The sequence below is a fragment of the Stegostoma tigrinum genome, chromosome 33 (genome assembly GCF_030684315.1).
Source record: "Stegostoma tigrinum isolate sSteTig4 chromosome 33, sSteTig4.hap1, whole genome shotgun sequence".
NCBI lineage: Eukaryota > Metazoa > Chordata > Chondrichthyes > Orectolobiformes > Stegostomatidae > Stegostoma > Stegostoma tigrinum.
Window position 1 is genome coordinate 17,359,276 of NC_081386.1, and position 533,905 is coordinate 17,893,180.

Genomic DNA, 533,905 nt, shown 5'->3' on the forward strand with positions numbered 1-533,905 from the left:
CTCAGGTTGTCACGAAGGGCTTTGCTTCTCAACTCCTTCCTCTCCCATTCACAGTCTGGGAAACATGGATGAGTTTCTGTTTCTGTGCTGTATGACTCACTAACCCGAAGTGTGGTGGCCCTCGGGTTAACAAGAGAGCAGCTCTATCATTTGGCCGATTTTAACTTTACCGTCATCCCAGGAATATCTCTTTAATCTGATTAAATACATTTTAGAGTCACAGAGCACAGAAATAGGCCCTTTAAGCAGTCCACATCAAACAGGTTTCGTAATCTGGACGAGAACCTGCACTTGGCCCATATCCATCCAAACCTTTCCTATCCATGTACCTGTCCATATGTCTTTTAAATATTGTAAGTGTACCTCTGCCACTTCTTCTGGCAGCTCATTCCATACACATAACACGCTCTGTATGAAAATGTTGCCCCTCAGGTCCCTTTTAAATCTTTCCCTTCTCACCTTAAACAATTTAGACTTTCGTTCCCTGGAGAAAAGACTATTGGCTATTCACCTTATCTATGCCAGTCATGCTTTTATAGACATCTGTAAGGTTACCTCTTAACCTCCCATGCTCTAGTGGAATAAAAGTCCCAGCCTATCCAGCCTCTCAGTATAACTCAAACCTTTCAAACGTAGTCACATGCTTGTAAATCTTTTTTGTACCATTTCCAGTTTAATAACATCTTCCCTATGCAGACTGACCAGAATTGTATACAGTACTCCAAATATGGCCTTATCAATGTCTTGCACAGCTGTAACATGACGTCCCAACTCCTGTACTCAATGCTCTAACCAATAAAGGCAAGCCAAACACCTCCTTCTATCTGCGAAACCAACTTGAATTCGATGAGTACAGATACCTGTTGCCACTTGGCATTCTTCTCTCTTGTGATCTGTGCAAAATAAAAAAATTCAGCAATATTTCCTTCAAAAGTTTTCTTTAAATGGCAGCAGATTAGTGCCATCACTTTTGCAAACTTCCTGACTGAAACAAGAGGTGTATTTAAAAGCATGCTGAAACTGCACTTGTTGGGCATGAGGTCTCTGATTGCTATGTGTATTTCTGCAAAAAGGTGCTTAACAAGTTGTAAGAGAAACACTTGCTCAATTTTACTGTATGCAGTATGATTGTGATACCTTCCAAAAACTGTTAATTTCTCATTGTTTCTCGATGGTTGTTAAGAAGGTGCTGAATAAAGCACAATGACTGATGGGAAAAGTCAAAAATAAAGCTAGAGAATGTTGAAAATACATGACAGGTTTGGCAGTATCTCTGCTTCACAAATGATAGATGGTCCCAGCTGTGCTGATTTTTTCCAGAATTTTCTAAATTTATTCAACACAAAAGAGAAGTGTTTTGGTAAAGACTTTAATAAAAACTCGTTGGATTCATTGTTGTTACTTTAATCACCTGTAATTGGGTTGCATTAGTAATTTTCCCAAATGTTCTTGGTACAAGTGACAATGATTGTGTTCTTCAATCGTATTGTCTTCTTTTGGGAGATTGAGTTGAATTTTTGTGAATGCCAACTAAGTTCAGTGTTGCAAAGCTGCTTCTTGTGCCTCCTTTTATGTGTTCTTTTCCATCACAGTTTGCAGTTCTGTGGCACAGAGCACAAATGTGAAACAGCATACAAAAGTGTATGTAATTAACCCTTACTGAGTCCACACTAATGCACACTCACTGCCAATGCAGTGAGCAAAACTCATTCAGAAATGTTTATTAGACCAAGGCTGGGAGACAAACTAGACTTTAATGTTTCACTAGAGCCTTTGTGAGTCTTGTAATATCAAGCTACAGGTAATATTGGTGATCTTAAATTACTCAAGGTAACCAAATTGCATACTCAAATCGTAAAAAGTCATTGTGAGAAAAAAAAGGGCAGTATTCATACATTTTCTGTTAATGAGAGAAAGTCAGTATGCCAGAGCTCTCTTAATTTAACCACAACATTACCATTGCACCTCCAAAAGGCTCTTCTGGAAGCTGCCGTTTGTCAGCTCTCTAAAGAGCCACTGCATTGGTTTTATGCCTCACTCAAATTTTCAACTTCATTTGGAAATTATTGAAATATATTTACATATACTGCTTCCAATCTTCAAATTTCATTGGATTTCAGTTGTGCTAGGGGATTCCATTATTAATTTCAATAGTCACAGTTTATACAGCACAGAAGCAGACCCTTCAGTCTACTTGTCCATGCCAACCAGATATCCCAAACTGAACTGGTCCCATTTGCTAGCATTTGGCCTACATACATGTCAACCATTCCTCCATCTATTAATCCTTCTAAATGTTTAAATTGTACCACCTCCACCACTTTCTTTAGCAGCTTGTTACTTTCACACACTACCCACTGTGAGAAAAAAAGGGCCCTTGGGACCCTTTTAAATCCTTCCCTCTCATCTTAAACCTATGCTGTCTGGTTGTGCACTTGCAGAACCGTGGAATTGCTTCCTGGTCAACATGCAAGTTAGCCTTGGCTCCATTGATAGTACCTGGACCTTCCTGAAAAATGTCCCTAGACCTTCCTGAAAAATTACGACTTCCCTGAGGCAGCCATTTTCTAATTGAAAATTGTCGACCCAATCTCAGTGATTCTTTCTCAACCAATTTTTCCCCATCAAGCTTGGGCTCAATCAGTGGTGACTGAACCAACCGCTTCCCACAAGAGACCGGAACTGAAGTTGTACCCTTAATCTGTAAAGGATCTGCTGAGGTCTTGTGCAAATTTGATGGCTAAATTTCAGAGTGACTTTTGTTAAAGACTGGTTCTGCAATTACTGAAATGGCTGTATCAGTATCGAACTCCATGAGAACTGGGTGACCATTTAACCAGATGTTTATTTTGATTGGTTCTGATTTGAATATTACTAAGCAATATAACTGTTCCAAATCAGATGTAAATTAACTTTCCAGGGTCTGCACTCTCCTGGACACCAGCCTATAAGTTCTCTTACTCAATTTAGGTCCAGTGGTAATGGGAATTGCAGATGATAGAGAATCCGAGATAACAAAGTGTGGAGCTGGATGAACACAGCAAGCCAAGCAGCTCCTAAGATGCTGCTTGGCCTGCTGTGTTCATCTAGTTCCACACTTTGTTATCTAGGTCCAGTGGGACTGTTTTGCTTTTTTGAGTCTACATACCAACAGCAACTACACTGGTTTGCCGGTCCGGATCCTAACAAAAATCTTAACCTTTTGAACTTTGACAGGTATGAACAGGTTCTGTTCAGTATGAGAGCTGGCTCTTCGGAAGCTGGATCAGTGACAAGGACTATCCACATGTAAATAAAAGGTGAATTGGTGATGGGATATTGGTACTGTGGACTTATTTCATTGGCGATGACAGAAAAGAACCTTTGTCTTGCAACTGACCTAGAGCCACTCTGTTCAAGATATGTCCTAAGTGAGGCTATGCAATTGCCTCACCCAAGTGGCATTCCCCAAGCACAGTCAAACTGGTGGGGGTGTCCACTTCAATCAGAATACCCGATACCACATATGCTCTACTTGCAACAGTTGCTAATGACAAAGCCAGTGGTAGTGCCTGTTTGAAGTCCAATTGGGCTTCAGCTATTAGGTGCTTTTGCATGGTTACATCATTAATCCCACGTACCAAATGGTCTCTCAAGCCCTCATTAAGGGTTAAAACAAAGTCACATGCCCCTGCCAGTTGTCTTAACCCAACAAAAATCCCGATACTGTTTCTCCTGGTTCATGAATTACCGAATAAAACCTATAGTGTCTCAGAATTACAGGAGGCTTGGGGTCATCATATTCCTTAATTAAATCCATCAACTCTTCAAAGGTTTTAGTATCCAGTCCCTCAGGGAAAGTTAGGCTCCTAATAATCAAAAAAGTACAGGTCCACGAGCTGTCACGGGAATTACTCATTTCTTTTCATCTGCCCCAATGTCATTTGTCCAGGGAAGAATAACACATTCTTTCCAATTACGTAGCCTAGTCTTGCCAGCAGGATTGAATGAGTCAAGCTTCCCAAATAATGGCGTAATACCAGAAGTGCTTACCCCAGATCAAAGATGATGTTGTGAACAAATTTCTTCAGGAGCATACTTTTCTCTTGTCGTCACCGAAATAAGTCCACAATGGCCAATATCCCATCACCAATTCACCCTTTGTTTACATGTGGAAAGTCCCTGACACTGATCCAGCTTCCTCAGAGCCAGCTCTCATACTGAATTGACTGTGTTTATATCTGTCAGCCAGAGCCTTCTAATTGGACCAGATTAACAGCCCCAGGCAGGGAACTCATATTCTATGAAGTCCAGCTGGCCCTCCTTGTTACAATCGATACACAAACCTGCTATATTCACATCCAAAACATTTATATACGTAGGAGTGTTACCCCACCCTGACCGGAGACAAAGACTCAGGAGGCAGACAGGATTCAGGCAGTGGCAGACTTTTCTTCAAGCCAAAACCAGTTAACACAAGGAGAGGGCCAAAGAATCTTCCTCATATCTGGCTTCTTTTTTCCTTTATCTGCAACTCAGATCAGAAGAGAGTTCAATGACACACTCTGATTTTTAAGGTGAAATACTGCATTCTTACACTTTTTGCATTACAATAATCACACACAGCATGGTCACTGTGTCCTCCCTCCTTATTCCTTACACCCAATCCTGTGAAACACATAATCAACGATCGGCATTCCTCATGACAGCACCACGTTCCTATGATTTCATGATGTTTAAAAGACATTGTAATCCCCAGGCCTTGTGATCTTCTTTGCATCCTATTAATTCACATTCCAACGTTACTGGTCTGTCCCATACTCACTTGCCTCTAAGGACCGCTTAAATTCTATTATTCATTATATTCCATGTGCTATCTGGCTATCTCTATCAAATTCAGTTATTCCTCTTATGTTTTCCACTGTTCCAGTTATGTATATAAAAAATACAAAAGACAGTTGGTTTTAACTAACTACTATTAAATTTATATTGTTAATTTCTGTTATAGAGTTAGTTATAAAGTGGAAAGTTATACAGCTACTTCTATTGTTAGCACTTTGTAACTAATAAGTTGCAAACAATCTATTTCGTTCAGGGTGTACCAAGCATGCTTTTCTAGATAAGGAAACCATTTCCTGAGACTAATTAACTTTCACATCTGGTTTTAAATGATTTTCCCTAATGCTTCTGTGAAACGTTGTTTATACATGCACCTATACTTAGGTTGAAATCTATCTCTGTGATTATCTGAAGAAACTTTAACTCGAACTTATTTTTAATTTTGTGAATAACTTCAAAGAAATAACTAATAACTACAAAACAGCTTTAGCTGTTGTTTTCACAGCTGCTTCATAAGTTAGGCAGACTGGTTCATGGACTGAGATTTACACCCCCTGTTCAAACTAGTCCTGTTCACCTAATGGGACAACATCTCTTCATTAATGAGGATGGAATCAATTACTTGTCTGTCCTTAGCATCCTCTTATTAAACCATCTCGGGTGTTGCTTGTAGGGTCTCCTGTTCACCTTGGAGTCGGTTCACGTAAATGCTGGAGCACTTACTTTAATTATATCATCTCGACCATTTTGTGTTTTAATGATGGAGCACAGTTTTATAATGTTTAATTGTTGTTTGCCATCTTGTGTCTTTCAAATATGTGCTACCCTTGCAACATAAATGACGAAAAGCAGTGGACCCAACACCGACCCTTGCGCCACACCATAGGTCTTCCAGCCCAAAAATACACCCTCTACTAACACCCTCTGACTCCTATATTCAAGCCAATTTTATATCCAGTTGGTTAGCTCCCCCTGTATTCCATGTGATCTAACCTTGCTAACCAGTCTACCATGTGGAGCCTTGTTGAAAGCCTCGCTGAAGCCACTACAGACAACGTCCACTGCTCTGCCGTCAGCATTCTTATCACTTCTTCAAAAAACTCAATAAAGTTAGTTAGACATGATTTTCCATGCACAAAACCAGTCTTTGCCTTTCCAAATGCATGTAAATCTTAGCCCTCAGAATTCTCTCCAATAACTTACCCAAGAGTGACATCATGCTCACCAATCTTTAGATCCCTGGCTTTTCCTTACCACCTTTGTGAAATGAAGGTGCCACAATAGCTAACCACCAGTCTTCTGGTACCTCACCTGTGGCTATCAATGAAACTAATATCTCAGCAAGGGCCTACCAATCTCTTCCCAGGCTTCCCACAAAGTTCTGGATACACTTGATCAGGTCCTGGGTATTTATCCACCTTTTCACATTTTAAAACATCCAGCACCTCCTCTTCTTTCATATGGATAATTTTCAACATATCACTGTTTATTTCTCAAGGTTTTCTAGCTTCCATATCCTTCTGCACAGTAACTATTTACGCAAAATACTTACTTAGTAACTAACTCATCTCCTGCGGTTCGACACATAGATGGTAACGTTGATTGTTAAGGAGCCCTACCCTCTCTCTAGTTACACTTTTGCACATAAACGATTTGTTGAATCTCTTTGGATTGTCCCTAACCCTATTTGCCAAAAGTATTTCACGTGCCCCTTTTGCCCTCTTAAATATACTCTTACTGCCCTTATACTCCTCTGGGGATACATTCAATCCCAGCTGTCCATGCCTGACATATGCCTGCTTCTTTTTCTTGATGAGAGCTTCAATTTCTGTAGTCATCCAACATTCCCTACATCTACCAGCCTTACCCCTCAGACTAATAGGAACATAGATCTCTGAATTTTCATTGTCTCATTTTTGAAGGCCTCCCATTCCATTACCTGTGAATAAGCTCTCCCAATCAACTTTTGAAAGTTTGTTCCTAATATCATCAAAATTGGATCTTACTTCAATTTAGAACATTAACTTTTAGATTAGGTCTATCCTATTTTAAAACGAATACAATTATGATCACTGGCCACAGAAGTGCATCCCTACTGAAACCTCAGTCACTTGCCCTGTCTTATTTGCCAACAGAATGTCAAGTTTTGCTCCTTCTCCGGAGTTACATTCACATACAGAATCATAATATTTTCTTGTACACACTTAACAAATTCATCTTGATCTAAGTCTGCAACACTATGGCAGTCCTGGTCTATGTTTGGAAAGTTAGAATCCCCTACCATTACAACCCTATTATTTGTACAGATATCTGAGATCTCCTTACATATTTGCTTGTCAATTTCTCACTGGCTATTGGGGGGCCTGTAGTACAATCCTAATAAGATGATCATCCCTTTCTTATTTCTCAGTTTTACCCATATAACTTTACTGGATGTTCTCCCAGAAATATCCTCCCTAAGTACAGGCATAATGTTATCCTTATCCAAAAATGCCACACCCCTCCTCTCTTGATCTGCATTCTATCCTTGCTATAGCATTTATACTCTGGAACATTAAGCTGCCAGTCCTGCCCCTCCTTGAACCATGTTTCTGTGATAACTTTATACACTGGTTCCATGGTCCCAACCATGCCCTTAGTTCATCTGCCTTACCTGTCAAACCTCTTGAATTAAAATTAATGTGGTTTAATCTATCAGTCTTACCCCATTTGCCACCTTGCTCTCGCCTGCCTTGACCATTTAACTTGCTCCTCTTCTCTACCGTACCAGCCTCAAGGTAATCTCTTTTCTTAGTATCTTTTTAGGCATCCACCCCCCACCCCATCACTCCACTAGTTGAAACTCTCCCAAGTAGTGCACTAACAACTCTTGCTGCAAGGATATTGGTTCCCTTTCAATTCAGGTGTAATCCGTCCTTCTTATACAGGTCATTTCTAAGCCAGAAGATCCTAATGATTCAAAAATATGAATCCCTGCTCCTGCAGCAGCTCCTCAGCCATGTATTCATCTGCCATATCCTCCTATTCCTACTCTGACAACCACATGGCACTGGGAGTAACCCGGATATTACTACCCGCAAGGAGCTACTTTTTAACCTCCTGCCTAACTTCCTATATTCTCCCTGCAGAATCTTGCTCCTTTCTGTTCCTGTGTCTTCGGTACCAATGTGTACAATGACCTTCTGTTGGTCACACTCCCCTTTGAGAATATCCTGCACCACCTCCAAGACTCCTTGACCCTAGCACCAAGAGGCCACACATCAATGACCCAGACAATTCTTAATTGATGATAATTGGCAGAAGTTACGATGAAACATGTTGTCATTTTTGAGTATTGTTGCACGTTTTGTTGGAGCTTTCAGGACATTCACAAGAATAACAATGTAATAGGGAACAATATTTTGTACCGCATAAGAAGAAAGTGCTGTCTGTTTGGCAAATGAATTGTTATTGGTAGCAGTGTTGTCATAGAGATAAGTACAAAATGAAAGGATTCACCAAAATGTGTCTTTATTTCAGCGATACTCAAGTTCTGTACCACCAAATGTCTACGTTCATAGCTATAATGAAATTAACTGCTTAGAATTCAAAACCTGTTAGGAAACGGTCAACATTCAACCTTACACAAATAAGGAAGTGCGACTGTCTGAAAAGATAAAAATGGGCACAGTACCTGAAATATTACATTTCTAGACTCCAAGCTGCATTAGTAATGATTATTCTGTATTTGTAAAAAAGGATGCAAATCATCTGAGCTAATGCAGTATACTGGTTCAGGGAGCCAATACTCTGATTATATGCTTCAATAGGTAAGATAATTTTTTTCTGAAACATGTTACACATTTAAGAGTACACAGGATTGCAATATTCGTGCGGGAAATTATAATTTTCATTGTGTTGAATAACTTTGCAGTTGTATCGAGATATATTAATTTGAAAGAATGAACTGGTGTAGCATTTGACTTATCTGGTACATTTACTACAATATTCAAGGATGAATACATTTCAAAAATAACTTTGATTGCATGTTTATTCGTACATACAATTAATACGACATTTGACACCAGAAAAGCTATGTTATTTACTCATAAAACCTATATAGGGAATAAAACTTCAGAATTTATTCTCCAGTAAGATACCGGACTTCTTTTAAAACTGTGTCAAAAACTAAATTCATCACACTACAAACATGAGATTTCAAAAAATATGTAGATAACTCACTGGTTAAACATTTGTTCATGACAAAATCTTAGGTCTACTGGAAAACTACAAAAATCAGCTATTTTCTGTACTATCATTCAGTTTGTGAGGCTTAGAGGACAATTTATGATACTCATCATTCAAAAATCAGATATTGCAAGTCAGACTAATGTTTTTGATATTGTTTTATGTTTGCAGTCATAGCAACATGGCACCAATGTTCCTTTGAACTTTGAATAAATTAGACTTGTATCTATTCTACCACACAAAACCAATCAGATCAAAAGAAAGAAAAGCAAAATGCAGTACAGTGGCTCAGTGATTATCACTGTTACCTCACAAAATCAGAGCTCTGGGTTCAATTCCACCTTGGGCAATTGTCTGTGTGGAATTTGCTCATTCTTCCTGCGCCTGTGTGAGTTTCTGCTGGTTTCTTTGCTCTGGCTTCTTTCCACAATCCATGGAAGTTAGGTGGAAAGGCCATGCTAAATTACAATGTAGTGTCCAGGGTTGTGGAAGCTAGGTGGATTTGTCACAGTAAATGCAGGGTTATGAGCATGAGCTGTGATGCTTTTTGTTGGGTTGGTGCAGACTCGATGGGCCACATGGCCTCTATCGAACTGCAAGGATTCTGTGAAATTTGTATCGATGCTAGAAATCTAAAACAAAACCAGAAATACTAGATAGATCGAGCATGTCTGAAAGTATCTGTGAAGTGGTAAAGAGAGAAACAGATTACTTTTGCCAAAATAATGGCCATTTTTAATTTCATTAAAAGACTAAAATGATTTAATGATTCATCAAGATTACACTCAAGGTTTATTATGCCCGCAAATGCATACAAGCAATTCACTGCCTTATATTGGTGTCAAATATTTAAAACAGATGAATTTACACTCCTGCTATCATAATAAAGGAAGGAATTCCGTAAAAATTTATTGAACATTTATCTTCAGCTACTGTATGCATGGCATAATTCTGCAGGATACTGTAACCAATAAATATTTTCACTCTAATTTACCAATCAGTATTTCAACTTTTCTATCAGCTGCTGCGAATGCAACGTTTGCCAGTTTCTGTTGATGACTTCATTTGCAGATAATCATTTGGTGTGGGACTGAATCATCTTGATCAAATCATTTCAGTTCCAACCACATTTTTTTTAGACCTATCTGTGCTGTTGGTTGATTGCAACTGAGTGAGGATATGTAGACTGGCCTCCATATCCCCAGGGAAGTTGCTTGAGAAAGAAACATAAATACAAAAAATTGGAGCAGGAGAAGGCCTTTGGCTCCTCAAAATTGTGTCATCATTCAACAAAATCATAACTAATCCACATGGGCCTCAACTCCTCTTTCGTACCATTATTTCCCTCAAGTACCTGGTAGTTCCAAAATCCACCTACTTACTCTTTAAATACTTTCAGTGATCTAGCCTCCTCAAATCACTAGGGTAGAGATATTGGCTACTCTCTGGAAGAATCTCCTTGTATCTTATATTTAAATGATCGTGCCCTAATTCTCTAACTCTTCTCTGAATTTGAGATTACCCCCCATAGTGGAAATATCTTCTCAACATCTACCCTGTTAAGCCCACTCAGAATCCTGTATATTTCAACAAGATCAATACGAAGAGAAAGTGAAGCTCATCATTGCCAAGCATACTTAAAACAATTTAATATTCCATAATTTTTCTGAATTTTTTATAAAAATCCATATTAAATGCTGCAATGTCATCAATGAGCCCTTCTGATAGTTAAAATGTGCATTTCTCATAATCTTAAGATCTGTGGGTAAATGAAAATGAAAACAGAAATAATTATATAAGATGATAAAATACCTCTGACTAAGAAAGCAATGCTGATGGGAATGAACAAGAGGTTAGAATACTTAGACCAGATGAATTTCAGCATTGTAGACAAAGTAAATTAACAAGTATAACAATCTTTGTTCATCAATGTTATATGCTTACCAACATTATTCAGTGTTGACTGCAATGTTTTATTACCTTGTGTTACTTTTCTCAGTTTCAAAGCTTTCTTCACTGTGTTATTGTAAACATTGTAAAATTTTGTTACTGGTATTTTAAAATGTTTGCAGTAAAATGTTAAACATTCTACTACACTGAGAAATAGAATCAGTTTTGTACAGTTACTTTTCATCCCATGCACAATTTCCCTGGCAGGAAGCTGTACAAGTGATCTGTTATTCGGTCACCATCAATGCCATTCTTGAATCAAACAGTAGGAGATGCATGACTGCAGTTTAGAATAACATTCTTGATGTTTGCATTTCCTTGTAGGAAAGCATCAATCCTTTTATCAGCTCTCCAGATGGAAGTGCTGCAAATGGAAAATGCATCATTTGGGACACTGTGTAAAAATTCTTATCCAGGTGCTGCAAACCATATCCGAGCAAGTACTGTGAGCAAATTATTTCAATGTGTAATGAAGGCACAAATCAAATTGCCTTGTTGCATATGTCCATTGATGTTAGTTTTTTGATGGAATAAAGAAGAATATCTTTTGAAAAATATGATAATTATGGAATGCTCTTTTAGGAACATTTTGAAATTGAGTATTGCTTGTTTTGCACCTAAGGTGTAGAAAAGTTAAATTTCAACATTAATTGCTGTGACATTAGTATACAAGGAGAAGCATTTCTATGCATATTTAAAATTATTTTAAAGATGTTAAATACAATAAATTTTGTTCACAAATATAGAAGGTAATGTTGGCAGTGAAATTGCTAATTGTTATAGCTTTTATTTCACTGACTACAAGAAATACAATGGTAGAGTTTTTCACATAACAGTGAATGAATGGGACACATTTACCACCCTATATCATTGTCAAGAAAAATGGTTAATTATTGGTCACAGAAATAGCGAAGCTCAATTTTCTTGTTTAAAGAACAGGTTTTAACCATATTCCCAAAAAAAACACCTGGCTGCACTGGTTAGTTACGTGTACTAACCACTGTAATCTGAATAACAATGTAATTTGGTGCTAACTCTTGCAGAAATGGTTTACAAATAATTTTGTTGAATATTTATACAAACATCTGAAAGAAGAAAATTTCAATCCCCTTGAATTAAGCTGAATTTAAATCTATAAAAGCGAAAGAGTTGAAAAAAAACTTCCATTTACACGATAGATAACACAGTGTGGAGCTAGAGGAATACAGCAGGCCAGGCAGCATCAGAGGAGCCGGGAGGCTGATATTTTGGGTCAGGACCCTTCTTCAGAAAGTTCAGACTCCAGCATTGGCAGTTCTTACAATCTCTTCCATTTACACTAAATTTAACAACATTCCAAAGTGCTTAACAATCACTGACAAACTTTTGAAGTGCAGTCACCGTTCTCAAAGAAAGATTTGCATTAATGTAGCGTTTTTCGTGACTACTGGATGTTCCAAAGTGTTTTACAGCCGGTGAAGTAATTTTGATGGGTAGACTTTTGCAATATAGGGAACATAATATTCAATTTGCCCACTGCAGGCTTCCAAAACAGCAACGACCAGGTGACCTCTTTTCCCATTGTTCATTGAGGGTTAATTGTTGGCCAGGAGAACCGAGACCATTCTCCTACTCTTCTGTGCAATAGTGTTTTTTAATCTCTTACATTCGGTTGAGAGAGCAGATGGTGCGTCAGTTTAACATTTCACAAAAAGTCAGCACCCCTGACAGATAGTACTTACCCTGTACTGAACTCAAGTAGCAGCAGTATTTTACATACATAATTCCAGAGTAAAACTTGTGACTCATAGGCAAGAACAATAAAATTCCAAATGTACAAATTGTCATCATGAATTTGGAGTCGGCGAAGTTTTCACAAGCTGCAATGTAAGTAACGACCAGAATTTGGTTGAAGGATACGTTTTGCCAAGTATTACGCTTAAGTATCAGCTCAGACCGTGCTCTGGAGTGAGTCAAATCAATATGAATTTTTAAAATGATGTTTACAATTGTTCTACTGCGTGGATGTCATCTAAAGCAGCGAAACTCAGTCTCACATCTTTTTGTAGATGTACGAAGGTCAGTATAGTTTCTTGTCAATGTTCCTTTAAGAAAGCTACAGGGTTACGAGGGCGCATGCCTACAACCACCAATCATAATTTCCTGCCAGATACTGGGCCTTTGTTTTCCTTTTTACATTAATTAGAGACACTGTTGTCCGATGCAACGCTGCGAAGAATAATTCGTGGCATTCTTCAGGGAAGCATATAATTTTGCGCAAATTAGTGAAAAAGTGTAAATTTAACTGACGAAAACATACTGTCTCTGCTGTTTATTTCTGTAATCTGCGGAGACTTCTTCTAGGAGCGACTGAACTCTAGTTCGAATGGAACCTCTACCGGCATGATATTCGTTTAAATGCATCCTTTATAATTTTCCAGGCAGCACTTTTTTTTTCCCCGGGGTCGCAGCAAACAGGTAAGTCATTCTGGAGAGCTGGTAGGGTGAGGGTGGAGACGCGCAGGCGTGGGTGCAGGCTGTGACGTCACGGGGAGGCTGGCGGTGTCATGGCGGCTGCCGGTCAGCGGCTCGGAGTGTTTTCCATGTAAACAGCTCGACGGCTCGTCCTCTCCTCTCCCTCCCTCCCTCCACCCCCCTTTTCCCTCCACCATCCCTCCCTCCTTCCCTCCCCCCCCCCCGCCGCCCCGACCACCCACCCCCTCCCCCAACCTACAGCGCGCGCGCGCGCGCGCATACACACATACTCGCACACCCCGCCTCATGGAATGTCATGACGGTGCCGAGCGGGGCGGCTTGGCCGTGGAGTTCGCCGGAACCGCGCCGAGCATTCGGGGCGATGGCGGCAACGGGCGGCTGAAAGGCTCCTGCCGGCCCGGGGAGGCCGCCGCCCCCGCCCCCGCCCCTAACCCCACCCCCGGCCCTGGTGCTGCTCCGAGTACCGGGACACACCTGGGCTGGGAGGAGAGTGACAAGGTGCAGGACGCCGCTGTTACGGAGAAAGTGAGGGACGAGGGAGACCAGAAAAACTTGGTAAACAAGATGGGCGAGCTGTGCGCTGACGCTGAGAGTGACTTAGCTAAAGGAGCCCTGCCTGGCCTGCCACAGCCACAGCAACCGCCCGCGCCGCAGACGGACGCTCAGATCCAGGAGAAAAGCAGCCCTAGTAAAATCCCTGAGGGTGACCAAAATCATAGTGCCAGTGACCAAAGCCTGCCTGGAGAATCGCAAAGCATTGACTCATTAGAGTCCTTTTCGAATCTGAACTCCTGCCCGAGCTCTGACTTGAACAGTGAAGGAGCTGAAGACCGGGCTCTGGCTCTTGCTTTACAAACTGAAGAGTATAATAGCAAGGATGGTGTAGCCAAACCATCTAGTTCGAAGGAGAGATTCCCCGGACAGTCAGTCTATCACATTAAGTGGATCAAGTGGAAAACCGAAAACACGCCCATTATTACACAGAATGAAAATGGCCCTTGTCCATTGCTGGCAATTATGAACGTTCTTCTTTTAGAATGGAAGGTATATTTAGAAATATTAATAGCACCTAAATGCTAGCACTAAATACTTTAGTATGGTACTTTAATACATGGTGATACGTATTCACTTGTAGCTTGTAGCATACATCACAACTTAGTGGCATGCATTGGCTCTAGTCCACCTACACTTGGATTTTTTTTCAAAAAGATTTTTGCATTCACACTTCTGGACCATGCCTTTCACTATCTCTGTAAACACCATGCTACAGTGCTCCGAGGAAAGCAATCCTGGAGCTTGGGACCTACGTGACTGAGGGTAATAATGGGTGAACAATATGGGTGATGCACAAATAGCCAGAGTTGGAGGCACACTTCCTGAACCTGGCTAGTTCTCCTCCTCTAAGATACTACTTAACATCTATGCTTTGTCTCATGCCCTAACATCGTCCTTTGGTTCAAAGTCAATTTTTGCCTGATTATACCTGTTAAGTTAGTGAGATTTACAATGTTGAAGGGGTGTTCAATCTAAGTTTTCATTGCTTAAATCTTTTCATAAAATCTGATTTTTCAATACACATTTTTATTATAGATTAAACTTCCACCTATGATGGAAATTATAACAGCAGAACAGTTAATGGAATACTTGGGTAAGATGGCTTTTTTTTATTGATAAGGGGATATTTTCATTTAAAATGAAATCTTTGTGTATATTTTGTTTAGATACTGACCATGAAACAACTTGTGATAGTCATTTGTATCCTTGTTGATTTTCCTGTTAATCACTTGAAAGATTGCATCCTGCTTGGTTTTTTGTAGCTATTTTATTGCAGAGTTATAATTGCCTTTATTGAATGCTAAATGGCCCTTTTATAATATTTTTGAGATCATCAGGTTTGTGTCTTTGGCCAACTAATGTTCTGTTTCATCAATAGTATGCTCTCCATTATAGGAACAGAAGTAGTGCTGGCTCAAAATTGCGTACTTTTAAGCTCTGGTTCATGTACCATTCATGATCGGGTAATGGCTATCTTCATGATAGCCCAGTCATTTTTAAATGATCAGTAATACTGCCTTCATAGCATCCCCTCCATCAATATTTTGAGTCACCTATGACTGGAAAATCAACAGCAACAATCTCAAATATAGTGGCTGCATGAGCAGGTATTTGATTAAGATTCACTTGTTTAAATACGCCAAAGTTCCTCTTGTCAACAGTGCATAAGTCAATTTGTTGGAATAGGTGCTGCTTCAACGACGATCAAGCACCTTGATACTGTCCAGTAGAAAGCAGTTTAATTAGTATCCAATCGATTTTCTTAAAAGGCTCATTCCTTGCATCATTGTTGTACTATGATCTAGAGTGCACTGCCAGAAAGGACAATATAAGCAGATTCTGAAGGAAATTAGATGGATACTTGAAAAGGAAAACATTTTCGGAACAATAGAACAAGATCAGGCCAGCCGATATCAGCATGGTGTATCAGTTAGTTTCCTATGCTGAGATTTAATGTACTGCTGGAATTCCCAAACATCTGACCATTGCCTGGAAGAACAAGGCAATAGGTGCATGGCAGCACCAGAATCTCCATAGTTCTGTCTGTTTTTAACCATTCTGATTTCAGCCTGGACTACTTTAATTCTGCATCTCTGATCGAAGTCCTGGAATTCACAATTTGAACATCTATTTTTGTTAGGTTGTGTAGATTTCTCTGAAAAGAAATCTCTTAAGCCAGTGCAGCAGTTGATGGACTTTTAGGTGCAAGTTTTGTTGACTGCAGTTTGATTTTTACCTGTGCTCGTTTGAATTCTGTTGTCTAGAATCAGACCCTGCCCAAAGCCTCCCCAGGATGATAAATCTCTTCTGGATGTTTTCAAGATTCCTGCTCACTTGCATGCTGTTGAGGAGGCTCCAATATTTAGACTGGTTCTTTTCATTGCAAGGATACTCGTGCTAAAAGCTTTTTAGTGTAATTATTGAAATTTGCTAAGGAACTGACTCTCTTGTGTCTCAGTATAACTGGGAAATGGTTCTGCACATTTTTGAAATAAGTGTCAGCAATTTTAAAATTGGCTTACTCTTCAGTGATAGATTAACTTTGTAATTAAAAGCCCATTTTCTGTCCTGAATCCACTTTTATTTTTATAAAGCACACTGCACTGAATTACCACTCTTAAGTAAACCAAGAATTAGTTTTGATGAAAAATTTACAAGATCTAAAATGGAGACCAATTGCCCACGACAGTTTTTTTTTTGTGCACTAATGTGCATATGAATTTGAGTGGAAACTTGAAGAAAGGGTAATGCTTTCCAACCAGCTGTACCATGTGCCCATTTTGCTGACTTCAATCAGCAGAACTTCCACTTTGAAACAGTGGTAAATTAATAAAACTGTAACCAAGCGTGGCATGAAAAAATTCAATTCAATAGATCCGTTGAGCCCAATCCTGCACAGACAGTTGAAGAATTTTTGAGAGTGAACAATGACATCAAAGGCACATTTGAAGTTTAATGTGACGTAAAGATGTCAGGAGTTAGAGAAGGCTAAATAAATTGGGAAATCATGGTTAATTAATATTGATCTTACAGCAAGGAGGAATGATGAACAAAACTAGTTCCAAATTCATTCCTGCAAGAGTGAATTAAGTACAAAATTGATATGAATTTTGATTTTAACAAAGCAACAATGCAGTTTGTTGCAAGTGTATTAGAAGTAAATTATAGCTTGAATTGGATAGAAATATGGAATTTAAAGAAAGCATAGTACCGATACTGTGATTTTTTTGAAACAATTAATGTATTGAATTATTATTTAATTGTGAGGGAAGAGTAAGTTCATTTATTGGATTGCAATTGTTTTTTTGACTTTTATCTTGTCCCCAGAGTGAGAGAAACTCCAGATAGGGGCAATGTTGAAGGCATGGAGGTATTGGAATTCTTGTGGGTAAAGCAATTTGTTAAAACAAAACAGGAAACATGATGGATTTATGGATTAGTAAGTTCAGTTACCGACAAAAGAGATCGACGTAGAAGGCCTGAACATGGAATCTGTGACTGGACTTCGAAGCCAGTAGCTTCCTAGTTATAACAGCACTTGTAATCTTCTAAAATGAGTTTCTGTTGATGTTATCATTGGTAACCTTAAGCTGAACAAAATGTCTTTCAAAGATTTAAAAACTTGATTTTTATTGCTGCATTTGGAGTGAAGAGCAGATTATGCTTCTGTTATTGCAATATGGGGACTGGTGTTTATGATGCTTAGATAGTCGCCCTGAAGGAAGCCAAAAGTGTCATACGAATTGCTAACAAATTAGAGTGAGTTTGTAGGATGAGTGAAAAGATCATTGATATGATCTGATGTTCTAATGTATGAGCTCTTGGCTATAACGGAACGCTTAATAGGAAAGTAGATAGTCAGAAACCAGGTAGCAAGCTATATGGTTAAAATTAGTTGTATGTACAAGCTGCCAAACACTGTCAGAAGCTTGGAAACATGTGAAATAGTAACTTGATTGACCTGTGTTGATGAGGAAAGTTCCTAGAATATGTGATGGAGGCTGTAAAATCATTAACGTGGACTTTCCAGCAGCCACCCTTGTCAGAATATATCAGACAAAACTTTAAATTTGCTACATGGAGCATGGATCTCAATTTATTATTACCTGAAAAATATGTACCTTGCATCATTTCTGAGGTGGGAAATTTTAAATCTGCTGGTGCCCACTAATATAAAACAAAATGAATTTTGGAGATCGTTTTAAATTTGAATTTTGACTTTTGCATTTTGACATATTTTCTTGGTCCTGAATACAAAATCTTTAATATTTGTAATGAAGCATTTTTGTGTGCTTCTCGTTGCAACATCATTTCAGTACTTATCCTATTGGACATTTCACGTCCCTGTTCTTTATTTTGTTTTTCCATCTGATGCCCCCGTTATGTTTGACAGAACATTTGGAAACTGAAATAGCACTCACCTGTCTTTGAAATAAAGGGAATTTGTTTTGGAAAATGAAACTTTAATTTAAAAAAGACTGCATGTCATTGACTTTTTATGCCAGTGTTTTGTCATCTTGTGTGCCAAGAAATCCAGAACTGTTAATTGTAGGATCTTGTAGCAATATTAGATTACTGAACAAACTAAATAACAACTTGACTCTGGTACACATTCCCTAAGAAAATATGGAGACTTTAAACTGAATATTGAGGACAGGGTTGCTATGGTTGTAAACAACTGTCATTTTAAAGTAACTGAGTCACAGCTATTGATAGCTCTTTCAGAAAAGCCTATTTACCTACTATTAAGGGGTTAAACTCTAGAGAGTTTTGATCAGAAGTTTTAAGTTGCTAGAATATCTGTAGTATTTCTCTGTAGCAAGCGGCAGATTGCATTGGGTGTTTTGGACCGCTGCAGATTCCTTGGATGCAGCCACTAGTGCCGTTTAGATTATTTGACAGAAACCGTGTGGGTTGATATTACTCTGCCAGTTTTGATGACATGATTGGGCATTTTATATTGTTGTTTCTCATTTTATTATTTCATCTGATGCTACTGTTGGTCTAGCAGTTGTTGCAGAACACTGAAAAAGGTGTTTTGTTTCTCAGCCCCTGATATCACTTGCATTGAATTTAAAAGCCTGAATTTTTTTTGTCGTGCTGAAATGATGGTGTATGTCTCTGACCTTTTGAAAATGTTGCCCACCAAGATCTCATTATCTTTAAGGACAGCTCTCTTTGACGTCATTTGCAAACACCATTGCTTTCCCAGTCATCCAAGGATCTTGAGGTTGGTTGGCATGCTGGGCTGGTTTGTTGTTTTGCAGACGTTTCGTTACCATGCTTGGTAACACCCTCAGTGCAGCCTCCGATGAAGCTTCATCGTAATGTTAAAGGAAGTAACACATAAAGAGCAAAGGTGAAAGCGATGACGAATAGAGCACCTATGGCTAGAAACAAATGGGTATTGATAATATTTTTAATGAGTATTGAAATTATTTCTGAGAAAGCAATATTTTAATACTGTTTGTAATTTTACTTTATTTTAATAGGTGACTACATTCTCGATGCAAAGCCAAAAGAAATCAATGATGTTCAGAGATTAAACTATGAGCAGGTACAAATTTAATGGTTTGTTGGTTATATGTCTGTAGTCGATGAGGTCTTTGTGAAAGGAAAGAGACAGTTGAAAATCCGCATAGAACTGATGCTGTAAATGTTGTCGATGTATGTTGAAAACAAACTGAAGGCTATGGAATCAGGAAGCTTACACTTAAAGAACTCTTTGATCAAGAGAAACTTTGGATTTTGCTCTTTTGCAGTGAAGTGCTGGAAAAGTTTTGATATGAACATTGCATTTTAATATTTTATCGACAGGCACATTTATGGAACACCCAGACATAGGAAGGCTATAAACATATTTTACCCCCAGGATCCAAGTATTTGAAGTTGCTCATTTCTGCAATACACTTTTTTGTTTTCTACTCTACACTTGGATCAATATATCATCCCATAGAAATGTCTATCATGTCACTTTGACGAATTTCTTTCATGTGTAGCTATTTTCTAGTTTAAAAATAGCAATGCTAAGTTAAACCGCAATGAAAGTAAGATGAACCTGCAGCATACTGCTGAGCTGAATACTTTGGAAAGTTTTCTTTTGGTGAGACTTAGTTTTCTAATGCAAAATACTTTACTGTCAGAATAGCTTGAATTGTTCATTTAGTCAGACAAAAATGTTTATTTGAGCACTTTCTAATTTGTCGGTAAGTTAGGCAGAAAACAATTTTTAATGTTCATTTTCTAGCATACACTACCATTTATTTCCAAAAAAATTTAACTAGATCAGTAGGCTCATGGGACTGCTTGTTTCACATGGAGTTGCTGCAGGTCTTCATGTGGGAACCAGAGTGTGGACTGCCTATTGAAACTACACAACATTATGGCTTTCACAAGTTAAGCTTTGGAGAAATGTGCGCATCCTAATTTTAAGTTGAAGACATGATTAATTTCACGTACGAAGAATTACCAGCACAAAAGAAAATGTTCCAGTGCTACAAAAGGCGTAAACTGGGGAAAAAGGCTGACTCTGTTCCGAAGATTTCCTCTCTAAAATGCATCCGAGTAAATGGGTGATGGTTTGGCTTGGTTTTGGCTGCAATGATGCCCACAGAGATGCAGAGCCAAAACTCTTCCAAGTAATTTTCAAAAGTTTAGATTTCCTACCTCAGCTACCCACTCAGGCAGTGCATTCCAGTATCCACCATCCTCTGGGTGAAAAAAGGTTTTCCTCAAGTCCCCTCTAAACCTCCTGCCTTTACTTTTAAAATTATGTCGCCATGCATTGACCCATCAACTAAGGGGAACAGTTGCTTTGTATTTACCTTTTCCATGCTCATCATCTTGTACATCTCACAGGTCCTCTGTTAACTTGCAATACTCCCAGAAGCCAGCCTCTGTCTTAGGGCTGAAATGCTCCATTCCAGGCAATGTGCTTTTGAATCCCTTGGCACTCCTTCCAGTGTTAGATTCTCCTAATAGGACTATCAGAAATGTTGTCCATGTTTCCTGTCTCCCACAGTCAGGTTTGTTCACCTGGATGGCCTTCGACTCAACTCATCATACTGTCTTTGGACTCAGTTGACTCGTCGACTGCGGATCCTGGGATACTTAATTACAGAAATTGTTTATGGATCTTCCTATTCTGACACTGTCCCACTCTTAAAAACCACATCACCTGCCTACTCCACTAAAATCCATTTTTTACTTCGAGATAAGAAATTGAAGCAAGAATGAGCCATTAAGCCCTTCACACCTGTCCCACCACTCAACAAGATGATGACAGATCTTCCCTCGGCTTCAACTCATTTTTTTTTGGGCCACCTTATAATATCCCTCAACTCCCCAATATTTCAAAAAGAAATGATCTACCACCTCTTTAAATACTTTGTGATCTAACCTCCTCAATTCATTGGGATGGAGAATGCCAGACATTGACTATCCTTTGAGAGAAGAAATGCCTTTACATCTTACATGCTTGTTGGCTAATTTCCGCTCCACAATGGCAGTGGAGGGCTCCTGTGTCAGAGCTTGTCTATTTTGACTGCCTTACTTTCTCTTTTACTGTTTCTTCTTGTCTGTTTTCTGTTTTTTTCTTAACTTGTCCTGAGCTTGGATGGCATTGGTGGCGGCAAGAGGCCAGCACATGGGAGTGCCCTGGGCCCGCTGACTTGGGGTGAGCGTACCACGGATATTGAACGAGCTCACCGCAGGCAGGCGAGTGAACCACTACGTGGTTTTCAGGATCAAGCGTGGGATCCGCAGGGCATCAAAATGCCTACTACATCAGCAGAGGCAAGATAGTCCCAGTGGTAAAAGATGGCGCCTGAGGTTTGGCGACATTGTTGGTTGGATCTGGTGCTTGCAAAGCAGTGGCATAAGGGCATCATGGCAACATTGAGGTGGGCTCAGTGGCGTGAGGTGCAACATATGATTTTGTTCTTTTTAAACTCCAGGCTCCTTGGGTAAAAACCAAAATTCCACTTACCACCTTATCTATTTGCTCTACCAGCAATTTTTTGTTTGTTGTTTCATGCACAAGAACCTGACATCCTTCTGCACTCCACTTTCTTGGTTTTCTCTCCATTTAAATAATTGTCTGCCACTTGATTGTTCTACCAATTGTTTGACTTCACACCTGCCCACATTAATTTCCATTTGCTAAGTTTGTGCCCACTTACTCTATCTACCCATATGCCTTTGAGATTCATTGTGCATTCAGTGCAACATGCCCCACCACGTATTTTTGTATTTTCAGTAAATTTGGACATGTTGTATATGCCCCCTTCTCCAAGTCATTAACATAGATAGTGAATGACTGAGACATGAGGACTGATCGTTGTGGCACACCAGTAGTTATGTCTTTCCAACCTGAAGAAGATCCCAATAATCCTGGTTCTTTGTATTTTGTGTTAACTAATCCTGAGTGGATGCTGCTACCTTGTGCAAATCTTGTTTGTTATCAACTGTTTTCATGACCTTGAGTCACCCTTTGCAATTTGCTGGCAACTTATTTGACTGAGTTAAGTTTCATACGTGGCATCTGACTAGTCATCACGCCAACTTCTTTCACCTCTAATGTCCCTTGCCCATACTACTGTTACTTCTCAACTCATGTCAAAATTAATTCTGCATTCTACTGAAATGTTTTCCATCTTCCCAAACTCGGTCATTCTATATAATGTCTGCATTAATTTTTGTTCCTCCATTACCTTCATCTTCATCACTGTTTATTTGAAAGCATGTAGCATTAGAAGGAGGTTTCTATATCCATTTAGTTGGTGTTGCTGGCTTGGCCAACATTTATTGACGATCTGTGGATTCCCTGGAGGTGGTGATGATGAGTCTCGTTCTTGATTTTCTGACGTCTGTCTCGAAGTGCACCCATAGTGCTATAAGGACAGGAATTCCAGGATTTTGACACATGAACAATGAAGGAACACAACATAGTTCTAAGCTTAAAAAGGAACCTGTTGGTGGTGATCCCATGCACCTGCCGCCGTTGTCATTTTTCAACGTTTGAAATCATTTGGAAGGTGCAGTCGTGCACTTTTTTGCAGTATACTGTGATTTCAGCCGTTTCATGATATCGCATTGAGTGAGTCAAATTGGCTGAAGATTGGCATCTGTGATGGTTAACATCTGTTCAGTATCTGATTCCACCTCTACCTTAGCACCCTCTTTCAGTTTGTGTCATATTGTACACACTTCAATAGTTTGAAACTGGCCTGTCATAATGCTGTCTTTGGTTGTTCCTTTGAAGGAAACTGCTGCTCCCTGCAAGTCCCTCCCTAAATATTTACGTCTCTAGTTCTCTTTTCTAGTTGCTCAATGAAACTTAAAAGCCTGCAATTTTCATCTGGAGTTGAGCCACATCTCCTAATTTTTCTCCAATGGCTTCATTCTACATCAAAATGCAACGAAATCTTTAGTGCCTGGAGAGGTTGATTATTGAACACACAAGATTGGAACAGGAATGAGTTAGTGTGGTTTGGTTTACTATAAATTTCCATTAGTGTTTCACATTGATAGATTTGGATTTCATTTATTTTGCTTTAATCTTCATAAATTTTGGTAATAAAATGAAAGACACTTTTTTACATCAATTAGAACTGATCTTTTATATTGCTGGGGAGAAACAAATTGGATTTTATTTCTTAAAGGAAGAGAAGAAAGAACATTAACTTTATAAAAACATGGTACCCTTTATTGTCATGGGTATTTCACACTTTGACACATCCTTCCTGAAAAGACTGACTTCCACATAGGTAAGATCTATTGTTTGAGGTCAACTTGTTACTGTAAATGTACATTGTGTGCAGATTTGTATTTGTGAACAAATCATGTTAGTCTTGGGAGAAGGAACAGCATCAGGGAAATTTGAAGTTCGTTATGTGGTTTTAAAGGTCTTAGTGAAATTTTGTAGCTCAGGTTGTGGATTTGGTTCTCGAGTTCTGGGGTGTTGCAGTGTAATATGGCTCACTTAAATAGTGTCTTAATGAAGCTCTGTTTATGTAGCCATATCACAATGCAACACCCAAGAACTCCAGAGAATGGAAGAGGAACACCTGCATGAAGTATTTACTGACAACGGATACCCAACAAGTTTTCTCCATTGATGCCTACAAAACAAGTGAAAGAGGACACGTTACAGGAGAAGACAATAGTGACTCTACCCTACCTCAAAAATATATCAGAAATGACATCCAGACTCCGATCGCACAGGATCCTGATGGCACACAAACCTACATCAACAGTGTTATCAAGTATTAAAGACCATGTACCAACAGTAAACAGGACTAACGTGATATACAGAATCCCATGCAGTGAGTGCAACAGACATTAGATTGGACAAACTGGGAGGAAACTGACGACCAGGATACACCAGCTGGCAGTCAAAAGACACAACCAATATTCACTTACCTCAGTACATACACACAATGAAGGCCATCCATTCAACTGGGACAAGCAAACAACAGACATGCAAGAGAATTTCTGGAGGCCTGGTTCTCAACATGGGACTCCATTAACAAGTGCATAGAAATAGACCCTGTACACCATCAGTGCTGGAAAACAGAATCAAAATGACAGGATACACCACACCAGAGGATCATATAAATGCAGAGTGGAGCGCACCAACGCTTCACTTAGAAGTCACACTGAAGATGCCTAGAATGGTAATGAAACGTCTGTGTGCCGTGGAACAACTGGCTCGGTGGGCAAACAAAGAATCCTGATATGGATAAAGGAGAAAATATATAGTGTAGAGTTCCATACGGCATCTACCTTGTCAAGTTTGCTGTTGCAGCATGACAAGGGATTGTAATGTAGCAAGTAAAATGAGAGGAGTTCCAAGAAGTGGATAATTGTTAGAGCAAGCAGTCGTACATGCATTCATTTAAGTCTGGTGTAAAGTACTTGGGAATTGTTTTGTTCTTCCTAGTTAGAGATGAATACCTCAATGTATCTTCTTTCACAGTCTGTTGACTTTTTTGAGTGTGCATCTAATTTGGTTGTAAAATTTCAAACAATGACACTGTCCAAAGTTTTATGTACCAATTTGCACATCACTGCATTGAGGAAGGTTTCAAGTGGCTTACTTTATTGCTTTTTATTTCAATCTTTTAACTGTTTGATATGCTTTTCGACCTTTGTATTTTCTTTTTTGTTTTCTGAAACAGAACATGAGTGATGCAATGGCCATTCTACACAAGCTGCAGACAGGACTCGATGTAAACGTGAAGTTTACTGGTGTACGAGTGTTTGAATACACACCCGAGTGCATCGTGTTTGATCTTCTTGATATTGCACTTTACCATGGCTGGTTGGTGGACCCACAAGTGAGTTGAAATGTACTTTGACCGCAATCTTAAACTAGGCTTCTGTTAATTTTGTTGCACATATAGCCCCTTTTTCCCTGTCACAGTTAGTACTTTTATTCAGTTGGGTGACAATGCATGCATTAGTGACATTTTCCAGTTTGTCTTCAGTACCTGGAATTAGACACCAGAAAATGATGTAACATGAGTTAAACATTCTACCTCATGCCCTTTTTGAATCCATAAAGACTAGCATCCTCACTGACAACGGAGCTAATCTTTGTTGCTTTTGTAAACTGTTGAGCTGGGACAGCACATTTAACTGTCACATTACTTTTAACCGCAACTGCCTTCAACTTCTTGATTGGCAACCAATTTGCCTATTCTCAAGCAGTTTTACAGCCTTCCTGGCATCTGTTTCTCAATATTATTGGGAGATGCATATTGTTACGTTTAATCAAGAACCTTTGCTTTTGGCATCGCTTGTCACCTGGAACCTTGTGATGCCAGCTCAAATAGTGTTTGAGAGAATTAACAAACTACATTTCCAGGCTGTTGCTTTTTGAATCCTTTTAAATAACAACTACATGATGGTTCTTAAAAAAAAAAACACTCCTGTTTTGATATGTCAGGTCCGTTGAGTGGCCAGTGACTCAGATGTCAATGAAGCAGAAAACTTAGCAATAGCATTTCAAGATGAACTGGGTGGTAATTGAAGATGAAAGATTTTGCATTCACACAAAAAGTGATTTTGGTGCTGTTGATGGCATGGAAAAATTGAAGTGTTAGAAAATAAGCACAAGCATTTTAATCATTGTATCACAGGACAAGGTATTAGCCTATCTTGCCTGCCCCACCACTTAGTAAGTAAGACCTGATCATGGCCTTAACTCCACTTTCCTGCTTGACCCCCTGAACCGTGACTGCTTCATCAGTCACAAATCTGACTAATTCAGTTTTGAATATATTCAATGACCCAGCCTCCAGTGGTCACTGGAAGAGAATTTCAAAGACAAAATAACTCTCTTAGAAACAAAAATTCTCCTGATCTCTGACTTAAAGGAGAAATCCTTTATTTATATCTACCCTGGTTCTAGATTTCCTCCAGAAATTGCAATGTCAAGGCCCCTCAAAATCTTAGGTTTTAATAACAGAATTTATCATTCTTCTAAACTCCATGGACTGTAGATACAACCTGCTCAGCCTTTGATCATGAGACAGTGTGTTTTCCCAGGAATCAGCTTAGTGAGTCTTTGGGTCCTTTGAGTATCTGAGGAATCTTAGAATATTATAACCAGTGCATCAAGTATCCCTGTGCAGCTATTTCTTTTTAGACCGTAGAATGCAAGGTCAATCAAGGGAACATGTCAGCTTTTAGTTCCATTAATTTTCCTTGGCCTTAAGCTAATGATCTTGGTTGTCCCAGCCTGCCTTTTGTGTCTGGGCTTTCGTGTTTCTCATGCCTTCTGATGTGAAGAAAGGTACAAAATACTTGTTCCAAGTCTCTGCCATTTACTTGTTTTCCGTTCTTAATTCTTCAGTGTCACTAAGAAATGGATGCTTACTATAGCTACTCTTTGCTTTTTTATATTTGTAAGTATTCTAGTATCTTCTCATTCTTTCTTTCAAGTTTTCTCTCGCACTCCAATTTCTCCCCTGTTTTGGGGTTTGTGAAACTTTCTTAACTCTGGCATATCATTAATCATCACATTGTGTTCTTTCTTTCATTTGACTCTTCTTTAACATAGTGAACCGTGAATGGTACACCATTCTCAGATTCTTTCCTTTTCAGTGGTGTACATCTTTAGTGAAACAATGTTGTCTTAACTGTCTGACATTGACATTGCTACTTTACTATCTTAGCCTTTAACCTATTTTTCTGTTCCACTTTAACAACTGTGTTCATACCTTTGTAATTGCCTTTATTTAAGTTCAAGACTCGAGCTTCAGACCTACATTTCTCATCCTGAAATAGAGTATAAAATTCAATGATGTAACTTTACATTACATCTTGAACACAGAAGTGTCCAAAGTTTGGAAGCCAACTTTTCAACTTGGATCCAAAACACTCTGAGCTACAGACGGTGCTCATGCTGTTCACAAATTACCACTCTCTGCAACTGCAACACATCACCAGTCCTGCTATCTTAAATTCATTTAACTAGTTTGGCGTCAAATTTTAAAAAATTGCTCTGTGTTTATCCATAGTTATGTTATCGAGTGTAACTTGTGTGATAAAATTAGTGTATAGCTACACTTTCCTCTTATGTTGCAATTAGATTTTGTTTCTCTTTTGCAAATGTGAGCGTACTCGGGTCCACTGCTGTTTTCTCCAATCAGGTTTGTGTTTCTCTCCACCACCCCTGCCCCACCCCACTTGCAGTACTGTGAAATTATACATGAATATGTTGAAAGTATCTTTTGAGGTTTGCTAATCGAGGGTCGCATGGTGGCTGAACGGTTAGCATGCTGCCTCACAATGTCAGGGACCTGGGTTCGATTCCAGACCCAAGTGACTGTCTGTGTGGAATTTGCACATTCTTCCCTTATCAGCATGGGTTTCCTCTGGGTGTTCTGATTTTCCTCCCACAGTCCAAATAAGGACAAGTTAGGTGGATTGACCATGCTGAATTGCCTATCGTGTTCTGGAGTGTGTATATCCATAGTATGATAAAGATCACTGAAGAAATGCTTTAATTGTGCATAAATGTTGAATTACAAAGAAAAGATCACATCAGTGTATTTTGTAATGCTGTTGGTGAGGGGTGGGGGCAAGTTGTTTTTTGTAAAGAATTTCACGAAGCAGAAATAAAATTCAGGTATTAGATGGGCATATTTAGTTACGTCTCATGGCATCTGAATAGCTCCTTTTGTTTGTTCCCTATTACGTTAAATATTTTACCACTTGGACTTATGTTTTTGTGAAAATGCATGAAGAACATCTTTGCAGTATGTACAGTAGTCTCAACATTCTCAACAGTTTTTAATTTTCATTATACTTGCAGATCTTTTCCCATAATGTAAAATGGGGTGTGTAGTGCTAGAATTCTAGGTGCAAGTCTCAAAGTTAATTTTCTGCCGATAATCCTGTTTCAGACCGCTGATGTAGCGAAGGCAGTGGGAATGTGCAGCTATAACCAGCTGGTAGAGAAGATTATCTTCTGTAAACAATCAGAGAACAGTGAACTAGTCAGTGAAGGTAAGAAAGAATGACATTTTTCGGGTTTCTGCAATTGTAATAGATACTGAGGAAAGAAATGGCAATTTTTAAAAAATCCATTCTTGAGATATGGGTACTGCTGTTCCAGGCCAGTATTTATCAACTTTTTATAATGGCCCAGAGGGCAGTTAAGGCTTAATCACATTGCTGAAGGTCTGGAGTGACATGTGGACCATAGTTCCTCCTCTGAAGACCATGTTTCCTTTTCTGACTATTACCAGTATTAGTTAGTTAGTTGAGCTTTTTTATTCCAGATTTTCATTGACTCTAAATTTCTATCTGCGGTGAGAATCAAACCAGCACCCCCACAACGTTAGCTGAGGTTGTAAAATACTTGTCTACTGACATTACCATTAAGTCACCATCTCCCTTTAGCATTTCTTATTGCAGGAATTATGGTCATGCAATTTATTCATGGTCTGCAGTTCAAAATGCTGTTAATCCTATTATTGATTTTTGACCGTGGTTACTTATGTTGTTAAGATTCCCAAATGTCTAAGACTGATAGCAGCACATCATCAGTTTTGTGCAGTTGACTCATTCTGAAAGAGAAAAACAAACAGATACATGTATTTTGAAGAACTCCCTCTCTATTTCATTTATAATTGGTAGTGTAAATGAGAAATGGGTTGTGAATGCCATTAAATATATTGAAATTTTTTACTCTAATTCAACACCAAGCAAGTACTCCATCACTTCAAAAATTACTAGAAAATGTATAATCATCATGGCTTCAATCATAAACAGTAGGGTGAATTGCATGCACTCTGCTGCTGTCCTAGTTTGAGGTCTGAGTATGTGGATTTGAGGCTAAATAACCAGTAATGTTAAATGTTGTTTCTTTCAATTAACAGTGGACTCTGCTTGTAAATGTTGAGACTTAATTAACCCCAAATGAAGCACAAATGCAAATTGGCACTTTTAAAAAAATGAACGTTTACAAGGCACCCCTTCAGTTTTGATGATTTAGGTTTATCCAAAGTTGCTCATGCGATTTCTTTCAAGTTGCTGATGTGCGTTGGGTCAAATGGACCAACTGCTGAGGTTAGCTGCATACCACATTTCTTGATGAGCTGTTTCAAACAGTGCATTTTGTATTCGTTTAGAAATTGTGTACTTTTAGAAAAGAACGTTCTCAAGCTCCGAGAAGGGCATGTTTAACAGAAGATAAATTTCTTGAGCAGGAAAAGAAGATTGTTTTGGTATTTGATTCGGCAGATGAATTTTTAACTTATTAATTTCTTTCCCTCTGGGGTTTTGCTGTTAGTTATCTGAAATCAAAGTTATTTCATGCATTTTTCAGGGTTGAATGTGATTTTGACCTGCTTTGAACTTGTGGCTAATACTTTGGTAAAGGGCACCATGCCAATACAAGAAATTTACATAAGAGCCAGGAGCAGGAGTAGGCCATCTGGCTCCTCGAGCCTGCCCTGTCATTTAATACGATCATGACTGATCTTTGGGACTCGGCTCCACTTACCTGCCCACTCACCAGAACCCTTAATTCCTTTACTGTTCAAAAATTTATCTAGCCTTGCCTTAAACACATTCAGTAAGGTAGCTTCAACCACTTCACTGGGTAGAGAATTCCACAGATTCACAACCCTTTGGGTGAAGAAGTACCTCATGACTTCAGTTCTTCATCTGCTTCCCTTTGGGGTGATGCCCTCTAGACCTAGTTTCACTTGCTAGCAGAAATAACTCTTCTCTTCTCCTCCCCCCCACCCCCCCCACCACCACCACCACTTTCTTCCTTTCATAATTTTATACGTTTCTATAAGATCTCCCCTCATTCTTCTGCATTCCAATGAGGATAAGCCCAGTCTACTCAGTCTCTCCTCATAATCCAACCCTCTCAAATTTGATTTAGTTTTGTCTGTTTTATGCTTTTGCTTGAGGCTACATTGATGATACACATGTATTGTGTTAGGTTGTAGAAGCAGGTTGGTTTTTTTGTTATAAATTAAATGACCTGTGCTTACCACAGACTGTGTTGCAGAAAAACATGTTAAGTTGTTATTCGATTGCGTGGCATAAATTTAGAGATTCTCGTGTGTTTAATGTGGGGGGTGATGGAGCTATTTTACTTTAATGTCTGTGTTGTGAAGGTGCTTCATGTACATTTATTTTGAGAAGACCAACTCGTTTATTTTAAACTACCTTTTCCATTGTTTTCCAATCTTCCGGGCTAAAGAGTTTGTTTTGATGAGAATATGATAGGCAGATGATATATTCCAAGCTAGATGATATATAGTCCAAGGTTGTTTTTTTTTGTTTAAACCAGTGTACTAGAGGCAATGTGCACCTTTTGGGGTAATCTGTTTTGGATCTTTTCTACTTATTCTATCTCAAGTGTTTGTTTTCTTGCAGATTTCTGCACGTTTTTGATAACAATTTGAAATTTGAGATCCACTGAATGATTCATAGGCAATTGTTCGCAAATTTGAGATACTGGGCACTGAGGGTTCAGCATGCTATATTTCCCACTGCGTATGCAGAATTGGCTAGGCAGCCAGAGAAGTTTTACTGGTTAGATTTTGCCATTTAATTTTATTTGCGGTTGCAGAGTTGTGACCAAACTTGTCGCTAAGAAGCTTCATTGTTTTGGCAATATTTTTGCCATCAAAGCTGTATAAGTTTTTTAAATCTCTACAGGAATGATCTAGCATAAGCATTAATAATTGTGTACTTTGCATGTTTTTAAGGGTTTTAGTCTATAGTTATCGTGGAAACTTAACGCAATATCAACCAAAATTTGTTGCATGCGTCTGAGCATATTGATTAACAATGTATTTTATATGTATGTTTTGGCCTGCATATTCTTAAACAATTGTAATTCTTTCAAAGCACAAGAATCCTAATTGTTTCTTTGTAAACTGAAAAATACTTTTCATTTGAAGTCTTTTATGTCTCTTCAGCTGGAAACATGAATTATGCCATTGTCCTGTCACTTGTGAAAAACTTGCATTTTTTCATCAGTGAAAATAATTTTGAGATTAAAGAAGTAATGTGTTTTAGGTTATTCTAAATAACCTATTTCAGCTTGATGTCTGGAGGTGGTTTTGTTGATCACTTTCGTTATATCCCCCCTCTCATATTCTTAGTATGAGTTAACAAGAAGTCAGTTTGGACGTGAGAAATTGTAATTACCATATTTCATTATTTCCATATGTTTTTCTGGATAGTTGTAAATGTTTGAGATCCCTCAGCAAAGTGTATAGGTTAGAACATAGGTAATGATTTTTGTGTTTTGTTGGAAGTGTCAGTACTACTAGCAGTTTATTTGCTGTTGAAGTAAAATGGGATCACGTATTCGATATGGCCAGAGGTGATTTTCTTTCTTTATCAGTATGTGATTTTCTTTTTCTTTCCGACAAGTGGCCACCAATATTGTATTCAAGTAGCCATTCTTCACTTATGAACCTTAATTATAGATGCTGGCAGATAATTCAGTTGGTAAAGCTTTGCAACTGAATCAGATCCTGTTCAAACATCAGTTTCCAGGAGGAAGTCACTGAATAAAGACCACAGTAGATTTGTTCTCCCTCAGGTAACATAAGGCCAGTTTTGAATCTACGATTGGTTGATATCAACAAACTGAAAATTGAACCTTGAATTTTGTGCTTTGTATGGGCTTCAAATGAGCCACTGAGGAACATGTGATTTTTAAAAAATTATTCAGTTTCTTCTTTTTTTGAAGACAACAAGTTACAGAAAGCAGAATTTGATCGTTTCGATAGATGTAACAATTTTTCAACCTACAAAGCTTGGAGTAATCCAGCAAAAATTAAAATGTTCAATACGGGGTGTGAACAGGGCAATATTTGGGGGATAAATCTATTCGTTAACTCTATCTATTTTTAGAGTTAGAGTTAAGGATAGGTGCAGACATTTGGTCCGTGATCCATGAATTTCTTCTTGTATTATGCCTTTGAGTTCAGAGTAATGGTTTTCATTCAGCTGAGTAATCTGAATGTGTTTTTTTTTTCTATATGTTCTTAGGGTTTGTTGCAGAACAATTTTTAAACAGCACTGCAACCCAACTAACATTCCATGGGTTATGTGAACTGATTTCCACAGTTGAAGAAGGAGAGATGTGTGTGTTCTTCAGAAATAACCATTTTAGTACAATGACAAAACACAAGGTATTTCTTCAAGTTTTAAAGACTTATTTTAAGACTTAGTGTACTGTATTTGTAATTGTTGCACATTGAAAAAATGTACTAATATAGGCTGCCTTACAATTAGTGAGCTCAGGATAAAGTGAACTGTTTGTTGACCCTTGTTGAAAAGCATATTCAAAATAAAAAATATCATATTTCTTTTGCCAAAGTGCTAAATTACATGGCGAATTCAATATATTTTGTTCAAGTGGACTCTGAAATTGAACCAGCACTTAATAGGGCCATATTGAACAAAATAAAATTTAATTAAGCATGCATTGTTGTAAACGTTAGTGAGCTAGCCTCCAATTTTTATCATTGTTAAATTCTCACAAAAACCTTTGCAGATGGGTCATGTTCTCAATTTGCGACTAAGTTGATGTTTAGCCCACCACTGAAAACCATGAGGAGATGTGGGGGGAGCGGGGAGCATTACTTCCTCCTTAACTTTCAGTTCAGCCTGAAACAGAGATGTTTTCCTGTTGATGATATGTCATGCTATAACGTTCATGAACAACAAATTCTTGACTGATCATCATATCCTGCTCTTGAAATTCTGACAGTGGCACTGATTCAGCAGGGTTAGTGGAAAGGATATGAGCTGAGCTGTGGGAATTTTTATTTACTTCAGAGAGCATCCACTGGATACAGATAGTGGAGCGTGTAGCCAGCCAATCCTGCTCTCAGGTCTTGACTTTTACAAGTGAAGTCAGCATTTCGAAGAGCCCCCAAATTAGAGTTTTTGATAATCAAAGCAAAATACTGCAAATGGTGAAAATCTGAAATTACCAAGGGAAATGGTGGAGAAACTAGACAGGTCTGGCAGCATCTGTGGAGAGACAAGTTAATTTTTGAGTCCACTTTGACTCTGAAATCTGAAGCAGAGTCACAGTGGACTCAGTGGTAACTCTTTGTGTTTGTACACATGGTTGTCAATGCTTCCAGTTATTCAGAATTTTCTTCTTTTAATTAAAATTTTGGTGAGATCATTAATTTGACTGAGTGCTTGATGCCTTCAACCTCACCTGCTCCTTCCCATCTCTACGTTATTGTTTAAATTTGCCCCATTTAATATTGTTTCCTCTTCATGCTGGTAACTCAATGGTGCCTGTAATCTCATTGAATATTGCACAATTTGTTTCAACTTCATTTCCCACACAATGTGCACCATTTTTCGAATAACCTCTCCTGCTCTCTACGTCCAGCTATGTGGCCTTTCCTTGTGATAGACCCTTTGCAGTCCTGCTTCCAACAGTACAGTGGAACCTTTATACACCAGATTCCAAATCGCTTGTTTTAAACACCACTTGGCCTGAATCAGTACTGTAGCTGTTGTCTGACAGCATGCAAGTCCCTTTAAATAGCAAGGCTTTGCTGTGTCACAAGATTTTAAAAAATGTCTACTTTTCAAAAATTTCCTATTAAAGTTAATTATTTCACATATCCCTATATTATCTTCTATCTAATGTGCCTTTGTGCACTTGTGTAACCAGGCTCTGATCTTTTTGAAATCTTTACGGATCTTCCTCAAAGTTGACTTTTTCACCTCATCTAAGTCAATGGACCAAATTTTGCAGTTGTGATAATGGCAAATCGGTGTTTGTCATCATTACCCTGGAAAACTGACATCATAGAGTCAGTGTTATACTGCATGGAAACAGACCCTTCAGTCTAATACATCCATGCTGACCAGATAGCCGAAACTGATTTAGTTCTCTTGGCCAGCATTTGGCCCCTATCACTCATAAAACATTCCTATTCATCCACCCATCCAGACACCTTTAAAATAATGTAATTGTATCCACCTGCTCCACTTCCTCAGGCAGTTCATTGCATGCATGCACCCCTCTCTGTCCTAAAATGTTGCCCCTCCATTCCCTTCTAAATCTTGCCCCTCTCACTTAAACTTATGATGTCTAATTTTAAACTTACCTCCCCTGGGGAAAAAAGATCTTGGCTATTCACCCCATCCATGCCCCTCATGATTTTATAAACCTCTCAGCCCACCTCTCAGCCTTCCACTCTCCAGATTTAAAAAAAACCAGGCTATCCAGCATCTCCTATAGCTCAAGATCTCCAATGCCAGCAATGTCCTTGTAAATCTACTCAAAACCCTTTCAAGTCTCCCGAATTCTTTGCTATAGTAGGGAGGTATTGAATTGCATGCAGTATTCTAAAAGTGGCCGAACCAATGCCCTGTACAGCCACAACATGACATCCCAACTCCTGTTCTTGGTGTTCTGATCAATGACAGCAAGTTTGTTGAATGCCACCTTCACCACCCTGTCTACCTTGACTGCACTTTGAAGGAACTGTGCACCAGCACTCCCAGGTCACTATGTTTGGTAATACTCCCCAGGGCTTTACGATTAACTGTATAGCTCCTGCCTGGTCTACCTTACCAAAATGCAATACCTCATGTGTTTCTAAATAACTCCATTTGCTATTCCTCAGCCCATTGATCCATCCGAGCAAGATCTTGTTGTACTCTGAGATAACCTTCTTCACTGCCCACAACACCACGAATTTTGGGGTGTCATCTGCAGACTTACTAACCATGCCTCCTATGTTCAAATCCAAATCATTTATATGAATAACAAAAAGCAGTGGGTCCAACACTGAGCCTTGGGACAGTCTACTAGTCACAGGCCTCCAGTCTGAAAAACAACCCTCCACCACTACCCTCTGTTTCCTATCTTCAACCAATTTTGTATCCAATTGGCTAGCGGCCCGTATTCCATGAACCTTGCTAAACAGTCCACCATGTGGAACCTTGTTGAATGCTTTGCTGAAGTCCAACTGGACAACATATACTGTTCTGCCTTCATCAATCTTGCTTATCACTTCAAAAAACTCGAAGTTATGAGACATTATTTCCCACGCACAAAGTCATGTTGACCGTCTGTAATCAGTCCTTGCCTTTTCAAATGCATGTAAATACTGTCCCTCTGAATTCCCTCCATCAACTTATCCATCACTGACATCAAGCTCACTGGTCAAGTTCCCTGGCTTATCCTTCCATTCTGAAATAATGGCACCATATTTGCCAACGTCGAGTCTTTTGGCACCTCACCAGTGGCTATTGATACAAATATCTTGGCAAATGGCCCAGAAATCCTGAGCTTCCCACCAAGTTCTGGCATACACCTGGTCAGGTCCTGAGGGCTTATCCACCTTGCATTTTAAGACATTCAGCACCTCTTCTCCTCTAATAAGGACACTTTTCAAGATATCACCATTTATTTCCACAAGCTCTCTTGCTTCCATGTCCTTCTCCACAGTAAATTCTGACATGAAATAATTGTTTCGTACCTCACCCATCTCGTGGTTCCATACAGATGTGCGGGTGAACATTTGCTTAATATGGAAAGTCATCTTGGGGCCTGGCATAGGGGTGAGGGAGGTGGTGTGGGGGCAAGTGTAGCACTTCCTGCGGTTGCAGGAGAAGGTGCCGGGTGTGGTGGGGTTGGAGGGGAGTGTGGAGCATTCAAGGGAGTCACGGAGAGCGTGGTCTCTCTGGAAGGCAGACAAGGGTGGGGATGGAAAAATGTCTTGGGTGGTGGGGTTGAATTGTAGATGGCGGAAGCATCGAAGGATGGTGCGTTGTATCCGGAGGTTGGTGGGGTGGTGTGTGAGAACGAGGGGGATCCTCCTGGGGCAGTTGTGGCGGGGGCAGGGTGTGAGGGATGTGTTGCGGGAGACGTGGTCAAGGGCGTTCTTGACCATTGCTGGGGGAAAGTTGCGGTCCTTGAAGAACATGGACATCTGGGATGTGCGGGAGTGGAATGCCTCCTCCTGGGAGCAGATGCGGCGGAGGCGGAGGAATTGGCAATAGGGAATGGAATTTTTGCAGCAGGGTGGGTGGGAGGAGGTATATTCTAGGTAGCTGTGGGAGTCGGTGGGCTTGAAATAGACATCAATTTCTAGCTGGGTACCTGAGATGGAGACTGAGGTCCAGGAAGGTGAGGGATGTGTTGGAGATGGGCCAGGTGAACTTGAGGTTGGGTTGGAAGGTGTAGGTCCAGTCCCTATACACCTGTATTCCTCATGCAGATGGCCTCAAGTCCCTCCGTTTCTTCCTGTCCCGCAGGCCCGACCAGTCCCCCTCCTCCGACACCCTCATGGGCCTAGCCTAACTCGTCCTCACCCTCAACAACTTCTCTTTGGATTCCTCCCACTTCCTACAGACAAAGCGGGTTGCCATGGGCCCAAGCTATGCCTGCCTCTTTGTAGGTTACGTGGAACAGTCCCTCTTCCGCACCTACACAGGGCCCAAACCCCACCTCTTCCTCTGTTACATTGATGACTGTATCGGCACCACCTCTTGCTCCCAAGAGGAGTTCGAACAGTTCATCCACTTCACCAACACCTTCCACCCCAACCCTGCAGCCCAATGGCATCAATGTGGACTTCACAAGCTGCAAAATCTCCCCTTCCCCCACTGCATCCCAAAACCAGCCCAGTTAGTCCCCTCCCCCCACTGCATCCCAAAATCAGCCCAGTCTGTCTCTATCTCCCTCACCTGTTCTTCCTCTCACCCATCCCTTCCTCCCACCTCAAGCCGCACCTCCATTTCCTACCTACTAACCTCATCCCGCCTCCTTGACCTGTCCGTCTTCCCTGGACTGACCTATCCCCTACCTACCTCCTCACCTATACTCTACTCTCCTCTCTACCTACCTTCTTTTCTCTTCATCTTTGGTCCGCCTCTCCCTTTCTCCCTATTTATTCTAGAGCCCTCTCCCCATCCCCCCTCTCTGATGAAGGGTCTAGGCCTGAAATGTCAGCGTTTGTGCTTCTGAGATGCTGCTTGGCCTGCTGTGTTCATCCAGCTTCACACTTTGTTGTCAGAGAATAAGGTATTTCTTTTGCTAGTGTCTTGGCCAATATTCTCTTCTTCATGCAACAGAATGAAAGCACATCACTGGAGTTAACATCACTTAAGACGTCAGCCTTTGATACCTTTAAATCCTACTCTTTAAATCCTACTGAAACAATGTTGATTTTTATGTTAAATATAATAATTAGAATAACATTTGGTTGGCTAATTTGCTGGTGGTATAAGACCATGAGACATAGGAGTGGAAGTAAGGCCATTCGACACATCGAGTCCACTCCGCCATTTAATCATGGCTGGGCATTTCACCTCCACTTCCTTGCACTCTCCCCGTAGCCCTTGATTCCTTGTGAGATCAAGAATTTATCGATCTCTGCCTTGAAGACATTTAATGTCCCGGCCTCCACTGCACTCCGTGGCAATGAATTCCACAGACCCACCACTCTTGGGCTGAAGAAATGTCTCCTCATTTCCGTTCTAAATTGACCCCCTCTAATTCTAAGGCTGTGCCCATGGGTCCTAATCTTCCTGCCTAACGGAAACAACTTCCCAGCGTCCACCCTTTCTAAGCCATACATTATCTTGTAAATTTCTATTAGATCTCCCCTCAACCTTCTAAACTCCAATGAATACAATCCCAGGATCCTTAGCCATTCATTGTACGTTAAACCTACCATTCCAGGGATCATCCGTGCGAATCTCCGCTGGACACGCTCCAGGGCCAGTATGTCCTTCCTGAGGTATGCTGTGTGCAAATTGGCTACTGTATTTAACTAATATTAGTAACTGCTGTCAAGTAATTAAGTGGACGGAGATCACTCTGGCACATTTTGAAATGCTTTTTGTTTATTTATTCATGGGATGAGGACGTTGCTGACTAGGCCAGTGTTTATTCCCCATTCCTAATGGCCGAGAGAGTCAACCATATCACTGTGGGTCCGGAGTCACATGTAGGCCAGAGTACATAAGGATGGCAGTTTTCCTTCCTTAAAGAACATAAATGAACCAGGTTGGTTTTTCTGACAGTTGACAATGGATTTGTGGTCGTCATTTAAACTCTTAATTCCAGATATTTATTGAGTTTAAATTCTACCATCTGCCGTGCTGGGGTTCATAACACAGATCCCCAGATATGACCTGGATATTTGGATTAATAGATCAGCGATAATGCCACTAGCCCTTATTACATGCAATTTTGATAAACCGCTTTTCTCTTCATTGCTGCTATTTTTGCCCCCCTTTTCAGAAAAGTAATCGTCACTGTATATCATTTTGACCATTTTGACCTCCACCTTCTGTCCCTGGCTGGGAGGAGAAATGGAAGTCTGTTGCGTAGATTTGATTGTTTCCAAATATGGATTTGATTTTATGTAGGTAATGCCACAAACATTGCAGCAAAAACTGAAAATCTAAGTTTATCCTGGTATATACTCCTCCAAAGAATACTGAACCCAACTAGGAACCACATTCTTTCAGAGCAAAGCTATGTTGCTTGCATACTCATACACTTCCGACTTTGCAATGGCTGTGAAACATCATCTTTTTAAACTGTAATTCATCTTTCCCATAAATAAAGTGTTAGTTCCTAAAATGGCCTAATACATGACAATAAAATATGAGGCCGGATGAACACAGCAGGCCAAGCAGCATCCCAGGGCCTAATACATCTCCATTCCTTTATCAAGAAATGTTGCTCTTGTTTTCTTCCAAACTGAAATCTTCTGATTATTGCACAAAAGGAGGAAACTGATTAAGAGATTAATATTGATGTGTATGCGTGTGTGTGTGTGTACACTCTTATTAACCAAGTTCATTGACATTACCCGTTCATTGTGTAAAAATACCTATCATGCAGCTTCTATAGTGTTTTCTCAAGTGCATATATAAAAGTATGCTAAACAAAACTGGTGAAAAGTTAACAAGTTTAATAGAGTGAAAATAATGTGTGAATTTCTTTTCAAAGACTCCTGTTTTATGCCTGAGAGTTGACGTAATGGCTCGCTTTCAGTTGTCAAATTACATGGTCAAAATGTCAGCAATGACATTTCATTTTATGTGCAGTTAGGGAATAATCATTGACTACTTAGTGCAGAGGATTTGATGTGTCATAGAGTTGGGCAATAAACGTTAGCCTAGCCAAATGTTCCCCACAGAAACCGGTTGTCATCTTGAAATGTTGCAGTCCATGTGGTGTAGGTACAGCTATTATGCTGTTAGGGAGGTTCATGATTTGACCCAGTGACACTGAAGAAATGGCAATATAATTCCAAGTCAGGATGGTGTCTGTCTTTGAGGGGAACTTGTGTTGGAACACCAACTGCATCTGCTGCCCTTGTACTTTTGGGTGGTACAGGTTGAGAGTTTGGCAGATAGTACTGGCATTTGTCGCTATGTTCTGCTCTAACCTTGAAAGAATACCCGGTGCACCAGAGCATTTTGTAACTCTGCCTCATTGTAATCTTTGAATTCTGAGAGGTTTATGGATTTCATCTACAAAATGCCTGGGATTGTTATGACTCTAATGTTTTTCTTGGCAGTTGTAAGGAGAGACTGTATGGAATGATTTGAGTTTCCTGGATGAAAACATGGCACTGACCTACTGCATTGTACAATTTCTCATTCTTGAACTTTAGAAAGGACATTGGGATATTTAGATTTATGATTCACACCTCAGCTTAGTGTCCCACAACAGCAATATTACTATACAAGGCTAGATTTATTTTCAAAAGTAGTTTCCTTAACACAGGCAACAATTTTTGATTTTATTCAGAATGTTGGTTATGTCCCAGGACTTAGACATTTTTTAACATTTGAAAATCCTTACGGACTATTATTAATGAATGAATTTAACTTGCCGAACTAAACATTTCAGATTTTTGTTGTTTGTTCAGAAAGAAGTCTGACTAAAATGAAGTTTAATTTGTGTTTCATATTTGTCCTGTGATAGGGCCAGCTGTATCTACTGGTGACGGACCAGGGTTTTCTTACAGAAGAGAAAGTGGTCTGGGAGAGTTTACACAATGTGGACGGAGATGGCAATTTCTGTGACTCTGAATTTCACCTGAGACCTCCATCTGACCCAGAAACTGTGTACAAAGGACAGCAGGATCAAATAGATCAGGTAAACCTGTAAAGAACAAGAATGTCCATTACTAGCTAATTTGACTACACATGAGCTTAAATGTCTTATCCATAGATTTGTAGATTGCCTCCAGTGTGGCAACAAGTCCACACTGACCCTCAGAGCATCCCACCCAGACCCATTCCCCAAATCCACCTAATCTACACATTCCTGAACACTCTGGGCAATTTAGCATGGCCAGACAACCTAGCTTGCACATATTTTGGACTGTGGGAGGAAACCCATGCAGACATGGGGAGAACATGCAATCTCCGCACAGACAGTGGCCCAAGGGTGAATCGAACCCAGGCCCCTGGCACGATGAGGCAGCAGTGCTTACCACTGAGCCACCCTGACACCCCTAAAATTTTAAGGCATGGAACACAACCATGTGCTCAAGGTATTTTTAATCATTTTGCTAAGCTGTTTTACAGCACCTTCTTGGGGCAGGTGGGATGTGAAGCTGTGTTTGTTGGCTCCAAGGAAGGGACAATCATTGATTTAATGATGCAGCATTTTGACTCCAGCACTTAGCATTGAAGAACAAAACAGATATGGTTGCAAAATAGAAGGAAAATCTTAGACTTGGGAGCCGAGGATATGCTGGTAAAAATTGTCTTGAAATTAAACAGATAGCAGGATAACAGGAATGCAGCAAAAGTTTCAAACTGCGTTCTGGTTATTCTGGCTGAATGGCCAGCGGTACAATTGAAGTAAAAGAGAAACCTATTGGAAAAGGCATGTGCAAGATGTGAAACTGAAGGAGATAACAACTGGTTTTACTGCAACTTCTAGCTTCTGTCTTCTGCTTCATGGGGCAGAGGAATTTTCCTCTAATCATTAGCGTCACTTGGCTCTCTTAAATTGGAACTCTGGTTTATCTCTTGAAATGCGTGAAAAGCTAATGAGTTGATCTGTTTAATCTTTCAGGGGCAAAGTTTCAGGAGGGGGATTAGAAAGGGCAAATGGTAGCTTCAGTTTTTGCACTTAATGATCAAAATTCCAGCCTGTTCATTTTATGGTTTCATAAGTAACCATCTGAATATTTCTGCAAATCCCAAAACTATTGTGAACATTTAGATACCTGATCAAAGAAATTCCAAAGCTTAAATTTATAAAGGATTCTGATTCAAGTATAAAATCTCAAGGAGAAAGGTGTACAAATAAGGGCATTCAGGAATTCTTTGTGCTATTCCATTTTAACGTTAAAGTAATGACTTTGAAATCATGTATAATATCCCATGCACAATAATTCTTTTAAGTTTTCAAAACTTTAAGGCATGTTTTATCTTTTCAGTATGTATGTACATTTCAAGGTTAATGACTGATCCCTAATCTAGGGATTTCCTGATTGGACGTTATTTCTTCTCTCAGGACTATTTGATGGCCTTGTCCTTACAGCAGGAGCAGCAAAGCCAGGACTTATCCTGGGAGCAGATTCCAGAAGGAATAAGTGATCTTGAACTCGCAAAAAAACTGCAGGAAGAAGAAGACAGACGAGCATCCCAGTTCTATCATGAACAGGAACAGGCAGCTGCAGCTCAAAGCCAGGTAATGAAATGTGACCTGAAATCACTTTGTGCAGTTCTGGTCACCTAATTTGAGGAAGGATATTGTTGACCCTGCGTGGTGAGCAGCAAACTTGATTCCTTAAAATCTACCAACATTTTGTGAAAGATTAAGGAAATTCAGGTTCGTTTCTTAGGAAAAAGGTTTTGTTTGAATTTGAAAATGAGGAAGTTAATTAAATATTGATGTGGACAATTATTCACATCTTCCGAAAGGCTTGTCTCACTCTGGGAATTCTATGTAGATCCATTTTAATTAGCTTATATTACGTAACAGCTCCCAGCGAGGTTGGGAACAGATCAGATGTTGAAAGAATATCATTATTTTAAGAATCATTTTTAACTTTTCCCTTACTGTTGGAAAGTCATTTTGACCACTGTGTTCTCCATAACTACCATCAACAACAAGGTCATCTGCCAAAACAGCAGTATTCTTTCAATAAAACAAACACAATGTTGGACAAACTCAGGTCTTGTAGCATCTGTGGAGATAGAAACAGTTAATGTTTTGAGTGTATGACTTCTTCAGAATGCTTTCATGGGCTGGAAGGTCTCTTTTCCAAGAACGGCAAAACCTATGATGTAGCAGTTTGAAAACTTGGTTACAGTAGCAGTTAAAACCCTGTCTGTAGATGCAGGTGCAGTGTCATCCTAAAATTACTGTTCCTTTTTATCATTCAGTTATTATGATTTAAGATTCAGTATATTTTCCCCTCAAATTCCAGGAAGGTCAACAATCGCAGGCAGCAGCTGCTGGCAAACAGCTTGGGGGCACTGAACGGAAACAGCGCAAGGAAACAAAGGAAAAAGAAAAGGACAAGTGCATTCTCTTATGATGGGGGGTTGGAGTTTACCAGAAACTAAGTGCATAACCCTTAAAAGATGATATGCCGCCTGTGCCTGATCCTGAATTGTTGACACTTTGAGAAGCGAAGGGATGACTTCTTTAATACAGTCGGCCAAACTTAGTTCAATGTTGCACAATGCACTATATTCTCAACGGAGTTTCTATGGCATTGATTGATGCAGTTACATTTCATTTAACGTAAATCATTGTTGAAAACATAAAAGAAGCACCTTTACGTGTTAACAGTGAAATCACAATGCTTGTTTTCTACATCACTTGCATTAATTAATACAATCAGCTAATAAGCTATCTTGGCTAATACTGCCTCATTTTTATTACAGGTCAAGGGCAGTTCACGGTATGTTTAGTTTTAATGCTCACAGTAAGTGACAATAGCTAGATTTTTATTTTAGCTTTCATTAAGTGCTACTCGAACTGATCACCCCAGTGAATTGCACAAAACAAAGACAAAACAAATAAAAATGGTCTTTCATGCAATGGCTTAAAGATATGAAGACACAAATTTTGAGATACACATGTAGAAGTTAGACAACATTTTGTCCAATTGACACTTTTTCATGAGCTGGTTTTATTTTGAGCTGTACTAATCTGAAGGAATGCACGGAGACAGGTTAACATTTAATAATGGTATCTCTTGCTTCAAGTTTTCTTTAACTGAATGTGCTTTTTTTTGAAGGAATTTAAAATTTTTCTGACAATAATCAATTTTGTGGAAATGTGTGAAAGCAGAGATTAGGAATGTAAGGTATCAGCAAGTTAGGTAAACAAAATTACAAGTGAATACACTATTTTGAGAAAGGTAGTGCTTTAACAATAAAGTCGTCAGTTTTTTAAAAATAAGATATGGAAGGCCCAACTCCTGTTGTTGAAACCTTGTGCTCTGCTCAATACATTAACAGCAACATTCTTTCTGATAACTGATTTACCTTGTCATTACAGGCTATTTTTTTTTAATGTCTTCAAAATTACTCAGTCAAGCAGTTACTAGGTTGTGTTTCTAAATGGGACCAGTATCCCCAAATGGTGAAATTATAACATGATAGAAACGTAACTTTGCTCCTTGTGGTTTATGCGATACATTTTGATATGGTGGTAAGATGCTGTGCATGTGTTGTTCGTTGAGATGTGGCTGCTGAAACATGTAAGCAAACACTAAATTGGTGATGTTGAAGTTTGAAGGAATACTGTCTGAAGGTTCATTTTTATACTGTTTAGGTCCACTTTAGATTATGATCATCTTTCTAATAATGTAGCTGTTTTTGTGGATTTTAATACATTGACCAGTTTATTTATTTGAATACCTCTAAAAGAGCACCCTCAGTTAAGAGTGCTTGAAGCAGTTATACATATAGGGAAGCAGAGAGGACATGTTGCAACCTTTTGGTAACTGAGATGGTGGGAGGGGAAATAAAAACATTAAACCTGTTTACTTAGGCATATTTATTCATTATGAAATCATTTTAAATTATTTCAAGATCGGCAACCCAAACAATTTTTTAATGGTTTTTGAAGGAATCGTATTGCACTTAGAAATTTCCTTTTATTAGGAAGTTCTTTAACCAGAGCAGGTATAGTGAACAAGATTGTTTGAGGGACTTGCTTTGAATGACCTGGCTGTGTTGTGGATTAGCTGACATCTGTAATGCATGATAATTTTACTAGGTCCTGCAGTAACTGTTCACCCATTCTATTGTAAAGTTGTATTTGTCTCATTAAAATATATTGATATTAAAGGCACCAGAAAATATGTATAGATCTAATTATTTGCAATCCTAGACTAGCATTTCTACACAAGATTTTGTTGTAAATTTTCAAGAACATATATTAAATACCTAAACCAGACTGGTACTGAAAGTGTTGTACAATTGCCTACCAATAAAAAACATCTTAGGAGTCCATTGCAAAATTGGGCAACTGTGTTCAAATCTGTAACAGACTCAAAGTGGAGACTGAGATGAGAGTCTTGTGTAGCAAGTGCAACTCTGCTTATGGGTATATCCAGTACCTTAGTAATCCAGTATGTGCAATTGACTATTTTTCATGCTCTGTATAAGGACAGCTAAGAAGGATGCCAGAAGTCACGTTCTGGACCAAATATGCTTTAAATATCATTTTGTTCTGTGTTTGCCCATTTATAAGGAATGGTTACAATTAAGCTATTCTGCAAAGCAGATTTCGTGAATTATATTCAGAATACAGGTTCTGAATGCTTTGTTGAAATTTGGTGCATGAAAGCTCAAAATTGACCAAATCTTTTCATTTCCGAAGAAGCTATATGTTGCCATTTGACGTGGTACATTAAAACACTGACCAGATATTTTAACCACATCAACCTCATTTTCTCAGAGATTTAATCTCTTGCAGCACCTTTTGGGTCGAGGGTTATCACAAATATCTCTATCATAATGCATAATAAAGTTAGCAACATAATGCTTGTGTATTTGACTATCAATAGCAATGGAAAAGCAACGTGCAGAACAGTATTTGTTACTTTCAATTATTTTAGTTTTACTTTTCAGTTTATTTCAGGGTCTTTGAGACTTGTCATTTACCAAAATACTTGTGATTTTTAAAAAAAATATGCATTGTGAAATATGATGTACATGTTTCAAGTCTGCTCTATGTACCTTGTTTTAAGTATTTTCTGGATTACAGCAACCATAATATTTGTTGCTTGTTTTGTTGCAAGTCCTGCACTTTTAGAAGTTATTGCCTTTTGGAAGTTTTGGATTCAAAACATTTAAATTCCTTTTTATTTTTTGTGACCAAACATGTATGTAGCATACTGCCTTGAGGTGTGTTATGTACTTGTTGGAGTGGATCATGTGAGTTTCGACAATCTCCTGTCCGACTTTCTTAGGTGGCACAAAAATTGGGACAGACACAATAAGAAGTAATTGCAAAGAAAAGCTTTCTGTGGAACAGAGACTTTGAGTTCATGTTTTTGATGTTAATTAAAGGTTGAGAGCGTAGTGAATTGTTGGTATCTGCATTTTGTTACACACATCCACTTTGGGAAAAAATTGAAGATAGCAGCATATTGTGCCATAACAATTCCCACGTTCCACTTTTGCAAGTAAACCCACAATGTTAGATTTAATGCTTTGTATGTATTTTATTTTATTTTATTTTATTCATTTGCAATATATTGAGAGTTATCTGAACTTCAAGGAGGAGCAATTGAAAAATATTTGGCTAACAGAATTTCTAGGTTTTTGAAATCTTAAAATAGGAAGCAGCAACATGTTTGCAAACAGGGGGAAAACAATGAACAAAAATGTTTAACATGGAACCAGGTGTACAAATGAGAGAATATCAGTTTAGGGATTTGGGTGTCAGAGTTGTTCAAAACCACTGTCCATTTTACAATTGTAGAATTATTGATGTTTACACCTTAAAACTGACAAATCTATTAGCCCATGTCGCATTGCAGAGCTTTTGCTGTGTTTGGCATAGATTGAGCACGAAATGCTAAGCAGTGAGTGGTATCGGAATAGTCTCTTGTAAATTTGTGCAAGAAATTTTAGGAAATGGTATACTGTGACCAAATCAGCTTTACCAGCTGAACTGTACACCCATTAGTGCCTAGAAAACCATCAAAAAGAGTAAAATGTGGCTTTATTTGCAGTTTGACAAGTGAAACATTACTGGAATCATGTTACATTGGAACATTCAACTTTGGTCAAATGTCTTTAATTTATTTGGTACCAATTAGTGCAAAGACTTCTGTTGTAGCAGAAGGCTGTGAAAATTGTAAAACATTAAACTAAAATAAAAACACATTTCTTGCAATGATACTTGTGTTTGGAATTATTTCAATATAACTACTTTTTTGAACAATTCCAACTTTTTAATGCAAAAAGTGTCTTGAAGTACTTGAAATAAGCATGAGATAAGATTAATAAGAATCTAAATTGCATATTTAATGGCTTAGTACTTTGAGGCCTGTGGGGTATAAGGCTGTTACTATAGGTTTAAAACAAAAACACATCAGTTTGGGTATTTTAACTTACAAGTTTTCTATCTTAGTTTCCTGTGGTGATTTTTTATTTTGTTGCAGCTATTTTTCAGTGTCCTCCACTTTCATATATGTAGCTTTCTGGACAGATTTAGTTAAACTATTGTCATTGACCAAATATCCATGTATGTTAATTAAGCATAGACAGTAATACTTGGCAATCCTGTCTGATTTTTCTCCTCTGCTTCAGACCATAAAACATGATGTAGGGGTATTTTAATAGATCAAGACCAGCAACAGACTGATCTTAACAGGAACACCGATGACAATGAATTAATTTAAAAGTTTACGGCAGTATGGAAAGCTGAAAATTATGTCTTGATCCTACTAAAATAATCAGTTCCCAATAACTACAACATTATCAACTCACTCAGGTCTAAAAACCTTTTTATCATCCAATGATGCCCTGTATATTGAATTGGCAGCACGTCATTCTGAATTTGTGGCTATCGACACTCTTGTCAATTTTCCAATCATTGTCTTTTGCTCTCAATTTCATCACCCCTTACCCATCTGAATGTTCTGCTACTCCAGGCTCCCAAATTTCCTTAAAACACTTAAAGCAATCCTCATGTTACAGACTGGAGACATTGTCAGATTTTAACCATAAAACTGCTTTTCTCCTGGCTATACCTCCACCATAGAAAGTCAGCAAAAGAAAGAAATTGGTAAATTAGAAAAATGTGAACCATTAAGAATCAGAGATAATGGGAACTGCAGATGCTGGAGATTCCAAGATAATAAAATGTGAGGCTGGATGAACACAGCAGGCCAAGCAGCATCTCAGGAGCACAAAAGCTGACGTTTCGGGCCTAGACCCTTCATCAGAGAGGGGGATGGGGGGAGGGAACTGGAATAAATAGGGAGAGAGGGGGAGGCGGACCGAAGATGGAGAGTAAAGAAGATAGGTGGAGAGAGTGTAGGTGGGGAGGTAGGGAGGGGATAGGTCAGTCCAGGGAAGACGGACAGGTCAAGGAGGTGGGATGAGGTTAGTAGGTAGTGGGGGGTGCGGCTAGGGGTGGGAGGAAGGGATGGGTGAGAGGAAGAACCGATTAGGGAGGCAGAGACAGGTTGGACTGGTTTTGGGATGCAGTGGGTGGGGGGGGAAGAGCTGGGCTGGTTGTGTGGTGCAGTGGGGGGAGGGGACGAACTGGGCTGGTTGAGGGATGCAGTAGGGGAAGGGGAGATTTTGAAACTGGTGAAGTCCACATTGATACCATATGGCTGCAGGGTTCCATTAAGCATCTTTGTGTTTAAAATAACTTAATTCTGCTTTTTTAAGGGACTACAGCAAATGGGATCAATGAGTACCGTGGGAATGTTGTGTTTTGCTTGCCATCTCTTGTCTTTTTTGGCATTAGTGGCAAGGCTCAAATTTGATGGTCAGTAAAATGATTGCCTTGCTAGAGCACTTTACAGTCAACCACAATGGTGTGAACCTGGAGTGGCAGGTAGGAACAGTGCAAACAGTGATAGCAGATTTTCTTTCAAGGTCACCAGTGAACTAAGTGATATTTAATGTCTGAGTTGCAGTCCTTGTTAGCAAACAAACTTTCATTTTCCATGGTGGATTGGAATCAGGTCCCAGAGCTTGTGTCTGGACTACTAATATCTTCTCCATCAGACACTGGAGCAGTACTATAATTTAATTTGGGTGTGATACTGGCCTCCTTGAATCATCCCCACTAAATATCATGATATACTTACCTGCTTTCAAAAGAATTTCTGAAAAATGGAGTAACTGGTTAACTCTACAGCAGCAGCAGGTTATTGGGCAAGTTTATCTATTCTGAACCAACCTCCTTTGGTTGAGCCTATGTCCTCAATTGTTTTCTTTGCTGACTAGGGGAGTTCCTTTTTAAATCTGGTTGAACTGATGTTGGTTTCTTTTTGAAGGAATGTGCCCTAATTAAATACAAGGTAAGTAGTATGTGATTACATTGTCATTTATTACGTTTGTACTAAACACAATTGTTGCTTTTAGACTATCCAATAAAAGTCAAACGTATTTAAGCCTGAATATGAACAAGTGTTGCCAGCCACTTTTACTTAGTAGGAAAAAGGTATTTTGAACTAGATGATGTGATTTATTAGTCAAATAGAATGTTTAAATTTGCATGCTCTTGGTACAATAATGTAGCTTCAAATATACAGTATACTCAGTTGGATTAAAATAACCCAAACACAGTTGGAAGAATTTTTAAAGCTATTTATTACTAGTACAATCCATCTACTTGAGTGATCTGCAGACATTTTAAACTGTCCTAAAATGAAAAATTTGGTCAAAGTATTAGTAGTTGATGGCACAGGCAGTTAACTTTGTATGCTAGTTTTTGATGCACGGCTCATCTTTCAGTAAATTTGCTTTCATTCCATTTAAATCTGAAAATTTTTTCCCCATTTGGACCCAATTTTCAAGATAAGATTGTCAGACTGATGCAAAATTGTCAACGCCCCAATCACTTACTGCCCTGCCCCACCTCACCCCATAAAAACAAAGTGAGAGACAGGATAGTCAGTGCTACCTAACAGCATTTACTTAGCAATAAGTAGTAACAAGGTGTAGAGCTGAATGTACACAACAGGCCAGGCAGCAGCAGAAGAGCAGGAAAGCTGTTTCGGGTCTGGACCCTTCTTGGACTGCCGTGTTCATCAGCTCTGCACCCTGTTATGTCAGACACCAGCATTGGCAGTTCTTACTGTCTCTCTTGCTTAACAAGATGTTCAAAGTCTTTTGGGCACTGTCAAGGCCAGTCAATCCGAAACTTGCTTAAGGTCTTAGTCCAAATATGGACAAAAATGCTGAACTGAGTGGGTGCTGAAAATGAGGCCATTATATTCCTACCCACTTTGACCACTCATATATAACCTGTTTAAATTTCTTCTCAGCTTGTGCCCTCCATGTCATATGTTACTATCTACATTAATAACTTAAATGATGAGGCATTGAGTAAACAGTTGAGACCCCTGCACTAAACTTGGCTGTAAGTTTTTCAGATTCTTGTGATTGGACAGTCATTTTCAAACTTTAAAGTTTGATTTTGTTATCATTTCAAGTATTTGCTATTTTCCAGATCACATTTGCCCCTTTCGTTGGCCCAGACTCTACAGAGGTAAAATCCTCTGCAACTGTTGTTGTGTTTAATGTTGTGCCCAACCACGCCCCTCCTCTTCCCCCCTGCCCCGCCCCAAAAAAACTTTCAGGGGGCATCTAAATACTCTCCAGTACTCTGACCTTTGATCTTGCCAATCTCCACCCCTAATGATTCCACTTCCTAAGTATGCACCAAGATCACTTCTTATTTCTGTCCTTATGTCACTTTTTACCACACTCAGGCAGAAAGAGATGAGGTAGCCCTGGTAATAAGAGTTTGTTTCTCTAGTTGCGATATAAATATTTATTTCATAGATTAGGGAAATTTCTCCCACACAAGAATGCTACTTTTCCACAAACCAGCAATTATGACTTCTGGCTTACTTTTGTACTTAACCCCCAATTACCAAAAGGACAAAGAATAACCTTACTGGAACAAGCTCATACCATTCAGCCTGGGACATAACACTGAATCAAAATTCTGGGAGCTCATCAGGGTGGTTCACCACTGCCAACACTCCTCTGATCATTGAACAAAGTGAAATGCATTAACTCTATCCCTCAATGCAACAAGGCTAGTTGTTTTTGAAGACTGTATATCACCACACTTTTATAAATTAAGATGCTGTGTCACATTGATCTGGGATAACTCTTTCAGGTAATCACCTGACTGCTAATGGAACTCGATTTCAACATGTGAACACATGCCAATAGTTCTATCAACAATTTTATCAAATACTTCAGGTGTTAAAAACGTAACCGGAGAAATTCTGGAACTCCGCTCCTAATATTCTTCTTTATGTACCTAGAGCAGAGGGATTATATCAGTTCAAGGCAGCCACTCATCTCCTACAGCTGAGGGATCGGTAACAAAATGTTGGCCTTGTTGGCAATGCTCAAATCCCGTAAAATCCAATAAGAACTGTAACTCAAATCAGCATGTCAACGGCTCAATGAGATCAAAATTAGAATGCAAATCAAGCTATATCTAGAAACAAAATCAGGAAAAGTGACGTGACTCCAAAAAAACTCAACTTCTTTATAGATTTATTCCAAAAATGCAAGAATACATTTTCCCAGCATCAGTACCACATTTATACATGTGAACTTTTAAAGAACAATCTTCCTTTGGAAAAGAAAAATCAAATTTCTGCTGGTAAATGTAGAAAAGAATTGTCAATAAATACAAGTACTATTTTGCAAAAAGGTGAACCCCCCATCCCCGCGCAGTGTTCAACATTTGAATGATTACTGTAGAAAAGTATAACTACAGATAGGTGACATTTGTGCAATTCACTGCTATAAAACATTGTGAATAATCTATTTGAGAATATACAGTGGAGCCTCAGTTATGTGCTTCCATTACGTGCATTCTCAATTATAGCTTATGTACGATTTTCAAACAGTTCCTGACTCAGCTGGATAAGTAGACAATTAGACATCCAGTGTTTGGTTGAATTTACTATCTGTGCAGCTGATGCTCAGGGGACAGGAGACTATAACAGCCAAGGTTGTCAAGCATTCATTAAAAATGTTCAACTTTTAATATAGAAAAGATTGGATGTTATCTACATGCACTACGAGTTTGATTAGGCCATCCAAAAAGATACAACTGAATCAAAAATAACCACTGTTCGACTAAGTTTAAGGGATTGCAACCCATTGAATTTTCATTACTTATACAGAGGGTTCCCTCACTGCGCCAGCAGCAGGTAACTGGGATTCCACTGCCATGTTCTCCCCAATACAAGACATTTACACAAATCAGATTGAAAAGTATAACTGTTTAGTTTACTCCATCTTCAACAGTAGTGGTGGTAAAGAAAAAAAATACATTAGTTAGTTAGTCACAAAACCATTTTCTAAAAAAAAACAAGGTTTAATAACGTGTCTGTTGAACAGGAAAAACATTTGTGAAGAGATAGTTGGTGTACACATTGAATAAGACTACCAAGTACAGACAAATCTCAAAAACAGAGACTAACTGCTACAAACATTGGTACATCAGAATCTTCGTGGAGCACCCCCTTTGAATGGTTTAAAACGAGCATCTCCTGATCCATGTATTCCTTTGGAGCCTGAGACACTGCCTCCTTGCATTGTGTTGTTGGTGATCTGCACAATTCTGTTTGCTACAGAAGGACTACAGTGGGCAATGAAAAAACATAAGATACTAGTGAAGAATTCTGATCAGTGGCTACAAATAACTTGCATTTAAACCTTAAGACAAAAAATATTAAAACTGTAGCAAAACATGCTAAATGAAGCAAAACTAAGTAATTGAGCAACATAACTGTTGCAACTTTTTTCTAAAGGTAGTTTTTGAATTAACCTAACACCAACCATCAAGAGATAATAAAGTCACTTTGGACTGTCAATAATCTGTAGAAGACTTTCCTCATGAATTAAGTCATCTTTTAATTTGTTGTATCAAAAGCTTTCAATAGAAAGCAAAAGGAAGCATTAAAGAGCCACTAATCAGCATCTTCATGAGTTCAAATTTGTTCTGTGCAGCCGGAACATTTTAGACGTACTAACAGGAGTCAGTTCTACATTTTGAGAAGTGAATACTCAGAATTGAAGAGCGCCCATGTCAACAAGTGCAAAGTTACTGCTTGAAGCTTCAAATGTAGTTACGTGTGGTCAGTGTAAAGAAGAATGTAACTATTTAGTGGGTGGGCCATTTTTTTGTCTGATCAAAATACTTTAAGCGCACGCTTAACCATTCTTTTATCTCGGTTGCAAAGATTCCCACACAGTTTGAGGCAAAGTCTTCCTTCAAGTTGTAACTGTTGAGTATGGGTAATTAATTCAGGTTGAGGTAGCACAACACCAAATCAAATTTATCACCAACGAAATGCCAACTTATAGGCAGGGGCAACAGAAGATTTATTAAAGAAAAATAAGGAAACCTTTTTGATGTTGGAGCACTGTACAGTGAACCAATGCAAAACTGACATGTTGCCCAAGTTTTGCAAGTGAACCAGAATTTTTATGACAATGCTAGTTTCATGATGATTGTGGAATTAAAGAATTTATGTTCCATATTGGCAGATGTCTCGACCATGCTCAAACTTATCACAACCTACTGAACTTGTGGTAGAGATTTTAAATTGCAGACAAGGTTTAACCTGGCTACAACCTGAGCAAAGTAGTCAATATCTAAATAACCTACAAGGGAAAGTTGAGGCAAAAATCAAAAATGTTTTTCAAGAAAGATTAAGAATTAATAGAAAAAAAAGCTTTTCTGACTGGATACTGAAGCACAATGCAGGAAAGAAAGATCAAAAAGGAGAAAAATCACTAAAAGTGACTCACTGAGCATTGCTGGATACATTTGGAACTGTGAAGAGAGCCAATCACATCAGTCTATTTCTGTCTTTCTTAAAAAGGTTTTCTAAACAGCCTAAAAGGGCATCATCTGGCTTAGATGGCTGGTCTACCATGCAGAGTTTTTGCAACAGCATGGTTTCAGTTTCTGCACTGGTTTGGGTTACCATGAAGGACTCTACTCCTCAATCTGTCACCAGAGATGTGGCAACCCTTTGGTTAAACCACTACCAGTCATCTCTTTCCAATGATGTAGGACTGGCAAACTGTCCATTAATTTTGATTTTGGCTAAGTTACTCACTGCTGCAAAACATGTATTTGGAGTGAAACATGGCTTCTTTAGCAATGAAATCGAAGACCCTAACAGAATCTACAATTGTAAAACTGGATGAATTTCTACTTTCTTTTGGAAAAGAATTCAAAATTTACAGTGGACCTCCCAAAAAAAACTTGAACTCATTAAGCCTTGGGTTTTTCAAATTTTAAAATCCTATATGAAATATTCCATGCTGTTGGAAAAACTCTGCATTGTAGACCAGCCATCTGAGCTAAACAATGCTCTTTTAGGCAGTTTAGAAAACTTTTTTTTAAGGAAGGCAGAAATAGACTGATGTGATTGCTGGATAAATTTGGAACTGCGAAGAGAGCCGATGTTCAGTGAGTCACTTGTAGTAATTTTTCTCCTTTTTGATCTTTTTTCCTGCATTGTACTTCAATATCCAATCAGAAAAGCATTTTTTTTCTTTCTATTAATTTGAAATCTTTCTTGAAAAACATTTTTGATTTTTGCCTCAACTTTCCATTGTAGGTTATTTAGATAGTGACTACTTTGCTCAGGTTGTAGCCAGGTTAAACCTTGTCTGTAGTTTAACATCTCTACCACAAGTTCAGCATCTGCATTTGCAGGGCGAGAACTGATCAGATCATCTAGAGTTCCTTAACACCATAGGATTTTCTGAGGTGCCTTACGTTTAATGTAATTTACAGTGAACCATCTAGCTGAAACGCGAACCAATTATATAATGAATTGTAATGTTAATACGATTTGAGCTTATGTTGACAAATGGCCAAAAGAATTCATAGGCTGACCACAGGAAATTGTAGGGGCATATAATCTGCATGCTGTGAACTTGAAAATAAAAAAATTAAGCATGAAAGCTACAGAAAAATAAAATGCAAAAAGACAGATATTTCCAGTACTTTGAGAACCACCGGCCCAAGTTGCTGCGCAAGTTGACAGGCAATGATTGAACCAATCATGGCACACAATCAAGTCTAAACATCACAACTGAGGTGATGTCCTGAATAAAGCATTAGTTTTCTTATAAATTTCATTCTTGTACTTAATGGGCTCAGGAATCAAAATAGTACTTGAATAAGGGAAGGCCCAACTTTATTTAAACAATTTTCAAAGCTTGATTTTTGTTTTAGGGATGGTATTAGACATTTGACATTGGGGCATCCACAGGCAGAAGGCCCAAATTCTGGCACACGTAAGGGAAAGAATTGTGGACAATTGCTCTTGTTTATGACAATCTTAGGATCTTGGCAGGAAATGTCGGTAGACCTACTGCTGTGGGCAAGAATTAGCTTCTACGCACATTCAGCAAATTGCTATACTTGCAGGAAATATTCAAGAAAAACAGTAACCCACTGAATAAATCAAAACACCATGTGGTGTTCCAATTTAAGCAAGCCAGCCTTGCCTTTGGAGGTCATATGTTGGCATGGATAGAGGTGGGGTTCACTAGAATATAATAGTTAGGATGGGGGCATGTTTTCAGGATGGCAATCTGTAACTTAGTAGTGTGCTGCAAGGATCAGTGGGCCACAACTGTTTACAACAAATAATGATGATTGTGGAAGAAGAAACTGAATGTACTATTGCCAAATTTACAGGTGAGATAAAAACATGTGGGAAGGCAAGTAGTGAGGATGTCACAAAGAACATGCAGAGGGATACAGACAGACTACAAGAGTGGGTAAAATTGTGCCAGATGGAATATGTGGGGAAATGAGGGCTTGTGCACTTTAGCAGGAATAGAGGAGCTGAATATTAACTAGATGGAGAAAAACTGCAGAAATATGAGGGGGGGGGGGAAAAGAGGGGAGGGAGGAGAGAAGATTTAGGATTCTTCATTCACGAATCAAAAACACCAAAAGGTCAGCAAGCAACAGAGAAGTGAAAAAGAATGTTGGCCTTTATTTTAAATCAAATGGAGTACAAGTAGAGAGGTTTTGCTAAAACGATACAAGTCACTTGTTTGACCACAGCTGGAAAACCATGAACAGTTTAGGCCCCTTAAAAGATCGAAAGATACACTGGCATTGGAGGTAGTCCAAATATCGGCGCTGTGCTAACAGGTATGGAGAAACTGTTTTATGAAGAGAATTAAGTAGATTGGGCCTGTACTTGTTGGAATATAGTAAAGCGACAGGTGCCTTCATTATGAGATTCTTACACAAACTAACAAATGAGGTGCAGAAAGGCTGTTTCCTATCATGAGCAAGTGTAAGGCGAGAGGACATAATCTCAGAGGATTGAGATTCCGTGGAACTCTTTACCAAAGACAGCTATTGAGGCTGAGTTATTATCTCAGGGCTGTAATGGGCAGAATTTTAATCACTAAGGGAATCAAGTTTTGTGGGGAACAGCCAGAAGAGTGAAACTGAGGAACATCAGATTAGCTGTGACATCTCAATGAATGGCACAACAACTCAATGGGCTGAATGGCCTACTTCTACTTCAATGTCAAATAAAGTCAAATCCTCAGATCAACATGTTCTGATGTCAACAATGCTGCTGTTCAAAAACTCCAGGGTATATGCTATTTTAAACTGTTTTGGTTATAAACAAGTCTTCCAAGATCAACATCAAGATTGATGTTAGCATTTTCAACAATACTTGAGGTGGTTTACAGCATACTGTTGTTATGGAAGCTGAAATCTCAAATAAACAATACAAATGGAATGATTCATGCTATCAAATGAAAGACACCAATAAAATTGCTGCCATCTGTACAAATTCACCAAATAATTTCAAGAAATAAAACCATAGTTTCCAGCCTACTTTAGATCCTCGCCATTAAAACTTGTAATAATAATTCTGCAAGAAGATATGAAGGAGCATAGTGTAAAAGCCTTTTCCTCATCCTTCTCTTCAGAGATGTGTTGCATCAAACAATGCTCACTGGTTATTAAATGCAGAGATGATCAAATTTGGAACACTAGGGCAAGACAAACGTAGCACTGCTGCCTCACAGCACTAGGGATTGCTGGCTCAATTCCGGCCTCGGGTGGCTATCTGTGTGGAGTTTGCATGTTGTCCCATGTTTGTGTGGGTTTCAACCGGGTGCTCCGGTTTCTTTCCACAATTCAAAGATGTGTTGGTTAGGTGGATTGATCATGCCAAATTGCCCACAGTATCTAGGAATTTGTAGGCTCATTGGATTAGCCATGGTAAATACAGAGTTATAGGAATAAGATAAGGGTTTGGGTCTGGTTGGGATGCTCTTTGGCGGGTTGGTGCAGATTCAAAGGGCAAAAATGATCTCTTCCTACACTGTAGGGTATCTATGCTAATTTCACAAGCATCCAAAATAGTACCAATTATTTATTTAAATTTTGGTAAGAGATGCATAAGTTACTTTTGTACAACTATCTAAATGGAAACACTCAGAACACATCATGTTTATGAGGTGAGAATGCTTTTAATGCATTAGAAATTTTTTCTTTTTACACAGATAAAACAAAGTTTGCTTTTCCCAACATAGATACAGCAATGAACCTTTAACATTTGACTACACAAGTAAGCAAACTATTTTGATGGGCTGGTATTCCTCAATGTTTAATTGCGAATAAACCTTTCACAGTGAACATCCAATAGGCTTCACCAAGCTAACCATCCAAAAACATCTAGAAGCAATACACTTATCCTAAGTAGATTTTCAGAAAAAAGTAAGCCCCTTTAATATAAAAACCAGTCAAAAATGTAATACCATACAGAAAGAGTTTACAATACATATATTCAAAGTTACAGGCAATCAAAACAGCTAACAAAATGCAACTTCAATACCTGGATAGTGGAATCATGCCAGGACCACGACTGTCGCTCATTCGTCTCATGTCTTGATAGCCAGTGCCTTGAGAACCAGGTCCAGGATGCCAACTGTTCCGTGGTCCTCCTGAATCACGACCATGACGTTCTACCACTACATGTCTGTTATCATGGTAGTGAGATTGCTGGGAAGAGATTAAAATTAACTATGGACACAATAATAACACTTCCATTTTGCAAATTAGTATTATGCTGCACTTCTGAATGAAATCTTTAAAATAACCTACTTGTGGAAACACAACTGATTTCATGTTTTCTCCAAATATTGAAGTAAATACAATAAATACAGCTAACTATGCTAAGTAGGTCTGCATCAGCCAACACTTATACATGTAACATCAGGTATATAAAATGCATGGTCACCCCAAGTTGAAAGCAAGCAGCTGTGTTTCGTTTGTGTCAATCAAAATTAAAGCATAGTTCTTTACAAAACAATTCATCCTTAAACAGAACAAAGCTGCTAGCACCTGTTATCTCATAACTCTAATTAATTTTGTTCAACTTTTCCGTACCTGAGAATTACCACCTCTGTCTCCAATTGCAGGTCTTCCACCATCTCTGCTGTTATACCCAGCCATACCACTTGGTGGTCCACTTCGTATATTTTGTCCAGACCTCTCTGGGCGCATCCGATCTCTCTCTCTCGAAGTTCTAAATTACCACAAATTAATTTAAGGTCACTGACTGCTAGCTACTTACAAGCTAACTTGCTGACTCACCCATGGAATTTTTCATTAATAACAAAAGCAACATTTCATAAGACTTTTTTTGATTCCAAACACTAGCTTGAAAAATCAAAGGCAGTTCACAGCTAAGCAATAAAGAATCGGAATACATAATCCAGCCATTTAGTTTGCACTAGCATGGTACATGGTTCAGACTTGTAAATGTAACCCTCCTCAGACGGCTTTCCAAGCAGTTGTATTTCAATAATTCACTAGCACAAGGAGGAATGAATGCTGTCTTCTGGAACACCAACTTGACGGTTTTCAAAATCAAAATCCAAATGCATTCTCTTAAGATCAGCAGGTTTAAAATTGATCCTTACATAATGCATTGCCATCTTTTTGGTTTCTCCTCCTCCAGTGATGGTGATTCCACATAGCAAGGCATTCACAACTAAACACGAATCCCGGTGAAGGTAAAAACGTGAAGATTAAAAATTAAGCCCCCTTCCCGGAAACACCACTGAACCATTAGAAGTCACCTGAAACACAGTTGCAATTTCTCATAGCTACATATTATAATCTCTAACACCATGCAAGTATCACTAAATCTGGCTATGATCTTGTACATAAAATGTAATGAGAATTTTCTGTAATTTCTGAAAGGATAACTAGGACAAAGTTACAGAAACATGTGCAATACAGACTTGTAAAATTCAGACAAAATTTCCACGTTACCTTAATTCATGTTTTGTCGAGCCCAAGCTACCACTAGGCTTCCAATCATCGGGTCGAGAAGAATTATGACTTGGCCGACTGTGATGGACTCCGTGGTCCTCCATCCTATTACGGTCAGTAAAGTTTCTTGATGGGGACATCTTTTGCAGATGCTCATGTCCCCTGCTAGCAGCTGAGCGGTCCTGAATTGTTACAGTTCGCCGATCATCTCTCTCCCTAATCTCTCTCCGATCAGTATTTGCGTGAAGTTCACTTCTTTGTTGGGAAGATGGTCTTCTAGAATCATTGTATGGCTTTGGATAGCGGTTGTAACCAGTGTCCTCTCTGCGACTGCCAGAACGATTCTTTTTTCCTTCTCCTTGATGGTTGTAGCGATCCCCACGTCTGCAAATTTGTGGAATAACATCAAGTATTAGCTTCATGTAGTAGCCATTATGGTTCAGCCAAACTCAGATTGTGGTGTAAAATGTCATCATAGTCATTCAAGGGTTCATTGCACCATTCGAAGAAACAGTTGGGTTGATTTTGACTCAGATGCACATCCATTACCAAAAACAGATCAGGAATACACTATGCAAATAGCAGCTATTAACCCATATCCAGAGCTCTGGTGCAATGTACAATCTCAGCACGCTGCCTTTGACATTATTTTCAACAGCTGCAGTTTAAAAAGAATCAGATTTCACTTGAGGAAATCATAATCCAGATGCACTCACCTATCAAATGATGGTACTCTGTGGTCAAAGTCATTGTAGCGATTTGGTTCTTGGCGACTGTAATCAGAACCATGACCAAATCGAGCATCGTGGTCCATAGCTCTCCTTTTATGTTCGTTCCAATAGGGATCATCACGTCTAGGTATTATAACATTTACATAGTTTAATTTTGGAACAGTTTTTAAAAAAAGTTCACCTAAAATTTTAGGTTCAGATAGAAAAAAAACAAACATGGTAGCCAATGCGAAAATTTTCTTTCAATGGCTCTGTAATTCTAACAGTTTTTGAAACCCACTTTATTTGCTATTTTTGTATGGAAGGGGAAACAAAAGGCAATCAAGAAAACCTAGCCTTACAAGAATGGAGTAGCGAGTTGTGATGTAGTGCTGCTTTAGAGGTAAAACACCTTCATTCAAAATATAAGATCAATCACCCTCTGCTGCTGCGTGGAGACAATAAAGCAGCTACCACTCAGCATTCAGTGAAGTGTTGCTTTTCTGCGGTCATTTCTGGGGATAGGCTGTCCACCAATTTCCATTACAAGCGCACAAACTCCCATAGCTACTTCAACTACGCTTCCTCACACTCTACTTCCTTCAAGTATTCCTTTCTTCCAGTATCTCAGTCTGTTACACTGGTTCCGACTGATACCACCATCCACCACGATTCCTCAACCATGATGAGTGCTCCCACTATTTTTTGCCTTCAGCACAGACTTCCAAAGTTCACGTGCAGTGGTGGCTTCTGTAATTTCAAGTCAATGCTCGAAGTGGCAGTGGCACATCAAGCACCACATCTGAATGCTCAGTGAAATTACACACATGCGCAGCCTAGCACAGTGGTTGGGCAAATCCCCCCTTTTACCTTAAATGAGAATTCCCTCCATTACTGTGGTCACAGTCCTCAGCCACATCCAACCCACTTCCTACACTCTGCTCTCACCCCTTCCATCCATTTGCAAAACAACGAAAGTGTTATGTATGTCCTGATTTTCTACCTCACTAGCTTCTGCATTCAAAGGATCCTACCACCGAACACCTCTTCCCCGCAAATTGCAACATTCACAGGGACCATACCTTCCATGGCACCCTGGTCTACTCCTCCACAACACTTCACATTTCCTCATTTCTCCATGGCACTATCTCATGCATTTGCTACAGGCGCTCATTTACCTTCACTTTCATCACTGTCCAAGGTCAGAAACACATCTTCCAGCAAAACAGCCTTTTACTTGAGCTTGCTTCAGTCCGGTCAATTGTATTCACTTCTCACAATGCAGTCGCCTTTACATTAGCAAGATCAAACTCAGACTGGGTGACTGCTTTGTGGAATACTGTCACTCTTCACAGGAATGACCCCAACCTTCCAGTCGCATGCCATTTCAAAAACCATCTAACAAACGTGCAAATAGTCGTTAGCGTCTGCTGCAACGTTCCAACAAAACACAACGCAAACTCAAGGAACACCACCTAATTTTTCATTTTGCACTTTCCAATCTACAAGATGTAACACTGAACTCCACAACCTCTGACTTAATGATATTTGATGGACTTGTCTTGGTTGTGGCTCTTCCTCCTGCTTTGTCTGTCAAAAGCAAGAAAACATTTTCCAACCCCTTTCGGTTCTGAAGAGTCATAGTGGGACTGAAAACATTAACTCTCTCTCCACACAGATGCTCAAAGACATGTTAAGTTTATCTAATATTTTGTGTTTGTTACAGAAACGGCCTGATACTTAACTCAGAGTACAATACATTAAGGATAAACTGGGAAAAAATGATAAACTATAATCAGCAAAAGCTTAATCTCCATTTAGAAATGGAGGATTAAATTTTATTGGGAGCAGTCATTATGTGCATTAATCCAAAGAGCTTACTAAAGTTTATTCATTGAAAAGTTGGCAATCACAAACATACCTGTTATCTACATCAGGTGGGCGTTTTAAAGAATTTCTTCTTTCTTGTTCATAGCGGAGCTGTTCTTGTTGCCGACGAAGCTCTTCACGTTCACGGGCAATGCGCTCTATTTCTTTACGGCGTTCCTAAAGCATTAAATCAATACAAGTGTCAGAGTTTTTGAAGTATGGCTTGTTTTTAATAAATCACTACCCTCTTCCAGCCCTGATCCCTCGGACAGGCAGAAACAGGAAAGATCACTTACAGGAGACATATTGCAAGACACAGGAACTACCCCTTTCTCCAACAAGGAACATTTACTCTAGTGCAGTTACAACTCTCAAATGAATTTAGGACTAAGGAAACATAATTCTGAAATATGAAGTGTTTCTCTTTCCAGGGATGACTGAGCTGAAGTGTACTTTCAGCATTTTGTTTTCAATTTTTCGGCATCTGCCATATTTCATTTTATAACTACCTAACTGTTGCCGAAATAATCACCCATCAGTTTAGTTACCATTTCAAAGTTATAATGATCAGTTTCAATACATTAAATCATACTCCAACGAAGAGTCTCAGGAATCAATAGAAAACAAAACTTTACCTGAAAAACAGCACCATGAAAATTGCGAAAATCAGTTTCCACTACGAAAAAAAATCACTATTTACAAATAACCCAAGTTCTGGCTGATTTATTTATTCAAATGATGGGACCTCTGACAATCACTTTTACTCTCCACTTAGGATAAATAAAATTAAGATCCTTCTAGTACTGATTCAGTAAAGAACATAGAATCCCTACAGTGCAGAATCAGGCTATATGGCCCATCATGTTTACACCAACCCTGTCCTCGTAACCTTGCATTCCTATAGCTAATCCAGCTAGCCTCAAGGTCCCTTGACACTACAAGCAATTTAGCATGACCAATCCACCTAACTTGCACATCTTTGGACTGTGGGGGGAAAACTGGAGCACATGGCTGAATCGCATGCAAACATGGGGAGAACATGCAAACTCCACACAGACAGTCACCCAAGAGTGGAATCAAACCTGAATCCCTGGAACTATGAGGCAGCAATGGAAACCACTGATTCACCATGCCGTTTTGTCAAGACTGGCATGCTGTATTTGAGATCAGCATGACCAACATATCTCCAGCAGACATCACTTAAAAACTTTTATATCTTAATTTTGCCATTATAAGGAAGTGCCAACTCAAAACCAAGCATTATTGGCCGTGTTAGTAAGCAAACAGATTTCTTACAGAAGTGCATAAAGCTGTCACACTCAGAAGCAGGTGTCATGGTCCCAGAGCAGACAGCCAAAATTATATTATTATCTGGCTCGGGACCAAGAACCTTTTTTCCCTTTGAGTAGACGAAGTGAAAAATCCAGCAAATTTACAAAGAAAAGCGTAAACCTCCACGGTTTTGAACATACATTCTCCGACTTTACATCAGAACAGTAATCCTTATGGCTATCAGGCTGCAAACATGCCACAGCATACATCAAAAAACAAATACACTCAAAACATATTTCACAGCAACTCCCCTCCAAGACATAGTGAGTCATTAAATCTCATTAAACTTCACAAGGGATCACAATTCTTCCCTTTCGCCAATCAGGCCTTGAAACTCAAATTGATCCATTATGCCTTAACACTGGCTCCTGTTCAGGTCGATCCCCAATAACGCCTGCTACCAACTCCAGAAAGTATGCTCCAGTCATTACTCGCTGCACAACTCCACCTTTTCACTGAGAGCTACCTTGACCAAGTCAGCACAGTTCCTGGATATTCACCAAGCTCTCATCTTGGTCAGCTGCATCCAACAAATATTGCTTGTGAGCATTTCGACATCCCCTCTCAACTATACTAAACGCTCATGGCACATGGGTTCCTTTGAGCCCCAACTTCCCTAAAGTTTGACTATACGGCTTTTAAATTGCTCGAGGACTTCTAAGCTATCACTACACAAAGCCCACATTGTTCAGCTGCTGCTGGCAATACCAAACATGGAATGGTCTTTTGTTCTAGTCTCCTTCTCCAGCAACCTGCAGCCTATGAATTCCTCTTCCCTAAGTCCCAAACTGTTTTGAATGACCTGTCGCAAAGCGTGCAATGAGACCCTGCCCGTTCGCTGAGCAGAATTAAAAATAGTGCCACTTAGTAGTTCTTGATTCCATATATATTACCAGTCGAACTGCTAGCTTTTTCAGGATATAAGAGGATTTCTTCAGACGAAGTTTAGTATCGCCAACTTCTCTTTGGAAGAATAATTTTGGTCATGGAAGAACTTAGTCCATGATGCTGGAGAACCATCTTTTCATACCCTACAAGAACCAACACCGTTCATATCCACTGGCCGTGGTACTTTGTCTTTATGAAAATACACTCTTAGTTGGAATTAACAAAGTGTGATTAAGAGGTAATGTGTATAGAACAAAATGTTTTGAAATGCTGAATCTGCACTGAGAAGCTTAACTGGAGTACCTGTTCAATACGTATGCGTTCCCTTTCCAGTCGTTCCCGTTCCATTCTCTCTCTCTCAAGTTTTTGTTTTTCAATCTCCAACCGTTCTCTTTCTCTTTGCAAGCGATCACGTTCTTCACGTTCACGTATCATGCGAATGCGTTCCCGCTCGCGACGCTGCCTCTCAGCTATTTCACGACGCCTAGTTAAAGAGAGTTTTAAAAATGCATAGTGTGTACAGCAGGAATGCTAAGCGGAGTCAAATGGTGAGTTCTGAAGGGTACAGCGTCCAAAGTACTCTGCTAACATCCTATAGTCTGGTAACTGTTGGTTTATGTACCATTGGTGAGAATTTCTCATTTTGAGTTAAATGAGAAAAGGAAAAGTACAAATAAATCTGTGCAGCTAACTCTCAAATTCAATCACAAATACAGAACTAGGTGACACTGTTTAACCATTTAGGGTTGTGCTTTTAGGCCAGAGGCTAACACAAATATTCTCAGACCTAGAGAGACTTTGGACATCTGCAAGGTGTCAGAATATTTTTAAGGTGAAGGTAGATAAGATCCTTGTTAAGCAAGAGAATCAAAAAGGTTATTGGAGTAGATAGAAATGTGGAATTGTAGACAAACAGTTCAACCATGATATGGTAAATGGTGAGCAGGCTTGCACAGTAAATGGCCTAGTCTAGGTTCTAATACACAAACTCTCAACCAAAATTAGGAGACAGAAATGCCCTATAATCTTAGTGTCGGATTAGAGGTTTAAGAGATTTGCATTTACATTACACATTTCATGACAGGCAGATCCAAAAAAGTTTTGGGAAAAAATAGCCCAAGTTTCTTTTGTCATGAAGTCAACACGAAAGTTCCATAAGCACGGCAGCTGATTTGTGCATAGCAAGCTTCACCAACAATACTATGATAATTAACAGATTAACCGATTGAGTGCTCTTCGCTAAGGAATCACATCTTGGCTGGAATACCCACATCTGTTAGAAGTAGTTTTCCAGAAGGTTCACTGAACCCAAAACATTAACTGTTTTCTCCTTCACAGCTGCTGGTAGATCTGCTGAGCTTTTCCAGCAACTTGTTTTTGTTCCTGATTTACAGCACCCACAATTCTTTTGCTTTTTATTAAGACGTGAATTCACATTTTCCAGTAAAATCAATGTAAATACTGCAGTCAGGATCTGCAGAGTCAACCACATTACTGTGGGTCTGGAGTCACATATACACCAACGAGGTAAGGATGGTAGTTTCCTTCCTTAAAAGGACAATCATGAACCAAATAAGTTTTTCCCAACAATTGGCAACGGATTCACAGTCATCGTTAAGATTCTTAATTCCAGATTATTTTATTGAATTAAAATTCTACCACCTGCCACAGTGGGTTTGAACTTGGGTGTCTAGATTAACATGCCAGCAATAATATAACCTCGCCTCCACTTACAACAAAATAAGTTAAAACAAAGTTAGATATAAAAACATACGGCGACTTTCTTGTCAATTGCACTTTGCTGCTGATCCTGTTTTGCAAACTTCACACTTGTCACACATCTTGTTTTCTAATCATCCTGGTTATGACAGACCATTCCTTCTGCTAACTCTCTAACTTGCAGCTTCTTCCAGAACCATCTCTTCAATGATTACTTCTGCACCTATTTATTGGGAATAATACCTCAGGTGTGGGTCGGGGGGGGGGGGGGGGGGGAATGCTATGGAAATAATTTAAACATGAAACTATAAATACCCCCACACAGGATTTATGTATTCATGGCAGCCACGTTTTACCAATCGTGCAGCTCAAGTTTTGGGTCTGGAGCTTGAACAGGAACACTGGTCCAGGTGAGCAAAGCAGTGAGATACAAGTTTCAGGGACTGGAAGTTAGCCAAGAGATAAATTGTGGGAATGAGGAGTCAGGGAGCAGCCACTTGAAAATAGTGCCCATCAGATCACATGGTCCAAGTCAAACCAATGGGAAAACTAAAGCTTTTGAGAAGATTTGTAGCTCAGATGTTGACGAGGTTGTAAACTTGCTCACTGAGCTGGTATGTTTGATTGCAGATGTTTTGTCACCCTGCTAGGCAACAAAGTAGAAAACTACTTTGAAATGAAGCTTGCAGGGCTAAATCAGAGTGCAGGCCCTATTCTCAGACTAATATTCAAGTTAACACAAAATGGAGTAACACTAAAACAGGACTTTGAAATTCAGGATCAAAACAAGTTGCTGGAAAAGCTCAGCAGGTCTGGCAGCATCCGAGAAGGAAATTAAAAATCAGAGGAGTTAATGTTTTGGGTCCAGTGACCCTTCCTCAGAACCAACGGTAGCTGGGAAACTGCTGGTTTATATGCAGAAAATACAGAGAGAATGGGGTAGGGAGTAAACTATGGAATAAAGGATAGAGCCCAAAGAGAGAGAAGAGCAGTTGGACAGACAAAGCAGTCAATAATGATCTGGCTAGGAGGTTTAAATGCTGCTTTGTTACCAATTCCTTTGTCTATTCAGCTGCTCTTCTCTCTCTTTGGGCTCTGTCCTTCATCCCATCATTTACTCCCTAACCCAGCCCCCCTCCCTATTTTCTGGAAGTAAGCCAATATTTTTCCAGCTATCATCAGTTCTGGGAAAGGGTCACCAGAACCAAAACACTAATTGATTTTTTTTCTTTACAGATCTGCATCTGCAGTTCTTTGGGTTTTTACTTTGAAATTCAGCTTAGACAGTTGTACACACTCGAGTCCCAAAGGGAGATGATGCAACTGCAAGTTTGAGAGTCTTTTAAACAAAATAATGTTAAAGGCAAAAATGCCAAAGTTTCAGAAGACCAGAAGGCTGATCTCTCAGAGGACAAGCTTAACTTGAAGGTCATTGCTCAGGCAAGGAAAGAGGTTTAGAAGGTAGGACCTTCACCAGAGACCTCAGCTAGTCCAGGAATTGAATCTTTGGTTTTGGTGTCACTCTGTACTGAAAATCAGCCATCCAGCCAACTGAGTTAACCAACTCCCCTCAAACTTAATTGTAATCTATTTCAAACATAACAATTTCCACATATACAATGACAAAAGCCCCATCACCTCAAACTCAGTCCCTCAATATCAAACTAGCAGTCGGAGAGTCAAGTATTGAAGGTGCAGATATTTTCTTCAAAATAAATACTGGGAAAACTGAAGCCACGGTCTACTTTCAAATCCCTTTATGCCACGCCAGTTCCAAGGTTTTCATGCTCTTCAAATTCTGGCCTCGAGCATCTTTGATTTTAACTGTTCAAGGACTGGTGGCCACACTTTCAGATGTTAAGGGTGAAGCTCTGGAGTTCCTGCTTCTTCCCTACCTTGCTCTTGTTCTTCATTGTGTAGCTTAAAACGTACCTCCTTGCCCGGAGATTTGGTCATCAGGCCCCATATCTGGTATCAAAATTGTTTAATAGTGCAGCAAAGCATCTTGCTGCATTATTATCTTCATGGTATTTCATAAATATCAAGTTGATTTCTCCTAATTTATTTTATTATTCATTCACCCGATGAGGGTACTGCTGGCTAAGCAGCATTTATTGTCCTCCCCTAGAGGGCAATTAAGAGTCAACCACATTGCTGTGGGTCTGGAGTGACATATAGGCAGGCCACCTAAGTATGGCAGTTTCCTTCCCAAAAGGACATCTGTGAACAAGGGGCGTTTTTCTGACAATCAACATTGGGTTCATGATCATCATTACATTGTTAATTCAATATTTATTGAATTCAAATTCCACCAAATGCCGTGGCAGGATTCAAAGTGAGTTCCCAGAACATTATCTGGGTCTCTGGATTAACAGTCCAACGATAATACCATGAGGCCATCGCCTCACCCGAATACACAGTGGCAGCTTCAATTTCCACATTAATTTATGCTCAGTTTCTAAAGCTCTTATTATGGCTTCTTTTGGAAAGTTTGTTGAAGTAACATTATAAATGAAATGGTCTCAGCCAGTCAACACAATTCTTTCTGTTAATTTCCAATGATTAAGTTGTGCTCAACATCCCTGCTGGTGAATAAAGCTTAGCAGTTTTAGAGAACACAGAAGTGAGGGGACATACAGAGAACAGGTCTACTAACTGATGCTTTGAAGCCAGTAAAGGTCTGAGCACAAAATCGCAACAAAAACTTGGCCCTCCCTTCTAAACTCTGACATACTGATCCAAAAAGACAAGCTTTCACATCAAGTACGAAAAGGACATTTTCACCAGTTATTACATAGACAGTCTGAAGTTATCAAGAAAACTGAAAAGTTTGCTCTGACCAGGCCTGACGTGAAATTTGACAGCAATAATGATCAAGAATGTGAACTCTGCTCATTGAAGCTGGGGGCACATCCAACAGTTCATAGGTTAGAAATGGGTGTCCCTCCGACTACCACAATTTGGTCAAGGAAATACTAAGCCATTAAAGGTTTTATTTGACCTGTGCTTCAAGGAGTCGGATTATCTTGTGAAACCTAATTTAAAGACAGACCTCGGGTCTTCCAATTAATACCACTCAAAAGCCACTATCGCTGGAAATAGAACAAAACTGCAGCTGCCAATAGCAAGGTAAATAAAAGCTGCACAGTCATGATTATGCAAGGTGCTTGTAAACTGCATTCCATAGAAGGTGGCTATCGGCTGTCTGATTTCTTTTCAGTCAGCGTCATGTTCAGGGACACCTATCTTACCACAAAGAATCCTGGAACTATCCCAAGACCAAAATTCCACAAATAGCTGAAATTTCCCACCCCGAGCAAGGTTTGCATTTACATACAACATAGAAAAATACAGCACAGTACAGGCCCTTCAGCCCACGATGTTGAGCCGTGGAATAATCCTCATCCAAAATTAAAATAACCTAATCTACATTTCCCACAATTCAGTGCTGTCCACGTGCATGTCCAGCAGTCGCTTAAATGTCACTAATGACTCTGCTTCCACGACTACCATTGGTAAACTATTCCACGCGCTCACAACTCTCTGGGTGAAGAACTTCCCTCTGACGTCTCCTCTGTACCTTCCTCCTAAACCTTAAAACTATGACCCCTCGCGGCAGTCAATCCTGCCCTGGGGAGAAGTCTCTAGCTATCGACTCTTTCCATGCCTCTCATTACCTTGTACACCTCGATCAGGTCACCTCTCTTCCTCCTTTTCTCCAGAGAGAAAAGTCCGAGCTCAGTCAACCTCTCCTGTAAGACAAGCTCTCCAGTCCAGGCAGCATCCTGGTAAACCTCCTTTGCACCCTCTCCAATTTGTTGCTATTTCTAGAGGAGGGTGATGGTGAGCGACCCTAGTAAGTTGATATCCATTTGACCTTTGTCAACATTTAAAATACAAAGTGGCAACAGGTGAATCTAACCTCAAAATCCACAAGGAAAATAAACTCTCAGGGCAACAAGAAAAAGTGCCCCTGTGTTAGCAAAGGAAGTTTTATAAATTGCTACAGTGCATCCTTCAGATGGTAGACACTTCCGTCAGTATGTAATGGTGAAAAAGCAAGTTGACATTTAAAGTGATGATCGAGCAGACATCCCTGGTCCTTCACTGTACTCAGCTGAGTCTTCACAGAGCACTTCTGTACTCATCCAGGCAACTGCAAAGTATTACAACATTGATATGTGTTAGCAGAAAGACTACGGGCAGAATTTCAATGGAGATTTAGTCCCATATTTTCCTCAGCAAGGTTCAAACTCCAACTCTCCGTTCTATCACACAACTATGATTAGATTCAGATTGCTCAGGTTATCTGATAATATTAATTACCATATTTTCCATGAATTGGAAGCTCCACATACCTCCTTAATTCTATTGCACGTCGTATGCGTTCCAATCTGATCAAACGCTCACGAATCTTTTGCTGTTTTATTTTTTCAAATGGTAAAATATCCTTTCTGTCTCTGGAGCTTGGTTTGCATGGGATGTGTCTCTCTTTACTTCTTGAAATGGAAGTCTACGTTTTGTTTAAAGAAAAAAATCTAAATCAGTATCAGTTTAAGATATTTTGTCACAGTTTTCTTTATGTCCTCCCATTTGATATCAAGTCTACATAGACACGTGCGTCATTTAGCTAATGTTGCTGTTTTGGTAGCATATCCCAGGGAAATGACTATATCTCATGTTCTTATCCTGACACATCGGACAAATTAGCCAAGGTACAAAATACAGCTAAACTATGGATTGAAGTGCCTTCCAACCTGCTCAATACTAAATTGAACAGTTTTCGAAAAATCGCATCTTCACACTTGTAGCTAAAAATTCAGAATAACCTTGCTCAGAAAGCCAAGCAAAAGTGAATTGTTGGATCAGTAGTTAAACACCATGTGTGCTAAGAGATGTCTTGGTATTATATTTTCCTCCACCTGTTTTTCTTCATATCTTTGACGCAGTGCAGGCCAAGTGCCTGCTAAAATAGTGAACAACATAAAACTCCTTTGCCAATGAAAGGCTGCCTCATTTCTATTCAACTTTTCTTCCTTCATCCAAAATAGTCTGGCAAAGATACAGAATTAAACATATCCAAAATTACAAGCTTTCAGCTTGGCTGTCATGATCAAACTCCAGAGAAAAACTATAGCTTAATGGAACTAGACATCCAAACTGACTTAGATCCACACAAAAATTGAAACCAGTCCAATATTTATAGAAATAAGAGTTTCATTCCAAGATTGGAGTCTGGTCATTCTACATGATCAGATACAATTTTACAGGTCATAAAAGCAGAAACAAAATTTTCACTTGAAGTTTCAGCATTTCCACAGTTAACTTCTAACCAAAATTAATAACTTGCTTAGAATTCTTATGGGGAAGAAATCTTTCCCATTAATCTTAAAATATGGCATTCCTTTAAATTTAACATTTTAATGTTTGATATTCATAGATTGGCTCGCACCTGAAATTAACCTCAAGAGGTTTGTGTTATCACTTAAAATAAAAAGGACAGATGCAAGAGGTGGACAGAGGCAACAAACCCTTCAAGAGTGCAGGCAGTCTGTAACAAATGGAACTCAGATGATTAACATTATATACTGGTTATCCTTTTTCAACAATTCTTCACCTGCTCACTCTTGCCTTTCTTTGCAGTTTTCACACTAACGACAGGTTCACCTTTAGTTTTGTCAATAACCACCATCCGATGAGAACTCTTCACACCTATCAAGTCAATCATAGAAGGTTAATGGTGTTAGGCATGTAATTACTTCTGGGAACATAACTTCTTTTTGAAGTACCTTGCGAATGAACAAGTTCACATTAAAATCTGTGTACATCTTGATTTTCACCCGAATTTAACAATCTCCGTCTCAAATCCTTTTTTAAAAAATGGCACGTCACAGGGAAATACATACTTCTTCGCCTCTTCTCCTCTACTTTTTTCGAATGGTCATGACTAGCGCTTGCTGCGCTTTCCTTGTCATCCTTTTTATTCTCTGATTTCTTTGAAGAACTTGACCCATCTTTGCTTTCTTTTCTCTCTCCAGGTTTTTCTGTTTTCTTATCCTCTTTTTTGGAAGATACTTGGGTCCTTTATATTCAGAATGAGAAAATTGAAACATCTGGCATTAATGAGTTGATTAACGTTAGTGTCCCCAGCAGGGCGTATGTCCTCTTGTGGAACAGTGGTAGTATCCAGATAGAAGTTTATAAAATCATGAGGGGGGCATGGATAGGGTGAATAGACAACATCTTTTCCCCAGGGGTAGGGGACTCCAATACTAGAGGGCAGAGGTTGAAAATGATGGAGAAAGATTTAAAAGGGGCCGAAAGGGCAACATGTTCATGCAGAAGGTGGTGCGTGTATGGAATGAACTGAGGAAGTGGAAGAGGCTCGTACAATTACAACATTTAAAAAGGCACCTGAATGGGTACATGAATAGGAAGGGTTAAAAGAAATATGGGCCAAATGCTGGCAAATAAGCCTAGATTAATTTAGGATATATGCTCAGCATGATTGTGTTGAACCAAAAGAGTCTGTTTCTGAGCTGTATTTCTCTATGACTCTATCCCTACCCCTGGACTAGGAGGCCCAGGTTTAAGTGCTGCCTGTTCCAGAGGTGATTAATAATATTTCTGAACAGACTCATTAGAAAGTATCCTGTTACAATTGGATCTTTCTAAAGTTGTGCCAAAGTGTTATCTGCAAATAAGATTATGCCCATGGAGTTCCCATGGTGCTACATATGGCAAGTTAAAACTTAGTGTCAAATAAATCTGAGTTAATTGTTTTACCAAATCATCTAACAGATGAAATGTTTCAACTGGTTTTGTATTCAAAAATGGTGCTTCGCACAGTGAATTGATGAGTCTGTTATAAGGCACCAATGGAGTTGGGAGACAGTGCCCACCAAGGGGCTGTAATTTCATGGTTGCCAACAGAATTTAACTAGAATAGTCATTTAGCAAAGATATAACTTGACTTTGACACTGACTGTAATTGTGACAGGAGTAAGGTTTGTCAGCTGGAAAGTATAAAACAAAACCTTTTTCATTCATGTGAAGACTTCATCACTACAACTCTAAACTGAACTCAAACCACTATGTGTTTATTGGCCATCAGATTCCAGTACAAATATAGACTGTTTCAAATAGTTTCTTAAAACAGCACATCCTGGAGCTAACCAGAGAGTTAAGATATATTGGAACTATTATTATAAAACAAGACAGGGTTCCTTCATCTCAGTGAAGGTGCCCCTAGGTAGCAACTACAAGTTGACTGCATTTCACATTGCTTGGAGAGTAGTAGGCCAGCACTGAAAAAAAAGGGTAATTTGATTCCATTTTATCTCCACAGGTTCAGCTAGACCTTCTGAGATTTTCCAAAAATTTCCATTTTGGGTCAGAGACTTGTTTAAAATTATGAGGGCATGAAAGCAAAACTAAAAGTGAATTGGCAAATTAAGAGAATTAATAGATCATTAGAGATGAAGCTGCAGACATTCGAAGAGATATTTTGGCATTCAAAGAGTACACGCATTCCACAGGGATTAAGAAAAAAATTCAAGGGATAGATTCCCATTCAATTTAATTAGAAATGTTAAAGTTAATAGCAAACCTAAAAGCAGCGGCACATAATTGTGCAAAGACAGATGGTAGGTCAGAAAATTATGACTGAAGAAAAAGCAAAGAAGCACACCAGAAAGCTACCCAGAAAATATAAGAGCAGTCATACAGCACGGACAAAGACCCTTCAGTCCAACTCGTCCATGTTGACAAAAGTTTTCCAAACTGAACTAGTCCCACCTGCATTTGGCCCATATCCCTTTAAAGCTCTCATACCCATGTACCTGTCCAAATGAGTTTTAAATGTTGTAACTGTACATACATCTACCACTTCCTCTGGTAGTCTGTATGAGACCACCCGCTGTTTGACAGACTTTCCCCTTAGGTCCCTTTACAATCTTTCTCCACTCACCTTAAAAATATGCCCTCCGGTTTTGGACTTCCCCACTAGGTAAAAGACCTTTGTTATTCACTTTACTTTTGCCCCTCATGATTTTATGAAACTCTAAAGGTCACCCTTTCCATGTCTGACATTCCAGTGAACATGTCCCAGCTTCTTCTTGTAACTCAAACCCTCTGGTTCGGTAACATCTTTGTTAATCTTTTCTGCATCCTCCCCAATTTAATAACATCCTTCCAATAGCAGGACGATCAGATCTGTACACAGTACTCCAAAACTAGCCTTGCCAACATCCTATACAACCACACCTGATGACCCAGCTGCTGTACTCAAACAGTCTGAGCAATGGAGGGCAAATGGGGAGGAGCACTTCACTCGTGCCTTGTTGATGGTGGATAGTCTCTGAAGAGTCAGGCGGCAAGTTACTTTTCAGAGAATTCACAGTCTCTGAACTGCTTTTGCAGCAGAGTATTTACACAGTTGTATCATTTTGGTTTCTGGTCAATGGTCAACCCCAGAGTAGAGGATTTTTGCAATGGCAATGCGAATGTCATTCAATGTCAAGGTACAATGGTTGGAATCTCCTGTTGCATACTGTTTCTTGCCATTTATCAGTCCAAGCCTGGATGTCGTCCAGGTACTATCGCATTTGAACACAGACTGCCTCAGTATCTGAGAAGTTGCAAGGGTGCTGAACATAATGCAAACATCAGTGAGCATTTTTTTTTTTTTTTTTTTTTTTTTTTAGATTCCCTACAGTGTGGAAACAAGCCCTTTGGCCCAACAAGTCCACACTGCCCCTTGAAGTATCCCACCCAGACCCATCTCCCTATAACCTACACATCCCTGAACACTACAAGCAATTTAGCATGGCCAATCCACCCAGTCTGCACATTTTTGAATTGTGGGAGGAAACCGGAGCACCCGGAGGAAACCCACGCAGACACGGGGAGAATGTGCAAACTCCACACAGACAGTTGCCCGAGGCTGGAATCGAACCCGGGTCCCTGGCGCTGTGAGGCTGCAGTGCTAACCACTCTACTTCTAAGCTCATGACAGATGGAAGGTCATTGACGAAGCAGCTGAAGATGACTGGACCCAAGGTATTAACCCTGGCAACTCTTACTGGAATGCCCTGAACTGAGATAATAAGAGCTCCAGCAACTACAACATCTTTTGTGCCAAGTATGACTCCAAGAAACTCCTTTTCCCACTACTGTCATTAACTCTAGTTTTGTTAAGAGTTCCTTCATGCCATACATGGTCAATTATTGCCATGATAGAGGGCAGTCACTCTTCACATCTTCAATTTCAGTTCTGGGCCCACACGTGAACTAAGGCTACATAATGAGGTCAGGCACAACCCAAACTGAGTAAGTGAGCAGGCCACTGTAGATAAAGCGCTGTTGATGACACCCTCCATCATTTTGCTGATGAGTATAGTCTGATGGGGCAGTGATCGGTTAGGTTGGATTTAGCTTATCATTTGTGTACAGGAGAAAACCTTGGCAATTTTATCAGTGCCAGTATTGTAGCTGTGCTGGAACAGTTTGACTAAGGGCAGAACTGTTTTCCATTTTAAAGTATTGCAATAAGGTAAATGTAGTTACTAAAATTCATTCATGGGATGAGGGTGTCGCTGGTTAGGCAGCACTTATTACCCATCCCTAATTGCCCAGAGGGTAGTTAAGTGTCAACCAAATTTTGTGTGGTCTGGAGTCACACGTAGGACATACCAGGTAAAGACAGCAGTTTCCTTCCCTAAAGATGCTTCCAAATAGTAAACATTTCTGTAAACAGTTAAGAGTTAACCATGTGTGCTGGCCATATAGAAAGTCAGGTTGAAAATTAATAACGGAAAAAAATTTAAAAATGGCAGGAATCAATAGATAGTGAAGACTGGAGTCAACTACGAATGATGCAAATAACATCCCAGAAGCAGTGAAAAATCAAAACAGACGAGAGGGAAGAGCTCAAGAAAACCAATTGATAGAGAGGTGGCACAGAAGTAAGCTCTCTTGGTGAGTTGCTCTTCCATAGCCAACATAGAAACAATTGTGTGAACTCTAATATATCTGCAACTCACAAAATAAAAGAACTGTTTTATAATTCATAGCAAGAAAAAACTACCACAGTTCTCTGAACAAAACAAAGTCTAAACTTTAAAAACAAGTAGAATTAATCACTAATGGTTATCTATCATTTACAAATTTTACTTATCCTCATCACCTCAAGTATCAAGCTAGCTGATCTCAGCTGACAAAACAAGAGCTGTAAAGGTAGGCAATACATGTTGGCTTAGCCAGCAATGCCCACATTCCTTGAAGAAAAAAAATGGCCTCAGAATCATTGCTCTTCTCTCCCTTCTTGACAATAGGGAATAATTTTCTTGTCTGCTAACCAGAAACTCTGACTGATGCATGCATGTTTTAGCAAGATCACACTCAATTTTGATACCCTGTTCTTGTGACAGTGCCCATTGAAGGGCATTCAACTGAAGCTTCAAAACCAAGAGCAGAAACAGGAGAGAAACACCGGGAAGTACAAAGAAAAAAAAACTTGACATATACATACTTGCTAGCTGTTTTTCCACCTGTCGAACTCTTTTTATCACTACTACTTCTGCTTGAACCAGTTTTCCCAGTTCCGTCTTTTGTTATGGATTCTTTTTTAAAAGGATCATTTTTAACCTAGATAGATAAAGAAGAGTTGGACCTTTTTTTTTCAAAAATAAAAGACAGAAGAAACAATTTGTACAAGTAATGGATGCCGGCTGTTTGCCATTATAAAATCAAGACCTAATCCTCAAATATGACATTTTTCTTCTCAGGAAATTAAAAATCACAATCACAGGATAACACCATTTTGGATTAGTATTTTGGCGCATTCTATTTGAGTTTCAGTATCCCTGAAATTGGGAATATGCTTTTACTAAGTTATAAGACAGCATAAAAATTTTTTGCATGCATTTCCTATATCTTGTTATAAATTCCCACCACCATAGCTACTGTATAATAGAAACTGGCCATCTGATTTGGTAATGTTACATGAAAGTACACATGCCACACAGTTGTGCACAGCCACTACCACAGCAGAGGGTACAAATATAGCATGACAAGTTTACGTGCGTAGTTTCCATTCAAATAGGAACTATAAAGACAAGGACATGGTTCACAATTTCAACTCAACACTGAATTACCTACATTTATCCTGCATTGGAATCCCTAAACCTTTTTCAACTAAATATTGTACATGGGCCTTATTGGAGACTACATTATATAAAATTATGAGACAATCCCTGATGCAGGAATTGTGCAAAGCACGTTTCAATACATAGCATTTTAGAAGCCATTGTACCCAACATATTAAAGTCAGAAAATAGCCATGGTTAAGCCTGCATCACAGATAATTAAAATAACTTAAAAGCAGAACAATCAGTGCTTGGCAACCCTATGTAGTTATGCGATTAAATCCAACATATGTTCATAAAAATCTGAAGAATTAATAATCACAGAAATTGCTGGATAAACTCAGAAATGGCTGTCTTTGTGGGATGAAAGCAGAGTTAATGTTTTGAGTCTGGTGACTTCTTCAGAGTTCAGCTGAGTTTCTCTGACAATTTTTGTTTTTGTTTCTGTTTCATTTCTCCAGCTTTCGCAGTTCTTTGTCTTATTTTTATTATTCAAGAATTAATAATCACACAAAGATGCTCTTGTTCGTTGCCCAAACAGGACCATCATCCTTATGAATTTGGTGCCCCCGATTTCTTGCATGCTCAGAAAACACCTGAAAGGGTGCAAATGTTTACATAGAAAGATCATTTCCTCAACTCCAGTCTTGCTCAGCTTTGACAGCGGGCAAGCAAACCAATCCAATGTGGGTGATATCACAGATGTGCTGTCTCTTAATCATATGATTTTCCTCAGTGGCATCAAGTCCAGTTTTCTGAAGAAGGGTCCCGACCCGAAACATCAAGCTTTCCTGCTCCTCTGATGCTGCTTCATCCTGCTGTGTTCATCCTGCTTCACACCATGTTATCTCAGTTTATACTATGTGACTGTTTTTGCAAAAAAAGGTTCAGCACCAGGAGGTACAGAACACAAAAATTTTAAATTTCGACATTTGTCACCAAGAATATCTTGCTGAGATAATGAGCTGTGAGTTTTTTTTAACAACTGTAGAAGGGTAGGACTATTTAACAACAGTAAACTGAACATTAGTATCCTTCACAATCACGACATCTCTGAAGCATAACTCATTTAAAACATGTCAGCAGTCCTGTGAATCAAATGAATAAGTATTTCTAACTCCAGACACTTGTGGCATCAATAGACTTACGAGCATCACTTGAATCAGGATAGAATGAGACTTGTTCAGAGATCAATGTATGCTCAAGTAAATGGAATATTCTGTGTTTTTGAATTATAATATATATTGTGTTACAATAGTCGATTTGTGGTGAAGCACAGATGCAGTTTAAAAAGATTAAAAACTCTCAGATTCTACACTTAGCTGTGTCAGGCTGATTCTAACAGATTAAAATGTACTTCTCTATTGAGTAGAGACAAATTTTCCAATTAATGGCTTTTTTGATTTATTACAAAACATTACTAAAATCTTTACCCCTCTGCAAGTGTTGGACTAATGCTCAATATTACTTTGATTTTTTTGTTAGTTCCTTTCTACTAGTATTCTATCCTGACACACTCCACTGATGCCAATTTGATTGCGCATTCAAGTCAAATCTTTGAATAATAACTGTGCTTTTTGGAGCAATGCAAGATAGAGGGTGGCAAATATCACAAAGACAGTGATCAAATATATATTATCAGAGTATTCTGGAAGCCACTGGGAAACTTGTCACCGAGTCTATGCATTTGAACTTCCAAGTCTATTGACATTTCAGAAAGACATGCCCAAGCCATCTCTTCTATTCTGCTTACAAAATGTTGCATTACTACCTGCACATTTAAATCAACAGACAACAGTAACATTAAAAATAGTTACCCTTTCAACAAATATCTGCTGCCCATGTAGCTCAGTGCGATGAAGGTGGGAAATACACCTAGACATTTCTGCACTTGATGACATTGTCACAAATCCATAACATCGAGCACCGGGACTTCGTGCATTGGTTACTACTTTTGCGCTCAGAACCTAAGCCAAAATGTATACAATTTACAAGATGAATCTTTATTAATGCAACTTAATATCTTTCTTAATGTACAGTAATTCAAAATTCTTACAAGATTATACAAAAGTAACACATACCTTGCCATATTTGCTAAACAGGTTCTTTAGATCAGCTGCTTTAGTGTTTGAAGACAGTCCACTAATCCAGAGGTTCTTGGTTGAACTACTAGTGCCTCCACTGCTCGTTCCAACAGTGCTATTCACACCTAAGGCACAAATGAAAAATAAAATCACCTCTACCAACGACTGTATTAAATTATTTGAATACATTCAGAGTGTCGGAGCCTACAGTGTATTTTTCAACACTGTCAACTGCAGATCTCATTCTCACAATACCAATCCTTAATAATCTAAGTATGTTCCCAGGCAATCAAACACTTGATTTTACATTCTCCCTTTGTTTTCCAATTCATCAGTTCATCATGCTCTCATTCTCTGTTAGCTTCTACAATCCTCTTACATATCTAGTCTCTTTGATTCTGGCCTCAAATATCAATTTCTTTTGCTCCAGCATTGGCAGCCTGGAATAACATAGGCCCTATGCTCTCGAAGTAATCCCCCACCCATCCAAACCACTTTGATCAATTTTCTAATTTTGGTTACATTCCATAATTTAGATGTTGCACTGTTAGTTATGTTTGATAACTTTACCTTGTTATGTTACACTTTGTTAAAACGTACTACATAAATGTAAATTTTATACAAAAGGCTGAGCAATTTCCATCATGTAAAGCAAACCGTACAGATACATTTACAACTAAGTTTCAAAAGTTCAAGACGAAATCTAGCCTTACCTTTCTCGTCTTTAGTAGCTGTCTTATCTTTCGAATCCTTACTTGAACTATGAACACAAAACAATGTCAGAAAAAAAGCAAAGAAATATTCAGGAAAAGTAGAGATGAGTGATCAAAGTATTATTGGATACAAGATTATAAACATAAAACAATGCATTTTTGCCCTAGATTCACAGAAACTGAATGGTTACAGATCACCAAGTTAGAAAAGCGCTAATGGATTTCTGGCCATAAAAAAAGTACCAAAGCCACCATGCCCCATATTAGAACAGAGTAGTTCAAAAACCAACTCTTGCATCATCGTTCCAAAGTTGAATAAAGATCTAGATTTCTGCCAATTCTAGTCAGTGAGCAAATCACAATATTCTCCATTAATGAGGACTAGTAGTTTTGATTCCGTACATTAGTGTTCTCCTTATTTGAATGAATTTTTCACACAGGTGTTTTGATTCAGAATACCAGGCTTTTTAAAAATCTTGCAAATATTCAATATTGTAGATAAAAAATGAGTAACTAAATGGCTAAAAAACTAGCAAAAATGCAAGAAATCAGTCTTGCATGCATGCCTTTTCTTAAAAAAAACACAAACTCTTAAAAAGAGTAACATAATCTGAGACCTAAGAAGCCAGTGGAAGAACCATGATTACTCACAAATGAAGACCAACCTTACTGTTGGTATTCAGTATCATAAATTGACATAGAAAAACAAACCTCTTTGCTTGATTGGATGCCCCAGAAGATGAGGGGCCTTTCTTCGAAGAATCTTTCTCTTTATCTCCAGCTTCAGCTTTTCTGGACCCTTCTCTGGTTTCCTTCTTTGCTGAGTCTGATTTTATTCCCTCCTCCTTTCTTCCTTCCTTATGGTTTTTCTCTTTCTTTCCCTCAATTTTGACTTCTCCCTTCACATCATCTTGGGATGGGGACTCCTTTTCAGCTTTGGACTTATTCTCACCTTCGGGAGTTTTCACAGTTTTACCTGTTTCCAAAAGATCATCTCCATCGAAGTCCAGTGTGATGGCATCTTCTGCTTGGATTGTGACTGAAATATTATCGTCATCCACTTCCTTCAAAGATGCACTGGGTTCAGTTTCAACTTGAACTGTTTGTTGAGCTTCAGCAAGGCCTTGCTCTGAAGGTAGAGATTTAGACACTTCACGAGAACCGTCATCTATATCATCTACATCTGAGGGATTTAACAGGAATAAACATGGCAAAATACAGGTTTAAATGTCAAAACTTTTACCTAAAAGGTGACCTTATCATTGATATTAAAATGAAACACAATTTACCTAAGTTAAGAAGGTTAGAAAACTATAAAAGGTGCATTTGAATCTGAATTCTTCAGTGACAAAGTTGTTATATGCAATACCTTTAGTACAAAGTCTTCTGTGGCAATACAAACATCCTTATGAGGCATTATTCTTTGGTGTGAATCCCAATTGCAATCTGTCCACATAACGGAATCTGTGTTTTTCCAGTCAAGATTTATTTTCATTTGCATCCATCACTTCAACAAAGTGCAACTGTTCACCAAGGTCCTCTGTTTTGTGCATCTCTCATTTATGGTAAAATTCATCTGATGAAATGGTCCATGCAAGCCATTTTCTGCCATGTATTCATCCAGATTGTGAAAGACATTAAACATCTTCAAAAGAATTCCATACTCCATACCACATCTCAGAATTAATCCATTCATCCATCTTCTTTTCATGCATCATGCAGAATAGGTACCAAACTGCTCAGGATGAAAGTCTTCGGGGAAAAATCAACACCTCTTTTCATGTATTGTCTCAATCTCACAGCAAGAGTCTTCAACAGTAATTTTTTTTCCCAAGTGTTCTGTGTACATTGTGCTGAGTCCTCCACAGTTCCAAAGCAAAGCAGAGTAGAACAATGTTCTGTCAGTTTTGCCTCTATTTATGCCGTTTGATTATACCAGTTATGTTCACTGCAAAAATCAGAATCTCCACCCTTCAGATTACAGCCTGCCAATTCTAGTAGTGCAAGTAAAAGAAATGCATATCACAACCAGTATTAAGAGCCATGCATTTCTGCAAGTGAGAACAGATCAGAATTTATCGACTTGGAAGGTCAATTTGATGCAAGAAAAAAAAACAACTTTGTGCTCCAGAAAAAAGCAGCTCAAATACCAGGCAAAAAAAGTTGCCTGAATAAATAACCCCATGTTTCAAGAAATTTGAATGAAAGGACTTCAATCAACCATGATCTTACTGAATGGCAGAGCAGGCTCAAGGGGCCAAATGGCCTGTTCCAAATCCTCACTAACATTATGAATATGGAAAACTAACATGTGTTTCACATGGTGCATGAAATTACTCAGTTAAATAAATATTTGTAGCTTGGGAAAAGAAAAGTCAGTTTGTGTTGTGCATATTCATACATGCACTATAGTAACTGGCAAGTTGACTCATTGCACCTTTTTACAAGTCACATTTGAAGTTGTAAAAAAAAACTTCCCTAGTAAATAAACTTCCTCCAAAACAGGAGAGTCTTTTAGTTCCATCTTATGTTACATCTAGTGCCTTGTAATGGCTTTCCAACCTTCATCTATGTCTACAAAGATCAAAATATACTGCAAGTCATAAAAGTAAACTGATGGGAAGATACAAACTTCACAAAGTGGCAACCTTTACATACCTTTGTAATTCTCATCCTCTTCTGGCTCCTGAAATATCTGTGAGACATTTTGAAAAAAATGCAACTCTTGAATCCATGGTTTTACATTTAGATAACTACTCCACTTTCATGCTGTATATAGTTGGATTAGATTCAAAATGAAATATTGTTGCAACTAGAAATCAAATCTTCTGATTCTTTCTTTCCAATAGCAATAAATCAGGAACCTCATCTCAAGATGGTACATGAGAAAACTTAGTTGTTGCATAAATCTGGAGCTTCAAAGTTAAAACTAGAGTGCAACAACACGCTTCTAACCAAATTCTAAAATGTTGTTGAATGACTTGGAACAGAAAGCAAAGCTGGAAATAACAGACAACTTGGAAAGGCTAAAAGAGCCTCTGTTATGCTTTAAGCAATATTTTTGATGCAATGATCCAGAGTTCAAAATCAAAACGGATAATATGATTAATAATAAATCTGACTACTGCCACATAGTTCAACTGGAAAATACAAAGCCTGAAATCTGGATTTCAGTATCACAGGTCAGAAATACCCCAGATTTTGACACGCAGTTTGTGTTGAGTTGTATGAACTTTTGTGTGAGCAACAGGCCATGAAGAGTGTGGTAAGGAGAAGCAAAAGCTTGCCAACACTGCCTAAATGTTGACTTTGGGACTAATCAGGCAATGGGTTACAATACATTCATTTCTTGAATATGCACATTCCAAGCATGATAAACATTGCTTATTGGGGCAAGGAGAAAATAATGAAAACATTAAATTTCTGATAAAACAGATGTAAAGTTTGTTGCCGTCTAAGATACCACTTATCAACTAGATTTACTTGATTAGGATTTTAGATCAGTCTCTTTAAATATAATTGATTGCAACATTTAAATGACGAATTTAAAATTCATATTATATGAATATTTCACAATGATTAGAATTGGTTCACAGAAAAACATTTTTAAAACAAAAAAGTTACATTAAACCCTATGTGAAATGTTAGGGTCCATAGTAAAAGAATTAGAATTTCAGAACAAAACTGCATAAGTGATCCCAAAACAAATATTAACATTAATTGCCCATTGTAAATACTTTTCTACATTTCCATCGAGAGAAAACAACAGATAATCAGTGCAATTTCATACACAGATAATTCTTTTAAAGCACTGTTCACCATTAACTAAACAAATACGTGCCCCTTCCCCAGTTGTTCAACAAGAGTATCCATCAGATATGAAGGTATATGACAGGTTAGTTGACAGAAGAAACTGCAATGCTTCCCAATCTTACTAATAGCCAATAAACCTTGCTGGGATTAAGCCTGACTTCTCAGACAAAATCTACATGCAGAAACCAGATTGCTGTTATGACTCAAAGACAGAAAGCCAAATTAATTCATACTTCTCATCCCTGTATTTGCAACACAGTAAAATTAAAACAGTGAATCTCAAATTTGACCCCGATGGTTTCCATCTTGATCTTTTGAATGAACAGTACCAGACTTTGATAATAATTGATACCAGCCACCAAGTTTACAGTTTAAACAAAAGAATACTTAAGGGTTGGAGAATTTGAGCTATAGCGAGATCACAATTCTGTTATGTTTACTTTAGTGATGGAAAGGGATAGGTGTATACCACTGGGCAAGAGTTATAGCTGGGGGAAAGGCAATTACGATGAGGTTAGGCAAGATTTAGGGAGCATAGGATGGGGAAGGAAACAGCAGGGGATGGGCACATTAGAAATGTGGAGCTTATTCAAGGAAAAGCTCCTAGATAAGTATGTCCTAGATAAGTATGTACCTGTCAGGCAGGGAGGAAGCTGTAGAGTGTGGGAGCCGTGGTTTACGAAGGAGGTGGAATCTCTGGTCAACAGGAAGAAGGCGGCTTATGTTAGGATGAGATATGAAGGCTCAGTTAGGGTGCTTGAGGGCTATGGGGTAGCCAGGAAAGACGTAAAGAGAGAGGTCAGAACAGCCAGGAGGAGACATGAGAAGTTGTTGGCGGATAGGATCAGGGTAAACCCTAAGGCTTTCTATAGGTATTTAAGGAATCAAAGAATGACGAAAGTAAGAAAGATTAGGGCCAATCAAGGACAGTAGTGGTAAGTTGTGTGTGGAGTCAGAGGAGATAGGGGAAGAACTAAATGAATGTTTTTCAACAGTATTCACTCTAGAAAACGACAATGTTGTCAAGGAGAATACTGAGATACAGGCTACTAGACTAGGTGGGATTGAGGTTCACAAGGAAGAGGTATTAGAAATCCTACAGAGGGTGAAGACAGCTAAGTCCCCTGGGGCGGATGGGATTTATCCTAGGATCCTCTGGGAAGCCAGGGAGGAGAGTGCCGAGCCTTTGGCATTGATCTTTAACTCGTCATTGTCTACAGGAATAGTGCCAGACGACTGGAGGATAGCAAATGTGGTTCCCCTGTTCAAGAAGGGGAGTAGAGACAACCCTGGTAATTATAGAGCAGTGAGCCTTACCTCAGTTGTTGGTAAAGTGCTGGAAAAGGTTATAACGGATAGGATTTATAATCATCTAGAAAAGAATAAATTGATTAGGGATAGTCAGCACGGTTTTGTGAAGGGAAGGTCGTGCCTCACAAACCTTATTGAGTTCTTTGAGAAGGTGACCAAACAGGTAGATGAGAGTAAACCGGTTGATGTGGTGTATATGGATTTCAGCAAGGCGTTCGATAAGGTTCCCCACAATAGGCTATTGTACAAAATGCGGAGGAATGGAATTGTGGGAGATATAGCAGTTTGGATCGGAAATTGGCTTGCTGAAAGAAGACAGAGGGTGGTAGTTGATGGGAAATGCTCATCCTGGAGACCAGTTACAAGTGGTGTACCGCAAGGATCGGTGTTGGGTCCATTGCTGTTTGTCATTTTTATAAATGACCTGGATGAGGGCGTAGAAGGATAGGTTAGTAAATTTGCAGACGACACTTAAGGTTGTTGGAGTTGTGGATAGCGACGACGGATGCTGTAGGTTGCAGAGAGACATAGATAAGCTGTAGAGCTGGGCTGAGAGGTAGCAAATGGAGTTTAATGCAGACAAGTGTGAGGTGATGCACTTTGGTTGGAGTAACCGGAAGGCAAAGTACTGGTCTAATGGTAAGATTCTTGGGTAGTGTAGGTGAGCAGAGAGATCTCGGTGTCCATGTACACAGATACTTGAAAGTTGCCACCCAGGTTGACAGGGCTGTTAAAAAGGCATAGTGTTTTAGCTTTTATTAATAGAGGGATCGAGTTCTGGAACCAAGAGGTTATGCTGCAGCTGTACAAAACTCTGGTGTGGCTGCACTTGGAGTATTGTGTACAGTTCTGGTCACCGCATTATAAGAAGGATGTGGAAGCTTTGGAAAGGGTGCAGAGGAGATTTACTAGGGTGTTGCCTGGTATGGAGGGAAGGCCTTATGAGGAAAGGCTGAGGGACTTGGGCTGTTTTCGTTAGAGAGAAGAAGGTTGAGAGGTGACTTAATTGAAACATATAAAATAATCATGGATAATGGATAGGGAGAGCCTTTTTCCTAGGATGGTGACGGTGAGCACGAGGAGGCATAGCTTTAAATTGAGGGGTGAAAGATAGAGGACAGATGTCAGAGGTAGTTTGTTTACTCAGAGAGTAGTAAGGGAATGGAACGCTTTGCCTGCAATAGTAGTAGATTCGCCAACTTCAGGTACATTTAAGTCGTTATTGGATAAGCATATGGACGTACGCGGAATAGTGTAGGTTAGATGGGCTTGAGATCGGTCTGACAGGTCGGCACAACATCGAGAGCCGAAGGGTCTGTACTGTGCTGTAATGTTCTATGAGTAAGCTGAAGTTATTTTCCCTGGAGCACTGGAGGCTGAGATGTTTGGGGGGTGGTGGGGGGGGCAGTAGAGAGCGAGCGGGAGAGAAGAATCTTATAGAGATTCATCAAATCATGAGAGGCATGGGTAGGATAAATAGCCACGGTCTTTTCTCTAGGGTACAGGACTCCAAAACTGGAGGGCATAGGTTTAAGATTAGAGGGGAAAAGGTTTAAAAGGGACCAAAGAGGCAACTTTTCCACACAGAGGGTGATGTAAGTATGGAATGAACAGCCACAAATGGTGGTGGAAGCAGGTCCAATCACAACATTTAAAAGGCACCTGGATGCCAGTGTATTGGAAGGGCTGACGGGGATATGGGCCAAATGCTGGCAAATAGGACTAGATTAATTTGGGATATCTGGTCGGCCTGGATGAGTTAGATCAAAGGGTCTGTTTTGTGCTGTTCATCTCTGCGACGAAATTTATTTATACTCGAGTAGGTTTAGCAAAATCAAGTAAAACCACAAGGTAATCTGATTAATGTCTATGATTCTAGCCCCTCATTTACATAAGGGCAGACGTAGTTAAGGGATATATTGTTCAAAAAAATAAATTAGCTATGATGGCCAGTTCACTTAAGAGACGCCAGGATCCATAATTGGAGAAGTACACAGAATTGCATCTTGCTTGGTCTCAGAATACGTCAATGCATGCAAGTAGCTTCCAGCAGGCTCCAAGGAAAATTCAATATTTATGACTTCAAACTTTCAATAAATTGAAAAGATGACAGCAACCAGGGAGCAATTCTGTCCTGTAGCTTTCACAGCCACAATCCTTTTGACTTGAACAGTTCAAACTTTGGTTTCTCTTTGAACAGGATTCGGCTATTTGGTTGCACGAGCCTGCTCCACCATTCAACAGGATCCTGACTGATCTGACATTCCTCACATCCACTCTTCTGTCCTTTCCACATAACACCCAACTCCCTCACTGATCAAGAATCTATCTCACTCTTAAATGTGAGGACTTTGCCTCCACACCTCTCTGTTGCAAGGTGCTGCAAAATCACACTACCTTCAGAGAGAAGAAATTTCTCATCTGCCTTTTTGCAGCGGAGAGCGGCACAAGCCGGGTGGACGTGAGGTCAGGGCAGAGAGGCAGTTGGGAAGTTAAGTGAGTGCTATTTAAGTACTTACCTCAAAGCCAGCGGGTCCTTTTTGCAGCGGAGAGCTATTTAAGTAGGTGTGTTCTTAGCCCCAGGTCCTACACGGTAGGGCCTCCCTCCCACCCTCCTCCTCTAACCTAATTAAGAGTCCACAGACTCACAGCAAACACACAAGGGCTGAGGGAAGTGCCTGGTGAGTAAAGTGCGAGTTTTCGGTGAAGAGGCTCAGTGAGATTATGCCACTGTTGAAGAGGGTGAAGACATGACTGCCAAGCTGATTCAGTGTGCTGCATGCATGATGTGGGAGGTCAGGGACACTGATGATGTTTCTGGCTCCTATATCTGTGGTTAAGTGTGTACACATTCAGCTTCTGAAGGAGGTTGTTGCAGCACTGAAGAAAGAACTAGAAGGCCTCAGGCTCATCCGAGAGAATGAGAACTTTCTGGACAGGACCTTCAGCAAGGTCACTACACCGAGGATACCTGAAGAGAGAAGGGGGATGTCGATGACAAAGGAAATCATGAATGAAGTACAAGTGACCCCAGAGGAAGCACCTATTGTAAACAGGATGACTGTCTTGGAAACTGCCGAGACAGACAACACTGCCAGTCCGAGAGGTGGGCAGGTCTGCGAGTCAAAAATTGCTGTAAAGGCAGAGCCAAGAAGTCAGACATCACGGAGAACAGTGGTAATAGGGGACTCCATTGTTAGAGGGACTGACAGGGGTTTCTGCGGCAAAAGGCGAGATTTGAGGATGGTGTGTTGCCTTCCTGGTGCCAGGATCCAGGACGACACTGATAGAGTGCAGAGAATCCTCGAGGGTGAAGGTGAAGACCCAGAGGTGGTGGTGGATGTCGGCACTAATGACGTCGGGAAGAAAAGGAGGAGCATTCTACAGTGGGACTTCAGAGAACTCGGGAGAAGGCTGAAAAGCAGGATTTCCAGGGTGGTTATCTCTGGTTTGCTTCCAGTTCCTCGGGCTGGAGAGGGCAGGAACAGAGAGATAATGGACCCGAGCGTGTGGCTGAGGGACTGGTGTCGGAAGCAAGGATTTAAATTCTTGGATCACTGGGGTATGTTTTGGGGTAAGAATAAATTGTACAGGAGGGACGGTTTGCATCTTAATAATCGGGGGAACAGCTTTCTGGCAGGCAGGTTTGCCACTGCGACACAGGTGTGTTTAAACTAAGTAATGGGGGGGAGGGGCTAAACTGGAAATTTAAGAATGAAGTTAAAGGGAAAGTGAGAATAAGAGAGGTTAAGAAGGGCAACAGAATCAACAGAGCAGAAAACTCAAGAAGGGATCGTACAGTATGGCCAAGTGAAATAAGGACTGATAGGAAGGGTGAGGGGAGAAACAAATTAAAAATATTATATATGAATGCACGAAGCATAAGAAATAAGGTGGATGAGCTTGAGGCTCAGTTGGAAATTGGCATGTATGATGTTGTGGGGATAACTGAGACGTGGCTTCAAGTGGACAGGGCGTGGGAAATGAATATTCAAGGATATACGGGCTATCGAAAGGACAGATTGGTGGGCAGAGGGGGTGGGGTAGCCCTGTTGGTGAGGAATGATATTCGGTCCCTTGCAAGGGGGGACAGAGAGTCAGGAGATGTAGAGTCAGTATGGATAGAACTGAGAAATTCTAAGGGTAGAAAGACCCTAATGGGAGTTATCTACAGGCCCCCAATCAGTAGTCAGGAGGTTGGGTGCAGGTTGAATCAAGAGTTGAAATTGGCCTGTCACAAAGGTATCACTACAGTTGTATGGGAGATTTCAACATGCGGGTAGGCTGGGAGAATCAGGATGGTACTGGACCCCAAGAAAGGGAGTTTGTCAAGTGCCTCCGAGATGGATTCTTAGAACAGCTTGTACGGGAGCCTACCAGGGAGGAGGCAATTCTGGATCTGCAGTTGTGCAATGAACCGGATTTGATCAGGGACTTCAAAGTAAAGGAGCCATTAGGAGGTAGTGACCATAATATGATAAGTTTTAATCTGCAGTTTGAGAGGGAGAAGGGACAATCGGAAGCGTCAGTATTGCAGTTGAATAAAGGGAACTATGGAGCTATGAGGGAGGAGCTAGCCAAAGTTCAGTGGTACAATACCCTCGCAGGGATGGCAGTGGAACAACAATGGCAGGTATTTCTGGATGTAATGCAGAAGGTGCAGGATCAGTTCATACCAAAGAAGAAGAAGAAAGATCCTAAGGGGAGGCGGGGGCAGCCGTGACTGACGAGGGAAGTTAAGGACTGTATAAAAATAAAAGAGAAGTATAACATAGCAAAGATGAGTGGGAAGCCAGAGGACTGGGAAGCTTTTAAAGAGCAACAGCGGATAACTAAAAAGGCAATACACAGAGGAAAAAAATGAGCTATGAAGGAAAACTGGCCAAAAATATAAAGGAGGGTAGTAAAAGCTTTTTTAGGTCTGTGAAAAGGAAAAAAAAATGGTTACGACTAAAATTGGGCCGTTGAAGTCAAAAACGGGTGAATTTATTATAGGGAACAAGGAAATGGCAGATGAGTTGACTAGGTACTCTGGATCTGTCTTCACTAAGGAAGACACAAGCAATCTCCCAGATGTTATAGTGGTTGAAGGACCAAGGGTAATGGACAAACTGAAAGGTATTTATATTAGGCAGGAAATGGTGTTGGATAGACTGTTAGGTCTGAAGGCTGCTAAGTCCCCGGGACCTGATGGTCTGCATCCCAGGGTTCTTAAGGAGGTGGCTGTAGAAATTGTGGATGCGTTAGTAATTATTTTCCAAGGTTCGATAGATTCAGGATCAGTTTCTGTGGATTGGAGGGTGGCAAATGTTGTCCCACTTTTCAAGAAAGGAGGGAGAGAGGAAACAGGAAATAACAGACCAGTTAGCCTGACGTCAGTGGTGGGAAAGATGCTGGAGTCAATTTTAAAAGATGAAATTACAACTCATTTGGATGGCATTAACAGAATAGGTCAGACTCAGCATGGATTTACGAAGGGGAAATCGTGCTTGACTAATCTTCTGGAATTTTTTGAGGATGTATCTATGAAGATGGATAAGGGAGAGCCAGTGGATGAAGTGTACCTGGACTTTCAGAAAGCCTTTGATAAAGTCCCGCATAGGAGATTGGTGAACAAAATTAGGGCACATGGTATTGGGGGCAAAATACTGAGCTGGATTGAAAATTGGCTGGCTGACAGGAAGCAAAGAGTAGTGATAAACGGGTCCCTTTCGGAATGGCAGGCAGTGACTAGTGGGGTACCACAAGGTTCGGTGCTGGGACCGCAGCTGTTTACGATATATATTAATGATATAGACGAAGTCATTAGAAGTAATATTAGCAAATTTGCTGATGACACACAGTTGGGTGGCAGTGTGAAATGTGAGGAGGATGTTATGAGAATACAGGGTGACTTAGACAGGCTAGGTAAGTGGGCGGATGCATGGCAGATGCAGTTTAATGTGGATAAATGTGTGGTTAGACACTTTGGTGGCAAGAACAGGAAGGCAGATTACTGTCTAAATGGAGTCAAGTTAGGTAAAGGGGAAGCACAACGAGATCTAGGTGTTCTTGTACATCAGTCAATGAAAGCAAGCATGCAGGTACAGCAGGCAGTGAAGAAAGCTAATAGCATGCTGGCCTTCATCACAAGAGGAATTGAGTATAGGAGCAAAGAGGTCCTTCTGCAGCTGTACAGGGCCCTGGTGAGACTGCACCTGGAGTATTGTGTGCAGTTTTGGTCTCCCAATTTGAGGAAGGACATTCTTGCTATTGAGGGAGTGCAGTGTAGGTTCACAAGGTCAATTCCCGGAATGGCGGGACTATCATATGTTGAAAGATTGGAGCGACTGGGCTTGTATACTCTTGAGTTTAGAAGGATGAGAGGGGATCTGATTGAGACGTTTAAGATTATTAAGGGATTGGACACTGTGGAGGCAGGAAGCATGTTTCCGCTGATGGGTGAGTCCAGGACCAGAGGACACAGTTTAAAAATAAGGGGTAGGCCATTTAGAACAGAGTTGAGGAAAAACTTCTTCACCCAGAGAGTGGTGGACATATGGAATGCTCTGCCCCAGAAGGCAGTGTAGGCCAACTCTCTGGATGCTTTCAAGAAAGAGATAGACAGAGCTCTTAAAGACAGTGGAATCAAGGGTTATGGGAATAAGGCAGGAACAGGATACTGATTGTGGATGATCAGCCGAGATCATAATGAATGGTGGTGCTGGTTCGAAGGGCCGAATGGCCTACTCCTGCACCTATTGTCTATCTCAGTCTTAAATTGGCACCTACTAATCCTGAGACAATCACATCCTTCCTGTAACGTGATGATCAAAATTGCAACAGTACTCTAGTTATAATTTCACCAAAGTTCGATACAACATGACTTCCTTGCTTTTGTAATCTATGCCTCGACTGATAAGGCTAAGTGTCTCATATGCATTTTTCACCACCTTAACGCCTTTTGCCTTCAAGATCCCTTTGTTCCACAAAATATTCTTGTGTCGTGCTGCTCATTGAATACTTTCTTTTCAATTTACCCCTTCCGCAGTGTATTTCTTCTCACTTTTCAGAGTTGAATTCCATCTACTACTTATCTGCCTATTTGACCATTCTGTTTATATCTTCTTGTTGACCAAGACACTCAACAATCTTTGTCAACCACACATGTAATAATCCAACTACCCCACACAGTCATCTGTGTCATTTATATAATTACAATTAATAGCATAGACCCCTGCTGCACACTACCAGCACTGGCTTCCAGTTATTAAAACAACATTATGTCTCCTACAATTATGCAAATTTTGAATCAATTTTATCAAACTATCCTTGGACCCCTATGTGCATTTGCCCTCTTGATAAAAATTTTCCCACATGCTACTCCATTCGTCGACTTTTTGCCCACTTCCTCTCTGTGAACTTTGTGTTCCTTTTGTAACCTGCTTTTCCATTTATTTTTGTACCATCTTCAAAGCTGGCTATAGAACATTTTCTGCTTTTCTACAAATAATGAATAAATATTATGAACAGATGCATCCCAGCACTGATCCCTGTGAAACAAAACTGGTCACACTGAAAAGAACCCAAGCCCCACATTTCTAAAGAAGGGTCTAGGCCCGAAAAGTCAGCTTTCCTGCTCCCCTGGTGCTGCTTGGCCTGCTGTCTTCATCCAGCTCTACACCTTGTTATCTCAGAACCCCAAATCTCCTGTTTTGTGCCCATTACCTAATTCTCTATCCATGCCAGTTGGGCTGTTAGGACTTCATTTTTGACAATTTGACTTCCAAAAGGCATTTGACAAGAATCTATCATATCTACTGGCACCTTTTATCTACGCTGGTTAACAATTTCTCAAGCTCTAACAGTTAGATGTGATTTCCCTTTCATTAAGGCATGCTGACTCAGCTTGATTCAATTATGATTTTCCAAGAATTCTACTATTTCCTTAATAATCGATTCCAATACTTTTCCAACAGCAAACCTGCACAAAGTTCCCATGCCCCAAGATACAGCATCAAAAACCTGAACAATTGTTTACAAGTATGTCCAGTAGTTTATTCTAACCTACTTCTTTTCTGTTTCATTGTAAGGGCTAGCCCACACCATTCGGTGTTTTAATATTGGCACCCCTGGAGTGTTCCCATACCCACTTGAAGTAGTGTAACCCTTGTCAGCAAGATATGAAAAAGGTAATTATTATTACAAGGCTGTGCAACTAGTCGTAGAACAGTGATGAAATGATCATTAAAGATCAATACCAAATAGAAGTGTATACCTCTTCAGGCAAAAGGACATCCACTTCTTCAAGAACAAGCTCTTCATTTTCTTCCTCTGCCTGAGTAAATAAGGTGAACCACAATTCAATCATATTTTGAAGAGCTCAAAGCATTCCACACTCAGGCAAGATTTGTTTCAAATCTTCAATCACTACAGACCAAGAGCAATGAGCACTATTATTTAACAGAATATTGCTACAGATTGCCATAATCCTCCCAAGTTCAGACCATTTTTGAAAACTGGTCTGCCATTCAAAAAAAATAAGGTAAGGGGAGGATGCAAGCCCCGAGTCACTTAAATTTAACCCATGAGGACAAATCCAACAATCTACCTCAAATTACTTCACGGCAGTTGGACTTTATTAATAATTTCTTTATCTTTGCAGCCATTCTGCCAAATTTGTTCAAACAATTAACATTCTAAATAAAATGCTGTAGAATAGTTCAAATTTCAAAACACCATTTCCCAGAAAACAGCATTACTCCAAGGAGAAATAATTTTAGTAATTAACACAACATTCAATAATTACAAAATTCAACTGGTCATAAATTGAGTAATTATCATAAATGCAATTTTAAAAATTTGAGATTCGATCAATCCACTCAAAATTAAAGTTTTTAAATGGATATCTGTCAAGTTCATCATTGCATAATGGTGATCTTACAATATAATAGGTGCGCTTATTGTAAGGTGCATGAAACTTTCAATACATGTAAGAATTGGAACATAGTTAGGCTGTTCAGTCTGTTCTGTACCATTAGATCCTGGCTAGTCTGTACGTAATCTCCATCTAACCTTGCTTCACCAATTCTTCTTTTACCTAACAAAAACCCACCAGTCTCAGCCTAAAACATCACAATTTAATGCAGTATCCACTATTTCCATTATCCACCAGGCACAAAAGTGAGATTCACGATTTTACTCTAATGGCTTATCTAGCATTTAAAATGCTCCTTGCCCTGAATGCAAGAAGAAAAAAAGCTTCAGTTTTTATTCTACTGAAGCCTTTTATATAGTTCACCTGAACTGAACTACCCCCTCCCTACCCCTATGACTCTTCTACTATCAAGGAAACAAACTAAATTGGTCCAAGATAATAAAATGTGAGGCTGGATGAACACAGCAGGCCAAGCAGCATCTCAGGAGCACAAAAGGTGACGTTTCGGGCCTAGACCCATCAGAGAGGGGGATGGGGTGAGGGTTCTGGAATAAATAGGGAGAGAGGGGGAGGGGGACCGAAGATGGAGAGAAAAGAAGATAGGCGGAGAGGAGAGTATAGGTGGAGAGGTAGGGAGGGGATAGGTCAGTCCAGGGAAGACGGACAGGTCAAGGAGGTGGGATGAGGTTAGTAGGTAGGAGATGGAGGTGCGGCTTGGGGTGGGAGGAAGGGATGGGTGAGAGGAAGAACAGGTTAGGGAGGCAGAGACAGGTTGGACTGGTTTTGGGATGCAGTGGGTGGAGGGGAAGAGCTGGGCTGGTTGTGTGGTGCAGTGGGGGGAGGGAACGAACTGGGCTGGTTTTGGGATGCAGTGGGGGAAGGGGAGATTTTGAAACTGGTGAAGTCCACATTGATACCATTGGGCTGCAGGGTTCCCGAGCGGAATATGAGTTGCTGTTCCTGCAACCTTCGGGTGGCATCATTGTGGCACTGCAGGAGGCCCATGATGGACATGTCATCTAAAGAATGGGAGGGGGAGTGGAAATGGTTTGCGACTGGGACGTGCAGTTGTTTATCGCGAACCGAGCGGAGGTGTTCTGCAAAGCGGTCCCCAAGCCTCCGCTTGGTTTCCCCAATGTAGAGGAAGCCACACCGGGTACAGTGGATGCAGTATACCACATTGGCAGATGTGCAAGTGAACCTCTGCTTAATGTGGAAAGTCATCTTGGGGCCTGGGATAAGGGTGAGGGAGGAGGTGTGGGGGCAAGTGTAGCATTTCCTGCGGTTGCAGGGGAAGGTGCCGGGTGTGGTGGGGTTGGAGGGCAGTGTGGAGCGAACAAGGAAGTCACGGAGAGTGGTCTCTCCGGAAAGCAGACAGGGGTGGGGATGGAAAAATGTCTTGGGTGGTGTGGTCGGATTGTAGATGGCGGAAGTGTCGGAGGATGATGCGTTGTATCCGGAGGTTGGTGGGGTGGTGTGTGAGAACGAGGGGGATCCTCTTTGGGCGGTTGTGGCGGGGGCGGGGTGTGAGGGATGTGTTGCGGGAAATGCGGGAGATTGATTTAACCACTTAAGCAGTGGTGTGAAGTAATTCTACTGTCACCACATTCTAGCATCTCCAAAAATTACAGTTCATTGAGGATCAGCGCCGAAAACTGATGCACTAAGTGAGAAGCTGCCCGAGGGTCTGAACTACTGAGGTATCATTTCATTCCAACTCCTTCCAATAGGATCCTCACTCCATCAGCCTGAATATTAAAAGCTAACACATAGGTATGAAAAGCAATGTGTGCACAGAATCTAAATCCTTTTGTACAGTTCAACTGTCACCATGAAGTGAGCATTCCAACATATTTTACTTGAACGTAATGTGGATAACATCACTTGTCTATTTATTTATCTATTTATACATTTCTTATTTCTTTCTCCACCGATATAACTTAATTTGCCTCCTATCTTGATGGCATCTTCAAATTACATTTAACTGTATCCCCATGTTTGCAAATATGCAGCCAATATTTATTGCCCATGTCAAGGCAGTTAGAGACTTATCTTCCAAACTGCTGCAGTGTTTTTGGGTCAAGGTACACCCGCAATCCTTAAATATATAGAGTTCAATCATTTTGACCCAGAGATGCTTGTGACAGGTAGAAAAATTGCAGAATAGCGTGTATGAGGTTGAGTTTTCTGTTTGTTTTTGTTAACTATATCTAGACTGGAAGCTATTGTACTTCATGGTTTGCTGCAGTGCATCTTGCAGATGCTGAAAACTACAAGCATGGTGTACTTGAAATTGTTATAATTGCTGCTTGCTAGTCTCCATCTGTAACCATATGTTCCCATTTAATTCACAAGGATTAATCCTCTCAAGTTCTTTTGAAACTTAGAAAAGACAGGCATTCCTTCTGATATTGTTTCAAGATGTCATCATTGACAACCATAGAATGAAAAGGAAGAACATTTTGTTTAGTCAACATTCTAAAGAAGAATTCCATGCACTAATTGTTTAGTATTTGCTCATGAGTATGTCAAACTCATACACTGGAACTAAGCCCTCAACACAAGAAATTATTTTTTACAATTTTCAATAAAAATTCTGTTCCTCTAAGAAATGTTTATGATTATGAATTGCAGAAATATTTTTGCTATCTTTCCCCAAATGCCAGCACCTTATGTACCTGGTCTTCTTGCTCTTCATCATCTGGTGTTTTAGCATCCAGTTCATCATCTCCACTTGTAGGCAACTCTCCCATGACTGAATCATCGTTCTTCTCCATTTCCTCAGCTTCAACACCCTTTTGCTCCTCTAATCCATCTTGATCACTTGTGTCCTGTGAATCACTCTGAGTTGCATCTACATCTGCTTCCATCTGGTGAGAAATTTATACTTCACAAAAATCATGGAAAATTTATAGTTATCGTTATCTGTGCAATTGCTATATAACATTCATGTATCAGTCACAGCCTGCACAAAGCTTTAGCTTCCTAGCTTTTAATGTGTCATTTAGCTGCTCAAGTCTAGGCAATTTAATTAGACCACGACTGATTTGCACCTGAAATCCATCTCGCCGATTTGGTTTGACATCCCTTGATAACACTACCTAATAAAAAGCCATTGATCAAGCCTCAAAACAATTGTGTTGACCAAATATTTACTGCTTTTTGGGGGAAACAAGGTGATTTCCCACGTTTGAAAACATACTTCAGATTTCTGCTTCCAAATAGCTTACATCCAATTTTACCATATCTCCTTTGTCAGGATTCAAAGAAAACAGATTTGTTGTTTTCAGTCTATCAAATTATTGTCACATTTTAAATACCTCAGCCAAATCAGCATTTCAATATTCTGTACTCAAGAAAACCAATGTTCCTCTGTGTATTCTAACCTCTGAGCTAAAGGCCAAACTGTCCATTAAGCTATTTTGATGTTATGTACAAGCTTTACATGTTGTGTGCACTTAGACCCCCAAACCATTTTTGTGTCATTTGGATTACACTTGGATTTATGTTTCCTCGTTTCAAAAATTGAATCTTGCACTTGGCAAATCAAACTCTATTTGCCATACTTTTGCACAAGTCAGTTTCTGCCCTTCTGCAAACTCCTACATTAGTTCCTCACCCAACTAACTTGCATTATACATAAGCATCTACTATTAGAACTAATTTATTCATCGAAGTAATTTCTAAATCTAACACTGAGGCCCAGGTCATACACATGGAGCAGTCTGTCAAATATTATCCCCAGTGTCTAGCTCCCAACAAACTTCTAACCCAGGTCACAAGGCCATCTCCTACTCTGTACATAATTATTATCCAGAAAGATTTTAAGTAGAACTAACTAAATGCATTCATGAAGACCGCATGGATAATATGTATTAAACTGACATCAATAACCCTAAAACTGAAATTGGCTGTCTCTGTTGAGCTCACCTATGACAAATGCTCAAATTACTAACTCAATAAGAATAAGCTCCAATCATTTCTTCCCAATTCATACCAAACTAATCGGTTTGCGATTCTCCAATTTATTTCTCCCACCATTCTCAAACTGTAACATGGCAAATTTCCAATCAACTGATTGGCCTTGGTGAAACAATCAGGTTTTACTGCATTATTTCTCTTAAAAACTGCAAAGTTTTTGCTGAATAGTTTAGCAACACAACACCAAATATAAAATTTGAACTTTCTTTATTAAGCTATACAAAAACTGGCACTACAACTCTAAACAGCCAAGAAACATTTAAAATGTTTTAAAATATAATTTAGCAAGAAACAGAGTGTATTTCAAAGAGCTGAGAAACTAAGTCATGATGTCAATGCTGAACTGAGTGCTCTTTGTATAAGAAACAAACTTTACATGTAGTAACAGTGGCATACAATTTTGGTCCCCTTACTTGAGGAGAGATGTGCTTGCATTGGAGGCAGTTCAGAGGAGATTCACAAAATTGATTCCAGAGATAAAGGGTTTAACTTCTGAAGAGAGATTGAGCAGTTTAGGCCTACAATCTTTAGAGTACAAATGAATGAAAAGGAGATCTTTTTAATATATCTGAGACACTATAGGGGATTGATGAAGGAAGACATTTTCTCTTGTGGGGCAATCCACAATGAGAGGCCATAGTTTTAGGCTAAAGGGCAGCAGATTTTAACCACACTTACCTTGCTATTACCATCATCTTCTGTGCTGACATCACCACCAGCTTCATCATTATCTTGCCTTCTCCCTTAAAAATAAAACGGCACACTTTATCCATGCAGTTCGCTGAACAGATCACTGTACATCCAGCTTGAGTAATCCCTTAATACCATGAACTACCCACTTGTGGAATTTTTTTTAAAAGATTAGATTAGATTCCCTACAGTGTGGAAACAGGCCCTTCAGCCCAACAAGTCCACACAGCCCCTGGGACATCCCACCCAGACCCATCCCCCTATAACCCACACACCCCTGAACACTATGGGCAATTCAGCATGGCCAATCCACCTAGCCTGCACATCTTTGGACCGTGGGAGGAAACCGGAGCACTCGGAGGAAACCCAGGCAGACGTGGGAAGAATGTGCAAACTCCACACAGCCAGTTACGCAAGGCTGGAATCGAACTTGGGTCCCTGGCACTGTGAGGCTGCAGTGCTAACCACAGAGCCACCGTGCTGCCCTATTGTTACTGAAGTATTTTTGGAGAAAATTTACTTCTGCATTGTATTTTTTTTAATACAAAAAAAATCACAATGATTCATTTATATAAATGAGAACATTTGCAATGAAACATTATTCTGGAGCATGCCAAGATTAAGTAGGCCGGAATTCTCAATGCTAGTATTTGCTCATATGACCCAAAATCTACTAGTACTGCATTTTATTTTGTTTCCTAATGCCCCTGAAGCGATAAGACATGTCATTATATTAAGGTCACTTCATCAATACCAACAGTTGCTGTGAGGAAGAACTACTTGAATAGCTCAAAACATTTTGAAGAGCTCACTCTTTCACCGCCAAACAAGTAAATAAAAACTATTTGTCAGAGCTTAACCTCTGATAATTACACAGACATGGAAGTACTCCAAGCAATTTACCAAGAAATATTCAGGTCAGTCATTGCTGACTACCAGAACAGTGAGCAGTTCCCAACCAGTGGGTATTCCATATCAAATGGCCACGTTGCAAAACACTTAGTTCATTTTCATCGCTAAAGATACAGTAAAAAGGGAAAGTAATATTGATGAGAAGTCACCAAATAAGATACTACTTCCTAGAATTGAAGACAAGAGCATCTATCAAATTCACCAAGTGCAACCAATCTGTGAACAAGTAGTTGTTTGTTCACTTATTCCAATATCTTAGACTTAAACTTATCCAGTAACATTCGATTAGTCTCTTCACTGCTTCAACTGGGCATGGTCTCTGTTCAAAGAGAAAATTACTATCCTTTAAAAGATGCAGTTGTATTTGTGATGAGTTGAATAGACAATTTGTTGCCCCCCACCCCCAAAAAATGTTTTCAAAGGATGACATTATCACTGTCCACGTCAGCATTCATTGCCCACACAGAATTGCTTGAGGTGATGCAAAGCCGTATGTAGTGCAAATGGTGAAAGCACACACACACAGTATTGTCAGAGAGGGAGTTCCAAGATTTCTGTCAAGTGAGTGAAGGAACTTACAGCCGGTTGTCCTCCCACGTGTCTGTTGTCAGATTGTCAAAAGGAAGCTTGGCAATTTGCTATAACTGTAGATGATATACATAGCTGCCAAATATGCCAATGCAGGAGAGAATAAATTTTAAGATAATAACAAATACACTCAAGTAGCCTCCTTTGCCCTTCATAGTGCAAGCTTCTTGTCTATTCAAACTGCATTCATACAGCAAGTGGGGCATATTCTATCACACTTGTGATTGTCCGTCGCAAATGGTAGACACGCTTTGCGGAATCAGATGAGTTATTTAGTGCAGAAACCCCTATCTCTAGTCTACTCTAGCAATTACACCATTTATGACCAATCCTGCTAAGTTTTTGGTCAATGGTAACCTTCAAGGTGTTAACGGTAGAGCTTTATTAATAATGTCAAGATAATTAAGATTCTCCCTTGTTAAAGTCATTACTTGGCACTAATGTACTTGGCATTTATCAACCCCAGCCTGAATTTGTCCAGATCTTGTCAACAGTGTTGAGCTGGATGACCACAGGAGGTCAGGCAACGGAGGAACACGAAGCTCAATGTTTCGGGTCGGGACCCTTCGTCAGAACTGACGTGTGGTTCCGAGCCGAAACATTGACTTTCCTGTTTCTTTGATGCTGCTTGACCTGCTGTTATCCTCCAGCTCCACACTGTGTTGACTCTGACTCCAGCATCTGCAAGTCTTGCTACCTCTTTATCCAAATCTCACTGTATATTGAATGTAGCCCTGTGCACATTTGGACCAAGCATGTAATGCAGCCGAGAGCAGAGTATCCCTGGCAGAAGTCAAATTGTGAAACAGTTAGCAGGTGTTGCTATGCAACTTCTGCGTGATAATCATATCAATGACACGTGCCTGTTGATTTACTTTGCTGACGAATGAGTGTAGGCTGATGGGGCAATAATTGGCAAGATTGGATTTGGCCCACTTTTCAGAGTGATTTTACATATTGCCAGGCAAATGCTAGTGTTAAAGCAGTAAAGTTTGTGTTATGGCAAAGCTTGCTCTGGAGCAGCAATTTTACACAACGAAATCACAAGAAAATCTTACTATGCATCTATATTTTAGTGCAATATCTTTGGCCTCATGGTTGCGAGCAATTGCGTGAGTGGTGGCTGTAGGACACTCACTCTCATACTTCAAGCACTTTATCCGCACTCTGTGATCCCTGAATTTTTACAATTATCTTTAGTAGGAAAAGTAGCATATGGTCCTTCTTGGAGGCTACCCCGCCCCCAACTGGTTACTCATTCATTTACTGGTAAAATGATGCTTGGCACAATCAAGAATGTCAATTAAGTACCATCTCACAAATCCTCCTTTCTGCCAGCAACACAGTTCACACCTCACCATAAGCTCACTCTGAACATGAAACACAAGCTGAATTGCAGGGGTGAGCTGACAGTAATAGCTCTTAAAATCAACGCAGCATTCAAGAGTGGTTCCTGGGATTAAGGTGGTTAAGAGAAAAGTTTGAACAGGCTGTACCTGTACTTGATGGAGTTGATTAAATTGAGAGTCTGTCTTACTGAAACACAGGCCAAAGGGCCTTTTCCTGTGCTCTACTGTATTGGATAACATAATATTCTCAGGAGGTTGACACGATAGATGAGGAGATATGTCCCTGTGCATAGGAATCTAGAACTCAGGAACATGAATTCAAAAATGAGGGATTGCCCATTTAAAAAAGAAAACAAACCATTGTTTCTGAGAGTCTTGGAATTATGAAAAGTCAGGCTAGGTCAAAGTACATTCAAGATTGAATTGAGTTGATTGAGTTAGATAATAGTTTTTGTCACCCCGAGAGTCAAGAGTTATGGGAACAGTGGGTTGGCAGACAGAAACAGAATGAATCTTACTGAATGGCAGGGCTGACAGATATTGCCTAATTAAGCAAAACATCAAGAAATCTGAATTAAACTAAAATTCCAAAGGGATCAGCGGAGAAAGATTTCAACAACTTGAGTCACATCAAGCACAAGTGTAAGTGTGGTTGTCGGAAGGGACATCACGTCAGCTCAAGAACCTTGCTGTAAGCAATCAGTAGCCTCGTGCCTCAGTTCCAAGTGTCCTCACCTGCTTCAATGTTTATTTATTGGTGTTCAGTTCCGTTCAAACCTTCATAATTAAGCAGTGCACTGACAAACTGCAGAACATGCAGACTTAAGCTAAGTACACAAGCCAACAAGAGTATGCATTGAGTGGCCATATCATGAAGACTCGAGAACACAGAACACTAAAGCACAGTACAGGCCCTTCAGCCCTCAATGTTGCACTGACCTATATATGGAATGCTCTGCCCCAGAAGGTAGTGGAGGCCAAGTCTCTGGGTAGTTTCAAGAAAGAGATAGATAGAGATCTTAAAGATATTGGAATCAAGGGTTATGGGGATAAGGCAGGAACAGGATACTGATTGTGGATGATCAGCCATGATCATAATGAATGGTGGTGCTGGTTTGAAGGGCCGAATGGCCTACTATTGTTTAAACCAAACTGAAGCCCATCTAACCGACACTATTCCATTATCCTCCATATGTTTATCCAATGACCATTTAAACGTCCTTGGCGAGTCTACTACTGTTGCAGGCAGGGCATTCCACACCCTTACTTCTGTCTGAGTAAAGAACCTACCTCTGACATCTGTCCGAAATCTATCACCCCTCAATTTAAAGCTATGCCCCCTCATACTAGCCATCCAGGGAAAAAGGCTCTCACCATCCATCCTATCTAATCCTCTGATCATCTTGTATGTCTCTATTTGGTCACCTCTTAAACTTCTTCTCTGTATCGAAAACATCAAGTCCCAAACATCAAGTCCCTCAGCCGTTCCTCATAAGACCTTCCCTCCGTACCAGGCAACATCCTGGTAAATCTTCCCTGCATCCTTTCCAATGCTTCCACATCCTTCCTATAATACAGCGACCAGAATTGTACGCAATACTCCAAGTGCGGCCACACCAGAGTTTTGTACAGCTGCAACATGACCTCATGGCTCCAAAATTCAATCCCTCTACCAATAAAGCCTAATCTTCTAATGCAATCCCCTCCCTAGCTTCCCAGAGAATCCTAGGATACATCCCATCCGGCCCAGGGGACTTATCAATTTTTAAACCTTCCAGAATTACTAACACCATCTCCTTGTGAACCTCAATCCCATCTAGTCTAATAGCCTGTATCTCCCTAATCTCCTCGATAACATTGTCTTCGACTCTGACCATTAACATCTCTAGAAAAGACAATCACCGTTAATAAGCCGCAAGGCAGATCAGAATTTCAATAGTCCAGGCAGAATAGCTCACCTAATGAATTGTTAAAGTCTTTGCGCTCCCTAAAATCAAATGATTAGAGCACAATGCAACACTCCCAACTTGACAGAAATGTCACAGATGCCACTCAACACCATCTAAGGTTAAGTAGCCTACAAAATTTGCATTTCACCCAACAACCTAAATATCTAACTCCTTTGTCAGGTCATTCAAGTTTTCAGCAGCACCTCTCAAATCCATAATTGACATCAACTAAAAAGGGCAGATGTTTGGGACCTTCAGGTTGTTTCATTATTTCTCCATCACCAAGTTCAGTATTTACATTTTGGTTAAAAACAGAAAGTATATTAATAAAGTTAACCCTTTGTTACAAAATCATACACAACAAATTAAGAAAGGTGGGATACCTTTGCTTTTAGGTGTTTTCTTTGAAGGCGTATCCGAAAAGAGCTGCACGTTATCAGGATCGCCTCCCTCCTCTTCTATTACCTGTTTTGGTAGCAACAAATGCAAGTTTTCTTTTCCCAAAAACTCAATCAACTCGTTGAAAAATAATATTAAGAATTGAAACTAAATGAGGAAAAGTTGCATATTTCTGAAAATGGACATGACATGTTATAAATGCTTATACTTTACAATCAAATAGCGTCAACTAAAAGGTTTTCACTGCAACTGGTTAGTCTTAAAGGTAAATATTGGGCTTCAACCCTGTGATTTTCTTAAAACACCCAAAATAAAATTCTGCGCGTTAACTATGTAACAAATCCAGTGCAAATGTCCGACTTGGAAACCAACCAACGTGAATTTTATTTATCTTTGCTTACCCAATAAAAAGCACCCCAATGAATGAACAAAATACTATTTGGTAGTCAAAGAAGAAGATTAATTTATTTAACGGCTCCAGGTTATAAATTTTCAACAAAAGTTATGAAATAAAGCATACCACTTCAAGTGTTTATTCATTCAACTTCACAGATCATGAGAATCAGAAAGTGGGTAGCTTTTGGTTGTGTTTCTTTAAAAAAGTAAAAGCTATCAACAACTAAAAGGCGTCAATTAAACGTTCATTGGATTAAAAAGCAGTCTTTTCGCACGTTTAATCATACTGAAAACCAACAAAAGGCAAAGGATCTTTTAATCAAGATCTCAAGCACTTTTACCATGCAGTGAATATTTAATTCGCAAAGATTTATTTGTCACCGGTCAGCAAGACATTTAACCCAGTGAGCGCCGAAGCAGCCATTAAAATTTGCGCAGAGCAAAGTGGGTTAGGCTTCATCCGAGGCCTAAAGGTGACGGCGGTAAACCCCAGCGCCGACTTCCTTCCCTCTCCTTGACTTTGGTGATTTCTCACACCTGTTTTAACCTGGCGATCAGAACGGTTTTAACGCCACTAATGTCGAGATTCCGCCGCTTGAGTTCGGATTTAAGATCTACGACACGCAAGTCTGTGATGCGCCGAGCTTCATTCGGACTAGGAGCGGCAGCCATTTCAGGCGTCTTCACGGAGCAAGCAGCAGCTCGAGCGGCGTAGCTCCACCCCCAACAGGAGCCCGGATGACCAAGCTCCACCACCCCCCCGGGAAGGAGACTCAGCCGAAGTCCGCCCCGGATACCTAGCCCAGCCCTCATCCGTCAGGGATTCCAACCGTGACGGGAGCACGGATGGCATTGTCCCACCCCCACCCCACATGCCCGGATGGCCAAGGACCCGGATGGCTGCTGGAGCGCGGTGGTAGCCTGCTTTGCGGCGGGAATAGCGTGTTGTGGAGTTAGAGCGGGAACGCAGATTATCACTAAATGAAAGCACGAAAGGCACTTTGAGCACCAGGCTTCTTAACTATAAATGTTTCACAAACCATTTTCAATTAAACGATTCTGAAGATAATTTGAGAAACACGATGCGTCAAATTTCTCTGTGTTGCCTCCTTGCTTGCCCTCTTAAAAATGTTGAGTATTTCCAACATTTAGTGGTGTCGTGGATGGTCACGAATGAGGGAAAAAAACACTTCAATGACTTAATCGAAACGTTGAAACGATTTAAAAATGACTTCCTCAACCTTTCTTTAATTGTAATCAATGCTCAACAACCAAAAAACATAAGTTGAAAAAACTCAACAGGTCTGGTAGCATCTGCGGAGCGAAAGGAAACGTTACGTTTCGTGTCCAGTGATCTTTCTTCGGAATCAACAACCAAAATCTCCTTGGGCCGCTTAATCTTTATAATCGAGGTCCCGAACGTCAAACTTTCCTGCTGCTTTGACCTCCTGTGTTCATCCAGCTTTACACCGTGTTATCTCAGACTCTCCAGCATCGGCGGTCCCTATTATCTTTGTAATCTTTATATCGTTTATGTTCGCACCAAACACCCAGGATTTTTAAGAGCATTATTAGTAGGCGCTATACAAAGGCAGGGCATTTGTTATGGTAGAAACTGGAAAAATTACGCATGCGCCGGAATTTCCCTATTTTCCTAAAATCGTGTTGTGGGAAGTCGGAAGACCCCTGGCGATAAACCAGCGGTGCAGGCGGGTCCGATTTCACCATCCCACAGGCGACAAACTTAGAGGCAAACGTGCTCCTTTTCGTACCATTGACGTTTTGGGAACGGCAAACAAAGCCGGTGCCGTAAAGCGTGCGCGATGCAGCCGTCAAGCGCCGGAAAGTAAAGGGCGGTCTGTGTCGTGGAAAGGAAAGGAAGCCGCAAAGCAGATGCGGGCTGTGTCGTGGAAAGGAAGGGAGGCCGCAAAGCAGATGCGGGCCGTGTCGTGAAGGTGGAGCTGCCCCGTCCGATGCATTGAGCAACCCCGGGCTGAGCAGCGAAGCTTCGTCGTTTGGGGGTTTCTGTAAACAAGAGGCTTAAAATCCTCCCAGAAATATCTGAATAAGGCCTTGTGGAAATAATGCGAGGCGGCCAGCACCTTACAGAAAAGCTTCGGTAAGCTCTTTTCCGAAATTATTCGCCAATATTTGGAAGTGTAAAAAATGTCTATCCTCTTTAATTTTAATTCACTCCCCCCGACTCCTCCCCGCAATCTTCTCTCCATTCGCGACCGTTTTCTTTTAAAAAAAGTCGTGATGAAGACCTGGCCTGGTGAGCGCCTTTCGAGCTGCTGACGTTTAGATGTTTGAGAGTGATCCCCCCGCCTTCCCAACAACATCAACAACTCCTCAACAGAATTTACAGAATAGGAAAGGGGGGGGGGGGGTGTTGCAGAAGTTTGAATCGTAACTGATCATTAGATAAATCTTACAATATTTTTTGCATTTTTCAAGGCGTAGTAAAATTTAGGTATCCAGCTGGTGGTTGCCGGGGAGCGATGTCGGATTCTCAACAGCAATTGAATGTCTGTTGATTGATTGAGAACCCTGCAGTGTACCGTATAGAGGAGGAGAAAGGTGTTTGGAGGGTGATTTCTGTCTGCATTTGCCTTATATACTAATTTTAACACCACAGCCAAGGTTTGACGATGGAAGGTATCAGTTTTAGTTTGGTGTTGCCCGTGATTATTCTAGTGCATACTTCAAATTAGTCTGTCAAAGCTTGACATTCAACATGTTCTTGTGTTTTTTTAAAAATTTTTTTTGCTTTGAACATTTTTCTCATTTTATACTTTGAAGTGTCTACCCTATGAAAAAAAACTTTTTAAAATACTTTACAAAGAACAGTTTGGGTTTTAGAGTCAGAGTTGAACCTCAAAGAAAGTACAGAAGTGCTTCTCAGGTCCAGTTTAAATTTTTGATTGTACTGTCAATAACAGGATTGTTTCTAAGTTTAATTTGTCATCACTAATATTTATTGTGACTGTAAGGTAGGTTTATGTCCTTTATGAGATGAAGAACAAAATATTTATAATTAGCAATCAGTTAATTTTGTGTGTGATGTAGTTCTGTGTATGAACAGTAATATTTATACTATTTTCAGAGGAGGAAGCAGGTCACAACCCAGGGGAATTGTGACATGGTTTGATGTTGAAGTACTATATGTACAGCTTTTTAGTAGGATATAATGGGTAACAGAAAATTAAGTTTGTTTGCATTAAAATCTGAAATTTGTTTGGCCTGTGTGCCACACAGCACCATGTGATATCAAAGATAATGAGAACTGCAGATGCTGGAGAATCTGAGATAACAAAAGTGTAGAGCTGGATGAACACAGCAGACCAAGCAGCATCTTAGGAGCACAAAAGCTGACATTTTGGGCCTAGACCCTTCATCAGAAAAGCTATGTCATATGTTTATTTGTGGCCTTCGGTAAACCAATCTGTTGTTTAAAAAAAAAACTGCTGAAGCAAATGTTTCACACACGGTTTTGTGTTTGTTTCAATGATTTTTTTTGTCAGGTAGAATTTGGTTTTGGCATGGATGTTGCAACTGTGTGGTATTTTGAATACTTAAGTGGTTACTTGAAGAGATCCAATTTTTATTTTCAGTTGTTTAACTGTCTTGTTTCAATATGGACTTTGAATCATAGAGTTTGAATCTATAAATTTTGAAGCTCTTTACAGAAGTGGAATAAAATAAAGCTTTCAAAGTTGCACTTAAGTTTTGATCTAAATCTGCCTTCAAGCTTTTTTTATTATTGTTGACTTTTTGTGAAGTCCCTGATCAGACAATACTAGAATGACTTTTTATTACCTTCAGTATCTTCAAAAGAAAAGTTAGCTTAGTACTTTTGGTGAGATATTTCATCAGAGCTGCTTTCTGCCTTGTGTCCAAGTTTTGGGAAATGTGTATTTTTCCACTTGTTGACTGACATGTTGTTTGTAACACTCCTGCTTTAATTTGATATCCAGTAGTTTTGTTTAATGTTTGTTTAATCAAATGCTCCCGAGCTCTGTTTTGTTAAGCTAGCCCAACAACAATTATTTTGAGCCAAGTTGTCTAATCCCTGTCTTGACACTTATAATTGGCAAGGATTTTTGGTTAATATTGTAGATGCCTTTAGCTGAGTGTATGAAGGACAAAGGAATAGAAGAACAGGCAGTTGAGGTTAAATGAGGCTAATGTGAAGCACAAACACCCGTATGGAAATGTTGACAATGACCTGTTTCGGTGCTGTAACTTCTCAGTGAATCATAGGATCTTGCTTGACTGGCTTGATTGTAGATTCCAGTTAGGGCAAGCGGTTGGTCTATCATTGTTTTCACCAGCCCGGTCTGCCAAGACAAAGGTTGGAGTTGTTCTTTATTTTCACGCTGGATTATTTGCATACTTGTGAATGTGTATTTTTGTTAGAGTCGTTACATATGAGGGATTCTGAATGTACATCTAATGATGCAGTAAAAATTGCTCCCAAAGTACAGGGTGCAGTGAAGCAGAGCAATAGCCACTGCCAGATTGCAAGCACCAGTTGTCCATTCGTGCAATCGCATCAACTTCCTTTATCAGTCTGCATTTTATCACTGGTTTGAGCAATCTGAGGAGAGATTGAATAATCAACTTTCTAAATTAACATTTGTGTCAGAATAATGACTGCAATAATTCAGATGTTGAATAATGTCTTGTTCTTCCACTAAGAGCAGGCCTGTTAGGATTTTCTACCAAAATATAATGTAATTGGGAGCCATCAGTCTTTAAAAGCCACAGCCTTTAATATGGAGAACAGTGGCTGGGTGCCTACAAGTTATTGCACACAGTTTGGGACTGCCCTGTGTATGCTGCACATCTGATTGCATCCTGTTCTCACTTGGATGGGGAGAGGAGACGGAGGGACAAACACTCATTTTAACAGGCACCAAATGGTTTTATTTGAGTAAATTAATTAAAAGTAATACTTAAATGACCCACTGTGTCCTTCAGTTCTTGCAGTGCTCACTGATTATGGAACACCTCAAGCTCACCATGTTTCTGCAGTTTAAAGGCACAGATCTGCAATTTTATTTTCCTGTCAGCATACAGTTTTGGGGCGAGACAAGAATTAAAAAAGCACTATGGCAATCTTAATGATTCTCCATGTAACAAATTATGCTTATCTATTTTTCAATTCTTTTATTTGTGAATCTTTTGAGCGTTTCCATTCAATGACAGTTAATCAATTTATTTCCTCATTAGGCATCTATTTTATTTTCCTCCATGCTTACTCTACTCTAATTTGTGTCTCAATGTGAAAATCCTTTCTTCCAAGTCTGAAACTACCAAAATAACTTCACCCAATTCAACCTCAGCCAAAGTGTTTTGGTAATGACAGCATCCCCATTGTATGTAATCCTCGCATGCATTAGAATCGTACCTTTCTGAAATAGACAAGTACATCATGAAATATTACGGGCAGATACAAAGCCTAGCCGAGAATGAATATTCAGAATCAAACAACGCAAATCAGTCAAGTTACAATGCACCTTTCCTGCCATGTTGAATGGCATCGTACAATGGGACTTTGCTGATCCATTTTCATTCTTCCATGCAGGATGGACTTTACACATTCTTATAAGCTTTATTCTTGGTCTCATGCTGTTCTTGCCCCTCTCAGTTTGAGGTTTCATGAAGCTTTAAGTTTCTGCGAACAGCATCCGCAAAATAACTTTGTTTACTTCCAAACATCACCTTCCATTGAAATTAGCAGTACTAGTCAAAAAAATTGTGCAATTTATTCCAGATTAATGCTGTTCAAGACCAAATACATAACTGAAAAATCTGAACTCAACAAACCTACATGTAATTTTTACAAGCAGAGCTATTATATAGTAGCAGAAGGAATTGCAATTTTGAGTTGAAGGACAATACAAAAAAAATCTATTAGCCACAAATTCATTCAGAAAATTCAATTTTATCTGTAAATAATTGAATACAACTCAAACCTGTTGAGCATTTCTGCTCAAAGTGCTGCTAAAATAGTTTGTATTGAAGGTATTTCCTTTTTAATAATTAATATTTACCTTGGAACTTATTGGGTTTCTTTTATCCTTTTTCCTGGGAGGTGAACATTGCTGGCAAGGCCGTCACTTATTGCCATCCCTCTTCATCCTTGCAGACATGATGAGCTGTTGTCTTAAGCTACAGCCCATGTGGTGTGGGTACATTTACACTACTTTGAGAATGGTTCAAGTCACATCCAAATCAAAAATAAATGGGTGTATGAAACACAGTTTGACAACAATAATCATCTGCGTTGTCCAGCCCAACAGCAAATTCCAGTGAAATATCTAAATTGAGCCCATGATAAGTAGACCCTGCAGCCCAATGGTATCAATGTGGACTTCACCAGCTTCATAATCTCCCCTTCCCCCACCGCATCCCAAAACCAGCCCAGTTCGTCCCCTCCCCCTACCGCACCACACAACCAGCCCAGCTCTTCCCCTCCACCCACTGCATCCCAAAACCAGTCCAACCTGTCTCTGCCTCCCTAACCTGTTCTTCCTCTCACCCATCCCTTCCTCCCACCTCAAGCCGCACCTCCATCTCCTACCTACTAACCTCATCCCACCTCCTTGACCTGCCTGTCTTCCCTGGACTGACCTATCCCCTCCCTACCTCCCCACCTATACTCTCCTCTCCACCTATCTTCTTTTCTCTCCATCTTCGGTCCGCCTCCCCCTCTCTCCTTATTTATTCCAGAACCCTCACCCCATCCCCCTCTCTGAAGGGTCTAGGCCCGAAACGTCAGCTTTTGTGCTCCTGAGACGCTGCTGGGCCTGCTGTGTTCATCCAGCCTCACATTTTATTACCCATGATAAGTAACCGTTTTTATGTTCAAATTGTTTTCTGTATATGAAGCTTGGTTTGCCCACGTGTGTGTGAACAAAATGGTGTGATTGAGAGACAGAAGTTGTGTTTTCCTTGGAACCAAATCAAGTTATGAAAAATGTAGTGATGATCCTTTTTAGATGTTTTAATGTACGCTAGAACATTACCCCTGCTCTCCTGATTCTTGTGTCAGGAGACTTGAAGAATAGTGTGATCAGTGTAGACTATCCTCCTTTGGTTAAAAGAATAAAAGTTATTTGGTTTTAGTTTGTGTGTGACAGATTCGCAGGTTTAATGTTCATATTTGCAGAGAAGTTTGCATGTTTAGATAACGTATGTTTTGATAAGGCAGCCAATTTAAGGCAAAGTGACAGTGTCGCTGGATACTCAGTATAAATCATGATATCATAAAAACTAACATGAGTGCGAATTATTTTGGATCAAACATGTGCTGAATCATGATGGCATCAGGAGACCTTAGTGCTCCTGTACTTGGTAATCTGCAGATAATTGTAATTATTTAAATGGCTACCAACCATCTTAAACACATTTTGCCATTTTACAAGAGCATTTGGAAGCTCATTTTTCAATTCTGTATTGATATGCAGCGGAAGTTAATAGGCACTCAAACAGGAAGGCCTGAATGTTATTATTTGACTAAAGTGAACCAAAGTGCCTGAAGCATACAATAGTGCCCTTTGTTCCAAACTTGATGAATTTCTGAAAACAAAATGTTTATAAGTTAAGGCTAATATGCCGAAACAATTGCTGATCGACACTGTCCAAACAAGATCTACAGGCTTTGTATTGTCCAGGAGCCTGAACAATCTAGCTCAATGAGGGCAGTATATTTATTTGAGTTTGTGTTTCTTCTGGCTGTTTCTCATTGTTGGTAAATTCTAAATAAGCAGAAGGACTAACTAACAGCTTTGCACTGTATCCTGAGATTATGTGATCTTTAATTTCATCAGACACCATGCACTGCAGTAATTGGCTCACAAATACAAAAGGCCTGGACGTAGGCTTGTGAATTACATAAAAGACAAGTAATTTCTATACAATGGGGGAAAAATTAAACTTGTAGAGAACAGAAATTGTTCTGTTTTGAATGAGTAATTAGTGTACCATTATCAGCAGATTATGTAATGTTCATGCTCATCCGAAGTTGTGAAATGGGATTAAATAGTAAATGTCACAGACAGCAAGTTACAACTGCCTTCACATTAAAGCTCGAAATATGTCAGTAAACTTTTTTTTCACTTAACAGGAGTGTGGGTGGCTCAGCTGCCACTGCGTTCTGAAAAGGAAGTTCCAGACTAGTTCAGAGAGATGACTCATGACTGAGCTCAGATATTTCAAAGTAATCTTTTTATCAAGGCCAAATTTGTCCATGACTTCTCCATTGTTCCCAAATTTAGGGATGCTATATTTTAGCATCTCATAGACACCTTCAGGCAGTTCCTTTCGTATGCTATACCATTTTGTAGCCAATTGTCTTGTCTTGATATCCCAGTAGGACGATCAGCAGTCCTCTGAGCATTTCTGATATTGCAGCTTTTTCACTCCCAATATGCTAATTTAAATTTCAAATCAGCAACCTTGTGTAATTTTCCAGCACCTCAGCTCAATGGAGTTCTACTTCTTTATCCAATCGTTTTCTCCGTAATCTATAGACAATTGTCATGTGGTTTGGTTGAAACCCATAAAACAGATTACTTTAAGCTTATCTGTGAATAGATAATAAATAGTTTGGCGCATAATACTTTAGATCTAAATGGGATAGCAAGCTGTAGAGCTGGATGAACACAGCATGCCGAGCAGCATCAGAGGAGCAGGAAAGCTGATGTTTTGGGTTGTCGTCAGAAATTTTTGCGCCCTTCTTCAGAGATTTGGTAAGTCAGTAAATTGTTCCACTGAAGGTGGAGTGGATTTTGATGTGAACCTATTTCTTGTCAGTTGGAAAGTGGCAGCATAACTACAGAGTTGGAAATTATCAGATTACTGAAGATTGAAGCATTATGATCTCTCTCTCAAGTATTTCACATGACTTCTCCTTGATATTATGTAGCTTGCAGCTTTACCTTGGGTCAAACTGTGTTTGATCTCATACTTGATGGCATTACACAGTCTTTTCTAATGTTTTAATACAGTGGATACTCCTTGTGGTCTGGAAAGAGTTTTAAAATGTCTGCTGTTGCTTGTGTGCACAGAATGCTCGAGATAGCGAGTCGCAGGCTGTTTAACAACTTGGCTGCTGCTACCTGCACTTTGTATTTAGTGGTCTCTGTCTCCTCGTCCTATATAACCGCAGCCTGCATTTGAAATTCAAACGGTTTTTCAGAAGTGTGTACCACGAGTGAAAATGCTGAAATCAACAACAGTAAATGAGGTGGTTCAAACTCATCGTTGTTTTACAGATGAAACTAGCAGTTGAACTGGATTTTGTAACTTGAAACATAAAGTAATAGTTATAATAAAGTATTGGATTCTATAGGTTAAAGACCTTGTCAAGGGTCTGAACTGCAAGTTATTGAAAATAATATTCCATCAAAAGCAAAGGATTACTGAAGTCCTGACAAATCATCTTCATTTAAAATGCAAGTCTTGTTCATTGAACAAGAATCACAAAAAAAGTTCACGTTTAGAGCCAAAGCTCTAAGGAGCGAGAAGCTCATCTGGTAAATTGTGCTTTTTCCTCCACGATGTAATACAAATTGCATCCAAGAATTTTTTTTAACACTGAAAATTATGGTGGCATGTAGTCAGGAAAAAAGGAAGGAGCATTTAAGCCTTTGTGAGAATTCTGATGGTTGTGAGGTTGAGATGTAGGTAGATGGAAACATGTTGTGGCTAGGTTCTGGAATTTGAAGATTGACTTCAAGTCCAGCAGGACACTATGGTTCATAAGAAATAGGGGCAGAATTATCCCTTTGGCCCATCAACTGTGCTCTGCCATTCCATCAAGACTGATATGACCGTCACCCTCATTTTCCTGTCTTTTCCCCATAACCCTTTAATCCATTACCAATCAAAAATCTGTCCAACTCCTCTTCAAATGTACTCACTGTCCCAGCATCCATCACAGCCCTTTTGAGAGAAGTAGTTTCTCCTCAATTCTGCTATCAATTTGCTACCACTTATCCTAAGACTATGATCTCTTATTCTAGAATGCCCCCAACAGGGAATATCCGCTTCACGTCTATTTTATTTAAACTTTTAACATCTTGAACACCGCAATTTGATTTCCCATCATTCTTCTAAATTCCAGACAGTATAGGCCTAAACTGTTCAATCCCATGTCAAATGACAAGCCCTTCATCTCTGGGATCAATCCAGTGAACATCCTTCTTCAAACTCGGGAACCAAAACTGTACACACTGCTCCAGGCATGGACTCATCAATGCCTCGTATATTTGCAACAATAATTCCTTACCTTAATATTCCACGCGTATGGCTATAAAAACCAACATTCCATTTGCTTTCATTGATCTGCTGTACTTGCTAGTTTTCTGTGACTCAATGTTGGCACCAACTAGCAACAAAAAGACACAAGCAAGACTCACTCGTCTCCATGCCCATAGACAAGGCGACCCACTAGTTTGATTGGGACAGCATCAGGATCCTAGGATAACCTGAATAGAGACAAGCGTTGGAATTTTAAGAGGCCTGGTTCTCCTCCAAGAAAGCCATAAGTAAACATGTATAATTAGACTCCAAATACACAACACTGGAGAGAAAAACCGGAAATGAGGTAATCGACTCCAACGGACCCCAGAATTTTAAAAAGGCGGGAAACCACAACAGTGATTTATTGGAGGCTGCACTGTTGTTACCCAGCAGAGTAATGAAATTTCTGCAAACTAATGAACCAGCTTGACAAATGAACCACAACACCCAGATCCCTTTGCACCAGAGTAGCCCGAAGTCTGCCCCTATTTAGATAGTAGGTCGCCTCCACATTTTTCTGACCCAAATGCATCACCTCACACTTAGCTACATTAAACTCTACCTGATGTATTTTGGCCCACTCTCTTAACCAAAGTACATCCAATTGTAAGGTTCTTATTCCCTCATTGCTGTTTACTGTCCACCTATTTTTGTATCATCTGCAAATTTGCCTGTAGAGCTTTCTGTCTCTGTGTACAAGTTGCTAATCTAGATTGTAAAAAGCTGAGGTCCAAGGACCGAACCCTGTGGCTCCCCACTTGTTACTTCTTGCCATCTAGAAAAGAAATCCATTTTTCCCAACTCTGTCTTCTGTCCATCAGCCAGTGATTTACCTGAGCTAATAAATTAACACAATCCCATATGATTCAACCTTGTGAATTAACCTTTTGTGTTCATTGTGAATGAGAGAGAGAGAGAGAGAGAAAAAACCAGGGGCAATGGGATAAAGATTTTGACAGGAGCTGGATAGGATATCTTTATTCTTGCAAAAACGCACCAGTCTTCAATCACACCATAACCCTGAACGCTTAAAAGGACAGGGATAACAGATGCATGGGAACACTGCCACCTACTAGATACTGTCCAAGTCACGCACCACCCTGACTTGGAACTCTATTGCATTATCGCTGGCCAAATTCCCTTCCTAACAGTACTCTGAATGTACTTAGACCAGATAAGTGCAATTGTTCAGACCATCGAAGACCACCATTATCTCAATCATAACTAAGGCTGAAGAACAAATGCCGGCTAGCCAAAGATACACTCATACCATGAAAAAGATACATACAGAACACAGTTATCCCATAAATTTGAAGTCGTAATGTGCCTTGGTCTCGTGCTAAATTAAGTTCTGGCATAATGAAATATTTCAAAAGTTGAACATGACACAAAGAATTACAGTGCTTATCAAAAGGGCAGAGTAGAGGATAAGATTAGAAAAGTATAATTCTTGAAAGGTGTAAGTAAGTGGTACATCACAGAGATTTGTAATTTGAGTGGAATGGAAAAGCTTAATCCTGTGCACAGTTTCAAATTCAAACCACTAGTACAACTCAAAAGCATTTTGACACAAGCCGATAAAACAGAGGTTTAGGCACCAATATTAGGTAATACTTCATGAGTAGAGTGGTTGATATGTGGCCTTTGGAGATGGCACTGGAGGCAAAAGCAAAAAAAAATTACCTCTCCTGCACCTATTTAGACAAATAACACACAATTATTTTGATTTTATATTTCCATTTTGAAACTTGGATCCATCCACAAGCTGTCTGATTGGAGGCTAAGGCTGTCTAGTTATGCTGGAACCTGGCTTCTGAATGTGGTAGCTTTTTAATTTCTGAAGAAATAAATTTAACTATTATCATTGCTCAAACTAGATCAAATGCTCAGTTTTGATACTGGGTTCTCTACTGTGACTCAGTAACTTTCAGACTTCTGTACATGAGCCCTGTTGCACATATTAAATGCCCATGAGGAAAGGGTGCTCCTTGTACTGAATATAATTAGGCAATCAAAAGGAAGCAGTGCTGTCATAACAGGAAACAGATTTTATTAATATACAGCAGCATAAATAATGTTAATAAGTGATTTGTGTAAGATAATGAGAGAATGACTACAAATCTCAGCCAAAGTATGACTCATTGACTAATCTTAAGTGAATTTTTAGTGTTCTGAAGTTACAACTTGGACCAAGTTTGAAAATCTACGCTGTGTTGTTGTTTTATCAATCCAAAGAGAACCCCCCACCCCTTGCTGCATCTACGTAAGATATTTCCATTTCCATCTCTATGTATGTTTGAACCCTCTGAGTGAGATTGTCTTTGAATCGAATTGTTAAATTTGTTTTCCACATTGATACCCATGCACAGGTGATTTAAGATAAGCAAATTGATTTTGTATGGAATGCTTGCAGACAGAGGAATTTGCATTCCACCTGTCCTTGGTTGATTGAACCAGAATTCTATTTTTAAGTGTTTTGTTGATTGACCAAAGACCTATATTCAAACAGCTAAAGAATACCTGATACAGTTGATTTTAAAAAAGAGCATTTTCCAAACTTAAGATTATAGTAATGAAGTAACTATTGTCACTGTTATTTGATGCATGCTTTTAACTCTGCTTTTTGTAGCTGAATGTTTCTTCTTCTATTCTAATCAGATCTGTATTTTTTTCTGGTTTCTAACTAATCATTACAAATAAACAATGGCAAAATATTTCTGTAAACACATTTTTGCAAATTGTCCAGTATGCAGAGAGAATGAAGATCTTTCTCTAAATATAAAACTTGCCATATCCTCAATGCCTCCAATAACTTGACAGGCTTTATAGTGTTGTAAAATGTCTTATGCTTTTGTGCATAGCATTGTTCCACAGAGAGCTTTTGGGAAAATGTGTTAATTTGTTCTGGTAATGCTGCTTGTAAGAATAACATACTGTTGGCTAGACGACTGCAAGAATGTGATATTGTATTTGTTCAATATACGAACCTAAGCAAGCAGAAAACTGGTGTTGGTTTCATGTTTGAGCAGAAAGAGGGTTTCTGCAACGATGGTGCACACTAACTGGAATTGAATTTTATGACTTGAGATAAAGACTATGATATGTACATGTTTATGGAATGTATTGTCCTCCTGGAAGATGATATCATGAGCAAATGATTGTGGCTTGGTTATCTCTGCCTCAGAGTTGCTGACCTGGAGTCAGAATAGCCAATGTTAAAGAGTATTAATGGCAATATTGTTTGAGGAAACAGTCACACTGTTGAGGCTCAGTAGACATTTGAAGTTCATGAATGGTCAGAGCCAGCATAGTGTGATTGCAAGTCAGACACATATTGAGATTGAGCAGTTATTTCTGACCAACAATAGTAAGGTGCTTACCACATGTATGAGTGTGGAGGAAGACTGCAGGGGATAAAACCACTACTCTCTGCAAACATGAATGAGTGCTCCAAAGGTTATATTGTATCTTGATGCCAGGATTAAGAATATGTCCTGGGAGGAGGTGTTTATTTCAGGGAGAGGATTTAGTAGTTGTTCACATGGAACTCAGAATTATAATCTGTGAACAAAGTTTGAAGCCTTGCGGTCCAGTTTAAAATGTAAAACATCAAAGGAGATCACTTCCGGATTGTTACCTTGGTCACATGTCAGTTGACATAGGGTTAAACACTGGCTCAAAAGTGGTTAAGGAAGAAGAGTTTTGAATTACGGAGTATTTGTACTGGTACGAAGGAAAGAGTGAACCTTTCATTGTGATGGACTCCATTTAATTTGGCAACGATCACTGTCTTGGTAAGTCCTATTAAGTCAAGCTGTGGATTTTGAAGTTTAGGAAAAATTTGGTGAAGGTTGGCAAAATGATTGAAGAGTTTGAAACAGAGTAATTCAGTCATTTTTGGCTGAGTCTGAGAGTCATTAAGACGTTTTCATTCTTATTTAGCTCTTCTACTGTTCGAAGGCCAAATAAGTCAGAGTTTTTTGACTTGTGCAGTTTCACCATCATGCTTAACTGTACAAGAGTTCTTGTAACACTAGGAAAACTTGGAAGTAGCAGATACTGATGGCACTGTCAAAACTGCAAGCAGAAAACAAAGGGAGAAGCTGCAGTAGCCAAGATGGAAGGAATGCATTGTCTTTCACCAGTTTCATTATATTCTGCGGGTCATGACATAAATTTCAATGTTTTACCTAGCTCCCAAGATGGTGGATTGTATGCTTTCTCTATATTAGATGGCAAAGTAAAAAGATATCAGCCAGTTTTCTTTCAATGAATGCAAAATTATTGATTTTATTGTAAAACCAAGCTTCTTTAATGATGAAGCAAGCTGGTCAGCATACTTAATTTGCAATATGAAATGTTTACTCCTCTGAATAACCCAAAAGACAAACGGAAATTCCACACAAGTTAACAATGGAAAAACACATGGCCAAAAGTCCTCCTTGAAGACAAAAGGGATAAGGATTGAGATCGTATCAGAGATAATGGGAACTGCAGATGCTGGAGAATCCAAGATAACAACCAGCCCAGCTCTTCCCCCCCACCCACTGCATCCCAAAACCAGTCCAACCTGTCTCTGCCTCCCTAACCGGTTCTTCCTCTCACCCATCCCTTCCTCCCACCCCAAGCCGCACCCCCAACTACCTACTAACCTCATCCCACCTCCTTGACCTGTCCGTCTTCCCTGGACTGACCTATCCCCTCCCTACCTCCCCACCTACACCCTCTCCACCTATCTTCTTTACTCTCCATCTTCGGTCCGCCTCCCCCTCTCTCCCTATTTATTCCAGTTCCCTCCCCCCATCCCCCTCTCTGATGAAGGGTCTAGGCCCGAAACGTCAGCTTTTGTGCTCCTGAGATGCTGCTTGGCCTGCTGTGTTCATCCAGCCTCACATTTTATTATCTTGGAATCTCCAGCATCTGCAGTTCCCATTATCTCTAACAAAGTGTGAGGCTGGATGAACACAGCAGGCCAAGCAGCATCTCAGGCTCACAAAAGCTGACGTTTCGGGCCTAGACCCTTCATCAGAGAGGGGGATGGGGAGAGGGTTCTGGAATAAATAGGGAGAGGGGGGAGCCGCGCCGAAGGTGGGGAGGGGATAGGTCAGTCCGGGGAAAGATGGACAAGTCAAGGAGGTGGGATGAGGTTAGTAGGTAGGAAATGGAGGTGTGGCTTGAGGTGGGAGGAAGGGATGGGTGAGAGGAAGAACAGGTTAGGGAGGCAGAGACAGGCTGGGCTGGTTTTGGGATGCAGTGGGTGGAGGGGATGAGCTGGGCTGGTTTTGTGATGCAGTGGGGGGGAGGGGAAATTTTGAAGCTTGTGAAGTCCACATTGATACCATTGGGCTGCAGGGTTCCCAAGCAGAATGAGTTGCTGTTCCTGCAACGTTCGGGTGGCATCATTGTGGCACTGCAGGAGGCCCATGATGGACATGTCATCTAAAGAATGGGAGGGGGAGTTGAAATGGTTCGCGACTGGGACGTGCAGTTGTTTGTTGCGAACCGAGCAGAGGTGTTCTGCAAAGCGGTCCCCAAGCCTCCGCTTGGTTTCCCTAATGTAGAGGAAGCCACACCGGGTACAATGGATACAGTATACCACATTGGCAGATATGCAGGTGAACCTCTGCTTAATATGGAAAGTCATCTTGGGGCCTGGGATAAGGGTGAGGGAGGAGGTGTGGGGACAAGTGTAGCACTTCTTGCGGTTGCGGGGGAAGGTGCCGGGTGTGGTGGGGTTGAAGGGGAGTGTGGAGCGAACAAGGGAGTCACAGAGTGGTCTCTCTGGAATGCAGACAAGGGTGGGGATGGAAAAATATCTTGGGTGGTGGGGCTGGATTGTAGATGGCAGAAGTGTCGGAGGATGATGCGTTGTATCCAGAGGTTGGTGGGGTGGTATGTGAGAACGAGGGGGATCCTCTGGGGGCGGTTGTGGCAGGGGCATGGTGTGAGGGATGTGTTGCGGGAGACGTGGTCAAGGGCGTTCTTGTCCATTGTGGGGGCGAATGTTGCGGTCCTGGAAGAATGTGAACATCTGGGATGTGCAGGAGTGGAATGCCTCATCGTGGGAGCAGATGCGGCGGAGGCGGAGGAATTGGCAATAGGGGATGGAATTGTTGCAGGAGGGTGGATGGGAGGAGGTGTATTCTAGGTAGCTGTGGGAGTCAGTGGGCTTGAAATGGACATTTTCTCAAAACTCGGTACCATGGACATCAGTTTCTAGCTGGTTACCTGAGATGGAGACTGAGAGGTCCAGGAAGGTGGGGGATGTTTTCGAGATGGCCCAGGTGAACTTGAGGTTGGGGTAGAAGGTGTTGAAGTGGATGAACTGTTCGAGCTCCTCTGGGGAGCAAGAGGCGGCGCCGATACAGTCATCAATGTAACGGAGGAAGAGGTGGGGTTTGGGGCCTGTGTAGGTGTGGAACAGGGACTGTTCCACATAACCTACAAAGAGGCAGGCATAGCTTGGCCCCATGCGGGTACCCATGCCCACCCCTTCTGTCTGTAGGAAGTGGGAGGAATCGAAAGAGAAGTTGTTGAGGGTGAGGACGAGTTTGGCTAGGCAGATGAGGGTGTCGGCGTAGGGGGATTGGTCGGGCCTGCGGGACAGGAAGAAGTGGTGGGCCTTGAGGCTATCTGCATGAGGAATAGTGATGGGTCAGAAGATGTACCATACATATTCCTCGAAGTTGATTTATGCCTGGGATTTTCTAGACAGTCTAGCTCCATGTTAATGGCTTTGAACTTTGTACGGTACAGCAATGTAGATGTTCAGCCACTTTGGTGGGAAGTTGAGGGCATATCCATTGGTTGATTCTGAAGTAAGTGAGAAAGTGTGCAAGATTGTTTGTCTTGTGATCATGCTTCAAATGTGGTGAGAATCTGATATTTCCCCCAAGTTGAAAACATCATTGCATGCAATCTAGATCCAGTTCCAACACTTATTCAAATGAATTTAATTGGCAGATTCCTTGAAGTTAGACTGTCACACTATGAATTGAAGGAATTCTACTACAGACGGTTCTTTTTTATTCACTATTATAGGATGTGGATGTCGCTGGCTGGGATTTAATATCCCATCTGCAGTTGTCTTTGAGAAGTTAGTGGTGCCACTTTGCATGGCTACAGTCTCTACTGGATACGCCTTCAAACTTAAATTTCCATTCTCTCTATGGAGATGCCTTCTAGCTCCTGGCCTTTTGTTGCTGAAATTGTGAAAGTGGCAGAGCAGAGTTTGATCTTATAAACAGCTATCATCTGGACAAATAATCAAGTTATGTTGCATGATGCAACCAAAAATTAAGAGGAGAAAAGCAGTGTACATAATCAGAACACTCAGCAGCACCTGAAAAACATGAGGTTAATATTTTCAACATGTTTATTATCACAACTAGAAGATTTCCAGTTTACAATTAAACTGAAGAAAGCACTATTTTTAGGGTGGGGGAGTGCGTGGTGAGGCTTCAGTGTAACAGAAAAAATATGGAGAGCTAGAAGTCAAGACTTTTGCTTGGTGATTTCCAGAGAAATTAATTGCTATTGGCATATCCACAATTGGGGAGGATTTTGATGCACCAACAGTGAAGGAATGACATTATATTTCCAAGTCAGGATGTTGAATGGCTTGGAGAGAAAATTGCAGATGGTGGTATTCTCATGTATCTGATGCTCTTGTCCTTCCAGATGGAATTCAGTAATGTTGGAGTGACTGGAGCTGCATCCACAAATGAAAATTAAGTCAAGCGTAACGTGTTGTCTCGGATGGTATCAAATGTCTACAGTGTTTGTTTGAGCTGCATTTACCCAGGCAAGCAGGGAATATTCCATCACACTCCTGACTTGTGTAGAATGTGGTGAATCAGCAGTGCTATTGCCATTGAATGTCAAGGGGCAATGGTTAGATTGTGTGCGGTTTTTTTACTGGATGTGGGTGTTACCCTGCATTTGTACGGCAAAAATGCTACTTGTCATTTGTCGGCCCAAGCCTACATATTGTGCAGGTCTTGCTGTATTTGCATGTTGACTGCTTCAGTATTTGAGGAATCACATTCACAGTTATCTTCCTCTATGCCATGTATGACTCGAGCGAAAGTACACTAGAGGTGAGGTTTATATTTGAGGAGTTGCCTGAGGTTTATCTGCTGAACGCACAGAAATAATCAGCTGCTGGTGATGCACTGCTCAACTGAGGAGCCAGATTATATGGGTTTGTGTGTTTTTTTTCCAGAAACCTCAATTAATTCTTTACCTTGATTTAAAATATGGATAACAGTTTGGGCTTTTGTTGTTTGATGTTTCTGTACTTGGGTATGAAACAGGTAACCTTAAGTAATATACAGTAAATCTAAAAAGGAAAAGACACATTAACATTTTCAATGTAGACCCTGAGTCAACACCCGTGATTGACAGATTTTATTTTTATACTTGTTATTTGTGATACAACCTGTAAAGGAAAAGCCATTTTTAAATGACCTTCCCAAGTGACACGTGTTACTAGAGAGGTAATTTAAAAATGGCTTTTTGTTTTCCACTGTCAGAAGTTTGGAGTATCTGTTCCAAGCCAAAAAGATGTGTTAGCTTTCTAGTTGTACACATTTTTAGATTCTGGAAACCTTGTGTTGCATGTCTTGTGGAATGCTTCAGTTTAAGTCGGATTTTTTTTATGGCCAACAGAGGCAGTGATTCTCGAATACCTTCACTGCCTGTGAAATTGACGTTCCCATAAAAAAAAATGAAAAAAATCAAAAGGTATTGGTGAATTATGTGGGTTTTGCAACGGTCTGATTGTTTTATGAATATCTCACTGATACTGGCTTTTTTTGTCAATTTTTACTATCTTTAAAATGCCAAAGTGGGATTTGAATTGGCATTTCTTGGGTCACACTTCCAATAACATAACCCAGTACTATCATGTTCTGATACCTGATTCAAAAAAATGGTCTTCGAAATTTTAGGTCAACTTGTTGTTTAAGGTCACTGTGCAAGAAGGTTGGTGTAGTAGAAGCAGTACTTTCTTTCCGATACAGCTCTTCAGCCTATGCAGAAGAATATGCATACGGTACCCAGGTGCTGAAATGTCTGTTGTAAAGTTTATTTGTCATAGGTAGAATGAGGTGCTTGTTAATCATCAAGGTAAAATATGAATCATGTTCCACTTTTGCCATGACTCGGGCGCATATAGGATGTACTTGCATTTGTCACTTCAAAATCACTGTTGGAACATCTAAGTGTGATTAGAGATACAAACATTGTCTTGAATGCATAAACTTGTATGAGAGCTTCTGTCATTTTGCAGTACAATTTTTAATTTGCTCATCGAGAAGTGATACCCGGTGACTTGCAATAGTTATAGGTGTCGGCTTTTGCTGTGAAAGTTGGCTCTTGATGGTTAACATTCACTTAGTTTAGTTTGAGATTTTCCTTCTTGGAATGCAGAAGGAGCACTTGATGGTTTAATTTTGGCCATGGCAATAGATCTGTCAATAATAAAGTTGATCTTTCTTACCACAGATCTTGAGTTTTAAACCTAATCTATCCATTTCCTGATCGTTGCCGTAATAATGATTGGAGACTGCTGCCTCCACTTGGCGTAGACATTAACCTTGGTAGAAACAGTAATCTGTGGGTCCACTCATAAAATTTACATTTTACGGCAATGGTAAAATGTATTGCTCTATGGTTGTACAACACCTAGGAGGCACTTTGGCCCATCAGGTCCACACCATCTATTTATGCTAGTCCCATTTAGCCCCACTTCACCTGCAGCCTTAATTGTTTTGACATTTCAAGTGCTCATCCAAATTCTTCTCGAAGATTGTGAGGTTTTCGGCTTTGACTGTCCTCCCAGGCATTACATTCCAGATTCTGACAATACTCTGTGTGAACAGAAAATCTTTCCACAAATCCCTTTTATAAAATTATGCATTCTCATATGAATTGGTAAACATGATGCCTAAAGTGTCATAATATTCAAGGCTTTGCAAGACTTGTATGGGTAGTACTTTATTTTTAGTGGTGCAGACTTGATGGGCTCTATTCTATATCCTATGTTCCATGATCAGTATGATACTCTAATGGTGAGAGTTGAATGCAGAGTTGATCTTGCATGACTTTGAAGACTTGAGAAAAGTCAATTAATAATCTTGAAGTAACGGTTGCAATGTAGTAAATGTAAATGTATCAGACAACAAGAATGCAGCAATGTCCTGTTATAACATTGCCCAAATATATAGTTTAATGATGTTGGTTGAAAACGAAAAATTAAGTATCGGTGCACAAATATAGCATGAGTTGACCATTTGTCCCTTTTAACCTACTTCACCATTCAGCAAGATCATAGCTGATCTCACTGAGGTCATAAAATAGAAACATTAAATTGTTAGAGCACAGGGGAGGTCCTTTTACTGTATGTATCCTGACCCACTTTCGGCAAGAGCAGCTTTGCTCCTTCCTCTTGTGCATCTATTCTCCTTAGTTATGTGAATTTTTTTTCTCTTAATTGTCCAATATCCTTTTGGAAAGTCATGCAGAAGTCTGTTTTCACCATGCTGTTGAGCAGTGCATTACACATCTTAATCCAACAATCCCTATACATGGTTGCTACAGCACAGAAGGAGGCCATTCAACCCATTCAGAACGCCCCAGTACTGATTCCTATTGGCAATGTCTTGCTTTTTTTAACATATTCCTGCACAGCATTTCTACCCAAATAAACATCCAATGTTCTCTTGAATAAGTATCCAATCCCTCAGTGAACATGTCTCCTCATTCCCAGGCAGTACATACCATAGCCTAACTGCACACTAAATGGAAAAAGAAATTGCTTCTTTTAAAGTGATAATGGGAACTGCAGACCTCTCTGAAGGGTCTAGGCCCGAAACGTCAGCTTTTGTGCTCCTGAGATCCTGCTTGGCCCGCTGTGTTCATCCAGCTCCACACTTTGTTATCTTGCTTCATTTAAACCTCACTTTACATCTATGTCCTGTCATTCTTTTTTACTTTATCAAGTAGGAATAGCTTCTCCCTATCTATTCCATCCAGGTCTTTTATGATTTGAAACCTCTTTCAAATCTCTTCATGGCCTCCTCCTGGCCAAGGAGTACAGCCCCAACTACTTCAATCTATCCTCATACCTGAAATTTTCCTTCCTTGAAACCTATTTTTGTAAACCTCTTTTGCACTTTCTCCAATGCATTCATGGAGTGAGGAAATATTGGAATTATAGGTAGGCTTAAAAGTGGACAATCCCTAGGTCTGGATGAATTTTAAGCAAAGCTGTTGTGGAAACAAGGGAGAAAATTACAAGAGCTCTGACACTTTTGTAAAATCCACTCTAGCCACAGGGGAGGTGCCAGAGGACTCAATATAATTCCAATTTTTCAATAAGTATGATAGAGATAAACCAGGGAATGACAAAGAAGTGAATCTCTCCTTAGTAATGGGGAAACTATTGGAGAAAATTCTGAGGTGGAGTATTGATCTCCACTTAGAGGCAAAATTTGATCAGGGATAGTCAGCCTGGCTTTGTTAAATGAAAGTCATGCATAAGAAATTCCAATTTCTTTGAGGAGGTGACAAGATATCTAGATGAGGATAGTGCAGTTGATGTTGTTTTTCTGGATTTCAGCAATGCCTGTCAAAGGTCCCACATTGGAAACTGATTAAAGAAGGTAAAAGTAGGTGGGATCCAGGGTACCTTAGCAACTTGGATCCGAAATTATCTGATAGGAGACAGACGGCTGTTTGAAGTGATTCGAGTGTGACTGGAGGCTGGTGTTCGGTGTACTATAGGGATCAGTGCTCGGTTGTTATTAATTGTGGTATATAAAAATGATATAGATGAGAACATGGGAGTAATGATTTGCAGATGTTACAAAGTTTGGCTAGGTGGCAAGGAAGAACGTCCTTTGTAGTAGGAAGAAATGCACAGATTGGTCAGATGGGCAAATCTGAGTTGGCAGATGGAATTTAACACTGGAAAGTGTGAGGTGATGCACCTTGGAAGAAGTAACAAGACAAGGGAGTGCAGATAACCTTTAGCTAGTGTTCTCTGGCTCTGAACAATCGACAGATGGGAATGGATTACTCTGTCTACTAGTCTGGATTCCTCATGATTTGGTAGTGATATTTGTTAAAGACTGGAGGAGGCATGCCTGAAACAGCAATAGGAAAACCTGAAAATGCTGTCAACCTATTCAAGCTACAAAACAGAACCAAGATTGTGGCAAACAGCAAGTGGTAGACCAAGACAAATAACTCCATAACCAATGGATCAAAGTTAACTTCTAGGTAGCCCTGCTACCTGCCACATGTATGGTGGTGGATAATAAAACAACTGAGTGAAGGAGAAGGCTGCACAAATATCCCCATCTTCAGTAATGGGTTAGCCAAGCATATCAGTGCAAAAGACCTGAAGCATTTGCAACAACAGTTCATTAAGAACGCTTGCGTCTATGAATACAAGAGCGTTCAAAAGTTGATTGGAGGGTGGCTGTTCACAGGTTAAAAATAGGAAGGCTGGATAGTGGGAGGCCTTCACAAAAGACATGATGAGCCCAGAGGCAGTATGTTTCCCTTACAGTACAGGGAAAGGCTGGTAGGTGTAGGGGATGCTGGATGATGAAAAAAATTGAGGCTGTGATCAAGACCAAGGAGGAAGCATAGGTAAGCTGGGATAGAGTGAATCCCTAGAAGAGGGTAAGAGCAGGAGGCTCTAGTTTTTTTCAGGAAAATCAGGAGGGCAAAAAGAGGCATGAGATAGCTTTGGCAAATAGGGTTAAAGAGAATCCAAAGAGATTCTATAAATACATTAAGAACAAAGAGTAACTAGGGAGACAATAGGGCTCCTTAAAGATCAATGTAGCCATGTATATACGGAACCACAGGAGATTGGTCTGAGTTAGTAAATGAATATTTTGCATTAGTATTTACTTTGGAGAAGGATGTAAGAAGCTAGAGACCTTGGGGAAGTAGATGTCTTGGAAAATTGCCCAAATTATCGAGGAGGAGGTGCTGAACATCTTAAAACGTTTCAAGGTGGATAAATCCTTGGGACATGATCAGGTGTGCCCGGGAACTCTTGGGGAATCTAGGGAAATGATTGCTGGTCCCCTTGCTGAGATATTTGTAAAACCGGTAGACATAGGTAAAGTGCTAGAAGACTGCGAGGGAAAAAATGGCCTAACCAGTGTCCTGTACAGCCACAACGTAACCACCCAACTCCTATACTCAATGCACTGACCAATAAAAGCAAACATTATCAAATGCCTCCTTCACCATGCTGTCTACCTGCAACTCCACTTCCAAGCAACTATGAACCTGTACCCAAGATCTCTGTTGAACAATGTTCCCCAGGGCCTCACCACTAAGTGTAGAAGTCCTGTCCAGATTTGCTGACCAAAATGCAACTCCTCACATTTAACTAAATTAAATTCCATCTGCCACTCCTTTGCCCTTTTGGCTAATGTGGTGCCATTATTTAAGAAAGGTGGTAAGGAAAAACCAGGGCACTATAGACCAGTGAGCATGATGTCCCTGGTGGGTAAGTTGTTGCAGGGATTTTAAGGGACAGGATTTACATGTATTTGGAAAGGCCATGCCTGATTAGGGATAATCAAGATTGCTTTGTGTGTGTGAAATTGTCTTGCTAACTTGATTGAGTTTTTTTTGCAGAAGTGACAGAAAAGACTGATGGCAAAACAGTGGATGTTGTCTTGTACGGCCTTCAGCAAGGCATTGGACAAGGTTCCTCATTGGTAAACTGATTAGCAAGGTTAGATCACAGGGAATACAGAGAGAGCTAGCTATTGGATACTAAGTTGGCTTGAAGGTAGCAGACAAAGGGTGGTGGTGGTGGACGGTTGTTTTCCAGATTAGAGGCCTCGGACCAACGGTGTGCTGCAAGAATTGCTGATAGGTCTTTTGCTTTTTGTCATTTGTCTAAATGATTTGATGTGAACATAGGCGGGAGGTTAGACAATTCGTAGATGACATCAAAATTGGTGGTATTGTGGACAGTGAAGGAGGTTGTCTCAGTACAATGGGACCTTGATCAGATGGGCCAATGGGCGAAGGAGTGGCAGATGAAGTTTAATTTAGTTAAATGTGAGGTGTTGCATTTTGGTAAGACAAATCTGGTCAGGACTTCTACACTTAATGGTGAGGCCCTGGGGAATTTTGTCGAACAGAGATCTTGGGGTACAGGTTCATAGTTGCTTGAAAGTGGAGTTGCAGCTAGACACCATGGTGAAGAAGGCGTTTGATACGTTTGCTTTTATTGGTTAGTGCATTGAGTATAGGAGTTGGGTGGTTATGTTGTGGCTGTACAGGACATTGGTTAGGCCACTTTTAGAATGCTGTGTTCAGTTCTGGTCTCCCTCCTACAGGAAAGGTGTGAAACTTGGAAGAGTTCAGAAAAGACTTAAAAGGATGTTGCTAGGGTTGGAGGGTTTGAGCTATACAGAGAGGCCAAATAGGCTGGAGCTACTTTCTCTGGGCGAACTTGAGGTGTTTATAAATTCATGAGGGGCATGAATAGGGTAAATAATTCAGCTGATTTTCCTAAGGTAAGGAAGTTCAAAACTAGAGGGTATGGGTTTAAGGTGAGAGGGCAAGATTTAAGAGAATTAAGAGACAACTTTTTAAACAGAGCGTGGTGCATGTATGGAATGAGCTGCCAGAGGAGGAGTTGGAGGCTGGTGTAATTACAACATTTAAAAGACATCTGGATGCGTATGTGTATTGGAAGAGTTTAGATGGATATGGGTCTAGATTAATTTAGGATATCTGATCAGTATGGATGATTTAGACTGAAGGGCCCTAATCTAATTAGGGCATCTCTGAATCTGAGTGAATGGTTGTGGCTTCAGCTGACAATTTAATTTTGAAAGGCACTGTCTTCGTCAGTGCAGCAGTTTTTCAGCCCAGCATAGAAGTTTTGATTTAAATGTGGTGCTATTTTGAAAAAATGAATATTTTTGCATCAAAATGCAATTTCTGAGATGAAGTATTAACATAAGAGCAATAATGCACCACAGAAAAGGTGTACTTAAACGAGCGTTTGTACCAGCTTTGGAATTTGTCAGTGTGCTCCCATCATTGCCACTGGTGCAACGTATTTCTGTCACAAAGCCTTGGCAAACAACAGAAGCTTTTCATTTTTTCGCAGCACATTGTTCATTTCATGATTATTACCAAAGAATGTTTTATTATGTTTATGCCTTATGTTTTGTTTCTTCAGATCACAGGTATCAATAAATTAGGATTTCTGTCTAGAATATTTAAACCGCATTACATTCTGTACCTACAGTACCATGGTTGCTCTTGGCTGCTGAGAACCAAGCTGAGACAAATGGATGAGAATCGGATGATTTTGAAACAACTGAGTTAAACTATGATGCCAGAAAAGCTAAAATAGTGTTTCAGGTTAGAGAGAATAACATAGTTTGGCCCGTGTTTGATATCCAGCATGGAAGCTGGCAGGCTTGGAAAAAATATCAAGGTGAATGTGTATTTTAATCAATAGTGTTGGTACAGTCAAAATGTTTTGTTTCCTGCAGTTGAAGAGTCGGACTTAAAACAATCTTTTATGTCCAAAGTTTTTATTTTGGAATTTTAAGTAAAAATGGTGAATCTAAAGAGGAAACAAAGTACAGATTATAAGTAATTATAGAATTCAGAAAGAGCCAACCAATCATCGGTCTGTATTGGTAATCTAATTGGATTGGACACAACTATGCACAAGCTTCAGTTCCAAAATCAAGATGAGATAAAGAATGATGTGTAGAGCTAGATGAACACAGCAGGCTAAGCAACATCATAGGAGCCAGAAAACTGACATTTCGGGCCTAGACACAACGTCAGCTTTCCTGCTCCTTTGATGCTGCTTGGCCTGCTGTGTTCTTCCAGCTCTACACTGTGTTATCTCAGATTCTCCAGCATCTGCAGTTCCTACTATCTCCAAATTGTTCAGTGCTGTTGGTTGAGTTATAAATCTTGACCAGAGGAATTCCTCTATTGTTCTTAATAATGCTGTAGATTTTTATGTTTCCCCTTTCTTGTCTCATGCAACACACAGCTGCTCCAAACAATGGAAAACTACTTCAGTACTACACTGTCCTGGTATGGGGCTTCACCTTGACCTTCTGGCTCAAACATGTTATTACCTTTTTAAACAATCTTGCTAATTTGACATTTTCCACGGAGACATATATAGGCACAAAAATTTTATAGAATAAAGCTGTAGACTATTTCGTTTGGGCTGATATCTTCCAAAAGAATTTCATCTCACTTTGACTTGCCAAACCTTATCAGCATATTCTTCTATTTCTTCTTCCCTCATACTTCTCTCACTTCTTAAATGCGTTTATGCTCTTGTTCAAAATTACTTGAATGTGATGGTAAGTTCCACATCCTAGCCATTTTCTGGGTGAAAGTGTTTCTCCTATATTCCTTGTTGGATTTCATGATAAGCACTTTTCAATATTTGTGACACTCTAATTTTGAATTATGTACAAGTGGAGGTATTAGGTTATCCTCTCAGCCATTCTGATTGTTTGATTCTTTCAGTTCTTGTGTTGTCCTTGTCGATTTTTATTCTCCCCCCCCCCCCCCCCCCCCCCACTTTTTTCTGCTTTTTTTTTGGTAATGTAAAAATCGTCACCTCTCAACAAAAACAGCAACCTGTTTTGACACAAAGTCAATAACATAAAATATCTCAAGGAATCAAAATGTGTTAATGAAATAGAGAATTGTCAGTGAAGTGTGTTTGGAGATATTTGGTTAGACGGCCAAAATCTTGGCCCAAGAGCTTAATTTTAAGGTTTGCCTGAAAGGGAGAAAGTGAAATACAGAGACTGGGAGAAATGGGGTGAATTGCCAGAGAGTAAGGCCTACACGTCTAGAGACATCGTTATCACAGCTGAAGTATTAAAACTGTATATGGTCAATAGGCCAGATTAGATGACCTCTCAGATGTTTTGTCAAGTTGGAGATGATTACAAAGATAGGGAGAAACCAGTCTGTGGAAGGATTTGAAAATCCTGTGAGAATTTTCAGATGACAGTGTTGTTTAATTGGGTACCCATGTTTGTTAGGGCCCAAAGAGGTGATGAGTGAATGACATTTGGTGTAAACTAGGATATGACAAGTAGGGTTGTGGCTCACTCCAAGCTTATGGAAGATAGCACGTGGAGCAGTTCAGCCTGAAGTGGATGTGAATAGTTAAGCCTGGTAGTTAGAAAGGGATGCATGAAGGCTTCAGCAGCAAAAGAACTGAAGCAGGGTTGGAGAAAGTGAAATACTGGGCTCGAAGTAGACATTTTTGGTAGCTACACATTTATGTGCTGTGTGACCAAATATGACCCCAGAGGTGCAAACAATCTGGTTCAACCTTAGGCAGTTGCTGTAGAAAGAAGGAAGACTGATGAGGTGATGGTGTTTAAGGTGTGGTCCAGTAATTGTGGTAAAGTAGTGCTGAGTATTGTCATAGTATAAGTGCAAAGCACTGTTGCATTTTCAGCTGTTGCTGAAATGCACACTGTCAAGTGGGATCTATAAATTGATGTTTAGAAGGAACCTTAACTGTTCTTAACTCTCCTCTGAAATCACCTTGCAGACTGCTCCATTAAAAAGCAATTGAGGATGAACACAACAAAATGTTGGTCTTGTTGGCAATGTGTATGTTCCATGAAGAAAATAAATTTGGGAAGTAATAATGTATTGAAGGATCTTAGAGTAAAACAGGCCCTCCCTGGGGGAGGGCTGAGGGTTTACTTTTCAAAAAGATGATGGACTTCAGGAGTAAGCGACAGAATCTGAGACTGCGTTATCTGCCATTGGTAGTAATTCCATGCAACTTGTATGATAAGTAAATCTTCTAAGCATAATATCATATGCATATCTGACCTAAGAGCATGACTAACTTTTGTTTAATGTCCTATATTTTTCAGAGCTTAGTACGAGTTCAGTTCCACCCAGTCCCTTAACGGACCTCTGGATGTAATTCTTCTCAACAAGACATTCAACCTGGATATGAAGACTGAGATAACACCTGATGCACCTAAAAGACAGGAGAGTTCAAAGGTGGCATTGATAAACCCTGAGCCAATTTTGGCCACGAAAAGTTTTAGTACAGACGTTGAAATGATTGCAAGGAAGGTTGAAAATGAATACTCTCATATTTGTGATTCTGGAAAGCGGATAAAGGACATGAACAGAAACAGACTAGAACAAGAGAAAATGATTGTTGTTAGAAAAAAACGTAAGAGCCAGCAGGCTGGTCCCTCAGAAACTCAAAACTCTGATTTCAAAGATCGTGAGGGTAATGTTGATCTGAGGCCCCGTGTACAGCCCCCGGACCATGTAGATGACTCTTCGTTTAGTGACTGTGTTTCATCACCTTCTTCAAGTCTACATTTTGGTGACTCTGACACGGTGACTTCAGAAGAAGAGGAGATTCCAGGCAGACATTCCCAGGCAGTATTAAGTAGCACAAGTAGAACAATTCATTCAAAAATGCACAAGTGGCCTCGGTCTGAGCAGGAATCTATATCAGGGATCTTAATCAAGCGACCTTGTCTCCCGAACAGCAATCTACGAAGGCCTCAACAGAGAAAGAAATTTACAAAACCTAATCCTTCTCAACGGACTCAAAAGCAGAAGGAACGGATTTTATTGCAGAGGAAGAAAAGGGAAGTGATTGCTCGCAGGAAATATGCCTTGTTGCAAAGTTCTAGCAGTTCAGGTGATAATGACCTTAGCAGTGAATCCTCCTCCAGCTCTTCAAGTGAAGATGAGGATTTGTATGTGTCGAGGAATGAAAGCCACCAAAATAGTACAACAGTTGCCTCAGGTAATACTTTTCCTCTAATTTTTTTTTCACACTTGAAGAGTAATGGGCACGTGGCTGCACATTGTTTAACAACTGAAGAAGAACTTTTATATATAAAAGGTTGCAGACTGCTCTAATTACTTAATGTCAGCTGTACAGCCATACGCCCAAAATAGGTGATAATGGGACTGCAGATGCTGGAGTAGCTATGCTTTGTTTATTTAAATGTTTTCTTCAATTAGCTGCTCATAATCTCTACAACCTTTTATCTCTGTGTTTTAGCCACTATGTTGTCACATTACTGTTGATACTCGTCAGCCTTAATGGAGTTAAACAATTGTTATGTTAAGACACTGACAGGAGGAGCATTCTCGTACTGAAGCCTCACCACTCCACAAGCCACTCCAAAAGCTGTAAATGGCCAATTGAATTACCAAGATGGCTAAATTTCCTTTTGATTGCTATCTTGGAGTCTCAGCGGGTTTTTTTTTCGATAAAGATGTTTATACTCTTTCATGGATGTGTGCATCAGTAGCATGGCCAGGATTTATAAATCAGAACCTTCGCCTTGCCCTGCAGTGATTTGACACAGAGATGAGCTTCTGACTTCCTAAAGTCACCATCAATAAAATATTTCCATCTCTGTAACAGCACCCAGTTTCATGCCATCTCAGTTCATCTACGCTGAATTGTTACCTTGAGACTTGACTATTCCACTTCTCTCTTGGATTTCCACATTGTATCCTTCATAAATCTTAGCTTGTGGAATATTCTGCCTGTTCTTATCAAATCCTGTTTGTCCAGTTGCCTCTGCTTACTGACTTACCCTGGTTTTTAGGCAAGCCATATCCTGATTTCAGATCCTTGTTTTCAAATGCCTTTGTGATGTTTGTAAATTTTAGAGATATTGCATTTATTTCCCTCAGCTAAATCATTGATGTATGAATTGACCCCTGCAGTCCCCACTAGTCACTGGCTGCCACTCTGCAAAAGATCCAGTTATCCCGACTATTTGTTTCTGTCTACTAGCCAGTTCTTTTATCCGTGTCAGTACAATTTTTTAGACAGGCAAATTAGGGGAGGGCTTGTGCACTTAATGGTAAGGTCCTGGACAGTGTTGCTGAAAAAAGACCCCTTGGAGTGCAGATTCATAGTTTCTTGGAAATGGAGTCGTAGGTAGATTGAATAGTGAAGGTGGTGTTCGGTATGCTTGCCTTTCTCGGTCAGTGCGTTGAATATAGGAGTTAGGTCATGTTGCAGTTGTATAGGACTTTGGTTAGGCCACCTTTTGGAGTACTGGGTGCAATTCTGGTCCCCGTCTTGTAAGAAGGATTTCGTGAAACTTGAAAGGGTTCAGGAAAGATGTTGCCAGGGTTGGAGGATTTGAGCTATAGCTAGAGGCTGGGACTATTTTCCCTGGAGTATCAAGGGCTGAGGAGTAACCATATAGAGGTTTGTACAATCATGGGGGGATGGACACAGTAAATAGGCAAAGTCTTTTCCCTGAGTGGGGCATTCCACAACTAGAGGGCATGGGTTTAAGGGGCAAGATTTAAAAGGGACCTAGGGGCAACTTTTTGATATAGTGTTGTGCATATGTGGAATGAGCTGCCAAAGGAAGTGGTGGAGTTTGGTACAATTACAACATCTAAAAAGACATCTTGACATGTATATGAAAAGGAAGAGTTCAAAAGGATATGGGTGAAATGCTGGCAAATGGGACGTGATTTTTATAGGATGTCTGGTCAGCATGGACGAATTGGGCTGAAGAGTCTGCTTGCATGCTGTATATCTCTACGACTCTCAGAATTCCAGTAGTTTTGTCAAGCATAGGTTTTTTTTTGTCATAAATCAATTTTGATTCCACCTGATCCTGTGACTGTTTTCTAAGTTCTCTGCCGTTAAATGTTTTTATAATGGACATGAGCATTTTCACCACTGCCAATGTCAGGCTAACTGATCTGACCCTGTTTTCTCCCAAGCTCCTTTTCTAAATAGCGCAGTTACATCAGCAACCTTCTCATCCATGAGAACTGTCCCGTAAATCTTGAAGGATGCCCACCGATGCTTGCACTATTTCTCGAGCCAATTCCTTAAATACTCTGAGATGTGGATTATCGGATGCTGGGGATTTGTCAATCACTTAATTCCACCAATTTCATCAACACAATTTCACTATGACAACGAAGTTCCTTCAGTTCTTCCTGGCCACTAAACCCAGTGTTCCCCAACATTTTTGTGATGTTATTTGTGTCCTTCTCTTGTGAGGACAGAATCAAAGTATGTGTTTAATTGATCTGTTATCTTTTTATTCTCCATTATGACTCCTTTATTTCTGATTATAAGGGATTTGCATTTCTTTTCACGTACCTGTGGAAGCTCTTGTAATCAGTTCGTACATTATCTGAAAGCTTATTCACCCTGTATTTCCCCCCTCTTAATCAATCCCCTTCATCTCCTTTGCTGAAATCTAAACCACTCTCAATCCTCTTGCATTTTTTAGCTCTGTTGTATACTTATTCCTTGAAACTCATACTATCTAATTTCCCTTGATATCCACGTTTTGTTTTTGTGTCAGACAGGAATGAACAATTATTGTGGTTTGCCATTGGCTATCAATTATCAGCCCTTTACGTGACATTCTCCAATTTGTCTTAGCCAACTCAGCCCTCATTCTATCGTAGTTTTCTTTATTTAGATTCAGATACGGATTTGCCTCTGACTAGCATGTGACATGGGTAACAGCCCTGAGATCACTACGTTTTTAAGGTCCTACTTTTTAAACTTATTTCCTAAGGCCATATTGAAAAATAAAGACATACAGCATGAAAACAGATCTTTCGACCCAAATCATCCATGCTGACAGGGTTACTTAAATTGAACTAGTCCCATTTGCCTACATTTGGCCCATATTTCCTCTGAACCCTTCCTATTCAAATATCAGATGCCTTCTAAATGTTGTAATTGTACTTGCCTCCACCACTTCCTCAGGAGGCTCATTGCATACATGCTCCACTCTGTGTGAAAATGTTGCCTCTTGGGTCTTTTAATTCTTTCCCCTTTCATCTTAAACCTATGGCGTCTAATTTTAGACTCCCCTACCCTGGAGAACAGATTTTAGGTTGAGATTTTATGATAGTCTGTACTCTGATACAGTAATACAGTGAAAAGTGTGCAAAGTTGACATTCTCGGGTGCCGTTCTAGTATATCAAAGACAGAATTAAAAGCATGAGCATAAGTAGAAGGAAACATCCAGATCATTTCCCCACCTGCAGACTTAACTGCCAGAAAAACAATGCCATAAAGTCCATCCCTCAATCTGTGAGCACTTAGGTGCCCTGAGTCCCCGCAATAACGTGATGTCCCAACTCCTGTACATGGTGCTGTCACTGATGAAGGCAATCATGCTTTCACCGCCCTGTCTACCCATGACATCATTTTAAAGGAACTACCTATCTGCACTCCTAGATCTCTGCTTGACAACACTCCTCAGGGCCTAGCACTAACTATGTAAGTCCTGCCCTGGTTTGTCTTGCCAAAATGCAACACCTGACATTTATCTAAATTAAACTCCATGTGCCATTCTTTGCCACGCTGGCCCAGTTAATCAATATCCCATCATGCATTTGGATAATCTTTTCACTGTCCACCAAACCATCAATTTTGGTGTTAGTCGCAAACTTACTAACGATGCTTCCTATATTCTCAACCAAATTGTTGATAAATGACAAACAACACTGGACTTGGCATGCATCCTTGTGGCAACCACTAGTCACAGGCCTACAATCTGAAAAGCAACCTTGTACCATCACAATGTCTCCTACTATCAAGCCAACTCTTTGTATCCACGTGACTAGCTCTCCCTGGATCGCATATGATCTAACCTTGCTAACCAGTCCATTATGGGAACTTTGTCAAAGGCCTTGCTAAAGGCGTAATGTGTCTGCTACTCTTGTCCTTCTATGTGGTAATGATCATGGGTTTAGAGGCAGTTTCTAATGTGACTTTGTGACTTTTCATAGTGTATCTTTAAGATGGTACACACTGCTGCTCCTGAGCTTTGCTGGTGTAGGGAGTGGATGATTGTGGACGTGGTGTCAATCAGGTGGGCTCCTTTGTCCTCAATGGTATAGAGCTGCCTAACTGTTTTCGAACTGTACTCATCTAAGCTGTTGCATCTCTAGATTGTGGGATGATTCTTTAATACTTTTCCAATCCCATACATTAGCAAGAAGGCCTTTGCAGGGTTGCCAATTTTGTATTCTTCAATGTTGATTTACATGTGACTCAAGATGCCAGATGGTGAGTCAAGTTTTATTGCTTTACGCCTGTTCTTTAGTTGCCTGATAAGCTATTTCAGTGGGCTTTTACATGTTATACACATGTGTTTTTGCACTTGCTGCTAGACCAAAGCTGCAAAGTGCTGTTTTCCTACTGTAAGGAATATTGGTGAATTAAGTGGTTTCCAGAGACAACTCACAATAACATCATAGCCATGGACATTGTGTGGATTGTAATTTCTGATGTTGATTAGGAAATTAATTTCCTCCATGCACTGTTGTGGCGTTTGATCCAGTTTAACCTGCACATCAGCTTTGGCATCTGGAACGCGCATCCAGCTTGACTACCACTGTGACATTACCTTCCTTTCCACTTCACTCCAGAAATTGTAATATCCATTGGATCATATTACACACCTTTACCCAGGTTACTCTCTCTTCCATCAGGCAGAAGATACAGCTTCTTCCCCACAGTTATCAGACTTATGAACAGACCTCTTATACATGAGAATTGATCTTTCTGTGCACGTTCTTTGTAATATATTCTGCTGTTTGGTTAAAAGAAGGGACAAAGTCCTATGCATTTGCTACAGATGTGTATTACTGATGTTCGCCCTGTCATTCCAAAAGCCCTGTAACTGCTGTTTGATATCTTTGACCCAAGCATCTGGGACACAGTGTACCATCCTAGACCAAAACCAGAAATTACTGGAGAAATGCAGTAGATCTGGCAGCATCTGTGAAGAGACGTAGAATTAAAGTTTCAAGTCCAATGACTCTTTTTTTTTCGACACTCCTACCATCCTAGAGTCTAATTTATGGCATAGAAACGTTTTTCTGTTCCCCTGCGAATTGAATTTCCTACTACTATAGTATTCCCACACTTATTCCTGGCTTAGAGATAATGGGAACTGCAGATGCTATAGAATCCAAGATAACAAAGTGTGGAGTTGGATGAACATAGCAGGCCAAGCAGCATCTTAGGAGCACAAAAGCTGTTGTTTCAGGCCTAGACCCTTCATCAGAAAAAGGGCCTCAGCCCGAAACATCAGCTTTTGTGCTCCTAAGATGCTGCTTGGCCTGCTGTGTTCACCCAGCTCCACACTTTGTTATCCTGCACTTATTCCTCCTGTCCTGTCAAACAGAACCAACCATGGGACAACCAATTTGGATGTTGCTGCCTTGCCCTGACGGTCTGTCTCTTCCAATACACCACCCTCCCAGTGGTTTCTAAAATGGTGAATCTCTTTGGCAGGGGAATGGCCAAACAGTCCCGCACTGCCTGCTTAGTCCTTTTCTGAATAATGGCCATCCATTCCCTTCCTGTTTGTGCACCGTTAGCTGGTGGAGTGATCACCTTTTGTATGTGCTACACACAATGTTCTCAGCCTGTTGGGTGCTGAGCAGTGTCCTCAGCTGCCACTGCAGCTCTGAAACTCGGACTACCAGGTGCTGCAGCTGGAAACACTTTTTACACGTTGTGGTCCTTAGTAATGGAACTGTACCTGACTTCAGACACAGCATTGTGAGGAGCACACCAAGGTCATGTGCTGTCCTTTCATGACTTACTCCTCTAAATTAAACCCTTAGATTGCCTTTGAAATCAAATAATAACTACTTGAAGGTTGTTCTTCCCTGGATATGTGTCCTGTTCCTTTTACAAACAATAAACCAAAAATAAATCCCTTTATATTGATAAAATAGGATACATACTTGCGCAACCATACTCAGCCAATCATCATCTTTTTGCTCCACGTCAATTTCAGAATCTTGACATCACCTCAGGAGCCCTGCCTCTGAATTCAGTGAAGGTTCACTTATCTCCAACTGCTGCTCTGACTGAGCTGAATCTAAGCCTCACCACTCATGATTTTATGGGGAAGCTTTCCTGCTGTAGTTCACTCCCACGTTCTCTCCATTTTGCTCAGACTGGCTTCATTGTGATGCTGACCACAAGGGACACTTGAGAGACATCTGTGCTCCTCAACTTATGGCCTCTTAAACATACCTAATTGCTTCACCTTGGGTGGCTAAACCTTCATTTGCTTCAGCCCTGGTCTCTGGTATTTCCTCCCTTTGCCTCTCTACCATGCCTTCCTCCGAAGATACTCGTTAAAATCTCCCTCTGATCGAGCTTTTGATCATATGATCTATTGTCACATGAGACAACATAATGTCCTATTCTGTTTTATACTGTTCCTGTGAAGTACTGTGGACGTTTTTATTCATTAAAGGTACTGTACAAACACAAGGAATTGTTAAACCTAAATAGCCCTTGAGAAGGTGATGATTAGTCGCTGTCTTGAAGCTATAACCTTGCATGTAAATTCTTTTGTGGGGCTGTTTGGGCAACTATTCGAGGATGCCGATAATGAAAGAGCAGCTCTATATTTGCAAGTTGAAATAGTATTGCTTGCAAGAGCTTGTGACAGATGGAGTTTCCATTTGCTTGCTTCTCCATATCCTTCTCAATGGTAGTGGACTTACACAATGCTGTCTTAGAAATAATTTGCCCTCCAGTGCTAACTTTGTTGTGAATTATTGTTGTTGAAGTGTAAACCCAGTCCTGACCTAACCTGAAGCAGAATACCAAAATTTCTATACTTTTTATTATAAATTGTGCCAGTTGAACCCTGAGACAAATTTTGAAAATGTTTCATTTTGTCTGCCATATGATTTAGACAGCGTGGTGCAGGACCATTGCCCACTGGTTGCACGAACAGATGAGAATGTTGCAAGTACATGAATCACATTTTACAATCAGCAATCCTGATAGGTTGAATCTGAGAGGAATGGGGTCATATGTGAACATCTGTCCCTCCTTTTGTTTATGGAATTGCAAAGACCTTTATGTCAGTAGGAGTATGCGGAGGCTAAAAATGATAGGAGCTAAAAATGAATAGTAACTATAAAAACAAATATGTGCAATTGCATTGTTGAAGGTGCTCCAATATCCTTTACAAAGGGGAGACATGACTTGAATCAATTGTAGAATAAAGGATGCATGAGTTTTGATGGGGTAAATGTGAAAGATAAGCTTAAAGCTTTGGAGAGAAATTGAAAGGCTAGGAGGGAGATCCTTTGGTAAAATGGGTGAAGCCTCCGCCACCTAGCATGAGAAAAGGGGAGTAAGGATAGGTAAAATGATCTAAGAGGTAATGTGAAGCTGAAGGAATTGACAAGGATTTTGAGGCCTCGCTGGTTAGGGAACGGCAATTTTAATTTGTGTGGCTCGCAGGACATTTATATGCCAGTGAGAGTGCTGGGATGATTGGCCATCCTCTCTCAGACAGGATGTGGACAGGTGAGATTTTGACAAGTCAGAATTTTAAATAGTGTGTTACGATCAGAGTCAGGGAAAAATGATGTTTCAAAATCAGATCTAAAAGTCTCAAGTGTGAATGAATGTTTGAGCAGCAGAGAGGTTGAGGTAGATGTGAAGACTGGTATTGGCATGGGAATAATAATCAGTGTTGGTAATGGAAAAAATGTGGTCTAAGTCACGTGGCAGTGTCTTTCCGATGGTACTGAGTGACAAAGTTCCATTTTAATTACCTTTATGATATAAAAAGAAACAGTACCTTTTAATTTTATATGTTCAGAACCAATCAGGTGGTTGCACAAGATCATGCACTTGTTCCTGTCAGGAACAGATTGACATTGAAATTTACATTTATTGTGTAATTAATTATAATACCAGAATAATTTCTACTCTCTCCAGCAGTCACTTAAATGTAGATGCAGAACTGGCTTAAATCCAGGATGATTACTGCACAATTGAAATCAATACCCAGTAAAAGGCCTGAATGTGTTAAGTTTTCAGACCTTGACCAGATTCTGCACTGTTGCATTCTCCTGCTGTGGCAGAATTTGTGTATAACTGCCTTTCCTCTTGAGACACCCTCTCACTGCTCTGCCTCTGTTCACCATCTGAATATCATGATGTGAACTGTGACTGACAATGCTACTTGAATCCTACAAGTACAAACTAGGAAATGGTTAAACAGGGTCTGTTCTTGAAACTAAAGGTTTGAACTTGATCTTGTTTCTCTCACCTTTCAGTTCTTTCCTGTCCTAAATGTAACAAGTCATGGTAAATCACATGAATGTTGCCAGCTCCCTGGTGCCTGACCTGAGTGATCATGGTTCTGTGAGCCTTAAATGTGGCTGTCGGCTTAATAACTAAGTATAAACTTGCCCTCTGTGAACACATTTCCACGGAGTCTTGTAGTAACTAGCAGACTTTGGCAGAATTGTTTACTTCCCCTAAGCCCACATCACTGAATCAATTATAAGATGTACTGCAGAAACTCACCAAGGACCACACCTTCCAAACTAATGTGCACACCAAGCCATGCACCGTCCTGGCATGGAAATATATCATCACTGCTTCACAATAACTAGGTCAAAATCCTGGAATTCCCTCCCTAAGGATGTTGTAGGTCTACCTACAGCAGGTAGAGTGCAGTGGTTTAAGGAGGCAGCTCACCACCTTCTCAAGGGCAATTAAGGACAGGCAGTAAAATGCTAGCCAGCCAGCATTTTCCATGTCAAACGAGCGAATAAAGTAAAAACCAAAAGCTTATCTAAGAGGGAGGCTTTAAGTAGTATTTTTACAAAGGATTTAAAAAGGGACAGACTTAGAAATGGAGCTTTAGGGCTTGGACAGCTGAGGATGCACGGCCAGCGTTAGTTTGTTAAAGCAATTGAGAAGCACAACACACCATAACTGAAGCAATACAAAGTTTGTGGGGATTGTAAGACTAACAGAAATTAATATGTGATAGGAAGGAGCAACATGTATATGAAATTGCCAAAGGTCCAGAAAGCACAAGAATGGTCTTTATGGCGACTGGAGGGAAATGTATGGTGTGTTCAGCAAGGATTGATTTTAAGGTGATTGAACTTTTGAATACAAGTTCATGAGTTGAACTTTGCTGTGCTGAACAGAACTGAAGTTTGTAGATGATACAGAAACTCATAACAGTCTAAATGTGGGCATGAAGCTGATTAAAATAGATGACTGATGACATTTAAGACAGATCTGTAAAGTGATGTATTTTAAGGGAAGCATGAGAAGGAAATAATAAATTAATGGTACAGTTTTAAGAAAGAGTTTCTTGAGTGTAGCCACAGAAATCATTGAAGGTGGCAGGAGAAGAAACAGCAGCTTTTTCAAAAAGCACATTGGATCAGTCGCTTAATGAATAAATGCATGGGTTACAAGAAGGTTATGCTTTGCATTTATGAGGACAAGGCCTCAGCTGGAGTATTATGATCAATTCTGGACAACACATTCTAGAAAGGCTGTCGAAATCTCAAAGGGTGTAAAAGAGATTTGCAAGCACTAGAGATAAGGCGTTGCAATTGTGTAGCAACAATGGATAAATTAGGTTTGTTATCTTGAATGCAGAGAAGTTATAAGACGAATTTTATTGATGTTCCAAGTTTTGAAGAGTGTTGATAGAATTAATAGAAAAATTGTTTCCAGTGGCAGCAGTTGGCTGATTTGAAGTAATTATCAAAATACCTACAGGAAACATTTTTTGGAACACAGACCAATTGTCATTTCAAAGTTACTGTCTGAAAGATCACAAAGGGCATCCACAAGCATACATTTTGAAGGGGAATTGGATAAATACCTGAAAGAAAACAAATTGCCGGGTTACAGAGAGAGAACAAGGGAGTAAAACAAATGGAAAAGTTTGTTAAAATGGGACAAAGTTCTGTTCATTAAACAAGTTTACTGCAACAACTTCTGTACATTTGGAGTTTGTAATGACATAATCATGGAAAGATGTAATCAAGCTAAGTAAAAGTTTTGATTGATCAATGAGAGTCACGCAGTGAGTCCCATGTTGGTCCTGCATTTATCCACTCGGTCAGCTATGCACAACATGTTTTCTCGACAGATACAAAGCTAGAGAGAACAGGAAGTTGCATAGTCAGTCTTGGCCTATTCTGAGCTAAGTAATCTAAAGTAAGAAGAAAAGAATCAACTGGATACTGTCTGCCAATTCCTAAAATGGAGGTATGGAAGACAAAATAGGGCTTGGCCTTAATGCCAAGTGTGATGAAATAGCCTGATTACTATGATGTCTGTTCTATAATTTTGAAAAATGGGCATTAGATGAGGTACCAGAAGACAGCTGGTTCCCATGGATTTATTCCCCAACAGTTTGACACTTTTGATGTGTATTGAAATGCAACAAAGAATATTACTTTGTATCTTTTTGTTTTGAAGTTAATACATGGCTGACCAACCATTTGGCTGATTGACAGTCGTTAGTTTTGTTTAACTGCAATCAGCCAAACCTAGAAGTGTACTTTTCCTAAAACATGATGGAGGTCCCAGTTAGACCAAGTTGAAATTATTTTGATGCAATCTTTACAAATCTAGTATCTAATCCTTTGGTTTGACAGTCAGATAAACCAATCTTAATTTTTAACCTAAAAGAAATGTAGTAAATGAAAAGTAATTTTTTTTAAGAACATTGCAGTAATGCATTCCTTTTGTGCATTTTATATCATCACCTTAATGCTAATTGTCAGTGGTGAATAATTAGGTATAAAAGGTTGTTTTTCATATTAACCTGTGAAATGACTAACTGATGGGTTGTGATTTTAGCATAAATTAATGGGTTAGTAAGCATACAGTGTAATCTTTTATCACCTCTGACATTAAATTTCTGAAATCAATTCATTTAAATGTGCCATGAAAATGAAAGTATTTGATTCACCTCTTACCATCCCCTCCCAAGAAAACTAGTTCATTGTTCAATTGACATTGTAGTGTAATATTGTACAATATTATTTCAGTACAAATGAATCTAATTTGTGACATTGGCCTTTTATCAAAATGATTTGAAGAGTCTGATCACTTAAGTCATTTTTAAAGTTTGTTTATGAGAAACTTCATTGCTGTAGCTTTGTTTTCTGCCTTTGATCATGCTGAAGAATAGAATACAGTTTAAATGAAGCTCCAGGTTTTGAGTTGCTGCGATAGATGCAAGGATGAACCATATTGTAGTAATTCTTTTGTCACCTTGAAATTTTCAGCTTCGACTCAATAATGACTGATTTTTAACTTTGGTTTTATCCTATCACAGAATTCCAGTATATATTTCCTTTTTCTGTCATACTGGTAGGATGAACATGTTTCTTTTTTTGCCATAATCTGCAAAGTACACTGTGTCAAGTCAGAGCCAAGGCTCAGTTTTGGATACAGTTTCAGGTACTCTGTGAAGTTGACATTTGTGCGAAAGAGCCAAAAGGCATAATAAACAATTTGACTACAAATTACAGAAGACCAGCAATTTCTACACATGCTGCAGCTGTTACGAGCTTCAAAGAAAATTCTCTTGATGCTTCTGAATCTGTTGTTGTGGTCTGTCCACATTTTAACAGATGGGTTATGTGACTCATTACTGAGTAAAATGGGTACCGTACCGACTGTGCGAATAACAGCTGGGAGCCCTGTAGAATTACTAGTTTGCACATAATGTTTCACAGTTGTTGGCAGTTCACGTAGCTTGTAATAATTTAGATGAAACAACAAAAAAAATTAATCTAATTGCTATTTGGGCATCCGAATTGAAGTAGGTTGCTTAACAGTAGATAAAAGATAGCAAATAAACCGTGGCTTCTCAGTAATTTTCCTTGAGAAATTAATGGCTTTTCTTACTAGAACATTATAACTTCATTTTGTAACCCCAACACCTCTTGTCCCAGGTATTTCATTATTTCAGCTCTTTGAAATCAGTTTAACCATACAAATAGAGTTGATACTGCAAATCAAATGTGGAATTCCCTTAACTTTGCTCACGTTGCCTTCAGCTCATTTCAGCTCCAGTCCCAGTGCTTAGCTTGCTCAGTCTGTCAGAACTTTATCGCTGCGGGTTCTATAGTGCATCAGGGATTTGGTGCATGGAACAGAAAAATAGTTGAGTTCAGGCATGGACTTGTTTTACTTTGGAGAATGTTGTTGAGTGGTGGGTGGGAGACAAAATTGGTTGGTGAGATTTAATGAGCATGTGTGAGGCCATTTGTTTTGAAACAGTAAAAGTCAGTGCGTTTTCGAAATGCTAGCAAGCTTAGAATGATTTAATATCTAGCAGATTTTAGGATCTGTGAACAGAAATCATGAAAAGCTAATGCAGAGGTACAAAAACTTGAAAGGGCTAATGAAATGTTGGTTTTCATCTTCAGGGACTGGAGTACAAAAGGATAAAAATTGCATTACTCTTAAATAAAGCCAGGCAGTTCAACCGTCATATGAGAACACACTTCTTCATGAAAAAGGAAGTGGAATTCTGGAATTCTTGCTTTGTGATGGTTCAGTAACCTCTTTAAATAAAGTAACTTTTCAGAAGACTCTGCTGACGTGCTACTAATTCTGTCATGTAAAGGGCAGATATTCGTTAACTAAAAGAGAGCCTATGTCATTATTTGTAGTGTTTAAACCCTGAAGTACAACACCATATTATTCAATTTGGCCGATAAATTGTTTCGAAACTTAAAAACAAAAAGGCATATTCATGACCAGGAAACATTTGAGATCCTGCTGGATTTGAGACTTGATGACCAATCCATATTCTTTAGTTTAGAAGGACAATCCAGTTGCTAACTAATTGTAATAACTTGTCTAGAATTGTAATATTAGCTATTTTAAAACAAAACTGCTGTGATCACATTGAGAGATAGCAAGAACTGCAGATTCTGGAGTCAGACAACACACTGTGGAGCTGGAGGAACACAGCAGGCCAGGCAGCATTAGAGGAGCAGGCAAGTTTGTTTCAGGCTGGGACCCTTCTTCCGAAATTGTCAGCCAGAGGGTGCAGAAGGGAGCTCAGAAATAAACATAGAGGAGGGGTGGAGCTGGGGAGGATTGGTGGGATGGTGATTAGGTGAGTGCAGGTAGGGAATGGTGAAGGGAACTGCAGATGCTGGAGAATTCCTCTCTGAAGGGTCTAGGCCCGAAACGTCAGCTTTTGTGCTCCTGAGATGCTGCTTGGCCTGCTGTGTTCATCCAGCCTCACATTTTATTATCAGGGAATGGTGAAGATTGGTCAGTGAGGTGGGAGGGGCAGATTGTGTCTGGTCAAGGAGGCAGGGATGAGAGGGAGGATTGGTTGTGGCATGAGGCCAGGAGTGGGGAGATTTTGAAACTGGTAAAATCCACATTGTGACACTGGAGGATCAGTGCCTCATATTCCGCTACTTGAGCCCAATGGCCTAAGTGTGGATTTTACCAGTTTCAAAATCTCCCCACCCTCGGCCTCAACCCATGACCAACCCTCCCCCTCATCCCTGCCTCCTTGATCTGTCTATCTTGTCTCCCACCTATCTGCCCCTCCCGCTTCACTGACCAATCCCCACCACTCACTACCTACACTGACCTATCACCATCCCACCTACCTTCCCCAGCCCCACCCCCACCCCTCCTGTCTGCTTATTTCAGTGCTGGCTTCCCCCTCCTCCATTTCTGATGAAGGGTCCCCACCCAGAACATGAACTGTCCTGCACTTCCGATGCTGCCTGGCCTGCAGTGTTCCTCCAGCTTCGCACTGTTATCTGTGACTCCAGCATCTGCAGTTTTTACTATTTCTAAGTCATTTGGTTTCTCTGTTTTGTTTTCAACATTCCCTGTGGTTGGCTGGCCATGGCAGATTTTCCCTTGCTTGACCAATTCAACATCCAAACAGTTTGCCGTCCTTGAGCATAATAATATCTCGATGCCAGTTTGTCTTAGAGCAGTAATTTACCTGCTTTGTTGCTTCAAGTCAGTTCCCAAACAGCAAACATCGGATTTTTTAAGAGATAGTAGGAACTGCAGATGCTGGAGAATCCGATATAAAGAGGTGTAGAGCTGGATGAACGCAGGCCAAGCAGCATCACAAGAGCAGGAAAGCTGACGTTTCGGGCCTAGAAGGGTCGAGGCCTGAAATGTCAGCTTTCCTGCTCCTGTGATGCGGCTTGGTCTGCTGTGTTCATCCAGCTCTACACCTTGTTATATCAGTTTTTATTTTGTCCCTTTTCTTAAAAAATACAATTCTCAACTGCGATGCTCGATTCCAAATTAAAAATGCAGGAAATAAAAGAAAAATAATGATAGTCTTAACACTGAAGAACTGGCCCTTTCCTTTTGAAAGGAGTCAAAGGTTAAATAATAGTCTGAACCAAGACAAAGGCAAGTGGTTATTTGTGAGTCTTAATTAGACTAAATTACCTCAACTCGTCTTAAGAATTTTAAAACAGTTGGAATGCAGAATAATTGTTTGTCATTAGGATACCAAGCCAGCATTGGGGCAACTCTGTGGCCTGGAAAATGCTGGAAGGGAAGTAAATAGTTATTTTGGTATATACCATTCATTGCTGCTTCAGAACACCTTTTGATATAATTGAATTGTTGATCAGAAAGAAATACTTTCATGATGGGAATTCTTCCAAGTTTTCTGGTTGTGTAACGACGACATTTCTGATCAAGAAGTCAACATGTCAGAATGTACTGTTTCATTTAAAAGAGTTGTAAACGATCCACATTGCCATGTTGACCTATAACAAAATGTAACCCTTTTTACTGCAGTTTTGAATCACTATTCAAAGCTAGATGTAAAGAAACATAATTGATAAGAATGCCATTACCTGTTTCTGGATATTTGAGTATTTTCCTGAGATTTTAAATTTCTAATGTATTATTACCTCTGGTGAATTTGACGTGGTAACAAGATGGTTAACAAGCTAGCTTTGATTTCTTCAGCCATATGGGGAGACTTCTCTGACTAATTCCACTGGAAAATCCTGTAATCTCTGTAGGAAGAGAGAAGATTCAGGAGACTTTTGAAATGGAACAGATGTCTTGTGCTTTTTTGAATCAAGTTTACAATTTTAACAACAACATTCACAACTTAGAAAATTCCGTAACTTGACTAACTCACTAGTAGATTATACAGTTGAGACAATAGGGGAAATTAGGATTGTTTCTGCAAAATGCAGCAAATCAATGTTGCTGATGCACTAGCAGTTGTGATGGAAACCAGTTTCTTCATTGGAGTGTTTTTCTCAAGTGCATACGTCTTGAACTTTTTTATTTGTAGATACTCTCACCTCTTGTTCTCTCTCATTTAAGGCCATAAGACGTGGGTGCAGAAATCCGGCCGTTCAGCACATCGAGTCTCTTCCGCCATTCAATCGTGGTTGAGTGTTTCTCAACCCCATTCTCCTGCTTTCTCCCCATAATCCTTGATCCCCTTGAAAATGAAGAACCTATCTATCTCAGTCTTAAACATACTTAATGACCTGCTGTTCACAGCGTTCTGTTGCAGTAAACTCCATAGATTCACCACTCTGGCTGAATAAGTTTCTCCTTATCTCCATTCTAAAAGAACTTCCCTGTACTGTAAAGCTGTGCCCTTGGACGATGGGCAAAAGATGAAGGAAAATCCTTTGTACTTGTTACAATCTTAAAAACCATGCACACAAGCAATTAACTGGACTGAGAATGTCACACCCCGAGGGATTTATCAGACTATGGTGAGAAGCACTGAGTCCTTTGGGTCTTGCTAACATGCTGAAAACGATCTTTGGAGAAAGATTCTATGATTCTTGTTACTGTGGAGGGACCAAGTGACATAATCTGCACTGATATTATTATTTTTTTCTTTGTTCTTTAAGTTTTGAATAAAGAGCACTTTACTTAATTGTGAGTGTTATTTAGTATGAGTCAATCACAATACTAGTTCTTTGAGTTGTGTATTTTAAGCTACTACCAGTTACAAATGGAAAATACTGCAGTTGCTGGAAATCTGATGCAAATGCTGAAAATACTCAGCAACTCTGGCAGTACCTATGGAATGGGAAACAGTGCCTTTCTTTTAAGTCAAGACCTTTGATCAGAACACAATTTCCTGTTTAACATGTATTGTTAATCAAAAGCTGCTTAATTCAAGTTATTTAATCATTTTTGTCCTAAATTAGCATTCTAACAATGTATGTAGCTTAATGCAAATTATTGAATTTTTCTTGTAGTAACCGTTACAAATTATAGACTATAAACAGGCGGTGAATTGCTTTGAGTAATAAGTAGTTAAAAGTCATGGTTGCGTTACTGTGTATACTAAACTGTTTCAGTCTGTATTGGTACATGGCAATTACATCAAAAGTGCGTACTTGCAGTGATCCATTGTCATCATTGTTTTCGTCTGAGAATATTCTGCCACAGCATTGTTTCAGCAATTGTCATTTTTAAGAAACAGTCCATCTGTCTTGTCTTCGTATTCTTCACATTCTGATAAACCTTGTTAATTTATTTATTTTCTTGGCCATTTTGTTTTTCCGACCCAACTTAAAATGTGTTTTTCTATTCATTCCTCCTGGTGCATTAATTAATGCAACTTGGACTTAGTGAGATAGCAGGGTGCAGAGCTGGATGAACACAGCAGGCCAAGCAGCATCAGAGGAGCAGGAAAGCTGACGTTACGGATCTGGATCCTTCTTCATTTTCTGAAGAAGGGTCCAGACCTGAAACGTCAGCTTTCCTGCTCCTCTGATGCTGCTTGGCCTGCTGTGTTCATTCAGCTCTACACCCTGTTATCTCAGATTCTCCAGCATCGGCAGTTCCCACGATCAGTGGAGATACTGCCTTCTTACAGAGCTCAGCAAACATCCTTGCTACTTGCTTAATCACATTTTGACTCTTGATTTATTGCCTGTATCTGGGATTTGCATACTTGTGTTTAATACAGAGCTGTGTAATGGTATCACAGAATGCTTTTCACCAGTGTGGATGTGGATGTTTCCAAGCACAAATGTTATTTGCATCATTTTTTCCTATGACCACTGCCATACATTTTGGTACTTCTGCTAAAATTGTTCTCTGAAGTTTACTCCGTAATAAGGAAACACTGCCGAACTAACCTGAGATTTACAGACTTAGAGATTGAGTTGATGTTGAATTGTTGTCAAGAAAAACATTATTCAATATATTTTGCAACAGTGTTGTTGAGTCTGTTGATGCATATTACTACCTTCTGTTACGAGTGTACTAGCTTTTTCAGCCAAAATGATTGTCAATAGTGAATTTTTCTAAAATGCTTCGATATGTGAACCCGCTGTAGGAACAATGTATAAAGCAGATCTTTTGGCAAATTGCATATATATTTTGTAGCTTTTCTTTGCTCCAAAGGTATATTGTCACCTAGGATCTTTCTGAAACGGTTTAAGTTATATTTAATACATCAAGATAGAAGCTCAGCTTTGCACAGTGTTGCATCAAGTTCTTACAAACTAGTCTTCAAGAAGCTAAGAATTTTTTTTAATGTTATCTCTGTTAATCACTGACTAGGGTTTGCAGAGCTAAAAATACAGCCATATCACTCAGACATCTCCTTTTTGGCTTGTGTTTTAAGATGGAAACTAGGGGATTGTATCTTGTCATATTTTTCTGCAGCTTCCTTCAAGTCATGTAAAAATTACCTGGCCCTCAAGCATGATTATTTTGAAGAGAATCTGTCCATTTCTATCTGAAATTTCAACTTCAAATGTACAAATACATGATATTTGTTTTGGAAGAGAGTTGTATGTCTTCAACATGTTTTGAATGGTTAAATAAGTAAAGCAGGTGGAGAAGTGAGGTATTGCACCTTGGGAAGACAGTTGTAGAAAGGTAGTGGTGTGACTTTGACAAGTGTAGATAAGCAGAGAGACCACGTTGTGCATTTCAACAATTCCAAAATGTGGCAGAGTAATTTGATAAGATGGTTTAACAAAACAATGAGGTGTTTAGGTTTAAAAATAGAGGCACAAGATATAAAAACAAACAGACTATAATAGAACTTTGTAAATCCTTCGTTAGACATCAACTTGAGTGTTGCAGTCAATTCCAGGTAACACACTTAAGGAAAGATGCATGTCTTAGGTGATACAGGAAGTTTTCTAGGATATTAGTGATGAGATGTTAAACAATAATGAGACGGACTTCAGTAATGAGGAAGATTGATAAACACTTTTGTTGGGGAAGGATAACAGATGACCCAATACGGGTTTCAAGTTAAAATGAGGTTTTAATTGAATGAACAGAGACCAACTGCACTCTTTCGTGAATTGGGTCAACAACTAAAGGTCATGGATTTAAGATCTTAAGCAAAAGATTGAGAGTGGACTTGAAGAGATGTGTTTTTATTACTGATATGAGAAGGTTTTGGACACCAGTTCTAGCAATGCTTTTAGAAGGAAGTTGGTGGCTGCTTCACCTGGACAGGTGGGCTAAATGCAGCTGGTCTTTTGAAGATCCAGCAAGACACAGTAGACCAATGTGCTGTAAATTTCTCCAATTTTTATTGACAGTATCAAATGGTATTAGTTCATAACTACAGATTGCTCATTTGGAAAACTGTCTGAGGACTTGTCAGTTTTTGTTGAAATCTCTTTTTTTTATCCAGGGAGGCAGTGGTATTTAAGATGGAAAGTGGTAGAAGGTAATGTTATTATTGCTGGACTATTAGTGTTGAGACCCACGTAACATTCTGGGGATCTGGGTTCGAATCCCACAACAGCAGATGGTGGAATTTGAATTCAATAAATATTTGGAATTAAGAATCTAATGATGTCCATGAATCGATTGTCGATTGCTGGAAAAAACCCATCTGGTTCACTAATGTCCTTTATAGGGAAGGAACCTGCCATCCTTTCCTGGTCTGGCCTCCATATGACTCCAGACCCACAGCAATGTGGTTGCCTGTGAACTGCCCTCTGGGCAATTGGGGCTATGCAATCAATACTGGCCTTGCCGATGATGCCCTCATCTCGTGAATGATTTTTAAAAAACATTAAATTTGTACCAACAGGATCACCTTAAATTGGTACTGGTAACTTTTTTTTGGTCACACTCACAGCTGGACTTTTATTAAGTAACTAGACATCCAGATCTTAAATTTATTGCTCGAATGAGATCTTACCACATCTATCTACACTATTAGATGTTATGTGCAAAGCTGTTGACTTATCAATCGCAGAGATGAGCTACTTCCTGGAGGTACTATTGTTTTCATAAGATTATTTTTTTGAATTCACCAGCTGAGAATTTGGATTTGGACTAAATGCAACACAACATGTAAACAATTAAGCTTAACTCCAACTCGTTGCCTCCATCTGTTACCAAACTAAACTATTTATCTCTTTCTGCTGTTCATTTTTGTGTTCATTTTAGCCAAGCCTTTGTGGTCGCAACATTTCTATGAAATGTTCTTGTGGCCAAGCCCAGCACTGACAGTGACAAATAGCCCTGAATAAATCCACAAGGATATTCAGGTGAAACGTGTTTACCAAGGGAGTGGTTAGAATGTAGAACCTGCACCACAGGGTGTAGTTGAAGCGACTAGTATCTGCCCATGTAAAGAGCAGCTTATAAAGCACAAAAGGTCTGAGTTAAAAAGAGTGAATTAGCCTTTTGGGCCTGTTTCTGTGCTTTGAGCATGTAGAATACCTCTTGAATTTCTACAGTTAGGTAAATCTTTGCCCATAACACACAAAGCCAGTAAATATTTACTTTCAAGTGTGATATCACTGACTAATTTTAAAATAGTTCATCAATACAGTATGTGAAAATAAAAATTCTGCACATTTATGATCACCGTGATTTATGCATCTTTTGTTTAACACCTCCATTACCATAAAACTGAATTTTTCATTGTCAACATTGACTATTGTTTACAAATAATGATTCAGGGATTTCTTTTTCAATTACAAGAGCCAAAATGTAATCACGGAGGAATTTTTTTTTCCATTCAATAAAATTGAATGAAAATGTAGGGAAAGGAACTTGATTGAATTTTCTTTAATGAAGTTACAAAAAAGATTGAGGAGGGCAGAGCAGTAGATGTCGTTTAATTGGTCTTTAGAAAAGCCTTTGAGCGGGTTCCGCATGGTGGACCACTTAGTAAAGTTAGATCTCATGGGATTCGGGGTGAACTTGCCAGTTGGATACAAAGTTAGCTAATTGGCAGGAGACAGTGTTGGTCATAGACCTCCAGTCCAAAAAACAACGCTGTTCCACAGGGATCAGTGCTGGGTCTGCTTTTGTTTGTCATTTATAAAACAGGTTGGATGGGAATATAGGAGACAACATTCGTAAGTTTGCAGATGACACCAAAATTGGTGGTATAGTGGGCAGTGAAGAAGGTTCTCTAAGATGATAAAGAAATCTTTATCAATTGGGTGAATGGGCTGAGGAGTGATAGATGTAGTTGAATTTGGATAAATGTGAGGTACTTCATTTTGGTAATATAAACAAGGTCAATAACCTGGGTAGTGTTGTAGATACCTAAGGATTCGGGTACATAATTCTTTAAAGTTTGCATCACAGAAAGACGAAGTGGTATAGAACGTGTTTTGCACTCTTTGCTTCATTCTTCAGACCTTTTGGGTGTAGGAATAGAGACATGATGTTTTGGTCGTATAGGACATTGGAGAGGCCTCCTCTGGAATAGTCTGTGTAATTCCTGTCACCCAGTTAAAAAAAGATATTATTAAACTTGTGAGCGTTCAGAAGGTTTCACAGGATTTACAAAGATGTTGCTGAGAATGGAGGGTTTGAGATATTAAAAAAGACTGGAAAGATTGGGACGACTTTCACTCGAGCATAAGAGGTTGGGGGTGACCTTATTGACATTGAAAAAGGCAGGAAGGGCATAGATAAGGTGAATGACAAGGGTCTTTTCTTGGGTGGGGAATTCAAAACAAGCGGGGATATAATTTTAGGGTCACAAGGAAAGATTTTAAAAAGAACATGCAAGGCAATTTTTATTTTAAACCAGAGTGGTTTGTGTGTGCAACGAATTACCAGGGAAAGTGATGGATGCAGGTGCAGTTACAATGTCTAAAAGACATTTCGATAAGTTGATAAATTGGAAAGGTTTGGAGGGATATGGACAAAGCACAGGCAGGTGGCCTAGTTTAGTTTGAGACTCTTGTGACTAAGCATAAAGTTCAGATGATGTTAATGCCGTAAGAGTTTTTTCAGCATTTGATGCAATTACGTTCTGTACAGGCCAGTGGACAGAATATTTATGTAGTGGTATTTTAAAATTTTAAAATAAAATGTGAATTGGTTGCACTGAAGGCTCTGTTTCCATGCTGTATGACTCAATAATATCATCTATGACTAGAACTGATGCAGAACTTCACAGTAGACTACTAACAAGACAGTATTTGCTGAAACAACTCGAATAGTCGAAACTTATTTGGCTCTGGCAAAGTTTTCACGTTAGATCTGGAACAACTACATAGACTACCCTTGGACCCAGTTTTTTTTTGTTTATGGGTGTTTTGTGGCAAAGCCAACATTTGTTACCCCTTGAACTGAGTGACTTGAAGCCATTTTAGATGGCAGGTACGATTTGACCACTTGGCTGTGTCTGGAGTCATGTTGTCCAGACTAGGTGAGCATGGCAGATCTCTTTCCCTGAAGGGCACTTCTGAACCATGAGGGTTTTCACAGCCATTAATAGTTTCTTGGTCACCATTTCTGAAAGTAGCTTTGAATGCCAAAGTTATGAATTTATTTTAACTCCCGTAGCTGCCATGATAGGATTTGAACGCTTGTCCCCAGAGCAGTAATCCGGGCCTCAATGACCTTGCCACTTTGACCCCAACAATTAGACTTCTTAATTCACCTTCAGAAGAAAAGAGAAAACTTCTGAACAGAATATGTGAGTTGAAGTCAACAAAAAATTTTGGTGGCCTGGCCACTCTTTTAGAATTTGTATCAGTAATTGTTGTCATTGATTTGTTTTGTATTGGTGATAATGGGTTATTTTTGCTTAAATTGAACATCATTTGTTGGACACTGTCAAGCTTCGCTTAGTCCTAGTAGCCATCTAAACTGACCTCTTGGTCCTCTGCTGAGGGAGTACTGCACTCATATTGGCTCTCTTTTTTTTAAAGAGACATCTTCAATCAAGCCTTGACTGTTTGTTCCATTTCACTGGTGTGAACAAACATGTTCTGAGTCCTTGCCTGTATTTATAATGCAATCAGTCATCGATCTGCAGTTCTTTTGCAATCTTGCTGTGCACAAACTGCTGCTTTTTCCTCTATTATAACATTGGTTACACTTAAGTGTTTATTATTTGTGGTTTTGGAGCATTTGGACAACGTAACAAACGTTATATGAATGCAATTGGATTTGTTTCAAACAAATAGCCAGGTATGAAGCAAAAATCCAACTGTCCTCAAACAAAAGCATTGAATTTTCATTGTGGATAGTGTAAACTGCTGTTTGAAGATGTTTGTTTTCAGCATTGTGAAGAAAGTTCACAGAATTAAGGATGCAAGGAGTGTGGGTTTAGCTTGCCTGATCGACTTTTTTTCAAAATGTTGTTCAAATAACAGTAATTTAGAAATTTCTGTCCCCCTTGAATAGAGCCATAAGATTTAGTTGATACTATTAACCAGTGATTAAATGGGTAATGACTCTTGAAATACAATTTGTATTTCAGTTGTATGGATGATGGTGTTCTTAAGTGGACAAGCATTTAACTAGTAGTTTCTGGGAAGCATTATAAATCATCACATTCTGCTTATGTTTGTTGTGGAAACTCTCTCACTGCAGCTGCATAGACCATTGCTTTTAATTTCGACTGAGGAGTTAAGCCTCTTTTTAGGTGATTTGCCCATAGTTGTTTTTATTCCTTGATAACAGAAAATCAGATAGGGTTAAAAAAAAAATGAGCAGCTGTTGTGATTTTATTTGTTAGGCTTTTTTTTTATTTGTAATTATTGCATTTGCATTTTCATTTTAAATAAAACTTTCAGCTATTGATCATTTTGAAGACTGCAGTAACCTTTTATCATATTTATTATGATCTAAGGTCAAAAGTTTCCAAACTCTCTCCATAATTCACTTGATAGATAAGCATGTTTAGTTGAATCATGCAGACCAGTAGCTGTCTTGTTCAAATTCAGATTTACAGTTTGAGTCAGTTGTCTAAGCCAGGTTAATCACACGAAGATGACCAGTGACTTGAAAGTGTGCACATATTCTTTCTTCCCCAAAGTACAAAATGAGAGAGAAACTGGCAAAAGTGCCAGAGATTTGGGAGATTGATAAAGCTGTCTATTTGTAATTGTAACCCTCCTTAGACAGTTTTCTTTTTATTCATGTTTAGCAAGTATCACTGGCAAAGCCAACACTTTTATATCCCCATTCTTCAGCGCTCTGACAGATGATAGCCATGACCTTCCTTAAACCATGATGTAGTGAAGTTGCTGCCTTGGTGTTGTTTAGCTTTGATTCAACTAAGTGGCCTACATGGCAGTTTGAATACAGTCTAATCACACGTAGTTGAAAGTGGGTCTCCTCCCTTTAAAGGCTATCAATGAACCGGTTTTACAACAATCATCACTTTTACCAAGTTGTTTGGATTTCTCAAACTGCTTTTGAGGGTATTGGAACTTGCCTTGTATCACTTGTAGCTGTCCTAAGATTTATTTTAATGTGCCTGACAGTTTGACTGGTTAGGAAGAAAGAAATTAAGACAGCAATGCATTTCAGAAAGATGCATAAAATTAGATTCACAGCTCAGTGAGCACTTTTGACTCCTTGTTTAGTCCTTTGCCTCCCAATAATTAAAATGTTATTTAAGTTATGAACTGAATGCCCTCATATACTTAGTGATTTTGTGAAGCCCATGCTTTAAATTGAGCACAAACAACCACGTGCCAGTTACAAATAGATATTGTACCTTACTCTCTCGACAGTACTCCTATTTCCGTTCTTGTAAAACCAAAGCAGATAGAAATGGTTTTGAAACCATTTCAGTACTGCATGTGAGATAATAAAATGTGAGGCTGGATGAACACAGCAGGCCAAGCCGCATCTCAGGAGCACAAAAGCTGACGTTTCGGGCCTAGTCTAGGCCCGAAACATCAGCTTTTGTGCTCCTGAGATGCTGCTTGGCCTGCTGTGTTCATCCAGCCTCACATTTTATTATCTTGGAATCTCCAGCATCTGCAGTTCCCATTATCTCTGATACTATTTTAACCTCACTGCGAAGCCTCTTCCAGGGATGCCTAACCTGAAGAAGTTACCCTCCTCCCTCCGGACCAACCTCAGGGAATCTCTCTCCCATTGCAAACTCTCCATCTTCGGTCCGCCTCCCCCTCTCTCCCTATTTATTCCAGTTCCCTCCCCCCATCCCCCTCTCTGATGAAGGGTCTAGGCCCGAAACGTCAGCTTTTGTGCTCCTGAGATGCTGCTTGGCCTGCTGTGTTCATCCAGCCTCACATTTTATTATCTCAGTACTGCATGTGTTGCGTTTTGTCAGAATTTGAGTTTTAGTTGTGGCCAGCAAGGACCCTAAGAAATAGCAAATATTTAGAAGTGCACTATTCACAAGTTATTGAAGCTAATGCTTGCATTTAGGCATTTAAAACTAAAAATTGCAGGGAGAAATTTATATCCTTGTGCTCACGCTTGGCCCTGGCAAAGGACATATAACTACCTTTTAACATGATGGACAGAGTGCTGAAATTATAGAGCAAGCCTGTTAATAAACAAATGGCTGAATAGCTTAAGCTGTGATTCTTGAAAAGTTTATTTTTATTTGAGGTGCTTTAGATATTGCAGAATTGGCTGCTTTTATTTCAGACTTTCAGAAATTGAGTTTTCCTGTTATTTACATTTTGGTCTTATTCCAAGCTCATTATGAAGCAGCGGTGAAATAAGTAGACATAGTTCAACTCCAGACTTTTGTATTTTGAATCTCTGCGGGCTTAGTTTACTCATTAATGTGGTCAAAATGCGGTAAATTGTGTTGATAGTTTCACAAATCAATGAAGATTTGAATTTTACACAGAAAAATGTCCAATGTATGGAAAGTGGATGAACTTCATAAAAAAAAAGGTTTGTTGATCGCTTTCAGTTTTGGTAATATATATTAGATTGATGCAGCATGTTTTTGCATTATTAACTATACAATAACCAAATAACACTGGCAATACTTTTGTCTCTGAAATGTTTGTGGTATGTAGGTCACATTGGGTGTGACTGAACCTACAACACCACATATTTTGCTGTGCATATTAAATTTTTGCTGATATTAAATTTTCTGTTGCTTGCAGGAAATATTGATGAGGATGTTGTGGTGATTGAGGCCACTTCAGCTCCCCAGGTTACTGCCAATGAAGAAATCAATGTTACCTCAACAGACAGTGAAGTGGAGATTGTCACTGTTGGGGACAATTGCAGGTAGAATTTCCATGACTTCTAGTCTGTTAAAGATGAAAATTTGCTGAACTTTGAATGTTGATTTATGAAAGATATTCCCAGATTCCTTCAAGCTTCTCTCTGTGGGTAGTTGTATTCTGTTATAGTCCTTTTTAAGTAAAGATCTACAGCTGTAATACTGTATACAGGTGCAATGTGTACTACGGTTTAACATTTTAGAAAGTTACAATCTCATGTATTATTAATAATATTGTCAAAATGACGTACAATTCAATGTTTTTAATTTGGTATTTTTTTCGCAGATTCTGAAATGGTTTCCTCTAGTAGCACTCCTGCCTTTCAATCAGATTGATATGGGTTCATATCTCATGCGTACAGAAACATATAGTGCTACTCAGCTTAAATGCCTGCTTTTCAACTCTCTGCTTAAAATGAGGCTACATAGGATGTGCGTGAGGAGTTTTTTTGATAGGAGATAAATAAGTTTTAGAACAAGATAAGATCCTGACAGTAAATAAGATTCCTGTTATGAGATTTATGAAGAGAACATTGTTGATGGGCCAGCTAGCTCAACTGAAGAGGGAGATCAGCCTTAAAATGTTGCAGAAGGTAACAGGGAATAAATGGCTGACAGTTTTTATGATGTCAGCTCAATCAGAAGGCCCCTTGCTTTCAAACATAAACAGCCCACTGGGAGAGGTGGGCACTGTTGAGGCAACTCTGGTACTTACTGTAAAATTGGATTAAGAATGCAGAACAACTCAATTAGACATAGGGTCTTTGACTCAAGAGATCCATGATCTGTCAAAGAAGGCTGCTTCTTGCAGCTTCTGGACGTGGTGGGGGTAGGACTGCTCTTGACTGACTTCAAAATATTACTGGGCCTGAAAATTCACCCTTAATTCAGGCTTAGGGTATTTAAATTGACTCTCTGCCTTGGAGAAGCGGGCAGCTGATCCAAATACTAAGGTTCCCATGGCAAAGCTTTCCAAGTTGTAGGAATGCTTCTCTTTTTGGCAGGGGGTGGGGAGTGTGGAAGAGAGACAAAAAGAAAACTAACTAATCCAATTTTTCTGTATAACCAGAACTTTCCAGGCAACATCCTTCTAAATTTTCCTGTAACCCCTCTTGTGCAATTATATTTTTCTTCCAGCACATTGATCGGAGCTGCACGCTGTACTCCAGCTATGGCTTAGCCAGTGTTTCCGCAGTTCCAGCATAACCTCCCTTTTTTTCCCCCCTGTGCCTTGGCTAATAAAACTCCACCGGATTCACTGTGGTTGTCAGCCATCTTAAAGAGATCTATGGACATGCATTTTAAAGTCCTCAGTACTCACCCATTTATTGTGCATTCCCTTGCACTGTTATCTCGAATCACTCCACACTGAATGTCACATCACTTTTCGACTTACCCAACTAGTCTATTGTTATCTTTCTACAGCCTGCACTAGTGTTCTCTGGCGGTGCTGGTGCTGGACCTGTGTGGTACACAGGTACATGCCTGCAGTAGCTAAAGGAAAGCTCTGCTGTACGACATCTTTTGTGGTTTAAATATACCACTTGGAGGTTATTCAACATCTGAGCCAGTACCACAGGATTAGAGGAATTGTTGTCCTGGAACTTTGTTTGAGTTTACATCAACCATGGGGCGAATTTGTACTTTCTGTCAACTTCTTAATTGCATTTGCTTCATTTACGTCCCCGAGACATTAGTTTCCCATGCACAAAGCTATGTTGACTATCTTTAATCAGTCCTTCCCTTTCCAAATACTTCTAAATCCTGTCCCTCAGGACCCCATCCAACAATTTGCCCACCACCGATGTCAGCCTCATTGGTCTATTGTTTCGTGGATTTTCCTTACTGCCTTTCTTAAATAGTGGCACCACATTAGCCAACCTCCAGTCTTCTGGTACCTCACTTGTGGCGATCAGTGATGCAAATATTTCAGCAACGGGCCCAGCAATCACTCCCCTCACTTCCCACGGGAGTTCAAGGGCACATCTGATAAGGTCCAGGAGATTTATCCACCTTTTATGCATTCTAAGACATTCAGCACAACCTCCTCTGCCCTCATCTTTATGTACCCTCTGATGACTCATCAGCTTTCTTTAATACAATTGGTTTCAGGTTGTCAACAGTTATTGTCAACCAATTGAATTAAATTCAGTTGGTTTTCTGTAACATGGTGCTTGCTATAAACTAATTGGCCAAATTCAAATTTGTTGTCAAAATATTAAAACAATCTGAGGTTTCCACACTTGGCCAATGTGGCATGTGGCAATTTTAGAACTGTCCATACAATTTCCCATCTCTTTACAGACGCCTTCTCTGTTTAAGCTTAAAAGAACTTTACCACACATTTTAGCTTCCTGCCTTCCAATTGAATCATAGAATCCCTTCAGTGTGGAATCAGGCACTTCGGCCCAACAAGTCCACACCGAACCTCGGAGCATCCCACCCAGACCCATCCCCCTGTAACCCACCTAATCTACACCTCCCTGAACAGTATGGGCAATTTAGCATGGCCAATCTACCTAACCTGCGCATCTTTGGATTGTGGGAGGAAACCTAGGCAGACACGGGGAGAATGTGCAAACCGCACGCAGACAGCCGCCTGAGACTGGAATCAAAGCCGGTTCCCTGCCACTGTGAGGCAGCAGTGCTAGCCACTGTGCCACCGTATTCACGAATAGAATGCCCGACTTCGTAACAGAGGTGATCCCGAGAGAGAGAATTTGCGTGTGTTTGGAAAGGCAAGGACTGATTAGGGATATACATCATGGCTCTATGCATGAGAAGTTGAGTTCCACTAACTTGTTTGAGTTATTTGAAGTAACGAAGAGTATTGATGCGGGCAGAGGGGTGTACGTGATCTTGATGTAAGGCATTGGACATGGTTTCGCGTGGTACTCTGGTTAGCAAGATTACATCACATGGAATAGAGGGACAACTAGCGAGTTGGATGCAGAGCTGTCTTGCAGGTTGAAAACAAAGGTTGGTGGCAGAGAGTTTGCTTTTCAGCCTGGAGATGTGTGACCAGCAGTGTGCCACAAAGATCAGTGCTGGGTCCACTGATATTCATCATTTATCTAAATTATCTGGATGGGAATAAAGGAGGTATGGTGAGGAAGTTTGTAGATGACACTAAAATTGGATGTCCATTGGACAGTGAAGATGGTTACCTCAGCACACAATGAGCTCTTGATCATTTGGGCCAATGGGATGAGGAGTGGCAGGTGGAATTTAATTTCAATAAATGTGAGGTGGTGCATTTTGGAAAGGCAAATCAGGGGAGGACTTGTATACTTAATGGTAAGGTCGTGCGGAGTGTTGCTGAACAAAGCGACATTGGAGTGCAGGTGTATAGTTCCTTGAAAAAGGAATCACGGGTAGACAGGATAGTGAAGAAAACGTTTGCTATGCTTGCCTTTATTGGTTAGTGCGTTGAGTATGGGAATTGGGAGGTCATATTGCAACTGTACAGGACATTGGTTAGGCCACTACTGGAATACTACATTCACTTCTCGGGTCTCTGCTACAGGAAAGATGTTGTTAAACTTGAAAGGGTTCAGAAAAGATTTACAAGGATGTTCCCAGAGTTGAAGGGTTTGAGCTATAGGAAGGGAATGAATAGCCTGGGGCTATTTTCCCTGGAGCATTGGAGGCTGAGGGGTGACCTTTATAGAGATTTATAAAATCATGAGTGCATGGATAGGGTGAATAGCCAAGGTCTTTTCCCTGGTGTGGGGGAGTCCAAAACTCGAGGGCTAGGTTCAGTGTGAAAGGGGAAAGATTTAAAAGGGACCTAAGGGACAGCGTTTTCATGACGAGGATGGTGCATGTATGGAATAAACTGCCTGAGGAACTGATGGAGGCTGGTACAGTGACAACATTTAAAAGGCATCTGGATGGATGTATGAATAGGAAGGATTTAGAGGGATATGGGCAAAATGCTGGCAAATGGGACTAGATTTATCTGTGCTATGTGGTCAGCATGGACGAGTAGGATTGAAGTGTCTGTTTCCATGCTGTATATCTCCATGACTCATTGAAATATACCTACAAAAGTCAATGGACCTACTAATGAACCCTGTGAAATCCCACCATAAGCTACTTTTCTGTTGCTTCTTATCTCAAAACAGATCTTGAACCAATAATGGACGTTTAGTTTTTTTTTTGGCCAGTCGAATTCTTGAGATGCTTTGATAAAATCCACATAGAATGCATCAAGTGCACTATTTCATTAACTGTCCTCCCTATCTCATCAAAAATGTCAGACGTGTTAGTAAGACATAACCTCTTAGCAAACCCCTTCTTTGTCTTTGTCATGTATTTCATCAATCCATCTTTATGTAAACAGAGATTTATCCTATCTCTTAGAATTTTCCCAATAATTTCCCAAGTACCTGTAATTGGTCAGTCTGTCCCTTTTTCAAATAACTATACTGTGTTTTCCGTCCTTCACTTCTCTGGCACCATGCACATACTATTATCAAGTTTTCTGTGGAATTTAAAATGTGAGAATTTTGATTGTATGGTATGGTTACAGTTGGATTTTATTTGGCTCTTGTTAACACGGTATCTATTCCTTTTCCATGTTGAGGATTAAGAAAACAGCCAACTCTCTGCATGGTCATTCAAAGTAGTCAAAGAAAGACTAAGCATTTTTCAGTGCAGTGAGAAATATATTTATGAATGCATGACTTTGGTGTGGCCGGTTAGCCTATATTTAGAGACCACATTCTGTGCTTACGGAAATGGAGAAAGCTGGCTGTAGAGTCGTAGACTGTTAGAAAGCAATAAATTGTTTGCAACATTGTGCTTCTGCTGCCTGTTTGAATGAATTGTGCACTTGATCGGTCCACTTGGAACCATCGAACAATAGAAATGATAAAGCACAGGAGAGGCAATTTGGTCCATCTGGCCTGTGTCAACCCAAAGATGGCTAGATGCCCTTTGTAATCCCATCTTCCTGCATTCGGCCCAAAGCCCTGACAGCATTTTAAGGTGCAGATCTAGGCACTTTTAAAAAGAGTTCCGGGTCTCTGCATCCACCACCAACTTGGGGAGGCACTGGCAGGACTGTTAATCCAGAGATCCGGTTAACGTTCTGGGTACCCAGGTTTGGTTCCCACGATGGCAGGTGGTGGATTTTGGATTCAATAAAATTCTGGAGATAAGAGTTTGATGACCGTGAAATTATTGTAGATTGTTTTCAAACAAAACCCATCTGATTCACTAACGTCCTTGAGGAAAGAAACTGCTGTCCTTACCTGGTCTGGCCTACGTGTGACTCCAGACCCACAGCAATGTGGATGACTCTTAACTGCCCTATGGGATGGGTAGTAAGTGCTGGCTCAGCCAGTGACGCCCTCATCCCATGAATGAATAATTTAAAAAATCTCAAGCAGCAAATTCCACACACCCCCCACCCTTTTTTTTAGTAAAAAATACTTTTCCCTCACATCCCCTCTAATCCTTCTGCCAGTTAGCTTGAATCTATGACCCCTGGTTTTGAACTTTGTGTCAAGGGAAACAAGCTCCATCTGTCGACACTGTCTCTATCCCTCACAATTTTGTCTCCCTCGGTCATGTCACCCTTCAGCTTCTTCTGTTACAAGGAAAACAACTCCAACCTCTACACATACCTATAATTCTCCAGCCTTGGCAACAGTCTAGTAAATCTTCTCTGCACTCTCTGCAGAGAAATTATGTCCTTCCTGAATATGATATCCAGAACTGCACATAGTACTCCACTTGTGGCCCCACTGGTGTCTTATACAGTTTCATCATTACTTTTCTCTTCTATATATCTGCCAGTGAAGGAGAATATTCCATATGCCTTTTATTTTACAACCTTACCTACCTGCATTGCTACCTTTAGGGACCTGTGCACTTACACACCAAGATCTCTTTCCTCATGTACGCCTGTCAGTCTGTTACTGTTTGTTGTGTATTTTCATTTACTGTTTAACCTCTCTATGCACACTTAAAATAAAACCTCACACTTAACAAAGTTGAACTCCATCTGCCACTCTCCTGCTCACTCCACCAACCCATCTGTATCATTTTGGAGCTTATGGTTATCCTCAATGCTGTCCAATACATGGCCAATTTTTGTGTCATCGGCAGATTTCCCAATTCTGCCCCTCACATTAAAGTCTAAATCGTTAATATATAAATCAAACAGCAGGAGTCCCAATTCCAAGTCATGCAGAACACCATTTGAAACAGCTTTCCATTTGCAAGGGCAGCTATTGAGCACTGAAATTTTTTTAGCTTTTAAATGTTCGTATTTTATTTGATTTGTGACTGCTTGACTCAGTGGTCAGGATTCTGGCATCTCAGCTGCCAAGGTTATTTGTTCGAGTACCATTCTAGAACATGAGAGCATTACTTGGACTGACAATATAATTCAGTATTGTAAAACTGTTGTATTGTTGACAGTCTTAACCTTTTGGTGATGACAAAGTCTCTTGGCAATTAAACAGAAACAGGAATAGACCATTTCTGCTGACACCTGCTATGTCATAAATTTAGTTTAAGGCTGATGTGCACACCAGCTCCAATAATCTATCTTTGTTCAATGGGCAATTAATTCTTTTTATCAAAAGTACCTGGTAGTCTTGGTCTTGAACATTTCAATTTCATCAGCATTCACAGCCTTTTGAGGGAATAAGGTGCGGGTTTCCATTACTCCTTGTGTGGAAAAATTGAACGTAGTACTGTGAATGGAGTCTGACTAAAGTTCTGTGCTCCTGAAGTGCAGCTTCCTCACTTTTGTATGCCCTTGAGAAAAAGGCTAACGTAGCATTAGTCTTCAAATTACTTTTTGTAATTCCTTTATCTCTCCAGAGATCCTATTTTTTCAATATTTAAACAAATATTCCAAGTTGTCAGAAGTGAATAACCTTATGCTTCTGCATGTTGAACTTCGCCTGCTATACTTTCTCTCCACTTACTTACTTGGGCTTTAGGTAACAAAATCTTGCTCAAAAGCAGGTTTTGGGAAGTGTTCCAAAGATGGTGAGAGGGAATACAGTTAATGGAGGAGTTCCAGAGCATGTGAATAATAACTTATGGTTCTGATAGGGCAAGGGGAAGAATTGCACAAAAGGCCAGATTCTGACAACTAAACCTGCAGAGTGGATGCAAGCCTGGAATATATTGCAGTGATAACAGTTAAGGCTGGACATTGAGAAATTTGAAGACAAGCAAGATTTTAAGTATGTACATTGTAGTATTCCAATCATTTGGAGGTAATGGGCAAGCAGGACTTTTAGTGGCCTAATATGAGCTGTTTCAAATGAGCCTGTTTGTGCAGAGAACAGAGGGTTGGAAGTCGGTGGGGGTTGGGGGGACACTTCGGGGAAAAATCTGGCTGAGAAGTAGTAAAAGAATCTGTGTCATGGTTCCATTTTGGACTAACAACAGTTGCGACCAATCCAGGTGGTATACGTTCTTGATTAAGAGTTATAGAGATATACAACATGGAAATAGACGCTTCAGTCCAACTCACCCATGCTAACCAGTAATGTTAAATTTATCTCAACTGCCAGAATTTGCCCATATCCCTCTAAATCCTCCTTATTCACAGAACTATCTGGATGCCTCTTAAATATTGTAACTGTATCTGTCTCCACCACTTTCTCTGGCAGCTCGTTCCATACACCATCCTCTGTGTGAAAAAGTTGCCCCTTAAGGCCCCTTTTAAATCTTTATCTCTCACGTTAAACCTATATATAACTCCCCTAGCTTGGGGAAAAGACGTTGATTATTTAGCCTATCCATGCCCCTCATGATTTTACAAACCTCTATAAGGTCACTCCTTGGCCTTCAATACTCCAGGGACAATGGCTTCAGCCTATTCACCCTCTCCCTCCTGCACAAACCCTCCAACCCCTGCAACATCTTTCTAAATCTTTTCTGAGCCCTTTGAAGTTTCACAACATCTTGTCAATAGCAGAGCGACCAGAATTGAATGCAGTGTTCCAACATGGCCTTACTCATATCCTGTACAGCTGCAACATGACCCCCAACTCCTCTACTGTATGCACTGACCATTAAAGGCAAGTATTCCAGATGCGCCTCTACTTGTGACATTTTTCCTAATGTCATATTAAACAACTTTTGTTGGCTTCCTGACCAGTTTCTCTCCCACATGGTTAAGTGTCATTGAAACAAATATTTGAGAATTATTTTTGAATTCACAAATCTTTCGAGTCATACAGCCATACAGTACCAAAACACGCTTCAGCCCAATTCGTTCGTGCAGACCAGATTTTCTGAATAGAGCTAGTCCTGTTTGCCTGTGTTTGGCCCATATCCCTTTAAACCTTTCCTCCCCCTAAACGTGTACCCAGCCAATGACTTTTAAATGTTATTATTGTACTCACCTCCACCACTTCCCCAGCAATTCATTCCATAAACACAGCACTCTCTTGTATGAAAAGTTGCCCTTCAGCCCCCCTTTTTAAATCTTTCCCCTCTCACCTTAAACCTATGCCCTCTCACTTTGAATTCCCCGACACTCGGGAAAAGATCTTGGCTTTTCGCCTTAACTATGACCCTCGTGATCTTTATAGAAATCTATAAGGTCGCCCCCAGCCTCCTTCCATCCAGGGGACAAAGTCCCAGCTTATCCAGCCTCTCTTATTAACCTCAAACTCTCCGGTCACAGCAGAGGAACCAGAATTCTACTTAGTACTCCAAATGTAGCCTCAACAATGTCTTGTATGACCATAACATGACATCCCAACTACTATACTTTGTTGAAGACTAATTTGTTTCTTAAAAGATTGTGACCATTCTTTTTTCGCAAGATGATTGTGGTTCGAGACTTAACTAGTGTAGGAGCCTTAACAATTAGCAGTTATCTCTGGACTTTTCATGGGCATCTGTTTCCACACTGAATTTAGTTTTGCTATGAATAAATGTTTTCTTCAATTAAATCTTTGGAAGCAACACAGTTTACCTGAGGAAGGGTCACTGGACTTGAAGTGATTTCTCCTTTGATTTCTCTCCACAACTGCTGCCAGACCAGCTGAGCTTTTTCCAGCAATTTCTGTTCTTGCTTCTGATATACAGCATCTGCAGTTCTTTTGAGTTTTTTTTTACAAACAATTTCTTTATTACTTTACATGTTCATGTTTTTGAGCTTCAGGCTTAAGCAAGATTGAGTAGATCAGGGTTAGGCTTTTACAGGGATGCTTAGATATTAATTATTGGGTATTATCTCTTTTTTTAAAAAAATGAACATGCTCACTTTCTTCAATTTGCCAGACTCAATTGCTATATCCTGCTGTGTATGTCCAGAATACCATTGAAGACTGTACTGGAGAAGTTTAGGGATAAGCCTGTCATTGCCTGCCAGCTGTGGAACATGTTGCAGTAATAATTTTTGCAAGGAAGAAGGAGGAAATTGTTCATGAAAATTACCAGTGGTGATGAGAATTTTTGAAATATACTGGTGTCTTTGTTTTCTGCCATAACAAATTAATGGTATTTTGAGATTCTGAAACTGTGAAGCAAGAACAGATTTGTTTCTGGCTGTAGCCAGGAGTATTTTTCTTTCTTGCGTTAGTCCAATTAGGTGATATCAAGAAGTTGATACAGAAATTGTTTAGACTTTTATATTTTTGAAATTAGATGCATGATGCTAATTGAAGGCAATTCTTCCTCTTCCTTATAACAGGAGATGATCTACCTCAATGCCCTTCACACCCACACTGACTGCAAAGGCTCCCTCCTAGAATTTTTTTTCAAAAATATACTTTATTCATAAAAGGAAATCTTTGTGTACATAGACAGTTAACCAAGTCCTTCAGATCTATACTCTCTCTACTTATAGAGAGTAAAATAAACGTTGGCATTCGCCTTTCTCTCTAGTTACAGTTAACCTCTTGGCATGAGCAGGGACCAGTTACTAAATGGATCCCTGGATACTGAAAGGAAGGACCTTACTCTGTGGTCTCTTTCACTGACTATCTTGGCGGCAGCTGCCCCAGGCTTTTGTGTGTTCTTCAATGCATCGTCCTGGACCTTGGGATGCTCTGTCAGGGTCAGCTCTTTAAGCTAGAAGACCAGCAAGTTCAGGGCGAAACAAAGAGTGTTTTCCACTACATTGATGGTCACATGGTCACCGTTGATGTATCTCTTGGGGTGGGTCCTGGGGACTGGACCAGAGAGCACAGAGTCCCGTGTCACGGAGCTGCTTGGGACAAACCTCAACAAAAACCACTGCATTTCTCTCCAGACTTCCATGGCGTAGGCACATCCCAGAAGGAGGTGTGTGATAGTTTCACCCCTCCACAGCCGCTTCGAGCACAGCGTGCAGTGGCGCAGTGTGTCCAGGCGTGCATGAAGGATCTCGCTGGCAGAGCCCTTCCCACCAACCGCATGCAATGTCCTGGTGCTTATTGGAAAGTTCCTGGTGATCATGCATTCAGCCAAATGATGACAGTCTGTACAGGGAACCACTCAATAAGAACCACCCTGTGCAGACTTTCTTTGCAAAAGCATATTTCAGGAGGCGATGTGACAGTCTCGACAGCCCCCCGCAGCTACTTCAAGGGCAACGAGCCGTGGCACAGGCCAATCGATGTCTTGGCGCTTGTTGGAAAGTTTTGGAGATGAGGTATTTTGCCAAATGATGTTGACACTCTGCACAGGGAACCATGCAACACAATCCACCCTCTCTTTCCGCAGGTGTCGAGGGCGCCATGTGCTGACCACTTCCTGATGGACTTGTGGCCAAAGGGGTCTTTCTTTGCAAATTCCTCTTTGAAGGACAGGTGATACAGAATGGTCCAACTACTGTGAACATCCCATGGCTGCAAGGCCAGTCCCATCTCTCGCAAGTCTGGGGATGGGTAGAACCTCAGTGCATAGTGATAGTTGGTGTTTGCGTACTGAGGGTCTTCGCACAGCTTGATGCAGCTGCACGCAAAGGTGACCATCCGGTTGAGGGCAGCTCTGGGTATGTTCTTGCCCCACCTTATCCAAAGTTTTGTAGATGGAGTACCTGCAGGCCCGGTTGATCCTAGACTTCGGGATGAAATGGAAGATGGCTCAGGTAACTGAAACAGCACTGTTTTGTGGGATGGGCCAGACCTATGCTATGTACTACAACAGAGAGTGCCTCACACCTGATGAGCAGGTTTTTACCCACATTGGAAAGGGAGCAACATTCCCAAAGGACTGGTTTCTGCTTTACGTTGGTGATGCCCTCCTCCCAAGATTTTGTGCATGCCCCAGCCCCTCTGAACCAGCTTCACAGCATCTTCAGGTAACCTGTCCACGAGGTGAAGGGAATGAAGGATCAGCGGCCCAGTTCCCAAAGAACATGGCCTCACTCTAGCCTATATTTACCCTGGCTCTAAGGTTTTACAGTAGATTTGTATCTCGGATTGTGGACGTTGTGGTTGGTTGGCTCGCCAAGCTGATTTGTTGTTTTACCACATAAATTTTCTGCAGAAAAACAACGAACCAGCTCATCGAGCCAACCAACCACCACATTTACCTTGGCACCTGAGACCAGTTCAAACTGTTCACGGATGCTTGAGTCTGCGCGATGGCAGCAGATCTAAGCAGGAAACAGCGACGTCATCCATGTACAAGGAGGCTTTGACCTGCCAGCCTCAGCTGTTAAGAATAGCAATCCCTCTCAGGCTCACATCCTTCCTGATGGACTCAGAAAAAGGCTGTATACAGCACACAAACAGGGCAGGAGAGAGTGGGCAGCCCTGCCTGGTGGTGATACCTTTCCACTTGGATTCACTTATGGTACCTCCCATAAGCATACTGTCATACACCTCCAGCAGGTCCTGACCAATCACAACTCGGACCCCAATACAACTCGGCCAGTAAGCTGTTGCTTCTCAGAGCTTTCTTCTTTTCTAAGGACTCAAGGGCCTTTGTCAGCTCATCCAGAGAAAGCGCTGGCCTAGCCTCTCCTGCATGCTGCTGTCTAGGCCCTCCATGATAGAGGACTGGAGCAACTCAGAAGCCACACTGCCTGTGGGCTTCATGCCATACAGTCTGGCATAAAATGATTTATGAATCCACAGGATATCAGACTGAGATGACGTTGCTGAGCCATCGTTTTCCTTCAGGCTTCTGAGCATGGAGCCTCGTGCACCTTCTGGGAGAAGAAATTTGAGCTTGTCTCAGCCTGCTATACAGTATGGACCCTGGACTGGAAGTTTATCTTGGAGGCCTCTGAGGCAAAGAGCGACACACTGGCTCTTCATCTCCTTTAGATCCTCCGTGACATTGACCCCCAATATCTGCAGCAGGAGTAGTTTCTGCAGGATTTTCTAGATTTTGGACATTTTAGCCCTCCTCTCCCTCCCCCAATGAAGACCTTTTGAGGATAAAGAACCTCTTTGGCTGTTTCCCACCCATCTGCTGGAGACTCGGAGGGGCTTCATGGTTCTCCAACCTATGTAATCCCTTTTGAGGTCCTCAGTGTTTTCTGGGGCCAACAATTCAGCTTCCACGTTCCCTTGCTAGCCCACTGGTCGTCCTATATCTGACAGTTGGCCAGCATGAGGCAGTAGTTGGAGAAGAACACTGGCTTGACGTCAGTAGATCTGACCGAGAGCGTGCGGGATGCAAACAAAAATCCATCTTTGAATGGGTAGATCCATCTGACCATGATCAGGTGTATCTATGCTGTGCTCCATCTGCAAGGGTGTTGAATATGCTGTGCAGCTTGGTGCCTTTAACTGTTTCCATCAGGAATCTGGACATGGAGTCCAGCTTGCTGTCAGGCCTTCCAGATCGTCCATCCACATCAATAATGCTATTGAAGTCTCCGGCCAGAATGACCGGCCTTGACGTTGCTAGCAGCAGTGGGAGCTGGTGAAGTTGCCTGGCAGCAGAATATCCAGACCATAGGGACGGCTATCGTTCCCCCCTGCCAAAATTGAAAGCCAATGGGCTCATAGGCTCAACCATCTCCTGTAGCTGCTGAGATGTAGTGTCCCACACTCTTGCAGATATGGGAGGCCTACTTTGACGTTGACGAGGTAAGCCAGCATGGAGACACAGGGTGGAGTAGATTTAACATTGCAAGTATAAATACTGGCAATTTTAGAAGGTTATAGAGTTAGCCAGTGTCTGTTCACCCATGGTCTTGTCACTCAGGGACTTTCTACATCCCCATGGTGTAGGCAAACTGTTGCAAAATCTCCGTCCTGTGGTAGCTACCCTGTCCCTTCCTGGAGGGATTGCCCAGCTCTGATATCATCAGCGTAGGAACAAAGCCAGCAGGGCCCAGTTCCAAGTCTGACGGGGCACCTGACAGCGTCGTGGCTCCCAGTTGCCTGAAGTTGTAATGTTGTGGATACCCCCTGGTTCTCGCCAGCTGGAGGTTGGGTATCCTCAGGGAGTCCAGCTGGTGCTGCCTTTTAGTATCAAGCATGATTCTTTGGAATGTCATCCAACCAGAGGGTGCTGTCTCGATGTGCATTTGCATTCTGGGAGTGGCCTTCACAGTCAGTATGGGCTTTAAAGGTATCACAGAAGATCATCCCTGGTTGTCCCTTAGATGGCTGGTGGTGGCAATGTGAGCCATGGGCCCCCAAAGGTCAGTAAGATGCCACCTGCCAGCAAAATAAAAAATACAAGGGGCTCCCAGAAGGAGGGACAGGCCGGAGAGGAGGAAGAGGTAGTCAGTGCGGAGGCACGGCAATCAAACCAACTTCCACCTGAAGAGACAAAGCTGGACTCCGAGGGGCCTGGTGACACCCAGCCTCCAACCTAACATGCGCAATGTTAAATCTACTAGCCATGCGTCTCCACGTTGGCTTACCTGGCCAATGTCAAAGCAGACCTTGCGTACCCGCAAGAGTGTGCGACATCAGCCATGAACATCATACAATAATGAAAAGCACAAAGTAGTGGGTTCAAGTAGTTCGCTACCTGCTTTCTCCAGCTTCAGCCATTTGATGGATGCTCTGAAGCAGGTTTCCAGTGTACGATAATTTTTCTGTCAACCATTTTTTCCTTCTTTGTTGTGTAACTGTTTTGTTTATCTTCTGCTTGCAAATTAAAACTGTGCGTGTATCTTTTATGTATGTTGTGGCATGACTGTCTTGCATTGAAAATAGCCTGCTATGCACGTTTAAGCAAGGGTAAAAAATAAGCCCTTGTACAAAAACTTAACTCCTGACAACTTGAGATTATGAGGATTAATCAGTTTGGTCCTGGATCCAATCTGATTTGAGCCAAACTGTGGTGTACATTACTGAATGGGCAGAAGCATGAGCTATTTTTGATGCATGTTTTAGCATGCCTTGCTCCATAAAAATGGAAAATCATGTTCTAAACTTGGTATGAATTTTGAGACTTTGAAAACAAAAGACCAAAAAGGAAGTACAGCACAGGAACAGGCCGTTCGGCCCTCCAAGCTTGTGCCGACCAGCATGTTTTAACTAATCTAATAAACAAAACTTCTGCCCTGATTCGGCCTGTGTTCCTCTATTCCCTTCCTATTCATGTAGCCATCCAGTTGCATCTTAAATGTCATTAGCATGCCAGCTTCCACTACCTCTTAAAGCAGCATGCTCTAGGCTCCTACCTCTTCCTTTGCACGTCTTCCTTAAACTTTCCCCCCTTACCTTGAACCTGTATCCCATTGTGATTGAAACTTCAGCCCTGAGAGAAAACCGCTGACTATTCACTCTAACTGTGCACCTCATAATTTTGTAGACCTTTTATCAGGTCTACTCTCAGCTGCCATCTTTCCAGTGAAAACAATCGTAGTCTGTTTAACCTTTCCCCATAATCGCTGCCCTTGGGACCAGGCAATATCCTGGTGAACCTTATCTGCACCGTCTCCAAAGCTTCCATGTCCTTCTGGCAGTGTGATGACGCAAACTGCACCCAATACTCCAATTCAGCCTAACAAGGGTTTTATGTAGCTGCAACATGGTTTGCTTCGATGCCCCAACTGATGAAGGCAAGCATGCCATTAGCCGCCTTAATCACCTTGGACACCTGTGTTGCTACTTCTTGGGAAGTGTGGACCAGTATGCCCAGATCCGTCTGTATGTTAATCTTCCTGAGGGTTCTGCCATTTATAGTATAATTCATACCTGAATTTGATCCAAAATGTATCACCTCACATTTTTCTGGAGTAAACGCCATCTACCATTCCTGTGACCAGGTCGCCAATCTATCTATATCCTGTTGTATCCTTTCAGAATCTCAGCACCATTGGCCACTCCACCAATCTTTGAGTCAGCTGAAAACTGACAAATCAGACTACCCACATTTTCCTCCAGATCGTTTATATATATTACAAACAACAGAGGACCTGATCCATGTGGAACACTATTAGTTACCAGTGTCCATTCTTAAAAAACACTTCCATTGCTACTCTCTGTTGTCTGTGACCTAGCCAGCCCTCCAAGAATCCCATGTGATTTTAGTTCTTGTCCCCATCTGCCATGTGGGACTTTATCAGATGCCTTACTGAAGACCACATACACTACATCCACAGCCCTTTACTCATCGATTATCTCTGTCACCTCTTGAAAAAATTCAATCAGTTTGGTGAGATATGACCTTTACTCATACAAAACCATGCTACTTGTCACTAACTTGTCCATTTTTTTCCACATGTGCGTACATCTTGTACCACATCTTCTTCAAGAGTTTCCCCGCCACTGACGTCAGGCTCACTAGTTTATAATTTTCTGGATTATATCTGCTTCCTTTCTTCAACAATGGAATTACATTAGTTAATTTCCAGTTCTCTGGAATTTTGCCTGTGATCAAAGTGGATGTGAAGATATCTGCTGATGCCCCGACTATTTCTGCCCTTGCCTCTCACAGTAACCTGGGATAGATCCCATTTGGCCCTGAAGACTTAGCTACCTTAATTCAATTTAAGGTACCTAAAACTTCATCCATCAATATATTGACTTCCTCTGGAGTCTTCGCACACTCATCCCTGCCCTCAGCATCAATCATGTCGTTCTCCTTGGTGAATACCGATACAAAGAGTTCATTAAGGATCTCTCCCACTTGCTGTGAGTCCATACGTAACTTCCCTCCTTTATCCTTGAGTGGACCTGCTCTTTCCCTTGCTACCCTCTTTCTTCGAATGTATGCATAAAGGTCTTGGGATTCTCCTTGATGCTCTCTGGCAAAGACATTTCACAACTCCTTTTATTTCTCCTCATTCTACATTTAAATTCCTTCCTAATTTCTTTATACTCCTCAAAGGCTTCATCAGTTTGTAGCTGCCTAGACCTATCATATGCATCCTTTTTCCTTTTGCCTAAGCTTACAATTCCCCTTGTCATCCATGGCTCCTGAATGTTGCCATTCTGATTCTTAAGTTCTGCAGGGACATGGATGCCCTGCACTTTAATCAACCGGCCTTTAAACGCTTCCCACATGCCAGATGTAGACTTGCCCTCCAATAACTGTCCCCAGTCTGCAGTTCCTGTCTAATTTGGATGTAATTGGCCCTTGACCAATTATGCACTTTCACCTGAGGGCCACTCTTGTCCTTGTCCGTGACTACTCAAAACCTTAAGGAGTTATGGTCACTAAGCCCAAAATACTCTCCCAGAGAAACATTGATCGCCCATCCTGGCTCATTCCCCAGTATGTAGTCTGTTGTGGCCTCCTGTTTGGGTAGTTAAGTATTTGACACTAATCCAGTTGTTGTGATTATTGTATCAGAATTCCAGTAAATAAAGTATGTACTGGAGGCATGTTAGAATCAATAGTAAGGCTTATTTTGTGTAATGTCAGCATTTTTTTAGGGCAGCTTTCAGAGTGTGTAATGGTGATTCTTGAATTTTGGCATGATAAAACCTGAAGCATTTAAACTTCAGTGTGATTTATATCAGTCTTTTGATAGAGTCTTCTTTCTTCTTCTGCACTATTCTATCAAATTACAACATCATTCTTTTGGTAACCAATTAAGTAATGACACTGCATTCACTGGAGCCATTTCTAAACGTAACTGCCAGTTTAAGTCTATGCTAAAAGTGGTTTTTAACCTATGCTAAAATCAAATGTCCAACTCCTAACAGCCAGTCTCAGAAGTGCTGAAGGAACGGTCACCTGAAACCTGAAATGCTAACTTTGCTTTCTCTCCACAGATGTTGCCAGACCTACTGAGGCTGTCTAGCAATTTTTCAGATTTTTGTTTCTGATTTCCTTTTTTTTTGTTTTTGACTGACAGTAGAAACTATTTACTTCCTCAGTAAGTTAAAATTCACAGTTCCTAATACATTATACGCTTTCCTATTCAGAAACTAGTATTAATATTATTCGATTGCTTTGTTTCCAGGTCTTACACCACACTTCTCGGCCACTCAAGGGTACACTGGGGCCAAAGTGCTAGCTCACAAAACAGACCTCAGGAACAACGGAACAGAAATAGAATATCTACAGTTATCCAGCCGTTGAGACAGAACACAGCAGAAGTAGTGGACCTTACTGTGGATGAAGATGGTAAGCGTGATTTGTTCCTTAAGTTTGGCAAAAACTCTCTTGCAGTCAGATTGGAAATGTGAGTAAAAGATTTTTGAGCATCCAGTATGTACGGACGCTTGAATTTGTGGTCCACAGAATTATTTATCATTTTTGTGAATTCAAGTAGAATTACAGGAAGTGGGACCCTCTGTAGTGAATGTCCAATTGTCCTTTCCCATGTACCTTAATTTCATTTCCTGCATTTTAACTTCACAACAGCTAAGTTTTAGGCCTCCTGTGATACAGTGGTAGTTTGCCTACTTCTGAGCCAGAACGTACATGTTAAAGTCCCACCTGCCCATGTCTGAATGGGTTGATTACAAATATCTAAAAGCAAGGATGGATGGCGCATGGTGAAGAAAAATGGGAATTTTCTGACTGGCCTGTTTTACTGAGATCCAAGCCTCCATGCTCCTTATTGTGCTCCTTTTTATCAGCACAATTTAAGTTGTACAATAAAATGTGCAAGATGAGTCTTCAATAACTTGTTGCTAAATTGGTGCTGTAAACCTCTTGATGAACTGCAATAGCTAGCACAATAACCCACCAGCCCAAAGTGCAGCTGCTTCTGAAGGCTTTCCTACATCACAAGCTACAGGTACCCCTTTTCCTCAATGATTCTCTGTTCACTTGAGATCCACTGAAATTAACATCCTCAACTTTAATGATGTTCAAAAGATTCAAATCAAAATTTAGATGCTCCAACCATCTTGGTAGTACACTGTGATCAGAATTTGGAATCCTAGCTGAAATTTTGAGTTTCTTCCGGGTTCTGGAAATCGCTTGTAACTGCCACATTGTAGCCCTGGCTAAGAGAAACAAATGTAGCACAAACCTGGGCCTTTATTGAGCCCTGTGTCTCAGTAACATGTTCCATCAGAATTGTTCTAAGATAATTAATTCTGCTTTCTTTATCCTGATAGTAAAATATGCTGACTTCCAATATAATATTAATAAGCTGTCATCTTGAAACAAAATTTCACCTTCTATTAAGCAATGTTTTTATGTTGTACATTGATGAATGCATTGATTAATGAACATTGTCAGCTTGATTGAATTGGTCACAACATTTTGTTCAAATCCGAGGTCATTGATTCAAAACTCGTGCCAGGATCTGGGCATAAAATCAGGCTGGTGTTCCAGTGCAGTACAGAGAAAATGTTGCATTGTTTGTGGATACTATATTTCAGCTAAGGTCTTAAACCTGAGCCCAAAACTGATGTTCACTTCAGCATTGTTGAGAATGTGTAAGGTGAAAGTGTTCTTTCTATGAATTTGCTAACATTTCTCCAGTGATCAATACCGCAGAAAAGAAAGTCACAGCTTCTGGTTGTGAGACTTTACTGTGCACAAATTGGCTGCTTGATTGTCATGTTTCCTGTATCATAACATGAGAATACGTAGAGTAATTCATTGCCTGGTGCTGCACATAACTAAGTTGCTTTTTTAAATACATAAGTAAGTTGCATCGTACGTGAATGAGCTTTGAAAAAGATAGAAAAGGAAAGTCTGGTTTTGTGCCCAAATCCTGGCACGAGTTTTGAATCAGTGACCTCGAATTTGAACAAAACCTCACTATCAATTCAATCAAGCTGGCAATAAGTTATGTCGTTACTAACAGACCTTCTGTTTGTTAGAAGCAGCTGATCACAAATGGCTTTGCACCGAGGGAATATTACTTTGTCTTAGTCCCTCAAGTATTTGCCTGGAGGAAGACAGAAGAGAACCCTCCTGTAAATCAACATCAGCCAAGTTTCATAATATTTCATTGATCAATGCAATGTTCAGTTAATAATAATTACAATATTTAATTTCAAGCCAGGAATCTGAACAGAATTAGGTGTTTGATTCCACTCTTGCTCTGAGTTGCTTCTTTGTCTTGAGTTTTCTTTTTGTTAATTCCATACCAATTGAGTGAAGTCCAGAAACAAACTAAGTGTCCAGATCCATGAATGGGACCTCACAATGTGAGTGGGTCTGTGGATCTGAGTTTATTTGTTAATCTATTCCTGTCTTACACATTGGTGAGCCTTTGTTAAATTACTTATGTATTCACACAGCAGAGACTGACGGGGACCTGAGAGATTCTGCCCCGTGTTTATTTGAGAAGTTATCAAATTGTACTTGACCGTGATTTTTTTTTTCCCCTTTGTGAATATGAGAATGTTGTTATAAGTCTTTACCTGATTGTTTGTTTGTGATGTGGGAACGTTCGTGTCAGTGTCTGCAAGGTGAGTATACTTATCCATCTGTGCCAGTCGTTTTCTGCTACCTGAATGTAAGAGAGCAGGCTTCAACTTTGCTTCTCAGTTTCTGCTATGTCAACACGTGTGCGGAGGAATGGAATTGTGGGAGATACAGCAGTTTGGATCGGAAATTGGCTTGCTGAAAGAAGACAGAGGGTGGTAGTTGATGGGAAATGTTCATCCTGGAGAGCAGTTACTAGTGGTGTACCGCAAGGGTCGGTGTTGGGTCCACTGCTGTTTGTCATTTTTATAACTGACCTGGATGAGGGCGTAGAAGGATGGGTTAGTACATTTGCAGACGACACTAAGGTCGGTGGAGTTGTGGATAGTGACAAAGGATGCGGTAGGTTGCAGAGAGACATACATAAGCTGCAGAGCTGGGCTGAGAGGTGGCAAATGGAGTTTAATACAGACAAGTGTGAGGTGATGCACTTTGGTAGTAGTAACCAGAAGGCAAAGTACAGGGCTAATGGTAAGATTCTTAGTAGTGTAGATGAGCAGAGAGATCTCGGTGTCCATGTACACAGATCCTTGAAAGTTGCCACCCAGGTTGACAGGGCTGTCAAGAAGGCATAGTGTTTTAGCTTTTATTAATAGAGGGATCGAGTTCCGGAACCAAGAGGTTAAGGTGAAGCTGTACAAAACACTGGTGCGGCCGCACTTGGAGTCTTGTGTTCAGTTCTGGTCACCGCATTATAAGAAGGATGTGGAAGCTATGGAAAGGGTGCAGAGGCTATTTACTAGGATGTTGCCTGGTATGGAGGGAAGGTCTTATGAGGAAAGGCTGAGGGACTTGAGGCTGTTTTCATTAGAGAGAAGAAGGTTGACAGGTGACTTAATTGAAACACATAAAATAATCAGAGGGTTAGATAGGGTGGATAGGGAGAGCCTTTTTCCTAGGATGGTGACGGCGAGCACAAGGGGGCATAGCTTTAAATTGAGGGGTGAGAGATATAGGACAGATGTCAGAGGTAGTTTCTTTACTCAGAGTAGTAAGGAATGGAACGCTTTGCCTGCAATGGTAGTAGATTTGCCAACTTTGGGTACATTTAAGGCGTCATTGGATAAGCATATGGACATACATGGAATAGTGTAGGTTAGATGGGCTTGAGATCGGTATGACAGGTCGGCACGACATCGAGGGCCGAAGGGCCTGTACTGTGCTGTAATGTTCTATGTTCTGTGTTCTAACTGAATGAGATAGCACACGCTATAAATTGGTACTTTTTATTGTCTAAAACCTGTACTTGAAATATCATTACAAGTTCATACATTTGTTTCCAAACATGACAGTTTGTTACAGTTAGAAATCAGTAATCAGTTTTCATTAACAGATGTGAGTAATTTAATTGAGATCATGAGTTCTTGCATGAAGGCTCCTACCTCCATTGGCACAACAAAATGCCCAGTGCTGGTGACAATAAGTTCTCCAAGTAGCAAAGAGAAATTTTCTTTTTGTTCATTTTTAAAAAGAAGTTGTTTTGTTAATTACTGAAGGCAGCTTTTCAATGCTGTTTGGTGTACTGCTTTAGTATTTATATTTGCTGTTCTTACTCATTTTGGTGTTATTATTTCGTCAAAGTAAACTAGATTAGAAAATCTATTGTCTTTGCAAATTAATTAGCTTGTTTTTGTCCTTTTTGTATACAAGGTAACTTGTGGTAGGTGTATGGACAAATTAAAAACTAAACTGTTGGAAGTTACACTTCTTCCTTCTTGTTTCTTTCAGTTGTAACTGATGTACTTGCAGCTATACAAAAATCTGCTTTAAAAAAAATCTTTCTATACATTTATATACATCTATCCATAAATGCTGCCAGACCTGCTGAGTTTTCCCAGCAATTTCTGTGTTTCTATCTGATTTCCAGCATCCACAGTCTTTTCTAATACAACTTCTTAAAATATCTTGGTCAGACCAAGAGACCCAAATAAGCTTTATGGTGCAGTGCAATGATTTTCCAAGTTGTCAAGTTTATTTTTATGTTTTGCTATTATAAACTAGTTTCATTGAGATTTGAGGTTATGGGCCTTCTGCCACTTGGTGCAATGTAAAATTGTTTTTGTCGAGAAGAGTTTTCATTATTTGCACCAAGACCTAAAGACTATTGCTTAAATTCTTTATGGAAGTTTATATTATTTATATAAACCTTGCATCCTCACTTGAGTAAGAGTTCTTAAAGGAAGACTTCTATTTTGGTGCTTTATGCCTGTCTTGAGTACAAACTTAATTCAATAAATTCAGCTGGTAACCAGGCTTCAATTAGCTAACACTAGGGCAGTTTGACACTTAGCACACGTGAATCTGTTCATAATCCCATTCATGATTGTGTGATGGAGTTAAACAAACTTGATTTCCTGCCCGTTCATACAGTGTGCTGAAATATAAGAAGCTTAAAGGGAAGACCCTTTTTGGAGAAGCGGTAGTGTCCTTATCCCAGACTAAGAGACCTGAGTTCAAGTCCCACCTCCTCCCGAGGTGTGTTATAACATTTCTGAATAGGTTGGTAAGAAAAATAGAAAATAACCTAAAAAGAAGTAACATCAACTTGGATGAGGATAGTTTGGTGAACATTCTGACTATTGAAGTTAATTTACTTTTGAGATCTTCTTTCTCATGTTGGATAGCTAACTGCCAAACTTTGATCTGATGAGTTTTTAACTGAATTCTTCTGGAGTAATATGGCATACCATTTTTTTGACTTCTGAGCTGAACACTTTAGCACTGCTGAAGTTGTTCCGGTATCGTACCATGGCCTCAGTCCCATTTGACAAGATGGATGGTTTTTCTACTTCAGAGCTTATACTATTTCAGAAGCTTTGAATTTGTACCATAGAGCCTGTTTGGTTTTCAGAAAATTTCCAATTTGTGCCTCTAACATGACTGTTTTGAGAATCACCAGTGCAGAATCTTTTCCTAAGAAAAATCCATGTGCATACAATTTGTTAACCTTAGTTAAAACAAGATCACATTTATAGTTAAAATTTTGAATGAGAGTCAGTCTTCCTTGTATTTTATTACAGCAGGTCATTTTGCTTTTCTTCTTTCAAAGCTTTGTAATGCATATTGCCTAATTGAGTGGATATTATTATAAACTTGATTCCATAGGGCTGCTATGTAGCAGGCTGTTGGAAGTATGCAATTTATCATGAATGATTGTTTGGCCACCAATTTCTGAATCCATGCCACTTGTCGCAGGAAAATTGATACTTGGAGTTCTGTCTAAATGAATCAGGACTAGATTTGTATAGGATATCTAGTTGGCATGGACGAGTTGGACCAAAAAGTCTGATTCTGTGCTGTATATCTCTATGACTCTAATCCAGACCAAGCCAACTACATTGTGGCTTCCCATGCAACTGACATGTATCTGATTTGTACTGTACACTTGGTATTTCATGCCACTAATTGGTTGAACTGAACAGCATCGACTTTTAAGTGAAAGAACTCTTGTATGAGAAAATTCTTAATCTCTGTAATTTTATTTAACTTGATGGTAAATTTTAGCTGCTGCAACTGTAGATAGGATTGCCTATGTAAATTAGGGGCAGATTAGCAAATCACAGTGGAGCGTTCATCCTGTGACGTGAGGGAGACTTGAAAGAAAGCTTCAGTTTTCAAGTCAGATCAAATGGGGACTCTTAATCACCACTATCCCAAGAGCAGTTAGAGATGTACAGTCAATGCTGACCTAACAAGCAAAGCTGAAATCCCCAGAATTTTTTTACGCTTTACCCTTATTTACCCTTTCTGACAACTGTTGTAAATAACAGTTCAATCACCTATATACAAGGGTGTCCTGAAGCCTTGCATGTTACATATGCACGATTGGACAGGGATAGGCATTAAAAAAAATGTCTGTCTGTGTTTGCTAGCATATTCTCAAACTCAATCTCAATGGGCTGCACAGTGGCTCACTGGTTAGCACTGCTGCCTCACAGCACCAGGGACCTGGATTCTATTCCACCTTCAGTATGTGTCCAGTTTGCACATTCTCCCCATGACTGCATAGGTTTCCTCCCACAGTCCAAAGATGTGCTGGTTAGGTGGATTGGCCATGCTAAATTGCCCTTAGTGTCCATGGATATGTAGGTTTAGGCTGATTAGTGATGGTAAATACAGGGTTACAGGAATAGGGGCAGTGGGCATGGGTGGGATGCTGTTCAGATGGTCAGTGTGGACTTAATGGACCGAATGTATTCTATGATTCAGTGATTCTATTAACTCATGTAGCACGATTTCAGTTGTCATTTCAACTTGGAATGAGGCAGAACTACTGAAACGAAAATTATATCAAAACAGTAACCAGCAGGAATAAATTTTCATGGAAGTGTTACGTTGTCCTTTGTGAGTTTTTTTTTGTTTTCTGATTAGACTCTGTTTTTGGATGGATGAAAAATATGAAGAAAACCAATTTACTAGCTTTTATGATCTGATTGTTTTTACTATGGATCATATTTTGCCTTTCTTGAGAGAGCTACTTAACATATATGTAATTAGATAAATCTGGAAACCTTTTACGGATTTATGAAGAAGAAGCTCAAATCAAAACTTCCAAATGGAAAACTCTTCTGACTATACTGATACGTTACTAAATAGGTTGTTGATTAAAATTAATTGTATTGTCTTTTGTCACTAAAATAAGGAACTTAAAAAAAAAAGCACCGTTACAATGTCTGGAATATGTTACAAAATGGTAAGAACAAGTGGCTGAAATGGTGTCAAACTGTGGAAACCAAAGTCAAATCAATCTATCATTGTTAGTTTGACTCTGAAATGTGTTTATTCCTTGGGATACGTTTCAGCATGTGCCCTTTATAGTGCCTAAGTGTTGAGTCATGTCTTGGCTTTTGTAATTTTAAGTTTCCTTTTTTTTCCTCAGTGACAAATGATGATTTCTCGTTTATGTGTTGTCATGGGGCTTAAATTGAATCGCAGAAGGACAGTTCAGGATAGACTACAAATGCTGGCATTGTCAGCAAAGCTCACATCTTGTGAGAGAACAGAAAGTTGAATCAAATGCTAGGCCACATTATACCTTCTGTATGTCAATGTAATAAGCTTTGTATAGTTATTGGAAAACATTTATTGTAGTATGAAGCTTCAAATTTTCCATACCATTGACGTTCAATATAACTATCAACATAACTATTGGCTTCAAGGCCCTATCCCAATCAGTCTCCAATTCCCCAGAAGTTTTGATTTGACATTAGCCAGATTTTTAGCACTTTTTGGCAAAACTGTTGGCCTGTAGCATCATCTGAAATCTGCACATGTGCAGCTAAATGCAGCAATTCAGAGGTTGCTGTCAGAGATTGAAAACTTCTGCAAGTTTAAGATCCCCCATGTGAAAATTGTTGTACTTAGGGGTGAGGAGAGAGTATCTTTTTGTTGTAGTATTGCTATTATAAACTCCCAAAGCATCTTATTCCATTAATAAGAAGCAACTAAGTTTTTTTTACTGCAGTTTTACAACTGCTGATGAATGCATTGATTCTGAGAGAATTGTTCACTGTGGTTTGCAATTTATTCTGCTTGATTACATCACTGTTACTGGAAGAGTTAAGGTCCCTTGACTTGGCTCAAGGTTCAAATTAATGTCAGGATAGATGAAATCCATGTACAGCGATTCTCACATACCTTGGGCAGCTTCATTTGAAGACAATGGTGAGTGTCATCACTTTTTAGCTTATAGTTTGCAGTGTGTCAGCTCCAGGATCGCTTGTAAGAGTAGAAATTTGAATGCATTACTGCCACGTGGTACTGGTTTTGAAAAATAGTATTTAATAGTGGCCAAGTGTAGTTATCAATTAAGACTGGGTTTTGTGTACCTTTTTGACATTGTCTCCATGTTTCTAATATAAAATTTCTATTTCCTGTTTGTGCTTTAATTATAGAACCCACAGTGGTGCCAACTACCTCTGCTGCTAGATCGCAACCAGTCAATAATGTACCTACCTCAGGCCAGATCTCAAGTACCACTCCAGGCCCTTCTACCGCCCAGCCTTCCTCTGTGACAGAGTCATCAGGAAACCAAGCAACCATTGATGAGGCAGGCCCTTCAGTAGTGGGTATGTGCATAATTTGACTTCAACTAACAAACGTATAAAATGGCATAATCAGAAGTAGATAGTTTTTTTTTTTGTTAGTCGAACTGAACATCGAAATCCACCCTAGACTTAAATTGTTGTATTTTTCTGAATTTATTTAGAAAGACTTTAATCAGTATTACAGGTTTTCATTCATATGCTTTGTTGACCTGTGTATCACTGACTGACTGCCATAATCTAATGCCAAAACTGGGACAGCATTACAGAAGATTCTACCAGGTGAAATGCACAAGCATCATTCCCATTGATGACCTCCACCTTGGTGAACATGCAAATTCACCCAAAACTTATTGAGACAATTAAGCAAATAGACAGGCCACCAGACCCAAAACGTTAACTCTGTTTCCACCTTCACAGATGCTGCCAGACCTGCTGGACTTTTCCAGCAACTTTGTTTTTGTTCCTGCTTTACAGCATCCACAGTTCTTTTGGATTTTATATAGCCTATTACTATATTGTTTTATTGATAGACAACCCTACTGTTGGCAATGAAGTAGATAGAACTCCTACCAATTTGAAGTAGAACACACAACCTTTGCCCAGAAAATAAGTATTGGCTGTTGAGATTCATGTCCTTAGACTTTGTCTGTTATTTCAATTATAGCTCTATTCTAATGTGTTTGAGTGATCTTCCACATATCTTTCTTTCTTTGTTCCTTTCTGACTAGCCACATGACAATTTACTGCAACTGCACCTCCTCCCTCACTACTAATTTAGTCATCTTTGAACTCCAAGGGGTAGCTTCTGCAATCGTGTGGCAACTTTCTCTTGATGCCAGTATAAGAGAGAAAAGAACATATTTATAATAATGTTGTTGCTGTAATTCATGAAGACAATCTCTTGTATCTGTAAGTTTTGGAATAAAAATCCACAGACCCTTTGCAAGGGAGTCCATGGACTAGAAGAGAAAAACGCATAATGGAAAATGTTTGAAAATGAGAGTTTTGAAGAAAATTTTAAAGGTGTGTGGCAGAGGAGTTTAAGAAAAATGAGACTGTAGCATATTGGTGGCTGTAGGATTTGCTCCTTATGATTCAGTGAAAGAGGAATGCATACAGGATTCAAAAGGTTATATAGTGTGTATAACTGGAGGAAATTACTGCTGACAATTGGACTGAATCCATTGGGGTGATTGGGATGATTGGGGTTGATGGTGGAATCTGAAGTCTAGCATATTTTGATGGGAACCTACAGTCATATCAATGAGGCAATTTGTTTCATTTTATTGTCATTAATTGACCATTTTTGTTGCCAATTCTTTTACATTGATGGCATGCAGAAGTGATGCTTTTAATGTAAATGATGCGGTAACCTGAAGACCTGAAATGTTAATGACCCTCAGAAGCTGCTAATAGTTAAGCAGATTTTCTACAGTCCTCGACTCAGCCATCTTCAGCTGCTTCATCAATAACTTGCCCTCCATCATAATTTCAGAAGTGGCAATGATCACTGATGGCAGCATAATACATAATTCCCTAGATACTGAAACAGTCCCTGCCCAATGCAGCAAGACCTGTACTCTACCCAGACTTGGACTGACAGGTGCTAAATAACATTTATGCCACACAAATGCCTGATAATGATCATCTCAATCAAGAGACAATCTAGCCATTGCCCTTTGACATTCAGTGGCGTTACTGTTGTGAGTAACTCTCCTCCTGACTTCGCCAAACCTGTCCACCATCTACAAGGCACATATCATGAGTGTGATGGAATATTTCCCACTTATCTGTAAGAGAGAGGCTCCAACAACACTCGAAGCTTGACACCATCCAGTACAAAGCAGTCCACTTGATTAGAACTGCATCAACAAATATTCACTTCCTCCACCATCAGTAGCAGCAATGTGTACTATCTGCAAAGTGCACTACCAGAATTCACCAAGGCTTTTTAGACAGATCTTTCCAGATGCATGACCACTACATTTTAGAAGGACTGAGAGAATAACTGTTGTTTTCCTTTTTTTAATTCATTCAAGGTATTGGGCATTGCTGGTATTGCCAGTGACCATCTCTAATTGCCCAGTATAATCTAGAGTCAACCACAGGGTTTAGAGTCATTGGTAGGTCAGACCATGTAAGGGTGGCAGATTTTCTTATCTAAAAAGGATTCGTGAACCACATGTATTTTACAATAGTCGACAGTGGATTCGTGATCACCAGTAAGCCAGCAATTTATTCCAGAATTTTTTAAAACTAAATTGAAATTAAACCATCTGCTATGGTGAGATTTGAACCTCTGATCACAGAACATTAGCCTGGGGTGTGGATTGCTGGACCAGTGATGTAACCACAATGCCACAATGTCTGCTGTGATGTGAACGTGCCAGAAATTTCCAAGACGTAAATTTTATCTTTACTTTTCCTCAAAGATGATGCTCGGAGAGTTGGGTCAAGTGCAATGCCTGAAGCTGGTCCTGGGGCAATGCCAAGACTCCCATCCTGCTGCCCTCAACATTCACCATGCGGAGGATCGTTACAAGGCCACAATTCATTAGGACATTCTCATGCAAGCTGTCTTCAGCAACATAACCACCAGTTTCAACACCACCCTGGTGCCCATTCTGCAGTACCGCAATCAATGCCTTCATTTCCTGAATCAACCTGTCCTTTAGAGAGACCTGCTGTTGTGCCAGCACCTTGCAGTGCTAACGGAAACACGGGTGCCCAGTATCATGATCAGGTTTGTGTTCTTCAATTACTTTTTAAAATGTTGAGTAAGGGGGAGAAAAATAGTCAAAATGTCATCTTAATGAAGAGAACATAGAACAGTACAGCACAGCATAGGCCCTTCAGCCCACTCTGTTGTGCCGAACTTTTACTCTAATCCTAAATTCTATCTAACCTCCACCCCTACCTTATACTATCATCCATATGCCTATCTAATAGCTGCCTAAATGCCCCCAATGAGGCCGACTGCACTACCCTCACTGGCAATGCAGTCCATGCCCCGACCACTCTGAGTAAAGAAACTACTTCTGATGTCTCCCCGATATCTACCTCCACTCACTTTAAAACTATGGCCCCTCATAATAGCTACCTCCACTCTAGGAAAAAGTCTATGGCTGTCCACTCCATCTATACCTCTGATCATTTTGTACACCTCTATTAAGTCACCTCTCATCTCTGGTACTTGATAAAATACAATAATCATTTACAATAATCATATTTTATAAAGAAGTTGAATAAACATTTGAGGCCAATAAATTGTGTTTAGTGCACATTTATTCCTTGCGAGAAAGCCCTGAAATGTTTGACTTTTAGGCTGAGTATTAAGGTGACTGACTGAATTGCTTTGGTTCTTAAGTATGTTACACCTTAGTTCTTTACGAGCAGCATATTAGTGTTTAATATTAAACACACTATGTTTGAAATTTGATCAATTTAAAGTTGCTTATCGCTTCCATAAGTAATTATTGTTTCAGGCAGTACACTATTTTAACAATCAAAAACTTTCGAACACTGCTTTACTGTTAAAACTCCACAGAATTAAAAACCTTAATCAGCAGATGTTTGAATTTTTTGACATTTCTGATAGGTGTGTGCAACAAATGTGAATTTTAAATCTTGCCCTGCGGATTATATCAATATAAAGGGTGTGGCTCAACTTTGTGGGATGAAGGGTGTCCAGGTAGGTGGGCTTAGTCAATGGCATGTTTTATGTGCGAGCAACACTTTTCACCCCCCCATCCTGCAGTAAATATGGCAGCAGTTGTCTACAAAATGTAGCCCAAAATGCAATCAGAAAACCCTAATAGAATATTTTCAATACACACTAAGTGTTCTCCCACACATACCATGAAGTAACAAAAATGGAAATTGCTACAGAAACTCAACAGATTGATAACATCTAGACAGAAGGGCCACGGAACCTGAAATGTTAACTCTGCTTTCTCTCCACAGATGCTGCCAGACTTGCTGAATTACTCCAGCAATTTCTATTTTTGTTTCTGATTTCCGGCATCTGTAGTTGTTTGTTTTCTTCCAAGTGGAAGGAATGTGATGCAGCAAACCCCCAGAATTTCTTGAAAATTGAATACAATAAAATGTAACTTTCAGGTAGATGTCAGAACTTAGAATTTATAAGTAATACAGGAGAAAGTTTAGTGGAATATAGAAAATGTACAGGGGAAGCAAAATTATTTTCAAAAATATTGAGGCATTATGAGGACCGGTTCACAAGAAGCAAAAATTTAGCAAATAATGTTTTAATTTGAAGTGAAAAATTTTACAAAAAGACATTGGCCGTTAGAGGCAAAAATATAAAAGATGTAATAATGAAGAAATTGGTCATCAGTCTGTTTAGGGTTGTGGCCTGTTTAAGTTTAATATTCAATACAATGAAGATTGATGAAGGATAACCATCCTCGACTTGCAGAAGGCTGAGTTGCATATAACAAATTTAAAGAAACATTAGAGGGAAGAGGTAACTAAAACCCAATATTTTTGCTATTATAGTGAGCTCCTAGGCAGTAGTGTTTCTATAGTAACTGAAAAGATTCTGACGTGTCTTTTGATGTAAGGTACGCTTGCTTTTGGAAAAAATATGCCAGCTGAATTAGTTTGCTGAATTGGTACAGCTTGTGCTGATGTTTAAACAGTGCTTTGCATTCATATACTCTAACGCACATTCGCGTAGTTCTCCCAAATCAAGAATGAAATGTATGGTTGAATTTTAATTTAATGTCTGTTGATCATTTTTTTTGAAAGTTTCGCTTTGAATTTAGAGCGTGGAACTTAGTCAATTATTGCTATCATCCCAGGCCTGAAAGCATAGTTGGAAGAAATTAAAAACCATTTTAACTGAATTTAAACATACAAGACCAAGAAAGTTATGCACAAAATGTTCTTAATTCAACCCATTTGTAGGTGATTGATTTGCTCAACAGTCATTGTGTCTTTGTTTTCAAACAGACTCTGCCTGTTGACTTAAGCAGTGGTGGTGTTCGGAGCCATGGAGGCGGGAGTTTCCATGGGACGTCTGCGTTTGATCCATGTTGTCCTGGGTCATCCTCACGCACTGCAGCTTACGGAGTGCAGGCCACTGCAGGAACAAGTCAGCAAGTAGCCGTTGAGGGGTATAGTTCTGGTCTGGTAGGACAAGCTCCAGGTCAACCACAACCAGCGCTCACCTCTTGTCGACATTATATGCACTCAACCTGTAAGTCTTCCATTTCAATATTTTTGATCTTGCTGTTTGTGCTAGTTCACATCATTTTAACTTACCATCTGGCATAATGACCGTGCCAAAAATTAGCTTTTTATTCATCAATGTAGTAAAAGACATAATACTCAAGGTAAGATGTGACTTTGATTTGGCTTTTCTGAAACTGAAAATTAAGGAAGTTGTTAGAATTATTAGTTACAGTATTCATATTTGTTTGAATCTGCTCTATTGTTGTCCATCTTTAATGTCTTTTTGCTCTGCAGAAAAATTAGATACCACGTCAGTCTGCCTCTAATTTCATGCTTCCTTGCAGTTGCTTTGCACTGTACACAAAAATAACAAGACTTCAAGGTTGGAAAACTGTTCTGCAAATGTTTGGCTGAAATCCTATATTTACAATGTCTGCATCACCGAATCTGGTTCAGGCATTGTAAGTATCTGCATTTGGTTCAACAGATTCCATTCATTTACTGTCATGTTTTAATAACATTATTTATGTTGCCTTTTTTTCAAAATAGTTGCCCATCAACATAATCAAGTTGACAAGGGCTAAAATAGTGTTCATTTCTTTTTGTCTAATAGTTGAAATCCTTTACTATAAATTCCCATATCCCTTAGCTAAAGGGTTACTAGGGCATGATGCCAACACAACGGTCTATCTTAGAAGCAGAAATATTTGTTTTTTACAAAAATCATGAAATGAAAAGATCCATGAATAACGTACTGTGATGTTTGCTCACGGTAACGCAGTTGTTAATATATATATATCTCCTCCTTGTAATTTATGGCAAAGATGCAAATAGTTTCAGTTTGATGTCCCATCTTTAAACAGTGTTATGGACCAGATCAGACCCCCTTCAAATATAACAAAGAGAGAGCCTAGATCCAAACTTTTACCTTATTTAAAGGCAAGTGTTAGGTGCTCTGTTCCAGCTATAATTCGATTGGTTACACATCTAGCTTTAAGCAAAACACACTCTTTATTCTTGCCCTATAGTTAAGGTACAAACAAAAAAAATGAAATAACTTGACAATATTGGAAAACGTAACAAAGTGATGGGTGATTATTTAACTCATAAGCAGCAACTATTCCAATGTAATAACATCACATAAACACATCCTTGACAAAGGCAAATTCAGTAAAATAGATTGCCTTGCACGTACTACTTGCAGCAGAGAGAACTCCAGCTTTTAGTTGTACCAGAGAGAGAAATAACAGTTTCCAGACTGAGTTTCAAGATGCCTGCAACTGCTGAAAGCTAAGCTAAAACCTTGGTTCAGTAGGGGTCTGACTCCATCCAATCATGCTGCTGCTGCTCCAAAAGGCTTCACAAGCTGTTAACTTTATTGACTTGAAACAAACCGTTTGGCATCTCTGTCTCAAACTGGACAAAATACATCCCTTCGAGCCATCACCATTGTTACGGCAGCTAGATGATATTCATGGTCCAGTTTTATCTCTACTTAAATATTACAAGCCTCCTTGTACCTGAAAGTGATCATAGTGGATCTCTACTCGAACTTCAGCCACAGCCTTTAAAGAGGAGAGAAGATTATGGTGTGGGGTGTAGGGGGAAAATTGTTTACTTGTTAATCACAAATTGTCTACAAGTTGCCCAAGAACATAGAAGGTGTCACAAATAAAACGTCAGCTGAATGGAAAATGCCTCTTTAATCCCATTCCCTGTTCTCTGTCCTTCACTTTGTGATTATATGGCTGCAAATGAAAATTCTGGATGTTTGATTTAAAAACTAAGCCTCTTTTAGTCAGTTTAGTGCATTTTATTTATTCTAATTTTAGTCAATTTTAAGTTATTTAACAATGTCTGTAAACTGATGTTCAGGGAATGAATCAGTCTTGAGAAGCAAACCTCCTGATGTGTGTGTTGTTTCTCTTGCAGTACTTCAGACATTTTTCAGTGATCTTCTATCTTAAGAAATGGTTGTACATAGCATGGCGATGGCGAATCTGGTTGCAAACCTACCTTGATTTTTCACTGTTGCTGCACTTCAGAATTGCATTTGGTGTTGCCAAGAATTTTAAAAGCCACTGAAAATTAGATTAATTGTTTTGTGTTTTCTTTCACTTTGCAAAGAGAAGCTTTTTATTTCTCCACTTAGCATCTCTCCATAAATATTGCTAAGACTGAATACAAGCTTAAATCCTTTTTCCACTACAGGAGTCCAGTGATGATATTATCACAACTATGATACAAGAGCAAAATCTACACGATTTTAAGTTGCATTTCAGTAGGAAAGGTCCTAGTTTCTGTGTTTGAACTGGGAACCTTTAGTTTTGAGTCTTGTGAGGCTCTCATCTTATCTTATGTATAGAGAAATTAAAGCTTAGGGATGAATTAACCAATTCTGATAGATCTGTGGGACTCCACAATCAGCTTTTACGTCCCTGTAGTTTCTGCTTTTAATTTCTATTTCGCAATTTAGAATGCATGCATAAGCATTTCTGGTGAAGTTGGAGAGTGACTCAGCGATGCAGTGGATTAGACGCTGCCAAGACCGTTCTATGCTTTCTTTAAGACATGGAAGCGTTGTCACACTGATGTGTTCAGAGGTGCCGTCTTGTATGAAGTTTTGGGGTGTTTATTTCCAAAGTGACTCACTGTAAGACATAATAGCAAAAGTAGGCCATTCAGCCCATTGGATCTACTCTGCTATTCAGAGATTATGGCTGATCTAATAATCTTAACTCTACTTTCCTGCCTTTTTCCCATAACCCTTGCGCTATACAAGACTTGATATGAGAGATGAACATAGAGTGCCTGAAATAGGAGGTGTTTCATTCCCCAGCATGAACATCCTGCATCATAATGAGCACAAATCTGATTAGAACAGAGGCATTCCATGGTTGAATCAGGTTATAAAACAGAAGTTGGCCCCCTTCTGAGAATTAAAACCGAACTACCCAAACAGGAACACTTCACCTCATAATCTGAAAAAGGACTGTGAAAAATGCTGTAACCTTTTTTTCAGCAACTTTGTGGTTAAATCAACTAAAGCCCCAACACTCACTCTAAAATCAATAAATAACAATTTATTTATTTAACTCTAACAATAAACAAATTAACTAAACTATTAACAAACCAATTAAATCCCTTCCAACTACTAACTATTCCCGAATAAAGCAAGATTCTTATGGTATATGAAGTTCCAATAAATAAACTTTTATAAAGAAAAAATACAATTTGATCTATCGAAATTACAGCTAGGTTACGTCTTCTGGAATGTTCTGTGACTTGTCTGACAATTCTTCTGTCAGGAATATTGACTAGTTGTGCTGTTGGTGCTGTTATTATTTAGATGGTGCTTCCTTTAAAACATCACAGGTCGGCGCAACATCGAGGGCCGAAGGGCCTGTACTGCGCTGTAATGTTGTATGTTCTATAGAGGAGCTGTGACAGCCAGCGATTCTCTCTTGAGAGCTGATGGTCATTAGCTCTCACAGATGGCAGCTAGTTCTGTGGCTTTGTCCAAATTCATACCCTTGGTAACATATCAATATTTCTTAGAATAGGATTAGTTCTATGTTGTCAAAACCATCAGATTTAAATTTAATTGGTTTGTGGTATCTAAGTGCCTGGTTCAAATTGCTTGGCTAAATTCAAAACCCTGTTGTCTTAGTTAAAAACTGCTGCTTGGCGTGCTGTTGTACAGTCTTTCAGTACAAATGTTTCAATTTGTGTATGCTCTGTGTACTTGCAAACTTTCAAGCTGTTGCTTAATTTCTAAGCACAGAAAAAGCACATGATTTTTTAAAGGGACTACACATGCTTCCCCCGCCACCCACAGCATTTTACAAACACCAAATCCTAACTGCCTGCCTCCCAATCCACAAGTACTTTACCCAACTTCACAACAATAGCCCATGAACACTTAATTCTAAAGGCAAATGAATGTTTAAGTACCAGCTATTAGCAAGCATCTATGGAATTGTTTTCTTTAAATTTTGATTTGTATGCATTAAAGGTCACTTTCCATTCCCTCTGAAGATTTTGAAACTCCATTTTCTTTTGATAAGAATGTGCATCAGATTAGCTTCTATTTTTGATTTGTATTTACTATTTCCTTCCAGATGCCCCTTTACCAAGATCACTGCACCATCAGGCCGCTACATGCCCGCACGCGCATGGAAATCCTCCCCCTCCACCTCAACCGCCTCCCCAACCAGAATATGCCATTCCACATCCAGTGCATCCTTTCCATCCCCAGATTCCCTCGCATCCTTCAACTCACGCTGTACCACCAGCAGCCCCACCCCCACCACATCACCTGCCTGCAGCAGCAGCAGCAACAATGCCACACCACATCCCTGCTCCACCACCTTCGTCTCAAAGGCTGCATCACCATGAAATGCTTCAGAGAATGGAGGCACAACGAAGAAGAATGATGCAACACCCAACGTAAGTAACTGTTTATCATGGCTCTGCTGTAGTACCAAACCTTTCTGTAACTACCAGCACAGTGGAATGGTTACTTTTGCGTACCATGATTTATAAATGCCCATGTCATTTGAATAATGGAAAGTTGAATTATCTTGGTTTCATACTTATGACCTTTCCAGGAGTAACTCTATGCACTAATGTTGCCACACTTCCCTGATTTATGTCTTCCAGTGATTTTTTTTTTGCCTTATTTTTTTCGAACAGCACTATTTTGAATGAAGCCATTTTATACAGTACTTTGAAACCCACTTAAAACATTGACATTTGACAGCAGATAGGTTGCAATTGGGCTCTTTTATCATTTCACTCAAGACTTTGACTCAAGCTCCAACAGGAAAAGTCTAACCATCACAGTTTAAAGAATTCCAGATGTTATTGATGAGAAATGTCCATTATTATTGGCAATATGTTACTGACTTTGGAATTATCCATAAACTATAAAAGTATGTGTTAGAAAATCATGCATATCACACAAAATAATTTTGAATCCCTAAATTATTTTCACTGATAACATGGATAGTCAGTGAGATTTTGATGAATTTCACCAGCATGTCTTTTTATCAGGCTTTCTCCACCTTAATGCTGTTATTGGCACCTGACTGTTGCAGATGCAGCAGCCACTTTCTGACATTCCCAATCCAAATGGCAAGCTTGAAGCATAGTCAACAATATCCCCTGATGACTACTAAAATTGTCAATTAACCTGATAGTAGAGAATTGAACAAGTCCAGTCAGGACTGATCATGGGACAAATTGAAAAGCCTATCTCTCTAAACTTGTGCCAGCGAAGATGAAGGCAGCACTTTACCCTGGTCTTTGAGTCTGTGATGTCAGGATGAAACATGATGACCAGTTCTGCAGTATTTGGGCTCACTGTGCAATCAATCTCCTTAAACTGTTAGCCAAATGCAGCTGAAGTGGATGCTTTTGAGGCAGGTTCAGTGTTGAGAGGTTACCGCATCATGCAGGTATCCTCTGCTGGGGATAAAAGCATAAATGGATATGCACTTGAGACCAATTGAGTGGCCTGTTAGGGCATAGGACATTTTACTTTGTGAAGCTGGCAGCCTCCCAATTAAGAACAGAAAATGCTGGAGAAGCTCATGTCTAGCAGCATGTGTGGAGATAGAAACATTAACTGTTTCAGATGTGATTTGACTGGAAAATGATAGGTTTTAAGCTGCTAGCAGTCAGTTTGCAAGAGCAAATGGAACAGATATCAAGAGTCTCCAGAGCAAAAGATAAAGACAGTGCTAATGGTGGTAAAAGAGAGAGTTGCAAAAATAGGTGTAAATGTTATGAAAAGGAGAAAATGGGTTAAATATATTGAAAGCAAAGCCAACAAGTACAGGTGGGAGGTTACAATGCTGAGTCCTGAAGGCTGTGATCTACCTGAGTAGAAATGAGGTATTGTTCCTTCTACTTGCATTGAGCTTCATAGGAATGCGCAGCAGATCTAGGACAGAATTGTTAGTATGGAAACAAGATGATTTATTGAAATGGCAAAGAACTGGAAGGTTGGAGTCATTCTTGTGGACAGAGCAGAGATGTTTCGCAAAGTAATCACTGTGTCTGCATTTCGTGATGCCACTGTAAAGTAAACCACATTGAGAGTGTCAAACAATAGATTTAATTGAAGTAGTACAGCTGGAAGGTGTGTTTGGTGCCTTGGACATTCTGCCACTGGAAAGGTGCTGACAGGCCTGAAGAATCGATCCTGAAAATGTCCTTTTAATATTAGCCCAACAATGGAAATTTATGTAGTACACCCATGTCCAGATCATCATCCCAGAATCAAGATAATCTTGCTCTAAATCACAGCCAAGGCAGTGGGATGCCCAACATAAGTCATTCTTTCTAATGATGTTTGAATGTATAGATAAAGGTCATAGAAATAAAAAAGGCTTATTTATTTTGTTATGGATAGAAATCAGTTGAATAAATATACATTTACTTCAGAAAAAAAAATCTTGGATGCATGCTGTAAATGCATTGAATGTGATTCACTGCAGAGACGAAATGAATATTATTTTTAATTTCAAAATCTGAACCAAAGAGTAGCAAAGAACTGCAAATCGAATGAGCATAATTGTGTTCTTAACAAAATTGAAAAGAATTTAAAGATCAAATTTGCCAAAGTGTTGGTTTTTCATAAATGCCATAACATTTAAATCCCATTTAATTCTGCAGAAAACAAAATGTTGCACTGTTACAATTTCATGTTTATCATTTTATAGCCTTTGTTTGTCACTTGCGACTGTTGATGAGATGTGTAATTGAACTTAGCAATGTTTCAATTTGTATGTATTTCCTTTTCCAGTCGAGCACATGAGCGACCTCCACCACATCCACATCGTATGCATCCTAATTATGGACACGGACATCATATTCATGTTCCCCAGACAATGTCATCACATCCTCGACAACCACCGGAGAGGCCAGCATGGTAGGTGGAGAATCTTCCTGTTTATTATGTGCACTGTAGCCACGTTATGCTTAGATTTTTTTCCTTTATTCATTCATGGGATGAGGGCATCACCTGGCTAGGGCAGCATTTATTGCCTATCCCTAATTGCCCAGAGGGCAGTTTTGAATCAGCTATATTGCTGTGAGTCTAGAGTCACATGTTGGCCAGGCTAGGTAAGGATGGTAGTTTCCTTTCTTAAAGGACATTAGTGAACCAGATGGGTTTTTCCAACAATCATTATCATTCAACTCTTACTTCCAGATATTTATTGAATTCAAATTCTGCCATGGCAGGATTGGAACCCAGGTCCCCAGAATATTACCTGGGATCTGGATTAGCGAGTCCAGCGAGAATGCCACTAGGTCATTTGTCTCCCTGTTAATGCTTATGTAGGTTTAGAATCTACATGGTAGCAGAGCATAAGATTTTACTCATGGAATGATGTGATTTCATTTGTTAAAAGAAGAGCATCATCTCTAATATTGAGTGAATTTGAAAATTAGTCAATAATATCGCAATTGAATTTGTGGAATGTATAGTATAGAAAGGGGCTACAATCCCATGTGTTCATCTGTATTTTAACATGCTGTGACCATGTTGTGGACTGCAAATCTTTACTGTATGCATTACAAATATTTTGCTTGCTGCTTCTGGCAGCTTGTGCGCAATGACACTGAATCATAGAATCATACAGTGCAGAACAGACTCTTGAGTCCACTGAGTCTGTACAGACACGTGGAAAACATCAGACCTTCAAAATAATCCCATTTACCAGCACTGGCCACATAATCCTGAATGTTATGGTGTGATAAGTGTTCATCCAGGTACTTTTTAAAGGATGTGAGGCAATTCACTTCTATCACCCTCTCAGGCAGCACATTTCAGACCTTCACTGTCCTGTGGGTCAAAACATTATCCTCTCATTCCCACCCCTCCCTTAGCCCAAAACATCGTTCCCTCACCTTGAACCTGTGTCCCCTCAACTAACACTTCACTGAAGGGGAACAACTGCTGTTTATCCACAGTGCCCCTCAAAACCTTGTACACCCCAATCAGATCGCTCCTTAGTGTTCTCTGCTCCAATTAAAACAGCAAGCCTATCCATCCTTTCCTCTAACTTAAATTTTCCATCCTTGGCAGTGTCGTGGTGAATCTTCTCTGTGCTCCATCCAGTGCGGTCACATTCTTCCTGTAATGTGGCGACCAGAGCAGATCTGCATACAGCACTCTAGCTGTGGTCTCACCACAGTTCTACAACTCCACCACGACTTCCCTGCTTATGTAATTTATGCCTTGGTTGACAAAGGCAAGTGTCCCATATGCCTTTTTCACAACCCTACTAACACACCTTTTCTGGCCTCTGAGATCTATGGACAAACACTATAACATCCCTTTGTTCCACAAAACTTCCTGGTGTTATGCCGTTCATTTGAATACTTGCCTGTCAAATTACTCCTTCCAAAGTGTATCGCCTCACGTTTTCCATGTTAAATTCCACCTGCCACTTGCCTGGCCATTTGACCATCCTGTATATATCTTGTAGCCCAAGATACTCAGCTTCTCTATTAACTACCTGACCAATCTTTGTGTCAGCCACAAATTTACTAATCCAACCTCCCTGCACAGTCATCTATGTCATTTGCACCCAGCACAGATCCCTGTGGTATGCAACTGGACACTGGCTTCCAGTCATGCTCTGTCTCCTACAACTGAGCCAATTTTGAAATAACTTAATCAACTTACCTGTATCCTACGTGCATTTGCCCTTTTGATAAGTCTCCTATCTGGGACCTTGTCAAAGGCTTTGCTGAAACCCATATAAACTACATCAAGTATAATAATTTATAATAAATCCATGTAAACTCGTCTCATCTACACACCTGGTCACCTTCCAAAAAAAATTCAATCAAATTGAAAACAATTGCGTAATTTATTGTCCAGCTGAAATTAAGTTTAGACTTTAATGAATGTGAAAATATTTCTTGGTCACAAATGTTCAAAATTTACACTTTAGTCATTTTAACAAAAAAAAATTGGATCTGCATTCCATTTTGATTCATTATCTTTGTTAGCTATGAATTGCTATTGCTTGTTAAGATGTGATACTACAGCTGTAGCATGATTCGGTAAAGAATTAATAAACTTTTTTAAACTATTGCAGGGAGCTGGGTATCGACCCAGGGGTGACGACAGCACCATATCCACCAAGTCACCTTCCGCCTCATTTGGCTCATTATCATCCACCTCCACCTCCTCGACTTCACCATTTCCCAATTGGAGCACTACCATTCATGGTGAGTGAAACAACAAATAATACTTCACACTTACTTTTCTGTAACTGTGATGAAGATAATGTCTTTGATTATTGTCTTCACAAATGGTTATTTTATCAACATAGGAATATATAATAGAAGGTCGTTGGCATATATTTAAATCTACTTGACTGATTCAAATATAATATAACTGACTCTCTGTATTTTAATTTATACATGTGCACAAAACTAGTATCCTGTGTGCTTTATATGTTATTTGCAAATGGTGTTGACAAACACCTGGTTGATTTTCTGCATTGTGATATTCTTGCAATAATTACTCCTTTTCTTGAAAAATTTGGAAGAGGGAGAGATTTATTGTGCACTGTTGCCTTACTTTGTGCTGAAAACAGCTGTGAAGCCTGTAGTAGGCAATAGGTGCAAGAAAAAAGGATTGTACTGGATTAGAAACATAAGCTCTAAAGGTGAGCAAAAGTCAATGTTGGTCCTTAGAGGACAAGTCTGGAGAATTAATAATGGGGAGCACAGAAATGGCAGAGACATTAAAGCAATATTTTACCTCTGTTTTCACAGTGGAAGACATTGAAACCATCCCAAAAGTAATAGATAATGCAGAGAATATAGCAAATGAGGAACTTAAAACAATCAGCATCACTAGCAAAAACCTACTGAGCAAGCTATTGGGATAAGTAGGCAGACAAGTCCCCGGGGCCTGATGGCCTACATCTTACAGTTGTAAATGAAGTGGCAGCGGAGAGTGTGGATGCATTGCTTGTAATATTCTACAATTCCCTGGATTCTGGAAAAGTTCCTGTAGATTGGAAAAATGCTAATTTCATGGCCTCATTCAAAAAGAGAGAGAGGAAACTCCACACCTATTGTTGGAATCCATTCGTAAAGAGATAGTAATAGGACATTTGAAAAGTCAAAATGCAATCCATTAGGGTCAGCATGGTTTTATGAGGGGTAAATTATGTTTTGCTAATTTGTTAGAGTTCTTTGAAGATATAACAGGCAAATTTTGATAATGGGGTCCTGTTGATGTTGTATATCTGGACTTCCTGAAAGCATTTGATAAGGTTCTGCATAAAAGGTTAGTGTGCAAGGTAAGATCACACAGAGTTAGGAGCAATGGAGCCATAGAGTCATACAGTGCAGAAACAGACCCTTTGTCCAAACCAGTCCATGCCCGACCATAAGCCGAAACTAAACAGTCACACCTGCCTGCCCGTGGCCCATGTCACTCCAATTATTTCTTACTCGCATACTTTTAGAAAAGTCTTTTATGTCGTAACTTGAACCCGCATCTACCACTTACCCTGGAAATTAATTTCACACATGAGCCACTGTGTGTTTTTAAAAAAATGTTGCCTCACATCTTTTTTTTAAATATTTCTCCTCTCTCCTTATAATTATGCCCCCTAGTCTTGAAACTTGCCACCCTACAGAAAAGACACTGCCATTCATGTTATCTGTACTGCTCATGATTTTATAAACATCCATAATATCACCTCTCGACCTCTTATGTTAGCGATTGGCTGAAAAAGCTGAGAGTTGGGTTAAATGGGTCTTTTTTGGAGTGGAAAGTTCTACAGTGGGGTGCTAAAGGGTTTAGTGCTCAAGGCCCATTTATTTGTTTACTAGGTATGTTAATGACTTGACTGGAGAGATAGAATAATATAGCCAGAATTGCAGATGACAGTAAAATAGGTTCAGAAAATAGTTTGCAACGAAAGAACATGAAAGGATTCAAAAGATTTACAAGGATGTTGCCACGGTTGGAAGACTTGAGCTATAGGGAGTGGCTGAATAGGCTGGGACTATTTTCTCCTGGAGCATCAAAGGCTGAGGGTGACCTAATAGAGGTTTATAAAATCATGAAGGGGTAATCAATGGATGGGGTAAATGGATAAGGGGTGGGAGATTCAAAAGTTAGGTTTAAGATGATAGGTAAAAGACTTAAAAGGAATCTAAGGGGCAACTTTTTCATGTAGAGAGCTGCCAGAGGAAGTGGTGGAGGTTGGTACAATTATAAGATTTAAAAGGTATCTGGATGAGTATACGAAAAGGAAGGATTTTGAGGAATGTGGGCCAAACGCTGGCAAATGGGACTAAATTTATCTAGGATATGGTAGACATGGACAAGTTGCGCTGAAGGGTTGTTTCCATGCGGTACATTGCTATGACTCTATGCATAAGAAATTTACAAATAGATATTGATAGGTTAGGTGAATGGGCCAAAATTTGGCTGATGGTGTTTAACATTAAGTGTGAGGTTATCTATTTTCGTCAGAAGAATGAAAAGGCAATTTGCTATCTAAATGGAGAGAAACTTCAAAACACTGCAGTGCAGAGGGATCTGGGTATCCTTGTGCATGAGTCACAAAGCTAATATGCACGTACAGCAGCTAATAAGGAACTCAAACATCAAGGTAGGGAAGCATTTCTACAACTGTACAAGACATTAGTGAGATCGCATCTGTAGTATTGCTTACAGTTTTGGTCCCCTTACGAACATTGCATTGGAGGCACTTCAGAGAAAGTTCACTGAACAAATTCCAGAGATGAAAGTTTTGTCTTATGAGGAGAGATTGAGCAGTTTAGACCTATACTCGCTAGAGTATAGGATGAGAGGAGATTTAACTGAGGTATCCAAGATGCTAAAGGAGTTTCATAATGTAGATATAGAGAGGATATTTCCCTTTTGTGGGACAATCTAGAATGAGAAATCATTGTTCTAGATTGCTAAAGGATGACTGATTTAAAACCAAGATGAGGATGAATTTCATCCCGTGGAGGGTTGTGAATCTATGGGATCTGTGGATGCTGGAACACTAAACACATTTAAGAAGCAATAGGTTGATTCTGAGTTAGTAAAGGGTTGTGGGGAGTCGGCGGGAAACTAGTATTGAGATCGGCCATAATTGTGTTAAATAGTGGAACAGACTTAGGGGCTGAATAGCCTACTCCTCCTAGTTGTAATGTCCTTTCAAATTCCAACTCTCCTCAACTTATACCACAATGAGGAACTCTCCTATTGAGAAACGTCATCCATTCAAGAAGGCAATTTCTTTTGTATGTACAACACTTCACTTTTCTTTCCACAGAATTGCTCCAAGTTGTTAATGTATACTGATTTAATGTTTCCAAACTGATCTGAATTCCCAAATAATCAGTGATTCCTATGTGCTCCGAGGCATTCTTCAACTGCTATCTCTAGCCTGGTCAACATGTCAGAGTATCTTAGGTTTATTAATTAGCATCCAAGTTCCACCAACTTGGATTTAAATAGAGCATTTAGAGTATTAATACGATTTGAGACCCTTCAGAGACATGTAAGAAGACAAAAATTTCATGCTGACTTGCTTTGTGTTATTAGGGCAGGCAACCAAGGTTTGAGGGAGGAAAATGTGTTTAGTTAGAGAAAATTTACCAAACTTGAGACTTAAACATGTAAGCTTATGCTGTAAACATATAAGCATATGCTCTAAACATAAATATTTGACCATTGTCCCTTTTCTGCCATTCAATAGGATCAAGACTGATCAGTTTGTGTTTCAAATTCCACATTCCGTTCTGCCCCTAAGAACTTTTGATTCCCTTGCCAAACAAGCATCTGCTTATCTCTACCTTAAGAATATTCAATGAACCTGCCTCCATGACCCCCTGAGGCAAACAGTTCCAAAGTCGGACAACCCTCTGAGGAGAAGAAAGTTTTCCTCATTTCAGTCTTAAAAGAACAACTCATCTTAAAATAGTGTCCTGTAGGTCTGGACTAACCCACAAAAGGAAACATCTTTTCCATGTCCAAAGTGTTAAGACTATTCAGGATCTTCTCCACTTCAGTCAAGTCATCCTCACTGTTCTAAACTCCAGTATGAATCAGCTCAATTTGTCTACCTTTTCCCACAAGAAAACCGTTCATTCCAGAGATTATTCAGTAAACCTCCTCTGAACCATATCTAGTACATTTGCATACTTACTTAAATAATGAGATTGAAACTGCACACAGTATTCATGATGTGGTCTCGTCAATGCTCTGGATAACTGAAGATTAACCGCCCTTACTTTTGTACCCAGCCTTTTCATTACTAAAGGAGAGTTTTCCAATAGCCTTTATTAATTACTTGCTGAACCTACGTACTAACATTTTCTGCTTTTGCATTAGAACACTTAAATCCCTCTGCACTCTAGATTCTGCAATTGTTTTCCATTGAAATAGTGATTTTCATTCTTCTTCCTAAAAGTGAACTACTCTACGTTTGCCCGTCTTATACTCCATTTGCCAGAGTTTTGCCCATTCACCCCTTCAACTTATCTATGTCAGTCTGCAACCTCCTTAAATCCTCTTGAGAGTATATTTTCCTATGATCTCTGTCATCTCCAAAATTTGGCTGCTATGCCTTCACTTCCTCTCCTCTAAGTTGTGGACATAAATTGTAAAAAGTTGAGGTTCCTTTGGTACTCTAATTTTTCACTTACTGCCCATCACAAAAAGACCCACTTATGTAAACCGTTCCATTTTCTGTCAGCCAGCTAGACTTTTACATGTCACCCTATCAATTGGCTTTTGAAAATTTATGTGCCATATGTCAATGGGGCTCGCCATTATCCACACTGCATATTGCTCCTTCATTTTTTTTTCAAGTTAACCTATTTTTTTAATCAACCTATTCACAGATGTTATTACACCCCTCTGGAGAAGTGGAACTTGAACCTGGGCCTCCTGGTCCAGGAGTCGGGATACTTGCACTGTGCTACAAGAGGGCCATGTTACTCCTTCAAACAATAAATTAATTAAGCGTGATTCCCCTTTTGCAAAGTGATGCTATCTGTTCTTAATTACCTTGAATTTTTCTCAGCATTCTCACTCACACTAAAGGATCAATGTTCCTTCACATTTTTTCCTTTTTAAATCATGTAGAAAGCTTTGCTATCCATTTTTACCTTCATAGCTAGCTTTTCACGCTATAGTTTCTTCTGATTTAGTTCTTCTCTATAGTCTGACTAATCATTTGACTTGTACCTATCTTCATGCCGTTATGTCTGCTGTATCTGAAATTTTGATGCTTTTCCAAACCTTTTTTATTTAATCAGATGGCAAGTGCTGTCCTTAGATTTTTTGTTGATAGAAAACAATTATTCTGAATAAATTGAAGCATCCCCTGAAGTCTGCCACTGGTTCTTTATTGACCTTTCTCCGAACCTAGTATTTCTGTTCACTTCAGCTTTCATACCCACATAGCTACCTTGTTAAGTTTCAATATTTGTCTTGGACCCACTCTCCTTCCAAGGCTGTTGTTAGGTTCAGTCATTTTATGGTCACTGCTGTCCAGATCTGCATTTTACTCAGGTCATTAATTCATCTTAGACTTCATATTGTGTAATGATATGTTATATTCTGTTCTCTGATCATGTTCCAGAAAATGTTCCTTTAAGAAACTATCTCAAAAACATTCTATGAAGTCCTCATCCAGGTTACTATTGCCAACTGATGTTTCTAATTCAAAATCACCCATGATTATTGCAATCCTTTGTCACATGCATCCAGTATTTCTTCTTGTATACCTTATCCCACATTGGAGTTATTGGTGAGAGACCTGTTAACCATTCCTACTGCTCACTTCTTTCCCCTCACATTCTTCCTCTCCACCCAAACTGATTCTATGTTTTGATCTACTTAAGCAATGCCATGTTTGATTAAGTGCCACCCTCCATCCTATTATTTTTTAATGTCTTCTATGCTTCGATTATTCAGGACTTGATCTTTGTCACCTGCAGCTACAGTTCTGGGAATGGTTCTCAACATATGTGTTTACTTAAATGTGTGCTACCAATCTGTTTAATTTATGATGAATGCTGTGAACATTCAGATGCAGAGCCATTAGTTGTTATTTTTTTGTTATCTTTGCAACATCTAGTCCTGATTACCAGTGTTAGTGTTAAGATTTTTTTACTCTTTACCCTTTTTCCCTTATCTGATATTTCATTTCCTGGATTACTACTTTGTCCTATGCCTTGATTCTACCCCCAATTTGATACCCAAACGTAATACCTTATCCCTACTTGGTATTTCAAAGTCCACAGTAATTCCCTAGTTATGTGGCTTGCTAGAACACTAGTCCCAGCACGATTCAAGGCTATTCCAACAATACAGATTCCACGTTGTCCTTGATTGAAGTCAGAGCTAACCTCTCTTACACCACTCTGAGTCATACTTTCATTTCTCTAATTTCAGTTGGTCTGTGCTAATTTCCATATGGTTCGGGTAGTAATCTAGAGGTGAAAAGCAGAATTTCAAAAGATAATTAACCAAGTGCCTGGCTTCTCGTTATCCATCAGTAGAACCTCTTTCCCAGTTCTGTTTATGTCTTTGGTACCAATGTAGACCATGATACTGGATGCTCCCTTCTAACTGCTAGTTCTTCTCTAGCTTAGGGCAGGTCACGTGAACTCTGGCAGCCAACAAACAATACAGCTACCAATGCTGAGGGATTTGACAATGTCTGAAAGACAAGAAGTAGAAAAGTGTAGAAATTGTGAAAAGGTTTCTCGAGAGGAAGAAAGGCAAGACCATGACTTAATTTGAACACAAAGATCAGAAATTTCAATTTGCAATGTTGTCAAAAATAAGCCATTATAGATCAGTGAGAACAGTGGCTACCAGTGAACCAAACTGGGTGCCAATTCACATGCAGATAGCAGAGTTTTGTAAGAACTGAAGTTTATGAACAGTGGAATGTGGCAGGCAGGCCAGCTTGGTGAGCTTGAAATAGTCATTTTAAGGTAACAGATACTTGATTGAAGTTTCGATACCAGACGTGCAGAAACAGAAGAGGATGTGGACAGTATGACACAGATGTAAATGACCTTTCTTGGCCACAGGGAAGACATCGATTGGTAGATCAGCTTAGATCTGGTAGGATGCTGAGGTTTCAAGAAAGTGCATGTAACCGTTGCACTAAGGTTGTTCTACCTTGACAGTTGGAGGGATGACTGGAAACAGAAATCTAATTAATAGCTAAGATTCTGAGTGAAGATCTTGTCGTGTCTTGATTTCACAATTGGCTTGGACTGCATAAAAGGTCAATAACTAAATTTCAATCATTTTAATCAAGTGGCTTTTTTTTGTTTGCAGACATTTTTAATGACAGGTCTCCAAAACAGATGGTAATGCTTGAATGGGTTAAGGCTAATAGAAATCTTGCATCTACTAGTTTTTCCCCTCATCCAAAATGAGGAAATTAAATATTATTTGCAAGTTCTTTTGTTGCTGCTAAAATCATCTTAATCTTTCAGAAAAAGAAGCTGGTGAAATTTAAGATGAATAAGTCAGAATTAGTTCACCCACTGAGTTGAAGTTAATTCAGAATAGACGCGACATTACACTTTGGTATTTTACTTCTTCAAAGAAGGCCAGATCTAAGTAAAAGCGAAAAATAATTTTCAAACTGCTCAAGTCACTAATGGACTGTTTTCAAAACTTAGTGTAATTTAATCTTGGTTTCTGATTTTAAAATTCAAGATTTGCTTTTACATAGTTTCCTAAAATTATTCATCTTTAAATCAGATCAGATGTGAAATCTGATCAAACCAGTGAAATGAGCTGTACAGCTACAGAATTCTGCTTCATTTCCTTTTGGTTCTTACTCCCGTAGCTGAATTAAAACCCTGGCTATTAGTGATTAAATGAATTAAACTGCTTGGAAACTTTAAAATGAACGTTAAATATCACTAAACAAAAGACACATTTTGTTCAGAGCTTTTCATCTTGCATTGATCAGGATCATTGCAAGAAATGTCAAAATAAAGGGGAAACAAGACTTAGGCTATGTGAGAGGAAAGTGCTGATTTGTTGGCTAGTGTATTCTGGTGGAGCAGTTGCTGAGGATAATGCACTAATTAATAATGACTGACTGTGAACTGCCAAGTTTTGATTAAATTTTAACCAGGCTGATTGACCCTGATTGATTAATGCATTCCTCAAATGAACAAAAGAATGTCTGTCACTGATTTTCTTGAGTCGAAACTAGTGCAGTGTGGTTACATGCTCTTTCTGACTGCAAAGGAACCACTCGTGCATATTATATTCCATCTGCCATGCTCTTGCCCTATGACTCAGCCTGTCTAAAACCCCTTAAGACTCCCTTCATCCTCCTCACAATTCACATTCACAACAAGCTTTGTGTCATCAGCAAATTTGGAAACGTTATTATTGGTCCCTAAATCCAAATACATGAAATAGAAAGTTAGCACCTGAGGCTTGAACACTTTAGCACTTCATCCATGCACACACACACTCTTCTTTTTCCCTGTGCACCCCCTGTCTCCAAGTCACAGCCTGTCGACCTGAGGTTGACCAACTTACTTCTCCTGTTATCCAATCCTCAACTAAGCTAATATGTTACCCCACTTCCATTTGCTTTAATTTTATTTCGTACAATCCCCTTGCATGGGACATAATCAAAAGCCTTCTGAAACACTACATTCACTGTTTCTCCCATATCGACTCTGCTAATAGCATCCAAAACATTTTTCTGTACGTTTTTGTAAAACATGATTTCTCTTTCATAAATCCATGTTGATACTGCCCAGTTGGAACCCTCACTTTTTCAATGTCCAGCAATGACATCCTTTATAATAGTTACCAGTATTTACCTTACTACTGAGGTAGCTTAACAGGTCTGTCTTCCCCTTCTTAAACAGGTGAGGTTACATTTGCAACTTTCCAATCTGTAGCCACTGTTGCAGAATTAATAGAATTTTGACAGATAATCACCAAAACACAATCTCTGTAGTCTTCTCTTTGATCACCATAGCATAAAGGTCATTGGGTCCTCGGGATTTGTTTGTGTTCAATCCAGTAGTTTCTTTAGTACTAATTTTTTTTAAAGCAATTGTGATTTCTTTCAGTTTCTCTCTCTCTCTCTCTCTCTCTCTCTCTCTCTCTCTCTCTCTCTCTCTCTACCTTCTTGAATCTCAGTTACTTAATTGAAGACTTCTTGATTCTTCCTCTGCCATTTTTCCAACTCCCATTACAAATCCTCCTGATCCTGCCTCTAATGAACTGACATTTGTTTTTGCTAATCTTATGCCTTTTTACATATCTTTAGAATCTTATAACAGTCTGTTTTTCTATTCTGTACTTGTTTACATTTATTTTATTTCTCTTTCTTTATCAATTTCTTGAATGCTTAATCTTCTCCCAATTCTCTTGCAGTTTTGTTAAAATGCTTCTCCTTTGACCTAATGCTATCTTAAACTTTCCTTGTTGACCAAGCACTTCAGTTTTCTTGTTGGTTGTTTTTTGACCTGAAGGAATTATGTATGTTTTGAAACAAAGAAATAATCCTTTAAAAATTAACCTACTTTGCCTATGCACCGTCAAACCTTTTTATTTACCAAGTCACCACAGCCAACATCTTCCTCATATTTAATAGAAAGGTTGATCACATTATGATCATTATTCCCTAAAAGTTCTTTAACAGCAAGATTATTAATTAGAACTTTGTACAACACTGAATGTGTTGTAGTCTCTGTCTAAATTGGTCCCTTAACATTTTGTTCCAGAAAATCATCTCAAACATTTTCCAAGTTTTTTTTATCTATTGTATTGGTGTTCATTAGATTTACTCAGTGTGGCATCAGTCAACATTACTGTATTCCATTTGTGACATGCACCTCTGATTTCCTGATTTTAATGCATGTTCCATGTTACCATCACAGTTTGGTCTATAAAGCATGCCAACTAATAATTGTTGCCCCTTCCTGTTTCTTAGCTCCACCTGAAACAGGTTCTACATCCTATTCTTCCAACCTCACTAAGACATTGATCCTTCCCTCATTATCAGTGCTATCCTATAATTTATTTTTGCTTGTGTTCCTAAATGTCAGTTGTTTTTATATTCCATTCCCGGTCTTCTGCTTCAACCCATGTCTCCATCACGGCAAGTAAATAATGCCTACTTAGTTATACCTGCAGAATCAATTCGCCTACCATTTTGCAAATGCTGCATCCACTCACATGGAGAACCATTAATTCTGCCTTTTTGATATTATTCTGTAATTTTATCATGGTTGATTCTAGAATTTATTTCCATTAAATGTCAAATGTTAATGTAAAAATGTGACCTCAGGAAGTTTGCATGAAGTTTGAATGATGTGTACATAGCAGGGACATTACCTCTGCAGACTTCACCATAATCGGGAATTTCAGAACTGTTGTAATATATTTTGACTCAGTTGTCTAAATGATCTTTTTGCTTTGCATAGGCTGTACCACCAGACATGGCAGGTTACCCTCACATCCGCTACATCTCCTCGAGATTGGAAGGAAGGTTTCCAGGCCTCCGAGCCACCTATGAGGTTGGTACAAACAGGACTGGGAAGTATAACTACTTTCACTTAAAGTAGTGCTAAATTTTTTTTGGTTAAAAAATAATTATAATGATATAAAATTTAAATGTGTATGTCAAGTATTCTTTCTCATTTACAGGATTTGCTGCATTTAGAAGAACGACTGGGTAATGTTAATCGCGGTGCCTCACAGGGTACAATTGAGAGATGCACATACCCACACAAATATAAAAAGGTAAAGACATTTCTTCATTATTTCAGTATTAATTTTCAATTTGTTTTAGAAATTATTGATCCTTTAAACAGTTCTAAATCTTAAAAAATACTTGTAAGCAAATAAGTTTTTAAATTATTATTGCAAATGATTTGTATGAAATCTTTCACTGAACCACCTGACAAACTTGAATTTGTGGTAACAAGGCAATAACTGACTTACAGAGGAAACTGCAGTACAAGCAGGAGGAGGAGAGTGGAATAGAAGATGACACTGAGGAGAAATGTACCATCTGTCTGTCTATTTTAGAAGAAGGCGAAGATGTTAGGTAAGATGGTTTTGTCGGAAAACATTCTGTTATTTCAATCAACGGATGCAAACATTTCAAATTCAGTTTTTTTTTGTGGACAGTTATTTGATTACTTACAAACAAGATTAAATCTCCAACTAAGTCAAGATAGTAGATTGGGGAAAAAATTTCCCCTTGATAATTACCCATAATATGTAAATTGGATTTTGAACATATTTTTCTAATATTTCTGATCTTGTAATAAGTAGGCTCTTGAACCAAATGCATATTTTGTATGCAATTATTAAGTACCCAATAAACTAGTATATTGGATCTGTTGACTTACAATTGTGATGCGATTGTCTTGCTTTTGACAAGTTTAGTCTTGTGTATGCTGAAACCTGTTATGTTGGGGCTTGAATGGTTTGATTTTGAAATCTCAAAATAATGTGACACAAGTAACATCTGTCTTAATGAAATAATGTGCTCTATTTTTCATCCATGTCAGGTTGTTTATTTCTTCACAATTTCTGGATTGTGACTAGGATTGCTTGTATAGTATTGATTGAGATGCCATTTTAAATTAAGATTTTTTTGGTTACATACTTGATTGCCACTGAAAATACTAATATTGAGACACCGTTTGGATTGTGAATACAGAATAAATCTTATTATGATTCTATAACAATGATCCAACAAATCTTAATGCATTTTTTCCTTAACATTGCAGACGTCTTCCCTGCATGCACCTCTTCCATCAAGTGTGTGTGGACCAGTGGCTGACTACCAACAAGAAATGCCCCATCTGCAGAGTGGACATTGAAGCTCAGCTGTCTGCAGATAGTTGACATCTTATTCAGTAACTCTTCTTAGTGCTGCAGTCAACCAAAGATGGCATGAATAACCTGCGCAGATTCAAAAGCATTGAACCTAGAGTGCGGCTACGCCACATAGTACAATTTTATGCTAGGCCTACAATGATATTTCAGTATAGAGTTTAAATTTTAATGTATTTATGAAGCTTTTTTTATGTGGCTTTTTATGTTTTTCCAAGTCATTTTATTTTGCATGGTTCCTTGGATTGCATTTCTTTGCACATAACGGGCTTTATGTCCTCAGACTTGCAGGCAAGATTAGCTGCTGTAGATAGAAATAAGTCATTTTCATGATGCCTTGCTTTACTGGAATAGAATATGTCATCGGTCACTAACCCTGGACTTTAATTTAAACATTTATATTAGATTGTGTATATAGATTGTGATCTCTTCATTAAGGAGGAATATCAAGACATTCCGTGATTAGGAAAACAGCTGCTGTATTATAGAAACTCATCATCAGACAGCAACGATAAATCATTGGGATCCCATCCTAAACAATTGCCATTACAAGTATATATCCAACCATTTACTATTTAGGTTTTTAATAAAAATCCATTCTTATTTGGCACAGTGATGTAATTTTAAGAATGTCAATATTCTACAAGACTAATGGGTTTGCAAATTTTTATTTCATAGTTTTCTTTCACTTTGTTTTTTGATTTACTTTGGTTTTTCCTTTTCTTTACAAATTTAGCTGTTTGGCTGCCATTAAACAGCTCTAACACTAATGTTATCTAAATTAGCTGTATTGCGTATACTTGCACATCTGATTTGTAATGGTGAGCTAGTCAGATTGTAGAACAAAGTTCTGTATGAAGTCATCAATAAGCACGTCTAGGTAATGTATTTGAAGGCAGATTGCAGAATTATGGCTGTTAAAGATTCAGGTGAAGTGTTGGAATGCAGTACCAATAGCAGGTATCCATGCATTCACAGATTTGTAAAGGTCCCTGAATGCATTTTTAGGGGGTCTTGGTTTTAAAGCTAATAAAGATAGTTAACTCCATGTTGGCTGTTTTATATTCACTGTTTCTCTGATTCTGCTTACATAAAATTCACAAGATGTGTTGCAGTTCCCACTATGGATGGCTATTTTTCTTTTAGTTTTTATCTATAATTTACTAATGGCTAAGAGAGAAAATAGATACTGTGGATTTATTTTATATGTAACAAGTAATCTATGATCATCAAAAACCTCACCACTAGACTATATAGAACCACCATTCTAAAATTGTTGAGTGAAAAGAACTGGTGTGGCAGGATTTAGCTTCAGCACAGGGCATTCAAGTCACAGTATGTGCATATTAGAATATGAAGGTCGAATACGAAATTCTTTTATCCAAAATGTTAATCAACATGTTCAGCAATTTTAAGTAGTCAACTATTCTCAAGATTATGAGCAATAGAATTTCATAGTTACAGATCATTTAAGCATTCATATTTTCATCATGTAATTAGTGTTGCAGCCAACAAAAGAAACAAGATATATAAAATACAATGAAATGAGGTTGTTGACTTGCCCACCGAGCTGGCTTGTTTACATTCAGATGGTTTATCACCATGATAGGTAACATCAGTGTGACGCCTACAATGAAGCGATGCTGTTCTACTCCACTTGGAATTTATACTGTCTGGTATGTTGTGGTGAGTCGTGTCATTACCATAACGGACCAGACAGTATAAATTCCAAGCAGAGCAGAATAACACCGCTTCATCGGAGGCCTCAATGATGATGTTACCTAGCATGATGACAAAACATCTGAACAAAAACAAGCCAGCTCGGCGAGCAAGTCAACAACCTCCTCCACAACTGGAGCTACAGATCTTTGTTAAAACTTTGAACCATGAAATGAATCAAAACACATGAGGCAAAATCCCCATTGTTTTGATTTATTGGTAATACCCTGAAAATTCAACTAGGCATTTTCCCGAAAGTCAATTGAACTCAACTTAGAAACCTTTTACCCTTAAGTTGGCACGAAGTGCAGCTGACAGATCTTTTTGGGGTGCTGTCAACAGTCTTATCAGCCTTCTACAAGAAAACATACTTAAACCATGTCAGGTCAGACTTGCCTCACTTTCACCTACTGAGCTAGACAGAAAAATGAGGTGCAATGTCATTTGATGGTCAGATTCTCATGGTGATTTCTCAGTTGAACATCCTGTGTTCTTAAAGCTGATCAGATTTATAACCAATTTAGAGCGTACATTTACTGTATGTGTCGTTATTCATTATCTGATTTCAGAAACACTAGTGGTATCTATTCTGACTGATATGACTAGTCATGGATGACTTGCTGAAGTGCTTGAGCCTTTCATTATTCAAGTATCTGGTACTCTGTGTCTCACTGCATCTAATTGCAAACTTCAACCATTTTCAATCATTTTTTCTACACTAGTAAAGCATATACCATGTGTTACAGGAAATCACACAGACCAAAGTATTTTGGAATAAAAACAAGATGCTGAAAATACTCAGCAGCAACTTTGGAGATCTTGTCAGGATTGGATTTGACTCCTGATCTGTATTGCATTATGTTATCTGAGAACAGCATTTGAGTGCTAAAACGCCTTTGGGACTATGGAATTGGAGTAAATTAACAAGTATTTTGGATTGTAATTGATGCTGTTGTCTCTTCTGGAAAGTACACACATAGATAATATGTGAAGAGAAAATTGAGCTTTCTTATGATTCTCCCTGTGATCAAATATCCCACTAACAATCACAGTTTTTGAATTTTTTTTTTAAAATGTTCATGGAGAAGAGTTTCTAGTGATCCCATAGCCAAGCAACAGACACTGTCTTCATGGCAAGAAGAGAGAATTGACATGGTCAAATTTGTTCCAAGTGCACTGAGAGTGAACCTTTTGTAGGAAAGTTTTTCTATTGAAATATTGCATTCCAGTCTTGAAAATAATTTTGTTTTATATCATTACAGAAAAGAAAAAAATGATGTTGCTAGATCTTTCTTATCCAAATTTGCATCTGAGAAAATATGTACGATAAAACGTTTTGCTGATGGTTTGTTGTCATTTGCATTTCAATCTGCTGTTTGTCTTTTTGGTTATGTATTCCTGTCTAAACTTCAAACTTGAAGAAAATACATTACAGGTGGGACAATATTGATTTTTCCTTGCTTGTGTTTGGTTCACAGATAAAAGCCACAGCTTTTATCCCCCTGAACTGTGCCATCCATTTCAAGTACACTTTGATTGTACACTAGATTATGAGCTAAAGCATAGCCATCTTTTTAAATGTAGATGTAACTATATACCTATTAGAAGTACTAGAAGCACAAACAGAAATCTCATTAGCGAGTTTTGAGAAGATTTGTAGCTCAAGTTGAGGTTCTGCATGTGAGTTTGCTCGCTGAGCTGGAAGGTTAGTTTTCAGACGTTTCGTCACCATTCTCGGTAACATCATCAGTGAGCCTCCGACGAAGCACTGGTGTTATGTCCCGCATTCTATTTATCTGGTTAGGTTTCCTTGGGTTGGTGATGTCATTTCCTGTTCTTTTTCTCAGGGGATGGTAGATTGGCTCCAAATCAATGTGTTTGTTGATGGAGTTCCGGTTGGAATGCCATGTTTCTCGGAATTCTCGTGCATGTCTCTGTTTGGCTTGTCCTAGGATGGATGTGTTATCCCAATCAAAGTGGTGTCCTTCCTTATCTGTACGTAAGGATACGAGTGATAGTGGGTCATGTCGTTTTGTGACTGGTTGATGTTCATGTATCCTGGTGGCTAGCTTTCTGCCAGTTTGTCCAATGTAGTGTTTGTCACAGTTCTTGCAAAGTATTTTGTAGATGACGTTCGTTTTATTTTTTGTCTGTATAGGGTCTTTTAAGTTCATTAGTTGCTGTTTTAGTGTGTTGGTGGGTTTGTGGGCTACCCTGATGCCAAGAGGCCTGAGTAGTCTGGCAGTCATTTCGGAAATGTCTTTGATGTAGGGGAGTGTGGTTATGGTTTCTGAGCCCGTTTTGTCTGTTTGTTTGGGTTTGTTGCTGAGAAATCGGCAGACTGTGTTCATAGGGTACCCATTCTTTTTGAATACGCTGTATAGGTGATTTTCCTCTGCTGTGCGTAGTTCCTTTGTGCTGCAGTGTGTGGTGGCTCATTGGAATAATGTTCTAATGCAGCTTCGTTTGTGGGTGTTGGGATGGTTGCTCCTGTAGTTCAGTATTTGGTCCGTATGTGTTGTTTTCCTGTAGACGCTGGTTTGAAGTTCCCCATTGGCTGTTCGCTCTACTGTGACATCTAGGAATGGCAACCTGATCAGCAAGGACAACATCATCAAGCTAGTGGACCTATGCCTCACCACCAACTTCACTTTCAATAACAAAACCTACAGACAAACCAACAGTACACCCATGGGATCTCTGATATCAGGGTTCTTAGCAGAGGCAGTAATGCAGAGACTCGAACAAACAGCTCTGCCAATCATCCAACCCAAACTTTGGGTCCGCTATGTGGATGACACCTTTGTCATCACTAAACAAAACAAATTAGAGGAAACATTCAAGACCATCAATAACACCCTGACTGGCATAACATTCACAAAAGAGGAGGAATACAACAACAAACTGCCATTCCTAGATGTCACAGTAGAGCGAGCAGCCAATGGGGAACTTCAAACCAGCGTCTACAGGAAAACAACACATACGGACCAAATACTGAACTACAGGAGCAACCATCCCAACACCCACAAACGAAGCTGCATTAGAACATTATTCCAATGAGCCACCACACACTGCAGCACAAAGGAACTACGCAGAGCAGAGGAAAATCACCTATACAGCATATTCAAAAAGAATGGGTACCCTATGAACACAGTCCGCCGATTTTCTCAGCAACAAACCCAAACAAACAGACAAAACGGGCTCAGAAACCATAACCACACTCTCCTACATCAAAGACATTTCCGAAATGACTGCCAGACTACTCGCACCTCTTGGCATCAGGGTAGCCCACAAACCCACCAACACACTAAAACAGCAACTAATGAACTTAAAAGACCTTATACAGACAACAAATAAAACAAATGTCATCTACAAAATACCTTGCAAGAACTGTGACAAACACTACATTGGACAATCAGGCAGAAAGCTAGCCACCAGCATACATGAACATCAACTAGCCACAAAAGGACATGACCCACTATCACTCGTATCCTTACGTACAGATAAGGAAGGACACCACTTTGATTGGGACAACACATCCATCCTAGGACAAGCCAAACAGAGACATGCACGAGAATTCCGAGAAACATGGCATTCCAACCGGAACTCCATCAACAAACACATTGATTTGGAGCCAATCTACCATCCCCTGAGAAAAAGAACAGGAAATGACATCACCAACCCAAGGAAACCTAACCAGATAAATAGAATGCGGGACATAACACCAGCGCTTCGTCGGTGGCTCACTGATGATGTTACCTAGAATGGTGACGAAACGTCTGAAAACTAACCTTCCAGCTCAGCGAGCAAACTCACATCCAGAAATCTCATTATTTCCAGATTGGGTGAGGCATAAGTACTAGCCAGGACATCAGGGGAAACTACCCTGCTCTTTGAATAGTGGTATTTGATCTTTGATGGCTACATTTGAGAGAAAATAGAACCTATGAAGTCAAGCGTAAACTCTGAACCTTCTGACTCTGAGGTGAAAGTACCACCACTGAGTCATGCTTAGTGATATAATGTAAAATTAAGTCTGCAGTGCTAATTTAGCATGTTAGGTGTCTTGAATTGCAGAAATTGTAGTCGTTTTGTTTTCCAAAAACACAGTTGCACAAATTTGGGCAGCAGGTCAATCCTCCAGATGCCTCGCCAATATTTATCTCTAATCCAACATCATTACATGATAATCCAGTTACTTAATATAACTCGCTGTTGGTTTGGGATTTTGTCATGTTTTCCTGTTACAAAACAGTGCCTCTTTCAATGTCCCTTTCAAGTTTGGCCATAATGTCATCATGTTGTGAACCAATGCTATATCAATGTAAATTTTGTTACTTTGACAATAACTATTGGATTTAGGCCTATGTGAGGCAAACAGCAAGCACCAGGAAGTTCACAAGTGGTTTGCTGAGCACAGCTCAATGCTGAGTCTTGATCTGATGTCTGAGTGAATTACCGTTATCCTGGCCGCAACACAGTAGAGCATCATACGTTATTAACTAATGGATTCAACAGTTGGAGATGCACAATTTCAGCAATTGTTGTTGCTTCTTTGCAACCAAACTCTTATTGATACTGTGGAGAATATTCCAGTACTGGCTCCCAAGTTAGATCATGAAATTCTGAATTATCACCCATTTCAAATGTAAAAGGCAATGACTTTGGGTATGGTGAGGATTAGCTTACAATTTCTGAGCTATTCTGTTGCTCTTGACACCCATCTCCAAATAGGATTAATCAGCCACTGTTTATTCCATTGTAGAGGTCAGAGGTTTAGAAAGTGATGTCGAAGGAAGCTTGGTTAGTCGTTGTAGTGAATTTTATATATGGCACAAACCTCTGGGATGCCAAACAAATAGGCTGCTTTTGTCCTGTGTTGTGTCAGGCTTCTTGAGTTGTACTCACCCTGGCAGGTAGAGGCTGTTCCATCATACTTCTGACTTATGCCTTGTTGATGGAGAACAGACTTTGGAGAGTTACTCACCACAGAATCCCCAGCCTTTGACCTCTTACAGCCATGTATTTACATGACAAGTCTGGTTCACCTTCTGGTCAGAAGTAATCCCTGAGAAATAACAAGACAAGGGAGTACTCAATGAATGGTAGGACACTAAGAAGTTCAGAAGGATCTTAGGGTGCTTGTCCACAGATCCCTGAAGGAGGTAGGCAAGTTAACGGGGTAGTTAAGGCATATGGGACATTTGCCTTTCTCAGTTGAGGCATACATTTATAAAGACAATGAAATTATGTTCAAGTTGTACAGAACTTTGGTATGCCCACAGCTGGAGTACTGTGTAGTTTTGGTCACCAAACGTTAGGAAGGATGTGATTACACTGGAGGGGATGCAGAAGAAATTCACCAGGATGTTGCTTTGGATGGAGCACCTTGACTATGAAGAGAGGCTTGATCAGCTCAGATTGTTTGTTTTCTTTGGTGCAGAGAAGGTTGATTTGGGAACCTGGTTGAGGTGTATAAAATTGAGGGGCAAATCAAAACAAATTTGGGAGTTTGTGTTACGGCAGGAGTAGAGATCCCTTTCTAATAATTAAACCTGAAATACCTAGAGAAGCTCACCTAATCTGTTAAACTATCATGGAGAAAGGGAGGTTAAATGAACGAAAATCCCTGATATTCACTTTATAAATAACAATTTATTCATTTAACCCTAACAATGAACAAATTAACATAATAACTAATAAACTGAACAATTCCACCTTAACTTCTAACCATTCCATAACTAAATTCTACTGGTGTGCTGTTCCAATAAACACAGTTCCCACATTTATAAACCAATAAGAAAATAAATTAAAGTTTAGTCTTTCTACATCTACTAGCCTTTCTTCTGCTGTTCTCAAGTTATAAATGCCTTTCTTCTGATCTGGATATCAGGGATGTTTTCTCTGTGAAGTCTTCTGTGAGAACTCGGCTAGAAGTGCCATGGTACATTTCATGGATAGATGGTGCTTTCTTGAAGAGCTTAGCAATTTTTTGATAGCAAAATGCTTATTTCTCACATGGCAGTTCATGCTCACGCCGATTTTTCAAAAACCCTCTCGTTATATACCTTGGATGACATATCAATTTTCTTACAATAGCATTGGTCTGAGGTTGTTAAAACCATCAGATTTAAATTCAATTGACTTGCAATCGCCAAGTGCTTGCTTTAAATTAATTGGCCGATTCCAGCTAGTTGCCGAAATATCAGAACAAGCCAAAGATTTCCAATCACAGAGCCAACTGATACATGTTTCAATTTCAAAACCAGTTGTACACCTTCAACTACGTAGGCACTTTTCTTTGGTATAAATCTCTAAGCTTAGAACAGTACTTTACCTTTTAAACCATGCACTCTTCTCCCTTATCTTTTTTTAATACAAAGAAATTCTAGCTTCCCGCCTTCCAATTCACAATTACTCTACATAACTTTGTAAAAGTAGAAAGCAGTTGGTTCTGTTAATCAAAGGGTCAATAATTATAGATCATAATTTTACGGTGAAAAACAGGAGGTTTAGAGGGAATTTGATAAAATATTTTTCATCCAGTTGCTGGTGGGGAATGTGGAATGCAGTGCCTGAGATGGTAGTTGAGGTGGATAACCTCAGTCGTCTTTAAAAAGTACTTGGATGACCACTTGAAGTGTCATAACATTCAAGACTATAGGCTTAGTGGAGGAAAGTGGGACTAGGTTAGTAGTATATTTTTGGCAGTATAGACTCAATAGGACAAAGGGTCTCTACTATATGATTCTATGATGTTGATGTTTGTGGATTCAGTTATGGTAATTCCATTGAATGTAAAAGAGAGATGGTTACATTCCCACAGTGGCGAAGGCCATTATGTGGCCAGTTATTTGTTTAGCACCGATTTCTTTCCCAGGCCTTTCTGCATAGAAATGCATACATCATCAGTACTTAAGCAGTTACAAACAGTACTGAACACCAAGCAATCATCAGCAAATGTACCCATTTCTGAGGAAGAGCAAGTCATCAGAGTAGCTGAAGATGCTTAGTGTACTTTTCTTGAAATGATGTCCTGATCCTGAGATCCTAGGTCTCCGTAACCACAAGAATCTTCCATTGTGACAGGTATGACACTGACTTGTAGAGGATTTTCCCATTCACTTCAATTTTGCTGACGATTCTGGAAGATTCATTTTGTCAAATGCTACCTTGATGTCAAGAGCGTGCACTCTCCGTAGGTCTTGAACCAATGCTGTAATCAAGACATGAAAAATAGGTGCAAGAGTAGGCCATTCAGCCCTTTGGACCTTCACCACCATTAATGGTTGATCATGTAATTTCAGTATCCCATTCCTGCTTTCTGTCAATACCACTCGATCCCTGCTCGCTCTTGAGTATATCTTGTAAACTGGTCCCAGCAGCTTTCTGTGGTAATGAGGTTAGAAGCTAAATGGCCTTGGCAAAACCCAAACAACAACACTGAGCAGCTGCTTCACAATGCTGTTGATGTCACTCTTCACTACTTTGCTGATTATCCACAGTAGATTGTAGTAACTGGATTTGAATTTGTCCTGTTCAGACTAATGTAGGGCAATTTCCCACATTGCCAGCTCGTTACCATTTGTTGTAGCTAGGGGAATAATTTGACTAGAAGCGCAGCAAGTTCTGAAGCATAAGTCCTCAGTACTACTGCCAGCATGATATCAGAGCCCGTAACCATTTCTGCATCTAGTGCCTGCAGCCGTTCCTTGATATCTTGTGACGTGAATTAAATTAGCTGAAGACTAGCATCTGCAATGCAGGGGAACCTCAGTAGGAGGTCGAGATGGATCACCTACTCAGTACTTCTCGCTAGGTTCCCAACATATGATAGCAACCTATTATAGGCTATACTTTCAAAGAAATGCATTAATTTTGCAGGTTAAATTATTTCAGCTCTGATGGGTCTTATTTCTTCTTATGCAAACATTGCCCTTTAATACAAGATTTTGAAAGTGAACTATTTATGTGGATTTTTTTTGAAAAATAATGAACTGATGAGTAAAAATGTGAAGATTCTCCATTTGATTTTTAATTTTCCAAACTCATTTAATTGCACACTTTAAGCATGAGGACCTTTGTTCTGACCTTGGGATTGCTCACTTTTAATGAGCTCTTGCTGCATGTTTTCCATGTATAATTATGCTATAATTCAATCTCTCAGCTGTTCTAAGGTAGAGCATGGCAGCACTGAATTAGCACAAAAGAAGAAATAGCCCTGTGACAATGCCACAGGCACCACCACCTGACAGACTACTTAGAATCCAATTTTCAAAGAATAAAAATTAATTCTTTGCCTGTATCACAATGTGCTGACCTCATGATACCCAACTCCTTGGTATTTCACTCTTTCAATATACTCTGGCTATATTAGTGCCAGTTGTAATGATAAGATGGAGTTGCAGGTGAAAATAAAAAGCACAGATTCTGGCTGATTTCTCCCTCTCTATTCCAGGAGCATGGAATTGTAGTATCCTGACAGCTGAGCAGTCAGCCACTTCAGCATGGTGGGGAATCAAATTTGGGAATGTCCTGATCGATGCAACTCAGTTGCTAATAGCCTTCCCCAGCTGTGCCACTGGACCTTCTGGGGAGAGAGAAAATAACTGGGAAATTTACTGAAAGACAATCCGCTTTTGCCACGGCAAAATAACACCACCAGTTCATTGCGCTAACCACTGAGTGATATTTTAACACCCTCTGGTTCTATTTTGTATCAACATCAGCTGGGTCAGTTCATCATTTCAACATTTCACCAGGAGGCTGTGTACTAGAGGGGAATAAAGATTGTTGTTCGTGAGTTTTGAGAAGATTTGTAGCTCAGGTTGAGTTTCTGGATGTGAGTTTGCTCGCTGAGCTGGAAGGTTAGTTTTCAGACGTTTTGTCACCATTCTAGGTAACATCATCAGTGAGCCTCCGATGAAGTGTTGGTGTTATGTCCCGCTTTCTCTTTATCTGGTTAGGTTTCCTTGGGTTGGTGATGTCATTTCCTGTGTTGGTGATGTCATTTCCTGTTCTTTTTCTCAGGGGGTGGTAGATTGGTTCCAAATCAATGTGTTTGTTGATGGAGTTCCGGTTGGAATGCAATGTTTCTAAGAATTCTCGTGCATGTCTCTGTTTGGCTTGTCCTAGGATGGATGTGTTGTCCCAATCAAGTGGTGTCCTTCCTCGTCTGTATGTAAGGATACTAGTGATAGTGGGTCATGTCTTTCTGTGGCTGGTTGATGTTCATGTATCCTGGCGGCTAGCTTTCTGCCTGTTTGTCCAATGTAGTGTTTGTCACAGTTCTTGCAAGGTATTTTGTAGGTGGCGTTCGTTTTGCTTATTGTCCTATACAGGCCCTATACAGACAACAAACAAAACGAACGCCATCTACAAAATACCTTGCAAGAACTGTGACAAACACTACATTGGACAAACAGGCAGAAAGCTAGCCGCCAGGATACATGAACATCAACTAGCCACAAAAGGACATGACCCACTGTCACTCGTATCCTTACATACAGATGAGGAAGGACACCACTTGATTGGGACAACACATCCATCCTAGGACAAGCCAAACAGAGACATGCACGAGAATTCCTAGAAGCATGGCATTCCAACCGGAACTCCATCAACCAACGCATTGATTTGGAACCAATCTACCATCCTCTGAGAAAAAGAACAGGAAATGACATCACCAACCCAAGGAAACCTAACCAGATAAATAGAAAGCGGGACATAACACCAGTGCTTCGTCGGAGGCTCACTGATGATGTTACCGAGAATGGTGACAAAACGTCTGAAAACTAACCTTCCAGCTCAGCGAGCAAACTCACATCCAGAAAGATTATTGTGTTATCTGTATTCTAATGCATGTTCCTTTCGAGGACCGAATCACTGCAGTTATCTTAGTATGGTTTTTGAGCGAATTATGCAATGTTTTAAGTCCTTAAGATTCTGTCCACTCCATCTGCTGTCTGGTCTGTGTCTTCAATTAGCTCAGTGTTGCTTTTGACTTTCCTGCCAAACCGCCAATATAAATCAGGTGGCACTGTCGTAGGGGCTGGCCATATACATGTATATGAATCTGAGGTGTTGCAGCAACACAGTACCTAGAGACAAAAAGTGCAAAGTTCTAGAGTACTGTCAAAAGCAATTATTGGTGGCTGGTTTGTTTAATCTGTTTTCACAGACTGGCAAAATCACTTTGTACTCCTTGACCTGCTCAGCTCCTACCCATGCCCTTGGCATTGAGCAGCATGCAGAAATCTAGTCCAGGATTTCCAAAAGCTAGCAGGTCAGACAAAGTCATTAGAAAGAAGTGTTCATGTTTTATGTCAATGACCTTTCATCAGGATTGGCTACACTTAGAATTCTAATAGCCTTTACACTGTATGTTCTCAGTACAAAAATTACTCCTATGACCAATCTGTATATTTGTAATTACACTTGTGACCTCATGACAGCAAACAAAATAGACCAGAATTATAATCAGTCTGTGCATTTCTTTGGTAGGTACATCCCTGGTTTAAATTAAAAGATGAATTAATTATCAGACAACAACATTGCTGTGTAGAGTCCAGGCTACTTTGAAGTCATTAGAAACATGCATTGCAAAAAAATTTTATTGCTGTGCATTGTCAGATCTTACAAATAGTTTAATGATTTCTTACATTAAAACATCTATTTACTTGTTTGAGATAACAAGGTGTACAACTGGATGAACACAACAGACCAAGCAGCATCAGAGGAGCGGGAAAGCTTACGTTTCGCATCTGGCCCTTTCTTCAGAAACTTGTTTCTGAAGTTACTACTTTACTGCTTGGAATGAATTGCCATGTGCAAGACGATCATTTTTGCCTCTTTGTCAGGTGCAATGCTCTCACCTTTTCGCTCTCACAGACTGCACTCTCCACTGAACAATTCTTTTGTCATAGATGCAATCTAGATATTAAGCAAGTGGAAGAGGAAAAGATTAGAAAAAGAACAAAGGGGAAGATCTATACTGGGGCGGAAGGCAGAAGAGGATAAATAATGAAAGGGTTAGTTGTGCAAGGCCAAAGGAAGTGGTTATACGACGTAAAGAAACAAAAGATATGTCCAGAAAAGGTGTGAATGGCAGAATTATGAACAGTTGCTGCCCATAAGACACTAAATCAAAATCCTACGAAGACAGAGAGGCAGAATTTACAGTCTGAAATTTTTGCCCTCAAGGCTCAGTCCACAAGCCTGTAAAATGCTTTATCACCAATGTGGTGCTGTTTCTCGAGCTTGAGCTTAATTGGAACACCATGAGACTGAGGACAGAAAGATCAGTGCAAGAAACAAGGTGCAGAATTAAGAACAGGCGGATGGAAGCTTGAGGTTCTGCCAAGCAGGTGCCTAACCTTTATTTGATTCTCCCAGTAGAGTAAACTGCTTTACAGAGAGTGAACTCTGTATTGAAGATCAATCACAGAAAGATTGGAAATTTGAAGTAAACTGACTAAATCTTTTTTAGTTTGGAGCAAATTCACGGGCAGCATCGTGGCTGAGTTAGCACTGCTGCCTCACAGTGCCAGGGACCTGTGTTTCAATCCAGTTTTGGGTGATGGTCTGTGTGGAGTTTGCATGCTCTCCCTGTGTCTGCGTAGGTTTCCTCCAGTTACTCTGGTTTCTTCCCTCTGTACAAAGATGTGCAGGCTAGGTGGATTGGCCATGAAAAATGCAGGGTTACAGGAATAGGGTGGAATGTTCTTTGAAGGATCTGTGTGGATTCGATGGGCTGAGTGGCCTGCTTCACACTGTAGGGATTCTAGGATCTGGAAACAGCACAGATACAGCCACCAGTGTACTGGAAGAGGCCCAAGTAGAACAAAACAAGAATGACTGGGAACTTTGCACATTGTACTCCAGAACTATCCAGATCCCTGGCTAAGCAATTCCAGTATGCTTACAACACTGTTATCTACCACACCGTGGAAAATTGGCAGATATCCAGCAGAGGTGAGAATGTTTGGGAAGTATAAAGCCCTCCGACTGTCCTGGCAAAGATGCAAGTGTAAAGGAATTAGTTACACACTTTTGCTTATTGTCTGAGTACGCACAGTTGTTTTAAAACAGAGCTAGCAGATGAGAAATTAATTTGCAAATGGATTGTTTTGACAGTGCCTGAACTCTGAGCTAGTGGAACCATTTCTTTAAACAATAAGCCTCAAAGAGATAATCAAGTGAACCTCTACTTATGTCAACAAGTGTATAAAAGGATGAGATCATTTTTACTTGCCTTTTGCCATGAACACTGATGAAGGGTCTAGGCCCGAAACGTCAGCTTTTGTGCTCCTGAGATGCTGCTTGGCCTGCTGTGTTCATCCAGCCCCACATTTTGTTATCTTGGTCAGATTGATTTGTGTATCTGTCTCTCCTGTTTGTCTCAATCTCTTCATCTTTTCTCCTACAGAAAACGGAAGGTCTGTAAAATGATTAGGATTAAGCAATCTTTGTCATGCCATGGCATTGTTTCAAAAGAAATGATGTGTTTATGATAATTGTATTTTCGCTGTACCTTTCTTAAAAGATCCAATAGTAAATTGTTTTTGGAGTGCAGTGAATGTTTTTCATATAACATCTGCCATGAGATAAATGGCCTGTGTATTTAAGTTGATAATAGTTGTGGAAGCTTTGTTGGTCAACGGGAAGCCACACTGCTCTTTGGGAGCGGATTCATTGAAACAGGTAGACATTGATCGGAACAGTTTGTGCTATTAACCCAAAGTCACAGATAAAAGCAAACTAAAAGAGGTGGTTGAATCAATAAAAGTAGCTCAAGGATAATATAGAATTGAATAGTAAAGGTAGCATATGATTTACCAAACTTTATCTGCATTACCTAGCTGCAATCCAAGACTGAACCTCTGACAAAGCTACCTAAATTAGATAGGACTGATTCTTCATCATTACTGCTAATAGGGGCATGAGCAGAGAACACACATCAGCAGAAAATACTGAAAACAGTCAACAGGCCATTATCCATGTTGAGAAAAACAGAGGTAATGCAAATTCCCCAGATCGCTGACCCTCTGACAGAATTCTGGATTAGGAGCACTGGTCATTGCTTTTTCTCTCTCTGAGGATGCTGCCCATCCTACTCGGTGTTTCCAGCATTTTTTTGCATTAGGTTTAGATTTCCAGAAATTTTGCCTTTCAACTTTCAATATGTTTGCAGAACTGCATAATCTATGGCTCCAAGTTGGGTGGTACATCTGTGAGGTGGTGAATTTAATTCCCACTCCTGGAACCTGAGCACAAAAATCAAGGCCGTCACTGGGAGCTCGGCAGAGTTGGACGTGTTCCAGAACTATTTACATCCCTAACGAAGTGGCTTCAGTATACTTACACTCTCATTTACCCACAACGTGTAAAATTAGCAGTTGCGTCCCACCCACAATAAATCCTACCTAAAGAATTACCACCCAATCAGTCTAGTCTCAATCATCAAAGATATAGAGGATTGTTTACAGTACTATCAAGAAACACTCAGCAATTAGCTCTCACTGACCCCCAGTTTGGCTTCTGCCATGACCACTAGGCTCCAAGTCTCATGGTAGCCTTGGTCCAAACATAAACAAAAGAGCTCAACTCAAAATGGACAAAGGAGAGAGACTGCCCTTGACATCAAGGCAGCTTTTGTTGATAATGGCATCAACAAATCTTATCAAAACTGAGGCAATATGTAACAAGGGAATACTCTACTGATTGCACACATACAGAAACAAAGTTGACATTTTGAGTTTACACCCTTTGCCAAGACCTGACTCCAGTATCTGCAGTTCTTGCAGTTGGACGTTGGCTGTTATTGTCAGAGGTCAATCGGTTCAGGCCAAAGATTTCATTATAGGAGTTTCTCGGGGTGGATATTTTCTAATCACCCCATTCAGAGATGCTACTCTGCAACTCTGAAGCAGGTGGGACATTCCCAGTTCTCTGGGTCTAGAGATACAAACACTAACTCTGCAGCACAAAAGTCCCAGTTCCTCAGATTAAAATCCCACGCCCAACCATGTAAAGTTGCTTCATTAGTGACCTTGTTAATAAAGCGTGAAGCTGGATGAACACAGCAGACCAAGCAGCATCTCAGGAGCACAAAAGCTGACGTTTCGGGCCTAGGTCTAGGCCCGAAACGTCAGCTTTTGTGCTCCTGAGATGCTGCTTGGCCTGCTGTGTTCATCCAGCTTCACGTTTTATTAGCTTGGATTCTCCAGCATCTGCAGTTCCCATTATCTCATTAGTGACCTTCCTGCCTTCATGAAGTCAGCAGTGGGAATGTTTACCGATAATTATGCGATGTTTAGCATTCTATTCAGTAGACCTCAGATACTGAAGCAGTCCATGTTCAAATGCAATAAGAACATGGTTCAAGCTTGGGCCAATAAGTGGCACCATTCATGCCACACACGTGCCAGGAAATGACTAGTTTCATGAAGAGAGAATCAAATACCCCTTGACATTCAGTGACATTACTGTGAGTGAATTATCCTTATTTTCAACATCCTGCAATTTACCGTTGACCACATGCTGAACTGGGCCAGACATCCAAACTTGTGTCTACCAGAGGAGGTGAAAGCGTGGGAATTCTGCCGGAAGTAATTCACCTCCTGTCTCTCCAAAGCCTGTCCGCCACCTTCAACACTCAGATCAGGAGTGCGATGAAATCGTCTCCATTTATAGTAGAGGAGTGTAGGATACATGAAGCTCAGAAAGCATTCAGAACAAAAGAGACTGTGCTTTAAAAGTACTTATTTGGTATCAAAGTGCTTTGAAGCGCCCCGAGGTTGTGAAAGACAGTATACAAATGCAACTCCCTCCTTCAGAACATTAGATTTAGGGGTGAAGATGGAGACCACACATTGTCAAAATGAGCTGCTGCAAATGTTGTAACATGCAGTAGGAATAAGGGCTGGTCTACTCTGAACGATAGCTCCAGAGGTGAAGCAGATCTATGCCCAGAGCTTCATTCCGGCAGGCACCCCCGAAATATCCTGACCAGCGCTTTCTATGACATTGAGTGACTTTTGTGGAAATAATTTAAAGGTTCTGATTCCAAACGAGGCATCTCCATAGAAACGCATTCCAGAAGCGCGACGGATAGCCAATAAGAGGTGCGCACCCTGTCTAGTTCTGGCCAATCAGAGGGGAAGAAACAGTATTTGAAAGATTCGCGGGGAGTGAAGTGTATCTTTTTGAGAAATCCCGGAACTAGTGCCGTGCTGATTCTCCGGTACCGCTGACTGCTCGGCTGACCGTAAGCTTGCCGCTGGAGAGGGACCCTGTGTAGGGCTAGCGACCGACCGACCGACCGACCTTCCTCCTCGGAGCTTCCCCTTCTCTCTGCTCCCCGTAGCTCGGTGAGGTGTCCTGTGCTGACGGCGATGGCTCTCACTCGCCGCAATGTTGTAAGTTCAATTTCCCTCTCGCTTCGGGAGGAAGCAGCACGTGGTAGAGTTTCCCAGCCCTGAATATCTAACTTTTGTGTTTTTGTTTCCCGAGTATTTCCATATCTCTCTTTCTTCCTCCTACGGATTGACTCGATTTTTCAGAATGTTTGTACTTACTCCTCTGAAGGATTGTTTTAAAATACCGAACGTGTTGGGCTTTCTGTCTCTGTCTCTACTTGCCGACTTTTTTTTTACCCAAATTATAGTCAGAAACATCCTGCTGCAAAAGACAGCAGGCCTCACGACGCTTGTGAAGAGAGACTCCCTGAGCTTCCCAGCAACTCTTTTTTTTTTCCACTTAATCTAACGTGTTTTTCGCTTTTTTTAAAAAATCCAAATTTGAGTAGATTCTGATCTCGGTTCAGCTCCCAATATTTTCAGTTGTGCTGTGCTTCTAGGGTCTGAGGGTTAAAGAGCAATGCTGAGTTGAAACATCTGGTTATATTTGATCCGACATCTTGCGATAATGTCTTCCAAATTTTTAGTAGGAAAATGTCATGCAATATCTCAACCAAAATGGTGGTTGAGCTAAAGACTACTGGGCGCCTGCAGATTTGCTCCGAATGGTTGACGTTATTGTGTGTGTGGCCTCCGCCGATCGTCGACCAAGCTAGTCTCGCTGTATTATCCAACAAAAATCTTAATCTCCCGACTAACACCGTCCATTCTCTTCGTATTGCCTTGTTTTATACTGGGGATCTCTATTGTTTTCCTCCTTCCCTTCAGCCTCTGTCTTGACTCGCCTTCCAGCTGCCCATGTTTCCTACGCTCACTTCTCTCAAGACTGGTTGAGAAGTCTTTTTTCTTCCCTGTTGGTCTCATTTGCTACCCCTCAGCAACTGTGGGTGCTGTATCTCCGATCTGTCAATGGCCACTTTGTATTTCTTACCAAGTTCAATTTTTTTTCTATTCTGCATCTTTCTCTTTCTCCCCTGGTCAGGGGGTTGGGGGGGGGGGGGGGTGGGGGGAGAATGCTGAAACTTAGCCCTTTCCTCTTCCACTTCCAGCCGTCAGTTTGCTCAACCATTCGTTATGTCTTTTGACTTTCCCTGTCTTCAGCAGTGCTCTACACTTTCCTGATTGCATCATGATGTGACTGCAGATATCGCCCAATGATATTAAATGTTCTTGACCACAATATTGAGACCAAAGCGCGCGCGCGCGCGCCCCCCCCCCCCCCCCGCCTCTGTATTCTGGCTCATCTATGAAAGCAAAAAAAAGTTGCTTTGCTGCCAAATAGCTCTAGAAAATTCATGCTTATTACATAATTGCCCTTTCATCTGTACCCACTCTTTAACAGGTCTTAGCCAAATCCCCTGCTTGAGTTTGCATTGAGGTCTTGCCCCTGCACCACTCTAAATCGCCCTAACCAGCATTTGGAAATGCAGGGTCAAAGTGTCTGTCATTCCTTCCACTCTTCGTGAGCTATGCACTCTCTCCTCCCGTAGGGCTACCCTTGCTTTGTTTAGTCCTTGACTATGGGCCTGGATTAAGAGTAGCTGATTCTCCTTTTTTTTTTCTCCCCCCTTTTCTGAAGTTACAGGCACTTGCCCAAGAGCATAGTTTGACTAGACAGCGGATAGTTGACTTGCCAGGCTGATTCTTGTGCAATGACTTCCTATTGGGGACCACGTGTAGGGTGTCAAAGTCTGTGGATGACAGATGAGTGGCAGAGCAAAGTGTGCAGAGGAACATAGATACATCGTGTGAGTGGGCAAAGGTCTGGCAGATGGAATACAATGTAAATAAATGTGAGGTCATACATTTTGGTAGGAATAATAATAGGGATTATTACTTGAATGGTTAAGTTGCAGCATGCTGTTATGCAGAGGGACCTGGGTGTCCTTGTCCAGGATTCACAGAAGGCTGATCTGTAGGTACAAGTAATTAGGAAGGCAAATGGAGTTTTGCCCTTCATTGCTAAAGGGATTGAGTTTAAAAGCAGAGGTTATGTTGCAGCTGTACAAGGTGCTGGGGGAGGCCACACCTGGAGTACTGTGTGCAGTTTTGGGCTCTCTACTTGAGGGTAGATGTACTGGCACTGGAGGGGGTGCAGAGAGGGTTCACTAGGTTGATTCTGGAGTTGAGGGGGTTGGCTTTATGAGGAGAAACTGAGTAGATTGGGATTCAGAAGATTGAGATGGGGGACCTAATAGACACATTATGAAGGGACTAGATAAGATAGAAGTAGAGGATGTTCCCACTGGCAGGTGAAGCTAGGACAAGAGGGCATAGCCTCAAGATTAGAGGAAGCAGATTTTGGACTGAATTGAGAAGGAACTTCTTCACCCAGAGGGTTGTGAATCTATGGAATTACTTGCCCAGTGAAGTAGTTGATGCTACTTCAGTAAACATTTTATTTTTAAAGCTAAGGTAGATATTTTTTGAACAATTACAGGATATGGTGAGAGCCTGGGTAAGTGGACCTGAGTCCACAAAGATCAGCCATGATCTTATTGAATAGCAGAGCAGACTTGGAGAGTCAGACAGCCTGCTCCTGCTCCTGTTTCATGTTCTTATGTATTTTAAATGGTAACTGATCTAGCCAGAGAACTTGGCTAAACCCATTCAGAACAAGATATTGAAGCCTTAATTCTTAATCCCAAGATCTTGTAACAAGAACTTCTACACAGACACTGGAATTAATCTTTCTCAGTAGCTGTAATACTGCTCTTCATTCTGTTCTAGCACTTTGATGCACTTGTGTAAGCTATGATTTGAATGGGTAGCATGCAAAGCATTAGTTTTTCACTTGATGTCACATGTTACAATCAGATCAAGATGACAGATTTCTATTGGAGCCAAGGGGTTTTCCACTCAACCAACAGAAGTCTTGTGTGGAGGGCCAATGGCTGAGTGAGAACGGCAACATAAACGTGGCCTGAATATTCCTTTCTACCCATCACACTAATCTGATTGCAGTGAGATGTGGAACTGTGTGAAAGTCTGTACTTGGAACTGAGCTGGTTTTTGTTTAGTCTGAAGGCTGCACATCCCAGCTTGTTTTTTAAGTTGATATTAACCTACCTTCAATTTATTTAGGGTCATCGGAACTTAGAAAATATTGAACCAGTCAAGCCAACAACAAAGGTGACTGCAGCTGCCCGAAGGCCAGTTTTGGGAGACTTGGCAAATCGTGTCATGACACGAGCAGAGCAGGTAAAGCTCTTTTAAAGACTAAAGATCATCCCGCTCAATTTGTTCAGACACTATGAATATTTTTGCTGTCTATTTGCAGAAAAAACAAATGACAAATATGGTTTCTAAACCAGTGGTGCCCAAGCCAAAAGGAAAAGCTTTGCCAAAACAAGTCCCAAAACCTGTAGCTCAGGCAGTGAAGCCAGCAGCTCATGGGTTAAAGCAAGCAGTTCAGAATACAAAGCCAATACCCGAGGACCCCATTCCACAGGTATGTATTACAACTTCATTCTGTGCTTATTTATTTATTTTTGTTTTTCCTTTTGGAGGGGATGAATAAGACAAACTTCCTTTTCATGTCTGTCTTGTTGTTTTTATTTCTGTTAAAAGGCCCCCATGTCTCCAACTCCTATGGATATCTCAATGACAGAAGATGCCTCCATGAAAGAGGAAGAGCTTTGTCAAGCTTTTTCTGGTGCCATACTGAAGGTGGAAGACATTGATGCGCAAGATGGTGATAATCCTCAGATGTGTAGCCAGTATATAAAAGACATCTACGAATATCTGCGGCAGCTAGAGGTGAGTAGACTTTGATCTGGCCATGCTGTTGAAGCTAGTTGTAAATATATCTAAGTAATCACTTGCTCTTGGTTTAACTCTCTCTCTTTTTTGAGCTTTCTTTTGGTCTAGAATATTTGGTCCTAAATCTGAGTTTGTTCTGAAGGACCTTCCAGTGCTTCTGATCCTCTAGGAGCTGTTCTCTTGGAAAAACTAAAATATTGCAGATGTTGACTCACTGAAATGAGTGCTGGAGATACTTGGCAGTCTCCGGAGAGGGGCAATTTCTAATGTAAAGTACAAGGAGTCTTATTCTGGACCTCCCAAGTGACATAGATTGTGTGCTACCAACTAGCCCCATTCTCCAGCCATATCTCTGCCATCTATATTTTTCACTGTCTGAAATGTATCCATTCTTTGAAACCTTTTGTATAGCATTCACTTTCATGTGCTTTCTTGCAGCACACTGCAAATCCAGATGACTTGACATAGAATTTTTTCTCCCCATCTCACTCCTAGTTCTCTTGAACATTGATCTTGAAATTGCAACACAACACCTTTTCTCCCTCCCCACCCAAATTACTCCTACAACTGGCTGGAAACAGAATATCCCTCACTGCCCTGTCCAAAATTGCTCATAATTTGGAGTGCATCACCTCTGCTCCTGTAGTCACCCTTTTGGGCCTGTAGGTCTCCATGTTTCTTCTATCAAAATGAATTACCTCATTACTCTTCCAGCATTGAAATTCGTCTGCCCATTTAGCAGATACTTCAATGTCCTATTAAAGTCTCTAATTGTCATCCGTGGCATTCATAATTCTCCCAAGCTTGGTATCATCTGCAACCTTAGTTTGCCCACCTCTCCCATTTCCAAGTTGTTTATACCCATCAGGAAAAACACCAGTTTTCCCTAGGGAATGGCCATCTATATCAACCCTCATCTCTGTACCCAGCCGGTAATCCATGTTGCAAGGACCTGTCACCACCCCCATAGATTTCATATTTCCCAGCCAAATTTTCATGTGCTAGCAAATTAAATTGCTTAAGTCCAAATATGCAACATCCACTGCATTGTGTTAACTAAGTGCAGAGATTCCTTTGGATTCCTAAATCCACTTGACAAACTCTTAACTGATCCATTTTCCTACACTTTCTCCTCTCAATTGGAGGCATTTGGATGGGAATTCAGGTCTTGTTCACGCAGCAATTTTAAATTTGCTTGTGGAAAAGTCAACCTTGAATAACTGATTCAGTATGCAGTTGATTTTAGAACAGCATTCATGTGGAACACCTGAGCAAGGGTCAATTTGATTATTCAATCCTACTTGATTCACAGCCATAATCTTAATATTTTCAGCATAACTTAAAAACTGTCTCATCTCTGATAAAGGAAGGTGTAGTTTGTTGCACATACTGCATCAGGTGTTTGGAATACAGCTAAAAATGCCACTTTCACTCCATTTATTTTTGTGGCCAATAATGTTTTCTGTTTATTGCTTTCTGACAGATGGAGCAAGCAATCAGACCTCATTACCTTGAGGGCCAAGAAATAAATGAACGTATGCGTGCAATTCTAGTTGACTGGCTAATTCAAGTTCACTCAAAATTCCGCCTGCTGCAAGAAACACTATACATGACTTTGGCTATCATGGATCGTTTCCTGCAGGCAAGTCTTCGTGTTTTTATTTTTGACAATGGCAAAAGTCTCTTAGGATCTGCAACACTAAGCTGTGTTTGTTAGAAAATTTTCTAAATTTGTGGGGCTTGTATCTTCCCTTTAAACATAAGCTCCTTCTCAACCAGGAAAAGTGTCAGCCACAAATCACTTCATAATGTCCTGGGTGAGCTGGGAGCCAGGCTCTCAGAAATGGGTCACTTCATGCCCCTTGTTCCAACTCTGCTACTATTGGGTTTTTTTGACTGAAACGGTTAATCATGAGCATGCTTTTGTGTGGAAGTCATTCCAATACTATGCCCATCAATACACAAGTAGATCCCAAATGGGAAGGCCTGTTCGTGTAATGAGGCTGTTTATCCTTGAGTCTGCTTCAGCTTCAACACCTCCCAGAGAGGAGATGCAGCCTAATGGCTTCAGGAGATGACCTAGCCTATGGTGGTTTGAGGTTGAGAAAATGTCACGAGTGGTAAGCTTGAATATGAGCATCCTTCAACATTGAAAGAAGGGCTAGTACAAGTTTAATATTACTAGTCATTGATCTTTTTAATATCAGGATGTTTGGGACTACACTTCCTGTGTGATGTAGGTTGTTCAAGTAGAACATCAAACAAGATCTCAGCCTGTTAATCAGATGATGCCTGTGCAGGAAGTGCTTTCAGCTGCAGAAAAGTTTGAGCTCTCTTTTGGAACTCTGACAAATGGTAGCACCATGCTGCCTCCAGCATGTGGAGGGAAGGAACAATGGGGATCCATTAGTCAAGGAACATACAGGTGTTCCTGGCAGTCAGTGACTCCAGAAATAGTATTTTCTCTGTGGTGTTAGCTCGTCACTCCTCCCTCTGGAGAAGGCTGAACTGCTGGACGTTCTGGTCCACATAACTACCAAGACTTGCATCAGAAGGTGAATGTGGCCCCCTCGATTTGGGGTCTAGGTAGCAAAAGACCCCTCTTACAGTAATCTCTAGATTAATACAGTTGCATAGAGGGCTATTGAATACATGCCTGGAAAAGTGTGTCAGAGGGAGGGCTTCAAATCCTAGACTTGGTCTGGAGGAAATGGTAACTGGACAACAGGCTACTTGCAAAAGCAATGGTTCAAGTAGCATCAGGTATATTGCCTGATGGGGAAGGTATGACCAGTCAATCCAGTGCTTGCTGGATGAGGAGACGCCAGATGAAGACTCTTGCTTACGACATGAATTTTCTGCCCAAAATGGGTGAATTAAAAGCAAAACAAATTGAGTCCCAATTGAATTGCTCCCCTTGGGTGACTGAAGGGGACCAGGCAGGTGGTTGTCTTCCACCAAATGGAGGTAGTGGGCATGGCTGATGTACTAAATGAATACTTTATCTGCCTTCAAAAAGGAAATGCTACCCAGGCTGTGACTGAAAACAGGTCAGTGAGGTTTTAAATGGTGTGTGGTACTTAAAATTGCTAAGGTACTCGGCTCAGATTGCATTAAAGATTAGGAGTAAGGGATTGCAGGAGCACTAGCCATAATCTCTTGGCACCCCACAAGTCTGGATAGAAGGTGGAAAAATTGTAAGTATTTTTCTTTTAGAAAAGAGAACTTGTAAAAGGACAAGCCCAGTAATCTCGAGTGGGGTGGGGGGGGGATCTTTTTGGCATCAATTTTCCTTGTGGAAAGAAAGGGAGTTGATTAGATTAGCATGGGTTTTTTAAAAAGGAACATGTTTTGAGCAATTTGCTGGAGTTTGAGGTGAAGCGTTAACATTAATGAAATGGATGTAGTGTACGTGGCCTTTGATACTGATCTGAGGCAGGTTACGAATGAGCCAATAAAAGGGACATCAGTACAAAATTGGCTGAGTAATAGGAAGCTGGTCAGTGGATACTTCTACACCAGAGAAAGCTTTGTAGACATTACCAGGAGTTTTGGTATTGGGAGCTTTTTCTCATTTTAATGTGGATGTGCAGGGCACAATTTAAAACTTCCACATCAGATGAAACATGGAGAACTGCAGACTAAGGATGTAGAACTTTAGAAAATGTTTGGGGACAGATGAGCATGAAATGATCCATTTTTGATTTGTTGCTGTGTTCTGCTGGCCAAAAATCAGCAGAAGGACCTAGCTATAGATGTACATGGATCACCTGAAGGTTGCAGGGCATATAGAGAGCAATTAATAAAGCAGTGTTCAGGGCCTTAATTTGGGGAGGAGGTTAAAATAGGAGCGAGGAGGTGCTGCTGAATCTGGAGAAGGCACTTGTTAGACCTCATCTGGAGTGCTGTGTACAGTTCTAGCACTCCTGCATAGGAAGGATGCAAATGCACTGGAAAGAATGCACAAGTGAACTTTTTCTCTACCCTGTCTGGTTACAGGGATTTGCAACCTGTTCTTTCAGATTGAAGGAATGGAGACTGTTCTCCCTGGAGGGGAAGTTGGAGAGATCTGGGGCAGGCCATGGAATAGATGGGAGAACTGTTCCCACTGCAGGATCAAGGAAAAGCTGGGTTTTTAAGTGCCTTGTAAAAGAAGCAAATCCAAAATGAGGAGCTGGGGTCTAAAATGCTATACATGGAACGAGTGGAAGCAAGTTCGCATGAGGCATTAGATAATCTCTATCCAGATGTGTAAAGGTATAGGGGAGGGAAGTGAATGGCAATTGGTAATGCACCATGCACAAACTTTAAGCTTTGTTTTAAAAAACAGTGGGCCAGATGGGCTGCCTCACCTTGTGAAGGTAGATTGCACTTGATGTTGGGCTTTAATGCCAATTGTTTTATTCCCTTGTTTGCCAACTTTACCAAACAAGATTGCAACTGTTCCTTCTTTTCAGAGCCAGCCAGTTTCCCGCAAAAAACTCCAGTTGGTTGCTGTGACTGCCATGCTTCTTGCTTCTAAATATGAGGAAATGTATCCTCCAGCCATAGGAGACTTTGTTTACATCACAGACAATGCTTATACCAAGAGTCAGATCCGTCAAATGGAAATACTTATTCTTAAAGAACTTGATTTTAAATTGGGCCGCCCACTTCCACTGCATTTTCTGAGGCGAGCATCAAAGACTGACGTAAGTATGGCATTTTCCTAAACTTGTAGGAAGGCCATTTTCTGGGCACTTTTTAGCTTGTGAACTGAAAGAACTGCAGATGCTGTAAATCAGTAACAAAAATAAAGCTGCTGGAAAAGCTCACCAGGTCTGGTAGCACCTGTGCAGGAGAAAAAGGGTCACTGGACCCAAAACATTGACCAAGGTGTAAATGAGAAGTTAATGCTGACTCATGGCCTGTCTTTTTAAAAAAAGTTGCACTTTACATCAAATTCTAAATACTGTTTAATGTAAACTTTTGACAGGTTGATGCTGAGAAATACACTCTTGCAAAATACCTAATGGAACTAACAGTCATAGACTATAACATGGTGCATATTCCCCCTTCTGAAATTGCAGCAGCTGCACTTTGCCTGTCTTTCAGAGTCTTGGACCAAAGTAAATGGGTAGGTAGAACTACTTGTTTTAGATCATATTTCTTTGTTTTGCAGAGGGTACTGACTTTTTTACCTTTTTAATAGTTAAATTGGACTGCACCAAAACCACTTAGCAACTAGCTATATTGGTACATGGTACATGGCAGTATGATTGACTTGACATCTGTTTACATCTTTTTAATTTAGCTTTGTCAAGCAAATGGCTGATCTTTGTCTTCTGCCTGCTATGTGTCCTTCGCATCCCATCTTGCCTGAAGGCACAGTCCCCAGCGTGTACTAGCAACACACTGCATTCAGACAGGAAAATCTAAATAACTTTTTAAAGTCTTTCTTCTCATTCTCTTCAACCGCCAACCTCCCCACCCCCAGACAGCAGTTCAAAAATACTACACTGGCTACACAGAAGATGCCTTGCATTTGACTATGAAGCACATGGCAAAGAATGTAGTGAAAATGAATGAAGGCCTAACAAAGCATGTAGTAAGTAAACATCTAGTGCAAGATTTTGTTTTTGAGCATCTTTAGCATCAGCTTAATGACTTTTTGTTCTTTTCTTAGGCGATAAAGAACAAATATGCAAGTCCTAAACTGCTGAAAATAAGTACCATTCCTCAACTGAAGTCTGCATTAATCAAAGGACTGGCCTCTTCCTTGCTATAACCATCTAAAGAGTAAGATGGACACAATTGCACTTTGGTTTTATTTTCAAATAGAAGAATTGCTGCTGTTGTGCTTGGTCAGGCCTTTGGACAGCTTTTTATGCCAATTTAACTGGCCTCATGCCAAAGGGCACATACCATTCAAAACCTTTTTTAACTTTTTAAACCAACAGACTGGGTTTGAATAACTGAGTTTCACTTCAGCATGCTTCTGATCTTTATCTGCTGTGCTTTGGAGGGACTGAAGTCCTGGCTGTCCTCCTGAAGCTGACCCAAAGTGTTTTTTTTGTACTTCCCATGGAGGCCAGTTGCAAACTGTTCTTTCACTTTTAGATTTTCCATGTTTTATATTTTAAACGTTTATTTTTCTTGCCAACTCATCTTAAAACTATACCATTTTTGTTGCAATGCAAATGGAATCTATTGGTTTTCTCATTTTAAATTCACTGATCTCATTCTCATGGGGCTGACTGTCTTGTCTTAGGACTTGCTCTTTGCACTTTTCCATTCTTCAGACTAAGTCTAAGGAACATCGTAAAAGTGAGCATCTTATTTTTAAAGTCCAGCAGTTAATAAAGCTATGGATCTAATCCCAATTTTGCTACAGGGTGGATTAAAATTAAGGAATGTGTTTTTATTTCACTTGTGTCCACAGACCTGGTTTTGGAGATCCAGTAACTTCAGTCATGTATGCGTCAATGTATTGACTTGTTCCAAACCCACCCCCAAAAAGTTAACTAGCATCTAACAGGACAAAGGGAAGCTATTCGGTCAAGCTCCTGCAAAGTTAAGGTTTTCATTAAATAAACAATGCAAGTAAAACAGACTTTTTTGATGTAAGGCAAAAATTTCATGGTGTAACAATGGAAATGTAATAGACCCTCCAGTATGTGTTTAAAGATCCAACTTAAATTGTAAACTGCACATATTATCCCTATTGAGTTTTAATGTCCACTTGATAAACTAACTGTAATATACCCCAAGAAACAGTGCAGGAATGTACTGCAGAGTAGAGGGGGGAGGGTGGGAGCATGCTAGCACAAGCAAGGCCAAGTAAATCTGTGTACAAGATCCTCTTTTTAACTGTTTAAATTTTTTTCTTTTTAAAATCTTGGTGGTCCAGATTGTAAGTGTTTTAATGAGTCATGAAGCTAGTGATTTATAAAACCAGTTCTTCAAACCCCTGATAACCAACTTGACTTTGTCAATGTTGTCATCCTAACAATTGCTGCCTAATGTTTTTCTTTCTCTACAGGATAATATTCCATCAAGTTTAATACTTGACTGTAATGTGATATTGCTTCATGTGGTTTGAGATCTGGTTCCATTGTAATGCAATGGGCATAATTATTCTGTTAGTTGAAATGTCAACTAAGTTTGCTTGACAAACTTGATACAAAATGTAAATAAAATTACTATAGTTACCACTTGCAAATACTCTTGCCTTTGAATTCCCAGTTGGTGTAAGTAGCAAGTTCCTTTTAAACGTTGTTGTCTATTCCATAAGTAGAATTCCTAGGTGTGAACACCAAGCACATGTAAAGCAGTTGCAGCAGTAAAAGGCCATTCACTGTTAAACTTAAATGTATTTAAGTACACTGTTGCTTTGCTAAGCACATCCTGGTTTTTTTTCAGAGCACATGCTCTTTGCAATTTAAAGCAAGCAAGGGTCCTCCTTGGAGCAGAGGAGACTGAGGGGTGACACATAATGTAAGATAAATTAAAATTTGAGGGGTCATAGTGTGGACAGGAAGGAACTGCCCCTCTTTGTTTGGAAGGTCAATGACCTGAGGTCTTTCACCCAGTGATGGAATCTTCTTGCCCTCTTCCAACAGTGGTAGAGATAGAAGTATTTAGCACTTGTGCTTGTGATGCTGAGCTGTAAAAGGCTTTGAGTGACCTGGGTTGTGTACTGTAGAGATGGCTTAAGATCAAGTGATAGTGGTGTCAGTGATCAACCAGAAGTTGGCTGTTTTCCCACATAGATTCTCCAATAGGTAGTTTTTTGTAGGAACAGATCTTCATTCCTCAAGTTCTTAAAGAGGAACAGACCAACTAGGCAGTTGCATCTCTCCACTTTGGAGGTAGAACAGAGTTTATTCTCACAAGTAATGGTGAGGACTCATGACCCTCTGTTTTTATTTTTGACTACTTCCTTTTTAGAAGGATGATCTTCTTGACTTTGTTCTCTTTTTTTTTTGAAATGAAGTGTGGACAACCGCCAGTAAGTCTAATTGAAGCTTAGAATTTTGAATGGCCTGAATAGAGTGGATGTTGGGAAGATCTCTCCGTTGGTAGGAGAGTCTAAGGACCTGAGGGCACATTCTTCTTTAGTGAAGAGAAGACCCTTTTTTGAATGGGGATGAGGAGAAACTTCTTCAGTCGGATAGTGGTGAATCTATGGCATTCACTGCCACAGAAGGCTATGGAGGCCAGGTCACTAAATACACTTAAGACTGAGATGTAGGTTCTTTATCAAAGATTACAGGGAGAATGGGGGTTGAGGAACTTCTCAGCCAAGATTGAATGGCAGAGAGAAATTGGGCCATTTTGTCTTATGGCCTTACTAACTAAGGTAGAGGCATCACAAATGATCAAGGTGAAAGTGTCAAAACAGGACGACAAAGGTTTTACAGACAGTGTAGTGGGGTCACATGTAGCATGACAGAACATGAGTCCAAGATCACAGTTGAGGCCATCTTCATGTGTATGGAACTCTGCATCAATTTCCATTCTAGTTGTTGGGGTTGTGTATCTCCAAAGACTGCCTTGGAGGATACTTACCCAAAAAATTAGAGGCTGAATGTCCTCTCCCCATTGGAGGGCCTACAGGAATGTTCCTTGGCTAGGAGGGAACATTCCTGTATGGCAATCATTGCACTGGTGCCTATTTATCTGTGTCAACATCTGCATTGTCTTGCCAATGTTACGATGCCTCAGGGCATCCTTGCTTGCAGCATACTATTGGCCAAGTCACAGGAGTATCTGCCATGTATCTGATGGGTGGTGTTCCCATTGATTGATTGGCATGTCTTCCGGAGGTTGCCATGGCAGGCTTGTGTGGTGATGTTGTCTTGAAGGCTAGGTAGTTTTGCTGCAAATGATGATGGTCTAAGGTTGGTTGTTTAAAGATGAGAAGTGGAGGTCCTGGGCAGCAAAAGAAATCTTGCTTGAACTGGTATGTGTGAAAACATTGGGGTGCAAATCTGGTCCCATGGCTGTTCCAATCTTCTTCAATGAAGAACTGGTTGTCAAATGCTAAGATGTTGTTGAGGATGAAGTGGATGTGTTGTAGGAGGGTGTCTGGAAGTTGACAGTTGTTGGTATGGAGGCTGTTGCAGCAATGCTATTATAGTTGGGGATGTTGGCATAGTGTTGAAACATCTATGGTGTGACAAGGAATGTTCCTGTTCACCACCACTGTGCAAGTTGAGTTTCTGTAAGAGGTTTGTAATGTTGTAACAGAAGCTGGGGGTTCCTTGTAGAATGGAGGGGGGGGGGGGGGGGGGGGGAAATGCATTTCATTGTAGCCTTCAAGTCATTGAACACCTGCCAAGATCATCCTAACACCTTCACTTCCCTCCTTCCAACAACTGCAAAAGGCTTTTTTTAAAAAAAAATTTGTTTTGTAGCAAACCTGCCTAGCCTTCAGGACAACATTGACCACAGTGCCACACAACAATTGCACCTCCAACCTTTGCAAGATACGTTTGATTATTGACATGGATACTATGATCACATGTGGGGTCACTGCCCACCTAGTACAGGGCAGACATGCTCAATGTAGTCTACATATGCTGCAGGCAAGGATGCCCTGAAGCATGGTATATGGGTGGGACTAGTCAGTTGCTATGACAACAGATGAATAGACACAGCACAACACTTGCCAGACAGGAATGTTCCCTCCCAGTCAGGGAACACTTCAGTGGTCAAGGACATTCAGCAAAGCATCCTCGACAGCAGCCTTGGTGATATGCAGTGCAGAACTGCAGAGCAGAAACTGATACCCAAGTTCCATACGCATGAAACCCCCACCACAATTTTCTGTATCTGTTTAAAATCTTCCTGTTTCAATACTATCACCTTTAACTTGTGATCTCACTACCTTTTTTAGTTTGTAGTTTTGGATTACTTTGTTACTTTTAGTCCTATGGCATATGACTCCTGCATTTAACATGTTATTCCAGTCATTTGGTTTGTCTCTAACATTATTCTATTTTTAATATTTTGTAATTATCTCACTTCCTCAATTAATTTATAGGTCATCCCTTCACCTGCTAGTCAGCTGTTGACACTACTCTCACTGTCTGACACTCTTGATCACCTGCAGAGACTATTTGTACTATTGACACTCCATTTGCACCATTTGTAAAATCTCTTTGATTTATAACTTCAGTGCCTGCGTGTTTCACGTCACCTGTTGTACGGGCAATGCCCCAAAAGCTTGTGATTTCAAATAAACCTCTTGGACTTTAACGTGGTGTTATGTGACTTCACCCCAACACCAGCATTTCAACATCAATACTCTCCTTAACCATTATCATCTAACCACCTTCCCTTTTTTTTTTCTTCTGCACATTTTTTTTTAATGAATATTCAAGTCAGTCTGGCACTGCCTTGACTTGGATCTGTTACTGTTACCATCACATCACCATGAATGCACAAGATAATCTGTACCTGTAACTCAATTTTATTTACTTTATTCTGTGTTCATATACATGTAGGGTATCTGATTTAAAATTTGACTGATGGTTTTAAAATTTTTTGTTACTTTTGACTCCACTTGCTGTTCTCTATTCTAGTGCTATCTTTCGCAGCCAGAATCTTGTGCACAAGAGTGCAATGCACCCTACTAGAGACTAGAGGCTTCTGATTCCTGTATAAGTAGTTCAGCTCTTTTTTTTTTTTCCCCCCCAACAGCACAAGCAAAGTGCTACAGAATAGACTGGTTCTGTCCAGATACATCTGATCTAGCTCTGACAGGTGCTATCATTTCCCCCCTTAATGTCAGTCCTGGTACCCCAGGAATCTGAAGCCCTTTCTTCTAAAATCCTTCCAGCCATATTTCTGGGGTCACTGGCATGTGGATTTTTAAAGTCTTGTGTTAGGATGTGGGTATTGTTGGCCAGATTATTGTCTAGCCCTAATCGTACTTGCTAGGGCCATTTCAGAAGGCAGTTTAGAGCCAACCACCATGCTGCAGGTTTGGAGGTGGATGTAGACCAGAAAAGGATGACATTTCTTTCCCTAAAAGGGATTAATGAAATAAAACTGCCATAAGGCCAGCCTTTCAGAATTGAATTGAATTCCTCCACCTTCTCGTGTGGGATTCAAACCCATGTCCCCAGAGCACTGAGCTGGAGAACTAGATTACTAGTACAATGACATTACTTGGAGAGGAGTGAATGGATAGGGATTATCTGGCAATTACCACTTGTGTGTTCCTGTTTGCTGTTTTCTATCTAGCTCTCTCTCTCAATTTGAACTGTAGATTACATTCCCACTTGTTACCTCCATCGTTGGTACCAACATGAACCACTGTCTCTGGCTGATCACCCTCTCCCAGAAGAATGTCCTGGAGCTGCTGTGATATCCTTGACTCTGGCACTAGCAAGGCAACTGACCATTGGTGAAGTCACATCTTTAACTGAGACAATCCCTATCACTACTGCTTTTCTATTCTTTCCTCTTTGCCCTCTTATACAGCTGGCCCACCTGTGACGCTATGACATTCTGCTTCTGTCAGGAGCCAAAAGCAAAGACTGCAAAAATTGAGTGTTTACCTTCCCCAGAGTGAATTTCTAATTTGCATTACTCATACACCAGATGGGAGAAAGGGTGAAGAAACCAGTTTCACAGCTTGAGTTTATTTTAGATCTGTTTAAATCAGTACAGTGTTTGAGCCACTCTCCATTATAGAGTGAAAAATGAAGCACAATTGTTCCAGATACTGTAGTTTTGAAAAAATTTATTATTGTCAATCCAGTAATCCTAGTACATTTTAAATCTCATCCATATATAAATTTATAAAATTTACCATACTGGCCAAACAGAAAATGCAGCAGCATTTGACCAGAGCTTCTATATTTTAGTTGCTTAGCCTAAAGAAAGGTTTCCCAAAGTGTGGCTGCTGGTGGTTTGTGTGGTGGAAGGGGGTCCAGACCTCGAGTAGGATTGGGAGCTAAAAGTCTGGGATCATGTGCTTTAAATGCTATTGACAGCTATGGAGCTCTGACTGAGCTAAAACAGTAGTCTAACAGACAAGCCCCTGTTCTCTGCAGCCACCCACCTACTCTACCTTACAGCCTCCCTCACAGGTCTTGCTGTGAAGCCATGGCAATTTTTGAGCCTCAAAATGGAGTCACAGTGGAAAAACATTTGGTAAGCACTGGCCTAAAGCTTACAGAGTAAGTACAGAAGAATATAACGATATGCAATTTTTTAGACATTAGCCTGTAGGGATAATCAGAGTTTCATAACGTACAGTAAAGGAAACAGACTAAAACATTTTCTCTTATTACCACAACTTTACATCAGATATAGCACTTATATGGACCAGCCACATTATGTATTTAATTAAAAGGCACTTTAAAATGCAAATGTTACATTTGTACAGTACTGAGAAGATTGCTTTCTCCTTGAACCTTCACACAGATCGTCAATAAAGTTTACAACCCCATTGCGATGAGAAAGCTGAAACTATTTTCTTTGGGTGTCACATGCAAATGTTCCTCATGACCCCAGCAGAGTTCAGGGTTTTTCCCCATTTGGAATGCACTCCAAAAGAAAAGTTCCACCTTTCATCACTATTATTCCTGAAGAAACAGCAGATCACTAAGAAATACATGAGGGTCTGCTAAGCATTCATTGACAAAGGGCACTTCTGGCAAGAATATAAAACACAGATAACCTATCATCGAAATTAAATGCAACATTCTCTCTAAGCTACCAGTTATACATCTTTATTTGTGAGGAAACAAAAATATAAATACAATAAATTACAGTTTCTTCAGGACTATCCTAGCTGTTGTGTAGCTCCAGACTACCGATACTTTTGAATTATACACTAGATTTCTATACAGTATGTCCTCCAGTCAGCAAAACATCACCTGCAGAATCATGATACTCCGATTTGGTTTTACAATAGATTTTGATAGTAACAGAGGATTATATCTTGGCAACATAGTTGTTAGGGAACAGTCCCTGTTTCCCTCGCAGTCTCCCTATCCACCAGCCTGAGGGATCTATAAACGGAAAGAGGGAATTTAGATAGATCATCAGGCAGTTTAACAAAACATCCCCTGGTGAATTGAGTCGTCAATTCAAAAGGGTGCAAACATTAATTAGATTAAAATGTACACAATTAATAAAATCATGGTCTACTAAATGGGAATTGTATGTATTAGAGAAGTTCATGGGAAGACCCAGCTGAGTGCAACAAAGAATTATTCAACCTTTTGTTGAGTGTGAGGTTCTATTCCAATATAGTGTCAAACTCAACCACAACTATTATCAACGAGATCTGAATTGGAGAATCTTAAATCAAGCAATGCTATTTGTAATGTGAATGGTGCCATAACTGCACTCAGCAAAGGACAGATTACGGCCAAGTACAACTAAACTAGAATCAACACCTCAATAACTAACAGTTTTCAGAATTTTTTTTCCACTTTACAGCCAATATAGTCACTTTGTGAACAAGAGAAGCTAATTTGTACAATTCAAGGTCTCTCAAACAGCAGTGAGTTGAACAAGCAAATTAACCTTTTCTTTTTGTTTGGTAGTTGAGGGATAAATGTTGGCTGGAACACTGTTCTTTCCTGAAAAGTGCCAAAAGCTGATTTACATTTGTCTGAGAAGACAGATGGAGGTTCAGTTTCACGCCTCATTTGAAAGACAGTACCTCTGACAGTGCAGAACCCTCCAGACACTGCTCTAATGATTATGTCCTGAAGTGTGACTCATACCTACAATCCTCAGGTCAAAGATGCAAGAGTTACATTGAAAGGACATTGAAAATGAGGCACAGGAACAAGTTATACACCTCAACAAATGAGTTTTCACCCCTTGAAAGACAAATGATTTGATCTGTGGAACTTGGTTAATGTTGGATCAAACGTTAAACTGTGTTCTCATCCACCCTCTTGAGGGGGCATAAATTATTCTGTAGAAGAATTCAAAGAGCAGGGAAGCTCTCCTGATGGATGGTAAAGTTTACACAGTCCAGTCTGGCAGTTAATCAAGTACTGTATGAAATACATCCTATACAAAAACAACTCAGATTTTAACTTTTTACACTGATGGGATCACAGACTAGATGCAGGGGAAATGTTTCTCCTGGCTGAGGAATCTAGAACGAGGAGTCAAAGCCTCAGGATATGAGTAGGACATTTAGGACTGAGTTAAAGAAAGATTGGTTCACTCAAAGGCTGGTGAACCTGTGAAATTCTCTACCTCAGAAGGCTGTGAAGACTAAGTCACTCAATATATTCAAGAAAGACATAGATCTTTTTTACATTTTAAAGGCATCAAGCGGTATGGGGAAGTAGCAGGGATATGGCATTGAAATAGAGGTTCGGTTCTGATCGTATTGAATTGCAAAGCAGACTCAAAAGGCCAAGTGGCCTACTCTTTCAAGTTTCTATGTTTCTATGAATGTGTTTCCAGCTTCACCATACTAATATGTTCTGTAATCTCCTTCATAAAATGTGTTTTTCTTAAACTGAGATATCCAAAGTGAAAGGCCAACAAACGTAAGGCAGCAGTAAGATTGAAAAGAGCAGGAGAAAAATGAGACAATAATTCAGAAAGTTCATGCCTGTTTGAAGTTAAGCTTGGGTTTTTAAAACCTGGATAGAATACTAACAAGTTCCACAGTGTTGAGGCTCACTACTATAAGAAATTGGAGTGGCAGGCAGTGCAATAAGTTTTTACTGTGGCAGAGGAATTATGCAGCTATAGAGGCCTGGATTTTACAGTTAGTGTTGAACATGTACTGTTTGTCTGAAAGCTGCTCGCAAAGTTTTAATGGGATTTTGAGCATCCTTTTTTCTCTGGCCTGATTCCTGTTCCAGTGTAGCACCGTCTACAGTGAAATTGTGAGCAGGACAAGAAAGAGAGGAGCTCTACAATCAATAAGACTGAAGAATCCTCACTGAGAAACACAACCAAAATCAGGAATAAAGGAGGAAGTATAAATTTGATTAAAACAGAGTAAAGCACATAAAATGAAGACTGGAAAACACAGCTGTGATTGAGAAAGAATGAAATAAAATTACAATTTTAACTTTTTAAAAAGTCCTGAACACGGAATTTCTTTTGCTGGAATGAGACTCCACACATCCAAAATGCAAGGTTGTGTATCACTGATAGCTAATTTTTTAACTGGGTGTAAATTGACATAGACTTGAATGCACCAGTCCTAATGTTCTCAGTCACTCTTAGGTGAGATTGGTGGACAAAGGCAATGAGGTCACACAACTGAACCCATTTCTGGGCTGAGTCCAGAGATGGGGAATATAAAAGCACACCCTGGTGAGAGGTGAGGCATCCAATGCAAAGTTTCATTTTTGTCCATTTTATTACATGTGTGAAAAACACAGGTCACTGCTCATTTACTATGTTGCCTCACCGTTTCTTAAAAACACAAAATCCAGCCTACATCACTGGGATTAAAATTGTAAGATAGTAGAAACTGCAGATGCTGGAGAATCTGAGATAACAAGGTTTAGAGCTGGATGAACACAGCAGGTCAAGCAGCATCATAGGAGGAGGAAAGCTGACGTTTCGGGCCTACACCCTTCCTCAGAAAGGGTCTAAGCCTGAAACATCAGCTTTCCTGCTCCTATGATGCTGCTTGGCCTGCTATGTTCATTCAGCTCTATACCTTGTTACATCAGTGGGGAACTGCAGACTATCTGTGCAAATCAATTAAGTAGGGAATAGAGGATGTTTTCAACTTTTTCATTAAATTTAATTTGACCGAACATGCAAAGAGGAAGAAAGCTTTTGGCTGCATTTAAAATAAGCCACTACTTACCTTCCCTAACTATTTCTATAACATCTTCTGCATTAAAACTAAGTTCATCTGTGTCCTGAGCATCATATGCATACAGTGCCTTACACTGTGGTACCTGAGGCTTGGGTTTGGGTTGAGGCTTAGGTCGACCTCCTGCTGGTGGTGGACGATTTGTCATCTGTCTGTGTGCACTAAAGTAAAAGAGAGAGTTACAGTAAATCACTGGTCCACAACTTGAACTTCTGCGGCCAGTTTATATTGCACATGGGTTTACTTCAACAGTTAAGGACTGAGGAAGGATCAGAGAATGCAAAATTGTCCATCAGGAGTGTCCATACTCTTTCATTTTGAGGAGCATCCAGGTTCTGGCATGGACCTCTTTGAGAGTCAAGAAAACAACTTGCCTTTTTATCCGTATGCTGTCCTAAGGCAAAGCTTTGCCTGAGACCCCCATGATATACAATTTTTAAATCAGGATGAATCTGAAAGTAAGACAGCAAATCATAAATAGGGGAGAATTGATTGCCAGGGCTGCTGAGTTAGGTATGGATTTGGTAGATAGTTTGGACACCCCTGTGGATCAGCATCAATGCAGAATGAGTGGAAAAAAATTGAGAAATATTCCAAATATTCTGGTATCTCCTTGATTGATCTCGAGTTTGGTTACTCATCATCCCTCCAGTTGTTGAATCCTCTCTCCTTAAACACACCATGAGTTTATTTATCCTCCTCAGCGCATGCCTTTGCTTCACGAAATGGCTTCCAACTCTTTTGCATCTTCAAACGTATCTTTATTTTAAATGCTCCCCACCACCACCCCCAACAACTTCTGTTTCATTACTTCTAACATGCTAATTATTAAATTTTTCCCCTGGTATTTGATTAGATTAAACTTTCTTACTCCCCTTTATAATCTTGAAATTTCATTTTTTAAACAAAGTAAATCAAATTAACTAGTTTGGATACCTCACTGCCCAGATTTTTTCTGTAATTTGCTAGAAGCTTCTATACTTGTGTCACTCTATCTTAAGTTTCAGCAGCTACACCCCCAAGTCCTTAATTTTGAGTAAGTCCTCATAATTATCGCATGTTTAACAATCTTTTTTCGGGAAAAAGTTTATTTCCTCTAATAACTCAAAAGAAATACAGGGTTTCTTCCTCCTTATCTAAACCCTCAAAGTGCAGGGAAGCCCGAACGGGAAATTGATTTCTTTAGAATCCTGTAACTTAGGAGTGAATTCAACTCGGTGTTGCTGTTGACTTTTTGAAAGAGCTTCCCTTTGCTTTCCTGCGTATCGTCCTTTTCAAGATTACATATTCCCCTTTGAAAGTTATTCTTGAATCTGCTTCCACTCTTCTCTCGGGCACTGCAATCCTGATCGTAATAACCTGTGCAGTAAGAAACTCCCCCAGCCTCCTCTTTCACCAACTCTCCTGTAGAAACAGTTTATTGGCTTCTACCCCATCAGAGTCTTAAGAATAGATCTCAATACTAGGACTTCCTTCTGAGAAATCTGGCACTGTGCAACGTGATGCCTATATGCTAAATGCACCCATGCTTTTTAATATTTTATGTTTTAGTTTTGAAAAGAAAATTTGCAACAGCAATACAGGATAGGAAATGATGCAGCACAGTTTTACAGTCAGACCTGAGCATAGTTCATTCCTTCAACACACACTGTATCTCCATTTTAACAGCTGCAAGGGTATTGATGAGGATTATCGTATACAGGTTTCAGTAAATAATGAAGTCACATTAACAGCAAGAAATATAATTTGCACACCACTACAGCCATGACTGTCTATAACTAGATTAGCATGATGGTTTCCTATATCCTGGTTAGAACTAAAACTGGTGATGTTACTAGACCTACTACAAGCTTCTAAATACTAAATGAAAATAAACCAGCTGCACTAAATCCAGAAACAACATCACAAGAACCACCACCAAAAAGCATCATTTTTGACTCACTTTCCTCCATTTGGTCGTGTCATTCCAGTATGTTTACTATAAAAAGGAAGAAATTTTTACAATGATTTATATGCACCTAATATAAATGCTATAAGTAATACAGCAAAATAGGTGAGGCAAAGTTTTGTTTTGGTCACATCATGTTTACTTGTTGGATTCATTTAATGCAGGAATTTCTACAATGTCATTCAGAGGGAGAACAGTTTCATACATTTTGCTCCTGTCTCCATCAGATTGTATTGCAAATCCATGACCTGCCATCAGAGGGCACATGTTTCACATGATTTGGCATACAGAGCTCCCTTGGAACATGTCATCTCAGTGTCCAGCTGAACCCAGGCTGAAGTTATGTGACTGAGGAAAGCTGTTCCCAGAGACTCAATGTTCAACAGTTTGATTACTGTTCAATTGTTAAACTCTCAGTGCACCACTGGCAAACTTATTTCAGTTTTTAGTTCCCTGATTCCCGATAAAGTAGCTGATCTCAATTATAGCGATATTGGTAGAACTATGTCTCAGAATCCACAGAACAGTGCTTGAAGAGATAAATTAGCCTTGATTTCCACTTTTTATACCTATCTTGTGACTTTTGCTGCAAATTACGTGTAGGTGTCAGGTGAGGTCAGGATTAGGCCTGGTCATGAGTGTCTCAGAGAAACAACTCGCTGATGACCGAGACATTCTGTCTTTAAGAGAAGTTTTAGGATGTGTGTGTGTGGAAGGGTACAACAAGAGTTCTCCACTTTTGTACCCTCTCCTACTTCCCTGTTAAACAGGTTCTCAGCACAAATGTACCCATACTTCTCAACAAAGTGAAATAATCCATGTCTCAAGGTAGAGATTTCCTGGATAGATGCTCTTCAGTGCCAGTAACAAAGCCAGTCACAACTGTTAGATAATCTTCTATGTCTCACAGACATACAATGTTCCTGCACCTGGGATGTGCACCTCCAAATCTTTCCTCCGAGTGGAATTCCAGCACACTTCCAAGGAATGGAACTAGAAGTTCCTCAACCAATCAAACGCCATTGACTGTGCTGAGAGATATAACAAGACAACAGAAACCTAAAGTAGCCAAATGCCTGGAGCTCCTCTTACCCTGCAGCACCCTGCTCGGGCACTTTCAGGAAATCCAGATTATGTTGAAAGCGGGCGTGTTGCTCTGTGAAGTTGGCACCTGGCCTTGGCAGTGATGGTCGGTCTGACTTAGTACCTTGGTAGGGTATTCTCCGAGTGGGTTGAGAATTTAAAGGTGGCCATTGTGAGGTGTTATGGAAACCTTTTACAACTCCATTCTGATGGCAACCTACAAACAACAAATCGAGAGGGAATCCATGTTAGTTCTTCTAGGAAAAGGCATACGTGCAGTAGTAGTGACATTGATTGTAGTCAGTAATGGGATATAAATCTGTCATTTTGAAACAAACTTGCCAAAGAATCATTCAAATGACATTGACGTATATTCAACATAACAGTTTTAGCATTTGAGGAATCGTGAGCACAGAAAAAGGCCCTTTGGCCCATTAAGTCAATATCGGTCAAAAACAAGCATCTAACTATCCTATTCCCATTTTTCAGCGTTTGGCCCACATCTTTGAATGCCTCAGCATCACAAGGGCACATCTAAATACTTCTTAAATTTAATGACTGTGTTGCTAAATTCATTTAAGTTATTCCCCTCTCTGTATCCCTGCCCTGTGTGTGTATAGGTGTTGGGAGGCTGTGGTGGGGTGGGGAGGTAGAATTAGACTACTTCGCCTACCTCTATGTAATAAATCATAAATACGTGCTTTTTGTGCTGTTATTGCACACAGGTAACAGAGCGATTCCTGCCCCGCAATAATTTCAAGTCAACCTGCGATCAAGCTCAGCCTGTTTTTGACAGTACTGCCTTTACACTAGCTCAGCTGGCATATCCAACGTCGGGAGGTCCTGGTCTGTCCTGGTTGAAATGATCAGAGGCCAGGTCAACACAAATGCCTCCGTTTTCCAGATCAGTGGAGGGGGGTAATTCATGGACTCTCAGAATTATTACGGTGCGGAAGGAAGCCATTTGGCCCATTGCACTGTACTGGCTCTGTTGTCCAGCGTTGTTCTATTACCAAGTGCAAATCTCCTGCCTTTTCCCCATATTGCTGTATACATTACTATCCAATAAATTATGTCTTCAATGCCTCAATTGAAACAGCCTGCGTGACAATATTTCCGTACTGTGCGCTCGATGCAGCAAGAACTCGCTGTGTGAAAAAGGTTTTTCTCACATCACCCTTGCTTTGTTGGCACATCACTGGTGTTGATGCCAAGGTTCTTGCTGTTTCTTCAGATCGAATCTTACCTACCACCATGGGCAAGTCTGCTTTGAAGCAGTTGAAACTGTCAACATTTTTTCAATCTTTGGTACTATTGGTTCCTCCTCCTTGGCCAACGTGGCAATCTGGGACAGAACTTCTGTGAATCTGATGTGTAGAAACCCTGACATCTCTTGTTTAAACCTAGCATGAGACTATTTTTCATAACTGCAAATAAAGAAGTACCCTAACTTACAAATACAAACAAAGCCCCACTTTATAAATCGCATGGAATTTGATTTTGTTTTTCTTTTCACTATCTCCACTACTCACCACCACCCTCCCCAATAATGTTACCTATTTCTCTTGTGAAGATATTAAATTACATCAGAGAACAGCTTTGTAGGCTCCAATCACCCATGATCTCCCTAGACTGCAAAATGTTGCAGGCTATTCATCAACATGAAAGCCCAGTCTTCCCCTTGTGTGAATAATTGCTGGCTTCCATCAGGGCTTGCTGGCTAATGACCAGATCAGGCAGAGTTCGCTCTCTGTATTGGCAAACTGAATGGAATATGTACACCGAACCTGCCTTTGGGTTGCCAGCTCTGGTTGGAATGTATTCCCGGAGGCTTCATCACATGACCACTTAACCCCAACCACCCCATCACCACCCCCTGTAGTACTGCCTTTGGTCTCTTGACATCGATTCTCACTAAGCCCCCATTCCTGACTCAGTCCAACAGTTTTCTTTCCCACATATTCCCAATTAGAACAAAGAACAATACAGCACAGGAACAGGTGATTCAGCGCTCCAAGCCTGTGCCAGCACATTTTGCCCCTCCATATTAAAACTGTCTCACTTACAGGGTCCATATCCTTCCATTCCCTTTCTATTCACGTATTCATCCAAGTGCTTCTTGAATGCTGCTAATGTGTCTTCTTCCACCACTTCCTCTGGCAATGCGTTCCAGGCACTCACCACCCTTTGTGTGAAAAATGTGCCTCACACATCTGTTTTAAACATCCCCCCTCACACCTTGAACCTGTGACCCCTAGTAATTGACCCTTCCACCATGGGAAAAAGCCTCATACTTCCCTCTCTATCTATGCCATTCACAATCTTATACATTTCTACAAAATCAACCCTCAACCTCCTGCATTCCAGTGAAAACAAAACTAATCTATCCAACCTTTCTTCATAGCTAAAATCCCCCACACCAGGCAACTAACTGGTAAATCTTTCCTGTACTATTTCCAAAGCACACATCCTTCTGATGTGTGGTGACCAAAACTGTATGTAATATTCCAAGTGTGGTCTAACTAAAGTTCTATAAAACTATGGTATAAACTTGTTTATTCTTATACCCTATGCCCCTTCCAATGAAGGCAAACATGCCATAGGGCTTTATTTTAAGATTACATTCCCCTCAGTGTGCAAACAGGCCCTTCGGCCCAACAAGTCCACACCGCCCCTTGAAGCATCCCACCCAGACCCAAGCCCATCCCCCCCTATAAGCCACACACCCCTGAACACTACGGGCAATTTAGCATGGCCAATCCACCTAGCCTGCACATCTTTGGACTGTGGGAGGAAACCGGAGCACCCGGAGGAAACCCACGCAGACACAAGGAGAATGTGCAAACTCCACATAGACAGTTACCCGAGGCTGGAATCAAACCCGGGTCCCTGGCGCTGTGAGACTGCAAAGCGAACCACTGAGCCACCGTGCCGCCTGTTTCTACTCCTTACCTATCTGCACTGCCACCTTCAGTGATCTGTGGAACTGCACACCCAGATCCCTTTGCATATCAATACTCCTAAGGGTTCTGCCATTCACTGTATAATTTCCACTTGTACTTGAGCTTCCAAAATGCATCACCTCACATTTCTCCAGGTTAAACTTCATCTGCCATTTTTCTGCCCATGGCTCCAACTGATCCATATCTTGCTGTATCCTCTGGCAATCTTCCTCATTATTTGCAACTCCACCAATCTTTGTGTTGTCTGCAAACTTACTTATTCGACCAGCTACGTTTTCATCCAAATCATTTATGTAGATCATGAACAGCAGAGGTCCCAACACTGATGCCTGTGGAACATCACTGGTCACAGCCCTCCATTCTGAAAAGCATCCTTGCACCACTACCCTCGGTCTCCTATGGCTGAGCCAGTTCTGTACCCTTCTTTCCAACTCACCCCAATACCATGTGACTTCACCTTTTGACTCATTCGGGACCCTGTCAAAGGCTTTACTGAAGTCCATGTAGACAACAAACGTTTTACAAAATGAAAACCAAAAGAACTGCGGATGCTGTAAATCAGGAACAAAAACAAAGTTGCTGGAAAAGCTCAGCAGGTCTGGCAGCATCGGTGGAGGAGAAAACAGAGTTAACATTTCGGGGCCGGTGACCCTTCCTCAGGAACCTTTCCTCTGTTCTGAGGAAGGGTCACCGGACCCAAAACGTTAACTGTTTTCCCCATCAAACGCTTTACCCTCATCAATCATCTCTGTCACTTTCTCAAAAAGCCCGATCAAGATAGTGAGGCATGGCCTCCCCCGTACAAACCATGCTGTTTATCGCTAATCAGTCCATTGCTTCTAAATGCGTGTAGATCCTGACCCTGAGAATCTTTTAGTTTTTAAACTACCTTTTCCAAAAAACAAAAAGAGTGACTCCAGGTTTTACTCCAGGGTTGCTCACAGCAGTGCTCTGGAGATAAAATCTTTACTTCTAAAATTTCTTGGCCTCCCTTTTTTTTCTTAGATTTTCTCAATCCGATGATCACATGAGAGAACTGTAATCTTAGTCTTAATAGAATTGCACTCTTACAGTGATTTACCTGGAGGAGGGGGTGCTGCTCGAGTTGGGACAGATGTCATTTGAGGCCTAGTCGTTAGTTGTCTCCCTTGTGTCAAGTCCCTCCTTGTCGGTCCTAGAATGAAAAGGTACAAAATAATGGAGATTCATCAAACATTCATGGCCATCAGCACCTAATCCACACTTGAGAAGGAATGCAAATGAAGATTAATCAGCAGGCTGTAAATGTATAATTACAAGTTTCTTAGCAACAGCGTGCTTTAAACAGTTTATTTTACTCTGTTACATAGGTAGCAGAAAATATCTAAACACACGCAGCATAAAAATGTGCAGCTTGATGGCTGTGTGACCCAGTGTTACCAAGCCTCATAACTGACACCTGGCCTGACAGTTAGTTGCAAAACACATGGATACGCACACGTGCGCACAAACAGACATTTTTGACATTTTCACTGCACAGAGCCTTTTTGTTTTTATGTGCTTTAGTATAAATCAAACATCAGACATGTTCTTTGCATTAATGCAATATTATTTGTTCCATACATTTTGGTTTGGGAATCAGCTCTTTAATTCTTGATTTAATTTTCTGCCCATTCTGATAAATAGAAATGAAAAGAAGAAAGGAATTAATGTCCTTAATTCGGCCGTGAACAATGTTTTGTTGCTCAATGAAAATAATCAGAGGGTTAGATAAGGTGGATAGGGAAGAGCCTTTTTCCTAGGATGGTGACGGCTAGCACGAGAGGGCATAGCTTTAAATTGAGGGGTGAAAGATATAGGACAGATGTCAGAGGAAGTTTCTTTATTCAGAGAGTAGTAAGGGAATGGAACGCTTTGCCTGCAACAGTCGTAGATTCGCCAACTTTAAGTACATTTAAGTCGTCATTGGACAAGCATATGGATGTACATGGAATAGTGTAGATTAGATGGGCTTCAGATCGGTAAGACAGGTCGGCACAACATCGAGGGCCGAAGGGCCTGTACTGTGCTGTAATGTTCTATGTTCTATGAAACTTGCCAGGACTATACACTCTCAGGTGTGGACACTGAGTACCAACAGGTACTGAACATGGACACTTTAACAAAAAAAAATGATTCGGCACAACATCAGCACAAGGCCACAGTCTCAGGGTCTGGGGCTGATCATTTAGGGCCGAGCTGAGGAGAAATCTCTTCACTCGAAAGTTTGTGAAATTCCCTACCTCCCACAGCCATGGATGCTGATCACTGAGTATATTTAAAGTTGGGTTTTCACCTTTTAGGGAATCATGGGATGGGAGAGAGGATAGCAAAGTGAAGCCAACATCCAAGATAACCATGATTTAGACTCAGGAGTCTATACTACCTACACTGCTCTTATTTTTTACATTATTAGGATGTGTATCCATCCCTTTCAGTCACAGTTCTACCTGGCAAACTCACCACAAACTGGGGATTGAAATGAAGCATTCTGTTCTGTCACACAAGCTAAACAATTCTTACACTGTTCTTGGGTTAATTCACAGAATCAAATTAGTGGAGCAAGTCAATTTGACTTTTCCCTTCTCCTGCTACTATCTGATCACTAATACTAGCATTTATTGTGTAACACCGATGTGTAAGACAAATGATTCTGTTCCCGTAAGGCTAAGTGCTATGGTGAATGTGTCACTTACGTGAGTTCTTCGGTAACCCTGGGCCAATGTTGACCTGCAAGGTTTTACTGCTGGGTTTCAGCACGGCCACGTTCCCATTGCCTTGGATGAACTGGATTTGGCGAGAGCTACCAGCACTCCAAGGGCCCCAGTTATCCTTCCTCACCTTCATTTCAAGCCTGAGTAACAGTAAAAACAAGTGTTAAACCGAAAGAAGACACATGCGTTTATGTGGCATCTTCCACGGCCTCTAATGACCTCAGGATGTGCAAGAGTGTCTTACAACCAATGATTTAAGAAGCCTGTTTGTTCACTTTTGTACCATTGAGAAACTGAGCAGCCAGTTGCCACACAAAGATCCCTCAGCCAGCAATGACAATAAAGAGCCAGTTCATGTAGCTTAAGGGGGTCAACTGCTGACCAGAAAACCAGGGGACATTCCCCTGCTCTTTTTCACAACACAGTCATGGGATCCCTTCCCATCCGTGAGGGTTAATGGAGCCTTACCTTAATATCTCCTCCAAAAGAGGATCATGCTGGAGTGTGGTTGGAACACACAACTTTCTTACCCAGTGGTAGGAGTGACCAGGCCAATGTGTAAAATAATGTGGAAATGCTCCAGAATGAAGCAGTTTCTGTGCCATGCACTGATGGGCTGTTAAGTAATTTGCAAGGTTTTGGAGTGCTGCATGTGTGTGCAAACCTATACAAACAGATGTACTCACGTGTTACTAAATCTTAGAGGTAGTTTCCTTTGCATTCGCTCTTCATAGCGTTTTGATAAAAGGCTGATGAATTCAGTTTTAAAGACAGACTCCAGCAGACTGTCGTACTCCTGTTCATGTAGGATGAAGAAGTCATCTTGCAGTGTGCTGCAGAAAGATCAGAGTCTGGGATTTACTCGAATGGTCATATGCTAAATATCGCCTATCTGATCTCACTTTCAGTCTTCTTCAATGGTTAAAAAAAAAGCAAAACGCTCAGCTTGCCGGAAATCCGAACCAAATACAGGAAGCTGGAAAAACTTAGCAGGCCCTGCAGCATGTGCGGAGAGAAAAACCAAAGTTAACATTTCAAATCCGGAATGGCACTTCTTTGGAAAACAAGAAATCATGCTGAACTTGAAACATTAACTTCTTGGAATAGTGCTTAGGACCTAAATAGATAGACAGGATTTACGCCTTTGTCTCCCAATTAATAGAAGAAGTACACTAAACCACAGAGGAGGATATAAATACATAACATTTAATGTGTTAAAAAAAAGTGAATTACGAGGACCAGTAGGCCATTCAGTCTCTTGAGAGTGCTGCACCATTTTCAATGAGGTAATGCCCAATGGGACTGTGGCCTCAACTCCACATTTCCAATTACCCTCCCAGTAACTATCAACTCAAAAAACAACGGTGTTGCTAACTGAGCATAACTGCAAACATTTCATACAAGTCTTGTGACTGTGACATTCACAGTGAGGCCAACATTCTGAACAGCACGAGTCGGTACAGAACTCCAAGATAATGCTACACGACAGTTTTGTGACTGCCTAACAGTCATGGCTGCTGCTTGCTTGATCACTCTGGCTTACCTCAGTGAAACGGTTAAAATCCGCTCCAACTCGATCTTTCTCTTTAGCACTTCTTTCACCTGGCCTTTCATAGGACCATCCTTTACCTTCTCTCGTCCAATGAGATACACAAACTTCGGGGTGAGCACAAGGTCACGCTTCACGCTCTGGAAGCAGAATGCATTATTTTAAAGAGATAATGGGAACTGCAGATGCTGGAGAATCCGAGATAACAAAGTGTGAAGCTGGATGAACACAGCAGGCCAAGCAGCATCTCAGGAGCACAAAAGCTGACGTTTCGGGCCTAGACCCTTCATCAGAGAAGACCTCTCTGATGAAGGGTCTAGGCCCGAAACGTCAGCTTTTATGCTCCTGAGATGCTGCTTGGCCTGCTGTGTTCATCCAGCTTCACACGTTATTTTAAAATTCTATCACAGGGAGCCAGACAAATGAAGAATTAATATTCAACAGATACCAAGCAGCTTTCCAACTACATGTGATATGAGCCTTATTGAGTTGGAGAGAAGCTATCAGGACAAGAGCTGAGGTGAAATGCTTTTGAACTTATTTGACTCCATTGTGAATGACAACTTGATAAACTTTAATGAATAATAGAGTTTTCTTTCATGTTTCTCTTGGATCTTCTGGGTCACGAGACCAAAGCTCCATCAACAACACTTTGTAAACCAGTGTCCTCCAGCACCTAGCAAAGGGAACACCACAACCTGCCAGAATCCTACCTATGAACTACATCACTGCTTCTTCATTGTCGCTGGGTCAAAATCCTGGAACTCCCTTTCTAACAGCACTGTGGATGAGCCTATCTTATAAGGACTGAAGTGTGCAAATCATCTTCTCAAGGGACATTAGGTATGGGGAACTCCTGATGATGCATATGAAATGAAAAGATAGCTAAGATAAAGCATCATAGGCCTTCCATTCTTTAAATCTAACTTTTTTATCCAGGCACAAAGCAGAATCATCCTGATGCAAGATAACAAGATGTACAGCTGGACGGACACAGGAGACCAAGCAGCGTCAGAGGAGCAGGAAGGCTGACATTTCAGGTCTGGGCCTTCTTCAGAAATGGGGGAGGGGAAAGGGAATTCTGAAATAAATGGAGAGAGTGGGGGAGGTGGATGGAAGATGGATAAAAGGAGCAGATAGGCGGAGAGGAGACAGACAGGTCAAGGAGGCGGGGATGGAGCCAGTAAAGGTGATCGTAGGTGGGGAGATAGGATGGGGGTTGGTCAGTTAAGGGAAGACAGATGGGTCAAGGAGGCAGGGTTGAGGCTGGTAGATAGGAGGTGGGGATGGGGGTTGTGGTGGGAGGAGTGGATAGGTGGGAGAAAGGATGGACAGGTCAGGGAGGTGAGGACGAACTGGGCTGGTTTTGGGTTGAGGGCAGGAACGGAGAGATTTTGAAGCTGGTGAAGTCCACATTGATACCATTGGGCTGCAGGGTTTCCAAGCGAAATATGAGGTGCTGTTCCCACAACCTTCGGGTAGCATTGTTGTGGCACTGCAGGAGGCCCAGGATGGACTTGTCATCCAAGGAGTGGGAGGGGGAGTTGAAGTGGTTTGCGACTGGGAGGTGTAGTCATTTGACGTGAGCCATGTGTAATGTTCCACAAAGCGGTCTCCAAGCCGCCGCTTGGTTTCCCCAATGTACAGGAGGCCACAACGGGTATAACGGATGCAGTATACCACATTGGCAGATGTGCAGGTGAACCTCTGCTTGATGTGGAAGGTCTTCTTAGGGCCTGGGATGGGGTTGAGGGGGGAGGTGTAGGGGCAGGTGTAGCACTTCCTGCAGTTGCTGGGAAAAGTGTTGGGGGTGGTGGGGCTAGTGGGGCGTGTGGAGTGGACAAGGGAGTCACACAGAGAAAGGTCCCTCTGGAAAGCAGATAAGGGTGGGGAGGTAAAACGTCTTTGGTGGTGGGGTCAGATTGCAGATGGCGGAAGTGTTAGAGGATGATGCATTGGATCTGGAGGTTGGTGGGGTGGTATATGAGGACGAGGGGGATTCTGTTTTGGGTGTTGTTGTGGGGTGGGGGTGTGAAGGATGAGTTGCAGGAAACACGAGAGATGTGGTCGAGGGCATTTTTGACCACTGAGGTTGGGGGGGGGGGGGGGGGGGGGGGGGAGTTGTGGTCCTTGAAAGGTGAGGTGAAGATCCTGATGCTCTTTCCAGCACGAGACACTAGGTGGTGATCAAGATCCATTTGCAGTTTGGATTGTAATGGATGGATTAATCAAGATCCATGAACGTGACCCTAAATTCCACCATTCTCTGGATGCTGCCTAGCATGCCAAGGTGCTATCCTGCACTATACAATCTGGTATCTGTTCCTATTCTGAGTCTGCTGCATTTCTGTCACTGTTTTATCTCTCTGGAGTTCCAATAAACTCTTCCATTATGATACAGGATACTGAAACTCTATCACAGCTCACTGCTATTCCATCCTCTCCGAAAAGAGTCACAATAGCATATGGCTGTTGATGTTAGAGTTACATCATCATAAACATCTTTGTATCAATTACATAGGCATTCTCAGTTCATCACTTATTATAGTATATGTTCTCAATATAATAATCTGACATAATACATTGTATTTTACATATTATCCATTCTTAGAGTTGTCACTATATATTACATATTGGGTATTATCCATGCTCCGTATATCATTATACACTACACTATGATATATAATACATTCTCAGTACATTGCTATTTTCTGCACTCCTCCCCACCCCCAATAAACCCACAGTTGTTCAGGCCAATTGTCACATTAAGACCCACACCAACTGATGCCAGCCATTACATCAGGGAACTGAGATAAAACTTTTGGATCAATGGGAATCACCTAAGCTGATCTAGTGCACACCTGCTGTGCGATTCCAAACAAATATTTAAGATTGCAAGAGTTTTTCTTGAGGTATATAAAAGATAGAAGAGAAGCAATAGTGATCACTGGACCTTTGGAAGATGACGCTGGAAAGTAGTAATGGGAATCAAAGAAATGGCTGAGGAACTGAAGAGGTACATTGCATCAGTCTTCACAGTGGAAGACACCAGTAGCATACCAGAACATCAAGAGAGTTGGGACAGAGGTGAGTGTAGTAAGCATCATTAAAAAGGGTAGGTGCTGGGGAAGCTCAAAGGGCTGATTGTGCAAAAACATCTGGACTGAATGGACTAGACCCTAGGGTGCTAAAGAGAAAGCTGAGGAGATTGTAGAAGCTTTGGTGGTGATCTTTCAGGCATCACTGGAGTCAGGAGTGACTTAGAAGACTGGAAAATGGCTAACCTATCACCAATGGCTAATGTTTAAGAAGGGAGAGAGGCAAAACACATGGAATTAGGACAAAGAGCCTGACCTGGCTCATTGATAAGCTTTTAAATCCCCTTGATAAGAATGAGATTGGGGAGTACTTGGAAATGCATGGTAAAATAAGGCTAAGTCAGCATGGCTTCATCAAGGGGTGCTCTTGCCTGACAAACCTCTTAAAATTCTTTGAGGTGGAAATGAATAAGTTAGAGAAAGGAGAACTAATAGATGTGATCTATTTGGATTTCCAGATAACCTTTGACAAAGTCACAGGAGGCTGCTGAATAAGATAAGAGCCCACGGTGTTAGGGGCAAGACACTGGCAATAGACAGAGGATTGGCTGACTGGCAGAAGGGAGACAGTAGGAATAAAGTGACTGTTTTCAGGATCGCAGCCAGTGACTAGTGGGGTTCTGCAGAGGTCAGTGTTGACACCACGACTATTAACGTTAATACATTAATGATTCGGATGAAGGGACTGAAAGCATTGCTGCTAAGCTTGCGGATGGCACAAAGATAGGTGTAGGGGCAGGTAGAGGGAGCAGAAATGCTGTAGAAGGACTTGGACAGGCTAGAAGAGTGGACTAAGATGTGGCTGACAGAAAACAGTGTGGGAAAGTGTGAGGTTGTGCATTTTGGTAGGAAGAATAGAGGCGTAATTATTTTCTAAATGGGGAAAGGCTTTAGAAATCTGAAGCGCGAAGAGGCTTAGGAGTCAGTTTAGGATTCTCTTTAGGTCAAAATACAGGTTCAGTTGGCAGTTAGTAGACAAATATGATGTTAGCATTAATTTCGAGAGGTCTAGAATACAACAGCAGAGATGTACTGCTGATGCGGTGTGAGGCATTGGTCAGACAGCATTTAAAATAGTGTGAGCAGTTTTGGGCCCTGTATCTGAGGTAGGATGTGCTGACGTTTGAGGGGATCCAACAGAGGCTCAGAAGAATAATCCCAGGAGTGAAGGGCTTGTCATATTTGTCGTAAAAGTTTCCAGGTTAGGAAATGGCCTAGTGTATTATTACTGTTAATCTAGAGAACAAGGTAATGTTCTGGGGACCTGGGTTAGAATCTACCACGGCAGATGGTGGAATCTGAATTCAATAATAATCTGGAAATAAGATCTTAATGATGACCATGAAACCATTGCTGATCGTCAGGGAAACCCACCTCGTTCACTTACGGTTGTTAGGGAAGGAAATCTGTCATCCTACGTGTGACTCCAGACCCACAACAATGTGGCTGATTCTTAACTGCCGTCTGAGTATTTAGGAATGGGTAATAAATGCTGACCTAGGCAGTAACACCCATATCTGTAGATGAATTAAAACAAAAACTTGTAGGACAGACTAAAACCTCAGGGCGAAGGGACAGCCCCCTAGAACTGAGATGAGGAGGAATTTCTTCAGCCAGAGCTTGGTAAATCTGTGGAGCTCATTGCCACGGAAGGCAGTGGAGGCCAAGTCATTGAGTGTCTTTAAGACAGACTTAGATAGGTTCTTTATTTTTAAGGTGATAAAAGATTACAGGGAGAAGGTAAGAGAATGGGTCAAGAAACATTCCAGTCATGATTGAGTAGCGGGGGAGACTCGATGGACTGAATGGCCTAATTCTGCTTCCACATTCTTTGATCTAACTTGCCTGATTTTCACATGCAACATGAATGTCTGGCAGTGCTGTGAGACTTCAAGGTCAAGCTGGACGCAATAACAAACCCGCCAAGAAGACTCAGCATTAACAAGTTTGACTACTTCAACAAAATGCAGCCCTTCTTAATGACAGACCTGAAGTTAGATCCGCTGGAACTGCGCCTCAGCATGATTGGACAGCCTGTTCAAAAGCAAGCAAAGAATGCTTTTGCTACTCTGCATAAAAGCAACAAGCTGCTGAAGATATAGATGTTATGTCCTCACAGCTCATTGTGTGTGAGTTTCTCAAGAGTGATGCCCCTTTATGCTCTATCTTATCTATGATCAGTCCTGCGCAACATGAGCTAGCCAAATAATTGGATGCACTGCTACAAGTTATTAACAAATTTTTATTGATTGAAGGATTCCTTCATAATTTTCAAAAGTCATACAGGACTTGAATATCAACAGCAGTGCAGTGCCCATGTGCACACTTAATATTGCAAGTTTATTCACCAATACACCACTCATGGAAACCACAGATATCTTCTTGATCCACCATCATTGCACAAACCAGTGTTCCGTGAACTTATGGAACTCAATAACTCAGAGTTCAGTTTCAACATCAACATGAAAACCCAAATAAATGGTATTGTCCTGGGACCTCCACTGAGCCTAGTACTTGCAAACATCTTTGTTGGATTCCAAGAAAATTGTAACTTTGATGGAATAATACTTAAATCTTTTATATTTCTGATATGTTGATGACACATTTGCTATATTTGAATCGCAACTGCATGAAAAAGTTCCCTACCATGTCCTGATGAGCTCATCTTGCACTCAAGCTCTCTTCTGCAATGGAACTGTCAAATGAGCTTCCTTTCCTCGATGTTCTAGTTGGGAATTCAGCCATGGGATTCCCTACTACTATCTATCACACATTAGTAAATATGTTGGGATTCCTGCACAGTTCCACGCACTGCAAGTTTGGCTGTATCAGCAACTGTAAATTTGGCTCACCCTCCAAACAAGAGGCTGAAGTAGGGAACGTCAAAATCCATCCTGTGGAATAATGGCCGCCTTGATCTGATCATTTCTTGCTGTGTATCACCCAGTTCAAGAGCTTTTCTTAGGCCTGTAAAGTGTCTAGTCTAAGATTATGTGGAAGAATAAGCTATCTCAAAAGTTGGAGGTGAAGTCAGCTGTTTCATCTAGGGCTAACAAGCAGTTGTAACATTAATGGTGTTCGCCACTAACAGGATGCAGATGTGCTACCTATCACACAAATGAGTAAAGGTGAAAGCAAATTTCAATGCAAGTGTGATACAAGGTATGTAGGGTATACATTCCAAAGACTAGTATAAAACATCATATCCCTTTGACTGTTAAGAACCAACAACATACTGACCATTCCCATCCAGCTAGCTTTTGTAAAACTCTCAATGCAGTGTCCAACTTTAGTTATGATTTTGCAGCATAATCCTGACTCTGCAAATTATTCACTGACAATCATTCAATTTGGGATTGAGAGTGAGTGTCACAGTGAGGTGCACTCGCATGTACTAGAAGCTACATATATCAATATACAATGTACAGATTTTTTTTTTTTTTTTTTTTAAACAAAGAACCTGTTCATATATTGTACTAGTTTCAGCTCAACAAAATAGCTGACAGCCATTCACTGTTGCAGTTTTCAGGGCAATATCCTGAAGACTAATCTTTCAAATTGCCTGCTTTAATGTTTAAACAACTACTGGCAGCTAACTATCAATTATTATAAATTGGTGTAATCTTCAATGACATCACCTCTATCAATGACTGTCCATTTGCCAACCAATCCTCACTCTTCTCTCACACAGTACAAATTTATTTTTCATCTTTATGTTGATATTCTTGTGAATCATCCTGATGAGTACAAAAGAAAAAGCTTTGGCGTAAATGTCTTTTTTTCAGCTGTTCTCAAGCTCTGTACAACCAAGCAACAAATTAGATATTTGGAAAAAAAAATTCGAGTATGAAGTTCTTCAGATGGATGACTGGTTCTTTCCAACAATGCATACTGATTGTCCGTTCAATGCCCAGTCCGTGGCACAATTAGCCTCAATAAGCTTAGGTTAAGAAGGGGAACTTTATTAGCTCTGATCAACATGCACTGATCCTTTGTTAAAAGTCTGTAGGCAAGAACTGTGTCGAGTTGAAATTGGATGTTCAATTGAGCAGACTAATGTCATCCACTCTTACACTTACCATGAAAATAATACTCACTTCGCCAAGGTACCAGAAACCAGGTACATGACTGTTTGAAAAGATCGGGCTCATGCAGGGGAACCAAACAAAAAGGCTTCAATAATTAATACAGTGCCGTCAACACAATCACACAGACTCTTTCTACCAGAAACATTTAAAATATTGCCGAACTGCCTCTTGTGATTAAAAACACTCAGTAACCCTTTAGTTCAAACGTTTCATTATCGTATATACTACAATGTCTGGACTGAATGGCAGGGGGTGCTTTAGTAACTCATTTCTTTAATACTTAAGAAGGGGAACTTTATCTATTAGCTCTGATCAACATGCACTGATCCTTTGTTAAAAGTCTGTATGCATTGTTGGAAAGACTGACTTTATTGTTTTGGTACTCACAGTCCAGCTATAAAAGCTGTGTGTGTGTTGATTCTTATTTTCAAACAATTCATTGGATACATCCATTCTCAACATTAGAATTAAGCATTGATTATTCAGCACAATGGTGGATAATCAAGACTCATGGCCGCCTTCTCTCTCACTATCGGTAAGGAATCAACTTAAAATTTATAAATTAATCTATAAAACAGCTAATGATTTAACAGAAAAGTGCAGACTGGATAGGGGTAGATGAAATCAGACATACCCTGAACCTTCTGTCATATTTAGTAACAGCATCTGCAAATTCAACCTTTTCTCTTTTCCCAATGAACTGCCGCAGTTCAGGAAGATCTTCCATTCCAATGTAGTCACCAACAAAATTCCTGTTGATGCTGTTTCTGCGCCTCTCCTTTTTATTAATTAGCAGATCTGAAGCTGAGCAGAAAAATGTTAGGTTAGAACCTCAGATTAATCCTTTGGAAATGCATTAATAGTTTCTTATTGCTCTCTGGCAGAATGAAATGATGGGAATTATAGCAGGCTAAAATTCCAGCCAGTTTTCTGTACCAGGCTATTCCTTCTTGTGAAGGTGTTGGTTCCCCAAATGGCCCAGTCTGTGTGAACCTTAATAGTAAGAATTGATGGGTTCTCAACCACAAGGGTAATGGAGACAAGAGGATTTTAGTCCATATCTGTGGTCCTCACACTTGCCAGATAACTATGTTACTATCAAAAACAGAAACCCTGGTTGATTTCTACTATATCCTTGAACACTGGGGCATTAAGGTCAAGTGTAGTAATCCTATACTTTGGATACAATCGCTCAGTGACCCAAACTTTGACAGGGTTTAGAAACAGTTCCATTGTACATGAAGCAGGATTAATGCCATGAGTCAGTAATAATTACAATAGTTTTCTAGTTGATTGGCTGGTGGATTGAATCGGTTAGTGGAATGTGGAACACATTTGATGTTGTGGCAGATGTACCGTATGTGCCTTGGCTAATGTGGCACTGTGTAGGGGAGGGTCTTGTGAAGGTAAAGAAATATAGAGTACAGGAGCATCCTAAAAATCCCAGTTACACTAGAATAAAAGCAAAAGCAAGGACCTGTGGATGTGGTGAGTCTGAAACAGAAACAGAAAATGCTGGACGTAGACAACAGGTTGGCAGCTAGTGCCTCAAATGCATGTAAACACAGGCTTCTATGTATAACAGATGTCTTTGGTTTGTCTGGATAGAATCAAACTCCTCTGTTTGTTTCCTTGATGTGCCACTATACCAGGACCAAACTGCATTTGTGACTATGTAACATAGACAAAGATAATATTTATGAATAAAGTACATTTTTGACATAAAAAGAGCTCTGTAGAGACAGAAACAACACAAACCCTTCTAAAGAAGAGATGTATCCAACTCAAACGGTTAACTCTATTTCTCTCTCACCAAGTTCCCTGGTTAAAGCAATTGGCGATGATAGTGCAGAAGTGGGGGAAACAATATGGAAGGGAGAGGGAGGTATGGAATGGGGGATTGAAATAACATAGGAACAAACAGTGGCAAAGGGCTGGGAATGGTAATGAGAAGGGGAATTAAAGCAGTACTGTTACATTTCATTCATTGGTACTCTGCCTGAGGGTAGGCCCTGTCGCTGATTGCCTATGAATGCTTCTCTCTGAGCTGTTTCTTCAGCAGTTTTTGGCCATAATGGTTTGCCATACTCTCAGTGTAGGGGTGAGGCATCAGATCCCATGTCTACCGCCAGCCAGAATGGGAATCTGCCCTGCTGCATTCTGAGCCACACACTAACCATTGAACGGTTCAGCTGTCCAATCCCACTCTTCCAATAAAGATACTAACTCCACAACAGATGTCTCTGCCAATGTAGAACCATCACTAACAATTCCAGTAAGGAATCCAGACAGTGGAGTTGAGGCCACAAACTACTGAGCCACTATGTTACCAAGTGGCAGAGCAGGCTCGAGGGACTAAGTGACTGGCTCCTAATTTTTCTGTGTAAGAAATAATAAAAGGATTTGTAGATGAGATTAGATGTAGGATGGTGGCAGGAGGCTTGTGTTGAATATTAACACTGATACAAACTGGTGAGGATTAAGGTTCTGTTTCTTGTAAATAACAATGTATAACACAGCAGGAATGGATCCTGGTACTGTTCTGTTCCTGAATTGTTCTGCTACTCGGTGTAAAACACACTGTGCTATTGGGACAGGCCAGCTACTGAGTAACTGGGACTGCTCCAAGTAGACAAGATTCTCTACCTTCCTCTCTCATTTTTACATATTTCTTCCTTGCAGCATATCTCCTCCATGCCTTCTGAATCGCTCGAGCATATGCATCATATTTTCTTTCCCTCATCTCTTCGAGCAAAAACAACTGCAGAAAAAAGAAAAGGAAGATCAGCTCAATTAGAATTCTCTACTTTACCCATTCAAGGTTTGCAACAGGTGAGGCTGCAGTAAAAACTGGAGAGGGGGAACAGACTTTAATGCTGAATGAAGTAGGTGGCTCCCTGATGCCTTCTTTCAAACACATTCTCTTGCTGGAACCAGGCCTCAAAACTTCAACTGACAGTGACCCCAGCATGAAACAACAGCATTCCTTCTGCCATGTGGATGTTCCAGTGCTTTGAGTGTTCACAATGAGCACACTTAGAAAAAGTTTGGCAGTGAGTGTTTACAACAAATCATCATGCAATGTGGAGATACAATTGGCTCTTTGTCGAGTGTCTGTTGGTAAAAAGGGCTGATATGCAACTTTTAAATCTGTTTCCCAGTATTGACGTTTTAAATTATCTCACTTCAGTCAAAAAGCTCCCACTAAGTAGGTGCCTATCTTGATTCAGTATTAAATAATATGCTTCCAAATGTGAAGGTACTGCCTTCTGTTTGGGTTCAGGGGTCAAATCATTATTTTTTCAGAGGTTATCATGAGGGCTATTTCTTGACTTTCAACACAACTCTTCAGCTTTCAGGACTGCTTTCTCATTCTCACCAAGTTTTTTTACAAGATAATGCAGTCATGTCGTGATATTGCCTTCTGAGATACTTGGGTTCATACATAATCTGAATTCATTCTCATCATCATCAAGCCCCTCTTTAAACTTAAAATCACAGCACCACAAGGTTTGAATTGGCCGGAGAAAGCATCAAGCATCCGTTAATAAAAGATTTTCTCGACAAAATAAATGGAGCATAATTCCATGGTTACTGATGGTGCTCATAATCATTTTTTACATGCAAATGTAAAAGTTCAGTCCGCAGTTTGAAAGAGAGAAGGCAAAATTGGATGTAATGGTGTTACAGTTAAATAAAGGCAATTACAGGGGCATGAGAGAGGAACTGACGAAAATCGACTGCAAGCAGAGCCTAGCGGGGAAGACAGTAGAGCAACAATGGCAGGAGTTTCTGGGTGTAATTGAGGACACAGTACAGAGGTTCATCCCAAAGAAAAGAAAGATTATCCGGGGTGGGATTAGACAGCCATGGCTGACAAAGGAAGTCAGGAAATATATCAAAGAAAAAGAGACAGCCTATAAAGTGGCCAAGAGCACTGGGAAATCAGAAGATTGGGAAGGCTGCAAAAACAGAGACAGGATAACAAAGAGAGCAATAAGGAAGGAGAAGATCAGGTATGAAGGTAGGCGAGCTAGTAATATTAGAAATGATAGTAAAAGCTTCTTTCAATACATAAGAAACAAACGAGAGGCAAAAGTAGATATTGGGCCGCTCCAAATTGATGCTGGAAGGCTAGTGATGGGAGATAAGGAAATAGCTGAAGAACTTAATAAGTACTTTGTGTCAGTCTTCACAGTGGAAGGCATGAGTAGTATGCCAACAATTAGGGAGAGCCAGGGGGCAGAGTTGAGTATGGTAGGCATTACAAAAGAGAAGGTGCTAGAAAAGCTAAAGGGTCTACAAATTGATAAATCTCCTGGCCCCGATGGGCTACATCCTAGAGTTCTGAGGGAGGTGGCTGAGGAAATAGCAGAGGCTTTGGTCGTGATCTTTCAAAAGTCACTGGAGTCAGGGAAAGTCCCAGATGATTGGAAAATTGTTGTTGTAACTCCCTTGTTTAAGAAAGGATCAAGGCAAAAGATGGAAAATTATAGGCCGATTAGCCTAACCTCGGTAGTTGGTAAAATTTTAGAATCCATTGTCAAGGATGAGATTTCTAAAATTCCTGGAAGTGCAGGGTCAGATTAAAACAAGTCAGCATGGATTTAGTAAGGGGAGGTTGTGCCTGATAAACCTGTTAGAATTCTTTGAAGAGGTAACAAGTATGTTAGACCAGGGAAACCCAGTAGATGTCATCTATCTAGCTTCCAAAAGGCCTTTGATACAGAGCCTCATGGGAGGCTGCTGAGCAAGGTGAGGGCCCATAGTGTTCGAGGTGAGCTACTGGCTTGGATTGAGGATTGGCTGTCTGACAGAAGGCAGAGAGTTGGGTTAAAAGACTCTTTTTCAGAATGGCAACTGGTGACAAGCGGTGTCCCGCAGGGTTCAGTGTTGGGGCCGCAGCTGTTCACCTTGTATATTAGTGATCTGGATGAAGGGACTGAGGGCATTCTGACGAAGTTTGCCGATGATGCAAAGATAAGTGGACAGGCAGGTAGTACTGAGGAGGTGGGGAAGCTGCAGAAAGATTTAGACAGTTTAGGAGAGTGGTCCTGGAAATGGCTGATGAAATTCAATGTGAGTAAATGTGAGGTTTTGCACTTTGGAAAAAAGAATACAGGTATGGACTATTTTCTAAATGGTGAGAAAATTCGCAAATCAGAAGAAGTGCAAAGGGATCTGGGAGTGTTGGTCCAGGATTCTCTAAAAGTTAACTTGTAGGTAGAGTATATAATTAAGAAAGCGAATGTAATATGTTGTCGTTTATCTCAAGAGGGTTGGAATATAAAAGCAGCGATGTGCTTCTGAGGCTTTATAAGGCTCTAGTTAGGCCCCATTTAGAATACTGTGTCCAATTTTGGGCCCCACACCTCAGGAAGGACATACTAGCCCTGGAGCGTGTCCAGCGGAGATTCACATGGATAATCCCTGGAATGGTAGGTTTAACATATGATGAAGGCTAAGGATCCTGGGATTGTACTCATTAGAGTTTAGAAGGTTGAGGGGAGATCTAATAGAAACTTACAAGATAATGTATGGCTTAGAAAGAGTGGACGCTAGGAAGTTGTTTCTGTTAGGCGGGGAGACTAGGACTTGTGGGCACAGCCTTAAAATTAGAGGGGGTAAATTTAAAACTGAAATGAGACGACATTTCTTCAGCCAGAGAGTGGTGGGCTTGTGGAATTCATTGCCGCAGAGTGCAGTGGAGGCTGGGACGTTGGATGCCTTCAAGGCAGAGATTGATAAATTCTTGATCTCAAAAGGAATCAAGGGCTACAGGGGGAGTGCAGGGAAGTGGTGTTGAAATACCCATCAGCCATGATTTAAATGGTAGAGTGGACTTGATGGGCCGAATGGCCTTACTTCCACTCCTATGTCTTATAGTCTTATGGTCTAAATGTAGACAGTAAGTGTCAGCATGTTACATGTTTATGATACAGTTGCTGTCAATGTGCCCTCTGAGCTGCTCCACAGTTCTGCACATGCCAATCCATGCCAACACATTGACTTCTGGTTTCAGAACATGATGCTGCACGCGGACGTAGGAGGTGTGCACTGATTAAAAAAAGAGTATTATTTGCTGCATCACAGTCATCCTAATGTCTTCCTCACTGAAGACGTACAAATCATTGGTGTATATCCCGGTGGCATTTCCCTTCCTAGACTTGGGAGCTGAAGCTTTTACTACCCTGACTAAAATCTGTGCAGACTTGGAAATGGCTCTCCATGTGCACTGGGCTCATTATCACACAGGACATGAGAGACACTGGGTTCAGTATTACTGAGGACAGGTTCTAAGCCCACAGGAGGCACTAGAGGAGTGCATTCTGCCTCTAAAACCTGAAGCTCAAATCAACAGAACTTAAGTGTTCTGATTATCTCTTGATGTATTGAAAGTCTGAAACGAGATTTTCATTTTATGAACAAACAGCTACATGATAGAGAAAGTTAAAAATCAACGAAGTGCACTTCAGTACGAATGATGCCCCGGAAAAACTATTTTTCAGCCATCAGCTCAGACAATTTTGGTCCATTGCCCAGGCTGATTTAGCCACAAAGTTTACCCTTGAGCTTTCAGTGCTGATGTATGCTGGCATTTCTCAGCATCCTGTCATTTCCTACATCGGCTTGTGACCAGTTTCAGTTGTTTTAAAGAGACTAAACATCCTGTCCAATTCTTGGCACTCCTTTGAAAAGTCACAAAAACTCAGTTGTGGCTAATTGGAAAATAGAACGTGCAACATTGAAACTATGATCAATAAGACCTCACTATTCTGGGAATACAAGCTGGGAGGTTGGGCCTTAAGTCTTGGGCAATATTAGATAGAAAAAAATCTTTATTTCTAATGAAGAAAACATTTCTACTTGAGGAGCTGTCTCTAAACTAAAACTGCTTAAAATGAAACTCAAGATTTCTAATGTAAATATTTAGTAAATTGACTGGTGCCACTGGTAGAATGAATAATTTGGAGTTATAATAAATAAAACGTGTACCAAAATAACACATCAAAAAACAAGTGAAGCTAACTTTTTTTGGCTTATTAAAAGATATAAGTTTGTTGGTCAAGTCATCTTTAATTCAAGCTTTAACCGAGTAGGTGTAAAATTAGGAGGGTCTCTGGTTATTGATTCTCATATATGACTATATTAATGAAGGTAATGGGTGTCTCACCATCTGGACTGCTGACAGGAGCCATTCATTGCATCCTTTTAGGAAGGCCTACCAAATTAATTACTGAGCCAGCAATTCAGCGACCAGCAGAGGGCCTTCCCCAAAATTGAAGACCTTTGGCATCCCTGAACAATGGATGTGTTTAAATGATCCAATCAGGGCTGAGATGAGAAGGCGTCAGGGGCTCATCCAGAACCCTTCTATTTGATTAAATGCCTTGCCTCCAACTCAAGAAGGGAATCAACTTCTGCTCACAGCATCTAATGGAACATTCAGAATAATTCATCACCTCACATTTATCAGAAACAATAATGATTGGAATCACTTTTCCTTGAATCAAAGGCACAATCTATAACTATGGTGTAGCTAAACTACTCAAGTAGGTCTATTTAAAGCACAATGATGCTTTTTATTATGAATTAATTATTTATAACTACAAAGTGCAGCATCATGATTAGCCCTATTTAGCACAATAAAGTAAAATGGCTCTGACCTTTTATAGCATAATCTTTACGTAGCCTGTTTTTCATTGTCATGTGATCCAACAAGTGAAAATTTGGATCTGTAGTGAGTCACACAGGGCTACTGAAGTACAGGTTACAGACCCCTAAACTGACAGAATGATTGAACTCCAATCACAGTGTAGGTACTCAAAAGGAATTCTGTCAATTATTTAATGGTCAATTAGCATTATGTAAAACAGGAAAGAAATAAGGATGCTACATCACATAAATGTGGCCAATAACAAGTGTTTGCAGAATTTCAAGGTCAAATCAAAGTGACCTACAATCCCAGCAGTAGGTGGATTGATGCCTAAGCTACAGACTCGAGAGAAAAATCAGTCCTTGGCTGATTAATTCCCTAGGGGAAATATTGAATTTTTAAATTTAACCTTTTGTTTTCCAATCAACCTCGGAGATGTTATTATATACCTCTGTAGAAGGTAGGACTTGAAAATGGGCATCCCAGTCCAGGGTTGGGATGCTACCACTGTACCAATAGAGGGGCCCTAGCCTAACATTTTCAACCTGCTTTTCTGATCAACCTGTTCAGAGATGTTATACACCTCTGGAGCAAGTGGAACTTGAACTCTGGGCCTCTTGGTCCAGGGATATGGAATCTACCACTGTTCCACAAGAGGGCCCCCTAACCTAACTTTATTTTTTCTCCTTTTATAACCTCCACTACCCACGCACCCCTCCATCTCAAACACACACACGCTGCACACAAAAGGGCTCAGCAATAATGCTTATATTTTACCCCAAATCATCCATGGCTGTGTATTTTTTTTTTAAACAGTGACTCAGTAAAAAAGACACCATTGTGTGTATATTTTAATTTTTCTTTACTACCAGGAAAAACACCCATGTGGCCAATTGAACATTAACTAGCAAAGCCTGTTAAGGGCAATGTTGACATTTTTTAAAAAAGTGTAATTTAATTGAATACTGCCAACCAGGAAAGCCCATTTTCATATTTCCCCAACATTAACCTGTTTCAGTGATAGTAGGAACTGCAGATGCTGGAGAATCTGAGATAACAAAGTGTAGAGCTGAATGAACACAGCAGGCCAAGCAGCATCAGAGGAGCAGGAACGCTGATGTTTCAGGCCTAGACCCTTTTCTGAAGAAAAGTCTAGTCCCGAAATGTCAGCCTTCCTGCTCCTCTGATATTGTTTGGCCTGCTGTGTTCATTCAGCTCTACACCTTGTTATCTCATTAACCTGTTTCATGTGTGTTGTGATTAAGGCCATCATTTAAGTAAATCTCATTGAAATTATTTTTAAAGGGATGCCAATCTGGTTTCTAAATCTGAACCTGTCCCAAGACCTATTCCCTCCAGGTTTCCTCACTGCATGAATGAATCATTGTTATTTGTTTGTGAATGGGAGTAGTGGTTGCAGAAATGGGATGACAAAATACTTCTTGGGTGTATACCTCCTTGCGATAAGTGATCCCAAAGCCAACAGATCAGATCTAAGCTCTGGAATCCTGCCTGGAGGAGTGGTGAACAATTAAACAACTAACAGGAAAAGGAAGGCCCCACAATACTGCAATCTTCAATGATGGGGGAGCCCAGAATATTAATGCTGACTGAAGACTGAAATATTTGCAACCATCATCGTCTAAATGTGCCAAGTAGATGATCCAGCCCAGATTCCCAGATTCTCTAGCAACACAGATGCCCATCCAATTAAATTCATTCCACATAATAGCAAGAAACATTTGAAAGTTCTAGATACTGCTAAGGTTATAGGCCTAAACAACATTACAGCAACAGCACTGAAGACTGCTCTAGAACTAGCCGCACCCCTAGAAAAGCTGTTTTAAAACAGCTACAATGCTGTCATTAGGTAAATGTTGTAATGGATAGATATATTCAAATTTAACAAGTTATTTCTGGGAATCAAGGAATTTTTCTTTAGCTTCCTTGGATGATAAATTACCCTGGCAGAGTCCTTGATAGAGTAAATTGCCAGTGGAAGCACATATGTGCGAAAATATCCTCCAGATATCAGCAAAATACATGTTTAAAAAAAAAGGGACCCACACATTCATACTGTCAGTGCAGACAAAGCCTCCTAACACACAACTAACTAGGGTCAACCCAGCAGCCAACCTTTCAAATTAAGATTCTGAATATTCATAATGTAGGGCTTGGAGGATCACATCTCATAGAATGGCTCCTGTAACACTTTTTTTCCCCCGGGTCCTGGGAGAGTGTGTTACCGACAAGATCAGCAAACGACCACTGGGAAACTGCAGGCACTTGGCAGCAACATTTTACTGCCTTTTGGTCAATTTGACAAACCTTGGTTTTGAGTCTGGAGCCAAGAGCAACTTCCTCCAAGCTAAAATTGCAGCTGCAGAGTTCCGGTTTGCCTACCTCAGTTACTCTGGAGGGCAAAGTTCACCTATAATCCAGGCAAACCCACAAAGGTCATGCACCATCAGAGTACAGTTTTGTCTTCCCTGAACCTGGTAAGCTGCAGGGAGCTTTCTAGCAGCTTGTAGGAATGGGAGATTCTGGTATAGTGGTAAAGTGACTAGCCTGGCAATCCAGATGCCCAGGTTAATGTTCTGTGGACATGGGTTCACATCCTACTGTAGCAATAGAATTCAGTTAACGTATCTGCAATTATAAAGCAGGTAACAGTAATGGTGATCATGCAATAGTCATCCAATTAAAAGAAGATCTGTCTTTCTCTCTAATGCCCTCTAGGGAAGGCAATAAAATCTGGTCCAGCCAGCTGTGCCCACATTCCATGAAAGAATAAAAAAGAATTGTCGTCTGTAGCTGGTCTAGCCTCCCTGTGACTCCAGACCCATAGTGTTTGACACTTGCTGCCCTCAGGAATAGTTACGAAAGTTGTTCAGTCCAAGGGCAATTATGGATGAACAAGCAACACCCACATCCCATGAAATAATTTTTAGAAATAAACTTATGTCAATTTGGTGCTTCTGTTTCAGAATTCTTTCCACAACATCTGATTTTTAATGATCACAACAATTTACTCCTGTTAAAAACGATAAACAAATGGCAAACAAGGAAGGAACAGTCCAGTTTACCACCCTGAAAGAAAAAGATAAGCTCAATGAAGCAACAACACCATGGAGACTAGAAGCCCAAAGTGACATACTATAACAGTGCACTTGTTTGCTTGAGTCAAGGCAGAAGCCAATTTGAAAGTTCATTCGAACCGCAATTGTAACATGGTTGGAGCTGATCTTTGAATTGAATTCTTTGTGCACCTCAGCCATTTCACTGAGCAGAGACAGTGGATCAAGATCAGATAGAGAATAACAAGCTCACATACAGACTCAGGTGCTTTGATGAAGATTTTGGTTTTCCCCAGCTGGTGCTGATCTGGATCCATGTTGACTGATCGGAGAAGGTGGACAACTCCTTGTTTTGGATCTCCTCTCCATGAAGGCCATGTCTCTTTAGTCAGAATAGCATACCTGCAATCAGAAAGGGGTGTTAGGTCCCTCGCAGAATGGTATGAACTTAGAAAAATAAAAGCAAAGGATTTATACAGTTGCCAACGTTCATTTCATTTAACTCAGCCCTGGAACTGAACAGTTAATGTTAAAAGATGAAATAAATGGCAATAGATGTTTTATGTCATGTCTAATCTATAAACGAATTGTTTGAAAATTCAGTGATATATGAAAATATTCATTTGTGGTACATGCCGGAAATGATTGATTTATTGATAACATTGATCACGTTATAACAGCTATGTATAAATAGCAAGTAGGCCATTTAGAACCCACACATGCATCACTAACGATCAACTCAGTTGGCAATTTTCGCTGTTTTGTTCATTGGTCATTTTACTAGAAAATAACCATATTTGAAATAACATGATAGTAGTGATTTAGTATAGTTTGAATAACTCACAGCCACGTGCTCTCAAATCTAGAAATTACATTTAAAGTAGATTCCAGTCAAGATTCAAAATCACACATAGTGAGTGATTCAGACTGTGATTTCTATATCCACAGCTCCACAAACAAACTTACAAACAAGCTCCTTCCTCTTCCCCTTCTCTCAAACCAATGTCTAGTTATCCTACATTCCTCTCCAACTAATCAGGGGATCTCCCCGCTACTCACCTTTTATATCAAGCCTGGCTTCTCTTCACCCATTCATATCATGCCGAAATCTAACAACTCCATATATTACCCTCATACCAAAGTCTGGTTTCTTTCCACATCTCACTCTTACAACAAAAATAAGCTTTTTTCTCTCTGGAAACTTGACACATCACACACAGTAATTATCCCCTGATGGACTTTCTGATTGTAATGGACTCAATAGTGATCCATGATTATCATGAATTCATGGACGAAGTCATTATCATTTTAGCCTGGGAATAAACATATCACATTGTAGAACATGTAGACATGCGCAAAATTAGTTCTATTCAATGCTGCAACATTTACAGTATAAGTATGTACAATTTGGTAGGAAAAATGGAAAGAGGTGTGACAATTGAGTGCAAGGAAAGAGAGAGGTCCAGGGTTGTATGTACAGTTTTGAAAGTAATCAGATAAACTGAGAAGATTGGAAAAAAAACAGTGGGCTCCTTGACTTTATTAATAGAGGAATACAGCAGAAAAGCAAGGATTTTACGTTAAAGTAATTCTAAGTGTAGTAATAACTTCACTAATAATCAATTTAAAATAATCATTTAAGTTTGTAACATGACTCAAATACACTTGCTGGGGACCCATTCTCTGCAAACAAAAGAAATATGTTTAAGCATGAGTCTTTTTTGAATTATCCATGAGCTTAGGGAATCCTGTAGTTTCCCATTGCTTTCTTTATGACAATGTCTCAGCCAACCAGAGTCAACTCATCAACCAATCAGCAAACCTTTTTCATCAAGTCTAAATTGGGATGATAGTTTGAAAATTGGTATTCTTGCATTTTACCTGATGAATGAAGATGAAATGCTTTGACAACATGTCTCTCCTTCCAGCAACGTTCAGGTAATGTATTACGAAGAGACTGTCAGCTTAAACCATTATAAAAGCACTGCTCAGGCCTGAACTGGAGTGGACAGTTTGGAGGAGCTCAGGTTGTTCTCCTTCAAGCAGAATAAGTTGAAAGTAGAGCTTATCAGAGGTTTTAAGATTTATGAATGTTGTTTGAAATAAGGAACAATTGCTGCAGAAGAAACAGCAACCAAACAGCAGATGAACCGGAGCTGATGGGTGGAAACTTATATTTCAACAAAACATTGTGCACTGGAATGCACTGCATGAAAAGTTAATGAAAGCAAACCGAACAGAAATAGTTGGAAGAGAATTGAATACATGTTTGAAAAGAAAAAACAAAAATCATGGCCAACAAAAAAGGTCTCTGCCAAAAAGCTAGCTTAGAGTCAGTGGGCTGAATGGAAGCCTTTTGCACTGTATCGTTTCTTGACTTCAGCTTTACCATTGTCATTCATTCAATAAAGAAAGCAAAGAGGAAAACCCACGTGTAGTTAATCTCAAAACAAAGTTAAGCAAAAAATTCAAGCAAACAGCTAACCAATGAAAATCTACAAAATAAAGTCCATTCATAAAGTGATTTAGTTGATTCATGGGGAATTTTTAAGCTCGAGCTGGTGGTTATAACCACTTGTACAGTATATTTTGTATCTGTTCTAGATTCTGCTCTCTCATACAAATCTCCAGTTCAACACTTCATCTTTAGACTTCATGAGCACGCTGATTCTATTTGTGATATCACTATAAAATTCAATGTGGAAACATACTGTACTCCTACTTCAATGAGAACATAAAAAAAGTCGAGTTAAATATTCAACTGGCTAGAAGTATAGACACTCCACTTTCAATAGGCTAAACCAACCAGTTAAATTTATTTGAAAAAGCAGATGGCTCAAAAATAGAATAATTGACACTTAAAGTGGAGAACACAGCAACAGGAATTTTCAATTTATAATCCCCAGTAGTTTTAACTTCTGTAGTTCATCCAGTTTCTTAGGCTCTTAGTTAACTTAGAATTAAATGAAATGCTAAAGTCTATTGCCTCAACATCATTGACTATTGAGTAAAAGAAAGGCCCACACAAAGAGAATGGCAACAGTCAAGTCTACCCTTAGCTTTTTGACAGCAGAATGCTATTTTTGATATATGGCACAAGAAATACAAGGACAAGACGCATGTAGAGCTATTTGTAGACCAGCAAGAAATAAAAGAACAGACAGTGTTTGTTCAACTTACTTAAGGATATAATGATTAAAAGCACATTGGAATAACAAATTGAGCTTTCATTTAGTCAGTGTGCATTTTAGTTTTGACAAGTAACCAGAATATGAGGATTTATTTGCGATACTACACAATGATGAAAATAACAATGGTCACTGCTGTGAATTGAGCTACTGGGACAAGTTAGAAGCAGTTTCTCAATTAAACCAGCAAAATACAGAGCCTAATATTGATGTTAAGTATTTTAATATGGGTTGTCTAAATGACATGAACAAATGCAACTTGATCTCATTCAAAGTCAATCAAACAGTCACCTTTCTAAATTTTATTTGGAAAATGTTATGATGGTGATTTTGATGTACACTAAACATGAGAGCATAAATGCCACATTACAGGATTTCTCTTGCTCCTTCTTCAGGTGTCAGTAAGACGGAGCAAAACTCTGCAAGCTTGGGTCTTCAAATAAACCTGCAGGACTATAATCTGTTGTCATCGGATTTTTGTCCTTGACCACCCCAGTCCAATGCCTTCATATCCTGGCTAACTTTTATAGACATTCAATGTAATTACCCCAGGTAGGCTTAATAGCAAAGTGCCTCACCTACCTTTAGCACTCTCAATGAACTGCCAACATATGGCTGTATTGATTTAACAGAGTTTGAGCAGCAAAGACAAAGAACACTTGTCCCAAAGATATGAAAGATGCCACATAAAGCAAGGCTTTTTTGCCTCTTGATTACTGACAAGTACATAAGTGTGGCTATCAGAAAGGAATAAAAACGTGTTTAACTATGATGTCCATCCATAGTAGACTCACTGTTTCAATTCAAGTGACCACTGACACAAAGAGGTACTAGAAAATGACTGCTCGTAGAATCATTCTCCGAGCAACTCAACAAGGTTGCTTTGACAGCTCCTTCCAAACCAGTAACCTCTACCATCCAGAAAGGCATGGGTAGCAATTCATGGGAACACCATTACGTGCAAGTTTCCCTCCATGCCACATATCATCCTGACTTGGAATTACATCACTGATCTTTCAATGTTACTGGATGAAAACCTGGAACTCTTTCTAACAGCACTGTGAATGTATTTATATCTAACGACTGACCAGGTTCAAGAAAGCAGATCTCCACCACTTCTCCAGGGCAATGCTGGCCTAACCAATGACGCCAACATCCCATGAATAAATAAACAATCGATGCTCCCTAGAGACATAGAGGGGAAAAAGATATTTTTCAAAGCACTGCTAGTAGTCAGGGGGCAGCATGTGAAACAGACTCCGTTAGCAAGCCTCACCTCTGCAAGAATTTCTTAAAAACTCGTCTATAAGCGTAACCTGCTCGCCGCACTCGGATATTTTCCTTTAAGCCTAGATACTCCACTTGGTGCTTCACTCTAAAAAGGAAACAATAAACATTAACTGTATAACAGGGAGTAGAAAGATGTTTTTTTAAGAATGTTTTAGAATAAATCAAGTATGAACATCTAACTGATGAATACTTGTACTGATGAGTTTGATCCCGTACAGGGGTGTAATTTGCAGAACCCATGTGCAACCTGGAGACTGCATCTACATAGAATGTGGCCAACAATGTAATTGGATATTAAACCTTTTGATGCCTATATTTAAATTTTCTCTTTCTTTGATTATAGATCCAAATGTATCAATTATCCTCCTGAGTACACTCCAGGACTATGAAATTACACCATGTCAATGCAGCCTCCGATACAATGTAGCAATCTTATTTTTGAGTCAAAGGTTGCAGGTTTAAGTTTGGTCTGTCTATTCAGGTGGACCCGAGAAATCGAATCATGCGATTTGAAGAAGAGCATTGAAGTTGTCTGCACCAATGTTTATCATTCAGTGACAAAAACAAAATCTGATTATCCACTCTGCTCTTTGTGGGAAGCTGCCAGGCACAAAAGGTCTGCGACATGTACCACAATTCAAAAGTGCTTCACCATTCGTGTCATGATTCTGGATTCCCCGAGAATGTGAATCGTGCATTATAAAAACAGTCTCTTCCTTTACAAACTAATATCGATCAAGTTTACCTGAAGTGTTGTATCCGGCACTACAGAGGCTGTTTAAAATAATCAGCTGTAAGTAACAGACATAAAAAAAAATTTCAAATACACCAAGTGCTTCTCTTCAGCTTCACTCTGAGGCTCAAATGACAGCAACAGATTCAAAGGCCAGCAATCAATGCCTACTTTCTGATGACAATTACAAACCATTTGAATATGTGTACCAGTCGTTAAAAAGGAGCCAATCAATCTGTACAACAACATGAAGAAATAAATTGGAGCAAGTTTTTTTAATGTTTGCCATTAGTTCCCATTTAAACAATTCCTTCTATGATTGCAGAATATTGGTCAGGCCCACCATCTCTGATTTTCCACCTGTCCCTCACCGTCTGCCTTTCCATCTAGGTTGATCCAATTCTGTTTGGTCACATGACATTGAGGTACACATCAACAGTTATATACAGCATTAGTGAGGCCACACCCAGACTACTTTGGTCAGTTGTACCTTCCTCACGTAGCGATTGACATATTTGCCCTAAACAGAATGCAACGAAAGGTCACTCATCAGGTTTTTAAAATTACAGGATTGTCCTGTGAGGAGGGATTAAGGACACTAGGCCTATAATCCCTACAGTTTACAAGAATGAGGTGATCTAATCAGAGCATATAAATTCCTAGGATGATTTACTTGGTTTGGTACTGAGAAAATGTTTCCCTTGGCTGGGGAATCCAGAACATAGAGTTACAGCAGCAGAATATAAGTTGGCTATTTAGGGCCGAGACAAGGAGAAATTTAATCAAAAGATCATGAATCTTTGAACTTTTGGCTCAGGATGGCAGTGGATGTCCTGTCTTGGAGTGTACTGGAGATAGAAGTTGCACTAAGGGAATTAAGGGAATTGAACGGCACTGTTGTAAATGATGGTTCCTTTAAGAATGAACCAGGACATGCTTCTGAGAGAGAGCAACGGACATTCATGGGAGGGTATATTTAAGAGCTGGGTTTCCCTAGTCTGGAAAGTTAGTCAGGAAGGAGACAGAACAGACTTAAGTTTGTATTGAATTATAAAATGCAAATAAATAGTTGTAGAAGGCAGATTTGCTCCTGCTCCAGTAAATGGATGACCAGTAATTTGGAATTCTGGACTGGAATGGACTTCAGAGATAAGGGGTTAGTTGTATATTTTGGATATCAAGCTACTCACAATTACTTAAGGCAGGTCTTGCAGGGAAATCTGTGTTTTATAAGGCTGTAGCTAGACAGAGGAGTTCTCTTAATTGTTTTGGGAATCATATTGTGGCCACATTACACAACCGCTCTGGTTGACTGTGGAGATTTTGTACGTCTTTGCTGAGTCACAGCTACCAAGTGTGTTGACTGAAAGCAGAAGTATTTGTACGATTCAACATGCCAGGAAGGGCAAATGCCCACCACTCCCTTGAAGCTGTGGCACTATGCATGGGTGTAAGTGTCTGGACAGGATCAGAAGAAGATGGGAAGATCAAATGGTCACACTATCTACTGACACTCAGACTTCAGGAAGTTAAAGGAGCAAGCAGTTCTAATACTCTTCCACAATTTATAGTCTTCAGAGATTTAGAAAAGCAGGAGAAATAAGTTTATTTAAGGGGGTTACTGACTTTGAGACTGATGGGATGATTTGGTCAGCTATTTAACTTCCCTTCTGAAATGGTTACCTGTTCTCCTCCCAATCCCTGGGCTTCTTGGTTTCATTAGGTTTGATACAGCGGATATAGTGTGGTGTACACTTCATCAGAGTTCCCACAAGATCATTGGCTTGTTTCTGAAAAAGGCAAAATAATTTTAAAAGTTGATCAGAAAACATTGCAACAGATGGAGGCTATACCTTTGAATTAAGAGGTCTATCCAGTTGTCTCTGAGAAATATGTTAGTGCTATTGATCTTCAATATTAACGCATGGGATCGGTACTGGACATCATGATGAAGTCTTCCCAGTGATTTATCTATAATGCATGCGACTAACACAGGCTCATCATCATTCAGATATTACATTTCAACATTTTCAGAAGTACACACGAAAAAAAATTCATAATTTTCTACCTATTTCCTGTCAAATATTTGAGTTCTGCCAGGTATTTACCTGGTAGACTACAGAAACAACAGGATTCAATAACCATCTGGATCTACCTATTTAAAACATTTCATTGTTACTCTGAATATTTATCTTCAAGACAGACACAGCAGCTCTCTCTGAGCAAGTAAACATTGTAGCTGCATGCCAGACTCTCCGATGAATGCCACAACCATTACGTGTCAAGAAACAGATTAATGGATGCGTTCCTCTGTGCTATACAATGTAATAACACACAAATTGTTGGCAAGTTGAGTAATTCTTGCAAAATTATTCACAAAACTGACAACAAAGTGAAACTGATGCCATTTTAATGAAACCAGGTGGAATGAACTAAGATAATAAAGTGTAAAGCTGGATGAACACAGCAGACCAAGCAGCATCCCAGGAGCACAAAAGCTGATGCCTTGGGCCCAGACCCTTCACCAGAGGTCACCTTTGGGATGCTGCTTGGCCTGCTGTGTTCATCCAGCTTCACACTTTATTATCTTGGATTCTCCAGCATCTGCAGTTCCCATTATCACTGGAATGAACTAAGATGTTTTCTAAAGCTTCAGTGAGTTAAATTGCATCTAGAGTTCACAGGACCAGTAAGGGACTGGTTATGTTTTCCATTAATATGCAATTCCACTTTTTGGTATTGCTGTGGTTTTTGTTATAGTTAGCTGTGGGACCGTGACACAACCCAAGAGAAATCTGTGGCCAGTCTCCTTAGCGTCATTGTTTCTTGACGCACAATTTGCTTGCACAACATACTCACTTGTAAAGTAACTGAGCAAGAAAACCCGTGGTTTCTTTATGCCCGAAAGGGAACATAGAAATATTTGGAGTTAGGGCTATCTCAACTTCCATACAGCAAGTGGCGATCCTCTTAAACTGGAACCATTGTTCCCTTAGCTATTTTTGCCTTCCTGAAGAAACAGCCTTGCCTTCACCTGCCAATTGCCAACACCAACGTCATTGGGAATTGCAAGATTTTATTTCTTGGGATGAATTGTCAATCACTAATTGTCCTTGAATTGACTGGCTTGCTCAGTCATTTGCGAGGCACTCACATTGCTGTGGATCTGAAGTCATGTGTGGGCTAGATCAGGGAATGGGCAGCACATTTCTTCATCTGAAAGACTTCAATGAACCAAATGGATTTTTGAGAAAATCTAGTAGCTTCATGATTATTATTAATGAGACAAGCATTTTATTTCAGATTTTTAAAATCAAATTTAAATTCTCCCTAGTGTGATTTAAATGTATATTCAAGGACATTTGAGTTACTAGCTCAGTAACATTACCACTACATTAATGTCTGTCCAGAATAACATCCCATTACCCTGTGGAGCATGTACTGCTGAAGACAGGCAATGGTTGGGATTCTTATTGAAAGGGCAGGGAGACACATCAGTAACTGGAAGTACCTTAATTTTGCTGCCTGCAGTTGTGGGTCGGCCCTTCTTTTCTGCTTGTAGACTTTCAGGAAAAAGTGCACGAATGAAAGGGCTGTGAAGCAGCAACAAACACAATTAAACATGCACACAATACAAACAATTTATACAATCAGCTCGGAACAGTCCGTGCACGCATACAAGGAGCTTTTCTTCCACTTACAGCTCACTGCTCTGCATGAGTTCAATCAGGTCAGTGAAGAGAACATCTCGATTCCGTTCACAGAAACCTTCCACATTGTAAGACACCTAGACAGAAGGAAAATTTGAAAGACTTGAGCTATTTTTCCGGCCTACAGGTTTCACAACAAATCTTTTTATTAAGAAGATCTCAGTTGACGGTCAGCATTATGTTCCTCTGCTCAGGAATATTATCTGAAAATACTGCCTCATCCACATGTGTGTTGGCTCTTTCGACCTGAGTCAGTATAGAGTTCTGTGACAGATACACAGGAAGTACCTGGGGATTGGTGCATATTTTACATGGATCTGTGAGATTCAAAAGGTAATTGCCACTGCATACAATTTCTGATGTTGAAAGACAAGGCCCTTTAATTTTTTAAAAATTCAATGGCCAGTCCAGTATTTATGACCATGCCTAGTTGCCCTTATGAAGGTGGTGCTGTGCTGCCTTCTTGAACCACTGCAGTCCATGTGCTTTAGGTAAGCCCACAATGCCAGTAGGGAGAGAGTTCAAGGACTCTGACCCAGAGACAATGAAGTATTGTAAGCGGCATGGAGGAGAACTTACAGGTAGTAGTGAGAGACAGTAGGAACTGCCAAAGCTGGAGAATCTGAGGCAACAAGGTGTAGAGCTGGATGAATACAGCAGGCCAGGCAGCATCAGAGGAGCAGGAAAGCTGACGTTTCGGGTCTGGACCCTTCAGACCCGAAACGTCAGCTTTCCTGCTCCTCTGATGCTTCCTGGCCTGCTGCGTTCATCCAGCTCTACACCTTGTTATCTCTTATTTCAGGTAGTAGTGTTCTCATGCATCTGCTGCCCTTGTCCTTCTAGATGGAAGCAGTCTTGGATTTGGAATATGCTGTCAAAGAAACATTGATGAATTTCTGCAGTGCATCTTGTAGATGATACACACTGCTGCCATTGAACAGCAGTGGTGGAGGGAGTGAAATTTCTAGATGTCGTTCCAATCAAGTGGGTTGCTTTGTCCTGGATGGTGTCACAATTTATGATGGTTTTGAAACTAAATCATCCAGGGAAGTGCAGAGTGTTACATCACACTCCATCCTGACTCAGCATTATAGAGCAATTCCTTTGCCATCACAGGGATAAAATCCTTGACCCCACTTCCTAAAAACTCCTGTACCTGCACCATGTGCACAGTAGTAGTTTAACAAGGTAGCTAACCACCATTTTTTCAAGAGCAATTGGGGATAGGCAATAAATACTGGCCTAGCCGGCAACATCCACTTCGCTGAGATAAAAAGACGCACATTCAAAACTGGGTTTAATGCATTGGCCTATAAACCATGCTTCAGCATTAGCTTGTTCCACTGAATACTACTGATGGTCAAATGGTGAAGGGGTAAATGAAGCTGCCAATGAACTAGGACAGAAAATCTGGATTGTTTCTGTAGACAGTTATATCTGAAAATGTTTGTCAATCTTAAAAAGCTGCATTGTCAAGTGTCTCTGAAATCAAGGATTACATTAATTGATGGGAGCAAGATTCTACCACAAGTATTGATGTGACTGAGCAGGACAGTCCCCAATCCACAGATCTCTTTGGGTAATGGGACGGGAAGTCCACGAGATGAGGGGTTCATAGCGTAGGATCAGGTTCCTTTCCTTTCCATGTCTGCTAATATCTCATTGCTATGAAAAGTGGACTCAAAAGGAGATGGTCAAATTATTGCTATTTTGAACAACTGAGAATAAGCTCCTCCCTGTAATTAATTGTAATGTCGCTGCATTTCAAGGAAAGGCTAAGAGTGTCTTTGAAGTGGTTTTTTTGCCCTTTCCTGGAATGCTAACCTGTTGAAAGCTGAGAAAGCAGGACCTGGAGGGGAAACTCTTTCAGCCATCAGTCCAGTGTCCAGCCCACCACGGTTCATTATGAAGCTTTTCTCTGCCTGTGGATTGTGCACTAAAGACTGAACTGTTGTGCTTTAGCTAGAAAGAGTTTCTTGTTTTTGTCTGGAAAGGAGCCACTAACTAAATGAGAGTTGAGATTGGCTGCTTCTAGTCTGCCTGATCCAAATGGGAATTTCTTCACAAACGGCATTTGATGACTATCAGGATTGGGCGGCACTAATAAGCAGACTTCCCATTAGTCTGTCCGCTCTTACACGATGGTCTGGAAATCACCCATTCAAAGAATTTGCCATCTCCTTCAAACAACTGTTAAGAACTTCCCTCAGTATTTACTGACTGTATTTCATACATTCACTAGCCAAGGATTATACCCTGAAAGGTCGATAACCACTTATGGTATAAACCACTGACAGGAAAACTTGTCGAAAATAAAATGCAACATAAGAGACAGTCAGGAATAACAATTTCAGGTGTATTTTGTTTTATAATTTACTATGTAAGTGATAAGGCAAGGGCTGTTGTGGTGTAGTGATAGTGTCACTACCTCTGGAACAGAAGGCCTGGGTTCAAGTCCCACCTGCTCCAGAGCTATGTAATAACATCTCTGCAATATTGATTAGGAAAATATAATGGATCTGGGCTCTTGTGGCACGGGGTTAGTTTGAATTTAAGGTTGATTTATTGCTTCGCATGTACAGTGAGAAGTGTTGTTCTGCATGCTCTACAGGCAGATCATACCATACAAAGGGCATCAGGTAGAGAACAGAGCGCAGAATACAGTGTTACAACCACAGAGAGGGTGCAGAGAGAGAGAGTCAAAACTAGCATTTGAGAGGTCTGTTGAAAAAGTCTGATTCAAGAAGCTGATCTTGAATCTTTTTGTACGTAAATTCAAACTTTTATACCTTCTGCCCAACAGAAGAGGGCAGAAGTGAGTATAACTGGGGTGGGAGGGGGTCTTTGGTTATGTTGGCTGCTTTTCCAAGGCAACGGTAAGCATAAATGGAGTCAATAGGTGGGAGCCTGGTTTGAGTAATGGACTGGGCTGTGTACACAGCTCTCTCTGTAGTTTTTTGAGGTCTTGGGAAGAGCAGTTGCCATACCATGCTGTGAAGCATCCAGATAGGATGCTTTCTATGATGCATCTATAAGAACTGGTAAGAGTCGTTGTGGACTTGCTGAATTTCCTTAGCTTCCTGAAGAAGTAGAGGCATTGTTGTGCTTTTTTGACTGTCGCATGATCATGGGTGGACCAGGACAGATTGTGGGTGATCATCACTCCCAGGAACTCGATGCCCTCAACCATCTCCACCTCAGCACCATTGATGCAGACACAGGCATGCCGTCCACTCTACCTCTTGAAGTCAATGACCTGCTCTTCTGTTTTGCTGACTTTGATGGTAAGATTGTCTTCTTTACACCATGCTGCTAAGCACTAAATCTCCTTCCTGTAAGCCGTTTTGTCACTGTGTGAGATGTGACCTACAATGGCGGCCTACATTTGAAGCAAACTTGTAAATGAAGTTGGGGCGGAATTTGGCCACACAGTCATGAGCGTATGAAGAGTAAAGTAGGGGGCTGAGTACACCAGCCTTGCAGAGCACCAGTGTTGAGGATTATTGCTGAGGAGGTGTTGTTGCCTGTCCTTACTGATCGTGGTCTATAGGTCAGGAAGTTGAGGATCCAGCTAAGAGGGTGGAGCCAAGACCGAGTCCTCGGAGTTTAGAGATGAATTTGTTTGGAATTATAGTACTGAATGTGGAGCAGTAGTCAATAAGTAGAAGCCTGGCGTAGGAATTCTTGTTATCCATATGTTCCAGGGATGAGCGTAGTGCCAGAGAGGTGGTGCCTGCCATGGACCTGTTGCAACAGTAGGTGAATTGCAAAGGATCAAGACAATTTGGTGGGTGATGTCAGTCATGACTAACCTCTCGAAGCACTTCATTATTATGTCCTACCAGAGGTCCAAAAATCCTTGACCATTGCCACAAAACCGGCAAAGATGCTTACCGCTCCATCCCTCGTCTGCAATTTGGAAAATCAGATCCCAACCCTGTGCTCCTCCTCCCGGTTTACAAGAAGAAATTGAAGGGAGGACCCAGTACAGGAACAGTGTTGGTCTCAGGGAACAGAAGGGCTTCTACAGGACTGCTTCAAGTTGGTGGACAGTTCCATATGTAAGAACGCAGTGAGCATGCCACCACTGTTACAGACTTCATTAGTAAGTGTGTAGACGACTGCGTGATGGTGAAGTTAATCTGAACGTTCCCCAACCACTAACCTTGCCAGTGTCCCTATCTCTGATCCAGAAGGCCTAGTTTCAAGTCCCAGCTGCTCCAGAGGTGTATAATAACATTTCTACAATGAATTGAATAAGAAAATATGTACAAGCAGTAAGGCCTGCTGCAGAGCAAGGTAGAAAAGGTGAGGGACAAAATATACAGAGCAAGAAGTAAAGAAGGAAGTAATGACTAAATCATAACAAACTTTGATTCTAAAAACCTGTGGGTGGGTGGTGATGACAACACTGGGAGGTAAAGAATTCAGTGGTTTTGAGGTTCTGAGAACAGCACAACATTAGGAAAACAGAATTTTTCAGTAAACTGTACATATTACTTAGCCATTCATGCAGCTATAACTAGAAGTTTCTTTAAGGATGTGAGTGTCTGGAACTTCCTTGTAAATGTCAATTTTTGCGCAGTTTGTACATGGATGATCATGCAAGGTTTTGTCAATGTACCACTGCTGACTTCATCAGTAATAGGTCTGGTCACATTCAGAATATTCTAGTTTGACGTAAGAGAGACAAGATGCCTGCACATAGATGCGATGTACTACATATAAAACATCAACAATGAGAATGAATTTGTAAATCCGAATAATGTCCCTCATAGAGACTTGAGCAGACCATATAAGATGGGCCAAAGGGCTAAAAGTTAATTATGATATTTGACAGCTGCATGAGACGGTAGATTGTATAGGACGAGTTGAAGAGCTAAAATTGTTGATGTTACTCGACAAGCTGCATGACCTTGGATTAGTCTTGTTAACATTCCTTTACAGGCAAAGACGGCATCTGCAACTTGTTTTTCTGTAGCTGTGTTTTGTTCACTGTATCAGCATTCTTTGTGCTGGCTTTTTGTCACACTTTTTAAGAGACACAGAAAGTTTTTGTTCCAAGTCATCAGACTTCACCTCAGACCGGGGTCGTGAACAGTACCAGGAATGAACGTCAGGCTCCAGACCTGCCAGCGCCTGAGGGGCCCCTAACGGGCAGGAAGGCATGAGACTTGTTGCGTTTTCTGGAAGGGCATGAGGCTTGTTTTTTATTCCCCTTTTCTCTTCCATTTACTATTTATTTATTAATACCATTATAATCATTATTATTACTTAATAAACAATCATTTTAATTAAATTGCTGTTGTCGAGTCTTCTCTTAATTATATTTACCCGAATCTGAAAAGAACCACTTGGATACACGTTGTGATCCAAGATAGTGTTTGGACAATCTCAATCTAATTATAATGATATATCATTGTGGATAAATCAACAGTTCCTACTGGTTTGAAAACTCAAATTTGCTGTCACCTAACTACCACTTCTTGTTTCGCCTCAGTTTCTTTGTTATCGGGGAGGTCTAACCCAAGGGGTTTTTAATCCAGGGTTCACAACGTCTTGACCCCAGCATGACGTTAATAGTTCAAGTCACAGCAACACAGAACTACAAAGTAAACCCTGGACAGTAATGCCACTGACGTCAAGTTTGGTTACCTTGCCTGCATAGTGATGAATGATAAAACCCTGGTTCCAGCTGTTGAAGTGCTCGTGGGTTCCAATTTGCATCTGCAACTTCTGCAACAGTGTCTGATCTGCCCCCTCTCCTGTTGCATGCATTGTCGCACAGACGTCATCCAAAATACTCAAAATTCCTGGTGGATTCTGTGAATAAATACGTGCAATTACTGACCATAGGATGGACATCACAGAATGATGACACTGTCTGGTGCTTAGCATTACATATAAAATTATTGAACGTTGAACTGTGTGGATTGTAATGGTGTACAACTGTTTTTGGAAACAAGAAAACCATTAGTCCATAGAACTTGAATTACATCACTATTCCTAGCAGGAATTAACACAGCCTTTTTTCAAAACCTGCCACAGCCTTTTTTGGTGTGTGTGTGCTTCACAATTCTACCACCTTTTACTAAAAATATTGCCAAAGTTTATTAGTTTTAACTGACATTACAGTGTAAATGGTGCCCAAATTCATTAAATGCTAACAGTATTCTAGCTCTCTCCAATCTGTACTTGGCCTTCCAGATGATCCCTTACGCCATCCCTCATCAAAATCTCAAGTACTTTACCACATTTGAGGTGAAGCACAGGCCTATAATATTGATCCTAGGCTTCTCCTCCAAAGACAGTTTACACAAGCTCTACTCAGCTCCTGACCTCACCACAAGTCTCAGTTCCAACATGAACTAAAAAGCTGAATTCCAGAGGTGAGGTGAGAGCGACTGTCCTTTATATCAAAGATTCATGTGATCAAGTGTGGCATCAAGAAGCCCTACTAAAATTGGAATTAATGAGAATCAGTCATATCTGGCACATAGAAAGATGGCTGTGGTTATTGGAGGTCATTCATCTCAGGTCTAAGACATCTCTGCGGGAGTTCCTCAGGGCACCGTCCTGGGCCTGACCATCATCTGCTGCTTCAACAACATTTGATCAATTATAAAGTCAGACGTGGGATGTTCACTAATGATTCATCAATGTTCAGCACCATTCATGACTCCACAGATCCTGAAGCACTCCATGTTCAAATGCAACAAGATTTGGGCAATATCCAGGCTTGGCCTCACAAGTGGGACACTAAAGACTGGCAATGATCATGTCCAATAAGACACAATCCAACCAATGCACCTTGACATTCAATGGTGTTATCATCACTAAACCGACACTATCAACATCGTCAGGATTACTATTGACCAGAAACTTGATTGGACTAGCCATATAAATACAATGGCTAGAAAAGCAGGTCACAGACTAGAAATATTGCAGTGAATAACTGAATGCCCGACTCCCCAAACTCTGCCGGAGGTGCCAGTTTTGGATTGGAATGGATAAGTTCAGGAATCACACCACACCAGGTTATAGTCTAATAGGTTTATTTGAAAACACAAGTTTTCGGAGTCTCAGTCCTGGGTCATGCCTAAACCTGAATAAACCTGTTGGACTACAACCTGGTGTCGTGTGATTTCAGACCTCATCATCTAGAAGACACAAGTCAGAATGTGATAGAATGCTCCACACTTGCCTGGATGAGTGCCGCTCCAACAACACTCAAGGGGTGGAACACCATCTAAGAAAGAGCAGGCTGTTTGATTAGGACCACATCCATTAACAGCCACTCATTCCAGCACCAACGCTGACTGGTAACAGCGAGGGCCACCTACAAGATGCACTGCAGAAATTCACCAAAGAGCCTTAGACAACACCTTCCAAACCCATAACTACTACCATCCAGAAGGACAAAGGCAGCAAAACATGGGAACAGCATCATCTGCAACTTCCCCTCCAAGCCACTCACTATCCTGACGTATGGAAATGTGTTGTCATTCTTTCAGTGTTGCAGTTTCATGATAAACAACACTTTATTAGCTTTTAAATTTGCATAATATTTATCTTTACATCTCATTGAAGCTTCTTGGCCTCCATTTGATTTCCCTGATTTTCCTTATTTGTCCCCATAAAATGGAGGCCTTAATATGAATTGTTTTGACCTCTGATAGCAGTAATCCACTTCCGTTGTGGTGTGATGACCTTCGAACATGTTCCTATCATTAGCTTTATCCCTTTACTATGCGTCACATTCAACAAAATGGACTTTGTGCCAATCTCATGTTTTCATCTCTGCGATAAACCATGCCACTTCACCATGTTCATTTCCTCAAGTACCAAGTACCTTGCAGATTTGATCTCCATTCATTCTCTTCCTTAGCCAGGTTTCATAATTTCTGTTATGTCTATCAGTTACCTGTTTGTCATCATTCTGAACCCATCTTATTACATGATATGTTCTTCATATGAATATATTTTAATTCATTCACCATCCTAATAATTGACCCATGTGGTGATCTAGCTTCTTCAGATAGCAACCTTGAATGTCTGAGAATTGCTGAAATACAATTTGTGTTGCAAGTTTACAACAGGCAGGGCAAGGAGCCAGGCTTCAAGTCCAGCTCAGTGTAAGCAGGAATCAAACTCCATGTTTTTGTTCAGATATTTTGTCACCATGTTATGTAACATCATCAGTGAGACCTCCGATGAAGCAATGTTGTTCTACTTTGCTTGGAATTTATACTGTTTGGTCTGTTATGGTGAATCGTGTCATTTCCTGTTTTGTTCTGTATGGGTTTGTATATAGGGTCCAATTCTATATGTTTGTTGATTGCATTGTGGGTTGAGAACCACGCCTCTAGGAATTCCTATACGTGTCTATGCCTGACTTGAGCTACTATGGTTACATTGTCTCAGTTAAATAGATGGCCTTCAATGTCCAAGTGTACTGATATTAAGGAAAGTTTGTCATGTCATTTTGCTGATGGTCGTACACGTCAGAAATGGTTGGAGGCACGTGATAGTGGAAAGGTTATGGGCCCTGACAACATTGCAGCAATAGTTTTGAAGACTTACACTCCAGAACTTGGTGCATCCCTATCCAAGCTGTTCCAGTTCAGTTACTACATTTAAATCCCTAACAACTGCCCTAGTTTATCTGTACACAACAAGTAGGATAAATCCAACCCAGCCTATTGCTGTTCCATCACTATACACCTGATCATCAGTAAAGTGATGGCAGGTGTCATCAAAAGTTCAAGTAGCACCTGCTCAAAAATAACCTGCTTGTTTTGGGTTCCGCCAGGGCCACTCAGCTCCTGACCTCATTACGGACTTGGTTTTAACATGGATAAAAGAGCTGAATTCCACAGACGAGGTGAGAGTGACAGCTCTTGACATCATGGCTGCATTGAACCTAGCATGGCATCACTGAGTCCTAGCAGAACTGGAATCAACACATATCTGGGGTAAACTATCCACCGGTTGGAGTTATACCTGGCACATAAGATGATGTTGCAAGTCAGTTATCTCAGCTCCAAGATGTCTCTGCAGGAGTTGCTCAGGGTGGTGTCCTTGGCCCAACCATCTTCAGCTGCTTCATCAATGACCTTTGTCCCACCTTAAGGTCAGAAGTGGGGATGTTCGTTGATGATCGCACAATGTTCAGCAGCATTCGTGACTCCTCAGATACTGAAGCAGTCTTTGTTCAAACAAGATCTGAACAATGTCCAAGATTAGGCCGACAAGTGGCAAGTAACATTTGTGCCACACAAATGCCAGACAATGCCCATCTTCAACAAGAGACAATCAAACACCTTGATGTCCAATGGTGTTACCATCACTGAAACCCTGGCTATCAAATTATGGGAGCTACCATTGACCAGAAACTTAACTGGACTTGCCATGTAAACACAGGGCCTACTAGAGAATGTCAGCCTAGGAATACTGTGGCAAGTAGCTCCCTAAAGCCAGTATACCACGTACAAGGCCCAAGTCATGAGTGTGATGGAATACTCGCCACCTGTTGGATAGATGAAACTCCAATAACATTCAAGATGCTCGACACCATCCAGGACAAAGCAGCCCCCTTAAGTGGCTTCACATCGATAAACACTCACTCATTCCACCATTAGGCACCCCCTCCATCACTGATGCAAAGGAGCACAAGCTTCTATGATCTGCAAGATGCACTGCATAAATTCGCTAAAGATCCTCCAACAGCACCTTCCAGGCTATGATCACTTCCATCCAGAAGGACAGGGGCAGCAGATACATGGGAACCCCATCACCTGCAAGTTCCCCTCCAAGCCACTCACCATCCTGACTCGGAAATATGCTGCCATTCCTTCAGTGTCGCTGGGTGAAAATCCTGGAATTCCTTCCCTCAGGCATTGTGATCAAGCTACTTCACATGGATAGCAGTGGTTCAAGAAAGTAGCTCATCATCATCTTCTCAAGAGCAACTAGGGACAGGCAATAATTGCTGTCCAGTCAGTGATGCCCACGACCCACAAGTGAATAAATAAACATTCCTCCTATGCTGCAGCTAACAGGTTACCACAAACCAATTGCAAAATTTGTATTCCCCTCACTTCATTCCTGCAGGTGAAGCACAGCACACAACAATAAAGAACAAGGGTGATCACAGCAATGGGAAATGGTTACTGGGGGTCTAATATTAGCCAATAAATGGTAAAACAAATTGGAAATGTTAAATGTTTAGAAAAGGCACAGAGATTTATAATATAATAGATTAAAGTAAATATCTTATGGGAACACTTCTAAGAAAAATCAATCAATAATTGAGGGAAGAAGCTTTAGTTCTTTTTCAATAAACAGCATTATGGTCTTTGCTGATGAGCAATGAAATATTAAATAAGATACAATTTCATATATTTGAACATTGTTCTAAATATGCAGAGGAACCAGTTCTGATACTTACAACTTTGTTCTCTATAAGATCACAGACTATTTTATTATTGAAATAGTTGATTGCAGTCCATTTAATTCCCTCCTGCACATATTCTTCCTGGGGAATGAGAATTACACATTAACCAATAAGCTCATTCAGGCTGAAGAGAAATGGTTGCAGGTGAACTGAAATAAAGGATATTGATTTGCAACAGCACTCACCAAAATGCAGTAGGGCTATAAATTACCATTGTTGTCTAACAGCCTCTAAGTTTCAGTTTCAAGAGTGGATTTGTACATTTTCTGCTCATCAAGGTGAAGCATACTAATGCCGATTCTAAGACAAACTAGCTGCTTCTTTGGTTAAACAGTCAAAAATTCTTTACTATATCTGATTTCATTTGTAACATAGTGCAAATTAAAAGCTGGCTTTTGTTAAATACGTCTTTAAGAGAACTCTTCTGACTTGCCAATACACAGCACCAATCCAGAAAATATTGATAGTTTGTACGGAAGCCCTTTGTCCAATACAGTTGCTATATTCAAAAGTTAATTGAGTTAAAGGATTGCTTGATGTGTTGGCATTTGGAATTGTGGATTCAAACAGAGAAAATTCATCATTTATAATTAATACACATTATTATTGATAGGTGTCAAAGGCAGACAAAACATTGGGCAACAGAATACTCCATAAATGATGAAAATTGTCTATGTTTAATTGAGAAGTTACGACAACAAAATGAAAATAGAAATGAAAATGTTAAAGTGTGATGAATTGAAAGGTTGATATTGAACACTGGTTACAAAAAAGACGTGTCACAGTTCATTTTTAAGTCAGCATGAATCCAGAATTTATAATGTTTTGAAGAATACCTTGTGGTCACATAAAGCCCATGACCAAATCTTTGTTGCATTTATCAGATAAGCAATAATAATGGATGAGAGCTAACACATTTACATATCCTAGCAAACAACTTTCATATAGAGGAGTTATTCCCACTCCGAAAGCATGTGTTTTCAGAATTTTAACTGTTTTTTTAAATGTGACCCCTGCTCAAGATCAATCTGATTTAAGACTGTAGGGTTGACAGGGGGAATAGAGGAGGTGAAGATTTATGTTGCTCTTCCTTGCATGGAAAATGGATCAAAATTAAATTGAAACAGGGACAGGAAATGAGCTGAAATGGTGAAAGATCCAGATTTTCTTTAAAGTTGCACCTTACTGATGTTAGATACAGTTTAAAAGCTGGATTTATGGATAAATTACTCTTAATCGACCTGTTTGGACCTCTGATGGCACTCCTTCAGGGAAGGTAGGACTTGAACTTAGGTCTCTTGGCCCAGAGGCAGGGACACTACCACTATGCTCCAAGATATGTACAAAGTAAACATCCTCTGCAAACCAGTAAAAGGCTGTAATGTAACCCATTTGTCAGGTCAGCTTCACAAATATATCAAACTTTCTTTTGTCAAGTTTCCGATATCAATCACTTTTCAACAATTCTCCCAAGCAAAACAAAAATATATTTCAGTAATAGGATCCTTATGAGAAATAGGGTTACAGAGAAGATAACAGAAATGCAGAAACAAAAGCAGGCCATTTAGTCTCACAAGCTTGTAATGATCCCACATAATTCAAGGGTTTATCTCCAAACTGCTATGGCACCATTATAAAAACACAATATTTTGGACATATTTCTGCAGGGTTACATAAAGAATGAATATGTTAGATGGAACCACTGCTTGATGCTGCAACTAATTCATTTAAATAAGGGAGCTAACTGGATGGGCTACTTCAACAGCAGAAATAATTTTGAGAAGTCAGCCATACCTGCTCAGCTTTCAGAGTGAGCTCGATAAATATCTGCTGGAGCTTTTCATTCACAAAGTTGATGCAAAACTGCTCAAAGCCATTTTTCTACAAACACAGAGGAACATCTTGAAAATGGAGACATTAGCAACACACAAACACTTTCAGTAAAACTTGGAAATCAGAATTAGTTACAAAGTCTGGTCAAACATCAGATTTTGAGTCCAGCGTTTCTCCTGTAGTTTTAAAATGAAACATTCAAGCTTTTAAAAAGGGAGAATAAAGGAATCTTACAAATATATTTAGATCCTGATTTTCAATTCTGGTTTGGGATCTTTCCAACCCTAAAATGGGAAAAATTGGCCTGGGAGGTTAGATTTTCATTGCAGAATGGTGGTGTTCCTTGAGGGATGGGTCGGGTAACCCTGGAATGCGAGCAGAGACTGTTGTCCTGGATGTGGGCCGGACCCTCACCACAGCATCACTGTTGAAGATTAATAAACAAAAACTAATAAAGCCAAAGATAGCCCTTCAGCCTCCATGGTCTGTTATTCCCACAAGCTCTCACCATACCCATCCCTGTTAACTCATTCCACCTAAACTCTGCACACATCTCCAATATTCCTTAACCCTCCATGCCACCCTATGCCTCTGTACACACCTCCATTATGCCTCATGCCCTCTTGACCAACATATGTCCCTCTACCCATCCTCATAATTCCAATGCCACCTAAAGCCCCTTTGCTCCTGTGTTCAACCTCACTATGCCAACACATGTCTGCCACTTAACTGCAGTGTCCTTTATAGCTACTGTGCCAACTTAATGTTAACTCATGCCCCTTAAATCACCCTTTGCTCTTCATTCTTCCATGGATCCAAAGTATGCAGACGTCAAGAGCCATGCTGATATAAAATAAAGTTAGTTGGCTATTTCAGGTTTTAGAGTAGATTTGTAGCTCGGGTCTGGATGTTGCGGTTGGTTCATTGTTCCGCTGACGTTTCATTACCCTGCTGGGTAACATCATCAGTGCAGCCTCTGATGAAGTGCTGTTGTGTTTTTCCACCTGTTATTTGAACTCTGGTGCCCAGTGGGCTGGATTACCTCACTTCTGGTTTTCCTTCGCAGTGGGGTGTATACGGGGTCGAGTTCTATGTGTTTGTTGATGGCTTTCTTATGGAGTACCAGGCTTCTCGGAATTCCCATGCTTGTCTAATCTTTGCTTGTCCCAGGATCCTGGTGTTGTCCCAATCGAATTGGTGGTTCTCCTTATCTCCTTGGATAGAGATGAGTGGATAATGGACGTGTCCTTTTGTTGCCAATTGATGTTCATGGGCCCTTGTGGTTAACTTACCTCCTGTTTGTCCAATGTAATGTTTATCACAGTCTCTGCAGGGAATCTTGTCTATGACACTGGTCCTGTCCATACTGGATAGTGGGTCTTTGGTTTGGGTAAGCAGTTGGCGAAGGGTTGATGTGGGTTTGTGTGCTACCAAGGGTACAAAAAGACATGACCAATACTCACTCATCTCTATCCACATGGATAAGGAGAACCACCAATTTGACTGGGTCAACACCAGGATTCTGGGACAAGCAAAGCAGAGACAAGCATGGGAATTCTAGAGGCCTGGCTCTCCACTAAGAAAGCTATCAATAAACACATAGAGCTCCACCCCACATACACTCCACTATGAAGGAAAACCAGAAGTGAGGCAATCCAGCCGATGGACACCACTATTCAAGTAACAGGCAGGAAAACACAATGGCGCTTCCTCGGAGGCTGCACTGATAATGTCACCCAGCAGGGTAATGAAACGTCTGCAAAACAACGTTTCAGCTGGCTGTAGATGGTTATCGAAAGACACTCTGATTTATTCAAAAAGATTCAAAACATGGTGAAATTTTTTGTACTAAACTTGTATGAACTCAAACATTTCTATTCTGTAAGAATGGGAGTTGTTCATCAAACCATTCAACTAACAGGCACCACACTTTGAAAATGATTGACTGGGAAATCAGACATGCAGCACAAATCCTATAATGGCCTACAGGATGCTGTATATGGTGAAAATTTCAGAATTGGCTGGAAATTGAAAATCCAGCTCATAAACATGGCACTTCCTACTTTCGCAGGATCAGGAGAGGCTCTCCAAGATGGTGAGCATCTAGGCTGCAGTATCTCCTTATTAATAACATTAGTAGTTTCTACTTATGAGAAAACACTAACTTTTATTGCCATTGAAAATTACTAGCTAGATAAAAGTACTTACTGAACACATGGAATTCAAGGATTTTGAGATTCTCCAAGAAGAATTCAAAGTTACTCAGGGTAGTTTTGTTCTAAATACTGTATTTCATGTTTAAATTTACTTGAACAGAAGTGTGAAAATAAATTGTACTAAAGCAAAGTAAACTAAAGTCATACTTGAAAAATCTCGAAGCCATAAATATCTAGAACTCCAATGTTGTACTCCTCATGGTCTTTCTCCATGGCTTTGTTAATGGACTGGAAAAAATACAAAATATCTGTGACTACACATGTTGTGGAAAAATATTTTGGTGTTAAAGTGTAGCTGCACAATTTAGTTATCGCTATAGTAAAACCATGAAAATTTTTAACAAAATGACTGACATCTTTTTGCAATATAAATGTTTTTGGTTTGAAACAGTCAACATTAATGCTATCCAAAAGTAACCCTGAAGTCACAGCAACAAGGAGCTAGGTTATCAGAAAAATAATATGAGATAAGAAATACTCATGAGGAATCAGTACAATTGTCTTCCCTTTCCCGCAGATCTTTTTGTCCTTAGTGCTGTACAGATCTAAAGATGCAAGGAACCTTAAACCCAAGTACCTATCATCTGTGAATCCCAGCGAATGCAGACAGCAGCATTAGACCACTGAACAATAAGGGACATCACAGCCAATCACAATCTTGTTTTCTCCTGAAGAAAACACACTTTTGCGGGCGTTAAAATTGCATTAGGAGATAATGGGAACTGCAGATGCTGGAGAATGCGAGATAACAAAGTGGGGAGCTGGATGAACACAGCAGGCCAAGCAGCATCTTAGCAGCACAGGAGTGGGGCCCATAGTAACAGCAATAGGGAGGCATTTCTCTGACTGTTTGTACAATGGGAATCAGCTAACTCACAAAATGCCTGCAAATGAACTGAAAATCTTATTAATCTGCACAATTAATTTAGCAGAGCATTTACCCAAAGAGATATTGCTGCTTATAAAATACTTGCATGAGTGGGTGGGGGTCCGTCCTGGAATGGATCCTTGCTGCATTGTATCTTCTTGAGCACAGATCAGTTTGAAATGCTTTAGTACAGGAAACATGAGCAACCCCTGAACAATTTCCTACCTTCAGCTGACTCATTCTATACAGATGATCTTCACAAGGTCAAAAGAGGGACACAAAGTAAATAATAGAAAAGTTGGCCAATATTTCCATCAATCTTTCCATCTCGCAAAAAGAAAATTTGGCAAATACTTTCCAAAAAATCACACAGCAGGATTAGAAAAAGGAGAATCTATCCTGATTGTCTGTGAGCAAAGGTATCATTTGGTGCAGCATTCAAGTTGTACAAGTTGGGAGTTGGCTGATCTCTGCAGGGTTATGGATCCAAGTGCTGCAGTTGACTCCAGTGCTCCTCAAGTAGAAGAGGAAGATAAGCAGATTGAACCCGACCACTCTTCCCCATTCTCCTCATTCAAAGCTGTGTGGCACTTGCGGTCTCGGCTCAAGCCTGAACAGTGACTGCTTGGATGGGATACCCTGTGAAAGCCCACACTCTTAAGGTGCAGATGAGAAAAGAGCAGTACTCTATATCCAATAGCTCACCTTAACTGACGAGCAGGTATCAAAGATATTCCATTTCTTACAAACTCATAATCCTCAACTTGACAAGTAGAAAACCTCACATACTGAAGTGAATTGGATTTGGATGTTTTTAATCAAATGGTTACTTGTTTACAGGAAGTTGTATATGTGTATTTTCAAGCAATACTCTGCATTTTATTAATTTTTAGTCAATAACAAATGCTCCAAAACTGCTAGTTTAATGGCTTAATATGTTAGATTCAGAATTAGGTCTAAAACATTTAATTGGAGCAGCCTGGTAGCTCACTGCATCCTCTATGTTGCTTCTATTGAGTATTTTTTTTAACACTGTAACAATGAGAAACTTGGTACACGAGATAGTTTAATTAAGGGAGAATTGTTCTCTTCATACCACTGTCAAACAAGCTGACTGCTGTGACAGCAACAACAGAGCACATGTGGCAAAAAACATCTGCAATGGAGGCAAAGAAAATACAAAACAATGCAGTTCAGTAAAAAGCACTTCAATTCGTCTGTGGGATTCACTTAAAGAGGAAGGCCAATTTCAGGTAATCCCTTTGTTTAGAAGACTTCCTCAGGGTCTACGTGAAACAAATGCTCTCACAAATGCTATAGTAACAAATGCATTGAGAGAAACTGTGCTATTGTGTTTATTGTCCAATGTTCATCCAACATTTCAAGCACCTTTTCACAATCTGTTGCTTAGATTAGCAAAGATGTCCTAAGACAGGTCCCTGAGCCCCACTGAAAAACAATGTAGATACATGACTATAGGCAACCTGCTGGATACTGCCCCTTCAAATATTTAACACAATGATCTCACTTCACTATCGTTAAAAACTACAACAGTCTTTGCGCAGAAGCAAAGTACCCAAAGTACTTACATCTACCAAATAGTCAAAAATGCGTGCATGAAGAGCCTTGGAAAGTGCATCCCTTGTGTAACATGCCTGCTCCACATTTAATGTCACATTAATACTTTCAGACCTTCCTCCCCATTTGCTGTCCATTTTCCGGCTGGTCAATTTTTCCTTTAATCGTTCTTGATCAATACCAAGTAGGAAAGCTGGGAATGCCAGAACTGTGGGATAAATAATCAGAGTTATTTATTTGTTCAGTAAAGGAGTTTTGATCATCTTATGTATAGGAGAGTCTTGGCTCCTTCGCAAACACAAGTCTTCATTTACGGATTTACAAAAAAAAGGCAAACACTTGTTTTATCAAGTGATGCAGAAGCTTATTCTAAAGCCTTAATTGATAAGAATACTGCAAGGGCAAGACTTACAATCTTTTTTACGCAGAGATATTTTACTGTGCTTTCATTTACAATGATATGATTTAGCTAATTTTCTTTTAGAAAAACTCAACTATCGACAGTATAAATATAGCCTAAAATGAAATGGTATGCTCCATTCAAAAGCCCAAAGTATTTATGCCAGTGGGTGGCACAAGACAATGGCTGTTTGAAATAGCTTGCTGCCACCAATTCTCCTTTGACTATACTGTTCATTGACTACAACTTTGCCTTCAACACCATCATTCCCTCAAGGTTGATCTCAAAACTCCTGACCTTGGTCTCAGCTCCACTGTCTGCAACTGAATCCGCAGCTTTCTGCCCCACAGATCGCAATTAGTGAAGACAGGCAACTGCACCTCTTCCATGATAACAGTCAAAGCTGGAGGCCCCCAAGGAAGTGTCCTTAGCCCCCCACTTTACTCCCTGTGCACCTACAATTGTGTTGCCAAATTCCAAACGAACCCCATCCTCAAGATTGCTGACAACATCACCGTGGTAGGACGGGTATCTAACAATGACGACTCAACATACAGAAGGGAGATAGAGGGTTGGGTGATGTGGTGCATAAGAGAACAACCTCTCTTTCAACGTCAGCAAAACTGAAGAACTGATCATTTACTTTAGAATGGAGGAGAACACGCTCCCATCAAATCAGCGGAATTGAAGTTGAGAGGGTGCAGAGTGTCAAATTCCTCGGAGTGATGATAACCGATGACCTGTCTTGGACTTTCCACGTAGATGCAATGTTAAAAAAAGCACGACAATGCCTCATCTTCCTCATGCAGTTCAGGAAATCTGGCATGTCCATAACTGTTCCTCACCAACTCCTTCAGAAGCACCATTGAAAGCACACTGTCCGGGTGCATAATGGCCTGGTACGGCAACAGCTCTGCCCAGGACCGTAAGATACTATAGAAGATTGTGTGCACAGCCCAGACCATCATGGGAGCCGACCATCCATTCATGAACTCCATTTACATGGCTCGCTGCCACAGAGAGGCTTCCAACATCATCAAAGACCCATTGTACCCTGGTAGAGATCTCCCACAACCTGTTCCATCAGGCAGAAGATACATAAGCTTGAACACATGCACCAACAGGTTCAGCAGCAGCTTCTTCCTGGCTGATATTTGACTGATGAAAGGACCCTCTAGTCTCAGGCAACGCTGATCTTGCTAATGTTGATCTCGCCTAACACACACGCTGTGCAATGTAACTGTGTGCCTCTGTCTAAGTTTTTTACAACTTTTGATAAGTACATCCATGCCTACTATGATCTGTCGGTACTGCTTGCAAACAAAGCTCTTCACTGTACTTTGGTACATGTGACAATAAAATCAATCAATAATGGTCAGTGCTAGATGATAAACTACCGGTAAGACTAAACAGAAGAAGCACTTGTCTTAGAGCATAGAACAGTACAGCACAGCACAGGCCCTTTGGCCCACAATGTTGTGCCAAACTTTTACCCTAACCCTAAGGTCTATGTAACCTCCAGCCCTACCTTATACTATCATCCATTTGCCTATCTAATAACCGCTTAAATACCCCAAAGTTCTCAAAGTCCCCAAAGTTGTCTTAGTTAACAAGATAGTTTATTGCATGATAGCAATAACTAAAGTTTATATTACCAGTCATAATTAACAGGGACTTCTCAAGTTGTACGGAATATGTCTGCTCTCCACGAAGACTGAAGTGGAACACCCTGTCTCCAACTAAAGCCTGTCAGATTGGTTGGATTTAATGCAAATTCAACCATCACATGATCCAACACACTGTTTTACTGGAGGTGTTAGCTTGTTCAAAGCATTTATATTAACATTCATACTTGATTAGAGAGAGGACATAAAGTTAAGCAAATTAAGCTCTTGAAAGTTCCATCCTTCAGAGTACTCTTGCAGGCAAAATGGTGAATTCAGGAAAATGGGGAACGTTTTCTTAATAACACATTGTGTTCGATGTCTCTGGAAATCATAGAATTCAGCACATAAGCAGACCTTTCAGCCCATTGTTCCTGTTCTAGGTCTGTGAAATGAATTATTGAATTTGTCCCACTCCTCTATCTTTCCAAGATAATAAAATGTGAGGCTGGATGAACACAGCAGGCCAAGCAATGCGAAGCCTCTATCTTTCCATAAAGTGTTGTACATTTTTCCTTCTCAATTATATATTTAGCCCCTTGTTGAAAATTACTACTAAATCTGCTTCTCATTCTATTTCAGGCCATAAATTCCAACCAATCTAACGCAATACTTTAAATAATTTCCTGTTTACTCTTTTGCCAATTACTTTAAACCTGAATCTTCTGATTACTGACCATCATGCCAATGGAAACAGTTACTTATTGATTCTATCAAAACCCTTCCTCGTTCTGTATATCTATATTAAAGTTCAACTATCCTTCTCTGTTCTGAGGACAACAATCCTAGCTTTATTGGTCTCTCCACTTAGCAGAAGTCCATCTTCGCTGGAACTATTCCAGTAAACCTCCTCCTCTCAAAAGCCTTGACATCAATCCTAAATAGTGGCACACAGACTTGGACACAATAAGCCAGCTGGGTCCTAACCAGTTATTCATAATGAATATAAATAAGGAAAGAACTAAAACATAATGTGAGCTGCAAGAGCACAACTCCATGATGGGCCAATGCATGTATTTGCAGTGGTTGGTGTGGAAGTTAATGTTGATCTGAATGAGCATGAAATATCATGCTGAGACTGGGGTAGAGAACATGCATGAAGCCTCAAAGTCCATCGCTCCAGTCTAGACAATAGCTATGTATGGGCTTTGGTTGAGGCTTAGGCTCATATATGACAAATAGTATGGATGGGATACTAGCAAGCTTTAGCATTGTAAACTGCAACCACTAGATTCATGGACGTTTCATCATATGACCCACCCTCTAGCCATTAGTTCATCCACACATTCATCCTTGTGATACAGTGCTTTCCTCCACCAATTGGAAAGCAGAAGATCTCATTACCCATTGGATAATGCGTTATTGTCAGCTAAACAGCCTTTCTTCCCCATTTTCAATATTATTCTATCCAGTAAAGAGTAACATACAAAAAAATGATAAAGAAAATATTTTTTAAAAGTCTCTATGATTTTTCTCCAGGGTTGCACACAGTCTCCTAGAACACTGCTATCTCCAATTCCTGGAAACTGCAAGTCAATTCTGGAAAGTTAGCTACTCTAGTGAGTTTCTGTGCTCTCCTTGAGCCACTGCCATCCAGCAAAGCAAGCAAACAGTTGGAGGAAATTCAAGAGAGCCTTAGAAAAATATTTATAGAAACAAAATTCAAGACTACAGGAAAAGGCAGGAGAATGGCACTAAATCATATTGCTCATTCTGTCTGAAATTGTCTAAAATGTACTTTTTCAGGGCTGTTCAGTTCTGAAGATGACAAATTGGACTCAAAATGTTAACTTGTCTCTCCCTCCACAAATGTTGCCAGACCCCTGCTAAGTCCGTCTCTCTCTCCAACAATCACAATCGCATTGGTGCCACCTTGCCAGAGCTACAGTTCTTATAATTATGTTATTTGGACAATCTTGAGGCTCATCAAGCTCTGGAAATTCCTGTCCGCAATTACTGCAGTATTTCAAAGTTCCCAACTTACAGTCACAGATGAACTTAATTACTGAGGAGTGATTAGTATTCACACACTGAAGAAGCAGCATGCACACAGTGCTGGACCACAGCACTCTGCCTTTTAAAGGAGCACTTCACAAGTTGTTCATTAAATGAATTGTAGGAGTTCAATTTGGCTTTGGATTGAAGCCACACAGGAATTAAATGCAGTTGTATTATGTTGAAAATCCAGGTGTGCAGTGAGTCTGTAATGGTGCACTGTGTTAAAAAAAACATTTCATTAACACCGAGAAAGAACTTACATTTATCCAGTCCATTTTACATATGATCTCAAACTATTCTGAAGCCAGTTAAGTACTACTGAAGTGTAGCCACTGGTGAAATATAGGAATGATACCAAGCAACTTGTACACAGTAAGATCCAATAAACAGCAAGCTGATAATGACTGGTTATTCTGTCTTAGTGTTGATGGTCAATGGATAAATATTGATGAAAACACTGCAGACAACCCTTCAGTTCTGTCCTTCTGTGCTGCACTGGTAAGCCTAGACTTTGCACTCAGGTGGCTGGAGGAGGACTTGAATTTCCATCTCAGAAACAAAACAGAGTTGCCACTGCATCCCAGCTGACACAGTAAATGTACTGCAAGGATGTGGGGTCAATGCGTGTTGATGCTCTACACAACAGGCACTGTTTTTATCTTTACTACTCGTCAGACAGCTTGCCAGTCGTATAAATGGTTTGATTTTCACCCTGCTTAAGATAATGGGACATCAACTGGCCAGTTCCTCCAGACGGCTGATAATCAGCTGTTCCACAAAGTTAATGAGCAAGCAACGAGACTAGTATTTCTGCTGTCCCAGGGCATTTTTGCCAATGTTGCCTAATTCATCCTGAGAGGTACAGAAATGTGAGGAGAACCTCCCTCCAACAATGCAAAAAAAACTAGAGTCAATTAAGTAGTGTATGAATCACCCTTTTGCTAGTTTGCTAATTCGGTTGGGGTGGGGGCACTCCGGGAAACTTTGAGGAAACCAACATTCTGTGGAGGCTTGCTGGCCCTGGTGGTGCTTCAGTTCTGAGCTAACAGTTTCAAGAGAGGTGAATGTAAACACAATCCCGAAAGAAATGAGATCCTTCTTGTAGCCTCAGCATTCAAAACCATTCTTCAATCTTCCTGAAATTAATCATTACAGATCAACTAGAGGCATCCAGTTTCTGGGAATCTGCCAGGAGCTCTGGGAATTCACACCGTTGGAAATTTAAAGAGAAATTTCTCAGCGATGGTGAATTCTGGTCACAGTATGGTCACAAGATGGCTGCAGACAATTGAAGGAGCTCTGTTTCAAATTAAAATGCAGTTGGTGGGTTTTGGCAGCTGCAACAGGCACAGATGTTTCAGAACAGGATGCAGACTGCTACAGGCAGGCACTACAATCCCAGAGTAAAATAAACCATCCATAATTAGGGAATGCTGTAAAATTGTCTACGATGGAAGAGAATATAGCTATGTGCAGGAACAAGGGAAAATGGTGCACAAGAGAAAGAAACAGGAAATCAAACACTTCCTGAGGAAAGAAAGAAAGTTCAGTGTAAAAATCTGACAGCAGCCATCTGAACTCCTGTTTATTGTTGCAAAGCATATATTTATTTTTAATACTGGCATATAGTTATTTTTAGTACTGCATTGTGAGGTAAATGAAACAGTAAAATGAAACACCAGTCTTTCCACATCTTTAGAAGTAACTCCAATTTTAATTTTGATACACTGGTGTAAATTTTAAACTTATAGCACTTGGGCAATGACAGTGAGGTGTCAATCAGCTTTTATAGAAGCCATCTGATTTTCATTCCAGCAAGGTGAAATTTCACCTCACTGTTGAGAAATAGATTGAATAACGATTACAAGACTTCAACAGAGAGAACTGTTTCAAATCACTGCTTGCAATGAGCAAAGATTTATTTAGGAACCAAAAAGCCCAATGAGATCCAACAAACCTGCTCATTTTTCAAATGAAAACTTGCTTCCTAGTGTACTACTGAAATCACAATCCTAATACCAATCTTTCACTCTGTTGCATCATTCCTGACATTGCACAAGAATGTAAGTGTGGTTGTAATGAATTAGCAGCTGTCTCTCATTTCTCTTCATTAGAATAATTGGAAATGACAGTCAGAAAAGATGTATAACAGGCTGCTTACTTGATATCAGCCGAAGTCTAAGTCTACTTCAGTGTTTGGCATGGGGATGAGAATGACATTGCATTATCATGGTGTGCCTAGATAGGCCAATGATTCACTGAGCAGTGTGTCACATGTGGTGGGATTGAATGGAAGTAAGAATGAGCAAACAGTAGGATAAGTATATATGAACACTTCCAAGAATGTAGGTGCAACAGAGTTAAATTTGGAAAAGTCTGATGGTTATACTGATGTTTGCTGAGATTTTACAGGATTGGGCTGAATCAACTAATAAAAACTAGTCTTAAATGTCCTTGTTGTTTCTGGTTCAATTGTTAACTTGTTTGATACATTCCTCATTGGATAAAAAGCTTACCTCCTCCTTTGGTCTATAGAAATGTCTCAGAAATAACCAGTGGAAATAGTCTGCTCCTATCTATCTTGATTTATTTATTCTTCTTTCCCCCCATCATCAAATGTTTTCCTTACTGTCAAATGCTCCACAACCTCCTTTGAACCAATATTTCCAGGCTTTTCTTCATATTGGGCAGCATCTGGGTGAATCTGTGCTGCCCACCTTGTTCTTAATATTCTTGCTAGTGGATGGAGCCCAGAACTGTACACAGTCCAACAACTTGGGTCTTATAAAAATGAACAATTGCATCTCGAATCGTAACATGCTGAGACTCCAGAAACAAAATACTTACATTCTTCACTTTCTACAGCAGCATAGTTGCCAACCTCTTTAAAACTGAGGTTGCCCATGTGAAGTACACCAGCCACAATCTGTAAAACCATCGCCTGTTCATCAGCAAAGATTCCAATCACATTCATAGCATGCTGCAAATAAACAATTATTTAAAATTAAGTAATGCCCATGCATGCAAAACAGATTGACTCCTTAAGTTGCTGACAAAACTTGTCTGATAAGGCACGTGATTGGACAATCATTGGTCTCTGCTGCTTTATAATTTATGTTAAATGTATTAGCTCACAAGCCAAGAATGCTTAGCAGTCATTTATTTTGTAAAAAATGACTGAATAGTACAACTATCTTGTAGAAGAATCAAGAGATTCAACAGTTGGCTTTGTCTAACGGACCCTTCAAATAACAATAAGGGAAAATGCTTTGCCAGCAATGGAAACCAAGAAGAAAAGAAATCAACTCAGGCAGAGCCTGGCGAGTCTCAGAATGCAGGGCATTGGGAAGCACTATGTGGTGCATTTAGCCACCAAGTCCATGACTACACAGACAGATGCTTTAAATCAATTAAATGTGAGATGATTGGTTTTGTGAAGCAAGAATAAAACCTCACCAGTGTTTCCTGAAAATCCTTCCGATCATTAATGTCATCCACTTTGTAGGAACCAGACTGATTGAGGTAAAAATAGTAGTCCAGATTAGTGATTCCTAGGTTAGACTTTTGGTCTGCAGATGCACCCTCAATGAGCTGGAAGAGACATACATATAATTGGCCAGTGAGTGGAGCAGGCTTACTTTTAACCAAAGTTAAAATGAGTCAATTCTAGCTACATAATTACACACCATGTGGCTACAATTGGAATATTAACAGAACAAACTCCATTTGGAACAAAACAAACAAAACCATTTAAATGAGATACATGAGACAAAGAACACTTTTGCTTTTGGCATACAATTCCACATTTATAAATGATTATGAATAAGAAATGGGAGAAGGAGCGTAAGTCCTGTAATTTAATACTGTCATAGCTGATCTTGAGTTTCAACTCCAACTTCCTGCCCACTCCCAATATCATTTGAAAGACCAAACAATCTGTCCATATCAGTCATAAATATACTCAACAATGGAGCATTCACACCTTCCTGGAATAAATATTTACAATCCTTTGAGTAAAGAAGTTTCTCCTGATCTCTGTCCTAAATAATCAACCCTTGAATTGACTGTGCAGCCGTGTTCCAGATTCCCAACCTAGGGGAAACCCTATTAAGCCTCTTCAGACTATTGTATATTCCAATGAGATAATCTTCCATTTTTCTAAACTCCAGTGAGCATAACAAGTTACTTGACCTCACATTATTGGAAAATCTTCTCCACCTAGGAACCAATGTAGTGAACCTTTGCTGTGCTGTCTCCAATACAAGCATATCCTGCTTTAAATATGGAGACCAAGACTGCACACAGCATTCCACATGCAGTCTGACATCTGCAGCAAGACCTCCTTATTCCTATTGAGCAATACTCTTGCAATAAAGAGCAGCATGTCATTTTAATTGCTTCTGGGCCTGCAGGCTAATTTTCTGTGTTCTTTGCTGGAGTACATCCAAGGATTTTTTAACATCAATGTTTACAAGTTCCACACACTTTTTAAAAAATCTGCTTCTTTACTTCTGGTTACGGTGATAGAATCTGTAAAATACTGAAGTGTTCAATCAGCCATGATTCCATTGAGTAGTGTGCAGGCCTGATGGGCTGAATGGCCTAATCCTGTCCCTATTCATACTTTCAAAGTGAGTAACCTCACTGCACTTCACATTGTACTCTATCTGCAGAAAGTTCAGAACATTTTTCAGAATTTTCTCTGTGCAAAAATATATTTAATCAGCAGTGAAAAGTGGATCAAGTATATTTATTTTTATAATGTTCCAGCTACATTTCTATGATACTGAATACCTGTGATTAAATGAATTGGGATCACACCATTAACTAGTTGTAGGGTCTTCACTGGTGTCATTAAGCACCCTTAAACATTGCCAGAATGCAGCTAGCTATTTCCCCTATTAATACGGAAGGTATGAATGAGATGTCAGCTCCTCTCCTCCCCTAGATCACCCATCATTTCAGTCAAATGCTTTCCTTCTTGTGAAAGGAGAAACAGCCTTATTACTAACCTGGTAAAAAATATGGAAGCTTCGTTCTCCAGGATTCCGTGTAACAACCCGGGATTTTTCCAGTAGGAAATTGGAGATTTTTCCACCATCTGGCTCCCCACCTGGGCTAAACTGGATTTCAAAGTATTTCCCCTGCACAGATTAGTCATACTTTTAATAACAGAGAAAAACCACAGGCCCAGAACAAGCAGCAGCCTTGAATTACACAGCAAAGAATCTAATGATGCATCAGAACTATAAAACTCTATTCAGCTACTTTACATCATAGCATGTTACGCTGTTGTGGTCACAAACAATCATCACAAGTATTTTTAACCTTTCATTGGAATTGCTTAATATAGAAAGTCAAATTTAAATAGCTCACTTCAAGTTCCCTCCTTAGCTACAGGGTACAGAAAAATGTCTGCATGTCTGAGGAGGGAGTAGGTTAATGAACATCAAATTTAATCAGCAGCAACTGTTCTGGAATGCTCTGAACTCATTATCTTAAAAATTGATGCTTTTACTTGTTCCAAAATTGGATCTAGTGTACAAGTTTATAATTAACAATTCAGACAGTGTTTCAGAATTACAATGGTTTAGCCATTTAAAAAGGAATAGACTGGAGTTACATATAAACGCACACATTTCGAGCAGGCACTTGGACTGTCAAACCTGCTTCAATGTTCAGTGAGACCTTGGCTGCTCTGATGGATTCACATTCCTGTCCACCCCTGGGAATCTTACAACCCCTTGCTTATCAGAAACTATCTAGCTCTGCTTAAAAATATTCTGCTTCCACTGCCATTTAAGGACAATAATTCCTAAGACTGTTGGTCTTCTAAGAGGAAAAAAAACTGGCTTCAATAAGCATCCCCTTAATTTGAAACAACAACCCTCTAGTTCCAAATTCTCCCACAAAAGAATCATTCTTTCTGCACCTACGCAGTCAAGACTCCTCACAATCTCACATGTTTCAGTCAATTATCTCTCACCCTTCTAAACTCCAGTGGATACAAGTCCAGCCTGTCCAATATTTTTTTGTAAACTAACCTATCATTCCATTGATTAGTCTAATAAACTTACTCTGAACTGTTTACAATGCATTTCTATCATTAGTCCTTCAGCGGTCTCCTGCATCCAAGATGACAGCCTTCAGCCAATTCAGTTCACTCCACGTGATATCAAGAAACAGTTGGGGGCACTGGATACTGCAGAGGCTATGGGGCCTGATAATATTGCAGCAATATTACTGAAGAATTGTGCTCCAGAACTTGACACACCCATAGCCAAGCTACAATACTGAGGCAACAACCCAACAATGTGGAAAATTACCCAGGTAAGTCTTGTACACAAAAGCAGGATAAATCCAACCTGGCCAGTTACTGCCCTATCAGTCTACTCTCAATCATCAGCAAAGTGATTGAAGGGGTTATCAACAGTGTCAATAACCTGCTCTGTCATGCCCAGTTCTGCCAGGGCCACACAGTTCCTGACCTCATTACAGCCTTGGTTTAAACATGGACAAAAGAGCTGAATTCCAGAGCTGAGGTTGGAGTGACAGCCCTTGGCATCAAGAAGCCCTAGCAAAACTGGAATCAATGGGAATCGGGGCAAACTCTCTGTTTGCAGGTTGAAGCTATACCTGGTTGCTGGAGGTCAGTCATCTAAACTCCAGGACATCTCTGCGGGAGATCCTCAGAATAGTATCCTCAGCCCAACCATCTTCAGCTGCTTTGTTAATGACCTTCCCTACAATCCAATTTCAGAGGTGGGAATGTTTGCCAATGACTGCACAACGTTCAGTACCATTCACGACTCCCCAGATACTGAAGCAGATCACATTCAAATACAGGAGGAGCCGGACAATATTGGCAGGCAGTTAGGGATGGGCAATCAGTGCTGGCCAGTCAGTGACACTCGTGTCCCATAAGTGAATAAAAAAAATTGAAATATGTACAGAGTACTCTAGATGTAGTCTCACCAATACCCTGCAAAACTGAAGCAAAACCTCTCTACTTTTGTACCTAATCCCCCTTGCACTAGATGATAATATTCTATTTGTTTTCATTATTATTTGACGAAATGTGTACTAACCTTTTGCATTTCATGCACTGGGACATGCAGATTCCTCTACATCTCAAAGTGCTGCAATCTCTCACCATTTAGATAATAGGCTTCTTTTTTGTTACTCCTCCCAAAATGGTCAGTTGGACATTTTATCCCACTATACTCCATTTGCCTGATCTTTGTTCACTCACTTAATCTATCTATATCATTTTCAAACCTTTTCATATCCTCTACGCAACTTATTTTCTTACCCATCTTTGTGCTGTCAGCAAAATTAGCAACTATATCTTTGGTTCCTTTAGCCAATTTATTTAAATAATTTGTAAATAAAATTGAGGGCTCAGCAATATACTCTGTGGCACTCAACACATTACATATTGCAAACAGAAAATGATTCATTTATCCCTAAACTGTTTCCTGTTGATCTTCCTCCATGCCAATGTGTTACCTCCCCATTACACTATGAGTTTTTATTGTGGCACTTTATTAAATGCCTTTTACAAATCTAAATGTAGTGCATCCACCAATTCCACGTTATTCACAGCAAAGAACTCCAATAAACTGCTTAAACATGATTTCCCTTTTACAGAACGATGTCTGATGACCTTGAACTTATCTAAGCGAGCTGAAATAACATCTTTAATAATAGTTTCTAACATATTCATTTTGACTGTTATTAAGGTAATTGGTTTGTAGCTTCCTGCTTTATGCCTCCCTCCTTTTTTGAGTAAAGGAGTTACATTTGTTATTTTACAATTGATGGAACCTTCCCTCAATCTAGGCAAATTTGGAAAATTATAACCAACTATCTCACTAGGCACTTCTTTTATGAACCTAGGGTGAAGTCTGCCGGGACCTAGGAACTTCTCAGTATACAGCTCCAGCTATTTGCACCCTACACTTCCCTGCTGAATGTAATTTTCTTGACTTCCTCCCTCCCTTTCACTTCCTAATTTACAACTATTTCAGGAATGTTATTGATATCCCCCATACTGAAGACTAGTGCAAAATAGTTCAATTAATTTGCCGTCTCCTTATTTTTCATTAATTCCCCAGGCCCACTTTCTATAGGACCAGCACTCATTTTGTTAACACTCATCTTTCTTGAGTATCTTTAAAAACTTCTACCTTCAGATTTTATAATTCTAGCTAGTTTTCCTTCATAATTTAATTTTTCATCCTCTTAAACCTTTTAATCATTTTTTTGCTGCTTTTTATGTCCTGTCCAACTTCTGACCTACTACCAATCTTGGCATAATTACATGCCACCTTTAAGCCTGATGCTGACTTTAACATTTTTACTTAATCACAGATGGTACATTCTGCCCTTAAAATTTTCTTTCCCATCAAAATGTGTCTGTTCGTGTATATTAAAATACTTCCTTATATGTCTACTACTCAGTCTCTGTTGAGCCATCCTTTAACTTAATTCGTCTGTTCTCTTTAGCTAGCTGTGCTTTCATGCCCTCATAATCACTCTTATGTAAGTTGAAAATACTAGTCTTAAAACCACTCTTCTCTCCCTCAAACTGAAAGCCAAATTCAAGCATTTTGTGATCACGATTACACAAAAGCACCTTCACTGTGAGGTCATTAATTTATCCTCCATCATTGCACTGTACTATGTCTAGTATAACTTGCTTTTTGGCTGGCTCCAGAAAGTGCAGTTCTAAGAAACCACGCTGAAAACATTCCATGAACTTCCTCCTTCAGGCTACATTTTCCCATTTCATTATATGTTGATTAAAATCCCCCATGATGATTGCCATACCTTTCAGACAAAGACCCTCTACGTTGTCCTTCATACTCAATTTAGTTATGTAGTTTCCATCTGTTCAACACACACACACACACACACACACACACACACACACAAAGACTTTTTGCCTTTTTCATTTCTCATATAACTAGTCCTACATCATGGTTCACATCCTAAGTCATCCTTCTCTTCTGTTCTAATATTATCATTAATTAATAGAGCCACGCTTCCACCTTTCAAAGCTCCCTGTCCTTCTTAAATGTATTGCATCTCTCAAACTTGAGGTTGCAAATAATGGCATCCTGTAGTTGAGGCATCATAGAATCACAGCATGGGAACTGGCCCTTTGGCCCAACAAGTCCACACTGACCCTTGGAGCATCCCACCTAGACCCATCCCCCTATGACACACCTAAGCTACACATCTTGGAACACTATGGGCCATTTAGCATGGCCAATCCACCTAGCTTGCACATCTTTAGACTGTGGGAAGAAACTGGAGTACTGGAGGAAACCCACACAGACACGGTGAGAGTGTGCAAACTCCACAAAGACAGTCGTCCGAGGATGGAATCGAACCGAGGTCCCTGGCGCTTTGTGGCAGCAGTGCAATAATTTTATTTGGCCAATTCACCTCTTGGACAATCACAGGGAGTGCTGCTTGGGAAACTCCAACTCTGATTTTTCTATCAAGTGTGAAAACCAAGATTTCTAGGTTGGCAGTTCCTTGTCCAAAGCTTTCTAAGAATAATGCTTGTTTCTGATAGAACCTGATCATGGAATCAACCCATTAATTCACCAACAGACTTCCAAAATTACTCACTCTGCTGGAAGACTTCCTTTCATAATACACAACAACACTGAAAATAAAACACTAACAGTGAGATAAGCTTTTACAATCAGTCATTTTGCAAACCTAGATAACTCCAATAGCTCTCAGTGTATACTTTAAATTAGAAATGAAATATGAATATATGTGCTTTAACATCTCATGCCTCTTCCGCACATTCCTCTTTGTGATTCATTTTATCATCAATTTTAATCATTTCCAAACATTAGTTTCAATGTTTATGATATCTTCATTTCTTAATGTGTTTCTTTTGTTTATTCCCTGTTTTGACTCCTGCCATTTGAAACTTCGGATTGGAAGGGAATCCACAAAATAATTCTAAAGCCAGAAGTTGTTTGTTCGATAAATGAAAACCCAAAATATTGACATGATTACTTTCCTGATTTGCTTGTGGCACAACCCAATCAGCAAGCAAATCAATCCTGGAAATGGGTTTCATAAACTCATTAATGCTGGATAATGGCTAAAACTTTTACATCAATGTGCATCGTCAAAACGTGATTGAAATAACCCAATCATTGTCGGAAAGTATTTGGGAAATGGGGCAACGTGCCGGAGGGATAAAGAGAAAGCAATACATGACTCAAAACACTACTGATCAGATACCAGTCATACATCCTCCCTCACTTTCCTTCCGCATCTCAAAATATTTTCGATAAATCATAGAGTCATACAGCATGGAAACAGATCCTTCAGTCCAATTTGTCCATGCCAACCAGGTTTCCCAAAATAAACAAGTCCCATTTGCCTGCACTTGGTCCATTTCCCTCCAAACATTTCCTACTCATGTATCTGTCCAAATGACCTTTAAATGTTGTAACTGTATCTGCATCCATCATCACTTCCTCTGGCAGTTCATGCCACATATGAGCTACCCAATTATAGTTATAATTTTAACTGAGCCATTACGGATGCTGAGCAAAGACGCAGCTCCATGGGAAAGGTGGAATTCTGAGGAAAAGTGTAAGGTTCCAGCAGTGATTACAAAATGCATGTGTATGTCTACGAATGTGACCATTAACAGAGATTGACAGACAGGCTGTCAATATCCATGGATCATTTTAAAGCTTGTCAATTTTAATCAGCCTCAATTTATTCCTTCCTATTATAAATGACGGTGTGTGAATAAATCTGTGTAGTGCCTGGTCCGAACGGTATGTGGAAACCATTATAATTGGATTTTGTAATAGTGTATGAAGTGTTGGGGTGTAATCCAAAGACAAAGACTTTTCCTTCCAGGTGTAATGTTCATCTCTCAGGAGCAGGAGTAGGGAGGCTTGGCTGATTTTAACAGCCAGGCCTAATTATCATGTCTTCTCCCAGCTCATCAAAAGTGACTTCCTAATCTTTAAAACTAGCTTGGAGGCTGCCTCTGAGGCCTGAAAGATGCAGTAGAAGTTGAAGCTCTACTATGGGCTTTTGCTGTTGCTTTGAGAGAAAGCCTGAGGCAATATAGGCTCAAGTCTTTCTTGTGGGGCACCAGGTATTGCTCTTCTATTTAGGCCTCAAGCTAAAATAGCACATTGGGCTACAATAAAATAATTGAAATCTCACCTGTCTAATTAAACAGGAGCCTTACGTAGGCGCCCTTAACTCCAAATTAAAATTGCAGTCAGCCAACCAGAGATAGTAAAAGGGTGAGTAAGCTTCTTCATTATTTACCTTCCCAGTTAAAATTTTACCAATCATCTGTTAACCAAAGAATGCTGTCTCAAATGACAGGCTCGTGTATTAAGTTTGGTTTGATTTTCAAAGCTCACTGTTAGACAAGAGAATAAAAAATGTCTGAAATAGCACTGAAACCCTCGCTTCCTTTTACATTTGGCAAACACAAGCTGGAGCAGACTTTGTACCTTCTTCATCCTTTATTAATTTTGACAATGCTTTCCTTTCCTTCCTGCAATTTGCTTCAAGGCACCTAATTAATAAATTGTATTTCCTTCCTTCAGACTCATTTGACATGATCAGGAGCCTTCCTGAAAGATAACCTTGCAACCAAGCAAAAGGTCAGATGCATCTGGTCTTAGACTGATTTACATAAAGTTCTAGTTATCCAATCAGTCCTCGGTAACAGGTGTAGCTTATAAAGGCAAACAGAAACTTCCTCTCAGGACAGAAACCATTATTGAAATAAGGGATCGGTCTGATTTCGTTTTTAGAATGATGGAAATATATGGTTGAATTCAAGTGAGCATATCTTCTATTTTCAACAGTGAGCACAGATGTTGGAAATACAACTTATTTGGGCTAGATTAAAAATGAGTGGATTTTAAAAAAATTTTCCCTGGGGCGTTGGATCAAATGCAAAACAAATTGCTGAAAAATTAGAAACTTGAGTCTGCCGTTGGCTTTAAAAAGGCAATTTGGAATGGTACAGAGCTACTATTACATTGCTGGATTCATATAGGGAATGATGGGGCACCAGGAATAATGCAAGAGCTTGCCAGTCCAGCGCTGATCTGAGGTCTCACCAACTTGTCTGACTGGACACAAACTATCCTCTATTGTGGGAAGTCACACATGTTCAAAAAACAACTTACTGGTCCTATCAGCATCAGCCCACACTAAGAACAGAAATAATCTCCTCCAAGAACAACTCTAAGTCACTCTAAAGCTGGCTACAAGAACATGACCAAAAGTGACCTGGAGTTATTGTCCATCTCTTCCCTCATTTGGAGAAGCAAGGAACGCATACTATCGACTTGCACCAGCACCTGCATACCTCAGAGAGATTGGAAAGATAAGATATGGAAGATCTTCAAAATGAAATAACCTTCTGAATTAAATCATAGAAGATCACAGAATCCCTACAGTATGGGAACAGTCTTCGGCTCAACAAGTCCACACTGACCCTTGGAGGGTCCCACCCATGCCCATCCTCCTATAACCCACCTAAGCTACACATCTCTGAACACTACGGGAAATTTAGTATGGACAATCCACCGAACCTGGACATTTTTGAACTGTGGGGGGAAACTGGAATATCCAGATGAAACCCAAGCAGACATGGGGAAAATGTGCAAACTCCACGCAGACAGTCACACGAGGGTGGAATCGAATCGGAGTTCCTGGTGCTGTGAGGCAGCAGTGCTAAACACTGAGCCACAATGCCACCCCAAATGAACATTGAGAATCTTGCTCCCCGCTGGAATTCTCTCAGAATTTACAAAGCGTGTCTTTGCTAACCTCTTCTCACAATGTTACATTAATTTATAACTTTTTAAAGTCAGCATAGTCACATTTGCAAACCTTTAAAAATCCAAAGTTCAAAATGGTTCCATTTACTGCATTATCAACATCAAGTGAAGTAAAACTTGTAAAAGGGAAAATATAACCTCCAAAAGATGTTTTATTACATGCAATTTTTTACAGACAGATAATTACTTCTTTCTATGGAGAACATATATATTGAGCTGACTACTTTTCTCCATGTGCACAATTTGCACTTTTTCAATCAATCAATCTCTTATTTTAAAACATTTTCTATTCCTGCATTTCATTCCACTTTTTTGGTCGTCATTTTCCTTCCTTTTACTTAGGCTTCCAATAATTAAAGGCGTAGCACTCTATAATAAAATTATAGGATTCCCCTAGCAGATTCATCAGTCACCCACACACTGTAACATATTATTTCTGACTTTCTAGATTCAGTTTCTGATCTTTAAAAAGCTGGGTGAGGTCTCCAACAACACTACCAGACCTGCCATTTTCCAATTCACTGTATGTGTACTTGAGTTATTGAAAACATGCTCAGAATGCACTCGACCTTTGAGCGTTTACATAACATTCTCTTTTCTCTGCCTGCAATCAGTTAAATATGCAGCAAAGTCTGCTAAAAACCTCATTTGTGTTTGAACTTTATTCCTTTTTAAAATATTCTGTATCTTTTGTTGTTTTCCCTGTATTCATTGTACAATAAACAGTTTATTTTAACTAGGTATTGGAACTGAAACCAATATGCAACAAGCTGTAGGTAATGATGCACAGGTTGTTAAATCAAAGAGTCCCTCTGCTCTATGCCTTCTCATTTCATTCATAACATTGCCTCTCAACTTGTGGTGGAAACAGAATTGCTAAACCTGCAGCTTTACTGTGCTCACTTATCTCGTATCTTTTGTTAAATTTTTACTTGTTCTTGTGAATGTGGGTGACCCAGGTGAGGCAACATTTCTTCACCCATCCCTGTTGCCCTAAAGGCACCAAACAGTCAACCACAAGCGTGGAATCAGAGTTTCACATCAAATTCTGGGTTGTTAATCCAGCTTCACTACCACTCCTGGTAGTTGTGAAACCTGAATTCAATAGCTCTGTAATTTGTGGGCTGATACCAAAGAAGTTATCATGGATGTTGATGACAGCTGCATAAACCCACTGGTTCACCAACGTTCATCGGGGAGGTGCCAAACATCTTCACCTCAGACCTGGATCAGATTCCAGTCGGAGAAGACAGCACAAGATTATAATGAGACTGATACTACAATTTGCTTTTTCCTTCAAAAGGCTATTGAGAGTCACTTCAACAAAAGAGTGTAACTCAGGACCAGCAAGATTTCTTTTTTACAGTAAAACTAGTAAAGAAATGAGTTCAGGAGACGATGCTGAAAGGTAGTTTTGTATGCTCCCTCAAAAGCAAAAGAGAGAAACAAACTTGGCGTATAATTCGAGGCTGTTCTTGTCTCAACTCTTTCGATTGCCTAATGTAGATGAATAAACTGCTGCTGTACAGACATGAATTGTCCCAGTTTTGAGTTTCTGAGTTTTGTTGTTCACTAGTATTAGCTGATGCAACAATTGCGGTGACTCCACACACCCAAGCTGGGGTGGGGGGGAAGAAAGGGCCACTGGGGAGGAAAGCAGCTAATTCCAGCTGGCGGCTACTGTTGTTCATCAGGTTAAAGAGCAGAAAAAAGTAACCCCCTCCCCATCCACTCATGTTTGTACAGCCAGCTTTAAGCCTGAGCAGGGGAGAAGGATGCTAGAATACATCTCCTTCCACCACCTTCCTGCAAAAATTCCATCCCCTATTCCCAATTCCTTCGCCTCCGCTGCATCTGCTCCCTGGATGAGGCATTCCACTCCCGTACATCTCAGATGTCCTCGTTCTTCAAGGACCCCAACTTCCCCCCGACAGTGGTCGAGAACGCCCTCGACTGAGTCTCCCGCATTTCCTGCAACTCATCCCTCACACCCTCTCCCCGCAATAACCGCCAAAAGAGAATCCCCCTCATCCTCATGTACCACCCTACCAACCTCCGGATACAACGCATCATCCTCCGACACTTCCACCATCTGCAATCTGACCCCACCACCAAAGACATTTTTCCTTCCCCACCCTTGTCTGCTTTCCGGAGAGACCACTCTCTCTGTGACTCCCTTGTTCGCTCCACACTCCCCTCCAACCCCACCACACCCGGCACTTTCCCCTGCAACCGCAGGAAGTGCTACACTTGCCCCCACACCTCCTCCCTCATCCCTATCCCAGGCCCCAAGAAAACTTTCCACATCAAGTAGATGTTCGCCTGCACATCCGCCAATGTGGTATACTGTATCCATTGTACCCGGTGTGGCTTCCTCTACATTGGGGAAACCAAGCGGAGGCTTGGGGACCGCTTTGCAGAACACCTACGCTCAGTTCGCAATAAACAACTGCACCTCCCAGTTGTGAATCATTTCAACTCCCCCTCCTATTCCTTAGACGACATGTCCATCCTGGGCCTCCTACAGTGCCACAATGATGCCACCCGAGGGTTGCAGGAACAGCAACTCATATTCCGCTTGGATACCCTGCAGCCCAATGGTATCAATGTGGAGATCACAAGCTTCAAAATCTCCCCTCCCCCCACTGCATCCCAAAACCAGCCCAGCTCGTCCCTGCCTCCCTAACCTGTTCTTCCTCTCACCTATCCCCTCCTCCCACCTCATGCCGCACTTCCATTTCCTACCTACTAAGTCATCCCGCCTCCTTGACCTGTCCGTCCTCCCCGGACTGACCTATCCCCTCCCTACCTCCCCACCTACACTCACCTCTACTGGCTCCATCCCCGCTTCTTTAACTTGTCTGTCTCCTCTCCGCCTATCTTCTCCTCTAACCATCTTTGATCTGCCTTCCCCTCTCTCCATATTAATTTCAGAACCCTCCGCCTCTCCCCCTTTTCTGATGAAGGCCTGCAAGTCAGTTTTCCTGCTCCTAAGATGCTGCTTGGCCTGCTGTATTCATCCAGCTCCACACTTTGTTATCTCGGATTCTCCAGCATCTGCAGTTCCCATTACCTCTGTATTTATATACATACATTTTTTATACAAACGCTCTCAGCCATAAAAATGATCTGCTCAGAAGACAGTGCTTGGCTAACAGCTGAGCCCTTTCATTGCAATAAGACGCTGCATTCGAATTGGACCTAGATAACTATTAGGTACTGACATGTAAACCAAGTTAGTCCAGCTTGGCGCCTTGTTATCTTAGGGTTGGAGTTGAATTATTTCCGTTTTATTTTGCCTACATCAAAGTTGATTTGTCTTACATTATTTACATGTGGGGCCATCCCTACTATCACAGCATTGGCAGGAAAATGTACAGACTTTGTTGATAAATACAAACATACCTACAATTGATATAGATTCACTGCTGATGGTCAAAAACATACAGTACACAATCTCAACCATTTTTTAAGTGAGTACTTGTCAGAGCATTGAGGATAGGGAGTTCAGATGTCTTGTTGCAGCTTTACAAGATGTTGGTGAGACCATTTAGGGTACTGCATGCAAGTCTAGTCATCCTACTACAGAAAATATATTATTAAACTAGAAAGAACACAGAAAAGATTGACTAGGATGCTACTTGGATTGGAAGGTTTAAGTTAAAAGGAGGGGTTGAATAGGCTGGGAACTTTTTTTCCCTGGAACATAGGAGACTGAGGTTTATACAGGTCTATAAAATCATGACAGGCATGGATTAGGTACATAGCCAAAACCTTTTCTCCATGGTAGGGGAGTCTTCAACTAGAGGGCACTGGTTTAAGGTGAGAGGGGAGAGATATAAAAGGATCCAGAGGAGCAACTTCTTTCGCACAGAAAATGGTGAGTATGTGGAACGGGCTGCCAGAGGTCGTGGTGGAGGCGAGTATAATTTTGTCATTTAAGAAACATTTAGAGAGGTACATGGACAGGATAGATATGGAGGGATATGGACCATACACAGGCAAATGGGACTAGTTGAAATGTGAAAATTCAGCAGCATGGGAAAGTTGGGGGTGAAGGGCCTGTTTCCAGGCTGTAAACCTCCAAACATTTAAATGAAGCCAAACATTTAAATGAAGCATAATTAAATTTTCAAACAGCATATTAGTTTCTGGTACTCTCAGAAAACAAAAGAGACAGTTGTTCTATTCATAGGAAAATATCAGAATTACAAAATTAAATAGCTTATTATAAGTATAAGCAATGATTTAAGAAAATACTTTGCATGTTAGAAATTGTTATCAGCAATATTATTATATGATACTAATAGTTACTTCTGCCCTTATTTCTTTTCTGGAAGCATGGTCAAGTACATCTTGGAATAAAAATGCTGCTAACCATTGGGTAAAGTTCACTTTGTTAGACCGTTGGTCAGAGGATAAAGTTCACGCGAGCAAGCTGCATTGCAGACAGAAAAAATTGGTCTGGCCAAGAATTCACAAAGTGTAATGTTTGGGAGATGAAGTATAATGAGAACCATGCTCACTTGCTCCAAACCAGAAATGAAATTTAGCACTTGGAGGAAAAGGATCAAACCAGAAATAACCACTAAACATTACTGGAGATGAAGATTTTCCGTAAGAGATCGCCAGCCAAACCCACAGGATATTAACAGTCAAAATAGGACACGGCCTCTGGAACTCACAAATCTGCTGGAGTTATTATTTCTCACTGTCTTAGCATTCCCAAATGCTTCTAGGAGTGGATTTGATTGAAGAATGATGTCTTTTATATGCTGCAACAGAGGAAAAAGAAATCCTCCTTATAACAAAATATTTCTCCCTACACAAAGAAAATTCTGTCTGAAATACTTCCTCATTATCTTGAAATGAACTTTATCTTTTCCAGCCACACAATAATACAGGTGATGGGGGCACTACACAATCAATCCAGGCAGCTGAGAACTCTTGATAGGCAGTCCGCAAGAACTCATATTCTTGAACATTTTAGAATTATCGAGCACAGCATTCATAATCGACAAAGTCTTTGATGGATTCAAACATGATGAACTTCTAGATGGCATTGGAAGATTATTGAAGTAGAAACAACACACAAGGTTATAAGCAAAAGGCAGTAGAATGGTCATAGAAGAGATTGTGCAGATATGATGGGCTGAATGGCCTCCTTCAGTGCCGTAGCAATTCTGTGAAGTTACCATTTTCTGGCCTCCGGACAAATCTATGTTAATGAGGCAGGAGGAAATCAACATGAACTTGATGAAATTCTGGGAAAATGCAAATATCCACGCAGCGGCATATTGGCATGAAAAATTAAACGAAAACAATTAAAAGAAAAGAATTAGATCTGGCTGTAAAATGATGTCACTTTACCTGTACTTTGGGCCCACCACCCGAGACTCTGGAGACATAACTCATGATGTATTTTGCAGCGACTGTCTTTCCAGCCCCACTTTCACCACTGAAGAGAAAAAAGGAAGACAGATTAATCCTTGTGTTTGCACTGCCCACTGTTACACATGCCGGTCTCGGTTTGTGTAGAGCAACAGAAGAGTCATACCAGACTCAAAATTTTAAGTTTGTTTCTCTCTCCATGGATGTTGCCAGATATGCTGAGTTTCTCCACTGTTCTCAGTGCCTGGACCAGAATCCATCAGTAGTTCTATTGTAGAAACAATTTCTGATTATGTTTGATGAGCTTGATGGCCATTGTGGAGTCCACGACTGCTGTTGTAAAGAGTCTGCAGGCTGGCTCCAAAGAGAAATGACATGTTGAGTTTGTGTACTATGGCTACATGCCATTTGCCACACCAAGATTAGGGTAGGGAAGGGAAATACAATATGCCAGTACAGCAAGATGCACATTCTTTTTGATGATGAGGTCAAGTGATCAGAGATAGTTCGCTCAAGAGGAACTCCACCGCTCAGCCAATTCATGGGTTGGCATTAATAGTTGTTCAGTGGGAAGGTAGGTGTTGCTTCTGAGCTGTCACACTATTAACTATACCCTTAGTTATCAGAATAAACAACTGTAGGAATATAAGCCAAGAAAACATTTTTTTTTAATCTTTCGATATGGATTCTCACTTATTTCTACTGACACTATTGGTGCTATGAAATGGCCCATATTACTGCCCTTTGAATGGTGTGTCCTCAAGCATCTGACCTAAAGGTGGGTCATTGGGTCACTGCTCACTGTCTGCTGTTGCTTCAGCCTGAAACATTTTCTTTGGTAGTTTTTGTTGGTGGTGGGTTTGCCAATGCTTTCCCCTTCCAGGGCAGGATGCAAAAGACAAGTTCCAAATCTACCTGGGCATTACAGGAATTGAACCTGTATTGTTGCCACAATTCTAAGAGACACTTTAGCTGCGTAGCTAACCTGCTCCCCGTTTGCATGTTGACGTATACACCCTAAGAAAATTTGCTGCACACCAACATGATAAAGCCCTGTATCAGCCCAAGCACTTTGATTACTTAACAACCTGATACAGCAGAGCTGTGATTAGATGTTTTCAATTCCTGTTTTCAGCCAGTTTGTAAGTTGTAAATGTTACATTATCAAGTCTTCTGTTGGCGTCAAATGATTTGGGTAAGTTTTCAAAATGCTGGGAATGATTTCTTACTCATGTTTCATTTAAAATTTCTCGTAAATGCAAAACCACTTCTAAAAATCTTTTCCCTGTAAACTGCTCCAAACTCATGCATAGTAAGAATTCCTGAACAATATGACTGAACAGCATTAATCACATCCTGATCTTCAGTGCATGACTTCCTGTTCTCACCCTTTCCTCTGTCAATACACCCAAAAAGCTTTCCTACTATAGAAATCAGAATTCTGCTAAATGGCTTCCATTTCATTCATTTCATTGTGATTTTTGTACACAAATAAAATCACGATTGGATCTTCTATGGTATCTGCAGAAATGAAGGAGGCCCATTTGTAAGATGTTATTAAACTTGCTGGTTTTGGAGTGGAAATAAGACTTTACAAAAAGGAATGACTTAAATGACAGAAATGTAATCCTGCAAAGCTAATTTCAAAGCTGAAACAAAAAACTTGCAAATATTTGGAAATATTATTTAATGAAAAGTATGGAATACTTTACTGGAGGGTCAGAAGGAAGAAGCAGACAGATTAAGAATAGTGACCAAATTTATTTAGTCATGTCAATCAAAAACGTGGCATCTGATTGAAGACTGAAATAGAACACCCACAGATCAACTGCGGTGTCATCATTGTGGGAGCCAGCAAATTTTCAATTACGCAAAACAATTCAGGCACTCAACTCCAGACTTGGGTGACTGTCTGTGTTGAGATTTCACGTTCTTCCTGTGCCTGCATGGGTTTCCTCAGGGTGCTCTGGTTGCCTCCCACAGTCCAAAGATGTGCAGGTTAGGTGAGTCGTCCATGCCAAGTTACACCACAGTGTCCAGCAATATGTAGACTAGGCAGATTATCCACAGGAAATGCAGGATTATGGGAATAGGATGTTCTTTGGCAGGTTGGTCCAGATGTGATGGGCTGAATAGCCTCTTTCTGCACTGTAAGGATTCTATGAATAGTTCCAATGAATTGCTGCTTTCAAATTGCTCACCTAACCTGATGTACAATTGCATTACTGATCTCCAACTTCTTTGTCTAGCCTTCATGCTGCTGACACCCAGTGGTTCCCTTTCATTCCACGCTGCTCCATTTCTACCACCACTCCCTTTCAAAATCTCCTTTTCTGGGGTGTTCATTATTACACCATTAGACCTCTCAGAAAAATGTCCATCGGCACTACAGCATAAAAAGCTCCAGAAAAACTGCATCGATATAAATCCAAAATACTGCAGATGCTGGAAATCTGAAATAAATCTAGAACATGCTAGAAATACTCCGCAGGCCAGACAGCATCAGTGGAGAGAAAATCAAGTTAACAGGCTGGATTATGAAAGGGTTAGGGAACTGGGGCAGAATGTGTGCTCAGAGTTTGTCCTTGAGACCCCAAGCCAGTTTTCCATTTTTAAAGGAATGACAGGGTTTTTGTGATGTGGTGCGTTTTGCAATCCCACATCAATTGTCATCAATTAACTGCTCTTGAACTTGTTCAGTACCTTTTGTGCTTGATACTGTAATTCTCAATGTTTTTGTTGGCTAGGCAGAACAGTCTGCTCATGTACAGTTGTTGGGTTTCTCCATGGGGCCCAAGTAAGTCTCTTCAGAGTTGATGATTGTTCATCAATGTGTAGAAGCCAACTAGTGCTAGCACAAGCACTTGTTTCTAACCTGTCCGCCATGGCTACTCTCCACTATGTTTGACCTCCTGGGTTTTTGCCTCCAGTTTGCAATGTAGCAGCAACCTCTAATATTGCTGCTGCCTGACATGCTGCAGGAGTTGCTTGCTGCCACTAATTTGGCACCAAAGCCATATTGCAATCAATTGTGCCACGTGCACCTGAAAATTGCCTTGTAAGAGGGATGGGTCAGGGCCTAGCATTCATCCTGGCATCCACCCCCCACCCCTTGAAAATCCAGTCCAATGGTTCAGGTCGATAACTATTTACACAAACACTGCATGCAGATGTTGCTGAAGAAAATAGTTCAGGTGATGTTTTCAAAAGCATTTAATGAAATCTACAGCAATCTTTCTTTTTATTGAACTATGAAAGGAGGGGCAAAGGGAGCATAAAAAATAACACTGATTTACAAAGGGATTAAATAAAAGTTTCAGGTGTAATCTTCCAGGGCCTGAACAATGTGGGCTACGGCAAAGAAATCTGGCAGGATCATACAAGAAGTCCAGCGAGGTCTCTGTCGATGTTCGAGAACAACTCATCTTTTAACTGAATTACAGCTATTAAGGCAATATTGTCACCTGCAATAGTAAGTTGCCCATTAAGGGGGTTTATTGCTTGTTAATGGCTTAATAGCTGCAGATCTTGTATCATTAATGCGGAGCTTCCTAACGTATCACTTGCTATGAGCAAACTAGATGCCAAGAATTCTCACCGGGAAGTCAACGTAGGTACCTGGCAACTTCAGCCTGCTATGTACTCCAAGAAGCCTCCATATTGGACACCAGGTACCAACACATTAGGCTAAGCTCTAGGGGCACTGGCCACATAAACCCCATGGCACCTGACATGTGCAAGGGTTTAAGACCCCTCATGGCACATCTCCAATCCACTTACTCTGTACCTCAAAGCTGCATTTCAGACTGCACTTTGGGCTCAGGGACACATTCAGCTCATGGACTGGACTAGACTGCATCTCTGGGCTGTTTACTTGCTCTCTTAGCACTCACTCATTTTCAGCGTACCCTGCTGCTCACAGCATCCTTGCCCTGCCTTCAGACACAATCTCTATGGTGTGGAAGCAGGCCATTTGGCTCATCAAGTCCACAAGACCCCTCTGAAAAGTATCGCACCTAGACCCAATCCCCCATCCTGTCCCTGTATCCCTGCAATTCCCATGGCTAATCAATCTAACCTGCACAAAGGGGAGGCAATGATCTAGTGGTAGTATCACTAGACTGTTAATCCAGAGACCCGTTAATGTTCTGGGGACCTGGGTTCGAAATCCCACGACAGTAGACAGTGGAATTTTAATTGAATAAATATCGGGAATTAAGAATCTATTGATGTATCCATTGCTGATTGTTGGGGGGGAAAAGTCCTATTTGGTTCACTGAAGCCCTTTAGGGAAGGAAGCTGCCATCTTACCTGGTCTGGCCTACTTGTGACTCCAGACCCACAGCAATGTGGTTGACTCCGAATTGCTGTCTGGGAAATTAGGGATGGGCAATAAATGCTGGCCTAGCCAGTAATGCCCTCATTCTGTGAATACAGTTATTAAAAATCCCTGGCCACAAGGGGCAATTTAACAGGGCCAATCCACCTAATCTGCACAAATTTGGATTGCGGGAAGAAACCAGAGCACCCAGAGGAAACCCAAACAGACGCAAGGAGAATGAGCAAACATCACACATACAGTCTCCAGAGGCTGGAATCGAACCTGGTGCTGTGAGGCTGCAGTACTAACCACTGAGTACCGTGCCACCTTGCTCCTTAACCGGAGATACCAAGCTGACAATTGCCACGTAATTTACTGCAGGCACAAAGCCAGCAAGATTTTCATGGTTATCAGCAGTCCTTAGTCTAGTCAAGAGAGATAGCCTTCATTCAAGGTGACTTTGCATAGTAAGTTAAGGGCAGCCTCTGATATCAGGCTTGGACACAATCAGTCAGGGGCTCGTTGCAGTTAAGAGTCAAGACAAATGGTAGAATGGGACTAGAATCAGATAAGATGTGCACCACAGGGCCAGGATATGTGTTTTCTTAGGTGGGTTTGGTAAGATGCAGCGTGAAAACCGCCAGGCCTCAGAGAGAAGCCATGCAAGTTACAGCCGAAAAACAAGAGTCTTAACTCATGACCTATCACTCATACACACCACTAATGAAGTCATCATGATCACACAACTTCCCATCCATCTTTAGCCAAAATTAGTCACCGCGAAATTAGAGTTGTACAATGCAGAAACAGATTCTTTGGTCCAACTTGTCCATTCTGACCAGATATCCTAAATTAATCTAGTCCCATTTGCCAGCATTTTGCCCATATCCCTGTAAACCTTCCTATTCATACACCCATCCAGATGCCTTTTAAACACTGTACTTACACCAGTCTCCACCACTTCCTCTGGCAGTTTATTACATTCATGCATTACCCTCTGTGGGGCAAAAGTTGCTTCTTAGGTTCCTTTTATGTATTTTCCCTCACACCTTAAGTCAATGCCCTCTAGTTTTGGACTCCTCTACCCTGGGAAAAAGACCTGGGACAATCATCCTATGCATTCCCCTCAATATTTTGTAAACCTCTATAAAGTCATGCCGAGCCTTCGCCGTTTCAGGGAAAATAGCCCCAGCCTATTCAGCCACTCGCTATAGCTCAATTCCTCCAACCCCAGCGACATCCTTGTAAATCTTTTCTGTACACTTTCAAGTTTCACAACATCCTTCCTATAGTTTGGAAATCAAAATTGAATGCTGTATTTCAAAAGCGGCCTAACCAATGTCCTGTACAGCCATAATATTACCTCCCAAGTCCTACATTCAATGCACTGACCAATAAAAGCAAGAGTACCAAACGCCTTCTTCACTACCCTGTCTGTCTGTGACATCTGTGACTGTGGAATTTTTACAGGTTATTCAGTTACATCATTGTTTGGTACACTTTCACAATGATACAAACAACAGTGGCTGACACACTGATTTCATACAGACATTCATGCAACTCTATGTCTTCAACAGCAAGTCATCAATTCCCACAAGGGCAAAGTTGGTGCCTCCTATTTCAAGGATCTTAAAAAAAGAGCTTCCCATAAATTTCAAAACAATGCACACATTGTCATTATAATTAACAAGCACACAATTTCTCCAGTCTCACATTGTGCCACTTTTCACAGCTGGACAGAATAGGGCACAGCGTATGTTTCATTATAATTGACTTTGTAAATCTGGGGCAATGGGCAGTCTTGGATTAGACTGGCCTTGCCCATCACTGACTGAATCCTGCAGCAATTTGAGCGTATGAGTGTAGATATGCACACTCACCACATTGGGGCTAAAATGTTTCCATGGTAATGAAAAAAATCAGGTGCAGTGTAAATGCTGACAGAAACCGATCTCCAGGACAGCTCTAGAGTAAAAGGAATCGGATTCAAGCAGAATGAAAGCCTGGGAGGTGTTCTCTTCAAATGCACTGTGGTAACAATTAAAGCTTTGAATAATTAATCAAAGCCCATAAAAAGAAAAATACAAAGGAAACAAAATAGCTCCTTTGCATCAAGAATGGAAACAAAGTAACCAGGAAATCTCCTAGGTGCAAGCATTTTTATTGATTATACATTACCATTGATTACTTGCATAATGCAAACAGAAAACTCATTCCCCATAAAATACAGCAATTATGTCACTGCAAAAAACTTGACTGTGAGGAAACCAAGCTTTTTTGTAGCTGTTAAGTGTTGGGTCACGTCAAAAAACAATGAGTCATGTAGAGAGAAAGGCTGCTAGAAAAAAACACCCAGTAGATAACTTTTGAGTTAGTTGGTTACAAATCAACAGGAAAAAGTTCTCACATTATGTTTTACTCAGCCGCAAAAAAAAGTATACACATTGGATTACCTGATGATGACGCATTGATTTTCCCCATCAATAATCATGTTCCGATACATGTTATCTGCCAGAGCATAGATGTGAGGTGGATTTTCATATGGGGCCTAGATTATGGGGAAAGAGGCAATGTTAATGGATGAACAAAGATACGGAAGACACAATTCCCATAAACAATTCCCATGGCGCCCAGTCACCAACAAATGAAGCTGGGCTTAAATAGCATGGTCTGAAGGAAATGAAGACTGGGAAACAATGGCAGAATTTAATATCATGCTATGTGGTAACTCAGTGAATGTCAGCTGCAGCAGCATGAGGGCCTTAACCTGGTAGAAATCACCAACATTTAGCCTTAATTAGCATCCTGATGGGAAGAAAGTCCGCAAGCATGCCCACTCAAGACTTAATTAGATGGAGGATACTAAGTGATGGAGGCCCAGACTACAAATTTAATATGGAAAGGGCCTTAGGTCAAAGAGGACCTTCAACTCAAAAGACCTAACAAGTCAAGAACACTGATCTTGAACGCTGATTAAAAAACTCTTGCAACTGAACTGTGACAAATCAAGGCCTAGTTTCTTAATATATCCTCTCCACTGGGAGTCAGTTAGCTCAGTTGACTGGGTGGTTGGTTTATAATACATAGCGATGCCAACAGCTTGGATTCAGTTCCTGCACTAGCTGAGATTATCAGGAAGGACTCTCCTTCTCAATCTCTCCTTCACCTGAGGCGTGGTGACTCTCAGGTTAAACCACCACCAGTTAATTTCTCTCTAATGAGACAGTGAAACTGTGGCAACTTTACTTTTCCTCTCAGTAATTTCAACAAGGTGATAATCCAGTCATTTCAATTCCATTCAACTAAAGCAGTGAATTTTAAGTAGCCCATGTTTGTGTTGCATGATGGGAAAGTATGTCAAAAAACAGAAAAAGAAGTATTTGAGTAAGTTGAAATGGTACAATTCAGCAATGAGCAATTGGCAGGGTTAGGAGAATGAATTAAGATAAGCAAAGTTAAGCATTTGACAAAGTTACAATGGTAGGATCTTGGAAGTATAGGAAGGAGTAAGGGATGGAAATAGAAAAATATAAATGTGCATCATCAACAAAAGATATCCAGATGATTTCGAAGGAAATGCCCATTGTGCCTGTACCACACCTTTGAAAGAATTATCCAATTAGTTCCATTCCCCTGCTCTTTCCCCACATGCTTACATGACTTTTCCTCCCCAAGTATCTATTTTGAGGTGTTCTTTAATCAACAAATTCATTCCAATTTGTATTTCAAACTGGTAAACTATATTTTGAGTAGAACAACTTTCACCCATTCCACAACAGTGTTTAAAATATTCTTTGAGATGAATTCTACTTTATTTTTTCTGCCCACGTTGACTTGGAATAGGATTTCATCAATATTGATAGTCCTCTCTTATTCGCTCCATTGAGCTTTCATGTGTGAGACTAAACAGAGAATGTCAGTGACTATATTGTCACACTGGATATTCAGTCAGAGTCATACAGCACAGAAACAGACCCTTCAGTCCAACTCATCCATGCCGACCAAGTTTCCCAAACTAAACTAGTCCCACTTGCTGCACTTGAACCACATCCCTCTAAACCTTACCTACTCATGTACCTATCCAAATGTCTTTTAGATGTGGTAACAGTACCTGCATCAACCATTTCCTCTGGCAGTTCATTCCACACACGAACCACCCTCTGCGTGAAAAAGTTGCCCCTCAAGTCCCTTTTAAATCTTTCTCCTCTCACCTTAAAAATATGCGCCATAATTTTAAATTACCCAACCCAGGGAAAAGACCTTTGCTATTCATCTCATCTATGCCCTTCATGATTTTATAAATCTTTAAAAGGTCATCCCTCAACCTCCTATGCTCCAGAGAAAAATGTCCCAGCCCATCTAGCCTCTCCTTATAACTCAAACCCTCCGGTAATGGCAACATCCTGGTAAATCTTTTCTGAACCCTCCACAATTTAATAATATCCTTCCTATAGCAAGGCAAGCAGAACTGTAGACAGTACTCCAAAAGTGGCCTCACCGACATGATGATACATGATACACCAACATGATGTCTCAACTCCTACACTCCATGGTCTGTGCAATAAAGGCAAGTGTGCATAACATATTCTTAACCACCTGGTCAGGTAGGCTCTATCCTCAAAACCACAACATTCTACTTATGTTGAGAAGAGCCCAAAAAGCTTTCCAGTCACCTTATAATGTGTCACGATGCATGAAAGATGTCACTACAAATGACTTGATCAGGTTTGAAGAAAATAGCATGTAATTACTTGAAAAACAGATATTCTGAAGCAGCTGGAGTAATATTACAGGGTACACACTGCTCAATAATAATCCCTATAAACTGCACAGCCAAGTAGCAACCTCTATGGCCGCCCCAAGCTGATCATTTTAAGTTGCTGCACATGTAGATAATTAAAACTGAACTGCTACTTACAAACTCAAGACAAAACCATGGGTGGAGGCCCGAGTAATGTGGGCTATGGTAAAACTTGTGGAAGAATCAGGTGAGAAGTCTGGTGAAGCCTCTCTCATCACTGGGAGCTTTTGTTCTGCACCTTTTAAGCATTTGCCGAGTGGTATGACAAATTTCTTGGTAGGCATCAGTGAGTTGCCATTTAAGGGGTATTACATCTTGTTAGATGCTTTAGCAGCACCCAAATCACCTCATTAATATTCAGCTTCCAATCTTACTAAACATGCTGAACAAGCTAGATATTGATAATCTGCGACATGGATATCACAGCAGATACCTGGTAACTTCAGCTCATCGTGTGCACTGAAGGAATTCCATGTTGGACATCGGGTCCCAACATCTCAGGGCATACTCCATGGGCACTGACCACATACACCCTACGTTCACAGAAATTGGCATTTGACATGTGCGAGCCATAAGATCCCTCATGGCTCTTCTGCACTCCACTGCAGCACTGGCAACCATCATTGTAAGGCTGTAGCAAGGACACTGTGCACACAGGGTTATGCGCCTAGCTCATGGATTAGATCAGGTTTCACCTCCAGGCTTTTTGATTGCTATCACTGCATGCAATCACTCTGAGCCTACCTTGACACTCAGCATCCCTGACTGCCTTGCATTGTCTTTTCGCACGTGACACCATCAGCCAAATAATATGACAATTCCTACTATTTTGAACAAGTCTCAGCTATGTTTAGAGTATGTGCAAAAATCTTTACTATGAGCAGCAGAAGTCCCGCAGTGTATAACATGCTTAACTACTTTCCAACACAGGTCACTGTACAGACATTAGGAGTAGAAGCAGGAACTGTGCCTGCCCTCCCTTCTGCTGCTTCGGGGAACTGAAGTCAATTCTGATGCATGTAGCATAGTCCTGGCCAGGCCCTAATCTGGGGCTCCTCTTGGCCAGTGTGGCACATCTTTCACCCGAGCAACTGTTATTGCCAATTTTTTCCTCAAATCTCCCACTTGTTGCCGAGTTAAGTATACTCACCGCTCCTTGATACATTTCGATTTCCTTTTCTCCAAAGTAGGGCATTTGTTTGAATGGGTTGACAGAGATAAGCACAGGCCCAATATATGTCTGCACCATCCTGGTTAAGGTTCCACATATTAGCATCGAACAGTTTATTAAAATCTGTGTGAAGCAGTGTAGACAGCAAAGAAACTTCTCTTCTGTAAGACTAGGAATAAAAGGAATCACCTCAGAGCAACTCCACCAGGCTTCCTTCAACATTTCTTATTAAGATGATGATGATGAGATGTATATTTTAAGATGCTGACTTAGGTGAAGCAGTAAGTCTGCCCAATATCTCCGTGCTTTGCTACTATCTGAATTCCATTCATAAACCGAATTCTCATTCAATTCCTTTCAAAAAGATTAAAATTGTCCTGCATGTTACCCTAGTGCCAGTGTTGGTAGTAAGGACTCAGTAACTCAAGACACTGAGCTAATCAAATGAGTGGTAGTGAGCTGGTAGGAAGGTGGTAGTGGTGTTGGTGAGGGAGGTGTGTTTGTGAAGGCTAGGGATGGAGGTGGATGTAGGGGTAAGCTGTGTTGGTGGGTGCTGAAAAGTTAGTTGGCGTGGTTAGGTGGTGATGTTGGGGCTGAGAGAGTGGTTGGGGCCAAGGATGATGGAGTGGGGTTGTGCTGGAGATGGTGATAGTGGTAGTGAGGGGTTGGGGGTGTGAGGTTGGTGAGGGGTTGTGTGGTGGCGTTGGTTTTGGCAGGGTTACAGATGTAGGAGGGAAATATTCACATTACAGTGGGGGGAAATTCAAACAGCAAAGCTTCAGAAACCAGAGTTCTCTTCATTTCTCAATAGTGTATCCTTCACTTCAAATTAACCAGAAGTTATTTTATGTAAAAACAGAAACTGCTGGAAAATCTTAGCTGGTCTATTTGTGTCTATGGAGACAGAAACAAAGTTAACATTTTGAGTTGAATGTACTCTTCTCTGGATCTGGTAATAGGCTGGCTCTGTCCTGGTTAAGAGTGGCCAGGTCAAAGTTACTTGGCAACCAATTAGTTGGAAGGTGCTTGACAATAGATGACATGCCAAAGCTATGGGAGTCTACTGATTGGTCAGATGCATGATTCAAACCACAATAATAAATAAAAAATACTCACAAGGACTTCCATCCAACTATCTCCATCCAATGTTTAATATTTTCAGACACCATAACCACAAACTTTCACTTTCCCCACATCTGATGCTTAGTAGTAGGTGAGTACGATGTAAAAGATTCACTGCAGAAATTTACCAAGACTCTTTTGACAGCACCTTCTAAACCCATGACCACCTTGATCCTGAAGGAGGGAAGCAGATAGATGGGAACATGCAAGATCCCCTACAAGCTACTCACCACCCCAACAGAAATATATCAGCATTCCTTCATTGTGGCTGGGACTCCCTCCCCAAAAGCACTGTTGCTGGTGTACTTACACCAAAGAGGACTGCAGGGGTTCAGAAACATAGCTCACCACCACCTTGTCAAGGGGCAATTTGGATGGACAATAAAAGCTGGGCCCATACAGCGACACCCACATAACATGAATGAATTTTAAAAAACAAACCACTGTTCTCGTCAATCTGCTCCATTCTTGCTGTAAAGCCTCCAAATCACAACTATTGCAGGGATATTGTACACAGTCTACAACTGATCTCTTCAATAGCTACAATGCAGCATCCAAATTATATGACCCAGACTGCTCATGATACTTATTAGAGTTATGGAAAACTGAGGGTAGAATTTGATGCCTACTCCCTTGATGACAGCATTTAATCTAGCCGGATTGGTGGGGGGAGGGGAGACATAATATTTTTGTGCTTTTACTGCAATTAAGTCTGTAGCAAGAAGACTTTCTTTGTTAACTGAGGCACTTAAGTGGCAGCTAATGCCCATTTGAGGACCTCATCTCAGTGCTAATAGGAACTGCAGATGCTGGAGAATCCAAGACAATAAAGTGTGAAGCTGGATGAACACAGCAGGCCAAGCAGCATCTCAGAAGCACAAAAGCTGACATTTGATCTCAGTGCTGCTGGGAATCAAAAGTAAGCAGGGGTCTCGCCATGTGGGAAGCCCAAGAAGTAAACCCTTTTGGGGTTGCTCAGTGCCTGATTGAAAAGTCCAGTATTGAGAAAGACTGAGGTTAGTGAGTGATACACATAACCCCAGCTCTTGCTGCCGATACCCTGTCTCCTCAAAGTCTACCCCACAATATCTCTTCAACCATCATTCATCTGTGACCTGGATCCTTCAGCAACCCTGGACATGGGGGCTGTATTGCCAATAGCAGCCACTACCAACCAGTGGCCAAACAATGTTGAGCTGCCAGTCTCTAATTGGCCAGATGCTCTCAATGGGTGGAACCTCCATCCCACCCACATCTTCTTGATCGCTGCCCTATGTAGTGCCTGATTGGAATATAATACAGTGGGCCTTTTAGAAGAAAGGTGGTAATGGCTCTTGTCAGTGAGGCAAGTCTGAAGCCCTAGTGCTGCTCCTATCCCAGGTCCATTGCCGGCACTCCCTTTGGCAGGCAAGAGCTTACGTTAAATTTCATCCTTAATATCAGTCAACTTCCTAAAGGAGCTTCAAAGACATTGACTTACTGAGCCTTTAACACTTGCAAAAAATGAAAGTTCCTGTAGTCTCAAAGGATCACAGGCCATTCTCTCATTCAAGAGAGAGACAACTGAATGTGACTTTAACCTGAGAATCTGCACACTTCAGACAAGAACTTCACAGTGATCTTAACCAGTATGGAAATTGATATCACTCTGATGACTAACCATATCCTAACACTTAGCACAAAAAACATTTAGAACACCTTGAAAATCACAACTACATTAAAAAAATACATTCAGTAAGATTAACTCTTGTTTCTATACCAGCAAAAGTACATTGATTAAGATGTATTCTGATGTAGCCATCCTGCAGGTCAGAACAGTCTGAAATTACGACTTTGAAAATTAAAGGAAATCTAATTTGGACCCCATTAGCAGCTTCCTTATTCCCTTTATAAATAATCTCAAACCTCATAAACAGAAAATTCAATACAAATTGGCATCATGTTATTTTTTCCAAAGTTCACTGCCCCTCTAAATAATTACATTCTCATTCCATGACCAATGCGAGAATCACACTTTGCTGATATTAGTGTGAAGTGCTTGGTTAAATTTTAATCTATGAAGAGAAAGGAGTATAGGGCTCCTTTTGTGAAGTTCTGTGATGGAATTTTTAACTGTATAATCTGAGGTATTACGTGGTCATCATTAACCTGTATTCACACCCTATGGCCTTGCATCGTGAAATGAACCATGGGAATGGCAATCTCTGCATGTCGTTTCCGTCAAGTTCGTGAGTCAAAATTACATTTTTACAGGGCCCTTCTCAACTTCAGGACATACTAATGTCCTCTACAGGTCTAGAAATATTTATTGAAGTATACTCTTTGTTGCATTGTAGGAAACACAGCCATCTAGTTTGTGTACAGCAATGATTGTTAACAGCAATGTGATAATGAGCAAGTAACAATACTTGATGAATAAGTTTCACCAAGACTATCTCTAAGATCCCTTATCTTTCCAGGACAATCAAAGTGTGCAGCAAAAGTTAAAGCTAACTTGTCTCATTCTCCTTCTATATAGTGACAACATTAGTTGTGATCATCACTAACAGGATGCTGTCATCAAGCCAAAAAGTTGTTCAACTTTTCACACTGACGAGGAATGTAGTATATGAATTTCAGTGATGGTGTGATGCTACGTATGTAGGCCATATGTCCCAAAGATTGGTAAATCATATCAAATAACAAAATTCTCCAGTTGTTCACAACAGGCAACGTACTGATCATAACCAGCCAGTATTTGCAAAACTCACAAAAGTGTGAAACATCTGATTCCACAATTGGCCGACATTTGCTAGATAATGCTGAGTTTGCAAAGCATTATGCTGACAATCAGTTCAGGACTGTCAGGTGAGTTCGCTTGCATTTGCATGTACTGGACGCTATATGTACTAATACACAAAATGGTGATCTTGCATGTACTGAAAACCACATATAATACATGGTCCCCTATTCTTTGTGGCCAGAGGAAATGTCTACTCTCACTGTGATAATGGGAACTTCAGATGCTGGAGAATCCAAGGTAACAAAGTGTGGAGCTGGATGAACACAGCAGGCCAAGCAGCATCTCAGGAGCACAAAAGCTGACGTTTCTAGGCCCGAAACGTCAGCTTTTGTGCTCCTGAGATGCTGCTTGGCCTGCTGTGTTCATCCAGCTCCACACTTCGTTATCTCGTCTACTCTCACTGTGCCTGTTTCAATGCAAGAAAACAGACAACAGTCAGGCTCAGTGTAAGCTCAAAGAACAGCATCTCAATTTCCACTTTGGGACCCTGCAGCCTTCAGGACTCAATATTTGAGTCTCAATATCTTCTTTCATAACCACTTCCACACCTCAGGCTTGCAATCATATTGGCTGCTTTCATCACAGCCAACCCATTTTCATCTTCTAATGGACTCCATTAGCAGCTTTTATTTCTCCTTGGCTCAGCATTCTCATCCCTTTGTCTGTCCAACTACAGTTCTCTCTTGCTGTTTCCTCCTTCCCCCTCCATCCCCTGTCTTTTTGTACCTAGAATCAATTTGAAAGATGGGTCACTGGACCCAAAAAATTAACTCTGCCTTCTCTCGAAAATGTTGCCAGGGCAGCTATGTTTCTCCAGCTATTTTGTTTTTGTTTCAGATGATAGCCATTTTCTGGTTCATTTCACAGGGCAATGACTTGACCCGACAGATTAAAATTGAAACAAACTTTGACAGTTAATTATTAGTCATCATTATCGGGTACACCATCTATAGCAATTCCTCTAACATTCAAATTTCACATGCCAACCAATCAGGACTCTCCTCCTATACAGCATAAATGTCATTTGGTATGCTTGCTAATTGTCCTGATGAGTGCAAGAAGAAAAGTTTAAATCAACATTTTCAGCCATACTCAAATTCACACCAACAATAACTTTTAAGAAATGAAACTTTCCCCTACTAACAGATTTGCTAGATGTTGATCAGGAATGACGTAAGTAGTGACCAGGTTTGATTTCCACACTGACATCGGGTTTGAGGATGAGCTCAGAGGATAATACACTGTAAAATACAGTGGAGCAGATACCAATTCATACCAGTAAAAAAGGGAAGGTGTAAAAACTATTGTGGAAATCCCTTGTAGCGTGTAGCTGCACCGCAGATGCCTATGAAGGTACAAAGACAAGATATTCCCAGGTATAACCCCGGCTCTAGGCTGCGGAAACCCCCGGATGAGAAGGGGGAAAGAAAGAAAGTCCTTGTTCATGCTCACCATCAATGCTTCTGTTCCATGTAGACCTGTATCCAGGAAGCAGAATAGCAGTGATAAAGCACCTTCCAATAACTACCATATATCTCAAAGAACTTTATAGCCAAAGAAATGCATTTGACATATCATCACTATTGTAATATAGGAGTCACATCAGCCATGTTTGTGCATAGCATGTTCCCAAAGTAGCACTGTGATAATGGCTATTTGTTGTGATGTTGATTGAAGGATAGATATTGGTATGGAGAACTCTCCCACCAGAACTCCACCCCCAAGTTTTCTCCGAATTAGCACCACAGAATCCAAGCTGGCAGATGGAACCACCACTTCACATCTCATCCCCTCTCTGTACTACTTTTGTACTCGCATTCTGAAGTGGGCTTCAAAAGGAACTTTATAACTTGTAGGAGACTCTGTTACTAACTGAGCCAGAGCTGACCCCATTATCCAGGTAGGTAACACCTTCGGAAAAAGAGAAGGAACAAGCTGAAATGGGAGCTTCGAGAATCAACACAAACATTAGTGCTACAGAATGTCACCCTAAAGAACAGGTAGTGATGTAATGTAAAATAATACAATTATGTGGCGAATGAATATCACAGATTCCCACAGTGTGGAAACAAGTCATTCAGTCCAACAAGTCCACACTGGCCCTCCAAACAGCATCCCACACAAATCCATTCTGGTATTTCCCGTGGCTAATGCACCTAACCTACACATCTCTGAACACGATGGGCAATTTAGCATGGCCAATCCACCTAGCTTGCACATCCTTGGATTGCAGGAGGAAACTAGAGCACTCAGAGGAAACTCACGCAGACACAGGAGAATATGCAAACTCCAGGCAGACCGTCATCCAAAGGTGGAATCGAACCCAGGTCCCTAGTGCTGTGAGGCAGCAGTGCTAACCTCTGAGCCACTGTGCTGCCCCAGAATATTTACCAAGAATCTGTCTTGACATAAACATTAAAAACTTTGCCTTCATTCAGAAGTGACTGTGTTTGGTTTGCATAGTGAGGCCTCAGCTGTCTAACAATCAATGCTCACTTTCCACAACCCAATGTTGTCATAAGTGGCAGCAGTGACACAGTCTGACAACACTGCACGTGTCCTTGTCTATGTTCTCACAGTCTGCCAGTCCATTCAATCTGAAATCCTTTGAATGCTTACACAAATAAAAACTGGTCAAAAATGAGGCTATTTAATTTAGACTGGGAGGAAACAAGCAGAGACAGTCTGTTACCTTGATTCAGCAAAATAATGACTAATTATTAATCTCTAGGTCTTTGAAAGAATTAAAGTCTTTAAGCTAATTAGAACACTTAAATTTTGCTGAATGGAAACATTTCAAGTTTCATGAGATGCAAAATGTTTTCAAATTGGCATCTTTTCAAAGACTTATGTTGTCCTGTTCTATTCACCATCAGAGTGCTCCCTGTTAAAGATTACGAGAACTTTTAATTGAAATAGGAACTCTTATTGGCCCTTTGTCAGCTAACCTAAATATTTTTAACTTTTATAGGTACTGCTGAAAGTAATAAAAACAATCACAGAATATAGTTGACAAAATGTGAGGCTGGATGAACACAGCAGGCCAAGCAGCATCTCAGGAGCACAAAAGCTGACGTTTCGGGCCTAGACCCTTCATCAGAGAGGGGGATGGGGGGAGGGAACTGGAATAAATAGGGAGAGAGGGGGAGGCGGACCGAAGATGGAGAGTAAAGAAGATAGGTGGAGAGGGTGTAGGTGGGGAGGTAGGGAGGGGATAGGTCAGTCCAGGGAAGACGGACAGGTCAAGGAGGTGGGATGAGGTTAGTAGGTAGCTGGGGGTGCGGCTTGGGGTGGGAGGAAGGGATGGGTGAGAGGAAGAACCGGTTAGGGAGGCAGAGACAGGTTGGACTGGTTTTGGGATGCAGTGGGTGGGGGGGAAGAGCTGGGCTGGTTGTGTGGTGCAGTGGGGGGAGGGGATGAACTGGGCTGGTTTAGGGATGCAGTGGGGGAAGGCAGCCATATGGTATCAATGTGGACTTCACCAGTTTCAAAATCTCCCCTTCCCCCACTGCATCCCTAAACCAGCCCAGTTCATCCCCTCCCCCCACTGCACCACACAACCAGCCCAGCTCTTCCCCCCCACCCACTGCATCCCAAAACCAGTCCAACCTGTCTCTGCCTCCCTAACCGGTTCTTCCTCTCACCCATCCCTTCCTCCCACCCCAAGCCGCACCCCCAGCTACCTACTAACCTCATCCCACCTCCTTGACCTGTCCGTCTTCCCTGGACTGACCTATCCCCTCCCTACCTCCCCACCTACACCCTCTCCACCTATCTTCTTTACTCTCCATCTTCGGTCCGCCTCCCCCTCTCTCCCTATTTATTCCAGTTCCCTCCCCCCATCCCCCTCTCTGATGAAGGGTCTAGGCCCGAAACGTCAGCTTTTGTGCTCCTGAGATGCTGCTTGGCCTGCTGTGTTCATCCAGCCTCACATTTTGTCGTCTTGGAATCTCCAGCATCTGCAGTTCCCATTATCACAGAATATAGTTGACAAGGTGCTGAAATAATCAATCTTGTGCTCATCAAGACAAATGCAAGAATACAAAATTTCAAATGATCACAGCAATTTATACCAAAAGAGGAAAGCATGTTGATTAATTAGCAATCCAGCTTCGATTGGCCACATTATTGCCAAAGAGAAAGCAATGGGGAACACAGGCTCCCCAAGCTCCCGGATAATTCCAAAAGGTGCAAGGCTGGAACATATCCCTTTTCTGAGGTGGAGAACAGATCCTATGCATGAATGTGTGTAACATGGTGCATTTATTGTTGGTAGCAGTGGCCAGAACTGTGCCCAGGATAGGTCAAATCAGGCCGACTATCCCAGGCCCCACAATTTGGGGCTCCCTACTCTGAGACCACCAGCTGTTGGAAGGAACCAAAAGCCAAGATGAGGACGACCTCTGAATAGGTGAGTGTGGCACCATGCATCTGCTCAGTATTTTTCTGCTTTAGGTTTAGGGAAAACAACAGTGGTAATGGTAATCACAGCAAAGTTAAACATGGAGACTCAGAGAACATCATTCACAGAATGCAAGGAAAAGTTGGAGAATCATAGGGAAGGTGTGAGGTTGGGGGAGAGAAGGTTCAGTATGATTAGCCCTGGGACAGGGATCCCTGTACCAACTGTAGGTATGAATCTGGCAGCAGAATACATACATGCACAAGAACAGTATAACAGCCAAGAAAAAATATGTTCACGCCATGTAGCTTTTCTGACTTTAATGTATGTGTTGCGGAACTTAAAAATTAAGGGCAGCCAAAGTAAGTTCAAAATGGCAGCCATCATCATCACAGAGGACCGGTGACTGGAAAATGTCACAGAAATTCAATACCCACAAATAAAAGATTTGCACTTACATAGTGCATTTCACTGGCTTTAAACCATTGAAGTACATTTGCTGATTTTGTACTTATTGTGTTGACCCACAGCAAGAAAGCATGCAATCTTTCAAGCCCAGCTAAACACCACAGTAAAAGGGGATGGCAGAGTTCTGGGCAGATGAATCAAAGGAGATCAAACAGTTTTGCTCATTCACACTTATCTTGATTATTAGGAAGTGAATGTTCAGCAGTTAATGATGGTTTACAGAATGAAGAGGGAGTCGGTTAGCTTAGATGGTTGGACAGGTGGTTTGTGATGCAGAGTGACACCACCAGCACAGGTTCAATTCACTATGAAGTTCTCATCTTCTCGACCTTACCCCTCATCTGAAGCGTAGTAACCCCTAGGTTAAAACATCACCACTCGTCTCTCTCTGATGAAAGAGCAGCACCATGGGCCTCCGGGGCTACAATGACTTTGCCTAATGCTTACAGAATGAAGGGCTGCTATAAATCATACCCTTTCCTGCCTCACTGATGTTCTTTTGACATCCAGTTCTGAACATGTTGAGTTTAAGTACCATTCCTCAAACAGTGAATATTTTACGTTATCTCATGGAACTGTGCTTGCAGCTTCAACAATGAGCAATACCAAACAATTTATCGCAAGAGGTATCATAGTGAAACCTGATCCTACCTCCATAGGTCCAGCACAAGTTGCAGGGTAATTGAAAGGAATAACACTGGTGAATATCCTCCTCTTGATTTGGTAGTGTTGAAGCCACTGGAAGCATTCCTGGTCTCAGCTGAGAAAGCTAGACTCTGCACCGAATAATGGTTGGAATTATTGTTCCATAGATCCCAGCTTATTTATGACTAAACTTGCAGCTTAACAAAAGCCTAAGTAGTCAGCAGATCGGCACATGAGCCAGATAATCGCTGCTTTCTCCCCTTTTACAATACGTACATTGGAAATAATGTCCTTTAAGCAGGATTTGAGCTGCACTAAAGTTAATGGGGATGGGAAAGAAAAAGAGCATTCTCCGACCGAATAAGTTGCCAAGTGGAATTTATTCACTGGAGCAAAATATAGATACACTTTGACAGTGGCCTGAACAGCCAAGACAAAGGCAGCATTTCTAAAAATAAAATCATTAGATAACTGAACTAGTGAGCAATTTTGTATCAAAATCTACTTCTGTTAGAGTCAAAACAACGAATCAACAGAGTTGCTATTAAGAATGGCACTGCATTCTGGTAAATGTCTTGTCATGTTGACACTCTGCCCACTGTTGAAGAGCCATTTTACTGGGACAAAGGTGAGTATTGAACAAGTTGAAGGTAATCTCATCAAAGTCGTTCAATGATCGGCAAGAAGCTCCGAAACCTTTTACTTGCCTATAGCTTTGTACTTACTGTTTAGTTGTTGAAGAAAATACTCAGTCAAGGCAAAGATTTGAGGACAAATATTTGTGCATGAACTGGATGCTTGGGTCATGCAATTATCATTTTAAACCATTTTATTTGGAGGCCAGTCACAGCCCAGAAGGGAGTACACCACAATCGGAGCTAATTAATGGTCATAAATGGCCAACAATGACTTGGGAAGTGCCCACAGTTACCTTTAATTAATTCTGGAATGCACAAAAATGAGAAGTGATCAAGACTTCTGAAAACTGTTAAGTTCACCTTCTTATCTTTGTGGTCTGCATGACTTTTATATTTGGCATTGAAAGGATACAAAAATATAGTCATCCATGTATCGTTTCTTCAGGTTGTCAACAATGCCATCCTCTGTGATTTTTGTGAGAAGCACCATATCGTCCACTCCACTCTGTCTGACATTGTGACTCTGCCAGTGATACCTGTAGTGACCTTTGCTCCCCTGCAAAAGGAGAAGAAGTATAATTAACTCTTAACTTTCAGTGATACTGTAACTTTTTTGGACTTGAAAGATTAACTCTGCTTCTCTCTCCACAGATGCTGCCAGATCTGCTGAGTTTCTCCAGCATCTGCAGTACTTTGCTTTTGTCTGAGTGTGTCCATGAGTCTTCTCGCCCAGACTGAATTGGGTCAGAGGTAAGAGGGCAGCAGGTCTTCATCAGACAGCACACCCCCTTCCCATTAAGAGCCCCACTCCACCAAACTCATCACAATAGGCACTACACTCCAGCAGTGTACGGCCATATACATATAAGCTTCGCAAAGTCATTGATACTTGAGTTCAGACCAGCATCACCAGGAGGGTTAGGCTGCAAATAAAGAGCCTAGAACAAAGACAGCTTTTGTGGAGGGTTATATAATACCAACAGAACTTGCACCGTTAATACTAAAACGTCTACTATATAGAACCGGGCTATCTTAAGCAGACAAAGTGTCATCTATCGTATCTGCAAATATACAGTTGAAAATACAGCCTTCAGGTATTGTTGGGGGAGTGCGATAGAATAGAAGACACATCTTGGTTAACATCATTGGACTCTTGATGTATATTTTAGAAGTGTGCATTCATCCTCAGTATTATCACAATATACATACAACCTCTGTGATTGCGATTAATTAAGTGATCTTTGTTGCATTTCCAAAGATTACCTGACATTGGAGTGAAAGAGTTTGCATTTTGTTTGGTCTTAGATTATAGTACCCCTAAAATGCTCCCAGATCTGGTTAACAAATGTCAACAGTTTTCGTTACATTAATATTAGGAGTGTCACTACGTGAGCCATCAGAAGCAACATTCATCTTTCATAAGCTAGCCAGAAGTAGAGGTAATTAACAATTTCTGTTTAAGCAAGGTGTTGGAGGCTCCTGCATGACCAGTCACCAACACTGTCCCTTGCAATGTGGTTTCATTCCAACTCCAGAGTGATAGTTCTCATGAAATCCCTTAGCATAAAATGAAGCTATGCACCCCATCATGTTGGCATTAACTCTTAAAAAGGAACCAAAGAATTTTTCTTAAATTCTTTTGCCAGAACCTGGAGAAAAATACAACAAGTTTGCCTCCATTCTTTAGTTCAATTCAGCAAGTTCCAGCACATGTATGCATTGCACAATGGCAGGTATATGCCATAAAGAATCAGGGCAAAAGATGGAAAATTATAGGCTGATTAGCCCAACCTCAGTTGTTGGTAAAATTCTAGAATCCATTGTCAAGGATGAGATTTCTAAATTCCTGGAAGTGCAGGGTCAGATTAAAACAAGTCAGCATGGATTTAGTAAGGGGAGGTCGTGCCTGACAAACCTGTTAGAATTCTTTGAAGAGGTAACAAGTAGGTTAGACCAGGGAAACCCAGTGGATGTTATCTATCTAGACTTCCAAAAGGCCTTTCATAAGGTGCCTCACGGGAGGCCGTTAAGCAAGGTGAGGGCCCATGGTGTTCGAAATGAGCTATTGGCTTGGATTGAGGATTGGCTGTCTGACAGAAGGCAAAGAGTTGGGATAAAAGGCTCTTTTTCAGAATGGCAACCGGTGACAAGTGGTGTCCCACAGGGTTCAGTGATGGGGCCGCAGCTGCTCACTTTATATATTAATGGCCTGGATGAAGGGACTGGGGGCATTCTGGCGAAGTTTGCCGATGATACAAAGATAGGTGGGCAGGCAGGTAGTACTGAGGAGTTGGGGAGGCTGCAGAAAGATTTAGACAGTTTAGGAGAGTGGTCCAGGAAATGGCTGATGAAATTCAACGTGAGCAAATGCGATGTTTTGCACTTTGGAAAAAAAGAATACAGGCATGGACTATTTTCTAAACGGTGAGAAAATTCGTAAATCAGAAGTGCAAAGGGATCTGGGAGTGTTGGTACAGAATTCTCTAAAAGTTAACTTGCAGGTAGAGTCCGTGATTAAGAAAGTGAATGTAATGTTGTCGTTTATCTCAAGAGGATTGGAATATAAAAGCAGTGACGTGCTTCTGAGAATTTATAAAGCTCTAATTAGGCCCCATTTAGAATATTGTGTCCAATTTTGGGGCCCACACCTCAGGAAGGACATACTGGCCCTGGAGCGTGTCCAGCAGAGATTCACACAGATGATCCCTGGAATGGTAAGTTTAACATACGGAGTGGATTCGATTGGCCGAATGGCCCTACTTCCACTCCTATGTCTTATGGTCTTATATGAGTAATATAACTGCGCCACAGAGGATCTTAAGTTATTCTAATGTTGAGGATGAATACTTTTTTTTAGCATATCATGGAAATGCAAATGTAAAATAAGTTATTTGCTAGCATTTAACCTACATAAATTGGCAAGTTAGCATAGCCTTTCCCGCAGGCTTGGAGAGACTTAGTACAAGAGTTCAGCTGACTATATTTAATGCAGACAGCAGAAGTGTCCAACCATTGACCTGTGGTAATGCTAGTCTAGATAGTCCAAACGCAAGATCCTGTATTAGTGCTCAAGCTACAGGCTTATGGAAACCAAGTTTCAAGTAACAGGGGGATTGAGTTTAAGAGTCGTGAGATCTTGTTGCAGCTCTATAAAACTTTGGTTAGACCGCACTTGGAATACTGCGTCCAGTTCTGGGCGCCCTACTATAGGAAAGATGTGGTTGCTTTGGAGAGGGTTCAGAGGAGGTTTACCAGGATGCTGCCTGGACTGGAGGGCTTATCTTATGAAGAGAGGTTGACTGAGCTCGGTCTCTTTTCATTGGAGAAAAGGAGGAGGAGAGGGGACCTAATTGAGGTATACAAGATAATGAGAGGCATAGATAGAGTTGATAGCCAGAGACTATTTCCCAGGGCAGAAATGGCTAGCACGAGGGGTCATAGTTTTAAGCTGGTTGGTGGAAAGTATCGAGGGGATGTCAGAGGCAGGTTCTTTACGCAGAGAGTTGTGAGAGCATGGAATGCGTTGCCAGCAGCAGTTGTGGAAGCAAGGTCATTGGGGTCATTTAAGAGACTGCTGGACATGTATATGGTCACAGAAATTTGAGGGTGCATACATGAGGATCAATGGTCGGCACAACATTGTGGGCTGAAGGGCCTGTTCTGTGCTGTACTGTTCGATGTTCTATGTTCTATGTTCTAAGTTCCACCCTGGGTAAAGGTAAGAAAGCTTTGAAGTCTAAGCTACAATAGAGGTCAGCACACACTGGCCTTGCTTGAATGAAAAAAAAAGTGATAATAATACGCAAACCCAATGGTTCTGAAAACAATCACATTAGCTCATGAGTGGACCAGGAAAGGCTGTACTTTGATCCTTGCTGTGTACTACCGAAGCCAATGGCAGGTACATTGTAGTAGGGCTGTTACAATTTGTTTCAATTTTCCTATTAGGAAGAGGGGAAGTCAATCAGGCTTCCAAACCTTCAATGCTACTCAGTGACTCCTGGTGAAAGACTTTATTTATAGAGTATGGTGAGGGCTCTCCCAAAATAATTAACCAGCCTGTTAACATTCACAAAAGGTCAGGAACGATGAAGATTCAAAACAAAACACACTCCTGACCCGCCTTTGATTAGTTGCAACGATGGCACAGTTGCTGTCATGCAATCGTTGTAGAAAACAGGGTATGTGGACTAGTGAGGGTTCTCACTCTTGACTAAGAAATGGAAATATATATAGCAAATACCTCAATGGAATCACCTGCAGATTCCTATTGTTATTCATGCAGTTTCTTCTAACAATTTAATTATTTGTCCACTTGATATATTTCCATTTCTTAGTCAAGAGTGAGAATCCACACTAGTCCACATACCCTGTTTTCTACAACGATTGCATGACAGCAACTGTGCTATCGTTGCAACTAATCAAAGGCGGGTCAGGACTGTGTTTTGTTTTGAATCTTCATCGTTCCTGACCTTTTGTTTGCTGTAAGAACAGTCTAACATTTCATGCTGCCAAGATTGTGGAAATTTACATGGTTTAAAAATGTGAAGTATGCTTCATACAGCAAAACAGTCCTCTCCCATATGTCCAAGGACATGTTAAAAGTTCTGTATATGGCAGACAATGGAAGATAAGATATAAAGGAAGGCGCAAAATACCATAAATATTCCAAACCGTACTACAGCATGTGTTCAAGTTTATTTATATTAAAATGTACCTTTTCTCACAGACAGTATAAAAGTTAGAAAACATCATATTAACAATGATTAGAAACCTAGCTGCCATTTATAGATAATAAATTGAACTTCAAATGTTTCCACTCAAAATTGTATGATCCACTAACGACCTGACTCACTGAAATATTGATGGTGTTGTTCCGGTGCCACACTTTATATTGTGTTAAAAAATGGTAATGAATTATAAAATTAACGTGAGGTATGTCAGCTTTTTTCTTGGCTGATCAACAATGAATGTATTTTAAGAGCTGTTGTTTCAAATACCCCTCAAAATGATTTAAAAAAACAAAAGAAAAGAACTGTGGATGCTGGAAATCAGAAACAAAAACAGAAGTTGCTGTTTCTTCAGAGCTCTGCTTTCTCCGCAGTGATGCTGCCAGACCTGCTGAGTTTTTCTAGCAATTCCTAATTTTGCCCCTACAAATAATGACGTGAACAAGGCACTTAGTTGAATATTCTCTGTCCCCTATGTTAAGACAAGTGTTAATCCAACAAAAATAAACAGCGCAATGCTTTGTTAATGCAACAGATGTTCATAATTTAAAGTGTTTCGATACTCATAATAAAAACCAGTAAACTGAGAGGAACATTGACATTCAAAGATATTCCTAAAGTCTAGATGCATATTTCACATTACCCACAGAATAAGGTGGCATATAATACAACAAAATTACATTAAATGCTTGTATGTGAATAATATCTGATAGAAAGCATACCCATGTATATTCTTCAACACTCTTACACTTGTCCTTATCCTGACTTTTTAAATCCCTCCATTGTCTCACTCCCTTCTGTATAACCTACTTCAACCCAAAGTCCCCTGATGTACCAGCACTCCTCCAATTCTGGCCTCTTGTGTACCTTGATTTTAATCTCTTTACCACCTGTTGATGGTGCCTATGGCAGCCTTGATCCCCTATCTCTAGAACTGCCTTCCTGAACTTTCCTTTCAGTCGCCCTGCTTAACTTCATTTGACCATCTGCCTGAAGATCACATCATGTCATTCAGCATCACATTTTGTTTCGTAGAGTCATTGGGCACAGAAACAGACATTTTGGTCCAACCAGTCCACACTGAACATAGTATCAAACTGATGAAGGGTCTCAGCCTGAAACGTCAGCTTTTGTGCTCCTAAGATGCTGCTTGGCCTGCTGTGTTCATCCAGCTCCACACTTTGTTATCTAGTATCAAACTAAACTAGTTCCACCTGCCTGCTCCTGGCCCATATGCCTCCAAACCTTTCCTACTCATGTACTTATCTAAGTGTCTTTTAAATATAGTAACTATGCTTGCATCCAGCACTTCCTGGAGAAGCTCTTTCCATGCCCACACACCCTCTAGGTAAAATATTTGTCCCTTGTGTCTTTTTAAAATCACTGTCCTCTCAACGTAAAAATAAGTCCCCCACTCCTGAAATAGCCCACCCTGGGGAAAAGACACCTACCGTTAACCCTATCTATGCACGTCATGATTTTATAAACCTCTATAAGGTCACCTCTCAAACTCCTAAGCTCCAATGAAAAAGATTTCAGCCTATTCAGCCTTTCTTTATAACAGAAACCTTCCATACGTAGCAAAATCCTGGTAAATCTCTCCTGAATCATCTCCAACTCAATGATATCCTTCCCATAACAGAGCAATCAGAACTGTACAGAGTACTCCAGAGGAGCCCTCACCAATGTCTGTACAAACTTAACTTGACTTCGCACTCCTATACACAAAGGTCTGAGCAATGAAGGCAAGCATGCCAAATGCCTTTTCAACTACCCTGACTATGTGTGACGTAAACTCCAAAGAATTATGTACCGGAACCCCTTGGTCCCTCTGTTCATGTTGCCGTTGTGAAACATATTGGGGTATTTTACTACATGATTGATGCTCTGTAAATGCAAGTTGTAGCTGTTTGGCAAGCTGACGTTTTGCTGTGGAAGCCTGAAAAGCAATTGAGATCTTTACGAATGCCCACTCCACCATTTGATTAAATTGTGGCTGATCTGATTGTGGCCTGGCTGACCCAACAGTCATTAATTCCTTTGTCTATCAGCCTTGGTTCAGTGGTAGCTCTTTACCATTGATTTAGAACAATGTGAGTTGAAGGTACACTGCTCAGCCTTGAGAATAAAATCCAATCTGACACCCCAGTGCAGTACTGAGGCGATGCTAGGCTATGAGAGATTCTGACTTTGGTTGGGATGTAAAACCGAGGTCCGACCTGCTTTCAGCTGAAATATCTCCTGGTACTAGCGAAAGAATGGTGGCATTCTTCTGGTGTCCAGGCCAACATGCATCTGTCAATGATCTAAGGATTATCTGCTCATTATCACTCTATTTGTAGGACCTTGCTGTATGCAAATTGGCTGCCACATTTCTTACATTACGGCTGCAATTACTCTTTTCAGAATACTTCATTCACTGTAAACCAACTTGGAGCATCCCAAGATCATAAAAGACATAATATAAAATGCAACTTAGCTTTTTCATAACTAGTCAAAAACTAGCAAATACCTCAATGGAATCACCTGCAGATTCCTATTGTTATTCATGCAGTTTCTTCTAACAATTTAATTATTTGTTCACTTGATTACTTCACAGGGCAATCTACAATAGCCCTTATTTTCTCAAGTCAGTGTCTACAAAGTTGCATAAATGCACTCAATGAGTATCTCTCCACTTCTCATAGTGCTGCCTGCACTGAATGAATTCCTCTAGAGGCTTGTTAGGGAGGGAGCTGTTTTCATCTATCCATTCAAATATAATCATAAACTGGGATGCAGGTCAATGGATTTGCCTACAATGGTTACTGCACTGAAAATAATTCAGTATATAAAGCACTTTTAGAAGTTTCATCTTACCAAAAAATCCCTATAAATGCAAGTATTATTACTTTAGCTATATCTACTCAGTACAGTAATTGCAATGGCTTCTTCATGCAAAGTGGGACTCCTGGTGTCAGTGCCTAAATTTCCACATTGTGTCCTTTCCAACTGAACAAGTGTAGGAAATTATCTTATTCAATGGCATGCTGTCGAAGCCCTGTATTTCACCAGCTCAGCTGAATGACCAGAAACATCACTAATCTTTGTTGATTATCATCAATAGTAGCAACCAACAGTTCAAAGAAAAGGGAGCCAAGGTCTTTACAAAAATACCTAGGCCAAAATAACATGTGGCAACGATCATAAAGTGAGTAATTTTATTATGATGAGTTTCTTATAATGTATGAAATTTGATTACAATTGTTTATTTTTATTTTTAACAATGATGCAGGCCCAAGAAATACAAAAGCGCATGGTTAAGTACTGCTACTGTATTTAATAAAGATACCTGCTATTTTGATAATTAATGCATCATTTACTGACAACTGCTATTGCCTGGGACCCCCTTTTCCCAATCCTTAAATTTGCAAAGCCGAAGGAATTTTAAACACAACCTCAGATCCACAGCCAGTCAAAGTGCTTTTGAAAATTTCTTTCCCATATAAGGAGAATAGAAAGCTAATACTGTGGTAAAGGAAATAGTCATGGTTTTGATTTAATCACAGAGCTAGCATTTTCTCATTTAACCAATGCATAAAGGAGGTATGTCTGGACGCAAAAATTCCTCCAACGAATACTGCAAATATTTTCAGCAGTTTATGAGTAATGGTCCTGTGAAGTGCTAATAAAAACATAGTTGCTTTAAGTGACTGACCATTTTCCCACTTAATCAATTAACTGAAGATGGCACATTTAAAATTCCATAGAATTAAACTTACTTAAAATCAGGTACCTTTGTTCAATCCCGTAGGAGCTCAGTTTGGTAATAGATGTCTGTCAGGCCTCCTTTATATACATATGTTTTAAAATTTTAATAATCACCTTCAGTGAAATAAGGTTAAGGCACAAAGGCAGAGGCTTCCCTCAAAGTGGCAAGGCAAATTTTCACAGCAGAGGCAGAGAAATGACATAAGTATTCAACACAATAGGGGGATTGTGTTCTAGATTGGGTGTTTCATGATTATATACAGGTTGAACCACACTTCAGTCACTAATCTTACCACAATCTCACCCCTAACCTCCAGGCTGTGACAACTATTAAAAGAAATTTTAAAAGTCTATTGTGTCAGTTCAGCCTGCAGCAGATGTTGAGTTTATTGCAACAAAAGCAGCATCCGCCACGGGGGAGTTTTCCGCAATGCAGGGAAACTAAAAAGAACCCCTCAGTGACAATGAAAGGGGGGAACGTACTTTAGTGTAAAGCCCTGCCCTGTACGATGTTGAGCTTTTCATATTCGCCATTTTGTCACGGCATTACGGGGCTCATTGCTTGGCACTGCTGCCTCACAGTGCCAGGAACCCAGATTCAATTCTAGCCTTGGTCTCTGTGAAGTTTGCTTGTTCTCCCTGTGTCTGCTTGGTCTCCTCTGGGTGCTCCAGTTTCCTCCTACGGTCCCAAGGTATGCACATTAAGTGAAAATGGCTAAAATTGCACTATAGTTTCCAGGGATGTACAGGTAAGGTGGATTAGCCATGGAAAATGCGGGGTTAAAGTGACAGATTGGGGGCTAGGTTTGGGTGGGACGCTCTTCAGAGGTTCAGTACAGATTAAATGGGCCAAAAGGCCTCTTTTCATACTGTAAAGATTCTGTGAACACCCTTTTCTCTTCAGACACAAAGCCAATGTCAGCCATTTTCCCTCTTTGGGATACAAAAGATCCCATTACATTGTGTTAAAGAGCAAGGGACTTCTGCTGGTGGCTGCCTAAGACCAGCAGCTATATCTTATCCAAGAGCAGGTGGTGTGTACTGGTAATGTCACTGGATTACCAATCCGGAGGCCCAGGTTAATGCTCCGTGAGATGGGTTTGAATCCCACCATGGCAGAAAGTGAAATTTGAAATAAATGAATAAATCTGGAATTAAAAGCTCCTTGAATGGTGACAGTCTCTTGGCAACTGAAAGACACGGCTAAGCAATTTCACAACCATTGCAAATCTAAGTTCTATAGTCCTGCCACATCCAGTCATGAATAGCGGTGGACATCTAAACACCTCAGTGCAAGTTCCACAAATGTCCCCATCCTCAATGAAGGGGTATCTTAGCACATCAGTACAAAAAGTAAGGCTGAAGCATTTGTAACAACCTTCAGCCAAAGTGCCAAATGGATGATCCCATCACCATTTCGTCAGAAGGACACAGCATCATTGATGCAAGTCTTTCTGCCATTTGATTCACCCCATATGATACCCAGAAATGTCTAAAGACATTGGCTATGGGCCCTGGCAATGTTCCAGCAATAATATTGAAGACATGTGCACCAGAACTTGTTGTGGCCCTGGCAAGTTGTTCCATTATAATTACAACATTGGCTTCTATCCAACAATGTGAAAAATTGTCCAGGTATCTCTTATACATTAAAAGGGGCCCAGCCAATTACCACCTATTCTACTCTCCATCATCAGTAAAGTGCTAAAGGGGGTATTCACAGTGTTATCAAACAGCAATTACATGTTGACTGACATTCAGTTTGGGTTCCGTCGCATCCACTCATCTCCTGATGTCATTACAGCCTTGGTTTGAACACAGACAAAAGAACCGAAGTCCAGAAGTAGGTGAGGAGAGAATGACAGCTCTTGACATCGAGGACACATTTGATAAGTGTTGCATCAAGGAGCTCTAGCAAAATTAGACTGAACAGGAATCAAGAGCTCTCTGCTGGGCTTGGAATCATACCCAACATTGGAAGATAGTTGTTGAAGGATAAGCATCGCATCTCCAGGTTTGCAAGTTCTCAGAAACAGATGCAGTCAAAATGCAGTAAGACCTGACATTTTTGGAGTTTGGTCTGAAAAGTGACTTGTATCAGTAATGCCAAACAAATGCCTGGCAATGACTATCCCCAACAAGAGAACATTTAGGCATCACTCCTTAGCATTCAATGGCATCACCATCACTGAATCATAATCATCAACATCCCCGGGTTACCACTAACCAGAACTGAACTGGATTCACCACATAAACACATAAGAGCATAGTAGAGGCCAGGAACACTGCAGCGAATAACTCACCTCCTGACTTCACAAACCATGTCCACCATCTACAAGTTCAAGAAGACAACTCACTGTCCACCTTCTGAAGGGTAACTAGAGATGGGTACCAGATGATGGTCATCCTTACCCATTCTCACTGATATGTGATTCCAGACCCACAGTAATGTAGTTGACTCCTAACTGCCCAAGAGTTTGTTCAGCTCAAGAGCAATCAGAGATGTGAAAAAAATACTGGCCTTGCCAGTGATGCCTACACACATGAAAGAATAGAAACAAAAAAACTGTCCTTAATGTGTGGAAATCAACAGAAAGCATTACAAAGGGTCATGAACTGCTAATGGGATTAGGAAAGAGTGTGTGTGGGTCCAGTTGAATGAGAAAACTGCTGCCATCATTTGTTTTGCTTCTGAAACATGATGTTTTCATCAGATTGGAATCGACGGTGATCAAACCAAACTTCCCGACTGGAAAAGCATACATTCCCACTTGAGTAAATGGGATGGGCCCAGTAGACGCAAAGTAAACGGTGCTAAATGACTCACTCACAGTGTAGAATTGCTAACTCAGAACACGAGAATACAAAACAACAGATTCAGCTGATACTACCAAAACTGTGACAGAATTTTGAAAACTGCAGCACTTAAGGCTTGTATAACAGTTTCTTTTACAAGCTGTGGGATTCAAATTTGCTGAGTTAATTCATTATCCTGCATTTAACTGAACTATACAGACTAGGACTGTTCCAAATGCTATTCTAGGATTTGGCTAAAGTAACTGTTTTTGGACAGGGTAGTGTTTGTTTAATTCTTTTTGTGTGATGTGGACATTGCTAGTTAGGTCAGCACTTGTTGCCCATCCCCGACAGCTTTCAGAAGCTGGTACTGAGCTGCTTCTTGAATCATTTGTATTTTAGTGGCAGCTTAGTGCAATTGAATGGCTTGCTGGCCATTTCAAACCGACTACATTCCTATGCGTCTGCAGTAACATGTAGACCAGACCAGGTTTTGATGGCAGATTTCCTTCCTTAAAGAGCATTAGTGAACAAATAGGTATTCACAACAACAAGTCACCATTACTGAGTCTAGGGTCACAATTTTCACCTCCCTAGAGATAGCAAAATAATTGTGCATGAAGGGGAAATAATGGGGAGTTTTGACCCCGGAGAAACTCACCCCTGCTTGTTGTATCATTAATTAAGTCAAGGGAGAGAAGGTCCATGACTTACCCATCAGCAATTAAAACCCTAATGGTTCAGTAATAGCCACATAACCTCAGCACAAGACCTCAGCAACTTCCTGATCACCTGCCTTCCCAACGAATCAGCAAATTGTCTGGTTTCCTGATTGAAAAACAAGATGACCTTCCTGTTCGGTTTCCAAGTCTTCAAATGGGGGAAACAAAAGAGAATAAGGGGCAGGTGGGGGCTGCAGAGAAGGGGTAGGCTTTTGAAACCCATCCGTAGACCTTTATCCAATTACCTTAACCTGTTTCTCCCTGCAACACCAACCCCATGAGTACAGTATATATAAGCAACTTATTTGTTCAGCTCTGGACCCTACGCCCTCTGCAAGGACTAGACTCCACTAGTGATCTTTCGGACCCATAGACTGCTGGGCTCTCACTGGCTGGTAGCTTCTGGCGACCAGGGATGCCAATGTCATTTGCTGATGAGTTCACTGAAACTCACCATCCAGCTCCTAACAGCCTGAATGTAACAATATGTTTTCTCTGCAGTGGGAAAGGCAAATTGATTGCCACCTAACACACTTTTTCCAATGCTTAAAAAAAAATTCTTATTTCAATTCTAACTTTATTAATTACACTTCAAATCCCACCAGGAAAATGGTGGAAATTTAACTGTATCCCAAGAACCTAGGTCTGGATTACTAGACCAGTGGTATCAATGTGCCACTACAGCCACGGTATAAGTGTTACAATCAGTACTGTTGCCCCAGGTTTTTTATTGGTCATCATCCAGCAATTATGCTCAAGCTGACTTTACTGGGCTGTTGGTGGCAGTGTAGGATGCAGACTGCACATGACGCTCTCAATTTGGCCCAGACCATACAGCAAAGTTGCAGTTGATTGCATGGAATAAAATCCACTTGGATGGGCTTAGCTAAGGAAAGTTGAGGCACTTGCAACTGTATCTCAAAGGAAGAGGTGTGGAAAGAAAAATAAAATTATAAACGTGACACTGGAGGCCCTGCAAGAGTGCAGAACAGTAAAGTCATTGTTTTAATGCAGCATTTGTTGAGACACTAGAATGCAATATTTAAGGAGGGTTGTTAATAGCACACACCACTGCCAGAATTGACTGAACTCAGAGCTCAAAATAGTCTGTGCTCTTAGACAAAGTGTTCTGAAGAAGGACATGTAGATAGGATTGTATTAACTCAGCAATAAAGTAAAGCAATGGCAATAAGTTACAAATAAAGTGTACGTTCATTGCAAAGTCCCAGTGTGGGTAGGGATACTTTACAAAAATACTTTGTTCATCTGGTGATAGCTTCACAAAAAGCTTTCCAGAAATATTATTGATTAATCCAGCCAATTACAAACCACAACTGTTCCAACCAGACTATGGCTGATATCAGGGTAGGCCAGCAAATCAGTACGCACTGTAACAAAGCAGGGAGATAGTAACTCTCCTGACACAGAGTTCTTGGTTACAGCTGCTGTAATGAAACATTGTGTTTTCCCATTTGCCAGATTCATCATCAAACCACAGTCCCACATCTTCTGGTGGCTGATTCAATTGATCTTTGGAATGCAACAAGTCACCACCCCTATACACAAGAGGCAGACAGCTGGACAGTATGGGAAATAGAAAAGATTCCCAACATCACAAAAAGGGCTCATAGTTTTTTTGTGAAATGTCATGGTCAACATGCCTTTAATGTCATCATATCCACACCTGCTTTCTTATGGTAGCACAGGTAACGAGTACCTCAAAGGAAGAGGTGGGGAAAGAAAAATAAAATTCCAGAAGTGACACTGGAGGCCCTGCAAGAGTGAAGAACAGTAAAGTCATTGTTTTACTGCAGCCTTTGTTGAGACATTAGAAAGAGGCCACTTGGCCCGTCAAGTCCAAACTGACTCTTCGAACAGCAAGCATATCACTCAGACCGATCCTCTATCCTATCCCTGTAACCCTGCATTTCCCTTGGTCAATACACCTAACCTGCACATCTTGGGCTGTGAAAATAAACAGGAGCACCATGGTGACCATGAAATTATTATCAATTGTTATAGAAACCTAACACGTTCACTAATTCTCCTTTAGGGAAGGAGATCAGCCATCTTTACCTGATCTGGTCAACACATGACTCCAGACTGACAGGTTGACTTTCAACTGTCCTCTCAAATGGCCCTTCAAGCTCATTTGGGACTGGGGGTGAGCAAACTTCATATCACACAGGGAAAAAGTTAAAAAAAAAAGACAAGCCCTTGGGGTGTGTGGTGCAGGCTGCCGAACCTGCACCCCAAAGGGGTTATCAGCTGAATTACATTTGAGTCCCAATCAGGGACCATTTCAAAATGCCAACGACATCTTGCCAATTAATTGGCAAAGGTCACCCAGCAGCAGGCAGGGAGGGAAGGTTTTATGCAACAAAGAGAGGGCCACAGGCAAGGAGGGCAGCGTCCACAGCCCGAATGAGACCCCTCAAGTTCTCTCATCTAGCACTGGCCCGATGATGATTTAAATCATTTTATCCAAATAGTAATGATGTAGGGCCCCGCTCTCCTGCCCACTTCATGACACATTTCCAGCCCTATCTGGTGCCTTTGTAAACTGGCCCTATCTTCACAATCTCCAACAGCCATTAGAACGTAAGGAAGACATCTGCTTAATTAATGCTATAGAAAGCTCATTGCCAACAACATAGGGTTATCTTGGATAATAAAATGTGAGGCTGGATGAACACAGCAGGCCAAGCAGCATCTCAGGAGCACAAAAGCTGACGTTTCGGGCCTAGACCCTTCATCAGAGAGGGGGATGGGGGGAGGGAACTGGAATAAATAGGGAGAGAGGGGGAGGCGGACCGAAGATGGAGAGTAAAGAAGATAGGTGGAGAGGGTGTAGGTGGGGAGGTAGGGAGGGGATAGGTCAGTCCAGGGAAGACGGACAGGTCAAGGAGGTGGGATGAGGTTAGTAGGTAGCTGGGGGTGCGGCTTGGGGTGGGAGGAAGGGGGTGGCCATGGGCACCCGCATGGGCCCCAGCTATGCCTGCCTCTTTGTAGGTTACGTGGAACAGTCCATCTTCCGCACCTACACAGGCCCCAAACCCCACCTCTTCCTCCGGTACATTGATGACTGTATCGGCGCCGCCTCTTGCTCCCCAGAGGAGCTCGAACAGTTCATCCACTTCACCAACACCTTCCACCCCAACCTTCAGTTCACCTGGGCCATCTCCAGCACATCCCTCACCTTCCTGGACCTCTCAGTCTCCATCTCAGGCAACCAGCTTGTAACTGATGTCCATTTCAAGCCCACCGACTCCCACAGCTACCTAGAATACACCTCCTCCCACCCACCCTCCTGCAAAAATTCCATCCCCTATTCCCAATTCCTCCGCCTCCGCCGCATCTGCTCCCACGATAAGACATTCACTCCCGCACATCCCAGATGTCCAAGTTCTTTAAGGACCCCAACTTTCCCCCCACGGTGATTGAGAACGCCCTTGACCGCGTCTCCCGCATTTCCCGCGACACATCCCTCACACCCCGCCCCCGCCACAACCGCCCCAAGAGGATCCCCCTCGTTCTCACACACCACCCTACCAACCTCCGGACACAACGCATTATCCTCCGACACTTCCGCCATTTACAATCCGACCCCACCACCCAAGACATTTTTCCATCCCCTCCCCTGTCTGCTTTCCGGAGAGACCACTCTCTCCGTGACTCCCTTGTTCGCTCCACACTGCCCTCCAACCCCACCACACCCGGCACCTTCCCCTGCAACCGCAGGAAATGCTACACTTGTCCCCACACCTCCTCCCTCACCCCCATCCCAGGCCCCAAGATGACATTCCACATTAAGCAGAGGTTCACCTGCACATCTGCCAATGTGGTATACTGCATCCACTGTACCCGGTGCGGCTTCCTCTACATTGGAGAAACCAAGCGGAGGCTTGGGGACCGCTTTGCAGAACACCTCCGCTCAGTTCGCAACAAACAACTGCACCTCCCAGTCGCAAACCATTTCCACTCCCCCTCCCATTCTCTTGATGACATGTCCATCATGGGCCTCCTGCACTGCCACAATGATGCCACCCGAAGGTTGCAGGAACAGCAACTCATATTCCGCCTGGGAACCCTGCAGCCATATGGTATCAATGTGGACTTCACCAGTTTCAAAATCTCCCCTTCCCCCACTGCATCCCTAAACCAGCCCAGTTCATCCCCTCCCCCCACTGCACCACACAACCAGCCCAGCTCTTCCCCCCCACCCACTGCATCCCAAAACCAGTCCAACCTGTCTCTGCCTCCCTAACCGGTTCTTCCTCTCACCCATCCCTTCCTCCCACCCCAAGCCGCACCCCCAGCTACCTACTAACCTCATCCCACCTCCTTCACCTGTCCGTCTTCCCTGGACTGACCTATCCCCTCCCTACCTCCCCACCTACACCCTCTCCACCTATCTTCTTTACTCTCCATCTTCGGTCCGCCTCCCCCTCTCTCCCTATTTATTCCAGTTCCCTCCCCCCATCCCCCTCTCTGATGAAGGGTCTAGGCCCGAAACGTCAGCTTTTGTGCTCCTGAGATGCTGCTTGGCCTGCTGTGTTCATCCAGCCTCACATTTTATTATCTTGGAATCTCCAGCATCTGCAGTTCCCATTATCTCTAGGGTTATCTTGGCTCTGTTGCTGAAGACTGTTAATATCTTCAGAGTACCAAGGCAATGCTGCACTGTCACAGATGATGTCGTTTGGATGAAATTTTACAACAAGGCAGCATCTGCTTGCTCAAATGGATTCAAAAGATTCTATTCCAATGTGTGCTGGCCATAACTCAAACAACACAAATGGATAATTCGTCTCATAACTGATCATGGGGCCTCTGGTCAGACTGATTTCTCCAGTTGCCTGCATAGAAATAGGAAGAACACTTCAAAATATTTAGTTTTATTGTTTGGAAACGTCCCTTGGGAACTTGAGGATGTGGAAGCTGCATCACAATTGTGAAATGAAGAGAATAAGATAGTTACAAGACGTCATGTAATCATCAATAACTAACCAAGTTGTTTGAAAAAAAACCTTACACAACATCTGAAAATAATACATTACTTTCACTCACTGCCTTTTAACTGTAAAGCTTAAGCAGAATGCAGTATTTAATGACAGGGCGTGAAGTAATATTAAAGAAATAGAGAAGAATACATCATCTGATTAATAAGTGAATTAATAATTGGGATAGGTATAAAGAATATTCTAAGAAGAACTTTCTACTCCTCATCAGGGCTGGTACTAGAAGTTTATCACTGAGCACTGGTGAGGATAATCTGGTTCTACTGTATACCTGCGCTGTGTTAATTTTGCACATCTGCTTCTGAAGTTGGAATCTATCAGAGCAAAAATGCCAGATTTGCCAAAACTGGCTCGTCAGCAAGACTACATCCTCATAGATTTATCAGAATATATACCAGGGCAACAACTGCATCTTTTCAATGGATAAAAGTCACTTTCCACAGCAGATACACTGGGATCTGCAGTAGTACATCAAACCTACCAACTGTGTGAGATACGAGACGACTGCTGTCATCCGCAGCTCAGCAACAATCGAAACCCTTCAGGCAGTTCAACATAAAATAGGGCAAGTGGAAACCCAAAATGTTGCTTGTGCAATAAAAAAAATCACTGCATAAATTCAGCCAGCATTTCACAATTTAGACAGTGTAGAAGCAGAGAATATTAAACAAGGAAATAACAGTGAAACAGTTAACACTCTGAATGGTTACTGCACTTTTTTAAATTCAAGTAATATGTAGAAAGATTTAAAATACAAAAACAGTGGGATTTTAACTCATCTACTAGTCAAACAGTGGTTTGTTTGATTCGGCCTTTATCCAGATAGGTTAAACTAAAGAATTAGTGTGCAACAGTTGGGTGTCACCCCAACTCCACCCAGACATTTTCTTGAAATGGATTGCCAACATCATCTTCTATTTTCAGCTCAACAACAACTGTATAAAATGGTATATTGCTTATTCTGATGGCTTAACTACCATATATCAATGAGCCTTGCATAATGTATACCCAGAAACTTCCTGAGGCAGAATGTTGCTGGTACCCTAAATGCATGAAAAACATAGGCATGCATACAGTAAACATTCATAGGAATGTCGTGTGTATGTTATTAGAAATTCAGTAGATTTCTACATTTACAAACAAACTAAAAGCTTAAACATTGCTAAAATGAGTGACACAGACAAATTGATGCTCCTCTTTCCAAGTCTGATATTTTCCATCACAGTCTCCACGAATGCAAGATGGAAAAGTTTTGACTTTGAGTTGCTTTATAACAATGTTTTAATTCTGTACTGCTAAGTAATTAAGAAAAAAACTTGCATTATAAAAAAAACACCTTTTGTTCTTTCAGAATGTCTTATTAGTGGGCCAAAGTGAAACCAGTGTGCACACAGCAAGGTCCCACAACAGCAATGTGATAACAACCAGATAGTCTGTTTTAAAGACACTGATTGCAGAAAAATATTGGTCAAGGCACAAAGTGAACTCAACGGCACATCTTCAAAATAGTGCTAAGGAATTGTTGGTGCTGACTTCAGGGGGCAAAAAAGGCAGTTGTTTAACATTATATCTGAAAGCACAGCACTCCACAGAGCTGCATGAAATGTCAGCTAGGATGGTCTGCTCAAGCCTCAAAAGGTGGGGCTTGAATCGACAGCCACCTGATTCATAAGTGATACCAAATGAGCCATTATTGACATAATATCCTTTAACCTCCATGCTTTAGGAAAATTCTCAGTGTTTGCAAGATCTCAGTAGATTACAACCACTGTCAACCTATGTTAACTGCAAGAGCTAAAATTGTTCCCTTAAAACTAAAGTCAAAGTTTAATTTTCACCCTTTTCTTCCCCCAAGGAATTGTAGAGAGACTGGTGGAATCTGCAGACAGTGAGGATAAAATTTAATGCATAGAAATGCAGAATGATACATTTTGTTAGGAAGAACCAGAAGAGACAATGAAATGGGCAAAGATCAGGTGTAGACACACCTCAGAATATACATGCACAAATTGCTGCAAGAGATGAGGGAAATTGAAAAAAACTGGCTTATGAAATTCTGGGCTTTAAACACTGCAGCATTGGGTAAAAACAAGGAAATTATGATGAACCTGTACTAAATATTGGTTTGTTCACAACTGGAGAAACATGTCTTCTTCTGGAAACCATACTTTGTGGTTGTGAAGGATGTGAAGTCTTTAAAGAGGATGCAGAGAAGATTGGTTCCAGAAATGATTTCAGAAAAGTTCCAAGTAAGAGGCATTTCAGTTACATGGGTAGATGCAGGAATGTTGCTTTTTCTCCTTACAGACGTTTGGATGGAGCTATTCAAATATCATACAACTACAATCACAAATTCTGGGATTATGAGCAAAATTCACTTATACTACACACACACACACACACACACACACACACACACACACACACACACACACACACACACACTAGGAGCTCCATTCAAAAGTAGTACTCAGTTAAGGACAGACATACAACATTCTCTCAAAAATGCACTTTTTGCTGACCTCACTTAGCTCCCAATTAAGCTAATGTTTTTGTCTTTAAAATTCCTCCATGCCCTCATACTTTCCCATTTCCTTAAACTCCAACAACACCCAAGAAATGCACATTCCTCCAAATCTGACCCCTTAATCAATTACCAATTAGATTTCATGCTCTGGATTTACATCCCTAAATCTCTCTACCTCTCCATTACTTTCCTCCTTTATTTAGTCCTCTGAGACTTCCACTTTGGCCGACCTTTTGGTCATCTGCCCTAATATTTCTTTCAGTAGCTTGGGTTAAATGTTGATTTGATAAGAATGCTGTAAAACACCTTAGGATATACTATGGCCAAAATAAATGAATATAACCTACATTTAATAGTTTATAACAGAGTTTTTAAAAGAAAAACCCTATTGAATCTTCGATTGTTATTTCCCAGGGCGTCAAGACAGATCTTCATGATGAATTTATCATTCAAGTGATTGTGTCTCAAAATAGCAACTGTATAACAAAAATCTCAAAATATCTGTTCAGTTGAGTCGGAATTTAACAGTGTTTTAAATTTAAAATCTCTCCATAATGATCAAAAGAAAATGTCAATTATGATTTAAGGAAATATTCAGTTTATGTGATTTACATAATAAGTGGTCAGTGACTGGGCACGAACTGCATTGAGCAGTCACCCTTCAACTAAAAGGTTGAGGTCACTTGATAGTGATTTGTTGGAAAATAAAAAGGTGATTTTTTTTTTAAAGAATTTCCAAACTTTGGTAGCTTTATTTCTGGACTCTTCTCCTTCTACCAATACAAGTTCTTTCCGCATTGCCACCACTGAAATACATTAAACTTGCAGTATTGATAAACTCAGATTGACTGTAAATCTCACAAAAATGAGTTATTTGCTGGAACAGAAAGCAAATTGTGTGCATGATGCTACATGTCAGATCATCAATTGATGAAGAAAAAAAAAGCCAGTCTTTACTTGGAATAAATTTAATAATAGAGTGAAATATTATAGGTGTATATCTCCTGACTCCGCTGTCTTGAGTCAGTGTGTTCCTTGTGTTGCAAAGTTGGGTTTAGTGCTTGTGGATTGGAAGGAAGGATGTTAGAATTTATTATTTGTGAAATGGTAAGGGGGAAGACTGCATGGTCCATTTAAAAGATAATATGCTCTTCTGTGCTTAGAGATTCAAAAAAATCTGTGGGTGGCTTGTGAGTTGCTGGTGCACAGAGAGCTCCTGAAACTGAAACATTTGTATCAAAGACTGTATGGCCAGCAATCCAGGCAGCAGTTTTGTTTTGTTAGCAAGGCAGCCAGTTTGAATATCAGCCAATTAATTTGAACCAGGCACTTAGAGATTAAAAACCAATTAAATGTAAATCTGATGGCTTTGACAACATAGGACCAATTCTACAGTAATAAATTGATATGTCATTAAGAGTATAAAAGAAGAGGGCATTAGAAAATCAGTATGAGAGCAACTGCCATCTGATAGAGTTAACAACTATTAGCTGGAAAGAGAAAATCTCTCGCTTTCACAGAATTCTCTAAGCTTTTAGAGTAGCCATCATCTAAAGCACAGGAGCGATCTTAGCTAATATTTCTAATACCAGAATTCGGTGGAAAAAAGGCATTCCTCACTGAAAAGCAGTGGAGAAGGCAAAGAACATCCCAGAAGACAAATCCTAGCTCTAATTTTGAAAGACTAACCTTCTTTTTTATTATATTAGTTCATATAAATAGGCCTTGTATTTATTGGAACTACATACCATTAGAATTTTGTTTTGTTTGGGAAATCTTAGCAGTTAAGGGGGAATTGTTCAGTTTGTTAACGGTTCACTTAATCTGTTCACTATTAGAATTAGATAAATAATTTGTAACTTGTTTATTGTATAGTGAGTGTCAGGAGTTTATTTAACCACTCCTTTACAACAGATTGGGGGGGGGGTGTCGAGAGGCAGGTTACACCACTTTTCACATTTCTTACAACAGATTGTAGGGTGAGGTGCTCCTCTCTGGGTGCTTCTGTTTTAATTATTGAGGGGGGGATTAACCTCCATTTTATAACACTTGATATGCCTTCAAACAAAACTCTCTGCTCACAAATGTTATTATACATTTCTGGAGCAGCTGGGATTTGAATCTGGGATTCCAGCTCACAGTTAGGGACACTACCACTGTGCCACAACAGCCCTGTAACCATCATAACCATCCTTGCCTTTCTCATATATATATACTTAATTTGAATTGACAGAATTAGCTAGCATGTTATAATCAACAATTGTATTTATCATCTCTACTTGGTTGACTGCTTTTCACTAACAAAACCTCTGTAAAATGTGCCTGTTCATTGAGTGGAGAGTTGGTGTGTTGGATATTACTCAGCACCAAGGCAGGCTATGAATGAACTAAAAGAAGAAACTTTAAATCTCTAAATGAGAAGCTTAACCAGGAAATTTGAAACAAGCAGCATATGGAAAATTGAATTTGTTTAATTAGAACCCATTTGGCCCATTGAGTCTGCACTGACCCTCCAAAGAGCATCCCGCTGACCCCACCGCATCGCTGTAACCCCTTATTTACCACGGCTAACTCAATAAACCTGCACTTCCCTGGACACTACTGGGCAATTTAGCATGGCCAATCCACTTAACTTGCACGTCTTTGGACTGAGGGAAGGTATGCAAACAGGCACTGGAAGAACATGCAAACCCCACACAGACAGAGGGTAGAATCGAATGCTGGTCCCTGGTGCGGTGAGGCGGCAGTACCAACCACTGAGCAACCATTCCATCCACATTCTATACCAACGTTGACTCTTTTGGTACAATGACCACTCCTTCCTAGAAGCAGATTTCCAAATAGCTTCTCTCTCCTGAAAGTGCCAACGTGTACTTTACTATCATTGCCCAAGCCACTTCACAGGAAATGTCCTGCCTAAAATCATTAGTTCTCCGCAGTCAGAATTTGCCGATGCCTCTGCATGTTTCTTTAACCACCAGGTTCGTTGCTTTTCAAAATTTTTGCCAAAAATCTGTAGCACTCTCTTTTATTGTACCATCTGCTCCTTTATGAAATAAATCATGCAAACAAAACAAACCTTCTTTCACATTTCATTCCAGATACAGCTGTGCAAAGCTGTTCACTGCTGACGCTTTGGTAAGCAGTTTCAAATATTGTTCTTCCTTAATTTCTGACCTTTTGATGTTCCAAATCAGTCATGCTGCTGATAGCAATGTCTAAGTAAAACATTTCTCTCAAGTAGACACTGCAAGAATGACCAGCACTACAGTGGCTATGAATTGAAGGGAAAATGTCAATAGTCACAGTTAAATTCAATGATAGAAAATTACTTTTGAAATATCAAGTTCACTTCGTAACATTGTGGTGCGTGGAAATAAAAGTTTCATTAGATTACTGAAAACAGTTCAATACCCATTCGGCTCATGGTAATCATGTAACCACCATCTGCAGTTAATGTCATTGCGAAGGAAAGATACTTTGCTTAACAGGTCTGGTCAACATGTGAATCCAGATCCTACAGCAATATGACTAACTTTTACCTGCCACCTGCACAATAATAGATAGGCAATAAATGCTGGCTCAGCCAGTGACACCCATGTGAATAAAAAAAATGGTGACTACACTTCAAAAGTACTTCATTAAGCTGTAAAGTATTTTGGGAAGTCCTTTGGTCATGCAATTCACTATATAAGTGCAAGTTAATTTTTTAAAATCTATGGAAAATCTGTAATACCATCTTTTCCTAATTTTCTCCTGTCCTTTCCTGGCTTTCACACTGGGTTAAGGTTTCATTGCTGCAAGCTTAGCAGACTCCCCAGGCTTTGTCCTTGTGAATTTAGATAGTCAGTATTGCATATAGTTTGGATTGAGAAGCCGGGAGGGAGAGGGTAATGGTCAGGGCTGTCCCCAAGTCCTGTGCTCACCACTTTGGTCATAGAGTCAGATCCACCGATATTTGCACAATCTTCCTGTGTGCTATGTCCAAGTGAGAAGGGAAATGCACACAGAGCAGGGATTGGGAGAAAAGACAGAATGTGTACAGCACTCTCAAAAGTAGGAAATCTAATAACGTCAAGTGGACGAAAAACCACTAAAGCTGAAAGGGACAAATTTTCCTCTGTCTGTACCAAGGTAGCTTGGCACAGAGACTACAGAAGGGGCCAAATTGGGGGCAAAATTGGTCTAACTAGCTAAGGATAAGGAATCCCGTTCACCTCAATTTATTGCATCCAGGTGATTCAACATCCTCAGGCACAGACACAAGAAAATGTTCCTTAGTACTTTTAAAGAATTTGTGATTTTTCCAACAAATGGTTTTTCTTTTATTTTTGCAGACTGGTGCAAGATTCATTACATTTTGTAAAAATTTATTTTCAAGCTCCCTTTTGAATAAACAATCACACTTGGTAGTAGATATATATTGGAAATGAGATTTTATTCTTACAGCTTAGACAAAACATTGCAGTTCTGTTCTTTGAATTTCTCTGCTCAACGATAAAAAATTAACAAGCACCTCCTTGTAAGGTTTTGTGAAGCACATGTACAGCCACAAGAGTGCTTACAATGTTGCACACATTGCCTAATAATGAAAGACAGACTTGTTTCACCTCAGAGGAATATGACTAGCCCTTCAGTGCACTTTTTCTTTTAAAGTAATGTAACCAATTCCTTATTTGGTTAGTTACTGCAGACTACTACTCCAGGCAGGAAGCTGAAATTCATGCTGTTTTAAATATTCAGAACCATTCCCAAGAAAGAAAACCACCAATAAAGTTTAGGTACAAGTTTGGTTCGTCCCTTACCTAATCCTATTACTTGAGGATTTCATTTGTATTTTCAAACAGGCTAGAGGTAAAAACCACAGCATATGAAACCATGAACCAGACAGAAAAGGATTCCATTTGTATTTTTCATAATGCATAGCAAGTTTGCCTTTTCAAATTTATTACAGCTATTCTTACCCATTTTCTGAAGCAGAAACCTCTTAATAAGCATGGAAGAATGGCATGGTGAAGTGAAAGGACACACATGCAACAGAAATTGTACTTCCAAAACACAACTGTTTAGTTTTTGTTATGATGGACGGAAAAAAAATACTAGTTAAAATTTGTAATCAGAGATAATGAGAACTGCAAATGCTGGAGAATCCAAGATAACAAAGTGTGGGGCTGGCTGAACACAGCAGGCTAAGCAGCATCATAGGAGCACAAAAGCTGATGTTTCGCGCCTAGACCGTTCATCAGAAAAAAGGTTAAAATTTGTAATCATTTTCTTGATGACAAATTGGTACATGTCATAAAGTTGCCACAGAGGTTTTGTTTTATTCATGCTTCACCAAACTCCATATTTAATCTAGATTGTTAATATGTATTTCAAATCTTTGCACCGCAAAGCCTTGGCTCAATTACATCCTTACTTTTCCACACCAAACCTTTCTTATTTTATCTGAATTTAGGTCAACTGATCCTGATGCTCTATGCAACTACAGACGAAACCAAAGTCTTTTTATTGACCTTTGAATCCACAAGCTAGTCAGGACAATTGCATTCAGTAGTATAATGACCGGTGCATAAAACAGGGCTGATGTTTGAAATTCCACTAGCATCACCAATCTCTTTCTGACAGCAAAAAAAAATCAATTACTGTTCATTGGTGCTTCTCTACTGGAGGTGGCGTTTCTGTTTGCAAGAGCTAGGAACTTTGAGTTATGCTGCTATCTCCTTATTGCTCTTTAATTAAATGAATGAAGCTCCATGCTTGCATATGTACACACATGAAAAACCCTACACATAATTGTCCAAATGCTAGATACAATAGCACAGAGAACCTTTTCTTGGTGCTTAAGCTTAAAAATAAAGAAGTTAGAATAGTTCCCAATGAATCAACTGGATTAAGTTATAGAGTTGTCTTTATACTGGTTATTATTTCATAAAAGGCCCAATTGGTATATCATTTTTTCCTAGGCGGCTAAAATATAATCTGGGATTTTTTTCAGTGACTTCAGTCTGTAACTATATTACACTTTTTGGAAAACTAATGACATAAACATTTAGTAAGATAGAAAAAAGGAAATGACCAAATGGCTTATAAATTAGATCTTCAAACCCTGGTAAGTGACAACTAAAGGGAGAGAAACTCATAGCCACGTTAAACTCGTGTGCTGTTTCAAGAATTTAAAGGAAGGATTCGCATCACTTCTTAAAAGTACATGTTCAGCTATTCTAGTCATCTAGTGGATAAAGACATCATGTGATATAGAATGAACCAAAACAGACCAGAAAGGATCATGCTCAACTTCTAGTCAGTGTTGAGTCCAACCAGGTATAGTTGTCCATACTGCATGAACTATGGTACAAATAGTGTGTCAAAAAATCCTATTCTTGATCACTGTCCAGTGACCGTCTGTAATATGTTAGAAGTGTTAAAACTATAATGTTTGTTCTTCAGGTCAGCACAATATGCATTCAGTCAGACCCAAAGGCAGCATTATAACAACTTAGGAATGGATTTATGAGGACTAGATTTCAGAAAACAATGTAGTCATGTCAGAACTGCCAGAGTGTTTGACAAAGGATAAAAGTGCAGGCAAATCCTCAGGCTTGCCGAAAATGTTAGATTATTCCAAATCCCGCCCATTACAACTGGTCAAAAAGACAGAAATTACAGCATTTCCCAGAGACAGTTACTCATACAGCACAGTAACCAACGTCCAGAGCTCTTATAGATTTTATCAAAATCATCAGGCAACTGAAGCAAAAAATGTTTTCCTCAGTACATTGTTCAAATTGTTTTCATTTGTAAACTACGTTAATTAATTTCTGTTAACAGTGTGCTTAAGTAGTGACTTATGAATTATCTGGTTTTGGGAATAACTTTACAATTTTTGCTTACTTCCTTAAATTCCTATTTATTTTTGCCAATTTCTCCTTTCTTTTCATTCCAAAAGGTGTTGACTCCTTGCAAAGTGTACATAATTCAGGATTAATGTTATGTTCCCAGGTGATTGGAATGCTGGACAAATCTGATCCCTGAATTGACTGATTAGAAGGTTAACATCTGCAGTTGACTACTACAGTGGCTAGCCACTGAACACATTCTTCGGAGGCTGCCACTGTTCTTTAACAAAGAACAGAGGTTTATTACACAAAAGAAAACAAACAAAACCATGGGTCTGACAGTTTAGAACGATCTTAACACTAATAGCAAAGCAAATTTTCAACCAATTTTCCAGCAATATTTTTTCAAGGTTCTTATTGCCAGTGAAGTATCATTCTGATCCTAACTCTTTAACTGCGCACTTAACTGACTTGTTCTTGTTTTGATGAACAGAACTTCTTTCCAATTCTAACTGTTGAAAACTTTTCCACAACAACACACAGTTTGGAAACCTCACAAACTAACAACACTTCGACTAAGATAAAACTTCTCCTGAAAGGGAACCTGATTCTTCTGGAACTCAAATCACTCACGTCTAGGCCCGAAATGCCAGCCTTCCTGCTCCTCTAAAGCTGCTTGGCCTGCTGTGTTCATCCAGCTCTTGTTATCTCACCTTGTTATCTCACTCATGGCCATGGATCTATTTGCTCTGTGTGTTGCAGAAGTTCAACATTGTAAGCACTTCCTCAATTAACATCAGAGGTGATAGATATTCTGCTAAGCACTTGAGTGAATTTATGTGCTTTCTTGGAAATGTTGTCATTAGATCACTGTTCCAAATGACTTTCTTACTGCTTGAAAGAAACCCATTATGAACTAAAGCCGCATATCCATTCTGCCTCAACTTTAAAATCTAAATACCCAAAATGATAATATATTAAGTACATTTATCATATCAGTATCAGTGCACTTGTATCTCACTCAAGTTTTGGTCATGGTTATTGACCACAGAGTGGAGGACCAAAGGAGAGTGACAGTCAGGCCCAAACTTGTCCTCATTCAATACTTAGGAAAGTGCATTCTTATAGTGGAGAGGATCGCTAGATAACCATAAGTAGTCTAATACCTGTCTATATATTTTCTCCTTAACATTTAGTAAAATTTTACTACAGCACTGGTTGGGATAATCTAACTCACAACTGACAGAGATTCAAACAAGGGGCCGCTTGCAGCTGTATGTTTTTGTCAGACGAAATATTAGGCGGCAATTAATATTTACGATGGGGATCTTGCCTGCTGGCTGAAGAACAAGTACGGGAAGACCTACTTATTAAATGGCCAGTACCAGATGCTTTGCTGGATTAAAAACCCTGGGGGGGACCCTCTATGGATAACATCTAATCTTCGAAGAGCTGCCAGCCAATTAGAGGCCAGCAGATTTCCACTGCTGTCAGCATCATTCAGGGCAGTCACAATTGCTAGCAATGCACCAACTAGAAGTTCAGGATCAACAGGGGACTCCACATCATACATGTAAGAGACACCTAGGGTTTGGGTTTGCAAGGTGGGGGGAAAAAAAATCAAAGAACGGGCAAGATTGGAGGTATCAGCAGTGGGGGAGGGGCTGTTTTCAGCAGGCTCTCCTTCCCAATGCTGGCTCCCTCAATCAGGCAGTAAGTGGTTTTGAATGAACTCCTCCTAAAAGGGAACTCTACAAGCAAACTCAACAAGGTCTACATTAAGCTTCCTGCATAGAAAATCCCTGTCCCCTGCTACATGAGCATCAACTAACCATTTAAGGCCTTCAATTAGTGTCCAGGTAGGAACACTGCCTGTAAGGCCTTTCTGCCCAAGGTTTAAACTGGCAGAGGCAGCAGGTTTGTATGAGCCGGGGGAGGGAGGAGTCCTCACCCTGCACCTCATACCTGAATAGATGTCCCCCTCCATATCTAAACTAACTAATGGCTAGCAGCACTAACATGCACTCTTTATGCTTGCCCATCTGAACGTTAAAAGATCTCTATCCTCATTGAGAGTAAAGCAGGGGTATGCTTCAGGGATCAACATTTATCCTTCAACCAATAGCATCAAGACTGGCAATCCATGAACTTAACTTTTAGCTCCTTGCTACTTGGCAGACCCTGCCATATGCAAATTGGCTGAGTATCTGCCTTTATTTCTGTGACCGATAATTGATTGATTGCGAAGCAACTTAAGATATCATAAGCCATGAATGATTTCTTTTATATATAACGTTAAAGAACGTATATACAGCTTAACATCCAAAGTATAGCAACCAAACTTTTTTCTTAATGCTTTATTCAAATGTTAAACATTTTATTAAGTACCTATACATATTCCTTCATACTTTTCTAAATCTCAATTTTCAATTATTGATACTTTTCTCTATGCTCCAGACATATGAATATCTAAATTTGCAAAGACGGTCCTCCCTATATTTCAACTGTTGATTATAAAGTTTTCTCTACACACTCCATAAATACATTTGTTTTATATGCACTATGATCTCTGTCAAGCAGAGTCACTAAATCAAGAAGATAACAGCCAAAAGAGACATTTCAATTATGATTTACTGACAGTGGCTGATTACTGGAGTATAAATAGCAATTTCAGCCCTTCTCCCCCCTCAAAGAAATACAGTCTGGTGTGGCATAATGGAGATTAAGGACAGACGTAAATGTGCACTTTGCAATATGCTGTGTATTTCATTAGTGCTTACAGGTCTCAAAAGTAATGATTAAAATCTAATTTTCATGCTGCTGAAGTGCAGGGAAGTGCAACACTGCACCTTTACCTCAGAGTCCTGGGCTTAAAAACAGACCATAAGATAGGATAAAAGCATTCTCTGATGCCTAGAAGCATCTACAACATTGGGATATTTTGTCTGATTTGAGTGAGTACTAACCTACTGCCCTAAATCACATGGAATTAGGAATTTAAGTCAAGAATTTCAAGGAAGCATTCAAAAAACATTTACATAGCATCTTTCACTATAACAAGTATTTAACCACCAATGTAAATACTTTTCAAAAAGTAGTCACTATTGTGATGTGGAGAATGCAGAATCCAACTGTGTGCAACAAATAATGACCAGCTAATTTGTTGTAATGATGTGGATGGGGGAGAAATTATTGACCACATCTCTAGAAACTGCACTCCTACTATGCTTCAAATAGGACCATGAAATATTTTACATTCATCGGAAAGAGTTTATTGCTTCATCCAAAAGTTGGCTGATTTGTTAGAGCAACAGTCCTTCAGGACTAAACAAAAGTGTTTTCCTAAATTATTATGCTCAGGAATTTTGAATCAGCTTGAACACACAACTACCTGAAGAAGAAGAAATAGTACTAAGATTGAGCCAAGTCTGAAAACCTATAAATTATATTTGTACACAATAAAAATCCTTCATATTGAGTAAGTCAAGTGTGCTCTATACTTCCCATCCAGCATTATTTTTTTCTACATAAAACATCTGATGCAGACACTTGGCCCAAAGTGTAGACAAAATTCCATTCCCCGAGATCGACATACAAAATCAAAAGTTCTCTTTCTCTCATATATTGCGTCAGATTTAGCCAGAATCCAAATATATATATTTCTAAAACTCATTAGTCACAACTGACAGATTAATAGCAATAAGAACTCAAATTTATATCCTTGTTTTAAATGGTAATCAGATAGTTTAAGAAAGAAAAAAGAAAATGAAAAGAAATATTTGCATACATATAGTTCCTTTTACAAACTCAGGAGGTCCCAAAGCACTTGACAACCAAGCAATGACTTTCTCAAGCACAGACACTGTTGTAATATCAGAAATATGATCTTCAGCAGTTGTTTGTAGCATATTGTTGTGCCCAATGTGATAATAACAAGATAACCTGTTCTAGTGATGTTAGATGAGTACAAAGCATAGACCAGGATATCAGAGGAGCCCTTCCTGCTCTTCGTTGAAACATACTAGTGGATTTTTTGCATCCAGTTGACAGGGCAGCTAGGATTTCGGTTTAATGTCGTGTGTACTTCAATTCTAAGGGAGTACTGCATGTTAGGTAATGTCAGTCCAGATTTTGTGCTGAATTCTTTGGAGCAGGGCATACATACACAATGTTCTGACTTGTAATGTATGTCTACTAACCACTAAGCTAAGTCTAGAAAGACGTATTGATAATATGACAGCATTATAAAGTTTACTAAATGCATGAATTTGACAATGAATTATGTTAAGATATCACAAGTCAGGTATATGAGAATCTCTTTAGTCAATTATTCAAGGATTACTTCTATTTCTAGTGCTGACCACTTGACAGAGCCCAATCGCCACCAGTTCAGCAATCTCAACCCTGCTTTTAAACTCTCTCCCCAAATCTTTGCTACTTCTATTCATATCTGTTAGAAGTCTATTAAAAATATCTCTCATTGATCATGCATTTAGTTATTTCTCCAACATCTACACCTAGTGCTTTGCATTCTTCTCCTGTGTGAAGCAAACAAAGGAAAATTCTCACTATAAGTCTCTATAGATAAATCTTATACAAAAAAGGCTGCATATTAATGTGGAAATCCACAGCATTCGCTCTGGTGATGCTGTGCAAACAACTTTACCTGCTGAACGAAACTCTGTCCTTTGTAAAATGCAAAACTCTATGCTAGTAAAGATCAGTAAAACAAATTCTTTAGTGGTACCTGCAAAATTCATCATTTATATAACCAAACATTTGATTTCCACAAAGAATTTAAAGTGAGTAACATGTGTACTGGGTTTAAAATGGGAGCATATGTTAACATATTAACAAATATACTTATAGATTAGAAACAGGATTTTAAAATGTCTAAATAAAATCACAACGATAAGGAATCTTGGTTGTATTATATATTATTTCAGACTAATAAAAACATACAAAGTGTACTGTAGTCCTTTAACAAAGTAGAGTCTATTTTAATTTGTGAAGCATTGGGATGAGCAAGCATCAAACCAGTTCAACTGTGGCATTGTGAGGCTGAGGCGATGTTAACTCATGGGCCTCACTGTCCTACCACAAACATGCAGGAAAGGGAAACACAATGTCAAGTGGTAGGAGGCTATTGCCAAAGATTGAAGGGTCATCCCTGGCACTTGGGTAAATCCAAAAGGGAGAATTCAGGATGACCCTGCAATCAGGGAGAACAGAGGGTGTATCATGCCACAGGAGGCCTAGCCTTTCTTTCAAGTGCCCAGATGACCACTCCTGTTTCTTCTGTGACCCAGAAAACAGTTTTAAAATATGAAAAGGATATGCCCGTGCTATGAGCTTTGCTCGTTCACAGATCCTAAAGGTAGCAGAGCAGGTAGACAAGGTGATTAAGAAGGTATATGGGATCCTTGTCTTTTTTAGCTGAGAAATAGAATAGAAGAGCAAGGAGGTTATGCTGAAACTGTATAAAACACTGGATAGGCCTCAACTGGAATAATGCACAGAGTTCTGATCATCGCACTACAGGAAGGATGTGATTTCACAAGAGAGGTTACAGAGGAGATTTGGCAAGGTATAGGCTGGGCTGGAGGTTCTAAGATATGAAGGAAGATTAGAGAGGCTGAGGTTGTTTAGCTTGCAGTAGCAAAGGTGGAGAGAGAACCTGATAGAGGTGTAAAAGTTTATGAGGGACATAGAAAGGGCAGATAAGATATACTTTCCATTAGCAGAGGGGTCAATATGCAGGAAGTATAGATTCATGTTAAGAGGGCAAAGAGGAAGACTAAGGAGAAAATTTTCAGTCAAAGGATGGTGAGAGTATGGAGCTCCCTGCTCGAAACTCTCAGATAATGACTTGAGTTACCAAAGCCTCCAAGGCTGCAGGCCAAAAGCTGAAAAACTGAATTAGTGCCGTCAGATCTTTGTTGACTGACATGATAGGCTGAATGGCCTCTGTCTGTGCTAAGTGTCTATGGGTCTATGAATTATGAGCTGGAATCTCCAGCTGACACATTGGTCCACTTTTTAAATGTATGTTTGTAACAAATGCAAACAATTTAAATTTCAGTTAGCTCCAAAAAATGCTTTCCATAATGTCAGAAGTCAAAATGGTAATTGTTTTGTGTAGGTCACATTGTAGTGACGTATTGTAGAGTTAACAATAATGGCAATATAACAAAACTCAGACTTTCAGTAAACTATTGAATATTCACACCTAACATTTATTTAAATGCATTATTCTCAAAAATAGTAAAAACCGAAGGCAGCGTGTTCAATCATTCTCAAGTGAATACTGCCGTAATGTGTTAAATAGTATTTTTGCTCATAGGCCAATTGCTGTTGTAACCAAAAATGCAGGAATAACCAGTCAAAATGATTACAGCAGTTCAAACAAGATATCTGTATTAACGGTTGCTGAGGTACTTCAGAGAAAACCACTCTGCTCTTAGTGATAAGATTTAACAGTCTCCTACTTCAACTGATACTTTCATCCTCAACAAGTCTATCTATATCACAGACTGGAAATAAGGAGCAGACTCTTCCACTGAGACTGCTTCACATGCACCTTGGACACGGCTGGTTCTAATGAGAAACAGATGCTTTTATACTGACCTACTACTTTGAATCTGCTGGATGGAGCCCATGACTGATCCCACTGTCTGTTTACCAGACAGTGAAAAAGAGCATGAATTTAGCTAAATTTTCAGTATTGGCCCTGATGTGGAGTGGGAAAAAAAGGCATGGGTTTTAATTTAAATTAATTTGTGTCACTTTAGCCCAGCCGGTAGTTCAATCCCTTTGGGTCAGGAGGTGGCCAGTTAACATTGCACATCAGAGTGTGAGACAACCTATGCTAACACTCCTGGGCAGCACTGAGGCAGAGTTGCATTGTCTGGTGAAAAGTCACCACACTCAAAATGTTAACTCTGTTTTCTTTCCACAGATACTGCTATATCTGCTGTGTTTCTCCAGCAATTTCTATCTTTGTTACGTTGTCAAAGGTGTGATTCTTCAGAAGAGCTGTTAAGCTTCTCCACTGAATGCAGATTGACGTGAACATTTGAAGAGCCACAGGAGGTTGGGTCCTGTGTTTTAGCTGATTCTGCTACTTCAGGACTACTCAAAATTAAACAGGTCATTCATGTCAGGGATCTTCCTTGTGAAGAATGGCTGCTTTATTTGTAATCAAAGCAGTCAGCGAACTTCAAAACCCGTAAACTACTTTATGAAATTTTAATGAGAGGTGATATATAAATGCAAGTATAACTTTACCTTCATTTCAACTGAAAGTAAGCAAAAAGTATAGAAAAGAGTGAGTGAACTTGGTATATATGCCCTTATATATCACTAAATTGTCCTAAAGTGGTTCCCATACAGTTAATTACTGTAAAAGACACGAATCATTGTTATTGATCCTGCTGTAATGTGTCTCTGACTTAGTGACCATGCTGTATAACTATTTCACTAGGTCTAAAATGTTTTGAGATGTCCTGAGATCTCTCAAGGTCCTAAATGAAAATCAGTTATTCATGCAGGCGAAAGCAAAAGCATTTTTGTGCAGTGCAACGATTAACGAGTGAAACTAACTTTGAAATTAATTAGCAGAAATCTGTTAAACACTGAAAATGGTTACTTCAGGGATAGTAGGAACTGCCGATGCTGGAGTCTGAGATAACAAGGTGTAGAGCTGGACGCACACAGCAGGCCAGGCAGCATCAGAGGAGCCGGAAAGCTGATGTTTTGGGTCTGGACCCTTCTTCAGAAATGGGGGAGGGGAAGGGAACTGTGAAATAAATAGAGAGAGAAGGAGGTGATGATGGAAAGTGGAAAAAGGAGCAAGACAGGTGGAGAGAAGACAGACAGGTCAAGGAGGCGGAGATGAAGCCAGTACAGGTGAGTGTAGGTAGAGAGTTGGGATGGGGTTTGGTCAGTGAGGAGGGAGAGGCAGGTAGTGAGAGATGAAAACTTTGTCTTATGAAGTAAGAATGAACAGTTTAGCCTTATACTTACTCGAGTTCAGAAGGAAGACTGGAGAGGTGCATAAGATGCTAAAGGTGCTTGACAAAGTAGACGTAAAGTGGATGTTTTGTCTTGTGGGGAATTCTAAAATGAGAAGTCAGTTTAAAGCTTAGGGGTGGCAGAGTTGAAACAGGGATGAGGAGGAATTACATCTCTCACGTAGTCCTGAATCTGTAGAATTCATTTCCCAAGTGTGCAGTGGAACATCGGGACACTGATAAATTTAAGGAAAAGATAAACAGATTTTTAATCAGTGATGGGTTAAAGGGTTATGGGAAACAGGCAGAAAACTGGAGTTGAGGCTCAGATGAGATCAGCTATGACTGTATTAAATGACAGCAGGCTCAAGGAACTGAATTGCCTATTCCTGCTCCTAGTTCTTAGTTATTTGTATATTCATATCTAGTTGCTCTGTGATACTGTATGATGTAGCAATAAAGCTCTGCATTATCACAGTCTCACTGACTGTGACATTGAAACAAAGAAGAGGGGAGCAGGAGGAGGCCATTTGGTCCATCGATTCTGCTCTACCATTCTACATGATCATGGCTGATTGTCCAACTCAATAGCCTAATCTGGCTTTCTCCCCATAACCTGTTATCCCATTCACCCCAAGTGCTACATCTGGTTGTCTGTTGAAATGTCTTGGCATCAATTACTTTCTGTGGTAATGAATTCCATAGACTCACCACTTCTGGGTCAAGAAATGTCTCCTCATCTCCATCCTAAATCGCCTAGCCTGCATCCTCAGACCATGACCCCTGGTTCTGGACACACCCATCATTAGGAACATCCTCCCTGCATCTACCCTGTCCAGTCCTGTTTGAATTTTACAAGTCTCTTTGAGATCCCCCTCATTCTCTGAACTCCAACAAAAACAATTCCAATTTAGTCAATCTCTCCTCATATGCCAGACCCACCATCCCCAGAATCAGCCAGATAAACCTTTGCTGCACTCTCTCAACAGCACAGGCATCTTTCCTCAAAAAAGAAGACCAAAACTGCACACAATATTCCAGGTGTGGTCTCACCAAGGCCCTGTACAACTGCAACAATACATCCGTGCTCCTGTCCTCAAAACCTCTCGCAATGAAGGCCAACATACCATTTGCTTTCTTTACTGTATGCTGTTCCTGCATGCTTATCTTCAGCGACTGGTGCACAAAGACACCCAGATCCCATTGCACTCTCCCCTCTACCAATTTACAGCCATTCAGGTAGGAATTACCTTCTTGCTGTTGCTTCTGAAGTGAATAACCTCACATTTATCCAAATTATACTGCTCCTGCCATTGATTCTCCCACTCGCCTAACCTGTTGAGATCATGCTCAAGGATCTATGCATCCTCATCACATTCACTCCCCCACCCAACTTGGTATCATCTGCAAACTTGGAGATGTTACATTTCTTTCCCTCATTCAAATCATCAATATATATTGTAAATAGCTGGGATCTCAGCACCAATCCCTGTGGCACCCCACTAGTTACTGTCTGCCAATTTGAGAAGGACCCATTAATTCCTACCCTTTGTTTCTTCTCTGCCAACCGGTTTCCTATCCATCTCAATATACTTCTCCCAATCCCAGGCGCTTTAATCTTGCATCACTTTGTCAAACGCTTTCTGAAAGTCCAAATATTCTTCTTCGACTGGCTCCCTCTTGTCACTTTACTCGTTACACCTTCATACAATTGGAACAGGTTTGTCATGCATGATTTCCCCTTCATGAATCCATGCTGACTCTGCCTGATCCTGCCACTGCTTTCTAAATGCTCTGCTATAAAATCCTGGACAACAGATTCGAGAATTCCCCCCACTACCAACGTTGGGCTCACCAGTGTATAATTCCCTGTTTTCTTTCTACATCCTTTTTTGAATATTGGAATGACATTAGCCACCTTCCAATGTGCAGCGACTGTTCCAGAGCTTATAGAATCTTGGAAGATGACCACCAAAGCATCCATTACTTCTAGAGCTACTTCCTTAAGTACTCTGGGATATGGGTTATCAGGACCTGGGGATTTATCGGCTTTCAGTCCCAACAATCTTCCCAGCACCATTTCTCTACTCATATGGATTTTCCTCAGCTCTTCACTCTCACTAAATCTTGCCGCCTCCAAGAATTTTGGTATCTGATTTATGTCCTCTTTCGTGAAGACAGAACCAAAGTATGTATGCAGTTCCTCAGCCATTTCTTTGTCCCCTATTAAACATTCCCCTGTTTCTGTCTGAAGGGACTTATTTTTGTTTTTACCAATCTCCTTCTCTTCATGTACCTATAGAAACTCTTAGTGTCAGTCCTTATGACAAGCTTAGTTTTGTGCTCTATTTTCCCCTTCTTAAATAATCCTTTGGTCGTTCTTTGCTAAATTCTAAACTGCTCCCAATCCTCAGCTGTATTATTATTTTTGGCCAAGCTGTATGGTTCTTCCTTGGATTGGATACTATCTCTGACTTCCTTTGTACGCTTTGAATTGGCTCTCTTACCCATTTTGCTTTTGTGACAGACAGGAATAAACAGTTGTTGTAGTTCCCCCATGTGTTTCTTGAATGTTTGCCATTGCCTATCCACTGTCATCCCTTTAAGTAATTCTCCCCAATCTATCAAGGCCAACTCATGCCTCATATCTTCATAGTTTCCTTTATTAAGGTTCATCCCCCTAGTCTGCAAATCACCAACCTCACTCTCCATCTTGATAAAAAAATTCTATCATGTTATGGTGCCATATGTATTGTGACGTAACTAATTCTATAAGGGTTCCACACGTCCATTTCAAAATAAATTAAAGGCACTCAAGGGTTTTGTTTTATATTCAGCTCACTGGGTCACTTTCTACGTCTTGTTGAATTGGACTCCAAAACAATTACCAATAGCAGTTGATACATGAACTCGAATCACAGATAATGCTACTTCTGAAGAAGGTCCCCACACAAAACGTCAACTTTCCTGCTCCTCTGGTGCTGCCTGGCCTGCTGTGCTCCTCCAGCTCCACACTGTGTTATCTCTGACTTCAGCATCGGCAGTTCTTACTATCTCTGATGCTATTCTGGCAGTTCATTATTAAATGCAATCATAGCTACTTGTCTTTATGGATAGGTAGAACATTTCAATAAATAGGAACTTTAAAAGCTTTCCTGAAGATAAAATCTAAAAGGTGATTAAACAAAATAAGTTGTTCACATTCCAAAACACAAAACTTGCATTAAATTTACAGCCTGGAAACAGGACATTTTGCTCAACTGGTCCATGCTAGAGTCCCTCAATACAAGCTTCCCACCAGTCTTCATCTGATCTTAGCAACATTCCGGCATTTTTCTTCCTCATTTACCTATCTGCCACGCCTTTCAGATATCTGAGGTCCAAGCATTACCTGAACACACTAACATTTAGGACACAGGCATGCTTGGAGATGGACACATTGCAGTCCATTTCTGCTGCTTGGCCTGCTGTGTTCTTCCAGCTCTTCACCTTGTTATCTCTTGCAATCCACTTGATTGCTTGCACATACTTACAATTTCTTACCACTCCCATCAAAATTGATGCATTGTTTCAGATAGGAAATAATACGTGGTGCTGGATGGGAAGCACAGAAATAAATAATACCAATAAAGCTAAAGACAATCTTAGAAAATTGCAAAGCTCTTATACTAAAGTGGGACTGAGAAGAAAACGAGATGAACTGTTCTAAGATTACAACATCTACAGACGACTTCAGGATCAGCCTTGATGAATAGATTGCTGTTCCTGCACGTGATAATCACAAAGTCAGTCAGTGATGAACATAAACAATGACCAGTGAGGCTTATCCAACACAATAGCTGCACACCAGTATTTGACTAGTTTCACATACGATCGCACACAGTAACATAAATAATACTCGTCAAAATTGTAGAAACAATCTACCATATGTATTCCAGGGGTTGGTCAACTTCGGTATATAGTTTAAAGATGCTTCTTGAATAATACATGGATATAAATATTTCGACGCTTTCCAGTAGGAGACATTTATTTCTCTTCAAAAGTGGCTCACTGTCACGTAAAGCTTAGAGTTTCATCCTTTTTTGATGACAATTAATTAGACTTTGAGTGGACAGATCAAGATAATCCAAATTGAAACTTTGTTGCCAGTTACAAAAGAATCGGGAGAGAAGGACAAGTCAGGAATCTTTAAAACGCAAAAACTGTTCCATCATTCCCGTGACCCGATGGTTTACTTTTGCTACAATGGAAGTAGCAACTATAAACAATAGTTTACCAAACCAAACCAAGTGCTGAATTAGTAAAACACCAGCCCGTTGAGTCTGCATGGTGACTTTTTTTCAGCAATATTCAATTATATAGAATAATACATTTCCCGCGACTTGTGGCCAATGCAGACTGGGCACAACATCACAACAAGTTTCCATTTCGTTTCCTATTACTGCGATCCTTCAAAAAGGAATCGCTTTAATTAAGGCAACTCTTTACTTGGATTGATGAAACTGGGATTGCCAGTTTCCTGCCCAGTTTAAAAAAAAACACTTTACGTGAGCTACAGGGAAAAATTAAGCACCTTGGGAGTTTGAATGTTTATTCCTGACCCGTTCTATTTATTGAACTCTGGACTCGTTCGGCATTGAAGCATTTCCTCCAACCTGTGGCTATTCCGTAGCTGCCCAGGGAGCGTTCCCTGCCGGTTACTTTCAGCGCAATTAGAAGGCCGGACTACCGCAGATTTTTAAATCAGTTTTGGAAACAGTCTTTTTGTTCGAAAGTCAAGCATTGGAACTGATCTGGTTGCCGCTGTACCGAGGATTTGAGTTCAGCATAGCTGTCCCACCGTGGGGGGAGATATCCTAAAGCCCTTTTCTATAGTCCACTGTTACAATGATCAGACTTACCATTTTGCTTCCTTGGAATTTATGCCGGCTCCGGGAAAAGTCTGCTGCCTAAATCGAGGCGGTGCCACCTACTGTATGCTCTTCACTGGCGATCTCCTGCTTCCGAGATAGAGTTGAACTCCATCTACTGTCGATCCTGGAGTCCACAGTGGAGGGAGGCATCAACATGCTGTGGGTGGATCCATGTTTCAAAGAGGAAGGGGGGGAAGAGAAAAGATGATCAAGTTTTTTTTTGGATGAATCAGGCCTTGTAGCTCCGGGGTGTCCCCGAGCGTTCTGCACTCAGAGAGGGAGGGAGGAATGGTGAATGATCGTCCCGGTGAATACGATAACTCTGCCAATCAGTCCATAAATGGAGAAATGTAGCCGAGTGGTGCAGCCAATCGGCTTGTCAGTGTAGCTCGTCACACCATTGGGAATGCGTAGAGGGAGAAGGAGCGAGGTGGAGCCGGTCTCAGGCGGCACGGGCAGTAATGTTCTCAGCCCTGCCCCTGACAAGATGCCACTGAAAACACACACAAAGCTTGCTGTCTGTAAGCCAACTGCCGTAAGGCAGAGTGTCTTATCCACACCTATATGATTTACAGTGATAATGTTTCAGCTTAATCATGTTACGTTTAATTGTCATGAAGCTGATATATCTTCACTATCATCTCTACGAAATCGGCACGTCTACTGTAGATATTTTTAAACAATGCAGCCAGAGACGTTATTACACACCAAGTCTTGAACCTAGATCTCCTGGCTCAGAGGTAGGGATGCTACCACTGCGCCAAGGGAGCCCAAAGATCTGCTATATACTTCGGACAATATCTAAAGAACTGCTGGAACTGAAAACAAACGCAGACAAATCTGAATGACACCAGGGCAGCACCTGTAGTGGAGACGATCACCCCTCTGTCTTTCAAGAGGTAACATTAGACGGGATCACAAGTCCCCAAAATAGTTACAAGCCCGCTCACTCCTTTAGAAAATCCTCTGATCTCAGGAAAGTACTAGGAACTGATTTGGACAGTTACAGGAAACAGGAGCAGGAGGGGGCAGTTCGGTCCCTTGAGCCTATTATTGCTGTTGAATGAAATGAAGATTGGTCATTCACCTCAGCACTGGTTCTAGACCCCCACAGGAAATGTCCTTCCTGCATCTATCTAATTAAGACAAACAAGAACTTCCTTTGTTTCAAGAAAATCACCGTTCATTTTTCTAAACTCTGGAAAATATGGGCTCGCTTTCCTCAGTCTTGCCTCACAGGACAGTCTTGCCACCCTGGGAATCAGTCTGATGAACCTTTGTTGCACTCCTTTCATGGCAAGTACATCCTTTCTTAGATAAGGAAACCAGAGTTGCTTACAATACTTCAGATGCAGTCTTACAAGGGCTCAATGCAGTTACATCAGGACATCTTCACTCATGTCCTCAATTCCTCCTGGGATAAAGGTGTAAATACATTTGCCTTGACTGCTTGCTAAACATCATGTTAGCTTTCAGTGACTCACCAACAAGAACACTTTTAGGCACCAATACTTCACAAACCGTCTCTGTCTAAGAAATAATATGCATTTCTGTTTTTCCTATGAAAGTGGATAACTTCACGTTTCTGATTTTATAATCGATCTGCCAGGTTCTTGCCCATCCAGTACACCTATCTAAATTCCCTCAACAAATGTGGAAATGTTACATTGGATTCCCATGTACAAATCATGGTAGAGATATTACGTTTAAGTATAAACAAACAGGATTGAGCATTGCAATCGCTATGATAATAAAACAGAGAATTTGACTCATTCCTTCACCAGGGTTAATTATTTGTTGTGAGGAATGGAAATTGTGATGCGGATTTACATTGGGAATGTGATCTGCCTTCTCTCTTTCCAGCATTCTCATTTTCCCAGCAGTTTATTACTTACTAGACAATAACAATTGACAACAGATGACTGTAAGTATATTTCTATGTATGGTGGTGGTGGGAAATGGAAAAGTTGGATTACAAATATGTACTTACATTTAACAGAATCTTGAACAAGATAAGACTTTTAAAAGTACTTGAGATACAGTAACATTTACCCAATTCCACCTCTACCAAGAAGGGCATGGTTAAAATATGTCCTTCAGCTCTGAATTCTGCTCAACTGTTTTATCCTCAAAACAGTATTATTTTTACAAAAGCAAAACACTCTAGAAGCTGGAAATCTGAATAAAAATGCTGGAAATACTCATCCAGTCTAGTAGCATCTGTGGAGTGAGAAACAGAGTTACAACTCAGCATGAATGTATCCAGATCTAAAGAGTTGTTTTCAAAAAAACTTTGTAAATCAAACCTTTTGAGATACTCTCTTGTGTCCTCTTTCACACTTAGGAATTAAATAAAATGAAAGGTTATATTAATATTAATACTTCAAGGTTTGAAGTATTGTGATAACATGCAATTAACCGATGAAAGGCACCCGCCTGAAACACTGAGATAACAAGGTGTAGAGCTGGATGAACACAATAGGCCAAGCAGCATCAGAGGAGCAGGGAGGCTGACATTTCAGGACGAGACCCTTCTTCAGAAAATCCACCTGAAACCTGAAACATTTCTGTTTTTCTCTCTCTGCACATTCTGTCAGATCAGCTGAGAATTTCCAGCATTGTCCATTTAATTTTTCATCACCTTGTGTATGTGTGTGTTTTCCCAAGTTTCCCTCAAAATTACACCAAATTGGCGTGGGCTTTTTGGTTTTCTCTGTAGTGGTGATATGTCCAAGGACAGGTCCTTTGTTCAGTTCTTCATGCCTCACAGCCCTGCCGCTTTTTGTTCATTTGCTTGTTAGACCCACCCATTTTCAATTTCATTGAGTAATATACAAAAATGAGTTGGAATCAGGAGTAGGTCGTCCATCTCCTTGAACCTGCTCTGCCATTGATAAGATGATGGCCAATCTGATTGTGGCCTCAGTTCTACCTTCCTGCCTCGCCCTAATAACCTTGAATTCCTTGATAATTACGAAAACTATCTAACTCAGCCTAAAAGAAATGACTGGGGAAAGGAAAGCTTAAAGAAAACACAAGTAGTCTTCTCAAAGGATCCTGTACTTATAAGCAACCATTATTTGTTGCGGTTCCAGCTTTTCTGCCTGAAATTTACTGGTTCTACCATTGTTTCCTAATCCTATTCATGGGATCCTCATCTATAGGCCCCAGGCTATTCACAAAAAGGCAGAAACAACCACCCAGAAATAGTAGGGACTGCCGATGCTGGAGCATCTGAGACAAAAAGTTGTACAGCTGGATGAACACAGCAGACCAAGCAGCATCAGAGGAGCAGGAAAGCTGACATTTTGGGTCTAGACCCTTCTTCAGAAAGAGTCTTCATTTTCTGAAGTCGGCTCTAGGCCCGAAATGTCAGCCTTCCTGCTCCTCTGATGCTGCTTGGTCTGCTGTGTTCATCCAGCTCTACACCTTCTCAGAAACAACCACCCCCATTCCGTAAGGTCTCAAGGGAGCCTGCCACTCCATTGACTCCAATATTCCCTATGACTCTAAATTCATGAACTTCCATTCTTTTGCTGTATATCGCTGCTTTCTCCCTCATGAATGAGCCACTTGTTGGCTTTTTCCCAGCCCAGGAGCATCCTGTCATGCTGCTCCTTGCTGGAGGTCAAGAAGCAGTCTCTCCGCCCGGACTGGGGCAAGTTAAAAACGCGACAATTCCCGGTTGCTGTGGCAACAGCGTCCGCGCAGGGACAAAGCGCCGCAACAGCGAACCGGCGGCGGCGACCAGATTGCACCCCTTCACCTCTGCAACGGGCGCGGTACAGCTTCAGTGAAAGCGAAAGAAAAACAAAACGCAATTTAAGAGGCGGATTAAGGAACCGCCTAAATATGTGAGGACTGATTTCTGGCGCGTGGCATCTTCGACTGCTGCAGGAAGCAGCTTCTTTGTGTCAATGTTTATCCCAGTTTAATGGTAAGGACTGTCTGACCTGTCATTCTCAAAAATAGTCATCACCCATTTCTGCAAGTGGAAATACAAATACTGTATGTATTTAGTGTGGCCCCACTATCACACAATCTATTCACATTAGTATTGTGCAACTCACAAACCGGTTTTGCCGACTTTTTGTATGTGAAGTAGATGTCGGTGAGAATACTCAAGAGAATTACGCTGATTTAGTAAAGAAATTGCCTCAGTTTAAATCTTTGATAGCACGGTGTGAAGCTGAAGGAACACAGTTCCTACTATCTCAGTTTAAATCTATGACGTTTTCGAAGCTGAACAGACGCTTTAAGAAAAATGATAGGATTTGAAATCCCCACGAGACTGAGGTAGAATCGTCCCTTTTAAAGTACATGGAATCACCTGCTGTTCAGCAGCAGGCAAGTTAGGCCAAATGCAAAATGAATGATTTGGAGGTGCCAGTGTTGGCCTGTGGTAGATTGTCGCGTGATTTCTGAAAATGAATGATTATCATCCATTCGCAGGTGAAACTTGATAAAATGAGTGCTTAGGTGCTGCATAATTTGATAAATCTACGTGAAGAAAGTTTGAAATTATACTGTGATGTGTGGCATTCCAGGACTGCTTTTTTGTGTTTGTCATAAATTCCTCTGAGCTGAATTTTGAACCATCTTAAGATCATATTTTTGTTAAGACTAGGAATGACAAAACTACATTATGTCTCTCACCTCCAAGTTGTTTTTCTTGTAGTTACTATACTATATTGTCATGAATTTGTTTTAATACCAACATATTCAGAAACACAATTTCAAAACTTCCACCTTCGTAATCCTGTTGGACCTTACTTCATCTAACTTCAACACATTTCTTCTCTTGTGTTCTTATTGGAACGTACGATTTAGGAGCAGGAGTAGAGTATTTGGCTCTTCAAGCCATTCATTAAAGTTATGGCTGATCTGGTAGTGGTCTCAACTCCACTTCCTTTCTGCCACCCCAACCCACCCCACCCCAATAACTCTTGCACTATCAAAAAGTCTGCCTGGAATAAATTCAGTGACTTCTTGGGAAAGAGAATTCTCTTTCCATGTAACTTTCTTGATGTCCAAAGTTTGCTAATCATGGTCCGTGTTCTGATATGACTGTTAGGCAAGGCTAAGAGACAGGGTTCAAGAGGCATAAGGCAGGATTGAAACCACATTGTTGGCTATATTCTGCACCACTCTTTAACCATCTAAGCTAATCCAGACCACCACGCACACACCCACGGCTGTCCCCCTCCCCTTATTTATGTCTAACTTGCCCATAAATCCATCTATTCTTTATGTCTCAACCTACACCTTGTGGCTACATTCCAAATTATCTCTTTTCTAATTTGAAACATTTTGCTGGTAATTAGACCTCAGTTTTCTCTTTATAGATTGATGAGACGAGATTGTAGAACCCCACACTGTGCACTTACACCACTCTGAAATGATGGTATGAAAACAAATTCCTGACAGTATAATTGCTATAAAAGGAACTGAGTTTGACAGTGAAGGAGTTGTCAGTTCTTTTACTGAGGCCTTACTAATGTTGTCTGTAACCTGAAACTTTTAATTATTCTTCTCAGACATTCAAAAATTATAAATTAAATGTGAACAGTGCAACTTTGTACAGTTATAGATGTTACATAGTGCCTAAAGATTTTCAAATTGATTGTAAGTAATTATATCCTAACCAGGTCTCATTTCACAGAATTATAGAATTATACAATACAGAAAAGGCCCTCCAGCCCATTGAGTCTGCACCAATAAAACTACTCTAAATGTACATGAGTCCCACTGTCCAGCACTTGTCACATAGCCTCGAATAGGGCTACGGGGAGAGTGCAGGGAAGTGGAGTTGAAATGCCCTTCAGCCATGATTTAAATGGCGGAGTGGGCTCGACAGGCCGAATGGCCTTACTTCACTCCTATGTCTTATTGTCTTACGGTCTTATGGAATATAATGATTTTTCAAGTGCTCATCCAAATAAACAAATTTTAAAGGTTGTGAGATTTCCCACCTCAACCATTCTACTTTGCATTCCAGATCCATTCCTTCTCAGTGGAAAACCAGGCCTCTAGGAATTCCTGTGCTTGTCCCTCCTTGTCCTGTCCCAGGATCCTGGTGTTGTCCCAATCAAACTGGTGGTTTTCCTTATCCATGTGGATGGAGTATTGGCCGTGTCTTTTTGTTGCTAGTTGACTGCTAAAGCCAATTGCTAACCCAAATCAAAGACCCGTTACCTACTGTGGACAGGACTAATGTCATATACAAGATTCCCTGCAAAGTCTGCGACAAACATTACAGTGGTCGTTCAGGAAGGAAATTAGCCACAAGAGTACTCGAATATCAACAAGCAACAAAAAGACATGACCAGTATTCACTCATCTCCATCCACATGGATAAGGAAAACCATTAGGATCCTGGGACAGGCCAAGCAGAAACAAGCACAGGAATTCCTAGAGGCCTGGTTCTCTACGAAGAAAGCCATCAACAAACACATAGAGCTAGACCCTATAAATACTCCACTGTGAAGGAAAACCAGAAGCGAGGCAACCCAGCTCAATGAACACTAGAGTTTAAATAACAGGTGGGAAAACACAACAGTGCTTCATCGGAGGCTGCTCTGATGACATTACTCAGCAGGGTAATGAAAAGCGTGCAGAAAAATGAACCAGCTCGGTGAGCTAACCAACAACAATAAGTTTGTCGTCATATCTCTTGCCTTAAGTCTATGCTTCCTGACCATTGATCCCTCCACCAAGGGGAAATGTTTCTTCCTGTCAACCCTACCTATGCCCTCATAATTTTATACATCTTAATCATGTCTCCTCTCAATCTCGTCTGCTCTATGGAAAACAATTTCAGTATGTCCAATCTCTTTTCTCATAATTGAAACGCTCCATCATGGTAAATCTCCACTGCTCCTCTTAGGTGCTATCACTTTCCTCCTATAATGTGGATTTGTGGTTGGTTTAGCTCAGTTGGCTGGATGTTTGGTTTGCAAAGCAGTGTGATACTGACAGTTTGGACTCAGTTCCTCCACCAGCCGAGGTTACCATTGAAGAACTTTCCTTCTCAACTTCTTCCCTTGCCTCAGGTGTAGTGGGCCTCAAGTGAAATCATACACACTGTAATTGTTTTCCATAGAGCCTCAGGTTAAATAATCACCAGTCATCTTTGTCCAATGAGAGAATAGCTCTGTGTTCTGCTAAGGCTACAGTGACCTGACTTGATAATGTGAATTCCAGAACTGTGCGCTGTACTCTAGCTATGGCCTAACCTGCTGACTGTTTTGAGGTCTTTAATAAACTCGCAGCAGTGTGACTGCTCCATTTTTATTCCTAAATTCAACCCACAAAGCCTAATTTGAGCACCTTTCCAAATTCCCAGAACTTCTTTCTGCAGTAACTGACTCCTTAATTAATAATGCAACACCATCTCCTCTTTCACACCATTCCCTGTCCAGCCTGAATATCATATATCCTCTAATATTGAGTTACCATTCTTGCTCTTCCCATTGCCTTCTTTAATTCTTCTAACCAGCAAAATGTGCCTTATTTGGGGCTGGAATAAGACGTGTAAAAATAAAACACAAAAGTAAAATACTGCAGGTACTGAAAACCAGAAATTCAAAGAAAAAGTGCCAGGATTACAGTTACATAGGCTTACAGCATGGAAATAGACTCTTCGGTCCAACCAGTCCATGCTGACCTTAAACCCAAATGGAACTATTCCCACCTGCCTGTGTTTGGTCCATGTCCTTCCAAACATTTCTTATTCATGTACTTATCCAAATGTCTCAAAACATTGTAACTGAACCCACATCCACCACTTCGTCTGGAAGTTCATCCCTCACACAAGCTATGTTTAAAAACGTTACTCATCTTCCTCCTGTCATCTTAAAAATATGCCTCCTCGTCTTGAAATATACACCCTAGGGAAAGGAGGCCTGCCATTCGCCTTAGCTATACCCCTCATGATTTTATAAGCCTCTACAGGTTCACTTATCAACCTCCTCTGCCTGGGATCCATGAAAATATTGCAGTGAACTCAGCAACCCAGACAGCATCTTTGGAGAGGTTACAGGCAGAGTCTTGTTGTGGTTTCTCACCTGCCAGCTGAAAGGCTGACAAGAGACTCCAGTATCTCTTTGGAAGATACACTGAATCACATGCCAACTAAATAGTAGCAAGGTCACTGCTGGGATAAAAACCCCAAACTTGGAAGTCTCACCAAGCCGATTGGTGGGCAACTCTTGTGCTTAACACTAACACTGAGCATGCTGAAGTTGCTACCAGAAGCAAACAAGCTCCCACCGCACGCTGGGGTCTGTGAATTGGCAAAGACCCAGGGCACAACTAGGTAAAGTGGTGAAGGGTGAGTGATTCACATTATGGGTTTCATGTGGAGAAGGAGGCAATGAGATTGGAAGCAAGGGCAGCGGTGGATTCTCATGTCTTCTCAAGTCCAATTCCTCGAGGAGGCACTGATGCCTTTGCTCAATCTGCCACCCACAACTGAGATGACATGAAGCCACAGCATTTTGACCATTTGTGTATGCCACATGGTGACAGGAATGCTTACAGCTCAGTTAATTCCAGTGGCAACAGGATGAGACCCTTAAGTTGCCCTTAATTGATCACTTAAGGGACTAAATTGGTAGTGGGTCAGGAAGTTTGACCATGGATCTTCCTGCCCAGAACCTACTTATGGTGGAGGCATCAAGATGGTAGAATTCAGGGCACAGCACTACTCCAGTTAATGATCTGTCCTTTCTGTCTCCAAGCTGGCCACTGGTTGAGAGGAAAATATACTGCCTAGCATTTCAGGTTGAGATGAACTTTTATCAGAACTATTATGTAGAAATATGACACTATATATGAGTTGCTTTTGTATTTCAGGTACCCTGTTTTCAACATTACCTAAGCTTGCATTTCTTTGAGTAATTCTACTGAGTAATTAAACAGGTAACAGAACCTACTGTCACAAACATTTCTTAAGGAACTTGATAAACGTGTAATCTTTACTTAACTTCAGTCACTTTAAATATAATGCACTGCTAATTTGAGGATGCTGATAAACTGGTAAGTTTGAAAAGTGTAAGCATTGTGTAATTATTGTGATGGGGTCTCATAGCGAGGGTTTATGCCAAGTTAAAGTGCAATTTTAATTGGAGTTATTTGGATAAGAACCAAAAACATACTTATCAGTCTTGGTCATTAAAAGGCTTATGTGGTCTCCTACGAGGAGATGCAAATTTGAATAGAAGATAAATAAAAGCAGAACATTATTTATTATAAGCAATTAACTGAGCAAAAATTTAAAATAAGAAAATATGTCATGCTTTTCAATGTTCTTCAAATGCGTGTGTATATAACATAGATATAATATATGTGCAATCTATTATCAAAGCATAGAAAAACACTAATCTCAATTCCCAAATGTAGTTACACTCATATACACTCAATGCAATATTTCTTTTTGGGCAAGTAATGTGAAGCTTTTTGGAAGGAACAAAGAGTCCATTTAGCCCTCAGTATCACTGCTCCTAAGGTATAATTCTGTAGTGACTTACTATGATTTAGTTAAAATGAGGTAATTTCAGTCAATTATTTACAGAACTCGAAACAGCAAAATCAAGAGGAGGCAAAATTGTTATAAGATATGCTAAAGTATTAGTATAATACAGTCTATTTTTGTCCTGTAATTTAAATGCCAATTTTATTTAGCTCCTTTCAACAGAAGCTGTGGCTGGTTCTTGTTTTAAAGATGACAGCTATTCAAGGCAGGAGTTTTGTCCATGGAATGATTCATTTCTTTTGGCATGTGAACTAGGACATTCCAAAGGGTGGTGGCATCCAGAGTGCAAGATTTGCTTATGTTTTTTCCTGCACTGCCAGGCAATACATCATGTTTAGGATGTTGTGACTCACAACAACTTGATGAACAAGTTGTAACCATTCTGAACAATTGGTAGCAAGTTCTTTACAGCCATTAATTATAATGCTCACTTTAGGGGGAACTTTAGAGCTTTTTTTGGTGCTCCCTGGAACATTGGTTATTTGAAGAAAGCTGGTAGGGAACATGATTTTCAGCCATCTGATTATGACATCAAGTCAATCAAAGTTGATTTAGCAGTTTTTCCTGAATGCTTGGAGAACTGGTTTCAAAAAGGAACTAATGATAATTCAACAGTTCTCCCATCTCACCGGTTCTGAGGGACTGGTAGCACTGCTGATGGATGTTCTCTAGACCTGTACGTATTGGCTGTTACACTTCAAAAGATAGCTTTATGCAAATAGATTTTAAGTTCAGACTTTTAATGTCAGAGCTTTCTTTTAGTTAACCACACACTCCATAAAAGTCATACCCCACTGATTTCTTGCTCCCCATATTTGCATGACTAATTGAAACCCAATTAACTCTTCAGTAGTATATGCATTACCTGGGGGCTGTTGTGGTGTGCTGGTTCTGATCCCTACTTCTAAACCAGGAGGCAGGGTTCAAGTTCTCTTTGTACCAGAAGTGTGTAATAACATTAATGAACAGGTTGGGTAGAAAATATCCTTTGTTCATCATCTGTTCCCTCATTCCGTTAGATCTCAGATATTCCTTTAGATGATGACATTAGTGATATACATTACAGTAAATTGCTGTCCATGTCTTATTGCAGTACAGGTTGCAATGATGACAGTGGCTCTGTATACTAATATTTGCATTGATTGTGGAGGTCTTTGATTGTGAAGCACTCACTTTGGTAGTTTGTAGAGCAGATGCAGCATCCCTAATCCAGTCTTTGATCTCCTTGTCAATGGTGGCCTTTTGAGACAGATGGTTGCCAAGATATTGGGAGTGGTTCAAATATTCCAGAGCTTCTCCTTCAGGTTACAAGGTATGTGGAATATTTGGTTGACCACTCAGGATTCAGATATTAGTTTTCTTTTGGCAACAATGCAGGCTGAGCCAAGTTTCTTGTATGCAGAATTGAAAATGTCAAGAATAGCTTGAAAATCTGCTGCAGTGCCATTCACAAACTGTGAAATATATTTATGGTGGTTAGTCTAGTTTTGGTATGGAGGCAACTGAGGTGAAAGAGTTTTCTATCTGTGGGTCCTGCCGTGTGGATATATCTTAAACTCCTGTGCACCTTTATAGTTCAGCTAGATTTCTTGCACCCTGTTGTAAGGTATCAATAAGAAGTGTGTGCTTTTGTGAGGTGAAAAATTAAGGTTGACTGCTATGGTGCAGCTGATAAGGGAGATATACTTACATGCTGAGTATGTATAAAAATAAAAGTTCTGGGGAAAAGTGGTGTTATCCGTTTACTGTGTCGACTTATAGTTATGATCTGTAAATCTCAGAGTTAAATGATCTTTGTGAAATTTGTGTCTATTTCAGCAAGCAAACAAATAGATGTTGGATTGAAAGATCATTCTGACAAATACTCTCAGTTTCCAAGAGGTATGAATGATCTGTATTATATGATATCACATCATGCAGTTACAAAGGCAGTGTGTTCAGTTTCATATTCAATTTCCACCTTCTAAGTTTGCCCAGCATGAGAACTGAAAGGCCAAAGGTTGACAGAGCCAATCCTTGAAGTATGTTCCCCTCCTTGAAAATTACTCTTTACCCTTCTCCAACATTACATAAAGAAGAAGCAAGCATAGAGAAAGTAGAATTCTGAGCGGATTTTTGTAAAGATTCAAAGGCACCTCATCCATTACCCTGGTTTATGAATTCACTTAATGATGAATTTAGAAATATACAATTTCCTGCCTTAGATATCCCCTGTACCCTGAATGTGAGGCAATCCTGAACATTGCTGTGCAAGATAACTGAAAGCTGAGAACCTTGTCTTCAGTGCAGGTCAAGTCTCCTTGCCATCCAATATTTGCTCCCAGTGCTGGGTTGGCTGTTCCCACTGATCTGAAACAGAAATTTTACTCTGGTGATTAAGAATAAGACCCAGGATCTAAATCACCTTCCTGCATTAAAATCGGTGAATAAGGTACGGTTGTGAGTTAAATGGATTTCTAAACTGCTTTACTCAGGTGTGCCCACTTGGTAGTGAATAGCATTGTTGCATGTTTGTCCTGTAGCTGCTCAGTTATTAATTCTTGCTACACATCTAATGCCATGAAAGTGCAGTCATTTAACTTGACTCATCATGTAAATGCATTGAAGGCTGTTAAGAGAAAGGTGTACATATGTACTTTTATTCAAGAATGGTAATGAGTCACAATATTAACAACTGTGGCTGTACATTTTCATACATTTGAAAGAAGATGTAGTCATCAGCACTTTCATATTTTGCTGATTGTTTAGGTGCACCTCTTCCTATATTGGCTGTTATACTTCTAAAGATAGCTTTCTGCAAACAGATTTTAAGTTCAGACTTTTAATGTCAGAGCTCTCTTTTAGTGAACCACACTCCATAGAAGTCATATTTTTGCTTGCTCCCCATAGTTGTACAACTAATTGAAACCCAATTAACTCTTCAGTAATATATGCATCACGTGCGGGCTGTTGTGGTGTCCTGGTTCTGATCCCTACTTCTAAGCCAACTGTTCTAACAGTTCACAGTAAAAATTATATAAAATTATGCAGACTTTACACCATGGTTACACCATAGACCATTCTGCCAACAGGCTCATGCCACTCTTATGCTCCATACACTTACCCCTCTTCATCTAACCCTAACAGCAAAATGGTCAATTCCTTCCTCTTCCTTGCATTATCTAACTTATCCTTAAAAGCCGCCATGCTATTTGCCTCAACTACTTCTTGTAGTACCAAGTTCTATGTTCTGACCAACAATTTTGAATGCAGGCAGTAAAATGCTGCCATATATTTTCAAAGAGGGTTGATTCAAGTGCAGAAGCGGGACTGGTAACTTACATCAAGTCTTCTATCTCAGTAACCTCAATTGAGTATTGATTATGGGAGATTCCTTGTGAAACTGTGACTGGCAAATATATGGGAAGCCTAAGACTGTAGATGCAAACAAGGTGCTAGATCATTCTAATTCTTTGTCAGAAAGATATGGAGTATTATATCTCACTTCAATAAAATAGGTCAGAGTTGTTGAGTTTTATTTTCTGAAATGTGTGAGGAGTATAACATCTGTGAACTAATTTTAACTGGCTCTCTTTCATTCTGCTACATATTAAGATATAGTGGGCTGCAATTTGTATTTCTTCCCATTGCCCTCACAGGGAAAAGGATAAAGTCTTTTTCTTTTTGTTACCATGTATTATGAATTCCATCTTTGTTCATTCCTTAGAAATATTTATTTAACCTTACTAGAGCCAAATTAGTTTAATGGGATACCTTTTACTATATTTGTAGTTTGGTAAGGAAATTGTGTTGAACATCTTGATTTGCTTCCCTCCAGAAATAACATTATTCCTTGTGGTCTGTTGTCTCATAGTGTTCTGATAATCTTCCAATCATCTTTGCTTGTGATATTGAACATTGAGCATTGTCAGGATTTTCTGTTTTAGGGAGCACCAAGTCTGATTTTTGTGATGATCTAATCCCACCGCTTTTGTTGTTTCCAGTAGCAATCATTGAATTATGATTGAGAGATGTAACTTTTTGCATACTTTTCTTCTGCTTTATATAGAAACACTGGGGTCAAAAGCCGCCAATCACCTGATAACCTGGATGGGATTGGTCAACTCAATACAAACCAGAGACCAAACATTCATACTATGTGGGCTATATGGTTATGCTTCCCATTATAGAATAAATTTTATGTATTCGGTTGTGGATGGATAAATGGCCACATTTTATGCACTTTTACAGTCTAGGTTGAACTCCTGTGAGAAAACACAAATTGAGGCCTTTGTGTGTCACTTTATGCTGTCATTCCGAAAACATGTCTGATTGTCACAACACTCATCCAGGAAACCCCCTCCTGTCTTGTCCTGTTACAGATAATCGTACCAGGTTAGCTGAGATGGTATGTAATGTTCATCTGTTTTGCACCATTCTCGCACATCCACTAATGCATCTGAAATTGTTTTGTGGTATCCAGCAATAAGGACTTTAAACCTGCCAATCGGGAAAAACTTTATGTACTCTTATTGATTTCATTGATATTTGGCTTCATATTTCATGAACCAAGAGAAAAACTGCACTCACTATTGTTTCAGGCAGTCTCAGTAGCTAACTATGTTGTTAGAGACCAGCACACAATGTAGAATTTGGAATTTTGAAGGAGAAAGTTAAATTATACAAGAAATGTTATATTATTAGTTTAAGACTTACAAAAATGTTAGTTGATTATTTCACAAGTCTAATTTGTAAAATCGTTTTCATTCAGTTTTTTTAAAATAATAAGCTTTTGCTGTAGGCACTATAGCTTTTGATAGATTTTCTTAGTTAATAATTAATTCATGGTGCATACTTATTCCTGTACTAAAGCCAGTCCTATCAGTTTTGATTCTGCATATTGTTCCAATATGCTTATATTATCTATCTTTCATATGTAAATATACAGAGAAAAATACACATTAATTTAAAACCACGTCATAAATACAATAGATTCGTTACTAAAGAATAAAATTATCAATAATAGGTTGTAATGCCTTCCCCTTTTGGAGACTGGAGTTTAGTTAGACATGGTTCAATTTACTCCTTCCATGGAGGTTTTGAATTCTCCTACATGATGAGATTAGTCACTAATGGGAATGGAAGTGCAAGGTCAGGTTCTTTATTTGTGTGGGAGTGGAGAACCTATCTATTCTGGACTGCACTTGCATATCTTTCATGAGTGCATAGCCCAATGCAGATGGGCCTTTAACTGTAAAGGTTCAGACTAGGTTCGCAGGGATGTTACCAGGGGATGAAAATGATAGGAAAGATGACGCAAATTGCACTTTTTCACTGCAGCCAAGAGGGTCCTAATGAAGCTAGTGAGTTTGAGATAGAGTAGATACCTGCTTGTAATCAAAGAGCACAGGTTGAAGCTGATGATGAAAATTATTAACAAGGGATGCTAAAAATTGTCTTGAAACAAAAAGTAGTTGGAATTTGCAATAATCTGTTGGAAACCATTGTCAAAGCAAAGTCCATAATACTTCCAAAAGGGAATTAAAAAGTTACATGTGGAGATTTTCAGAGTACTGGGTGTTGAAAGGAGAGCAGAATTACACTGGGTGTGGACACTTGATGGAGCAAATCATTTCCATTCATTAACCAATGCAAATCATGTTTTGACAGTATTTCACTTTTGCAGAAACTGTAGCCGTGGGTAACTTTGTTGAAGGGGTTTAATAATGAACTCTGGTTTTGACACTTGATACATATGCAAACAGCATAAAGGGAAAAGTTTCAGATTTTCTTTCTGTCCACACTTTTCTTAGCCAATTTTTCTAACAATTCCACTAATTGTTTTTCTCATTTTTTGATTTTTCTCTTATCATCCATATTCCCATGCTCCTTTGACCTCTTTCTGAAGCTATCCTGAAAAACTCTTTTCTAATTCAATTACAACCACACTTTGAAGCTGCCAGCTTCCCAGCTTTTAACCTGGCATACATTATAATACTTCCACTGCAACCTACCCCCTCAGCAAATCCGTTATTTCATCTCTTAATATCTTCACCCTGCCCCCAACCTAGGCAAAGTCATTCTCACTTCCAACTTATTTGTTCTCCATGTTATGTTCCTCACATTCATTCACCCAGATTGAAGAGGTGCGGATCTTTGCAGATCTGGTTTACAGCTGTATGTTACCACATCTGACTGGACCACCCCCTACTCAGGATTAACCTAGAGAGCAAAACTAATGTCAAGCATTCTTCCTTCATGACAGTACCTTTTAAATTCTTCTCCTCCTTCACAGCAACGAATGTGAGGAGCATGTGCATTTGGCTGTCTCTTCTGCTTCTTGGCTTCCTCCATACCCACAAAACTAAAGTCCTTTGCTCAATCTCCTTGTAGGCTTTGACAAGGTTAATTCGTCCGTACTCATTATCCAGTTCAATGGAATCGTCCTTACATGGCTTTCTCTTGGTTCTACTCTTACTCATCCTATAATAAGTAGAATTGCTGCTCCTTCTGTTCACATAATTACCTCAAGGAATTCCTTCAGATCACCATTGAGAGGCTTGGGGGTCAAGTTCCATTTGCACGCTGGCAACACTCAGCTTTTTCTCTCTGTGACAGTTTGGTTTCTGCTAGCTTGTTTGTCCAACGTCCATTATTGGTGAAATTACAATTTCAAAGAATGTTTAGAAGACTAAATCTATTATCTTCAGCATCTACCACTAATTCTTGGCAGTAGATTCCATCCATCTCTTCACCCCCTTTCTCTGCCTGAACCAACATCTGTATCCTATTGAATGTGAAACTGAGCTTCCTACTCCAAAGTTTGTCCATTCCAAAAAGTGTACACTTTTTTTTGTGTTGCATCACGTGTATCTTTTCCTCAGCCCATACTCTGCTGAAACTTTCATCCATGCCTTTATCAGTTCCTGGCTTGACTATCCCATTGAATAAATGGCCTCCCCTTCTCCCATGTCCTGTAAATCTCGGCTTATCAAAACCTGTTTACCTGTGTTGTATTCGTTATCAACTAATAATTCATGTTCTTCCTAACCCATACAGACTTCAATCTCCCAATGCTTTTCATTTTTTAAAATCCCCTCACTGTCCTGCCATCTGTAACTTCTAGCTTCTTTTGGCCTGACACCTGCTTCCAAAATACTTCATTCCAAGATGTCTACTGTGCAATCCAATCCAATCCAATCCATCAAGGAATTAACATCAAGAGATTTATAAATAAAGCTCATTATAATACAAAAGAAGATGATATTATTAGAGTCAGTATCTTGTTAACATTTTTCTGATATTAGATTTCAGAGGTCACTGGCTAGAATAAGTCTCAACTGATCTAATAGGTTGTGACCACATTAGCCACATTTATTCAGATTCATGCTTTTGGTTGCTAATAATATTTTCTTCTCATTCCGGTTTATGATGAATTCAAAGACTAGATCTTCCCAATACATTTACCAAGGACGTGGGCTAGTTATAAGATTGTACCATTTCAAGACAAACCCATCATGGATCAAGGCTGGATTTCCAAGGATGAGATTGATTCAGAAATACAGCCTGTGCAAAACAAAGCTGAAGGAGAGACTTATGCTCGGCAACTTTTGGAGGGACACATAAAATACATCACAACTGTTGTGAAGCAATTAAGTAATGAGATAGAGGTGAGGTTTAACCCATGTTTTGATATGTTAAAGCATGAACTGTTTCACATTTGGCACCTGGGCTATCTTGATGGATCACATATTATTCCCCAATGTGGCATGAAAGCAGCAGGCAAGTCACAGGCTTTATTCTCTTGTCTGTGTTGAATTTAAATGCGTTATTTGCATTACTTTCTGGTCTTGCATCACCACTCTTGATGTTGTTGACAACCCTATCAAATAACCAGGGCCCAGTCATTTGTGTAATCAGTGTACATGGAACTGTATGAGGAAGCAATAAACAATTAACAGAAAGCTTGCTCCTGTAAGTAGGGAATGTGTCACTTATATCTCCTCCCAGATAAATTAGGTAGTATTTGCTTTTGATAATATTAATTGGTTATTTCTCAGTACAAATTTAACATCTTGTTCTTAGCAGTTGTACAGTATTTAGCATTAAATTAATTTTGCACCAATCTGTTAAAACAGAACATGAGATTAACAGATACCAGATATAAGCAACTGAGAAATAATTTTCTGTAGACTGCAGTTAGTTTACAGACATACAGTTCAGCATTCTTTAATTAGCAGAGAACCACAGACCATTTTGGATTTCTAGATTATATTCTAGATTTACATAATAGCATGTGTTTAATGCAATGATCTAATTATGCTAGCTGTAGGTAATCAGATAGGCAACCTAGTGCAAATAGCCCTTTAACTAACCACATAAATGTATGTAAAATAATGGTTAATTTGCAGTTTATTCCTTTTAATCCTGATGTACAATCCTTTAGAGTTCTTTATTTGGCACTTTCTCTCTCCCAGTTTAGATTTCCTTGTTTTTTCTTTCGGTTACTTTAGTCCCATTTTCACCCCTCATATTATTCTGATAGATTCCTACGATGGAAGTTCTCCATTATGTTGAAATTATGAAACTCTGTTAATCATTATCAGGAAAAATGCAATTTTGACCAACTAACTGCTTCTTTGTGTAAAGAATACATTAATGATATTTCAAAAAAACGTTGATCCAGGAACAAATACATTCAGTTTTGAGTGAACATGCTAGATGTATGTTACATGCATAAAAAATCCTTTCTGTTTCTTGGAAGACTGTTTTCTTGAAGGTAGTGAGCCTTCTCCTTGAACCACTGCAACTCTCTTTATTCATTCATGGGGAATGAGCATGGTTGGCTGGTCAGCATTGATGTCCCATCCTTACTTGCTCCTGAAGGGGTAGTGTCATGATGCAGACTGGCCCAGTCTGTGAGTTTGGTGCCTGTCCCTGTGCACTAGTATCCCTGCTAGTTATAATGCTAGTTGCCAGTGCTCCCTTAGTGTAAGTCTGTGCTTCCTACACAACCTGCAAGTAGATTGGAAAGGTGCTATGAAGGCCATGAGGGTTTGGCAAATGCTTGATTATAGTGTCTGTGGATGAGGGGTGCATGCAATTGATACCTGTGGATTTTGCTAATTGGTGCTGTTAAACAAGGAGGCTTTTCACAATCAGCAGAAAGTTTGTTACCAGGTAACCATTGATCTCCATGTTGAAGTTTCTTTACATCTTTACATTGTTGAGGTAAGCTGCATCCGATTCCTTATCTGATTCTGCCATAAAGCTTGTCATAACCCATGTTGTTCAGGCCCCTATAAAAGTCTGCACTTTGAAGCCATTGCCTTAACCACTCTAGTAGCACTTCCAACTTAGTTTGGGAATGAAACTTAATAATTGTTGTATAATGGATTCTATTCCATAAACACATGCCTTGGTTGGGGCTGGGAAGGGGTTTGAGAGTAAATTCTGTATGTTACCAAGGTTAATCACATCTTTTCAAAAATTATAAAGAAGAAAAAAACATTATGTATCATAGAGTTAGCTTGAGAAATTCATATCCTTTTGAGAATTATTAATGCATTCACATTTTTGGTATTGAATAACTGTTGTTATAAAGACAGCCAAATCAAATCAGCCTCCCTATACCTATACTCATAACTCAGTAAAATTAAAACATTCAATGATTCTCAAAATTGAACCCTAATAAATTGTTCCTAACCAAACATTTGAATAACTAGCACCAGATTTTTTGAATAACCGATATCAATCTCTAGATTTACAGCTTAACCAAAATAATTGACAATTTATTATTAATACAGTAGCTTTAGCGGAGCAAAGTTAATCTAATTAATATCTATGATTTAAACCTAGTCTTCTATTACTCTAACCCCACTCACACCAAGGCAGACAGGGAAAGAGACATTGCTAAGGGTTAAAGCAAAAGAAAAATCAATGAGATGTAACTGGCCACTTTATTAAAATGCAGTCTACAATCCATAATGTCACAGGTACATGGAATTGTATCTTGCTTGGTTTGTGAACACATTGCTCAATGCAAACAGTTTCCAGTGTACTCCAAGGAATAGTCAATTAATTCTTACAAGTGTGGTTCAATGAACTTCCAAAAAGTTAATAATTGGAAGATAATGAGAAGTAATCAGAGTTCCATCCTGTAGTTTTGGCAACCACAATCCTCATGACAAAACCCAGTCTAAATCCAGTGTAAACTTTAGTTTCTCTTTCTTTTGATTACAACATTCTATTGGCACCTGTGAGGCCCCTGTTACGTTCAAACATCTGCCAAATGTTTGAGCATAATGCTTCTCTGAAACTGAAACATCTATACAGTACTTTGAACAAGAATCAACTCATAATTAACCTCCATGCCTGGCTTCAGTCTAAACCAAAAATGATAAAAACAAAGAAAAATTAGTGAGCGTTCTAACACAGGATATGTAGTAGCTAATAGAAGAACAGTATAAAATTGTATCATAGTACAATAAGCATGTTGTTGAAATTGCTTGACTTTGATCCAACTCAAACGAAGAACAAATTCAGTATTCTCACTAGTGTTATAGTGGCAGGTACATTGTGCGAGAACATGATCGCAGTTCTGAAAATCTACTTTCTAAAACTGCATCAGTTATAAAATCATTCTGCCAAGCTAGCTCCAAAAATCCAAGTGCACAGGTAAGGTGAGTCAAGTGATGTGCCACATCAAAACATCTTGTGATGTCCCCTCAATTCACATGCTATCCCAACTGGAAACATTTCACCTTCCTTTCATTGTCACTGACTCAAAACCTATTATTTCCTCTGTAATAGCACTGTGGACCCAAATTACATGGACTCCCGTGGTCCAAAAAGATACCACTCCACCACCTTTTCAAGGGCAAATGGGAACAACCAATGAATAGTGCCTTTGCCGGCAATATTTGCGTCCAATGAAGAAATAGAAAACTTTGAAGTAAATGACAGCATACAGGAAGAAAGCTTTTGTCAGCCAATCCAAAAGTGTATATATTCAAAATAATAGTTTATCCTTTTAATGAAAAGTATGTAAGATAAATGTGTAGAGATGAAAATGCTTGGGATAAGCAATGCAGTAGCAAAGCATTTGTAGTCCTGTTTAGTGGCTGGTGAAAAGGAGAAGCTACTGCTTGAGATCATCACAAGGAAGCTTGTACTGTTCATTCCTTGTAACCTTGTTTCTCAGAAGGGTGAAGCACAACATGCCTCAAAGGAGGTGGAGGGGAGAAGAAGTTTGGTGGCCATGTGCAATGCTTAACTAATGGTAATGGTGAACTGTAGATATTTGAGCAATTGCAATAGTTCTACCATCTCTGTTGAATCAAAGTTAATGCAGCTAATTTCTCATCGTCATTGCCAGGTTAATACGGCAGAATTTTGACATAGTAGATGGTGCCATACTTTGCACTCTTTTTTTCAGCAAGAATAAACAATGTTTGTTTCTACTCACCTGTTTACTGCAGGCTGTTGCCCTCCACCAGTGCAGCATCCACATTTTGGAGCACACTCTTTAATGTTGTGCTATTGCAGTGCTCCCTTCCAAGTCAGAATCACTTCCAGCATGGATACCAACACTTGTTGTAGCACCAGTGCATCTCAGGAAGCAGAGTGGAAGACACGCTCCTGTCTGCATTAGTGCTGCTGAGGTGGAGGTGGTCAACTGCATCAAGTTCCCAGGATTGATGATCATCAGTAATCTGCCCCGGTCCACCCACGTTGACATGATGGTCATGAAAACACAGCAATGTCTCTACTTCCTCAGGAGACTAAGGAAATTCAGCATGTCCAGAAAGACTCTTGCCAATCATTATAGATGCACCATAGAAGCATCCTATCTGGATACATCATAGCGTGGTATGGCAACTGCTCTTCCCAAGACCGTGAGAGACTACAGAGAGTCATGAACATAGCCCAGTCGATCGCACAAACCAGCCTTCCATCTACTGATTCCACCTATACTTACCACTGCCTGGGGAAAGCAACCAACATAATCAAAGACCCCTCCCACCCCAGTTATACTCTCTACCACCTCCTTCCGTTGGGCAGAAGATATGAAGTTTGAATGCACGTACAAACAGATTCTTCCCTGCCATTATCAGACTTTTGAATTGACCTCTCAAATGTTAATTCTGATCTGCCTCTCTGCCGCTGTAACACTGCGTTCTTCACTCTGTTCTGTTACTCTGATATACTTTGTATGGTGTGATCTGCCTGTATAGCACACAAAATGTTTTACTGTATCTCAGTACATGTGACAACAATAAATCAATCGATTGCTTTAAGAGAAGCAGGCTAGCCTTGAGAAGCACTCTGATATGTCTAGCCAACCAACAGCGCAGTTTGTACCAGCTTGATGCAACAAACATACTGCACAAATGTGACCTGCTGCCTGCATTGCAGTGAAAGGTTGCTGGCTAATTGTGCATTACCATCCTAGCGTGACCAGCTATCTTGTTTTTAGCTGGTCTGGCCACTGCCTGGTTTTAACTCCAGTATTTTGTGCCTTACCTCTCTGAAGCACCAGCAATGGCTGTGCTCAATCCTTTTTCCTTTGGCAGTGGCCTCAAAATGTCTGTGACATAGAATATTGTCTGGTTTCATATCTGCCCCACCCCCATTATCTCCCGAACCATAATGAATCTCCATATATGATGAAATCACCATCCTCCCCCAACATATTTGATGAAATTATCCCCGTGTTTAGCAGCAGTTTCTTCTACCACAATCAAACATATAGAAAAATAAGAAGATACAATTGTTACGACACAGACAAAACTGCTTCTAATTCTTAGCAGGTCAGGTAGCATCTGTGGAGAAATTTGAACAGAGCTAACATGCTGAAAGATTACCTAGAGTGGAAATTTTAACTTTGTTTCTGTCTCCACAGATGCTGCCAGACTTGCTGAGTATTTTCAGTATTTTTTTTTGTTTTTATTTTAGATTTCCGGCATCAATTGTGACCGCCTTGCCAATACAATCCCCGCCAGCCAGTGAAACTAGTTCCCAGAGAGCTGGCATTAGCCAGTCTCCAAGGAGCCACATTTTCAGATGTCTTTGGATAGTTAATTAAGTCATGGTAGATTGGCTTACAAGAGAAGCATTATGATAGCTGCTTGGGAAGAAAGCATTAACTTGCAGGAGCATGTGTTGATAGTCATAGATTGGTTTTGATATCTCTTGCTTCTAATGAAAATATAGGCTGGAATGAGCCTGGGGCATAAAGTCTTAAAGCAGAAGTGACCTTGACAGCTACTGTCTGTACTGTGAGTATTGTTGGGGTTTGGCTCATGGTCAGATTCCGCAATATGATACAACTCTTATCACTGTCTCTCTGGTGGATTTTAGCCTTGAAGGTAACAGGTGTGCAACATTCAAGTCCAGTGAAACCATGTCTGTTTTTACTGCACTTTTTCTTCCTTGAAAAACAGAGGGATTGTCATGGAGATCTTCATGGTCAGTTTATTTATTTATTCTTTCGCATGATGTGGTGTCACTGGCAAGGTCAACATTTGTTGCCCATCTCTAATTGTCCTTCACCAGTTGGAGATGAACCATTTTCTTGAGCTGCTGCAGTTCATGTGGTGTAGGTACACTATAGTCCTGTCGAACAGTGGTGGGAGTTCCAAATTAGAATAGTATGTTGTCTAGGAGTGAACATATGGGTGTTGCTGTTTCCACTCACTGACTGCCATTGCGCTTTTAGGCTGGTGGAGGTGATGGGTTTGAAAGTTGCCATCAAGGGAAGCTTGCTGTGATGCATGTTGTAAATGGTGCATACAGCTGCCATAATCAGTTGTCCTGGCTTAGGCCTTCTAGAAGCTGGGCTTTGGAGAGTCACCAGATGAGTTTCTTGCCGAAGAATGCCCATTTCATTTGCTCTTGCGGCTGTTTTATGTTTCTAGTCTATTTGAGTTTTTGGTAAATTGTAACTCTGAAATGTTCATATTGGGGGATCATTCAGCAGTGGTATTGCCATTGAATTTCAAGGAATGATAGATAATTTTGTCTGTTAGAGATAGTATTCACCTGGCACTTGTGTGGCACAAATATTACTTTCCATTTATCAGCCCAGTGCACACATAAGCTACCGAGGTACCAAATCACCTGTAAAATATTCCACAGATTCCCTTGAAATACAGTCTAGAAGAAATTAAAATATCTACAGTGTGTATCTTTTAATCTTTTAAAAACAGAAACTTGTAATACTGGTTTGTCAGAGTCCTTTTGGGAAATGAGTTAGGCGGACTTATACTGTCATTCATTTGGCGATTATGAGATTATGGTGAATCTATCTCATGCTTTCAGTGAGAGTTGTTGCGTGCACCAAGTCCTGTATGAACCAAAGTGCATGATATGCATTATAATTAGAAATCAGTTTGTGCAATTTCCATTCCTCTATCTCTGATTAGCTTGCTTACAGTACCAGCTTAGAAACCCCAAAGTCTGTAAGAGACCACTGATGGAAATAAGATACTTAGATTTTTACCACCTCTTTCATATCCTCTGAACTTTTCAAAGTGTTTCACAGCACCAAATTCTTTTGAAGTGAAGTCACTGTTTGATCAGCGGAACTAATGTACAAATTCTCATAACCCAATTCTGTAAGCATGTAACGAGCTGAATTGGCAATTAATGTGTTGCCGTAATATTGGTTAAGAGATGAATATTGGCCAAATGCCAAGAGAACTTCTGGCTCTCTTCATCAGAAGGTGGGATGAAATTATTCCTAGTAAAAACTGAAAAAATTGCAGATGCTGTAAATCAGGAACAAAAACAGAAGTTACTGGAAAAACTCAGCAGGTCTGGCAGCATCTGTGAAGAAATAAAATCAGAGTTAAAATTTCAGGTCAAGTGACCCTTCCACAGAACTGATGGTAGCTGGGAAAACGTCAATTTATATGCAGAAAATCGGGAGGGGGGGGTGGATGGGGTAGGGAATAAACAGTAGGATAGAGCCCCAACAGAGAGCAGAACAGTTGGACAGATAACACATTAACAGATATAACAGTGATAATGGGAACTGCAGATGCTGGAGAATCCAAGATAATAAAATGTGAGGCTGGATGAACACAGCAGGCCCAGCAGCATCTCAGGAGCACAAAAGCTGACGTTTCGGGCCTAGACCCTTCATCAGAGAGGGGGATGGGGTGAGGGTTCTGGAATAAATAAGGAGAGAGGGGGAGGCGGACCGAAGATGGAGAGAAAAGAAGATAGGTGGAGAGGAAAGTATAGGTGGGGAGGTAGGGAGGGGATAGGTCAGTCCAGGGAAGATGGACAGGTCAAGGAGGTGGGATGAGGTTAGTAGGTAGGAGATGGAGGTGCGTGGAGCTGGAGGAACACAACAGGCCAGGCAGAGGAGCAAGAAAGTTGACGACTGAAAAATATTTTCTGAAGAAGGGTATCAACCCGAAACATTAATTTTGCTGCTCTTTTGATGCTGCCTGGCCTGCTGTGCTCCTCCAGCTCCACACTGTTATCTCTGACTCCAGCATTAGCAGTTCTTACTATCTCTGAGTCCCCATTAACAACTAACAACAGCCAATGGATGTTACCTACCTGGACTTCAAGAAGGCCTTTGATAAGGTACCACACAGGACGCTGCTGAGTAAGATAAGGGCCCATGGTGTTAGAGGCAAGGTGCCAGCATGGGTAGAAGATTGGTTGTCTGGCAGAAAGCAGAGAGCAGGGATAAAGGAGTCTTTCTCAGCATGGCAGCTGGTGACAAGTGAAGTTCTGTAAGGGTCAGTGTTGGGACCACAACTTTTCACTTTGTACATTAATGATCTAGATGAAGGAACTGTGGGCATTGTGGCTAAGTTTACAGACGATACAAAGATAGGTGGAGGGACACATAGTGTTGAGGAGGTGGCGAGGCTGCAGAAAGACTTGGACAGATTAGGAGATTGGGTAAGAAGTGACAGATGGAGTACAACGTGGGAAAATGTGAAGTCATACACTTTGGTAAGAAGAATAAAAGCATGGACTATTTTCTAAGTAGGGAGAAAATTCAGAAGTCTGAAGTACAAGGAGACTTGGGAGTTCTAGTCCCGGATTCTCTCACGGTAATCTTGCAGGTTGAGTCAGTAGTCAGAAAGGCAAATGCAATGTTGGCATTTATTTTTGAGAGGACTTGAATATAAAAGCAGGGATGTACTACTGAGGCTTTATAAGGCTCTGGTCAGGCCACATTTGGAGCAATGTGTGCAGTTTTGGCCCCCATACCTCAGGGAGGATGTGCTGGCCCTGGACCGGGTTCAGAGGATGTTCATGAGAATGGTCCCAGGAAAGCTTAACATATGAGGAATGTTTGAGGACACTGGGACTATACTCATTGGAGTTGAGACGCATGAGCGAGGATCTAATCAAAACTTTCAGAATACTGAATGGCCTGGACAAAGTGGATGTTGGGAAGATACTTCCATTGGTGGGAGACCCTAGGACCCAAGGGCACAGCCTTAGAGTGAAAGGAAGACCCTTCAGCCAGAGAGTGGTGAATCTATGGAATTCACTGCCATAGAAGGGTGTGGAGGCCAGGTCATTGAGTACAATTAAGACTGAGATAGATAGGTTCTTGATCATCAATGGGATCAAGGGTTACGGGGAGAAAGCAGGAGAATGGAGTTGAGGAACGTATCAGCCATGATTGAATGGTGAAGCAGCCTCAATGGGCCAAATAGCCTAATTTCTGCTCCTATGTCTTATGGGCGTATTCACCCTCCAGCCAGATCTTTATCAACTCCTTTGTCCAACTATTCTTCTCTCTCTTTGGGCCCTATCCTGTCCTAAACTCCCCACCCCTTACCTCCACCATCGCCCCATTTTCTGCATATAAACCGATGTTTTCCCCAGCTACCATCAGGTCTGAGGATGGGTCACTGCACCCAAAATGTTAACTCTGATTTTTTCTTCACAGATACTGCCAGACCTGCTGAGCTTTTCCAGCAAATTATTCCTGGGGTTTGCCATAAAATGTGAAAGGTGAATCAGAAATCTGCTTTACACTGTGGTTGAGTTTAGGTTGTTGTAAAATGAAGTAGCAGTTATTCATCACCCACTGTGAAGACCAATCTCATGCCCATATCACTTGTTATATCCATCTAAGCACACAATTGAGGCAACTTGCTTTAACTTATCAGCCACAAGGCAGTACCTCCAACAATGTAGCAATCCTGCAATACTACACAAAAGTGAATAGATAACTACCTGATTTAAATCCTGGAGTTGCATTTAAACACAGACCTTTCTGACTCAGAGGTGAGTGTGAACAGTTCTATTACACTGGAATCTGGACAACAATTTTAAAATTCACAAAGCATGCATGCTTTAATGCAGTATTTTTCAGAATGTACCCACATACACGTTAGTTTGAATACTCTTGTTCTCCATCATAACCAGACCTAAACAAATACCTTGGATGTACATTAGGTGCTGCAGAAACAAATTAGGATACGAGACGATGCAACCCCTAGAAGCACTGCTCTGATGAAAAGTCTTGAATTACATCATCTGAATGGCATTGGAGAGCTTAGAGGCAGGGTGGCAAGGTAAGACTAGAAAAACAGGTTCTGACTGCTTTCAGCAAACCGTGCACAGATATGTTGTGGAATGAGTCAGGTAATGTTCTGTCTTTCGTGAAGAGAAATTTGCTGGGTGTATCTATGAAATGTTTTACATTTTTTTAAAGAAACACTACCAAATATTACAAATGATTAACTGAGGCTCAGAACTCAAGTTACTTTGACGAGAAATGATTTTTGGTTTAACAATTTCACTTCCAATTTTGAATGCCAAACACTGATTTTTCAAAACATTCTGAAAACACAGTGTAAGAGATGTGTAGCACATCAAGTTAATTTTAAGTACCACTCACATTTTCTAATCCCTTGTGACTTTTCACCTCTAGCTGAGAGGACTCACCCAGTTAATGACCCACAGACTGTTGTGACTCTCTGAAATGGGCAGACAGTTACCCACTTCCAACACAATGTCACTGACTCAACATGGGAGTTAGGGTTTAAGTAGGTAACCATTCTGTTCTCTTTTGATGCTTGCTGCTAAAGCCCATGGCTAATACATGGAAAAGACTACTCAAACACCTTGATCTAATAATATCATGCCCCACTTGGGTAGCACACTGGGAATCAAACCAGTGTTACTCCAGGAGTCATCATCTGATTAAAGGTAGAAAAGTACTCAATTTACCCGTCTTGTCTTCTGTTCACTAGGGTCTGACATGGGCCATACTTCTGGTAACAGAAATTACTATTTATTGCAAGTAAATAGATTCTAACCATGGATAAATAACCAAGTACTGTTGACCTATAAATCTACCAGTTAAAACTCTAAGTCCCTTATAAAACTCCCACACATACATATGTGGACAGACAATGAAACAAGAAACAATGCTGTTATGGGTAGACATAAAGAAAACTGGGAAGGCAGTTCAGTAGCCTCTGTCCACAGGATGTGATCCTTTTGCTTGGTAGGACTTACTGTTTTTAAATTGCTCTTCTCTCACCTTTCACTTCCTTGCAAAAGGCATATGTAATGGGTACACTAATTGCAACAACCTTTAGTTACTATTTGAAACCTCACAGTTTACAGCAACTGGTCAGGGCAAGTGAACTGACTTTCTTCAGGCTTTAGGTTTTCTTTAATGCAGAAAGACACACCATTTCCCCATCCCTGAACCCTTCTCTCAGTATCCATAATCTGTTCATCTGAGGAGAAGCCAACCATATAGTTGTTGGCAGGCAGATGGCCTTTCTTATCTACAGCTAGTCACAATTCTGCAAACCAATCAGTTACTTGTTGCTGGCCAAATATCGCTCTGTACCCTCTCCTCCAGTTAGCCCATCTACAAACAGCCCATCTGATTGAACAAAGTAGCAGTGTAAACATCACTCATAATGAATTTTGGCAACTTGCTTCAGAAACATGCAGCAATCCTTTCCATAATTCTTGATTTGAAAACAGTTCTTTTCCCATTTCAATCCACAGTCAAACATAGAGGAAAAAAAAGAGATAGTTCATTCTTTACAATAAAGGCAAAAAATGTACTGGAAATAGGTAGCATCTTTAGGGAAATTTGAACAGAGCTGATGTGATGGGAGGTCACTGAGTGGAAATTTTAATGCTTGTTTCTCTCTCCACAAATGCTGCCAGACTTGCTGAGTATTTCCAGCATTGTTTTTTTAGTTTCTGTTTTAGATTTCCGTCATCCATAATGTATTGGACTTTTTGGACTTTGATTCTCCTTCAAACAAAAGTGTGTGACTTCACTTTTGAGATTCCCAATACTTGAATCAGCCTAGAACTGCAACTCACAATATAAAAAACACATTATGAGAATTTCTTTCTCTCAGAGTGTTATTATGTGAAATTTTCTTCCCAGGATAGCAATGAAAGGTGGGTCTTTGGACAGAATCTAATGGAATTATCAGTAGACTATTAATCCAGAGACCCAAGTAATGTTCAAGGAACTAAGGTTCAAGTCCCACCATGGCAGATGGTGGAATTTGAATTCAATAATAATCTGAAAATAAGAGTTTGATGATGACATTGAAAATATTGTCGATTGTCAGGAAAACCTAACTGATTCGCTAATATCCTTTAGGGAAGGAAATCTGCTATCCTCACCTGGTCTGGCTTACAATATGACACCAGACCCACAGCAATGTGGTTGACTCTTCACTCCCCTCTGGGCAATTAGGGATGGACAAGAAATGCTTGTGAATCAATAATAAAAGAGGGAGTGGCTATCCTATATCAGTGGGTGTCAAGGTGACGTCTGTGTTGAACTTAAATGCAACTAACTCCTTCCAGTTACCTACTGGGGCCTGTGTGGCACCTCTCAAGACAGTTACCAATGCAATTTGTGTCAGATCACACTGCTTTATCTTGTTTCCCCTGACGAGGGCAGTGTTGCAGCCCAAATAGGAAGTTTTATCAACATATCTGGTTTCCAAAGAGCAAGGGCGTATAGATGGTACACACATTGAATTGAGTGCGCCAGATCATAAAGCAGCTGAGTGCATCAGTAGAATAGATTCCATTCCATTATCATGCAAGTTATCTCAATCATCAGTACACATCTCAGAGATCTGCACCAGGTTTGCTGGGGGCAGCTACAATGCCTAGGTCCTTGAGAACTCTCATGTTCTTCAACCATTTCAGGAGTCAGATGCCTTGCATGGATGGCTACAGGGGGTCAACGGGTACAGTTTGCAAACATGGCTGGTAATTCCATTATGCAACCCCTTAACTGAGGCTGAGCATGGATGCAATGCAGCCCATTCTTTGACCAGAATCATGGTGGAACAGACGATAAGCTTCCTCTACGTGAAGTTCTGCCGCTTGGATTGGCCTTTGGGAGCCTTATGGTATTGTCCAGACAAAGTGGGTCATATAATCCTACCATGCTCTGCTGTTCACAACTGGAGCAGACAAGGTGGAGGGGGATGGGTTGGAGGCTGATAAGCTGGTAGAGAAGGAGCAATCTTTGTCCTCCTCCTCCAAAGAGGATGTAAACATTAATCATGAAATTCTTCACATTGTGTGTGATAGAGCAGCATCGCGTGGTACAAGCCAGGTAGGACTTAGTTGATACGTGGTTCCAATAAATCAGAGCTTGGACAAGTTGATCATTAGGGTGGCACGGTGGGTTAGTGGTTAGCACTGCTGCCTCACAGCCCCACCTACCTGGATTTGATTCCATTAAGGAAACAGTAACTGTGATTTAGACAAGACTGTAAGATGGGATGAAGCTAAGGACAAGTAAGCAGTGTGGCTTGGTGCTTAGACATTGCTATATGTTGGATTGTGCAGTTGATTGTGTAATTTAGTGTCAGCAAGTGGAGTTGAAACCAAAAATCATTTTTTAATTGATAAGATTCCATTTCACAAACTGGAAAACATTCAAATGCTTCAAAGCAGCCATTTTTATCCTCCAACAGCAAAGGTTAACAGAAACCAATTCAACAAACTGCATTTGCCTCTTGGATCAAAAACAAAAACACCACTTGCCTGTTCAACACTGTGAATCCTACAGTGAGTGAATCATAGAATCCCAGCAGTGTGGAATAGGCCATTCGGCCCGACAAGTCCATCCAGACTCTCAGACCATCCCACCCAGACCCATCCCTTTGTAACCCACCTAATCTACATATCGTTGTTCCCCACTTTGTTTAGCATCTTCTTCTCTATGCACCTGACCTTCACTGATTGAGGAATCTGCTTGCACATTAGATGGACAGCAATCTCTGCACAGTATCAAGACTGAAAGTGAAGCTAAAATACATATCAAAAAAGTCTACACTTTTATGAAGTCTTCACTGATTATACTGTGCTAGTTACTGGCATGGAAACTCAGATACAAAAACTCAATGGCTCTCTCCCCAGTGCTTATAACTTATTCTTTCTGAAAACAAGCATCAAGTAAATCTTGTGGTCTCGGGATAAGATATTGCATCTTTGCCCTTCATCACACTTAAAGCACCTCAGGCGTTTACCAAGTTCACCTATCTTGGTTCCATGGTGGCACATAATTTGTCCATCAAAGCAGAAGTTGACAGAACATTGGGAAAAGAACTACATCTTTAGCCTACTTAGAAAACAAGCATGGAATAACATCAAGCTAACCCAATGAAGTTCTCTATGGCAAGCTAGCCAGAGCCAGAAGACCAGTGGGATAGCCATAGCTCCACTTCAGGAAGACTTATCAGTATGACGTGAAATTCTTAAACATTGGATATTGCACCTGAGAGACATTAACTGATGACAAAGGAAAACACAAGCACCTCTTGTGGGCCGGCATACAAAGCATGATGACAAGTGGCCACAGCAACTTGACAATGTTGAAAAGAACAACCCTCAATGACACTGTGTAGCTTCGTGTGTGGCACTGAAGCTTAACCTGTCTCCTAAGGATTGGCTTCTTCAGCCATCACTAAAGGGCTGCAGTATGAAAAGATCTCATCTAAAATGGACAGTTTGCTGTGCATCCATAGTGTTTCGTGGAGAGAAGGATACTGATAACATTTTTAATTACTGACTTAATATAGAATCACAGAATCTCTACAGGATGGAAAGAGACCATTCGGCCCATCAAGTCAACACTGACCCTCCAAAGAGGCTCCCATCCAGACCCTATCCCTGTAACCCCACAAATGCCATAGCTAACCCACTTAGCCTGCATATCCCTGTGGGGCAATTTTAATACAGCAAATCCACCTAACTTGCACATCTTTGGACTGCGGGAACAAACTGGAGCACCTGTAGGAAACCCTTGCAGACACGTGGAGAACATGCAAATTCCAGACAGTTATTTAAGGCTGGAATTGAATCTGGGTCCCTGACACTGTGAGGCAGCAATGCCGACCACTAAACCATCATGCTACCTAGAAAAGATGCTCAGAGTTTTGGAAAAATTAAAATAATTTTTAAAAATTAGTAATTAAAGAGATGTTTTATTCATTCATTGTTGCATTTGAATTAAATTATTGTTCTGACAGTTATGTTACAGACATATTTATGTCATGGTTTGTTTGTTGATGGGAAACTCTGCTAAACTAGTTAGAGCTTGTTCTACTCACTTTAGCCTAATATCAATCAGAGAGTGGAAATTTTCATCTTGGCCTCAGCACTAACATGAAAATGCAAGATGCTGACCAGTACTGAATGTGCTGGATGAATTGTGCCTATGGTTAGCATGTTTTGGAAAATCACTAGAACACTGGAGATAAGTGAAGCTGCAAACAGCCACTATTCCACACTTGGAAAATTATCTCAATGGTACATTAACTATTTCCCTGTAGATACTTGTTTTAAAGGTCTAGCAGATAATGAAGAATGTCTCATGACTCTACCTGCTTCCTCCCATAGGTGTGATGCAAGCATTGCCGTATTAACAGCTGACATGACATCAGCACATGAAGGAATTCAGAACCTGAGCAAAGAGCAACAAAGAGCAAAACTGATCTTGGAAGCCAAAATAAAGGATATTGAAGGGCAGGTTAAAAAAAAAGTCCATAGATTTATGTACAACATATGCTAAATTGAAAAGCACCATTAAGTCCAAGGTTACTTAATACCATTTTACTATATGTATAAAATAATACAAGGTGGGAAATTTTTTGGAAGAGCAGTTGGAAATGGATAGTCTATATATTTAGTCATTTAAATTGTTTCTGTTAATTTATTTTTGGTTTGCATAAGTGTTCTTTAACATTTTTGTGCAATTGTCATGTCTTTGCAAACTCTTACACAAATGGTAAAAATTATTATAGACCTGACAATGAATGACCTAAGGATTTATTAAACTGGGCAATCACATTGTATGTGTGAAGTCCATTGGAGTAATCTTGATTCCAAAAGTAGACAGTACCTAATCTGCTAAGTACCATACATCAAGAATGACAATCAGTGCATTCTGGATTTAAATCACAATGATTTATTTTGATGTATGGTACTTCAGCGTCACTTCAATCAGTATTGGTATTCAGTTTGCACAGATGCTAAGACATTGTAGCATACAGGATGAAATACAGATTAGACCTGGTAGTGGATTGTTTGAAATTGGATGCGACAAGGCCATCAAGGGAACATCCTGATGTTAATTTCTTCAAATGCTTGAGTTGTCTGTGAAGTTTCAACCCTGGCAGAGCTCCCAATTTATTGTATTAAGGTCCAAGCATCCAAACAGGAGACTGACAACTTTTTAAAATCAATAAATCTGCAGTCAGGGGCTAGGCAGACATTTCCCCACCACACCAAATCTTATTCACCTTTGCTCCAGAATTGAGTTGGATCCTGGTGTGGGACTTGTACTAAAAGTACCTTTCCAGAGGAAAATGAAATAGCTTTAAACCAACATTCTAATTACATTGTCAAACAAGGTTTATGCCCCAGTATATTCTCCATTTATTAAATTTGCAAGCAATGCCGTGCCACTGATTCGAAAATATCATTCCTGACATATTGGTAATGACAAAAGTTGAACTGAATTCAGCCTGCGGAACACACTGTTTGAAGATAAGACACACCCTTCAAACTAATTTTCATTGATACCAATTAAAATAAAACCCCAGCTGTTGGCCTTTCCCCTCTTTTTCTCAAAGATCATGAGACAATTGTTTCTGTGGAATTCATGTGACACTGTGGAAATGCACAATAATGAAGTCAGCATAAAAAGAACCAGACCAACTGGTGTTTGACTCATTCAGTAATGATAAATAAATGGAATGCATGCGAAACATACAAAGAAAATCAGCTGTTGGTATTAAACAGCCAAGTTTCAAATCTACAATATAAAATAAGTTAAGCTCAAGTGGAACATAATCTGAAATGCCATGTTCATTAGGGAATTAATTAGTGAATGGTAATTAATTTGCACATTCATGTTTAAAATCAGTATTTAGCTATCTTGCTGCACCATAAATGCTAAATGTTACTTAGTTAAGGTCAGCCCATTTAATTTTAAATACACCAGACACGATAGTTACATTCTGTGGCCTATTTCTCCTATTTATGTATTTGTGCTCAACTCAAACTCATCATTTTATCTTTAGTGGGTTTCTCACATGATCCCAACTGTTCCATCATTCTTATTTTCTGTAATTTCTTTAGTTTCTTTGAACTAAAAGAAAATTGTAGTGGCTGCTGGAAAACTGAATCAAAATAATAACTGGATGCAATTAGACGTTGGGTAGGATCAGTTCAGAGAGCAGTTAAATTAATCTTTTGAATATCTAAGCTCTTCATTGTTAAATCTGATTGTTAATTTTATTATGTCTTTATTTAAAGTTGAGAAGAAAAAGTTGGTGGTTATTAATTGACGAGGGCAGGGGTGGTGTCCTAGAGGCTTTTGTGACACAGTGGTAGTGTCCCTACCTCTGGGCCAGGAGGTTCCTCAAAAAGTGCATAATAGCATTCCTGAAAAGGTTGGTTATAAAAAGTATCTATCCCATAGTAGTGTACCTACCTCTGAACCAGGAGGCATGGGTTCACGTCCCACCTACTCCAGAGTTGTGTGATAACAACTCTGAAAAGGTTGATTAGGGAATATCCTGAAACCCATTGCCAGTAGGAGTCAGATCCCCAGGAATGCAGGAAATGAATAAATAAAATGATTATTGGCAATGGATGTATCACTAGGAGTCCTGTGGTGCAGTGGTAGTCCTACCTATCTCTGGGCCAGGAGGCCTGGGTTCAAGTCCAAGGGTGAGTAATAATATCTCTCAACAGGTTGATTAAAAACTCCTGTACATGTACACGGGACGTCTGTAACAGTGCTTATCAAACTTCTTTTCAACTGTGACCCAACTTTGGGGCTTGCCTCTCAATGAGAACCGAGAGCATGGAAAGGGGGAAATGGAGACTAGGGGCCTATTGAAGGGGAGCACAGCTGGGCAGCACAGTGGCTCATTGGTTAAAGCTGCTACCTCACAGCACCAGGGACCCAGTTGTTTCTCAATTGACTGTGAATGTCTGTGTCGAGTTTGCACATTTCCAGTATACCTGCATAGGTTTCCTCCCACAGTCCAAAGATGTGCAGGTTAGGTGGATTGGCCATCCTAAATTGCTCAGTGTCTAGGCATGTAAAGGCTAGTGCATAAACCATGGAAAATGCAGGGTTACAGGAATAAAATAGGGGTGAGTGTTTGGGTGGGATGCTCTTCGGAGGGTCATTGTGGACTTGATGGGCTGAATGGCCTGTGTCCACACTGTAAGATTCTCTGATTATAACTTAGAGCACCACAGTGGTCATTGCTGCCTCAGAGCTTATGACTCTAACTTTCAACTCGTAACGTCATTTGGGATTTGAATCCCCACACTTGGAAAGGCCTGTACTAACGGGTGGAAAGAACTGTACAAGCAAGTAGTTGATAAACTCTGTCCACAATGGAAAGTGTCTTGGTTTCCTGTCTTACAAATTGTCTTGAATACAGATTGATATTTCAGTTCTGTCAAATTGTTAACTTGTCTATTCTCTCCACAGATACTGCCTGATGTTTGTTTTTCCTTAAGGTGACATTTTCTGTTGTTACAGATCATACACTTACCCAACACCAATATGCTCCCTTTTAGATTTTGGACATAGTAGGAACTGCAGATGCTGGAGAATCTGAGATAGCAAGGTGTAGAGCTGGATGAACACAGCGGGCCAAGTAGCATCAGAGGAGCAGGAAGGCTGACGTTTGGAGCCTAGACCCTTCTTCAGAAATGGAGGAGGGGGAGGGGATTCTGAAATAATAGGGAGAGAGGGGGAGGTGGATAGAATTTGGATAGAGGAGAAGATAGGAGGAGAGGAGACAGACAGTTCAAAGAGGCGGGGATGTAAAAGTGAGTGTAGGTGGGGAGGTAGGGAGGAGATGGGTCAGTCCAGGGAGGACAGACAGGTCAAGGGGGCGGGATGAGGTTAGTAGGTTGGAGATGGGTGTGGGGCTTGAGGTGGGATGAGGGGATAGGTGGGACGAAGGACAGGTTAGGGAGGTGGGGACAAGCTGTGCTGGTTTTGCGATGTGGTAGGGGGAGGGGAGATTTTGAAGCTTGTGAAGACAACATTGATACCATTGGGCTGCAGGGTTCCCAAGTGGAATATGAGGTGCTGTTCACAAGCTTCAATATGGGGAGTGGAGTGGAGTGAAAATGATAGGTACATGTTGAACTCAGCTGGAACCTATTATATTAAAGCAAGTATGTGCCCTTTGGATTACCATTAGCAATGCATGACTTCTATTTTGGCAACTGAAATCACGAGCACCAAAGTAAACCAATAACTTTTAAGACATGTTCATATAATAGCACATTAAATTTTATATTAGATAACAAGGTGTAGAGCTGGATGAATGCAACAGGCCAAGCAGCATCAGAGGAGCAGGAGAGCTGACATTTTGGGTCTGGACCCTTCTTCAGACCCTTTTTCTGAAGAATGGTCCAGATCGAAACGTCAGGTTCCTGCTCCTCTGATGCTGCTTGGCCTGCTGTGTTCATCCAGCTCTACACCTTGTTATCTCAGATTCTCCAGCATTGACTGTTTCTACTATCTTTAAATTTTGTACTGGTGTGGTATCAACTCTTAGTTTTAGGGAGATGCAGTGCATATTTGTGTAGACATTGGACCAGAGTTTATAGCAAAAGTAATGATAAGGTTATCTGTATTCAGCGATGGCGAAGTGTAAATTGGACAGTGATAATGGGAACAGCAGATGCTGCAGAATCCAGGATAATAAAATGTGAGGCTGGATGAACACAGCAGGCCAAGCAGCATCTCAGGAGCACAAAAGCTGACATTTCGGGCCTAGACCCTTCATCAGAGAGGGGGATGGGGAGAGGGTTCTGGAATAAATAGGGAGAGACGGGGAGGCGGACTGAAGATGGAGAGAAGATAGGTGGAGAGGAGAGTATAGGTGGGGAGGTAGGGAGGGGATAGGTCAGTCCAGGGAAGACGGACAGGTCAAGGAGGTGGGATGAGGTTAGTAGGTAGGAGATGGAGATGCGGCTTGGGGTGGGAGGAAGGGATGGGTGAGAGGAAGAACAGGTTAGGGAGGCAGAGACAGGTTGGACTGGTTTTGGGATGCAGTGGGTGGAGGGGAAGAGCTGGGCTGGTTGTGTGATGCAGTGGGGGGAGGGGACGAACTGGGCTTGTTTTGGGATGCGGTGGGGGAAGGGGAGATTTTGAAGCTGGTGAAGTCCACATTGATACCATTGGGCTGCAGGGTTCCCAAGCGGAATATGAGTTGCTGTTCCTGCAACCTTCGGGTGGCATCATTGTGGCAATGCAGGAGGCCCATGATGGACATGTCGTCTAAAGAATGGGAGGGGGAGTGGAAATGGTTTGCGACTGGGAGGCACAGTTGCTTATTGTGAACGAAGCGGAGGTGGTCTGCATCTCCTACCTACTAACCTCATCCCACCTCCTTGACCTGTCCGTCTTCCCTGGACTGACCTATCCCCTCCCTACCTCCCCACCTATACTCTCCTCTCCACCTATCTTCTTTTCTCTCCATCTTCGGTCCGCCTCCCCCTCTCTCCCTATTTATTCCAGAACCCTCACCCCATCCCCCTCTCTGATGAAGGGTCTAGGCCTGAAACCTCAGCTTTTGTGCTCCTGAGATGCTGCTGGGCCTGCTGTGTTCATCCAGCCTCACCTTTTATTATCTTGTAAATTGGACAGCCCTGTTTGGAGAACACAGCTACTTAGATAAACATGGGAAAAAAACATTGTTAACAGAGTCACCCTTTTCTTCCAGAGATTTAACTACACTATTGTCTCACCAAGTAACTCAGCACTGAAATACTTGGAACTATGGATAGTTACGTAATACATTCACACTAAAGTCACCAAAAAATGTTAATGTCTCTCTATTTAAGTGTCAGTAACTTATTAAGCCTTGATAAGTTTAAGTCACTGCCAAACTACCTCACATCACTGAAGATTAGGTTTCTTTTGTGAGTTCACAGAATATTGCTAATCAGGCCAGCATCGCCCCATCACTAATTGGCCCTTGAACTGAGTGTCAGCAATGCTGATTCAGGTCTGGAGTCACATGTAGGCCAGACCAAGTATGAATCACAGATTTCCTTCCTTAAAGCGCATTAATGAACCAGATGAGTTTTATGACAATTGTTACATGAGTTCTATTAAGACAGTTTTAATTCCAGACTTTATTGAACTGAAATTTCATCATCAATGCGGACTTGTTTATTGATTGATTTTATTGTCACGTGTACTGAAATATAGTTGATTCAGTTGCAGTAGTACTAACCATTTGAGAATTATAGCACATTTAACCTTGTACAGTTTAAATACACTTATATAGGTTTGTAATTCATGTGAACGGCATATTGTTCAACCACTCTGCATAAATATTTAACATAAGGAAATTCTGACATTATTGTTTGTGAAAGTTTCTTAGATACATTACTATTACTATTCATTTAGCAAACATAGAGGAAGTCTTTAGATTGGGTCCTTATTTCAAAACATAAGTTTGTGCAAATTGCAGAGATGTGTGGTTCTGCAAAAAGACGTAATCTTTACAACCTCAAAGCAGTCAATGAAGTATGTCAAATTGCACATAGTAAATTCTAATAAACAGTAATTGTGATAATGCTGTACTGTTGACAGAAGGGTACTGGGCAGATCTCTTTATCTGAAATATAATATGGTGGCTCAGTGGTTAGCACTTATGCCTCACAGCTCAATCCCAGCCTTGGGCGACTGTCTGTGTGGAGTTTCCACCCATAGTCCAAAGTTGTACCAGTGAGGTGGATTGGCCATGCTAAATTGCCCATAGTGTTTAGCAATTTGTGAGTTAGGTGGATTAGCCATGGAAAATGCAGGGTTATAGGGATCAGGTAGGGGGATGAGTCTGGGTGGGATTTTCCTTGAGAATTGGTGTGGTTGTGTTGGGCTGAATGGCCTGTTTTCATACTTTAGGGATTCAACGAGTGTCCTGGATCTTTTGTATTTACCTGAGAGATGAGATGAACCTCAAGCTCAACATCTCAGCTGGAAGACAGGGTGGTATTCCTTCAGTACAAGACAGGCTCATAAGTCATGAATATGTGTTTAATCCTTTGGAGTGGGATAGAAGCCCATAGTTTTTGTTTGTTTGGAACAGGTGGGCAACAGTGTTTCTGAATGAGCCAACTTTGACACATGTGGGATTGTTCTGAAGTTTCAGGAACTCAAATCTATTTATTATAATAGTGGTGGTTACTTAAGATATTTTCATTACAGAGGAAGCTTATTGAATTTTACTATCATCATTCAAAGTTATCAAGGGGAATTTACTCAGTTATAATTTATTTTTCTTTTATAATGATCTCCACCATTTTCATCCCTTTCTTGATAATTGTTTGAATCTTCATTGAAGCATTGTCCCACTTATTGTCTCTGGTATCTTGTTCATGTCTGATTCTCAACAACTGACTGTTCAGCAATGGAATTCTGTCATGACCAAACTCAATATACTCCTTGCATGAACATTTCGATGTTGCTGGATGACAATTATTCTTCTGTTGTACTGCCAGCATTCTCCTGTAGTCTGGGCTTTTGGCGATTTGCAGTGGATCTCAGCTGCGAGTGCTTCTTTGATGAAATGTCTGTTTGCTCTGTTCGTTCTGACAGCCAAGTTCTTGAATGCTAAGTTTATTTTGCACACCCATCAGATCTATCCTGTGAAATATACTGGGTGCACTGGAGTCTATTCTGGTCTGTCCAAAGAAATACCAAATAGACCTCTTTCATAATTCTCTCCTTCTCAGTTTTCTGGGGGCTGTGTATAGTTTCTAATTGGAAGAACAGGAACACTACTAAGGTTAAGCAGGGACAGAGAGGGAGAGAGGTAACAACTGCTGCCATTGGTCTGCTGAATGTGCAGAGCGATAGGGAGTGTGAAGGGAAGAAAAAACGTGAGCCACACAAAGTATCTGTAGGACCCACCCTACAACCTCACAAGTGGCCACTGTCATAATTCAAACCCTGCCTGTGATACCCTGCCTAGGAAATATATCAAAGAAAAAGAGACAGCCTATAAAGTGGCCAAGAGCACTGGGAAATCAGAAGATTGGGAAGGCTACAAAAACAGAGACAGGATAACAAAGAGAGCAGTAAGGAAGAAGATCAAATATGACGGTAGACTAGCTAGTAATATTAGAAATGATAGTAAAAGCTTCTTTCAATACATAAGAAACAAACGAGAGGCAAAAGTAGATATTGGGCCGCTCCAAATTGATGCTGGAAGGCTAGTGATGGGAGATAAGGAAATAGCTGAAGAACTTAATAAGTACTTTGCGTCAGTCTTCACAGTGGAAGGCATGAGTAGTATGCCAACAATTAGGGAGAGCCAGGGGGCAGAGTTGTGTATGGTAGGCATTACAAAAGAGAAGGTGCTAGAAAAGCTAAAGGGTCTACAAATTGATAAATCTCCTGGCCCAGATGGGCTACATCCTAGAGTTCTGAGGGAGGTGGCTGAGGAAATAGCGGAGGCTTTAGTCGTGATCTTTCAAAAGTCACTGGAGTCAGGGAAAGTCCCAGATGATTGGAAAATTGTTGTTGTAACTCCCTTGTTTAAGAAAGGATCAAGGCAAAAGGTGGAAAATTATAGGTCGAATAGCTTAACCTCGGTAGTTGGTAAAATTCTAGAATCCATTGTCAAGGATGAGATTTCTAAATTCCTGGAAGTGCAGGGTCAGATTAAAACAAGTCAGCATGGATTTAGTAAGGGGAGGTCGTGCCTGACAAACCTGTTAGAATTCTTTGAAGAGGTAACAAGTATGTTAGACCAGGGAAACCCAGTAGATGTCATCTATCTAGCTTCCAAAAGGCCTTTGATACAGAGCCTCATGGGAGGCTGCTGAGCAAGGTGAGGGCCCATGGTGTTCGAGGTGAGCTACTGGCTTGGATTGAGGATTGGCTGTCTGACAGAAGGCAGCGAGGTGGGACAAAAGGCTCTTTTTCGGATGGCAATCGGTGACAAGTGGTGTGTCGCGGGGATCAGTGTTGGGGCCACAGCTGTTCGCTTTATATATTAATGATCTGGATGAAGGGACTGGGGGCATTCTGGCAAAGTTTGCCGATGATACAAAGATAGGTGGGCAGGCAGGTAGTACTGAGGAGGTGGGGAAGCTGCAGAAAGATTTAGACAGTTTAGGAGAGTGGTCCTGGAAATGGCTGATGAAATGAGTAAATGTGAGGTTTTGCACTTTGGAAAAAAGAATACAGGCGTGGACTATTTTTTAAACGGTGAGAAAACTCGCAAATCAGAAGTGCAAAGGGGTCTGGGAGTGTTGGTCCAGGATTCTCTAAAGGTTAACTTGCAGGTAGAGTCAGTAATTAAGAAAGCGAATGTAATGTTGTCGTTTATCTCAAGAGGGTTGGAATATAAAAGCAGCGATGTGCTTCTGAGGCTTTATAAGGCTCTAGTTAGGCCCCATTTAGAATATTGTGTCCAATTTTGGGCCCCACACCTCAGGAAGGACATACTAGCTCTGGAGCGTGTCCAGCAGAGATTCACACGGATGATCCCTGGAATGGTAGGTTTAACGTATGATGAACAGCTAAGGATCCTGGGATCGTACTCATTAGAGTTTAGGAGGTTGAGGGGAGATCTAATAGAAACTTACAAGATAATGTATGGTTTAGAAGGGGTGGACGCTAGGAAGTTGTTTCCGTTAGGTGGGGAGACTAGGACCTGTGGGCACAGCCTTAAAATTAGAGGGGATAAATTTAAAACTGAAATGAGACGACATTTCTTCAGCCAGAGAGTGGTGGGCTTGTGGAATTCATTGCCGCAGAGTGCAGTGGAGGCCGGGACGTTGGATGCCTTCAAGGCAGAGATCGACAAATTCTTGATCTCAAAAGGAATCAAGGGCCACGGGGGGAGTGCGGGGAAGTGGTGTTGAAATTCCCATCAGCCATGATATAAATGGTAGAGTGGACTTGATGGGCCGAATGGCCTTACTTCCACTCCTATGTCTTATGTCCAGGATGTCCTCCTCAAGTGGGCATAGAATATGGATGTCCTGTCACTCTCCTCCTGTGCCCAGCTAATTCTTTGTATTATGTGCCAGTTTGCCTTCTAAGATGGAAGGGAATGTGTTGGTATCCTAATGAGATGGTGGACGTATCATAGTCAACAGTGGGAACGGCAGCAGAGATCTGGCGAAGCGAAGATTGCAATCAAGTAGGAGCAGCAGAGTTGATTTTATCCAGTTATTTATAGAATATCGATGCAGTGCAGAAAAAGGCCATTCGTCCCAATGAATCCCTCTGAAATGCTACCTCTTGGTCTTGCCACTTGTCAGACCCTCTTTGGTAACTCACAATGTAGTAGTAATCTCCTCAGCCATGGTGTCAGGTGCACCATTCAATTTCAGACAAGAGTGCAATGACTGTGGCAGATTCTATTCAACTATCAGTTACTGTCCATCTAAGAGGTACCAGGTTTCCTTTTTGTAGTCCTGGCTAGGTGAGTTGCCAGAGAACAAACTCAATAAAACGGACGTATTACATGCACCATGTTACTGAGACACAATTTCTCTATTTAACAGCACGTACCTACCTGTTCAGGCTGTGGATTCAGTATTTGATCAACACCTAGAATTGAGCATATTACATTTTCTACTCCATAATGTTTATTTTGTATTATATTGATCTTGCAACAGATTTCAGAACTTGTAGAGACAATTGAGGAATCTATCAGCGAGCAAGAAAGAAAGATCAAGTTTACTCGGGGACAGAGCAGTGAACAGCCCCACCTGCTGGATATTGGGTGAATGCACAACTCATGCTTCAGTATGGAATAATTTGTATGAAAACCCAGGAATAATTTCAAGCACTCGGCCATATGGTAACAAGGAAACATCTTGAGTCTCGTTCAACACACCCTCTCCCCTGTTTCCATGAAAACCCCTAAGGATCTTGCACCCTTTCAGGTTTTGGTCTGTCCTTGCCCCCTCTCGCTTTCCTTAGAGCTATAAGTCCTTGCATTAGTCGGTCTTGCTATACAGTCTACCTGTTTCACTTGTGCAAATCTGGGAGGCTCTTCAGAAATGAGAATCATTTTCTGAGTTTAGAACAAAATGAGTACAGAGTTTCTTTATTGGAGATACTGAAAGACACCATTGTAACAATGTAATATTTGCACTCTCATGAGTGAATAGACTTTATCAGATGTAATTCTTTAAAAGGCATGGAATGAGAACATATCCAGCTGAACCCTTAAAGACTCAGGTTCCAGCTTCATGTGATCTGAAGTCACTGTAATATCACTTGTTTTGCATACAATCAATAGCTGCTTTTACTGTAGAGATATAATTAACCTTTTACTTGACATCGCTCTCCTAGATTTTTATGATACCCTATTTAATGATTGATGCTTAACCATGAACATTAAATTTTTTATTCCCACTTTCCTTCCCACTCCCTGCCCCAAATAAGTCTCTTTGGCTTAAAGCAGTAATTCCCAACAGTTCTCTAAGAGCATGGATAGGATGCATGAGCTGATTTCTTGTTTTGTGGGAGGGTGAATGCAGGATTGGTGTGGCATCGCAGATTATCTGCACACAAGAACATTTCTGGAACTCCACTAGAAAGCAGAAGAGCATCATTGTAAGTGAGGAAATAAACTTGTGGACTGTGACCTGTGAGAAGTTCCTGAGCATCATTATGGTCAGCAGGATGGATGGCTGCTTTCCCATGTATTTCTAGGCTTTTCATTTGTCAAAGGTTGCCAAATATGTTGCAAGTGAGCTCTTTGCTTGGCAAGTGTTTGCTTCTCCCTTTTGTTCGCTTAAAGGAAGACTTTTGTGTCTTCTCTCAAGTGTGTCTTTCTTAAACTTAAAATCATCATGTTCAGTAGCAGGTGGAAGCTTTCCTTAGCTAATAGTTCATGGTGATCTTGGAAATCTGAATGTTTCTATGAAAGAAAAAAATTTCCTCCATCTACATTTTTGTTTCTTGTGTCAACTGTGTGAGAACATCGGCTGTCTCTGCAGGTAATTTCAGGAGTTCCTCTGCAAGCCTTCCTTCTTCAGTCTACTAGGGTAGGTTGAGTTGTGTAGCCACTAATAGCTGGGCTTTGAGGTCAGCAGCCTCTTTATGGTAGTTACATTTCCGCAATTCTTGTTGAACCTTGATTGTTCAAGGTCCTTTAGATATTCAACTTCAAGTTCTGCCAAGGCATTTTGCATCTCTTAAAGGTCTACTGTTTAGTTCCTCATTGTGGAGTGAGTAAAATCTCAAGTATTTCATGGTACATTGATGCAATATGTTTGTACATTCCAGCTGCTAGCTATGCGGCTCAGTGATTTCTGAATGTTAACTATTGGTAAAATCAAATTTGGACTTAAGCATATCCTTTTCCCTGACAGATCTTTATTACTTGCTTGTAGATGGCAAACTTCCTTTTGATGTGCATTTCTGATGTTTGGTTTGTTTTCCTCTTAAAAATGTCAAGTTAGTGTTGATGTTTTCTGGCATTCTTACAGAGCTGTGTTGCATGTAATTAGCTTCTACCCATGTAAGTGGAACATTCTCCACCCAGCTTGGTATCAATGTCCATGAATCTATTTTGGAGCTGTGAGACCTCTTTCTTGCATTGATTAAAGATCTTTCTCTAATTCTGTGGACCAGGACACCTCAAATGTGTGGGCACTTTGGTAACCATAGAATTATTGTAAGCTTCATTTGCTCCCATTAATGATTGAACTGGTCTGAGATTTTGTTTCTGCTTCTCTGAATTTGCTTGGCCTTCCACACAGGAAGGACTCTCTCAATCAAATGACAGTTGCAGTTGATGCATCTCCTTAGTAGGTTCTATGAAATAAGTCGACAACTTTTCCTCTCTTTTTTACCTTCTTCAAAAAAGGACGATTCTGAAAAATACTCTGCAGGAACTCCAGGGATAGTGACACCCAAATCAAAAAGCAGCGGGAATGCTACATCCACTAAATGGACAACAATGAATGGTAGACACCTTCTCTGTTACTGCATCCTAAAGAACAAATCAAGGTGCAGAATGTCTGGTGGCTGATTGACTTTATCTTCTGCAGCCTTTTCTTTGGCCATTTGAAACTTCTCTTTTCAGAGAAATGAAGTGTCTGTATTCCCATGTTGTCAACAAACAAAGTATCTGGGGTGTCTGTAGCAGAGGAAAATTCCATAACTATATTTCCTTACTATCATAGATGTTCTTCTTTCTAATGGAGTTTCAGAAATTTTCTTGCCTGCAGATAATCTGCCATCCCATTGTAACCTGCACTCACCCCACACACCCCAGAAAAGAAAGTCAACTGATGTATCCTATACATCCTCTAAGAGAACTGTTGGAAGTTGAATGAACTTCAGTGTCTCTAATTTCTGCTAACCAAAGATTGTTTAAAGCTGCACATAATATAATAAGTGTAAGGCTTAGGAATGACATAAAGGGCTTTTATGATCTCTCTTCCATTGTTGCAAGGTGTAGCATACACCTACCCTTTCACTCAGATTTTAATATTAAAATGAAACTTTATCCTGAGAACTTCTGGCCTTAATATAGTGTGACCTCTGAAAGAATCAATACATCCTCCCCACGTCCAATTTAGAATCAATTTCCTTATCATTAATCAATATATCTGCATATCAGAATTCATCTATGCAAATCCAGCAATGATCCTGGCAATACTCCAAGAAGAGTTCATTCTGCCCCCTATGTCCTCTACTGCTGGACGCTAGGAGATTGCTGTGATCTGTGTTTAGTTTTCTGTGCTGCTGCTGCTGAATCTGTGTCATTATCTTTCTCTTGGCACTCACAAGTACTATAAAACCGGCTAGTTTGAGTTACCATCAGTGGGATGGCTTAATGACATCGGTTGTGCCCTTTTGCTTCATACGCTTGCCGTTAGTAGGTTTTCTGAGTGTTTGTTTATTTTCTCATCCCTGTGTACCTCTGATTTAAGGTAGTGTTTATTCACCGCGGCCAAATGACTTTTCCTCGATGTTCGCCGCATACACTGATGTGGGCTTTCTCCTGCACTTTTCCAGCTTTTGCATTGGTTTCTTCTCTACAATTCACTGCTTAGGTGGGCCTTGAAGTCCGTCATTCAGTGTTTCCTGTTGCCGCTGAGCTTCTGTTCAGGTATCTCCTCAGTTTCTGGAGTAGGTCATTGGGCTGGCCTCATGATTTACCCATGACAATATACTGTAACTGGGCTAAACTTCAGGCAGTTGCCTCTGGTGTTCTGGGCCAGGTTGCCATTGCAACCTTGTGGTAAAGTGATGTCCACACTCTTATGAGTGGATATTAAAAGGCTTTATTATACACAACTAGTTACAAGGCATGGTAAGATAAACATCTTGTTGAAACCTTACACATTAGGTTCCCATTACATGTGATCTTTTCAGAGCCCTTTTCACAGATGCTTGGTAGTGTTTCTTGGAACAAAGGTCTAGTTAAGACCTTACCAGACAGCTATTTTAATTTATTGCGTCTGTGGCAGCAGAAATGGAGCTGTTAGGTTTTCTCAACAATCCAACAGCTTTGTGGATGATTTTGGAGATATTGGCTTTTTATTCATATTTATAAACTACTTTTGAGTTCTGAAACTGCAATGACAAGATTTGAACTTATTCTCTGGATTTTTAGTCGAAGAACATAACACTGCAGTTCTTTAGATGACCTCTTAAGTAGATTGGTGAGAATGATTAAGCTATGCCACATCTCAAAACGGATATAATCTCAATAAGTCCAATCTGAAGTGTCGCCTGAGATAATGGGAACTGCAGATGCTGGAGAATCCAAGACAACAAAATATGAGGCTGGATGAACACAGCAGGCCAAGCAGCATCTCAGGAGCACAAAAGCTGACGTTTCGGGCCTAGACCCTTCATCAGAGAGGGGGCTGGGGTGAGGGTTCTGGAATAAATAGGGAGAGGGGGGCAGGCGGACCGAAGATGGAGAGAAAAGAAGATAGGTGGCGAGAGTATAGGTGGGGAGGTAGGGAGGGGATAGGTCAGTCCAGGGAAGACGGATAGGTCAAGGAGGTGGGATGAGGTTAGTAGGTAGATGGCGGTGCGGCTTGGGGTGGGAGGAAGGGATGGGTAAGAGGAAGAACAGGTTAGGGAGGCAGAGACAGGTTGGACTGGTTTTGGGATGCAGTGGGTGGAGGGGAAGAGCTGGGCTGGTTGTGTGGTGCAGTGGGGGGAGGGGACGAACTGGGCTGGTTTAGGGATGCAGTTGGTGAAGGGGAGATTTTGAAACTGGTGAAGTCCACATTGATACCATTAGGCTGCAGGGTTCCCAGGCGGAATATGAGTTGCTGTTCCTGCAACCTTTGGGTGGCATCATTGTGGCACTGCAGGAGGCCCATGATGGACATGTCATCTAAAGAATGGGAGGGGGAGTGGAAATGGTTTGCGACTGGGAGGTGCAGTAGTTTGTTGCGAACTGAGCGGAGGTGTTCTGCAAAGCGGTCTCCAAGCCTCCGCTTGGTTTCCCCAATGTAGAGGAAGCCACACCGGGTACACTGGATGCAGTATACCACATTGGCAGATATGCAGGTGAACCTCTGCTTAATGTGGAATGTCATCTTGGGGCCTGGGATAGGGGTGAGGGGGGAGGTGTGGGGGCAAGTGTAGCATTTCCTGCGGTTGCAGGGGAAGGTGCTGGGTGTGGTGGGGTTGGAGGGCAGTGTGGAGCGAACAAGGGAGTCACGGAGAGAGTGGTCTCTCCGGAAAGCAGACAGGGGTGGGGATGGAAAAATGTCTTGGGTGGTGGGGTCGGATTGTAGATGGTGGAAGTGTTGGAGGATGATGCGTTGTATCCAGAGGTTGGTAAGGTGGTGAGTGAGAACGAGGGAGATCCTCTTGGGGCGGTTGTGGCGGGGGCGGGGTGTGAGGGATGTGTTGCGGGAAATACGGAAGACGCGGTCAAGGGCGTTCTCGACCACTGTGGGGGGAAAGTTGGGGTCCTGGAAGAACTTGGACATCTGGGATGTGCGGGAGTGGAATGTCTTATCGTGGGAGCAGATGCAGTGGAGGCGGAGGAATTGGGAATAGGGGATGGAATTTTTGCAGGAGGGTCGGTGGGAGGAGGTTTATTCTAGGTAGCGGTGGGAGTCGGTGGGCTTGAAATGGACATCAGTTACAAGCTGGTTGCCTGAGATGGAGACTGAGAGGTCCAGGAAGGTGAGGGATGTGCTGGAGATGGCCCAGGTGAACTGAAGGTTGGGGTGGAAGGTGTTGGTGAAGTGGATGAACTGTTCGAGCTCCTCTGGGGAGCAAGAGGCGACGCCGATACAGTCATCAATGTAACGGAGGAAGAGGTGGGGTTTGGGGCCTGTGTAGGTGCGGAAGAGGGACTGTTCCACATAACCTACAAAGAGGCAGGCATAGCTTGGCCCCATGCGGGTGCCCATGGCCACCCCCTTAGTCTGTAGGAAGTGGGAGGAGTCAAAAGAGAAGTTGAGGGTGAGGACGAGTTCGGCTAGGCGGATGAAAGTGTCGGTGGAGGGGGACTGGTCGGGCCTGCGGGACAGGAAGAAGCGGAGGGCCTTGAGGCCATCTGCATGCGGAATGCAGGTGTATAGGGACTGGACGTCCATGGTGAAAATGAGGTGTTGGGGGCCAGGGAATTGGAAGTCCTGGAGGAGGTGGAGGGCGTGGGTGGTGTCACGGACGTAGGTGGGGAGTTCCTGGACCAAACGGGAGAAGATGGAGTCCAGCAGCAGCAATCTTCTTTTCTCTCCATCTTTGGTCCGCCTCCCCCTCTCTCCCTATTTATTCCAGTTCCCTCCCCCCATCCCCCTCTCTGATGAAGGGTCTAGGACCGAAACGTCAGCTTTTGTGCTCCTGAGATGCTACTTGTCCTGCTGTGTTCATCCAGCCTCACATTTTATTGTGTTGAAGTGTCGCCTGATCCTTTTTTGTTTCCCATTTCCTTCCAGTAGCCAGAAAAGGTCAGAGGTTAGCTTTGATAGGGTGAAGAGCACAACTGAGGACATTAAGAATCAGGCTTTGTCCATTTGCTCCCGTTTGGAACAGAAACTAGATAGAAAGGAGCAGGAATTGTTACATCAAATGGAACTGATCTCCCTCACCGTGAAAGATAAAACTGTAAGTATTACACTAAAAACAGAAAATGTAGATATTCAGCTTCAAGTTGTTTCATAGATGAGCTGTATAATGTTACAATGTAATGTTAACACTATTTCCAGAGTTACTTCTCACATTTTTGTGGTGACAATATTTGTTGTTGGTAGTCAGGGAGAACATTGGATGTTAGAAGAACAGAGTGTTGAGAGACACAAAAACGAAGTTGTCAAGTTAGTAAGCACCACATTCCACTAGAGCACTGGATGTGTGAGAGATTTATCAGAGTTAATTATTGGTGTTACACATAATCACCATGTATATATGCACATTCATTTTGTGACTTCCATTATGAAGAATAGCACCAGAACTTTTAAGTACATTCTGTAAGCAATGACAATGCTACAGTGAATAATTATAGTTTATGTGCAATTAAGAAAGATCATGAGATTATTTTATAATGGGCCAGAGGTGATACATTTGAAATTTTAAGGTAGCTCTGTGTGTACATTAAATAGAAATACATAGAGTATGCAATACATTAAACAAATAATTCAGCCCCCAAATGGTCAGCTTGCTATTCCTTTTATCCTTATCAATTCATGCAGCTTGCCTCTAAATACATTCGGTCTGTCTGTTTTCAGTTATTCCCTGTGGTAACTGAAAATATACTCAATGTGGATATAGTCTGTCTCCTTCATCAGTGATGTAACAAAATACATCACAGCAGACTGAATTACAGTTATAGATAGATGGTTCCGTGTCCAACCTCATGCTATGCCTGATTTTATAAATAGTTAAAAGAATGTTGAATTAAAGGTAAACTTACCTACAGTCTATTGTCCAATATTCTCTGACCAAGAATACAACCACTGCAGTGATAAAAGAAGATATGAGCACAGATTCTAGCCAAGTTTTTCCGCCGCCTTCGCCTCCACGCCTACTTCTTCAACCAGGAACCTAACCCTCCCTCCACTGACCCCTTCACCCGCTTCCAACACAAGTCCTCCTCCTGGACACCACCCCCAGGCCTCCTACCTTCCCTCGACCTCTTCATCTTTAACTGCCGTCGAAACATTAACCGCCTCAACCTCTCCACCCCTCTCACCCACTCCAACCTCTGCCCCGCAGAACGGGCAGCCCTCCGCTCCCTCCGCTCCAACCCCAACCTCACCATCAAACCCGCAGACAAGGGTGGCGCAGTGGTAGTATGGCGCACTGACCTCTACATCGCCGAGGCCAGACGCCAACTCTCCAACACCACCTCCTACTGCCCCCTCGATCACGACCCCACACCCGAGCACCAAACCATCATCTCCAACACCATTCATGACCTCTTCACCTCAGGGGACCTCCCACCCACAGCCTCCAACCTCATTGTTCCCCAACCCCGCACGGCCCGTTTCTATCTCCTTCCCAAAATCCACAAACCTGCCTGCCCTGGTTGACCCATCGTCTCAGCCTGCTCCTGCCCCACCGAACTCATCTCCACCTATCTGGACTCCATTTTCTCCCCTTTGGTCCAGGAACTCCCCACCTACATCCGTGACACCACCCACGCCCTCCACCTCCTCCAGGATTTCCAATTCCCTGGCACCCAACACCTCATTTTCACCATGGACGTCCAGTCCCTATACACCTGCATTCCGCATGCAGATGGCCTCAAGGCCCTCTGCTTCTTCCTGTCCCGCAGGCCCGACCAGTCCCCCTCCACCGACACCCTCATCCGCCTAGCCGAACTCGACCTCACCCTAAACAACTTCTCTTTCGATTCCTCCCACTTCCTACAGACTAAGGGGGTGGCCATGGGCACCCACATGGGCCCCAGCTATGCCTGCCTCTTTGTAGGTTACATGGAACAGTCCCTCTTCCGCACCTACACAGGCCCCAAACCCCACCTCTTCCTCTGTTACATTGACTGTATCGGCGCTGCCTCTTGCTCCCCAGAGGAGCTCGAACAGTTCATCCACTTCACCAACACCTTCCACCCCAACCTTCAGTTCACCTGGGCCATCTCCAGCACATCCCTCACCTTCCTGGATCTCTCAGTCTCCATCTCAGGCAACCAGCTTGTAACTGATGTCCATTTCAAGCCCACCGACTCCCACAGCTACCTAGAATATACCTCCTCCCACCCACCCTCCTGCAAAAATTCCATCCCCTATTCCCAATTCCTCCGCCTCCGCCGCATCTGCTCCCACGATGAGGCATTCCACTCCCGCACATCCCAGATGTCCAAGTTCTTCAAGGACCCCAACTTTCCCCCCACAGTGGTCGAGAACGCCCTTGACCGCGTCTCCCGCATTTCCTGCAACACATCCCTCACACCCCGCCCCCGCCACAACCGCCCCAAGAGAATCCCCCTTGTTCTCACACACCACCCCACCAACCTCCGGATACAACGCATCATCCTCCGACACTTCCGCCATCTACAATCCGACCCCACCACCCAAGATATTTTTCCATCCCCACCTCTGTCTGCTTTCCGGAGAAACCACTCTCTCCGTGACTCCCTTGTTCGCTCCACACTGCCCTCCAACCCCACCACACCCAGCACCTTCCCCTGCAACCGCAGGAAATGCTACACTTGCCCCCACACCTCCCCCCTCACCCCTATCCCAGGCCCCAAGATGACTTTCCACATTAAGCAGAGGTTCACCTCCACATCTGTCAATGTGGTATACTGCATCCACTGTAGCTTCCTCTACATTGGGGAAACCAAGCGGAGGCTTGGAGACCGCTTTGCAGAACACCTCCGCTCAGTTTGCAACAAACAACTGCACCTCCCAGTCGCAAACCATTTCCACTCCCCCTCCCATTCTTTAGATGACATGTCCATCATGGGCCTCCTGCAGTGCCACAATGATGCCACCCGAAGGTTGCAGGAACAGCAATTCATATTCCGCTTGGGAACCCTGCATCCCAATGGTATCAATGTGGACTTCACCAGCTTCAAAATCTCCCCTTCCCCGACCGCATCCCAAAACAAGCCCAGTTCGTCCCCTCCCCCCACTGCATCCCAAAACCAGTCCAACCTGTCTCTGCCTCCCTAACCTGTTCTTCCTCTCACCCATCCCTTCCTCCCACCCCAAGCCGCACCTCCATCTCCTACCTACTAACCTCATCCCACCTCCTTGACCTATCCGTCTTCCCTGGACTGACCTATCCCCTCCCTACCTCCCCACCTATACTCTCCTCTCCACCTATCTTCTTTTCTCTCCATCTTTGGTCTGTCTCCCCCTCTCTCCCTATTTATTCCAGAACCCTCACCCCATCCCCCTCTCTGATGAAGGGTCTAGGCCCGAAACGTCAGCTTTTGTGCTCCTGAGATGCTGCTGGGCCTGCTGTGTTCATCCAGCCTCACATTTTATTATCTTGGATTCTCCAGCATCTGCAGTTCCCATTATCACTATTACTCTGAATAAAGTTTGCCCTGTCTTACATGGAACATAGCACAGAATAGGCCCCTCAGTCTACCATGTCTTCCTTACTGGATTTACTAGTCATTATTTTATGTCTATAATGCATCAACTTGGATTACACCACAATTAGCAAGTTAGTTTATTACTTCGTAAGTAATTAAGTTCGTTAATTAACAGTATTTTGTACCGTTGTATTTTTTGTAATTGAATGAAGCAATCCACCCATTAGCCTAGTATGCATAGGTCAGTGCTACATATTGCTATCATTGTTCAATACTGAAATGTTCAAAAAGCTGGTATATTCTCATGACTGACTGTCAGCTTGCTTGCTGTAATGGATACGTGACTTTGTGTCCATGTTAGGAAAGCAGTGAAAAATCCATAGAGGAGAGGCTTAACCAGCTATCCGTGAAACTTGACAAAATAGAGGCAATTCAAAAAATGAACTCGGAGATTTACAGCATAAAAAATGTTGAGAAGAAACTAAGTCTGATCGTAATAAGCATAGAAGAGAAAATGTGGAAAGAAATAGACAACATTGAAGCTGCAACTAACACTGGTGAGATAACATCAGTGTTTGCATGGTTCCATCATTTACACATGATTTAACTTCACATTCAGCATAAGGATTTGTTTCAAAATTGTAAGTTCTCTTCCTCTGTCTCCAGTCTCATGTTATGAAATGGTCAGGTTACATTTCTGTAGGGACCAACAGCCCTTCTAAAACTTTGCTCATGTGAACCCATTTGAAAGACTATTAAAAAAAACTGTTTGACCATGTGTAGCATCACAGCTGAAATCAGCCTTGCCTTCAAATATCTACATACTGATGCCTCCCAGCAGGACACTCCTGAATAATAATGAGAAGTGAGAAATATCAGTAATTTTTTTTCACTCCCTGGCCAAAAAATGCAAAAGCCATTTATAGGAAATCTACTGCAATCTGAGGAGATCATTCCAATTCAGCTCAACCTAAGGGATCAAATTTGGGATCACTATGTCTGAATACCTCAATAGGATAAGGCATACCTTTATCCTCTGGGCCATTGAATAGACTGTTCAGACTAAATCTGTATCTGTCTTGTGACATGAGCATTAATTCTGATCACAATTATTGAATCAGATACTGCTAATATTGTTTATTAGCATCAACTTACATAAATTCAAATTGAAAACAGGAATACTCAGTAGGGTCTAGGCCCGAAACATCAGCTTTTGTGCTCCTGAGATGCTGCTGGGCCTGCTGTGTTCATCCAGCCTCACATTTTATTATACTCAGTAGGCTTGGCAGCATTTATGGAAAGAGAAACAGAGTTGGTATTTTAGGGCAAAAACCTTTATCATGAAACATTAACTCTGTTTCTCTCTCCCCAGGTGCTGCCAGACTTTAGTCCTGAGTTTTTCAAGTATCATCTGTTTGCATTTCACACAGAATTTTACTGCTATTTAATCAAATGTATATGTTAGAAAATTTTCAAATATTGTTTTATCCACAGCACAGAATGTGGTGTTTTACACTTCTAATGGTTTGTCTTTTGTTATTAAGGGTTTTCAGCTATTTATGACAGCATTGGATCCTTAAAACACATACTTGAAGCAAAAATGAAGCAGGATAAAGACAAGTTGCAGAAACAGATTAATCAGATTAAGCAAACCATGGATTCCATTCCTCTGGAGCAGAGTTCATAACATAATCACTGTCCGTAGTATGCATCATTCTAGACACTGCCCAATGATAATCGGAAACCGTCACCTTTTTTAGATGATTAAAGCTATTACATGCAGCCTGAGAAGAGGTATCAGTAAACGCTGATATCTAATATGTAAAGTTAACCAAGTATGTTAGCATAGTAGCTTCATCTGAGCATTGTTTATCAAGCACAGTGTGCACCTTTACCCCAATAAAGTAACTTGTGTGTATGCGTCTATAAAATTTCTGGTGCACAAGATGTTTTAATGGGATGAGATGAATTGAGAATTTAAAAACAGACCAAAAGTAGTATGGTTACATGGTGAACGGGGTTATTTGTGCCTTTCTTGTATATGCCATTATGTAGATTTACAATATTTATGACATAATTCTAGAAGTCATTTATAAGTTCCAAAAATATATGTATTTTGAAAAGCGTACTTCATGTAATTTTAGTCTCAGTTAGCAACTTTTAACAATACTGGGGCTAGAAATACATTTGCCCTACATTTGGGTGTGAGGAGTTCTGATTCGCAACCTGTCAGAAATGATTTGGACAGCATGCAAAACTTGTCTACTCCCTCTTTTCCTGAATGTAGTGTAACCATGAGTGGCCCCAGCGCTGCCTTAGACTCCATGGTACTCTCAATATTCTCTAAGTAGCAGGAGTAGAGTGGGGGAAGGTGGACTGAGTAGCTTTTTGAAGAAATAACATATTCAGTTTTTAAAGGAATAGTACTATTAGAGAGAAATTACAGCAATGTACCACAAACGGCTAAAAATTTTTGAGTTACTAACCAGTGGATTTTCTGTGTGCCTTAAGTTAATTATTAACTTTTAAGTATTTGCGTAACTATGGTGACTTCTTCCAACACAGTTCTTGAGGCTTGGCTTTAGATTTATGAATGGGCTTATGCATATCACTCATGGACCTTTGTTTATTTTAGATTGTTTTCTGACCCAGTGAGGTAAATAAGAGTTTCAATGTTTGTCAAAGACTTCTGGAACTTTAGGGAAAGGTTCTTAACATTCCCTTAGAGATGGAGACTTTGGATTTTTGCTTGAAGTAGGATGGCTGTATCAACCCATGATGCTGAGGAGAAGGACATACAGCGAACTAGATTGCCACAGAATGAGGATTTGTGTTAGTCCCTGACCAGAAGTGTTGGGATAAAACAATTAAAAGGTTACTTAAAGCTGAGGAAATTGAAACTGAGGTGTATGGCTGCTCCAGTAAGAATCTATTTGAGTTCCAGTCTAAAAGTTGAAGTCACAATGACTTAAACCTACCAAGGCATTAAATAACAGGAGCTGTGGTGTGAGTATTGTATGAATGATGTTCTGGTACAAATGAGAATCCATTTTATTTCAATTTATAAAGGAGTTTTTAGGATTAATGAAATTATACTTTACTGTGTTTAATAATCTTTGAATTTGAATTACATGTAGATAGTTTATTCTATTTTATCTTAGTTTCTATTGTTAATAAACTTCTGTTTAATTAAAATGAAGACAAAGTATGCCTATGTTTCAGCAAGAGATACAATGTTAGAATCAAAACAAACAAAAATTTGATCTAGCAAGCCAGTTTACTGTATGGGATCTGACTTATTCAGTAAGAACATTGGTTACGATCATAACATTGACTAAGCTATAAAGGAGTGTGACACCAAAGTTGATTTATATTTAAATGTCATGGATCTAAGGATTGTGATCAAGAGCTCTAAGTATCCCTTCCTAATGGAGGTATTTCTGCCATTTTATCTTCACCACTTCAACTCCCCAATCCCCACCCACACTCTTTCCTCACCACCACCTTCATAAATCATTGGTAGTAATTCTGGTTTGCATGGAAGTTTTCTGCATTTAGTTCTTCATCACAATATATTTTATTGTTTTGAATGGAAGATCTCAGGCTCCATCCCAAGCTAGATCAACCTTCTATTTGTACTTTCATCCAGCAAAGATGGTATAAAATTCAGTTTGAAAACAAATTGGCATTTTAAAATTTATGGTAGAATTTTTAAAAAGTGAGAAAGGAGGGAATCAGATGAAGAAGTTATCAGAAGTTATGTAGGTGCAGGCAATATTCCTAGGATTTTGCAATGTGCAGATTTGCAATATGCAATTAGCCATGGATCTAAAATAATAGAACATAGAACAGTACAGCACAGTACAAGCCCTTCGGCCCACAATGTTGGGCCGACCTATTATCCTACTAAGATCAATCTACCCTGCATATCCTACATTTTACTATTCTAAAGACCATTGACCATTAGAACTATGATTATGCTAACATAAGGGCACAGAGACCCACATAAAAAGTAAGCCGCAGCTGGTGGATAAAGTTCTTTGTGCCGTGTCATTATTAGAAACTGGCCAGATTTTATTTTAGATCAGTTCCAGATTTCTGATGAAAATGGACCATTTGATGTGTAGAAATTGACTCTCTTGATTTAATTATTATATTTGTTTTTAGGAGCTAAACATTACCAGATAAACACACTTGTCAATGATCACACACAAATCTTTGAATATCTGCAGAAATGTATAAGATAATTAAAAAGACAAAATAATTTCCTTTATTATCTGAAGTATGGACCATAATTGTGGGATGGTTATGCTACAGTTGTACAAAACATTTTAGGCAACATTAGACTTCTGTACACTTCTAGTCATTGCATTACAGGACCAATGTGATCATGCTAGAAAGAGCAGAAAGGAGATTTACAAGCATGTTCTCAAGAAAGGAGAATTTTAGTCATGATCAAACATCAGATAGACTTTTGTGACAAAAAGAAAGCTGACGAGTATAATGATTGTAACGAGGTCAGCCAGGTGGACCTCATAGAATACGACTTCCCTAATTTGGTTCGTTAGTCTGGTCAGGGAGCCCTGACTGACACGTAGATAAGGGAGTGTCAGACATCCTGTTCACTATGAGAGCTTACTCTGACAGAGCTGGATCAGTGTCAAGGACTCTCCACATGTAAATAAAGGGTGACTTGGTGATGGGATACTGGCCTTTGTGGGATTATTTCAAAGGGAGCTTTAATTAAAGTATGTAAAATTATAAGAGGACTAGATAAAATGGATGGGGCAAATATCCCTAAGTGAATATGTTAATAACCACAGGAAATAGATTTAAATTAATCAGGAGTAGCAGAAAGTTAAGGAGAACGTTTTTTTTACCAGAATGTGAGCGAGGGTATGAGACTCAGGGACAAATGTGTGGTAGAGCAAGAAACTGTTATCACTTTTAAAAATACCTGGATTATGCACTTGACTGTCATAACCTATGAACTGCAAAGTGAGATAAAACTGATTAACTCACAGACAGGATGAATTGAATTGCCTCCTTTAGGGATGTAAATTTTCAATGTTTCTAAGTGACATTTTAAATTTCAGCTCACAGTCTATGTTTTGTTAGTTCATTTAATGATGACGAGTCCTTCATAAGTCACTGGGAATGGGAATCCTGGTCCGTTTTGACCTTCTTACCACAGAAACACTAATGCCAACTTGAAGCAACCCATAACTCTTCTAGCTGAAATCAGCTGAATGGCCACTCAAGATGGTTGGGAAACATGTCAGACATGTAAGCAAGTTACAAAAGGGATCCTAAAACACTGATGGATTGCAAAGGACTGAGAGTCGGAAAGCACTTAAAGGTTTAAAGAAAGCCTTTTACATTTTGAACAGTGTATAAGATGTTTTATTTGTGTGTAGAAATTAATGATACAACATGGTAAGAATTTCAGCTGCATTGAGCTCTTTTGGATTTGCCCACTTATTGGCATTCGTTGTCTGCTTTCCTCTCTTCTGCGTAGTCTTTATACATGTATACATTATTCTGCGCAAAATACCTGCTTCAAATCTCTGCTGGATAAGAAACAGAAATTACGTGTCACAAGACAAACTTTATCAGATCATTCCGTACCTCAAATACTGAACAGATTCCCAGCAGCTGAAAAATACACATGCTGCACTACAAAAGTACAAGAATTGGAAGAATCAAAATTATGATGTTGTGGAGAAAAACAAACCTCACTGCTGTGTGTTAGGTGATATTTCACCCTATAACAATGATACAAGACATCCGAAATTCACCTGTCTGTCTGTCACTGTTCAAATGGTCATTTATTAAAGTATTTAAGGGATTTTCCTTAGTTCAATGAAGGCAGATTTGTCATGAAGGCAGAAGGTTAGAGATTCAGAGTCCCACTAGAAGGTAATGGGAATTGATTAGTTCAATTGGCTGAGTGACTGATCTGTAATCCAGATTGATACCAACAGTGTGGGTTCAATTTCTGCACTGACTGAGGTTACCATGAAGATCCCACCTTCTCAGCTGTACCCCTCAACTGAGGCATGGTGGCTCTCAGGTTAAACCACCACCAGTCATCTCTCTTTAATGAGACAGCAACCCTCTGGGAGTATGATAACTTTACAAAACACATGGATTAAAAGAAAACAAAGAACTGTGGATGCTAGAGATATGAAATACACAAAAACAGAAATTGTTGGAGAAACTCAGCAGATCTGTCAACAGTTACATAGTCTAGAGTGACATATTAGTGACATATTGATTTGAGTGTAGCATAGTCTTTCATATGAGGCAGGAAAGTGAGGTGGCTGCAATAATTCTGTGGCACTATTTGAAGCAAGCAGGCGAGTTATTCCCAGTCTTCTCTCTAAGACAGACTACTTCAAGATGGAGGGGTCATTCATGCATCAGCTAAAGATGGCCCTCTTAAAATCAAACTGAGTTTTAGTGAGCAGCTTATTTCTTTACAAATACTGCATCTATCACTTTCCTGATGATTCAGAATGGACATGTAAAGTCATTATTGGCCAGATTGAATTTGTCCGGCTTTTGTGCTCAGGATTTGCTCAGCCGTTTTTTAAAATATATGGTAGATTACTGGGGTCACACACTGTCATTGAGCCCCACTGTTCCCCATGTTACACCAAATGCTAAAATCGTTTTTTTTAAAAATACATACAGTACCCCAAGACACCTGATTTCCAGATCAAGATTGATAGAAAGCATAGACCAAGTTTCTATACTGCACAAGAATTATTATTAATTACAAGTAACTAGACTAAAGCTACATTGGCATATAATACCACTAACTAAAACACTAATCCCTGTATAAACTCCCTCTTACCCACACAGAGGGATGAGTAAATAGGGGAAATAGGTTATTGGCAGAGGTAGTAAAGACTGGAAAGTTGGTTTAGTGGTCTTTGGTTCCTGGTTCTGCTGATGAGATGATCCATCTTTGCTGACCAGACCCCTTGTTCAGATATTTCTCTGGCTGTTTCCACTGGACTGAAAGGAGTACAGATCAGCTGGTTCACTGAAAAAATTGATTTATTGATTCAAAAGTTAGTTTACAGCAACTGCTGCAAGAAAGCTAACTGGTTATCTTCGGATGCCACACAAGGGCGTATCATGCAATTCCCATGATAATCTTGAAAGGCTTCTAAGTTTGAGATTTCTTTAATTTGCATGGATCACAAATTCAGTTTTGATACATGCATTTTGAAGACTTAATATATTCATCCTTTGTATCATTTTAATTTCATACTTAACATACTGTGCGACTGATCATATACTATTTATGTTTCACTTTAATCTCCCTCACGCTAACCACTATGGAATGATAACAAGCTCTTAGATATACATTGCAACTTCAGGTAGAAAATTCTTGAATGAAATTCATACATGACATTAGAATGTTTTGTTTATCCCTCGTGTGTCCCACCATTTCAACAAAATCATTTTTATACACACTTTTGTGCCTTATCATTTAATACCTTTGGCTAAGAAAAATCTATAAATCTCCATGTTGAAATTAATAATCAATTTAGCATAATTTGCTGTTTGCTAAATATTAATTATTTGCCCATATTTCATACTTACAAGTGCAATTCACAATGAAATTTGTAAAGACCATGTATTGGGTAATGCGTTTTCATAGCACAAACATAAATTAGATTTCCGATTTATTATGTATAAATTGGTTGCCTCTTGACACCCTTCAGAGCTTTTGAGTTAAAACCTATGATACAGGTGGTACTACAGTGTGAATGTGGGTGGTGCAACATTCAGAAACTGAGTCAATTGCTATAAGGTTTTAAGACAACAAAAGCATCTGCTGAGTAAGTGAAGATAATGAACAGAGGATCTTCAGTGAAAGATGTTACAACAGTGCAGGGGGATAGTAAATTAATTACATACACTTTCCATATTCTGTACCAGTTTCAGGGATTAATGCGTGTGGTAACCTGCCTTTACCTATTAAAAGTTGAGGACTAGTTCTGTTTCATTGTGTTTAGAAATGTTTACCCATTGAGATGTTATGATGACAACAAAAAAAATTATTTTCCCCTTCCCCTGCAGTAAATTCTGTGTGCACCATTACAAATCTACATCAGTGTGCAAGCTGAATCATTATAGCTCTTGCTGGAAAATAGAGACAGAGACAGGAAAATTATTCAAGGCATCCGTTATCAAAACAAACTGCCCATTAGAATATCAGGGATGGGAATCAGTGCTCCTGTGAGCTATTCATCTTAGAATAACTACTGGAAACAGTAGCAATGGTTTTTTCAATTAAATCCACATTGCAATTTCAAAATTTCCTTCAGCAACATTCATTTTTAAACAGGAATGTGTTAGTTATCCAGCTAATAAAGGTTAGAACTCTGTGACTTAGCAATTCAGTGGCACGGGGACAGTAATCAATCTCAAAAATAGCTGGGGTAATGGGAAAATATGCCTCTGAAAGTTCTAAAATTGCCCAGGCAAGTCCACTGACATGACTCTATGACCAGATAAGTGTACGAAAATGGTGTACGTTGAAAACTGCTTCACATTGACACAGAGTGCATCCTGACACTCAATTCCTTGTACATTATTTGGAAAAGGTGTGATTGATTAAGGGATGATCTCAGAAGTCATCTTAAATAACCAACATAGAAACTCTGGGAGAAATAAAATAATACATGCAAAACTGTCTCCTGAAACTTGTGGGTCTGATGTTCAAATGTAGAAATAATCTATCCCGACAGTAGAAATAAGTAAGTCTGATTGGCGTATGAATGGAAACATATTTAAACATAATTTAGACAGAACATTAACTAGCTACCTTCTGTTAATGCATTACAGTATGAACTTAAGGCAGAAGAGTTTTTAGTAACCATTGTCACACTAAATGAACTGCGTGATTCTATTACATTACTATAATTTCCCTCAGACTTAACTTTGAGTAAGTACGACTGCTAGTCACTTAGTTAGTGAAATTAAACAGCACTTCCCCAAACCATTAGGGTTGTTGTGGCCCTGTTTATATTGAGTCTTGTCTCTTCTCATGAGGGACTGCAGAGATTGCAAAGAGCGCAGGGTTGCCCCGATGGTGAGAGATTAAATCAAACTGATACCAAGAAGCGATATAGAGTCTAAAGGCATAGAATTCGTGTGGATAGATTTGAGGATCTGCAAAGGGAGAACCGGCTCGAATGGAAGTTGCGTACAGATCTCCTTGCAGTAAAGATGTAGGGAAGAAAATAAACCAGGAGATAGAAAAGGCATGTGTGGAAGGCACTGTTAGAATAATCATGGGGGTCTTCAACATATGGACTGGGAAAATCAGATTGGCAGTGGATCTCAAGAAAAGGAATTTGTGGCATGTCTGCGATTTAGCGATATGTAATGAGACAGACTTGACTAGGGATCTTAAGGTAACAGAGCCCTCTTAGGGGACAGTGACCATAATATGATAGAATTCACTCTGTAGTTTGAGAGGGAGAAGTTGGAATCAGTTGCAACAGTTTACATTTGAGTAAAGGTAATTACAAAGTCATGAGGAGGAGCTGGCCGGAGTTGATGGGAAGGGGAGCCTAGCAGGGAATACAGTGGAGCAGCAATAGCAAGAGTTTCTGGGGGTAAAGCAGAAATCCATCCCAAAGAAGAGAAGTATGCTAAAGGGAGGATGAGGCAACCATGGCTGATGAGGGAAGTCAAGGACAGCATAAAAGCAAAGAAAAAGTGTTTGATGTGGTAGGGATCAGCGGGAAGCCAGAGGATTGGGAAACCTTCAAAAGCCAACAATGGATAACTAAAAAAGCAATAAAGGGGGAGATGAAATATGAGAGTAAGCTAGCCAGTAATGTAAAAGAAGATTGCTTCAGTTTTTTTTAGATATCTAAAGGATAAGAAAGAAGCAATAATGGACATATGACACTGGAAAGTAAGGCTGATGAGTAAGGAACAAAGAAATGGCAGAGGAACTAAATAGGTACTTTTGCATCAGTCTTCACAGTGGAAGATACCAGCAGTGTACCAAAACGTCAACAGTCAGGGGCAGAGGTGAGTGTAGTGGCCGTCACTAAAAAGCAAACGTGGTGGGGAAGCTGATAGGTCTGAAGGTGGATAAATTACCTAGACCAGAATGACTACGCCACAGAGTTCTGAGGAGATTGTTGAGGCATTGGTGGTGATATTTTGGGAATCACTGGAGTCGGGGAGGTCCCAGAGGGCTGGAAAATGGCTAACATAACATGAGATAACATGGTGTGAAGCTGGATGAACACAGCAGGCCAAGCCGCATCAGAAATGTAACATCCTTGTTTAAGAAGGGAGGGAGGCAGAAGACAGAAAACTTTAGGCCAGTTAGCCTGACCTCAGTAATCATTAAGATTTTACAGTCCATTATCAGGGATGAGCTTGCATAGTACTTGGAAGTGCATGGTAAAAAAAGACTGTGTCAGCACAACTTCATCAAGTGGAGGACATGCGTAACAAATCTGTTTGAATTAAATGAGGTGGTACTGGGACCTCTGCTGTTTGTGATATATATAATGACTTCGACGAAAATGTAGGTGGATGGGTTAGTAAGTTTGCAGATGATACAAAGATTGGTGGAGTTGTGAATAGTGTAGAAGGTTGTCAAAGGATACATCTGGATATAGTTGAAGTCAAAAGCACCCTGAAAATAGATAGGGTGGGGAAAAATGGCATATGGTACGCTTGTCTTTATTGGCTTGAGAACTGAGTACAAGAGTCAGGTTGTCATGTTGCAGCTTTATAACACTTCGGTGCATTTAATTCCAAGGTTTGTATTTTAACTTGAATAAGAGCAGTTATGAGGGCATGAAAGTAAAGTTAGCTAACATGAGCTGACAAAGTGAAAGGATAGGTTCATAGGTATCCTCAACAAAACAATGTAAATTTCCATTATAATAAAATGTGAGGCTGGATGAACACAGCAGGCCAAGCAGCATCTCAGGAGCACAAAAGCTGACGTTTCGGGCCTAGACCCTTCATCAGAGAGGGGGATGGGGGGAGGGAACTGGAATAAATAGGGAGAGAGGGGGAGGCGGACCGAAGATGGAGAGTAAAGAAGATAGGTGGAGAGAGTGTAGGTGGGGAGGTAGGGAGGGGATAGGTCAGTCCAGGGAAGACAGACAGGTCAAGGAGGTGGGAGGAGGTTAGTAGGTAGCGGGGGGTGCGGCTTGGGGTGGGAGGAAGGGATGGGTGAGAGGAAGAACCGGTTAGGGAGGCAGAGACAGGTTGGACTGGTTTTGGGATGCAGTGGGTGGGGGGGAAGAGCTGGGCTGGTTGTGTGGTGCAGTGGGGGGTGGGGACGAACTGGGCTGGTTGAGGGATGCAGTAGGGGAAGGGGAGATTTTGAAACTGGTGAAGTCCACATTGACACCATATGGCTGCAGGGTTCCCAGGCGGAATATGAGTTGCTGTTCCTGCAACCTTCGGGTGGCATCATTGTGGCAGTGCAGGAGGCCCATGATGGACATGTCATCAAGAGAATGGGAGGGGGAGTGGAAATGGTTTGCGACTGGGAGGTGCAGTTGTTTTTTGCGAACTGAGCGGAGGTGTTCTGCAAAGCGGTCCCCAAGCCTCCGCTTGGTTTCCCCAATGTAGAGGAAGCCGCACCGGGTACACTGGATGCAGTATACCACATTGGCAGATGTGCAGGTGAACCTCTGCTTGATGTGGAATGTCATCTTGGGGCCTGGGATGGGGGTGAGGGAGGAGGTGTGGCGACAAGTGTAGCATTTCCTGCGGTTGCAGGGGAAGGTGCCGGGTGTGGTGGGGTTGGAGGGCAGTGTGGAGCGAACAAGGGAGTCGCGGAGAGAGTGGTCTCTCCGGAAAGCAGACAGGGGAGGGGATGGAAAAATGTCTTGGGTGGTGGGGTCGGATTGTAAATGGCGGAAGTGTCGGAGGATAATGCGTTGTATCCGGAGGTTGGTGGGGTGGTGTGTGAGAACGAGGGGGATCCTCTTGGGGCGGTTGTGGCGGGGGCGGGGTGTGAGGGATGTGTCGCGGGAAATGCGGGAGACGCGGTCAAGGGCGTTCTCGATCACCGTGGGGGGAAAGTTGGGGTCCTTAAAGAACTTGGACATCTGGGATGTGCGGGAGTGGAATGTCTTGTCGTGGGAGCAGATGCGGCGGAGGCAGAGGAATTGGGAATAGGGGATGGAATTTTTGCAGGAGGGTGGGTGGGAGGAGGTGTATTCTAGGTAGCTGTGGGAGTCGGTGGGCTTGAAATGGACATCAGTTACAAGCTGGTTGCCTGAGATGGAGACTGAGAGGTCCAGGAAGGTGAGGGATGTGCTGGAGATGGCCCAGGTGAACTGAAGGTTGGGGTGGAAGGTGTTGGTGAAGTGGATGAACTGTTCGAGCTCCTCTGGGGAGCAAGAGGCGGTGCCGATACAGTCATCAATGTACCGGAGGAAGAGGTGGGGTTTGGGGCCTGTGTAGGTGTGGAAGAGGGACTGTTCCACGTAACCTACAAAGAGGCAGGCATAGCTGGGGCCCATGCGGGTGCCCATGGCCACCCCCTTAGTCTGTAGGAAGTGGGAGGAGTCAAAAGAGAAGTTGTTGTATTATTTTATGTATTATGTTGTTCCATTATTTTGTGTTTGCTGCTACCCAGGAACACCTTCACTAATTCTATCTCGTTGTACAATATCAGTTCTAGTACAGCCTAATCTCTGGTTGACTCCAGAATGTCAATGTTCTGAGAACCTATCCCAAAAACATTCTAAGAATGCCTCATTTACGCTGTCTTTGTCCATTAGATTTTTCCAATCTATATGCAGATTAATTCCTCACCTCCTTCCATGATTATCTCCATATGTTTCTGTTAAGTTCCCACTATTTCTTCCTTTCTACTGCATTCTACAGAACCCGTATACCCCTCCCATGAGAGACTTCTTGCCTTTATTATTTCTCAACCCTACCTGAGCTGCTTCTACATCCTGGTTGTCTGAACTTAGGTCATCCACTTCTAATGTGCTAATACTAATATTAATTAACGCTTTCCCTAGACTCCTGTACTTAGTAAATGCCATATACCTCTCAACGTTAATGTCAGAATCTCTGTAATCCTGCAGCCATCTGTGTGATGGCTTTCAGGTCATACTTACTTAGAGAAATACAAGAGTCAAATATACTTGGCAAAGTGTAAGCATTTGTTTCAAACTCTGCTAACATTCCTGAGTCACAGACATTGTTGCTGACTCTGCCGTTACAATATCCCATACTGTTTTTGTGACAAGTGAGCTAATGCCATTAATTCCTTATTTAATATGAGCCCTGTGTCCCTCAGACCTTAATTCCCTGGTACGTTTGATTTATCTTGACAAAGTAGTGGGTGGAGGCGTTCACATATTTGATTAAATTGTTGCCAGCTCAAACCTAACATCAGAATCAATTCACTGTGGTAATTTTCTTCCATTCTCCCTTTAAAACAATTACACTAACTTCGGGTAGGTATGATCTGCCTAATGTTTGGTAGAACCCCTTTCTTATTACTTTTAAACAGTCATTTTTGAGCTATTCTTTGAACAACACACTTAAGTGCATTGTTTAGTGGCTCAAGAACTATTAATTCTAACAGAGGCTTATCAATATTGACTACTTTCTGGTCATATATGCAAGCCTTGTATTTATCTTTGGAGAATGCAATCACTAGCAGTTGATGTGCTTTCTTAATATGTAAATAGCTCATCTTTGCTGATACCATTGAAACACTCAAGACTGGTTGCCCATTCATGACTGGTTATTCCATTCTGAAGCAATGTTGCTCCAAATCTTGATTGAGATGTAGTGAATTTTAGGACGACTTTTGCCTTCACAGTATATCTAGTAGCTCGTCAGAACAAGAACATTTGCTTATGGTACATGGAGTCTTTAACGTGAGGCTGTGTTTTAGCTACCGCATGGTTCTGACTGGCTAGGAGACTCCCTACTCTTATCACATGATGCAGTCAGATTGGAAACAAAATAAAAGGAGTGGTCATTGGCATATAGAGTCTGGTCCACGATTCTTTGTGATCATGGCTGATCCACTATCTTAATGACATATTCTGACTCACCCTCCATACTGTTCAAAACCTTTAGCGTCTACCAGTCTATTAATTTTTAAAACATATTCGGTAACGTGGGCTTTACTGCCTTCTTTGGTCGAGAATTTCGTAGCATCACCATCCATTGACTGAAGAAATTTCTCCTCAACTTTATCTGAATTGGCCTACCACACAATATGAGGCAATTATTTTCTTGCTGGAATCACTGCCCCCCCATCCCCCCTACCCCGTTCCTAGTATCCTGTTCCTGCTCCATCCCCATACTCTTTGATCCATACAGCCCCAACAACCTTATTTAATCCTTTCTTGAAAATATTCAATATTTTGACCTCAACCACTTTGTGCAGACAACTCCTCAGGTTCACCACATTCTGGGTGAACAAATTTCTCCTCATTTCAGTGCTCTCACTACCAAGGTCAATAAATCATTTGCCTTCTTCACCACTTCTGCATCAGCATGCTTACTTTATGGAATTAGTGTACAAGGACACCCAGGTCTTGTTGTACCTTTTCTTTTCTCAATCTGTCACTGTTCAGAAAATAATCTATCTTCCTGTTTTTGCTACCATAACCTTGCATTTATCCACATCATATTCCATCTGCCATGCATTTGCCCAATCACTCAACTTGTCCAACTCACATTGAAGCATCACTTCAGCCTCCTCACAGTTCATCCTCCCACCCATCTGCAAATTTGGAAATAATACATCACTAATATAAACTGTGCATTGTTTGTGCCACACTAGACACTGCCTGCAACTTGGGAAAAGATCTGTTTATTACTACTCCTTGTTTCCTGTCTGCCAAACTATTTTCTAGCTACATTAGCACACTACACCCAATCCCATGCACTTTAATTTTATATGCTAATCTCTCATGTAGAACGTTACTGAAAGCCTTCTGAAAGTCCAAGTAAACCACATCCACTGGCTTCTTTCGGGAAAAGGGATGACTGACAAGTGGGAGGCTTTCAAAAGTGTGATAACAAGAGTTCAGAGCCAATATGTTACTGTCAGAGTAAAAGCTAAGGCTGGTAAGAGTAGGAAATAATGAATGAATAAAGATATTGAGGCTCTAGTCAAGAATAAGAAAGAATCATAGATACAGATAACTGGGATCAATGAATCTCTGTTAGTGTATAAAGTGTGTAGGAAATCATGAGGGCAAAAGGGGACGTGAGATAGCGTTGGCAGATAAGGTTAACGATACGCCAAAGAAATTCTACAAGTGCATTAAGAGCAAAAGAACAATTAGAGAGAGAATAAGGCCCCTTAAAGATCCATGAGGTTGGCTATGTGTTGAACCTCAGGAGATGGGACAGATACTGAATATTTTGCATCAGTTTTTACTGTGGAGAAAAAATTGGAGGTTAGAGAACTCAGGGAAATATTGATATTTTGAAAACTGTTCACATTACAAAAGAGGAAGAGCTGGAGGCCTTAGAAAACGAAGATGGATAAATGTCCAGGACCTGATCAAGTGTATGCCAGAACATTGTGGGAAGTTAGGGAAGAAATTGCGGTTCTCATAGCAGAAATTCTTGTATCGTCTAAAACCTTGGGTGAGATGCCAGAGGACTGTTTCCATGCTGTACGATTCGATGATTGGGGGGTGGCTAATGTTGTACTCTCGTTTAAGAAAGGCTGTAAGCAGAAGCCTGGGAACTATATATCTGTGATGGGTAAGTTGTTGGAGGTGATCCTGAAAGATAGAATTTACATGCATTTATAGAGGCAAGGACTGATTAGGGATAATCAGCCTGGCTTTGTGTGAGGGCAACTGTGTCTTACAAACTTAATTGAGTTTTTTGAAGAAGTAACCAAAAAGATTGTTAAGGGAAAGCAATAGACATTGTTTACATGGACTTTAGTAAAGCCTTTGATGAAGTCCCACATGGTAGATTAATTAGTAAAGTTAGATCACATGGAATTCAGGGTGAGATTGCCAATTGGATACAAAATTGGTTTAATGGTAGGACAAAGAGAGTGATGATGGAGGTTTATATTTCAGACTGGACTTCTGTGACCAGTGTCGTTCCACAGGGATCAGTACTGGATCCACTTTTGTTTGTCATGTATATAAATAATTTAGGTGAGACTGTTGGAGTCATGGTTAATGAATTTGCAGATGACACCAAAATTGGTGGTATAGTGGGCAGTATAGAAGATTATCTAAGATTGCAAAGAGATCTTGATCAATTGGGTCAATGGGCTGAGGACCGGCAGATACAGCTGAATTTGGATGAATGTGAGGTATTGTATTTTGGTAAAATAAACAGGGCAAGACTTATAGAATTCATTGTAGGGGTCTAGGTAGTGTTGTAGAACAGAAAACCTAGAAGGTTTGGATACATCATTTTTTGAAATTTACGTCACAGGGCGATTAAGAATGTGTTAAGCACACTTGCTTTCATTCCTCAGACCTTTGAATATAGGAGTTGGGACATTATGATGACATTATACAGGATGTTAGTGAAGCCTCTTTAGAGGTTAATGAAATCATGAGAGACACAGAGAAGATGAATTGCAAAGGTATTGCCCCTAGGTTGGAGGAGGTCAAAACTAGGGGGTATATTTTTAAGGTGAGAGGAGAAAGATTTAAAAAGGACATGAGGGACAATTTTTTTTTACACATAGAATGGTTTGTGTGTGGAATGAACTGCCAGAGGAAGTAGTGGATGCAGGTACAGTTAGAACATTTAAAAGACATTTGGATAAGTATACAAATAGGAAAGGTTTGGAGGAATGCAGGCCAAACACAGGCAAGTGGGAACATGGTTGGCGGGAACTGGTTGGACTGAAAGGTCAGTTTCTGGGCTGAATGACTCTAACTCTACTAGTTTCATCCTTGAAAAATTCCAGTAGATTTATCAAGCTTGATTTTCCATTTTGTAAATCCATGCTGGTTCTGTCAATCCTGTCACTGTTTTCCAGTGCTTAGCTATTAAAATTTTATCATTTCTGTTCATATTTGCCCTTGAAGCAAGCTACAAACACATAATGCGGGACATATTGTACTGCATCAACATTAAATTTATAGATTCTACATGTCAAACACATGGTTTGAGGTTTTTCAGTATTAAAAACTGTTTTTCAAGGCAAGGAGGTATTGATTAGGAGACAGTAACGACTGCAGATGCTGGAAGTTACAGTCAATAAATGTGGAGGTGGAAAAGCACAGCAGATCAGACGGCATCCAAGGAGCAAGGAAGTCAACATTTTGGGCCGAAACCCTTCATCAGGACAAAGCAACCTTTCCATGCAAGGAGGTATTGAGGAGAGATTGATCATGTATACTGTTACTCCATTAGATAGTGTTTTATTAATTATCATTATACTTGATGTTCATAGTCAAGCAAGCTAGTGAGGAATGCAATACATGCGATTGTGGAGGCTATTTTCCTGCTTACATTCATAGTCAGTACATCAGACCATGATTTGCTCTTGCACTTGCAATACAAGGGGTGTAAATTAAATTTGTTTTAGTGTCATATATTTTAGAGTTTGGATTTTGAGCTAGCTATATCTGCTAGTTTGATCTGTGTTGTATGACGTGGTTTAATGATTAACCTGTCAGTATTACTGATTTGCTCTTGCACTTGCAATACAAGGGGTGTAAATTAAATTTGTTTTAGTGTCATATATTTTAGAGTTTGGATTTTGAGCTAGCTATATCTGCTAGTTTGATCTGTATTGTATGACGTGGTTTAATGATTAACCTGTCAGTATTACTGGAGACCTCTACAATAACAAAACAGTATGAATGCTAATAGGAATTTGATTGAACATAGAACATAGAACAGTACAGGCCCTTCAGCACGTGAAGTTGTGCCAATCTATTATCCTGCTAAGATCAATCTATCCTGCACACCCTACAGTTTACTTTCCTCCATGTGCCTATCCAAGAGTCATTTAAATGTCTCTAAAGTATCTGGCTCCACTACCATTGCAGAAGCACATTCCACGTGCCCACCACTCTCTATGTGAAGAACCTATCTCTGACATCTCCCCTTCACCTTCCTCCCCCTCGTAATTATGTCGCTGTCAATGTCCTGTTGCAACCTACAACAGCCCTCCATGCTCTCCACAACTCCACCAGCCTTCATGTCTTCAGCAAACTTGCTAACCAACCCTTCCACTTCCTCATCCAAGTCATTTGTAAAGATCACAAAGAGCAGAGGTCCCAGAACAGATCCCTGTGGAACACCACTGGTCACTGACATTCAAGCTGAATACTTTCCATCTACTACTACCCTCTGTCTTCTGGACAGCCAGTTTTATATCCAGACAGCCAAATTTCTATGAATCCCATGCCTCCTAACTTTGAATGAGCCTACCACGTAGAACCTTATCAAATGCCTTGCTAAAATCCATATACACCACATCCACTGCTCTACCTTCATCGATGTGTTTTGTTACATCCACAAAGAATTCAGTAAGACTTGTGAGGCATGACCTGCCCCCCCTCAAAGCCATACTGACTATTTCTAATCAAACTGTACTTTTCCAAATAATCATAACTACTATTAGGATCCTCTCCAATAATTTGCCCACCACAGAATAAGATTGACCGGTCTGTAATTTCCAGGATTACCCTTATTCCCTTTCTTGAACAAGGGGATGACATTTGCCACCCTCCAATGTTCTGATACTACTCCTGTGGACAGCAAGGATGCAAAGATCATTGCCAAAGGGGCAGCAATCTCTTCCCTTGATTCCCGTAGTATAGCTCGTCTGGCCCAGGGGACTTATCAATCCTAATGTTTTTCATAATTTCTAGCACATCCTCCTTCCTTACGTCAACCTGTTCAAGCATAGCTTCCTGTTTCATGCTGTCCTCACAAATGTCAAAGTCCCTTGCACTCATGAATACTGAAGCAAAGTATTCATTAAGGACCTCCCTTACCACCTCTGACCCCACGCACAAGTTGCCTCCACTATCCCTGATTGGTCCTACCCTCACTCTGGCCAACATCCTGTTCCTTACATAAGCATAGAATGCCTTTGGGTTTTCCCTGATCCTACCTGCCAAGGTTTTCTCATACCCGCTTCTAGCTCTCCTAAGTCCATTCTTCAGTTCTTCCCTGGCTACCCTGTAGACCTCTAGAGCGCTGTCCAATCCTTGCTTCCTCAACCCTAAGTAAGCTTCCTTCTTCCTCCTGACTAGATGTTCCACATGTCTTGTCATCCGAGGTTTCTTCACTGTACCATCCTTTCCTTGCCTTGCCTCAGTGGGACAAACCTATCCAGTATCTGTAGCAACTGCTCCCTAAACAACCTCCACATTTCTGTTGTGCATTTCCCTGAGAACGTCTGATCCCCATTGGTACTCCGTAGTTCTTGCTTAATAGCATAGTATTTTCCCCTCCCCAATTAAATACTTTCCCAAAATGTCTGCTCCATGATTATAGCGAATGTCAGTAAGTTGTGATCACTATCGCCGAAATGCTCTCCCACAAAGAGACCTTGGCCTGGTTCATTGCCAAGCACCAAATCCAACCTGGCTTCCCCTCTAGTCAGCCGAGCTACATATTGAGTCAGAAATCCTTCCTGGACATACCTGACAAAATTTGCTCCATCCAAACTATCTGCACTTAGAAGGTTCCAGTCTATATTACGGAAGCTGAAGTCACTCATGACAACCACCCTATTACTTCTGCACTTTTCCAAAATCTGTCTCCCAATCTATTCCTCAGTGTTTCTGTTGCTATTGGGGTCTATAGCAAACTCCCAGTAAAGTGACTGCTCCTTTCCTGTTTCTGACTTCCACCCATACTGATCGAGTGGACAAATCTACCTCCACAACCTCCCTTTTTCCAGTTGTGATACCATCCCTGATTTACAATGCCACTCCCCCACCTCTTTTACCTCCCTCCCTATTTCTTTTGGAACATCTATACCCTGGAACATCCACCAGCCATTCCTGCTTTTGTGTTATCCAAGTCTCTGTAATGGCCACAACATCATAGTTCCAAGTACTGATCCATGCACTAAGTTCATCGGCCTTATTCCTGACACTTCTTGCATTGAGGTACACACACCTCAACCCATCGCACTGACTACCACTTTGCCCTATCAACCGCTCATCCTTCCTCACAGATTCTCTGCTTGCTTTATCTGCCTGTACACCGGCTACCCCATCCTTTGATATGTAGCTCCGGTTCCCATCCCCTGGCAAACTAGTTTAAACCCTCCCGAAGAGCTCAAGCAAACCTCCCACCCAGGATATTGGTGCCCCTCCAGTTCAGATGCAACCAGTCCTTACTGTACAAGTCCCATCTTCCCCCACAAACCTCAAGCCCTCCCTCCTAAACCAGCTCTATAGCCACATGTTCAGCTGCACTCGCGCTCTGTTTCTGGCCTTACTAGCCTGTGGCACCGGCAGTAATCCTGAGATTACTACTCTGCTTGTCCTGGCTTTCAGCCTCCATCCTAACTCCCTATATTCACTTATCAGGTCCTCAACCCGTTTTCTATCTATGTCATTGGTACCCATGTGTACCATGACTTCTGACACCTGGGAGGCAACATAGCATCCAGGAGTCTCGCTCGGTGCCACTGAATCTCCTGTCTGTTCCCCTAACCCTTGAATCTCCTATCACTATTGCTCTCCTATTCTTCCCCCCCTTCCCTTCTAAGCCATAGAGGAAGACTCAGTGCCAGAGACTTGGCTGCTATGGCTTTCCCCTGGTCGGTTGTACTCCCCCAACAGTATCCAAAGCGGTATACTTATTATTGAAGGGAACATCCACAGGGGATCCCTGCACTGTTTTGCCTATTCCCTTTCCCCTTCCTGACAGTCGCCTAGCTACCTTTGTCCTGTAACTTGGGTGTGACCACCTCCCTATAACTCCTCTCTATCACCTCCTCAGCCTCCTGAATGATTCGGAGTTCATCCAGCTCCAGCTCCTGTTCCCTAATGCTGTATGTGAGGAGCTGGAGTTGGGTGCTTTGGAACAGTTTCATTTGTGGCCAAAGCAAACACGGAAGGACATTCCTTGTTTTCGGTTAGCAAGATCAGGGATTCATTTTTTTTTGCTAAGAAGAAAAACACACAACTTGGAAAACCTTTAGGTTAAGTTTGCCAGAGTCAAGGGTGAAATTAGATGTGTGAAAGAGAAACAAGTTAGTTCAGAAAAGTTAGAAAATAGGTTCCCAGTGTAAGGGTTTTAGTTTGAAAGTTCCAACCAGAAATATTTAATTTGAAACCTGAAGGGGTCTTTGAAAGCTGAGAAAATCAAAGTTCAATTGTGTGAGTACTCCAGGAAATGACAAAAAAAAACTCAAGATTAAAACAAGGAAGTAACAGTTATGTCAAACATATGTGATAAAGAAGGGAATTCTCTCTGGTGTTTCAGTGCGCACTCGCCACACTGTGTTTAGCTTGTACAGTCAGCAAAGGACTGTGAGATGACTTTTAATAGTAATAGGAAAGATCTTTATTAGTTATAACACAATTAGTACTATAATAATGTTTATGCTAAAAACTAACAATACTATAAACTTGAAAATTAATATTGTAAATCAGTATCTTGTACTTTAAGTTAGAATAATCAGACATCAAGCGAGACCTTGGCCTTAATCCACGTGGTGATGGTCATCCGGTCTTCCTCTCCTGTGGTCCCCAGGGCGTCTCTCCTTAACGATGGTTGGTCTTGAGTTAACACTCCCGAGGGTGCTGTTGCAGTGATTTTTATCCTTGCAAGATTCGCACTCCTTTGGGAGGACTTTTGATTTCCATCAATGGATTGATCAGGAATCAATTACCCTGACTGATCAGACCCAATCAGGCAGTGCTATGCGGATACTGTGATGGTCTTTGGTCCTCCATTTCCAAGTGTCAGTGGCACTTAAGTCAGGTAAGATAAGAGTATGAGGTGTCCCTTTGTTCCAGAAAACAGATCAATCTTTCCTACTGTCCTAATAAGTAGGCTTAGTCCGTTCTATATGGTGCTGTGCGCAGCTGCTGCCTGCCTGTCTGGATCTGCAGCTTGTTTATTTCAGTATCTTTGCACAGATACTTTGGGCAATGCTTGGCTTGATTTACCAGCATTCTTGGTGTATTATCCAATTCTGCCATTTTGAGTGGCCCGTCTGCCTATGATGAGTAGTGCAAAGGATTACTGCAATTTTTACTGTTTCAAATCATTTTGTATGTAAATAACAAAACTATGGAAGAACCGGGAGAAAGTTATCCTGTACTGCTACATTTCTGCAAGTTTGTCACACAAAGGCGTTTTGTGATATTTCTGTTATGAAAGTTAGTTTTACAGTGAAAGAGTTAGGGTTCACATTAACAAACAACAAATACAGCCACCTACTGTTTTTCTATGTTGATTATATTACATTTGACTTTACAGACATTAACGTCCTTTGACGATTGTCAGTCGCGTGGAAATGCATCCCTTTTTACAAGTTAGCAGCCTTCAAGGGGTTCATAAAAAAAACTCTTCCACAAAACAGCTAACCTAATTAGCATAGAAATATAACTTAAAGGAGGGCTATTAACAAAATGAAATAATCTGGCCGTGAGTAGTAGATTTGAAAGGATTTTATGGGAGTAAAAATATTGGAAAGAGTATTTAAATCAGTTTTGCACCTAAAAAACTGGAAGCATAATCTGTAAACCTAAAATAGTTGCAATATTACATGCTTGAATAGCTTTATAACAGAAACAAATTTTTAAAACTCCAAGTACTTGTGCCATTTAAAATCCACATGACAAAACAATTTAAACAAATCAGAAGAATAAATAAGCCTCAAAGCAATTTAAAGAGGCAAAAAAACCCCACAACTTTGGTATGCAATTTGAGAAATATTAAGGATTGAATTTTATGCTGCCCTGAAATGGCTCTGTGGGTCACAGGGTCCATAAAATGCCCCAGGTGACCATCCCACCACCTGCCCCAACCTGTTTGCTAGTCTGCATTGGAATGGGCAAAGATTAGACTGACCTTTCCTGGCCCCAGTTAAGGCCCAAAAAGTGGACAATGACTACTTGAAACGCTTACTTCCCACCAGACGTAAATTTCCAGGTTGGCAGGAGTCCAGGAACATAGAACAAAGTCCAGTGAGTCACCTTACTCAAGATTTGATAGAAAAGGGAGGTGTAACACTGCTGCTCAATGTACCACAGGACTAATTTGTAGGAGCAGAAGCAGACCATTCAGCCCACAGAATCTACTCCACCATTCAATGAGATCACAGCTCAGTAGAAAATCCTCAACTCCACTTTCTTTCCATTGTCCCATGAAGCCTTAATTCCACGACTGGTTAAGAATCAGTTTCTCAAATATACTTAAGCCTACCTCTACAGCTCTCTGCTTTAATGAATTCAACAGATTCATTACTCTCAAACAAGAAATTCCTTTTCATCTGTCGTAAACAGGCAATCCCTTACTCAGAGATTATGCCTCTGGTCCTAAACTCTCCCACATGGACAACACAAAAGTGTGAAGTGATTCATTTTGGAACGTCGAATTCAATGCAGAATACAGGGTTAATTACAGGATTCTTGGCAATGTGGAAGAACAGGGGAATCTTGGGGTCCACATCCATAGATCCCTCAAAGTTGCTACCCAAGTTCATAGGGTTGTTAAGGTGGTGTACGGTGTTTTGGCTTTCATTAGCAGGGGAATGGAATTTAACAGCGATGAGGTTATGCTGCAGCTCTACAAAACCCTGATTAGATCACACTTGGAATATTATGTTCAGTTCTGGTCGCCTCATTATAGGATGTGAAAGCTTTATAGTGGGTGCAGAGGAGATTTTCCAGGATGCTGCCAGGGCTTATGAGGAAAGGTTAAGGGAGCTAGGGTGTTTCTCACTGGAGTGAAGAAGGATGAGAGGTAACTTGATAGAGGTGTGCAAGATGATGAGAGACACAGATAGAGTGGATAGCCAAAGACTTTTTCCCAGAGTGGAAATGACTATTACGAGGGGAGCATAATTTTAAGGTGATTGGAGGAAGGTACAGGGAGATGTCAGAGGTAGGTTCGAAGGTTCTTTACAGAGAGTGGTGGATGCATGGAATGCACTGCCAATGGAGGTAGGGGAGTTAGATACATAAATGGACATTTTAAGCGACTCTTGGATAGGCACATGGATGATAGTAAAACGTAGGGTAGCTTGATCTTAGAATAGGATAATAGATTAGCACAACATCGAGGACTAAAGTGCCTGTACTGTTCTATGTTCTTAACCTCTTAATACTTATCCCTTCAAGCCCCTCCAACAATCTTGTACATTGCGATAAGGTTGCCTTCCCCACAGGTCTTCAAAGCACAGTGGGTATTCCCTCCATACAGGCTTAAAGATCTCCCAATCCTTGTGACTTGACTTTCCGTGCGATCACTCCACTTAAGTGGTTCCAGATCCCAGGCCATAGGATTTGGGGAACTGGTCATTGAATTACTGGTACTGAGTTCCCAGCTAAGCTTGGAAACTTGGAATACTGCGTCCAGTTCTGGTCGCCCTATTATAGGAAAGATGTGGATGCTTTGGAGAGGGTTCAGAGGAGGTTTACCAGGATGCTGCCTGGACTGGAGGGCTTATCTTATGAAGAGAGGTTGACTGAGCTCGGTCTCTTTTCATTGGAGAAAAGGAGGAGGAGAGGGGACCTAATTGAGGTATACAAGATAATGAGAGGCATAGATAGAGTTGATAGCCAGAGACTATTTCCCAGGGCAGAAATGGCTAGCACGAGGGGTCATAGTTTTAAGCTGGTTGGAGGAAAGTATAGAGGGGATGTCAGAGGCGGGTTCTTTACACAGAGTTGAGAGAGCATGGAATGCGTTGTCAGCAGCAGTTGTGGAAGCAAAGTCATTGGGGTCATTTAAGAGACTGCTGGACATGCATATAGTCACAGAAATTTGAGGGTGCAGACAGGAGGATCAGAGGATCAATGGTCAGCACAACATTGTGGGCTAAAGGGCCTGTTCTGTGCTGTACTGTACTGTTCTATGTTCTAAGCAAATCAGCTGGTGGCTTTCCTGAGGCAGGGTCTCACATTCCACACGAGTGAGGGTTGGAAATAGCATTTATTAAATGCCTAAAATATTAAATGGCTATGCAGCAGCCAGCATCAATAGGAATGCATTCCCTACAAATACTTAGGGCAGTGGGATAGGCACGTTCACCATCTGAAAGATCTTGGCCCAACACATTGCTTCAAGGATTTAAACTACTTCTGAACCAAATCTATTCTTAAGAAAAAAGTCCAAGAACATTTTATTAGCATTGTATCAAAATAAAAATTTTATCTGCAAAAAACATCTAAACATACAGACCAAACAGGAAAACAAATCAGTCTGAGGTACAAAAATAGTTTTCAGAAACATAAATATATGTGCAACTTTTTAAATTACAAACCTTTTACATCAGGCATAATTTATGCAAAAATCATGAATCCTTAATACCAGTGACAGATAAATGAAAACAGCTCATATAATTAGTTCAGTGACATTTAAAGGTATCTGAAAAATGAAGGATTTGTTTGTAACATTGCACTTATTGACTAATGAAAAAATGGACTGTCAAATCCACTGTCCTGCTGAATAATGTCTGTATTAGAGATCAAATGTGATGGATACTTCTGATGGGAAAGTTTGTTCATCTTTGCTGTCCAGCCATTCAGTGCTAGTTCCTGTTCAAGCTCAGTGCACTCAATACATTTAGGAGGCTTTGTCTTTGTCCTCAATGGATCCCGGTTAATAGCAGAAATAGTGCTTTCTGCAACATTTTCCATTTGTTTGGCGTCTATTCTTGACACAAATGGAATTGTTTTACTTGAAAAGCAAGCATGTTCTCCATCAGAAAGAGAGCTAATTTCAGAAGTTACAGAGGAAATGGAAGGTGACATTTGTGGAGCACCATTTGTAGCTGACCGTGGCTTGGAGGTGCCACTAGACTCGTTGCACATTATAGGCGTGCTACAATCTTCTACATGGCATACTTTTCCTCCAGCTTGCCTAAAATTAAAAGTGTCCATTTGACAAGGCCTGATGGCTTCAAGATGGGTAACAAAATCACCATCTCTTTCAGGAGTTTGTGCATTATTTGGTGCCCTGGTCATAGGTTTGGAACAGACATATACTTCTGAATTATGTATATAAGCTTTTGCAGGCAAGACACAATCCTGATTGCACGCCATTTGCAGAGATGTTCTGTCCTTATGACTATCAATAGAATTCAATGTCGGGGCTTTGCTGTTGCACATTTGGGAAGGGTACTTGGCTAAGTTCTGAAAATGTGCAAGATTTGCAGTTTTGAGAAACTCAGATTTTGACATCGCATCATTCAACTGATGACCATCTTTTGTTTCATAAAACAAAGCAGTGTCTTTTTGTAAAATATCAGATGTTTCTTTAATTTTGTGAATGTTAACTTGTTTATAACTTGTAGGTAATTCTTCATCTGAAATGCCATTCTCTGCAGTTGCACCATATAAATTATTGTTCAAATTACGTGGCATAAATACTGTGCCTGTTGTGTGCTTTTTGAATTTCTGGACCTGGTCTTCATTGGAAGATGGTTTCTCAACATGATTTGCCCGCACATGGGTTGATCCACTGGTCTCTTGATCGTTCTCAGAAATCACTGGAGTTTGTTTTGAACTTTTCATATTTGGACAGGCTTTGGAATGGAAGCAAGCAAAACATGTACACAAAGACTCATCCATGCAAAATGACAGATCAACTGACAGAACAAAGAACAAATTTTATCAGCTACAGTAGAAGCAAGTGAAGTTAGAACAGAAAGCTAAGTGCCTGAAATATAAATATCAAATTGTCAACTTTCTAACAACAGTTCTTTATTTTTGTTTTAATATTGCCACATTCTTATGCAGACTTAAAAAATCAGAGCCAACTGTCTTCGGCACCTAATTAAAGAGCAGATTAAACAAATCATAAAAAGTACTAACCAGTGGGATATGTAAACAAAAACACATGCCTTCCTTCAAAGTTAATGGGATAAAGCTTCTATAAATGATGGAAATGAGCCAAAAGTTCAACAAAAATATGATGAATCAGTATTGATACTTAATTTCTAGCACAAAACAGGCATCAGTCATTCGCCAAGAACATGAACAGAAATTGCTGGAAAAGCTCAGCAGGTCTGGCAGCATCTGTGAAGGAAAAAAATCAGAGTTAATGTTTTGGGTCTGGTGACCCTTCCTCAAAATTGATACCAGCTAGGAAAAACGTTGGTTTGTATGCAGAAAATAGGGAGGGGGATGGGATAGGGAGTAAATGACAGGATAAAGGATAGAGCCCAAAGAGACAAGAGCAATTGGGCAAAGGAGTTGATAACAATCTGGCTAGGAGGGTGAATAGCTGTTAATGGGCACTGTCAGTAGCTAACAATGGATAGTGTGCAAAGGCAGGCTGTGATAATAAAGCCTGGTATGTGGAATAGGGGAGCTAAGTCATGGGAGAGTGTAGGCCCTAAAATTATTGAACTCAATATGGAGTCTGGAGGGCTGTAGGGTCCACAAGCAGAAAATGAGGTGTCGTTCTTTGAGCTTGCGCTGAGCTTTGCTTGAACACTGCAGCAAGCCCGAGACAGAGATGTTGGCCAGGGAACAGTGTGGTATGTTAAAGTGGCAGGCAACTGGAAGCTCAAGGTTTTTTGTTTGCAAGCAGGATGTAGACGTTCTGCAAAGTGGTCACCTTGTCCATGCTTCGTTTCCCCACATTGTGAGCAGTGAACGTAGTAGACTAGATCTGGGAAGTGCAGATGAAGTATTGCTTCACCTGGAAGGTATGTTTGGGCCCTTGGATACTGGGAATGTAGGGACGTAAATGGGCAGGTGTTACACCTTTGCTGGTTGCAGGTGAAGATACCATGGGGCTGTGAAAGGGTGTTGGGAGTGAAGGAAGAGCAGACCAGAGTGTCCCAGAGGGAATGGTCTCTGTGGAAGGCAGAAAAGGAAGGGAGGGGAATAGAAATGACATGATGATCTTCTGGATATGGATGCTGGTGGGATGGGAGGTAAGGACAAGGGGAACTCTATCACTGTTGCAGGGTGGAAGAGAAGGGGCGAGGGCAGAAGTGTGGAAGATGGGTTGGACCTGGTTGAGACATATGTCAACAATGGTGCTGGGGATTCCCTGGTTGAGGAACGAGGCAGACATTTCGGAGGCTCCCTTGTCAAAGTTGGCCTCATCTGCGCATATGCGACAGAGACGGAGGAACTGAGAGCATGGGATGGGGTGTTTACAGGAAGGAAGGTGCAAGGATATATAGTCCAGGTAGCTGCGAGAGTCACAGAGTCATCTTAGAAGCATAGAATCCCTAGAGTGTGGAAACAGGTCCTTTGGCCAACAAGTCCACACTGACCCTCAGAGGATCCCACATAGTCTACACATCCCTGAACACAAGGCAATTTAGCATGGCCAATCCATCTAGCCTGCACATCTTTGGACTGTAGGAGGAAACCAGAGCACCCAGAGAAAACCCACACAGACACGGGGAGAATGTGCAAACTCCACACAGACAGTCAAACCTGGGTCCCTGGTGCTGTGAGGAAGCAGTGCTAACCACTGAGCCACCGTGCCATTGGTAGGTTTATAGTGGACATTAGTGGCCAGTCTATCCCCAGAAATGGAAACAGAGATTTCAAAAAAGAGAAGAGAAAAGGAGGAGTCAAAGATAGACCAGGTGAAAGTGAAGGCAGGATGGAATTTGGAAGTGAAATCGAAGAACTTGTCTGATTCCGGACAAGAGGGGAGAACAGCACAAATGATATGATTGTTATATTGGAGAAAGTTGTGGGTGAGGGCCGGAATAGAACTAAAATAAGGAATGTTCCACGTACCCAATGAAGAGACAGGCATAACTGGGGTCCATGTGGGTACCCATGGTCACTCCTTTGACCGGAGAAAAATGAGAGGAGTTAAAAGAAGTTGTTGAGGGCGAGGACAAGCTCAATCAAGCGGAGGAGGGTGGTGGGTAAGTATGGTTCAGGCCTCTGCCCATTTACATCGATCTTTTTAGACCAAGCTGTTGAATATTGTTTTCTAACATTGAAAAGTTATCAGTTTTCTTCTTGGTCCCTGAAAGTGCAGTTTGAGCTGACTGTTAGTACAAGTAGGTAGGGCTTAGGGCAGCTTAACTTTCTCTCTCTGATGAGAAAGTATTGCAGCATACATGTTGATCTGAAAAACAAGTCAATTCAATTTATCCAGTCCCAACATCTTGCTTTTTCACATAGACCAACACTTCCCATTCCCTCTTTTCAGCCATGACATGTCACACTGGCACTACTAGTCAGCCTTTAATTTTTCAATCCACAAATGCATATTTTACTTCGTGTTATCTTAAAACAGTCAAATGTTTGTGTCATTTGCTTGATTTTTTCATGTACATTCATTCTTTGCATCAGAAGCCAATGACATTTCAAAATGGCAACCACCCACACCCACAATTCACTTTCCTACTCTGTGTACAGGTCAACTCTAATTTTGGAGGGACTTCGAAAGGTAGAGGTGTGTGCCAACATCTGTGGTAGAAATCTTACTACTTCCAAGCACACAAAGGACAAACATGCTATACCACTGAAGTTTAACAAACATTTTTACCTCTCGAATACAGCTGACTTTTAAAATATTATGTTCTCAAATAAAATCAAAACATTAAACACAAATCAACAAAAACACAATCTTAAACTAGGAACAAAAAACCCAAAATCTGAATATACATATTCCAAAATATCATACTAACCTGTCAGGGTTTCAGCTTTGTCACGCTTTCGATTTGGAAGAGGAGTTTCTAAAGCTTTGGCCATTGCAGCCAACTTGCTAGCAGCATTCATGATCCTCTTTTCAGCACTGAAAAAGTAACCATTTTAAATAAATCTCTATTGCCAGTATAATTAACATAGTTCTTAAACCAATAACATCCAAATGATCACAACCATCTGCCTCAGTGTCTGGGCTTTTCAAAGCAAGTTTGCTATTGATGAGGAGTGTAGGGATCAATAAACCTTTTTGTGTTATATGTATTAGAATCCTAAAGCATTAGTTCAATGCCAATAAATACTCCTGTTTTATAACAAGTATCCATTTTGCCTAAACTAAACTACTCTAAAAAACTCTAAGAATTTATTTTGAAATAGACCAATTAAATTGGATTAAAGTAGTACAATCTAGAAAAGTATGTGTGTACTCTTTAAACAATTGCACAAGTGAACAAGGTCAAGTTCAGCAATGTCAGTCTCTAAGTTGAAAAGTCACCTATGAGGTACAGAGAACTGAGATAATGGGAACTGCAGATGCTGGAGAATCCAAGATAACAAAGTGTGAAGCTGGATGAACACAGCAAGCCAAGCAGCATCTCAGGAGCACAAAAGCTCCTAAAAAGGTACAGAGAACTGCCCTGTGGAAAAATGGCCCCATGTATTTTGCTGCCCTCAGAAGTGCAAGTTAAAAACACAGGGAGAGAAAAGGCAAATTAAATTAAAATTACAGCTTGACCAAATGCAAAGAACTGAAATAATTATAGTACACTCAAATATGTTAGCACTTTCAGGTTATTGTTCTCCACAATCACTGACCTCTGTCTCATTACTTTAAAATGTACATTTCCCTGGTATATATTGATCCGTAGTTAAAAATCAGTAGGAAGTCTGCATTGTTTCAGAGGTAGTAGATTCTCCAGCATCTGCAGTTCCTGAGATAACAAGGTGTAGAGCTGGATGAACACAGCAGGCCAAGTTGCATCACAGGAGCAGGAGAGCTGACCTTTCGGGCCTAGACTCTGAAATGTCAGCTCTCCTGCTCCTATGCTGCTGCTTGGCCTGCTGTGTTCATCCAGCTCTACATCTTGTTATCTCAGAAGTCTGCATCGGTTGGTCTTTGTCCTCTCGAAAAAGAAAGATACTCTATTACAGGGCTCTGGTTTCATATATACACCAAAAAATAAATAAGGATGTCAGATTTTAAAAAAGATAAAATTCTGCCACCCAAAGCTTTGATCTTATGCACTGGAATACTATTTGATCTTTGATTTCTGACAGAGTTATGAGCATATGCATCAAAAGGGACATTTTTTCTTTCAGAAAGTATTCCTCATTGTCCCAAATGTTCATTTTACAACTTAATTATGTCATTAATACAATGGTGACCACAGTAAATAGTGCTCTTTTAGAAGCTGCAACAAAAAAAGTTTTTACCCATCATTGTTCCCACCGTCTACTAGGAGTTGGTGGAGACAAGTCAAGTAATATTTCCGCATTTTCCGTGCGGTTTGTTGACGTTCCTTCAATACCTCTGCACGAATCATTTCAGCTGCTCGCTTCTTACTTTCTTGAATATAACGCATCATGTCTCCTGCACAAATTAAGAAAAGTCCTTGAGATACAGGACCAAATGGGGAGGCGACAGACTAAATGGTATTATCACTGGACCATTAATCCAGAAAGCCTGGCAATATTCTGGGTACCTGGGTTTGAAATATGCTTGTGGTAGATGGTGAAATTTGAATTCAATAAACATCTGGAATTAAGATTCTTTGGATGACCGTCAGGAAACCAGAAAACTGCCATTCTTACCAGTCTAGTCTACATGTGATGCCAGAACCACAGTACTATTGCTGTGGGTCTGAATGGCAAACACTGTTGGACTGCAAATAAATTTGACAACCAATGCACACAAAAGCAAATCTCAAGGAAACAATGTAATGATGTCAGTTAAGTGATAACTGGGAGTCCTCTGCTGCTCTTTCCATAACCTGACAATCTCTAATCATTCAGTTAATATGGTCTTTTAATTCTTCTTGCCCAAATGGATGATTTCATACTTGCCTATAATACTCCATTTGCTTGATCTCTGTCCACCCATTTAACCTGTCTTTGTAACCTCATGTCCACAAGGCCTAGTCAGCAACATCAATGTCCCACAAACCAATGGGAAAATTCAACTCACCTTCTCATCTACCTTTGTATCATCAGCAATTTTAGCACCGATTCCGTCAGTCCTTAATCGAATTCATTTATAGAATATAAAATTGTTGTGGCCCAGCATTGTTCCTTGTGGCAGACCACCAATTGTCATCTTTCCAATCAGAACAAGATCGGTTTCTGCCTACCTGTTAATCAGCCAATCTTCTATGCATGCCAAAATGTCACATCCTCACACCATGGTTTTAATTTTCTGCAATAACATTTGTTGTGGCACCTTGCCAAATGCCTTCTGGAAACTGAAGTCCAGTACCTCTATCGGTTTCTTTTTATCCACAGCACATGTTACTTCTTTTAAAGAATGCCAATAAATGGATTTAACAGGATTTTCTTTTCACAAAACCGTGTTGACTCCACATGATTACTTTTGAAGTTTTCGCAAAACGCTAAGTTTTTTTTTTAAATAATAGCTTCAATCATGACAGAAACTAACTTGCCTGTAATTTCCTGTCTTATTCCCACTTTCTAATGAAATCTTCCTCAAATCTAGGAGATTTTGGAAAATTAGAACCAATGCATCTCAAGTCCCTTCTTTTAAAGATATAGGATATAATCCACCTGGACCACTGGTCTTGTCAAATTGCAGTATAACAATGTGCTCAGTATTCACTTCTCTGGGTGATGATAGTTTTCTGGAGTTCCTTCTTCCCTCCCTTCTGTTTCCTGAGTTAGAGCTATTTTTGAGATGTTAATTCTACCCTATAAAGACTGATGCAAAATACTTGTTCAATTCATCAGACATCTTGATTTTCCAGTGCTAAATTGCCCAGGCTCACTTTCTATACAATTAATGCCCACTTTTTGTTATTTTTTTCTGAAGAAAAGTTAATAGAAACTCTTAAATAAAAACCAAAAGAACTGCAGATGCTGTAAATCAGGAACAAAAACAAAGTTGCTGTAAAAGCTCAGCAGGTCCAGCAGCACCTGTGAAGAAAAAGTCAGAATTAACGTTACCCGGACCCAAAACGTTAACTCGAGTTTTTCTTCACAGATACTGCCAGACCTGCTGAGCTTTTATGGCAACTTTGTTTTTGTAATAGAAACTACCACTGTTTTTTATATTTCTACTTAGATTTTCTCTCATACTTTTAATTTTTCTCTTATTGTCATTCTTTGCTGTTTTGTACATTCTGTCCAATCTTGAGATGTCACCTGTCGTTGTGTAATTATATGCTTTTTCTTCAAGCCTGATACTATCTTTAACTTTTTTGTTAATACTTTCCTGGGAATTCTTTTTTCCTCAAATGAACATAGTTTTTAAACATTTGAAACATCCCCATTAATGTCTGCCACTGCATTGCTCTTGACCTCTCTCAATAATTTTCCAGTTCACTTTAGCTAACTCTTTTTGTTCTTACTGCCCTAAAACATGAATCTTAAACCCGCTGGTCTCCCCCTCCAAAATGTAATATTCAATCATATAATAATGACTTTAATGAGCCCTTATCAATCCCCAAGTGATTGGTGACAAATGATACACAATCTAAAAGTTGGGACGTAAAGCTGGCATTTTTACTGACTAATCATTATACATTTAAGGATTATACCATTGCAGGTGCGTGAATATATATCTGAAAATACCCTTCTCTGAATTCCAATCAAAAATCGACAAAATACATCAGGGAGCCATTAACTGATTAATTTTAAAAGGTACAATGAGGAATTTGTTGTATGGTATGCACTTACGCCAGCATAATACATTGTAAGTATTCGCCAAATAAAAGTTTTCAAAGTTAAAGAGAAGTTCGTTGTGCCAAAAACTGATCAAGATCAATACTTGCATTGAAAACAGCTATAAGAAATGCCAGTAAAACTTGTTATTTCACAACAGCTATTTAAAATTATAAACCAAAGATAGATGTAATTCAATTTCAATTCAGTTAAGTACAATTAGTCAACTATTCTATTACTGTAACATTCATCTATCAGGATTGGTAGACAAGTGGATAGATTGATATTCTTGTATTTTGTAATTCGTGCATTGTACGGAAGATATATACAAAAACAGACTGATGGTAATCACCTCTGATTTTGTCCACAGCTCTCAAATACTGACACCGAATTTCTTCTAATCCTTTTGCAGAGATCAACTTGCATGAATTCTCAGGGTTACAATTTTCCTGTAAACTAAAAAGGGGAAAAATATTGGAAAGGTAGCTGTAAGCACATATTACGTTACTTGAAATAGCAAAATCTAAAAACAATTGATCATGTTCAGATAATTATGAGGGCTTCCAGTGTTGATATTTATTTTAGTCTTTATCTAATCTACAAAAACTAACTACTTTTGATGCTCAATATTTACTTGCCCAGGGTAAACTACTGAATGAATGATGCTTTCTGTTCCCTCATCTTTCACATTCTGTTCAATGATCAGATCTGTGATTTGGCCTGCTGATCAGTTGATGTATATGGAGGCTGCACGTCGCAGCACCATCAAAGGAGTAGTCCAGAAATTTTGCATTATCTGAATGACCTGTGGGGTTCCCAACATATTGCTTACGTCAATATCACCTATTGCACAACTTTGTGGGAACAGAATCGCTCAGATTTTAGAACCAAAAGTAAAGCATAGCATTGGCTAGCATAAAATATATTTGGACAATACTGCTTTATGCATATAGGAGTTAACAATGGTGTAATTTGCATGCGTACAATCTTACATCAACTTTAATATTAATAATTTGGTTTCTGTATGCATGAACTTTCATCTACATATTTAGGCTAGGTAGTGTGCATTTGTGAAATGTGGACGGGCATTCTGTTACTTGAGTAGTTGGTTCATTAGAATAAGTTCAGCCACCATATCCTCATCTTGGAAACAGAAAGAGATCTGTAACTTAAAATGGTGTTCTACTTATTTCTGCAATGCACCAAAGATTTAAGTGCAAGAAAAATAGATTCAATGTGCTGATATCACGTTAAGAGGGAATATGCTAATGACATGTGACTAGGACATAAAAGAAGTGACCAGCACCATTTCATAGTTCAGCTTCTGGTGTGCAGCAAGAAAGAGTGCAGCTCCTGCAACAAGTGTTACTGAACCCATACAACTAATCTGTCTGTCTAGAAAGGCACTCCTGCAACAGAATTCAAATAAACAGAAAGTAATGTTGAGACCATCACACTTTTTATCCTCTTACTCATTTTTTTGAAACAAAGTTGAAAATTGAACTTTGAACAGTAGTTTGTTTTTAAAACAGCAAAAAAAAAGGATGTTAGGTTTTGGGAGTGGCCTAGAAAGATACTGCAGATTAATTACTACTCTAAGAACACTACAGATGATTCAGCACAGAGACGTGCTATGCTCAGGACTGGTAGCTAGTTGGACATCAAATTGGTCAATCAATTGAAAACTGGCACTAGCCAGCCAATCACAGAAGATGGTGAAAAAGAAAAGCAAAGCCACGAGTGAACTAGTAGATAAGGTTTTGGGCAGGAGGCAGTTTTCTTCTGGAAGCTTCCAGACTGTTGTTGTTTTTGGATTTTGCATTCTCTCTCTCTCTAGTTATTCTCCAGTTACTGATTAGTTGAAAGTTCTGAGAAAAGAAACCCAATCAGCAATAAGTAGAAATCTCCAGAGGTCTGTGGAAACTGTCTGCATTGACTGGTGACTTCAGCATTCTTGAAAGTTATCAAACAAGCAAAGTACAATTTCTTTTTTTTAAGAATTTATCCTTTAACTGTGTCTGTACATCTGTCTGTTGGTACAAGCATGGGGGTTTATCAGAAAAAGTGATTGGGCTTATATTGTAGATATTAATTAAATTGCATTGTTGTTTATGTTACAGTATTGTTACATTAAGAATAATAAATTGTTAATTTTTGTTTGAGGTATAAACTTGCTGTCCAAGATCTGTTATTTGTACAGCCTGGTTAAGAGCAATTGAGCAATGCAGAGGGTCACTGAATGTTTTAATTTCCTGTCATCATGAGGCTCATAGGGATAGCAAGTCAAACCAGTGTCGTAACACTACATCCTGTGAACTAGAGCTGATTTGAGATTGGCAGGTTTGTGCAAACATAGAACCACAACACAAGCTCTCTGTATAGCACAGGACTGGAGTACAAATCTGCAATATGTCAACCTGAATAAAATCAAAGGTGAGGTTACGTAAAAGTTTCTTCCCAATATATGGTGTAAATAGTAGGTATAATTCTGCAGTTCAACAGCCCAAGTAGGGGGTTGTGCTAAAGGAATGTACATTTGGAAACTAGAGACCACAATCTTGCAGACTCGGGCTTTCTTCAAGTGCTTCAGATACTTGGAGAAGTTGTTTAATTATACCGGGTCTTGATTCCAATCAATATTTTGAGAGAAACGTCTAACTGTGGAAGACCCAACACAAGAAAGTTCTGATCTAACCCAAACAACTGTGGAAGAAAATCCCAAAATATTCTGTTCCAGAACATATTGATGCCAAAAGCACATAGAAATAATAAGAACCGGAAAGCAAAATCCACTAGAGCAAATTGGAATTCAAGAACTGCAACGAAGGAGCAGCAGGGTGACTTAGTGGTTAGCACTGCTGCCTCACAGAGCCATGAACTCTGGTTTGATTCCACCTTCAGATGACTGTCTGTGTAGAGTTTGCATATTTTCTCCATGTCTGCATGGGTTTCCTGCAGGTGCTCCCGTTTTCTCCCACAGTTCAATGATGTGGGGGTTTGGTGGATGGCAATGCTAAATTGCCTGTACTGTTCAGGGATGTGTAGGTTAGGTGGATTATGCAGGATCGGTCTGGGTGGGATGCTCCAAGAGTAGGTGTGGACTTGTTGGGCCAAAAGGCCTGTTTCCACACTACAGGGATTCTATGATCTATGAAAGAAAAAAAGAGCCAAGGCAAGATTCAAATACAATATGGCTCTTGTGATGTTAACTATTAGAAGTGTCTCCTGGGAATTCATATGCAGGATGTCAAACTTCATTGAAGATCAACAAAATGTCAACTTATAACATCATTTAATTACTAAAAGAAAACAAAATAAAGGGATATGCACTACAAAATTCTCAATTATTGGACTATATAGTATGAACATACCAAGAATTTGTTTTACTGTCAGTTGATTCACTTTCTTTAAGTCTTCTCACGAGACAGTCGTTCTTATTTTGCAAAATATTTATGGTTCTTTGATGTTCCTCTGAAAAACAACAATAGAAATATTTGAAAATTCATTATTATTAGATAATGTGATCAAGACTTTTTTGCTTTTGTGAACTGAAGCCTCTCTAAATTAATAAAGTGGAATGTTCACTATAGTTCAATTGCTTAAACAATTTGGCTTGCTTCAGAAAAATCACATTTTTCAGCATTTGCTTGCATATAACCGTGTATCAAATTGCTGAACAGAATTCACATTTCAGACACTTAAATACAGTGGTTTGATCATTATTTAGCTAACAAAGGGTGCAACTGCTTAAGTAACAGAATCCCCTCATCCACACCTCAAAAACAGTATTTAACCTAGGTAGATGAAAGTTCATCAAATTGTGAATATTCAAGATTACGCTCATCCTAAATTACACCCATTGTTAACCCCTCAATTTGCATAGAACAGTATTGTCAAATATTTTAGACTAGCCAATATTTTAGTTTATTTCAGTTCTAAAGTATAGGTGATTCTATTCCCCAAAATTTAGTGCAATAGACGTTGAACATTTATTAACATCAAAAAAATGAAACCTTCATAACACATCAGAAACAACTTCCTAAACACGCCAGAAGTCACGAAAATGAGATTCCCAAACAAAAGCACGAGATTCCTTATTTCCATGTGGATCAGTACTTCTTACATCACGAGTAAACAGCTAATTTAATCAGATGACCTCTTCCTCACTTCACACTGGGAGCTAGTTCCCAGCCACACCTTTGCTTTCTTAAAAGACAAATACTAACAAACCTGAAGGTTTCCCTAATCAATTTGGTACTTTAGGGCTCTTCAGGACTCAGTTCAGCAATTCCAGATCACAATCTCTGCTTTTTGGATACTTTGTGAAGATACTCCTTTTCACATTTAGCTTTTCTTATTTTCTCAACAACATTTCTTTCGCCATGCATCAACCTTTTCATCTCTAATACATTTTATGCCATCCCATTTCAGACCTTCTAATTGGGTTTTGCCTCCTGCACACCATTTTGTGCCTCCGTACTTACTTGACACCTGTTGCATTCTAACTTTTACCACTTCTGAAGGAAGGTAATCAACTGAGAGTTTGATTCCATTTCTCTCCCTACAGATGCGGCAAGATCTGTCGTGCATTCACAGAAATTTGGTTTTAGGTCTGTAAACAGGGGTGCTGGATATTGATCATGAGAAGTATTCAGGATTTTATTTTTAAACTAATTGCCACTGACAGCTGAAAAAATGTTAAAATCAGAGCCAAGCAAAGCAGATTTTCATGCAGTACATGAAAAGTACACGTTTAAAGGCATTGTTAAATACAAAAATTGACATTGAAACAAAAACTTAGACCATCTCTGGTGTGCAGAGAACAAAACTGTACTGAATTTAATGCAAAATACCAACAGATTGAGGAATAGTAACTCCTGATAGACAATCAACAATTGTCCACTGGTTGAATAAAAAGATTAAGGACGTTGTTCTCGACAAGGACAGGGAAACAAGCTGAAAGACAACTGCATCGCAATTTTAAAAAAAATTTACCTAACCTCCCCCCCCCGATCAGTATCGGCCTAGTCTCACTTAAATTACTGTTCAATACTGACCTTTGAGATGCTGGACTTCAATACTATGCTCATGAACAGTTTGCTGAAGCTGCCTACATACTTTCTCCAGCTTTTTCTTGAGCTGTTGACATTCCTGTTGTAATTTCTGTGTTTGCTGTCTGCATTGTTCATCACATGGCTGGTATTCAGGACTTAAGGTTTCCTTTCCAGAAACTAGGTCTGTAAACAGATTTTCAAATTTACATTAGATAGAGCTTTCAGTGCTATAATATAATGAAAAGCATTTGCAGCACTTTTATCTCAGCAAAATCTTGCCAATCCTCTATATAAAAGGAAATATATGAAATCATACAAAGAAAAAAGGTAACAATAAATCTGATAGGTTACTATAATTTACCTTCTCTAAGTATCCCTTAAACAATAAGCTGAAGGAGTAACAGATCCATACCAGAAATAGTAGAATTTGTCCAATTCTCTTCAGACACAATATTATGGGGATTGTAAGAGTTACTATTTACAGCAAGCTACATGGAAAAATTGTTCCCTCATGTGAAGCAAAATCAAGCTTGCCTGGAGAGAAGCGGAACAGGTAATTATTTTTGCAGTTGCTGAATTGGTGGAAGAATTTTTAGATGGTGTAGGAAAATAAGTGATCATTCTGAATTTACGTACCTCTGCTCTGCCCAACCCAATTCCCTAAAGCAAACATAACCAATTAGCTGCAGGAGATTTAAAGAATATTTATTGGGGGTGGCAGGGGGAGTCAATTTTGGTTCACTCAGATGCACGACATCAATTTGATTCTGATGAAATCTCAATCTACAATCTGAACTGTTTTGTTGCATCTGTCTTATCAAAGAGAAGAAGACAGAAATATAGAACAATCGAGCCAGGAATGACAGGACAAGTATTTAAGACAGTGCATACCAATGGTATAACCTCCACACTAAATAAACCAGGCAGCATCCATTTTCAAGTTTGTGTGGATGATGATAGGGGCTTTCACAACTTACATGATTTTCTTCTACAATTTTTGCTCATATGGATTAAAGGAAAGCAATTACATATTTTATTGAAATTGTAGGTTAAATGTAATTTCTAATTTTGTAGAGATGAAAAATCTGTCAAAAGTAATTTTTTTAAAAAACGAAACAGTAAAAATTAATGGTTTTTCTTCTTTTTGGTTAATACAGTCACATGGTAGATTTAATGCATGGTAGCTCCGAAAAAAAAAATTCAAAATATCAAAAGGAGCAATTTATTAAGAATGATTATTTCAAGAAATAATTAAAAAACAATAATTAGTAACTTAACTGGAAATGATTCAAAAATTATTCAAATCAAAATGCCTTTAGAAGGTGAATTTTTGATGGTCTAATCATGAGCAGATCAAATATTGGTGAACATCAGCTCATTTACCTAACTCTTGCCAAAGCACAGAAAACTCAACTTCTATTCTTTTGCTGATTATTCACCTGTAATTTGTAGTTGGAATTAACCTTATGCCAGCTTATAATGAAATCTCATTATCATCTATAATTTTCTGAATTGAATAGAACTAATAAAGCAAAGGAGAACATGCCACACAAAAATTTCCCTTAAAACGTTAATGATTTGAACCCATCACTGCTAACATTTACATCAGAATGATCAGAAATTTGAGGGCTTTACTTCTAACTGTGCACTATTGCATTAAATCAGTGATCATGTTTAATTTATTTTGTACAGTAACAAATACCATATTTAGCCTCACTTTGTTGTGCAAAGCTTCTCAGCTTATACTGTAAACGTTCAAATTCTTGTTTAAGTTGAAGTTCAGATGATTCAAGTTTTCTAAGCTCTGCTTCCTTTGCTGCTTTGTATTCCTCATGTTGTCTTTCACATTCACTTAATGCATTCTGTAAATCCAATTTGTCCTCCTGAAAGAAATTAGGCACACAGCATATCAAGAGATTCAAAATAATATCTCAAATGTAATTCATAATTATGAGCAACACAGTTCCTTCTCCGATATCAGAAACTGCTGTGTAGATGAATACAAGCAGAATGTTGAAGAAAGCATCCAAAATCCCCATTGTTTAAAAGTTACACTTTAAACAAATATGACTGATTCCCAAGCATGATGCGTTTGCCATTACACTTCACAACTACATTGATGTGAAGACACCAGGGTTAGGTTCATGCAATGCTTAGAGGCCACTTTGTGGGAATGAGCTCCCGAGTCAGCTTCATACAGGTTACAACAATCTGGAAGGTAAATCTTAAAATAAATGTGAAAAAAAAAATTACTTTGTTGCCAGAACCAATCCTCATTGAAGCACAAGCTTATGTTGGGCTGCATTTTCAAAGTGGGTATCCTTCATTAGTGAAGCTACACAGCTACGTGTAAGCTATCACAAGAGCTATTTGGCCCAAATTCATTTCCCAGCTCATGTACAAAACTGTCCTTGTATGCAAACACAGGATCCATGATTAAAAGTTTTAGCGAAGATCTGTATCTTGGGTTGTGGACTTGCTCGCGTATCTGGCTTTTTCATCACCATGCAAGGTGACATCAGTGGAGCCTCTGATGAAGCAATGTTATTCTCCTCCGCTTGGACTTTACACTATCTGGTCCGTTATGGTGAGTAGTGTCATTTCCGGTTTTGATTTGTACAGGTTTGTATATGGAGTCCAATTCTATGTGTTTTTTGACTATATCACGAGTGGGAACCATGCCTCTAGGAATTACCATGTGTATCTATGTTTGACTTGGGCTACTATGGCTACCGTGTCCCAGTTAAACCAATGGCCTTCATTGTTCAAGTGTACAGATATTAAGGCGAATTCGTCATGCCGTTTTGCTGCTAGTTGATGTTCATTTTTTCTGATGGCTAGTTTCCTTCCCGTTTGTCCAATGTATTGTTTGTGGTGGTCGTTGCATGGTATTACAACAAACATTACATCGGACAGACAGGAAGGAAAGTAGCAGCAAAGCAGCATGAAGAACTCTCCTTAATATCGGTACACTTGGACAACGAAGGCCGTCACTTTAGCTAGGACAGGGTAACCATAAGTAGCCCAAATCAAACATAGACACACATGGGAATTCCTAGAGGCATGGTTCTCCACCTGTAATATAAAATCAACAAACATATAGAACTGGACCCAATATACAAACCGGAAATGACATTACTCACCATAATGGACCAGACAAAAAAATTCCAAGCAGAGGAGAATAACTTCATCAGAGGCTCCCCTGATGTCACCTAGCATGGTGATGAAGCGTCTGAATGAGAACAAAACAGTATAGCGACATTTTTTTTTTGGAATGTGCAAGCGAATCATTTACATCTGTAGCTCCTTTAAAATTTTCCTAGCAGTCGTGGACACAGTAACATGAAGGAGTTGACTCATGTATGAGCTGTACCTCAAGCTTCTAACTTATCTTGTACATAACAGAATAAAAAAAAGGTTAATTTTGGGGGCACTTCCTTGAACATTTCAATCGACTTTGCAAGAAGTAATTTAAAAAAAAGGTGGAATTTTCACAAAGTACATACACTAAAAAGGAAAATTTGATATAATTGAAAAACTAAGAATGGACTCTGAGCTAAATATGCACATACATTTCACAACAATGCCATCCACACAGGACACATCAATATATTTTTCTCAGGTATAAAGTGAAGATCCATCGTATGTGTTTATGTCAAAAAGCCATTCCACCAGGCTATCCTAATACAGCTAGAACCTAAAAAGTGAACTGCCATTACCTCTTTCTGAGTTTCAAGGATCTCTTCAACCATTTCAGTGCAAACTCTCTGGAGATGGTCCTTTACTTCAACAAACTGGTCATGCGTTGATTTGGCAGTGTTAGAATATTCCTCTGCTCTGAGGCATGCAGGTTTAGACTTTCCAAAGTGTTTTGAGATATCACGCAAAAAACGTTCAATTTCAGCAACAAGTTCAGCTTCATATTGCTGTCTTTCAAAATTGATCTGCTCCTCTCTACGAGTTGACCATTCTTTTTGCTTTTCTGAGAGCCGCAGATTGAATTCTGCCTCCTTTTGTGCAATCAATTCATTCTTCTGCCGGGTAAAGTCTTCTTTAGCTTCTTTAAGGACTTTACTGAGTTTATTTCGATGCTCTGCTAGGAAGGCTTGATAATCCTGTTCATTTAGTTCATGAATTCTATTAATCTCTACTTGTTTTGCTTTGTTCCATTGAGTTCGAGCTTTTGCTAATTCAGCTTTAACAACTGCTGCTGCCTCTTCTTTCTCAAGTTTTAATTTGCGCTCTAGAACAACGGTCCTTTCCTGCAGCTCTGAAGTTTTAACACTGGACTCCATTTTCTCAATTTCCTTCAAAGTATGTTTCTTCCATTTTTCATCATTTGCTTTCACTGCTGTAGCTACCTGTAGTTTAAAAAGTACTGATCAATTTACTAAATCTATTTAAAATACAATAAATATTTTCTTGGATCAAATTGATCTGATTAATACCAACAGCATTTTTCAAATTGAAAGTTATCTCCCTCATCCAAATCACCTGTCTTCACATTTAAAAATATATCCCCAAGATCAAGCACACTTTGTAAAACACATTTTCTACTGAGAAGTTGCAAGGTGTTCTTTCATAGTCAAATTAGTGTACTAATTAAAGTTAACTCATGTCAGGAGTACAAATGCTGGCATGCTATGAACTCTACAGTACAATGCAAAAACACATAAAAGAATGAATGTTTCATTGTAGATTTGGCAGAGCAGTGTGCACCAATTATGCCAACCTAACAGTCAAGGAACTATTGCTAGTTATATCAGTCAATCATGAAGTACCATTAGTGGTTGCTTAATTTTCCGTGAATCAGCTTTAGAATAGTGGCTTTATTACAGATAATAACTAGTTACTAAGAGTCATATTTTATACAAAATGGCTAACGCTACAACATTTACCTGTTCTGCCACATATTGTTCATATTTTGCCTCCCATTTCTTCTCTTCAATTTGTAAATTGGCTCTGTATTCAGGCAGGTTAGTCAATTCTTCTAGCCAACGACAACGTGCATTTGCTAATGCTGTTTCAACCTAAAAGACGAGGAGATGATACTTCACAACAAATTACTGTCAGAATTAACCAAAAAAACCAAAATTAAAGCATGCATAAAGTGGATGCATATCTTAAATAAAGATACTAATTACTGTTCTTCGTAGCACAATTACTCTTGCTTCCTTTAAGGACTTAACCTTTGTGGTGACGTTTTTCCAGTGGAAGAAGAATGCAAGTTGTAAGCGAAAGAGCAAGATCAAATTATATCCTAATGGAAATCACCTTTTTATATCCACTAGCTGATTTTTGGTGATATATTAATCAGAGCTTGTGTGGCACAGTAATGAATGTGAAGTTATAATTAATTCACTTGCATCTTTAACAATATGGAGGCTGGTTAGTTCAGTTGGCAGGGCTGCAGGTTTGCAATGCAGAGTAATACAAACAGCGCGGGTTCATTTCTTGCGCCAGCAGAGGATACCAACCTCAACCTCTCCCCTCACGACCCTCAGGTTAAACTACTACCAGGCAACACTCACTCACTAAAAGAGCACCTTTATAGTCTGACAGAACTGTGGTGATTTTTTCTTTTTAACAGTAGATAGGACTTGTGAATGACATGCATTTCAAGGGGTCAAAAGCAGTTGAAAACTCGAAAGAAAGCAAGGACATAGGCATTTTTTGAAAGTTAAGCTGGGGGTAATATTTGATCTGCACAATGATCCTAGAATACTGGGCGGTTTTGACAGAGCAGAGTGCATAGTCTAAAATGGCTTGGAATGATCCAGTTGGAGCCAATGATGCACGGTGATGCTGTATGCCAAACAAACAAACAAACAAACAAACACACAGTCTCACACCAACTCTTCAGAAAACTGGAACTGTTCGGAGGGCAAGAGAGAGCAAAAACGAGAGATAGAGTGCAAAAAAGAAATGTAGACAGAAATATTTCTTTGGACAAGAACATCAAAAATTGGCGCACGTGGAGTGGTTGAGAAAATTGACAGCTGCAATAGTATTGTAATTAAATGCAAGGCCAAAATTAGGCAGTGGGGAATATTGAAAGAGCTTCAAGGGGAGAGGATTTTCTAAATGTAGATGCAAAATAAAATTTGGAAGGGCTGCAGGATATGGGTGGCAACGGATATGAGGAGGGAATTCACAGCTTTGGTTTGATTTGTTATTGCCACATATTCTGAGATACAGTGAAAAATATTGCATTCTGTGCTAACCAGACAAATCATACTTTACGTAAGTACTTCACAGTCAGAATAGAATGCAGAATATAGCGTTACAGCTACAGAGAAGGTACAAGGAATGATCACTCTAATATGAGAGCTCCATTCATAAGTCTGATAGCAGGGAAGGGGCTGCTTTTAAATCTGTTGGTGTGTGTTTTCAAACTTTTTTTATCTTTTGCCCAATGGGAGAGGGAGGAGGGAGGAGAGAGGGAGGAGGAGGGGGGGGGGGGAGGAGGAGGGGGGGGGGGGAGGAGGAGGGGGGGGGGGAGGAGGAGGGGGGGGGGGAGGAGGAGGGGGGGGGGGGAGGAGGAGGGGGGGGGGAGGAGGAGGGGGGGGGGAGGAGGAGGAGGGGGGGGGGGGGGGGAGGAGGAAGGAGAGGGAGAGGGAGAGAATTAACAAGGTGAGAAGGGTCCTTGATTATGTTGACTGCTTTCCCGAGGCAGCGGGATGTGTAGATAGAATCAGTTTTCGTAATGAACTGGGCTGCATTCACAAGTCTAAAGTTCTTGCGGTTTTGGACAGGGCAGTTGCCATATCAAACTGTGATGCACCCAGACAGGATGCTTTCTTTGGTGCATCTATAAAAATTGGTAAGAGTCATTGTGGACATGCCACATTTCCTTAGCCTCCTGGGGAAGTAAATGCCAAATATGCAAAATAGACATTGCAAGATTGAAGGATTTCAAATGGAGGGAATTCTTTAGAGACAAAAGAATGGCATGAAAATGTAAATGGGAGCTCAGCAGATTAGGACCAGAAATTGAGGTTGAAAGCCCAAAAGGACATGAGGTTACTTCAAAAATAATTAATTTTATTAAACACTTCAGAATGTCTCAAATTATGAGGTATTATCCTTCAACCTGTAGTGCTTTGGGAAGCCAGTCATTGTTCTTAACATTCTGTCATGACATAATTGTTCATTATCTTACCAGTTCAACCACATTATCTTCATGCTTCTTCTGCAGTTCCAGTTCAAGTTGTTTTAAAGCCTCCCCAACTGCCATTACTTTTTCCTCCTTAGCTTGACACTCCAACGTTATTTTTAAATCTGCGAGCTGCGATTCTAATTCTTGGCAAGTATAAACTCTGGTACCAGTGGACTCTTCAGTTTGACAAATTTCATCCACCGGAGGTGAAGTTTTTTGTTTGGTTGCTTCCGCAGTCTCACGGAGACGAAGCTGCCATTCTGTTTCAACGTCATGCATTTCTTGGTCTTTGACCTAACAAAAAGTTGAAATTAAAACATCTTCAGTCAGATATCCTGTAATGGATAAGTAAGCAGTGCCTATTAGTCACTGAATTTTGAAATCAAAATCAATTCTGAGAAGCACTGTCTTCCCTCTCCAGAGGGAAAGATCACAATTTGAAAGCTGAAACAGGAGCAGAATGGTGCTCTTATTTTTCACCCAAAACGTTTCACTCAATTTATATCCCAAAAATAGAAGCTAATCATTACTGTAACATTGTTTGTGTAATCCTGCTGTGCACAAACGGCTTCTACATTTTCCTACGATATGATGGCTATACGTCATATTTCTTAATTGACCACAAATACTTTGGGACATCTCTGGAGCATGAATGACTTTACATAAAGCCAAGCTCTTTTCTTCTCACTTTAGGGCCTAAGCATTCCCAATCTCACATTTAATGGATAACTTGCATACTTCTTGTGATTCAGAACAAACACAGAATGGTAATTAAGAAGCACACTAGTGAACCTCTAATCATTAGTAAAACCAACACTGGCTAAGTCACAGAAGTAAAATCTACAATACTTGGAAATAACTTCCGGAAGCGAAAAGATAGAATAATTACTTTACAATAAACAAAACTGCAAACACAGCAATATGACAATCAATCAGAATTTAAAAATCAACATAATACCACTAATGCAATAATCAGCACGTAGAAACACTTTCTATTTCCTTATGTTTATGAAGCTGAGAATAAATCCACAAGTTCTTCAATATGTTGTTGACTACAGCAAAGGATCCACACAACACTATTTTAAACTTTTATTGTTAGCAAGATAAAATGATCACTTTTTGTTGTTCCTCCTGCCACTGTATTTTGGCCAATGCAACATGCTTCTCAACTTGTTGCCCAATATCAGTTTCTTTTTCCAACATCCATTTGTTTTTTGCAGCCACCATTAGAGTTTTGTGCTTTTCTTCCAGCTCAGCCTGAAGCTCACTCAAATGTTTCCTCATTTCTTCAGAAAATGCCTTTTTCATCTGAAAAGTCAAAATTTACACTTTAAGTACTATATTCAGAATGCCATTATATTTGTAGTGAAGCGTAAATGTGTTTTCCTACAAGCATTTGTTTAATTGAAAATAGAAAAAGCCCTTAAAACATGTCTAAAAGCTCTGCTTTTGGCTGCTTGAAGGGCTAACTGTATGATGTGACTGCTGTGCCTCATGAATTCTAAACTGTTTTGCAACACTAGCATCCAAAATACTGGAGGTATGTGGAATGAGAGTTGGCTTTGAATAATGGACACTGCATTTTAGAAGTTGAGATGAATCTGCTAATATTTCCTTGGGATCCCTGTAAATTTAAATTCATTAAGTTAATTAAAAAAAAAACAACATACTGCCATAATGCTCAAATGGGCTATTTCTTTATGTCACGGTCAAAAATCACATGACACCAGGTTAAAGTCTAGGTTATATTTGAAGATACAAGCTCTTGAAGTCTTGCTCCTTCTTCAGGTGTTAATGAGAGAGGTGGCATCATACACAGAATTTCAAAGCAAAAGATGACACAGGGTCATAGAACAGATGCAAACGTGTTGAACAAACCTTTAGATGGCTGTTAAATCTTTAGTCAGTTAGAAAGAATTAATATGAAAATTCCAGAATTTCTTTCAAGTCATGGTCCAAAACTAAAGGCTTGAGTTCCTTCAGTATATCAGAGGTAACATTCCAGGTCAGACAATCTACTTTAGGTGTGAGGCCTTGTTTAGATTCTGGCTGTGTGTCAACTTGGAGTCAGACTGGTTTTATTTCCAAAGTAGGAACTTATAAAATGCCACATTGTCTACAAATTGTGTGCTTTTTAAGCAAAATAGAATGCATCTGCAAATGTAAATTCACCCCATAGATTTGTGTGTGGGGGAGACAGAGAGAGAGAGAGAGAGAGAGAGAGAGCCAGCAAACAAGAGTGACAGTATATAGTGTGGTGGGGTCGCCTGTAGTGCAACATGAACGCAAGATCCTGGTTAAGGCCATCCTCGTGGGTACCAAACTTGACTATCAGTCTCTTCTCGCAATTCTGTGTTGCTGTATACCCCGAATCCACCTTTGAGGATGTTTACCCAAAGGTCCAAGGCCAAATGTCTTTGACTGCTGAGGGGGTCCCTGCTAGGAAAGAACATCTCTGTCTGGCAATTGTGGTGCAGTATCCATTCATCCATTATCATAGCATCTGCATGGTTTCGCCATATACTGTGACTTGGGGCATCCTTGGCTGCAGCGTATGAGACAGACAACATTGGCCGAGACATGATATTTACACGCAGATGGTGCCTGGTGTCCCCACGTGTGATGGTAGTATTCATGTCTTGCAGATATTGCCATGACAGGGTTGTATGATATTCTGGCCAATGCTGTGCTGAAAGCTAGGTAGTTTGCCACAAAACAATGGTCTGTTTAAGGTTTGGCAGTAGTTTGAAGGTGAGAAGTAGAGGTGTAGGTTAGATTTTGACAAACTGCTCATTGTCATTGGTGGGTGGGTGGCTGAGAAGAAAAAGTGGCGTAATTCCTCCACTCCCAAGAAGCACTGATGTATCGATTGTATCCCGTGTCTGTCATCAACAGCCATCTTAGAATTGATGTGATTGTGTTGAACAAACCTATGACCCTTTGAACTTTTGCTTAAAAATTCAGTGTCTGATGCCACCTTTCTCACGGACATATGAAGGAGGAGCAAAACTCTGAAAGCTGTCTCTTCAAATAAATCTTTTGGGCTATAACCTGGTGTTGTGTGATTGTTTTCCTTGTCTAACCCAGTCCAACAGTGCACCTCCACATCTATTTTTTACGGCAGACATAATCCATTTGAGGATTGACAACTGATATTGTAGAAAAGGAATCAGGAGGAGATGTAGCAGTGGTTGGATTTTAAGTTCCACACTCAATGCCATGCACTGCCATATGCACATTCTCAACCTCTCTCATCAGCATCACTGTATGCTATCCCAGAGGTGTCCTGCCATCCAGTTCTATTTCATTCTTTGGATTTGTTCAACATTTTAACAAAAACAAAAACCTTTTCCCTTCCTTTCAGATATTAAGGAATACAAGCTGCAACAACTCCAAGATATCCATGCCCCTTTGGAATTTTCCTTCCCTTCCCTCTGGCTCCATTCCTTCTCCTAACACCACCCTGCCAGTTATTTACTATACCTCCTATTTGTTCTCTGAAATGTTCTTTACTCAGCAAAAGGGCACAGTTTTATTCATCAACTGCAGTGAATTTTGGACATGACATCAAACTCTTGACAAGAGCCCTCTCCCTGTCCCAGAGACCTTTTCACTCACCTCCAACACTCTCCCCCCACTGGACCTCTTTCTTCTTGCCAAAATCCACAAACAGGACTACTGCAGGACAGACCCACTGTTTCTGCTTGTCCTGCCTCATAACTTGTTTTTTCCTATCTGGTTTTGAATTTTTTTCTTTCCACGTCTAGTCCCTTCATGCTTACACCTGCAATTTTTCGGATTCATCATATCGATTTTAAAATTTCCAGTTTACAGACTCCAGCCAACTCTTCTTCACCCTTCTACATGTCTGTTCCCCATCAGGATAGACTTGGGGCTCTCCATTTCCTTCTGAAAAAAGGTGGCCTGTACTGTCCTCATCCACCACAACACACCTTTGGCTTGTTGAGCTGGTCTTCACTTTGAACAATATCTCCTTTAATTCCTTGCATTTTCTGCAGAAGGCCCAAGACATGTTCACTTTATTCCTCAACCTAAATTCCATGCTACCATGACTAACAGGGCCCTTAGCCATGTCCAACCTATTACCTGCACTTGTACCGTCACTCCTTCCTTTCTCTCCCAGAACAATAGGTTTCCAGCAGGATGACTCTGCTAGACATATTTTCCTCTCTTATCTAGTCAGCATTCTGCAGAGACTGTTCCCACTGGGAAACGCTGGTCCACTCCTCAAGCACTCTCAATACTTTCTCATACATTCCCAACAGCTCCTCACCACTATGTTCCCATGCAATCAGAGAAGGTGCAATACTTGCCAGTTTACTTCCTCCTTTCTCAAAGGCCTCAGATACAACTTCCAGGCAAAGCAGCAATTTATCCACACTTCATTCAATTCAGTCTACTGCATTCACTGCGATAGGGTTTGGGTTAGGTCTGCTTTACACAGGGGAGACTAAATGTTGAATGGGTGATCGCTTTCCGGAACATCTACATCTGTCTGCAAAAATGACCCCAAGCTTCCAGTTGCTTGCCACTTCAATAACCACTGTGTCCCCATGCTGAAATTTCTGTTTCAGGCATGGCATAATGTTCCAGCAAATCTAATGCAACCTGGAGGAACAACACTCATCTTCCACTTGGGACCTTGAAAACGTCAGGATGTTAAAAATGGAGTTTAACAATCTTACAGCTTGCTGACCCCCTTCCTTGTCTATTACCTACCCCATGTCCTGTCATGAAATGTACAGTCAATCTATTTACAGCTACTCATTGTTGCCATCATTATCTTCCCATCTAGCTTCTTTTCTGCCCTGGCGTACTATCAACAATCCTTTTATCTGCCTATCCATTTTTGTCTCTGGGGACTCTCTCCATCTATCTGCGTACTCCTTTCCCCCACCATCAGCTTAAATATTACTTTTCCTAGCAGCTTCAAGTTCTGAAGAAGGATCACAGGACTTGAAATGTTAATGATTTTCTCTCCACAAATGCTGCCAGACCATTGAGCATTTCCAACAATTCTGAAGGGTCCCAACCCAAAACATCGACGTTCTTGTTCCTCTGATGCTGCCTAACCAGTGTTTCTCCAGCTCCCCGCTCTGTTGACTCCAACATTTTGTGTTTATTTCAGGATTTTCAACATGCTCAGTATGCTGCTTTTGTCATACCTCTCTAAATTGATTTCATCTGGGATCCTAACACAAATGATTTATAACCCATCAAACTAGGCTGAATTTGAATTCATATTAAAATGATCAAAAGGACAGTACTGTAACTAATAATGCAGCTATTTAATCTACTTTTTTTGGTTTATGGTCATTGTTAGACTGTAAATCCATCTATGAAACAGGAACAGGGTTTGGAGAACATGCTAGAAACTTAAGACCTCTTTCGTGATGAGCCAGCCACTTTCCAATTAGTGTTGATGTAGGAGGAAAAAAAAAATTGAAAATAGTCACCTGAACAAACACTGCAAAAGACCCCATCAGCACTTCACAAATCACAAAACAAAACAAGGCCTTGTACAGTATACACCTTTGAAATATAAAGATATGGACTCATGAGAACAGTCAGTCATAAGATTTTATGAAGTATATCCCTCATATTTGATTTTACATTCAAAATTCTTCCAGTGTTAGAAGGTATGAACTTAACACTTAGTAACACTATTGCAAGGTTTGTACAGTACAAACAGGAGTAGGCCATTCAAACTGTAGAACTGGTCCTGCCATTCAATAAGAGAATGATTGAATTCTTCAATATTTTTTGCTCACCCAATCCTCATAACCCTGAATGCCACTGGTAACTGAATGCATGCAACATTCACAACAAAATAGATGATGTAAAGGCATAAATAAAAAGGGAAATAGATATGTCAACTGATATTACAAAACATGGCTACTTGGCTGGCTAGCACCTGGAGTACTGTGTGTAGTTTTGGTCCCCTTACCTCAGGAAATCTATCAATTGCTACCTAAAATATACTCAGACTGAGCCTTCACTGTCCTCTGTGGTTCAGAATCCCAAGGCACACAACCCTCCAAGTAAAATAATTTCTCCTCATCTCAACCAAATTAAGTCCCTCTTATTTTTAAGCTCTGACCCCTGGTTTTAGGCTTACCAAAACAGGGGAAACATCTTGCCTGCATCTACCCATTAAAGTGTCTATCACTTTAAATATTTGTAAGTTTCAGTGAGTTCACCTCTCATTCTTTTAGACTCTAGAGATTAAAGGCATAGTTTGCCCAATCTCTCTCCACAGGTCAGTCCACCTTTTCGGGAGCAAATCTGGTGAACTTTCATCATTCTCCTTCTCCGGGAATGATATATTTCCTGAGATAAGGGGAACAAAACTGCACATGGTACTCCAGGTGCTAGCCAACTAAGTAGCCAGGTTTTTGTAATGGCAGTTAGATCATATCATTTTACCTTTATCTATACTTTTACATCATCTATTTTGTTGTGAATGTTGCATGCATTCAGCTTGAATGTGCTTAACTTTATCACTTTGACATCAGTCTACTTTTGAAACATACTCGGCTTTGTTTCTCCAGCCCTTTAGTCTCCACAGCATCTTTTGGACTTCTTGTTATAAACTTTACTTTCTTCCAAGTTGGGTTGCCACTCGGGCTCCTATTCCCCTGACAAACTTGCTTAATTTCATCCTGACAGCACTAGCAAAGATAGCAGTCCCAGTTCTACTAAGGTACAATCTGTCCAGTTTGTCAAGGTCTCTCCTGCCCCAGAACTAGTCAATTCCTCAGAAATCTGATACCCTCCCTCTTAACTAGCTCTCCAGCCACTTAAAAAATCAAACAATCCTCCCATTCGTTTGCTCACTTGGAGTAATCCTGAGAGCATCACTTTTGAGATCCTACTTTCTAATTTCCTTCCTAATCTCAAAATCTGCCTTTAGGAATTTATCTGTGTGGTACCATAGGCATAGGTAGGTAACGTAGACCATGACTTCTGGCTGATCTCACAGAAGGCTGCCCTGCAGCTGCTCCATGACATCCTCAACCCTGGCACCAGGGAGACAACACACCATCCAGGAGTCATGTTGATTGTCACAAACATTTGTCTGCTCCTTTAACTATGAATTTCCAATGACTATCGCTCTTCCATTTTCCTCTTCCCCTATACATAGGAGTTGCCCATTGTGTCATGGACTTGACTCGAGCTGCACTCCCCTGAGGGAGCATCACCTGTTTAGCAAGCATGATAAACTCAGGGAACTCCTGCATTACCTACCTTATTTTCTTCAACTGTCTGGTAGTCACCCATTCCTTCTCTGCCTGTGACTCTTAAATCTGCAGTGTGGCCAACTCCCTGTACATACTATCCACACAGCCCTCTGCCTTGTGGAGCACAACAGTGACTCCAATTGATGTTCAAGCTCTGAACCCAGACCTCAAACTTGTGCAACTGATAATAAAACCTATAGATATGTTGGTCTGGGACACATGGTTTGTCCATGACATAACACATGCCACAGGATGTATATTTTACCTGGCCCTTCTGAACTGCCTTTTCATAACTCTAAAAACTATTTGTTTCCTTTAGAATAAATACAGACCTATTATTAAAGCTTAAGTTATTTCTCAGTCAGAAAAAGAAAAAGTAAATCTAGAAGCTCAAGCACAAACAAATTAGCTACTTTCTCTATCTGTGATGTTATACCACCAATAGTCTTAGTGTAGGCAGCCATCCCAATCTGCACCTTATTTCTTCTCCTGTTCACTTTGCATTTTGGAGACTATACTCAGACCTTAATTAAAAGCAGCTTTGTTCCCACTCAATCCCAAATTCTCACTTTGCTGCTCACTTCTGTTACTTGCTGTCTCAGTCTCACTAATAGTCTCCCTCACTGACTGAGAACTTTGAACAAGCCCTTGTTATATAGGTAATTCTAATGAGTCACTTGTTTTTGCCCTAATGACCTACCACAGGTATTTGATAGATAGCTATCAGGCAGCTGCCTGTTAAACTAGGCAACTTCAACTTCCTTAAAGACTACCGTTTCTAGGTTGGATTCTAACATTTACTCTAGAATTAAACTTGTAAAGGATTTACCAGTTGAATTCCCACTTTTGTCCCAAATTTCCAGTTACTCACTCTGGTGAAGTCTCCTTCACTCTGACTATACATATGTAAACTACAAAAGTAGCTATAATGTAGAAATTGCAGAATTAAGAACATTATGTAACATCATCTCATGTTTCAAAATGGGTAGTCTATTTATAATTTTCCATCCCAAATTAAGATAGGCAAAAAAATTCATTCAACGTGATGTTTTCCATATTAAGTACTAACTTCCTGTTCAGTTGTTATCAGCTTGAGCGACATTTCTTCCCTCAACTTGCTTTCCAATGAATCCTTCTCTTTACAGATGGTAATGTAGCATTCCTGCACGCCAGACATCTCATGGTTCAATTGCTCCAAGTGATTACTGGTGCATAAAAGAAATATAGGATAGAAAAAAAATGTATCCGAAGTATTACAAAATTTCATCATATTCAACTGGTGGATAAACAAGGCATCATTTCATCAGTAACCAAACCAGCTATATAAGTTTCAGTGTTTATTATATCACACAGGGACATTCATATTTGCTCATGAGAACATGTTATTTATCCGTTTCTTGGCTTTTTTGTATGCTTGATAAATTGCTTCGAGCAGCAAATAAAAAAAAAACCAAAACCAACAGTGATCTCAATACTCCAAACTGGATGGCACTTGAATGCACACTTTTAAAAAAAAATCAGGGAACAACATGTAAAAGTTGCTGGAAAAGCTCAGTAGGTCTGGCAGCATCTGTGGGGAAGAAAACAGAGTTAACGTTTCGGGTCCGGTGACCCTTTCTCTTTTCCAGCAACTTTGATTTTGTTCCTGATTTACATGATCAGCAGTCCTTTTGATTTTTATTACGGAACATCATGTGTCTCTTTTGATCAAGCACTTCGGTTTCTTGGTTAAAATCATCCATCATTTTATAAAGGTACATTTCCCTATATGCACTCTCAATATGAATACAACTGAAGGTGTTACTGTAGCTATGTTAGCAATTAGTAATTTCTACTAGTCAATGTATAAAAAAGTGAACAGACATTTGATCAAATCTGAACTGAAATTGGGCAAAGACTTTAGAGTTAATACTACCACAAACTCACTTTACTTGCATGATCTGCTGTTTATAGAACTGAGTCAGCTGTGTTTTCTCCAATTCATGTTGTTCCTGCAACTCCTGCTGAAGTCGACATTTAGAATCCTCATGATGCTGCTGATGAATTCGCTGACATCTACAACATTACATTATTAAAAAACAATTCTTTGTCCTACTTACAAAACAAAGATTTTAATGCATTTAACTCTTGCACAAATTATCTTATGTACTTTTGTAACTGATTCTGAAGTTCAAATGAGCACGAGAGGCTGAATCAACATACACAAATAATTTTGCCTACTTTTTTCCAACTAATGGCTATACATTGTACCTGTCAATTGCCTCTTGCTTATCTTGGTCAAAGTCCTGAATCATCTGCCGCATCTCATTATACAATTCCTGGTTTGCTTCTTTAAATTGCTTCTCACTGTCAATTAATTTTTCAATCTGCTGCTGTTTATCCTACAGGAGAAAACAGTAGTTTCTGCTCTAAAAGGAGGATTAAATCAAGAAATGAAATAGTTTAGGTGCACATCCATTGCAAATTTGTACTGAGCTGCAATTCCGTTTTCACCTCAATTTCTTTGCGTAGAGCCTGGTTCTCACATCGCAACTTGTCAACTTCTTCTTGAAGAGCCTTTTCGGAGTTGGATGAGCAGGGTCTTAATGCTTCCAGTTGCTTTTCCAATGTGCTGGCTCGTACCTGAATACATACAAATAAGTTCAGTTTTATAGCTTTGAGTATTCTAATAGCAGCTTATTTAGTGAATACAAAATGACTTAATGTACTCATTAATATTTCACAGACATGCATCCATTCTATATTCCATCATCAATGGCTAGCTGATGTTACACAATCATGAAACAAAAAGTGACGGATTGAACTTCTACTATTGTAAACATTCCCCGCTGCCAAAAGCAAAATATATATCTGAAGCTAAAATGATTACAGAAAAAAAAATCTGAAATTCAAGAATGCAACACAGCAAAATTAAGAAAAATAATTTTTAAAAAAATCAGGAATCAATTTTTAAAAATATGCAGCACATGTAAAGTACAAACTGCTATCTCTTTCTCTTAGCAGTCCCTGGAACTGGGCTCAAGAATAACTGCTTGTGAAGTTCGTAAATTCATAATCTGTAGAATCTGCCACAAGTGGTGGCGGTGCCTGAAGGATCAGGTAGATGAGTTGTTACAAGATTTCACCTATAATGACAAAGTCTCTTGGTGTGTTCCAGAGTGAACCTGCTCCATCTTGATCAGTTACAAGTCAGGGACTCCCATAAGTCAGAAAGGATGTTTGACTTCTTTGGGTATTCTTTGAGAACATCTCTAAAGTATTGCTAGCATCTGCATGGGAGTCTCCTGCCACACCAGAATTCATAAGTTGCACCAGGAGTCAGAAGTAAGGCATGTGAATCAAATGTGCAAAAAAAAAAAAAAACACCTGAACATGCCTCTAAACTCAAAAAGAAAATCCCAAAACACTAAAAAAGTATCCAATAGACAGCAAGGTTAGGAAGGCCTTTCCTAAAAGGTGTACAGAAAGTTGGAATGCAGAATGATTTACAGGACTAGCAGAGTGTAGGGCCACGATGCTGACAATGGCAACATGAAGGAGATGCTCAGAAAGGCATTTTTGGACAAGACAAAAGTGCACGAGGAAGTTGCAGTGCCAGAAGAACAAGTTCATAGAGAAATTTGTGGACAGGTGTTTTAAAATTTACCACAGTGGAGAACCAAACAGACATGTGACAATAAAGATGACCAAACTTAATGAGACAGGAATGGGCAAAAGTTTGAATAAGTTGAAATTTATAAAAGGATGAAGATTGTGGCAAGCAAGCAGTCTCAACATGTTACAATTTTGCAAGCACTGAATGTTTGAACATGGTCAGTATAATATAGTGAAATTTGGCAGTATACCTTGCAGGGCGCTGGGGAATATTGCCAAAAGAGAGAGATCTAGAGGTATAGGTGCACAGCTCTGAAAGGGGAAAGATTTGGAAAGGAGCCGAAGGGCAACTTTTTCACACAGAGGGTAGTGCATCTATGGAAGGAGTTGCCACAGGAAGTCATGGGAGGAAGGTACAATTTAAATTTTGTAAAGGCATCTGGATGGGTATATGAACGGTTTTAGAGAGATATGGGTCAAATGCTGGCAAATGGAACTAGGTCAGATTGGGATATCTGGTCAGCACGATTGAATCGGACTGAAGGGTCTCTTTCTATGTTGAATGACGCTGACTCGTGGGCCGAGTGGTTCACTGTCTGGGCTAGCATTTAATCGTCCATCTCAGCAGCCCTTGAGAAGGTGGTTTTAGAGATGGTTTCTTGAACTGCTGCAGTCCATTTGTCCTAGGCAGACCCACAATGCCACTAGGGAGGGAGTTGCAGAATTTTGATGCAGTGATAGTGAAACATCGGTGATATATTTCGAAGTCACTTTGGGGAGTGGCACGGAGAGAAGTTGCAGATGGTGGCACTCCCATGTAGCAGCTGCCCACATCCTTCTAGATGGTAATGGTTATTGGTTTAGATGGTGCTGTCTAAGGAGTTTTATGAATTTCTGCAGTGCATCTTATAGATGACACATGAGCATTGGTGATGCACAGAGTGGATGTGGTGTCAAATCAAGTGAGTTACTTTGTTTTGGGTATGTCAAGCTTTGAGTATTGGGAGTTGTACGCCTTCAGGTAAGTGCTGTTTAATATAATCAGGCAGTTTACAGAAGTCAAAACAATGACAGATGTCAAATGTGAATATAAGATTGGTCAGCACCAGCTGTATACTCCAGAAAGAGCTAAGACTGAATCTTAGAGATAGAAGGAACTGCAGATGCTGGAGAATCCGAGATAATAAGGTGTAGAGCTGGATGAACACAGCAGGCCAAGCAGCAGAGGAACAGGAAGGCTGACGAATTTTAAATTGCTTCTAAGAATATCTATAGGGCTCAGGATGTGGCTTATTTATGCTTGCTAGAAGCTAAATATATTTATACGCAGGACATGGTCCTTTGAAAACAGGACAAATACATCTAGGCTTTGGGTGTTTCGTTAACATTGAAACTGTACCAGAGTCCTTGGAAAATTCAATGCCAGATGTGACAGAGACTAAATCCATCGAGGACATCTATTCAATTCAAAGTACTAATGGCAAACAATGTTCAACGATTAAAAGACATTAAATTTGGTTAACTCAGTAACATTTCTGTAGTAGCCAGTGGTCATAATGGTGTTATAAGTAGGTTCATGGAATAGGGTGCACGTGTTCATTTTTAATACTTTTTAAACCAAATATTATACTTTGAGAAAAGAATCAATCATACAACTGACCTCATGGCTTCTTGCCATTTTTTCAGCATTTTGCAACTGCTCCTTAATCTCAGCTGTTTGCTTTTGACTTTCTTTACTTTCATGCTGAAGCTGAGTCACTTGATGACGTTTTGTCCTTATGTTGCTGAGTGCTCGCTCCAGTTCAGACTTCAGTTCCATTATTATCTCATCCTTAGACAACACTTTATCAGAGCCACCTTGCTGTATTGAGCTTAGAGAAAGGGTACAAGCAGAGAAGAAAGGGTAAGTTTAAAAAACACCACTTGGGTATCTTGCTTAGCCTTGACTGAAACTCTCATAGCCGAAATCTATCCTGAAGACTTGTACATTTGTTTTATTATTTATCTCAGTCTTGGCTGAAAATACCTCCACAATACCTACTGGAACACAAATAACCCACCATAAAGTAGAAGATCTGTTTTAAACATGCTGATCCTCACTTTTGCAAGCTAACAGCGAATGCTGCCTGTTAATGACTTACTATCACGCTGTCCATTTAGTGCAAGCCCGAATACAAAAGAGTAAGGTGTAAAATTTGACAGCCCCTGAAAACAGGTATGGAGGTTATGATATGCAATAAGCCCATACTTGATGCTTCCAATGCTGTCAGCACTCCAAGACTTTGTCTGCTTATGTGATGTCTACATCTAACCAACACTAAATTATAGTAACAACTGGCTGCACGCCTCAGCAGATGACCCCCACTTGAGAGGTTGGCATCCCCTAAAGGGGAGATGGATTCTAGTTACAGCAGATACTATTACAGTCAGTGTAAGAAAAGCCAAGCAGGATGAAGGGTGTATGGTCCAAAATTTCCTAATGTTTTCCTAAGTTTTAGCAGACAGGAGGGGATCCATTAGGGGGTCAGAAGACTCTCAAGATAATTCTGCAAAGGCACCGGGGCCAGAAAGCCATTGATGCTAGGGTTGAGCTTCAAAAAACAAAAAAAACTTGATGCAGTACCATAAAAGGCTTTATAGAATTATCATCACATGAGAAGTGAATGCCAACAAAAGCATCTGCAAATGCTACTTTCCTCTAAGTGTACAACTGGCATCCAATACTGCACAACTGCAGCACATTTCCATCGTTCACTAAAAAAAACAGGAGTCACACCTTATATTCATAGCTTTATTTCAGCTACTATAGATAGAAATGTTGCAAGCTTACACTACAACTTTCACACGCTGCCACACTGAACAATGACAGCCATGTGATCCAAAGAAATGGACTGCACAACGCTCACTGATAAAGAATCCTCTCCTACAGGGAAATATGGCAAACAACAAGTAGCAGAATCTCATCAACAAAAGAGATGTTGTTTAAATGGCCACTATGGAGCTACTTCCCAAAAATAAAAAAAAAGGGAAGGAGCTCGGCAACCATAAAAAGGTAATTTAAAAAAAAAATTTTGTTCATTGGAAGCATCTGTCATTCATAATCCATCCCTAACTTTCAGAAGTTGATGAGGGGCTAACTCCGGGAAGAAACAACAATCCATGCTGTTTAGACACAGTGATAATCATTAGGGAGTTCCCGAAGAAGTTTAACTCAGCATTGAGGAGGGAGATGTACCACACTTCCAGATCAAAATAAACAGGATGGGAAATTTGCAAGTAGGACTGTTCACATTTTTGTGCTGACATGTCCTTCTAGGAGCCACTGTTGAAAAATCCATGGCAACTTGTAGCGTATATTGTGGATGTTACACACTACAGTCACAATGCTCCACTGGAGTAAGTAAAATGTTGAAGGTGATGGATGAAATGCCTATCAAGCCAACTGGACAATGTAGTGTTATTGGAATTCTCTTCCAATCAAATAGAGAGCACTGCAGGACACTCGATTTGCATTTTTTAGGTGGTTAAAAGACCTAGAGAATTGCTTGCTGCAGAATACCTAGCTTTGGTCCAGTCCTGTAGTAGGCTAGTGACAGCCTCTAGGATGCTGTGTGCGTAGTGATTCAGGGTTCATAATTCTGTTTGCATGTTAAAAGTAGAGGTGATGAGATTCTTGTTAGAGATGGTAATTCATGCTACAGAAATGCTAAACAATGTTATTTGCCACGTATCAGCCCAGGCCTGAAAATTGTTCATGACTTTTCACATATGAATATAGCCAATGGTGCATGTCACTAATTGTAAAAGGTGACAACATGACGACTTGAAAATAGATGCTAAAATGTCAAGCTAAATTTGTGACAAATGCATCTCAAAAAATAGCGGAGAGCCAAATTCAGTAAACATCACATCATTTACATCACAACATTCCATAACACAATAAAATCCATAAGTTAAAAAAAATTAAGCATTTTGCAAGATACCACGTGGAAACAGATTTAAAAAAGGATGAAAGACTGCAACTAGCAATTCACAATTCTATAACTGCACATTAATTTCAGATTCTACCTTGGGAACCTGGGCATTTTCCATTTCCCATTCTTGATAGCAAGATCCATATAGGAATCTGATAACGGAAGTTCTAATTCTTCTGCCACATCTTTAGTAAGAGCGCTAATCTTAGCGGCAGATTCATAAAAAGTAATCTGTTCCTTCAAGTCAGCTAGTTCTTCCTGAAGAAATGAAAATAAAAGTTATGATTTCAATTCACGCAAATTTAAAGGGACAAAACACTCATTACTCTCCAGGAGCTAATTTGGGCACCATGGAAGAACACAAGTCCAAAAGTAGGTAGTAGTAAATTTGGCAAGTTTCACACAAGAACATAAACATCTCAAAACAGTATAAACCACTCAATCACTATTATTTTAAAAATTGCTGTAATCAAGAATGGTGTGTTCAGTATTCCTGTCGAAGTAGAGTCCTTATATTTCAGTTTGAATATTCAAATAGATAGAAAATCAAACTGATTCCACTGATGTAAAAAGCTTACCCTCACTCGATAATATCAACGCAGGAATTCTAAAAAAATGTCAAATTGTACAGCATTACTGTATCGTAATACTTGTACATGATAAACTAAAGTCCATTGGAATCAGGGAGAAAATTCCCCACTGGTTGGGGTCGCACGTACCTCAAAAGGAAAATGGCTGTGACTGTTAGGGGTCAGTTATCTCAGCTCCAGCATATCACTCAGGCTAGATAATATCGAATTCAAGTTGTTCAGTGATGGTATTACATACCTCTCAAGCAGGTGGGACTTGAACCCAGGCTTCTTGGGCTCAGAGGCAAAGACCTGCACAAGAACACTTCATCTCTCAGTGTAGATATAACATCCGAGTAGTTGATCTGGAAAATCACACCCCAATCACTCAAAGTAATGCCCTTGGTCTAAACACCTTCAGCAGCTTCAATGACCTTCCACAATCATAAAAAGTCTGCAGCAGGGATGTTGGCTGTGGATTGCACAAAATGCTCAGCACTATTTATAACTCCTTACATATCGATGCAGTCCGTGTCCACAGCCTCAAGGTGCGGACATTATCTAGGCTTTGGCTGCCGAACGGCAAATGACATTCACATCACACATGCCGGACAAATACCACCTCCAACAAGAGAAAATCTAACTATCACTCTGACATTCAATGGCAATAATATTGCTGAATACTCACAGTCAATATGCTGGAGATTACCAAATGACCAGAACTAGACAAGCCATATAAATACAGAAGCTACAAGAGCAGCTCAGAGGCTAGGTATCTTACAACGAAAAACTCAATTCTTGGCACCCCAAAAGGGCCATCTTCCACAAGTCATAAGACAGACATATAATGAAGTACTTCCCGCTTGCTGACCAGTGCAGGTCCAACAACGCTCAGAGGCTTGACACTATCCAGGATGAAAGAACTCGCTTAGCGCCACTCACACATTCACTCTCTACACAACCAGTACTCAGTAGCAACACTGTCTATCATCTACAAAGGTGCACTGGAGAAATTCACCAAAAATTCTTAGCGCCTTCCAAGCCCATGAGCGACCACCACCCCGAAGGAACAATAACAGAGGTTGCTGGAAAAGGTCATCAGTTCTGGCAGCATCTGTGAAGAAAACATCAGCATTAACGTTTTGGGTCCAGTGACCCTTCCTCAGAACTGTGGAAGTTCTGCGAAAAGGTCACCAGACCAGAAACGTTAACTGTGTTTTCTTCACAGATGCTGCCAGAACTGATGACCTTTTCCAGCAACCTCTGTTATTGTTCCTGATTTACAATGTCTGCAGTTCTTTCGGTTTTTACCATCTAGAAGGAGACTGGTGGTAGATACTACATCTTGCAAATTCCTCTCTGCACCAATCACCATGCTGGTTTAGAAATACATCATTTCTTTATTGACACTGTCAAAATCCTGAAGTCCCTCAGTAACAGCACTATGGTGTAACTATATCAAACGACCTAGTAGTTCAAGAAGACACAGTACATTTATCGTCTCAAGTTATTTAGGGATCAGCAAGAAATAGTGGCCCAGCCAGCAACACCCATACTCATGAACAAATATAAAAACAAAATAATGACAACCTGTAAAGCTTTGTTCATGCTATCACTTATGTTCTTGGCAGAATGAACTTGCTGAACTTGGATCCGAAGCTGAGCGATCTCCTGCACTGAACCTGGAACATATGTGCAACATAGTTTACAGTGCCGGAATTTAACATTAAACTAGTATTAACTCGATCATGAGTTGGAGATTGTGTTCTACAAGATTAAAGGTCCACTTTGGAGTGTTTGCGCCTTGCAAGGCTTAGCTGTCCCAAACAAATTCCACACCACCTCTGGGTCAAAAACAGCAATACTGTGACAATAAAACTATTACAAAGTCTCTGTAAAGCATGGTGACCAAGAAATGTGACATGGTTATAAATAATAATCAAAAATTGTGGTTGACAGAAAATAAATACATTCACAAATAATTACTTGTGCGGTTTTGATGCTGCATTTGTTTAATAATGCTGTTTCATGGGTTCCTGACCTGTTTGCAATAAATCTCTGCACTGCTGCTGACTTGCTTCTAAACTTCGAGTCAGTCCATTAATTATTTCTGCTTTCTCCAACTTAGCTGCTTCTTGTTGTCTTTCCAACTGTTTGACTTGTTCCTGAAGTTGCTTACAATTCTCTTGCTGACAGAAGTCATTAAAGAGAAAAAAGGAAGTTTAATCATCATTTAACATTTTGAACTTAGCAGATGACTCTCAAACATAGATGACTGTAAACTCAGCACACACAAAATTCATTTTGCAAGATATCATTTTTTTTTAAAAAGTATGGTATTTAGAAGATGTACACAAACATTTCATATGTTTTAGTTCACAAAATTCAGGCTTACTTTCCTTTTTACTGTGTCCCAGAACGTACATTGAAAAACATTCCCTTTTATTGCTCTATCCAATCGTCTGTCTATGTTATTTGAAAGAATATATTTTTAAAACAGGCAATTTTTTAATCAGGCAAACTTGTACAATAATTGCAGCAGTGCAGTACTAAACTTCACAATCAAATGAGCTAACTTCTAACCTGTTCTTCCAAAGCAATGCTTGTTGCACCAAGTGACTGCTGCATGACCAAGATTGATTCCTCATGTTTCTGCTTGAGTGCATAAATTATAGTTTCATGCTGCTCTTTGACACGAGTGAGAGATTCTGAGCGACTGAGCTCAGACAGCTGTTGTTGCATACTTTCCATGGCTGCCTCAGCAATCTTCTCGTTCTTTATCGCCTGCAGTGAAATCCCAGCAACATGTATAATTGAGCAGATTATAAAATAATGATTCAGATTCAAAAGCACAAAGCTAAATTCCACTGGGACAATATAAGCAGAGGATTTTACACATTGCTGCTGTTACTCAAGAATAGTACGGTATGGTCCTCTGGGGAAGTACAAATTTACCTCTTCTGCCAATCTCAACGAGGATACAGGCAGTCAAACTGTGATTCAAATCTTCTAGCAATGACAATCAAGTATGGTCACAGTAAAGGCTGATGCCTGACAGTTCATTACATTTATGAAGGAGCAAATTTAATAGCATGAAGTACATCAAACTTGAATGAGAACAAGTCACAGGAAACCAGGTCAAGAGTTTATGCCTTTCCAGGTAACGGTCCCAAAAACAAATTGTTTTACATGCAATACTGTGTTTCTTTCTGCCCAAAGAGGTTAGTAGTAGTAAATATTTGCAATCTTATAAAATATTTTGACTATATAAAACGTAAATAGAATGGAACAGTGATTTAAGGATTTTCAGTTCCAGAATCTTAACTTAGCTCAGCCCCATTGGGTGCATTTATAAGTGGGCCAATGTACAATGTGGTTTATATATCTCAAACTAAATTTCTAGCAAGAATAGGATCATATCATAAAAATTGCTCTGTCTTTAGTAATTTCACTCAAAGGCCTGAAAGTGATAAGTTGGCAATGAAAGCAAATAAATAAAATGTCTTACTGACGCAATAGAACTGGTAGCCAGAGATAGAGCTGTGGCAGAAGATGGGACAAAGTAGAGGAGATTTTCCTCGGAATCCAGTAACAAGTGCCACGCTAATACTGGATGCCAGAAATGAAAAAGTACTGACTCCAGCATTAACAACCCAACAGAATAAAACAAAGGAAAGTTAGATCTTGAGGACTATGAATAGAGATAAAACCTAAAAAGGGACCATATACATTTAACCTTAAATACTAACAATGGCCTGTATTTTGCCAAAGCAACAATAGTGCTATCAGTATTTGTCATCACTCCTCAAAAACTGATAGCTATCTCCGATATCCAAGTGCAGAAATCCAGAATTGCTTTCTGTAATACCGTACTTCTCCACAAACTGCGCAGTTGAACTCCATGAGGTGCACAATCAGCTGTGACAAGAATCACTAAGAGCCTCTCTTTTCATGTCAGAATGGCTGTTAATTTCCCTGAAACGTCTTTTTTGGAATATGTGTACCTGGGTTGCTAAAATCATTCAGACTGGTGGTGAAAAATTGTTGCAGCCCTGTGAAACCAATCCTTCACAAGGGAATGTAAATCATTTTCATCATACAGTTTAAAAATGCAATTTTAAAAAACTAACATTTTTCAAGCTTGATTTTCAGCTTCAATAAATTTCATGTTCTAATCATAATTATTTTACAGAGAACAAAATAATTAGAAAAGTAAAAATTAGTCTGTCATGTGAGACTAAATCAAAGCTATTGGCTGCTTGGGCAGACCGACAACATCACTTTTTGGGTGTCAGGGTATCCTGTATTGTGAATCAAGCAACAAGTCATGTCAAGAAAGTAGCATTCAATTCCAGAGAGATCATTAGATCTCCATAGGCAGATAAGTAATTGCTGTGACTTTGCCGTCAGCGGCAAAGCAAAGGTTGTTATTATATTTAATTGTGAATGTTATTGTTATGTAGTTAAAACAGCAATCATTTTGGCTTAAGATTGGAACAGCAACGAGATTAACATCTGCTTTTTGAACAATACCATAGGATATTTAGTGTTCATATGAAAAGCTTAATATTATTTCTAAAGACAAATTTAGACAACATTTCATTGCATCAATACGTGCACAAATCTCAGTGAGGCTTGAATGCATAAATAACATTAGCTTCACTCTGTTGACAGTATTCATACAATATAACCACACCACCATTTTGCACATTTTAGCTGTGCAGACAGCGCACATTCATATCTGAACAACTACATAATTAAACTTATGAAAAATTGCATGATTCTATCATTACATAAAATCAAGTGTACACAATCACATAATCCTTTAGCATCACAGAGAATTTCCTCATTCAGTGCCCAGACATACTTGATCATCTAAGTTTAGCAAATGTCAAAAGGGAAGTGGTGAGGCAGAATACTTGTAAGAGAACAACTGGAATTCATTAAAAGATCATAATTAGGATGGTTCTTTTAGTCACAGGTCGAGCTTCTCATTTTCCCATAATTCTCTCGTGTCTAGACATCCTCCATAAATCTCAAATTCGAGAACTGGAGAATAGCCAATGCAGTACCATTATAGGGATAAACTAGGGAATTACAAGTCATTGACAAACATCAGAAATAGGGAAATTAATTGAAAAGAATTGAGGGATTGAATTAATTTCCACTTGGAAAGAAAAGAGTAATCAGGAATAGTCAGAATGGCTTTTTCATGGGGGTGTTGGGGGAAAAGAGATCATGTCTGGTAGATACAGTTGAGTTTTTCCAAGGAGGTGAATAGCTGTGTGGTTGAGAGAAGTGCAGCGCATGTATCTACACTGACTTTCAGCAAGGCTTTTGATGAAGTGTCACAAGGGACGCTGGTCAAGGCAGTAAGACCTTGGGGGATCCAGGGCAACTTGACAAACTGGATCCAAAAGTGACTCAGTTGCAGAAGACAGAAGATGTCAGTTAAAGGCTGTTTTTGTTATTAGAAGCTTGTGTCTAGTGTCATACTGCAACGTTTAGTGTTAGATCCATTGTTGTTTGTACCATAAACTAGTGAACTTGACATGAATGTTGGAGGTTTGGTTAGCAAGCTCAAAGATCCTACCATAAATTGGCGGTGTGGTAAATAGCGAGGAGGAAAGATACAGGAAGAGGACAAATGGAATTTAATCCTGAAAAAAAGAGGAGAGATGATGCATTTTGGGAGGTTTAATAAGGCATGGGAAGTACACAATGAATGGCAAGGCCCTACGAAATTCAGAGAAACCTTAGTTTGCACGTCCACAGATTCTTGAAGGCAACAAGACAGATTGATAAAAATGGCTAAGAAGGCATGTGGGATACTTGCCTTTATTGTGAAGGCATTACATACAACAGCAGGGACCTTAAGGTAAATGTGTACAAAGGTAGAGTTAGGCTACAGCTGGAGTATTGTTTGCAGTTCAAGTTGCTACATTGGAGGACGTGATTGCACTACAGAAGGTGCAGAGGCAACTCACCAGGATACTGCTGGGCTGGACCATTCCAGCTATGGAAAGACTAGATAGACTGGGGTTATTTTAATTAAAGAGGAGAATGCAGAGGCGACCAGCACACGTACATATACACACCTTATTGAGCACAAAATTATGAGGCATGTGGATAGGGTACACAGGAAAAGATGTTTCCCTGTAATAGACTGGTCAATACCAGGGGGCATATGATTTAAGTAAAGAGGGTGTTAGCTATCTGGAATTCATGGCCAGAAAGGGTAGCAGAGGCAGGAACCATTACATTTAAGTTGTATTTAGATGATCGCTTGAAGCGCCATAGGTTACAAGGCTACAGACCATATGCTAGAAAATAGACTAGAGTGGATAGGTGCTTGGTGGCTGCTGCAGACATGATAAGCAGATGGACCTTCTTCCGTGTTGTAAAACTCTGACTCCAGTTTCTGGGGATAAAGATTAAAACATGAACCAAAGTTTTGTGCTAAATTATTTGACAGAGTTCCATTATCTTGAGGGATAAGAAACGTTCTTTACACATCAAATCTTGCTTCAATTCCTTTTTAAAGAAATATAAAATTGGCAAAATGTGAACATTCAATCACTATTTAGTTATCCTGATTTGATGTCTGCATTAGTGTTTAATTTATTGCAGTTAAGCACAAGGATGTACAGAGTCACAGATATCAAGAAAACAAAACTCTTTGTACTTGCCTCTTCCTCACTGGCACTCAAGTCTTGAACTCTGGACTCCAATGCTTTAATTTGGCCTTCCAGCTGAACTTCACGTTCTTTTGCATCTTGAAGTAACTTCTGCAACTCCTGACAACTAATAGCTACACCATCTTTTTCACCTGTAAGACACCAGAGTTTAGTGAAAAATGGTTTACTTCCTTTCCATTTACATTACAATTTGCAGTGTTAGTGGCATATTCACCTCAATTAGTAACACAGCAAACAGACTGGCAGCTAAACTCCATGGTTCAATTACACAATCTATGCATGCCATTGTCATATTGCATAACTGTTGCATTACGGCAGCTGTTTTAATGAATGGAATATTATAATAATGCTCCACCTATTCTGGTGAAAAATAGCTTCCATATTTAAAGTTAAATATTTCTCCCTGTGTCCTGGCCAACAGTCACCCCACAACCAACACCACTGAATAATAAAATTACGTGATACCAGTCTTGTTTACAAAACCTTAAAAAAAATGCTTGGTGTTTTTGCCTATACTTCCAAAACAACAGTGTTAATACTTCACAAGTAATTAAATCAACTCGAAGTTTTTGAATGTCCTATGTCTTACACATACAAGTTCTGTTTTGCTCGTGTCTCCACATAAAATAATGGACTGTTCATGGGATATTCTCTTCAACCCCTTTAACTAACCTGAACATTTACAGTAATATTACCAAACTGATATAGTGTCTAAAATCATTTCGCAGCTAGAAACACTATGTAAAGATTCTGTACTTCTTCGAGTTTAACACTATTAAGAATATTACCAATTAAATGAGAACACCTATCATTTAAATGGAGCAGTAACAGTATACCTTACACCTCCTGAGATTTAGGCACTGTTACATTACCTTTTGTCATTGCAAGCTGGTGATTCAAATATCTGATGTCACGGGCAAACTCTTCCTGTTTGTGCTGCATTTCCTCTAACTGCCTTCCCCGTGCATTGTAAAGTATCTGTAACTGTGCAAACTGATGTGTTTCTGTAGAACAAAGATAACATTCAATTAAAAAGGAGCAAAATAGTAAAGCAAAAGACTTTTGAAAATTTATTGCAAAAAAGACTCATGTAAAACAGAATTAAAAATATCTTCATTAATAACTACACAATATATCAAACCATTTTTATAGGAAAATTCACATTTATACAAAATATGTTAGTTGCTATGCTGGCACAAATATTTGTAGGATCAGTAGATCTACCTCAGCTGAGATCACCAAAAACACCACAAGGAATAGAACATGCATGAAAAGAACAACTATCCTAGAAATCTAGCAAACAAACACCATCAGTATTTTATGTAATAAAATCTGAAGTAAAATACTATAGTTGCTAGAATGCAAGTTTATAGATAGTTAAAATTATTTAAAATTTGCAAATCCGAAATATTCATTACCCTAACCTGTTTAATACAGGTAACATTCCTATTAAAGCAATTAAACCTTTAAAAAAAATTAACAATGAACAGCAAGTCAAGCTTGTCACAATGTAAGCTGTATGACTGAAGAGCACCAATAAAGGTTAGATTCTCGTTAAGAGACTTTTAGAAGTTGCTGGAAAAGCTCAGCAGGTCTGGCAGCATCTATGAAGAAAAATCAGAGTTAACGTTTTAGGTCCAGTGACCCTTCCTCAGAAGGAGGAAGCAACTTCTGCTTTTGTTTGATATACAGCATCCAGTTTTCATTAAGAGACTTAACAGTCAACAAATACACTCTCCAATATGTTTGAGTTCAGTAAATGAGATGAACTTACCATAGAATATGTTCACACTACATTCGGAACACATTACAACTAAAATTAGTGCACTGCTTGCAGGCCAAACAACAAGTGAAAGACAGAGCGAAGCAATCTCACAACCAGTAGATCAGATCTAAGATCTGCAGTCCTGCTACATACGGTCGTGATTAGCAGTGGACAATTAAACGACTCACTGGAGTCAGCCAGAAGTGTGGAGCAGATGATCTACCTTAGCCTCTTCCAATGGTTCCCAGCCTCACAGATGCCAGTCTTCAGCCAATTCTACTCACTCCGTGTGATATCAAGAAACAGTTAGCAGTTAGAAACAGCACTAGATACTGCAAAGACTACGAGCCCTGATAACATTCCAGCAACAGAACTGAAGGTGCTTCAGAATTTACTGCAGATCTAGCTAGCAACCTGATCAGGGAGGGAGGATTCTACGAAGAATTGCACTTTAAATAAAATTGCATCCTAAGTTTAGCTTCTATCCTAATATGTTTAATAATCTAAAAAGAAAGTTTTTTTTTAAAAAGGGTGAAGGACAAGTCCTTTAACCATCCAGATTTGCTATGTGTGAACACTTGAGTCAATTAGTTGTCAACCCGCTCACTGATACCAGTGCTGCTGAAAACCCAAGACAAACAAACATTTAATACATGGTTTAAACTACCTTTTAAAGCAGAAATTCACAATGCAAATTACTAGTTCTTTGTTGGCAGCTTTCTTTCAGATACCCTGACTTCTTCGCTGACAAAATTCCATCTGACAACAAAAAAAGTGATGTCTAACATGATGGTAGCAGGTTGAATTGTTCAATGTCCCAATCCACCAAAAAGGAAATATATTTGCAAAAGGTCTTCACAAAGGCAGCAAAACAGATGGCTTTTAAACATTTGACAAATTGTTTCCTCCTGTTCCCTCCATGAGAGTCATAACTAATCTATAAGTAAATAAATATTTACTTGTCAACAGCTAAGCAGTTCCTCCCATTCTTTCCAGAACTCATTTGCAAAAACTGAACTGTCAAAATTGGTATATCTATCAATCCACAATTATATTATGTTAAACAAGATAATTAAATAGCAGAAAATATAGACAATCAGAAGTAACTGCTTACCTTCCCCACTATCCAAGAATTTGCTCTGCATTTGTTCAAACCTGTTGTCTAAACTTTTTGTTTCATCTGGGTTAAAAGCCCCTTTAGGTGGATGAACAGCAGGGTAAGGGTTATACTTCACTTTGTATAGTTCCAAGGTTTCATTAGAAATATTTTCATTTGCAATAAAATGCTGTAGAAGGAAAGCAGGGAAAATGAAAGTGAAGTATGTAACAATTTTCTGTTGTAACTACTAATACAAATACCAGCCAACAAATTTGACCATATTGTTCGTTAAATAATATTAATATGAACAAAAAATTGAATCCACAAAAGTACTTGGAGAATGCCTGAAATAACAACAGATGGTCAACTGGCTTGACTCAGAAGATCAACAAACAAAAACAGAGTAATCATAATTATATTATAACCAAAGGATGACTTGCCACCCAAGTTCCAAAGTTTAAAAAAAACTGGTTTGTAGGCACACAGACAACATTATTACTCTAAAACGTGTAGACGGAGGGTGAAACCAGTTTTACTTTTTTCTTAGCTGAGGCACTGGCAGTGGACATTTACTAGATTGGTATCTGTAACTAGCAGAATGTACTACAAAAGGAAAAACTGGACAGACTTTGCCTGTTTTCACAATTGAAGAGTGACACTGATTTGATTGAAGCTTAAAACATCCCGAATAATCTTGACAAAGTGGACATAGTAAGAACATTTACTCTTATGGGTCAGTCAGAAACAGTGACACTTAAAACTTAGGCTTGCCTTTTTAAGACAGAGATAAGAGGAACTTTACTTCTCCCAGAAGGTTGTTCTATTTTGGAACAATGCCACAGAAGGGGCTAAAGGCAGAGCAATTAAATATTTTTAAAAGGCAAAGTAGGCAGATTCTTGTTAGCCAATGGAATAAAAGGTAAATTAGTAGATAGAGGAGTATGTGGAATCTTGAGTATGGTTATGACTCACTGGGCCAGAACACTGGAAACTGATCCCCGCTATTCTCATAATCAAAGATTGCCAAGTTCCCTGATTTAGCAGGCTTTCAGACCCATTGATAGAAAACATGGACCAAGTTTCTGTACTGAACAAGAATGACTATTTATTCCAAGTAATTACACTCCAGTGCAAAGATAAAACAGTTATAAACCATCAGCATATAACATGAATTAAAAACCCTAATCTCCTTATAAAACACATACACAGACAAAAAAAAAAGGCCATATGGCAGAGGGGAGAAACTGGAAAGGCCGTTTTTGTTGCAAGATTCTATTACTAAGATTATCTTTATGAATCCTCTGTTGGCCAACACGTTGCCTTAGTTGTCTTCCTCCAGAAGCTTCCAGTGGTCGGTAAGACACGTGGTGAATGGTTAACTTATAAAAAGTACCTGACCTATAAGTTAAAAGTCCCAGTTTTATCTTTCCCACAACAGTTGTTATAAGTTGGTTTTCTTCAAGTTTGAAGTGTATTTTGACTGCAAACAGAGAACCCACTTCTGAGCTGGGGAAAAAACTAAACACCTCTGTCTCTAACTTGTTCCCAACTCCAAGCATTTCAATTATCAGAAAACAAAGCAGACAGTTGTTGGCAGGCAAAAAGACTCAGTCATCAATAACTGGTCACTTGTCCATAGATGCGTCAACTTCTTGTGACCAATAAAATCTGCATCTGTACACCCCTTTGGCGGTTGTCAGCTTACTCACTTTCAGAACAGGCATCCATGCTTTCAAATACTAGTTTTAAAATAGCTCTTTCTCACTTCAGCCCACAGTTTTCTCAACACCACAAAATAAAAAAGACATGGTCTGCATAACATGGGTAGATCAGGCAAGATCTTATTGGATGGCAAAATAGGCTGAAGGGCCAAATGGCTTATTAGTGCTCCTAATTTGTATTTTTTGGGTATGCCATTGTTTGCACCATGGCCAAAGACACATGATTATTAATTCTCAACACAAATACAAGGTGCAACATAATTTAACATGCATCTTGCATATTCAGTTGTCTCCAATATCTTTAGGTTCAAGATTTTTTAAAAATTTAAATACAATACAGTATCTACCCACATTTTTAAAAAAAAGAATAAATGGTTAAGTTTTGGCGTCAAAGACAGTCACAGATGTATGGCATGGAAACAGATCCTTTGGTCCAACTTGCCTACGCCAACCAGATATCTTAAATTAATCTAGTTCCATTTGCTAGCATTTGGCCCATATCCCGTCTAAACCCTTCCTAATCTTGTGCCCAGATGCTTCTTAAATATTGTAATTGTACCAGCCTCCACTACTTTCTCTGGCAGCTCATTCCATATAAACACCCCCCTTTGCGTGAAAACAATGACCCTTAGATCCCTTTTAAATATTTCCCCTCTATGCCCTCTACTTTTGGACTCACCTATCCTAGAAAAAAAAGACCAAAGCTACTCAACCTATTTATGGCCCTCATGATTTTATAAACCGCTATAAAGGTCACCCCTCAGCCTCCGACGGTCCAGGTAAAATAGTCCCAACCTAACCAGCCTCTCCTTATAGCTCAAACCCTCCAACCCTGGCAACATCCTTGTAAATCTCTTCTTAATCCTTTCAAATTTCACAACATCTTTCCTATACCAGAACTGAATGCAATTTTCCAAAAGTGGCCTAACCAATGTCTTGTACAGCCACAACATGATCTCCCAACTCCTGCATTCAACGTACTGACTAATAAAGGCAAGCATGCCAAACACTTTCTTCACTACCTTATCTACTTGCGACTCCACTTTCAAGGAACCATAAACTGCATCCCAAGGTCTCTGTTTGACCACACTTCCCAGGACCTTATGATTAAGTGTACAAATCCTGCCCTGACGTGCCTTACTAAAATGCAGCACCTCACATTTATCTAAATTAAACAACATCTGCCACTCCTTGGCCCATCTGATCAAAAGTCTTGTTTACTGAAGTAACCTTCTTTGCTGTGCAATACACCACCAATTTTGATGTCATCTGCAAACTTAACCATACCTCCCATGTTCACACCCAAATAATTTATATAAATGAATCTAAGATTAGGTAATATAATTCAGGTTACCCTCTACTGATCAAGTCTCAGCCTACCTACAAGTGCATATTATCTGCCAGTGCCTTGAAGGCTGGCTCGTAGTTAGGCTGTAAGTGACCAGCAGTCGCTATCAAATAGGTATCAGAGAGGTGGGCGCAATACTTGGATTTGATAATCTTCATTTGGGAGAGGAATGTAGAGCCAAAATAAGCTTTCCACTTTAAAAGCATAGGATGATAGGAGCTGGTATTTTTCTGCTTATGGTTCCTCAAAAAAATCACTGTCTTTTGAACTAACTTTGAGCTCACCTGATCATTTGTATAACAATTATCTCCATTAAATGATTCCACTGATGGAAACCAACACATACTGGAAAGAACTGATTTGAAACAAACGTAACAATTTGTTCCATTGCAACTAGTTTCCAAAATCGCTTATTGAATTTCTCTGCTAACTTCCTCAGGTGTGCACAGATGTTTTCTGGGTGGAACCATTTTTCATCATCATTGATCTTTTCTCTTGACTCTGGAAGTGTTGTAGAGTTTTATTTGGAAATGCACAGACTCAGTTTCACTTTAAAATATATTCGCAGCACCGATCCTATCTGCTACATGTCTGTCCTGTTGTTGCAGTTCACAGTTCAGCCTGTTCAGTTTTGATTTTATCTCTGTAATTAATCCAAAGTTGAGCCACTCTGCATTGTCTAACAGCCCACCGCATGTCATAGCTTGATTTAAGAAATATGTCAATTTCAGGCATCAGATCTAAAAATCTTTGCAGGATCTTCCCTTGACTTAATTAACTCACATCAGCATGGAGGATTATTTCACTGTAGCCAGCAGTGAGTTTGTCAAGTAATGACTTAATAAAACGAAGCTGAAGTGCTCTGGCTCAAATTGTTTATAATCTTAAGAACAACTTTCATTGTATGACATAACTTGTTAATGCTTGCTTGTGGATAAATGACTGAAAAGGAGAATCAGGATCACTTCAGCAAAATGCAAGTGTAATCAGTTGTGATAGAAACCAGTTTCTTGAAAGGTTTTTCTCAAACAAAGACCTTTTGAATTTGCTTTAAATATCATTACCTTTTGTTGACTCTTTAAGAAGGGTAAGAAGATCCTCTTTAATGGTTATGTCTTTAAAGATCATACATACAAAAACAATGAGCCAGACTGTGTCAGTTATGTCAATGGATTCATCAAACTGCAGTAAGACGTATTCAGACCTTTGGGATCGGCTACAGTTGCTGAAAGACATTTTTGAACAAAGGTTCCACTCATCTTCCTACTAGAAAGTACCAAATGGTAATATTCAGGATTGTCATTACTATTTCTTTGCTCTAAAAGATTTTGTATAAAGTATCAGTGGCCACAGCCATTTCTTTTTTAATTGTTTACCAAGTGAATGATTTGCATTTCGCAAGAAGATGACAAATGCAAAATAATGCTTCAGCGCAGACCTTCCTGTCGCTGCTGGTTTAGAAAAAAAGAAGCCTGTTGAGCTTTCAAAATGATCTTCAGCCAGTCAACTTTCTTTACCCAAAGCATGCTCTTCAAGGGAAAATTGAATTTACTGTGCATCATAGTGTAGTGTTGTTCCAAATTTCCCTTAACAATCTATATATTTTTGTAATATACAAGACATTCATTTCTTCTAGTTGTGAACAGAAATTCTGCAAAGTTGCATATTCTTGTTTGTTTAAGATAGTCCAGGCTCATTGCTGAACATTATTGCTTTACCTTGTTTGTAACATAACTCTGCAACTGTTCATGCTGCAGATAAGCTTCTGGATCATCCATATAATTGCTCGTTGTTTTCAAGTGTGAAGGCACAGGAGGTCACATCTGTTGCAACCAGCTTCCAGTACCCTGGTCAGCTTGGGTTGGTTGTATATTGGATGTGGGGCAGGGCAACCGGTGACAAGTGGTGTCCCGCAGGGTTCAGTGTTGGGGCCACAGCTGTTCACTTTATATATTAACGATCTGGGTGAAGGGACTGGGGGCATTCTGGTGCAGTTTGCCGATGATACTAAGTTAGGTAGCCAGGCAGGTAGTACTGAGGAGGTGGGGAGGCTGCAGAAAGATTTAGACAGTTTAGGAGTGGTCCTGGAAATGGCTGATGAAATTCAACATGAAAAAATGCAAGGTCTTGTACTTTGGGGAAAAAAAGAATACAGGCATGGACTATTTTCTAAACGGTGAGAAAATTCAGAAAGCTGAAGTACAAAGGGATCTGGGAGTGCTAGTCCAGGATTCTCTAAAGGTTAACTTAGAGGTGGAGTCCGTGATTAAGAAAGCGAATGTAATGTTGTCACTTATCTCGAGGGGGTTGGAATATAAAAGCAGCAATGTGCTTCTGAGACTTTATAAAGCTCTAGTTAGGCCCCATTTAGAATATTGTGTCCAAGTTTGGGCCCCACATCTTAGGAAGGACATACTGGCACTGGAGCATGTCCAGCGGAGATTCACACGGATGATCCCTGGATTGTAGGCCTAACATATGATGAACGGATGAGGATCCTGGGATTGTATTCATTCGAGTTTAGCAGGTTGAGGGGAGATCTAATAGAAACTTACAAGATAATGCATGGCTTAGAAAGGGTGGACGCTGGGAAGTTGTTTCCGCTAGGCGGGGAGACTAGGATCCGTGGGCACAGCCTTAGAATTAGAGGGGGTCAATTTAGAACGGAAATGAGGAGACACTTCTTCAGCCAGAGAGTGGTGGACCTGTGGAATTCATTGCCATGGAGCGCAGTGGAGGCCGGGACGTTAAATGTCTTCAAGGGCAGAGACTGATAAATTCTTGATCTTGCAAGGAATTAAAGGCTACGGGGAAAGTGCAGGGAAGTGGAGTTGAAACGCCCATCAGCCATGATTAAATGGCAGAGTGGACTCGATGGGCTGAATGGCCTTACTTCCACTCCTATGTCTTATGGTCTTATTCCCTGTAAATTTTCTTTGTTCTACATGGACCTATCAGGTAAGCACGTGAAGAAGCGAAAAAAAAACGCAGGTTGAGGAAGAATGGGCAGAGAAGTGAGACTAGCTGAACTGCTTTGCAGAGTCTGGATGAGCTGAATAGTCCCTTCATGTTTCTATTACTGTAACATACTAGCTTCACTCATTATCAGTTCCTAGGATATTTCTTATTCATTTGCCTGGATGTCACCACAATACTTCCTTTACCCTGCCCTAAAGTGAAACTTGTCTCAACATGGCAATGCACTTTTCTTTTGTCACCCAGCTTCCAGCAGCAAAAATAATGGAAACACTTGACGACTGCTATTGTGTATGGTGAGGTATGTGGGCAAACAGTGAGATCAACTATTTCAGACTCTGCCAACCAACTGATCATCTCTCTGTTTGAGACAATGGCTGTGTATAATACATAAAAGTAAGCAAGTTAAAAAAAAACTAGAGCGAGGTTACAAGAATTATAAATGGTTTATAAGACCTGGATTGTTGCCAAGTCAGGTTATCAATATGAAGTTTAAGATAATCACAATAATTAAAAGGGGAAATGACGGAAAAACATTATGGTTTGGCTGGTTCGAATAAACTGTGTGAGGAACAACTTCCTTCTGCATCTGGGTATCAATTCCATTTTCAAACTCAAACTCAGTCTTCATAATCTGAATAAAAGACTGACTACTAGTGCTGTGTTAACGGCACTGTGTTTTTAAACATTTGCAGTCTTGTGCAGGAAAAAGCCGAATTTAAGAATACCTAAACCAATCTGAAGAAATACATGTATCACAGTTACAATTCAAGTTGTGCTGAAAGCAGTACAGTGCTCTTTCTGCTCTAATTTTATTTGGTAATATTGATAAAGATTTATGAAAACAAAATGGTCAGCAATAAATTGCCTATGGTAAGACCATGGATACAAAATCAAACAGGAACTAATCTAAAAGACACCAAATAAATTCAACAAGATAGACCAGAGTTTATCTACCAGTAAATGTTCTCTTTAGCCCCTTTGATTTGGAGGGTAATCTGGCATTTTCCCCAGCTGCTCACTTTGTCGATTACCATAAGTCAGTCCATTAAAAGGTAGCCATGTTTGCTTGCAGGTCAAAAACACCCTCATTTGTGTCCACACTTGGGAATCCATAACAATTGTTTTCATACATGTGTTGATGCTCATTTTGTGATCTTAATCCCATTCGTCAAGAAGTGACTCACTCTCAGGTTGATATTCATGATTTCACTTGTTCACCTTCTGCTTAGTACAGTCCCTCTGGTATTGATCAAGTACAAAATCTTCATTGTAATCTTATGCCAAAATATATTTTTTTATGGGTAATTTGATAATTACTTTCAAGTGTGGAATTTCTATTTCAATTTTCAACAAATGTCAGTCATCAAGGGAAACCAGAGCAATGGGGTCAGAGAGTAAGCATCAGAAAGCACATGAATTGCTTATAAAGCATTTTCCAATACTCCCTGGCAGCCTGTCACACCAGCAAAACATTCATTTGCTCCAATATAAAATAATACATTGCCATAGCTTTGTTTGCCATTACATTAAAAATGAGAGAGAGATTTGAACAGCTCCAATATACAGCATTTAAAAATTAATAATGGAAATACCCATTTTAACTAGATCCATAGTTATTAAAGTTTGGTATATTAAAATCCATACAGGTCAATTGAAAATAAACTTACTCCATTCTGTCCTTTGTATACTGGACATTCAGTAGAATAACTCTCTTTATCCACTGCAATGTTGCTTACTTCCTGGTCATTCCAATTTCTCTTCTGTTCCCAGGTTTGTTCAACACTATAAAGATAATGATTTGTTGAATGTCACAAATTCAATATTTTCAGCAATGCACCTTAACAATTTAGACTTCAGTTTAAATAAAGTCCCAGTCCTATTATTTTGTTGCATGGTATTGACAAGGCACTATGGTAGTGCACAGTAGCAAAGTGATACTGCAGGAGTAGCAATACTAACACACAGATAATTCCAGGCCTGTAAAAGCTTTTGAAATATATCCAGAAATTTCTCTTAACTTTTTTTTATGATAAACAAAAATGCAAGAGTAACAGGGCAGGGAAAAGTGTACTGCTGCGGCTAGCTAAAATGATAATTAGGCTTTGTTAAATGTCTGTCTGAAACAATTAAACAGCGTGCATATGTCATGATGTGCATTACATCGATCCAATTACACAGTGTAGCAGAGTTAGTGGAAACTCCAAGACTGAATTGTAGAACTAAGAGGATTAAAAAGACAGCAATGGGATATTATTTTATCACTTAATTTGAAGACAGAACAGCTAATTAATTATTACTAAATAAACTGATCTTGAAGGTTTTGAAGATAAGAATTAATGATCCATAGGAACATGGGCTGAAATCTAGCAAAATTCATCATGGAAGAAATCAGCAATGTTTTCTCTAACTGTAATCTTCTCTCACCTGTTCCCTTCTTTACCTTCCAGTCCAGGATAAAATATATAGACAATCTGCATTAAAAACTTTCAGCCTGTCCCTTATATTGCACAATTTGATGATCAAAGTCGACAATTTATCCTGTACTCAGGTCAGGCGAGTGTGTATGGGAATATAGAAGGAGTAAGCCAGTCAGCCACTTGACAGCGTGCTGTCATTCCAGATCACAGCTGACCATATGTTTCAATTACATATTCAAATGCTACACCCATATGCGTCAGTCATAATTATAACTATCAATTCATCAATTTTTGTCTTGAACTCAACTTGATGACAATGTCTAAAGCCTCTGGAGTAGAAAATTCCAAGGATTCACCCTGAGTCAAGAATTTCCATCTCACCCAGTCCTAAATTATTTATTTTATTCAGAGATTATGTCCCCACTTCTAGATCCCACAATGACAGAAAACATCCCTTCTTTATCTGCTCTGTCTATATCTTTAATCATTTTCTAAGCTTCTACAAGATTGCCTCCCATTCTTCTGAACTCCTGAGAACACAGGCCCAAGTCTCCTCAATCTTCCTTAAAAATCTGACGTGGCATCTCAGGAATCAGTCAGGTGAACCTCCACTTCACTCCTGCTATAGTAAAGTTCATCTCTTCCTGGGCAAGAGACATGTAATACTATTAACAAATACAATTAATAAAAATGTATTTTTGAAGTATTGAGTTTGAAGGGATTTAACTAATTATTAAATGAAGGGGACAATCAATGTGTAGAGTGGTTTTAAAAATAACTTTGGAAAAATAGAATCAACTTGAATGAGTTGGGGACAAGCTCCCACAGGACCGGAGTTCTGAAGTTTAGCTTTCAGCAGCAGTTGCTGGATATGGAAGCTCTTTCCTCTCCCTGTTACAGCTAAAAGTTTGGGTGTCTTCCAGCTGCTAGAATTGCTTGAGAGACAACCTATTTTAATTGATTCTTTACCAAAAGTGTGTTTATATGATGTTACTATATTAGAACAGATGTTGTTTACTCATTGCATAATTTATCATTCTGATAAATTTTCCAATAGATCTCGTTTTTCCAGTTTTTTTTTTCCATTTGTACTTTAGCTATGTGGTGTAAGAATACAGCACATTTTGCTTCAAGTCTGATAGTTTGACCAACTGAATTGCATCCGGAACGCAACGCCTGGCACCTGCCTTTAAAAATAAGAAAAGGGTAGGGTCTGAGCTAATCATCACTGAGCAAAAAAAAAAAAAAGGCAAATGGAACACATTCAACACAGAAGAGAGCAGATCCCTGGAAAGACTTAAGAAAGACAAACATTGAAATCTTACCAGTGGACAAAGGACACGTGACAGTAACCAGCAATTGAGCCCAATCATTTGAGAAAGCCAACGCACTACTGGCAGACAGACATCTACCAACAAATGGTGATAGACAAGACACCACAGTTCGGGAACTGGATTACAGCGACCCTGAAGAAATTACACAACTCAGGAGACAGCAGCAAGATGACTACAAGAAATGAAGCCAGAGGGGTCCAACACACCCCACTTTTACGGACTCCCCAAGGTACGCAAACCAGGGGTTCCCTTCAGACCCACTGTCTCACTACAAGGCACACTAACATATAGACTTGCCAAAGAACTACAACAGAAATTAAAATATTTAGTGGACACGATACCCACTCCATCCATTCATCCCAAGACTTGCTCAACATCAAAGGCAGAAGAAGACGATGTGACGATATCCTTTGACATAATAGCACTATTTACATCTATAAACATTGACCTAGCCAAAAAGGCAATTGTCACACTACTGGTTGAATAAAGTAGTCAGGCACCCCAGGTCACCAACATCAATAAGGACACCACCATGAAACTACTATATCTGTGCTTCACAACCCACATCACCTTCAATGACAACATATATAAACAAATCAAAGGAGCACTGACGGGATCCCCAATATCAAGGCTGATTGCAGAAACTGCAATGCAAAGGTTAGAATGAACAGTGCTCCTCATCATACAACCCAAACTCCAGGTCCGACATGTAGATGACACCTTCGTGCTTATTAAAATGCACAAAATTAGAAGAAACCTACCAACACATAAAACATCGTTAACAGGATAAAATTCACAAAAGAAAAGAACAACCATCAGCGACTCTTCTTGGACATTATGGTAGAACACAAAAACAGTGGGGATTGTATACATAGAAGAATCACACGTATGGACCAGATATTCTATTACACTCTCAACCACCTCAACACCCACAAACAAAGCTGTATCAGGACACTATTTAAATGAGCCACAACACATTGCAGCAACTCAGACCATGCAAAACAGAACAGGAGCACCTACACGGAGTCTTCAAAAGGAATGCATACCAGAAAAGCACAATCCACTATTTTCCCCGACACAGACCACAACACGACTAGACTCACTAATCACCCTACCTTACATCAAGGTCATTTCAGAGATGACCACAAGATTACTCAGATTCTTAGGTATCAGGGTAGCCCACAAACCAAAAAACATGCTACGACATCGACTGATGAACATAAAAGGATCCCATATCCGAGAACAGCAAAACCGGTGTAACATCCAAAATACCATGCAAGGACTGTGAGAAACACTACATAGGCCAAACTGGAAGAAAACTGACAACATGGATACATGAACACCAACTAGCCACCAAAAGACAAGACCAATTCTCACTGGTCTCACTACACATGGACAACAAGGGACACAATTTTGACTAGAATAACACATCCATAATCCACAAGCCAAACAGAGACACACCAGAGAATTGCTGGAGGCCTAATATTCTAACTGGAATTCTCTGTCAACAAACACTGAATTAGACTGTGTACAAACCACTGAGAAACAGAACCAGAAGCAGTACCTAAGACCCCAACAAACTGTATAAATAACAAACGGGACAGAACAACGACACTTCACTGGAGGCACACTGACGATGTTACCTATAGGATGACGAAATATTTGCAACCAAACCCCTGACTCAGCGAGTATGTCAACAACCTCAGCTTGTTACCCTACCTCCATGGCATAATTACACACAGTGAAATACTGTCTATTATGCTAGAATGTCACACTAGATATATAAAATTACTTTTCAAAAATAATGTTGCACATAAAAAGTCATTTTCTCTTACCCATTATTGACATGACAGCCAGAGTAATTCAATTCTGGAGAAGAAATGTCTCTGCTGTCTTCCAGCATGTCATCTGGAAGACCGGTCATCAGTAACTGGTGGAGCTGAGATTAAAAATATCACCAATTCATTAGATATTGTTAATGTTATTAAATTAGAGAAATACCATTTTTAATTTTCTATTGAAGGTTACACTAGCAATTGTCAATCCAAGAAAACAGATTTTAATCTTGTTTCTTTAATATGGAACACAAGTAATATTAGTAATAAAACTGAAATTTTTTTAACTTTACATTCATGATCAGCACTTGCTTTCCTAACCATATACTAACATATTCTCCGTCCACAATAATGCAAAAGCTCAAAGGCACACTGGACTGGATTCACTTTCTCTCAATTGTAAGAGGGCATACATGAAAAAAAACATTGTTGCTCTCAATCCAATGCCTGGAAAATGCAGGCCACAGTAAACCTCCACAAAAACTTGGTTTAAATTAGCACGAAAACAAGAAAAAAAAAATTCTCACTCAGAAGAAAAACTCCTGCATTCCACTTTATGAACCAAATGTCTTTGCTCTGAGGAGATCAGGCTAAAGGGCTTGTTTCTACGCTGTACATCTGAGATAATCAGAAGACAATTCGGAAATGGGGATTAAAGAAATTTTCCACTTAGATGGCTTGGGCTCCAGCTGTATATCAGAAACAGCAAATCACTATTATTTCTTGACTGCATGAGTTTATGATACAAGAAATAGTTAAATATGATCAAGTTAGAAGTTATATAAAGTTAATTTCTAAAAATGACATATCAGGGAGATGGTGGTTTTGTAGTAATTTCACTGGACTAGCAAACCAGAGGTACGGTCTAATGCTTTGGAGACCCAAGTTCAAGTGTGACTACAGCAGCTGGTTGAATTAAAATTCAATTAACAAGTGTGAAATTTAAAGCTAGACTCAATCTTGAAATGGTGACCGTGACAACTGTAATCAATTGCTGTAAAAATACATCTGGGTAACTAATTGTCTTTAGTGAAGAAAATCTAACTGGTGTCACCTGGTTTTGTCGTCTACAGCAACGCAATCAAGTCAACTGTCCCTGCAGGGTACTCAGTTCAAGGACAGGCAACAAATAGTCACCATATCAGACACCCAAGCCCATAAAAGAAAATAAAAATGTAACTAACTGTACTGTATATTCAATAAGCTGTGCCAAACAGAAAAGAAGTCAGAAGTAGTAAGCACTGTTGTAAATTAATTTTTTTAACAAGGTTATAAAATCTTCCACTCAAAGGACAGGATAGGATTGAAGCTTGCAATTTTGAAAACATTAGCACCGTAATATATTGCTATATAAATGACATGACAAGTTAATGTGAAAACTGAAATCCAGTTTAGTTTATTTGTATCCTTCAGGTGGCAAATATAGGCTCTTGTAACAAAATCCACATTTATGCAAAAGAATTAATGCTAAGAAAGTACAAGCTAATGACTCTCTGGGGCACTTCATCAAAACCTCACACTCTACTAACATTTATTGCAAGTATAAATGCAGTGCTACTCCACCTGAAGGAAATCACTAGGAGTAAGGGGGAGCTTCCTTCCCCCTCCCCATTTCTGAAGAAGGGTCCTGATCCAAAGAGTTAACTTTCCTGCTCCTCTGATCCTGCCTGGCTCCCTGTTTTCCTCCAGCTCCAGACTTTGTTATCTGACTCCAGGACCTGCAGTTCTTGCTGTCTGAGTGTTTAATCACAGTTGTCTTGCTAGCAATCTGCCTTGGTGTGGACAGGGATTGGGAGCAAGACATGAGGTCAGGTAGCAACACACTAGGCTGATGCAAATAATTGGAATGAGAGGAAAATAGGTGCAGTCCTGTACCCGTCCACACACTGACTAAATACTGGATACTGCTCCTTTCCATTTCCAGCACTTCCAATGGCATGTCCCCTCACTCAGTTCCTGAACAAGGCTGAAATATGGTGATGGGAACCCCATGTGTTCACTGGAGTTGAGTGCAAGGAACCCACATAAAATGCTTCATAAAAGTGATATCTAATTAGACATCATGTGCTAAATCTGCCAGCATACCCAATTCAAAATATGGCTATTAATAATTAGGACTAAAATTGTTTGTGAACACACAAACTTTCCAACTTAATAGCACACCATCCAAACAATACCTGTTTACATTGGTCATTGGAGAATTTTCTGGTCAACCAAGAAAGCTTTTTTAGAAAATAATTACCTAACTTAGTATACTTACATAATATCGCACCTGAATAAAGTTACACTGACATTTTTCTTGAATTGCAAGTGATGTGTGCACGAAACATTTTCTTCTAGTTCTTTTGTTCAGATTCTAGATATATGGCGAGTGCCCAGAGTTAGTATTTCTTTACAAATCAATGTTTTTCATTTTAACAGCTACTTGGAAACATGGTAAAATGAAAAACTGATGTCGGAGATCAATTTTATGCATTGAATTGAAATTGAAATTGATTTTAGTAGTTCTTTTTGATCAGCAGTGTAGTAAAAATTCTGATTAGTTTTACAAAGCGCAACAAGAAAGAAGGGAAAAAGAGAGAAGAAAATGTTAAATGGTAAAGAGATTTGCATCCAGAAATAGAGATAATGGGAACTGCAGATGCTGGAGAATTCCAAGAATCTTGGAATTCTCCAGCATCTGCAGTTCCCATTATCTCTGATACTATTTTAACCTCACTGCGAAGCCTCTTCCAGGGATGCCTAACCTGAAGAAGTTACCCTCCTCCCTCCAGACCAACCTCAGGGAATCTCTCTCCCATTGCAACTCTTGTAATACCTGTCCGTCTTCCCTGGACTGACCTATTCCCTCCCTACCTCCCCACCTATCTTCTTTACTCTCCATCTTCGGTCCGCCTCCCCCTCTCTCCCTATTTATTCCAGTTCCCTCTCCCCATCCCCCTCTCTGATGAAGGGTCCAGGCCCGAAACGTCAGCTTTTGTGCTCCTGAGATGCTGCTTGGCCTGCTATGTTCATCCAGCCTCACATCTTGGCATCCAGCAATACTCAGACTGCCCTACTATGAAAGGGGTAAGAACAGCTACAAGATTAGAAATTACTTATAAAATGAAACAAGAAAACTTTGTTTGCAAAACAGGAAGAGCAGTTAATAAAAAGAAAAAAACGCACTCTGTACTAAGGTCCCAGTGATGCAGAGATGCTGAGCCGAGGCTGTTATAACGCACTTTGTTAAATCTACTTTATAACACAAAAGGAGCATCAAAACTGCTACTCTTGCCTCCTGCCACTCCAGAGTCCTTATTCATAAAGAGGGTTTGGGAGAGGAAAGTAGCGAGTGGGAGCATGTTAAAAAAACATGGGTTATAACCACTCCAGCTCAGTACCTCTGCATACTGAGACTAACTTCCACAAACCCACAACTCCAACATTGGATCAGATCTGGATCTTAATCTTGAATAGAAACCAGGCACAGGAAGGGAAAGCATCAAGACCCTGAACTAGGAGTAGGATGGGGTGGCCACAAGTCTGAATGTCAAGTTACTTTGGAGGCAGGTGGGAGGCAAGCTTGGCAGTGCAGTAGAGTTGTGCCTTTTTAAAAATTTTAAATCTTTAAACCAAAAATAAATGATTTTAACAACATTAAAGCATCACTGTTTTTCTTTCCTCTGATAAATGAGGGTTCCAACTACAGCTGTTACATTGGTTTTAATGAGAAAGTCAGATTAGCATGAAATAGTTTTGGCTAGCGTAGTAATTTTCAGGAAAGTAATCACAACTTTCAGTGTGGACATGTTGTCTTTTGTGGGTATAAAAGAAAAGCCTCAAATATTTAGAGACATTGTTATCACAGCATAAAAAATTCCAACTCCACACCTAAACTTGTAGTGTAACACCCAGTCCCAATAACTTATGCAGTTAATTAATCTGAATAAGCAGTTTCAAACATTAGGCATAAAGTCAACGTTGATCAAGTTATGGGGTTTTAAATGACCATAAACTGAGCTGAACTAGCCATATAAATAGGGAGGCTACCAGTGAAGGTCAAAGGCTTTAAAACATGCAACTCACCTTCTGTCTTCCCAATGCCTGTCCTCCAATTATAAGGCATAAGTCTGGAGCATTCATGAATAATCTCCATTTGCTTGGATGCGTGAAGTTCCAACAAGAAAGTCAACATCATTCAAGAGGACGCAACCTTACTTGCCTGACACCCCTTCCATCACCTTAAACATTCAATTTTTTTCACCACCAATACACGGTGGCAACAATGTGAACCAGTTACAAGATGCTCCATGGTAACTCACTAAGCCTCCTTTGACAGCATCTTCCAAATGTGTAACTTCTACCACCTAACAGTGCAAGGGCAAAAGATGCATTCGAAAGTCACAACAGTTAAAATCTCTATCCCTGCAAGCCACACACAATCCTGACTTGGAACTATATTACTGTTCCCTCATTTCCAGGATTTTGACACAGTGGCACTTCTTTTCTAAGAGCGCTATGGATACCCCTACACCCAACTGACAAAAAAGGCAGTTTAGCACCACCTTCTCTAGGACAACTAACAATAGGCAATAAATGCTTGCTTACAGAGCAATACCCACATCATATAACAAAAAATATAAAGTAGCATTGTATTGGGGAGATAGTAGGAACTGCCGATGCTGGAGAATCCGAGATAACACGGCAGGCCAAACAGCAGAGGAGCTGGAAAGCAGACGTTAAGGGTCGAGACCCTTCTTCAGAAATGTCTTGACCCAAAACGTCAGCTTTCCTACTCCTCTGATGCTGCTTGGCCTGCTGTGTTCATCCAGCTCTACACCCGTGTTATCTAAGGAGTATTGTATTATTTGCTAGCAACGCTTTTTTAAAAGGATGGATATTACTTTCTAACATTAATTCATGGTATACAAGCACTGATTGACAAAACAATTGAATTCCGTATATTAAAACACCATTAACAATTCAAGCTTATGGCCAGTTGCAGTGTGAGTCTTTTCAGTCTCCAAGAATTAAATTAACAGCAATAGCTATGTATCGGGTTTATAAAGACCTGCAAATGAAATGGTTACAATGTATCAAATCATAACATTGCTTTTTGCAAGTTAAAATAAAAGGATAGAGATCCACTATAAAAGTTTTGAAATTGATTTTCTAAAGTTTCATGCATTTCAATATGAAATACATAATAGAAATAGGCTAAAATATTTCTATTTACCAGCACATGGGGAATAGAAAAGGTTCCACAGAACAAAGAAAAAAAAACAGGTAGCATTTGGGGGGCAAAATCAGTGTTACCTCTTGCTCTCGTTCATAATCTTCTCTGTCATACTCCTCGTCTTCATGTTGGGTTGGCAAAGCCACGCTGTCAAAGTCCATGGACATCATCAGAAGTTCTTTAAGAGAAATAACACTAAAAGAAGTGTACAAAACAATTCTTTGTTTAAAATTCAAACTGTAATTACATCATTGACTTCCAAACATAGATAACATTAACATAAAACAAAGAATCATGGATGCTGATAATCTGGGACAAAAACAAGTTTCTGGAGAAACTCAGTAGGTCTAGTAGCATGTGTGGATGGAATGCAGAGTTAACGCTTTGATGTGAGGCTGGAAAGGCACGGCAGGTCAGACAGCATCCGAGGAGCAGGTAATTCATCGTTTCGGACTGAAAACCTTCATCAGGACTCATGTAAAGTGACTTCACCTGATGAAGGGCTATTCGCCAATAGCTTGTGATTTCAAAAAAGCCTGCTGGACTATAACTTGGCATTGTGGGACTTCTGACTTTGTTTACATATCATTAACATTTGGATTTAATCACTACTTTGATATTGTGAAATATAGTATATTGTTACATTTTAGTTCTAAACTTCTGGTACACATTGGTGGCAATCTCACCCCTAAGTCACAAGCTCCTAAGTTTAAGTCATATTCCAGAGCTTCAGCACAAAAATGAGCAATATCCAGCTTTCACTGAAGGTGTACTGCATGCCCAAAATGCCATTTTTCAGATGAAATATTAGAATTAAGGTGCCTATGCTTGCTTTGGTTGATGTAAAAGCTCCCAAACTTAATATCAAAAGAGCTCTTGGGCTTATCATAAAATGTTCTGGCCAGCATCTCATCAGACAAAATAAAAAAAATCTGTTCATTATCACATAAGGGAGTTTGCTGTGTGCAGCAATTTTCAAGTTACAACAGTGTCTGCACTTCAAAACAATGGCTTATCAGCTATTAAGGATTTTGAGACATGTGATGGTCATGTAAGTCTCTGTAATAACTATAACTAATACTGATATTGTAAGAACATCTTCTCTTCCAAGGTCTCTCTTCGTTATCCAGACTATTCAGAAGTTTAATGTGATTCCATTCAGTCTATCCATATTGTCATCTAGGCATCTCCACTCAGTTTTTTCCTAACTCCACATGATCACTTAAGAAATTCTCCAAAGAATCCTTCACAGCCTGCCATCCTTATCGTTGTCTATATACTCCTCCTTTGACAGGCAGACATCTTTCAATATTTATCAAAAACATCCTCATCATCTATCAAACCTATCACCTGCGCAGTTAGAAATAATCTATAATTCAGCCCAAAACTTATTTTCAGCTAAGTACTAACAAGATTTGTCTCCATTATCTTTTCTTCCTTACAGACTTCATTACTCTTCTGATAGGCGAGCTCAAGCTTATTGAAAAATCTGACCCCAAAAGTAAGGCAATCTGATGCAACAGCTTCTCCATCACAACGAGAGCATTCTTCTATTTCGATACAATACTCCAACTTTATCCTTATCTCACCCTACCCACTAAAATCACCAATCATGCCTTCAATACTTTCCCTGACAGCCTCAAGTGCTGCACTTTCCAAAAAGCTAAGCTCATTTTATATCCCATTCTCCACATAACTTGCACACTATTTCAATTGAATAGTCCTGTCTGCACTACATTGGTTCCAGGGCTTTATCAGAAGGAGAAGTTTAAATTTGTGGACAGCCTCACCTTCCTTTCTTTGTAACCACCTCCAACCCTGGCATTAGATTCCCTGTTATTAATCCTCAACCACACACACACACACACACACACACACAAACTGCTGAGACTCAATTCATCTCACTATGGTGTCAGGTTGCAATGGCTTAAAAAAAATCACTTACAATTGCAGCAAAACCAAACAACTGATGTAAGACCACATGAAGAAACCTGGAATAATGTATCAAAGACTGCTGCTGACATTTAATTAGGTGGAAATGTAAGCTGTCAGGCAGACATGGAGGCTGCAAGTACTCTAGATAGGTTGTGGGTGGGCAGGAAGGTGGCATCTAGGAAATAACATACAGAAATGTGAAGAAATTCACATTTGTAGTCAAAACAAAAGCAGATTTTTTTAAAAAAGTGAACTTTCCAATTAATGTTCAGAGGGACTTGAGTGTACTCATGCCAAGATACACAGTTAGCACACAGGTACAGTAAGCAATTAGGAAGATAAATTACATGTTGGTCTGTGTTGCAAAGAGATTACAATAAAAGAATATAGAAAGTCCATCTGCAACGAAGCAGGGTTTTGCGGAGATCATACCTGAAGAAGTGTATGTAGTTTCAGCCTCAATAATTTAACGAAGGACATTGGAGGCAGTATAGCTAAGGTTACATAAGCCTGCACGAACAGCATCAGAAAGATACTACTTGCCCCGAAACGCTCATCACACTCCCCTACATCAGGGGCACGTCAGGGCTCACCACAAGACTTCTACGACTGCTGGGCATCAGAGTGGCACACATACCCACGTCAACCCTACAACAACTGCTCACCGGAACTAAGGACTGACTCCTCGCCATGGACAGTGAGATATTAATGGGTGAACTTCCCATGAATTTTTATGGTCCTCATACAGGGGTATGTGAACACTGTCTCAACTTCTCAACACTGTCTCACCCAAATAGGATTGGTGTGAAACATTTGTAAAAACAAATGGCATTAAGCTCTGTAACCTTTATGGCTCTACCCACACTGCTGCCTACCCGTTTCTGCTGAGATGGCCAGGTCAGTGACCTTTGCTCAAGCCAGACAGTTGTCACCACTTGAAATCGCATCCTGTCGTTATCATACACTTCGAAATGATCAAAGCTGTATCCTGCTCTCAAATGTCATACTTGTTTTGTGTATCTGCCAATTCCAAGGGTATAAAAGCGGGGACTGTCCCCAGTTTGGGGAGAATTGCTCACGATACTCAGCGCTCTGTGCTGGGTTGCATACAGCGATCCTCCGCAGCTTGTACTTGCTTAATAATAAAGGACTGTGTTTGTGTAACCAGGTCAGTGTCTTGCTCTTGCATCAAGTCCGTGAGGGTGTCTGAAAAATGAACCTTACAATGTCATCTACAAGATCCCCTGCAAAGACTGCAAGAAACACTACAATCGGACAAACAGTAAGGAAACAGCAAGAGTACAGGAACACCAACTGGCTACAAAAAGACATGACCAATATTCACTCATCTCAATCCACGTGGACAAGGAGAACCACCACTTCAACTGGGACAACACCAAGATCTTGGGACAGGCCAGGCAGAAACAGGCACGAGAATTCCTAGAAGCATGGCACGCCACAAAGCATGCTATTAATAAACACAATGAACTCGACCCCATATACATTCCACTGCGAAGGAAAAGCAGAAGCAAGGCAATCCATCTCAATGGACCCAAGTTTAAAAACCAGGCGCAAAACACACCGACACTTTTTCGGAGGCTGCACTGAAGATGTTACCAAGCACGGTAATGAAACGTCTGTGAAACAAGAAATCAATTCGGCAAGCTAAGCAACCTCAACAGCTAAGGTTCACTACATTGGCCCATGGGATAATAGGGTTCTCCTATTGTGAGGGACTGAGCAAATTGGGTCCGTAAGTTAGGTTTCTAAACTTTGAAAGAACAGATGATCTAATTGAAACATTGGGGTGCCTGAGCAACAGCAAGGCCTCTCTTGGCCCAAGGATGCTTAGTATTCCACATCCCTTCTGCAAGTCTTCTGAAATATTTAGCACATCATGTAATTATACAGTTAACCTATGTGCATAGTGCATGGCATGAGCAACTGCTTGACAGGACACCAGCTCCTAAAAAAAAAATTGAGCTTTTCTATTCTATTAACTGGTTACTGTTTGGCTAGCAGCTGCAGAGAATCTTTTGCACTGGTAATCATCTTCACTAGGCTAGTTGTTGATGTGGTATAACAACTAAAATTAGAACCTAAGCACTAAGAAAACGTTAGATGTTAGTATTAACACTTTCATTGAAGGAGGACACTCACGTCAAGGGCAATTAGGAATAAGCAATAAACGCCAGCCTTGCCAGCAACATCCAGGTGCCACATTCAGAAGAGAACACAGGACCAACAGTTAGAATTGCAATTTTTTTAAACACTCAAAATGAGTTTGCAACTGTATTAAAAAGTAACTATATTTGCAAGAGTGGTATATATTTAAATAGCTTACATTTTAAAATCAAAATGAGAGCTTTAAAATGAAACATCTTGTCAGGTCTGTTCTCACAACTGGTGCCATTCAATACTGAAAATTGATTACCAGAGAGTGTTTATAAATTGGAGTACATTTAAACAAGCAATTTAGAAACAAGCCATGTGCCATTGTTCCATGACTCGCCAACTGTCAAGTGACACATTTGTCAAAGTTAAATGGAAGGTACTGACCAGCATGGATTCAAGGTTGGTTAAGTGACTTAAGAGAGTAGTGTTAAACAGCAGTATTTTTGAACTGCAAGATGGCACTTGTATGCAAAGCTTCCCGACAGACCAGTATGAAAACTACTGCTTATTGATACTAATGGCCTTTCACTTGTGTGTGCATCACACAATTTCAAATTTGCAGATGATCTAAAACTTGAAAGCACTGTGAGCTGACTGGGCAATAATGGAAAAAAACAAAAGACCACAGTGGAATGGGTGGACAGTTAACAAAACAATGCAGAAAAGTTTCTGACAATACAATTTGGAATGACAAATAAAGAGGAAATAAAAATACACAATTCTGAGGTAGTGCGGGAGCTGAGGATCTGAGATTTATAGAGGGACAAAGGACTGAAAATTAGGCCATTTAATCCCTTAAGTCTGCTCCACTATTCAATAAGTCATGGCTGATTTAATTGTGGTTTCAGCTCCACTTTCCTTTCTGCATCCATAACCCTTGACTCTTATCTATTGAAATCAGGCCTGATCATATCATTCCCATGTTAGACATTAGGTGAAACAGCATAGAGTTTCCGACTTTCTGCCTCTCACCTTTCTTGAATAATGGTGTGCATTTACCAATTCTCAATGCACTAGATTCCTGCCAATATCTAAGAATTTTTTTTTTGGAAAATTATAACCAACATACCAATCTGTGCTGTAACTTCTTTTAAGACCCTAGGGCGGAGATGTTATAGCCCTGGGGACTTGTCAGCGTTTGGTAAAGTAGTTTTCCCAGTACCTTCTCCACAGTGATTGACTGTTTTAAGTTCCTCCAAGTGCTCCGGTTTCGTCCCACAGTACAAAGATGTGCAAGCTAGGTGGACTGGCCATGCTAAATTGCCCAGAGTGTTCAGGGATGTGTAGATTAGGTGGGGTATGAGGGATGGGTCTGGGTGGGATACTCTGAGGGTCGGTGTGGACTTGAGCTGAAGGGCCTGTTTCCACACTGCAGGCGTTCTAAGATCTAAGATTTCTGAATGGGCCCTGATGGAAATCTGTCAGAAATGCAGACGACTTTCTTAATGGAAAAAATTGGAGTGAAGTGGTGGTTGTGCTTTCAAGTCCTCAATTTTTCTTAAGGTTTAAATAACTACTTATGGACACACACTTCTACCTTTTGATTTGAAAACCAAATTCTATCATGCCATGATCACTGTCACATCCTTTAACTTGAGATTATTGATTAGTTCTGTTTTATTGCATACAACTAGATACAATAGCCTGCTCCTGGGCTGGTTCTCGAAACTGTTATTAGAACAATTTCTCAAAGCAGTATGAACTCATTTTCCAATTACAATAAACCTAAATGAAACAATGATACTGCATTAATTAGTGTAAACAACTTCAGATGACATAAACGATTACAGAAAAGACTTAGCAGAATGCTTTCAAGGCTGACGAATTTTATTTAGGTGAACAGATTGGTGCTGTTGTCCCTGAAGAGAAGGTTGACATTTGATAAAAGTGTTCAAAATCAGGAGAAAGAGAGAGAAACTGCTCCCACTGACAGAAGTTAAGGAGAACCTGGTGACATCAATTTAAGGCGAATGTCAAAAGAAGCATAAATAACAGAAGAGGGAAAAAAGAAACACAGTACACAGTTAGGGTCTGAAGCGCACTACTTGACAATTATATTGGACACTGGCTATCAAATGGAATTGGATCATTATCCGGAGAGGAAAATAATTACAGCAGCAATCAGAGAAAGGTGTGTTGTTCTTTCTGAGAATCAGCAGTTAGGATGGGCCGAATTTATAAAATATATTGGATTATAATGCAGAGAAATTGCATCTAGACTGACGATAAACACGACCGCAAATAACATTTATTTTCCGGCCGATACTAGAGGATTGGCCATGACGTTACTAGGTTTGGAGAGGATGGTAGCTGCAATTAAACCTTAAAATAAGTGAAACTTACCAAAGTTGAAGTTAAGGCCTGAACTTGTGGGCTTGTCATATCGATAATGGCCCTGGCAACCAGATAACAATTACAACATACTCCATCAATCGAACTTTACTTCAGAGAATGGCTACAATGGGAAGAACCATCAGGACAGCCTCAACCCGACCCGAAAGAATAAACTGGACGACGTATCTTGATTGGCAGGCCGTGCAACCAGAAATGACCCGGGCTGGGTTAGAAACACTGCTCTCTTCCAATGAAAGGCTTGGTAGGCGGGACTTCCGACAGCAGCGCAATTTGTCCGTTATTGGCGCGAGGACTTTTTGTACCAAACCTGGCGCGCGACCGCCCGCGAAGCGAGGCGGGAAGAATGTGGCCACCTACGGTTCGTGGCTCAGTCACATGGTTGTACTGCGCACTCCGAATGGGCAATGGCCGTAGCTGCAGATGATTGACAGGAGGATAAGAATATCGGATTCAAGGTGCTGCGTGGAAGGTAGTCGTTAAGTATGGATTTTGTCGATTAGGAGGGCGGTAAATGAAGCTTGTTACAAGATTCTCAGATTCCAGACTTTTATCATTTGCTCTGGCGCTTGTCAATAAGGATTGCGTCAACGATGTGTATTAAAGGGGATGGGAAGAGTAGAGTGAGGGTTTTTGGGTAAGGTATCGGTTAGTTCAGTGTGGAGTTGGATGAGCACGGCTGGCCAAGCAGCATCTTAAGGAGCACAAAAGCTGACGTTTCGGGCCTAGACCCTTCATCAGAGGAAGAAAAATCTTTTCTGATGAAGGGTCTAGAGCCGAAACGTCAGCTTTTGTGCTCCTAAGATGTTGCTTGCTTCCAATTATCACTGTCGATTAGTTCAATTGGCTGGTGGACTTTTTGCGACGCTGACCGTGTGGGTGCAGTTTCCACACTAGCCGAGGTTAGGGAACGTGAAGGACTCTTCTTCGCAACCTCTCCTCTTGTCTAAAGTGTCGTTAAACCACCAGCAGTCAGCTGTCTGTCAGCAGAGAGAGAGAGAGAGAGAGAGCAGCTCTAAGCCTGATAGGACAATTGTGACTTTACCTTCTTACCTCCTGAGTCAGAACGCAGCTTCAAGGCTTGCTTGCTCCAGAGGTATGAAAGTACTGTTTTTAACGGGTTGCTTGAAAACATCTAAGATATGGGGGAGGATTTAACTTTAAAGCAGAGCATTGGAACGGTTCTGATTTGCCCCGTTCTGCGTATCTTACCAGTTATCTATATTGTGCTGTAGCCTAAAATGTTCTTCCTTTCTCTTTACCACAGAACCAACTTTCGTTTTAACTAGTTCATTATTATACATTACAAACAACAAGAAATCCAGTACTGAACTCCGCTATATTCCTCCCAAGTTTCTGTCGCAAAAATAAGCTTCAACCATCACCTTCTGCCTTTAGTTACAAAGCCAATCATGGGCTCTGACAATCTTGTCCAATCTTCTATGTGACACCTAATCAAAAGCCTGCCTGAACTCCATGCAGACTGCATCCACCAAACTGTCTTGATGTACATACCTAGTCATCTTGTCAAAAAAATTTAATTCACTCTGATTAGACAAGATGTCCCCATGACCAAACTATGTTGACTGGCCTTGATTAATCCTTACATCTGTGAATGGAGATCAATTATGTGATGAGAATATTTTCCAAAAATTACCCTACTGCGCTCATGTTAGAGCCACTGTTCTGTAGTTCCAAGGTTATTGCTTACAACCTTCTTGAATAATGTTACCATGTTTAGCTGTCTTCCAGTCCAGCTGTGGCTGGAGAGGATTTTAAAGTTGTCAAGGCCTGTAATTTTTTCCTCCTTTTATCACCAACAGTAATCTGGGATACATCTCATCTGGGCCTCTGGGATTTATTGACTTTCAAGCCTGTTAAAGCCATTCCTATCTTCTCTTTGTCTGATTTTTTTTTAAAACAAGCATATCACAACCTCCTACTTGATTTTTATACATAGATTGCATCCATCTTCACTGTAGAGAAGGACTATGTACTCATTTGAAACCTCAACTGGTATCTTCTGGTTCCACAAATGTTGCCACTTTGATATTCAACAGACCTAATTAATATCTTGGTTATTCCTTTAGACCCAGTAATCTTAAAACATCTTTGGATTTATTTTTTGTTTTACCCACCAAGTCTCTTTTAATGCCACCCTTACTGTTCTGATTTCTTTCCCAAGTTATTCCTTGCGTTTTACATAAGGACTCAGAGCAGGAATAGGCCATCTGGCCCCTCGAGCTTGCCCTGCCATTCAGTCAGATCATGGCTGTTTTTTGTTGATACTCAGCTCCACTTATCTGCCCGCACACCATAACTCTTAATTCCTTTATTGTTCAAAAATCTATCTAGCCTTGCCTTAAACACATTCAGTAAGGTAGCTTCAACCACTTCACTGGGCAGGGAATTCCACAGATTCACAACCCTTTGGGTGAAGAAGTTCCTCCTGATCTCGGTCCTACATCTACTTCCTTTGTTTTTTGAGGCTATGCCCCCTGGTCCTAGTTTCACCTGCTAGTGGAAACAACCTCCCTGCCTCCACCGTATCTATTCCCTTCATAATCTTACGTTTCTGTAATATCTCCCCTTATTCTTCTGAATTCCAATGAGTATAATCCCAGCCTACTCAGTCTGTCCTCATAATCCAACCCTCTCAACCCTGGAATCAACCAAGTGAATCTCCTGTGCAGCCTCTCCTGTTCAGCCCCTTCAGTGCAAGTATATCCCTTCTCGAGTAAGGAGACCAAAACTGCACTCACCAGGACCCTATACAGCTGCAGCATAGCCTCCCTGTTGTTAAACTCCATTTCTGTAGCAATGACAGACAAAATTCCATTTGCCTTTTTAATTACCTGCTGCGCCTGCAGTCCTACTTTTGGTGATTTCATGCACAAGGACACCCAAGTTCCTCTGCACAGCAGTGTGCTGCAATTTTTTAGCATTTAAAACAGTCCATTTTGCTGTTACTTCTACCAAAATGGATGACCTCACGTATCAACATTGCATTCCATCTTTGCCCACTCACTTAGACTATCTACATCCCTCTGTAGACTGTGACTTCTGCACACTTTTCTCTACCACTCATCTTAGTGTCATCTGCAAATTTTCACATACCATACTTAACTCCAAATCATCCATGTAAATTGTAAACAATTGTGGTCCCAACACTGATCCCTGAGGCATGCCACTGACTGCCAACCAGAAAAACACCCATTTACCCATTTCTGAAGAAGGGACCCGACCCAAAACATCAAGCTTTCCTGCTCCTCAGATGCTGCTTGGCCTGCTGTGTTCATACAGTTTCACACTGTGTTATCTCATTTACCCCTACTCTTTGCTTTCTAACAGTCAACCAATCCTATATCCATGCCATTGCATTACTTGTAATACCATGCAACTTTTTCTTGTGTAGCAGCCTTTGGTGTAGCACATTGTCAAATGCCATCTGGAAATTCAGATACACTACATCCACAGATGCCCCATTGTCCACCATGCAAGTAACGTCTTCAAAGAATTCCACCAAATTAGTTGAACGTGACCTACCCTTCATGAACCCATGCTGGGTGTTCCCAATGTAAGAACTTATATCCATATGTCTTGTTATTTCTTCCTTTAATGATAGATTCAAGCATTTTCCCCACTACCGAAATTTCGCTAACTGGCCTATAATTACCTGCTTTTGGTCTACTTCCTTTTTTAAACAGTGGTGTCACATTGGCTGTTTTCCAATCTGCGGGAACCACCCCAGAGTCCAGTGAATTTTGGTATGTAATTACTAGGGAATTTGCTATTTTCCCCCATCACCTCTTTTAGTACCGTGGGATGTATTTCATCAGGGCTGGGAGACTTGTCTATCTTTAGCCCCATTAGCTTGCCCACTGACTCCTTAGTGATAATGATGGTTTCTAGGTCCTCACCTGCTATAACCTTATTCCCATCAGTTTTCAGCATGTTATTTGTGTCCTCCACTGTGAAGATTGACACAAAATCATTTG

General features: G+C 40.3%; 7 protein-coding genes and 1 long non-coding RNA gene across 16 annotated transcripts; 5 read left to right on the top strand and 3 right to left on the bottom strand.

Moving 5' to 3' along the window:
- The first annotated feature begins 13,740 nt into the window (after nucleotides 1-13,740).
- On the top strand, nucleotides 13,741-46,912 carry mindy2 (MINDY lysine 48 deubiquitinase 2). 2 transcript variants are annotated; one of them, XM_048562929.2, is made up of 9 exons: nucleotides 13,741-14,514; nucleotides 15,061-15,118; nucleotides 19,518-19,582; nucleotides 25,206-25,364; nucleotides 28,440-28,542; nucleotides 32,566-32,708; nucleotides 40,511-40,684; nucleotides 42,059-42,235; nucleotides 42,978-46,912. In XM_048562929.2, exons 1-9 carry the CDS (start codon nucleotides 13,756-13,758, stop codon nucleotides 43,086-43,088), a joined length of 1,749 nt encoding a protein of 582 aa, XP_048418886.2. In that variant the 5' UTR covers nucleotides 13,741-13,755; the 3' UTR covers nucleotides 43,089-46,912. The 2 variants fall into 2 exon arrangements, with proteins under 2 accessions (XP_048418886.2, XP_048418887.2); XM_048562930.2 differs by having other exon boundaries at nucleotides 42,086-42,235.
- A 4,355-nt stretch (nucleotides 46,913-51,267) lies between these two features.
- sltm (SAFB-like, transcription modulator) lies at nucleotides 51,268-105,082 on the bottom strand. Of its 2 annotated transcripts, none has more exons than XM_059639299.1 (21): nucleotides 104,388-104,691; nucleotides 103,439-103,520; nucleotides 98,246-98,310; nucleotides 96,265-96,456; nucleotides 92,927-92,986; nucleotides 82,204-82,240; nucleotides 80,257-80,728; nucleotides 79,546-79,592; nucleotides 78,830-78,957; nucleotides 78,566-78,715; nucleotides 76,133-76,248; nucleotides 71,508-71,683; nucleotides 71,219-71,313; nucleotides 69,960-70,114; nucleotides 64,186-64,366; nucleotides 61,715-61,839; nucleotides 59,800-59,937; nucleotides 59,084-59,467; nucleotides 58,193-58,331; nucleotides 57,639-57,805; nucleotides 51,268-52,375 (listed from the first exon to the last, which is right to left on the bottom strand). In XM_059639299.1, exons 1-21 carry the CDS (start codon nucleotides 104,661-104,663, stop codon nucleotides 52,237-52,239), a joined length of 3,324 nt encoding a protein of 1,107 aa, XP_059495282.1. In that variant the 5' UTR covers nucleotides 104,664-104,691; the 3' UTR covers nucleotides 51,268-52,236. The 2 variants fall into 2 exon arrangements, with proteins under 2 accessions (XP_059495282.1, XP_059495283.1); XM_059639300.1 differs by lacking the exon at nucleotides 104,388-104,691 and adding an exon at nucleotides 104,891-105,082 and having other exon boundaries at nucleotides 51,270-52,375.
- A 683-nt stretch (nucleotides 105,083-105,765) lies between these two features.
- On the top strand, nucleotides 105,766-211,461 carry rnf111 (ring finger protein 111). Of its 2 annotated transcripts, none has more exons than XM_048563102.2 (14): nucleotides 105,766-105,969; nucleotides 132,110-133,011; nucleotides 158,389-158,515; nucleotides 175,813-175,976; nucleotides 184,139-184,312; nucleotides 186,724-187,034; nucleotides 189,266-189,512; nucleotides 193,609-193,936; nucleotides 196,299-196,424; nucleotides 198,607-198,739; nucleotides 208,991-209,083; nucleotides 209,214-209,309; nucleotides 209,495-209,616; nucleotides 210,308-211,461. In XM_048563102.2, the coding sequence occupies exons 2-14, from the start codon at nucleotides 132,192-132,194 to the stop codon at nucleotides 210,423-210,425; spliced, it is 2,859 nt and encodes a 952-aa protein (XP_048419059.1). In that variant the 5' UTR covers nucleotides 105,766-105,969; nucleotides 132,110-132,191; the 3' UTR covers nucleotides 210,426-211,461. The 2 variants fall into 2 exon arrangements, with proteins under 2 accessions (XP_048419059.1, XP_048419060.1); XM_048563103.2 differs by having other exon boundaries at nucleotides 209,513-209,616.
- A 15,859-nt stretch (nucleotides 211,462-227,320) lies between these two features.
- On the top strand, nucleotides 227,321-246,335 carry ccnb2 (cyclin B2). 3 transcript variants are annotated; one of them, XM_048562757.2, is made up of 10 exons: nucleotides 227,321-227,548; nucleotides 230,633-230,749; nucleotides 230,829-230,999; nucleotides 231,119-231,307; nucleotides 232,794-232,952; nucleotides 235,768-236,001; nucleotides 236,286-236,426; nucleotides 236,787-236,897; nucleotides 236,976-237,088; nucleotides 246,151-246,335. In XM_048562757.2, the coding sequence occupies exons 1-9, from the start codon at nucleotides 227,525-227,527 to the stop codon at nucleotides 237,075-237,077; spliced, it is 1,248 nt and encodes a 415-aa protein (XP_048418714.1). In that variant the 5' UTR covers nucleotides 227,321-227,524; the 3' UTR covers nucleotides 237,078-237,088; nucleotides 246,151-246,335. The 3 variants fall into 3 exon arrangements, 2 of the variants coding, with proteins under 2 accessions (XP_048418714.1, XP_048418711.1); XR_007250595.2 differs by lacking the exon at nucleotides 246,151-246,335 and having other exon boundaries at nucleotides 236,791-236,897; nucleotides 236,976-237,087; XM_048562754.2 differs by lacking the exon at nucleotides 246,151-246,335 and having other exon boundaries at nucleotides 236,976-238,511.
- Nucleotides 242,946-383,555, bottom strand: myo1ea (myosin IEa). Of its 3 annotated transcripts, none has more exons than XM_048562751.2 (29): nucleotides 383,159-383,555; nucleotides 344,273-344,416; nucleotides 333,783-333,872; nucleotides 330,285-330,379; nucleotides 323,490-323,577; nucleotides 322,805-322,894; nucleotides 310,266-310,397; nucleotides 308,710-308,844; nucleotides 308,101-308,233; nucleotides 301,203-301,399; nucleotides 298,893-298,973; nucleotides 296,491-296,577; nucleotides 294,691-294,777; nucleotides 289,896-290,063; nucleotides 284,232-284,317; nucleotides 284,042-284,123; nucleotides 282,214-282,320; nucleotides 279,784-279,882; nucleotides 275,577-275,721; nucleotides 267,232-267,346; nucleotides 265,220-265,389; nucleotides 257,394-257,539; nucleotides 256,537-256,683; nucleotides 255,833-255,990; nucleotides 254,200-254,292; nucleotides 250,165-250,372; nucleotides 249,067-249,102; nucleotides 247,116-247,285; nucleotides 242,946-244,320 (listed from the first exon to the last, which is right to left on the bottom strand). In XM_048562751.2, exons 1-29 carry the CDS (start codon nucleotides 383,159-383,161, stop codon nucleotides 244,244-244,246), a joined length of 3,369 nt encoding a protein of 1,122 aa, XP_048418708.1. In that variant the 5' UTR covers nucleotides 383,162-383,555; the 3' UTR covers nucleotides 242,946-244,243. The 3 variants fall into 3 exon arrangements, with proteins under 3 accessions (XP_048418708.1, XP_048418710.1, XP_048418709.1); XM_048562753.2 differs by lacking the exon at nucleotides 383,159-383,555 and adding an exon at nucleotides 378,271-378,419; XM_048562752.2 differs by lacking the exon at nucleotides 249,067-249,102.
- Nucleotides 383,556-386,890: 3,335 nt separating this feature from the next.
- LOC125467133 (protein FAM81A-like) lies at nucleotides 386,891-437,823 on the top strand. The gene is made up of 8 exons (XM_059639280.1): nucleotides 386,891-387,107; nucleotides 400,133-400,354; nucleotides 410,127-410,245; nucleotides 415,584-415,713; nucleotides 425,874-425,980; nucleotides 432,135-432,303; nucleotides 436,065-436,260; nucleotides 437,248-437,823. Exons 1-8 carry the CDS (start codon nucleotides 387,105-387,107, stop codon nucleotides 437,388-437,390), a joined length of 1,089 nt encoding a protein of 362 aa, XP_059495263.1. The 5' UTR covers nucleotides 386,891-387,104; the 3' UTR covers nucleotides 437,391-437,823.
- On the top strand, nucleotides 387,324-397,066 carry LOC132206179 (uncharacterized). The gene is made up of 3 exons (XR_009442890.1): nucleotides 387,324-387,466; nucleotides 392,027-392,092; nucleotides 396,936-397,066. It is a non-coding gene; the product is annotated as an uncharacterized LOC132206179 (long non-coding RNA).
- Nucleotides 437,824-461,031: 23,208 nt separating the features above from the next.
- Nucleotides 461,032-530,107, bottom strand: cep152 (centrosomal protein 152). Of its 2 annotated transcripts, none has more exons than XM_048562824.2 (27): nucleotides 529,899-530,107; nucleotides 523,526-523,623; nucleotides 518,228-518,331; nucleotides 514,309-514,423; nucleotides 506,609-506,780; nucleotides 504,602-504,733; nucleotides 503,721-503,860; nucleotides 499,615-499,815; nucleotides 499,073-499,220; nucleotides 498,622-498,713; nucleotides 496,557-496,720; nucleotides 494,149-494,359; nucleotides 491,388-491,516; nucleotides 491,145-491,275; nucleotides 490,821-490,949; nucleotides 489,964-490,099; nucleotides 482,749-482,940; nucleotides 481,636-481,926; nucleotides 479,372-479,503; nucleotides 478,193-478,834; nucleotides 476,191-476,356; nucleotides 474,477-474,656; nucleotides 472,791-472,890; nucleotides 469,772-469,875; nucleotides 466,963-467,119; nucleotides 465,513-465,619; nucleotides 461,032-462,422 (listed from the first exon to the last, which is right to left on the bottom strand). In XM_048562824.2, exons 2-27 carry the CDS (start codon nucleotides 523,613-523,615, stop codon nucleotides 461,305-461,307), a joined length of 5,283 nt encoding a protein of 1,760 aa, XP_048418781.1. In that variant the 5' UTR covers nucleotides 523,616-523,623; nucleotides 529,899-530,107; the 3' UTR covers nucleotides 461,032-461,304. The 2 variants fall into 2 exon arrangements, with proteins under 2 accessions (XP_048418781.1, XP_048418782.1); XM_048562825.2 differs by having other exon boundaries at nucleotides 523,526-523,640.
- Between the last annotated feature and the right edge of the window lie 3,798 nt (nucleotides 530,108-533,905).

Coding starts and splice junctions, on each gene's coding strand:
- mindy2 (XM_048562929.2), top strand. CDS start 13,756: ATGGAATGTCATGACGGTGCCGAGCGGGGCGGCTTGGCCGTGGAGTTC. Junction 15,119..19,517: donor ACAGTTAATGGAATACTTGG/GTAAGATGGCTT, acceptor TTATTTTAATAG/GTGACTACATTCTCGATGCA. Junction 28,543..32,565: donor CAGTGAACTAGTCAGTGAAG/GTAAGAAAGAAT, acceptor ATATGTTCTTAG/GGTTTGTTGCAGAACAATTT.
- sltm (XM_059639299.1), bottom strand. CDS start 104,663: ATGAGGGCTGGGCTAGGTATCCGGGGCGGACTTCGGCTGAGTCTCCTT. Junction 71,314..71,507: donor AGAGGAGAAGAGGCGAAGAA/GTATGTATTTCC, acceptor TTGACTTGATAG/GTGTGAAGAGTTCTCATCGG. Junction 61,840..64,185: donor AACGCATACGTATTGAACAG/GTACTCCAGTTA, acceptor TTAATGCTTTAG/GAACGCCGTAAAGAAATAGA.
- rnf111 (XM_048563102.2), top strand. CDS start 132,192: ATGAAGACTGAGATAACACCTGATGCACCTAAAAGACAGGAGAGTTCA. Junction 158,516..175,812: donor ACTGTTGGGGACAATTGCAG/GTAGAATTTCCA, acceptor CTTTGTTTCCAG/GTCTTACACCACACTTCTCG. Junction 187,035..189,265: donor GTGCCCAGTATCATGATCAG/GTTTGTGTTCTT, acceptor GTTTTCAAACAG/ACTCTGCCTGTTGACTTAAG.
- ccnb2 (XM_048562757.2), top strand. CDS start 227,525: ATGGCTCTCACTCGCCGCAATGTT. Junction 232,953..235,767: donor TCATGGATCGTTTCCTGCAG/GCAAGTCTTCGT, acceptor CCTTCTTTTCAG/AGCCAGCCAGTTTCCCGCAA. Junction 236,002..236,285: donor GGCGAGCATCAAAGACTGAC/GTAAGTATGGCA, acceptor AACTTTTGACAG/GTTGATGCTGAGAAATACAC.
- myo1ea (XM_048562751.2), bottom strand. Junction 294,778..296,490: donor TCACTCTGAAAGCTGAGCAG/GTATGGCTGACT, acceptor CTCATTCCCCAG/GAAGAATATGTGCAGGAGGG. Junction 265,390..267,231: donor TGTAAAAATGAGAGAGGAAG/GTAGAGAATCTT, acceptor TTTTCTGCTCAG/CTTCAGATCTGCTAATTAAT.
- LOC125467133 (XM_059639280.1), top strand. Junction 425,981..432,134: donor CCCCACCTGCTGGATATTGG/GTGAATGCACAA, acceptor ATTTCCTTCCAG/TAGCCAGAAAAGGTCAGAGG. Junction 436,261..437,247: donor TGAAGCTGCAACTAACACTG/GTGAGATAACAT, acceptor TTTGTTATTAAG/GGTTTTCAGCTATTTATGAC.
- cep152 (XM_048562824.2), bottom strand. CDS start 523,615: ATGATGTCCATGGACTTTGACAGCGTGGCTTTGCCAACCCAACATGAA. Junction 491,276..491,387: donor CTCTACGCAAAGAAATTGAG/GTGAAAACGGAA, acceptor TTTCTCCTGTAG/GATAAACAGCAGCAGATTGA. Junction 476,357..478,192: donor TCCTTGAAACTCAGAAAGAG/GTAATGGCAGTT, acceptor AATTTCTTTCAG/GAGGACAAATTGGATTTACA.